The 552,138-nt window shown below is 37.8% G+C and overlaps 3 protein-coding genes and 1 long non-coding RNA gene across 7 annotated transcripts; 1 reads left to right on the top strand and 3 right to left on the bottom strand.

Annotated features, from left to right (window-relative positions):
- Positions 1-44,225: 44,225 nt before the first annotated feature.
- GABRA4 (gamma-aminobutyric acid type A receptor subunit alpha4) lies at positions 44,226-108,034 on the bottom strand. 3 transcript variants are annotated; one of them, XM_070505952.1, is made up of 10 exons: positions 107,771-107,997; positions 107,279-107,397; positions 92,838-92,905; positions 91,599-91,819; positions 91,356-91,438; positions 88,591-88,734; positions 86,709-86,861; positions 80,605-80,864; positions 48,500-48,620; positions 46,564-46,701 (listed from the first exon to the last, which is right to left on the bottom strand). In XM_070505952.1, exons 1-9 carry the CDS (start codon positions 107,854-107,856, stop codon positions 48,546-48,548), a joined length of 1,209 nt encoding a protein of 402 aa, XP_070362053.1. In that variant the 5' UTR covers positions 107,857-107,997; the 3' UTR covers positions 46,564-46,701; positions 48,500-48,545. The 3 variants fall into 3 exon arrangements, with proteins under 3 accessions (XP_014712625.1, XP_070362053.1, XP_070362054.1); XM_014857139.3 differs by lacking the exon at positions 48,500-48,620 and having other exon boundaries at positions 44,226-46,701; positions 107,771-108,026; XM_070505953.1 differs by lacking the exons at positions 46,564-46,701; positions 48,500-48,620 and adding an exon at positions 53,523-54,040 and having other exon boundaries at positions 107,771-108,034.
- Positions 108,035-141,685: 33,651 nt separating this feature from the next.
- GABRB1 (gamma-aminobutyric acid type A receptor subunit beta1) lies at positions 141,686-496,679 on the top strand. 2 transcript variants are annotated; one of them, XM_070505950.1, is made up of 10 exons: positions 141,686-142,084; positions 142,243-142,334; positions 142,754-142,821; positions 265,926-266,146; positions 406,799-406,881; positions 471,832-471,969; positions 472,075-472,227; positions 475,963-476,207; positions 492,915-493,007; positions 494,409-495,120. In XM_070505950.1, the coding sequence occupies exons 1-10, from the start codon at positions 142,005-142,007 to the stop codon at positions 494,532-494,534; spliced, it is 1,299 nt and encodes a 432-aa protein (XP_070362051.1). In that variant the 5' UTR covers positions 141,686-142,004; the 3' UTR covers positions 494,535-495,120. The 2 variants fall into 2 exon arrangements, with proteins under 2 accessions (XP_070362051.1, XP_014712623.3); XM_014857137.3 differs by having other exon boundaries at positions 492,915-496,679.
- Positions 330,222-347,466, bottom strand: LOC139044869 (uncharacterized). The gene is made up of 3 exons (XR_011502243.1): positions 347,028-347,466; positions 345,281-345,329; positions 330,222-331,016 (listed from the first exon to the last, which is right to left on the bottom strand). It is a non-coding gene; the product is annotated as an uncharacterized lncRNA (long non-coding RNA).
- A 15,933-nt stretch (positions 496,680-512,612) lies between the features above and the next one.
- COMMD8 (COMM domain containing 8) lies at positions 512,613-526,441 on the bottom strand. The gene is made up of 5 exons (XM_014857135.3): positions 526,290-526,441; positions 521,304-521,459; positions 517,471-517,623; positions 514,694-514,849; positions 512,613-513,543 (listed from the first exon to the last, which is right to left on the bottom strand). The coding sequence occupies exons 1-5, from the start codon at positions 526,353-526,355 to the stop codon at positions 513,523-513,525; spliced, it is 552 nt and encodes a 183-aa protein (XP_014712621.3). The 5' UTR covers positions 526,356-526,441; the 3' UTR covers positions 512,613-513,522.
- Positions 526,442-552,138: the final 25,697 nt, after the last annotated feature.

The raw sequence follows: 552,138 nt of genomic DNA, 5'->3' as shown, positions 1-552,138 counted from the left end.
TATCAAAGAACATATGGCCCATCATTTTACTCTTTTGTGTATGTTTGTTTTGTTCCAAGAGCAGAATGTATTCTCAGCTATATTAATCATATTTCAAAATCAAGTTTATGCTTTATATGTAGGTTTTATGTAGTCTCTGATGCATTCTGAAAGCACACAGTACTTTTTCGTCTATGTAGACCTAGAAATGATGCTTTAAAAACATCAGGAAAATTGTAAATTTGGCTGAATACCTGCAAACCTAGCAGACGTCTTCTGGAAACTTCTCTCAACATTGATATTTTTGCATATTTTGTAAGACTGACACATGCCATTCTATGCTGGCTGCTTCTCTTCTGTTATGTGTTTGTTTGTATATGGACATAACCATAGTACTGTTTAACCAAAGTACTCCCTAACAGATATGTCTGTGGGTACCAGCTTGTCTCCTAAGTATTCTCTGAAAATTACAGACTCATTCCTGCCTCTCTACACTGCTTATTAAAAATACTTCAAATATCCCCTTTGCTTCCAGGACGATGGCTGAGAACTAAGGCTGCAAAACTTATCTGGAACATGTGCCTGCCTACGGGTAACAGCTACACTGTATATAGGAGCATCTTCTATACAAGTATGTGTTTCTAACCATTTATTATTCATTCTTTCTAATTTTTCTCCCTATTTTGCTTTTTTAATGGGCATATTGTAGATTTTCAGAAGGAGTCACGGAACAAAATAATTACTAAACAGGGAAATTAAAGAAAGGCATTTTAAATTCAATGGCAAGTGCAAAATTAAATTAGATTTTAATGTTTCTTTGCGAGAATGCACTGCCCACGCATGTACTGCCTAATGTCTTCTGGAGCCACTTTCTACCTTTCACTTTTTTTTGTTTTGCTGTCTTCTCAGTTGTCCTTGGAAAGAGCTCAGAGTTGTTCCACTTTTTCAATCCTTGGTATCATAGCTCAATTCTGGGCCCTCATCATTTCCAGCTCATTTTTAACTGCCTACATGACAGTTTTCCCCACCTCCAACCCACACTATAAACATCCCCTAGATTAAATTTTCTAAACACCACTTTCATCATGTCACAGTGTTGCTTAAGACCCTTCTGTGGCCTAGTGACCATGGAAAAAGCCCACACTTCTTATGCTGACAGATTCCAAGTCCCAGAAAATAGTATCCCATCTTAGTTATCAATCTAACCTCATGACTTCTCAACTTCCTGTTGATCCCATCAGAATAAATTCCTTTTCATCTCCCATGTACCACTGAATATTCTACCTCAGTGATTTTCCTGATGCTCACCTCTTCTTTTTGCCCCCATCTCTTCAGCTATCCAAATCCTATCTATCCTCCAAGGCCAACTGAAGTGTCATAAATCCTATAAAAACTTTCAACTGCTCCTGCCCACAAGTCATACTGTTCTCTGAATTTGCACTACACTTACCACCTGGCTATGCAATTCAGTGACGTTTATATGCTGTGCTGCATTGTTTCTCCTTTGGAACCACTGCTAGTCCAAGTAGATCATAAGCTGCTTGAAGTCATGAAGTATTTCCTGTTCTATCTTTCCTTTCTATTACCCATTGTGCTTTTTTCATTGCTGGAAACACACTACAGATACAAGGACACAAAGTGGACTTGATACAATAATCTTTAAAACAGTTTATAAAATGAAATTCTACTAACTGTACTATTACCCAAGGATAGATTGATGATTGTCTAAGTGATGTGAATGGGGCAAATCCATGTGCTGTGAAAAAGGTTAAGTAGAGATCAAATTTTTATAAACAAAGCAACAAGTTAAATACAACGGATGGTGATATTTAAATAATCTGTGGTGACGCTCTTTATAAAGAGTAGAGGACCTCCTGATTTTTGGAGTTTCAAACACAGGTTTTTGTCTTGTTCTTTTAAGAAGGAAGCTTTTTAATTTTCTAAAATAAGAATTGAGAAAATCAAACAGGCAGGGGAGAGCAAAGTAGACATGTCTGCTGGCTGAGAGAGCGCACTCATAGTAATCCAGAACAGTGTATCAGAGCACAGATGAGATGAGGAGGGTGCCCCTAGAGAGAGGCTCCCTGTGACGGACCATCAGAGTCTGAACTGGGTGAGGAGTGCATCCTCATGGAAGAGCAAACTGGAACGAGGTATGAGATGGAAAAGCATCCAAGCAAGAGGGAGAAGAAGCCCAGCATCAGCACTCAGAACAAGCAGAGATCCCTGTGGAAAGGTGGCCTGACATGAGATTTCAGTACCTAAGCAAGATGAGGAGGGCATCCATTCATGGGTGTGGCTTAGTATGAGGCATCAGAGCTCCAGAAGGGTGAGGAGGCTTCACGCATGTAGGCTGGTCCAGCAGGGAGAATCAAGAGCTCAAATGGAATGAGGAGGACATTCATAAATGAGGGAAGCCTAGCAATAGATGTAATAGTCCACGCAGGGTGAGGAGGTCATTTCCACATAGAATGACTTAGGATAGGGCATAAGATCCTGAGTGACGAGGACATTCCCTTATGGAGAGTCAGAGTTGGCACAGGGTGAAAAGAGCATCTGCATAGGGGAGGAGTTGGAAGGGAAGATGGGAGATTGGTATATTAAGCATAATATATTTCTTGGGAGAAACCTAGAAGACAGATTTCTGAGAATCGGAGATGAAAATTACACATATGCAAAAGGAGAAAACTAGAATGAATCTTGTGGTTTTGGACTGGTATTGGTAATACTAATGAGAACTCATGGTTTTCACTATACAGAGAGAAATAATTATGAACAAGAAGGACGACGTGTGTGTATGTGTGTTATACATCTCTCTATTCCCCAGATCTATCCACTGTACGGCCTGGAAGCAGTGACACTCTGAAAGCCATCGACACACCTAACCCCTGCTCTTAGCTTCTACCATTTTACACTAAAAGGAATCGAGCTAGTTAGAGAAATGGTTGATTCTAGGCCTGAGACAGAGAAAGTACAAGATAAGCTACAAATACCTGATATGGGGGTATTAATATCCAATATATAAGAAACTCATAGAACTTAATAGCAAAAAAACAAATAACCGAATTTAAAAAGTGGGCAAAGGACCTGAATAGACATTTTTCCAAAGAAGACATACGGATGGCCAACAGGCATATGAAAAGGTGCTCAGCATCACTAATTATTATGGAAATGCAAATCAAAATCATGATGAGATCACCTCAAACCTGTTAGGATGGCTTTTATCAAAAAGTCAAAAGATAAGTGTTGGTGAGGATGTGAAGAAAAGGGAACCCTTGTGCATGCACTGTTGGTGGGAATGGCATTTGGTGCAGTCATTACGGAAAACAGTATGGAGGTTCTGCAAAAAATTGAAAATAGAACTATCCTGTAAGATTCAGCAATTACACTTCTACGTATATCCAAAAGAAACGAATTCAGTACCTCAAAGAGATATCTGCACTCTCATGTTCACTGCAGATTATTTACCAGAGCCAAGACATGGAAACAATCTAAGTGCCCATCAATAGAGGAATGGATAAAGAAAATCTGGTGTGTCTATATATATATATATAATTTTCTTTATCCATTCATATATTTTCATATTTGTATCTTTTTCTACATAAAATAGATAAATAAAATATATGAGCCATAAAAAAGAAGGAAATTCATGGGCCAGCCTGGGGGTGTAGTGGTTAGGCTCACATCTTCTGCTTCAGTGGTCCAGGGTTTGCAGGTTCGGACCCCAGGCAGAGACCTACACACCACTCATCAAGCCATGCTGTGGTGGCATCCCACATATAAAATAGAGGAACATTGCCACAGATGTTAGCTCAGCAACAATCTTCCTAAAGCAAAAAGAGAAAGATTGGCAACAGATGTTAGATCAGGCCCAATCTTCCTCAAAAGAAAAAAAAAATGGAGGAAATTCTGCCATTTGTGACAATATAGATGAACCTAAAGGACCTTATGCTAAGTGAAATAAGCCAGACAGAGAAAGAGAAATACTGCAGGGTCCCACTTATACGCACAATCTAAAAAAGTAAAACACATAGAAACAGAATGTATAAGAGTGGTTATCAGGGTCTGGGGAGCTAGAGAAATGTGGAGATGTTGGCCAAAGGGTACAGACTTTCAGTTTTAAGACGAGTAAGTTCTGGGGGTTTAATGTACAGAATGGTGACTAATAATGTATTGTATACTTGAAATTTGCTAAGATAGTAGATCTTAAGTCTTCTGACCACAGAGACACAAAAAAGTTAATTGTGAGGTGATGCACATGTTAACTGGTTTGACTGTGGTAATCACTTCACAATGTATACTTATATCAAATCTTCACATTGTAAACCTTAAATACATACAATTTTTATTTGTCAATCATACTTCAATAAAGCTGGGAAAAAAAATTTTTAAAGATAAGCCACAAAGTAAGGAAATGCTCAAATAATGGGACATACCCTAAGGACAGAGAAGCCAGCTTAAGTGGTGGACTGCCTGCAAAATTGGGTAACAATTTGAGCACAAAAATAAAATAGAAAACCTTTATTTATATAGGTAACAATTAACAAAGTAAACAACAGATTTATGAGGAACAAGATATTTACACAGTTCTAATGTACCTTCCCACAAAACATTTATTAATTACAATAGGGAAAAGAATTGTTTTACAGTGGAGGACTCTAGCAGACTCCACCTTAATAAAGTAATCAAAGTGAGCATCAGCAGTAATGGGGCAAACTGAAATCATGCACCATCTGATAGGATGTAACGAAAAGAACAAAGCATTCCTTCTGTGGTTTCTTGACAAAGATGCCTAATCTGACTGTAATCATGAGGAAACATCAGTCAAATTTATAGACAGAACATTCTACGAAATAACTAGCCTGCAATCCTCAAAAGTGTCAAGGTCATGAAAATCAAAGAAAAAATTGTGGAAATGTTCCACACTGAAGAGGTCAAAAGAGACAAAACAAGTAAACGCCATATGTGATTTTGAGCTGGATCCTTTCACTATAAAAGATGCATTTGGGACAACTGGCAAAACTTGAATGGAACTGAGATTTCTCTGAACGTATCAAAATTGATTTCTTGGTGTTGATGGTGGTATCACGATTATGTGTGGGAGTGTCCTTGTTTGTAGGGTTTAAACAGTAAAGTGTTTGGGAATGATAGGGAAACAAATTAGTAACTCACTCACAAATGGTTCAGGGGAACAAAACATTCTTTGTACTATGCTTCCAATTTTTCTGCAATTTTGGGATACCATAAGAAAATTATTAACAATAGATACTTTGAAAATCATTAAAATATGTTAATATAAAACCACACGTATATAAAATAAACTAGAGCAGGGAGGGTTGATGCAAGGACCAAAAAAGGAGCGTAGCGTTATCTATGCTGCAAACACATCTGCCGTTGTTTGTGCTATGAAGAGTCGCTACACCTAATTAGTGCTGCACACAACTGATGGTATTTAGTAAAACTTTGGTTGTTCGAATATACTTTTTAAAACTCATCTCAGATAGGCAATTAGTCTATCTGAGTAATGGCTGGCTTAAGTTCAAATGTGGTGGACTTGCTAACCAGAAGAGTCATAAAAATTTTTTTAAATAAATAAAATACTACCTTAAAAATAGACATTCTTTTAAAATTTTATTTTTCCTTTTTCTCCACAAAGCCCCCTGGTACATAGTTGTATACTTTTAGTTGTGGGTCCGTCTAGTTGTGGTATGTGTGACACCACCTCAGCATGGCCTGATGACGGGTGCCTTGTCCACGCCCAGGATCCGGACTTGCGAAACCCTGGGCCACCCAAGCGGAGCGTGCGAATTTAACCACTCGGCCACGGAGCCGGCACCCAAAATAGACATTCTTAACCTAAGAAGAAACACTGGATAAAATGGAGTAGTTCAAAAATTTGGGCCAGCAGCCAGAGACATCTCTTACTAGAGCTTCCATTCCTACTATATAGAAAGTTTCTCTCCTCTCCTTCCAGTCTCACAGGCATTATCGATCAAGAGATGTTCTGAAGAAGTGGCTGATGCAACTGATTGAAAGCTATGCAGAAAAATTTTACTGGAAGTTCTAGAATTTTAGACAAGTGTGTCCCAGGACAGCAAAAATCTCTCTTTGACAACCAAAGCTCTCTTCTTTCTAAAATCTGGAGGTTATAAATATCACCTATGTGAGAATTGAGATCTTATCCCCAATCTCTTTAAATGGGATTCCCAGCTTGCTTGGCTTTTATTCACCACTACTCCTACTACATCTCAGAGACAAAAAAGACTAAGAGATGACAAAGATTGATTTCTTTCCTCAACTCCACCTGTATGTGGTCTATATGACACTATAAACTCTGCCAACAGATACATAAATCTGGTAACTTACTCTGAACCATAAACCACTTTAATGGGTCCAATTGAAGCTGGGCTATAACTCAATTTTTGGTTTAGTAAACTTTTACATTAATATCTCAGGAGGAGTCCTGACAAAGATGGAGAGCCTGGAGCTGCTACTTCCTCTGCTTTTATAGTACAGCTTGAACAGGATATCTTGTAAGCTGAAGCATCTAAGGTAGCATGCAGATTTGCAAAGGTCCAAAAGATATTAGGTAGAGCCTAAAAGAAAGCAATCTTTTGAATGCCATTTGATACAGTGGCCTGCAGAGTACAGGAAGAATCAAATAGTAGACCCTGGTCATTTTCTTAAATAGCACTTAATGGTTCTTAACCTTCTTCTGTCTGCAACCATCATTATTACTGTGTACCTGTACTATCGTCATTATCTGTGGTGAATATTGCAATGGGGACGAAATGTTTAATGAATATCCTTCACTTGGGCTCTTGGATAACGTAATCTGAAGGTTATAATTTTATACAAAATAAGGCCAGATTCCTCTCATTTTTGATAGGCAGTGGGAAATAAAATCTCTATCTTAAACTTTTGTTAAAAAAAAATCAAAGTGCATTATATTTTCATACTCAAGGCTAGAACCAATACTGAGTATATTTAAATTGACATCACATCTGGATTAAATTTTTTAATTCTAGAAGGAAATGTTTAACCATGTGAAGGACATTATCAATTGCTTTCAATTGTTTTGACAATTCCAATCTAGTTTATTTTCTTCATGCTTTCTTGAAATTACTTCATAGATTTGATATTTTGGTATATGTCATGGTCATTTGGCTTAATTTAAAAAATAATCTCTCTAATTTGGTCCTTTCAGAATCCTCTATCTTTCCACATATTTTTTTTTGCACTAAAATTTTCTCTAAAGTTAATTCTTATCTACCAACTGATACAGTAGTAAACATTTAATTACGTTGTCTACATATCAATTTCAAATTCTTGTCAGGGTCTGTCTTAGTCCATTTGGGTTGCTACAACAGAACACCATTAGCTGAGTGGCTTATAAACAACAAACATTTATTTCTCACAGTTCTGGAGGCTGGAAGATCAAGATCAGGGTACCAACATAGTTGGGAGAGGGCTATCTTCTGGGTCATAGACTTCTTATTGTATCATCAAATGGTGAAAGGGGATGGGAATTCTGTGAGTTCTCTTTTATAAAAGCACCAATTTCATTCATGAAGACACCACTCTCATGACCTAAGCACCCCCAAAGGCCCCCCCTCCTAATACTGTTACTTTGGGCATTAGGATTTCAACATATGAATTTGGAGGGGACACATTCAGACCACAGCAGGGTCTCAAAATTTAAATATGTTTTCAGAATGAATTTCCAGCATTACCTTTTTTCTTTTCCCTAGATCATCCTGGAACAATATGGCGTTTTCTAATTCCTGTCCCTACTTTACATGTATCTAAAGTATAGAATGCCAATTTCAGTGTTATACAGTAGAAATCAGAAGAGCTGGGTTTGAGTCTTAATTTTTATAACATAGTATTGGATGAGGTATATAATACCTTGTCTTCAATTGGCTCTAAGTATTGCCATTCCCATTTTCGAAATTGAGAAACCTGAAGCTCCAAGAGGTTCAACAACTTGCTTAAGGCCAGACAGCTAACAAAAAGGACTTGTGATTCAAAATTATATCTGTCTGTTTTAAATATCTGTGTGTGGAGTTTTTAAAAAATTTTCTGTTCTATAATGACATCCTTAATTATTCTGCTTAACAGAAGGTTCTAATCTATCTCAAATCTTGAAGTAATAGAATGCCTTTCGTTCAGCTTTGCCTCCAAGTTTAACATCAGATACCAGGATAAATACAAGGATGAATAAGAAACAACCCTTTCTTTCAACAAATTTATAACCTAGAATAAAAGAGCAAAAATTCAGCTGGATTATGCAGGAAAAAGCTTGCCCTCTCCCCCCCCTCTTTTTTTTTCACTTATCTCAACATTTAAATTTTCCACTGGAGGTGGAACCTGTAATATATGAGAAGGTAATGAATTGTTAGAAAAATTTGGTTTCAGGTGACACGCTATCATCATTGGCCCAGTCACAGAGAAATAGCACACAAAGGTTACCTAAATGAGGCTTTTCCTAAATTAGATTTCCAGGTCAAGAGATTGCTTTTTCATGTTGGAATAAATGTATTGAATCAACTAGTAGAAATTTCACCATGCAGACAACATCTCAGTGTTTATGAGCCCGTGTTGAGATAACATTTTCAAAGAATGGGGGTGAAAGGTAAGGATTTAGGGACAAAGGAAGACTGATAACCTAGAATGAGAATCTGCACTTGTCCCAGTGGCCATAGAGAAACTGCCAGACATCTGACTTCAGGTGAACCTAGAAGTATTAACTAGTGTCAGTTGTAGGGAGTGGCTTCAAAATGACTCATGTGCTGTATTTTTTGTTAAATGATGCATTATAAAAAAAAAACATTTACTCCAAAATGAATGAAGAAAACAACTAGGGAGACTATAAAAAGATTAGTTCTCAGAAGAAATATTGGTCATTGGTCCTTGGTGTCAATTTATAATTATATTAATTACAATTATTCATATATTTGTATATTGTGATGAATTAAGCTTAGAAATGCAGTTTATTTTAAAAGAATCAAATGCAGATGGTAAATTTAGTTACTGCAAAGGAGCCCTGATTTAGAAACAAAAATGTCAAGATATAAACTGAAACAGAAATGAAAAAAATAACTAAAGATGAAGTTATTTCTCAAACAGGAATAGGTATTCCAGAATCTATTTTTAGCATTTCAGATATTAAATTGGTGAAAACAAAAGTTCAATATGAGGATACGTCTTTTCACAGGTTCAAGGAAAACTTGATTAAAGAGAAAAGAAAACCCCTATGTGTACATGAAGGAGTCCACCTACTGGACAGAACTGTTAATTGGTGTGGGGGAAAAAAGTCACAAACAGGTGTTTTATACTCTAGGCAGAAATCCTCTCAGCAACGTGAAAATATAGCTTTTTTTTTTTTTTTTAACAATTAGCATTACTATTCTAACACAAAGCAGGAACCATTAAGTGTGCCTCACATCTAGAAGGGTTTAATACAAACCAAACTGGAAGGAAAGAAAGGAGGAAGGGAAGAAAGGAATGAATCCCAACTCTTTTTCCTGATTCTCCTGTTCCATTTTGTTCATTTTTTCCTGAGAAGTATTTTAGGGGACAGATTTTCATGTTCATTTTCCATAGAAAGATATGATGTCCTCCTAGCCTAAGGGTATTAGCAAAAAGAAAGCAGAGACTCATTTAAGAAGCAAAGCTTCATTCTAGTTTTAGCCAGTTTGACATTTGTGAGAAAACAGGGAAAGGTTGCCTTATGTCCTTCATTTGCACACTGTCTATCACCTTGGGCTCAGAGGTTTCATCTAAGATCATGTACTTCAAACTACAAAGTAAATATCCCGTACAGATATAGGACAATCAAGTCTTATTTGACAATTCATACCAAGCAGGGAAGCCATCTTACCACCTGGCTCTTCCCCAATCGCCTCACCCCAGCAGCATTAGCCTCTGCACCCTGAGGCGGCTTGGAGAATGAAAACAAAGGCAGGACTTAGCCTAGTCCAAAGATTCCTTTGCCACCTCCTGGACATGCCTGACTCCTATCTGAAGCTTATAATCAGGCCGGTACCAGTAGGCTACAAACCCTGCTGAAGGCATAGATGCCCAAAACGGAAGGCCTGCTTGCTGTGCTGACACCACTCTTAATGACTCAAACATCTGGAAAACAACATTTCACAGTGAAGATCAGAACTTCCCTGATAAGCAATAACTCACATGCTGTCTACTGTGCATTAGGAGCACAATGGGAGTAGCAAAGTGGCGTCCCTTAGAAGGTGCCACAAGAGCTCAGTGCTTTCCTTGGAGGTAAAGCCTTTGGTATCTCAAAGGGGTGCCTTCAGGTAATAAGACACTGCATTCCACCAAGATTTCAATGAATTCCTTTAGGATTCTAGGAAAGAAGCTGCATTTAAATCCTAGTCTATTTTCAGCTTGTTAATGCCAATTTAAGAATTTAAGTATTTTTTTTTAAATAATAGGTTTCAAATCACAAAAGTAACATATAACAAGTCAAGTAACAGTGATGGACAGGTTCCTATGTTTCTAAAGATGACAGACGATCATATTTCTTCTTGAATAATTATACTGCAATGCTATATCTTCCCTATTTGTCTCTTGTTTATACTTCCTCCAATTCCCAATTCTATCTCTTCCCCTAATCTTCCACCCTAGATACCACCAATGCCACAAAGCAAGCACCAAAAGATATCTTTAAGGTAAGTGGGCAGCCACTTATCTATACTTTCAGGTGTTCCTATAATGATCATGTATTAATTAAACAAACCCAGGAAGAAAGACTCACTTGGTAGAATGAGTTAAACCACGCTTATCAAAAGTTTCCACATTTTCATCACCCACTCTGCTTATTATCCACGTTCTCTCTGGCTAGGACTTGACATCCTCTTTGTTAGGTCTGGCCTTGGATCTGAAAGTGTGCTTCCATCAGAGACCTGACACCTGCTCCCTGGACTTAGGTTCTGTCACTAATAGTCTTAGCATTCAACTATTCCCCATATCCACCAGGCCTGACGCCACAGTACTCCTTGACTCTTCTTCAAGTCAGGGACACTCTCACACATTTTAACTCTTATTTTCACTGATTGAATTCTGTTTTCCAATGTTGCTCTGGTGTGTCTGACTGCCATGGGCACTACCTCTCAGAGAGACTAGGTAGGTATGACAAAAAGAACAAATGTACATTCTAGCACAGGATAACGGTAATACGGAAGGAGTGAAGTCTAATTTCAGGTGAAATGAATACCTTCTGAGGAGTAGTTCATAATGAGAACAGAAAGTTAAATTCCTTCATCTTTTTTATCAAGATTATTTAGGAGGGAACAAAGGGCTCTGAACACAAATAGCACTCAACAAATATTGTTGGCTTACCCCAACCATGTAAACACATACATATACCCACACACACTAAATTCAAACTGATAGGAAATACATCAAAACGTTAACATGGTTGTTTCTGAGAAGTGGAATTTTGAAAACTTACTTTTTTTCTTTTTTCTACAATTGTTGTTTTTCCCATGTTTCCTCATTAATCTAGTCTGTGTTACTTTTATTATGAGGGGAAAACATGATTTATACAAAGGAATAAATGCCAGCAGCATGAATACTAAGAGATTCACCTAAGCATTGAAACTTCTAACCTGAACAGCCAGCTGGGCCCAGCTCAGGAAATAATGGATCTAGCTGAAGGCAGTAGGACAGCTGACTTAAGCCCCCACTAAGAAGAATCTGGAATGAGTCCTGAAGCTTTATGTGACCCTGGTGTGCCTGAGTAGAAAAGCAGCAGTCTAAGTCTAGGCCTTCCTTAGTACGTGCCATGTTTTCATAATCACAAGGATTTGGCTTCTGTTCTAGTACAGAGCAGTAGCGAAAGCTAGGTCTGGCAACTGGCTGGCAACTATAATGGATTTGAGTAAGGACAGACTGCCTTTACCTATCCCGACAGAAAGAGTGCTGCTCTAAAGCAAGTGGAGTCCCTAGAACATTAATGATGCCTTGTTCATTCATTCTCTAAATATGTCCTCAGTGCTCACCCTATGCCAGGACTCTGGGCATATAAAAGAGGACAAATCAGACCACGTGTCTTCCCACATAGAGCTTACATTCTACTGGGAGGCACAGGCAATCAACAAAGATACAAAGAAAAATAAAGCAGGGGAAGAGTGCTACTTCGAGCAGGACGGGCAGTGAAGTTTTCTCTGACATCACGACACTTACAAAGAGACTGAAAGAAGTAGAAGAGCAAACCCTGCAGACATTTAGATGAAGATCCTCCTGGACAGAGGAAAGAACAAGTGTGAAAACTCTTAGGGAGAGTCCTTCCAGTGCTGAGTAGAAGGCAGCTGGGGAATAGTGAGTATGGAGAGAAACTAGTTAGTCTGGAGTCAGAAGATGTCAGGCCTTTGAGCCACAGTAAGGATTTTTTATTTTATTGAGTGTGATAGAAAATCATTATAGAATTTTATTCAAAGGATAATAGCATATTTATATTTTAAATAGGTCTTTCTAACAGTGCATGAAGTATAGCTAAATGGAGGAAAAAGCAGACACAAGTGGTAAGAGGATATAGTAAGGTTGCAGGCTAGATATGATGGTGGATTGAATAAAAGTGGTGACAAAGAAATGGAAAGAGGTGGTCAGATTCAGAATAAATTTTAAAAGTGCAAAACCAGCAGTTTGGCTAATGTGGGATGTGAAAGTAAGAGTGACATCAGGAGTAATGCCAAAATTTTTGACCTGAGGAACCAGATGTTACCATACACTTGAAGGGGAATACTATGGGAGAAACAGATTTGGTAGAGAAAAATCAAGAATTCAAGTTTAGATATGTTGGGTTTAGGTAGATACTTTGATATGGGCCTGAAGTTCAGGGGCAAGATTCAGGCCAGAGAGAGGACCTGGGGAAACTTCAGTGTAAGGATGGTAATTAAAAATCACCTGAAAGTGAATGTATCTGAAGAAGAGAAGAGGTCCAGGGACAGAGTCCTGGGATGCTTCAACATTTAAGGTTAGAAAGAGGAAGAGGATCCAGCAGAGAGGACTGAAAGGGAGCAGCAATGAGACAAAGAGGAGATGAGAAGAAAGATGCCCCCAAAAGCAAATGAACAAAACGTCTAAGAGAATACTCTTTGAATACCACAATCATGTAAAGTTTCCTTGTCTTGTCTCTGACCTTGGAGCCCTGGAGAAAAGACATGAGTTTACATCAAATTTAAGTCTTCCCCACCCCTTTAAATCTATATAGTAGACTAACGAATACCGGGCCATTCCACTATGCGTTAGTTTGTTAAGCTCTGAGCCCACTCTTGCTTCTTTCCCTTCTCCTCCAGCCTGTGGCACTAGGGAATGACACTGGATTCAGCACAAGCTGAAGAGACCACAGATTTTTCAGGGTAACACATCCTGAAAGCCAAGCTTCATTGTGAACACTGTAAAACCAAATTAAATTGCAGGCATGTTATTCTGATGCAGTGAAGAGAAAATGAGTCTCAGATGTAAGTAGGTTTCTTTTGTTCCAGTTCTATACAATGGACCTCTTACGTATTCATTTATTTTTTTATTCTTTCACCCTGTTCAGTTAAATTTATTTTTAGCTATTGTTGTGCATCCTTCAGGAGAGGCAAATACTAAGGAGTATAATCAACTACAACCCAGAGGTTCCAAAGACTAGCCTACTTAACGCATCACTGACAAATGAAAGTACACCTTGCCTCCCACAAGAGTCAAGGACTCCCTTTTGCTAACTTCAGTAGCCTGTGAGTCTTCCTGACTTTGATATTAACTGCAGGGACTACTGATATCACTCTTATGGATTGTGGTATAGACGAAAAAGAAAAGAAAAGCAATATCACACATGTTTATCAGACTTCACTGATATTTTTGACAATGTTAGTGGGACAAGTCCATCAGGAATGTCACATGAGTTAACAGAGGTAGACAGTCTAAGTGCACATCTTTTAAATCACTGTCATGTATCTTTATCTCTATTATCCATGATGGAATTTATGATGCATCTTATGAGATGTGTTTACTGGCTTGGCTATGACACAAGAACTGAAGCACACAAGGACACGCACTCTTCGCATCTGAGTTTCTCTGGGGACTTGCCATCAGTTTATATGGAAGGTAGAGCTTAGTGCACCTCAAGAGGTGATTTACTCCGCGGGGCCTGACTCCCTTACCCAGAATCTTGGGCTTCTTCCCCATATCAATTTCCATTATCAGAAAAAAATGACTCATAAGAAGGAGAGAAAATCAAAGTAGCCCCAAAATCTTCAGAAAATAAGGACCAGAATAGGTCATTGTAACCCCAGACCACTAGCTATTTTGGTAAAGTTTTTTGTCGTTGTCATGGAAATAATTTTTTTATGGACAAATAAGGCTGAGGAATGTCTAAATTTTATTTTTCTGAATTTGTTGTATTGTCATGTTTAATGTGTAATCATAAATATTTACTTTCTTACCTAAATTTATATATGTAGTTTTGTATTTTTTTAAAAAAGGGCCCCCCAAATTGCACAAACTCCAAGTTGTACCAAACCCTGATCTTCCTGAGGGAGAATTATTCATTAAAATCAAATAGCTGGGAAATGATGAAAAGTGGACTTAAAACTAGTTGGTCTCAAAGAGTTCTTTCTCTAGCCCCATTACCACCTTCACCATTTCAACCTCAGCGAGAACGAATTTTGTCTCCTCCTGAGAATAAATAATTTTGGAGAGGAGAGAAAATTGACAAGGCTTCTGAAGAAGGCGATATTATTAGGCACACAGTGGGGCTAGGGCCCTTAAAGATAAACCATTTCTACTTCACAGTTTTGCTTAGACTTGTGCCACTGGCCTCCTGTTATAGTACTGGCTAAAAAGAATTATTTATTGAGTACACAGGAGTACAAACTTTTATTTTGTCTTTACCCTTTCATTTCTATAAATTTGACTGTGGTTTCACAATCGACATGCCCATGAGATTGTTGATGGGGGAAAAGGAAAATGTGCAGTACATTCTTTGTTTATGGAAATCTCTATCTCAGAGGTACCAACCTACTTTTACTTTCAGATGTCTTTTCTTAATGTGGTGGTTGTGCTATTGGTAAAGCACCCAATGGCAACTTCATGACTTGCACACCCAATAAATGCAATAAATAATTAAAGCTAACACTAAGCATGCTAATAAGTCTGCAGGATTGTTTCCTAAAACAGTTACACCAGTAATGTACAAAGGTTACAACAGGCAGATAAGCAAGCCAATCACATTTGAGATGTGATCATTTTTCTGGAAGATTCACAGTTGCTCTGCTATTAAAGCTAGTGAGAAAACTTTCCTCTGGGGACCATTTTCCTGGTTCATTTTGTACCATGCTAGCACTAACAAAATAAGAAAAAAATGGATTAAAAGCACAGTTTCTACAATAGGAGTAAACCTCGACACACCTAATACACAGTTTTGGGCAATTGTAGTTTTTGCCAGTAGCAAGCAACAGGCACGTTTTGCTGTTATTCACGCAGCTCAGCTGATATGAGCAGACAGAATTGAAAGAGAAGGAGAATGTGCTTTATCATCTGTAGCAGAATTTCAATTTTCTCTTTCAAGTACAGTTGAACGCATTTTCTTTGCAACCCAAAGACAGAAGATCTTGATTACTGTTGCAAGAATAATCTCAGCCTTTGTGTGAAGAAGATAGGGAAAATAAATAGTCTCTCTGGGTGATGTGTCAGCTTGTGAACTTACAAAACAAGATATATTCTTGGAGGTAGGGAAATTAAATTAAGGTGAAACAGTAGACCCATTAAAATGACAATTGAAGGCTTATTTTGTAGACCACGGCTGGCTTCCCAATTGTCCTTTGTCCTTAGCCTCACCCCAGGGTCACAGACAACAAAACTAGAAACAAACTGGGTCAAGACAGGGGCAACTGTCTGGAAATACAGGTCACTCAGGCTATGGGTCCTGTCATGAACTGCTAGCTCTTTTGTAAAATTAAGATTCCAACTCCCTTCTCCTCTGCCTTCCCCTACCACCACTCTTGTTTCAGGTCTTTAGACAGAAAAGGGGTTGATATCTCTCCAGATTTCATCCAACACCAACTCAGCTGGCTTCTTTCTCCCGATAACAGGCGAATGCTAAGCATTCACCCTCTTGAGTATTAAGAAAAGTTGCATTTCTCTGTGTCACCTTTACTTTATCTCCACTCCACAGACAAACATCACTTGGGTTTCTGCTAAGAAAGAGTAGTAATCTGCCCCCAGAAGTACCAGAAAACACTGATTTAGGGACCAGCCCATTATTGTCCCCTCTCAAGTATTCTGTTTTCTCAGGCACCCTTCAGGATAACGCCTATGGCTGCCAACTCAGTACTGCCTTCCCATCACCACCCATACGCCTACCCCTCCTCCCTCTCCACTGCTCAAATTAAACAGCTCATTCACAATTTATCTGACAAATCATTCTGCGATAATGGGTGACAGTGGTCTAATGTGCAAATTTACATGGATATGAGTTCAGGCCTCCTCATTTCACACCCCCCCCCACCTTGGGTAATACTTTAAACCAGAAGATTAATGAGGATTTCTCAGACCTCATTTTCTTTTACCTCACATCAAAATGTGACATAGCTAACCACAAGTAGTGTAAGCCCTGACAGTGGCTTTTCTCTTTTTTGTAATGCCAGTGCTGGCTTAAGCATTGATTGTGAGGCATCCACTTCACAGAGGCATCCACTTCAAAGATGGTTAGCTCCAATAAACACAGTACCAGCCACAGGACTAGATAAAGAGCCAGGCCCAGGCTCCTTTGTTTTAGAGATCTTGGTTGATTTTGATAACTGACCATTTTGGCTGCTTATTTTTATTTTTAAAGATTTTTTTTTTTCCTTTTTCTCCCCAAAGCCCCCCGATACATAGTTGCATATTCTTCATTGTGGGTCCTTCTAGTTGTGGCATGTGGGACGCTGCCTCAGCGTGGTTTGATGAGCAGTGCCATGTCCGCGCCCAGGATTCGAACCAACGAAACACTGAGCCGCCTGCAGCGGAGCGCGCAAACTTAACCACTCGGCCACAGGGCCAGCCCTTGGCTGCTTATTTTTTTTCCCTTCCTGCACTTTTAATTCCTTCTCTTATGTTTCAAATTCAGTAATAAAGAGTGAGCCCTCAAAACCTTAGGTCCCCACCCTAGACCCCAATAAAAGCAGAACCCCAGGCCTGCTCTCTCTCTCTTAATCTCTGTTCCTGTGACCTGGCTGTGTGCCCCAAGGATGCCACGTAATTTCCAAGACTTGTAAATAATAAACTTTTTTTTCAAAGTTTCCTGATGGTCATTGCTGGGAGAATCTTGCAATCATAATAAGAACCACAAGGGCTGGTCCAGCCACAATATTGGTTATCGATAGACTGAGACCTGCATACAACACCACAGGAACTTGACATGGCTATTTCTTCAGCTTCCCCAACTATATTGCCTTTGTTCTCTCACCTTCACCTGTTACTCTTCCTAACCCTCTATGAACTATTCCTCTAAAGTCTACTCTTTGCCCTTATAGCTCAGAAGGCTTACTCTCATCACCTTTAGGTTGGTGAATTCTAAGCCTTTATCTCTTGCCTAGAATTCCAGTAACATATGTTCAATGTCTATATAGGAATTTTTCTCCTGGGTACAGTCATTGGCCAACATTCAAACTTGCATAAAGATTAATTTGCCACTTTCCCTTCCAAATTTATATTATTTTTTCCAAATCCTGAAGTTACCTCTGAATTACCTCTTTCCTTCCATTCATAAATTAAGTCTAAAAGAGCTGTTGATTTTTCTTTTGGATTCTCTGTTCCAAAAGCCAAAATTAAAGTAGATGTTCTTACTATTTATTACTTAGATTATTCCAGTATTTCCCTTATTGTTCTTCCTGACTCAAGACTCTCTCCATTCAATTTAACAATAATCAATTTTCCTAAAATATTGTTTTTCATTCTTTCGCTTTCCTGCTTAAAAACTGCATTGATTCTACATTGTCTGTAGCATCTATCTTAAACTCTTTGTTCTAATTGATGGGTTCATTGCTGGCAGCACATCTCCTTCTGTTCCCTAATCACAGAAATAATCAATGAATCACAGTCTACTGTAAAATTACTCTACTGTAAAATTATGAAGGAAGAGGCTTTCACTTCTTGTTTATCACTGCATTTCGCTATACTTGGAGAAAAAAGTTAACATGTGTTCAAGAAATAGTCTTAGTTCATATTAGTTTACATACCTGATATGCTGTCTTCTTTCTTTGCTTCTCATAAAAAGCAAGGTCCAACTCATGTACCATGTCCTCCACTAAATATTATCAATACTCCAACCTGTACTGATCCTTCTCCTTTTTCTACCACTAGAGTTTTACGATATCCTATACTGTACTTCATCTGAAGTCGCTTTGTCTTTCCAGCTAGATATTACAGTACCCTGTCTATTTTAAAACTGTCATAGTATTAGCTATGAAATGTAAAGAATTTGAATCCTTATAACTAGAATCTAAAAGATGAGTTAAGAAAGGGTAAGTGAATAAGAGATTATCTCCTAACTACTAGGTTTAGCTACTAGTAGAGAATAAAGTCTCACTGGCTTAGCAGACATAAAATCCATTTTGATAAAGCTCTGAAGGGAATGGAGACCTAAGTGCACTTCAAGGAGGTATGCACGTGTGTGTGTGTGTGTGTGTGTGTGTGTATCTAACATAGATGTATGTGTGTTGAGGTGTACCCTTTCACCAAGAAGGGAAAGTCAGTTCTGAGCTAAACAGTGGCCTTCCATGAGGAAATATAGACTCCTCTCTGCAGATTTCAAGGCTCATGATAGATACAAGCCAAGCAAAATTTCTGCCACAAATTCATTCCCTAAGTGAAACAAATGAATTTAAAAGTCATTTCCATTTTAATGATTCTTTCTGCAACAGGGATATAGGCATTTTTAAGATCTTAAAATAAAAAGCATAATAATTACTACAATAGCTATCATTTGTGGAGTACTTGCTATGCCCCAGGTACAGTATTAACATCTTTATCCAGGAGAAATGACAAAAACTCATGTAATGGATGTGTGGGGAGACAAAACATTCCTGGATTTCTCATTGTTCCTATAAAAAGTCCAAGCCTCCTGTAAAATGGAAATGTATTCACGACATAGTTAGAGAATCTGCTTTGATCCAAAAGGATAATAAAACTTATCTCCCCCAAAGCCAAAAGGTTACATCCTTGAAAAGGTACGTAGGTCTGGGGTGAAAGACTGGGGAGAGTATCCTAGGTATTCACATTTCAAGGAGGAATGAGACCCAGGACTTAGAGACATCTCTAGGTCTGAGACGTACAGGGGATCTATATGACTTTTGGGGAGATTTTATTTCCTACCAAAGTGTTATAGACAGGAATCAGACCCATCATGTACCCCAGGAGACTCTTTCAAGAAGGAAGGAAGACAGCTGCCTCCTTACCCCTTAATAAGCAGAGAAAAAGTGTTTTTTCACATTCTTCATCTATAGACAATTTGGCTACTTGAGTAGAACAGCTGACCTGGCTCTTATTGTGTCACCACAAATGTAAGGCCAAGGGCAGGGGTGGTAGTGCTTTAATTACTAAGAAAAATCTGTCTCTGATACAAAGCACTTCATGTGTGCATTCAGAATAAAATTAATAAAGATGAACATTAAAAACCCAACATAATGTGAATTTCACAGTCTCAGCAGTTCTGAAAACTCAGGTGTACAATATATAACTTACTTTATTTCTACATCTCATTATAATTTCTGCTTCTCATAACTGAGCATAGTACAAAACTCCAATATTGGTTTTTAAATTTAGACTTTCCTGTGATATCTCACCCTGGTTTCAGAAAAGGTATATGTAACATTGAGGCATCAAAGGTGGTATGCATATGATCCTAGCTCACTTTTCTGCAGATATTTTGTGACAATATAGCTTGTCATATATTCCCTCCACATAGACATCAGACATAGATTGCTATTGGAGCATGTATTGGAATAGTGAGGTCCTTGCGGATTTGATTACCGCTTCAGTTACGAAGCATAATCAAGCATCTAAAATTTCAGTTGAATACCCTATTGTCCTTTTCATGGGCTTCCTTCTTGATGGAGGTGGAAAGGTCAAGAAGTGGCACTCCTACTCAAGTTCTGAACAATTAAGAGATACAAAGAAGTTGGCTTATCAAGAGATCAAAATATTACCTCTGTATCTAATTAAGCACATAGTAGAGAGTGCAGTTTATCTATTATTGTGTTTTCTATTACTGAATGCAAAATTAAGCAGACTTTCCCAATCAGTCTCAGGAAGATGGTACGGGAAAAGTCCTTCTACCCCTGTAAAATGGAGAGCAGAGCAGCTTTCTGAGGACAGCTCAATCCCAAGAACAGGAGAAGAAGGGGCTCTGAGTTTCTTCTTCTCAATTCAACAATCAAATAACTCCCCAAACTGAACTATTACTTAGGTAGAAATTAGGTTGAGAGGCCAGACGTGTTATGACAATGGATCTTACATATAAAAAGAAGAAACACTGGGAGTGGGGAGAAAGCATTCAACAATCTCTCCCACACACAAATATTCTCCAGCATCCTGTTCTCCTAAACCATGGGCTTAATCATTAAGCGCTGCCAAGCAAGTGGCTTCCTCCCAGGGAAAGGAATCTGCAGTCTATCAAGACATCCTGCTCCCACCTTTATGAGTCACCCACCCCACCTATGACTTTGGGAATCCTTCTGGGACCACTGTTGGGAGTTTAGATGTTTTGAGGCAAGAATCCTCCAAAATAGGTCAAAAATCACATTAAATTAAATTTGTTGTCATTCTATATCTAAAGTTGAAAATTTATTCCCAGTTCTATTTCTTACCCCAAATTATGACTAACATATTATCCAGCATTTCTATCAGAGGTCCTGCAATTAGATCAAATGGCATAAATTCTAACAATAAAATCCTAACATCATTGAAATATCCCAAATTTGAAAATAATCTCCTTAAATTATTAAATTCCCAAGGAGAAGTTAAAGTCCAAAGATTAAATCACCTTCAAAGTCAAATACAAAAAAAATTAAGGTTCAAAGGAATGAAAGTCTATAGTCAAATTATCATGCCCTTGTGAGCCACAGCTGGAAGACGTTGAAATCAGACTGCCTAGATGAAAGTACAAAACTCATCCTGATGAATTTCTTCTACTTCCTCTAGTCAGAGGCATTCCCAATGCCTCAAATGGGTATAGTTCCTTTAGGGATGCAGAAATTGTATCCTATCAAAGACAAGCTTTTACTAGATACATTTTAAAGAGTCCAAAGAATAGTCATCTGGGAAAAGACAAAGTTGAATCTCTATTATTCTCTGTGACCACTGATAAACTCAAAAGGAATCAGAGATTTAAATGTAAAAATGAAAGAAAAATGCAACCATGAAAGTACTAAAAGAAAACACACAAATTCCTTCATAAACTTGAAGAGAAAAATACATTTCTAAATATGATTCAAAACCCATAAAAGAGGGCTGGCCCCATGGCCGAGTGGTTAAGTTCACGTGCTCCACTTTGCCGGCCCGGGGTTGGCTGGTTCAGATGCTGGGCACAGACCTAGCACTGCTCATTGAGCCGTGCTGAGGCGGCATCCCACAAAGAAAAACTAGAAGAATCTACAACCAGGATATACAGCTATGTACTGGGGGGCTTTGGAGAGAAAAAAAGAAAAAGAGGAAGATTGGCAACAGATGTTAGTTCAGGGCCAACCTTCTTCACAAAAAAAAAAAAAGAATAAATATTTTTTAAAAACCATAAAAGAAAAAACTGATATATTTTACTACATTAAAAAAAGAGGGAGGGTCAAAAAATAGATGACCCTGAAAAAATATTTGAAATTCACATCACAGGCAGAAGGTCTGTTTCTTTCATATAAAATGCACAGCTAAATATTGAATGGAAATAAAACACTACAAGCTCCCCAGAAAATGGGCAAAGAACATGAGAGTCAGTTCACAGAAAAAGAAATTCAAGTGGCCCTTAAACAAATGGAAAGATATTCAATTCATTCATATCTGATTACTAAACAATAAATACAAATTAAAACAATACTGAAATAACATTTTTCTCCTATTAGACTGGCAAAAATTGAAACATTTCATAATACTGTCTTGATGAGGCTATGATGAAGCAGAACTCTCATGTTGTAAGCAGAATGCAAAACAGTAAAAGACTTACAGAATTTGGCAACATATAAACTACACTACATATGCATTTATCTTTTGATCCAGTAATTCAAATTCTAAGAATTTATACTACAGATATACCTGCCAAAAATGACAAGTATATAAGTTTATTTATTACCACACTATTTCTGATTGCAAAAGAATGGGAATCACCCAAATGTCCATCAACAGGTGACTGTTTAAATAAACTATGACATATTCACATAACAAAATATTAATACCACCCAGCTGTAAAACAGAATGAGAAGCTCTCTACATACGGAAATGGAAATAAATATAACTGATACGCAGTTAAGTAAAAAATTAAGGTGCAGAACAGCGTATAAAGTTTGCTTTCTTTTGTAGAAAAAAGGAAAAATTAAAAATATATATTCACATTTGCATGCATTTGCATTTCAAAAACGACACAGGAGGCATACATAGTATAGGACCTACTAAATAGTTTAGGTACTCTAGCCAGACTGCGTGGGTCTGTCTCTGCCACTTACAAATGAATTAACCTCTTTGAGCCTATCTACAAAACGGGAAATACAGGCATTCTTACCTCATAGAGTTGATACATGAAATAAATGAGTTAACATTTGCAAAGTACATAGGATAGTATTGGGCACTTACTAAGTATTACAGAAGTGTACAGAAGTGTTTGTTAAACAAACAACTAAATAAGTGAAACCTACAGGGGGCAGAATAGAAGTAAGATTTGTCAATGTATACTTTTTTGCGTCACTTTAATTTTGAACTATTAGTGTTTGAGTTTTGGATGTATGGTTCAAAAACAATAGTAAAAGAACACATAAACTTAACAAAACTGGCCCCACACATGAAATTTAAATACAAGCCATTCCCAGATCCTAGAACAGTTATCCCAAAACAAATTGTGTTCTTAGAAACCAGAAATAAATGGCATCTAAAGGAAGAAGGGGACACGGAAACATTCTTGATTTCAGCTTCACCAAGATGCTTGTTGGTTTGCATGAGTAGCATAGATTCCAGAAAACTTCTATCAACACATTAATTCTGACACTATGGATTCACCAAATCTGGGAGCAAAATGCACTCAGCACACTGTTGCCTTTCTCAAAGAATGACATTTGAGACATTTCTGCCTCCCAGACAAGTTTAAAACTGTGCAATCAAGATCACCAGGTTTTTACTTAAAGTACAGTTTTTTCCTCTAGAAAATGTTTTTAAAGCCTCTTCATTTCCATTCCCTCCTTGACCCCCCCATTTCTGGTGCTCTGGTACTGTTGGAAGTGGATTCTATCTCACAAAACGGGGCCTACTATCTCCAGTAAGCAGATATTTTCAATCCTATACCACAGAGGGTCTTTCCACTACATCTTGCTGGGGAATTGCTAAGCTGGTGAAACCGGCCTCTTAAGGAGGGTTTCTCTCTTATCCCATTTGTTTCGGCTGGAAAATCACTCTCAACAAATTCCTGAACTGAAGCTGCAAATGATGCTTCTGAAGCTGGAGCCCCCACAGGCCCAACGAGAATGAACACCTCATCTATGTCCTCCTTCAGGCACTGTCTTTCATCACTGAATTGGTCAGACCTCGAATAGCATTTTTTCTGCTACATATTTTTCTGCTGCAATGAACTATGTCTCTAGTTTTTATTTTCTTCTATCCTTCTCTTACACCTTTCAGAAAGTTTTAGTTAATTTTTTAACTATTTAATCTGCTTTGGAAGTCGAATTTCTAACTGCTTAACCTGCTTATTAATTTGGTCTCTTCTCCAAAACATACAGGGTTATTGCTGTTTGTAGGAAATGAATACTTGCCTTCCATCTTATCTTTTCAAGACATTAATTTTTCCTAATATATTCCTCTATTTCTTAAACTCTAGAATCTTCTCTACCACTAATGAAGAAATCACTAAATTGTGAGTTTACTAAAATCATCTACCATTTAAATAAATCTTTTCTTCTCCACTTCCCTGGACGGATAATTCCACACGGGAACTTTTCTCCCGTTAGAGCCCCATCTAGCCCATCCAAGCTTGGACTTAACTCATCTTCTCGCCTGGCTCCTTTCTATAAGCCTCATCTTGCCACGCCTGATCTTGAGTCTTCATTCATGGGCACATTTCTTGAAGGCACAAACCATACTGTACAAATGCACAATGACTACATCATCCTGAAAATCACCTAATGCTACTGCGTGTTCTGCAGATCTTCCTAGTCTTCCTCAGCCTTTAAAATGCTGTTCTAATTGCCTTTTACGTCATCCCTTATCCATGACCTCTCAGTAGTTTCCTGACTCTCTTTGAAAGAGCCACTCCTTTCGAGATTTTGCCTCCTTCTCTTTTTGATTAATCTCGGAGCCCGGGTCCCTATTTCAATTTAGTAACAACTAAACAACGTCTCCCTTTTCTAATAGTCTGTTGTACAGCATTTAGATCCCCTTGAAGCGCCATTTCCTCTTATAGACGTCTACTTGAACTTCAAATTATTTTCTATGTCATCTTTGTCAAGTCTGTCTCCTAACTTCTCAAGTTTTCTCCTAAGCAAAATCAATTATTAGAACGAGAGCATTCCAAGCACAAGCCTTTTTTTTTAATTTGCTGTCTGAGCCACTGTTTTTGCATTAATTTCATTGAGTTCTCATCCTCAATTTACGAAGAAGGTATATGCTCTTTACAGTAAAGGGCCCCATTCCTTTTTAATTTGATATGCATCAACCTCCTATGGGTGGAATTATAGCTCGAATCTCAGTGATCAAAAGTCATGGTCAGGGCGTAAGGAATGGTCAAATTCAGAGCCGCTTGAGATCAAGAGGTAGGAGCAACTTTTAAACCTACAGACAAGCCACATGCACTCTTAGATTTGTCCCTCCAATGTTCCCTCTCTTTACTCCGGAGGGAAGTCAAAACAATACGGAAAAAGATCAGAATTGAGCAGACTTTCTATGCCACAAACCGAGGCGTGGCACAAAACATTTCCTGCAGGCAGAAACAATTTGAGACCTAAAAGGCTGGTACATGAAAAGACTCTCTCTGTAATCAAACCCTTGTCTCAGACAAGACTATTTAGAAAAAATCATGTCTGCAGAGTTCAAGGTCAAGCAGCAGTAACTATTCGGGTAGGACGAGTTTAATAAGGATGTCTCAGCACTCCTGGTCAGATTTTGCTCCCTGAGCCCCTCAAAGCTTGCCTGTCTTTGCTTACAGCCCAAAGCATGCAGACTTGCCCCTATCAATAGAATCATAAAAAGTTTTGTTTATATGAAAACAGCCACTCTTCTGTGGGCAAAACTGCCAGAAGTTGTAACAACCCACTACAGCTGGAAATATGTGGTCGGTGCCTAGTTCAACACTATCAAAGCTGAACAGCTCCCACTCTAGCCATGCCAGAAGTATGCCATAAGTTTTACTCCACAGTTTACAACACAGAATTTCTCTCCTTCTCCTTTTCTCCTTATTCCCACTCTACCTCCTAGATGTTGGGATGTGAGGAGAGTCCAGTAAGTAGCGTCTCTTTTCCCTCGAGAGACGTAAGAGAAGTAAAACAGTAGGAAAACCAAAGTATTGCCTTAAAACTGCTAGAGAGGATATTGAAGACTGTGGCTTATTACCGCAGGCTTATTGATACTGAAGCCTAGAACTGACAGACTTACCAACAATGTCACAGGCAGCACCCAACGGAAGATGGCGCACAGGCAAATCCGTACCTGTCGATTTACAGCCTGGAGGGGCGGAGTAAAATGAGCACTTCCTGTGGGCGGCTCATCTCTGAGAGAAAAGGAAGGGGCGGGTCACGCACAGGCTGACTTTCTCTTTCCAAGTTGACCAATCGGATAACTGATTGCCACCGCCGCAGGAGGAAGTAAAGAGACACACGAGCGTTAGGCCTGTGGTTCTAATATGGGTCCCTCCATAGTGAAGGAAACAAGAGCTTTGGGAATAAGTATTCCCGCTCTTCAACTAAATGTGGAGTCTCTCTTTTTGGGAGCTTTCCCTTCCGTGTCACGGCAAACTTTTGGCAAGCTCACTGGCTCTTTCTCTCAGTTACATCTTCATCCCACTTGGTCACAAGGGAAGTTTGAGACTGCTTGTAAGCACAAAGCGAGCTGTAAGTCTCTTGTAGTGTATTTGACCTCTCCTAAGCATGCCAGGTCGTTAATTATGGTAACTGCCTAATATATTGTCCAAACTAGGACGCTTGAAATTGAAAGAGGGCAATAAAATTAAGGTTATAAATTTTTGAGATTTTATATTGGAGACTTAGAAAAGCTGCAATTCAAAATTCATTTTTAAAGTGATATCACTTCTAAAAATTAACGAAATTCAAGCAAACTTTTAAAATGTCTTTATATTGATAATATGAACATTAAAAATAACAGAATGGTAATTCTTGGCACATGTTGATGTGTTTTAAGTCGGGTTTCATCCTTAATTGTCTATAATACTGGATCACTAATATTTTTCTGAAGAATACATGTTCAATATGGTATTATTGTTTTAAATTTTTTCAATTGCCTACAGTCTTCTCAAATATGTATTTTATGGTTGATATATGGGAAATTTTGACACCTTCAATTTACTCTTTACTATAGACTATATTTTAAATTAAGAAAATAAGCTAAAAAGAGAGATTATACTAAATAGAAAATTTTTTTATATTGAAATATGTAAATTTTTCAGTACAAATATTTTCACATATACCGTCTTTTTACCTCTATTCAGAGAACTATTCTTCAGCAAACATTTGTATGACGCAAAATTCGTAAGATATTTTCCGTTGTTTATGATTCTTTTGAAGATTTTGCCAAATTTAGATACTGCAAATTGGAAAACCTGTTAAATTTCATTTTATTTCTCTAAGCATGTGAACTTATTCAATTATAATAGCAGCTCCACAAAAAGATTCTTCACATGGGTTAAAATATTCCAAGGTACAATTATAGAATTTCAAAATTAAAGTTTATATTGTACATCATTTAAAATCCAATTGAGTTTCTTTAGGTTATCCATTGATTTTGTAGGGGTAAATTTTAACTTACCATGTTACAAACTTTTTTTCAAAAACTGCAATCTGAAAAATCTTCAAAATATGAATTTCATTAGCACAACAATTTTTGAATTGTTTGATTAAAAATTCCTAGAGGCCAGCCCCATGGCCTAGCGGTTAAGTTCAGTGCACTCCACTTTGGCGGCCTGGGTTCAGTTCCTGGGCACAGACCTACACCACTTGTCAGCAGCCATGCTGTGGCGGTGACCCACATACGAAATAGAGGAAGATTAGCATGGATGTTAGCTCTGGGAAAATCTTCCTCAGCAAGAAAAAAAAAGAAAATTATAAATGGTTTTTAACACAATGCAACAAGATTTTATAAATTTTGTTTATAAAAAGCTCAGTATCTTTGTAGACCATTTAAATTCATTTACAAAATGTATTTTTAAAGAATCAAATATTTCTAAAATCCTACTTAGGAGCAACAAAGACAGAAAATATGTGGTATTATGTTTGAATGTTTTTTTTGGTACTCACTTCTAGTTTTATCACAAAAGTTTTGTAGTTGTATAAATAAAACATATATAAAAATATTTGTGATTTTGCTGACTACAGTTATATGTCAGTTACAGTTTGGATACATTTATGAATTACGTGCAACCCCATCCAATTCCAAGGATATAATTATTCCATACATTTCTCAATTTAATAATAGTTTTTATTTTTTACTATGACCTTGTGCTCTGCCTAATTTAAGTTCATATTATACTGTAAATAATTTTATTTTTATACAGTTCTTTTAACTAAATATAGAACTACTTTCCCAATAATAGCAAATCTTTTACTTTTGAATTTTCAAGTTTTAATTTGACTCCATGAATTGGACAGAAAAAAAAACATTGGAAATTATTTAACTGTTTTCTATTTGAGACATCTGATAACAATGATATAAAACCACCTAACAGCCAACATGTCTCAACATACACACTAGAAAACTTGGGATTAAAAATAAGAAAAATTATTTACATGAGTAGTCATTTATTTTAATGGAAAACTTCTATTTCACAGTGTTGTGTATACATGTACTTTCTGCAGGCATATGTTAATTTCTTATCTTCCAGTACATTCTTCATAAAATAACTACTAACCTTTGAAGTACGTGCTTAGAAGGAGATTCTTCTGCAGTCTTCTATGTCTTCCGGTTTTCAGAGTGATGACACTAATATTCTCATGGTAGATGATAAATATTGACATATATTTTGTCCATTTCACATATTATCTATCAACTTTCTTGCAAATAGAAATTTAATATTTAAAATCTCATTAAGCATGCACTTTCCTTTCTTTAAGCTCATTGCTCCTGAAAAGGTTCATTGCAAAATTAAAAGAATTTTTACTAAATAATAAAATACTTATATATTTATAACGCACAGTAAATGACAGAACTGTAACAAGAACATTCAGACTACTATGTATGAGCTCAAGTACAGTATGAGTTTATCTCAGTTGCCCAGGCAGATTTTGTGTACTCTTGTCTATAATGTTCCACTGAGCCCACCTTTTGGCATGTTAGGTCTGGAGGCCTCCTGCATCTCAAAGTTCTGGACATGGACAAGGCCACAGTTGAATGATAGCCCAAGTGGACGGCAAGAAGTACAGCATCAAATATTTTGCCTACCACCACCTAAGTCCGGAAAGAGTTAGCGTTCCTAGCTGTCCTGAGCTAGTAGGGTCCCAGACCACCTTGCTTTATAGTGGATGTCTTGTATAATATTCTTTTCTTTCTTTTTCTTTTTTTTGCTTGAGGAAGATTAGCCCTGAGCTAACATCTGTGCCAATCTTCCTCTATTTTGTATGTAGGTTGCTGCCACAACATGGCTTCACAAGTGGTGCATGTCTGTGCCCGGGATCTGAACCCATGCACCCCAGACTGCTCAAGTGGAGTGTGCCAGACTTTACCACTATGCCATGGGGCCAGCCCCATAATGTTCTTAATAGAAAGATGTTGGTTATGTTGGGTCTGGAATGATCAGTATTAGAGACAATCTGTTGTTCATTGTCTTTTAGGTTTGACCACATGTTAACATGTGTTTTGTTTACTACACACATTTCACACATTTCTAAATGAGAGCATGGCAGAAAACAGAAGTATAAAGTCAAGATCTAACAAATCCATCCAGACTTATTTTATTGCAAACATGAATACGAATTTTTCAACAAAAATTTAAAATCTGGGACAAATGCTCTATTGGACAAGATGTCAGGAAATAGTGCATACATTCTTTTGTGTGACATGCTTCTGTGAGCCTGACACCTTCAGAATTCGCCAGACAAGAAGTGGAAGTGAGTCCCCTCTGAGAAGATCTTCACTAACCCAACTGCATGTATCTTGTTTGCTTCTCTTCCTTTGTGGTTACTTCTAACTGCGTGTATTTTGTTTTGTTCATTCACAGAGATTAATCTCAGAAATGAGAAGGAGGACACTGTGCTTGCATCTCTTCGTTTCCCATAACTCTGTCTTTTCCATCTCTGAATACCAACCATCCCACCCACTTCTCAGTTTAGATCCCATTCAGAAATTGAAGTTGGGGGGAGGGGGTGATTGGAACTCTCTAAAGAAGATTTTGTCAATTGTCAGATTGATTCTTTTTTTGTGTGATGGAATATGAGGAAAAATTAAACTAGAGAGCTAGGAGGAAAGCAGTAAGGGTAAGAAGATGAGAGGTAGGTGGTATAGTCTCAGGGAGGCTTCTATGGAAATTTTTGGAGTTAGGGATCTGGAAGTAACTGTGAAATATGGGGAAATGGATGGGACATAAAAGGAGATTTTAAGAAGTGTGTGTTTGTATTATATATATATTTATATATATATATATATATATATATATATATATATATATATATATGCACTTCATGGTGTTTAAGAAGTCCAAGTTAAAAATTTATTTACTTGGAAATTGATTTTTAATTGCTGTGCTATGATTCTATGACCACCATACTGTAACCCTATGATTTCATTAGGATAAAAAAATAGAACAACCAGTGGAATTTAGGAGAAAATTTCATAGAATAATATGACCTGACCAAGTAATGGTTCAAATCTAAAGTAATTATCTAGCTATCCTGGCACTTGTAAGACGTGTTTAATCTATGATACCAGGCTACACAGCCATACAGCTTGACTACCCACATGATTTTGTGAGAGACTTTGCTGCATGCTTCCTGGAAAGTTTTTATTTTTAACAGTTTGCAGGTTATTTGACAGAACTGACATCTCCATTTATTTAGAAGTGAACCGTTTGTTTATATAGACTGTCTAAATTTGTGAAACTGCACCTCGAAAAATAAAGCTTTCCTTGTTTCAAACTGCCACTTAATTGACTTAGTTGCCAGCCCACTATCAGGTCTGGAGTCAATTAGTTAAATAAAGGGACAGTTAAAAGGATGGTGTAATATCAGCAGAGGGGTATAATATCTTCAGTCATAATTCCGAAGCTCAGAGTCCCTTTACTTAGTTATGCTGCTATTTTCTGCTAAGATTTAGGAAGAATCCACTCTGCTCTGGTAATTTTTTTCCATGGAACCTGAATGACCTCTAATTTTACACCCTGCTGAGAGAAACATATGTGACCCCGTTCTCTCACAGTCTTGTTTCATGTGTTATAAATGTAGAGATATGTAACCTCTATGGATTTTGTTGAAGGATAAATGATTCTTCCTCTATATCCTCTTTTCTGGGTTGGTGTTTGACTATTAGGTAGTGCCAGTGCACACAACAGCACACCAAATGGCACAGATCAAAGGGAAATAATAGCTTGTATTATTTTTCATAGGCTGAAATTCTGTACTGATTATAAAGCTAACTATTCAACGACCACGTTTTTTTTGTTTTTTTATATCTCAACGTGAAGAATCTAGAGCCAACATATCTAAACTCCAGAGAGGTTTTCAACTGCCAAGAAGGCATGAGTGTTGATATTCACTAAATAGGCCACTGAAGAATGTCAATATATGTGACAGATTAAAGATGGCTACAATTCTTTGATACTCTTCTCATTGAGAGGTAAGGTCTGTGTCCCTTCTCCTTGAATCTGAGTGGACTCATAACCTACTTTGACCTATAGAATATGGCACAAGTTCCAATATTTGTGCCAGTTTGTAGAAAGGGCATTAGTAGACTTGCCACTTCCGCCTCCTATGTCTTGGAATGCTTGACCTGGGGAAAGTTGGCTGCCCTGTAAGCAAGCTAACTAATGAGACTGCCATGCCATGAGAAAGCCCAAGGTAGACACACACAGACAGAGATCCTCAAATAGCTACCACGATTGTAGCCCTCTCAATCCAGGCATCAGGCCTGTGAATGAGAAAACATTCCTATGACTCCATCCTCACCTACTATTTAACTGCAACTGCATAAGAGATGCCAAAGGAGAACCACTCAGATGAGCCAACAGAACAATGAAAAAAAATTGTTTTAATACTCAATATTTATTGAGCACTTAAGTATGTGCCAGGTACTTTTCAAAACATATTCACATGAATCAACTCATTTAAGTATCAAAACCACTCAAGTAATTATTCTTATTTGACTAAGGAGGAAACTGAGCAGCAATGAGATTAAATAATGTTTAAAGTCACACACTATTAAGTGATAGATGACTCTAGAGGCCCTGGACCACCACTGTGCTAACCTACCTCTAGGAAGTAAGTGGGGCACTATACTGTCATCTTACATCTCTCAGTTCATAGGCCCCCATTTACAATATTGTGTGTGTGTGTGTGTGTGTGTTTGCCTGCATAATAATTTATGCCAACATCCATTAAACTCATCAAGTATATTTTCAGCTTCATCATATCAGATGGCAAAATGTACATATACTATTGACAGTATAAAAAAGATTAAATTTGATAGTAAAATCAATATCATTAATAAAGAATATATCTATATCATATACATATAATTCAATTACTTATATAGTACCACACATGCTTCTTCCCTCAAAAGAGAAAAACAAAGAAATACTAATTCTTGAATGAGAATCACTCGTATGTAATCTCCTTGCATACAATGTTGCCAGCACAAATCATGTAGCGTTAAGAGTGGTCTGTTCTTGAAAGTTTTATAGGCAGGAGTAGTTCGGAATTCCCAAAGAGGGTGTCATGTTAATACAAGGAATATACAAATCACTTTTTAAATTAAAGGTGTTAATTCTGCTTTTATATACCTTATATCCTCAGTGTTTCTACCCTTACTCTATTTTTATAATTTCCATAGCTTCTTTTCTATCTTTAACTTATTTTTACATTATAATACAAAGATCAATTTGTACTCTAAGGAAGCCATTTCTTGCCAATCAGGCTTCTGGTAGGAGAAATGACTGATTTAGTTTTGTTATATGCACAAAACCAGCAACATTCCATACAAGTAAGGAGATCAGCAGCAATAACTGGATTGTGCCCCCAGCAGTATCATACTAAACATTTGTGTTTCTGTGCCAAAAATTCAGGAATAAGAACAACAAGCTTAAATATACATCACATTATATTAATTGAAAAAGTCTTCTCATCTGTCCTCTCCAATATCAACTTATTTGCTGTGGCCCAAGGTTAACTTTTAATTGTACAAAATTTGAAAATTGATCTAGATATAGTGGAAAGGCATCCTTGCTTTGTAAAACATTTCATTTTATTCTACTCCTCGCCAACTTTAAAAACCATTCTGGAACTTCTTTCAAAATATTCCTTACCACTGTTTCTAATCTTTCTCACCCTCTTACCTCCTTGATACCATCTTTTTCTTCTTACTTTCACTACAGGAATGAGTTTGGTATGTGCTAGGATGCCATAAACAATGCACTAATATGCTTACTGAAATAAGGTTCTCATAGAACAATAGTATAATGTCTGTTCTACTTGTGAAACCAGTGGAACCAAGTCTATCCCATGATTACTTATCAGAACATTTATTTTAAAACAATTTGTATTTTCTGAGCAAGGCATGTTTCATAAGTCAAAGCATAATTATTGTCAAAGAATCACAAATTTATTTGGGCACTAAGTAGCAAACAAAAATTCTCAGAAGGTATAAAGAGAAGAGTGTGAAGCTCTCTATATATTCTCTTACCAAGTGGCAGGTGAGGGAAAGACAGTCATGAAGAGTAAAGTTATATTTATTACTTAACAAAAATATACAATCTTACAACAGCTTTGAAATGGACACATTCGAATGCCCCTCCAATTGCTATCAAGTATATGATGTCAACATTATAATTATAGAGCCATGGTAATACCGTTAGTTGAGAGCATTAAAAATGGTTGTTTTGGTCATAGTACACAATCTTAAATTAGAATTGTATGAAGTAATTTGTTTTGCCTGCCTCTTTTAAAGAATTAAATATTATTTTATCAAAATGTATAACTAAAGTGAAAGCTGTTGTTGCCATACTGTCCTCTTTGGCAATCAACTAAATCTCAAATTATCCAATAACCTAAACCTACAAATTTCCAAGCACTATGCTAGGATCCTCAGTTTGTCATCAGACAATGGGCGTATTGATTTTAATCTTGTTAAACTTATAAGATAAAATTGTGAACTTATGATCAGGGAGCATAGCCTCCATTCATCCTTTATCTAAATAAAAACCAGATATGTTACCAAATAATCATAATTTCACATAAAAGATACTACAAAAGAGATACAGGGAAAGTGAGAAAATGCCATGAATTAATTCTTCTAAGAATCAGAGATGGCCTCAGTGAATGGGGATATTAGTCTGTGATTTATAGGAGGTTGTCAGTAAGACAAGAGCAGGAGAAAGGCAATTGAGGCAAAGGATTTTTCTTGGAAAGGCACTAAGGTATGGTCATGGAGAATATGTTCGGAGAATTTCCTAGTCTTGAGTGGCTAAATCATAGAATAGGTGGAAGGAGAGGATGAAGGTGACATTAGAATTGGATTGTGTTGGGCCAAAACGTCATACTAAGGAATTCACATTTTATCCCAAAGTAATGGAAAACCAAAAGAAACTCTAAAGCAAGTATGAAATGAACACATATATTCTGACATCGGCATGTAGAACAGGTGAGGCTGGAGAGACAGGATCAAGGAGCCAGAAATAAGGCCACCACTTGAACAGAAATGAGAGGAGTAATTGTGTAATGGAAAATGGATTACATATCACTCAAACTTTATGATGAATGCCAGCATTTTAGATCTGCTCTTTGAGAGATGTATTTGAATAATTCAGTTAGCATAGTCTCTACAGGGCATTTTCAATTCTGTGTATGGTTTATTCTTAGAGTGGCCAGAAGGTATTATTCTATTCACAATGCAACCTTTTCCAAAATAAAGAGCAATGGCTTTTTCCCTCACATTTGCTTTTCTGCTAAAAGAAACATTAGACCTAGTTTTACTTATGAGTGAAGAATATATTGTTCTCATTTATGGAGGAGTATTACATATTATATGATGTATTGGTTAGAAAATTACGCACTTGAAAATATACAAAAATAGAATGATGCCTTTACCCTTTCCATTTTGCATGCAAGAAAGGAAGGGATTTTTGTTCTCTTCTCTCCATGGCACCGTAGAAACACCATAAACTGTGAGGGAAGGGGTTTTGACACCGTACTACATTATGTTTACACTGAGGAGAGAGTAGGCAAAATGCAGGAATCCAAAGTCAAGGAAGAAATAGAAATGTATCAGATTGTTGGAGTAACATGTCAATTGAGATATCTCCTTCTGTTAAGAGTACACATGTATCAATCTGTTTAGTTTTCAACTGATAAATGCACATGGGGCATCATGAAAATAATATTATTCCACATGCAGATTTAAGGATCTTACTTAATAAATGATGCCTGTGATTAGCATTTATCTTAATGCTAATGATACAGATTTATGAATCTATTTGCCTAGACTACCGAATTGATGAATGTTACCCTGAAGAGTTTTCAAATGAGAACATAATCCAAACCAATGTTAAATAGATAACATTATTTTGCATTCTCCAGAATAAGATGAGAGGGATAGCATTTAAGAACACACATGATAGATGCATATTTGACACCAAGAAAATATACTAGAGTATAATAGTCAGAATTTTATGTAATTTTTCTTGTGAGAGAGATTAATTATCAGAATGCACAGAGGAAGATAAATACAGATTAGGTAATGTTGTAAACAAATTCACAATTGCTGAACCACTCTAAGCTTTATTTTCATAACCAAGCAGCCAGCACTGAGCTTCTGCTTCCAATTAGTCAGAAAAAGAATTAACCTTTAACTATTATATTCCAAAAGTGAGCTAGGTAGAAATTATTCATAGAAGATGAAAACAAATAAAATGAGTATAATTTAAACAAGTGATGTAATCCAGTTTGAAAAGTCATAACACTTCTATGTGTTCCATTATCTCATTTTTCCTACCTCTCTGTTTATGCTTATGCTTGAGAATAGTTTTGTTTGCTTGATTTTGACCTCCACTTTCTTTTGCATTAGCTGTACTTCTCTATTATCAATATTGAACTAAAAGGCAAGCACTTTCTAACTAGTATTCAGTTCAGTTGGAAACAGGATCTGGTGATCAATGAGAACTTCAGAAAATAAAAACAAAAGAAAGCATAACAGAAATCACTACACAATAAAGGGGCTGTACACTGTAAATATTAAAATTTTAGTAGAAACATTCCCACAAGAGTGGGGAATTGCCTTAGTCAGGTCAGGCTACTGTAACAGAATACCAGAGAGTCCGTGGCAACAGAAACTTACTTCTCAATAAGTTCTGGACGCTGGAAATCCAAAATCAGGGTGCCAGCATGGTTGAGTTCTTCCAGATTGCAGACTGTCGACTTCTCATTGTATCTTCACATGGCAGAGAACAGAGAGAGGAAGCAAGCTCTCTCAACTCTTATAAGGGCACTAATCCCATTCAAGAGAGCTCCAACCTCATGAACGCATCTAATCCTATCTCCCAAAGGCCCCATCTCCTTACCATCACATGGCAGGTAGGGTTTCGACATACACATTTTGTGAAGACACAAACATTCAGTCAATACCAGCAGTCATATTTAAATGAATAAATACAATTAAATATGGAGGAGGATTTACTCAAATAACGTGTCACAAAAGTGAAGAAAAAAATACTACGTATACCATGTATTTTATTGGGTATGTATTCATATAGGAGTGTGTGTGTGTATTTGTGTCTGTGTGTGATCAACTTTTTTCTCTCAGATACGTTCTCTTCTTTAAAAGATATAATCAAAAGCCTGAATTTTTCTTCAGAAAACACTTGTTTCAGACCAAGGAGGGTTACATCAGAATGTTTCATAGTACATTATAAAATATAAAAAGCAAAACTTTCATTAAAGACCATAGAGTGTTCAAAGTGCTTCATCTCATCAAAATAATTACGGCTAACATTCTGAGCTACATATTCGTAAGCATCAGCTCACGTATTTTTATTTAGCCTCATTCAGTTTCTCAGAAATTTGAGCTGGCCCTTAGATTTTGAACTGTTTTAAATATCACACTTTATTATTTGCTATTCCAAAGGAGCAAGAATAATGAAGCTCCAAGTATAACAAATTTAGTTTTTATGATATGATGAAATATGCATTATTATTTTTCTTTACTTCCATAATAAGGAATATTTTCAATTGTATAATTAAATAAACAATTTAAAATTATTCAGCAGGCAGGCAGATAAGCTTTTATTCCTCGGTTTGTGTAACACTTCAATTGAAAAACCAAACAGAATATTTTATTTCTTCTTCAGTCCTCAACATTTTTAGCATAAAATTATTAAGGAGATTTCCTCATTAAGGACAAATCAGTGAAAAATTTAACCTCCTATTAACTATGGCCATTGAATGTCTTGTAGTGTAGAGTGTTGCATGAAAACTGGATTTTGATTCATTTTACAGTGAAACTCCCTTAAAATCATAAAACCTTACCTCATCAACCAACAATAATTTTTACGGATCTCGAAAAATAAAAGCTCTGATTTATTGTATATTTGAACCAGGAAACAGTCTACATAATCAGTAAAAAGACAATAAACATACTTCACTCTATCAGCCAACATCTGTGACAGAATGCAGACTACCACTCACAAATACAAAAGACTGAAAAAGAATGTCCGTCAAAGGTTAACTGCAATAATTTTTATTTTCTATTATTATAGTTTCTTTTACTTCCCCCAAAGGGAAATGTTCTCTGTCAACCATGTCAGCACAGATTTAATCCAGATTTAATACCTGATTCCAATGACATCTGATATACAGAAGGGAAAAACTATGTAGCTCTGGTTGTCAGTAAAGAATACTCTGATCAACCTCTGATCTAGTGGAAATACAAATGATAGATGGTGATTCATTTTAAGATAGTGAAATAAAAGCATTTATAATTCACTCCTCTCCTGTGGAATTCCTCCCAAAATAACATAAATAATGAAAAATTGGGAAAAACAAAATAAAAACTATGTAATTATAAGAAATTAACAACAAATGACGATAAATAGCTTTGAAATAATGAGACATTTGCACTATTAGAGAAAGGAAATTGACTGACACATATCTTGGACAGGATATAGATTTCACTAAGTTTCACAGTCCTGAGGCATCCTCCCAAGACTTTGCTTGAGGTTGCCATGAGATGGGCATGGATAGGCAGGCGGAAAACAAATTTGTCTTCATAAGATTCTAGGTACATATTCCCAAATAGTAGAAAATGGGGGTAAAGAACAAATTGCTGATAGACTATATATGATAGTTGTGAAACAGCCTGCTGGATAATAGAGATGACTAGCATTATAGTGGGAAAGGGGAGGCAGAGGCAGTGTCAATCACTAGCGTATTAACAATACAGAGAAAGTAAAACTAGGGAGCTTTACCTCTGTGAGCCACATAGATCACCCAAAAGTCAAAAATAAGGAAAAAATATGGTCCCTGGGCAGAAGATGAAACATATTTGGGGAGGTGGGCTTGAAAACTGAAATTTAAATAGCTACTGTGGGCCGATCTGATTCATTCTCCCACCACTTCCCACACTGTAGTTCAGTAAATAGCTGGCTTCATTCAGTGATTAATAGAAAAAAAACATCCTGGAACATAGGCAAAGGAGGCAGAAACACAATGAAAAAGTAGCTGAAGTTTTTACCAAAGAAAATTTTTTTTTCAGGAAACATAGGAAAAGTTTATATAAATAGTTCTTTATAGTCTCAAATAAATTATAGACATGATCTCATTAATAGAGTGAGAAGCTCAAAAAAAATATAATGTTTCAATAAAGAGATTATAAAAACAGCAAAAAGAAATGAAAAAAATGAAATGGCACAGACCATTTCAAGAAAGAAATGGAAAAGAATAAAACCATCAGATCAAATCTAGGAGATCTTGTCGAGATGGCAGTGTAGGCAGACTCTGAACTCACCTCCTCCCACAAACACAACCAGGTTACCTCTATTCTTGGAAAAATTACCCTGGAGAGAGAACTGAAAACTGGATGAAAAGAACCCCCACAACAAGGGACAATCCTGACTGAGGCAGAAATTCCTTCTGGAGAGAAGAAAGCCACCTTTGTGAGTGACGAAGCTTCACAGCCAGCCAGGCAGGAGTCACCCTAGGGTATGTAGCCTTCCCTGGAGAAGTGGGGACCTGAGTGGGGGGCACGTTATTGCTATAAGCATCCTTTAGACTCAGCACAACTGAGACAAGTGTCATACTCTCTGGTTTTGTTGGCTAATAACTACAACAGGGAATACCCCCAGAAAAGCTATGGACATAAGCAGAATAAAGCCAGCTCTTAAAGGGCCCACACACAAATTCACCTGAGTAACCTAAAATCACCAGAAAGAAAGGTTCAAAGTCCTTTGGTGAAAAAAGATGCACTTGATAGGCTGTGGGTGCATCTCAGTGAGAGGGAAGACCTCTCCAGAGGCTGAGACATTGGTGGCAGCCACTGTTGTGACCTAGTACAGGTGTGCTGACACAGACTGGCATATGCCATTGGAGTTCTTCACCTGGCCTATTAGCCCAGGGGTCAGCCACACCCACTAGAGTGCAGATTTAATCCAGTTCAGCCAGGGAAGGCAGCCTGCCCTAGGCACTGGCCCCATCCAAGAGCAAGCCCTGGGGCAACTTTTCAGCCTGCATAGATCCTCTACAGGTAGGGGGTGTGTGCACCTCTGTGGGGCAGGGCCTGTGTGAGGACCAAGTGAACCATGGAGGGCTTTGGTGGAGAAGTGGGGGCAACTGCAGTGTGGTAAGTGGGTATGCTCCAGGGGTCAGGAAGTGTGCACTGGCCAGGAGTGTATTGATGGTGTGTGTGAACCTGTGTGGGGTGGGGCTTATCAGTGGCAGAAGACCTGGGCTTCACAAAGAGCCACAAATGGGATCAACTCCACCTTCCAAAGCCTGAAACAGTTGGGTGCTCCCATGCCTGAGGCCAGCCCCATTCAGTTGCAATCCTAAGAGAGCTGACAACAGCCTTGCAGGCCTGAGGCCTACAGCAACTGTAAATCCCTGAGTCTAGCAAGCAGCTGCACTGGGTGCCTACCCATTAACAGGAAAACTGCAATAGGAGTGTGCTATTAGACCTTGTAGCCAATGGTGCTGGGGCTCCCCAAACCTGATTTACAAACAGTCAGCCAGAGTGGGAAAGCCCATTCTCCCTGGGTACCTGCAGTAAGAGCAACCCTGCCACAGCAGAAGGGCACACATAGCCCACACAGGGCTCACTCCTGGAATGTTTAGACTGGTATCAAGAGGGAAGCATAGTGCAGAGCCTCAAAGGGCATCTCTTACATAAGGCCACTTCTCCAAGAATAAGAGACATAGCTGACTCATCTAATACATAGATATGAGCATGGAAAAAAAGGCATAATGAGGAGGCAAAGGTTTATGTTCCAAGCAACAGAACAGGACAAAACCCCACAAAAAGAACTAAATGAAACATAAGTAAGCAATCTACCTGACAAAGAGTTCAAACAAAAACTCCTAAGCATGCTCACTGATATTGGGAGAAGACTGGATGAACACAGTGAGAATGCCAAGAAATAATTGGAAAACGTAAAAAAGAACCAATCAGAAATGAAAAATTCACTAGGGGAACTCAATAGCAGAGTAGATGATACAGAAGAACAGATCAGCAAGCTGGATGAAAGACTAGAGGAAATCACCCAAGCTGAACAGATAAAAGAAAAAATAATTAAAAAGAATGAGAACAGTCTAAGGGAACTCTGGGACAATACCAGGCACACTAACATTCATATTATATGTGTCCCAGAAGGAGAAGAGAGAGACAAAGGGGCAGAGAATCTATTTGAAGAAATAATAACTGAAAACTTTCCTAACCTAAGGAAGGAACAGACATCCAAATACAGGAAGCACTGAGAGCACGAAACAAGATAAACTCAGAGAGACCCACACCAAGACACATAATTAAAATGTCCAAAATTAAAGATAAAGAGAGAATCCTAAAAGCTGCAAGAGAAAGGCAACAAGTGCTATACAAAGGAAAACCCATAAGGCTATCAGCAGACTTCTCAGCTGAAACCCTACAGGCTAGAAGAGAGTGGCATGAATTATTTAAAATGCTGAAAAGAAAAAACCTATAGCATCAGAGATTGGATTAGTGGTTACCAGAGGGGAGGGGGATAGGGAGGAGGGCGAAAGGGTTGATTAGACACACGTGTGTGGTGATGGATTGTTATTAGTCTTTGGGTGGTGAACATGATGTAATCTACACAGAATTGAAAATATATTACGATGTACACCTGGAAGTTAGATAGTGTTATAATCCAATTGCAATAACTGCAATAAAAAATGAAAACAATTGAAAATCAAAAAAAATGACTGAAACCATTACGTAGTTGAAAATTGCTTTAGAGATTTAGAATAAAATAAACACATTTAAAATAGTGTAAACAAAACTGAAAGCTCACTTGGGTTATGATTAACAAAAGCTGACATGAAATTTAAAAATACAAAAGTGACTATAGAGACTTATAAGTAGTTATAAAGGTAAGAGATTTAACATAATTAGAATTCTGAAAGAAAAAATTATTTAGGCACATAATTGGAAAAACCTTTCCTGAACTAAAGATTGAAATCTGGGATTAAAAAAAACATAGAGTCTCCAAAATATCTTGCTTTAATTAAATTTCAACAATTTCTTCAGTTTTATCCTAGTATTTTTATCTTAAATTGATTTAAAGGTAAATTTATTTTTTTTATTATTTAACAACATTCATACATGGCATATTTGGCTCCTAAATTTATTTTTGTCTTTCAATCAATCAATCAGTCTACTCTTCTACACAATTTTATCTATACAAAAGTATCAGCATAATATTCATGAAATATTAACAAATTCTCAGTGGTGGGATTTTGAGGTTGTTTTTAAATTTCTGCAATACCTACCTTTAACAATCATGTATCATTTTTACAAGTAACAGTAAAGTCATTGGGATTAAAAAGAATGGAAGGTAAAGATTGAGAGAAAACAAAAACAAGACATCTCAATTCTTGTACTACCTCTAGATTCGTGGCCCCCCCATTCCATGGCTCATACAGCAATCAGGTGATTTCTCTAAAACAGGAGCATAGAATGTTCATTTTCATCATATTACCCTGCAAGATTTTCAACAAATTGCCACTAATCCAGGATCAAACCCAATTTCTTTAGTAATTTCCAGAAAAATCTCTCTAATCCAGCCCAAGCAGATCTTTCCCACATCAACAACTCTCACATTCTTCCCCACATTCACCCTTCTCTTCCATGACCCTGAACTATTTTGTAGTAAGTGTTCTCCTTGAAGTTCCAAATCTATCCTTCTTTTCATGCTTCAGGTGATGGTAAAATGTGCTTCTGTTTGTTTGTTTGTTTGTTTGTGGGAGTAGGCAAAGGGGCTAGAACTCCAAATTATTCTACAAAATTCAATTCAATATCATCTCTGTGAAGCCGACCCTGCCATCACTCTTTTTTCCTTCACATCAACAAAGTTATAAAATTATGTGCATCTGTATCAGCGCCATGTAGAGCAATATTAGAGCATGATGCAAAAGGAAAACTTAATACTCATCCCATCTTTAAAATTTGGGTATTTTGTTCATCATGGATTTTTGCATGAATTTTGATTTTTTTAAATATTCTTTCAAAATATTATTTATCTTGATTATTGAGGTTTTGGGCACCTCTTTGTATTTTTGTGCCCAGAGTGAGTACTCACTCATATTACCCTACTCTGGGCCCTACTCTTTACTAATGAAGCACTTACTACACTCCATAGTTATTTCTCTACACATCTATCATCAAAACCAAACTGTGACCACCGGTAAGGAAAGGAATCAGTTTCATTTACCTATGTATATCTAAAAATCAGCACAGTACCCAACATTGACCATTTAGTAAAGATGAATAAAACCAGAAAATAGAAATAACCAAAATCATTTAGTCTTCAAAGAATAAAATCTCCCATGGGGAAGAAAATATCTAATCTAAATGGAGAGATGTCATTTTCTCTGTTTAAGATAAGGAAACCCTAGTTTGAGGCAAGTCGTGAGCTTAAAGTAATTAAGCAGTGGAACTAAAATCAAGATTTTTTCCCCATAAACATCTATTTTGGCACAAAGTATGAGTGTGTCTATTCCAAGAATATGCTTGTATTTAGTCTACTATGAGAATCAGAAGATATTAAAATTGAAAGAAATCTTAGATATTATTTAGTCTCTCCTTCCTCTTATAAATAAGTAACAAGCCTAGAGAGGTTAAACGACTCATTCAAAACCACGATAAAGTCAGAACTTGAAATCAGTTCACCTGTTTCTCCATCTGGTGCTTTTCCATGGGAGGTTATTCACAAATCTAGAAGAGAGGACCATTGGAACACAAGAGAGTGGAGAGTAGGGATCTTTTTCTAGGTCAGGCAGAATCGACCAGTTCATGGGTAAAATAAACCACAAACAAATTTTTTATGTATTGCTTGAAACGTGGCCGTTGCTAAGGTGAGGTGATTGAAAAATGACCTTTCAAAGTTCATTCCTGCCCTGTGCTTTTATCTCTGTCACTAACTTGTCTATGATTCATTTCCATCTGTAAAAGAGAGTGACTCTACTCTCTGCCTACTCCAATTCAAGATATATCAGGTCCAATTTAAAATACATATTACTCAAATACTCCGTATATACACAAATGCAAGTCATTTTTAACTGTGGATTAATCACGTAAACACATAATTATACCTAGTAATGCCTGCAGGAAATTGGAAGTAATTATGTGGCAGTTAGTAGCCAACTTGGAGTTGAAAGCTACAATATAGACAGTGGTACTGAATAAAACAATTCTGAATTTCAACTTAAAAGCTAGAGACATACAAAGGTACCATTCTCAGCCAGAATTCTGCTTCTTCTTCACAAATTACCAGGACTTTGGGCTCTCCTGACTCTGGTGAGATTGTCTAACGGAGAAAAGTGATTGGTTCTTCACAAAAGTGTTTTGTTTAATGTAGCTCTGAGTTATTAGAATGATAGAAATGGTGACCAAAATAAAAAGTTTAGCCTTGAATTAATTTAATGGAATTCAGTCAGAGCAAACAAACTATGCATTATTATTATTATTAACATTGTGTACAAATGAAATAATTCCTTTAAGTACAAATGATTAGACTTTCCTGTCAATTTATCCTTCAAGTTAACACTTAAGAATCCTTATTAATTTTATCCTTTCTCTTTTTTTGGCTACCTGACTTATTTTAAAATCTTCTTCATATACAAAGGTAAGAAAAAAACTAGAAGTTCACCTGGATGTCTGGTCTACAAATCTAAGATCACTTATTTTTATCACGTTAAAATCTGCAAAATTTATAGGAGAAGAATTTCTTTTAAAAAAGGAAACCAATCAAATATTTCTTAAGAATAGGCAATAGATAAGCAAGGAGTATGTCCCTTAGCAAATAAATAAGGTCATTTCATTGGAATAATGAGTGATTACTGTTTCCAACCACAGTTTCAAGCATTGTCCTCAAGGCTAGAAATCTACTCACATTCATGAAATAACTAATGATAAGCTTTTTTGTACAAGTACTTTTTATTAAATATATACATAGTACAAATTCTACTGGGCCTCATATTACTGGCATCAATTTGTAAGTAAGGGGTTTGGATTGGATGATTTCTAAAGCCTCTTTCAGCCTTAAAATTATCCATTCTAGGAAATACCTAGAGAGCTAGCCAAGAAGGAGTTCTCAGATATGACTCACAATTGGTATTTGCACATTTTACAATTCTCATAAACAACCATTTCAAGGTAATGCAATAACTGAAAAATTAATGCCAGTTAATTAATATCATTTCTTCTTTAAAAAATAAGAGATCCTGTTTGCAAGGTGGCCATTTCTATCAAATGTTCCCCCAAACATCCAGAACACATTAATTGACACACCCAGATCAGGAAGAGAGAAGTACAGAAGAAAAATCTGGAAGCAACACAACAGAAAAACCAGACTTAGATACAGCAGCATAAGACAGCTGCAAGAAATTCAATTAAGTTGTTAAGCCTACCTAATGAAAAAGAAAAGTCAGGACATGAAAATTCTGATAAATTGCATAACACCGTCAGTGGTATCCTACCCCTTGGCTATGATTTTTTTCTTTACTCCATTTCTTTGCTGCTCTTTTAATTTTAAAAAACTCATCTTAGTTATGAAACTGTATGAAAACTGCCCCAAAATAAACACAGAACTGCCCAGAAATATGGAACTATGGACACAAAAACTCCCCTGAGGTTAGCATTTCACCAGCTAATACAGATCTATGTTTGGAAAAGCATCAAAAAGGCCTTGTATTGAGTTCCTAACTCTAATGATTCTGTGATTCAGTTCAAATTCTATTCTCTGATGCGATCAAATTTGAGACAGGTAATCTATAAGGTCTTACTGTGCCCAGATTTCTACTTTCAGGTACGTAGTACTTTTCATGTAGAGGACAATCTATAACACATTTTCATTACATTTTGAAGTCAATTCCTGAAGTTATGCTAAAGTATACTTATCTCAAAGGTGGCTATGTGAACAATATACTTGTTATCCTCTATCAGGATAGTAGAAACAAATATTTTGAATATGTTGTCAGACTCTAAATAAATTTCCTCCATTAAAGAATGCAACGTCCTCTGCTAGTTTATGGTTTGTTAGCATGCATTGGCTGTTCTACTATTTAGGTAATATTGTAGGTAAGGGTGAAAGAGCTTTCCTAGAGAGACAGTTCTAGCACAGTGCCTGGAACATGGTAGGCTCTGGATAACTATATGTTGAAAGAATACATAACTGAATGAACTACTGTCAAAAAGAAGTCACACAATGAGTTAAACTTTGGCTCAAAGCACAAATTTTCAAGTCAACTGTTAAGTCCTGTTTGGCCAACATATGACAGGGAACACATTTCCCCTGGTCTCTGTCTTTGTTTTTGATGCAGCAGAGGTTTCACTCTATTGGTCAGTATTTGTTTTGTTCCATTTTCCCTTCTGAAAATGTTTCATTTAACAGGGAAAGTCCTTTTCTTGCAGATACTAAGAGAATCTCCAAAGGTCACTGCATATAATATCCGATAAACAATTCTGATTAAGGGCAGTGCCACTGGGAAATTTATGGTGGCTGGTTGATATTCATAGAGTATATTAAAAAAAAGTCTGTTTTCAAATTTCAGTGCATAAATATGCACTGAGTAACTCTAATAGCCCTATTTCTCTCGTCCCAACTTTCCAGGATGGTCTGTATTCTGTCTAATTTGAGTACTGAATTGATTCTATTTAAATCATCTTTCTGAAATGAAAGATGGCTCACTTTCTCTTCACTGAGGAATTAATTAACTCTCCCAAAAACTGGCTGGAATTTTTTAAATGGAAAAATTACGTAGAATTTTTATTTTAGTAAAGAATAATTGTTTATCTTTAAAAACATTTAAAAAGACATTCTGCATTAAGTTCATCATCTTTTAGGAAACTACTATCACAACAAAATCACATTAGACTTTCTGATTTTTCCATAGTGTCCTTCGATAAATAAACAACCCAATAGACCATGTTAAATGCCCCAAATGTTACTGGAAAGAGAATGCGGGCATATTTATCTATTTTACTTGCGCCAGATCCAGAAGGTGGTGGAGCAGAGGCAGGAGTAGTGGCTGACAACTTCCCAGAAGCCCCTCTAGTATTAACTGTGGTCTTAATTCGCTCCAGTCTTGATCCAAACACGCGGTGAGTAGAAGCAGATCCAACTGAAGCTTGTCGGGGCACATACCCAGTTCTACTAGGCGCAGAAGAGGTTGCAGATGGAAGTGCTCTTGCCGCAGATATCGTTTCAGCTGCACTTGCATGGCTGAACGGGTTTGGACTGGAAGCTAACTGAGACTGCAGTGTGGCTTCCGAGGATCCTTGAACAACTGTGGAAGATTTGCTTGAATGGTTTCCCACCTCAGTTCTGTTGCCACCATCAGATGCAGAGTGGACCAGGGCATTTGTTCTTTTTCTCATGTTCAGATTGGCATTTATGTTCTGAAAAGGTATATTAACAATTATATTTGCTATGTAATTTTATGTGGGTTTATACAAAATTTAAAGGGATTAAATAATTAAAATTAGTTGCTTCTATAAAATAAACCTTTATTAACATGCTATAGCTACTCAGCTTGACCTAACTAAAAAAAAAGTATATATTTGAAACTCTGAATCAAAAGTATTCTATTTCTAAATAAAATCCATTCTTGTAAATAATTAAAGTTTAAATCTATAGAAAGAAAATGAGGCTTTTAGCACTATAAACTAGAGTTACACTTGATTTTGTTTCAGGAGTTCATGATGAGAGCTGTACAACTTCTTTGCTCAGTCTTATTATAAATAATATTCTGTGATATAGTGCATACATTTCATTGAGTCTTGTATATGTTTGTTTTATAAACAGGAAGAACTGTACCTACTCTTGTGCACCGAATAACAATAACAATCATCCATATGTGCATGACATTCCTTAAAAAGGAAAAAATAAAACTCCAAAAGTTAGTTTTTGGGGGGGGGGGGAGGAAGATTAGCCCTGAGCTAACATCTGCCGCCAATCCTCCTCTTTTTTGCTAAGGAAGACTAGCCCTGGGCTAATATCCATGCCTCTCTTCCTCTACTTTATGTGTGGGACTCCTGCCACTCGTGACGTGACAAGTGGTGCGTAGGTCTGCCCCCAAAATCCGAACTGACGAACCCCGAGCTGCCAAAGCGGAACTGGTGAACTAAACTGCTGTGTCACTGGGCCGGCTAAAGTTTTAATTTCCAAATTCCTGGGATTTATTTTCATAATCTTACATACGCAATCATATACATTATTATAAAAGCTATAAATCCGAATGCAGTTTAGTTTTTCACAATTAATAGCGAAAATATAAAGGAAAACTAATTTTAAATAAAATGTTATATTAGACATATAAGCACCATCCTCATTTCATTGCATAAATATGTGAGTTCAAACTATTTACCAATAAAGAGCATTTAAATCAAAATGGAAATCACTATTTTCCATCAAATTATTTTATGTGTAGAACAAGTCTACATTTGAATACAGATGCATGGTAAACATTAAAATTAATTCTCCTTACATCTTGACAGGCATGATAAATAACTGTATAGCCAACTATAGCTTGCCCACTCTAATGAAGGAAAGCAATTGCTCAAATGATTCCTAAAATAGTCATGTCTGTCTTTAGAATATACTATTTTTTGGAACGATTTTTCCTCCTTAATTATGTTTAAGTTATATTAAGAGCACACTGTAATTACTTTCTATATCCTCTCCCCCTCCCATTTCATAGAATAAAAGGTGGGTGAGGAGGTGGAGAAATAGACGAGAGAGAGAGGGGAAGAAGAACAGCTCACAAGTGGGTGATTAGAAGGAGCCAGTCTACAAGAAATTTCACAGATGATACTATATACAATTAGTTGAGTGCTCACTTTATAGAAAATGTTTATCCTACTAATATAACCTTTTTTCAATACCACACTCATCAAGCAGATTGAAAGTATTCAATCCATATCTCATTTACAGTCGTGCATCGCTTAATGATGGGAATACATTCTGAGAAATGTGTCATTAGGCAATTTTGCGGTTATGCGAACATCATAGTGTGTACTTAGACAAACCTAGATGGCATAGCCTACTACTCACTTAGGCTATATGGTACTAATCTTATGGGACCACCATCATATATGCGGTCTGTCATGGACCAAAACATTCTTATGCGGTGCATGACTGTCCTTGTGAATTATGACTTCAAGTTCGCTCGGAGTAGAGAAAGAAAAAAAGCCTCACAAAATGCAGAGCCAAAGCAGGATCTGAGAGGTTTAGAAAGTATTCTTCATGTCAGCCTGGCGTATTCTTCTAAGCAGGTTGCAGATGAACTCATGAGAAATTGTAGTCTAACATATGGCACCTAATTTTGGTGGAGAAAATTGAAACCAAAATTGACATCAACCTAAAAGCTAAAGGTACCATTATTTACCCAGCACTTTTCCTCTACAAAGTGCATTGTAAACATCACAATTAATTCTCAGATTTTGAGTCTTTTTTTACAGAAAAGGATAATGGTCAATTTATTAGCATTAGTTCTAAAATGTTATACACATGGAGAACAATATAAAGAAGGATAAGGTATATCCACAACATTTAAAGAGTGTACATTGTCATCGGCAAGATAATATGCACACCCACACATGATACAATAAAACATATAACAAAAAGTAAAAAATAATGAAAGGTTAGACTGTGGCAAAATGCTATATATACTAAGAAGAGAAAAGAAGAGAGAAATAAAGGACCAATTGGACAAGCAGGAGAGAAATATATTTTTTCAAATATAATCTGATATTGGCATACTGCCTTCTTCCACCAAGTTAGGTTACTCGTAATCTTTAGAAATCTGTATCTTTCATAAGACTAAATTAAGGATTGGAGACTTCCAGTTTTGGCTAAAATGGAGTAACGGGGACTGAATTTACTCCCCTGCATGAAATGACCAAAAACACTGGAAAAAATATGTGAAACAACTGTTTTTTGAAGACACTGGGCATTAGACAACATAGACCACAATCACTGAGAGAGAGGAAACAAACTTGAGAGAACTTCCATGATGTGGTACAGGAAAGAAGAATCCAAGAAAAATCTGACAGATTCTCTAAATTGAGGAGATGCAGCTGAAAATCTGGGGAAATCAAGGTGGCTAGAGTTCATAGTAAAAAGTAACAGGATAGCGAATGCTGAAAAAGAGAGAACTCCACAAATCTGGAGAGTCCGTATTGAGTATTTTGCTAAGCACAGCAGTTTATGAGTATGAGGTAACTACCCAAGGCCACAAAAAGAACCACCTGAAAGGATTACAAGAAACAGTGCCCAGCAAAAACAGGAATAGTGCATGTTTTCACCAGCCAGACTGGAAAATCTCAACATTCATATAGCATTTGGCAGAGTACTCAGAGTGACCTTACCTCAGTAATACGGAATAATTAGCCCCAAACATTGCTCTAGTCCTGCCTAAGGAATTTTAAAAGTAAGACCTGAAAGGATGAAACTAACTCTAAGTAACTTAACTGCACCCCAGAAGAAAGCCCAAGAGCATTTATAGGACGCTGTCTTCTTTCCCTTCAGAAAAGTATCCTTCTGGAACTTCCTGAAATCTCAACTGTGAATCATGTGCTATATGGTTGATTGAATACAAAAATGGCACCAATTCATCTTCATGACCCTGGTAATCTAAGTTTTCCATTCCTCTCTCATCAAGAGATGAAGTCTATTTCCCTTCAGGCTTCCATATGACTATCTTTGGCCAACAGTATGTGATGGAAGTGATGCTGTGTCATTTCCAAGCCTTAGCCTTAAGAGTCTTGAGACTTAAGAGAGCAGCTTGCTTCTGCTCTCTCTCAAAACAGTGCCACCAACACCACAAGAACAAGTTTGGGTTAGCCTGCTGGAGCGATCCTTTGGAGCAGAGTCAGTCATCCCAGTGAGGCTAGCCTAGATCACCCAATGGCTAGCTAACCACTATACACATGTGTTTGTCTCAACTAAGAGACAATGAACTGTCCAGTCAAGCCTAATCAAGATCAACAAAACTTCCCAGTTGACTCATAGACTTGACAGCAAAAATAAATGTTTATTGTATGCCACTGATGTTTTTTCGTTGCTTGTTTACAGTATTATTGTGCACTAGATAACACAGACAGACCAATTAAATCAAGGGTCCTAACAGGAGGTATTTCCAAACTTCTTCTGAGGGGAAGTTCCTCAGACATTCCAGGATAATTAGAAGACTAGCCTGCCCAGAATACATTGAAGACCATTAGGGGACCCTGTTGCCTAACCCCACACACTAACTGAAGGACCAAGATATTTTGCCCTTTATAGTCCCATTCTTAAAGAATAACAACATTTTAAGACTGGGAGAGATTTCAGTGATCAATTTATTCCAGCTCCTCATTTGATAGTAGAGGAAAATAAGAGCAGAAAGATTACAACCGGCTGGAAGTCATACAGAGAGTTACTGACCAAGTGTCCTGCCATGTCAGACAGCCTCTTAATGCACAAATGTGGAGGAGGCATTAAAGAACTTAATAAACTACACCTATCTATTTGAGTCAGTCAAGTGTTTGTAATAGTCGAGTATATTGTTAAAAAAATTATTCAAGACTTGGACATCAGAAACGAGTACAGCATGTCCTTTCAATGTTGTAATGAAGCATTGTTGACAAGTCCACCCAAGGATTATTAAGCCTCTAGGGCAATTTACTTGTGTTTGATTTTGCTATTTAATATTGGATTTGAGCCCAAAGCCTGTGAAGTTACATGTTAGGTTGTAGATTCCTGTCCAGCAAAAAAGATCACCAAAAGTTACAGTTTTCTTGCCCTGTAGGATATCAACCTCTTCTGTATCTAATCTAGAAATCTTCTTCTAGTATTTCTTTTTCTAAAAAATTGCTACTTATACTCAATCCTTAAAAAGATTTTGAGCCAGTTTTACCATTTAAGTGATTCCCTCATTAATTAAGTGAACAAAACTTTGACATACATCCATTCTGTATTTGTATGAGTCATGTTTTTGATGTTTTGAAAATTATATTCTGATGACATCTACCATTAGACAAGTAATCAGTTATCAAAGAAATGTAAGCACAGACTTGAAGAACATGCCTGGAGAAAAAAGTGATCCCAAGCCAAAGAGAGAGAGTCAGTCTAAAGTGATTGGAAAAAAGAATCAATGAAGCAAGAGATGTTATGAAAATGGAGGGAGCAGGATGCAATGTGCTACTAGGATTACCATGTGAAAACAAAGATCAGGTCTTTTTATTCTCAGTTTAAAACCATTAGTGAACTTCTGGAGTATAAAGACTCATTCATGATTGTAAGAAAACGCACACAGCAGGCACCTACTTCATTTTTTAATAAATTTCATTTAAATGGATATAGTACAGAATCAAGATTTTCTTCAAATTAAAGAAATTAAAAAGAAAGTGTCAAAAACTTTTTATCTGACCTCCAGATGACTAGTTTTTCATTTACGGGGCAGATTTCTAGAATATAGCAGATAGTGCCTAAGGGGTATAAGTTATCTTGACTCAATCCCAAGTCTGACTAAGAATGCCTAAGAAGTCTCAATACTCTCTGTATAGAGCCTACATAAAGGAAAGCAGAATTAGACTGACTTGACGCTTAAATCTTTGCTCTCTGCCAAGCAGCCAAATGACGTTCAAGTTATTTTGTACTGATGTCTCAAGGTCTACTATGTAAAAAGTAGTTGTCATTTTCCATGATGACAAACCACAAAAGGATTGAGAAATCCACTGACCTACCTGGCACAGGACTCATTAGGAGCAATATTCACAAAGCTTTCAAGTTTTGGAACAACTAATGTGTCAGTCAGAGTGATGTAAAGTTTTATACAGAGTTCAGAGACTTGAGTGGCTCCATCAGTATTCAGCAGACACACAGTGGTAACAAACAAGAAAAGCACCTAAGCTTCATTTGAATTTTAAAAAATGATTTAGCTTGGAATCATTTTGTCATTAGTCACAATAGCCCAAAGCAAGGAAACTGGTGGGACAGAGATGCAAGGTGGCAGCTTCAGACATTACCAACAAATTAACGCAGCAACAGGCAAACAGGAGCAAATCCAAGCAATTCGTCAATCACAGCTGTGATCTGACACAATTTCTAAAGAAATATTATCAACTACAAAAAGAAAATCCATCTCAACTTATTACTCTAGCAGCAATGAGATAAAGTGACTAAGGGGAGATTTGCAGAATGCAAACTACGTTCATATTGCTTGCTTGAGAAGCTAATGAAGTTTAATAAAATGTAATGTAACCCTTCTAAATTAAAAACAAACAAGGCTAATAATGAACAAGTTTATCTTCTAGAATATCAATGAGCCACATACTGAAAAAAAAAAATCCAATAATGTAAAGACATTTATTTAAGCCCATTCTGACAGGGCTTCAGGGATTAGCCACACATCTTATTCAATAAGGAAATAAACAAGTATGGTAGAGCAGCTGAAACTAAACCCCAAGGTAATGATTTACTGAGGGCTATCAGCAGTGTTTTTAGAAAATGCTACTGCATGGAAATGAAAAACATCCCCTCCAAATAAACAAGCTAAGTTTTTCATAAATAGTTACCAAGGGACTCTATCAAACATGCAGCAACAAAATGTAGTAATGAAAATGCTGAGGTCCCTATTTATTGTATTTCATTTCCTCCCAATGTTAGCATTTAATTCAATGTTTGTATTTCCATAAGCTATAGAAATATTACTTTCAATATCAGGCACTGGGATAAAAATTTATGTCTTCAATTTGGAATTACCAGAGAATAAGATCTTAAAGAATTCATTCATTTTGTCTTTATATATTGAGAAGTTGAAAGTTTAAAATACTAGGATTTCTTGAAGATACGCGATTTTGTGGTTAGTTTTGTTTCATAGTGATTCCTAGTGCTTCTTTTTATTGCCCAATGCTCTGTATATTAAATATATGGACCTAGTAGAGGAAATCTCTTTGTCGGAGTCTTTGGTAGTCGGAGCAGAAGTTCTCAGCTTAATCAAGCAGATTTGACCAGAATGCTACCTGGAATTGTTCCAGGAGATGTGTTCACCAGTGCTGCCAACATAACCCTGGAGAGCGTGGATGGCAAAGGGCACCCCACTCACTTTCACCAAATGCAAACACTAAACTGGATGAATCTCTTGTTGTTCAATAAGGAAAAGCAGCATTATAGTCAGTCTAACCGTTTATAAGAATAACCTGGGAGCTAGTCAAAAACTCAGTCTCAGGCCCTGTTTGCAGGAAATCTTATTTATTAGTTATGCTATTGCCAGTCATCACAATTAGAAATCAGAAATTGGGAAACATTGACTAAATAGTTAGGTCTGTGGGCCTCCAAATCAGACAGACTTGGGCTCAAATACTGAATTTGCCATTTACTAGCTCTGAGATATCTGGCAAGTTATTTAACCTCTTGAAACTTCAAGGTCCTTGCTAAATCAGGAGTAATAACGGCACCTTCCTCATAATGATAAATAAAACAATGCATATAAGGCACTTAATATCCAGCACATGGTAGGCATCAAATGAATGTTATGTAGAAACAATCCAGCAGAAGGAAGATAAAAAAATTCTGCCTCCAAAAGAAAAAGGTACATCACTCATAAGTAAATCATTACAGGAAACAAAATTTTAGAAGATATTTTCTATATTTATATAAAAATATGGCCACTATTTCTAATAATCAGAAAGATAGAGGACCACTGAAGCAAAGGACAGCCTATGGTGAAGTCGGCCATGGAAAGGATCTTGCTGGCTGAAATGAGAAATAAATACAAGGAAATATAAAATGCAACAGCAATATTAAAATACATATCGGACATAGTAAAGGTGAGAATTAACACTACAGTAAGTCCAATAGCTTGTGGTGTAAGACAAATATAAAAAACTCTTCTTGGAAAAAATAGCAATAGCAACAGCAGCAACAATGGTTAACTTTTATGGAACGGTTCTTCTGTACCTGGCACTCAGCTAACAGGCTTTTAACTAACTGGCTACCACAACCATATGTCATGTTCCATGTAGGAAAAACTATAGCCATGAGTATTTCAACATCCAAAAAAGTCGTGGGTTATAGAAACAGGGCATCTCGTGCATTATTACATCTGATCACTTGTCTCTCTGGGACTTTACAACTATCGGTGAAGTCGAGAAACTGGTAATTAGGGAAACAGCAAAGACTGGAGGAACTGTTGTAATCCAACCAGCAGGATGGTATTCACACCTCATTATGCTATGAAAAGACATACTCAGAACATTGGCTCACAATTAGAACTTTGGCAACCCAGCTTGGCTGGCCCACTTTCTAAATATAACGGAATATTAAAAAGAATTGTATCTGTGGATATATTGGTCTGGCACTCTAGTATCACTCTTTGTCTTTTAGCTCTTATTTCAATTACAGTAGTCAAAAGGTGCCAGCCCCAGTGGTCTAGTGGTTAAGAATTGGCAACAAACCTCGTGGGTTTGTTTCCTGGTCAGGGAACCACACCACCCCTCTGTCAGTTATCATACTGTGGCGGCTGCATGTTGCTGTGATGCTGAAAGCTATGCCACCAGTATTTCAAATATCAGCAGGGTCACCCATGGTGGACAGGTTTCAGCAGAGCTTCCAGACTAAGACAGACTAGGAAGAAAGACCTGGCCACTCATTTCCAAAAAAACTGGCCATGGAAACTCTATGAACAGCAGCATAGCATTGTCTGATACAGCGCTGGAAGGTGAGAGGATGGGGAAAAAAGACTAGGTAGTGTTCCACTCTGCTGTACACAGGGTCACTAGGAGTCAGAATCAGCTCCACAGCACTAACAACAACAAGGTCAAAAGGACTTTCTTCCACGTTTAAATTGGAAGCAGGAAATGGATCAACAAAGGGCCTCAGACCAGGGATAGTACAAGGCAACAAATGTTAAAGAAGGTAAAAACTAGAAACATTAAGAGGTTTTAATCATTGCTATGGATTGAATTGTGTCCCCTCAAAATTCACCCGTTGAGGTCCTAATCCGCCATGTGACTGTATTAGAGATTGGGTCTTCAAGGAGGTGATGAAGCTTAAATGAGGTCATAAGGATGGAGCCCTGATCAGTCAGAACTAGTATCTTTATAAATGAGGAAAAGACACCAGAGAGCTCTTTCTCTGTGTCATATGAGGACACAGCAAGAAGAAGGCAGCGGTCTACAAGCTGGAAACAGAGCTCTCAGCAGAAACCAAACCTGTCAGAATTTTGATCTTGGATTTTCTAGCCTCTAGAAGTATGAGAAAATAAATTTCTGTCACTTAAGCCATCCAATCTATATTATTTGTTATGGCAGCTTGAACAGACTAAGAAAACCATCTAACTTCAATAAAAGTAAATTTAAAACATACACATTTTAAGATGTCTAAATAGCAAATGTTAACTAACCTTTTCATGGGGGAAAAAATAAACAAAACCTAAACAAACTTGCAGCTCTCTCTTTTCAGATATTTTCTTTGTCTTTAGTCTGTTCTCTCTTGTCCATTGAGTGAGTATACTTTTCTGATAACCCCAAATCCTACGTAGAGTTAAGATACAAGATACAAGTGACATTGAGATGCATTTGATAAGAATTAAGGACTGATTTCTTTGTAAATCTTCTAGTTGTCCTTGATGAATGAAAATACCTTCATATCCACCAGAGGGCATCTACATCCTCTTCTTAAACTGTCCAAGTTGCCTAGATATAAGATCCCTCCATGTTACCTCCTGAGTTCTTTTCAGCTCCTCTTCACAGAAATCAGAGGAATTCAGTTAATAGGGGCTTATTTAACTTTCTAGCTTAGACTTAGTCCAGATTATTCTTTAACTATCCAATATTTTCCCCGAAATAATTTTGCCTCCTTTCAGATTATGACTCTTATGTGTGACTGTGTGTGTGTGTGTGCGTGTATGTGTATTTGTCATGGATTTCATGTATTTGTTTAAAATCATTAATAACATAATTTATAACTTTTCTTTTTCACACTTTATATTAAGAATATTTTTTAACCCTTACAAGTAAATTTAATATATGTAGATATCTGATAAACATTGAAAAAGAAATCTCACTAGGGTTTTCAATTCCTAACTTGGGTGTCCAAATAAATTCATTTTCTTTTAAGCATCCACATCATCCTATGGAAATGACTTGCTTTAGCTTCAAAATATTCATAAAATCACATTAGAACTTAGAAAACATTTGGACAATACTTTTTTCTTAATGTAGATTTGATATGATTTGATTATAATGAAATTGTGCTATGATAAATAGCCATCCAGAAAGATTTGGGTCCATGCCAACCTTATAAGAGGCTGGCATGGCACACAGTCTGAGTCACAATTTTATCTGCATGAGCAAAGGCAACAGAGGCACTGTCTCAAAAGCAATAATTTATCAAGACCAGATTCTCAGTATACTTCTCCTGGGGGGAAAATTCCAAAGCTCAAGCCCTATCAGCCATATCCCTTTGTAAAATCATGGCTATGCAGTGTAAGGAAGCCTTTGGTGAGCCAAGAACTTTACCTAAAGCAGGATGAACTTCTTTAGAAAATATGAGACAATGTTCGCCTATTGAATCTAAACATTTATAATAGCTTTAATAAATTTATTTTTAGGAAAAAAAGCTCAAGCTCCATGCTCTGTCTCTGGTGGAGGTGAGTAACAGAAGATCCACAGTTGAGCTCAGAAGTTATAAAGGATTTATTAAATGCATTGATTCACTCCATGAATTCGTTCATTTAACAAATATGTATTGAGTGTCTAACTTTTCAAGTTATTTTGCTGGTCATTGGGAGTATAGAGGTAAAAAAAAAATACAGTCCTTGCACTTCTCCCAGGAACTGTAAAAAAATTATGATAATCAATAAATGCTATAAAGGAATTAGGGAGTACATTACCTAGCCTGATTACTGGGAAAGCCTCTTTGTAACAGCAACACATAAGCTAAAACTTTAGGGATGAGTAAGGCTTAACCAGGTGAAAGAGGGACTTGGGAGGGAGGGAAGAAAGTTTCTGGTGGTAGTAGGAATAATTTTTAAAGATTTCTCTCAGTGGTACAAGGATAAGGAAGGCCAATAAGCTTCCTTGTCAATTAAAATTTGGGATCACTTGAGGATGTTCTAAAATCTTCCTTTTCTTTTCTTACACATATTCTTTTGAAATGGACAAGTAAGGCAATACTTTACATTCAGGGGTTCCTCTAGCATAATTACTGTCTGATACTAGCACTTGCTAGACAGAAATCTTGAATCTCCATCAACATTTCAACAATACATGGAGCACTAACTATGGACCAAGCACTACACTAAACGACTTTCACAAATAACCTCACATATTACCTGCAACCACCCAGGAGATAGTATTAATATTTTAATTTTTCCAATGAGGACACTGAATCTTAAAAAAGTTTGGTACTGGGCCGGCCCAGTGGCGCAGCAGTTAAGTTTGACGTTCCACTTCCGCGGCCTGCGGTTCACCAGTTTGGATCCCGGGTGCAGACGTGGCACCACTTGGCAAGCCATGCTGTGGCAGGAGTCCCACATATAAAATAGAGGAAGATGGGCACGGATGTTAGCTCAGGGCCAGTCTTCCTTAGCAAAAAGAGGAGGATTGGCGGCAGATGTTAGCTCAGGGCTAATCCTCTTTAAAAAAAAAAAAAAGTTGGGTACTTCTCCTAAGGTCAGACAATTAACATGGGTTAGAGTCAGGATTTTAATCCCAAACCCACACTTTCAACCACTTCAGGAAGCTTCCTACAACGGCCAGCACTTACGTTAATGAAAGCAAAAGAAAGAGGAAAACAATTTACCTGAAACATGTCCACAACAACCCAAACAAGGTAAATGACATTTATAAACAGCTTGGGTTTTCAGATTTGGGTTTGATTTACATTTATTTAGTTTCTATGATAAACTAAACGCTGTACTATTTGACCCACATTGCCCCACAAAAAAATCTTCCTCTGATTAACCTTCCTTTCCAGTATATCTGAAAGTGGTTCTAGAGTTTTTACGGATGGCTTCCGCTCCCATTCTTCCTAATCTTCTTTCTACTCCTTTAGTGCCTCTTTGTCATAAATTGCTTATAGATATTACTTTGGATCCTAGATAGCCTCTACATTCAGGCCTAAGTAAATATCTATAAATAGGTCCACATTTAGATGATTTGTTCTACAGAAAACTTTATCTTAACAACAAATGCAATCTAGCTGAGAAAAGTGTTTTTTTAAATTGAAGAAGCCTTCTCTTCTAGCTGTTTTAAATATGAATCAACATCACCACTTAAAATTTGCATCTTCTATATGATACAAAATATTTTCATGGTGTTCTTCTGCAAAAGGAAAGCAGTGCCCCAACTTTCTTCCACAAACTTTACCTTAAGTTTGAATACAGCACTTTCAAAAGATGTTTAAAAATTTGCTATTCAAATATATGGTAAAACTGAAACATTCTTCCCTCTGGTTTATAAGACATTGCAACTTCAATTTTAATTGTAACCCATGGAAGATATCAATGAAAGCACTATCTCTAGTTTCTGACTTGAGAATGATTGTTCAAACATGTAATTATCTACAAAATAGTTTTAAAAAGTTAATGAAGTTCAGGAAAGCATGTGCCAAATTACGTATAAAGTAAATGCGTGTACACACGTGTATGTAGCCGAAGAGGACTCATGAAGCCCTCTATTGGGTAGGCTCTTGTATTTTCAAAATCAATTTCCTTCCCTAGTCTTTACGAACAGAAGCACAGTCAATTGGTCATAAAGCATATGTTGAATTATCCTGTTAACACAACTCATTATAAATCTACTCCATCTACAGTAAAACAGCACGTTAAGTCAGCAGAACAAATCGATATTCTACCACGACACCAGTTGGTAGCTCTTACATTGTCAAACAGACAACCCCCCAAATAGCTGAAGCCATTTCGGTTTTTTCTAGGAAATAATTTGACTTGTCCTGAGGACTAAGTGCCATCCTATCAACGACAGTATCCAATGGGGCATTATCCAAACCATTCAACCTTTAACAAGGCTCTTATGCTGAAACAGCTGTTCACCCAAAATGAAAATTTTAAAACTTTCTCTGAAGCCTAGATAATCTTACTTGAGCTAGAAAATAAGGTATTAGACTATTCTGCATGTTCTACCACTTTATGACAAGAGAGTCAATTTTGCACTTCAGTAAAGGCAGATTGCAAATTTAGCATAAATTAAATCAGTAGCTGAGTTGCAATTTATGGCAAACGGCTCATCAGCACATTAACATGTGCCACCAAGATAACCACTTTAGCCAAGCAGGCCAGAAACTAGACGACAAATATCTGGTTGGCAGCAAGGGAAATGTGCCCTCTACGAACATCTGTAAGATGAATCTTAAAACCAAAAGCTACAAATATCTGTTTTCACTATCATTCTTATATAGCAGTATATTAGTAGTTACAAACCAAATTCAGAACCATAGGTTCTGAAATCAGGTAGATTCAAGATCTGGATTCTGCTAAACACCAGCTGTGTCACTTTGGGGAAATTATTTAGCCTCTCTGTTCTGGGTAAAATTAGGATAATAACGATGACTACTTAGAGTTACTGATGGAGTAGTATCCGTAAAGCACTTAACAGACTGCCTAGGATATAGTAAGTGATCAATAATTGTTAAATAATATTATCATATTGTTATCAGTTCATATTCCAAGGTAGATATGTAACTAATCTCTGTGAAGTAAAATATTACTATAGAAGTTTTCATTATTTCTGTACTCAGAAATACACTGTATTTTTCAACAGAACTAAATGTTAAATGAATACTATAACTATGCACCTCAAAAAATGTTGGAAATATATGAAAACCCAACATTTTGTGATCTGCTCAAAATTCATCTTACTTCCTATTCTAGGTGGAGACAATCAGCTCCATTCCTTGGAGTAATGCTAAGAATTAGCTAAAATCCAACTTTCCCAGATCTGCCAATCGTAGAAAAAGATGATTAAGGGCTCCCATTTAAAAGGTTTCCTTCTGGCTGATGGATGCTTGAAGAGAGGCATAAAATCAAGAATCCTGTGGATATTGTTCACTTAGATATATTAGCAATTTAAAAAATATTTGCACTTTCTCAACATATAGTGGACCAAAATTTCTCTCAAGTTATAAAGAAACAAATGAAAATATCAACTCCTCAGACTTTTGACTCCTTCCAGCTACTACTCTCTGTCAGTGCCTGTTTGGTCAAAAATTGTCTACACTTACTGATTCCACTTCTTCATCTGTCACTTACTCTTCAACTCATTGTTATTTTATCTCCTCTCCCATCTTTCCCTTGAAATTCTTTGAAGATTATTCCAATAGGCATTTTTTAGAAGATGTCTTACTTACTGTCTCAGCAGCATCTAATATGTTGATCACTTCTTCCTTAAATTTTTTCAATAAATTTCACAGTCTAGTAATGTTCCTCTTACCTTTTTCAGTCGCCAGTGTGAGATGCTCTTCCTCTAACTAATCCTAAAATGTTATCTTTCCATAGGGTTCAACTCTCAGACATTTCCATTTTCTCAATCTTCAGGTGAATAAACCTGTCCAGTGGCTTGTATTATCATCTTTATATTAACATCATAAATCAGTGTCTACTTCTCAAATTTTTCTCAAAACTGTAGACCCATGTATATAGCAGAACGTCATTCAAATGTACTAGAGGCATACCAAACTTTTAATTTATTCATTCATTCTTCCACTCATTTATTCATTCAATTTTTCAACAAATATTTATTGAGTGCCTATTTATATGTCAGGCACTGTTCTTGGCTCTGGTGATACAAAAGTTGAGGGAAAGTCCTAAATTCCTACCCTATGGAACTTACATTCTTGCTCATGTCCACAGTCCAACTTATGTACAAATTCATTTGTATTCAATGAACCCAATATATTTATCCAAATAAATACATCCCTCCTGCTGTATTCTAGATCTTAAGGACTAGCACGCTATCCAGCTATCCAGCTAGCTTTCCAAGCCACAAAACTCCAGCTATTCTTGCCTCCTTCTGCGTTGTTCTTTTCCACTCAACTTCCTCAGTACTTTTCCAGTCTACCTCTTTTTCTCCACAGCCACTGTAAAGGCAAGCAACATTTCTCATTTGGCTACTGCACAGGCTATTAACATTCTCAGACCTAACATCCTTATGAACCTTCCCTCTCTACTCTCCACTAAAATAATATTCATGCATTGTAAATCTCATATTACTTTCTTGCTTACATTCTTTCAGTTGGCACTCTATTGTCTTCAGGAAGAAATAAACCCACCTATATGGCATAACATTCTACATGATCTGGGTCCTGCCTCCCAATCCAGGCTCATCTCTCTTTTATTCCCAAACCCTCCTCTTAACCATTCCAGGTACCATAGTGTAGCATGTGCTGTCAGTGCCTGGTCCCTATTCATTTGGTTTACCCAGGATGTTACTCCAGACAGGCTGATTGCCTACTGTCTTTGTCTGCCTAAGGGGTGCTCTGGCTACAGCAGCTTGACCGGAGCGGGGAAGAGGAAAGTGCAAGAAAGTTGATACCCCCCTGAGTAAACCTAATCAACACGAGTTAAGAGTTGGTAAATAAGTACTCTTACTTCTTTGCCACCCAGTGGGGCAGTTCTGAGGTGTGTTCCACACATACCCTGGGAGAGTCTCTACAATGATGAGCACACAGTGGTAAATCTGCTCATTAATCATACCTTATTGGATTTTCTTTCTTTCCACCTCACTTCCTTCACAGCACTTGGGATCATCTCAAAAATAAATTGCTTGCACACACATCCTTGCAACAGAGTCTGCTTTTGGGGTAACCCAGTGAAAACACCTGGATTCTGCCAGGACGTCTTCATTTAGTTCTACAAGTATGAGCTGTATTGTCTTGCTTCTGGGTCTCTGCACACTCTCCTCTCACTGCCTTCTTTCCTCCAACTTCTTTGCCTCTCTCTTATGTTTTCTAAGATAGTAGTCAGCCATTGCTTCCTCTGAGTAGTTTAACCTGACACCCCCACAACCCTCATCAGAATCCTCCACCACAGAAACTCTAATCGGGACTGTTATGTCTTCAAACAGCATCCTTTGCTTTTTCCTAGCCTAGCATGTAGCATGCTGTGTGCATGCCCCTCCCAACTGTGAATGTCTTTAGGGTTGCAACAGTATCTCATGGTTTTCCTTTCCCCACTGACTAGCACCATACCAAGCATGAAGAAGTATTCAAAAAAATAAGTCGAATGAATAAATAATAAATAAAGGAGGAGAAAACTGCATTGAAATAAATCATCAACAAAATCATTCCCTCCTGGACAATCAAAACAGCAAAAATGAGTTTCACACAATGTGTCTCAGGAGATAAGTAGCTGGCAAAGCTGTAGAGCCCAAAGCGGTGCATTTAAATCCACTTGAAAACCAGATAACAGTCATTTATTCTATCCAGATGATGCTTCCTGGGCCACTGCACTAGTTAATGGACTGTTTAATGAGTCAATCCTGAAATATTAATTGATAACCAGAATTAAATGCTTTTCCTCTCCTATTTCATACATCTGTCTGTTTAAAAGTATGACTGAATGATTGCTACAGAGCAGAAGAGAGTCACCTCCTGGATCAACCTCCACCTTCCTCTCGTCCTCTGCTGCTACACAGGAAAGGCATGAGGCTATGGACACCATCCTGCCTCTCTAGGAGCAAAGTGGTGAGAAACATGAGCCTCTCCTTCTTCATACTGCTTGGAACACGTAGCCAGTGGCTGAAATAGCTTGTTTAACAAGAACTGGATTTTGCTTCTCAATCACAGTTCTAACGCTATCAGTTATTGAAAAGCTGATTTTCAAAGCACACACTGGAACAGCTTTTCTGTACAGCTGCAATGCTATTTAAATCTTTCATGAATATATCCACAAACCCAAGAAAATTCTAAGCTGAAATATTGTTCTTAGAGAGGACAAAGTAAAATAAGACCCTACGGGGGAAAATCCAGGAAGCAAAATCTGGTCATTAATTTTAATATTGAAAATACAAAATCAGGCATATAGCTTCTTCTCCTCTCAGCAAGAAGAACACCTGTAACCATTATTTGGAAGGTCAGCCTAGAAGGCTCTTTCGTGAGACTCTTTGGAGGACAATAGCCATCTGCCTTACAGTCATTCTTTCATAGACACCAGAAATGTGGATAAAGGCCCCACCTTCTGCTGTGATGAGGTTAGAAGTGGACATAGAATAAGCTAAAAGCAACGCTTTGGGGACACTAAACAGATCAATGGGAGGCAAGATCATCTTGGAAACAACTGACTGTTGAGCCCAAGTTTATGCTCCTGAGTAAACCTCAAGTCCTTGCCTCCAGCATTATTGTGGAAGAATTCCCAGCAGCCCATTGGTGATCCTGACAACACTGATGTCACGCTTTAATCTCACATAACCAGCCATATCATTTTCCTGCTGTGATCAGCAGTCCCGTTCTCCTGTTCAGGCTGCCTTTGTAGCATTTTATAATATTGATACTTCTTTGAATCTCATCAAAGTGGAAACTTTTAGACTCTAGCCAGCTACATTGCAACCTGAGTTTCCTTCATTTGAGACATTCAATTTCACCAAATTACCTACCAAATGAAATTATATTGAGCATGAGTCACTATTATAAATATTTTGGAGCTATTCACTTGGAGGCTGTTGATGAAAACAAGCTGACTATACCTAAGCAAGGTCACTGAAATCACTGACCAAAGAGAGGCCATGATGAGAACCGCTTGGTGCCCGATCAAGTATTGTGTAGCCCTGTGGCTCATTTCCACTCCCAATATAATCGCTCCCAATATAATAGGCTCTCCCACCTGGGTCTAAATGAATGCTTACTAAATTGTTGATTCACTTCAAATAAAGAAATGCCACAATATCCCATGGATATGACAGGATGATGGTAAGACTTAAGGCAAAGAGTCTACAAAGCCTCAACACCTAGCACAATGCTTAGCACAAGTTAGATACTCAATAAATATTTGTTGAATGAACAGATAAATGAACATGTATAAGCTGATATCCTGATGTTTATGAAAGACTTACTAAACACCAGTGCATTGAAACTTCCACACAAATGTCTTGAGTAATCATTTGACCACAAAGCATGAATGAAAAGCTCAGCAGGGCCAAAGAAAATTTGGATCTAATCCATATTCTAAAGCATTGTGGAATTAATAAATGAAAATTTAATGCCATTTTGAGTTCTACTTATGCTGTGGAAGCCTGCTGGTCTGTTGGTTTTAAAATACTTTGCCAGTATACTAAAATCAGAACTCTTTTTCTCATGTTGTTCTTTCCTTTGTTTCCATAGGAAACTGTGACTTCCAGGCATCCAACATGACACAACGTAGATTGCCAAATTGCATGCCACCCTGCAGTTGCCAAGGAGATAATGTATGTCATTCCCACAAATAACATGTTGCTCATGCCTTCATTTCCTTTATCTAGCTTTTTAAGATATTCTTCCCCTGAACTGAATTCAGATAATGTTCACTGTGAACTGATGGAAACATTCCTTTTTTAAAAAATGTGTTTACCCCATTCCCCCAAGGCACTTGATCGCATCACACACACCGTCTGTGGAAAGTCTGAGCATATTTTATGCCGATTTTGGAATGTGTGATTCAGCAGTTTTCAGTGAAAATAAAATGCATCCTGAATTCTGTCTGCTTACATTCTAAGTAAAGGCCCAATTAAATCCACACCTGGCACTAGCATCTTCCAGTGTAAAATGGCCTACGATAAAAGCAGCTGCACTCAGTTGAATTTACATGGGAGGAAAGGGAAGGAAAGGAGTAAGTAAGCAAAGGAGGGAAAGATGAAAGATGGATGAACAGATGGAATGAAGGAAGGAAGGGAAGAAGAGGGGGAGGAAAGTAGGGAAACACATTTATGGAGCACCTATCGTATTCCAGATTAAATATCTGTAAAATGAACAAACAGAATTAGAGAGATTAAGATCTTGGCTGACATTATCCCACTAGCAAAAGGTAGAGTCAGTATTTGAACTCAAGTATGTTTGACTAAGCATGTGTTTTCCAGTTATCTAGTGCTGCATAACAGATCATCCCAAATGATCATGGTTTTAAGCAACAGCAATCATTTTAACATTATCTTCCATGAGTTCGGAGATTGAACTCAGCTAAGCAGCTCTCACTTAGCATCTCTCGTGTGGTTTCAGTCAGAGTGGCTAGCACTGGAGTCACGCTGAAGGTGTCCTCTCTCACATGTGTGGCAGTTGATACTTCTGCCCTCAGCCAGAATACCCTACCTATGGTCTCTCCGTGTGGTCTAGGATTCCTTACAGCATGCTGGCTGGGTCCAAGTAAGGGGTCTCAAGAGAGTCAGCCTCAAAGTCATATAGCATCACTTCTACTGTGGTCACAAGCCCACCCAGATTCAGGGTGAGGAAGCACCGACTCCACCTCACATTGTAAGAAATGCAGGTGGGATGGCCAGTGGGGGAGGGGTCTTATTGCAGCCATCTTGAAAAATGTTTTGTGTCACAACATATTTTTTGCAACATCCAATAATATCTCAAACAGCCCGAGATCCAGCTTCACAGGCTCTCTATCTTTGGTGGAGTAATTGGGGAGGGAATAGTTAAAATGATCAGTCTAAAAAGAGGAATGCAGCAGTTTTTAATGGAAGCTTGATGAATTGTCAAAAAACTGAACACTGAAATTAAACTTTGGAATGAGTTTCTGATTAAATTTTTTGTGCGCTTAACAGAATCCCTTTTTACTCATGCATTGTCAATTTTAAAGCATCCAGATATCATAATAACTAACTTTGCACTAAAACTATATTTTTAGCATATTCATATATAAGTTAGCACTAAATAATTTTACCAAAAAGTGCTTTTACCTAATTTAGCTTTTTGGCTCTTTTGCTACTGGGATAAATGGGAGTTTCCCACATGAATCACAGGTATACCTGCTCGGTATGGAGCATGCATATGTGGAAATAGTAGCACCAAATGAATGACTCTTACAAGAGGAAACATGGCCCAGTTGGAGTTATGTTCTTGTCATCATACTCTATCACTTACCATCAATATATTAGGAGGCTTTTGGCTGGTGTCTATTTTCTCAGCACTCTAAAATTGTTCTAACTGAATCTAGCTAGGCATAGACCGTGAACCCATCCAGCTGATCTGCAACAGCCATAAGACCTCCACTGAACATCCAATTTGTACTTTAACCACTAAAATAATCACATTTGTTTATCCTCTGGAAATCTATCAATCTATCATCATAAATAAAGAGAATCTCAGCCAGAAAATAGGATATTAATGACATGAAGAAAGAACACCATGGAGTAAACACAATAATCAGATTGTGGAGAGCATTCTAACTGAGAAAGAACATTATGATGAGCTGGTGAAAAAGCAACAACAAATCCCATCTCATTGCTTGCCTTGCTGAGACTATATGATTGTGCTCACTCTACTGTGTTGGCAGATTGGTCTGGAATAAACATACACAACGTTCACATTCACTGTAGCTATTTCTGAGATGAACAGCTCTATAATGAATCAGGCTATACTACACAGTGCTAAATCAGGTCCACCAAGCAGAGAACCCAAATCCCAACAATAGCAGTGTTCTATCCAGAATGTGACAATTAGATTTGTACCTCTTCTTTCCCAATCCAAGCCTGGCATCTATTCTCCTTCAGGCCAACGCATATGATGAAAGTTTAGGATATCCTCAATTAGGGCTTCATAACCACACACAAAAAACTCTAAAGTTTGAAGCGCTTAGGTAACACACGAGGCAGATCCCAGCAAGTGATATGGAAGAAAGGACACCTTACTCAGTATTTCTTTTCTCACTTTCATACTGTTGATATCACCCTATATGTTTCAGCTCCAAGTTTTACGTCTTCTTGTATCTTGTTTTTTTCTTTTTCCCCACAAAGAGGAAGACAGTGTAATGACAAAATCCCTGAGAGTAAAGCAACACTATCTATCTGTCTTACATTGTAGAACAGTTGGCCTGTACCTTGTACAAACATTGCAGTGCGGAACCTTTTTACTGCTCTGTTTTCTTTAATTTTGTCTGTCTTAGAACTTAGAAACTGCATAATTCTATGATTTCTGATACTGTGAGTAGCTAGTTGCACTTAATGGCTACCAAATGACTGCATAGTAATCAGGAAGTTAAGCACAGCCAATAATTAACTTAAATTGTCTCATGAGATTCTAAAATCCCCTATTGATTGTAATTTTAATGTTTAACCCATTATAGCATGCCTATCAGAGTCATATATATCTGCATTGCTTTTTGAAATATTTAACTTCAATACTCGGGTAAATTTTCACTGCCAGAAGACTGCTTACACCTTTGCTCCATTGTTAGGAGGACTTCTCTTTAGTCTGTCGGCCAAGCCAGGACATTTTAGTCCAGAACAAAGGCCATAAGGACAACAGGCATAAACTTGGGCACTTGCAGACTAAGAAGGACGAGGTCAACCTATTCATTATACATCAATTGAAACAAATAATAAAAATTTCCAATTTGCTAGGAATTTGAACATCACATAGAAAAAAATATGCATGTTTCATTCAAAAAACCATGTTTAAATCTTTCCATATTCTATCTCAATGATGCTTCAATATACTTCTTTAAAGTATTTTTAATAACAAATTTGATGAAATCAATTTGGCTATGGTACAAAGGATATAACCCATTGTAAATGTGCACAAATGAATGATTTCCAGAATTTTGAAAGATGAGTATACTTCATAAAGAAATACTGTGGGAAAATAAGTATAAGAGAAAAATGACTTAAAAATGGAGAGCTAGTAATGGAGAGATTCATTTCTTTTAATTAACAAAAAACAAACAGGATTCACCACATAAAATCTCACTCTATTTTTATGAATTGCTGAGGGATACTAATACAACTTTCTGTCAACAGATCAAGTCCCCATTGACCATAATCTATTTCAGTCCCAAAATGTATTTTTGTTCTGAGGATAATAGGTAACCTCCTTGCTGCCATTTTTAGATCAGCCCATTGGCAAACATTAAGCAGAAAGCATGTTAACATTTTTGAAGCTCAGCTAAGGCTTTAGCAAAGTGGGTTTCTTGCTTGCAGAAGCAGTAATAGTGAGCTGGGCACAGGGGAGAATGCCTGAGGAAGCTCTACATCTGTATAAGCCTCAATGCTTCAGGTCAAAATAAAATAAACAACGGGGCTGGCCTGGTGGCACAGTGGTTATATACATGTATTCTGCTTTGGTTGCCCAGGGTTTGCTGGTTTGGATCCCAGGTGTGGACCTACACACTGCTCACCAAGCTGTGCTGTGGTGGCATCCCACAGACAAAATAGAGGAAGATGGGAATGGATGTTAGCTCCGGGACAATCTTCTTCAAACAAAAAGAGGAAGATTGGAAACAGATGTTAGCTCAGGGCCAATTTTCCTCACCAAAATAAATAAATTGATTAATTAAATAAATAAACTAACAACACAATCCTACTGAGAGCATTAAGACGCCCACAGGGGAGGTGCTCTCATCCTGTGCAGGCACACGGAATACAGCTTCAAGGTTTTGACATTCTCAGCTTCAACCAAAATCTCTGACTTGAAAACAAATAAACTAATGAATAAATTAAAAACTACTAATCACTATAATCACTAGGACAATTTCTTACTAATTACCTGTTTGGCTGTCAAAAAGAGGCAGCTGATAAAGGAAATTACAAGTCAGAGCTAGGTCTCATCTTCACTTCAAAAGACCATTTTTTACCTTTTTTAGATCATTTTTAACAAGCAAAAATGGTATTTTCATATGGTTCAATCTAATAAAACCTGTTTCTTTTCAAAACAAATCACAGGTTCATTTCTGCATAGAAGGGCTGGCCAGCGAAGGTCAAGTGCCCAGCCCACACTGTCCACTCATCACTGCTGTCCACATTTTTCAGGGAAGTTATCTACTCTAGGAATTTAACTATCAAGCTACCTTATGCTTGTCCAGCTCTTGCTTACTTTCTGGGGAAGCACCTTTCAAGCTCCACAGAGGCCTCCTTTTCTCACCTTTCAAACAGGATGCCCTTATCAGAGCTTCTGTATTCAAATCAGCTCTCAGAAAGGCATCAATTAGATCCCTTTTCACACAAAACCAGGGACCATTTCCTTGTGTTCTGGGTATATCCCGAACAGTAGAATTGAGCAGGACGCTCACCTCCCATCTTGTAGCCCCTCTACACTTGGAGACAGAGATAACCCAAGCCACAAAACCAAGAGTCAAAGGCAAGCCAATGAAAGGGCGTGGAGGGGGGTTGCTTCATATGGGAGAGTTCCAAAAAACTAAGTGGTTTGGGGTCAAGAAAGGAGTGATACAGATTTCCTTCAGTAATCCCAAAGCTCTCAAAAATTAAAAAAGCAATCCAAGAATAAGTTTATGGGAGTTTTCTCTGTTATTGTTGTCATTTAGGACTTCTCTTTCCCGTTACTATTATTAATAATATTTTGCAGGTATTATATTGCATTCATTCATTTTTTCATTCATTGATTCAGTCAGCAAATCAGATGGGCATTTACTAGGTACCAGGCTCTGTGCTAAGCATTGGTCTTAAAGTTTGTATTCTTCAAAATGTTTGTTTTCAATCTGTCCAATAGACTAATCCCAGATGTTCACAAGTGCTCATGGTTGGTTAGCTAGAGACAATAGTATACTCACTTTGTATATAAAGAGTTGACTTTCTGCTTTTTGGATACAGAGTCCTCCCCACCTTCTGCCAAGTTCTCTGAAAATGTCATCCCTCAAGTGCCAAAGATCTTGCCAAAGAGAGAGTATAGATATGCTAAATGGTGGTGCTCCTCTACCTCCACACCTCCTCCCTTTATCTAATATTTTCACGGTACAAATTTTTACTTTCAAGGGACCCCTTGATATCCACATTAAACTGACTGGCCTTAGAAAAACCTTCCAGGGTGGCAAAAATAGAAAGTGTTCACAGAGAAACTAAACCCACTGTCATCCTCCACCCCAATTCTCTTCTCTGAATCTTCTAAAGACAGCCTTTCCTCTGACTATGGAGTCCACAATTATTTTCAAATAGCCAAATAAAACACAAGTAAAATGAGACAAAAACTTTGTTTTAGCCAATCTTCCCTCTAAAGAGAGAGATAGTTTGAGAGAGAAGAAAAATTCAGTGGACCACATTGTTGGTGAGTCATGACACTGGAGAGAATAGAGAAATCCCCATGCTAGTCATCTATATGAAAATATTACAGTTATAAAAATTGAAGTCAAAGTTCAAGAGAGAAAAACTGAGAGAGAAAGAGTAGAATCCTACAGAATAACTAAGCAAGAGGAATGTGAAAATTCAGGATCACTAACAAGGGCAGCAGAAAAGACTTTGAGAAAGAATACGAGGTATTATTCAAGCAAAGAAACTAGGAAGGGTAAGAATCATGAGGGATCTGAAATACTAGAAAATATTTAGAAAAACACATCATGCCACACAACCTGATTGTAAGGATCCTCTCCTTAAATTGACCAAAATACATAATTATCTTCTACCGAAGACTTTTTATGCATAATTTCTCTAATCTATTTAAGTGAAATGAAATAAGTAATATCTGAACTGAGGATTCTTGAAACTTCTAAATCATCTGAGGTAAGTGAAAAGCTAGAGATTTAGCGATGTATATTATGTTGTGGGAAATTAGTCCCTCAAAATAGCAAAAGGGAAATTGGCAGCTTAGCCAAATAAACCAGAAGGAATGAATAATCTTACTCAGTAGTTTAGGGAAGAGAACTTACTGGAAAATGTAGCTAAACATTGAGGGAATTTGTTTCAAGCAGCTGTATATTTTTGAAGCCGAATTTTTTTTAAACTCTAACAAGAAGTGCTGGCCCACTCACATTGCTAACATAGATGAAAAAATCACCAAATTAATAAAAATTTGAAACATCATTTTAAAAACCTTTTAATAAAATTTCACCTGTGAAAATATGTATGTGGTTCCTTCATATATTGCTATCCCTGGCAACTGAGCCTGTATCTCAGTCGTATGAGGAAGGAAATCAATCACTAAGTATTTCTTGAGCACTTGCTAGGTTCTGAGCAAATTTGTGCCAGATGTGCTGGAAAGTAATAGAGTAAATGGAGAAGTAATAAAAATTCCAATACAATACAGTAATAGCTGATTAATTATACAATTCTAGAATGATCCTTAAGCTAGTCTGTAAGTATCACAAACCAAACTAATGATACCTACAGTAATGAACTGGTTCACTTCTTTGCTGCTGACCGTCAGTAAAATACACCTCAACACCAGGCTGAGTTCTCCCGCCAGCCCCTCCCGAAGTTCAGCACGTTGCTTTACAACAGTCCTTGGTCCCTACAGAACATCTGTTCCCCTTGATTATTTACATCACTGTACCTTGTCACTTACCATAGTCTAATTTCATTTAGGGTCAAAACCACCTCTTGAACTTTTTAAAAATTTTCCCCATAACCTTTAAAACTGAATTCTTCTGAATGTATGTTGTAAGTAAATATTGTTAATTGAATCTATTAATGCCTGTAAGATAAGTTATTTCAAACCAAAAGTAATAGTAATACTTTTGAATGCTTAAAATATCAAAAAATTGGGAAAACTATGGGTTAGTCTACAGTTTGTCAAAATGACTGTGCTAAACCACTTGGCGATTTTTAGCCTTGAAAAAAACCCACATATATTTTATGCAAAATTGGAGATTTGGAGACTGTGACTAATCTTCTATGACTTTGGCTTCTATGTAAACTAAACTACTAGCTAAGGGATAGGACTGCTTTATAAATGGGGTAGAGTTTCAGAGTATGGCTTACGCTTTCAACAATGTGAACATTAAGACAACCTTCAGAAAAACTGGGAACAGGGTGAGGCGTGAGTATGTGGCGGTAGGCACAGAAGAAGGTCAACACTGGTGGTAGTAGGCTGTAACTGAGGGGTAGCAATCTCTAGCTGTTGTAAACCTAGACTCTGGAGCCTGACTACCTGGGTTTAAATCTAGGCTCAGTTACTTCACAGCTGTATGATTTTGGACAAATCACGTAGGCCTCGGGGTCTCCATTTCCCCACCTGTAAAATAGGATGAAGACAGGCCAGGATTGCTATGACAATTATATGAGTTAATATATGTAAAATGCTTCAAATACTCTCTGGTACATAGTGACACAGTACCAGTTGATGCTGTAACTGCTGTTGGAACTGTATGGATTTTTGCTGTATAGGTGCACATAAAATAACCTGAATATTTAATTTGATCTGATTAGGTGAGCCCAAAAAGAACCAACGTCCCTCTAATCAGTTTTTACTAAAGCAAGCGCAGGCTAAAGAGCACAAAGCAAGCTGGCATTAGTGATAGAGAGTGAGTGAGTTTGTAGGAACACACATTTTTAAATTAGAAGGGAATTGGATATAATCTTGTCTAACTGCATCATCTAACAGATAGAGAAATGCAAACCCAAATATTGGATTGTATGACAAAAACTACACTGGAGAACTGAGAGTAAAGATAAAAATCCCTTCGTGCCTAGCTGTTTTCTCAAGGGTGAGAGGCAGCACCATGGAACTGAAAGTGTCCGAAACATTTCACCCAGGCTCATTTTCCTCAACCATAAAATTACGTGGATAACAACACAGCCGCTTATCCCAGGACTCATTGTGGACATTAAGATAACACATGTAAAGCAACTAGCACTATATATATATATGGCACATCACAGACACTCAATAAATGATGATGATGATGATGGTGATATGCTACCTCTCCAAATTCTATGTACTAAATAGATAGACTTCATGCCTTCTTCCTTTGCTATGATATTTGTAAACAGAGAATACATGCAAATAAAAGAACAAATTTACTGTTAATCTATATCTGTACCACACACACACCTCACACTACATTACACGAGGTTTGTAAGATGCCCCACTCCCTCCTTGAACCATAGCTAATATAAGTAGCCTTCTTAATGAGGCATTAAAATTATGACGTTTCCCCTTCTGGAAGAGGACAGAGCCTAAATTTTCAATTATGAAGCTAATGTTGGCATTTTCTTCCCATGTGATGTTATTATCAATAATTACCAAAATATGCACAATATTGTTTCAATAAACTACTAAAATTGATTGTTTCTCCTCCCTTTGTCATTTTGAATGATATCCTTTGTCACTTTTTGCTTTTCAAGGAAATAATTTGAAGTCTCAGTTTAACTTTCTCTGATACAATTTATCACGATTCCCTCTACCTCTCCTTGACAGCATTTTGCACATTTCTCATTATTTAATTATTTGAAATTAATCGTTGAATGTCTGTCCTTTCCACTACCCTCATATCTATGAAGGGAGTGAGCACAGTATTCCTAGAATACTGATACTTAATAGGTGTCCCATAAATATATCCACAAATATAACAGGTTCCCAGTATATAATCGGATATGTAGATCGGCATTGCATCAGACAGGTGTAAGGCAGCAATGAAGATTTGACACTGAGTTTGCACTATGATAAGCCTGCTTGGATTATTCTAATCAAGACTCAGACCACAGTTCCAGATACCAAATATAGTCACTCACAAGATTAATAGCCTGTCTCCTTCACTAGACTAAGTTCCTAGGTTTTGTCTTTGAGTCCCCAATGCCTTGCATGGTGACTGGTGCATATTAGTTGCCTGGTAAACACTTGTTAAATGACTAGAATTGCTCTCACGGGTTAGCAACCTGTAAATTTCTCAGGAACCTGCACAAGACACACAATAAATCTAACAGATGAAAAATATGGCTGAAGATGAAACATAATTCAGATATTCTTGACATTTAAATCATACAGTTTAATAATTGTGCAATTAAACAATTACTCATTGCCTAAAGAGCACTACTAACTAAAGAACATTCTGAACTGAAAAAAGGTATGGGTTTGGGGAGGTACGACTTATATAAGATTTAAAGAATGTCATTAAACTACTGTCACAGACACACCTAAATGTCAAGTGAACTGACAGTACTGCTTCATGTCCTTTTTCAAACTGCCAAGGAAAGGGATTTTAAACTAAGTTAAGAAATGAAAGAAATAAGGACGAGTGGAAAAATAAAAGGTTTTTTTGCATTTTAGCTTCAACTATTTAAAGAACATCATTTCTAAGAGGAATTTGGAGAATGATTGAAACGAAAATCTGAAACTGACCTAGTTTGTACACCCTATTGGAATAGAATGAAGCTTGCATATTACCAAGGCCTGGGGAATCGTGTTTAACATTGATGTCATTCACAGCCACTGATATGACTAAAATGACCAAAGGACAACAAACTATACTTTCCTTATACTGCATAGCTGCACTTGTAGATTTTTTGCTTTGCTCTCTTTGTTTTCAAGACCTCATCAGTTCTCTGTTGCTGCCCACTCTCAAAGTCCAACTGCTGACAACTGTGCCTCAGAATGCTAAGAATGAGTTCTCTGCTGTTTTAGATGCTCACAGTAACCTGGCTCTAACTCACTGCTTAACATCTGCCTGATGTTCACATTTGCTCTGGTGAGAAAGAATTTTACATAAAAGACAAATGTTTTTTGAAATTGGTGATAAATAATTGATTTTTAGAGGCGATACATTTCTTATTGTCCTGTTCCTATAGTTGGCTCATCATAATCCACCAATAAACAATTCTAACTATTAAACCCTGTGCTATGTGCTATCTGGGAAAATAGAATGAAGCCATCGTCAATTTTATTAAGGAGCTTACCATCTAGCTAGGTAAATATAGCAGTCACATATGAAACAGTTTATGGTAAATACTTCAGGATATTATCAACGATAAATTCTGCAATGTGTACTTTAAATGTTGGTGGTGCTTAAAGAAATAAAGGATAATAATAATCACAGTTATTATTTACTGGGCACTAAGCACTGTACTGTGTACTTCACATGCATGATGTAATTTAATCCTCACTATAAGCCTTTCCAGTAGGTTCTACTATTGCCCTCAATTTGTAGATGTGGATACTTGTGACCATATCTTTGAGATCAGTCAGAATGAGCCAAATATGGAAAATAAGGCTGGGAGCTTGACTTTGAAGAATGGGTTGTAAAAAGGGAGATTCTCATGAGTACACTTGAATTATTGAATCCAAGGTGTATCTCGAATTACTTATACATTTTTTAATCATCTTCTTTCTTAAAGACTCTAAGCAGAGCAAATAGCTCTTTAATTTTACAAATATCCCTGTAAGAATCAACGAACACTTTAAAATTGAAAAGTCCATGAAGAACTGTCACAGTGAAATGGAAACAGACAACAGAATTAGGTAGATGGGAGAGAAAAGGTATGCAGTGAAGTATGCACTTGTACTTTGAAAAAAGAAAGTCATCATTATTGTGGGATAGGGGAAAATGTCCTGCTATGGAAATTTCCACCTAACTAAACTTGAACTAATTAACTTCTTTATTAAACGTGCTTCATTGCTCTTCCCTATCCTAGTGAATGATGCCGCTATCATTCATCTCCTCCTCTGTTTCCCTCATCCAACATTTCTAATCAGTCATTAAGACCTGAGGCTTAAAAATATAGGGTTTACTGGTCCGGCACTGCCACTTACCAGATAGACGAACTTCAGCAGATTACTTGATCTTTAACTATCAATTTCCTCACTGATAAAACATGGATAATAACAGGACATATTTTATAAATTGTTAGAATTAAATTATATATAAATGTCCGTAGAAGTTCTTCTTACTGGCACATAAAGAGTATTCAGAGTATTTTGCTATTGTTTTCTATTCATAAAAAACCTCTGCATTGGGCTGATTATAAAATAATATTTTATATATCTATATATATTTTAATGGCTATCTTTATAGACACATAATAAATTAAATACTATAAAATAGAGTTTAAGAGAACAAACATTGCACTCAGACATAGCTGAATTAATTTAAATATTGTGTTTACCATTTTCTAGCTGTATTAGCCTGAATTAGCACTTAACAACTGCAAGCCTCAGTTTCTTCATCTGCAAAATAGTTATTGTGAGCTTGAAATTAAGTAATACATGTGAAGCATATCACATAGTACCTGACACAATTTAAGAGTTCAAGAGTCATTATATAATTGGATTTTTTTCACAAGATGCAATGTGCATACATTCCAACCAAACAAGGACTATAGCCTCTATTTTCAAGTGACTTTTTTAAAAACACGATTTTTTAAAGAAACAGTCTCTTTTTATTTTATAGTTATTTTCCAAATCATCTTATTAATCCAAATCCCTTGCATCAGTGAGAGAGTAGGTACTCTAAGAAGTAGAAAGGGTATGGAAGGATAGAACCACAAAAATGGAGCCCAACTCAAATATTGGAAGGACAATGTCAAAGGCAGAATCAAGGTAGTTTTGAGGTAGAAACAAAACAGCTGCTTTGCCTCCTGAGATGCCCAAAGACATGCTGAAGCTGCCCATAACTGCTCTTAGATTCTCCAACCGACCTTTTCTCCTTGCTTCATAAATATTCCATAAATCATAAGCCTTGCAATTCCCAAAGAACAGAAATGTCACCACAAACCTCTGCCAGGCCATTAACAGTCCATAGGTCACATATAGTGACAACAAAACAAACCACTAGTGAGCTTACCCAAAGGACTATCGAGTTACCAAATGTCATGTAGACTCTGAAGGCAATTCCAAACACAGTTTAAACACAGCAATATCATTCAAATAAATAAACAGCCATACAAGTTGAAACACATATTAGAATAAGCAAAATTCAGCTGTCTGGTTAGAATCTCTACTGGAACTCCAAACCTTATAAGATTCTTAGAATATTTCTTTCCAGTAACATGTTTTAAAACTTTGCTCCTAACACACTCTTTCCCCTTATTGATTGCTTTCTCCTTATGTATCTTTTTCTTTCTGTCTCTCTCTTTCTCCCTCAATTTTCATGTGTTCTCAACCTTCAAAGTTGAACCTGACCCTGAAGCCATTCAATGACACAACTGACACTCCAAAGCCAGCTGCGCTCTGGCAGCAATCTAGAGTCAGGAGGATGGGCGGGCCAACTCATTCATCACTGTCTTTAGAACACAGATATTCGTCAACTAAACTGCTGTGGAGATTCAAATTATCACACATATATAGTTACACATTGTAGAGGACACAAAGCATATGATCCATATTTTGACTAGATTTATTATAAAGTCCTTCCTAACCCTTAAATACTACGACTCTATGCCCTTCACAAATTTCATCTTCTTGATCTTGGTTTTGCCATTAGCACACAGCATGTGGTCCATGCTGCCAAGAGGAGTTTCTGAATCAGAGTGGACTTAACCAATTGGATGTGCTCAACCAAGCATCTACCAGCGATGGCAATTGCTATAGTCAAGAGATATGTTTCAAGGAGCAAATAGATGATTATTGGTTTTCTTTTCACCTTTTGAAATTCTGAAGAATACTTGTACTCTGGTTAAGGGGTACTTTCAAGTATTTACAATATTGTAATACTAGCACAAGGAGTCTCATCATTTTGCAAAAATAAAAAGAGAATACCATTAACTCATTATAAACAGAAAAAGTTATATATACAAAATATGTCTCTAAATCCAGAATCTTTGGACTTGAGCAAACCTGGGGTTGGGGGAGTTAATAGCAACATGAAAGAGTCAATATATTTTACAATTTCAACATTATTAGAAAATAATAAGTTGAAACATGTTGTTTTAAAAGTTAAAGTTAACCATTAGTGAAATAAAAATGTGATATAGTTTCCAAAGTACATGAAAAAAGAACAAAGAAGGAAAATTTAGCAATAGAGATATATTACAAAAGTTAATATTAAGAAAGAATATAGGGGCCAGCTCCATGGCATAGTGGTGAAGTGCGGTGCACTCTGCTTCAGCAGCCTGAGTTCAGATCCCGGGTGTGGACCTACATGCTGCTCGTCAAGCCATGCCATGGCGGTGACCCACTTACAAAACAGAGGAAGATTGGCACAGATGTTAGCTCCAGGCTAATCCTCCTCAAGCCAAAAATAAGGGGGAAGATTGGCAACAGGTGTTAGCTCAGAGCAAATCTTCTTCACCAAAAACAAAAAGAAAGAAGGAATATGAAAAATATTAAAATCAGGCCAAATAGAATTCAAGGGAAAGGTAGGAGATGGGACAAAAAATAAAAGGCTATTTTATGATTAAATCCATAGACTGATATTGAAACAGAGCAGTTATGACTCTTTACATGTTGACTATCACAGCATCAAAGTGTATAAAACAAAAATAGTTAAAATGCAAAACATATTAACAGAATCTCATAATATTAATGGGATAATTTTTCATATCTTTCTTGGTATTTGAAACATCAGGAAGACAACAAGTGACTCATTAAAAGGGTGAAACAATAACCCTTTAAGTAAAATTAATTTAATAACTAAAAATCAACTCCTTCCAAATTGCTATCAAACACATATAAGTTTTTAGCATAATTCAGGGCAGAATAAAAGTATCAGTCACATTCAAATCTGTACAGGTAACATTCCTGAACACAGCATGACACAAGTAAGATAAGCAGCAGAGCTAAATAAACAAACAAAATCACATTTGGAAATTTTAATATTATCTTCCAAACAAGTCTTAGCCATAGAGAGAAACAGAACATAATTGCGGAATATTTAACAAATAATTATGATAATTTCATATATCAAAAGTTATGAATTATGGCCTAAGCTTTATGCAAAAGAAATCTCACCGCAATAAAGCAAATTTTATTATTAAATAAGAAACAGTGAAAATAAATTAGTAAGTATTAAACTCAAGTAGCTAGAAGAAGAGTAACAAAATTAACCTGTAGAAAGATGGTGTTAAAATAAATTATGAATCAAAAGTTAGAAAACAGAAACAGTAAAATAAATATATAAATAAATCAAAGGCTTGATTTTTTTAAGGGAACAGTAAACTATGTTTATTTTTATTTGTTTTTTAGATCATCTGTCTCCCTCTCCTCATCCTACACTTAATTTAATTAATTAATTAATTAAAGTTTAAATGTAAACTCCACAGGGTAGGATATTTGCTGAGGATTTTTGTATACTGTGGATTCCAAGACCATAAATAGGGTCTGGCACACAGTTGGCATTAAATGTATATTTTTTAATGAGTGAAAAACTGAATGAATGACTAAGTAAGGGAAAGAGTTAACACCTAGAAGAATAAAGTTGATGATGTATATATGCTTTGATTTGGGCACACGCAGACAAAAAGAGTTTTGGGTCACCATTTGTGGCACCAGCCATCAGGGTGTGTACAAGTGACCACAGACACCTGTCTGCTGATTCAAGAAAGAAGCTGAGTAGAGTAAGAGTGAGGGAGAGAGAGTAGAGATCTGGGGAGATGGGGAGGGGGGAAGAGGACCTGTTGACATGAAGATCTGTTATTTTTGAACAACTGGAGTCCATGAGAAAAAAGTCACTTAAAAATTTTTTTTTAATATCAAATCACAGATGTGCCCAGTGTAAATTGCTGTAGCTCTTATTAGGCTTTCACATCCTTTTAGATCTGCCCCTTAGGGTGAGAATTTTCAATTTTGGATGTACATCAACTACAACTATGAGCCCTCTTACTTATTGGTTTTATTCGTCTTAAATCGAAGCACAGGCTGCACCCAGCCTCATGGGGTGACTCTAATGTGGGGCCATGTTAAGAACCGCTGCTTTACTTTGTTCACTGAATTCTACTAAAATGCCTTTCCAACCCACTCAAAGATATCCACAGGTTCCCCTTAATAGTACACATAAGATTTTGCCCCTTTCTGTCAAAAATGTTTAATTCTGAAAAAAACTTTCAAACAACTAGTTCCATGTACATCTAGCTCATCCAGAGCTGCTTAATTTTTTTTTTTTTAAGATTTTATTTTTTTCCTTTTTCTCCCCAAAGCCCCCCGGTACATAGTTGTATATTCTTCGTTGTGGGTCCATCTAGTTGTGGCATGTGGGATGCTGCCTCAGCGTGGTTTGATGAGCAGTGCCATGTCCGCACCCAGGATTCGAACCAACGAAACACTGGGCCGCCTGCAGCGGAGCACGCGAACTTAACCACTCGGCCACGGGGCCAGCCCCCTGAGCTGCTTAATTTCTAAGTGATTAATCATGGTTTTAAAGTTTAAATTCATAATTATCATTTTATAATTTCCTGGATTTTTAAATTGACTTTCAAATTGTCATTGGGATTTTTAGGTTTTCGGTTTTTCCCCTGGTGATGCAAATGTGACCAAGAAAAAAGCTGAAATCTTAAACTGAAGGAGATTAAGTCAAATACCTGCAAAGGTACTTCAGGATGCTTTTCTCTCAGCACTGGAACAGCTGGAATTTCCTGGAGAGCTTTCGACGTCTTCTTTTTGGCTTTTTCCATTTGAATATTGGTAAAATAGTTGACAGCAGCAAACTCAATAAGGGCCGAAAATACAAAAGCAAAGCAGACAGCTATGAACCAGTCCATGGCAGTAGCGTAAGACACTTTGGGCAAAGAATGTCGTGCACTGATGCTCAGTGTGGTCATGGTGAGGACTGTGGTTATTCCTTCAAAGCAAAAGAGACAAAATACTTTACCATTACTTCTATGCAAAACATAAACAAACAAAAAGACTTAGGTATTTGGTGGGGTGCAGGTAACAAAGTTTGCAGTAACTCAAATCAAACCATCTGTGATGGAAGATTTGAATCCTAATGGTTCAGTGAAACTAGCATAGGCTTTGGAGTGAGAGAAAGATATGATTCAAATCCTGGCTCTTCAAATCATTGGCTCAGTGTGATTTGGGCTTAGTTAGGAAAACTCACTGGACTTGTTTTGATATCTACCTATTGGGTTTGCTGTAAAGATTATAGATACTTACGATCTTTAACTGAATATTACCTATTCAATTAAAATAATAAATTACCTGTTATGAAAGAGCTTAGTTTATATAAAACGATAAAGGTATATTCCATAGATTTCTAGAGCAATTTGGCTTTAAAAATATTGGACATCTATTACCCATCAGTTTACGGTCAGCAGGAAAATATTTGCAACAAGAATAGAGTCACTTCTCTTTCATCAGCAGGCTTCTGAAGCATATCGTCTCCAGGGAAGCCTTCTCCTGAGCCTAGAAAAAGGTTAGTTCCCATTCTCACTTGAAAAATTCCACTTGCCACCAGAACTATAGAGATATGCATTATTTAAGGATGCCAATATTTGTCCAAGTGTCCCTTTCTGCACCTTTTCCTATCTGTAGATCTAATCCATGTTATCTAGCTAATCTTGGAAATTTCTGTGGGGATTTACTATATCAATTTAAACTCATTCTATGTGTTGCCTAGGATAGCTCCTGAACTGACCCACCCACGTGTTTGGGGATAACAATGATGACGATGACGATGATGAAGGTGTCCAAACTATATACTCCAATCCATGCCAATCCCTGGCTGAAAGTCAAATAATATATGTTAAACTGAAGAGATAGTGAGCCCTATGGAACAATAAAAGAAGCATAATATTTTGATTTAGGGAGAAATGATATTGTCTCCTCAACTCAGCACTGAATTCTATTCTGCCTTGTATTGTTCCCTGTATGCAAGACTTGTTTCCTCAACTTGACTGAGCATAACCTCCTTGAGGGCAGAAGAGTCTAACATTACTTCAGGATTTACCATAATATTTCACATAGTGTCAGGCACACGATAAATGCACAGTACATATAAACTCACTTTTTCAGCTCCAGTGCCTACTGAATTGTCAATGTCTAGAACATGAAAAATTAGACCAACTGTGCAACACATGAGCTATAGATCTTTTAAAAACATTCCATAGACTACACGGAGAAAGAAAATTGAGGACTTGGTTGTACTCCCTAAGAAAAAAATTCGTGATATTTTTGACATTTATATTAGTCTAAAATAGATTTTAAAATGTATTTATTCAGTCAAATACATAGATATCTAACTATCTATGAAAATGCACTAAGTATTGTGATTTCATTGTACTTTGTTTCAGAAAGAGACTTTAGAATTTTCAGGCCTCTATTGTAAAACTCAGAAAAATGGCACCGTTCCCATGCTGGCTCTGAGCTGTATGAACAAACCTTAAATTAATTTTGAAAAATTTTAGCTACAAAGTTTAAAGATAAATCAAAATTTTTCTGTTTTTTCATAACAATTTAACCTTAATGGCCTATTAAGAATTCAAAAATGTTCCACAAGCTTCTTAGAGATATTTCCTATAATATTATAGAAATTAGTCTGAAAGCACCTGGAAATAAAATATGAACAGTGAAGTCTAAAAGAGAATACTACTCTGAGAAGAATTCACAAAATTCTACAAAGACCATAATGTGATAACCAGAAAGAAACTTCAAACTCAAATATAAGCCATTTAGGATTCTCCATGTTGCTTTGAGCATTTTTTTTTTTATAATAGAACAAATTCTCCTGAGGACAAGAAGTAGTAGTCTTCATTTTCTCCTGCTTTCATGCAAATAAATTCCCTTATTGATGCCAAGTAAACAGTATATTAATGCAATTGCTGAGCCATAAGTCCAAAAATTAATTTCTGATTGTTAGAGAGGGTAGATCACAAGGTTCATGAAGACGTTAAACGATGTTACGGACATCATTGCAAAAAAGGCTAGATATGTGGCCACTTTCCATTTCTCTTTCATTGTTTTGAGTCAACTTGATTTTAAAGTTTGTAGAATAGCCCTTCAGTTATTATGGTTCTTATTTTATGACTGTTGGCAAAATTAGGAAAGTAACTGGCATGAACAATTGGCTAAGCGTTTCAAGTCGTCATCCCTTTAGACATTAAAAAACTCTCTCTGCCTGGAGTCCAAATTTAAAGAAAGCACTAGCATGACAAGGATGTGCTTATCATACCTGCTTTTAGCTGGAGCATTTACTTAAACACCAAAAGAACAGCAAACAGAAGCCAACCGTTCAGATAAGAGGCCAGGCTTCCGCTGCATCTAGGAAGACGGTGCATCTGTGGTAAATGGCTTAGCTGGCATCTACCCTGAAAACATTTCAATAACCATAGAATTTTTTCTGACACATTCAAGTATTGATGCCAGTCCCTGTTTTTAGAAGCTGAAAATGCACCATATTGGCTGGCCCAGGAGCTGGGAGAGGATGTGTAAGAGTAGGCTAAGACTGTACACAAGAGTGAATTTTTGGCTGGCCACTCCTAAAAGATGAACTAGTAATGATATAGATATGCCAGCTGGCATTTACTCAGGTTTAATGTTTTACTATACTGGAATAATTAGAAAACTTAAAGGCATACCACCTTGGAAAGAATTTAGCACACTCTACTTCTCATATTTACACTGATTTTTTTTTTTTGGTTTTATTTTTGCATGATCTCTAGAAACATCCCTGACCCAGCAAATTCTCTCCTTGAGTGAAGAGGGAAATGAGAATTATAGAAGATAAATACCAGCCCAGAATTAACTTTTTACCGAAATCTCATAGGAAATTGATTTCTAATGCTCCTCAAATGCTTAAAACTTAACTTCCTTAGGAAAATATCATCCTAGAGTCTCAATGAACAGTTTAGTAATTACCATTCTGACACATCTTAGGTCTTTGAAGACTTAATTATTGGGCATAATTTCCCTTGTCAATCAAAACCAACATCTTGGCACATGAGCACAAGACAGAGGCAAATGGGAAAAGCTACCCACAGAATACCTTCAGCACACATCCATACAATCTCACTCAGCAGCTCTGGAATTCTCCACAAGCCCCCACATCCCCATGCCCCCTGTGAAGATAAAAGGCAGAGTTCTCAAAGTTAGAAATTTTCTTGGTCCATCTGTTAAATGGCAGAGTTCTCAAAGTTAGACAGAAATTATCTTGGGTCCATCACTTAAACAGGTGATTTTATACAAGTTTATTAATCTCATTTAGTCTATTTCCTCATCCATAAAAAATTAATAATGCATACCATGCTGACTTATTATGAAGATTAAATAAGATGACCCCAAAAGTATACAGCAAATCTTATCATCATTAGTACTAGTATTACCAGTATCCTCACTATATGCTACTTAATTTCCTTTCAGTGTCTTATTTGGATAGGAAATATTGTTTGGGTACAGCTGTAATCAATGCTATCCCTCTGGATATTCTAGAAATTTCTATTATTTGGGGATAAGAGAGACAGAACAGTGGCTATCAGTTTGCAATCAACAAAGAAATTGTTCAAAGCTTATCAACCAATCACAATAACTATAAAATACAGAGGACTTCCCATTATAATACCAAGTAGTGATTCTCAAATGAGGTAGATGGCAGCATGGACCGTCATAATAATAAATGACACAAATAGGATTTACCACGTGGTAGGCATTTTTCCAAATGGTTTATTCAAATTAACTCCCTTAACGCTCACAGCAACCTATGAGCTAGGTACAACCATTCATCCTGTTGTAACACGTGAGGAAACAGGCAGAAGTAACTCATTGAAGGTTCACAGCTAATAAGTGGTAGACTTCGGGGTGACAACCTAGGCTAGCTCACTCCAGAGTCTGTGCTATGGCACTATCATCTCTTCATGAAAGGCATCATTGATGGGTCAGTATTTTCTGTTCTAGATTCTTCAGGACCATAGAAAAGAATATGATAATATGTGGACAAGTGACTACTATTTTAAACGATGATAGTTCCTGAAATACTAATATTATTTGTACTGGGAAAATTTAAGGGACTTTGGTCTGGCACTTAGCCTCAGCAGATACTTCCTGCCCAGTCAGGCTGCCCTTGAACATGATGAGTAGACTCAAGGTTAGTGTCAGCACTAAATGAGATAATGAGTATCAAGAATTTAGCACAGTGTCCGGTATTCCATAACAGAAAGATATATGTTTTCTTTCAAAAACAATTAAAAATCAAGGAAATCAAGTCAGAAAAAAATAGATCTCCCTGAGATGATAGAGTATATGGGAGAGAGTAACTAATATGTACAAAGTCCTCCACATACTCTGTAATGAGTACTGTGCATAACTAAATCCTCACTAGTCTATGAAGGGGACATGTGTTATCATAATCTTATGGGTGGAGAAAATTAGTGGCAGATTTGGGTTTTAAACCCTGACCTATTGGAGTCCAAAGCTTAGATTTGCTGTTTTCTCTCCTTCTTTTTCACACTTATTTTTAATAGCTAAAATTCATTCAACACTTGCAATGGGCAGTTATTCTTTAATTGAACCCTCACAACTCTATGAAGTGGATAGCACCGTTATACCTGCTCGCCACCTTTCTGAGGTCACATCCTGCCCCCAGCATTGACCCTTCCATAACAGTTTCCCCAGTAGGATTCCAATACCTTCTTGAGTGAACCTAGGATTAAAGGGGTGGGAGGGGGAGGTCTATGCAAAAATATCCCCACATTCAGGTCCGCTGAGAACACTAAGATGCCCTTATCAGCAGTTCTCTGAATGGAGAGGGAGGTGGGATAAGAAGTTCCCACTCTCCCCAGCTCCTTGGCTCCAGCATCCCTTCAGCTACCATGTGACAAGGATATTATACCACAGCTTTGATCCCATCACATAGAAAAAGAAAAGGGAGATTAGCATCTCTTGTGAGGACTATATCTCCATTTCAGAGCAATTCTGATCATTTTCATTCTTATCCCACTACTGAATGCTTTTTCTGCTCACAATCAATAGAAAAAGAATATAGAAATATATTGAATTAAATAAACATCATTATAACTAATTTTATTTAAAAGCATGACTGATATGTAAAACACTTATTAACATCTATAAAAATTTAAAACTCATGTCTTCTGGACTTCCTATAGTTTAGAATAAGATATATAGGAAGCCCCTATAAAAACAAAAAGAATAAAATGTGTTCAGAAAAAAGATGCAGATAGAATATAACAATGAGCTAATAAACTAAGCATATAATACCTTCCAATTCAATGCAGCTAAACTATTTGCATTGTGTTTCTCTTCATTAAAAGGAAAATTATTGTAAGGCTTTCTTATTCAGTCAACCATGACTTTTATTTGTTTTATTTTAAGCACCCAGTGCATTTCATTTTAACACCTTGATTATGATTTTAATTCAATTACACAGCATTAAGCTAGTAGCCCAAGAATATTACCAAAAGTGAAATTAGATCCAGATTCATGCTTGATCTTCACCTGTCTGGTCTCAACAGGGGAAGTCTGATGGGGCCCCAAAGAATGGACTGCCCACATCCTTTCAAGCCTTATTACTTTGTACAGGGTAGATAAAAATGAAAGTTTGTATGATTCTTTACTCAGTACAGCCTGATATATTACGGCTTAATATTTTCTTAGAAATGATATCTAAGGCTATTCCCACGAATCATGATCAAAAGGTAATGTGGACAAAAATACCCAAGAAATGAATTGCAATTACCAAATACAGTCCTAGCTGGAACTGATTCCTTATTTATCCAGAATGAAACTTGAGAAAGAATCACTGTCATAATGCATGGAATGTACGTCTGAATCATAAAATAACCCATCTTCCGTCTGAGGTGGAAGTAAACCGTCATAACAATATATTCACCTACAAATAAAACATGAGGAAAATGTATTATTGGTTCTGCAGCAATTATTCAATGGCTTCATAGTCATATTTCAGACTAACAAACAGTATTCTAGGCAAAGAAATTATCCGTTGTGGATAACAACACAAACATCGAGAAATATGTAGTTCCTAAGTAGGGGGAAATGATATTGAACATCATTGCACAGAAAAACACTTTTGTTCTACGTAGTGGTTAAACAATTTAATATATTGGACTATAATTTTTAAAAATTCTTGCAGTGCTTTCTATTTTAAAGATCTGATACTGGGGTCAGCCCAGGGGCATCATGGTTAAGTTTGCTAGCTCTGTTTGGTGGCCTGGGGTTAATGGGTTCAGATCCCCTGAGCGGACCTACACACCGCCCATCAAGCCATGCTGTGGCATCCCACACACAAAACAGAGGAAGAATGGCACAGATGTTAGCTCAGGGACAATCTTCCTCAAGCCAAAGAAGAGGAAGAGTGGCAACAGATGTTAGCTCAAGGCCAGTCTTCCTCACCAAAAAAAATCAAATCAAATCAATCAATCAATAAAGGTCTAACACTGCTAAAGCAATTAACCTTCATTCTCAGTATTTTTCAAGAGCAGAATTTAGACTTAACTTTTGTGGAAAATCAGTAGGAAAAAATGGAAATACATACACACACACACATAGACACAGACATATGAAAATATATAGCTTAATTTTAGAAAGAATTGAAATACACATATACATTAAATGTGTATATATGCTTAGGGAGAGGCTGCCTTACTGTCTTAGTTTTAGGGAAGAGCTGTATTTCTAAATGTTATGTATTTGAAGAAAAATACAAAGAGACACACATAACGTAGAGCCACATAGAACATCCCTGCTTTCAAGCAAGTTTTATTGGCATTTAAACAAAAACCTAAAAGCTAATAAGCAAACAAACCATAAAATTTCTGGTACCTGTTAATGAATATTTTTAATGTTACATCTGAAAGGGAGATATTAAGAAAGTTACTTGAAAGCAGTAGCTTTATTCTCAGACTGTGAAGTCCAAGATTCAGAAGCCTCAAATCCTCCCAAAATGTGATATTAATCCCACTTTCAGGCTGGAAAACGAATGTTTTCAAAAAATATATGAGTAAGGAATACTTTTAGAACAAGCAATAATCAGCCAATTTTCCCCAATAAATATGATAAAAACTAAATTCTATGATTCTTTCATTCATACTCCAAAAGCAAATACAGACCAAGAATGGTCAATAATATCCGTTTTCTTGTGTGACAGCTTTAATGTATACTCTGAATATATTTTGTAATTAAGCTTTATATTTTGCTCTTACTTTTGAAAATACAGTTGCACCACATTAATTGGGCAAAATAAAAATGATTTTGGGAAAACACCAAAAAAAAGAAAAAGGGAAAGTCCAGTGTTCAATGGTCAGACTTCTTGCCTCAGAATTCTGTTCAAAATAGTTTTAATATATTTGATTATTGACTTTTGTTATGAATAAGAAAACCAACTCACTTTTCATGTCTCATCAACTCAGAATTTATTTTAAACCAAAATAAGATTATACCCAAAAATAAAGAAATTCTTAACTATAAGTTATACATCAAGCCTCTTTCTGGAAAGTTTTTGTTGTCCCCTGAGAACACTAGATATTTCAATGAAAAAGCGAGGACAAAACTCCATTGCTAACGCCAAGTAGCATATTGAGCTTAATTGTTAAACATCTCACCCGTAATGGATTTGATAGTTTCACTTGATACGGTTTGCCCAATCAAGTCATATTGAACTAAGCTGGAAGACTCCTTTGGAACTTCTACTGATTTCTCAGGACCTTTCGTCCAGGTATAAATCATCTCACTCTTCGGGTATGCATCTGAATGAGAGCACAGAACGTGGTTAGAGTCAGTGCTCCTTTTGCATCAGCATTGATGGTCAACAATTAAGAACATTACACATGTTCAGGAAAGATGGAATAAATGAAAACAATAATCATTATGATTTATCAAACATGTTTGGGATTTAGAAAATGGTAGAGATTAAATAAACAGCCTTGCAATTGGGTATATATCTTGATTTTATGCCAAAGGATTGGAGGAGGATAAACTAAAACGAAGGCGACTAAAATGACTAACATGCCATGTATGCATCAATGCACTTGGATATGTTTCCATAGTAATAAGATAAGCAGTTGAAAAGTAGAAATAATAAACCACAAAAAAGTACTGTCAAACTGCTGCTTCTTTCCATTCTAATTCACTTCCAGTGCTTGACCAATACTGGCTTCTCCCATCCTAATGCAGCTCTGCCAATTAGAAACATACCAGATGCTGCCCATAATACAATAACAACAACAACAACAAAAACAAACCCTACTGTTGAGAGAACTCTCCAGGGGTCACCTATTCCAGACTCTGCCTCTGGGCAATACCCATGCTGTTTGGGAAGCATTCTGCAGTGACAACTGGCTATGCTGTTTGTGAAGCTCTCCAGGGAATATAATAACCCAACCAGTTCCACTACCTTTAAACTCTTACAGTCAGGGCATTTTCCTTTCCATCTTCAACAAATCCCTCCCAGCAACAATTTAAGCCCATTTTCTTTTATTCGATGTGCAGTGCAAATGGAGACCAGCTGCTTGCTTACCAGTCTACCCAGAACAGATAGCTTGGCTTACACACAAATAAATTCAAAAGAACCAAGAAGAATTGTGTGCTACCCTCCACATACCTTCCTAAAATGGCCAGAGCACAGTAGATCCTTGGTGGAATTTTTTAATTCTACAAAAGGAGTTCATACCTAGAGAGACTATCTTTACAAATGAGTTTGCAAAACAAAAAAGAGGCTTGTGTTGTCATTGAGCCGTATATAGCTATGTGTCAACGCTTATCTCCTGAAGTGTATTCATGCTTAATCATTCATTTAAAGTCCTGAATGCTATATTCCTGTCCATGATATTTTCAATTAAATATCCTTCTCTTGGCTACCCCACCTGCTAGAACAATCTTTTTCTTTCCTGGTTCTTCTCATTCCTATGAATTGTAAACATAGTTAAATGGTATTCTTCTCTTTCTGGAATAATTAAGGATTATTTACTAAGTATGATATACCTCTCTTTTTAATTCGCCACTCAAAAACATCAGCTTCCAAAAAGTGATTTCTTTATTATATACAAACTTTGAGCACCTACCAAGTGCTTCCCCTGAGAACTAGAGGGGCATGACTGGGAGAGGACTTCCCCTAGATTAGAACTAGCTTGGGTGAGATTTAAATTATTATAGCACAAATGGATTTCAATTCTGGCCCTAGTTAGATCACCCTTTCCGTCTATGTATTTTTCTGGTTTTATCTTCTCTCATTAAGTCATTGGTCAAGGAGAAAATGACTCTCTCTAGCTTCAAGTCAGCTCACTGAATACTGTGATTACTAGGGGTTATAAAAAGAATCGTGACTGCCGATTCTCACTAAGCTAAGCAATGAGCAATGATAACGGCAGGCAACAGTTTCACAATCACTGCAACTAAGAATCTGAAGCAATAGTAAAAGCCAGCATCTATTTTTGGCAGATTCTGATTGAATCAAATATTTGAGGCCGGCTTTCGAAGAGGCAATCACATTTTGCTGCCATCTCAGAGAAGGGGGCTTGAGGGAAAGAAATCCCATATTCTTTCTTACCCATTCATTTCATCCTCCTGCCTTCAACTCCACAAAATATCCCCAATCGTTCTATCTCACACCTTCTCTTCTAGTACCAGCCTAGTCTAAGCCATTGCTATCTTTGATTCTACTAAAACAACAGCCTCCAACTCTTCTCTGCTCCTACTCTAGCCTCTCTACAATCCATTCTCCATAGAAAAGCTGAAGTCAAAGGTGAAATGTCAAAGAAAGCCACGCCCCTTAGTAAAACCTTCCAAAGCCTTCCTAAAGCATTTAGAATAGAATTCAAACTCTTTCATGTGGTCTATAAGGCACTATACTATTTGGCCCTGTCTACATGTTAGACCACACCTCCTATTATGCTTGTACCATATTTCAGCCACTTTTATACTAAGAGTGCTGTTTATGTTATTTTAACCCGTGTCAAGCCCTGAACCTTCTTTGGCCTTTTTTCAAGTTTGCCATAAAAGACTGCTGATAAAAGAAACTGTTAAGTTACAAAAACAAAAAAAGTCATCTATGCTTTCTATGTTACACCACCAAGATATGGAGTTCAGAGGTCCCTAAATTTCATCATTTACCACCAACCTACTAATTATAAGTCAGTCTACCTAGGCTATCTGTAGAAATAAGTTTTTGTTTTTTGAGCTAAAGGGGGTTGTTTTTACTTCTTTATTTAAACCTATTAGCTAATAAACGGTCTCCTAAAAATCAAACCTTGGATAGTTGTTGTCATGGACAATGACTTAAATGTGGAATTACGGAAAATCACACACACATATAAATATCAGCTTGCATAATGTAATCACAAATTCTAACAGCATTTTTACTGTAACTTACAACTCCCAAATTTCAAAGGGCATGCATGACCATCCATGGGGAAATCCACCAATCTCATGGGACACTCCGCACTTATGGTGAGTCTATGACGGAAAAATGCAATTAAATAAAATCAACTCTTTCTTAAAAAATAATTTTATAGATCTCTACAACGAGAAAGAAGGAAGGAAAAAAGGGAGGAAGGAAAGAAAAAAGAAAGGAAAATAAGATAAAGGGAAGAAGGAAAAAGAAAAAAATGACTACCTCATTGTGTATAAGATAGTGCCATTTCTCATAATTCTAAAAAGCTTATTTGGAGCTGTCATATTATGGGAGACAGATTTCTTTCCATTCCTGAAGAACGTATCAGGGGTCCATACTTTTGTTACCATCATATTGTTCAATCTCAAAATTTCAATGGGGCCATCATATTTTAGTCTTTTGTCAATCCATGTCTGTCTGAAGAACACATCCATTGTGTATTCCTAGGAAAATTAGTTTGTGACATATTCAAATCTCAGATGCCTATACATAAGTATGCAGAAAAAATACATTAGATTCTAGTCTCTTTCCCATTCATAAAAAAGACTATCCAAATAAAAACAAAGTTAATAGGAAAAGAAATTTTCTTAAGTCAATGGAGCAAAAAGATTCTCAACAATTAAAGCATGTTATGTCCATCTTGATACCTTAATCTTCTACATTTTTTTAGATAAATAAATTAACATACATAGAATTATTCAAGAATAATTAATATAATTCAATAAAACTGCCAGCACTAGGTAATGACAGTTGTACTTTATTTTACACCAAGTAGCAAAATTAGTTAATGTGCAACAAATATCATTGCATAATAAATCATAAAATTGTAAGCATCTCTTTAAGACAAAGCAAAATATGTAAATGAGAAATCTTATGTTCATAAAATTTATTGAAATTAGCCTAGGAGCCTAGGGTCAAGGAAAAAAGTAAAGCAGGTTCTTTGACCGGTAAACTACAAATATTTATATTAGAGAGCACAACAGAATGGATGAATTCATCCTGACCAATGCTTTGTGTTCTACGCTCTTTAAGCATGAGAATGAGGGAGGGAGAGAAGGGGCAGGTTGGCGAAAGAGTGAGCAGTTGGGCCAATATGAAATTCTAAATGCAATTAGGGCAACAATGTAGCTCCATACCAAAACTAATTACACTGTCTAATTTTCTCCTCTTCAATAATTTTCTGGGGGAAAAAAAATACTGCATGCAAGGTTGTGCCATGGGGATTAATGATAGGCAAGTTCTTTTCCTTATGGAGAATGACTCGAAACCAAAAAGTACTCAAATATTAGAGCTGAAATGCAAATTCAATATCTTACTCTTCATGAATTTCTGAGTCTAATTAAGCTGTTCTTTGACTTTCTAGCTTTGTGTGATTGACAACAAAATAAATATTAATTGCCCTCTTTTCTGCATGTTTTCTTCAAAACCTCAAAAGGTACATTAAATTTTCCAAATACCTACCATTTCAACATCAGAAACAGGTCCAAAGCTTGTGACATATATGTCAGTTTTTACTTCTGTAACAGGACCTAGTAGGTATGAAGTAAATAAGTGTGAAAAAATAATTACCAATTTTACAGGCAAGGTAGGTACAATAATTAAAGAGTAAATACAGACATGATATATCATGTTTTTACAAGCATCTTAAATTTTCAGTGAGATAATGCATCTCCACAAAAAATGTAGACAAAAGAACAATAAAACCAGAAAGTGATGCTTACTTACAGGCAGAAAGAAACCCCAATTACTTACTGGGAACCTTGTTTCTTCAAAGATACATCACCCCCAGGCACTGTTATGACAGGCAGTGCAGGGAACAAAAGCTTTCAGCCTTTGTAATGTTTTATAGTCCATCATCTGATTGGTTTTTAGGAATGAAGTGAGCTGTTAAAAAAAGGGAACTTAGCCAAAAGAGTGAAAAGGAGAAAAACCATAATGGCTGCAAGGAATGCATCTTTGGAGAGTCGAGGATGCTGGTAAATAACTTAAGCACAAAAATGATTCATGGTAGGGGGCCAGCCAGGTGTTTTAGTGGTTAAGTTCAGCCACTTGGCTTTGGCGGCCCAGGGTTCGCAGTTTCGGATCCTGGGCACAGACCTACCATCACTTGCACGCCACGCTGTGATGGCTCCCAACATAAAGTAGAGGAAGACTGGCACAGATGTTACCTCAGCAACAATCTTCCTCAAGCAACAAGAGGAAGATTGGCAACAGATATTAGCTCAGGGCCAATCTTCCTCAAAAAAAAAGATTCATGGTAGACCACCACTGGTGACTGGGATCAAAGTCAAGCTCTTTATAAAACAGATCTACTCACATTTTGCCACCTACTAGCTGTGTGATCTCGGGCAAGTTACCTAACCTCTCAATAGCAGCAGCCATACACGTCAAGCAAGATTGCTGATGGGGCTCAAACGAAATTGCTCATATGAAATTTTGAACACAATGACTCTCTCATGGAAGTACTTACTAAGTATTAGTTTCTCTTTGCTTCTGATAATGGCAACTACAGAGATTCTTTCCTAGGCCTAAACAAGACTGGTTCAGGAAAAAATATATGGGTGCGTTTGGCAGATGAGAAGGTGTGAGCATCATGACAACGGGGCTGACACTGATTTTAGACAAAGGAAAATTGCCACAATCTGGGTTTAGCATAATACTTAAAATCTGGAATTCTGGAGTTCAAATTTGGCTCTAACACTTTTTAATTGTATGATCTTGGTCAAGTCAAGTATCTTCGCAGGTCAAGGTTTTAATGAGTATTAACTGAAACAATATATGTAAATCACTTGCCCTAGTTTCTAGAATATAATGTGCTCAGTAATGATAATAGTTACTGTTACATATAATACAGCTTTTTTTTTTGAGGAAGATTAGCCCTGAGCTAACATCTGCTGCCAATCCTCCTCTTTTTGCTGAGGAAGATAGGCCCTGAGCTAGCATCTATGCCCATCTTCCTCTAGTTTATCTGTGGGATGCTTGCCACAGCATGGCTTGATAAGCAGTGCATAGGTCTGGGCCCGGAATTTGACCTGGCGAACCCCAGGCCGCCAAAACGGGGTGCACAAACTTAATCACCACACAACTGGGCTGGCCCCATAATACAGCTTTTTATTACTAATAGAAATAAAAAATTGTTGCCCTCTTGAACATCATTTCCTTAAGTGATGGTTTATAACACTATGTGGCCAGGAGCTAGATACTCCATACTGGAAAGAATAGCATCTGCTATCAAGATGGACTAGTTCCCTTTGAGACTGATTGGACAATTGGATTTATACCAAAAAAGACAAAGAGCAGTTGGTATAGCCAAATGCCCTAGGTCTAAAGTTATCCTCATAAAAGTGAATCAGAAGATTTCTGCCTCTATAGGATAAAGACTGAGCCATGGAAAGAAAAATAGTTTGGGGGAGAGTGAGAAAATCCTTGCTTGACTAAGTATCCTAAGAAAAATATATTCTTTGGAAGTATAGTGAGAGAAAACTATAGATCAGGCTAATCTGCCATGAATTTTTATTTTTTTAAAAATAACACCTTTGGAAAACAGAGAAAGTAAGTGTGAGAAGTTAACTGCGTTTTTATTTGAATGAGCAATTGGAAACAACAACAACAACAACAAAAATATGGTAGTAATAAGCTCACTAAAGCCTAATTATTCCGAGAACAGACAGGTAATCCAGGAAGCAGGTAATGTGTGTTAAACCTTAGAAGATGGAGATTTCACTCAAAGTGGTTCAAGAGTGAGAGAAATCACTCTGGTTGTTTCTTAAGGACAGTGGCTACAGTGTTAAAAGCACTACCTCACTGCCAATCAGTACAAAGAGAGGTAAGTTAGTTAGAACAATTAAGGTTGAATATGTCCTGACAACTGGACTGTTGGACATGATTCTTGAGAAATCAGAAGTAACAATGAAGATCAATTTAGGGCGGTGGTTCTCAAACTTTAACTGGATCAGAATCACCAGGAAGCTTTGTTAAAGCATAGATTGCTGGACCCCACCCTCAGACTTGCTGCTTCAGTGGGTCTAAGGTGAGGCCTGACTATCTGAGTCTCTAACAAGCTGCTAGGTGATGCTATTTGATTTACTCTAGTTTACAGACAGTATTCATCTGTTTTCTAGAATAGTATTTACCAAACTGTGTCCTGTAAAATATTAATACCGTAGGTGATCTATGGGAGTGGGGGAAGTTTAGAAGAGGGAGGAATTAGGCTAATGATATTTTTCCTTATAAATTTATATTAAGGAGTATGAGTTTATGCCAATTCTTGCAGTTATAATGATTCCGTGATAACAATGGATATTTTCAAATTGTTACCTGACATACTACTTTTTCAATGATTCTTGAAAAATGCTTTGTCTTCAGAATTACAACCTCAGTATTTGTTTGTGACATTATTCAGTATTTGCTTTATATGATCACATGGATCTTTGAAATTGAGTTAGATCCTAAAAAAATATGATTGGTAAAGGGATTTCATTTGGACACTCATTCAATAAACATTTATTGAGTGAGCACCTGCTGTATACCAGGACCCATGGTAGGCCCTGGTGCTACAATGATAAACAAAACTCATGAGCTCCCTACCTAAAGCAGGTAACATGCAATAGTCAGAGTATAAATAATAAAGAAATAAACTAAATGGAAGAATGTTGTCATTCATAAGAGGAACAAAATAGGCTCGTAATTGAGTGAGAGACTGAGAAAGCCACTCTAGATTTTTTAGCACCCTTTGAAGCAGCGACTTTTAAGCAGAGACCTGGAAGATGAGCACAAGCCATTGGAAGAGCTGACAGAATTGCATTCCAGGCATAGAGAACTTAAAGGGAAAAGCTCAGAAGCAGGAAAGACTTAGTGTGTTCTAGAAAAGAGGCCAGCAGGGCTGGAGCAAAGCAAGTGAGGAAGAGAATGATAAGAAATGAAAGCTACATAGACAGAATGAAAACCAGAATCAGTGGACAGAGCCCTACCCCGAGACCATATTCTGAAAGTGGCATCTTTTAAGCAACATATTTGTAATATATGTTATGGTCACAGTTGTTTAAACTATGTGGAAAAGATCCTGTGGAAATCCTAGCGACAGATGGAGCAACACCTAAAGAAGTTGTTATGGGCTGAATTATGTTCCTCCCAAATTCATATGTTGAAGTCCTAGCCCCAAGAAACTCAGAATGTGACCATATTTGGAGTTAGGGTCTTTAAAAAGAGAGCTAAGTTAAAATGAGATTACAAGGATGGGCTCTAATCCAATGTAACTGATGTCCTTATAAGAAGAGATTAGGACATAGAAATATACAAAAGAAAGACCATAAGAAGACACACAGAGAAGATGGACATCGACAAGCTAAGGAGAGAGGACTTAGAAGAAACCAACCCTGCTGACAACTTGATCTTGGACTTCTAGCCTCCAGAATTGTTAAAAAATAAATTTGCTCTTGTTGAAGCTGCCTAGTCTGTGGGAGTTTGCTATGGCAGTCCCAGCAAATGAATCCTGAGGTTCATCATTTTTCCCATGTTCTTTCCCTAAGTTTTCTCCCTCTCATATTCAGTACAGCTCCGCCTCTGCTCACAGGCTGTAATAAGAAGTTTAATTTGTATCCTTTAATCATGGGGAGTCCATCAAGTGTTTGAAGTAAGGAAATTATATGATCTGAATTATATTTTTTACCAAATCACTCTGGCAGTTGTATGGACAGTAAATGATAGGGAGGCAAAAGTAGAAGAAGGGCTCTTAGAAGAGGCAGCCATACTAGTCCGGTTGAGAAACGAGAGTGGCGTAGACTAGGGATGTGGCAGTGAGGATGGAAAGTTTACAGATCAGGGTCATGTATGGGTCTAACTGTTCACAGGGAATGGGTTTTTACCAAAGAGAAATAAACAGAGATTTAATAATTCTGTTTATTGAAGGCATGCTATGAGCCAGGCATGATACTAGGCTCTTTCCATATCCTATTTTATTTAATCCTCACAACACTCTCCAAGGGTGATATTATCATGAGAATTTTATGGATCTGGAAACTGAGTTCACAGATGTTAAATATTGTATGCCAGAGCCAAAATTATAACCCCCTTGTATTCATCTCCAAAGTATGTTCTAGCTTTCCTACACTGATTATATCATTAAATAAGTCAACAATTGATTAATTACTTATATGCTTTTCTATCTTTGTACATAACATGCTACCCACACTTACTGTTTTGTTCATCAGTGGTTTCTGAATGATGTTCCTGCAGCTCTTTCTATGCCTTTGCTCTCAGTCTGATCATAGCCTGCTTGAGTCTGTCTTTCTCCCCTTAACAGTGAAGATGAAATCTTAATCTGCTTTGAAGTCCCCAACTAACATACTGCTTTGTACGTAGTAGGTGGCGAATAACTATGTGTTTGACTGTGTTCCTAATATCATCCCTGCAGTAATTTAAAAACCTCCCAAAAGGAAAAATAACTGGGATTCATTTTGGGTTTTTTTGAGTTAAGCTAAAAATATTTCCTGATTAAAGTAGAAACTGTGTCTTATTTATATTTGTACCCTCTCCCAGAACTAATCCCAGGCCTTAAATATAAGAGGTTGCTGATAAATTAGTTTTCAATGAATAATGGTCGCTATGTAATTAAGAATAATACTTAGAGACACTTGTTAACACCACTGTTTAGGATGTTCAAACCAACCTTACACAGAGCATAATAACATAGAAACCAGAAAATTCTGAGCTTGGAAGGACTTCTCATAATTTTATATGCATTTGTGTAGCATTAAAGACACGTTTTATTTTAAAAATCCTACTTCTTCGGTAATAGAGAAATGTTTTTCAATCCCCAAAATATCATGGGCAGTTGGTAAAGCAAGAATCTCCAACTGCCTTTGAAAGCAAGAACCAAGACCACCAAGATCAAATTCAGGGGAATACTCCCATCTTATTAATGAATCTAACTTGCTGGGAAAGTAGGAAGGTAACTAACAATGTATCAAATAATTTTCCACTGTTAACTTTTCTTTGGCTATATAGACCTGGTCAAAGGATATCACTATTTAATTTCTTTTCCAATAACAGTGTTCAATTTGTTGTCATATCAGGAGAAAGACTTAAACTATTTTGCTGATGTTGAAACTAGTCAATCCTGTTCTCCACATTGCCTCCCCAGCTCCACACTGGAGAAAACATTTCTGATTTGTCAGCCACCTGAATCCACACATTCAGCTACATCTCACAAAACACTATTGACGTGCCTCCAAAAATCAAGAGGTATAACAATAACAACAAAGAATCTTGAGTGAAATATTTAAAGAAACCTCTAATTTTGTTGTCAGTTAGAAAATATAGAATATTAGCCTTCCTGGATATTAAACAAAGAACAGACATCCATTGACATTGCAGAGAAAGCAGAAAACTATAGAGTTTTACTTAGATGACATTAAATATTAATGCTTCCTGCATCCTATGATCCTTCTATCTATCCAGGTCAACTTTTTAAACAATTAAAATAATTTTAAAAATAAGAAAAGAATTTTAGAAAACAATAGAATATGGGCAAAAAATGAAAAAGTAACTCACAGAAGGAAAATTCTTATAGGAAATAAAGATTTGAAAAGATGTTCAACGACATTAGAAATCAGAAAAATTCAAATCATTTCACAATAAACTACCAATTCAGGTATAAATATATATATATAGATAGATATAAAGCATTGAAGGGTTTGTGGATCCTGAGTCTCATATGCATTGTAAATGGGAGCTTGAATTTGTAAAACCACCACAGAAAACAGTTTGGCATTATTTCATCAAGACAAACTCCCACTTACACTAAGATCCAGAAAAATCCATTCCTGGATGTATATGCAAAAGAAACTCTTGCACATTTACAGCAGGAAATTTGGGCCAGAATATTCACAGCAACACAATCTTGGAAACAAGCAAAATGCCTACTGCCAACAGAGCAGATGAATAAACTGGTTCCTATGCAATGGGAATATCACAGAGCAGTCAAAATGAATGATCTCTAGCAATATGCAACAACAAGAGTGAATCTTAGCAATACACAGTTAAGTGACAAAGCGTCAAAAGATTATATATAGCATGTTCAAAACAATTAAATTTGTAATTTATTTATTAAGAAATAAAGTTGAGCTAAAATGATATTCAAAGAAAAGCTATGAAATAATTTAAACAGGACTCAGAACGGTGGTTACCTCGGGTGGGGAAGACAGGAAGACAGGATGAGGGAGGTCACACAGCAGAACAAAGGTTGGTGCCAAGGATGTGCTGTTTGATGACTTAACTGGTATGTTTATCAGATGGATGAGTGGATAAAAAGAAGGCTACATGTGGACCAATAATGAGAGTGTGTCATTAACCAAGGATTGCTAATCCAGAATCCAATTCTGTGCACTAGAGGCTTTTTAAAATAAATACATAAAAAAGGCCTAGAGAATCATAAACCTATGCAAGCTCATGTATCTTTTCATCTAAAAAAAAACTAACAATGCAAGAAAGTATTATCTAAATATCCACCAAGTTACTAATAGCCTGTATCTAGATTTTATAGTACCTATTTGAGGAAACACCAAATGCATTTTGCATGTTCTTGCCCAAAAGAAAATGCAAATATATGATAGCACCAGTACATATTTTTTGCTAAACCAAGAGCATAAGAAAGTAAATTTATGTTCTGGATTCTACAGTCTCTTGTTTTCTCAAGAGTATCTTTCTTTCAGTTAACCCTTCCCTCAACTCTAACATTAAATTACCCTTTACTAGATTATTCCAAACATGTTATGATATTTCTTAAAAGTAATAAATAATCTTAAAAATAATAATTTAAAAAATAATCTTAAAAAAGGCAACTGCCTCTTTCTCTTCTCTTTCATATTTAAACTTCAGGAAAAAAATCTATACACACTGTCTCTAATTCTCCCCTTTCTATTCATGCCATCATCTATTATAATCTGGTTTTTATGCTCAGGATCCACTGAAATTCCTTTTGTCGATACCATCAGTTTTTCCCTATCTACAGCATTGTTCCCACAAACTTTAAAAAATAATCTCATTCCTCCCATTTCTAACAAAGCTCTCTTGACTCTACTTCTCCTTCCCTTGATCACCCATTTCTCTGCTCCCCTGTACAAACACCCAAAAGAAACTCCTCACTTCTCTCTTGAACCCACCCAATCAGACTTTCACACTCATCACACCACCAAAGCTGCTCTTGTCAAAATCACTGAAGATGTAGAGATTGCTAAATCTAGTGGTCAATTTTATATTCTTATCTTTCTTACTCTGTCTGAAGTATTAGAGGTAATTGATCAATCCCACTTCCTCTTTGAAACATTTTTTTTTTTTTAGTTAACATTCAGTATGCACACTCTCTTTGAGGTTTTCCTCCTACCTCAAAGGCCACTCCTTCTCAGTCTTCCTGAGATAGAGATTCTGTCCCTTCTCTCCCCACCTCTTAACATTGGAGACTTCAGAACTCAGTATTTGTACCTCTTGTCTATAGCTTTAATTCCTCAGTGATCCTTATAGTCTTATGGCTTTAAATACCATAAATATTGACACATCCATCATTCCTGCATTCCAGGCTCATCTCCACTAAATATCTAACAGGTTTCTCAAACTTAACATAGCCACACACAAATTGTTTATCCACAGCCCTAACCTGCTTCTGTCACAGTCTTGGCAACTCCATTTTTCTAGACGTTCAAGTCAAAAACTTTAAAGTGGGATTTGACACCTCCCTTTTTCTCACATCCCACATTCTAGCTGTCATCAGTGAACTAGAACTTTGGAATATAGCCAGAAGCCAACCATTTTTTACAACCTTACAAACTTCCCTGCCACCAACTTGGTCAAAATGTCCATCATCTCTTGCCTAGTTTATTGTGCAAATGTTGCTTCATTCGCCCTTGACCCTGACTGCCTGTTCTCAATACCTTTGAAAATTAGCCTGTTCAGGTCCTTCCCCTGTTGGAATCCCTCCAATCACTTCTAATATGACTCAGAGCAAAAATAAAGTCCTTACCAGCCTGCAAAGCTTTACACAGCCTCATCCTTGTCTTCCACGGACTCCTTCTTACTCCTCAGTCCTGCTAAATTTCACTGTAGCAACACTGACTTCCATGCTTAGCGTGTTTGTATGCAGAGTTCCTTCTAATCAGAAGATCCCACCCAAATGTGGCTTATGCTTTTACCTTCTTAGGATCATTGTCCAAATGTCACCCTCTCATCATCTTTACTAACTATCCTAAATAAAACTGCAACCTCCTCCCCTGTTTTATATTACTCTATAGCAGTTATCCATATCTGACACACTCTATATTTCACTTATTTCTGTTCTTTATTTTCTGTCCCCTTCACTAGAGTGTCAGCTCAGGAGGGTAGGGAATTGAGTCTCTTTTGCTCACTACTACATCCCTAGTGCCATCCTAGAACAGTGCACACATTATATGATTAATGAATATTTGGTGAAAAGTTAATAAAACAAAATATCTCCATGTGACCAGTCCTTATCTTACTTAACATCTTAGAAGAATTTGGGAGATGTCTCATTCCTCCTTCCAAAGACATTCCATTCTCTTGACTTGTATAACTTCACACTCTCCAAGTGTCTGCCTATCTCCCAGTCTACTCTTTTACATTCTCCTTTGACAATTCTGCATTTGCTGCTGTTCCTCAACTGTGAACATTCCTTGAGGCTTAGTTCTTGGCTCTTTTTTCTGCTCTTTCTATACTCTTCTGTAGACATCCATTCTCAAAGCATTATGCGCTGGTGACTCTTTTGTGTCTCTCTGGATCAAACTCTTCTCTGATATCCAGAGCAGTACAATCACTAGGATGCCAAACATGTATCCTAAGTGTAACATGAACTCTTGACTCTACCCTTATTGCTCCTCTTCCAGTCCTCCTCAACTTAAATAATACTATCCTCTGCCCAGCTTCTCAAAATAAAAATCCAGGAGTCACCTTCGATTTCTTCTTTTCCTTTACCACCCATATGAAATCCATCACCAATTCTTTGTTGAACTATACCTCCAAAATATATCTCACTTTCATCCACTTACATACATCTTTACCACATCTACCATCTTATTCCAAGCCATCATTAACTTAATGGAGGAAACCAAAAAGAAAGCCTTCTTCATTGGTCTCGTTGCTTTCAACATGGCCCCACTTCCTTATCTAAGCCTTTCTTTCTGTAGAAACCAGAGGGATCACATTACAATCTAAGTCATACCATGTCATTGTCTCTACCTAAAACACTCCAATGGCTTCCAGGTTCACTAGAAGAATAAACTCCTTTACCAAAGGCCTCACATGATCTGGCCTCTGCTCAGCAACCCTCCCCCGACCCCTCACCCCCGCCAGCTAGTCCTATGAGATTCTACCTCTTGCTTTCTGACTACAGGCACACTGGGCTCCCTTCACTGGCTAAATCACACTAATGTCTTATCTACCTCAGGATCTTTGCAATTTTTCCCCCTGCCTGAGAACAACTTTTGCTTACCCTTTCCATGTCTGTCACCTTTAGGTCTCAGCTTAAAAAGACTTCCTTGACCACTGTATGTGAAATAGATCCCTCACTCAATTTATTCTCTACCGTAGTCTGCTATTGGATTGTCCCATAGCATTATCTCTAATTATATTGTTATTTGTTTCTTTGTTATTTTTATCTCTCTACATTGCTTAGCTGTAAAGTTCACGAGGGCCTGTGTGTGATTCAGAATTATATCTCCATAACCTAACATTGTTCCTGACACATAATAGTCTCTCCATATCTATTGGTTCAGCAAATGAGTGAATGGATGAGTTTGACAAATCAGAAGAAAATGAAGCTTTATTTTTCTGTTGTCCTGTGGATTTTAGATGTTCTTTTCATCTATATATTTTAAAAATATATATTCTCTGTCAACATTCAATTAATAAAGCTAGTACATAACACATTAATTTAATTTTTAGGTTGAGACATAGGCCACTTGAAAACACAGCAAGGATATTTTCATTTGTGTGGGAAAATTATTCCAAATTTACTTAAGTGTATACACTTCCCCATGTTTGCTTTTTCATTTTAAAATGTTATTAAAGCTTTAGAATAAAAGTTCTCATTTCACTCCTTTGGGGGAAATATAGTTTTGCTTATTTTAATGACCTGCTTACTAAGTAACCAGAAGGTATGTTAATGAGAATTTGACTCTTGGAAAACAGAAAAGTGCAAGAAAGCCTTAGAAGTGGATGTAGCTGTAGGCCAGCTGCCTGACTAAGAGTCTAAAGGATGAGGTGTGAATTGCGCCCTTGTCTATTGCTAGTTGTAGGGTTCTTGAGCAACTTATTGGAACTTTTCTCAGCCTCCTCTCTGACCCAGAGATGCCTGCCCTGCTTATCTCTTTGTGTTTTTGTGATAACCCTATTAGATAATATACGTGAAAATGTTTTCAAAGCTATAGAAGACTCTGCTAATGTGAAGTCCTACTATGTCCGTAAGCAACCTTGCAAAATAGACTCTAATGCTCCACTCTCATTTCAGAGAGGTTGTGGAAGATGATCTAAGGCAATCATTTATATTTGATGTATTTATTATTCCAGATCATGTACCTCAAAAGATTGGGATGCACAAAGGATTATGCAATCCTTCAATAAAGAGAAGCGGGTAAGAGCTGGCTTCCTAAACTATCTCCTGGTGGCTAGTACCTTAGCTACGCATTTTTAAGGAGGTGGATAACAGTGTCAAAAGTGGATAGGAGCTCAGGGGAATGATTTCCTAGCTCCGTTGTGGAAGAGTTGACTTGCACGCCACTTCTAAACAGGTGCAAGCCCCTTCAGGATGACAACACACTGAGTGTCAGAGGCTGAAAGAACTATACCCCTTCCTTCTCTTCTCCCCTTTTCCCCTTTTCCTCTCCAATGGGAGAATGTGGGAGACAAGGGAGAGGAGATCTTGGAGGAATGAAAAGAGAATCATTTCAGTTCCTTTTACTTCCCCATTGCAAGCTGTTCTGCTGAGTTAAAAATACGTAATTTACTTTCCAAATCTATTTCAACCCCTGCCTAGCCTACTGAGCAATCACAAACCATCCAATTTCAATTCAAATCTTTGCTTTTAGCTTTATTTTAAATGGAATGCAGCTAACTTGTATAAACAGATATAAAGTAAATGCTCCACAAAGAGCAGAAGCAGGATGAAAGGAACCAGGAAGTAAATCTGTATTTATAGCACACTGGTCAACATCGGAATGGTTTCCATTTTCTTTTTAAAATGTCAAACTTTCCACAAAGTATAAAATGTCAAAGAAGGGATCAAACTAGTGGCATCCCAGAGTCTGTGCTAACAATGAGTTTTCCTATTATTTTCAGGGATCTTCATTGATACTATCCTGTAAACAGATTACACATTTTCTGCAGGTGAGAATTACTATTCCTCTGTCACATTTGGAATACTGTGCATTTACAGAGAATGACCCACTTCTAAAAAATGAATCACGTTTACAACAAATATTTATAAGCATAGGCAAAAAAACTGTGCCATATAGTAAATTTTTAATGATGAATCAACTGCTAACACTTGAAGTAAGGTGAATTCGAGCCCTTCCCATAAAGCTAGAAGAGTATCGCCAGGTGGGTAATGCAGATCATTAGGCAGTGGCAAGAAGATGACTAATAACGCCCTGGAGACATTTCAGCAGTACTGCAGCTAACCAAAACCCAGTAATGGCTTACATACATTGATTTCATTCATTTCATTGTCTATATAACATTATGGGAGAGGGTAGTTGGTAAAAAGGATGCATCTACAATGGATACTTTCTTGCTTTTGAATTACGACTGGCATTATAACCAACTGGGCAGATATTATTTTAACTTTCGACATTTAATAAAAAAACCATATGGTTTCCATTATAACTTTTCACTTTAATTTATGTTCAGGTACATCAATTCTCTAATGAATATTTAAACTACATGTGATTTGATTTGATACTTCTGTTATTTTTTTTTCTTTACTTGAAATGTCAAGTTTAAAACATTTATGGGCAGACGAGTCCTCTTTTATTGATATAATATAGTCTTAAATGATATCACATCCTCTGAAACATTCTCCATAAAATTATATTTTAACTAAAGTGCTAATTTCCCAGTCACTTAAGAAAGATTGTGCATTGACAAATGAGTCACTCCTGTAAGGAGCCTCATTTCAGATTTGCATGGAGGTAAACGCAGTGCTCAGCATCCTGCCCCCTGGAGAGGCACCGTGAAAAGAACCAGGAGAAACTTTCAACTTTCTCATCCATTTTTATCGCTGTCAACACGCAAGAGCTGAATGAAGACCTTCAATGGCTCCCTGGAACCTTCTCCATACAATCCAGAAAAAAGTTTGGGATCAGATCTGATGCCAGCCTACCATTAATATGCAATGTGTCCTTGTATAAATCACTTTCCCTTTCTAATCTTTAGTGTCTTCATTTGTTAAACGAGGAAAATAAGTCTAGATAGATGCCAAAGAATCATCCAACTCTACTCTATGCAATTCTATTTTATTTCCAAGAATTCTTTCTAACCTGGACCACACTCTTTCTAAATCATGTCTAATTCTGTCCTCTTTGACAGGAATGTTCTGCTCTCTTTTACTTTCTCCATTGTCCCGTCATCTTATCTCCTCTACACCCTTAATAGGAAGCTTAAATTCCTCCCTGCTTCTAATATTATGTTATATCTGTCACATAGTATCTGATGTCCCACTCTTCATGGGTTTGTCTTTTAAATACACAGCTTGATCCGGGTTCACATCCTGCCTGTGTCACTTACGAACTGTGGGTTCGGACCAGTTACTTAACTTCCCAAGCCTCCATTTCTTCATCTGTAAAATGAGGATAGTAATAGCTTTCTCACAGGGTTGTTGTGAGGGTTAAACAGTAATGCCTATAAAATGCCTGGGCTATATGAAAATTTAAATAAATAAATACAATTTTAGTGGTGGTGGTTATTATTACTACTAGAGGATAGAGCCTATGTCTTGTTCAACGCATTTTCCAAAAGGTAACTATCTCAGTGTAGTGGTGAGAACAGGGACTTGGCGGGTCCGAAGACCCAGGCTAACACTTCTAGTGAAGTCAGCAGTCTCTCTGAACTGGACTGAGAGGGTGTTTGAGGTTACAAACTGTATCTTGAGATTTCTGTGAGCCTGGTGCCCAGCGTAGTGCTTGCCATACACTCTCATTATATAAGCAAAGGAATATGAATATGGAAAAGAGCATCAGTACTATTACTGGATGGGCCTCTATTAGAACCTTTATAAATATCTACTGAAGGAAGAAATAAAGCTGAAACACTTGTGACTCCAAAGTCTTACGAGGGAAGTAAATGCCACCTCCCCAAAATAAAGTAAAAATTCATCCCCCTGTCGAAGAGACAGGAAAGGACTGGGTTCTCTAGCAGAGCAGGCAGACTCTGCCCTAGATTCATGCCCTAGGTAGAACACCGCTGGCTGAGGTTTCGGCAGAGGGGCAGACACCACGTGGGTGGAAAGGGGACTTCGGATCAGTGCCTCAAGTGCAACCTGCCCTGAGCAAAGTGGCCAGGTTGGGGAAGTCCATTCTCAGGGCGCAGCGCAGCAGGGCAGCTGAGCGTCGAGTTCTTATTTTTGACTCTTCCCCTCCAACTCCCTCACCCAGCAGTCAGGTCCCTGGAGGTAATTAGTGTGGGGGAGAGGCAAAGCTTCTGAGGGGGCAGCGAGATGGGGAAGGACGGGTGGGGGCGGTCTGCTTGTCAGAGGTCTCATCAAGGGAGGCGAGAGAGAGAGAGTGCGAGATTTTTCATTTTGGCACAGGAGGCATACCTAGCTACATTCCCACAGACAGACAGACAGGTAGACCGAGAGAGGGACAGACAGGACACACTTGCGCGTTTGAAATCGTTCATACCCCCAAATCCAGGACGCAGCCTGTTGTCATAACCATCGAGCAAACCGTCCAGGATGCGGGTAAAATTTTCCTGGCATAATTTCTCCTCCTTTTGGTTCTGTCCTGGGGTTTCGTTTAAACTGCAAACGCAAAGAACCAGGGCGGAGGCGATTATTTTAAGAATGGTTCAGAGAACAGGTGGAAACAGGTTTATCTTCTAGGGAAAGTCTCTTGCCCCAAGCTAAAGAAGGAATGGCTAAGGGATGAGGGAGAGAGAAATGGTCAGGAAAGGCGCACGCCGCGCACACGCACCCCAATACCCACACTCTTCTTGCACCTGGTGCCCCTTCCGCTCCCCGAGTCTACGCGATCACAGAAAAGCCCAGCTCTGGCCCCTGACCTTACAGCAGACAGGAGGGTCTGGTTTGCCCTGGGAGGGGGCTGGGAGCTCGCCGCTTCTCCACCTTCCCCTTCCCCCGCGCACCCGCTCTCCCAGTGCCCCAGGGAACTCACCAAGCCGCCAGGCACAGGAAGTGTAGGAGGGCGAAACTGACCCCGGAGGTTGTCGCGATCGCAGGTACCTTCTTGGCAGAAACCATTTTTGCAACATGCCATACTTTAAGCCTGTTCACGTTTCCAGGCTCTCAAAATGCCCTGAGCAGGGTGAGAGGCGAGGGCAGAGGCTCTCCGCGGCGTGCGCACACTCGCGCTCACACTCGCCCGCGCTCACTCTCGCCCGCGCTCAGCCAGCCCGAGCCGCGGTGGGCGCGTGTGTGCACGCGGGCCAGGGGGAGGCGGAACTTGCCTTTCCTCGCCCCCTCCTTTTCTCGCTGAGCTCTCGATGTGTATGGAGAGCTATGTATACCGCTCTACACCCTTTCGTGCCCGCATCCTGAAGCTTTCAGGGTTAACGCTGCTGCGCTTGCACCGCCAGGCCCAGCAAGTTCTTTCCGACCTTTAACTCCGCGGAGCAGGACCGAGGTCTCCCGCCCCTCCTCGCTTCCGCGACCCCCACCCCAAGTGCGTCCCCGTCCACAGCACTGCTTAGCTTCCACTTTTACCTCTCGATCCCCCTCCCTCCTGCTGGGATTAAGATCTAACCAATGAAGCTCCCCTCTCGTTAGCTTGTTCCAAGACCTGTGTGTACCCATTTTCAAGGCAGGAGGTGGAGAAAGGGCAGGATGACGGCGATTGCTGGAACGCGGGGTGGGAGACCGCGGGGAGGACAGGGGATGAAGTCAGGACAGACACAACCTTTGAGATTCTCCCCTGCAGGTGCTGGGGGCTACAGAAGAAGTAAGATTCTTCCTGAGAAAGGGGGTTGCAACTCAAACTCTCGCAAACTGTTAGGAAGTGGATTTGAGCCTCACTCTGCAGTCAACGCATTTGCCAAGCTGTTGCTGTAAAGATATCAAATTCCTTTACTATACCCGCCCCCACCTGGCATACACATGCCCTCCGCTTTGCTGCTCCATCCTCTTCTGGAGAGGAGGGGAGAGGTGGCGACAAGCGACTTTCACTTCCTGCGACATTCCACACTGATCTTTCATAATAGAGCTGACTGACTCCTAAAGGTTGACTACTTTAGGGGAAAAGAAAGGATGGCTGGAGGGAGGAGGAGAGAGACAGGAAAATGTGTGTTTGTGCGTGTGAGAGAGAGAGAGAGAGAAATTAAAAATTGAAATGGAGGGGAACACTTCACTTACGACTTGAAAGGGAACACTAAACACTATATCTGTAGTGTTTTATGGAAGAGGGGTAAGAACTTCAAGAGACTTTCTAAAAGCATTAATTATTGTTTCCAAGGGGGAAAGATGTCTTTCACATTAATAGTAGTGCCTGTGGAAATTTTCATATAATACATCAATGACCTAAGTAAATTCCATAATGTTAGGTCCCTGGAAACAGGGACAACCGATAATTATGTTTTGTTTAAAACTATGATGGTTTGTTCAAATTTTGATGGCTAGTAGACTGACTTGATAGGGAAATGATCAAACCAAGGGACTTTCCGTTTTTTGTTTGGTTACTTTTGTTTGTTTGTCTCAATCTCCTGATTAAAGTTTTCCTTGCAAAGGGGAAACCATTTCTGGTTGCTGAAAGTTCATAATAGCCAGAGGTATGTATTCTCACGATATTCTGTATTGCTTCCTTCATGGCATCCTTTTTTTTCTTAAGTTTTTATTTTTCCTTTTTTTTTTTTTTTTTTGGAGGAAGATTAGCCCTGAGCTAACATCTGCCACCAATCCTCCTCTTTTTGCTGAGGAAGACTGGCCCTGAGCTAACATCTGTGCCAATCTTCCTCTACTTTCTATGTGGGACACCTGCCATAGCAAGGCTTGACAAGTGGTCATAGGTCCGCATCCAGATTGGGCGGCAAACCCTCGGCCACAGAGGCCAAACGTGTGAGCTTAACGGTTGCACTACCAGACTGGCCCCCCTTCGTGGCATTTATGATACTTCGACCTAATTCCATCTGTATCATTTTTGTCTTAAATATGATAGTCTCCTTGAGGGCCTGGGCTGGGTAATTTTTGTTTATCTGTATTTTTTTTTCTCTCTTATTACAGTACATGGCACATAGTACCAGGACAGTAAATATTTATAGAATGAACAATTAAATGAATTAATTAATTGCTTGCTCCGAGAGCATCTTAATTAATTTGGATGATATTCAAGCTCATTCCCTTGTAAAAAGAAGAAAAGAAAAGAAAAGAAAATTAGAAATACTAGTGTATCCCCCAAATATGCCATGAAAGCATTTGTCTCCACATAAGCTGATAGTACATTATTATTATATTATTGCATAGTATATTATTTCTCCAATCTTAATGCTTTCTATACTGTCTAAAACCCCAAACTGGTATTCCTTAACTATTTTTCCTTTTAATTTCCATTAAAATACATACATATCAAAAAATAAACAATAGAAAAATGGCCTTGGGGAAAGAAGTTCCATATCATTAAGGATAAGTCATCTTTAAAACTCCAGTTTTAAATATGTGAAACTGACACCTTCAAAGAGATAAAAAGAGCATTCCTTCTTTCAGTGTAGCTAATTCCAATTATAGTTTTGTTACCTGTTTATAATAATATTTAAGATCAACTGAAGGTAATAATAGAGACATTTATATCTCATTTCATTTCATTTCACGGCCTTTCATTTTACTACCTTTTGTATTACTTAAAGAAGTTATATGTTGGGCTTTATTGTCTGAAATCTTCAAAACACATTTCTTGCCACTACAAGTTTTAAAATAACTCCAATATTCAAAAAACTACAATTTAGGTTACAAACATCATTAAACATGCTATTATTTTCCGCATAAACTCCTATTCCAGATTGTGGGTGAGTTCTTCCGCTTGACTGCATATAGCTGTGCAGGAATATGAACGTGTTAAAATTATGCCTATACTTCCTCCTTTAAAGTTAACATAAGTCTTTGATTGCTGTGTTTAATAGAATTTGAATTGGGTTCAGGTGCACCACCCCCAAACGTTATTACGTTAAATCAGTCACGTATTATCAATTTATCATGAAAGTTTACATCTAATATGGTGGAATGCAAACAATACAGATCGCCCCACTGCTAAAGTCTTAGGATGGACACTCCAGAGTCTACCATGCCACTAAAATGTCCAGAAAATTAATACAAAATTTTATATTCACTTGAGTATGTGCATTTGTTTGTGGGGTTTTTCAAAACTTTCATCAGATTCTCAAAGGCTATGGACAACTATAGTATGGACTATTCTTTAATATAAAACAACATATGTAATAGAACAGTCAACCAAAAGGTGAACAAATATTTGTAATTAGTGTATGACAAACATCTCTATCCCATTTGATGACCTTATCCGTTGACAGTTCCTATAGACTATGACGTAGCTCTTGTGTCTCCTTTGAAAGTACACCATCCCATTTATTGCCAATTTATCAAACGTCCAACTAGCATGGTACACAAAAATTTGGTGTGGTAATAAAATGAATAATTTGAAAGAGTGCAACGTGTTTCTCTTTCTTCCCATTAATTACTTCTGGTAAATATTGAATCACTTTTAACCATTTGAGGAGGGTAATGATGTGAATTCCTGCTTTAAATTTGGAAAGCTGGTAGCTATACACCCAGTTGAAACACTTCAGTTCCAAGAATATAGAGGCTGGTGACTAGTTTTATGTTAGTGCATTTCTCTGTCCCATATTTTTAGGCTAGGTGAGAAGAATTGATTTGATGCTCTCTAGTCATGCCTTTCCTTATTTGTATTAAATCAATGCTTCTACCAATATGTTACCTGTATGTTAGCCTGTTATAATTGTCTAGTTATAGATTTTTTCATCTCCATTATTAAGACATCTCAAAACTGTGTCTATTGTATCAATGGTAACTACATTAAAAATGACATAATCTGGGACACCTTAACAGATTCTATTTGAATGAATATTTCATAATATTCATGTGGATACTGCTTCCAAATTAAGTATTTATTTTTCTTTGCCATATAGTTAATACAGATTTAGTTATTTCAATGTGATTACTTGAAAGAGGATAAAATGTGGGCAATATCTGTATCTTATCTGAATAATTACATACATGAAATTTAGAAAACCAACTATTATACTAAGTACCTTTAAATTATTAGTTAAATATTTTTTTATAATTGTCCATGATCAAGTTGAACATTGAAGAAAGTATATCCATTCTTAATAGTCTCCAAGATCCCACATTAATTTAAATTACAATAGGAACTACTAGCTCTCCAATATCAGTTTTTGTTTCATTTGAAAGTCCACTGTTTTATAATAAGTAGAAAGAATACATTTTAAGGGCCTGGAATCTAAGTAACAAATTTAATAAATACTTAGTAGGCTCATTTGCAAGTGGCTAATAATGTGTGAAGCGTTATTTTATTTGCTAGACCTTGAATTCTGAAATGAGTTCTCAGAGTAATTTTAGAAGTGTTACTTTATAGCCAATTCTGACAAGCCATGATTGTTTTGTGTGTGTGTGTGTGTGAATATTCTGTAAACTTTATGCAGAGTACTAAGTATGTTAAGGAAATTCCCTTGATTGTATTGGTCTGTATGTGTGTATATTTTCAAAGTTTCTGAAAAAAAATATTATTATCAAGTGATAGATTTTTTTCAGCACTGAATTAATTGTAATGATTAGCAAGGTCAATTTATATATTACCAGTAGTTCCCCAAATTCAACGTATTGTTAAATTTGTTGCCAACTGCCTATTTTATGATAAATACATTCTTTTTTCTTCTTTCTTTCTTTTTTTCTTTCTTTATCTTTTTTTGGCTTAAACAACAGAAATTAATTGTCTCACAGTCCTGGAGGCTAGAATTCGAGATCCAGGCATCAGCAGGGCTGTTTCCTCTGAGGCCTCTCTCCCCAGCCGGCTGATCGTGGTCTTCTTCCCTTGTCCTTATATGGTCTTTTCTCTGTATGTGTGCATGTCTGTGTCCAAATTTCCTCTTCTTATAAGGATACCAGTCATATTGGATCAGGGCCCACCCTAAAGACCTCATTTTAACTCGATTATATTTGTAAAATCCCTATTTCCTAATAGAGTCCATTCTGAGACCCTGGGGTTAGGACTTCAACATATGAATTTCGGGGAAAACATGATTCAGCCCATAACAGTGATGATCTTCCTTCAGAGATATAGAACATAAAATGAAAGTAGTATACACAAAATGAGTTGGTAAATTCATTACACTAGAAAGGCATATTTTATATTCTTATATCAATAATAATCATGATCATGATAATCTTTATTATAATAATAAAACAAATTATCTTTTATTAATGGCTAATATCATTTAGATACTCAGGAGAAACCATTTATGGCTAGATATTATTTCCCTCATTTTATAGATAAGGAAACTAAAGCTTAAAAATGTTAAGTAATTTTGCTCATGGTTACATGACCAGAAAATGTAAAGGTCAAGATTTTAGTCTCTTTTTCTGGAGAACTACTTTGATATTAAATGTGTTTTTGCTTTTTTTGCTTTTTGTTTTTTTTTAATTTGATGTATTACATATATGCTGTGAAATGATTACCACAATCAGGTTAATTAACACATCCATCTCCTCACATAGTTACCTTTGTGTGTGCCTGGTGAGAACATTTAAGATCTACTCTCTTAGCAAATTTCAAGTATACGAAAGAGTATTGTTAACTACAATGCTGTACTTTAGATCCCTAGCACTTATTCATCTTATAACTGAAAGTTTGTAGCCTTTGATCAACATTTCCCCATTTCCTCCCCGCTGCCCCGCCTCCTGCCGCCCAGTCCTGGTAACCACCAATCTACTCTGTTTCTATGAGTTTGACTTTTTTAGCTTCCACCTATAAGCGAGATCATAAAGGATTTGTCTATGTCTGTGCTATGTCTTGTTTCAAGATTGATAAGGGGCTTATACAATCAATTTGGAAAGCAGTCTGGCAATATGTTAAAGTTGAGCATAATTCTACCTTGTGATCAAGCCACCCCATGCCTGCTTTATAGGCTGTGGGAACTCAAACATATTCATAAGGAGATGTCTAAAAAATAGTATATTGTTTATAATAGTGGGAAATTAGAAGCAAAATAAATGTCTTTCAACAGGGAAATGGATATACTATATTGTAGTGTAAATGGAGTACTATAAAGCAATTAAAATTAAGGAAATCAGATAACATATCAGTATGGATATATTTCAAGAACACAATGGAAACAAAATAAGCAAGTGACAGAATACAATTCTTTCAGTAAAATATCATTCATACAAAATCTAAAACATGAAAAATAATGTACATTGTTTATGAGTATATATGTATATATGTTTATGAGTTCATATGTGATATGAAACCTGCATGAAAAAATAAATACCAAATTAAAGATAATGGGTATCTATGGAGAGGAAGAGAGAAGAATGGAATAAGGGAGGGGAACATTGGCTACTTCAACTATTTATGTAATGCTTTATTTCATTAACAAATTGAAGCTAATGTGACAAAATGTTTAATATTGACAAATCTGGTGGTAGGGACTTGGGTGTTCGTTACATTACTTTTTGCATTGTTATGATCATCTATTGCTCTATAACAAACCATTACAAAACTTTCCAGCTTAAAACAATAATTTATGATGGTCTCTCAGCGGTCATGCTTTGAGTCCACTGGTTCTCCCGGGAAGCCTGACCCTGCTGCAGTTAGACAGTGGCTGGGGCTGTAGTTGTCCGAAGGTTTGACTGAGCTGCCGTTGAAGATACCTTATTGCTTCACATGCCTGGCATCTCAGCTGGGATATCTGGAACACTTGGAGGGTTGGCTGCTTCTCTCTCTCTGTCTCTGGCCTCCTTACTTAGCTTGGATTTCCTCACAACACAATGGTCTCAGAATAGTCAGACTTTTACATGGCAGCTGACTTCCCCAAAACAAAGGTTTCAACAGTTTGTCTAAAGCTGCAAGACTTCTTAAGAACAAGCTTTGAAAGTCATAGAGAGTCACCACTACTCCATGCTATTGGTCAAATCAAGTTATAGCACCAAACTAGATTCTTGTAGAGGGGGTGCACAAAGATATGATTACTGGGAGATGTGGTTCAGTGGGTTGTCATCTTTGAAAATCAGCTATCATATATACTTTTCCATACACTTAAAATATTTCATAGACAAAATTGAATAACATTTCATAAAAATGGTGTGATGACTAATTTTGTGTGTCAACTTGGCTTGGACACACTACCCAGATATTTAGTCAAACATTATTCTAGGTGTTTCTGTGAAGATATTTTAGATGAGATTAAGATTTAGATAAAAATGATGAGTAAAGTAGATTACCAACCATAATGTGGGTGGGCCTCATCCAATCAGTCAAAGGTTTTTGTTAAAAAAAGACTGATATCCCCAGAGGAAGAGGAAATTCTGCCAGCAGACCTCCTCAGACTTAAACTGCAACCCTTCCTTAGGTTGCCAGTCTGTCGACCTACCCTACAGATCTTGGGCTTGCCAGCCTCCACTATTGTGTGAGACAGTTCCTTAAAATAAATAAATAAATTGCTCTCTCCCTTTTTCTCTTCATTTCTGTCTCTCTGTGTCTGTCTCTCTCTCCATCTCTCTCTCTTTCCCCTGTTGGTTCTGTTTCTCTGGAAAATCCTAATCTAATACAAGTGGTATGGGGATACAAGACTGCATGCTTACTGAATCTTTGGGGTATGAGTAAAATCTAATGGCTATGTCCATTCAAGAAGTTAAAAATTTTCTTGCCAATCAAATGCGAGTGAACTGTTCCAGAAAAAGTGGTATGAAATTATTATAGAATCCTGAATCTTATCTTACAACAATTTATTGTCATTCTTGCTCTTAGGATGGGCAGTTTTTGTGATACAGGTAAAGACTCATGATATGTGAGTGTTGATAAATGTTAAACATATGTGAGCCATAATTTCAGTTCTACATGAATCGCTATATTTGCATATTTTCCTTTTGATTTTTTAGTCAGCCAAATAATAAATGCTCATTATAGAAATTTTGGAGAATACAAAACACTAGCAAAAACAGAAACAAATTACATGCAAATTATATTATGAATTATTATATATTATGTTTCATAATTATGAAACAAATTATATATATGTATCAAAATAAAACACATTAAGTTTTTTTTAATAAAGTACCTAAGCCTTTGAAGAAATGTCACCATTTGCTTTATAAGCTTTGGGAAGAAAATAATGGGTGAACATATTTGGCAATTAAATAAGCCCAAGAAACACAGATGAGGAATGTATTGTGTATTTTATGCAATTTTATTGTATATATTTGCATTGGATATTTTTATCATATCAATTTTTTTTACTAATGATATGAAGAGATTCCTACTTCAAATATATTTGTAAACAGAAGAAAAAAAATTAAATTAGCCTAAAGGATGTATTTATTTTTACTAACTGTTGTAGACACAAATATTTTGGTCTTTCGAATTGTTTAAAATAACCAAAGCCTTTAAAGTAAAGCATAATGGCAAGTATTTATCTGTCTTTTGCAGTACTTTTAAATCCTTAATACTGAACCTAACATATAAATCAGGCTCACACAAAGTAAATAGTCAAAGTCTCACAAATGTACACTGGCCTACCATCAAACCAACACAGTATTTGGAACTAAATTTTCCATAGAAACCTGTGTGGAATCAACATGACACAGTGGTTACTGTATTTGGTCCCCAGAAGAGTATGAATCGAGACTGCTCTTCATTACCATCTGGTGGCTACTGCATGGAGTGGCATTAACCATAATTTTAAAAGAGAGTTAAAGGAACTCAATGTCATACTTATGAACAGAGTGAAGAACCTCAGTATTATTGATGAATATTAAAAATTAAAGACCAAAGAAGGATTTGGGACTTTTCTTACCATAAAAAGCTCTACCATAAAAAGATATTTTTTGGAAATAATTTACAATGAGCAAAAGTTGAATGCCTGATAAATATGATTTATGAATAGCATAAGACTTCCAAATCACACATATCTGCTTTACAACAGAAAAAAACAATGCCACTCTTTTTCTTTTAGTGATAAATTATTGTAACTTTTTTCTAGATTTACTGAATCTTTCAGTCACTAATGTATTTTCACATACTATTTGCCAAAGAAATCCTTTTTTCCATTTTATCTACCTGGTAAACTCGCATATCTTTAAATATTTAGCTTAAATGGGGCCTCAGCTGGGAAGTCTATCTGTGTCCACCAGGCTAGGGGTTCTGCTATCCAGCTCTGCAGAGTGTTGCTACATGTCTGCAGATCATCTGCATGACGGTTTCTCTTCATGACTATCTGAGTTACGTATGCTTGTAAGATCCAAGCTCTAAGCACTAATATATACTTATATAAGGAGTAAATCCAAGAAGTTCATTGTTTTTTAGGAAATTTAAACCAAAAGAAACCTCTCATGTTTCAAGTTTTACAGACAGTGAAATACAGACAGAGTTAGATTTGGGGGAAAGTAAATATCCATATTGACCTTTCAAATTTCCCACTTCCATCACAGACTCGCAAAGCCGAGATAGAACCAGAGAAATCACCTAGTTCTGCCACATCATTTTGAGTAAGAGTCTGAGGCTCGGAGAGAATACGTGACTTTCCCAAGTTTCTATGACTACCGACTACTGCACTGGAGTCAGGATTTGAACCCCGGTCTTCTGTCTCCGTCAGTGAGATTCTATTCTGCTTGTTTAATCCCCAACTTGTCTTAGGAGAAAGCTTAGTTCTAGGAAATTGGACATTGAGTCTAAAACTGAAATGCCCTTTTAGGGATCTGAATTCTATACTCGATCTGTGACCCAGTCTACGTATATTTACAGGCAAGTTAAGAAATCACTAATTGTGTTATAGGGCAATATGAGAATATATTAAAAATGTTTAAAGTGCTTGAATTTCATGCCAGCAGTTCTAGGAATTTACCCTAAGAAAATAACAAGGCATGCATGCCAAGATTATGAGCACAGTGAGCAGCAGGACCTCATTATTAATAATTTTGACAAAAAGGATAGACTGATATAATTCCTGGCATATTTGACTATTAAGGGATATACTTGAGGGCTGAGCAGGAGGTTTTTGAGATACTCCACACACCTTGTTTTTTAACCACCTACTCCACCTATGAGTGAGGCCAAACCCACAGGACACCACCATAAAAACAGATGACACAGTCTCTTGGAATCTGTTTTTAATAAGATATGTTGGTTAAAATCCAGAACCAGTTTTCTTCTGTGAGTGTGTGTTTGATGCCATATCATCCAGTTTTTTCAGCTTTAGAAATTATACTTCTAGGGGAAAAAAAATGCTTTTGGCATTTGCAGGCTTAACATTTATAGTTTCCATAGTTTTGGCATTTCCCACAGATCTCTGGCATGTAGTGATTTGTAATTTCTACTAAGGCATAAATATAAATAGTGGGCACTGAGAAGCCAGAGAGCAGGCAGAGCCAGTCACTTATGGGGAAAGAGACTAAGCCAGGGGCAGACCTGGCTGAGGCCGAATGCAAGCTGGCTTTGTGGTTCCCGGGGTTAATGTCCCATACACAAAAATTCTCCTGAGGTGAGTAAAAAACAAAAAAAAAGTGGTTCTTGGTGAAGAAGTGACCATCCAGTAAGTTTTAAAATTTCAATAAATGCTGAAAATGTACCAAAACTTGTGGTTTGAGCACAGGATATGAAAAGGAACCATTTGATGCTAAAAGGAATAGGAATTCAAAAGAAAGTAGTGAAGCAGTGCAAACATCCCAGGATTCATAAAGTAGAGACTATCAGTGTCTGTCTTAACTTACAGTCAACTTTTTAAAAGCTTTCTGAAGAAACAAGCATTAAAAATGCTCCCCTTTTTATCAGTCACTGAGAACATTACTTCCCCCTCTGTGAGTTCTCTAAAATTAGGAACTGATGGCTAAGCAATGACTACCAAAATCTCTTTATGTAAGTCTTAAAGTAGGCAAGCCACAGCGTATGGAACCTCGTTAAATAATGTCTTCATTTCATTTGCTCTCCATTCCAACTTATTTACAGGCAATTCCCAGTCGTTTAACCCTTTTGTATGAATATAAAGATTCGCTTCTTTTTCCCTCTTCTTTCCATTCTTCTTGCTCTTTTTTTTTTTTTCTTTAATTTACTAGACACTTGGAAGTATTTGATTTTGGGAGACTTTTGATTTTATGTTTTTTCAAGTCATCTAATAAAGAAGCAATAATTTCTTTTGTTTTCCCTTTGCTTGATATAATCAAACAATTTTTCTGACTCATTTTGATGTTCTTTGAGAATGGAATCCCTTCAATTGAACTGTTTACAACAGAATCGTGATGGAAAATGGGTTTTTCTTTTCTCCTTCCATATCGAATTACAACAACAGACTTTGATTTTAAGTTGAGATTGGCTTTCAGAAATTTCATAGGCTGCCTAGTACTCACAGACAGACCCCTCATCAGTTACATTGAAAGAGTCCGGCTCTTGGGAAAGATATTTAACATATTGTAATTTATTTCATTATTTCAGAGTGCATATTCCTGTAAAGTTTGCAATAATAAAAAATGAAAAACCCTATAATAATCTTAAGGATAAAACTGTTTACTTTTATGGGTCTGGTACATCTAGTACATCTGTAAGTTGTCTTACATCATGAATATAAAATCACTCCAAAATCAAATTGTTTCACTTGCTTTTGATTCCAATGACTTGAGTTAGGATAAAGCATGTATGCTGTAGGCAAACTGTTTCTCAAAAAAAGAACTATAGAGGCCAAGCATTGGAAAGCATTATATGTGGGTTTGGCATAAGATTCTATAACTAACACGTTTTCAACATATTGACTTTGCTTGTAATACAAAATTCTGCCATGTGTGACCAAGCAGGAACATAGAATAAGTGGGACAAATAGAAAATGTAATAAGATGATAGGTCCAAATATTCCAATAGTTACATTAATTATAAAAGCAAACATGACAATTAAAAGACAAAGGCTGTTACTCAATAACAAAATAAAGTACAAGTCACATAAAAGAAATCAACTTTAAATGCAAGGATACAGATAATTTTAAGGTAATGTGCACCCCATGTTGTCACCATATTAATATCAGATAAAGTAAACTTTATGTGCAGGAAGCATTATTAGAGATAAAAGTGAATGTTTCATATTGAAAAAAATGTAAACTCACAAGAATAATATAATAATTCTGAATTCGTTTGCATCTTAATTCGTAGCTTTAAAAAAAACACTATTGGAAACATTGACAAAACTAAGATTTCCAATCGTAGTGGGAGATTTTAACCTATCTCTCTCAATCACTAATGGAACACAACAGACTAAACATGTAGTAGATGTAAAGATGATGCTAACAGGCTAGACCTCACTGATGTGGGGGATGCTGAACTAATGACTGCAGAGTATATATTCTTTTCAGATGACTTGGAACTCTACCCAAGTGACTGCATGCTGGGGTTTTAAAGCAAGAAAAAACAAATATCAAGAGATTGAAATCATACCAAGTGTGTTCTTTGACCATTGTGAAATTAAACTGGAAGTTAATAACAAATAGATAACCAGAAACTCCTAAAGAATGGAGAAAAGTTGAAGGAGACACAACAAGAAGCCAGAGAGAGGTGGAATCTAGGTCATGGGGAAACTTAAGCTGTACTAAGTAAGGTGTTTGTATCCTATTGGAGCACTGGGAAAGCATTAAAGGATATATATTTTGGGATTGATAAAAGTTTACATTTTAAAAAGGTCATTCTGGCTGCAGCTATGGTGATGGCGGGTGAGGGGAGTGAGACTGGAGGAAGAACGATTTGGAGTGAGGAAAAGTCTAGAAGCAGGATAGCCAGTTAGGCGGTGCTTACAATATTAAATGTGAGGGTGGTTGCCTGAACTAGAAGAGGGGCATGGAAGTAGGGGATGGAAGTAAGTGGAAAGATTAGAGAAATATTTAGGTGGCAAGATCAGCATTGTTGGCATTCGTTGACAAGAAGTAACTCCCAGATTTCTGTCTTCATTAAATGCAGGGGTGTGGTGCCATTCACTTAAATACACAACAGAGGAGGTGTGAGGGCAGGGAACTGGAGATAATGTCTACAAGACATTCAAGGGGGCCTGTAGTCACATGTTTTCAGAGCAGTGTTCCGGACCTGAAATGTACATTTGAGATTATAAGTGGTACATAAAGCCGTGTGAGCAGATGAGATTGTACAAAAAAATGAGTAGAAAGCTTATATTAGAATCTAAAGAATGACAACTTTTAAACTTCTGATACTGACTAGCATTTGGGAAAAAATAAAATATTTTTCCTTATACCTGAACTTTGAAAATGCCACTATTATAATATATGTACCCTACAGGATTATTCATATAATTTTAATCAATAACACCTAAAATTAATGCATTCAATGCTATTAATCAACACCATCCACTAAGTTTAACATGTCTGTGTTCAAAACAGTATCATTTTTAACTTTTTTTTTTTAAAGATTTTATTTTTTCCTTATTCTCCCAAAAGTCCCCCAGTACATAGTTGTATATTCTTCGTTGTGGGTCCTTCTAGTTGTGGTATGCGGGATGCTGCCTCAGTGTGGTCCGATGAGCAGTGCCATGTCCACACCCAGGACTCAAACTGACGAAACACTGGGCCGCCTGCAGCGGAGCGGGCGAACTTAACCACTCGGCCACGGGGCCAGCCCCTCGTTTTTAACTTTTTTAAGGAGAAGAAAAAACAGAATTTGAGAGTTAACAGTCCAGTTATGTAAATAACGGTTAAGACAATTGACAAGAGACCTATAAAATGGGTGGCCCTGAGGGTCCTGATGGTGTCGGAGGTCATATGCCAGTAAGCATACCAATCCATATAATTGTGGATTGTCTCCAGTAGTGCTCTGGAATTTGATTGTAGAAGTGGAAGTTAATTGGTTGAGGTGATTTAAATTGGAGGTTTTTAGGACTAGTTCATTGAATAAGGCAAAGGAACCAAGAACATCATGCATTGGCCAGAAAGTGGTTGATATAGTACACGATCTAGGCTCTAGGCTGGACCCAAAAGAAAATCAACCAAGAAGGGGTCATGGTCCCCATTTGGTAAGCAACTGCAGATTTCATTTAAATTCAGTAGATTTTTAAGAAATGGGTGTGTCTACTTTGAAACCTTTCTTTTACAAGACATTGTCAAGCAGTTTTCAAAACAAATGGATTTTGTTGTGAAAGTGTTGCCCAAACCCTTGCAGATCAACTAAAAATTCTCTGCCTGCCACAGTTGGCACTTTAACCAGGCTTCTGCTCACCTCTGGATAAATGTGACTGTTCTGTTCCAGATTCTCAGCCAGTCTTAGCTTTGGTGCATATTCAAGGAAGCTTTCTCAATGAGTGGTACACACTGCCTTGACCTCCCTTTGATAAGTAACAAGGCAATGTAGCAGGAACTGCATTGACATTTTTCTTCCATAAACCCCACAAGCATCAGGTTTGCATCCCTGCCTCTAACATAACGGCTCCAATAAAAATCAGTTTTTGGTGATTTCTCATATGATGAAGTAGAAGAAAAAGGAGTGCTTTGTCTGGAAGTACTGATGAGGTCAAAAATCTCTCACTTGAAAGAATATCTGAGCCAAGATTCATTTAAGCAGCTCCATCAAAATACTCTGGGACTAGACTTCAACTTACCCTTGCAGTTTGTCTCATTCTGATCTTGCTCCCCAGTTCTGCTTTATTCCCTGAAACTCAGTCTCTCACTTGTACCTTAGACTTGAACCTGAAGTCTGTTCTTATTCTCCTTGCTCAGAGAATGGAATCCTCCTACACATAACTTCCAGATTCCTATGATGGAGTTTCTTTATTTAGAGATTTCCCTGGTACAACTCTCTATATGTCATCTTGGACCTTTGACTACTGCTTGCTCTCCAGCCTCACAAAGATGTGCTCTGATCATCTGTCTGTTAGTTCATCTGTAAGATTTCACTAAGATGCTTGGTTCAGGCTTCTCTGAGACCAATTTGTTGTTTATACTTCCTAATGTCTATATCCTCCTCCTGGTATCTGGGTTTCTTTCTTTCCATGTTTGCCCAAAGCCTACTTCCACTTTCCAGTGTCTTCTAGGCTTTGCCACCTCATTGCTACCAACTGGGCTATTATTAGCCTTTCCACTTGATCCCAGCTGCCTCACATCTGAATACACACCATTGTTTCCAGAACTGAATCAGCAATGGAGTCCACATCTGAAGTGGAATGGATTCAACAGATGCCAGCACTCACAAGTCAGCTCACAATCAGCTGAATAATAGGGCTCAAAAGTAAGACACTGAACAGCGGACATTAGGACCAAAGTCTTTCCTTTCTTTTTTTTCTTTTTAGTGTTTAAGATGTGATCAGATGATCATGTTATCAGAGCAACAAACTAAAATATAAAATATAGCCAAAGAACTAACCAGACCTTTCACAGGGCAGAAAGTTTTAAAATTATCTAGATCAATTCCGTGTCTCCTCCTCTTGTGTTCCTTTAGTGATTACATAGCAATTAATTATTGTGTTGCATACTAATGAAGGAAATATGGTAAGCAATGAAGAGATTATCTTATTTTGTTAGTGAAGGAAATATGATCAATTGAAATGTTGGCTCATTTCCCTAACAATAATTATTGTTGTGAAATTATCATAGCATCACTATATTAAACTTATTATGTGGAAAAGTGCCTCTTTCTTCCTCCTCAAAGCTGAAGCGTTATTGGCTCTGACCTATTCTAATCCTGGTTCCCCCATTTCTTAGCTGTTTAATTTTTTGACCATCACTTCACTACTCTGGGCTTCATTTTCATCATTTGCAAAATAAGGACAATGATAGTGCCTATTTTATAGAATTGTTAACAAGGATTAAATGTGTCAATACATGTTAAAACAATTTGAAGAGTGCCTGGAACATGGTGAGCATTAACAAAGTGTTAGCTATATTAATAACTCACTCATTAGATTTTTGAACACGACATTTTTTTTTTATTTAACTCATTGCCATTGATGGAGAGAAAGTCTTTCTGCAGCTAGAGGTAAAAAGCTTAAAAGTGTTAAAACATTAGGGAGTCAACACATTGGTGTGAATAAGTTTTAGTCAAAGTGAAAATGAGGGCATTAGACAATTTGCAGTTTCAATGGTAGATGGAGTTCAAAGGTCACGGTACCTAAAAAATGAAAGGAAAAGCAACTGAGTGGGGGAAGTTAGCAAAAGAGGATGCTGGAGGCCCAGAGACAAACTTCAAAGACTTTCCAATTTCTTGGAGGAGGACATGACTGTAGGTTGACGGGTGAGCTGTATCCCTTCCTTTGTCTTTGGAATGTATGTTCTGCCTACTCTTCCCATACTAGCAGCTGTCTCAAGGACATAGCCTTGAGAGAGTGAAGTGTTGTTGAGACCAGTTATACTGAATACATGACTGAATCCAGTTAAGGCCTTTATATAAACTTTTAAGATTCTGGAAAGCAGATGTGGAAATTTACTCATCTTGCCCCAGCCCATAACAGGGCTGGTCTGCGAACCCACACAATTTTGCCTGAGGCCTCACCTTGTCATTGCTGCTGCAGGAAAGAACCCAGAGCTGTGATCAAGATGTCTCTTTCCTGTCTCACTGTGTAGACACACACCAAGCCTGCAACTGTGATCCTGCTCAAGGCCAAGAGGGCTTCAATAGCACCAAGCCCAGCTGTGAACTGTCTGGGCAGCGAATACTAAGAAAACTGGCAGCAAGATGGATATGGAGCTGAGCCAAGGACATCTACATTGTGTACTGCTTGCCTGGGGCTAAAAATTTGATGTAGGAATGGGTGAGAGTAAGGTCCTAGACGGGGCCAAATGGTCATGCTTGACTGGAAAGCAGAGACGGTCCAGACACAGGGGCCAGACGGTTCCCAGGAGGTCTGTTTATGGGCACGTACACCTGTTCTCCACGGTGAGTGTGTTCCGACAACTTGAGGTGGAGTTTATGAATTTGACTAATCCCTGCTTCACTTTGTATTTTTCAAACTGTTCCAACTCTGGGGAAGCTCACGTTTATATTCTCTAAGTAAAATACATTTCTCAGTAAAGGGAAAAGACTTCCCTTTTTCAAGTTTTATAATTTATACTTAACTCTAATTTTGTGTTTGATGAATATGTACAAATTTTCTCCTCAACTATTCAGAATTTATAGACTTCTATCCAAACTCCTCCAAGTCAGTAAAAGTTGATTTTTTTTAATAATTCAAAATACGGGGGAAAAAAAACAACCACCAGAGAATGATATAACAAATATTCAGGTGCTTCACACTCAGCTCTGTTAAATTCTAACATTTTGTCAAAATTGATTCAGAATTTGTTTAATAAAAACAAAACATTCCAGATACAATTGAAAGTTTCTAAATACTCCATCACATCAGTCCTTCCATCTTTAAAAGTAACCGCCATATTGAATTTGGTAATTCTCTTTCCAAACATCTTTATATATTATTATTAGATATATATACAAAATAAATACCATTACTTATGATGCTTTAAATACTTTACATATAGTGTCATTATGCAATGTTTTTTATATTAACATGTTTTTGATATTACGAATTTTTATGTATTGTAATAATTATATACTGTTAATCAATGGTAATTAACCCTAGCTTCTATGACAAACAAACTGCATAAGATAAAAGTTTATTTCCCCCTCATGTAAGGTCCAATGTTGTTTACTCATATAAAATCCTTAGTAGATTCCTCCAGGTGCTGACTCAGGGATCTGAGCTTCTTCCATCATATGGCTCCACTATCTTAGATTGCTGTCCTTCACTGAAGTGGGAGAAAGAGGAAAAGAAGGGAAAGCACACTAGATATTTAACCATCTTGGCCAAGAAGTAACCCATAACTTTTCTCTTGACATTCTATTGCTTGAAATATGTCACATGGTCAGTCTAACTACAAGGGGGTTACGGAGATGCAAAAATGTTATCACCTGGTTTCAGAGAATGAACTACAAAGTATTGCCATTAATTGCCGTTAAGTGTCTACTTTAATTTGTAGCGATTTGGCTGCTGTTTATCAAAGTGCTATATATATATACAGGGAAAAATTTGAATAGAGATTTTAACCAAATGCTGCAGTAGCTGGAGTATTAGGGAGAACTATACTTTGACGTTCCCAAGGATGAGATGGGCAGAGAAGCGTTGTAGAAATAGAAACCGACATGTAAAAGGCTTGCTTCTGTTTATACAGAAAATGGGAGCAGTTCAGTGTTAATTAAATATCAAGTACATGGTAATGGGGGAGGGGTTCAGTGAAAGAAAAACATTAGAAATAATATAAGTAAGAGACAGGGTCATGATTCCTTATGTACCCAGTTATAGCATGTTGCCTTCAACAAAACATGAACCAAGCTGCAAAAACCAGATTCTTTAAAAATGCTTCACACTTTGTCCTATAAAACTTTATACTCTTGCATACTGAATGAAAGGCAAGCCTATTATTTCCATTATTTTTTTCTTTCCCATCATTAAAAATGTTCAAGCTCTTTTAATAATGATTTAATAGAAAATTTTAGAAAACCATAATCATTTGAATTGATTACTAAAGTGACATAGTGACACTTTAGACAATTGCAAAATTGCCTGATAATTTTCTGAAGAAAAGGAAAATCAAATCCAGAAATGTTCTCTACCTGACCCTTGGTGACAAAACTACTATTATGCAGACAATTTAATGAACAAAATGATGTTCCTTGGTTGAAATGAGAGAAAAATCAGTTTTTGAACTAGGTGCTAAAATGTCCAACCAGTTATTATTAGAAAATTTAACTTTTTAATAAATAACATGGACTGTTTTAAAAGCAGAGATTGAGAATACCAGAATTAATACTATTTCTTTTTTGACTGGAGAAAGGGATAAAGAAGTGTTTGGAAAGAGTGATGTTTGGAGTTAATTGACCTGGATGTAATTCCAGGGCTGTAATTTACTAGATGGGTGGCCTTTGCATATCATATTGTTTCTATGTATCTCACTATTTCTCACCTTAAAATGAGAGTGTTGGGTCAGATTGTTAAATAGTCTGCTGGTATTAACATTCAATAAGTCTAAGAGAGTATTTGGCATCATGCGTTTGATATGACATAACTGTCAGCAAAAAAGTATTATGATTCTGGCAACTGAAATTATGCACAACTTCAATGACACTTTCATAAGTATGATGCTTTGCTGATGGTCGCGTTATTCATCTATTTACTCAAATTCCTGGGAAAATTAAAAATGAACATTTTCTTAACTGAGTTCTACATGCAGTACGATTTTAGGGAAATATTGAGAATATATGAGAGAGACTTCTAGGAGAATAGTGACAACCACTGTAGAAAGTCACCTAAGGCTAAACCCAAAGAAAAAAATAAGGAACATGTGGGAAACAAATAAAAATATATAAATCAGGAAAGGATAGCTATGAAAGTACAAAAATAAAAGTAAAAAATCTCCAAAATCTAATGATTAATTCCTCACACACACACACATTGGCTTTCAGTTCGGCCACTAACTCAGTGGAATATTGGTAAGATACCTAACTTCTTGATGGCTTAATACCCTCATCTTGATTATTTCATGAATAGCACCTAACTAATCTCTCAATCAAAATTTTGCACACTGCTATATTGGTACTGCCTTGGAGCCCTATGCATATTCATCTCCAGATTGCTAAGAGGAGGTTCAAAATTAGGTTGGAATAACTGGATAGTCTCTCTTAGAACTCAAATAATTTGTTGTTAAATTCAGATTTGAATTATAGACTTTTCTTTTCCAAAATTGAATGCCTTACCACTTTCCCTATTGTTTACCCATGTTTTGTTTTTGTTTAGTTTTTCCTGTTCTAAATGAAAGTTGCCTTTTCCTCTTTAGCAAGAATGACTTTTTGTCTAATCAGTTCCTGAATTTTTAATGTTTCTAGTTCTTAACAATAAAACAAGTGCCACGAGGAAATAATGTGATAATACTGGAGATCTAAAATTTTAGAATATATTTTTCTTCCCCTTCTGGCTCTTTACTGATAATTTATGAAACTTATATACATCACTAACTTTTAAAAAGGAAAATTTATTTTCTCTGAAAATAAACTTTCAAAATCTGCCATTGTGATATTGGTTTAGCTTAAAAATCTTAATGAGATTGATTCAAAATAATTTGAAACTGAAACTACAGACCTCAAAATTCATTAATTTTGGAAAAAATAATGCCTTTCTCATCTGACTAATGGGAGATTCGTGTGTCCTCATATTGGTTGATCTATCAGTGGTAATTGATACCGTTGATCATTTCCTTTTCCTTGACACACTTTCTTTCCATGGTTCTCAGAACAGCACATTCTCCTGGTTTTCTTCTACCTGCTCTTCCTTGTTAGTCTCTTTTTCTACTTCCTGTCTATCTACCCCAACCTCAAAAGGTTGAAATGCCCCAGGGAACCTAGAATTTCTTCCCTTTTCTACCTGTGCTCACAAGGTTGGTAAAATTATGCAGTCCGTGGTATTAAACAATCTATTAGTTTGCTAGGGCTTCCATAACAGAATTCCACACACTGGGTGGCTTAAACAGAATTTATTTTCTTCTGATTCTGGAGGCAAGATGTCCAAGGTCATGGTGTCAGCAGGTTTGATTTCTCCTGAGGCATCTCTCCTTGGCTTACAGATGGCCCCATTCTTGCTGAGTCCTTACAAGGCCTTTCCTCTGTGTGAGAGCACCCCCGGTGACTTTTCCTCTTCTTATAAGGACACTAGTCATATTGGATTAGGGCCCCGCCCTTTTAACCTCAATCACTTCTTTAAAAGGCCTATCTCCAAATGCAGTCACATTGAGGGTAGCGCCTCAACATATTGGTTTTGGAGAAACACAATGAAGTCCATAACAAATCCCATCTACATGCTCATGGCTTTCAAATTTATATCTCCAGCCAAGACCTCTTCCTTGAAATGGAATTATCCACTTCCCACTCAAAATCTCAACTTGGATTTCTAATAAACATATCCAATTTAAGATGTCCAAAACTGACTTATGACACAAACTCCCTTTACCAAACTGTTCTCAATGTCCTCCCCATCTCAGACAATGGCAACTCTTCCATCTGCTCAGCTCAGAGACTTTGGAGTCATCCTTAATTCCTTTCTTTCCCTCATACCCTATATCCAATCTGGCAGAAAGCCCTGTTAACTCTAGCTTCAAAATAGATCCAGAATATGACCACTTCTCATCACTTCTACATCCACTGTAATTTTTCCACCTGGATTAGTGACATAACTCCCCCCACCCTCCAACAGTCTATACTCTACAGTAGTTAGAGTGATTCTGTTAAAAAGCAAGTCAAATCACGTTATTCTCCACATCAAATCCTTCCACTGGCTTTCCATCATTCTCAGAATGAATCCTTTAACTCTCGAACTCATCTGTTGCTTTTTCTGCCTCCCTCTGCTCTACCAGCACTAGCCTCCTTAAACATAACAGACACATTCCTACTTCAGTATCTTTACACTTTCTGGTCTCTTTTGGCAATGTTCTTCCTTACCAGATTTACATGGCTCACTCCATCGCTATCTAGAGCCCTTTTCTCAAATGTCACCTTTTCACTGAGGTCTTCCCTGACCACCATTTCTAAAGTTTCTAGGACTTTAGAAACTTCCTTGGGTCCTATTTCCATTCTCTGGTTTACATTTTTTTTCTTTTGTCGCTGTCTAAATATACAGTATACTTTACATATTCACCTTGCTTATGATCCATCTCTCTCACTAGAACTCCTTGAATTGGAGTTTATATTCTAGTGGCAAGGATGGATTTTTATCTGTTTTGTTCATAACTATATACTCAGTATTTAGAATAGTGCCTGGTCCATATTAGACATCCAATAAATATTGCTCGATTTATTTATCTATGTATGCATCCATGCAACAAATACTTATTTCATATCTATTTCGTATCAGACATAATTCTAGATAAGGGATATGTATTGGTGAGTTGAAAAAGTTCCTTTTCCTCATAGAGTTTCAATTTAGTGATTTTATTGTAAGAATGAATATGATAGTAAAGAACACAGAAATCTCAGCCACAATACTTGGCTATGTGTGGACACAGGAAGTGCTGAACCACCAGGAATAGCAGGAATCATGATGGAATTTAAAATGTTAATGGAAGGCATTAAGGCAGCCCACAAGTATGGCTGTACTTTTGGTTCCTTTGCAGTTGTGTAGATTTTCAGTCATGTGTCGTCTTCCAAGCATTCCGTCCTTATTATTACTCAACTACTATCCCAGTTACTTCTTATCTTCTGGGGGTATTCTGCCTTATTGGTTCACCAACATTTGGCTATCTCCTCTCTGTGCTCCACCTTTTCTCCATGAGAAACAGTGCGGCATAGTGGTGAATAATACTGGCTTTGGATTTTGACTTTGTGAGCTTGAATCCTGGCTCTGTCACATCTAAAGCTGTGTGATCAACAGCAAGTTGCCTTTTCCCATCTGTTCTTCCTTTAAAAAAATCTGAAAAAATGAAGACATTATTACCAGAGTTCAGAGATGGTAGGTATAAATGGCTTAATATACGAAAAAGGATTTAGAACAGTTCTTGGCACATTGTAAACACTAAATAGACTCATAGTTTCTACTTGAGAAGTATGGCTTATACAAAACATCTGCTCCTTGCTGTTTCATCGTAACCCGTCAACTTCGCAGCACCTCCTCTAACTCACAAACATTTAACTTCTGGACCTTTTGCCTACAGCTTCAGAATGATTTCTTAGCAATTGCTTTCAATTCCACTGCATTTAACTTAAAAATTAGAGAATAATTTGTTTGCTCACCACCTAAATTTGTGTCTTAATTTCCTGTCTCTCATATTGATATTTTGTTTTGCTGTAATAATCTTAGGTAATTCTTGCTGAAATTATCTGTAGGGGGCAAACCTTTCTTGGTCCTTTTATGTCTAGAAATGACTTTATATTGCTAACACCAATGAACACTAGCTTGTGATAGTATAGAATTAGCACTTCAAAGTCATTTTCACTCAGAATTTTAAAAAATTCATTGATTTCTGGTCCTAAATTTGCTGATAAGAAGTTCTAAGGCACAGGTTAATAAACTTTGCTTTTCTCTTGTTAAAAAAAGAATTTCTGGTACTAAGTTTGCCAATAAGAATAACAAACTATTCTGTCTGTTAGGTAGACAATGCGATTTATTTTTCTCAAGAGAATTTTGTATATTTTTCTTTATCCAAGATGTCCTGAAAATTCACCAGAATATGACTAATTAATTCTATTTAACATTCAATGAACTTATTCAATCATAAAACTAATAACTTTTGGCATTTCTGGGACATTTCTATTTCTTTTATTATTTGCTCCTCACCTTTTTCTCTATTCTTGCTTATGTAACTTCTGGATTTCTTTTCAGTGACTATTTTGTCTTTGCAATACAATCTTGATAATTACTTGATTCTATTATCTGGCTCACTGAAAATTTTCAATTGTGTCGTTCATTTCATCTATCAAATTTTCTCTTAAAATTTCAATGAATTTCAATTTCCTGGAAACCCAGTCTTTTGTTTTCGCTGTTGTTGTTGACTTTTGTTTTGCTTAACAGTTATTCTTTTCATCAGCTGTCTGTATCTACTTAAATCTTCCTCAAGCTATTTGCTTGCTTTAAAGTAGTCTTACTTCTCATGAGGATTTAGTTTTCTGCTTGGGGAATTTATCCCCTTTCCTTCATGATGTTGGTTTCCCTTAAAGATTTGCTGACCCTTGGGGCTGGCCCCGTGGCCGAGTGGTTAAGTTCGCGGGCTCCGCTGCAGGCGGCCCAGTGTTTCGTTAGTTCGAATCCTGGGCGCGGACATGGCACTGCTCATCAGACCACGCTGAGGCAGCGTCCCACATGCCACAACTAGAAGAACCCACAACGAAGAATACACAACTATGTACCGGGGGGCTTTGGGGAGAAAAAGGAAAAAAATAAAAAATAAAAAATTTAAAAAAAAAAAAAAAAAAAGATTTGCTGACCCTTGATTATCTGTCCATATTTATACGCCAGGGTCCATAGTAAATAGTATTTCATTTCCTAAACCCAAATTAGAACCATTCCATGTCTATGGCTAATACATTTCCGATTCCACAAAGAGAAGGAGATTTACAACCTCCGCATCCTCCTTCTGGTATTTCTTCATCGTTAGTATATGAAAGTGACTTACAGCAGGAGTATAGAGTGGCATTTCATATATGGTAGGAGTAACTTACGACTGAAGAGAAGATGTTGTTGCTTAAAATGTTGACTGATTTAAGTTTTATCCCCCAGAGGGAGGATAGTTTTATAACTATCTTTATTCGGAAAATGATTAGAGTAAAAATTCTTTCATTAGCTAATTACATTGGCACTATATCACTTCAGTGATCAATCCAGATGCCTAGGTTTTCCAAATTTTCCCTCAAATCTCTCTTAAAGTAATTGGAAGAATTCTAATGACAACTAAGTAAAAATGATAGGTTAATAATGTTTTGATTTTCATTTAGTAATGGTGAGTACGTATTTAACATGGGGCAGAGAAAAAAACAAGTTTTATTTCCCAACCAAATCTCCTACTTGTTTTTCTACTCTGATTCTTGTTTAGCTGAAAGTTAGAACACATTTCTCTCCTCATCTAACTCCCTTCCTGTCCTCCTCCCATCTCCCCACTCCTGTCAGCACTGCAAATACATTTTATGTCCAATTCTCCTTGAAATTACCATTTCCTTTATTGCCATCAACTGTACAGCTTGAAGCCTTTGCTTGTGTTTCCCACCTGCCCCAACTCCTCTGAAGTTCTTAATTCCATGACTTCAAGATCTAGCAGAAAGTTTCAACTTTTTTGAGGTGTCTTCCCTGACACTCCAAGATAAGATGCAAAGTTCTTTAATCATTTCTCTTTGGATGTGTTTACCTTGCTATTTTTTATCTTTTTTTTTTTTTTGCTGAGGAAGATTCGCCCTGAGCTAGCATCTGTGCCAATCTTCCTCTATTTTGTATGTAGGTCGTTCCCGCAGCTTGGCCGCCAATGAGTGGTATAAGTCCATGCCCAGGAACTGAACCTGGGCTGCTGAAGCAGAGCACAATGAACTTAACTACTAGGCCATGGGCCAGGCCCTGGTTTTTATCTTTTATTGTTTCATAGTTTTAAAAATATTTTTGAGTAATTGCATGAATCCTAAGGCCATATGTTTAGATAAAAAAATGTTTACCTGGATAATCACTTGACCATTTGTAACACTTTTGTTCTCCAGTTAATCCCAGGCACTAAAATTTAGTCTTGGAAACAAGTAAGATGAAAAGTATAAATAGTTCCTATTAAAAAATAACAGTAAAATCTCTACACATTAACAGAGTTATGAATGGCAGACTAAAGCAATATCTCACTGGTAACAACATTAATAGTCACTGTCTTAGTCTTTGTCTTTGTCTTCTACCCACAGGTCCACATTGATCAGTCAGAGGCCACAACACTACAAGACTTCCAGTTTTCAGAGTGACCTTTTACAAGATTCCACTCGGGGAGCATAAGTCTCCTGAGCTTAATGAAAAAAATCTCTAATCCGGGCTTGTTCTAAAAATGCAAATCACTCATAACATAGGATAAAGCATAAATGCATTTAATTACATAGAAGTCGCAAAAAGCATACACTTATCTCAATAGAGGTTAGAAAGCATTTTATGGTGGCAACATTTTTTCATAATTAATAGTGTACTGACAAAGAGTATAGATTGTCTTTAGACTACCTGAATTTGAATTCTGTCTCTATCATTTAATTGCTTGACCTTGGATAAATTAATGAACTTTCTGTGTCTCAGTTACTTCACCTGTAAAACAGAACTAATTATAGTATCACTACCTTGCGAAGTATTTTTTGTGTGTATGAGGAAGATTGGTCCTAAGACAACATCTGTTTCCAATCTTTCTCTTTTTTTCTTGAGGAAGATTGTTGCTGAACTAGCATCTGTGCCAATCTTCCTCCATTTTATGTGGGACGCCGCCACAGTGTGGCTTGACTTAGGTCCACGCCTGGGATCCAGACCTGTGGACCCCAGGCCACCAAAGCAACACACGAGACCTTAACCACTACACCACCAGGCCGGCCCCTTCATCAGGTATTATAAGCCCAAAATATGTCAAGTTTTTAAAATAATATTGTAAATAATAAGCCAATAAAAATGTTAACTATTCTTATTAATATAAAATTAGTGTTTCTAATAAAAGCAATGACTTGGAATATCTCTATTAATAAGATAGAGCATATATTTTAAAACAAAAAAATCATATACTTGAGTAGAGATCTCCTTAAAACAGGAAAAGAATACTCTTATAATCATTCCAATATTGGAAATAGCAGAATTTTGAGAAGAAATTCAAAAGAAATATAAATATTGGAAAAGAATAAAATATGAATTTACTTAAGATATATAAAACTGCTGTAGCATTATGAGTAAAAAGTAAAAATAAAAAGAGATAAAAATGTACTTAGCTAAATTATATGATATAAGTTTTATGCTCAAAAGTCCATACAACCAGAAGTATCACAATTAGAATGTACAACTATGTACTGGGGGGCTTTTGGGAGAAGAAGAAGGGGGGAAAAAAAGAAGATTGGCAACAGTTGTTAGCTCAGGTGCCAATCTTTAACAAAAAAAGTCCGTATTATAATATATGAATAGGAAGACCTGAAAAATACAAAGTGAAAAAGGACATTTTTCATATTAGCAGCTAAAAATCTGTTAAATAACTGGCTATTAATATAGCTTGCAACACAAGACATTTTTTCTAAGAAAATAATACACCCTTAGAGACTAATTCATACGCAAAAAATGAAGTGAGACCATTCCCATTAACACAGATAAAAATACTACTTAAGTGAATAGGTAGATTAATGTAATAGCAAAGTTATGCAAGATTTTATAATCTTAATAAATTAATACAGTACTTAATCTAAAAAATGAAGTATGAAAGCCTAACAAAGGATACATAAACATTTTAAAACGTAATAATAGTGTGGCTACTTTACCAAAATTCAAACCTTATTAACAGTGATTGTGATAAAAATGTAACATATTATAACTGAAAGTTTGTACCCTTTGACCAGTTATAAGTTCTGAGGATCTAATGTACAGCATGGTGATTATAGTCAATAATATTGCATTTTGAAATTTGCTCAGAGAGCAGATCTTAAGTATCCTCATCACACCCACAGAAAAATGGTAACTAAGTGAGGTGATTGATATGTTAATTAGCTTGGTTGTGTAAGCATTTCACAATGTATACATATATTAAATCATCATTATACATATAGAATTAAATATGTACAAATATCTTATTGGGTTAAATCAGAAAACCTGATCAATTAAACAAAATGCAAATTCCACAAATAGATACAGAAAATAGCATATCGTATGGCTATTAATATTACAAATTGTCCTTAAGATAGATTGTGGAAATTTATACTGCCCCTAAAGTGTATGAAACTGTATTTCTTCACAGCATTCACTATACTTGATATTAAGCCTTTTTAAAATAGCAAACTAATGAATAAAATTAGCATGTCATATTTTTTTTAAATTGTATTTGTTTAATTGCTACCAAGGTTGAAATTTTTTAATATATTTTGTGGTTACTTCTTTTGTGAAATGCCCGTTGCAATCATTTACCCATTTATGTATTAGGTTTATTTATTTCTCATTAATATATATCAACATTTTAAACATATAAATTTCCAATATACTTTCCAAGTTTTCACTCATTAGTTTTTATAAAATATTTCAAATACCTAGAATATATAGAGAGTAGAATAGTGAACACCCGCAGATCATGTTTTGGTTAATTTGCCTGAGATTTTTTTTTTGGAGGGGGATAAAGTATTATAGATTCAATTGAAGCCTGTATTATATCCTAAAATCTAGTATCTTTCCTAGCCTTCCAGTCTATTTTTACAACACATATGTATCTATCTATCTATCTAAGAGCTATATATGTATACAAAATAATATATAATCTGGTGTCTGCACTTAAATGTTTTTAACTTTACTTAATGTTATCACACGCATATCATTCTGCACCTAGCTCCTTCGTTTTTGCTTAATGTCTTATATTGAGATTTATCTGTGTAAAGCTGTGTAGATACTTATCTATTTTGACTGTAGTATTCCATTGTGTAACTATATCTGTATTTATTTATGCTCAATAGGTAAACATTTAGGTTGTTGTCAGTTTTACACTATTAAAAGCAACACTGTTTTTAATTAAGCAGAGACTCAGAACACTATTTTAACTATTCAACACTAAGAACATTCTTAGACTGCGGGAGTGGATCTCTAGGCTATCTTCCAGGTGGTGGAAATTCTGGGCCAAAGGGCACACGCATCTTTGACTTTACCAGATATGTCCAAATTGCCTTACAAAGTGTTCAGATCAATCTATATGCCTACTAAAAGTATACAGGAGTTTCTAATCAATATTTGGCATTCTTAAATTTTGCATATCTGATAGGTTTGAAAGGGCATATCATTGTTTTAATTTGCAGTTCTTCATTTGGAGTGGCTCTTTGTCCTTTTTGCTTTCTCTTTTATTTACTTGTGGGAGATTTTTCCTTTTTGGTAAATTCTTCATACTGATCCTTTGGCAGTTAAATTTGCTGAAAACATGTTCTTTAAGTGTGTGACTTGACTTTTCACTACGTTAATAGTCTCTTTTGATTTAAAGGTTACAATTTAATGTAGTTATTTCTGTTAATCTTTTCCTTTACAGTTTGTACTTTTGTTTATCTTTAAATCTTTTCCTATACCAAAATCATAAATATATTTTCCCATACAATTTTTCTGGAGTTTTGGTTTTTATATTTGAATTATATATCCACCTGCAATATATATTTGTGTATGTAATGAGGTAAAAAATCTGCTTTTTTTCCCCTTGTAAATAATAGTCTCTGCAGAATTTATTGAATAGCTCATTTTTCCCCACTTTTTCTAAAATAGAGGAATATTTCTATGCCCTTTATTTGGTTGTACTATTTTTTCCTAGCCCTACATGAATTCCAAACTAACCACAAACTTTCAATTTCAGTAGCTTGATAAGTCTTGACATTTCAAAGGCAAGTGCCCCATATCCTCCCTCCTTTTATTCTTCTTCAAAATTTTCTTGTCTTTTTTTTGACTCTTCACTCTTGCATTTGAATTTTAGGATTGGTTTCTTAATTTCCACTATAACTGTAGGAATTTTGATTCAAATTGATTATATTTCTTACACTGGATAGAATTGACCTCTGTATGATGTTGAGTCTTCCCAACTACATGTGCGTTACATTTTCATTTATCTGGGTCTTATTTTATGTCCTTTAATAATGTTATATAGATTCTCTATAAAGGTCTTGCACATTTTTTTTTCAGTTATTCCTGGGTGCATATGAGCTTTTGCTATTATTGTAATGAAATGTTTTCCTATTATGTTTTCTTGTGGTAACCACCGTGTATAGGAATACTGCTAATGAGTATTTAAATATTATTTGATCTTGAATCCAGTAAGCTTGCTTAACTCTCTTATTATATTCTTACGTGTTTGAAGATTTCGTTGGATTTTCTTTCTAAACAAACTTAACATGTAGAAATAAGGAAAGTTAATTTCTTCTTTTTCTATTTTTTATTGTCTCATTGAAATATCACACCTCTGGTACAACGTTGAATAGTCCTACTTTAATAGAAGAGCCTCTTAAATTTCACAATGAATTACTTTTCAAGCATATGTTTTTAAAATGACTTTACAATTATGTATTCTGATCTATCAACATTTTCTTTTAATGTTTCTGCTTTGGCCAGCATGTGTCAAAAAGAAAAGAACTTCAATGAGCATTTGTTAGATGCTGGATGAGCATATTGTGTGTACCTATTTATTATTCCTACAGTTTCAGTTTTTACATTTAAATCTTCAACTCAACTGAAACTTATTTTAGCAAGAAGTATAAGAAAATCCTTATATTTATTATTTTCCAGAGAAATAATTTTCCTATTATTTATTGGAAAATCTGTTATTTATTCACTAATTTGAAACATTAATTTGAGTATATGCTTAATTTTTTATCCTGAGATAAATTTCTGGGGAATGGAGGATAAAGTTAGGGTAGGCATTCATTTCTTCCTAACTCATGGTAAGGAAGCTGCTTTATAGTACTTCCAAACAATTATTATCATCTTTCTTTCCACATATATCCAACCTAATATATCCATTCACGTTAACTTTTTAAGCCAACTTGAGGACAGAAAATAATGGGTTAACTGAGACTGCAGAGTATCATACTTGCTTGGCACATAGTAGATGCTTAATAAATTTGATTGAAGCAAGACTGAATGGAGTTGAACTTTAGTTATATTCTTAAACTATGAATGAAAATATTTGTTATTTTGTTTTTCACAAATCCCTGTTAATCTTTCCCTTAAAGTGTACCATCTACATTAAATCTGTGCAGTGTCTCTGACATAGCTTATCAAAAATAGCTTTAGTATGAACATTATTTGTCTGGGCTCAGAATTTACAAGAATAAATAAATAAACAGGACTAATTTAAAAATGAAACCATCTTTTTCAAGTTTGATCTCAATGCAAAGTAACAATTTAAAGCTGTTTACTGTATGTTCTCACCAATAAGCTTCTTCACTAAGAATCTGTGTAAGATTTCTTAATCTTGAGACACTTCCATTCTAGTTGGATGCTAATTTTTAGGATTCTCCTTTTGTTCTCCTACTGATAATAGGAGTAGGGATGGCCAATGACTCTCAGGGCCAGCTTTAAGAAAAAATGGAAATTGAGTTGAATTTTGAAGGGGAGAAGGTCTTAATAAAGAGGACTGATTTGGAAAAAAAAACAAGAAACTTCATAGAGGAAGTAAGTGTTGCCTTTTTCAAGTCATAAAAAAAATTTCCTCTGTGTCTGGACCTGACGATTCTTAAGATTTTTCAATTATATACTTATTTCTTTTTATTATTTTGAATTCATTTATTCCCTAATTAGTTCCAAAAATTATTCAAGACAGCTTACACACTATATATATTCAGTGCAACATATCTGTTTTTAAATTAGCAAGGTGTGACAAAGGAAAATTAAATTTAGAATTCTAAGGCATCAGAGAGAAATGCAATATATCAAAATGTAGGTCATTAAGATGTTACGTAATGATTAAAGCTGAAATGTACCTATAATTCTGAGATTCCCAGTGACCAAAGAAAGCAGGGAAATTAATGAATTTTAGAATTTCTATTGTCCATAAGATACAAGCTATTCCGGAAATAAGAGAATTTTCAGAATACCAGCGTCTGGGAAAAACTTTCTCCCACAGATCCTAACACATAAGATACTGAGTGATGCAGTGTGTCCATCCCCAATAGCTTACCAATAATAAAAGCAATAATGAATATCTTATGACTTCCTGTAGTGTCCTTCCATGTGAGTGGAAGGCATAATTTAAAAGCCAAATTCAGTGAAATTGGCCTGAACTGGGTCATGCTAAACCTTAGGATTCACGTATACAAAGTCACCAATACTCTTCCTTAATTTTAGGATAAAATCGTGGCTCTTTAGCAGACTGCTAAATAAAATCCTAGTTGTTATTCAAAAAGAATTATTGCAGTTTATGATCAACTGGAAACCATATATCCCAATAAAAGCTACATAAGTTAAAACACTGTGAACGCCAAACTAAATACTTCTTTTATGAGTTGAATTTGACTAGCAAGGCTGATAATTTGCAACCTCCAACAGATGGATCAATTGACAAATTCCACGTGGAAAGGGACTCTCTGTATGCTGTCTTTTTCACTACTGAATCACCAGCTTTTAGCATAGTGTCTGGCACCTAGTAAATGTTCAATAAATAGTTGAGGAATAAATGAATGAAGTAAACCTCCATGCATTCATGTTTTCTACAGTGCAGCTTTTGCAGAGTTGTGAGGCATAGAGAGAGAGGTTCTATGCTTCAGCAAGGACCTGAAGCATAAAGGGATCTTCTCTCTTGCCCATTACAAGCAGATCCATATGAATTAAAAAGAGGTAGATTGACATACTTTTAAGGAAATTAAGAAACCTGATTAAGAGTTAGCATTGTCCCGAGAAGAAATGGCCCGTGTATTTAAGGTTGTGAGGCACAAATGAGAAAATTAAATTTATGCATGGGTGGAATGTCAGGATTGACACATGTATAAACGTTTGTACAATTTTTTAGACACCTTCCAAAATCTTCAAGTCCTGACCTTTCCAACTATTTTATGTCACCATTGTACTTCTGAAAGCTTGCCTAGTCTATCACCTTCTCTCCCTACTGAACACTATCTGACTTTAATTCCTTTTGCTTGGGTTATTGTAGTAACTCTTATTCCTTCTTACTGTTTTTCTCTGTCTCTGGTTCCTTCTCGTGGGGTCCATGCTTCATAGTGTAGAGTAGTTAGGTCAATAGATTCTGCATTGAAATACTGATTCCAACTTTTATTAGCTGTTTGATATTAAACTAGTTAAATTACCCTGATTTATTCTTAGTATCACCATCTGCAAAAGGAGAATAATAATAATATCTATCACATTTGGATGGTTAAAATGCTTAAATGAGATAATCTATGTAATGTGCACAATAAACAGCCAATAGTCAGCAAGTGATAAGTGTTAATTGTTCTTATCATAATGACTGTACCGGAACATTCCGTCTAAAACCTAAATCTAACCCAGATCATTCCTATTTAAAACTTTTCTGTGATTTCCAGAAGCTTAAATCTGCATAGTGGAGTATGTAGCTGTACTTATAGTCTGGTCTCAGTTTCCCTTTGCACCCTCATCACCCACCATCCCTACCTCCCTCCTTTTACCTTCTGCTCAGACATTTCAGGGTTCAGCCAGCAAAGCAGACCATAGTCTTTCAAGTCTCTAGAATTTGGCACATGCTGTTCCCTTCTCTTGGAATGCCCTTCCCTACCATACTCTGGCAAAAAGCTTTCTTCTTCTCTGGAAATCATATCTACCTCTCCCTGGTAGAATTAACAACCATCCTGTCAGCTTATAAACTATCTAGTGATATAATGAATTTATTTATATTTGTGTCCCTCTCCCCAATTAGTCTGTGAATTTCCCTAGGTTGCGAACCCTCTTTAAGTCATCTCTAAATCCCAGAAAGCCTAGAACATAGTAAAAATTTAAGGTATACTATTAAATGAGTGAACAAACACCTAGCCCAGGACCTTCGCCCAACATGTGCTCAATGACATTTATCGAATTGCATCGACTGAATTTGATTTAATTCAAACAGCTCTTCCTCCTGCAGAGCCCCAGTCTACCTGCAAACAGAGGTTAGACCTCTGGGTTTTCAGGATCCTCTTCTCAATTATTAACACAAGCTAACAAGCTGGCAATTTAAGAAATAGGTTTTCCTTACTAGGACCTAGAATCCCAGTGAAACTCGAGGCAGATGGCCCCAGAAAAAGGATTGCCTGCCCAGAGATGCTGTCTCATCGCTTGCTTCCCTCACCTCCCATGTCTGGAGAGACACAAAAGCGGAGGGAAGAAAAGCGGGGGAGCGAGTGAAAAAGTTGACCTGCCCCTTCTCCCCCTCCCACACTAAGCCAGAAGTGTTAACACGCCTCCCAAGGGGACCTGATTCTTCCAGTCCTCAAATCTGACCTGCGTTTCCTCTGTCCCTTCCCTTCTTCTCTGGTTCCCCCTCTCCAGTCACTTCGCCCCCTCACGTCTCCCCCCACCATCACACCAACACACACACTGGCCACCAGAGAACCTCCCCGCCTCCAGATTCCCAGTTCTAGGACCACTGTGACTGTCAAGGAAAGATGCCAATCACAGGCAGCCTTAGCCAGATCCCTGGGAGTTGAGTAAAAAATCAGGATGAGGGCAGAAAGGAAATGAACATAGCAACCTCCAGTGCAGGAAGAAAGCTCCGTATACACATGCACCTAGGATCCCGAGCAAGAAAACAGCAGGATATCTCCGACTACCCGAAGGACGCGGAGCACCACAAACAGGAACTTTAAAGGGATTGAAATCTGTTGCCTGTTCCACTAGGAATACTGTTTGCAAGACACAAGGTGTCTTTTGGTAGTGAGCACCCTCTGCGCATGCGCAGGTCCATTCGGGAATTAACTGCCCTGCCGCCGACTAAGTTGCATTCCTTGAATCTTCGCAGAAAAGACAATTCTTTAATCAGAGTTAGTAATGTGGACAGTACAAAATCGAGAGAGTTTGGGGCTTCTCTCTTTCCCTGTGATGATTGCCATGGTCTGTTGTGCACACAGGTGAGCTGCTGCTGTTGAACGTCTCTTTTGGTGTTTTTCTTTTTACATGCTTGCTGGATCATGTAGCTTGTTATTTGGGGGTAGGTGTGCCTGTCTATTTTTATGTCTGCTCGCAGTTTGTGCTCATTCTGAATACGGTCCCTACTTCTTCCCTCCAGCGCCAATGAGCCCAGCAACATGTCATACGTGAAAGAGACAGTGGACAGATTGCTCAAAGGATATGACATTCGCTTGCGGCCGGACTTTGGAGGTAATGCTTCATCTTTTTTCAACCTGTAACCCATATCTAGTTCTCTTTTCCCGTCAAAGATAAATGTCAAAAAAACAAACAAACAAAAAGCATTTCATTTTCCTAAGCGTGCGCTACGCCCTACGCCCTGGACACACACACACACACACACACACACACACACACACTCACCGGACACCCAGTCGCAGGTGAATGAACCCCCAGGCAGAGCCGACCTTCCTCCGGCCCGACACACCCTCTGCATAGTCACTGCATCACCCGTGTGCCTACACCTGTTTTCCCAGGCTGTCCCCTGCAAAAGGGTTGGGGGGTGGAGGGAGCCGGTTTACACTGTAGTAAGCGCAGGGAAGCCCCTCGTCCCTCCCCAGCCTGTCGCCACTCTGAGAATATGCCTATAATGCGTCCCACCTCCCTGGCAGGGCCCCCCGTGGATGTCGGGATGCGGATCGATGTCGCCAGCATAGACATGGTCTCCGAAGTGAACATGGTGAGTGGCCTCCCGCCGGGCCCGGCGGCCCGGCTTACGCAGATGCGAAATGGACCGGTCCCCGTGCCCTCTGCGTTTCATTGGCGGTCACCTAGCCCCGATCCCGGGAGTCCCACTCCGCGTACTCTCCCCACTCCGGCACACACACTTTGTTGCCCCTGGTTTGTATTTTCAACACACACACACACACACACACACACACACACACACACACACAAACGCGCACACACACGGACTACTGCAGTGTTCCGGAGGAAACGTGCTCGGCACTATTTGGGGAAGGACGGGTGATTGGGGCATCAGCGGATCGGGTGGGGCGGAGTCTGAGCATTACTTTAGCAGGGTTCCCTTCGGTGATCGGTTGCCGAGGGCACCATCTGCCGGCGGCCGGACAGCCTGCACTAGGGTCCTCGGACCGTGGTCCGCAGCCGCCTCCTCGCCAGGCGCGGGCCTCGTAGCCCGGGAGCTTGGACTGACCCAGGCTCCCGCCACCAAGTATTCAGCACACAGATGAGGTTTCAGAATGTCCCCTCCCTCTTTCTGGGCTCTAGCACACCGTGTGGCAGGAGCAACAGGCTGAGACAACAGTCCATGCTTGCTAATACGAAAGCGCTCGAGCCAGCTTCTGGGGAGGCTTGCATTGTTCCTGTATGGAGGTTGATGAATGTGTCTTGCTACAATCTCGCAAATTTCATTTGAAACAGAATAGGTCGAGTTATTGCTTTGCTTTACCCTAGAAACTTAAGCATGCCCATGACGAAAAAGCCTCATGATTAAAGGGACGGTGAAAGTGGGGGAAGCGATAGTAACAGCGCAGAGCGCAATCCTTTCATTTGAAGGGGTTAACATTCTTTTATTTCCTTTTTTTCTCCTTCCTTTCTGTGGCTGTTGCGAAAGCGATTGAAATCATAGCTGTCAGTTTATTGCCTGTTTCCAACCGCTGTAGGGTAGCAGTTTTCTAGCCCGAATTTCTAACTGTTGCTTCTTGTAAGGCAGGGGGAAAAAAGCCTGTTGCTTTTCTAGAACCAACCACCCAGGGAACAGTTAGATCTACGTGAGCAAAATGCCATTTTTATACCACTTGTGAAAAAATATTGTGGCAGCAGAAATTTAGACAGTCTGAATAATTTAAAGACTAAAACCTTTGGGGATTTATCACTCTACAGCTGTACAGGAGATTCAATTGTCTTTTCATTTCATTACTGGTGTGTTGTTTTATTTTAACATGCTAAGGTTTAAGAATTTTTCTTCTTTGTTTTTAGGTTATGTCAGGGGAGAAATAAATATGTTTATGATCTGTTGACTAGGACTAAAATAAAACATGTGACTGTTAAATTCCTGTGTTTTATAGTCGTAACGTCCCCACAATTACAAAGCTTACTTAAAATAAGGTCTCTGGTGGTTGTATTGGAAAAGGAAAATCCATTTTTAAAAAGTAGTGCACAATGAATATTTTCTGACTTGGCAGATATTTTTAATAGACTGACATTTATAATATTCTCTTCACATCCATGTCACTACCTCAAAGCAACCCAAAACACGCTATTTACAAATGCTGGAGAATGTAGTAACATGCGCACATATACAAATTGTACCCAATCCATGCCATTGCAACTGGATAAATTAGACAAAAACAAGTTGTTTGTATCAGGTAGATAAATGATGATAATATTTTCCTTTTCGGTCATTTGTTTTGATACCTTGTAAGTAACCACAAAGATAATGGATAAAATAGGAGAAGATTCAGAAAGCTGAAAAGGCCAACAGTGCCTTTGCCAGTGGTTGGTCTTCTGTATAGGATACTATACTTTCCAGAATTTTAGAAAATGTATAATTCTGTTGACTATATTTACAAACACCTTTTCAGCTAAAAAAAAAAAATTAATAAGAAAGTTGCCATTAACCAAAACAACTACCACAACAAAAAAGCTCTGTATAACCAGTTGTTTGACTGAATTCATACATAAGCTCAGAAAAAGGATTGAATTTAATTGCAGTACCACTGGAAATAACTCCTAATGATGGAATAATACAGTCTGTTTAATCACTGCACCATGTATATCCTACTTGATTTTTTAGAATATTCACCCAACAGATAAACCTTTGAAAAATATATTCAACTCAAATACTCATTACCTTTCCACAATGGGGCTAGAGATTTGATGCGAAAATAGGAACCACAGAACGCTGAAAAATAATAAACCTTGATTGACTTCTTCTTGGTTTCCCCTTTTAATGAGAGCTATTAACAAGACCAAGATTTATTTTATCTTCTCTCATCTATGACAAAACAGTGAAATAAATAGATTGGAAATAACTCCACGAAAATGCAAGTAAAGAGGAATTTTAGGATCGAAGGATCTGTATAACACAACCTGGATGGTTAGCCCTGGTTAGGAAAATTGTCTAGAATATGCTTTGACTTTTAGATAACGTAAGTAGGGTTGAACTGTCTATGGGAAATAAGGCTCATTGCTTTTTACATTAATCGTGTTTCAGTACTGTGATAGGCTTAAATAACCTTTGAAGTCATTTAACAGGAAATTTTCACCAAAATTAACGAAAAATAAGAATGGGCAAGGAATATAATAAAAATAGCCTTAAGGAAAGTTCAGACTAAAATCTATTACTAAAACATTGCTAATTTATATATTTTTAGTCATTACTATTATTACCCACCCATTCCATGGCTGGTAAAATGAGATGATAATTGTACATTGCATTAATGGGTTTGAGAACTAGGTTCTGTTCATTTTTGTTCTTTTCCTATGCTACCCCAAGGGAAATATAATTTTATATTGGCTTACAGCATTATCTGTTGTAAAGACTAACATAACATCAGGAGTATTTTCTGATTTATGTCCTTCAGGATATAAAATATTTCTCTCAAATTAAGAAAATAAAATAGCTTTTACAGTCAAGAATATCTATAATCGAGAATTGTTGGTTTTGAGCAGTGAATGCAAAATCTCTGAAGAATAATTCTGATGCAGGGGGGAAAAAACTTCTTAGGAGCAATAATATTATTGATTAAATTAGGAAGGCTCTTTGTTCTGGCATCATGGGGTATATTGTGTACAATAGGAATGGGGCATAAAGGAGACAATAGCCTTCAGAAACTGCCTTAAAGTTGCTACAATCATCTGCTGATATAAGCCCAGTAAAGCACAGATTGTAATAGACAAGTCATCTTTGAGTAGTATTTTGGGAAAACATGATATTAACTACCTGCAAACAAGAGATTGAACTCTTCTATTTCAGATCCCAATGACTAGCTCCCCTTCTTGTTAAAGAGGTGGCTTCCCATGATCAAGTAGGACTTCCAGCCACGGAACTCTGTCCCTGATCTAAAGACACAATGGTCCACATGGTCATTCCCAGAAGACTTTACATCTGTTGAGTCCTGACTCAGAGTAGTCATTCCAGTAATGGAATACTATCATGTATTCATTGTTTCTTTCCTTCCTTCATGCACGGAAGGATGCAACAGCGAACGCTCTTAGCAGACATACGACTAACAACAAAAACAACCCCTCCCCCAAAAAAGCTAAACTGAGCTAACTGTATAAATAATACCTAAAATAAATACAATTTACCAAATATGCACTGTTGTTAAATTTCACTGTTGTTCCTCTTGTTATTTTCATATTCGCTCCCACAGGTTTCTGGTACACACTGCAGTTATGCCTAATTACCATCATCTTGGTGACACAAAATGTTCACCACGTGTCAGAATCCCAGCCCTCCTTCCCTATTTCTTTAAGTCAGTGTTTCTCAGTATTTCATGTATACCTGACTCACTCTGGGATCTTAAAATGTTAAAATGCAAATTCTGAATCAGAGGTCTGGCACGGGGGCTGACATTCTTCATTTCTCACAGCTCCCGGGTGATGTGGAGTGCTGGTATGTGGAAAGCACATTGAGTGGCAAGGTTGTGGTACATTATTCTAAGATCCAACATTGTTAAGAAATGAACATTTTTTTCTCTTAAATTTCTCTAAGAAGGGTATTATTTCAAGGTTCCAAATTAAGTTTCACGTTAATTTGTAGGTAGTTAAACAGGTAGCTGTTAAAAAGGGAAAATTAGTTCAGTAATTGATGATAAGTAACAGGACAAAGGCAAGAGCCTGCATGATGGGCCTTGACTTAAACTAGTAAGCAGTCCTCCTAAATGTGTCAATACTTATGAGTCAGCCAACCTTAAATGATGGCTATGGAAATATCGCCAAGCACAGTGACTCCAACAATACCATCCTGCTGCTTTACAGAATATGAGGAACTTTTCTTCTGCAGAATAGAGAACATTGCAAACTGCTTTTTCCCCGACTGAGGAGCTTGCAACAGTTTTGTGAAATAGCCTAAACATACTCTTGCTGCTGTCAGTAAATTCTCTGAGGTTATAATAGAATTCCTTTGCAAATACAGCAAATAGGTCAGTACCATTTAAAGGCGGGAATAGATATCAGCAGTTAAATAAAGATAAAAATACTTTTTCTCTTATATGAGTAATTGACCAGGTCTCATTTTTAGGTGCTAGGTTACAATACTATACTATCTGGAGAAGCTGAGAGAGGAAAAAATTCCCCTTGCCTTTCTGTTTGGAAATAACAGGAAGACTTTTTACACCCTAAGCCCCACAAAAGCAAGCCTATCTAGATTTTTAAAAGTTTGAGCTCACATTTGAAAGCCTGTGTTCTTAGGATTACAAGGCCAGACTGGGTATTAAAATGTGTAATGACAAAGAAAATAAATATATACTTAAAATATGTCTTTAAAAAATAAACAAATATTTATGGACCACATCCTATGTATGAGGGATGGTTGTCGAGTGCTGTTTTGTTTTGAGTTTTTTTTTGGTGAGGAAGATTGGCTCTGAGCTAACATCTGTTGTCAAACTTCCTCCATTTTTGTATGTGGAATGCCACCATAGCATGGCTTGATGAGTGGTGCATAGGTCTGCACCCAGGATCTGAACCAGCAAACTCTGGGCCAGGGAAGCAGAGCATGAGAAGTTAAACACTGCACCACCGGGCCAGCCCTGTCAAGTGCTTTTATATTAGTAGCTCATTTAATTCTTGATTTAAGGCTATGTAGTTATCTTTCATACAGATGGGGAAACTGATTTTAAGAGAGGCAGAAACTTAGGTTGAGAGAGGTTAAATAACTTGCTCAGAAGTTATAGAGCTAGTAAGTGTCAGAGTCAGGATTTGAAACCAGGTAGCCTGACTCCAGGGTTTGGCTCCTATCTGCTCAGCAAGTAAAAAATATTCCCAGTATTTAGCTTTGGGACCTTGAGTGAGTCATTTGACTTCTCTGGACCTCAGGTTTCTCATCTGTAAAATGAAGATAAGTGATACAAGTGCTAAACCTCTTTCCAGTTCAAATATTCTATGAATAAATAAACTTAGGCCTTTAAAGATTTCAAAATCAAGATTCTTCCTCTCTGTCGTATTCTCCTGTTAGATTCCATCTTATTCCATTTTATTCTCCTGTTAGATATGTCAATCAACAAGCAATTATTGAATTCCCACTGAGTACAAACTATGGTAGTCTCCTGGGAACACTGAAGCAATGATTGGGTGTAATCTGTGGCCTCTTGAATCGAATAATTTTAATTGGTCACGGCGTTATCATCCACTTTTTCCAAAGTTAAACAGATTCCCAAAGACAGCAACAAGAAACGTTGCATCAATGGTCTTCCAAATGAGACTTCACTGATGCCTAGTTCATATTGTATTGAACACTGGAGCCAAGACCAAATGCAGTCCCTGTATTTAAACTGGGAGCATTGCTCCATTACAGACAAACTAATAATTTTTTTTAACACAATGTGAAGTGGAAGGAAATCATTATTTTCCAAGATCTGGGTATCCCAAAGGATTTACCTAAAATCTTTCTATCAGGGAGTCTGGGGGCAAGCAGTAAAGCTAAGGTATTCATCTCAACTGAACATCACTTTGTATCAATTCTGTAATTGTTTGATGCTTTTTGTCTTAGAAGGCCCCCAAAGGCTTGATAGCACCCTCAAACACACATGAATGAAATCTTGCATTATCAAGGAATGTAAAACATTTCAAAAGAAAAATAAATGGTATAAAATGTGTCCAATTGATTTGAGTGTCCACAACTCAAATGACGTTACTATACTTGAGGGTAATGAGAAGATGAATGTATATATGCTTATAGTTGATTGATTGTTGGTACAGAGTTTCCCTATGAAATTTTCAAAACACTGAATCCTATTTTCCATAATACCAAGATTGAGTTTCTGCATTTTAGTATACTTCTGTTTTCATCAGGTCGTGCTTTTCATGAAATCTCTTGACTGTTATCTACTGAAGGAAGTTAATAGTCAGCAGCATATAACAATCTCTTACACAACACTTGACAGAAACGCTCAAGAAAGAGTACAACTAATTCCTATCAGTGGGGATAACTTAGCAAAAAGTCTGGCCATAGGAAAAGAGTGAAAAATACATGGGTTTTCTTTAGTGAGCCTGGGTACCCCTTAGCAACCTCATGGTCCTCATTGTTTTGCTGCTAGTAGTTTTTTCTCCTACCCCTCGATTGAGTGCCTGGTGTATCCCCTGCCCCGTGCAGCCCCAATAAAACCTGTCATCCTATGTATATTTAAGATTAAAGATTTTCCAAAGAGCATTCATTCAACTATTCTAGTGAATAAAAGTGATGTGGTGTCTGTCCTTGTGAAGTTTACAGTCTTTTAAAAAATAATTTAAAATCTCTATTCTTGTAATGAAGTTTTTTTCCTTTTGGAAAATTTTGAAACATCCATAATTATCTTGGTCTTGGGATGCTTTGGTTCAACACAGACTTACTGACTTAGTCACTTAGTCTTTTATCGGATCCTGTACTGGGCATTAGGGATGGAAATATGACTAAGACATGATCCGTACCTTCAAATATTTTACAATGTAGAGGAGAATATATACACAAACAGCTGTTTTAAAATAATGTGATATGTGCCAGGACAGAAACATGTGTGTCCAGGATCATGTGGGAGCACAGAGGAGAGGTTTCTAAGGCATGGGCAAGGGTTGATGCCTGAGATGAATCTTAAAGAGGAACAGTAGTTAACACCATGTATGCTATGCTGCAAATGAGAAGAAATTTTCAGGAAAAAGAAAGGGCATAAGCATTGGCAGGTGTGCCTGAAAACAGCGTGGAGTGTTCTGGGAACTACAGGTAATTCACTTTTGTGAGAACTTGAAGGGCACAGGGAAGATTGTCAAGAGATAAAATAGAATGCTAAAAGCAAGGTGTAGCACAATGTTGTTGAATGTTCTCTCTTGTGTAAAAAGAAGAGGGGGAATAAAGACAAGGTTAATAAAAACCTTATACAGACTGAAAGATACAGTCTATATATAGATCCCCTCTCCATAAACATAATTTTTTTTTTATGTGCATTGACCATTTCTGGAGGAATCCACAAAAGATGAGGAGCAGGGGAACCAGGAGTAGGAGTATGAGTTGGAGGGATACTTACTCTTCTTTATAAGTCCTTTTGAATTGTTTGATTAAAAAAAATCCTAAAAATCCTATGTTTTACACTTTCACTTTAAAAAGATACACACACACACACACACACACACACATGGAGAAAGAGAGACAGAGACAAAGACAGAGAGACAAAGCGAAGTGATGCTAGAATATGTATGCCAGGGAAATGAATCCTAATCCTGAAACACAGAAAACCTGCTAAAAGTTTGAGCAGGCAGTATGTTTTGCATTCTAGATAGATTCTTCTGGTAGCTATGTGGAAGATGAAGTAGGAAAGGCTAAAACTGGGGGCAGTGTTCCTAATTAAGAGGCTAAGAGGGTGTTTCAAAGTCCAGATAAGAGATGATAAATGCCTAAAGTAAAACAGTGGCCTTAGGACTAGAAAGTCAAAAAAGAAAAGACAGTCAAACAGGCAAATCAGAGGGATTTTGTGACTGACCGGATGACGGAGATTAGAGAGGAAACAAGCCTGGGAAGCCCTATGAGATTCCATATTGAGTAATGGGCACATGTGGCACCATCAGCCCAGGAAGAGAACACAGGAAAAGAAGCACTAACCATCGTGTTCACCACTGAAGTGGATATATTTCCAGAATAAAATAAAATGTTACAGCTTGTTGTTATAAGGTATTTATGGGAACACTGAGGTAGAATTTTGGAGATTGGAACTATCCTGAAAAATACTAGTTCCTTGGTGACTCTTCCAGCTCTGTTTACAAATGAGACAAGTTGTACAGGGAGAAATCCTGGGGCCACAAATGTGGTGGCTGAAATGGGCTGGTTAGAGTTATGGAGAAAGGATGCTGGCCAAAGACAGAGAATGGAATGCAGTCAATCTTAATCTCTAGCAATACTGTTCTTTTCCTAGGAGGACCTAGACCTTGATAGGATTTAGAACATACTTTTCAAATTCCCCCAGAGAAGTGATCTTTGTATTCTGTTTTAGTTGCCTTTATAAAACTATATGGGTGGGGAAAAAAAGATGTGTGGGGAACCCACTTACACAGCATCTGCTCTCTTCTCCACCACATCCTTAAATGATTCAGAGTCCTTCTGGAACATCGTGTTTCCATGTGAAATCGCATCAAAGCAGTGTGAGTTCTTGTAGAAAGTGTCTTTGGTGATGAAATGAGATCGGGTATAACAGACAGCACAAGTGAGGCCAACAGCGTGCCGTGAGAAATGAAGCTTAGCTGCCAGGAAATTAAAAAGTGATTCCCAGGAGCTTTGCATAAGAACCGAAACATTTGAATGGCCTGGTAGGGATGATTTTAAACAAGAATTCAGCCGAGCCCTGTCCTCATCAAATGGTCTCCTGGAAAGAGGATACCTATTTAAGCAGAGGCATATTTATAGATTGTTTTATTTAGTTTTAGAGAAAGAAAGCAGAGAAACAGCTCAAGAAACAGTTTCAAACAGAAGAGGATCCTAGGTAGCCGTTAGCAATTAGCTATTCCATCCCTGCTTCAGCTGAAAAAGAGTATGGGTTTAGGCCCTCCAGATATGACAGCCAAGTTAGAGGTGACATGCCTTGCTCTTGTTGCTGAATGGATTAATCAGAAAAGTTGCTAGGAGTGAATCCTGCTTGAATGAGAGGGTTTATTTGGGATCCTTCCTGGAAGCGGGGGAATAGATTTGTTGGAAGCTCAGGATCCCTGCCTACTCTAACCCGCCATGACTCATGGGGAGGTTTTTTCCTTCTCATCTATTATTTTCAAGGGAATGATACACAATTCTTTAGTTAAGAGAAACAGCTTTTTGGTTTCCATAGAGACAGTTCAATGACATTTATTTGAAATCCCACCTGTGCTTAGAACATTTTCTCATGTCAGAGGCCATCATTTCTCCCTCCTACCACCTGCAGCCCCTCTCCCACACAAATGCATCTAGATCTGCTTTAAAATGCACGGGAAATCATCTTTCTCTTATGGAGCTTTTTCTGTCACCACACTAAAGAGAATTCTACTGGAGAGAGTGTGTATAGAGCATATAAACAAATCAAGACTCCGACAAGACAAAAGACCCAATATGAAGTAATGATTATCTATCAGTCTGTATGAGATCTTTATTAACCTTGTCTTTTTCCCCTGCACTATGTAAACTCCAGGAAGTTTAGGATTATATTCTTTATGCTCTCTATGTAGCTCCTAGCATATTAGAGAGACTTAATAATAATATTTATCAGGATTATAAAAAAATTTCTAGTCATAAAAAAGTGTTAGTAATAATGGCATTTAAACTTTTTAGTACAGACATTAATATTTTTTCTGTCAAGTCTACCTTATACCTTCAGCTGCAATTTTCTTTTATGTTGATCATGAATCATGAGCCGTTTCCATAGAAACATCTTTATCACATGACACAGCCAGTTTCACAGACACAAAGTCACGTCATGGCAAATATCAATGCATATGTGTATATATATATATATATATGTATACATACACTCACACATCACTCAACTACAGGGTTACGTTCTGAAAATGTGTCATTAGATGATTTTGTCATTGCACACACATGATAGAGTGTACTGAAGGAGAACAGAATTTGTCAACCCAAAGTGTGTCTCTTTAACATGATGATTATTTTAGGCTGATTATTTTTAAGAAAAAAAGCAGAAATTTTTTCTTGTTACCTCCCCCTTAACTGCCTAAAAGAATTAGGATTAAAAAAAAACCTGCCTCAGGAAGCAAGCTATCACCTTAGCATAACATGAACTACGTGGTAGACAGGGAGGAACCTAGGGAAGACTGTTTGGCTCCCCTCTGTGTTCTTCTGTTTCTGTGTGGCCAAACGCTTGTTTTCCAAATGTTTGCTCCTTTTTACCTACCTGTGAATATCCTCCTTCCCTTTGAAGTCCCTGACTCTCCCCACCCGAACATCTTCTTTTGTCTGTAGCTGAGGGTGGTATTTAAGGTGCGGGCTTTGGCCATTTTGGTGAGTTACTCAGTTTTCCCGGGTTTCTCCTGTATATAATGCTATTAAACTTTTGTTTGTTATTCTCCTATTAATCTATCTCATGTCAATTTATTCTTAGACCAGCCAGAAGAACCTAGAAGGGTAGAGGAAAATTTCTTCCCCACTAAAAGTACTTTCACAAACCTAGATGGCATAGCGTACTACACACCTAGGCTTTATGATACTAATCTTATGTGACCATCATCATATATGTGTTCTGTTGTTGACCGAAACTTGGTTATATAGTGCATGGCTATACAAATATATGTATGTATACACACACACAACTTTTCATCAGCTTTAAAAAATAATAACTGCTTTTTATTTTTCAAAATGTCATCTCCATACTGGCCCCTGGACTGTCAATGTTTCTGGGAACATTTAAGAAATTATTAAGTAATTACTTGATTGATAACTACAAAGTGAATGACATTTAAAAAGAAGGAAGATCAAACATAAAAGATATATGAAAAGGGGTTCCTCAGCCAATCTAGAAAGGCTTTGAATGAGATAAGTTAGATTTTAAAAGAAAATCAAGAAAGTTTATCAAATTTGAAAATATAAAGTCGAAAATATGTCTAATCTAGAAATATACATATTTAATACATATGTATATAATATATATCTATATCTACATCTATCTACCTTGTCATTTTTGCTATAATTGAATCCTTGCTGCTACTTGGTATGTTTACTTTCAAATGTCAACTTTCGTCTGAAACTTCCACTTCTACACGGTAATTTGTCATAACGAGTAAATGCGTTAAATCAACTACCGCATTAATGGTAATAAAAGATTCTTTCCACTGACATCACCACCTCTCTGCCCTGTCCCCCGCAAATCCAGCACACACACAGAGTTCAGCACATCCCAAAGAAACAACAGAGAAAACAAAATCCCAGTTCAGACCGCCTGCTGAGTTGAGACTGATGAGAGGGGAGAAAGAAGATTCAATGAAAAGGTTAATATTGGTCAATAGGAAACTTTTCGATTATGTGGTGAGAACTGATTTTTAGAAGTTTTGAATTTGGGAATAGGAGGAGGAGGACAGGATAAGAAATATGGAGAGGAGAATGTACTCATAAAACTAGAAAATCGTGTTCAGTCCTTGTAGGTCATTGGTGCCTCTCTCTCACGCCTACGCACACATCACTTTGGGAGACATCCCACAAGCTGTGTTGTCATGAAGTTTGAAGGGGATTTCATAACCTGGTTCTCTGACATTGTAGAAGGAAATGACTTTCAGGATATTACAGATGACAACTGCCCTACTGTGTTCAAAATCATTGTCATGGAACATAAGCACATCTTAATGAATTATGTTTTTGCATAGTCACCATGAAGTCACTTTCACATATTTTGCATAGTCACTTTTCCACATGTTAAAGAATTTGCACCTTTGGTTCTGCGGAGTGGACAGAGATATGTGAGCCCAAATTCAAACAAAGCCATTGCCATTATTCTTTTGCAATACGATTCAATCTCACTGAGTGGAGGTTTGATTTTCAGTCAAAATATAGGACTCCATTGGTAGTGGAGGTAGGCAGCATCTACAGAAGGTTATTCCAAATAAAGCAGGAAGCTACCAGCTTGAAATGTCATCATTAGATCTTGATATCTTCAGCTTTGATTCCTGCTGAATTATGAATAACCATGAGAGAGGCAACAATCATGCTAGTTTCAATTCCTGGATTTATACCAAAGTGTGAGTGAATGTTTGAATGACAGAACAGGTTTCCTTAAGAGACAGGGATTAGAAAGGAATATAAAGAGAGAGAGGGAACAGGAGTTATTTCATACTTTTCCTTAGAATCAGCAGTTTCCTGACTTAGGAAGCTGATATAAAACAGCTAGAAAAGTGGCTATGCTGAGACAGCATTTGTGTTGTCCACACTGATGCTGTGCACTCGAAAAGCATTTTGCTTGATCTGACAGTGATGTCCAGTATTTTGTATCCCAAGATGTGAAATCAACAAATTCACCTCCATTCTCTGGAAGTGTAGCATCCATGCCAACTGGGCAAGGTGACGATAATACCTTGCAATCTTAATAGCCTTATGAATCTCATAATTAAAATTACTGTCTACTGGGCAGCACACTGGCAATTTTTTAAGTCCAGACACTCCCCATCTAGCATATATAATTTTGGTTTTTCCCTTAAGTACATTCCCTTTGAATGTGCTTCTGTCAAGTTATATTTGAATACTTTTAAATCACTTTAAAATGTCAGGATGATGTTGTATCCTAATTTATACTCTCAAATATAAATCTCATGACTTACTTAAGCCCTTTGATTCTCAGTTCCTTGCAAAATGGAAATAATAATTTCTGCTCTACCTATTTTAGGGAGCTTTGAGAATCAAAAGAGATAAATCATATACAAATATATGTTCTGCATATGTGATGTATAATCTGTAAATTTCTATATCAATGTTAAGTCCCGGTATTTTTATTATTTTACCAGTATCTCCCAGGCTGTAATGAAGTTCTCCCTCTTTAATGCCAGGGCATCAGAAGTAACATAAATTCACATCATGCATAACCAAATATAATAATATTTTTGTTTGATATTGGGATTTTCATCCTGCAATTGAAATTCACAATACTTCTAATTGTGAAATTGTTCTATGAGATCTGACACAAAAAAAATGGAAAATATTTCCCCCATCTTCTCTCCTGATCATTTTCTCTTAGTTTTTATTTGGAGACCTCAAAGTTTCTCTCTGTATGTGGTCCTCCCATATCTCTCTAAATTTCATATTTTGTGTTACTCCCTGGTATGTGGAAGAAATGGGATATGTGGTTTTCTGTGGGTTTAACCTAGGAATTAGGGCTCTGGAGTTGACTTCCAGTTTTAATTATAGCCCCTCCATTTACAAGATCTGTTGCTTTGGCATTAACTAACTCTAGAGTAATCATATAATTTATTGTCCCAATAAGTACTTTTGAGAACGAAAGGGAACATTATTAATATTACCTGGGACAGAAAGTGTAAACCAACACTGTCCTGGGAAAGCCAATATTTATGATCACCTTATGTCACTTAAAGCACTAATTTCTTCATCTTTAAAATGAGGACAAATGATACTTTCTTCTTAGATCATTGAAGGCTAAATGAGATAATATGTTGCCTGACTTGGGGACAATATTGGTTATTTTTAAGCATCTTCTTTTCCTCCTCCTTCTTCTCCTCCCCTCTTCTTCTTCATCATTTTATTTATTGAGCACTTACCGGGTACCAGGCACTGTTATGAGTGCTTTATATGTAAATATCAACAAAAGAATTAGGTAGAGTGGATGAGATACCCTAATAAGAATTGTTACAGTAAAGGTTGAGATAATCAACCAAATAAAAACATCATCTATCAGCTCGCCTTGCTTACCAAGAGCTTCATAAGAGCAAGAAACTTGCCAAAAATTATGAAGAGTTATTAAAATCTCTAGGATTTACTTTATTCCATCAAAGAACAGCCAAGAATTTCACTGAGAAAGTAAGCTATGAAAAAATGACTGTCTTTTTGAGGTCATAAATGACCACAAATAGCACTAAAAAAAGGGCCCTGACGATGAGATCACAGCTCACAACATGATGGAGAAAGTGTAACCAAGCTGAGCTGTTCAAGCGAACAATAATCTAGGCAGGAAGGTGATGGAAATTCCAGGCAGGGAAAATAGTACTAAGTCTGTAGAGATAAAATTACCAAGAATACTTGGAAAGAGAGAGATTCAATAATAGCATATGAATCTTATGGCCTGGAAAATCATCCTGGAGTCTTAATAATGATAAGTAATATTTATTGAGCACTTTCACAACAGAGATATGATTCTAAGTACTTTACAAACATTAACCCACTTAAACCATAATGCAGTCATATGAAGCATGTATCATTATTATCTCTATTTTACAGATAAGGAAATTGAGGCATAGAAAAGTTAAGTAACCTGCCAATAGTTACTCAACCAGTAAGTGATTGAGCTGTGATATGCACCCAGTTAGATTGCCTCAGAGTTTACGTGGGCTAGTTAAGTCATTGTTAGTTAGATCATAAAACATGGTTATTTTTAATAACAGGTAAACATAGAGAGGGTTTAAAGGTTAGGAAACATGATTGATACTTAGCGAAGTGGGCCCTAGGATGAAATGCATTAGCAATTGATATTATTTAGCCCAGAGTTAAATTTTGTAAAGATTAAGGAGTTGCTTGATTAACGTCTTCAGGTTTATCACAATGTTGAATCCATTCACTGGTTTAAATCACATCAGACCTATTGCATGCAAGGTATTACTTAAAGTGCTGTGTTAGGTACTTGTTGGAGATAGGAAGAGAGAATGGATTTGATGCCCCTGCTGAAAGAACTCTTAACTTGAAGAAAGCAGCAAAGTTTAAATCGGACATAAGGAAGAACATCTTGACTGTAATGAGTGAGAAGATGCTGGAAGGAGCTATGAAGATTATCTGGGAAGTATTCATCCTTAGAAAGCTTCAGAACAAGAAAAGATAATTATATCTGTCCTAGTTGGCTTATATGGCTCTTCAGTCAAAGGCAAGAGGGTGAGATGAAAAAGAACGTTTCTCTAAGACCCTTCCCTATGGAAGAATTTGAATTTTTAAGATTTTTACTCCATATTTACAAAAGATCCATTGTAAGATCTTCAAAAATCCCCACATTTGATCATCTTTATAGTGTATATAATTCAAGAAGATTACAACCACACACTCAGAAGCAGTGAAAGGGCACTTAGCTGAGCTGTCATTAATTCAGTGGCTCTTTCTGGAACTTATGGACTTTACAGTGCACACTACTCAAACTTATTTCTCAGAAAAAGTTGCTATGGCACTAACTTTCAGGGTAGTTAATAAAGAGGAGACGTGGGAGAAATTAAATCCTCAAATGCCAAAGGTGGCCTGTAATGAGAGCTTCTTGAAGCCTGTGCCCATAAGTGTCTTCTGCACAGGGCAGGCTAATAAAATCACATTGAATCGAATTGAAATATATGCCTTCAATTCAATCTGTGCGTACTCCTGTAAGTAGTCCAAAAAGAAAAAGACAGCTCTTAATGTTAAGAGTAGAAATAGTTATTAAAATATAATGAGTACATACTATGTATTGGGTACCGGAACAAATGCTTGACATCAGTTTTTACAAGAGCTAGCTGAGATAAGAACATTTAATCCAAATCTTCCATTTTAATATTCCATTTTAATCCAAATCCATCACAAATCAGCCTTCCTGGACTCAGTTCTTTATCTGTGATGGAGTTGGGCTTAAAGCTCAGGCCTGTTTGACTTCAGAGCCGGACATCTAACTCCCTCTTTTGGGTTCTGAGACCCAATTCCAATGTGTGTGTGTGCGGGGGTTCCCCACACATATGACAATGGATTCTCTGGACTTCAGCTGGGTGTCCTACAATTCAGCTCAATTCTGACACTATCTACCCAGAGATAGCACCAGGTTCTGCATGTTAAGTGTTCAGTCCTACAAGACTGCCCCCTAGTTCAGATGCCAGTCGCAAAAGCAGGTTGTTACCTGTACAGATTTTTCGCAACTTATGATGTGGTTCTGTTCTAATAAACCCATCATAAGTTGAAAGTATCGTAAGTTGAAAATGTGTTTAATATACCTAACCTACCGAACATCGCAGCTTAGCCTAGGTTACCTTAACATGCTCAGAACACTTACATTAGCCTACAGTTGGGCAAGATCATCTAACACAAAGCCTATTTTATAACAAAGTGTTGAATATCTCATGTAATTTATTGAATGTTATACTGAAAGTGAAAATCACAATGATTATATGGGTACAGAAAGGTTGTTAGCGTATGGGTTGTTTACCCTTGTGATTGCATGGCCAACTGGGAGCTGCCCAGCATCATGAGAGAGTATTGTACTGCATATCGCTAGACCAGGAAAAGATCAAAATTCAGAATTCGAAGTACAGTTTCTACTGAACACGTATTGCTTTCAAACTATCGTAATGTCAAAAAGTCATAAATCAAACCATCATAAGTTGGGGACCATCTGTACATTTGACTGATGGGCTCTAAATCAGAGGTTCCCATGACCTCCTCTTTGGGTTTATTTTTTTCTAGAGCAGTTCACAGAACTCAGAGAAACATTTTACTTACTAGATGACCAGTTTATTTGAAAAGGATATAACTTAAGAACAGCCAGATGGAAGAGATGCATAGGGCAAGGTATGGGGAAAGGATGCGGAGCTTCTATGCTCTCTCTAGTAGTACCACTCTCCCAGCACCTCCACGTGCTCACCAACCCAGAAGCTCTCTGAATCCCAGCCTTTTGGGTTTTGGGTTTTTATGGAGGCTTCATTACATAGGCATGATTGATTACATCATTGGCCATTGGTGATTGAACTCAATTTTCATCCCTTGTCCACTCCCTGGAGATCAGGGGGTGGGAATGGAAGTTTCGACCCTCTAAACATAGGTTTGGCGGTCCTGGCAACTAGCCCCCATCTTTAGGTTCTGTACAAAAAGTCACTTCATTAACATAACAAAAGATGCCTTTCTTGCTCTCATCACTTAGGAAATTCCAAGGGTTTTAGGAGCTCTGTGCCAGAAAGCAAGGTGGGAGGACAAAGACCAAATATATATTTCTTATTATGAATTACAATCTCATACCCTCTTCTCATTTTATCCAACAATCGTTTCTTTCCATTTTAGAGTTCACTCTAGTCTGAATTGTCCTATTAAAAACAGATCCTTTCTTTCTCTAATTGAAGGGTCAGGAGAATCCTACCCAAAAAGATCAAGTTTTAAATTTCAGGCCTCAAAGCAAGCACAAGCACGGGGAGTCGTTGGTGTTCTTGCTCCAGTTCACTGGGATTACTTCCCCGGACAGAGCCTTACTGCTTAATCTTCTCGTGATGGAAGACAAAAAAAAATGACTCGCACCAGAGGACAGGTTTGTTTGGTGGGAGCCCAGGTTCTTGTTCCCTCCATTGGCATCCTTGTCATGGTCCATAAAACAGGAAACAACATTTTTCCTGTCAGGTTTGCTTGCAAGGATGATTTGTTTGTTTGAGTCCAAGATGAAGACTCAGGAAATCTAAAATCTGTTATTTTTCAATTCACAAGATTTCCTGCCGGTGGAAAGAAAGAACTGATCGCCACTCCAGGATTCTCTAATGGGGGCAGGCATCGACAGCAGGAGGAGGGGAGCATGCCAACTGTTTCTTGGTGGGGGGAGTAGGGAAGCTAATTAGACGACCCATTTGTGGGTAGAGAAGACAGAAAAGGCTCAGGTATATTTAGCTCTTCTCCACTGAACACGGAGAGAGAAATCAAACAGGAATACGTAAAGGTCAGATCATTTCATCACTGTCCTTTCAGAACTGGGAAATCACATTATAAAATGCAGATGGCACCTCGAGGTTAAAATAGCAAGTTATTATTACCACATAGCTTACAGGAGATATTTATCATTTTTCTGCCTCATAGAGGAATATACATTTAAAATCCATTTATTTCAAAAACTAAATACGTGTATTAAAACAATTTAAAAACCTCTATTTCTTTTCGCTTGATCTAAATGACAGCAATGGAAATATAACAATCACTTAGCTGGTTTCTACAGAAACAAAAGCTAAAAGGATTCTCTGTAGAAGAACAGTATATTTATAAAGTAGAAGACAGTCATGGAACACAGTTTAGGGAAAAACAACTTACTTGAAATATACTGTTGTTTCTGTATTTCAAAATTCAGAGTTAGGCTATTCGAGAGACCACTAAATTCTGTTGAAGCCATTATAGGCTCTCACGTTTACTTTTTTGGGTACTAAATAAGGCAGAGCACTGCTACTCACCGATATAGATCTTGCCGTATTTGTTCATCCCTTACAGCTAAAGAATGAAATGCGCTCTTACGTCTCACTGGGGCGTTTAGCAAGGATGCGCTTGGCTGTGCATGGGTTTTCCCTGCAGATTGCAGCCCCACACAGTTTCGGGCACACACAGGTCAGGTCAAGTCGGAATTTTATTACCTTTGGTTCAAGGATATTGCTACGTTTCCGGGGTAGGAGGGTGGGTGCGGCGCAAAGTGGGCTTCGGGGAAAGTTATAATTTTAGGCATAATGCATTGTGGGTTTTACTGAGCGATGAAAATAAATCATTTCAGAGTGACTTCCATAATTAAATTCATTGGACCAGTACGTTATTTTGTAACATCTAAACCCCTTTAACTTCTGATTTTATTGGAGAGTTAGTAGAAAATAAAGACGTGTCAGTCAATAAATATATATATTTTTAAGAGATACTAATTAGAAGTCCTTAAGAAATTTTGTTTCGTTTTGTTTCTTGAAATTCCAGATACAAAGGGGAAAATAAAGTCGAATGCAAGTAGTTGAGGGAAGCAAAGGACAATTATGACAAATGAGAGTTTACAGATACCTGCCTATCATCTTTGTTGGACATCTTTGCAAACAGCTTGTTATAAGTAGACATTCAACACCAGGAGACAGATTGTTTCCCCCCACGTTGCCCCCTCTGCATTCAGGAGCAGATGAACAACAAATATTCAACTCCGTCTCAACTCTTCGTTGTTTCCTCCTCACTCTACATGAATGAAAGAAACACTTCAATTACAAACTCAGTTTCAACATCATTGATAATTCCTCTCTCTTCTTCCATCTTTCCTTCCTTTCCACCTTCTTTTTCCCTAACGTAGTTGTAAATGGAAACTCACCTGCCCACCATCTCTTCTGGAAAGGCAGTGTGGTGGGAAATGTATGGGTTGTTACTTGCCTGGCCCTGGCTTCTGGCTCTGTCTTTGTGAGTGCTTTCTCTGTTAATTTCCTTGTCTTTGAGTGTTGGAGCAAGAAAAGAAAATGCCATTCAAACTGATTGAGCCTGCTTCTTTCTCAGGAAGAGGGGCATAGTTTACATTACTAGGAAAAGAAATCTTTAGGCTGCGCCTTCCACTCAGAGACTGGCAGGGAGGAAGAAAGAGAAGTTTGGGGTTTCGAAGGGCTCTATCAGCGATTCTGTGGTGCTAAAGGGCAAGACCCAGAACAACTGGCCCTTTGTTTAGAGAAAATGTTGATGAGCTTTTGAGAGTACAAAATATTTCTAGAGCTAAGAAGAGGAAAAGAGCTACAGTTCTCTGAGTAATAATACAAGGACAGTTGAGGGAAGAATAGAAAATAGGGAACCAGGGTGAAGAGGAAGATGGGAGACAAAAAAGAGCTGAGAAAGCACACAAGAAGTTGAAATTCTTAGTAAATAACTCTCAGTGTTAGAGTGGCTGAAGGCCTCAGAAACAGATTTTATTATTTGATTTTGTGTTACGTTTCATTGCTGTGATGTAAAATGTCATTACTTCTCCACTTTTTTAAAAAAGTCTATTATTTGTACAAGTGCTTTGTTGGAGTGGTTTTGAGGCGCTAAATTCCACATCTGGGTCAGCATGAGGTGTATGGAAGAGAACAACCATGTTCTTAAAACCAGAATGATAACAAGAGTTCAAAAGAGACAGGAAATCAGAGCTAGAGGTGACCGTGAAACAGATTTGGAAATGCACAAAAATCCCAGGGAAAACATTGGACTTGTGAAAGTATGTGATAAAGGGCTTAGGTTAATTGATTTCAATCTCAAAGGGCGCCAGCTGACACCTAGTTATACATAAAATGTTAGTAAAACCATCATATAGGAAGCAGAAAACCTGGTGCCTAGCAGGTGCTGGATAAACATGGGTCCCCCCTTTTCACAGAAATAACGTGGAGGCCATGCCACCATAGGAAAGGAACATGGGAAGACTTGAATTGAGGGCGCAGAAAGACAAGAGCATGGCAGTAAGGCATGATCATGGTTTCCTCCTCTGATTTCCTGCCAGACCTCCCTCTGAGGTTGCAAAGTCATGAGTGAATATGGATATGCATATTCAGATATGGAGCTGAAGGGGTGGGGAGAGGGGCTATCTGGCAATTCACTCCCTGTAGCACATACACAATTACTTAAAAGCATATGGACCACAAGTTTAAAGTTGTTCTGCATACAGACTCAGAAGCACAGAGCTGCTATAGCCACAGTGTGCCTTAAGACCCATTTTGTGCTGCAGCCATTTAAGTACCAGAGGTGGTGAAGCCCAAGAATTCCGACCCAGTGTTTTAAACTCATCAGAGGCACATACCCTGTTCCTGGCCTCTTGCTGGCTCTGCTGATCCTTCTGCTTGTGTCTCATGCTTTCTAACTTCCTATTCAGCTCTCACATTTTCCTCCCTGCCTTTATCTTAGCATTGTCAATCTTCCTGTCAGTGTATCTCTCCCTCTGTGGATTAGCTTCCAAAGCATTCAGTGGACTTAAATATCACGTGATTTAAAGCAGCTGTCCTGGTGGAAACAGATAGCAGCTGCACTGGGCCACCTTTATTCCTGAGCATTGAAGCCCCTAGCCAGGCATAGGCTATTTAGCAAACTGTATAGGATAAAACAACTGGGGAGTCCATAAGGGGATAGGCATGTTGACAGGAAGATTCAGAATGTTAAGATAAATCCTGGGAGATAAATGAGAGAACCAGACAGAACATTTCCATAAGTGGACTAAGTTCTGATGTCTAGAGAAGGCAAAAAAGAGTTGCAGGGAGAGAGAGAAAGAGAGCTGGGGCTAGGGTGAATTTAGTGGGTGCAGTTAACTCTGGCAGAAATCAGAGAAAAAATTCAAATATAAGAAAAAAGGGAGGAGTAGGATGAGACCCTGTTGCAGATTGGGTTACCCCTGAAACTCTGAGATGTAAATTTCTGTTTATCGGGATGTGTGGAGAATGTCATCAGGAACAACTGCCATGGGGGTGTGAGGCAGCAGCACTGGGCACGGAAAGAGGTGAAATCTTGGTGAAGTTGAATGAAGATGTAGTTGCTACAAATGTGTGACTAACCCCAAGGGCAACTCTAGAGCTAGAATGACCCTTCAGAATCATCTGGAATTGAGACATGTCGCCTGGGTCTTTACACCCCACCCCCACCCCCCATGCCAACATCAACCAGTCATATGATGTGGGCTGTGCCTGGGAAAGAGATGTGACTGACCATGAGGGGCGGCATTCTCCAGCCAGGGCATTCTTGGGGAGGGATTCAGCTGAGGGGTAGCAGCTGCCACTCCCAGCAGCTGGAGGATTTAGCGTTTCAGTTCCGAAAGAGTGTGAGATCAGGGTGGGCATCACGCATCTCCCTCACACCCCTAGAGTCAGAACACAGCTGAAAATGCTGACCTGAAATGAGTTTCCCTCAGAAGCTCTACGGAATTTAGTCTTGTCCTATTCACCAGTTGTTTTATGTGCATCAGTCTTGTCTCTGACCTAAACTCTAAACTTTTTGAGTACCAGTATCACACTTCATATATTCTTTCTATCCCTTAATAATTCCTTTAGCAGACTATTGTCAAATCTAAAGTTGATAGAAAAACAAGCCCATTGCCTATGGTAACATGATACTGAGGTAATAAAAACTCTTTTCTCCATATTTTGAGAAGATATAAATGACCTCTAATTTACCGGGGTTTTTTTTCCTGTCTTACATGCATATAAATATCTCCTGAATGAACTGGTTATGATGCTCTGAAACAGTTACAGGTAGTCCTGTATCTTGAAAACTCAACGGAGAAGGGCAAGGAGACCAGGAGGATGTAGGTGTGAAAGTGAGAGTCTACGTACTTCAGAGGAAAGAGCACTTGACCAGCATCTGAGACCAGCTTCTGTTTCTTGCTGTCCTGTTGCTTACCACGTGATCTGGAGAAAATCAGTTGACCTCTCTGAGACTCGCTTCTTCTTTTATGCAGTGATTAGGTGTGACGTTGTCTGCTTTACCTTGTTGAACAGCACTGGGTTTTGAACTGAAGGACTGTGATGAGGATCAATCGACAATGCCTGTCTGATATGTTTGAGGTCTCAAAAGCAACTCAAGAGTAGTTTTGTTATTATTATTAGTTTGTGGATGAAATTTCTAAAAATTTTAATTTCACAAGTTATATTGTATATAGTAATAAGATGATTTAGGTTTTTTTAAAAATCAGTAATCATAATAGAAGAAATATATTTCATTCATAATGGTAGACCCTGAATTGCTACATGGGCTTCTAGATTTTTCATTTTTGATGTGAGAGGTGGAGTAAGTAAGATGATCTCTCATATTTGTTTGGTTTCTAAACTTCATAAACATGAATCTTTCACACTCATATTCCCATCAACCAGGGGAAATGAGACATTGCTATTTCTCATGTGTGTTTAATAAAGTGATAGAATTGTTTGTGAGAAGACATTTACTGTAGATGCATATATAGCATAGAATCTGGGACAGAGGTAGTTTGGAAGAATTTCAAAATGTTCAGGGAAGAAAGGTCAACCTCAAATAATTTCAGACTGCCAAGCTTAATTCTGGGTTGTAATGAAATGTTCCCCACTAATGCAGTTATCCACTGAGTTGAGATTGAAGGAGCTCTGTAGTGGGCTTTTTAATTACCTATTTTGGTGTAGAAGTCACTTAAGTGGTAACGAAGCAGACACCATTTACATGAACACACACTTTGTCTAAATATTGTTTGGAATGCTAATTACATTCCCCAAATGGAATGACATTTTTTTGCTGATCTTAAGTTAAACAATATCCCCCATAGCAGAGGCAGACATGTTGGCTGGAAGGTGAGATGTCTCATGGTGACAGAGCTGGATACCCAAATGAACACCATTTGCCGCAAATTAGGAAAATTACAAGCCATAGATCAGGAGACCCTTGAGCAAAATTGTCTTTTCACTCTGACGTTTTCTTTTCTAAGCTTTGCCTTTCCCATCCTTCTGTGAGAACCTAGTGCTTGCAGATTCTATATACCTAGTTCTCTAGTAAAGAAAAAATTAAAATCTTGACTTCATTTGGATAAAAAACCTGTTTATAATCACATTCAATCCACTGAAAAATTATATAAGTCTGCTTAGGGGTACTTGGCTCTTATAAAATGCAAAAGCTTAAGTCCAAGAATGGGTTTTTAATAGTGAAATGTTTAGCATCGGTGAGTCCTAGGCCAAGGTATTCAAATCATTGATGAATATGCATTATCTACCATGTGGACGGCATCTATGATGCTCTGTTGATGCATCTACATGCCAACTCTTGTTAAATCCATGACTCAGTCCAGGAAACAATGGTGGCATCCTTTCTATTCCACCTAATTCCTACCCTTATTAAAAAACAGAGTTTAAATTGATTAGGAATGAAGCCATAGAAACATAGGAAGAGCCATTGTCTCAGAGGTCTTCAAATCTGTCTCCTTTTTCTTTGGAGAAGAAAATCTAAAGTCAATTATTTTCCTTATGTTCTTTTGGGAAACCCCTCTAATTAAGCTTAAAAAGCATTTCTCCAAAATCAGTGTTTTTGCTTCACTTGTGTTTGGCTGGACTAAAATATACTGTATTCCCCAACTTTTCACACCTGCGTTCGTGCTAGGATTCCTCAAGCTGCAACATGTCAGGGGATTAGGTGAGATAGGACAGAGTTTCTAGTCACATAGAAAGAGAGACAGGCTAGTCAATCTTTCTCTTAATTTTTATTATTCAAGTCAAACATGGGTGAGGAGGAAAACCAGAGGAACACAAATACAAAATGGACAAATTAGTTGGGATCAATGCCATAGAAAACTCAAGCCTGGGTATAAATTGATAGGAAGAAAGGCTGCTGCTCAAATTAATTCACAGAAAGACTGAAAGGAAAGAAAAGGATTTGAACTGGCATCCTGATGTGATCTTTACCAACTTTGCACGGGCTGAAATTAACAGGGGAAAGGAGAATGAGGGAGCAGGAGAGAAAGACTGAGAAATGATCTATAAGACCATAAGGCATGGTCCAAAATATAGGACTTTGTTCTAGTTTTACATCATCAATCACAAGAAAGGAGAGACAAAGTGAACTGAGGAACCTAGATCTCTGCCATTGTGTCTCTGAATGAGCCTTCAATCTGGTAAGAAAGGACACGATTCCTTTAATGATTCCAGCACACAAATTTTTCTATTCAATAGCAAATGTTAGTGAGTTTTTTTTAATATCATGGGATTCATTGAATTATTATTAAGATTATGATTATTATTTAAACAGAATTTCTCCAGAGCTTAGATGTAAAACAAAGGATTAAATATGAAAATCTCACAAAATTAGAAACCATTAGAAAAGAACCAGGATAGGACAATTCTAGCACATTTAATGCTTAGACTAAAGATGAGTTCCTTTATACGCTAGCACAATTGGCATTTCTTTCTGAGAAAGTAGCTTATACAGTGCACATCCAGTACAACTGAAGTCCATTGAACAATATGCTTAGTTATGTAACCTGTCACCATCTCACACACCCACTCTGGCTAACTACATCATAATGAACTTTCCAGAACCAATCCACATTTACCCTTGTCTCTTAAGATGAGCTGTGAGTCTGAGATAGCTCCTGAAAGGAGTGTATATATTTTGTGCAAGTATGGACAACAATTGGGCAATGGTATAACCCAGCAAGGTACAATCACCAACATGGAATAGTCACTAACATAAAAGCCATGCGTGGCTTTTTTACACAAGTATGCCACCTAACGGAGATCTTATACAGAATATCAAAGACAGGGGTGGGATTAAGTAGGTTCCTGATAGGGAGTGACTTTAGCCATGTTGGGAAAGTGACAAAGTAGCAATAAAGGGCAAAACTCTGAACAAGAGGCAAGAGTCTGGAGACCACACAATGCACAGCACAGATGTTCCATGAAAATATTCAATAGTAAAAACTACCACCTGAAAAATTTGCATCAAACCATATTTGTGGCAGGCAGGGGATTCATTCAGAACCTGGTTTTATATAGCCTGTGGGGTTAAAGGAGGCCAAGGATTTGTGTGACGCTGATAGTACATAGAGTTTCTATTTAGAGAACAAAGCATTCATTTCTGTGCAGAAGGGTCCATCATCACTCAGAAGCTCTTATTAATCACTGACCTGCACATAGAGGCAGGTCATTGAACAAACAAGCAAATAGAATCTATTGGGAAAAAGTCTATATGGTTTCTATAAGTGGAAATCATGCCCGACTAAACAACCTGAATTCTCTCAGGCATAAACAGGTCTTTTAAAAAATAAACAAATGCCTTGTAGACAAAGAACGACCAGTGGAAGTAATTTAATTAGACACACAGAAAGCCTTTGACAAGGTAGGCCTTATGAGGTATGCTACTAGAGGGACTTGCAAAACTCTGGAAGTCCATGCATCCGTGCTGGGAGATGTGATTCACACATCCAACGGGGGTTGGATTACCCAGGAATGTTCAAACTGTGCCCCTTGAACTTTCACAGGTGCGCCCTGAGGGCCATGCACGGCCAAGGGAGTTGATGGTGGATTTTGGTTCAATAAGACATTTCCATATTTGTTTTACATGTTGTGGTTTCTGGTAAGGTTTCGTTCGAAGGGCTTAAAAGCAACTCTATTAGATTGCTTTTGAAATCCCTTCTACTTTCATGGAGAATCTGTAGCTGTCATTCTCGTCTACCTCAATGGATATAAAGTTTTTTCACTAAGGAGCTTGTATAATTTTCTAAGACAGAAAATTGGATTCAAAGCAGGAAACAGCATGGTGATAAGTGGCACATTTGCTAGTTGGAAAATAAATAAAATGGTGATGCCTACTAAAGACCAATGCTTAAGTGCATCTTATTAATTGATTAATTAATCAACTTATATTCAGTGAGAAGATCGCAAGATCCAGTTTCGCAGCTGAGATTAATTTACGTTAGAGAAAAATGTCAATTCAGTTGGCGCAAATATCACTTTAATATTTATGCTGAGCAAAATTGAGGAGGAGTGCTCTGAGCTAATTCAGTCTTAGAGAAAGTTCTCTACACAATGGAAGAATTAGGACTACTCCAAATAGGAGTCACTTCCTAGCCCTTCTACCGTCCACTTTGACTCACCTGTAGCTGACTAGGGTGAGAAAGTATATTGTTCACCCCTGGCTTTGCTTTGTAGGATGTGACATCCTGTGGTAAGATTAAGACCTTTGAGATCTCTGTTTCACATGCCAAGTAAGATGTTACTTCTATTAAGGTAGTTTCCTGGTGTCTCAGGAATAATGACTATCTTAGACCTAAAGACCGTTTAACAGCAGAGACTTTTGTACAGTTCTAAAGATATTTTCTTAGTGCAACATAAAAACCTAAGAAAAGGAAAAGAAATTCCATGCTAAATAAAATCTATAGTACATCAAGCTGAGTGTTCGGTCTCTGATAGTCAAAGATGAGCTGTGGAAGGCCAAGTGATCCCTCTAAGATATACATTTTAGAGATCACACCCAGTTTTATGACTTTAAATGTAACCTGTGTGCTGGTGACTTCCAAAGACACAGCTGTAGTCCTGACTCATCCTGCACACATTTAGTCCCTTATTCAACAGCCTGCTAGTCACGTCCAATTGTAAAAGTGACCAAGTCTCGAATGCAATATTCTAAAACTGTACTTATAAGCTTTTTATTTTCCAAATCTGCATTTCCAGTATTCTCAATTTCTGTTAATGGCACTACACAAGCACGGAAATATGGATTCATCTTTGACTCCTCATTTATGTTCTTTCTACCATCTTATACTGTCTCCAAATAAATACACTTGAATGACAACTCTCTAAGATTAGCCCCTTAGGAAATAGTTCACAAACTCTTTCCATGCTTTATAATTCATGGATCTTTTTTATCAGAACAGGCTTCAAGGAATAAATAGTATGGCCTGCAATGGTGAACTTTCTAACATATGTTCTACATAGGTGACAATCTGTAAACCATATTCAACATCACAAAGAAAGTAAGAGAATTGGAACATCAATACAGTCCTGCCAGACTCTGAGTGTAAGACCACCCTAAGGTCACCATTACATGCTGAATCCCAGAGTGAGTAATCAGTTGTTTTGTCATCCATAAGTGGGGAGAAAATCCCACAGCGATATCTCAGCTCTCCAGGGGTTTGCCTTGTAACTGCAGACTGAAGACAGCCCTTTGAACATTTCTGCATTTACATTGGTAGGGAGTATTTGTTTTTCTTTCAGTGGAATTAACTTCCAGATGTCATTTTCAGTTATAATAATACATGTAAAGAATTATAAAGAAAATTTGTAGTTTGGTAGAAAGCCTCTCAGGAAATTTCTTCTTTTGACTTTATAGGTAGTTAAAAAACCCAATATGGTCTCTCCTGAAGCCAGCGCTTGATACCTCTGAGAGCTCCTCATTTCAACACTCGTCTCTACAAGGGGCAGATTGGCAGGCTGATCATAGTGGATTCAGCAGCTTCAATTAATTTCCAGTATGGAAATGGCCTTAGAATGAGTCATGTAAGCTACACAAGAAGGACGGCACTTTAAGACAAATGTACAGTGTTGACTCTCCCCATTTTCCTATTTGTCCTTCATTACATTATTCATAGATGGTTGGATAAATCATACTATTATTCATTTTAAGCATTTTTCTGTTAAAAGTACATGTCCAATTCCAAGATTTTATGGTTTCAGTTGAAGAATTAATGTCCCATGGTGAATCTACAATAAACATATTTAACCTTCTATTCCATCATTATGAAACACAAGATTACTAAAAAAAATAGCTATCAAATCCATTTATTTAAAAATATTTTGCTAAGAATATGATAATGTTTCATGTGCCCCTATTTTTCAAAAGCCTTTGACCTGTGATTTGAATTTCCCTTTGGGTTTGAAATCTGTACATCTGTAATTGAACTGCCAACTCTCCCAGGGCAAAGCTCGATTCTGAAAAATAGGACTTTTTCCTTATTTTTCTCTACTCCATTCATTCTAAGGAAGCTAACAAAAGTGAACTACGTGTATAATGCTTTTTTAATTGGATTATTGCTCTCTTCTGTGACAATAGTTCAGTTAAAGGTTTGAGGAGTCATGTAGGCAAGATAAAGAGTTGACTAAAATTGTTTCTTTATGTTTGCTAGGGAAAAGAGAACAGGTTGGGGTTCCAAGGCAGTTGGGCCTCTTAATAAATCCTACTAGGAAAGTAACTTGCTTTTCTGCTACGAAATGGGTGGATTATCTGCAGTTACTTAACCGGTGTTTTAAGGAATAAACTGAACTAAAAGAAATGAGTCATGTCGGTGAGCAAGGTGAAGTTCAAAATGCTTTTAGTTCATGCAGAAGCTTCGTAGAAAGCATTTAAGTCAATGCAGGAAAATGTCTCATCTTCAAAGTAATTCCTCTGGGGACGTGGTCTTCTTCAAATTTAATTTATCAGTCCTGGGTTTCTCCCCAAAATGCTCATGTCTGTGTGACTACCTTCCAAATACTTTCTTCTGATTCATTTTTGTAATGTGTGCTGTTTTCCCTCGGGTGAATTTGTCACGGGAGCCTTGTGTCAGTTTAGCCCCTCTCGACTCTCAAATGGTAATATCCATTCTTATTTTTCATTCCCGTGTTGAATTCTGTGTTCTCTAATACTGACAGATACGATGCTGCCAAGGTAGATCAGAGTCCTATTTATCTTCTCCTTGGAGACCTTATTGCATTATTTAATATTATGAGGTCTTTTCATTTATGCCGCTTTGCACCTTATTGGGTCCTGAAGTCCTGGTGAGCCCACTTCCAATCTGATGTGACACAGCCGACAGCACTTGAACTGCATCACATTGAGGGGCACTTGTAAGCCATTTATACTGAATACCACTAAGAACACAGCAAAACCCAGACAGGGTCATTTTCTCAAAAGGATTTTCCAGTCCTGAGCTATTCCCATCAGATTTCCAGTGACTCCTTCAGGTCAAGCTTGAAGAAATATCGTTTTTTGACAAGCTAGAGATTAATTTATTGCTTGCTTCTTTTGCTGACACAATGGAAACTTGTTTCCACCAGAAAAATACTATACCTTTCTCTGGATAATTTGGCTCACCTAGAATGTTCTTTGATGGTATATATGTTTTAAATGCCAATTCGTGAAAACTCAGTAAAACAGATAAGGCAAGTTATTGTAAATCAGTTATGTGACATGACTTGATTTGAATATTTGTCTATTCTAAGAAGATATAATATTTTACTTTTCTTCCTCAAAAACAGAATTTTTCTAACTCTTTCCATAACATTCAGGAGATTTCCTTATTAGCCTTCTAATTCTCATAGAAATCTTGTGATGGAAAGAGAACTCTTCTTGAAGTCAGGACATTTGGTGTTCTTATAGCAAGCAAGGAGTCCTTGAGTATCTCTCTTAAACTCTGTCTTGATTTGCTCACCCGCTGGTAGTCTTATCCAGTCCATGTCCTTAAATACCAAGAGTAGTGCAGCGATGACTGAAATTTATGTAACCAATATCTCCAATTGAGTGTGTGGAAAGCATTTCAAATTTTGTACATACAAAATCTTGAATTTACTCCAAACCTGTTCTTCCATCAGTAGCACCAGCAATGTCTCAAGTTACTTAAGCCAAAAATCTTGGAGTCACCTATGACTTACACTTCACATCCCACCCATCAATAAATTCTGTCAGGCATACCTTCAAATATATCGAAAATTTGACCACTTGCACCATGTTCAGAACAGCCACTTAAATCCAAGCTGTATCATCTCCTCGCTGAGTCATTGCAATAGCATCCTAACTGGCCCCCCAGATTCCAATCTTGCCACCTTCAAATTCATTCTCCATATAAAAGCCAGAGGGCTATTTCCAAAATACCATTTGCATTCCGTCACTTCTCTGTTTAAAACCCTCTCTTGGCTTCCTCTCTTACCTAGACTAAAACCCAAGGACCTTATACCAGCTTCTAAGGCCTTGAGCAATCTCTCCCTGGCAACTCTCTAAGCTTATCTCCCATCTTTCTCCCTGGTACTTACTTTGTTCAAGTCCTGTTGACCTCCACCCATGTATGCATTGAACATGCCAAGTACACGCCCCAGTCAGGGCCTTACAAGTGCTGTGAACCTGATATTTATACAATTTTTTGGACTCTTTTTAGGTAAGAGAATATAAACATTAGATATAAAACTGGATATTTAGGATAAGAAAATAAATGACAACAATTTACAAATTTGAATAAGCTGACAGACCTCATAACACGTTTATTAAGTAGCTGCCTGCCATGCCTCGGCACAGTGGATGTGGGAGTGTGCTTGGATTCCTACACTGGGAAGCCAGCAGTAGCTTAAATAAAGAGACTACAAACCACATCAACCCACTGAAACCAAACCAAATGAGTTTACTTGTCATCCCAACAATGCCACTGGCCACTCTAATATTGCCTGACAGGAAGGAGGGAATTGTGATGGAAGTAGAGGTAGGAGTGGAAAGAGGCAGCAAACAAAACCAATCATGGTTAACATTTTTTATTGGGAAAACTTTACCAAAAATAGATGCCCTTGTGAACACAAGGCTAGGACCCTTCTCAGGGCCTTGGTAGGAGTCTGATCAAGCAAGGGACCTTAAATCTTTGGCTTCCTTAGCTTCAAGATGAATCTGCTTGTGGCCTGTGCCTCTGCTTTTTTCTTTCCTATAATGTTATGCTCCCATTTGGTTCTCTATTTAAATATCCCTCTTCAATGAGGCTTCTCTTGTCTATTCTAACTAAAGTAGGACACCCTGTAACTCTCTCTTGACTCTTTCTCTACCTTATTTTTCTTCATAGCATTTGTCAACCTAATATATTGTCCATCTACTTATTTATTTACTTATTATTTGCTTCCCCTGCTAGAATGGCAGGACCATGACTGCAAGGCCATTGTTTTGCTCGCTGATGCATTCCCAGAGTCTAGAACAGATCTTGCTATATAGTAGATGTTCAATAAATGTCCAATGAAGGAATTAATGGATACATTATCTCTCAAAATGTTTGTGAAAGCCAATGGGATTAAGGTATTTGAAAACGGTATGAGAACAGAAAGGTCTCATTGTTATAAAGACATTAATGATTTGATTTTGGCATCTCTAAAAGCCTATTTCCTTGCAGAAAGGATATTTAATTGGGAGATGCACAGGAAGGACTTTGGCAGTGCAAGGGGAGATTTGGCTGGGTTTTAATTATGAATTTGTTAAAATTGGCTTGTACTCTGTGAAGTGGTTTGAATGCCGTTCCCATGGTTTTACCTCACCATTGGGAAAAACTGGTGACATTTTAAACGGCAATAGATGTTGGAAAGACAAATGGCATATTAAAACCCACACACCAGTGTGCAATGCTGCCTCAAACCAATAACAACCTTTCTTAATAAAAACAATGTTTCATCTCTCACATAATAAAGGTTTCTTCCCTTGAATCCAAATGTGCATTGTCTCTTTCATGCAGACATGTGATTTTTTTCCCCTTTAGCAAATGTTGGAAAACTGCCTCCTTGTTCAAGCTGTACAATTTCTCAGTTCTCCCGGGATGGCTAGGCAGCTCGTCACTCACAATGATAGCTCCATTCACAAACTGACATCATAAAAACATGAAGGAAGATAAAGAAAGTATTGTGCAAAGAACTTTAAGACAAGAGAAAAATAAACCCTTTGGATACTTCAGAATAGAATCCCAATGAGCAGTGAATGGCAATGTCTTGAAATGTCCCTGTTTTAAATTCCTCTTAATATGAGAACTCCAAATCACTGGGTGCAATCAACTCTTGCCAGTCTTCACATTAGCCAAACGCTGTGAATAACTCCTGAAAATTGAACAACTGATGGCTGTTCTGCTTCTGTTCCCACAGGCTGGAAATGAGGGGTGAAAGGATGGCCCTGAACCGAAATACGTGAAAGAATAAAAAAAGAAACAAAGAAAAGATAAATCTGGGATGGCAGAATTTCTTAAGCCTAGAAAAGCTAGGTTAACCTTAATAAAAATTGACATTGGAAGAGCATCATTTATTTATTTAATTATTAAAAATTTTTTTTTGTCAGGGGAAGAAGACACAACAGTTCCCAAATTATTTGTTAGTTTTGTGTCTCTACTGTGTGTTAGGGTAAGTATGTTAAGTGGTTGAGACTTGTATTTTATCAAAGTGTCTTCTATTTTGAGCCAACCAACTAGCAAATCAGCTGTAAGAGGTATGGATCAGCTGTCGAGACCCTGAGAGCTTTTGCTTAGGTGCCCAGAACAAAGAAGCCCTGGATTCAGGAAGGTGAAACAATCAACAACAGGGAGAGACGCCAAGCCCTGGCTTCCTCCAAAAAGTCATGATTTCTTCAAGTTTGCCTTGGTGGCACTCTGGGCTTTCATTCCAATCTCATCTCGTCTCTTCTCTTTTCTCTAATTTTGCCTTCTTTCCTCCCATCTCCATTTTTGAGGACTCATAGGGTCTCCGTAGGTAGGATTAATTTAGATCAGCATTGAACCAGGAAACATGGCGTGAAATAGAAGTCCATTCCCTCTGAACCAATATTTTCCTCTTCTGTTACCCGTGTTAAAACCATTACTGGTCTTCCTAAACCCTCCAGAAACTTTGGTGTCGTTTTCAAACTCCTTTTCCCCTCAGTCACTGGTTCTCTATTTTCTAAGTGTTTCTCAAATCTGCCCTATTTCTACCTCCTAATTGAAGCCTCCATTCCTCGTCTTCAAAAATGAAATTATTTTCTAATTATCTCTATCCTTTCTGTTCAATCCTTTAAAGTGCCCTCCGATCCAAACATTCTGCCAGAGTTACCATTAAAAATATGTATCTGTTGAAATACCTCTGCTGATTCATGTTACATCACTTAAACTTTAAACTCTTCAGCCAATATTCAATATTTTCCACAATTTGACCCTCACCTACTTTTCTGATTGCATTTTCTTCTTCACTCCAGTTTATACCCTCAGGAACCACACTCTCCAGCTACAGTTCTCAGTGTTATTCCTAAAATACTTCTGTGCTTTAAATATGCTCTTCTGACTAGAAAGGTCTTTTTCCCATTCCTGTCCATCAAAATCCTTTACACTACCACCTCTTTAGGCCTCTTTAGAGCCTTCCACTTCGCCCTTCAGAACAAAATCTTCCCTTTTCGGTTTCCCAGGGTACGTTTTATCTCTATTACAGTCCCACTTCTCTCTTTTTCTTTACAACAAAAGTCCTTAAACAGGTTGACTATACCCACTATTTCCAATGTCTCTCTACACATTTCCTTTTGAACCCCCTGAAATTAGACTTTCATCTCCATTGCTCCACCAAGACAACTCATATCTGGATCAAAAAAACTTCCACGTTGCTATATCCCATGGTCAATTCTCAGTCACCTTACTCAGCAAGGGTATTGCATTTGCCTGTCTTAAAATATTTTGTCTGTTTGCCTTCCAGGATACCACTCAGTCTACGTTTCTCCTTACCACTCCTTCTCAGTTCCCTTTGCTGGTTACCTATTATCTCCCAACTTCCAAACTTCGAGATATCCCCAGGTCCATTTTTCAAATCTTGGCCACCTACTCCCTGAGTGACTTCATCCAGTCAAACAACTTTGAATATCAACTTCACTTTGAGGGCTCTCAAAGTCAGAGATCTCAAGTATGATTTCCCGACTTCTTATCCAGCTACCTACTTGACATCTCCATTTAGATGTTTAATGTGCATCTCAAATTTAATATGTCCAAAACCAAAATCGTGATTCCCAACCCCAAGTGTGACCTAGACTTCTCCTCCTACAATTGTCTCTTCTCAACAAGAAGCAAACCAATCCTTCTAATTGCTCAGATCATCTGTTTAATGGTATCACCCTTGGTGACGCTTTTTATTTCACATCCCATATCAGATCCATCAGCAAGTCGTAAATGCTTTGGCTTCCTACTGAGTTCAGAGTCAGATCATGTCTCCTCGAAGCCACTGTTATTGTGAGTCTTAACTAGATTATGGCAGAAGCTTTTGAATTTCTCTCCTTCTGTATTAAACCCACATAACCTATACTCAACAGAGCAGCCAGAGTGATCTTCTCAAACCCCAAGTCAGATCATGTTCCTCCTTTGCTCCCACACTTCAGTGGCTTCTCTTTTCACTCAAAATAAAATTCCAAACCTTAACTTGGTCTATAATATCTTTCTGCCCAGTTACATTTCTGATTTGACTTTTTCCCACCCTCTCCTATACTTCTGAGACCCCAGCTGTACTTGCTTTGTTTCCATTCTTCAAACATTCCATGCCTTCCCTTTACAAGGTCTTCATAGTAGTTTTATTTGCCAGGAATGAGTGTATCTAGATTCCTGAATGATTTTCTCTCTTCTTTCCTTAACGTCTTTGCTCAAATATCATTTTCCCAGTAAGGCCTTCTCTGAGTACCCTGTACAAAATAGCTTATACTTCCCAACTAGCCCCCAACCCAACACTCCTTACCCTAATCGCCTTATATTTACTTTATCAACAGAACTTGCCAAACACCTGAAATGTTACATATTTTCTCATTTATGTCTTTTCTTTGTCTGTCTCTCCTCCATAGACAATTCTAGCTTCAATAAGGCAGGGACTTTTATCTGTTTGGTTCCCTATTATATTCCCAGTGCCTAGAACAGTGCAAAGCATATGGAAGGTGTTCAGTAGATAAGCATTGAATGAACCCTTTTCCATTATTAAATTCTTAACTCTCAGGCCAACTGGTGGGAATGTAATACATAGATACCCTACTTCTCAGCAAAGCACAGAGTTCCTGTTTTATTTTAGTGGAGTGATGAGGGTGATGGGGATGATGAAGCTGAGGTTAGGTTATCTTGGGAACCATTATGTGATTGTAAATTACCTTAAACTTAAGGTAATTACCTTAAACTCTGTGATTTACAGAGGAAATGAAGTCATTATAATCTCTTAGTCATCGCTAAAAAACAAGTAGAAGTGACACAATGTAAAAAGACGATTTGACTGGATGGAAACAGAGAATATTTTCCTGCTTTGAAAAAGCTTCAAATTTCTTTTTAAAGTTGTGCCTTCTCAAGCAAACGTGGACTCTCAAGTATATTAATTCAATCAAGAAGATTATTATTACATTGCTGTGCTTAGGAGTAGTGGCTTCCTGTGGCTTTACCATTTTCAGCAACTGATGACATTTACCATAGAGATTACACATGGATTACAATTCTGGAAAATACATTTTGAGTGTTGCTTTTGGTATCACAGTCTAAGAAAAAAAGTTAGAGTTTAATATTTTATAACTCACAGCAGGTTACACATTCAAGCTAAACATGTTTTAGTAGCAATTCTTCAAGCTACCGAAGGCCATTGCTACCAGAGAAAAATGAAATATTCTTTTGCTACTATGGCTGCAAGCAGAGTCTATTCTATATAAGCAGCACGATAAAGGAATCTGCTCTTTTATTCCCATAATATTTAGTTAAATGCAACTTTCCCTATGTGGTATCATGTTTGATAATATCTCTCCAATGTAAGTTTGCATAATCATCAGGCAATGCTGTAAATTTTAATCTACTCATGTATTCTTAGTTCCTAAGAATGATATTTCTGCAGCACTTGGTTATATACTGTATTACATGTAAAAATACAGATGGATTTAATAAGCTGGTTTATGTTTTCTCTTATGATAGCTTTCTTGAAAACTGTTATTTATGTCTTGTCACTAATTTAATTAAATTAACATTCAGAAATTATACAGCCAATTTGGCAGTACTTTAAGATAATGTAACAATTTATCTGGCATTGTTAATGTGATTTTAAACACTGACAGTGTCACCATTATTGAGCATTGACTGAATTCTTTGTTGTTCAGCACACTTACAATGTTTTACCTCTTTAATTTAGACAGCTCTTATTATAAACTTGTATACTGAACTGTCACTTAAGTAAAAGACTATTAAAACACAGATACTTACAGTTAATCTCAAAGAGTGTCCAAAACTGGATTAAATACAGATTCTTGATGCGAACAGCTTTTTTAACTGCCTGGCTACTTCTCTACCTCTTATCTACTTTGAAAACTATGAAGGGATAAGGAAAGTAAGCCCATCTGTGACGTGGTAGGAAAGAAAGAAAATGGCATAGTCCTTCTGCCATCATTGAAAGGTCTGGAAGTATTTATAGCTCTCCTTATAAAAAATGAGTGTATTCTATACCAGGCATATTAAGACAAGCTATTTTCCTTAACTTGAAACAATTCTTTCTTGTTTCTCCCATTCACTTGAGAAAATACTTTCAGTTAAGCATTTTGAATGCTGTATAGAGTATTAAACATATATGAGATAATTCAGTCTTATAAGTGGGCATAAATCTCATGTATAGATGGGAAAGTGAGTAGTGGTGGATGTAAGCCCAGTAAGAGAAGATCAAAACAAGTAAAAGAGGCACTTTAGGATGACTCAACGACTATGGAAAAGTTGGAAATATCTGCCTTTTTCTATCTGTACTTCAAAGAATCTCTGTTTCCTGCAATTACCTTTGCCTTTCTTTTAAGCCACATTCTCCTGCATTTAAACTACCAATAATTATAAATTTGAAAGTTAAGTCCTCAGGGGAAGAATGCATTCATCTCTTCTGGCACTCAGGCACAACCTAGAATGTCTTGTTAGTGAACTGGAGACCCTTTGCCACAGAGATGAGAAGGCTGTCTTTCCATGACTTAAAAATAGGTGACAAGTAGACTATCTGACATGACGTCAGCAAGGAGCCGCAATATACACAGAGATGCCATGGGACACGATGGGATGAGGGTTTATTGTGTGTTGATGGATAAGACACAGATTAATAGGTATCTATGATTCCCATTTTTTTCTTTGGGATTATCACTAATTTTAACTATGATTAGATTATTTCTAAATTACACAGAATATGTATGAGATAAATACAATTTTCTTCAGATATAATTTTATAAACAAAGTTGCTCTTGCCAAAGAGTTTTTAATAATGTTTAAACAATAGTTATTCTAGAAGAATAAGACAAGGAATGCTTTTCATAAAGAAAAACATCCTTACAAGCAAATATGCAAAAAGTATATTTAAACATGCCTATATGAAAAAGAACCAAATTAAAGAACACATACAACGTGCTCAAATGTATCATTGAAGCTTGTGTCTAAAAGTGGCACAAATTCAACAGTTTAAAGTATTTGGGAGCTCTTCAAAAAGAGATGCTCCCTCTAGTATGCAAGGCCAAGGTTTGATTTCCTCATGTTAAACGTTATAAGATATTTTCTGAAATGCATGAAATAAGGAGACAGGGACGGCCTAGGTGGAGATGCAGGAGGCAGGGCATTTTCCCTGTAAAATGAGGATAGTAATATTACATTTCTCCTAGAATTCTTGTGAAGATTAAATGATATCATGATGTACAGTGCTTAGCATGGTGCTTGTGCGTAAGAAGTACTCAATAAATGTTAGCTGTTGTTATAGTGCTATTACTGTTATTACTACGGCATACACAACATGCTGGAGTTCAGAGGCAGGAATAACCAACACAGGGAATACTTCAGAAGAGGTGACATTTGAGCCTTATCTAGAATATGAATATATAGTTGTCATATAAAGATGGAAAAGAGCTAAACCTGGAGACTTCTAATTACCAATAAGGTTGCTATCGTTAATCGACTTTGAAGCCACTTATCTTTTCTCTGCACAGTACCCAAAGTAACTAAATGGCAGATGTGGTACGAGGAAAATCTCAGGATTATCTCAGCATTTAAGGGCAAATCACTTAAAATACCTATGTTACCAAAATGGAGGAATTTCCTTCCTCTCTTGCCAAGGTCTGGTGAGGAAATGCTGTTTTTAGAACAAGTTTCTTCCAAAATTAAAAATGGCTTCCATGAGGATTTTCACTGCCAATATGAGACTGTATAAGCTGTTTCTGTTTCACCAAGGAGCCATGAAGAATTAAATCAATTGAAATCAGAGAGCAGGGAAAGCTGCTGGAACATTCCTGTCTCAGCAGCAAATAAGAACCATCCTGTGGTGTTTTTTCCTCTGCAGTTTCTGGCCCAACACAGCAACACCTGGACAATTCCACAGCTACCAGCTGCATTAGCTTTTGTGACTGTTATGATAATTTAAACATACTCTGAAATATACACAAATTGGAGACACATACGTGGTGCTATTACAGTAACTAATTTAGTGGTGCATTTAGAAATAACGCCTGCAGTCCAAGTAAAGTTGTTTTCATGAATCCTGGAGTTGAATAGGCAGTCTATGCTTGGTCTTTCTGTCTGTCACAACAGGTGAATCAAACAAATGAATCAAATGTTAAATCTTCTCTCCAAAAATAATGAAGGAAGGAATGAAGCTTGCACCCCATCTTCCAGCCAGCGTGTTTGTGACATATAGAATTCTCTTAGGTGGTATGTTTTTATGCCTGTTTTAGTAACAAGAGAGTTTGTCTTTTTAAAGATGTTTGTTATTCGCAGAAATCCCTGCTTGCCACACCAGTAGGGGGGTCCTATGAAATATTAGAAAATATGTGAAAACAGCATAAGTAAAAACAGAGAGAAATAAGAGATTCAGCACATTTATGGAGGCATCTATTGGCAGTGAATATTTCAGAATATCGGGATTAGGACTTCCAGGGGTTTAACTGTCATCTCCCTTTTCAAAAAATGTAGACATCACTGAGGTGTGGCAGTCTAGACTCTCTTGGAGCCTAGATCCTGCCTGGGTCAATCCAAACATGCTTATCAAGTAGAGCTGTGGATGAGAATCCACCAGCCAGTGGAGTGTGGAATGAGTTTTACTTCCGTAATCTTTGTGGGGGTGGGAAACCCCAAGTCCTTGAGTGTTCATCAAGCCATAAACTTGCCCTAGTCTCCACTCCATTTTCCTAGTCAGAAGCAGACTTGCCTTCTTTCTTGGTTTACAGTCCAGTTCCCCAGGTGGGACTGACTCTCTCCTTTATCTGATTTCAGCAATCTTGGCCAGGCCCTGACCTCCTATCTAGGTCTGGCCCACCCTCTCCTGCTCAGAGACTGGTATCTGTCTTTGCTTCTTTCAGTCATAGGTGGACATCTTGACCCAATGATCCACTTGTCTGGAGATTCCTAATGCTTTGTCTCATAAGTAGGCCAGCTCCATGTCCTTTGAATACACACCAGCTCAGACCAACCAGGAGTTCCCTATGTTCTTTTTAATACAGACTCCTGGCTGCTCCCTTTTTGAGTCATCCCTACAGTTGGGTTGCTTTACTAGCCTCAGTCTGGGCTGTTGGTGGCCAGCTTAGACCCCTTAGAGAGGGCTGATGAATTCATTCCCAAGCAGCCATGAGTGCTGCTGCTAGGGTTCCCAGTGGGTCCCTTCTCTGGAGAATTGCCTTTGGTCCAATGGGATTCTTGCCTGAGAGGTTACCCTCTACCATCCCAGCAGCCAGCAGTCAATGATACAAAAAGGGCAGCATCCTAGCCTTAAGGTGGGACCAACTCCGTGGTGCCATTTGTATTCTAGGGTGTGGGACAGACTAACGTTTTTCTCCACTAGAGACAACAGACTTGCTTAGCTATTTTCCCTATCTGAGCCTTGTTTCTCTTGCTTCCTTTCTGATTGCATTTCCTTAATAAATGGCTTTCCCAAGAAACCCCATTTTAGGCTCTGCTTTTAAGGAAGCTGACTGATGACAACTTTCCTTCCTCCTTGGCCCACTGCTGGGATTCCAGGATTGAGACCAAGTCATGAGTTAACCACCTCCCATGTCATGTCAGGTTATAAAATCATCTCAGTGTGGCATACCCTCTGCCGAGCCAACTGAGCCTATACTCATCCTGCTTCTTTTTCTCCCTCACCCCCACAGCCAGGGCCGAAGTATTGCTTCCTCTCTAGCCCCACCCCAAGCAAACCTTGCATGACACAAACTTTGTTGCATAAACCTCAAAGTACAATAGAGTTCTATCAGAAATCGAAATGTATTTGAGTCTCAAAAGTCAGTATATCTTACCATGGGTATCACTGGATCCTGAATTAAAGAATTGAGATTCTGGAAAAGGTTATTGTGTACTCCCTTATTCTTTAGCTTGTTGGGAGCTGGATTTCCTTTTAGAATAGAGTGGTCCTTTAAAGACTTTAGACCACAAAACTATTCTCAGAAGTTTTACACACAATATGCATTAAGCCATCCACATGGCAAGGATGACCTCCCTACAATCTACCCGGAGCATGGAACAAAACAAATGAACTAAAGTGGAACATGAAGTATCCAAAGAATAGCTGTTTTCCTTATTCCAAATCATCTGTATTATGTTCCTTAAAAATGCCTTCGAGGCAAATATATTTTGAGTAGAATGTACAATCAGCAAGTTTTCTATTATTTACAAATTGCTAAGTATATCCTGTCAAAACACTCACTAAAAATACTTCACATTCTCTCAATCATGCTAAGAAAAACACAATCACTCAAGGAAGAGTTTGCCTACAGAATATCACACCTTCTAAATAAAGTTTGAGGGGGACAGCAAGAGATACTCTGCTCCGCTTTCACCCCTTGCTGAAAATTAGCTTATCAGAGACCCGCAGAGCAGCTTTTTTAAAGTCTCATTAGCTCATGTTTTTATTAATGATTAGAAATATTGCTCTATTATCAGCCACTGGAAAAATTTAATGGATGCATGGCTAATTGCAGGCACAGGCTGTTCTTGATCTCTTTTTTTCTCTTTACTCTTTCGCTTACCCAATCTTCTTACCCTTTCCGTACAAATTGCCACTTTCACACCATAACTTTTCACTATTTACACTGAAAATAGTCTTAACCTAATTAAAGTTCTTTCTAAAATACTATCCTTAAGCAAAATTGTAGGGTGAGTGAGCGAGCACAATATATGAGGTGAAGAGGCCCGTCTTGTCTTTCAGCTCCATTCTTTGCTTCCTGTGTGTCATCTGGTTGGCTTCTTAGTCTTTCCTACCGCCCTCACTTTGATCATCTGTAAAATGAAAGTGTGCAACCAGTGAGCCTGAGGGTATCTTTCAGCTCTAACACCCCTGAATACTATAATTTCATCTCTGGGCCTCTCCTCCTCGTCATTTTAAATCCAGCTTTTCTTATATCAATGACATTTTTGGCCACTGCTCCTGGCCAAAGAACTACTCCCAAGACTTCTTTATTCTCCGGTTCATCTTTTCCATCCTAAGTGTCCAGAGTCCTATTCCTTCAGGGTCCTATTCTCTGCACAGAGAGCCTTGGCCACTCAATAAAGAACTAGAGCCCCATCCTGTCACTAATTAGCTCTCTATATACAGCAAATGGCACACTTCCTGCTCCTCATGTGTGATATGGGACTAATTATCATATTCCATCAGTTTTGAAATGTTAGGAGTTAAAAGGATGAGAAAGACGAATGAGTGTGAAGTATTAAGTGTCATAGAAATATAGTGTATTATGATAAATGAACACATTAACATGGACTGCTGTGCAATCTCCTAGGTAACTCTTGTTCTTTTTAATAAAGCCTTCAGGAGACAAATTTCTTAATCAAACACAATGACCCTGAAGGTCTTGTGAACACTCTACAGTCTGGTTGGGGAGATGGTTAGGCTAACAGAGGAGCTTTACAGCACCTCTCCAATCGTACTCCAATTTACAGTTTTGTGGGTAGACACAAAGGGGATTTACTTAGATTTATGCCTTTATGGTTCAGACTGCTCTATCTACACATAACAATATTGTGAAGCCTGCTCAATATGCGAGACCAGTGCATCAGGTGGACGTATCTTTATAGTTTGGACAGTATCCAGAAGCTGGGATGAAAAAGAAGGGGATTTAACTCTAATCCTGTAAGATTATGTTTTACAACGAATGGTGATCCTGAGGAATGGAATATTGTGAATTAAAAATCATCCCAGCTTAAGATGACATAATGCAGCCTTTGATACCTCTGAAAAACTGTCCAAAACTAAGACCCAAAGTATTTAATGGATCAGCCATAGACACAAAATCAGATTTCCCTTTTCCCAAATCATTATGGGGATATAGAAATGAAGGCATGTTTATAAAAATATTGAGACACTATCCAAGAGAATTTAGACTTGGAATTTAAGTTCTTGAAGCCTCAGTTTCTTCTATTGCAGAATTAAGATAACTGACCCACTTGGTTGTTTTGAGTGTTTAATGAGATAATGCATATTAAACGAGCTTATATAAACTTGACACAATGCAGGTGATTAGTCCAATTCACACATTTATTATTAGATTGCCTCTTTTTATTCTCTAAATTTGGGGCAATATATTTCCTCTGTGCAGTCCTATAACATTCAAATACGGTCTATGATTTTTGTGTTCAAGAATCACGGTACTATAATTAAAAAAAAAAAAATCTCTTCCTCCCTTTCCCCCATACCCAACAGCTGGTGAATCTAAATTTATCCAGTTTTAAGATATTGAATGTTTTACACAGGAGGTTCTACAATGACTTTTCCCTGGTGTTAGATATTAGAACCCATGAAAGTCCAATCAATATCTACTGACTATTTTGCACCGCAAACTCCATTTTCATTGACTGGTGGAATGAGAGTCCTTCTGGCTCAAAGACTGGGCTGTGTAAGAGGCAGAATAACCTCTGGAAAAATGGATTTAACTCTTCTTGGGGCCCTATCATTTGTTTGTTTTGTGATCATATGTAAGTTATTTCATTTCTCTGAGCTTCGTTATCTTCCACGGCAAAATAAAGATGGTAATGTTTGCTTTGCTTATTTCCCAAAACTACGAAATAGCTGCAAATAACTTTAAATAACACGTGAAGTTACAGAAATTTAAGAATGTATAAACTAACAGTTAGCAGTGTAATTGACATGGCCATATTTGGTTTCACTCAACTATAGTCATCTGATGCCACCTTCACGACTTTTGTAAGAGCTGAGCTTCACCTGAGCTATTCTTTGCATAATATTTTAATCAACTCTATTTTCTTCCCAAAATTAATCTATTTTTAAAAAGAAACTTTATGTCACTGTTGTAAATGAAAAACAAATGTCACTTTGAAAAATAGAAGATAACTTTAAAAATGAATTCAATCAAAAAAATAATGCCGTTAAATTCTAGGTTGATGCTTCTGCCTGCTGTGTCTGTGACCTACTCTCTTTGGTAAAATCAGAGACTAGTAGATGTTACAGAGGGGTTAAAAATTACACTATTTTTACACCAAAGTTTTCCAGTAGATGTAAATAAGTATTGAAAGATATTTAAAAAGAGAGTAACTTTGTCACTGTATCATTCTCTGACCACCTCGCTTACTACCTTTAGAACATGTGCCCCATTTGGTGGGAAATCAGTGCTGCAAGAAATGTAATAGGCTGGGAGTCTATGTTCTGCCCCAGACCCTGGCATATCACTAATGTCCATGAACCTTAGTTTCCTAATTTCAAATAGGGGTGTTGAGATATAGTATTCCTAAGGTCTCTTAGCCCTAAAATACTTCACAGAGTATTTCATTGATAAATGCAGAGTAGATAGCACTTCATTTAGTAAATACCTGAGAATATCTAGATTCTCATTTCTAGAAGAATGGTCTTGTGCGTCACAATGTTCTAACTTTATAAAAAGGTCATTCTGAACTTCTATTGACATCACCAATTCAAGAGATGGTTAAGCTTCTGGGGAAATCAGGAAATTCACTTTAATACTGCCTGTAATGGAAAATTATTTGCAATAGATGTGAAATTATCAGATATTCATGAATTATATGCTACCCTGACCTCTCCTGCTAAAGTGTGACAGAAATGTCTTGATTGCTAGTGTGCTTTTACAAAAGAAAAGAAAAAAGCATAAATTACCTCACTTCCAACATGCTTTTTGCAAACGCACCTGAATAAATACAGCACTAGATGAATTTCAGAGACCATTAGTCTTGTAATAGATGGGTTCACAAAGATTTAATGATGACTTGAAAATCAGACCTTGATAATGTCCTTAGCTCTGGAAAGCAGGTCATTTAAGTTGATGGGCGACGCTGACCTGTTCTTCCCATTGCAGATTTTACATTTTAGCTTTTTTGAGACTATCATTAGACACGTGTGCACACACGCATCTTATACGTTAGTACATGGTAGGCAAAGCTTATCTGAGCTCCTCTTAATTTGTGGTAAGGTGCAGCTTTTCTTAATGCCTTATTTTATGAAATATATGCTCTTATGAAGCTGATGACTATATATTCCATCCAATTTTCCCAACGATTATCATAATAAAGCCAGGACCGTGCATCAAAAGCTTCACATTTAAGGACCAGCTTTAGAGGCTCGCTCAGGTGAACTGCTCGCTGATTAAAGTGAGGTATTCCTCCCTCAGATCTTCCCTGGTCTTCAGTCAGGCACACCAATGTTTGTCAGTGCAGCTCCATCATGTTGCTAGCTACCCATCCCAACTCCAAGATTCTTCATCTCCTTGCCCCATGCCAATGCCTACTAATACCTGGCTTACCTCTCCTTTGGAATTGTGGTTCCTACCCTGGAAAACTTGGGTCTCTTAATGATGCCACCTGGACTTACCTTTACTATTTGCTACTCAGTAATTCTTCTGGATTTCCCCTAAGCTCTACTCATCTATTTTCATTTTCTGATCAAAAACATACCTCACTAGGGAGTTTGCACAATCAGCCACCTGCTTTAAGCCCCCAGCCAACTCACTGTGTCTCCAAATGCCAGTCTTCCAGCCCCTAGGTATGGGCTGTAACCTTGTATTGCCTAATAGAAAGAACGTCTCAGCTGTGAAGGGAAAAAAATAAGAAAAGGGATACAATTTGATTCCTTTAAATTAAAACTGATTATTTTTTTATCAAAAAGAATTCTTAGAGTTAAGTCATCAATATGAATCTAAAGTAGCTATGGTTTCTTTTATGGAGGATAAATTAAATGAAAAGCCTCAAGGACAAACATCAATAACAGCTTAAATAAATAGAATGTGCTGGACTGAAATGTCACTCCATTTCTATTTCAGCCTTCTGTGGGAATGCTTCTGCCAATATGTGGTTTTGACTTTGCAAGGCAAACACAGGAGAAGCTGTTTTTCGTCTTCTTGATCTTCAACTGGTAATCAGTATAACCTATCACCACTGAATTGGTTAAGCCTGATTATTGTTTCACGTATGCCTTCAAATCAGGCTCACTCATCCCTGCTTTGCAAGGTCAATGCTCAATAAAAGTAAATGCAAGGTACCAAAACATCTTTGATGCAAGATGTATAGGTTCTCTCTCTCTCTCTCTCGTTGTCTCCCTCTCTCTGTCTCTCTCTCCTGTGTTTAGGTGCTCTGAATAACCAGCTTTGATGTCAATAATCCTTCCCTAGAGTCAGTTTACACAATCCATAGAGGCACATAGCATAGCACTTGGCACAAAATCAAATTCTGTAATGAGAGATATGATTAGTTTGGGGCTTCCCCTACTGACGGATCTGAGCTTCTCATCTCTTGGCTCAACCCTGCTTCAGGTTCTAAGGAATTTAGAATAAGTCATAAAAAACATAGCTCAGATACCCAGAGTATTCTCTGACAGAGCCAGGAAGAGGCTCTTAAAGATGAGGCCAGGCCAGCGACCCTCCATTACCATCGTCAAATTGGACTGTGCACTTGGGTTCTACATCAATAAAGTCAATTTCTTGTTTCTCTCTTGACTATATTCTAAATGATCCTTTTTTTTTGGAGTTCACCTTTGTTCAGTCCTTGGGAATAATTGGACTGAAGTCGAAAAAAGGGACAGCTGGAACTTACTAGCTATGGGACTGTGGGCAAGTCAATTAATCTACGAGTCTCTGTTTCTCTTCATTTTAGAGGGCTATCAGTAACTTATTACATGATTTTGGGTAAGATAACTCATTTATGCTCAGTTTTCTCATTTCTAAAATGAAAGAGTTAGACTTGTTACTAGACCATCTCTGAAATTCCATGTAGCTCTAATATTTTTATTTGTTGCCTGATAATTTTTTAAAAATCTGTGACAAAATCTTGCCAACCAATTATATAGTATTTTCCCCCTTGTGATACTGGAGGTTTAATGAAAAGAATCTATGGTACATATATTATTCTGCATTAGATTTAGTGGCTTTTGTCTATACCTCAATCTTTAAAGACTTTTTTTTTGCTCCTAAAATACGTGAAAATAAGATTCACAAGTGAACAAAATTCACTTCATGATGCAACACTTAATTTTCTGTGTTCAATTCATAGATTGCGAGTGACAACAAAATACTGTTTATGCTGGCATTTGACATAGAGATTGAAACAGTATATTGAACTAGTGTAAACAATAAATTTAGAATAGCAGATTCTTTGCAAAAGAGAAAAAAATACCTCGTTTCTCAAGAGGTCATTTCTTTCAAGAGAAGAAAGATTATATTGAATTATGTTATTTATTGTTGCTGCATAAAAAAAACAGTCAAAATATAGTGTCTTAAAACAAGATATTTTTTCTATTTTCCATGATTCTTTGGACTGATAATGTGGGCAATTCTTTTTTGGTCTAATCTGGAGTCACTCATGTCAGGCTGCGTCATCTGCAACTGATCCTAACTCAATTGGGGATGGCTTTATTCATATCTGGTAATTCAGGCTGGCTATCCCTGTCACTTCCAGATGGCATTTCAGCTCCACAGCATAGTAGTTCAAGGTTCCAAGAGGGTGAGAGTGGAAGCTGCAAAGCCTCTTATGCCCTAAGGAGAGTTTGCAGTGTCACTTCTGCCACATTCTATTGGTCAAAGCAAGTCATGAGGCCATCCCAAACATAAGAAAGTGAAGAAATAGACTCTAGCTCTTGATGGGAGGAGTAGCAAAGTCACTTTGCAAAAGGGCGTAGACACAGATAAGAGAGACTTATTATCATAATCTGCCATGCCAATATACTGTTTCTATAATGACAATTTAAAGAAAACTTTTATCCTCATGGTCTTACCATGATTTTAAATACTATGTTAAATGAAAAAGAGTTCTTACAATTAGATAACTCCAAAATTTTCAGGGAATGCTATGGAGAATTTTTGAAAGATGACTACTTTCCAGATGTTGAGGATTCTTAGTCAAAAATTCAACTGTTTAAAGATAAATTTATGGTCTATGGAAAATTATTAGTGGTTCTTTTGAATTTGAAATGGAATTTCCTTACCAAAACCCTTTTTATTTTCTTTCAAGAAAGTCATTGGCTACATAATTCTTAAGATATCTTATTTAAAGCAATCTATTTTTAAAAAAGAGAACCAAATCTTTAATAGATTCTTTTAAGTTGGATTTTTTTTGTTTTGTCGGGGTTCTTTTGGTGAGTAAAGTTGTCCCTGAGCTAACATCCACGCCAATCTTCCTCTATTTTGTACGTGGGATGCTACCACAGCTTGGCTCGATGAGCAGCATGTAGGTCCTCATCTGGGATTCAAACCTGCAAACCCTGGGCTGCCAAAGCAAAAGCACGCAAACTTAACCACTACACCACTGAACTGGCCCTTAGAAGATTTTAGTAAACATGAAAAAGTCAAAAGCTACAGAAAGGATAATATGGCAAATTTTCGGTTTATAAATGGAAATTCTGGGCACTTTGCCAATCTGAACTCAGAACTTCGTCATTGAAGAAGTCAGAAGCCATTGAAGTATCAGTAATGCGTGTGCTAAACCAAGGGGAAAACTAGAACAGAAACGCATAGTGTAAGTCTATAGGATGAGTACAAATGCTCCTGTACCTGTCAGATTGTACCACTCTTACTTCATTGGCTCATTACCCCTGCCTTTGTCACAGTATGGTCTGGAGTCTACCAGAGGTCTCACGTGATCTCTCATACAGGGCTCTCATTTCCTCCAAGACAGTCCTCTTGCTCCTCTAGTGCCTGAGGGCTCCTGGAGTGTGGTGCCTCAGTACTGCTTCTAACCTCTCCAAGACAGTGCTCACTCTGATCTGATCCTCCTAATCCTGCCGCAGTCAAAATGCCAACATGTTACCAGACTTCCCTTTGTCTTCACGGTGCTGGCACCATGTGAAAGATGGAGGAAGGCTGATTTCCCCCACTTTGTGCCACAGTTTTTCACCTGGGTCTCTAAGCCCTACTGCTTATACTCCTATATCTCACAAAGCACTTCATAGATTTGCTAAGTCTTTGCAACCTCTGACTGCATTAATTCTCTCCAAAGGGTTTATACTTAATCCATGAGGATGGCATAGGGTAATTGTATTAGGGTTCTTCAGAGAAATGGAGTCAATAGGATAAATGTAGATATATTTTAGAAGAGATTTGTTATAGGTATTGGTTCACGTGGTTGTGGAAGCCAAGAAGTCCCACAATCTGCCATCCCCAAACTGGAGAACCAGGAAAGCCGATGTTGTAATTCAGTCCGAAGGCCTGAGAACCAAGGGAGCTGTTTGAGTAAATTCCAGAGTTCAAAGGCCCAAGAACTGGGAACTCCAACTTCTGAGGACAGGAGATAGACGTTCCAGCTGAAGAGGAGAGAGAGCAAGACAATTCACCCCTTCTTTACCTTTTTGTTCTCTTGGGGCCCACAATGGATTGCATGATGCCTGCCCACATTGCTGAGGGTGTATCTTTTTACTCAGTCTACTGAATCAAATGCTAATCTCTTCCAGAAATACCTCTACAGAAATATCGAGAAATAATGTTTTACCAGCTATCTGAGCATCCAATAGCCCAGTCAAGTTGACACATAAAATTAAGCATCGCAGTGATGAAACCAGGCTATTGTTCCCATTGACTGTTCTTCTTTTTATCCAAGCAAGCTCTCAAGGACACTCCCTAAGACCCAGGTCACTTTCCCCACTGCAAATAAGCAGGTACAATTCACCATAAGAAAATAGACTCTGGGGAAAGATGATGATCTCTAGACTTCACTAGCTCATGAGACATGCCAGGATGTATCTGAAGGTCAGCTAGACCTCCAGGCATATGACACAGTGAAATATGTCAGCATTAATACTTGATTTTCAGGGTTTCCCAGACAGGAAAGTCAAATCCTAGAATATCTAGTTTAAATCCATGAGAACAGTAATCCTACATCATCCCTTAATATTATGGAACTTCTTTTGAGTAAACTTTTTAAAAGTACCTTGGGGAACAGCATAGTATGATGAAAGGAGCTTGGGGTCAGCCAGATCTTAGTAGACCAGCACTCTCTCCAATTGGCATCAAGTTTTAAGTCTTATTTTCCACATCTGGACAATGAGGTTGATGAAATTTGATGTAGAATTATTTAAGGATTGAAGAAGATAGTTTGTGTAAAGCATGGAGCGCACCATCTAATAGGAAGTAACAGGCTTTTGATACGAAGAAGCTAGCATTGTTTTTGCAACCTAGGAAACTAGGGCCTGAGAGAAATAATTCCCTTGTTAACTGTATGTATATTGAAACTATAATTTCTATATGTCATGATATTATATGGAAATGTTAATTTGGGTGTTATTTTAATTCTTATTTGTTATTGTTATTAGAGGGAGTGATGGAGGATAAGAAGTATGAAAATAGTATATGATATCCCTCCTGTGAAAAGACTTTAAATGTAGACAATATTACTTTTTCTACTTTGAGAAACACATGAGCCATTAGAATTCATTTGGCAGACATTTATCAAACACTAAGTAGGGAGGACACAGTGCAGAGTGCCGAGCATAGAGGGGAGAGGTAGCCACAAAAAATCCCTACCCTCTTGGAAGGGGAAGAAACAATAAACAAATGGGACCCTGCACAGAGGAGGCTGAGATAGGAGCATCTGGTCAAAGAAACAACTTAAATGGGGAGATGGCAGAGGCCTCTCTAAGGAAGTGATATCTAAACTGGGGCCTGAAGAATGAGAAGGATCTAGCAACGTAAAGACTGGGAGTACTAGGCTGGGGGAAGAACCAAGGCAAAATCCCAGGAGGAAGAGCCGGGCATGTTTGCATAGCCAGGCTGAGAGAGAGGGAGGAGAGTGGTGGGAGTGAGGCTGGAGAAGCAGGAAGCAGCCAGGTAAGAACCATGGGGGCTTGTGCCTTGGACCTTGGAGAAAGCATTGCTTCTTTCCTTTACAGTTGTGTCATTGAGAGGCTGGCTACTATTACAAGGATTCAAAGGCATGGAATTCTTATTTTATTCATATTTGAATTTGTTCATTCATATTTGTTATATATTTAACAAATTATATATTATCCACTATATTACCAACTGCTATTCCCCATCCAAAGACTGGAGCCACTGTCCATTATTTCATCAGCCTGCTTGATTTTCCAAGACCGATTAGCTGTCATCTCTCCTAGCTGTAGCCAGTGTTTTCAGGACCTGCCTTTGCTTGCAAAAATAAGAAATATTTTATTTTGAGAAAGAGGAGACAGAACTGTTTTCCCTGGAAAACACACAGAGCTTTTGCTGCTCAGACTGAGGGTCCTTTCCCAGACTTCAGTTGACTTCTTGGCCTGTGTGAAAACCAGAGAGTCCATCTTCTTTTCTTTTCTTCTTCTACTTTCCTATTCCCAGGCTTTTTTTTTTTTTTTTTTTTCCTGGTAATCTTTATCCTCAAGCTTAGATGGTGGGTATGATGTGATCATTCCAGTTTTTCTTTTTTGAAGCACAAAGAAGTTTTCATGTAATTCACTGCTAATCACAAGGATTGACAAACATGGGAGCTAGGGAGGAGGTGGAGAAAAGAACTTTAAAAATTGAGCTGTTTTTCTCTTTGGGGATCTCTGATCTCCAGCCGCTTTTGTACTTCTGAGGTTCTGAGATGATTCAGGGGACTGTGTCCTTAGATTTTTTTCCTGAAATCAGACCTTGCCGTTCTCCCTTCCTGCTTTGGTAAATCCCCATAATCTGCCTTTTCTAATAGTACATGGGCCTGTGGAGAAAGCCTGGACTTCAGGAACCAAAGGCTCTGTGTCCTAACCCAGCTTCACTTCAATGTTCCAGTCTGAAGTGTACTGTTTGTAACCATTTGAGACTATTTTCTCATTAGGAAGGTGAAAATAGTCATCCCTACTCCTTCACAGAGTGTGAGTGGAGAATACATTAAATATACATATATGAATGTGTGCGTATATATGTTAAAAAAAACATATCGCATCAGGAGGCTTTACATAAAAGGCCTGAAACACACCATATTTTACAAATTAAGGAGAAAAATAATTATTTAAAGATTCTAATATTACTTATAATCTCATAATCAGTCAATAATTAGATATATGATCAATTTTGTTTGGTGGATAGAAAAGAATTATCAGGGGCCGGCCGGGTGGTGCAGCAGTTAAGTTTGCACATTCTGCTTCTCGGTGGCCTGGGGTTCACCGGTTTGGATCCCCGGTGAGGAGATGGCAATGCTTGGCAAACGCCATGCTGTGGTAGGCGTCCCACGTATAAAGTAGAGGAAGATGGGCATGGATGTTAGCTCAGGGCCAGTCTTCCTCAGAAAAATGAGGAGGATTGGCAGTAGTTAGCTCAGGGCTAATCTTCCTCAAAAAAAGAAAGAAGAAGAAAAGAATTATCAATAGATACTATGGTTCCCTTTTATACTATTAAATTCTGGGAGGATAACAGAAACTATACGGAAGTAGGTATTATAAAAAATAAGGCTGTATTAGTAATTATATTTAAATAATAAATTCTAGGATCTTTTCAACCATAATAAGAACAATTGAAAATATTCCCACTGTTATCACATTATTTGCAAGTGGCAGATTTAGGGCAGAAACCATATCTTCCTTTGATAATTCTAGAGAATAATTTCTGTCTAATGTCATTTTAGTTCTATCACATTTGTGACTATTCTTCCTTCAGCAGATTTTCTCATCAGGAAATTGCTAATGTTATCAGACTTCTTTAGTTGAATAAAAAAACAATTACTGTTATGATTGGGAAAGTTATTAATGCCATACATGACCTGCCTGAGGGGTAGGAAATTGAAAATAAGTTGTTTACTTTTATATCCTGTTAGCAAAGGAGTTTGAATGGCATGCTATTAATTTCCTGAAATAGAAAATGTCTAATACAATCAATTGTAACCAGCCTTTCCTACAATAGACTTATCCCCTCCCATCTGTTTTAGATTACAAAATTGCACAAAAATTGCTATAAAAAGCCAACCTACAGTGTCTCCTTTTCGTCATCTGAAGTGTTCAAATCCAGGAATTGTGTAAAACTGGAATCTGATGGTAGGAAGAAAAGGTAAAGTGAAGAAGTTGGGTGAAAATCAGTCAAACTGGCTGATGAGATTTTCCTGGTGACTGACAGGGCAAACACAGCATTGGACAAGTCATTAAGGTGTCAGTGTAGCCTACTGGAATATTTGGGAGTTACCATGGTCTCACCCTGATTATCTTTCCTCTCCCTCAAGAATTAAAGACAGGGAGCCTGGCTTATGCTAATCCTTTTCATTGATCTCAAGGCATTATGGAAATCAAAAGAAGTTTTACCTCACTAACTGCTCAAGATTAGAGAACCTACTAAAATAAAAGTGTGGATATAAGCAAACTTTACCCAGAGACCTCAGAAAGGTGAGTGTAGTTGGACTGGAAAGTACAGACAAGCACAGCATAGGAGGAGCTGTTAGTTGTGAACATGCTGTGCAATTTGAGGCATACATACCCGGCCTGGGATAGCCTTTTTCTACTGTTTCTTCATGTGTCACGCCAAGAATCACCTCTTCTATGAAGCTTTTCCAAATAAGGTCTACTATCTCCCCCAAAAGCCTAGGCTTCTTATACTCCAGTCCCATTGTATATAACTCAATAATAGCACTAACCACACTTTAATATGATCAGCTCATTTATCTCACAGGGCAGTTTTGTCCCCCAGGGGACACTAGGCAGTGTCTGGGGATATTTTTGGTTGAGATCTAAGGAGAAGGCTACTTGCTACTGGTATCTAGTGGGTAGGGGCCAGGGATACTGCTAAGCATCCTACAATGCACAGGACAGCACCCCCCACCCCCAACAAAGAATCATCCTACTCAAAAGGCAATAGTACTGAGGTTGAACAACTCCATAATAGCTCATTTTTAAACTCTCACTAAATATCAGAACCTATGTTAGGTTCAGAACGGAAAGAGAAGCAGCAAGATAACAGGACCCAGTTATTTGTTTATATGGCCATCTCCCTCTACATATTAAAATGATGATATTCTTCAAGCAGAAACCATTCTCGTGACTCTCTCCTACAAACAGCCTCTTGGCCCAGTGAGTGGCACAGCCGTCCATTCACTCTCTTCCTCAAGCCTGGGAATCACCATGGTGTCCTCTCACCTCCCCATTTCTGGTTCATTACCAAGTCCTGCCGATTTTGCCTGCCCTCTCCACATCCCACCGCACCCCACCTACATGACATAGATTGAAATTTTCCTCTGACTTTTAGTTGCTTTTAGGATAAAGCTAAATTCTTCCCAGATGCTTCATGGTCTTCTGTTCTTCGTCTGCTACCCCACGAGCCTCATCCCACACCATGCTCCTCTCCGCCCCTTGCTTTCTGCCTGCAACACGTAAGCCTCCTTTCAGGTTCTTGGGCTGGCTTTTCCCGTTGCTGGGCCTTCCTACACACTATTGCCTCTGTCAGAGCTGTGTTTCTTTCCCTTTTTTGCCTGGTTAAATCCCACTCATGACACCTACCTCTTCAATTATTTCTTCCTCAGAGATGCTTCCTCTGGTCACACACTGGGTCTGTGTCTCCCCCTAGTCCCTCATAACTCCTTTCTTTATAGCATTTGTCACTGTAATTATGCCTTAATTTGTGTGATTACACTTACTTTTGCTCACCATTAATATCTAGCAATTCTAAAGGGCCTGGCACATCTTCAGAATTTATTAAACATTTGCTGAATGAACGCATAAATAAAAGAAGAAAGGAATTTGGAATCTGAGGTCATGTTACAGATACCAGTTGGCAAAACCAGTGTTTGATGTTATTCACAGTTTAACTGTGGTCATTGCTCCAATTCTTCAAACAACAATTAAGAAATACAAAAGGAGGTTAGTGACACACCACAGGTCTTATCATCATCATATAACTTCTTAACTTGGTTTTGATAGGGAATGATCCTGTTTTTTAAGTTTAATTGGTAATTCACATGCAGAAGTTTCTGGAGAACTTTTTCATAAAAAGATACGGGTTTGGATTCCACTAGAGAGAAGCAGAGTTGTTTCTCATTCCTCATGTTAAGGAAAATGTATAATAATTTACCTGTATTACTCTTAAATACATATTAGTCAACACCTCTGAAATATTCTACAAAGTCACCTCTTCCTTAATCAAAATCCCCTTTAAATATGAACCTTCTTAGAGTACCTTCTCCATAAGATGGTAAAAGTTAAGTAATTTTTATTTATTGTATTTTGCTATGGTTGTCTGTTATTTTGCGGGTAATCTATTAATCCCCAGAGCAATCAATGGGCAATATTCCCTGTAATCAATCAGTACTGTCATCCCCCCCGCTAAAAAATAAAACATAAGCTTGTCCTTTAGTTTTAATTTCTTGGTACTTTCATTTGCCTGATTATGGGAAATTACAAAGATGTAGGCAGTCATTGTCTGCATCAACATTTTTTCCTGAGGACAGAAGAACAAGAGCATCTCGTGTCTTATTACTTATCACAGTTCCAAATTATCACTTAATTGAAATAACAAAGGAATCTAAGACTCAAAAACAACTTCTTAATCAAAAGAGAAGTAGAGAAATTGGGAGGAGAGTAATTTCTGTCTTTTAATGTATCTATTGGAACCTTAGGAGTTGATCAGCCTTTCCAGTGTCACAAATGCACACTGATGATCATGGCAAAATCTGTCTTAAGATATGAGACGAAGTAATTCTAAAGGATCATTTTATGCCCTAAAATTCCCTAATGGTAATAAATAAGATTTTCCTGTAACCTTTTTCTTTTCATGGTGACATTCCAATGAAAGAACAGCTTCATACATTTGCCACCACTTCTACCTTATTCGGAAGCTGTTGAAAAGTAATTACCACACTGCCATCCATCTGTCCCTAGTGTTTTGTGGTGTCTCCTCGGGGGCTGTGGGTGTAGGCAGAGAGGTGCCAAAAAAGGAGGGAATGCTAACAGTCAAGCAGGCAAGACTTCTCTCCCAGCCTTACCTCAACCAAAGCAGCTCCTTGGGTTGTGGTTGAAAAAAATGCTAGGAAACAAAAATTGTTAAACTACTGTTTTGAAAAAGAAAGAATGCAAAAAAATTTAATTATAATCATGTAAGTATTAAGACTTTATTGTTTAATTAATATAAGTCTTTCACTTGTGTAAAGGGGTCCAAGCTTTAGCTTAAGCTGTATCTACTATTAGGATTGAAAGTTCTATAGTGTGTCTGTTGGACTGATAAACCATGCCTGCTAAGGGTCAACTTGAATGAGAATTTGACGACATGCTTCAAGAGAAAAGAAAAGAATCAGGCAGAAAAGCCTATGCTAGAAAAAAACACTCCCTGATACAACACGATGTTTGTCTGTTTGTCTGAGGGTTTGGTAAGGAATGGGACTACTAAATGCAACTTCAAAAGTCATTCCGATAAAAGAAAGTAAGACATGGAGTGCAATGCTTTCAAACCCCTTTAATAGCGTGTTTAACAGAGTTTACATAAGAAGAAGAAATAAATGCAATTATTTATTTTGATAGAAGCCCAAGCAACTCTAGGAACTTGAATGGCCCAGAAGTGATGGAGGTGAGAAGCAGGTGCCAGTGAACATGACAGACCAAGCAGAAGCACCACAGGCACCTGGTGGAAGTACCTGACAAGGGCAACACTAGTCTGTGGATGCAGCAACCTATGAATGATTCTGCAGTTCTCACAAAAGAGGACCAAGACAAGAAAGGAGGAAAAGTGCTGTGCTTGGCAAATACAGCTGGATAGCCTGGTGCGTGTGCACGTGTAAGAACTTTCTAAGGAGGTGATGTCATGCACATGCAAATGGGGAGCAAGAGCTGTTGGAACATGATGATTACTCTGAATGCTATTCCATTTGTACCTACAAGCTGATGAGCCTGGGGGAAACACTGGGAACACTTATGACTCATGAAATTCATAAATTAATTCTTGATTCATACTGATCTTTTAATCTTCACATTCTTCAGTCACTTTCATTAGCTGTCACTGCTGAGTTAGTCTCTCTTGAAATATCACAGATGTGGATATTAATGTATTCTTTGCAAATTGTGCTTATTCTTCAATGGAAGTGACTATTATCTTTGATAACTTAATGAGGACTTTTATTCCAAAGATCAATCACATGCATCAGATTCCATAAGCCATGAGTCTTCCTTACCTGGAATTTAGATGAGAATCCTTAGTTTACAGTAACTTAAACTTTATCTTGGGGGATAAAAACAACTGATAGAATAGCCGTATGTTTGAGGAACAATGCAAAATCTTTCCAAATATAAAGTGCTTAGAGTAGGATAATGACAAATATTTCACTTTGCTTTTATTGAGCCCGTTTTTATTCTATTTAAAGGACTTTTGTCATGGAGTCATAGAGCTGGAAACATACCTCCATATGTCATATAGTCTGTCCTCCTGCTTTCATACAGATGGTGGTCTGGCATACTTTAGTATATCTTCAGGAATCTCTTCTCTCTTTGCTCATGCCAGTGTGAATATAAAAATTCCTATGCATAGAGTGAAAATAGAGCCTCCTATTCCCTATATTGCTTTTAGATCCTAGAAGTCTTTCTGGCATGCCATTACTATTCTGTTTTGCCTTCCCACTGACTAGGATGGACACTCCAAGCTAAGTAGGGAGTGAGACAGGCCAGACCACGAGGGACAAGGCAATGGAAACAAGGCATGGCTACCAAGATGAGATAGACTCGCCAAGTCTATCCCTACAGAGAATTAGTGGTTTTGTAAAGGAAACAAGGTACATGCACAAATAAGAATAATATAAGTAAAAGGCAGATTGTGGTAAATTTGTGTGGTAGGCAGAATAATGCCCCTCCCCTTGACTTCCCCAAGAATTCCCATGTCCTGATCCTTAGAATCTGTGATTGAGTTAAAGACCTTGATATGGGAAGATTATCCTGGATTATCCAGGTGGACGCAATCTAATCATGCAGGTCTAAAACTGGAGAGCTTTTCCTGGATGTGGTAAGAAGGAAGAAGGGCCAAAGTCAGAGTGAGATGGGCCAGTGGAAGAACATTAAGAGAGACGCAGCATTGCAGTCAGGCTTTGAAGTTGGGGGAAAGGTCCATGAGCCAAGGAAAGTGGGCAGCCACTCGAAACTGGCAAAGGCAGGGAAATGGATTCTCCCTGGAGCCTCCAGAAGGGAACACCTCTGCTGACACCTTGAATTTAGCCCAGTGAGATGTGTGCAGACTTCTACCCTACGGAGCTGTAAGATAACAAAATTGAGCTGTTTTAAGCCACAAAGTTTCTGGTCATTTGTTACAGCAGCAATAGAAAACTAATGTGGTTGGGTCTCCCTTCTTCTGCCCTTGACTGCCTATGTTCTAGTCGCAAAATAACATCCAGAGTGAACCTATTAAAATAAAAAACAAGTCATGTCTCTTTTCCACTCAGAATTACCCAGTAGCATCCCATCTCAGTTGGGGTAAAACCAAAAAGCTGCATAATGGCCTCCTAGGCCCTAGACCATCTGTCCCTTCTTTTCTTCTGACCTTATCTCCTACTCCTCTCACTCTTCTCCAGTCACACTGAGCATCTTGCTCTTCCTGGAACTCATCTTGCCCTGGGACTTTGTGATTGGTGTCTCCATCACTGAAACTCTCTTTCATCAGGTAGCTACCTGACTCACTTCTGTATGTTTTTTAGGTCTTTGTTCCACTGACACCAACTAAGTGAATCTTCCATGACCACAAATAAATTGGAATTGAAACCCCTCATTTCCAACCCCAGCACTGTGTATTCAATTTTCTTGCTTTATTTTTTTCACAATACTTTTACATATTACACAATACCATTTTTTTAAAATTTTACTTATTTATGTTGTTCATCAGCTTCCTGCCTCCATTAGAATGCAAAACCCATTAGGTCATGCAGTTTTTTCTATTTTATCTATTGCTGACTCTCCAGTACCTAGAATGTTGCCTTGCACATAGTTGGTACTTAATATGTATTTATTGAATAAACCAATGAAAACTATGTTAGAATTAAAACAAGGAATAACCTTGGATGTTTATTCTCTTCTTGATAATAACATTACATACATAATATATACATTATAAACATCATAATAACATTCATATTCAATGTCACTCAGGTATAAATTTTTTAAAAACAGCATGTGGATCTCTATACAAACCAGGAATTGTATCTTGGGTTACTTGGACTCACAATTAATCCTCCTCTAATTCAAGATCTCTCAGTTCTTCCAGCTTATTTCCCCACAATTTAGCATCAGGACGATGTATGAGTATCTGAGATTGTGAAATTTGCCTTGGCACCCTGTTTGTGTCACTCATTTGGTCTTGTCTAATTGGGATATACTTAGCAGGCATGTGTCATCTTTCCAAAGCCTCTTCTAAATTCAAGTGTGTTGGACACATCGGCTGTAGCTCGTTTCTCTATCACTCACAATTAGCACAGTCATCTGGAATGTAGTTTGTTAGCACACACAGAAAAAGTGTTTTTCAATCAAATTTCTTTCTTCTTGCTCCCTTTATGTACATTTCAACTTCATTAAAATTTGCCATGCCTTCCCTTGAGTTAGATCTCCCCGCCTCATCCCAAATCAATATAGGTATCATTTACTTTGGGAGTTTATTGATTCACTGTACCTAGTTTAAAGAGCTCATTACTGTGTTGGCATTTTATCATGAAACTTTATAAGTGAAGGTTGTCATTCACACAGAGGAATAATTCTAAACCTTTCTGCTACCTACCATTTGGAACTGTTTCTTTCCCCAATTAGGGCTTCTTCCAAATGTTATTTTTTAATTTATTTTTTTCCAAATGAGAGTCCTGACCAGGTAGGGTACTGAAACTAATTTACAACATGAGGCTGAAGATGATTTAAATTTCATAGCATCCAGTGGGACTAGATTTTAAAATGAGCACTAACATCCATTATATCATATGAATCTCACAACAGTATAGAGTCATGTGTAGGGTACAAATTGACTGATTCACTGATTCAAGTTTTTATAAATTGCCTATGGTTAAATAATTGTTTAAGAACTTGAGACGATGGTGACGGAGGTGAGGTACTGTGGTGTTGTACTGTATTGTGACACCTAGTATTGTGATGCCAACCTGGAGTTTCCCAATGATCCATGTTCTTTTTCTATAATAACCCCAGGTAGATGTCATCTAGTATCTGCTTGTATATTTTCATTGAAAGAAAGTGCAGCTCTTCTTTAGAAGTAACCCGTTGAATATTGGTTACATCTCGTTATTATGCAGCTCTTCTACTCAGGGGGAAAATGCTATGTTCCAGTGATTTCCATCCACTTGTTCTAGTTCCGGCTTCTGGGGCAACACAGATACTTTCTACTCTCCTCCACATTTGACAATACCGATGACAAAACTTTATAGGTAGAGCCCTGGTGAAGAACCACCATCTTGGTGTGACAATTCCATCAAAGAAGAAAACATTTAATTAAGTTACAGAACGATGTTTCTCAAATAGTAGGAACATAAAAACATTATGACTTCAGGGAGCCACTGTATCTGGTGGGAAATGGGAGTTTGGTTGTATTCCTCAGATGTATTAAACAGAAGAAAGAATGGGAGTCACTGCTTTCGTGAAAGATTTTCATCTCTCCAAGGACAGAATATGGACTATATTGGACTCTTTATTACTCCGCTTATGAGCTCTGGCAGATATATCTTATGAATGCCCGAATGGAAAGGTATCACTACCCAGGTCCTTGCTGTTTCCTTGAACTAAATAAAGCTGTCTACCTACTGATGGAAGTTCATAATAACCATTAAAACTGTAACTGTCCTCTTAAACACAAAGTTCATGCTTAAAAGATATACTAAGAAGCATTTTTGAATGAATAGATTGCTCATTGTCTGCTGCCCTCAGAGCCCCATGCTTGTCCTTTAAGTGCTACAGAAGCAAGAAATATTTTAGAGCTGGATTTTTTTTTTTCCCCATTTCCACTCACCACACCTGCAGAGACATCTCTCTAGAGCTGCTGGGTAGTTTTTGAACAAGGAAGTTAGGGCAAATCACTGCAGGATGAAGGAAGAATTGTGTATGCTTCTGTGAGTATAACCAGGACTGAGATGTCTAGGGCTGTCAATGCTCTGTGTTAATGAGCGTTAAATTCCCCTTAAAAAAGCCAACCAAACACTTTTCTGTAAACAAGCTGCTTCGTTAAATGTCTTATTTAGTGATTACAGAAAAGGCATTTAGTTGTAAATTTGGCTACATGATTTGATTTAAGAATATTTATATGCTATTTTACTGTGGAAACCACATTCAGATTATCAAAAGAGAAATATAATAACATGAATAGATCATATATATTTATTTAAGTTATTTTTTATGTTAAATTTATATGCGTAGAGTTTCAAAGACTTAAAAGACAGTCCAAGAGAATGCTATTTTGTTTTATATTTTCAGAGAATAGGGACCTATTTCTAATTAAAGTGCAATAAAAATCAAGTAACTAGAAAATCATTTCTAAAAGAAATTTTGTTAAGGAAAATGTTTATTTAATAACAGTTTAAGGCTAATAACTGAAGCAGGATCATGTTTATTGTATATTATTAATTTATAAAATTATATCTGAGCTTAAAACCACTGATACAGATTTCAAATGTGTTTTTACCTCAAGAGAATGTGTCGATCTCTAGGAAACAGGGTCTAAGCAAGAAAAAATCAACAAAGAAAAACTGGTTAGACTTTCTTGAGGAAAAGGAGCAATATAGAGTCATTTCCCTGGCCTTTTAAGTAGTATTATAAATGAGTCTGAAATGCTCTTATTATTTTTATATACAAATAATTTTGGACTTATTTTTAAATTTTGGTGCAAATTTTAAGTGAAATGGACCCCTTCCTCCTGTAAGTCTTTCCTGATTCCTCATATAGAATTAATTATTCCTTTCTCTGCTCCTACAGCATTTCATTGATTCAAATAACATTTTAGTCTACACTGTGCCTCTGCTACCTATGTTGTGGAGAGCAGGGATGGGAAGGGTAAGGGAGAGAATCAATAACATATATATATAAAAGCAGAAAGCATCTACTCTTAGCTATGGAAATACTTTACCATGAGATGCCAACTCTACTCAAAGATCAGAATCAAAGAAGGAACCATAAGACTTGAAATTAAGAACTAGGTCTTAAAGTATAACAGAGAGGACTTGCAGGTATTTCTGAAAGAGAGGTCAGCTTGTGTAAAATCAAGAAAGTGTAGTAGCATATACAAATGGGAGGGATCTGCACATCAGACACTGTCTGTAATGTAGAGTACACATGGGGGATAGACTTGTGTATTTGGAAAGTTAGGTTGAAGTGAAATTGTGAATGACATTGTATGCCGCGCTCAGAAGGTTGCACTTAGTCTTCCATATATTGGAAGTTCTACAGGACATTCACCATCGCTGGAGTAGACCCCTTTAGGACAAGATCTGTCTTCACTCACATGTTTTTGAGCTAGACTCTCTGCCCCAGCACATACTTCAATGTGTAGCACATGATTAGTACCTGTAAATATTTGTTGAATGAATGTATGAGTTCATGAATCATGCATGAAGCCAGATTACTTCAGCAGAATCAAAAGCTAAGGTAGGGGAGAGGAATGTGTCATGCAGTAGCCTCAGTACAAGAGGAATAGAAATGCAGAGCTAAAACCAGCTTTGCCTTGTAAATTATTTTAAAATATGAAAAAGGAGGACCATTAGAAAAATAATTTTATTTAAAAATCACTATTACTTTGTCCCATTTTGTGGAAAATATACAATATACAATTTTTGTAAGATGCATTTAATTAAGATTTACAGTATCTTTATTTTTACCTCCATTCTTTGGGCCAAATTCTTTATTGCCACTGGAATCAACAACACCTTTTAAGAGTAGAACAAAAGAGAAGGAAAAAAATCACTTCTGCCTTAGATCATCTCTGCTGACCCCCATCCCATGATGCTTAGCAACTATTGTTTATGTTTGGCTCTCTCTCAGTGCTTGTGTGTGAAAAAGTATGCAGATGCCATGGCAGTAAACATCACAGCAAGATGAAAACACCTTTCTATTTTAAGAGTCAAAGCAACCAATCAAAGGATGGGGAAATATACAGGTGTGGAGTGTTTGATACTCTGGTTTTGAAAACTTAGTCCTTAGATGCAGAATGCTTCTTTCAGAAACAGCAAAATGGCAGATGAGTGCCCATTTTTTCTGTGAAGTTGGGAATGTATTTTTACTAAAGCACCTCCTTCATCTCTGAAGTGTGTTTCTAGATAGGAAGAGGGAGAGGGCCTTTCGATGTAGGAACTGCAAATAAACTCCACTCCACCATTTTGATTAGCAGAGAACCTGGTTTCTACTTCAGGAATTGAAAAATGAAATGATCAGGAGTCAACCAACACTTGGCAAATTGTCATAAGGACTTGGCTGTGAAGGTGCAGCATAAAGGAACTCCACTGTTTGACAGGGCTCGCTAATCAGCATTTTCAAACAGATTGATGGTTTAGTGAACCAAATCGGGGGGAAGTTTGGATTTAAGTTGGGACTCAAAATCAAGGTATAATATTTTACTTGTATTGTGTGTTATTCAGCCACAAGCCATTAACAACAAATAACAACACAGTGCTTACCCTCAAGGATTCTCTTCTAAGAGATATGGATCTAAGGATGAACATGATCTTGCCCCTACTTTCAAGGAGTTTAAAGGATTGTTGTGGAGTCCAACAAGTAAATAGGCAAATAGAATGTAGTGTGAATGTACATTAAAAGGAAAGATTATAGAGAACCATAGGAGTAGGTATGAAGAGTCAGGTCATCTCACCCAATCTGGGGTTAAGGAGTCAAAGTAAGATTCCAAAGAATTAAGTCCTGAAGACATGTAGCAGTTACCTATTTGAAGGAGGGGACCAATGGAACATCAGAGACACGCAAGAAAACACAGGCCCTGAGAACTTCCAACTGTGTAGTGTGGCTGAAACATAAAGGGCCAGAAAGCACTGAAAGATGAGGAAAAAGCAGAGGCCAGTACTTGGAGAACAAGGAACTTAAAACATCACAGTAGGATTATCAGATTTGTACTTTAGCTACGTTCATAAGACTGAGTTGAAAAAGGCTAAGACGAGTCAAGGAGAGGCAAGAGGTTATTGCAATATTCTCGGTGAAAAATGATGGACCTCAGTCACATCAATGGCGGGGAGATCTGAAAAAATATAAGAGAGGTAGAATGAACAGTTCTTAGTGATTACCTAGAAGTGAGGGAGAGAAGTTAAGGATGACTTCTAATTTCCCATGTGGACTAGTGGGTGAGTGGTTGTATATTCTTTGAGATTAGGAACATGGAGGATGAGCATGGAGGCTGATGTGTGGGCATGGACAGAGAGGAGGATGGAAGGGATAGGTTGAGTTTGCAGAATCTGTGGGATATCCACTGAAGAAGTTCAAGACATTGAGTTTAAAGTAAGTAGTTTATATAAGAGCTATGATTATTTAGAAACAAAGCAGACAAAGGGCCTTCTTTCCTTTGTATCCTAGAGTCATTATTATTACTTAACTCTCATTGTCAAATGTGAAAAACAGACCTGAGGCCTCCAGAAATATTACAGATATTTTATAGTCTTTGGCTTCAACTCTATAGATATCTCAAAAAACTATAAGGTAAACCCTATTACAACCCAAACTATTTTATTGAATGCATATTTTTTGTGTGTCAGAACTGTCCTGCAGTAAGTTTCATACTTAGAAAAAGATATATTAAATGACTTTATTATGTTATTCTATTTAACTATATCATGGTATGAGTGGTCGAAGGAATTATCTTTCTACAATATTGTTGTTTGTTCAACACAAGAAAGTTAAGACTAGTTCAAGTTGTATCCAGTGAAATTCAAACTACATTTTACATTTCTATACAGAAACTAGTCAATGGGTAGTCAAGACCAAATGAATCATATTGATTAAATTGGAGTAACAAAAATATTTTGAAATATAATTTGTTTGGGGTATAATAGAAAGTTTGAAAGAATTATACAAAGTTACTTTTTCACCTATAATGCGCAATGCATCTATGGAGTAATAAGACAGGCAGACTTCTGACTAATAGCCATCCTCCTCAAGACCAGCATCTTGTTTGCAGTAGAAAGAAAATAAGAGCTAACATTTGTCGAGTACTAATTCCAACGATCATGGTAAAATTTTATCCTGCACACCTTTTTTTTACCTAGGTCATATGTTACAAAAATATTTGATTGAATTTTTGATAAATGTATAATTTATATGCACTAAAATTCACTCTGTACAGTATAGTTCTGAAAGGTTTGACAGGTACATACAGTTATTTAGCCACCACAATCAAGAAAGAAAGCAAAATACATCATTTCAGAAACTAATCCTTTGCTCTTTACAGTCAAGTTCTCCCCCAACCCTCAGCCCTTGGCCAGCTCTGGTCTGCTTTCTGGCTCTATAATTTTTTTCATATAAATGGAAGCATACAATATGCAACCTTTTGAGTCTGACTTCTTTCACTTAATACAATGTATTTGAGATTCATCCATGTTGTGTGTGTCATTATTTTGTTCCTTTTTATTGCTTAGTATTATTCCATTGTGTGAATGTACTGTAGTTTATCATTCTCTCATTGAGGAGTGTTTGGATTATTTTTTGGTGATTACAACTAAAATGGCTATAAATATTCACAGATGGAATTTAGCGTGAAGGTGAGTTTTCATTTCATTTGGGTAAATACCTGGGAGTAGGATTGTTGGTGAGGGACAAGTATACGTTTATTTTTATAAGGAAAAAACATCTCTTTCCTAAAGTGGCTATACCTTTTGTATTACCAGCAACAGTCTATGAGAGTTCCAGTGGCTTGCATTCTTGACAAAACTTGGATTTGTCAGTATGTTTCGTGTAGACAGTTAAAATAAGAACATCAAAAATAAGAGAAATAAAAAAATAAATTTTACATTTGGTTTCATTTATGCCTTTTCTAGAACTCTTTATTTCTTGGTGTAATTCCACATTTCTGCCTGGTAACAGATTCTTTCTTCATGAAGAACTTCCTTTAAAATGTCCTTTAGTGAAAGAATACTGGTAATAAATTCTCTCAGTTTGTGTTTGTATAAAACAATCTAATCTGGGGCCAGCCCCGTGGCTGAGTGGTTAAGTCTGCGTGCTCCACTTTGACAGCCCAGAGTTTCAATGGTTTGGATCCTGGGCACGGACATGGCACCGCTCATCAGGCCATGCTGAGGTGGCATCCCACATAGCACAACCACAGGCACTCACAACTAGAATATACGACTATGTACCAGGGAGCTTTGGGGAGAAGAAGAAAAAAAGAAAAAAAAAGAAGATTGGCAACAGATGTTAGCACAAGTGCCAATCTTCAAAAAAATATCTATATCTTCTTCATTTTTGAAAGATATTTTCACTGGATATAAAATTTGGGGATGACAGTGTTTTTCCCCTTCTTCTAGCTTTAAAGATATCTCTCAATTTTCTTCTGACTTGCATAATTTCTAATGAGAAGTATACTATAATTCTCATCTTTTTTTCTGCATGTAATGTCTTTCTCTTTGCCTTTAAGATTCTTTTCTTTATGGCTATTTTGTAGTTGTGTGAATATATTTGTATCTACCTTATATTTATAACTCATCTCTTCTCTAAGCTTCTCTGACTTTTTTTGGTTTTGGAAAATCTTCATTATTGGGCATTATCTCATCACATATTTTTTCCTGACAGTCTTTCTCTCCTCTTTTTCCTTGGATTCCCATTACACTTATGCTAGACCATTTGATATCTTCCTATAGCTCTTGGATGTCTTTTTTTGCTGTTGTTTCACTCTTTTTTCTCCTCCCTTTTCAGTTTGCATAAATTCTATCGAGCATTCTTCAAGTCCACAAATTCTTTTCTTGGCTGTATGAAATTCATTAATGATCTCATTGAATATAGTCTTTGTCTCCCTTACTGTGTTTCCATATTTGTTATTTGCTTCTTATTTGTTCTTAAAGCTTCCATCTCTCTGCTGAAATGACCAACCTGATCAGGGATGCTGATCACATTTTCTGTTAGAGACTTTCACTTATTAATCCTAGTTATTTTAAATCCCTATCTGATAGTTCAAACATCTAGATCATAGCTGAGTCTGGCCCTGTGAATTTTTTTTGTCCCTTGAGAGTGCATTTATTTTTCTTGCTTCTTTGTTTATCTCAAACTATTTGGTTGAAATACAGACATCTTGCATGGTATAGTAGAGATTGAGGTAAGTAATATTTATGCCAGGAAACGAACACTCCTCATCTTTCCTAGGCCTTGATATGGAGGGTTGAGTCAGTCTAGATTTAGTTTTCATTGTTGCTATGGGTGCCCTCAGAGCTCTGTGGGCTTTGTGTTTCTCTACTGGAACCTTGTATTTATGGTAAGTGCTGGTTTACCAGAGGGTTTTCCTCCACCTTCAGCTTTAGGTCTCTTCTTTGTGCCTGAACTTCAGGGAATGTCTCTCTCTACTCTTGACCTCCCCCCCGCCCCCAGCACTCGTTTGCTGGTCTCTATTACTCAGGGCTCGCTAGACTAGTGGTGGGGGAAGGAGGTGGTATTCTCTGTTGCCTGGTTCAGACTCTGTCTTAGGCAGGTGCTTGTCCCTGGTTCTTGTGGGTGAGGCTTCCTCAATGATCCTACCCATCCTTCAGCTGTAAGAGACCTCTAATGATCTCACCCAGGATGCCCTGCTCTTTGCCCAGTGGTAGAGAGATATTTTTCTGTTCCTTTTCTCCTGATGCAATGGTTCTTCACCTCTGCCCTGAGTGTAAAAGGGTTTACTTCCATTCCCCTAGTAGTTATGGTTTTTGTTCCATGAAAGAGATATGGAAGAAGAATTTGACTTATGCTTCATGTCCTTCCTGCAGCAGATGCTGTCCACTCCCCCAGGCTTGCACTGTGAGGGGGCTTTTTGAGAGTTCTTGCCCTACCCCCAATCTTCCTCATGAGGATTGCGGAGAAGATCCTACAAACTAGTGCAAATATCCCTTGAGTTTTCATCTCTGTACTCTTATGCTCACCCACACTTGGCCTTTAGCAGTTCATTGAAAATTTTAGTAGAGTTCATTTTTTTAAAACTTGCTTTTATGAAATTTGACATCCATCACAGATAAGCAACTGCTTCCATCCTATTTCTCCTTGAAGGTGGCTGTTTTTCCTTAAATTCTAAGTTAGTTGGTTGCCCTGCTGATCCCAGTATTCTCATTGATTCAAAAAAGTTGTAATTTTACAGATTAGCTGAATTTGTCATTGTTATACATTTGGGAATGATGCCCTTTCTAGCTTTTTGCATCCAAAGTGTTTTTTTATTTGATCTTTACCCATTTTTACACCAAATTTACAGAACTGAAGTTTGAACAGGTTAATTAATTTACCCAAGATCAGAAAAAGTGAACAGTAGAGTCAAGGCTCCTGTATTGGTCTCTGTGTCTAATTTCAGAGGCCAAATTAGGAATTCCTAGAGACGTTTATCTCATACCACCTTTAACAACACTTCAGAAGCTTATTGAACTAGTCTTATTAAAAAGTCAAATCTATGTTATAAAAAATCTATGTTAAGTTCACCATATAGCTAACTTAAGCTTAATTTTATGTGAAAATTACAGATAATTTACAGGAGAGTTGTGGTAATGAATTTTAAATATTTCCCATTTAGACTAGGCAGATCCTTCAGGGTACTATTTCATTTTGAGTAGAGTCAGATTATTTTCCAGGTTCCATCTCTTTCCACAGTTAATTACTGTTTCTTCTTCACTGACTTATGTGAAGCAGGCCTGACAACAAATCCAATGAAAGTGACTGTTTTGCTTATCTCCCAGCTATGGGACCACTTTCTCTGTATCATTTTCTCTTCACTGTCCGGCCTTATTCTGAGCAACCATCATTCTCTGGGTAGCTCTTTCTTGTTCTGTCCTCTCTTTTCTGTCACACCATGGTGATTGGGTGGCTCTGTAGTAGACGGACGACTTTCCCACTGGAGTATTATTGGAAGAGATCCTCCTTTTGACAGGAAACAAACTCTATCACTCCCTCTCCAAAACACTATTGTTTACCAGTTTAAGAGTCTGAAGGATTTTAAGCTTTTCAAAGCAGCCATTGAACGGACTTCACAAAATTTGGCCCAGGGACATCAGCTCAACAGAAATAGAGCAAATTTCCTATTTTTTGCTTATGATAACTTCTTCATGCAATTGTGTCATCATCAATATTTAGTGATGTACTCAGAATCCTAGATTCTCAGAATTGAATAGACCTCTGGGTCCCTTACTACACCATTTCTCATGGGTTGATATCCAGCCTTAACTTGGTGCTTCTCTCAGCTTCTCACCAACCTGATTGCCTTCCTCTGGACAAATTCTAGTTTGTCTGTCCTATTGAGATTTTTTTTAAGTATTGATTTCAGTCATTAGAATTGGGAAATTTAATAAGAGATAATATTTTCACTGGGTGTCATAGTTTTCAGCATAACAATAATGACATCTCAACAGCACTACTTTCTAGTTGTATGACAATAGGAAAGTTACTTAACCTCTCTGTACGTCTGTTTACTCATCTGAAAAATGGAGCTGATCATATTAGCTTAATTCCTACAATAATCTTTTAGGGTTGTTTTAGCAATTAAATGAGTTTAAATAAAGCCCTTAGAATAATGTTTGGCACATAGTGATCTATAAGAATCAGCTAATATTTGTAGGATGGGAGGAAAATAAATCTGGAGAAGAAACAAAAATAGCTTTCTATCAGAGATCCCAAATATTCAAGGATTTTTCTTAAAAACTAGAATTTTCAGAAAACTTAAGATCAGATTTCATAAGAAAGTAACTTTAGATAGTATTGTTTTATCTTTGAGAATGACAGAAAAATCTAGAATAAATTATTAGAAACTGCTAAGGGTTGAAATTTCTTTTATCAGTAATATTTTGTTTTTGCTCTTGTTTTCCATTATCAGGAAGCCAGCAATTGTGTTTCTAGTAACCCAAGTCTCCTCTCCTCTCCAATTTAAATGAATCTACTTTGAATCCACTTCAGATGCACGGTTTTATAATTTTGTATTCACAACATGCTATTCATCTTCTCTGAACTTGTCTTGCTACCACTGACAATCAGAATCCCCTCAGATGAATTTCAGACACTTGAAAATTAATTCTGCAAAAGGTTGAGGAGGCCATTGAATTTTTTAAAGAACAGTTTCAGCTTAGATCTCAGTAGTCATCTGAGTTGATATATCCCAGCTTGTTTCCCACTCTTGGAATAATAAGTATATCCATGAAAGAAATGGGAAAGGATCAATAGAGAAGAAACTTGAAAAAACCTTCTGGAATAGATACCCATGGTTTTATGCTGAAATAGTTCTAAAGTCATCAGGTAAGTACAAATCTTATAAGAATCACATTGATGTAAATAGTACATTATGGATTTTTAACATTTTGTTATTAAAGAAGTAATAACTTCTTTAATAAAAAATCATAATAAAAAATCATAAATTTCTGCTTATGAATTTCAGAGGTTTATCCATAGTAATAACTATTAATCACAAAGAAAAATCTAAGGGAATTTTCCATCTAATCAACTTTAAACAAATAATCTATTGCTCTTCAGCCATACTGTCATATTAATTAGTTTAGAATGACATGTTATAATGATTAAGATTATTGCTCTTGGCTTGTACAAGGAGCCTCTTCAGTGAATATTAGTCTTCATTACTCACTAGTAGTAAAACAAGATCACAAGTAGTAAAACAATGGCATCATTTCATTATAGGTATTACCTTAATAGTCTTTTTTTAAAAAAAATAAAATTCTGACAACATGGATGAATTCCTAATAGCTAGGACACTAAAATGGATCATAGAGAAAATAAATATCCTTTCCCATAGAGTTCAAATTATCTAGCTTATCTGTTATCCGGAGAGATTAGCTCAGCTGCTGGAGTAAAGCGGGATGCACTTTTTTAAAGGCTCTGCTTCCTGAGGTGTTGGGGGTGACAGAACTTCTTATGACTTTGAACTGCTTTGAGTATCAAGATTGTTGTGAGGAGTCAAATGAAATAATATGTGAAAGGTCTTTGAAAACATGAAAGCACTCTACAAATTTTTGGTAGGTTATGCTATATCATTAATACTTTTAGCAGAGTACTGATATTGTCAGATTTGTTTTAGGGTGGTTAATGTGAATGTGGTTTGAAGGATGGCCAATAGGGGGGAGAGAGTACAGCCTGGGCGACCAGATAGAATGCTATTAGCAGCAGAGATTATTGGCCTATGAGTGAATCAACAGGAAGGAAAGGACAGGACAAATAATATGGAGGTGGGTGACTTAGCTGATCATTAAAGTTCCTTTTACCATTGACACGCTTGATTAGAATCTGACTGAAAAAAACTATGCCTTGCCATTCATAAATACACAATTCTATATGATTTTTTCTGAAACTTACAAATACCTACACTTCATGTAGAGTGGGAGAGAGAGGGAAATGCTAGATGACCCAGAGGTTTGGTTGCAGTTGATTTGGAAGAATGATGATGTCTTGTTAAAAATAGGGACTGAAAGGGGGACTTCAGGGGAGGGCATGAATAAGGCTTAGATGGAACATAGGGAAAATATGATTAATAAGTTTTTAGACATTTTAAATTGTAGAGGCTAAAAAGATAAGTAAAGGGAGATATCTATCAAACATCTCACTTGAGGTCCTGAAGCTCATGAGAGTGGCAGATTTAGAGCGTTAACTTTACTTTGGGAGTTATCTGCATGCAGATCAGTGTTGAGATTTGAGACCTTCTTGAGTAGTTCGTTTCTGATCTTTTGGGAATCTGTGTTTTTCAATACCAGGAATTAAACCGGGGCTTTAGGTGTACATCTCTAGGTCCTTGTTATGGGTCTTGAATTTCTAGGTCTTTATTATTACCGGAGACCATGTCCTCAAAGCTAGTGTCAATGTGTCAGGCCCTGCAAGCTGAAATGGAGTAGCTAGAAGCAGCAAAATGAAAGGGTTAGCTTTGTAGTGGAAGAAATAAGCCAGCAATCAGAGGTTAAGGACCAGCAGAGTGATACCCAGCAACAGAAAGGAGGCTGAAATTAGTCAAGGTATAAAAATGGTATATGTTAATTCAGGAATAGATAGGAACCTGAGGTGTCAGTAGGTTGAGGTGAATGGTTCTGAACTGTTTTGGAGAACACAGCAGGTTGTTAGGAATCTCTTTTTAAAAATATTGGGCCGAATCTAATAGCAGGAAATATTTACCCAGATAATCATTGCATCTTCCATCTTCACTATGTTCCTCTTCAACTTCCCCTTTAAATAGATTTTTAGCTATGTACAAATCTCAAGAGACACTGCTAACCTTACCTGCTCTTATCACTAATTAAAGCCTTCTTCCATAAAAAGCAGTAACTTCATTTCCTGAACACAGACAATGCTATCTTTTCTGTTGTTAATTGAATTATAACATAACAGAAAAGATGCATTAGGCATAAGTGTACATCTTTTGAATGTGTTTTTTAATATATCTTTGTTAAATCTTTACTTAATCAAAAATTTTTTAAAACATTTTGTTAATTAAACAAGTTTATTACAGTTAGTTGCAATGAACCATAGAGACGTTTTTTCCAAAAGGTATTGAAGAGAATCTGTTTTATAAGTGAGAAACATTCTTATTCATGGTAAATAAGAGTGGATTTGATTTTCACTCAATTAAAGTGTTTGAAAATATTAATGAAAGACTATTTTGGGAAATCATATCTGCTTCGATACTGGTAGAGTGATGGTTTACTAAATGCCGTCAGTTTTGTCAGTGGAATCTAAAAGATGAAGCAACATTGATTCCTTATTTAGAGAATTAATTGCCAAAATGTTTCAATTTATTCAACAAATATTTACTGAGCTCTCACCATATGTCAGGGACTTTTTAACCTATATTTCTCTGAAAAAGCTGGGTGAGTTTCAGCTGAGGCAAATGAATTCAGATTACAAGTGCAAGTAAGGTTTACAATAAGAGATACAACCTGAAGCAAGAATCTTGCATTCCTATAAGAACAAAAATGAATTGGATCTAGTTACAGATATCTCTCACTGTGATTTAAAAAAAAATGATGTATTCATTTTCAGTTGTTCTTCAAAAGATTGTATCTCTGAACACTAAACTAGAAGAATTTCTAAGTAAAAATTGATTTCGGTTTTGGTATGTCTTTTTATGGCTCTATGACTTAAAATATACGAGTACAATTGGCAGTTAAAGAACACTTTTCACAACTTCTCACAAATAATCTGGCGTTATTAAGCTTCTGGTGAGGAAATTCTGAAGTGAGATCTGTGTCAGGTTAAGAAGTAAGCTGTGAGGACCAAAATAGAAATGTACATTTCTGAGAGACAAAAACTAACGCTTTTAAGGATATAAATCAGAATTGATTTCAAATTAAGATGAATCTTTCTTAAGGTCACTTTATAAGGTGGATGGCAGTAGAATTTTAAACTTGAAACTGGCGTCCAGGTTGCCATTCCTTGGCCTGTCAAAGATGCATCCTTATTAGAAATCCAATGCAATCCAATAATCCTAGGGAGTGCTTTACTTATGTTTAATTTGAAAAATCCTTTGGCATTTTGAATGTCCTTTTTTCTCTTACTTTCCTCCATGTATAGAAAGTAGTATTCTACTATTTTGTTACTATATAGCAGAAAGTCCATGACCTTTGGAGGGAGTCAGGCAAATGTTGGTTCGATGATCAGATCCTGCCTGTAATACTTTATGTGATCTTGGCCCAGTTATTTAAACTTTTGGAGCCTCATTTGTTAAAAAAAAAAAATTCATCAGCCTGAGGATGAAAAGGAAATAATGCCTAAAATGTACACAGCACCTGTCAGTTCCTTCCATTTTCTGTGTTGGGTACCCAGTATCCATCATTCATCCATTCATTTATTCATCCAACCAATGAATTCAATTCAATCACTTGATACTGAGCATCTACCCTGTGCCAGACACTGTATCAAGTGCTGAGGAGGCAGCAGTGAAATAAAAAAGCCCTGCCCTCATGGAGCTATATTCTTATTTGCAACATGTGATTGCACTCTTATTAGGAAAATTAATCACGTTTGCCTCTGAATTTATAAACATGTATAATTATAAAGTTAAGCTAAAAAATTCCTATCTCTAAATGCATCTTTCTTTTATCTCTTACTTACTTTCTTAAATTTAGCCCTTTCTGTTTTCCCTTGCAACTACAGTATTTTTCAGACTACTACCTCTATGTGAAGTTTGGATGGAGTTGGAGGGTTCAATGAGGAGGGTACACAAAAGTGTGAATCCCCACCCTGAGGAAGGCACGTGTCACAGCAAGGAAAGGAAACACAAAATTATGAGTACTAGCCCAAACCGTGTGATAAAGCATAATCACGTGTTAAATGATGAATGGTAGTACAGCCAATGAGAATTCAGAGAAGGGAGAAATAAGTCAACAGGATTAGTCAAAATAAACTTCAAAAAAAGTGGAATTTAAGCCAACTTTAAAGGATTGGTAAATTTTAGATACATGGAAAAGGGGAGAAAAATCATGAGAGGGTAACTTTTTTTTTTTCCTCTCAGCTCCTAATGCCCAGGTCCTTAATTAGTATCATTACTCTAGTTGCTCCAGATTTCAAGTTAATAAAACACCTTGTCAATTTAGCAAAGCACAACCTGGAAACTAAAGTTTTTTTGTTGGCTTCATGAATAAATCCAAATTTCCCAGATACCATTTTTTATTATGCAATTTATTCAGCTATAAATGAGAGAGAGCCCTACTGTTCTGTTTTCCTATAACAGACAGGATACATGCAGTAGCCTCAGAACTCCTCTGGTCCAGTAGAGTCCATGCTGCTCTGCTATCTAGGCCAGAAGGTAAGGTACGTGTCCACAGCCTTTTGGCAACTTGTTATGCCTGACGGGCTTCAGTTCCTTCCACTCTGATGGTGAGGCTGTCTGCCCCAGTCAGAGATGCATATGGAATTTGCAGTTCTTCTTTGGTTCTGAAATCCTCTACCCCATCTTACCAAGAGCATGCAAGGTTCTCTGTCATCTACAGTCTTTATCCCTATCTTGGATGGTTTCCTTAAGCAGCTAAGCATTCCAGGATATACCAAAAGAGGTGTCTAAACCTCTTTTGCCACCCTCTACTTCCTACACAGGCCCTTCTCAGAGTACTTTCTGAATGCATGTAGTGGTTGAGAAGAACTCATTGGCTTAGAAGGTGTGGGACGCTGCCTTTAGTTCATTTTAATGATAGTTCCTAAATATCTAGGGAAAGAAGGCCTGTTTCTGTCTGGTCTTGGCAGTCCCTCCATACCAAGGCTAGGTACTAAAAGCGTCAATGGATCAAAATGTTCCTCTCCATCCCTACTTAGAATTTTTGTGGCCACCTGCCTGACTGTGATTTTGGACATGCGATGTTAGGTACGTTGTCCAAGAATGTGCTTTTCCATTCACCTTCATCAAGGAGGAAGATAATTGAATTTCTGCCCAAATTTTTGCATATGGCTTTTCTTCTTCATTAGTTTATGGCATTGTTGCTAGTTTTTTGTCTGTTTTTATATAGTCACAGGTCATGATAATCCTGAGAGACATTTGTCAGTCCACCTCCATGCTGACTGAGAAGTGACTCCAACTTTCCTTTTTGAAACCAGGACCAGCTACATAATTTGTGAGGCCCAGTGGAAAGTGAAAATGTGGGGCCCCTTGTTCCAAAATTCTTGACAAGAGACCATGAAAACAGAGTTCTAAACCAAACATGGCGACCTTCTAAGTGCGAGGCCCTGTGTGACTGCACAGGTCACATGCCCACGAAGATGGCCCTGCTTAGAACTCTCTCCAACTTTGGGTGTGATGCCATTGCTGTCTCCTGATGTTCTTTCTCTTTCTCCTAGAGCTTCTCTGCTCCTTGACTGACTTCACTCCTCCTCTTCCTTAAACCCTCTGAATATGGGTGGATCCGGGCTTATTATCTTCAGTTCTTTGACATTCTTTTTCTACTGAGTAATTCTCAGAAATCCCACTAATTTAATGATCTCAATCACTTCTTTCTGAAGATAGCTCTAAGCTTAATACCTCCACTTTTCATGGCTCTCTGAAGTTTGAGCTACAAACTTCTAATTGCAAACATTTACCCTGACGGGTGATACATCTATAATGGAATCCTTCCTCTTAACTCCCAGACTGACTCCTCCATACGAATTTTTTTTGCTCCAACTCTTTGAATAGTCCCTCTTCTTGGCTTCACAAATCTAAGTAACAATCAACATTTAATTTTTTAAATTTTGGGCACTAACCAAATAATATTTTCCTAATTTTTTTCACTTGTTTTATCTTACCACATTGCTGGATGCCATAAGTAATTTAAATCTTTTTGGAGGGAGGGGGGTAAGACAATATAAATAAATAAGATCTTGACAAAAATGCTTTGGAAAAAAGGATAAAAATTCTATTTTTTTAAAAAAAATATGTTCAACTTATCCTTAAATTTGGGGTGATTTTCATTTTCATTTTTGGTGTTAAATTCTATGAAACATCCTTGTTAAAAAGTCAATTAAAATTATTTTCATATAATCCTTTTTATATGTTGAAAAGAAAAAAAGCATAATTTTCATAGCGCATAAATAGAGAACTAGAAAAGATTTTGCTGACATATCAAGATTTTTTAATCAAACAAAAGTACTCTGTTAATAAGAAATCATAAAACAAAGTTACAACAAATGGAAACTTCTCTGATTATTTGAAATAGGAATATCATTTCTCATCTTCTATAAATCTGACCCAATTTCACATGAATGCTAGAACAAACCACACAGTACTACGCTTTTATTTTTATTCTACTTTATAGCTTCCTATTTTGTTTACCTCATTTTGTTCTTACTGTGAATGACCATATTAATTAGACTGTGTCACTTTAGCAAGGACAACCTCAGAATATTTTCTACATTTAACGGATATAGGCCATTCATAGCATTGATGTTTCGTCTTGCTAATTTGAGGAAAAGCAAGCTTCAACCTTTGAAAATATTTTTGCAAATAATCTGTGATTTCTACCTGTTAGTTTCGTTCGAAGATTTTATAACAAAATAAATTGCTAAGGTTGGTATATTCTACAGCTAGTACTTAATGCAGTGTTTATGGGCTCCACAAAGAGAAAGGTTTGTTTTGTTTTGTTTCCTAAGTATTATGTTTCTGTTCAGCAGGTGAAGTATTTGGAAGTTCATTCCTAGCCCAAGACATTCATCTCAATTATTTGAATTGGCTCCCTGCAGATAGCCCTTAATATGGAATATCAGTCACTTACAAAATAGTTGCCACAGACGTCTGCGAGTGCTCAACCTGGCTGCAAAGACATAATAACCAGTTCAAATTGTATCTTTGGACACGCAGGGACTATCCCTATACCATAACGTTTAGTGCTATGATTTGTCTTCATTCACTGTCTCTACTTATCTGGCCTCCTAAGTCAGCAGAATTGTCCCAGCTAAATATTTTGGAACATGTTGCAGTAAATTAGTTTGGCTGTTAAACTAGATGGGAGAGTAAAATGTATACATTGACTAACTTTTTCTTGGGATTTCTGGTTAGGTATTATGGCTTATTGGTCCTGTATTTTTTTACTCTTGTGGTGATGATGCTCTGGAGCTTTTCTTTGGGCAAGAAGAATAAAATGTAAGCTGTTAGAAAGCTCAGAAACTACCACTTTTGTATCTAATGGGGGTCAATAGAAATTCTTATATTTTTATGTTATGAGAGAAGCAGATCCTCTGAATTTTTAGAAGAATAATTGAGTTGTTTTTGAAGTCCATGGGCATCAAAGCGTGCACTTTAGAGAGAGCGTTCAGCCATACACAAATACCTAAAGTCTCTATGTGACATGCACCATCAGGCCTCCAGGTCTTTGCATGAGTGAGCCTTTCTGCTCTGGAGCCTTCTTCAGCCTTTCTGATTGCTGGTGAAAGTGCTCATTTCCACTGGATGAGCCATCTTTCAAGATTCAGTTCAGATACATTCTCCTCTGTGAAACTCTCTCTAACATCAGTATCTCTTTATCATCTACACATTCCAGCTCCCAAAGTCCTACCCAGTAGACTATCTAGGAATATCTTGGAGTCAGGAAATGGCAATAGTTTTGCAATATCTCTGCTTCTACCACTTAATAGCACTAACAGTAGGTATAGGGCTACTTTTTGGTGCTAGGCTCCAGGAAATATCCCTATTAAGGAATCAACATAAATTTGTTCCTATATAATACGGTTTGGTTATGAAATACTCGTGAATTATGAAGCAGCTTTTCATATAATAAGATTTGATTATGAAATATGTTGGGAGAAAATTATTTCAACTATATAAGTTCCAGCTTTCTCATTTGTATGATAAGGGAAAAATATATACAAAATTAGGAACATTTTAGATAAAGAAACATTTTAAACATAGTTTGGGGCACATAGGAGACAATCAGTGAATGTTCGCTACTGTGAAGTCACCTAGCCACATAGTCTTTCTAAGTATTTATTCCCTTTCTTACGAAATTCATGAAGACGGTCTATGACTTATTCCCCTATATATTCCCCACACCTAGAACAGAGCCTGGCACCTGGGTAATGTTTAATAAATATTTACTAAAATAAAACATATAGGATATAAAATATAGGACATAAGTACTTAACTTTTTTATTACTCATTGACGAGCTAGATTCAAAAGAGATGTTTTGAATTTAGTCTAGGTGTTAAAATTTATGTAAAAAGGATGAAGACAAGTTCATAGTAAAGAGTCATAGAATTCAAATGCCAATGAGTTTAAAAGACATTTAGCCCTTTAAAATGTTAGTGTGTTCTCACGTTTGCCTACTAATTTCAATGAGTGTAACTAAAGAGAGTCATCACTCACAAGACTCACTGAGCAATTCACTGACTAGAAGGATTCAGCCTAAGTTCAGAAAAAGCCAGGCCTCTTGCAACTATAGGTAAGCGTCTTGCAATTTCTCGCTCCCTTTTATGTGATAAAGTATTTGATGTTGTTTATACTGTTTTAAAACAGGAAACCCCATCAAAAGTTCTATTGATCTGCCAGTTACCATATTGCCCTCTCAGATGTAATAGAAAATAATTTATCCAGAATAAAAGCAATATCCAGAATTCCATATTTGACTCTTGGTTATGTATATGTGATCCCTGATGAAATATTCTCTCAACACTTCTTAGGAATAAATACGATATAATTATTGAAGGAGTAGCCTCAGAAATGCATGTACACATACACACATACACACACACTCCCACACACTCATACACCCTAATGCATACATGCAAGCATACGCACATATATATCTCCAGGTATGCCCAGAAACAAGCACCAGAGACTTGTGCCAACAAATTGACTAGTGAAACAGTGATATGCCAGCTGGATGATGCATTTCTAAGCCAAACATCTGCGTCTTATATTAGCAGCCACAGCTTGCAATGCAGGCAGGTGTTATATACATTGAAAGATGAGAAAGATAGAGGGTTAATTAAAATAGATATGGAATTGATCGGAGATGAAATAAGCATTTGATAAAAAGTAATCCTTCATTCTTCTAGTAACACTTGCAAGCTGTACATGAATATGAAAACATGCTGTACCAGATTTTAAGACTTATAAAGTTACTGTAATTTTAGTAGACAGTGTGATATTGATATGGGAATAGACAAGCAAAGGAATAAAAACATATGTGTATATAAGCATATCTGTCTATACACTTATGGAAATTTGGTATATAATAGAGATAGCATTACAAATCAGGAGAGAAAAGGTTGGCTATTCAATAAAAGGTGCTGGAAAATTGAGACATAATGACAAAATATAAAATTTTATTTTTATTCATAACATGCCCTAAATAAATTTTGTATAAACACAAAAGTAAAACATTCAAATTTAGAAGGAAATAGAGGTAAATGTATAATACTTCAGGAGAGAAAATAATTCTTTAAACAAAATACAAAAAGCACAGGACATAAAATAAAAGTTTGCTAAATTTGACCACATTGAAGTTATTACTGTTTCATTTTTGCTGGGAAAGATTTGCCCTGAGCTAACATCTGTTGCCAATCTTCCTCTCTTTTGTTTTACTCCCCAAAGTCCCAGTACGTAGTGGTATATTCTAGTTGTAAGTCCTTCTAGCTCTTCTGTGTGAGCCACTGCCACAGCATGGCTAATGACAGCTACTGACTGGCATGGATGTGGTTCCATGCCCAGGAACTGAAACCGGGCCACTGAAGTGGAGCGTGACGAACTTTAACCACTAGCCCATCAGGGTCAGCTCTCAAAATTAAATTTTTAACTTCAACCTAAAATACCAGGAATAAAATTAAAACACAGGGGCTGGCCCAGTGGCACAGTGGTTAAGCGTACACATTCTGCTTTGGCAGCCTGGGGCTGCTGAGTTTGGATCCTGGGTGCGGACATGGCACCGCTTGGCAAGCCATGCTGTGGTAGGCATCCCCCATATAAAGTAAAGGAAGATGGGCATGGATGTTAGCTCAGGGCGAGTCTTCCTTAGAAAAAGAGGAGGATTGTCAGCAGACATTAGCTCAGGGCTGATCTTCCTCAAAACAAAAAAAAAATTAAAACACAAATCTCAAGCTGAGGGAAGATTTTCAAAATGTACACAAACTCATAATGTTACTATCTATAATACACCTATATAAAAATATTCAGTAGAAAATTAGATAACAGATTTTAAAAGGTAATGTGCAGAAAAGAAAATCCACGTGGCTAATAAGCACCTGAAAAGAGATTCAATGTAACTAGTAATCAAGGACATGCAAAATAAAGCAATGAAACATCAATGACTATCCATTATGTACCTACAGATTAAGGAGTCACCCGATATTGATGAGAAACTGGAGAAACAGGAACACTCAGGCCCTGCGGGAGGGAGCGCTCACTGACAACATTTAGTACGGTTGGAGACATCTATCCCATTCAGCCCAAGGGATTCCACTTCCAGCTATATACCCAGGAGAACTTGAACTCATAAGCACAGGAGATATATGCTAGAAATTTCAGTGCAGCACTATTTGTTTAAGAAAATATTGGAAACCACTTTTTTTTTTTTAAGATTTTATTTTTTTCCTTTTTCTCCCCAAAGCCCCCTGGTACATAGTTGTATATTCTTCGTTGTGGGTCCTTCTAGTTGTGGCATGTGGAACGCTGCCTCAGCGTGGTCTGATGAGCAGTGCCATGTCTGCGCCCAGGATCTGAACCAATGAAACACTAGGCTGCCTGCAGCGGAGCGCGCGAACTTAACCACACGGCCACGGGGCCAGCCCTGGAAACCACTTTAGTGTTCATTAAAGAAGAATAGAAAAGCAAATTGTGGCATTCTCACAATGAAATACTTGAAGTCAGAATGAACGAACTGGAACTACCATATATCAACATATATCAATCTCAGAAACTTAATTTTGAGCAAAAAATATGTTGCAGAATGATATGTATTATGTGATATAGCTTATAAAATGTTTGAAAAGTTGCAAAAGAATTATACTTACTTTTAGGATACATACACATGAAGTAATAGTATAAAATCATACATGTGAAAGAAAAACATCAAAATCAACTTATAATTACTTCAGCAGTGAAATTTGGGAATGGATTCTGGGGGCATGCAAGATTCTTCAGCTAAATTGGTAATTATTACTGTAAATATTCAAAATCAAATATAGTAAACTGTTAAGATTTAGTAAAACTGGATGAGTTCTCAGAATGCATTAGCCACTCTAATTTTCTGTAATTTTAAAAATAGTTCATAATTAAAAGTGTGTCTTCTTTACAAAAGATCTTATTACATTCCTTTAAATATTAATGTGGCCCAGATGGTTTAAAATAGAATTTGATTTTCAAAAATTATACACACAAATGTATACTATATAACATACAAAGACATTTAAATACTATTAAACTGCAGCATACTTAGGTATTTATATATGAAAATATATCTTGCATATAGAAATGGATTCCATTTCAAAGGATGTGGATGCAAACAAATTTTCATTAAGTGTAGTCATATTTAAATTATTTTATATATGTGAAAGAAAACATTTATTCGGAATTTTGAGGTGGTTTCCTTGTAGTGAGGACTTTGAAATAAATAATTATGCTAAATAACACCAAATCTTTATAATCAAACAGTGTCCTTTGATTTACATACATCTCAAAATACTTAATTTCTGAAAGATTTAATCTTTAACAGTTAATATGGATTTGTTAGGTATGATCTTCTTGTGAATTTAGAAGGAAAATAGACACTTCTATTGTCTGGTTTTGTAATCCCTTTCTGTGATGTCTATATCTTTAACTCCTCTCCAGACTACTGTTTGGGCTTTTAGACTCCACAAGGCCTGGAGCAGAACTTCTGGGGAAGCCCCCTGTCAGCATTTCATATGCGATCATCCTGTCACTGTGATATTGCCCAAAGCTGTACCTCCAAAATCACATAACTGGATTTATGCTTGAAAACTTGGAATCATCAGTGGTCAAGGATACACTTTTCTGCAGAGAGGTTTAAAATTTTACTTGACAATGCTAAATCTCAATTTGCTGAATTCATTCTGGGTGAAATAACTTTCAGACTGTTTGGTTCTTCATTTTTGCAGGAAAAGTCTTTCTTCCTTTTGCATTTGATACACTAAGAAACTGAAAGAGTAAAAAGAATTCTAAGATAACTTGGAAATAATAATTTCAGAAAGCAGCTACCACCCCCATGGCTGGTGAAATAAGGGAAAAGGTCAGAATTATTACAACTCCGACACTAGGAGGAGGGGCCCCGTGGCGCTGCTCAGCAGGAGCTGGTGTCTCAGGGGCAGCATGACAGAGCTGGTTCTGCAGGTGTTGGAAAAACAACAACCGCTGCTGTCACAGGACAAAACTGTCACTGCTGGGGTGAAGTTCAAAGCCTTTTTGAGGTGAAGCTCACAGGGACCATAGTGGACAGGAAGCTCACAGGAAACCCACGGGAAAGAGCACATTCCTTCTTTCTCCTTGCAGCCTTCCTCCAGCTCCTTCTACTGGCAGATCCTAAGACGAATGAGCTGGTCATGCTGAAGGGTGTTTAGCGGAGTCACAGTCTGAATATAGAAAGTTGGAGTTGGAACTGAGAAACAATAACTTAATAGCTTTCATACTGTCTGTGTTAACACAAGAGTAGGAAGCTATCATTCTACAATGGTCTGAAAGCAGACAGATGGGCAATCTAGAATTCTCTTGACTTCTTCCAATTTAACATTTTGACATCATAAACATCTCCTGGAATTGTTTGTTCAATACATCCAATATTTTTTAATTTACTCGTTTAAGTAAAGTTTATTTACAACCACTTTACAAGAGGCACTATTTTGGGCTAAAGATGGAATAAACTCAGTTCCTTTCTTCAAAGAATTTAAAACCTAAAAAGCAAGATAAAAAAAAATATATGTATAAATCAATAGGAGAATAAACACTATACAACCTAACTCTATAACCTGAGGTCTTAAGGGCTTCAGATAGGTCTATCAATTCTTGAAACTAATTAACAGAGGAGAGCAAAAGGCTAAGGGGTCATTTGTAAAAGACCGTTGGAGGGACCTCATGGTCTTGAAGAACGGGTAGGATTTTAAAATTGGATGTTGGCATTAGGAGGACTTTACAGACAGAGAGCATGGCATGTTAAATCTGAGCTTAAAAAAAACAAAACATACACTTAAAATTGGCAAAAATCATCGAATTTACATCAACTAAAATGTTTACGTAAGAGAATATTGTGAAAGAAGTCTGGAAAGGAAATTAAGAATCAGACTATGGATCCTTTTAATGCTACACTAGGAAGCTTGTTATTTATTTAGTGGATAAGCTACTGGAAATTTTTCAGCAAATAAGTAAAAAGCTTCACAAGGTTAAGCTAATGGCTGTGCACAGGTTGAGTAAGAGGAGAAGGAAGATACTGGCAAATTCTGTAGGAAGATCAGTAATGAGGCCAAACCAGTAGAAAGGAGGGAATAGGGGACCTCGACAAAATATATATTTCCTTCCATAGGTTTTTTTCTACAGTGAGCCTCCATTTCTGCATAAGCTAGATGAGGTGCTAAAAACGTTTTCTACGTAGGTGGTTGGCCTCTGCTTCCATGTTCATAATACAGCTGTCCCTTTACATGTTATTTTTAAGAATTATAAAAATAGGCCCAAATCAGATACAGTTTGAATAGGAAAAAAACGTAAGAATGTCTCCTTATATTGTTTCATTTCCTGATTATAGTATCTGGGATGGGTTAAATATTTATAATATTAATTATGAGAATAGTGGACTGAGGAACTTTAGGTCATGCATTTAGGGATGATATCAATATGCTCATAATTTATAAGGAAGTAGAATTGTAAAAAAGATTATAACACTCACAAACATATATGGATATATATACACACACATACATACATACATGCATGTCTGAAATCATTTAGCATCAGAACATTTGGATATACTAGTTAAATTAGCCTCAACTAGTTTCCATGGCCAACTACATCTAAATGAACTAAATAGAAAATATTTAAGGAAATTACTCTTCTTTTCTTCAGTGCTACCACGCTTTCTAAATCTCCATCTTTGTCTTCACGAATTAATTCATTAGCCATTAAAGACGTTTGGCATCTTGTCTCTTTCTCCTCCCATCTTTCATGCATGTTTTCTCTCTAGCCTTTTGCTTATATGCTGATCTGCACATGAACTGCCTCATCTAGGCTAAACTCTGCATTTCCCTTTCAACGTTTTTCTTTGCCCCTTACAAGCTGTATAATCTTAGGCAAGTATATAAAGCTTTCTGTGCCTGTGGTCGTTTCATCTGTAAAATGAGGTTAAAAATACTGCTTCCCACTGTGGTCAAAGATGCATATTGTAAACTATACAGCAACTACTAAAGAAATTAAATGAAGGTAAGTAGTTATAGCTCAGTAGTAGACATAAAATAGAATACTAAAATTTTAATTAATATAAGAGAAAGCAGGAGAAGAAAAAAACAAAGAAGAGAACACAAATAGAAAACAAATAGCAATAAGGTAAATTTAAATCTAACTGTATCATTAATTATATTAAATATAAACACTCCAATGAAAAGGCAAAGAGTGTCAGAATAATGTCTATAAGAAATCTATTTTAGACATAAAGATGAAGATATGTTAAAGTAGAGTAATGTAAAAGGATGCAGCCTTCAAACACCAATAATAAGAAAGCCGAAGCAGTTATGTTCTGGACTAAATGAAAATGAAGATCCCCCGAGTCAAAATTATGGCATGAAGCTGAAGTAGTGCTGAGAGGGAAATTTAAAGCTCTGAATACTTGTCTTAAAGAAGAAGAAAGTTCTTGCATCAGATCTGTGCTTCCACCTTAGGAAGCTAGGGAGAGAAGAGAAAATTAAACCAAATTAAGTATAAGAAAGGAAATAAAGAGAAAAGAGAAAAGTCAATGAAATGGAAAAACTTCTACCTAGACTAATGTACCTAGACTAACCAAAATAAAAAGATAACACACCAGTTATCAAGATCATTAATAAAAGAAGAGCTGTCACCTCATATCAAAAACATTATGCTAAAGAGAAGAAACTAGACACAAACACTGCATATTGTATAATTCCATTTATATGAAATTCTAGAAGAGGCGAATCTATCCTAGAGAACAGAAAGCATATCCTGTAGCTAATTTCATTTATACATTTCTTATCTTATCCTATTTCAGAGTTCCCCCCACCACTGGAATGTTCGGACATGACTGGTGGGGGGGTGAAGACCTTTGTTTCCTGGGGAAGGGGAATCACGAATTAGCTCTTTATATCACTGTGGGAGACTCTAGGCTTTCCTTTCTCTCTCGATCCTGCCAGGCTCTGGTCTTCTCTTCCACTGCTTTCAGTTTGTGTCACACCAGTCTAGGCTTAATTGTATGGACTCAGTTAGCTAAATTGCTTAAGCACAAAACTGTATATTGGTGAACAACAGTGACCTACTGGCCACTTATTTCTTGTTATAAAGGCTAAAAGAATTAATGAAAAATAAAATAGTATCGGCAATATAAATATATGCATTAACCAAGATTATACTAAGGCACCACAAAAATGCTCCTGTGAATTTTTCCTGGCATTTGACAAAAGAGTTTGGGGCAACGCTTCTTAGACTAGCCGTTGAATTAATGATTTCCTGATGCTGGTCATGGATTTTCCCAGGCATAGAATGTACTTTAATGGGTGGCTAAAATATGGTAGTCTATTTTCTCTCATAAATATTTATTCCATGTTGCTGTGACAGATTTTATAGCAAAAAAAAAAAAAGACTGGTTTCTCATATTTTTAAGAGGAAACTCATATGAATGAACTCTGCCTCGATCTGTAGCTAAATTTCAACTCTTAGCAGAATCATCAGCTGCTGCAAAGGACCTGCAGCATAGCAACAGCCTCATGTGTGACAATTAAAGGTGGAATATCTCCAGGTGAGCTAATACATAGACTAACCTTTGAGTCTTAAGCAGAGCTATTAGTAGTGATTGGATTTGCCATGAGAATATCTTTATCAAAGGCAGCTCACAGGTGCACAATATCAAAATCACTCTCTAGGCAGTGAACTTCCATCATTTGTTTCCAAATATCATTCCTTCCTACCTAACCGCATACTTCTCTCTCCCCTGTCCCGCCCAAAGGGACAGAAATTAAATATCCTTTTCAATTAACTACAGGATCATAACAGAATCTGCTTTCTAAAGCATTCATCATAAAAGAAGCATGATGGACAATCACAAGCAAAACAGACCCAAACCTGAAATACATTAAATGCTCCCCCCCACCAAATAACAGAAACCAAATACCAACATCCACTGTCACCCTAAAAAAATCAGATATTTCAGAAATAAATGTAGAATTAGTCTTGGTAAATAAGTTGTATTTTAATGCATTCATTCAACTGACAAGTACTTTTTCAGTTCCTGTGACATGCCAGGCACTGGAGGTATGTAATATAAAATGGTGACATAATAGACACAGTTCCTGCCTTCAAGGCACTTACAGCTGAGTGACAGAAATCTAGAATTAGATGAGCAATTATGAATAGTTAATTAAGGGCCGTGGGCTATCTGATGCAATGGGAGCCACCATGAATGTAGTTATCCTGGATTTTAAGAGTCAACGTAAGCCTTCCTGGACAAAGAGATGCTTAACTAAGGCCAAAGAATGATCAAAGAAAGAAAGAAAGAAGAGAGTCCTCTGGAGGAGGATGCGTCAAGTGTTCAAAGACTCTAGGCAAGAAGAGACAATCAACCTTCTAGGAACGGAAAGTAGGTTGGCATAGAAGAAAAAAATTAAAAACTAGGAAAATAAATATATGAATAGATAGGTGGACAGATAGATATAGACAATCTGGTTTTACTTTTCAAGTGTATAAATCATTGTTTCATTTTTAAGCATACAATTTTTGAAAAGCATATTGAAAGCTCTGCTACACATGTCCCAGGGAATCACATGTCTTCACATCTCTTGCCTGGATGATTGTTTCCTACTGATCTCCATACCTCTGCTCCCTCCTATTCTCTCCCCCCATGCCAAGTCAGAGGATTCCCTTCCAAAATACAAATTTTATCATGTCACTCCCCTCCTTAAACCCTTCAATGTCTTCCAACTCAGGATAAAGACTGCAAACCTTAACGAGTCCTGGGTGGACTGGCCCCTGCTCATTTCTGCAGCCTCATGTCAGTGCATGATCCCCCATGACATCTGGCTCCAACTACTATGGCTTTTCTTTCAGTTCCTGGAAAATACAATGCTCCTTATTGCAATACGGCCTTTGCACAAGTTGTCCTCTCAGCCTGAAGCTCACTTCTGCCTTACTTTTACCTTATTTATTCTGGCTCTTCTCAAATATGCCTTCTTTGTGAAATCTTCCTGACCACTTGTCCACCCTCTAAGTCAAGAATGGTCAAATCCTCCTATTAAATGCTTTTGCATGGGCATACAGCCTCTCTTTTATGACACTAGTTGCCATCTTATTGATTTATTTAATTGTATAATTATTAATTAGTGCCTGTCCCCTGCAGTAGGTCGTAAGCGTAATGAGGACAGGGACCCCATATGCTCTAAAAGCCAAAAGGACAAGGACTCTTTTGTGTTTACTCATTACTGTATCCCCAGCTCTCAGCACTGCGCTGCTTAGCACATAGTAGGGGCTCCATAAATATTCTTTATGGAAGGAATTAGTGTTATAGTCAAGAAAGTTAGTTTCAAGGCAAGTTTTTAATGTCCTTAAGGTGCAATTACAGGGAACAGGTCTATTGAAGATCGACTGGTGGTCAGACTGACAAGTGGCGTAAAACCAAAGCTGAAGGTCTGTCTATGCTTTTGCAAAACCATCTCCACTTGTAACACACTGCCGTGGTTTAAATCCTCTGTGTGCTCACATTCACACAAAGACGCTGTTGTCCTTGGCCCTGGAAGAAAACTGAAGAGGCCGTTTCCTGATTGCTTAAGTCTTGTGTTCCTTCTGGAGAGTCTTGCTATTTCTGAGAGCAAGTCAGTTTTACATAATGTAGCCATTGCTTTAGATTCTATCATTGCCTGTCTCTGCAATGGTAGGGAGGCAGCAGGCAAATTTGCCAGAGAGTGGAAGTAGGAAATATTTATTATTTTCAAATGAGCCATGCAGTGTTATGACACAATGAAAGAACAATACCTGGAGTTTGACGGTCCAGTTTATATTATGTTACCAACTCTCCATGAACTTGTGCAAACTACTGAACCCTTAGATAAGGTTGATTATCAGAAGGGATTTAAGGACTCCTGGTGTCTTCTAGCTGACAAGTACAATACTTAAGAACCATCACTGATTTCTCTGGCAGAGCAAAATAAGTTTTTTTATAGGTCATGGAATCAGAATTCCATTTTTAGATATAATATTTTCTCTTTTCCTTTTTTTTAAATTTACAATTTAATTTGACAAACAGCCTTTTGACTACTGCCTCAGTTAGAGAAGTTTCATAAGTTTTCATATATTAGAACTGAGGTTTATTTTATTTGCTTTGATTTATTAAATCATATATTTATTGGATATTTAACTATGGTAATATTGAAGAAGAATAAAAGTCAATTCATAAAACATTGCATTGGACTGATTTCATCTGAAAAGTAATATTCCGGTTTAATTTCTTCCCTTTTTTATAGTTTTGTTATGTTTTCTTTTTAGTCATATGAATCACTATTAATATGTTGTTTGCTAACTTTCTTTCTTGATATTTCCCTGTTGATGTGAGAGACAGCATAATGACACAATCCTCATCTTAGCACTGCTATTAAAATTCTCCAATGCCTTTGGGCAGGTTTAGAACCTCTATGAAAAAGTTACCTCTTTTTGGTTTGTATTGAAATTGCTTTCGAAAAGGGAGAAGAGACCATTTTGAGAAGAGAGATTTTTTTTTAATTTAGCTCAAGATGACAACTTGAGCCCACTCGTTCATCTTCTATACTGATAAGGGGCCATTAAAAGAAGTTTTTATGAGCTAAAGCAACAAAGAGCTGAGCCATTAATGAGCTGGAAATCTCAACAAATTTGTGGAATGAAGCAAAGTACACAAATAATGGTAGCCTGATGAAGCTAGATGGAAATAGCCACCATCTAGAATGTGTCCTGAGGACCTTGATGCTGAGTAGGAAGTCAGCATGGCTGCAGAGCCCCAGACAGACTCCAGGGCAAGAATGAGAAGTATCTATAATTCCTTCAGGAGAAATCCCATCTTGCCTTGCATTCCTGATTCCTCTGCTTATAACATGCTTCCTTTTAATATCTCCGTGTCTTCCTACCTCATTTAAGTTGGTATTCAAATACCACTCTATCAAAGAGATTTTCCAGAACCTCTTTATCTAAACAAGAACTTTCTCTCCCCTTTCCCTCAAATCCATCACTCTGTATCCATTCTAACCTGTTTTAGTTTTCTTCATAATACCAAACATATTACATCTTTATGTTTGAATTTGTTCAATGTCTCTCTTTCAAAAGAAAGCAATCTTCATAAAAGCGTGAAATTTGTCTGTTGGTTAAATAATTTGTAGACCATCAATAACAATTTGTGGATTGATTAAGTGAATGAACGATTGTAATTTGAATATGAACTTCTGTGTGTGAACTTCACGCCATCCCCACACTTCCTCACCACAAAATTTAGAATATCTAGTAGCCAGAAATTTACTCCCAATTTGGTAGTGTGAGGAAAAGGAGTTCTCTAAGGAAAAAATAAAGGGTCAAAAGCAAACTTCAGCAACGAGTGTAGACGGTGGTGCTTTGGGCATAGGAGAGTTGCCCAATGTGAATGGCTGGCTTCCTATCAATTCACCCAAGTCCACAAACTTCCAGTCAGCTTATTTGCTTCTGTTTTTTTGTTTTTTTTTTCTGGTGACAAAGGAAGATTGACCCTGAGTTAATATCCGTGCCAATCTTCCTCTATTTTGCATGTGAGATACCACCACACATGGCTTGATGAGCAGTCTGTGGATCCACGCCCGGGATCCAAACCTGTGAATCCCAGGCGACCTGAAGTGGAGCATGCAAATTTAACCATTCTGCCACCAGGCCAGCCCCCCATTTACTTCATTCTTAAACACAATGATCAATCAAGATTTGCCATAAAATTTAAGGAAGCACGTAGGATGACAACAATCAATAGAACAAACAGAAGAAACAAAGAAAATATAAACAAGGAAATTTCAAACAAAATCTAATTTATATCCTTAGAGAGATTTGAGGAGATATGAATACTCAAAAACTAAAACAAGATGCTGTGAAGAAAGAACAAAAATAATAAAGGGCCCAATTAAAATATATCAACTGAAACTTAAAAAGAAAACCAAAACAGGGGCTGGCCCCTGGCCGAGTGGTTAAGTTCGCGCGCTCCGCTGCAGGCGGCCCAGTGTTTCGTTGGTTCGAATCCTGGGCGCGGACATGGCACTGCTCATCAAACCACGCTGAGGCAGCGTCCCACATGCCACAACTAGAAGGACCCACAACAAAGAATATACAACTATGTACTGGGGGGCTTTGGGGAGAAAAAGAAAAAAAAAATAAAATCTTTTAAAAAAAAAAAAAAAAAGAAAACCAAAACAAGGGAAAAACAAAATCAAGGGAATTCCTCACAATATATTCAAGAGAGAGAGAATAATAGACAAAGAGGATCAGTTCGGAAAGTCCCAGTTTCAACTATTAGGGATTCTAGAAATAGAAAATGGAAGAAAGGGGATTCTCAATAAAATAACTAAATAAGATTTTCTAGAAATGAAGAAAAGCAAGGATCTTTAAATTCAAAGGTCCTCGTAAATATAAAGTAGAATAAATGACAAAAGTAGCACACATAGGAATACCATGGTGACACTGCAGAACACTAAGGATAAAGAAAAGATCTTGAAAGTCCCAAGGGAAATGGAAAAGCAAACAAACAACCACAATAAAAAAAACTGGCCAGCACTAAAGATTGAGAATCATATTGGCATAAATTTCTTTTCAGCAACACCAGATGGTAACATACATAGATAACTGAGTTTAAAGTCTTGAGAGAAAATAGTTTCAAATCTAAATCCAATGGCCGTGTGATATTATCAGTAAATTAAACAAGTAAAATACATTTCAAGAATCATTTCAATGGTTCAGAAAATTTATCTATCATATAAAACTGAGGAAGTAAATTTTAAAAAGAAAGAAATATTTGGCATCCATGGATTTGTAAAAGCGGTAAAGAGAAATCCCGTAAAGATGTCTCTGTAGTAGCCTGAAGAGGAACCAACCCACAGACGATCAAGCCCATGGAAGACTCCAGGAAAGAGGTCTTTGGAGAAAAAGGAGGGCTACGTTAGAGAAAAGAAAATATGATTGAAACATAGAAAGTATTTAAGATCAAGTTAAGGCACAGAATATAAGTAAAAGGAAAGGAAACTAAAATCTCTAAGAAGAAAAATTAAGTCAAATGCCAGTATTCTTCAGAAAAAGGAATGGATTCCAAGCAATCAACGAGTTAGAAGCTATATTCCTACATTAGGAATATGGTTTCTTCCCCCATCTTCTAAATACGCACACACGTACAGGCAATCTGGGGATAAAAACTGTACAAAAAGGTATAATGCTAAAGTGAAATTTGGCAAAGTGTTGAGTTACTGAGGCTGTATTGGAAAGGAGAGTCCATTGAACATTTCTCTGAGCTCTGAAGATTTGACATTTGAACAGGAGGTAAGGAAAACTAATCATAGCACACTCCTCGGCTCTGTGTTAAACTCTCTCCTCATAGTCAGGAGACAAATGATACTCTCTCTCTGCATTTAATTTTTAGACTAAATTTGTAGACAAAGTACAAAATATTTAATTATGTCTATTGAATGCAATATAAGTATTATCAAATCAGCCCTGACGAGAGAGAGCAAAACTACAGCTGACAAAAATTGGGAGGCGGGTAGGAAGAGACACGGTGAGAAACATAGTTTGTAAATATCCTTATTTTACAAAGTGGAGAGTCAAGAGATATTGTGTAGAAAATAAGTAACAGAAATACAAGAAAATATTTTAATTTCAAAGATTACCAATAGAAGGAAACATGGCCACAATTATATTGCAGAGAAGGGAATATGTATGTGAGCTAATTATTAATCTACCATAGCAGAAAGTCTGTAGATAGTATTTAAATTGATAAATTAAGAGAGGAAAAAGTAGGCATAGTATTTAGAAGTTTGGAAGCATCTACCAAAACTAGAAATAGAAATGATTAAAAGTTTGGGGAGGGAACAGGATAGGAAAGTCTTTCCTTATTATTTTATTATTTTGAAATGTATATTAATTCTTTTGATAAATTCTAATTACTTTAAAGTAAAATTTTTTAAAACATGCAAAAGCCTTTTTTACCAAGTGCCAGAATACTAGAATGAGCTAGCATTCTTTTAAAAATACAAAGAAAAGTTATGATAAATAAAAGGAATTATATTTGTGTAGTTTTTTATTTCAATATAAGTTCAAACAGAGAAAAGCTGCAAGCCTGATACCAAGAATTCCTATTTCGTTTACATTTTGCCTACTTACTCCATTATTTCTTCTTTACACACACACACACACACACATTTTTTTCTGAGCCATTTGAGAATAAACTGCAGACATTATGTTCTTTTACCCCTAAGTACTTCAGTGTATATTTTTGAAGAATTAGGACATTCCCTTACATAATCCAGTATAATTAATCAAAATCAGGAAATTTAGCATCGATACCTTGCTATTATCTATTCCAAGTTCACAATCAAATTTCCTCAATTCTCCCAATTGTTTGTCAATTCAAGCATCTTTTACAGCTAGCTTTCTTTTTCCCATTCCAGTATCTAATCTAGGATCACAGATTGCAGTTAGTGATCATGTCTCTTTAACACGGAACAGTTCATCAGTCTTTCTTTGTCTTTTATGATCTTGACATTTTTTAAGAGACAGGCAAACTATCTTACAGTCTATCTCTCAGTTTGAGTTTGTTTGATGTTTCCTCTCAATTAGATTCCGGTTATGCATTTTTGGTAGGTATCACAGAAATAAGGCTGTATTCTCATTGCATCCCGTCAGAAGGCACGTAATGTCAGTTTATTCCATGACTGGTGACATTATCATTGATCATTTGGTTAAGGTGAAAGCCTCCAGATTTTTCCATTATAAATTAGAATTTGCCTTTCTGCAATTACTAATGAATTCTTTGACACTATGTAAATATCTTGTTTCTCATCAATTTTTCATCCACTAGTTTTAGCATGGAAAAATGCTATTGTGCATGGTAAGAAAGTAAAAAAGAAAGTTTTGGGGAATAATAACCTTTCACTTGGATTAGAGTATTCAAAAACTCAATATCTCACCACTTCAAAATGATTATGGGGAAATTTAAAACTGCCAATGTTGATTTCATATATACATTGCTATTTGTAATTTTTTTACAAAGCTATCTCTTCTGCATTTACACTTAATAATTTAGGATATTTCTAACAAAAGGTTAATTATCAGTTGTTTCTAGTCATACTTCACTGAATCATTACAAAGTGAAAATAAAGGTTATGTTACAGTTTTCCTCTGTACTTTGAAAAAGATTAATGCTATTTATCCTATCAGTACAAGCAGTGGGTAATTGCACCCTCTACTTACTACTAATTAGGGAGTGGTGTTATATCACATGAAATATACACAATGAAACCAGTAATAACCCGCTTAGTTTGGAAAAAACAAAGATAGGAAAAGAAAATAAGATAATAGATTGATATCACCAATATGTGAAATTGAGAAAAACAACAATAACTAGAAATAAAATAAAAATTCTCAAATACAAGTGACAGAACAATGATAAATGTCCTTGGGAAAATGATTAAAAAATAAATAAAAATATAAAAATTGATTTATTTTACATAAATGATTGTATTAGATTCTCTCAATAGGTAAATATCCTACAAACTTAAAAATGTTACCAATAACAAAAAAAAATCTCTGTCAAACTTATAGTTAAGTGTGATTTGACATTCTTAGGAAAATTGAGTTTAGTCTTGAGGGTGTGATAAAAAGAAAAGATTTGTGTTTTCTAAATGTATGGCACATTATGTGAAAAGGGGAAGAAATGGACATTAGCAAAAAGCTTTGGCTGGAAATGAAATATAAGATAAGTAAGACTAGAATACTTAATAGATGTAATGAGTAAAGGAGAGAGTAGTAAAAGGAATAGAATATTATTATTCTGGAAAATCTGGAGCATGACTGTTGGATTTTGTTAATAGTAATGGTGAGATGCTGGTTTTAGAGCAGAGAGGTTGAGCTCTATTTTATCATGGTAAGCTTCAGGAATTGGCAGCACACACCTGGGACACGGGCTACCAGCAGTTGGATAAAGGGACAGAGAGCTCAGTGCTACTAGCACAAAGTCATCTTTCATGCAAATGCATCTGTGGCAGCCCAGATGACTCCCAGGGGAAGCAGAGCTGGAAGGAGGGCACGCACCAGGGATTTCACTTTCAGAACAGCTTAGTCAACGTGGAGAAAAAGAGGAGAAGCCACTGGAGCCATTTCAGTGGTTGGAAAGGAAATAAGTGAAAACACCATTCTCACATCTTATATCAGCCAAGTCCTAATGATTCTCCCTTCTTAATATCCTCCCAGTCTCTCTCTTTTCTCCATCCCCACTGCTCATTCCTTGGTGCAAGCCTTTATCATTTCCTGAACCAGTCAACAAGTGGTCTCACTGCCTCTGGCTTCCCTGACCTCCTCTCCCAATCCATTTTCTGCACTGCTATGCTATCAGAGTGATCTTTATAAAATTCTCAGCAGGCCAAAGCATTGCTCTGATTAAAATTCTTTACTGGCTCCCTCATGCCTTCAGATTTAAATCTGAGTTATGAGACATCCATATTTATTACTCAAAATTCTCAAGTCCCCTATGTTATTAAACATGGTGGCCCTTCTAAAAATGCTGGGTACTTTGTCTAGAATAGCCTCTCCTCTCTTATTCACCTGAAAAATTCCTACTCATCCTTAGAAACTTAATGCTACCTCTAGGAAACCTTCCTTTTCCCTGAATCAGGTGTCCTTATGTGCTTATGTAACATTATAGGCTTTCCTCTGCCATATCTTCTGTCACATTATGATTTTCTTGAGTGACTTGCACAACCTGAAAAATAATAGTGCTCAGTAGCCTTTGTTGAATAAAAGAGGAGAGAAAAAAAAAAGAATGGATGAAGACAATCCTAGAGAGGCTTAAGAACAGAGGGTAGCTATGCTATGGAGAGATCAAAAATAAAGAAAACTGATAAAAACAAAGGTTGGGGGCTGGCCCAGTGGCATAGTGCTTAGGTTCATGTGCTCTGCTTCAGTGGCCTGGGGCTCATGGGTTTGGATCCCAGGCATGGACCTACACACCACTCATCAAGCCATGCTGTGGTAGCATCCCACATTCAAAACAGAGGAAGATTGGCACAGATGTTAGTTCAGGGCCAACTTCCTCACCAAAAAAATCCCAAAAAACAAGGAATGAATCAAAATGACTGCTGAATTTGTCTAGAAGATCAGAATTTCACTGAAATAGAAAAGTTTGCAGAGTTTAGGGAAATAAAAAAGTGTGTCCAATCCACTCTGATAGGGCCCTGTTATAAAATCATGTTGTTTAATCCATAGATTCTGCTATACTTGTAAAAATATCATGACCTCTTAGTACCCCATGTAGCCATTTGGATATCCACAGACCCAGATATACACACTTTATCTCTCCAAACTAAAACATCAGAGTTATTGTACCTCTGTCCTTTAATTGTATTAAACAATTGGAAACTAACCAAAAAAATGCTTAATGTCTATATAACTTACTGAGAACATCATTATAGCAAAGTCTGCAGCATAGAGGGCAAAGTTTTCCACCAATTTTTTTCCCCAAAATCGAGCACCTGCAAAGAAATAATCTAAAATCATCATACAAGGAGAGACAGGGAGAGCAGCAGTGACTTTAATGATAGAAGAATGGGAGAGAAGGCATGTAGAAAGCTAACTTGCCCTGAAAGTTGCTTTATAACCAAATCCTGTCCTAGGGTTTACTTGGAGAGTCGAAGCTTGAGAAGCCATTCCAATATGGCCTTTAGAATATGAAAGGAGGGGAGAGGAGGTTTCTGTGGTTATTACGAAGTAACTTGTGAAAGCATGGGTTAACCAAAGAACAGAGAGCTGGGGAAGGACAAGAAACAGCTGGAAAGAGGATCTGGAAGTGATCTGATGAGAGCCAGTGATTGTTGCAATTGCCCATGTCAGGCCTCTGCTGGGTTTCTGGCATGATGGTGTGTGGGCTAACTAGACCATTTAAAGGACTGAGAACAGAACAGACAGGTGGGAAGATATCTTAAGCAAAATTTTAGTAATAGTAGTTCTTGTCAAATGGAATGGAATACTATATTTGTTATTGTTCACCAATCTGTCCATCTAATACAGATGTCCATGTCCTATTGAGATGCATAAAGAGGGTACCATTAGCTAGAAGTAGCCATAAAGATGATTGCCTTTCTAGTTTGAAACATTTATTGCTGTTTGCAGATTAAGCAAAATTCATTTCTAGTAATAAGCAACCACAACATTTATATCCCTATTCCAAAAAACACAAGCTAATATATGCTCTGATGTTCACGGAACGCTTGTCAACTATTCTGAATTAATCATAAGAATTTAAGACATTAAGAATTTAAGGTGATTTGACCAATTTTTCTGCAAGTCTACTAAAATTTGAATCATACAGTAATATGTAGCCAGTAAATCAAATTAAACTTTAGGGAACTTTTCAAATAAAATTAACTTATTTTGTTTCAGTTCAACATCTGTATATATAAACAAAAGAATGCAAAAACTAATTTGACCCAGGGAAATACGGGAATAGAAATATCCATATATACCAAAGCAATTGTGATTAAATTAGCTAGTTCCATTGTATTGATGTGAACTGTCCAAAAAAAATATTGAAAGGTTCCTGGAACATAGTGGTGTTTTGTCAGTATTTATTGAAGGTTGCATGGATGGCAAGTTACAACTTACCACTGATTTTCCATGAAACAAAATAAAATTGATGAAATTCTGTAGTCTTCAGTTTTTAGCACAATCCCTGCTGGGCACCTAGCACACTGAAGGAGTAAATTTACTGATTCAGGTCACTGGAGTAATGTAGAAGATGTTTCAAAAGTGAAAGGCAAGAGGAGTATGTCTATTAACCTGAGATTGATTTGGAATCAACGTCTTGAGGGTGGCCTTTATTGATTAGTATCATGAGATATTGAGCCAATTCAGCTTGACCCCTGCAGTTGACATACGTATAACCGTCCAGAACCCCTTGCTCTAGGGAATCACCTGCCCCTTCCCCTCAGTAATCATTTTTAGTCCACCTGGTTCTGATAGGGCTGACGAGGTCAGGCATGTCCTAAGCCCGATTAGTCTGAGTTCTTTCTCAACATGGCCAGGGTGATTGTTTGAGACATAAGCATGTAACCAAAGCTGGACCAGGGAGAACCTTCCTGGGGATTTTTGCCAGAGCTGTCAAGAAAAATACTCTCTTCTTCTTCGGGAATCACAGCTATAAGGACTTCATATTCTTGGTGCTGCCAGAAGCCATCTTTCAGGCATATGAAGTTGTGTCATTTGAGAACGAAGACAAGCACAGATGAGCAAAGCTGAGAGATGGAGTGAGGCAGGAGTCTGACATCGTTTGACACCTGGATCTAGCTGAGTCCTAAATAGAAAGGTGCTCCTTAGGCCCTCTCAGCTGTGAGAATGGGTGAATTCCCTTATTTAAATTTAAATGAGTTTGGATTGGATTTCTGCCATTGAAGTTAAAGGAGGCTGACTCATTCACCATGAATAGCCTAAATCAATGGCTTCCAAACATTGGAGTTAAAAGCAGCATAACTACAATAAGTCAACGACCAACCTCCTTCCACTTCACCTCTTACACATTCCAACTCTCTCAACTCCTTCATTCTATTGTGCATCTGGTTTCTCTGTAAAGACAGATTAACTTTTTTCATAGATCAGGATTATGAATTTCCTATCACTCTCCCCACAGACTCTGAATCCTTCATGCAGGCCTAGAAGCATAACATTGGGAAACAACAGGCTTTGAGAGAGTGCCGTTTCTAAAGCAGTTCCCAACAGTAAATAAATACTCCATCTCTAATATTCTTCAGACCTCTGCAAAGCATACATGCAACAAAGACCTTCCTACAGTAGTCTCTATTGCTTGTAGGGTCCATATCATCTCAGTTTTATTGCTTTTAACTCACCACTAACATATAAATTTACGTTATTTATCCACCTCTATTTATCTTCTGTTTAACTGAGGAGGCTTTATAGTGGTTGACATTAGGTACTGATATTTTGAAATTATGTCCTTGAGAAAATAAAGATCATTTGCATCCTAATCACCTGGGGAACCTGACAAAATACAGACTCCAGGTTCTCACTGTGGTCCTGCTAGATCAGTCTCCAAGGGTGAGGTCTAGGAATTTTCTTTTCTCTCTCTTTTTTTTTTTTGGTGAGGAAGATTGCCTCTGAGCTAACATGTGTTGCCAATCTTCCTCTTTTCACTTGAGGAAGATTGTCCCAGAGCTAATGTCTGTACCAGTCTTCCCCTATTTTGTATGTGGGATGCTGCCACAACATGGCTTGATGAGCATTGCATAGGTCCACGCCCAGGATCCAAATCCATGAACCCCAAACTGCTGAATTGGAGCGTGCAAACTTAACCACTACACTACCAGGCCAGCCCCAGAATTTTCATTTTTAACCAACTCTCCAGTGGCTCAAGTCCATAATTTGACATTATCAGAATTAAAATCAGTATGTAATTTTAATGACCAACTTAGATTTGTTAGCTTATTCTTGATGCCCTACTCCAGTGTTCTCTAACTGTAATGTGACTGTGAACCTCCTGAGTCTCGATAAAATGCACGATCAGTGGATGTGGGGAAGGGCCTGGGATTCTGCATTGCCAGCAAGCTCCCAGTTAATGCTGATGTTCTGCATCCACAGACTACACTTTGAATGGGGCGGCTCTAGTGCATTCCACAAAGGACATGAAAAAATTAATGAAAATACACATAATTTAAAAGATTAAATAAATAGTAAATCTGGGCATTGGAAAAATAAAAGTAGGACAATAGACATAAGAAAATCACGTGGAAACACAGTTTGCATGACACTGAAGAGTTATAGAAGAAGACTGCAATTTTATCTTCCTGGCAACTGAATCAAATAAGAAAAATCATACACTTACAAGGTCCCCAGGATGCATAAAAAAAGCAAAATGAGACTTAAAGAGAAGTACAAATTCTGTGAACACTGTGACATGTAACTTATACTGTAATTTTATCATATAAAAAATTTTGTCTAACTTCCTTTTTACTGTCTCTCTCATATCAGGTCTGAGGGCATAATAAGGAAATATAATTGAGAAAGACTAATTCTATTGGAGCCTACAACTTCTGATCAAAATACGCAATTCTCTGGTGGCTTTGCCTGGCACAAATGTAAAATTTGTAATAACTAGAGAACTGGGTGGGATTGCCTCCCAAGCAGGTTAAATGCCAGGGAAATTTAGAAAATCCCAAAAGGACTCCTAAACTCTTTTTTTTTCCCCCCTACCTTGAGGAAAAGGACAGAATTGTCTTAGCGATGATCACATTTGTCAGGTATGAGGTAAAAATAGTACACTGGCCGTGACAAGCAAAACAAAATTGGTAATCAGATCACACAAACTCTGAGGTTTTTAGCTCTGACATTCGTGTTTCCCATTACCTTTTTTCTTAACTGCCACCAAGAGAAAGTGCCCCTTCTCTTCCTCTACTTTGAGTCGTGTGTACCATAGCCCATTATTTCTTTGATCTGTCCTGTATGATTAAGAGATTCTTAGCTCTAAAAAAACAGAACCAACTTAAGCTAGCTAATCAAACTAAAAAAGGGGGATGTTTCCTATTTGGATATAGCGGCGCATGTGATATTCAAATTATTTAACAATTCCCATATTGCAGCCTTCTTTGCCAGTCCCTAAATATTCCTTCATGATTGTACATTAAATGTTTCCTCTTCAATGCCTCAGAATTTTTGTGAGAAAGATATTTAAAAACTCAGATTTTACTACCAATGCCCCTACAATGTGCAAGACTGGAGGGTAGAAAACACTTAAAAACTAATACAGCGTGGGTGCCAATCAATTTGAACTATAGTCATAAGCAAACTGATATTGCTGTGCTAGTGCATGCAGCTGGATTCTAGCCCTGTACAGGGATGCCAAATGCTAACCGCAGCTGGGGCTGCAGTGAGTGTCAGGAAAGGAATGGCCCCTCGTATTGAACAGCTATCATGACTCCTTCTCCGTTCCTCATGGTTGCCCTGGTCTGCCTGCCTGCTTCATTCTTCTCTCTACAGATAAGGTTCTGCTTCTTAGTCTGCATGGCAAGCAGATGACAAGTATGCACAAGTTCTCAAGTTAAATTCCTCCACAGAACTATAATTTTTTTATTGAAATTCAGAATTTCCAGAAGAAAGTAAAGCTGCTCATGCCTGCTTAGGTCAGATGTTTTTCTCCTACTCCAGTCAACTGTGGTTAGGGGTGCTGGATTATATTATATGAAAATGGCTACTAGAGATTCAAGTGGTCATTATGCATATTGTATTTTTTTTTTTTTGAGGAAGATTAGCCCTGAGCTAACATCTGCTGCCAATCCTCCTCTTTTCTTTTCTTTTTTCCTTTTTTTTTTTTGCTGAGGAAGACTGGCCCTAAGTTAACATCCATGCCCATCTTCCTCCACTTTATATGTGGGACGCCTACCACAGCATGGCTTGCCAAGTGCTGCCATGTCTGCACCCAGGATCCAAACTGGCACACCCTGGGCCGCCGAATCAGAACGTGTGCACTTAACTGCTGTGCCACTGGGCCTGCCCGTAACATATTGTATTTTACGTACCATGAAATTTATTTTTGCCTTATTTTAATTTACTCCTTTTATCTTGATTCATTTACATGCCTATATGATTATTTCATGAAGTCCTACAATCTTCCCTAATTTTTCTGAAGTGGTAATCATTTCTCAGAAATACTTGATGTCTTTATTAATAGCTTTTAAATTAGGACTAAAGAGCCTATTTTCTTGGATACCTAGTTTCTTCTCTAGAGATGCAGGCTCCCCATTAACATCAAGGTGAATTCAAGTAAACATAAACAGCTATCACACCAAACATCATCCCAAGAGCGTGTGTTAATAAGTGACTAACACTTTAAGATGGTCCTGAGCCAATTACTCAGATAACACAGAGACAGACTTGATAATCATATCACATATTTCATGACTTGTTTTTTTTGTCTGACTCATATATCAATTAATTCAGACGATATTTCTTGAGGACAATAATTATGAGCTAAGCATCAGTTAGATATTAGAAAGAATGGATGAATAATATATAATTCCACTCCTAGAGGAACCTACACTGTAGAGGGAAGACATTAAGGAAATGGGTAACATCAATAAATGTGATAAATGTAAAGCAAAGGTAGGCATAGGGTGCTGTACGAGTATCTCAAGTCTTGTGAAGTGAAGGAATTATCCCTTTGTTCAGGGACATCTAAGTTGATGTCATCAATTTAGGACTAAATAATGGGAGATGGAGAAGAGGCGCAGGCAGAGAGTGTAGTGAGAGTTGAGGAAAAGGCAAAAACAAGTAGAAATGCTAAAAGGCATATTCTTTTTTTTCCCCCCCAAAGCCCCAATACATGGTTGTGTGTCCTAGGTGTAGGTCATTCTACTTCCTCTGTGGGGGATGCCGCCACAGCATGACTTGGTGAGCAATGTGTAGGTCCGCACCCAGAATCCAAACCAGTGAACCCCGGGGCCACCAAAATGGAACACGTGAATTTAGCCACTCAGGCATGAGGCCAGCCCCTAAAAGGCACATTCTGAGTGTTAGTGTGTGAGAGAGAATGCATAAGAAGAACATGCTCCATTCAATAAGTGACAAGTAAGACTTATGGCTAGAGAGTAGAGTTCAAGATGGGGAGAGAAATGAGAGATAAGGCTAGGAATAAAAATAGATCATAAATGGTCTGAGAAATCGGGTCAGGAAGTTTCAGTTTAATCCTGAGAGCAGTGGGGAACCATTTGAGAAAAGTAGGGACATGATCAGATAGTCATTTTAGAACATGGTTACTCTGACCACAAGGGGAAAAACAGGTTTGGAGAGGTAGGTGAATTGAAGGCAGGGAAGTCACTTAGAATTGTACAGTTATTCAGAAGAGAGGAGATTGTGACCTGAACTAAGATCATGGCAGTAAGTAAGAGAGAGGCAGATAAATCTGAAGTGTATTTAGAAGTTATTAACGAAGGAAATTGGTTAATTGATTAGTGGCATGGGTGAAAGAGGAGAAGACAAAGTCAAGGATGATACCTATGTAAATTGACAACCAAATGGTACCTAGGATGTGAAAGGTAAATAACTACCACTTGGCTCTGTGGTTTTCAGGCTCCTTTTTAGCATTATTTGTATATTACAGGATAAATATATTTCTTCTTTTTCAATTTCCTTTTATTAAAATCATCTCTACTTCATACTCACCTAGTCTTCATGGAAAGCATGATTTCTTTGACTTTTCTGCTGGGAGCCGGAATTGCAGATATATTTTTCATTATAAACTAAAATTATGCTGTAAATTGCATTCAGAAAGTTTGTACCAATACTCTCAGCAGCAGCACCCTGGTATGACTTTTCTATGATGTTATGGAATAAGAGCAGCAACCTAAAATGCTTCCCGCACTTCGTGGCTAGCAGGTCAAAACAGGAAGCTAGGAGGATGTCACCAAAAACAAGGATTCCACATGTTCTGTCTCATTTTAACTTGTCAACTGAGTGAGAAATGCCCTTCCAGCAGTGCTGACCTCAGACACATTGTGCCTGGTATAACCTGTCTTCCACGGTAGCTCTCCTTTTCTTTACCTGTTTTCATTTTCCTTATCTTTTAGAATATCCTGTTCTAAAATGTCAAGAGTTTCTGCTGATTGCTGTGTCTCAACAGGAAGAATACACACATATATATGCACACAAACACTTTTAGGTAAAGATTTTAGAGTAAACCACTGGGGACAAAAAGACTGAATACATTCATTTTTTTGGTGCAGTTTCCTCAAGAATTCTAGACATAATGTGGATACCGTGTGGCACATGGATGGAGGAGCTTGTGTATCAGACCCCGTGAGCAATCACCAACTTCACTGCTGGGTCAGAGTGACCCTGTATCTTGGTGTTTGTATTTGCATATTTAAAAAAAGCAAAATTAACATTGTCTTTTGGCTAGCAAATTCTAACTATACTGCTTAGATGTCATTTGGGTGAATAATAATGATAAGTATAATATCAGTTCACATCTATTGAAAGATTTAATACATGCTAGGTCTCCTTTTTGTTCCTCTAGCTCACCAAGCTTATTCCTGTCTTAGGCCTGGAACTAACTGTTGTTTCTTCCTGAAATCTCGTTGAGAATGGAGAAATTTCTGTCTTTATTGTTGCATCCTCAGCACCTAAAACTATCTTTGCTGCATAATATGTACTGAATCAATATCTCTGAGTAATGAATGAACACTCTTCATTAATTCTTATATGTGCATTTATCTTTTCCCCCTGACCACACTGAAGGCAGGGACATGATAAATCTATATTCCACATAGGACGTAAAATTCTAGAACCTAAAATTCTAAGTACCAAAATATTACTGACAAGGCTGACTGAGTGACTAATTATGTTAGTGAATATCCAAAAAACAGACCAACGTCAAAGGAACAGCTTTAGGAGGTGTGTCCGTTTCCTACACCTGCTGTGATAAATTACCACAGGCTGAGTGGCTTAAACCCACAGGAATTTTTTATCTCAGAGTTCTCGAGGCCAGAAGTTCAAAATCAAGGTGTCAGCAGGGCTGTGCTCCTCTGAAGCCTCTAAAGGATAGTCCTTCCTTCCTTCCCGCTTCCGACGGCTCCAGGCATTCCTTGGCTTGTGACTACACACCTCCAAGCTTGGTTTTTATCTTCACGTCACTTTCTCCTCTTCTCCCTTGTGTCTCTCCCCTCTCTGTCTCTTATAATGACACATCTCATTGGCTTTAGGGCCCACCTGAGGAATTTAGGATGATCTCATCTCAAGATCCTTAACTTAATTACATCTGCAATGTCTCTTTTTTCCAAATAAGGTCACATCCACAGGTTCTGGGGGTTAAGACATGGGCATATCTTTTGGGCACCACCATTCTGCCCACTTTAGGAAGCACAGTACAGTAGAAAGTGGACAACTTTGGAGTTTGGCATACCTGCATTCAAGACTCCATTCAGACAGTTACAGCTAGACTTTTGAATCTCTCTCGGCTTCAGTCTTTATATTTTTATATCTGCTTTTATGAATTGCTGAGTGCTATGCGAGATAATATATAAAAAATGAACAGCAAAGTATCCGGTCCATTGTAAATGTTCAAGAAATGTTAATTCCATTCCTCCTCACTTTGTAAGCACCTCTAGTAAATGTACTCAATTAGTTCAAGCTTTCTTCTGAATATCAGTTGTAACTCCTACAGCATTTTATTGGCTATTTCTCTTGTTGAAGTCTTCTTAGGAATCCTCTCACTATTGAATCTTATAATCAAACTCATCAAGTAATATAGTCTTACAAGTAAATACAACAAAATCCTTTTAGGAATTAAAACTAGACTCTGTCCTTAAGAGTTTGGAAGCAACACTCATTTTGGATATCTAGAGGGAGTCATAAATGAAGGGGACAGTATCGCTGAGTGGGAGAAGCTAAATGGATCATAAGCATATAATTGTGTCTTCTATGACATAGTGTAAAAAAAGAGTTTCTTTGAAATGCCAGAGATGCTTGCCTCAAGTCTTTATTTTGACAATACCAAAAATCTCACAAGATAGACTTTACTTAGAGGAAAATTAAATATGAATATTAACAATATTAAAAACTTCAATAAAGAACCCTATTATAGAACTTTCAGGCACATAGAACTTTAAAAATGCTTACTTATACACCAAATCAATTAACTTAAATTGGAGGGGCATTCACAACTTCATAGCTAGACATAAAACAAGATTGATCTTTACATTATATACTGTTTTTCAAAAAATTATATTGGTGTCACCAAGAAATCATGCTTAGTACTGTTTGATCAATTTATTCATCAATGCAAAATTTCAAGACTGTTAATGAATACCTATTATATTCTGGACATTGTGCATGACATAGGAAAAAGCTGGGAGGCAGAATCTAGGGAGGGATATAGACATGTAACTAGATAAATGCAATGTGATACACCATGGTTAATACTAAGACATAGGAGAAGCATAAAAGACGGAAGAAGGAACTCTCCCTGGGGTTCCAATGCCTAGCAGAGTGCCTGGCACATAATAAATACTCAAAAAATAGTTGGTAGATGAATAAGTGATTGCCTTGGGGGTGAGTTTCAAACAGTGTCTAGATCAAAAATATTGAGATCCGGCATATTATGATCCTGCATATATTGAAAATCCTGCATATTATGTATGCTCTATACTGGATAGAGACTATCTCCTGAGTTTGAAGGTAAGATACACAGAAAGGGACACAGCTAATATCATGGAGCATCAGAGTTGTGTCTAGTCACGGAAAGTCATTTGAGCAGAGTACGGTCAAATACAAATAAAAATAATAGCTGTGGACTGGTCTATCAGGTCATGAGCAACAAGAACCCCAACGCTCCTCAGTCGGCTGTTTTCCTGAGCCATGGTGATAACTTTTATTCAGTTCCTATCAATGTAGTTAAATGTAGTGAAAATCTATTGGTGTCTCTGTGCTAGATATTGTGGGCATACAAAGATGAATAAGACATGAGCCGCATACTCAAAAGCGGAGTGGAGAGACAGGTGCATAGCTAAATCATGACCATACCAAGCAGAATGTATAAATGTTGTAGTGGAGACATTAACAAAGTAAAGAACAGAGTAAGGAGAAGATTAATTTGTCTTGGAATTGGGATCAGGAAAGTCTTTGAAGAAACTGGAATCAATTTGAGCCTTGTAGATAAGTAGGGTTTTGACTTTCAAGAAGAGGAAAAAATACAACCAAAGAAAGAAATATGGGAAAATACAAGAATGTTAAGGAAATAATGAGTAGCCCTTTGTGTCTGCAACAGAGTACACCTCTGTGGGCAGGTTGTCAAGGGGAAAAGATGTTGAAAAAGTAAGTTGAAACAGATTCTTGAGAACCTTGCTTGTCAAAGAAGAGTCTGGTCTTCTCTTTTTGGAGGTACGGCAACTACAAGCAATTTTATTCTGCCAAATAGATCTTCCCTGGAATATAAATCAGGAAACCACACAAATGCTGCCCATAGTGATTCAACAGCATCATTTACATTCATGTGCAGTTGCAGTGTGGCAAGCCTGAAAGTATTTTCAGCCACTCTCCTGAAAATTGGGACTCATGATTGCTGTCTAGAGTCCTCTTCAAATATTTCAAATATGAAGGACACTGATTACGCATATGCTTGCACACACTTACACCCAGGAAAGGGGATGGAGAGAGAGAGAGAGAGGAAGGAGGGGACTGTGCTGTGAGCACAGGAAGGATCTTTATGGACTTGTCTTTCATCTTTAGGAAGAAATGAGCATGACGTAGCATGTCTATTTATAGATCTCTAAAAATGATTTCAAGTCAGGTAATCTTGCAAATCAGGGAATGCGTATATAACATAATGAATATTTAAATGTAATGGGAACTTCAGATCCTCCTGAAACTAGCTATTTCAGTGGCAACATCAGAAGGGGACTGACTCTGAAGGGATGAGAATAGTTACCATGGCAACTCCCAGGCTGACTCATTCATAGATAACTCCTTAAACTTGTGACATGAGAGAAATTGCTAGAGGATTTTTAACACTGTACCAAAATATACATTGCTCTTTGCAGATGAAAAAATACATCAGCATAGCCCTTTTTTTCTCCCTAGGGCTCCCTATGACGTTTTGATACAAGACCTCTCTTGTCCTTCAGTCACTCTCATGTTCAGGAAGGGGAAATGGCTACAGACAAGGTGTGGAAAATTGGAGGGAACTCAAGCTGCTCTTCAAAAATAAAATTCTGCATTATGCTTGCAGATATCACTTTAGGGCCCATACCACTAACTGATCTTTATTTCCACTCACATCTGAGCTGGGGATTCCATTTCCAGTATGCTTCAGAGTTACATGTTTTTAAAACAAATGTGTAGAGCCTGAAGTAAGTTGGAGAGACAAGAAAATACACAGTACCAAAAATTAAAGATAATAGAACCCTCTCTCTCTTTCCCTTTCTCTCTCTCTATGTCCCCCTTTTTCTCTTTTGGTATTTACAAAAATGTGTTTTTATAAAGCAACACTAAGAGAGGTTTCCAGACTCACATCCCTTTTGCTACAGTGGAAAGAGAGCTCAAGAGGAAATTGATAAAATAGGAAATGACATTATAAATGGAGATGGGAACAGATTTTATAGGACTAATGAAAGTATAGACATTGCTCATTTACAATTTTGAACAACTCTTTGGGAATGCCCAGTCACTATTTTTCAAATTATGATCTGAGAACTAATAGTGTAATAATGTCCTTAGAAGCATCCACCAAAAAATATTAGATTTCAGGACTGTGCTGCTCAGAATCATATTAAGTAGTCCAAGTAGTCCTGGTGGTAATTACATACATTGAGTGTGAGATTCACTGATCCAGGCAACCTCCTCATTTTACTCATATAATGTTCATCCTAGTCTTTTGTTATCTTCTTTGGTTTGAAGTCTATTTTGTCTGGTATAAGTATGGCTACCCCTGCTTTTGTTTGGTTGTCCTTTGCTTGGAGTATCATCTTCCAGTCCTTTACTTTGAGCCTATGTTTGTCTTTAGAGATGAGATGTGTCTCCTGAAGGCAGCTTATGGTTGGGTCTTGTTTTACTTTTTATTTTTTGTTTTTTTGTGAGGAAGATTGTTACTGAGCTAACATCTGTGCCAATATTCCTCTACTTTGTGTGGGATGCCGCCACAGCGTGGCTTGACGAGCAGTGCTAGGTCCACAGCAGGGATTGGAACCCGTGAATCCCAGGCTGCCGAAGCAGAGTGCACAAACTTAACCACTATGCCACCAAGCTAACCCCTGGGTCTTGTTTTTTAATCCATCCAGCCACCCTGTGTTTAAATTGACAAATTCAATCCGTTTAAATTTAAGGTGATTATTGATATATGAGGACCTATTAGCACCATTTTACCTTTTGTTTTCTGGTTGCTCTGTATTTCCGTTGTTTCTTTTTCCTTATGTTTCCGTCTGCCATTTCAGTTTGGTGGTTTTCTGTGATGTATTTCTGAGTTTACTCTTTTATTACGTTTTGTTTCTCTGCTCTGAATTTTTGTTTTGTGGTTACCATGAGGTTTGTATAAAAGATCTCATAGATAAGATAGTTGTTTTTCGGTCGATAGCATCTTCTCTTCATTTTCTTGCGTAGGTTCCATCCCTTTCCTCTTCCACTTCTATATTTTTGTTGTCACAAATTATCCCTTTTTATGTTGTGTTCATTATAAAATTGAAATGATTACAGTTATTTTTCATTCTTCCTTTCCTTTTAACCTTTATGGTATAATTAAGTGTTTACCAATCTATTCTGACGTAGAATTGCAATTTTCTGATTCTGTCTATTTATCTTCTTGCTTAAAGTTTTGTTTGCTTTTCCTTTTTGCTTCTGGTAGGAGAGATCCTTTCAACACTTCTTACAGGAGTAGTGGTGATGAATTCCTTCAGCTTCTGTTTGTCTGAGAAAGCCTTTTGTTCTCTTTCATATCTGAAGGATAACTTTACCGAATTGAGTATTTGTGGCTGACAGTTTTTATCTTTCAATATTTTTAATATATCATTCCATTCTCTCTTTGCCTGCAGAGTTTCTGCTGATAGCCTAATGGTGGTTCCCTTGTAAGTTATTGGGCTGTTTTTTCCCCTGGCTGCCTTTAATATTCTTTCTTTGTCATTGGCTTTTGACAGTTGTATTAACATGTATCTTGGAGAAGGCCTTTTTCATTGAGATAATTGGGTGTTCTATTAGCTTCATGGATTTGTATATTCAGTTCTATCCCCATGTTTGGGAAGTTCTCAGCTATTATTTCTTTAAATAGGCTCTCTGCTCCCTTCCTCTCTTCTCTTTCTGGGATACCTATTATCCTTATGTTGCCTTTCTAATGGAGTAGGATATTTCTTATAGAATGTCTACATTTTGTTAAATCTTAGTTTTCTACCTGAATCATTTCTATCTTTGAGCTCACTAATTTTCTCTTCCATATGGTCTGCTCTAATTCCAATGCTTTCATCCCATGTATTAAGCTCTTCAGCTCCAGAATTTTTGTTTTTCTTTTAGAGTTTCAATCTCTTTGGTAAATTATTCCTTTTGTTCATTAACTATATTCCAGAGCTTATTGAACTGCCTTTCTGAGTTTTCTTGTAGCTCACTGAGTCTCATTTCACTAGATGAAAGAGCTCTCTGTCTGGAAATTTGATTTGCCAAAGATTATACATAGTCAAAAACCCACTTCTCCAGATCTTCAGGTTCATTCTCATTAGTAGCCAAGTTTCCAGCATGAATTTTTTTTAAAGTAATGTATTTAGAAAAGTTTTAAGGTATGTAAAGCTTAGAATATGACTAAATTAATACCTTTTAAATATGCTTAAGAGAAATGTTTTGGAATGTGACTTTCGAATTTACTCAGAAATTGGATTGGCTGGGAGGTAAATTACTCAAGCCAATTTCTTTCTCTGGGCCACATTTTGTTGCTGATACCTAACTTTGAAATGTGCACCTCCCGTAAGGGATGGATAAGGCACACTAAAAACAAATAAAATAATATATTTTTAATATATTTAAGACTCATATAATAATATATATGAGTCTTACTTGTCACTTACCTCTTGCACTTTATATGAGAAAAGTTTCTCAGCTAAAGATCGGAATTTTGCTAACACGGGCTTGGGGGTTTATCTTTAGACTTCAAAACTTCATATTAGTGATTATGAATATTCATAATTACTAATACCCCATCCCCTCCTTTGAGTGATAACAAATAAATTGCCCTCCATTCACACATTGAAAGAGCATTTTGATGCTCAGCCAGTGGAAAAAGAAAGGCTGATATGCACTAAGCTTCTGTCATAGGCCCTTATCTTGCCTCAATCTATAAATACACTTTGATAATGTCATTTAATCCCCTAGCCATAGTGTTGATGAGGACTCATTAACCTGTACTGCTGATATCTCTCCACTCCTTGATATCAGCTACAACATTTATATCTCCACTTCAAGCACTTCAAATTAATATCCAACCAAAATACATCACCTTCCTAAATTCCTTTATTTCTGTGGTGCTTGCATGCTTTTCTTCATCTTCGATATCCATAGCATCCATTTAAGTCCATTCTCTTTCCCTTCAGTGTTTTGTCTCTATTCCCTCCCCCCCCCCATACTACTTCCTACTCCTTCTGTCCCCATTCAGGCTTATAATATGTTTTACCTCTACAACAATTTTTAATTTTTTTTTAACTGGGCTGCGTGCTTCTGGATTTGCCCCCACTCTAATCCATTTATTGACTCATTCAATAGACAGTTGTTGGGCATGCACTAGACTGCAGTCGGTGTCCTCAGCACTGGGGAATAACAAGACAGATACGCCCTCATGGAGCTCACAGCCTGGTGGGGGTAATAGAAGAGCATCCAGCCAACTTCCTTGCAGAGTGATGCAGGCTATGATGAGAAGGTGCCGTGGGAGCAGACAGGAGGAGCCAAACCCAGACTTTCTGGCTTCTGACTAGGGAGAAAAAGGTGCAATTTGGCTTCCAATCTGAGGCTTGTATCAGTAGGTGATAGCCAGGCAAAGGTGCAAGAGAGGAAGAATGAACGTTCTAGGCCAAGAAGACTTCATAGCAAGAGAAAATACTATGTGTTTGAGAGACTGAGAGGAGACCAGGGTGACTGGAGAACAGAGCAATAGAGGAATCAGGTAAGACGTGCGGCTGGAGAGCTGGGAACAGAAGCTGCACGTTGCCCTTAGGGAATTTGCATTTTTATCCTCATAACATTGAGGAACCACTGAAAGTTTAACCTTGAGAACAACATAATCATACTTGCAATTAAAAAAACTTGAAATACCACTTCACCTGCTGTACAACAAATGGATTAGGGAAGAGCAAGACTAAAAGCAGAAGACTGGTTAGGAGCCTATTGCAGTAAATCAGGCAAGGAATGATAAAGGCCAAACCAGAGTGGAGCAACTGTAAACAGAATAAGGAAGTATTTATATTAAATAGAAATGCCAGGCTTTATGGATTTATTTAACGTGGAATGTGAGGAAGAGAGAAGAGTCAAGAAAGCGTCCTAGTTTCTGATTTGCTCAACAGGGTGAGTGATTATACCATTCACTGAGGATGGGAGTCGAGATGGAGGACCAAGTTTAAGTGTGGGTGGGCGTGATTCTATTTTGTGCCATGGATAATTTCTTCATTCGTCATTCCATCATTAGTGCTAGAGGCATAGAAATAAAGCATGGCAGCCCCTACCCTCAACCAGTTTATGCTCACACACTTCTCCTAGAGTGTTTTCTTGCACACAATCTAAATTAAGAGATCCTGAACCTCTAGGCACTTACCATATTTGCCTTTCATCTTACCGTCACTTGGAAATCATTTCTGGCAAGGGATGTATAGTTGCTACAATACCTAACGATTAGGAGGCTTTTGCTTGAAAGTGGCAAAATACTTTGCAGGCTTTTGAATGTGAAAGCCATCCTACCAAAAGAAAATTATTATACTATACTCCTTGAGGATTATTATGGAACAAAAATGTTCTCTTTCCCTCAACTAACATCTGAAGAATCATCCAGGGCAGTGATGGACAATTGACTGCATTTAGCATTCTGTGGGGATGTCAATCGCACACAGAGAAGAGAGTGGCAGTGGCGTTTGTTACCATCACCAGCGGATGAAGGGGATTTTATGGCTAAAACATCACAGAGGACTGCAAAGTCTACATTACAACAGAATGTTAATGATTAATTGGCATCCATAAAACAAAAAGGCAGAAGTCAGCCTTAGGCAAGAGATAAAAGCCATGTCCTAGGAGGAAAACCTTTTGTGCTTGTGATACATGCTTAAGCCATTGCTTGGTATGTGATTCAGTGGAAAGAACTAGGAATTTAAAGTCAAGCAGGCTTGGGTTCAAATCACAGCTCCCATTTTTGAGCAGAGCCACTTTGGGCATCCCCTAAACTCAGAGTCTCATCTATAAAAAGGGAATATTAATTTTAACTTCATAGAGTTGTTGTGAAGTTTAAATAATATATAGAAAGCACTTAGTAAAGTACTGGTCCTATAGTTAAACATTCAGTTACAGTCAGCTCTTATTACTAAGTATTTGGCCAGGGAAAAATTGATAACTTAGCTAAAGAGAATGAAAATATATATTAGGTGCTGCATTGTTCTGTGATATGCTTTAAGCTACTTGATTTTCCTTATTTATTCAATTATAGTTTTACAGTTTCTTAGGACAATTACATACATTATTTCAACTCGTCATTCCAACAGATTGGTCGATAATTTTCATGCCCATCACACAGATAAGGAAATTGAGTTTCAGACTAGTGGACAAATTTACTCCAAGATCACAGCACTAACGAGCAATGAATTTTCAACTGGATTCCAACTCTCCCAATTCTATTTTAGCCAAAGTTTTAGTTGATAGGTCAGTTTATTTTATCATGTTATTAGCATGGAAGTTTAATTCCTACTCGGGTCCAGTCTATATTATTAATGAAAACGTACTTACTTACACATGCTTGGTATAGGTCCAAGGAGGACTGTTAAGTGGCATCAGAGGAAAATTAAGTTTATCAGAATTATTAGCTTTAGAATTCACAAACCATTTTTTCTATACTGTCAAAGAAATTCTTAGAGTTTGGTATTTGGTTTTTTATTTTTTCTCATTACGTAGTATAAGGTTGCCAAGGTTCTTCTCTGCAGCAGTATCTGCCAAGTCACTTTTTAGCCGGATCCAGGCAAAGACCAAAAGAAGTTTGAACAGATGCTTAATGAGTTTGAGCCACTGGAGATGGCCACCATGGATATTTATGTAGCTATTTAGTTCCGTAAACCTAACTTTAAGGCCTTAGTTGATGCTTTTTATAAGTTTGAATTTAGTCCAATATTTAGAAAATGATGGTAGCAAAGGAGGAGCCTATGGTTTTATTTTTATTGACTTTAGCATGTTATCATATTAAGCTTCAGAACGTAGCATCATACAAGGCAAAAATGCAATAAAACACCTGTACTTATGATATCTATATCTATACTTATCTATCAAAAGAGAAAAAAGAGATTTATTGCAGCATTATTTTTACTTGTAAAAGAACCTGAAACAACCTCAGTGACAGTTAGTAGAATAATGCTTAATTTCCATATTATAGAATACTGTGTAACCATTAAACAGAATGAGTTATTAATTTAGAGGAATTTCTGTATTGTGTCATTAAGAAAAGAAAGATTAACAGAAGTGAATATAAAATAATGCTATTTTTTAAAAACAATGACAAAAGTTCCATCTATATGTATATATGTTCCTTAAGTAATTTTATGAGCATGAGCAAACATATAAAATGTTGCCCATCAAGTTGCTAATTGGTTAGTGAAAGGAAGTAGGATGGAAGAACACAGGTTGATAAGCAGTTAGACAGAGCAAATTAAATAAACAAATAGACAAGCAAATGAATAAGTAAATAGCTGTGGAGAAAAGGTAACAATGCTCATGCAAAAAAGAAGTAGTATATATAGGATGATTTTATTTTTTAAAAAAGTAGATAGCAAGAAAATGTAGCCAAAATGTTGATGGTAATTGCCTCTGAATGGAAAATTAAAAAAGAACACAGCTGGTACAGAAAAGAGAGGATGGAGCAAGAGAGCAAACATGATAAAGTTGACATTTGAATGTTATAATTTGGCTACCCATTCTATTTTGAGAGTTCCCCAGGGACTCCCCAGAGACCATTACCCACAGTCTCTTTAGGAGAATAATTTGATGGAAATCCATTTTCCTGATAGAAAGTCTGGAAACAAGGTTCCTGAGAGTGTTCAAATGTTCCCTCTTGGGAAAGTAAGTGAAAGCTCTAAGAGATATCAGCAACACTTGATCCTTGAGAGAGAGATTGCTGTATCCCATAGCAATCCCTCCTTTTCCACCTTATTAATTTTAAGTTGAGTTCCTAAGATTTCATTCTCCTCCAACAAAACAGTACCAGACCTAGAATCCTTCTTATTGGCTGCTCCCTTTTAAGCTCTGTGCATATTACAAGAGCACAGATCACAGGAGAAAACTGTCTTCCTGGGTTAGAAAATGATCACGATTTTTTTTTAATCTCTTCTGAATACAGATCTTCCTCGACTTACAGGGGGGTTACATCCTGATAGACCCATCCTAAGTTGCAAATGTCATAAATTGAAATGCATTTAATACAGCTACATCACTACAATACATCATTAGCCTACAGGTGGGCAAAATTATCTAACACAAAGCCTATTTTATAACACCGTGTTGACTATCTCACGTAATTTACTGAATAGTATACTGAAAGTGAAAGAACAGAACAATGGTATGACTACAGAATGGTTATAAGCATATGGATTGTTTACCCTCATGATTACATGGCTGACTGGGAGCTGCAGCTTGCTGCCACTGCCCAGCATCACAAGAGAGTATCGCACTGCATACCACTAGCCCAGAAAAAGGTCAAAATTAAGATTCTGAAGTACAATTTCTACGGAATGCATATCACTTTTGCACCATTGAAAAATTGTAAGTTGAACCATCCTAAGTCGGGGCCCATCTGTAGTGTGTGTTCTGATAGAACCTTGGTTTAATGCTGATTCTTATGTCTTTTCCCAGGTTAGCTTACTTCACAGCTTGGCTTTCTTGAGTTGTCATGCATACCACCCAGTGGTTACCATTCTGGTCCTGGATTCATAGTCTAGCTCAGGATGGTGGGCCAAAACCACCACATTCAGAATGTTCTGCTAGATGCTCCATGCATCTGATTTTACTTCTGCTCTTATTTAGATATTGGAGAAAATGAAAATATTATTTTTCTATAAAACTCTGGAACTGAAGAACTTTGAAAAATACTAGGTGTCATATGTAACTATGTGGTTTTAAATGTCAGTGAAGTTTATGAATCATTCTCCTGATGAATTAATCATCCATCTAATATTTTACTGATAGTTTTGAATATCGACTAACTTGTAAATGAACTCAGAAGTTTCACTGAATACAGATGTATTTTTAAATCTTTAGTATAAATAGGCTTATACTTGCAAAATGACAAATTATTGCTGGAACTATCAATGAAAGTTCATTTGATATAATTAAAAAAATGTCAACTAATATTTTGTAGAAAATCACTATTAATTCATTCATGAAGAGTGAGTTTGTTTTAAACTTTATATGTTTTTATCATCTCCCAGAAGTTTATTAATTCCCTATGTTAGTGGGAATTATAGACCCGTTAATCCTGAATGGTTAGAGAATGTAAATTCCGGATTATTAATTATTTTAGTTAACTGAAAGTCCCCATGTATGTTATCTAAGCATGACCAATTCTTCAGAAAATTGAAATGCAATAAGATGAGTTCACACTAACATACTCAGTGCTGATACTGAGTGCTCCAAACACACAGCACTGCTCAATTCATGTCAACTAACATATTTGAGCATCTGCGATCCACTGCGCACCACACTACTGTCTAAAAATATAAACCTTTGCACTTGGGGAGCTCAAAATCTAGTGGAACTGAGAAATAATTACAAATAAGTACTGCAATCAAAGGAGAATAGTGTCGTGGGGAATCAAAGCAGTGAGTGACTAACCTCAGAATCAAATTTCCCTGGGGTTCTATCCCCTTCTCACTTTATACTGTCTCTTCATGGTGAGCTAATCCATTCCCGTGGCTTCACCTATCACTCATGACTCACACAGCTGTGTTTCTCCCTGAGCGCTGTCTTCCTATATTCTGCCCCATAACTATTCACTTGGCACCTCTACGTGCAAGTGCCCCTGACACCACAACACAAATCAGCCGGAAATAAATTAGTCATCCTCTCTCCCAAATCTTCAGTTCTTCTGATTGTTGTCTATCTACTCACTTAGATCAGAAACCCTACGGTCATCCTTGATGCTCCCTTCTTTCTTACCTCCCAATATCAGAAGCTCACCAAATTTAACCATTTCACACATTTTTTCCTCTTCTCCACATCCCCTTCAGTGCTGTGTTAAGTCAACAATTTATCTATCTATTCTCTAGGTTAGCACCAGAGTTCTTTAAATATCCCCCTACTCAATAATCTCATCTCCATGAGTAGGCAGCTGCCAATGGAGAAAAGTGGAACCACACTAAGTTCTCTGAGTATTTGAAGTGGAGGGAACTTCATGCAGGAGCTGGTGACACAGGTGATGGAAGAACTGAGAAGCCTACAGAGGACAATAGGACAGCCTGGAAATAAGAAATGTGAATCTCGCCCACAGTCTTTGAGTTCCTTTGGGCAAGGAGGGAAAATGTATTACTCAACTTTTTCTCCTCAGTATCTGGCATAATACAATTTTTAAAATACAGTAAACAATCATTAAGCACTGGCAATGAATTAGTCATTCTAATAACCTAAGATCTTTTGACTCAGAAGTTTCTAGAAAACTGTCCCTGCTTCAGGCCCAACATTTCAATATATCTTACCATGGAAATAACTCTAAGTATTTGAGCTTCTGATTATTTAGATTCTAGAATATGAGGCATTTAAACTGTCACTGTGTGAAACATAAATTTTATCATATCCATTTTAATAAATTGGATTCATTGTATAGGAAAATGTTTTTATATTTTTAAAGAAAATGAATCTTTACAGCTTCTAAAATAGGTATTAGATTACAAATGTGGAAATTGTTATATTGGTGCAATCTCAGTTTCATATAGTGAGAGTCTCATGCAGTTCATTGCATCACATCACAAGTTCATGCTCCAGTTGTCATGTCAATGTCATGTGTGCCCATGTGATTTTTTTTGGATGACTCTCATTTGGTATAGGCCCATAACTCACAATGTTTTTGTTCGCCCACAAGGTTGATTAATTCCAAAATTGTACAGAACACAACACAAGACTGACAAAATGTCTGACTACACAGATGGATAAACCAAATGGGGCTATTTAGGGTGAGACAAAGCTAAAAGAAGATTATGTTCTCTGAGGCATAGCACGAGGCTGCAATTCATGAAAAAAATCAATAGTAAATAACATGGGTTTTGGCAACAATGAGACTGCATGTATTTTAAAGATATTGTAACAAAACATGGCTAACGACTAAGCACAGCAAACATTAATAGTTAACGTAACGAGATGCTGTTAAAATGTTAGAAGTTAACAGCAAATCTGGAGATACAGTGATGAATTTCTGCTGCAGAATTACTTAATAGTGACACTGAACATTCAAAACATTCATTTTAACAGGAGGCTCCATTAGAAACAGATGTTGTGTGGTTCATTTCGGTTATAGCTAAAATTGGTTTAGTTACCAGGCCATTTTTTTTACTGAACTTTGTTTCCTTGAGATGCAAGTTGTGTGTGTGTACGTGTGTGTATTTTTCCTATTCTTATATGAGTTACTTCTTGCTACCAGCATACACACTTCGTCTCCAGGTGACTTTTCTTGATAATTGTCATTGTACTTGCTGTGGAACTGTCTCAACAGAAGTAAATATGTTTTCCTTGTCTCTCTTTGCTCTCCTAGTTAATAAACAAAACCAAATATGTCTCCTTCTTTTTCTTAAGTCATTTAACGTCTCTGGGTCTCAGATTTTTCATAACTCCTCCAATTTTTTAAATTAGGGAGATAGGCCAGATGATTGTTTGAGGTTTTCTTGGATTTTTAAGTGTATAGTTAATGCTTAATGAGATTCTGATATGGATATTGATCAGCATCATTATTATGACTTTTTCTGGTTGGAGAAAATAAAGACGGAATCAACTTAGGACAAGGAAAGTGGAGTTTGTTGTAGTGATACAAAGAGGGTTCATTAGGGGCCAAAATATTGAACATATCCAGACCTCACAAGAACTAGAAACAGAAATAGAAAGTCTTCGTGACCTTGGTGGTTCATACTCTAACAACGGCAGAGTCTTCCTCTTATGGCTATATTCAGCATTTTTCTCCATTTTCCTTCTTCTTCTGAAGGCTAGCTTCCTCTTTTCATTCATAGTCTCCCCTCACTCATAACCTCATAATAGCAGTGCAGCCCTCGTTCTGTGTCATGACCTTCGAACTTGGTCCTTCAGCTCCTGTCTCAGATGCTTTATTCAATAGCAAATTTCTAGGAGAGGACACCAATCAGTGAATCTCATCTTTTTAAGACAGGTACAGGTTTATTACCTTCCTGTGTATCAGCTGCTCTTAAATTAAATACCTACTCTTTGTTTCCAAGGTGGGAGGAGGGCAGCATCGTGTGATAGAGAACGTGGCCGTGCTCAATCAGCAGGGGCTATAGGCAGGGCAGTTTCCATCACAGAAGGGACTGTGGAGGTGATGAGCAATGATTCACAGCTCTACTGCAGTCAGCCTTTGGGGAAAGCAGCCTTAGCTTTGGAAAGAGCAGATCTCACAGTTCAATTAAAAGGGCACAAGCGTTTTACAGGGAGCAGGGACTTGGGCTTGGGACTTCTTATAATGCGTATTCAAATTTCTGAGAGATAAAATACAAATGTGTGCAAGAGCCTTGGTTCTTTCAAAAAATATATATGTGTGTGTGTGCATGTATGTATATATATACTTTCTTGAGAACAGTTTGACAAGGAGGGATTGCTTATATGATCCTTCCAAGTCGATGCAAAATTACTAGACGTTAAAGCAATATTTTGTCTCTTCACTAACAAATTAGTCTGAAATGTGTGCTGGTCATGGAGGTGGCTAATAAGAGACCCTCACTTCTCCAGCCCTCTCTAGTCTTCTTCGAGCTCATTCTGGTAAAAAGCATACCTTAGTATATTTACCTAAAATACATAACTCTTTTCCCTATTCCAATGCTAGGTGATTAATGGATTTTTATTAAATGATTTCTTATGGTAAAGTAGCTAATTATAAACCATTTAATGCCAGTATCCTCCAGCACAAAGTTTTAAAGGATATGTTAAAAGCTTGGGGTAGATATGTTAATATAGATATTTTTCATGATAAATAATGATAAAAGATTTTGAAATATTTCACTGATCCAAAATAAAGATCTTTTTATCTAAGGCAGAGTTTCTTAACCTTGGCACCATTGACATTTTGAGCCACATAGTTCTTTGTCGTGGGGGCTGTGCTGTGCAGTGCATTATGCTGGGGAGCATCCTTGGCCTCCTCTCGCAGATGCTAGTAGCTCACCACCATTACTCCCAGTTGTGACAACCAAAACTGTCTCCAGACATTGCTAAATGTCCTCTGGGGGGCAAAGTCACCCTGAGTTTAAAACTATCAATCTAAAAAGAATGTTACTTTTATTCTCCAAAAGAATGACTTTTATTTATTATAAATGTTTTCTTACTCTTTTAAACGGTTTTAGATTTAAAAAGTATGTTATTTTGGAGTTTAATTGAGCACTACTGATTTGGTATCGTCTATCTTGCTTTTCCTCAATGAACCAAATTCTCTCATGCCTGAATTAGCCTGACCAATTTCATTAGCAATCTCACACCCATTAATCCCATTAATTTGCCTCAGTGTCAAAGAGTCCCCTACGGCCCATAGTTTCTAAATATGCTGCACTTCCTCTCAAGGAGTAGCTTGCTTGCACACTTGAGAAAGCTGACTGAACACTTGTAAACACACCTGGACAAAAAATGATTTTAGTGTTCTTGGTCACTTTAAATTTAAATTAATACCTTTAATTTCTTTCTGAAAAATTTTCCATCCTGCCTGGAGTGCTTGCACTTTGAACTAATGAAAAATTAATAGAAAATCTCTTGTATGAGAGAACAAAATACCGCAATTAAAGCCTTTTCCATCTAAAACTAGGAAAACCCAAAAAGACATCATAGGCTTTATTATATTAAGATAGCACTGTTAATATTTACATTAAGATGCAGATAGAATAATTTATTTAGAATATAATAAATAGTCTCTCAGATATGTAAATCATAAATTCTCTCATAGAGAATTTGCCTATCTCACAAGGTTGTGAGAACAAAATGTGATAATAGATACGAATAGTTAAAAAAACCACAAAGCACAGAGCTCTCTCCAGGAGAAAGAGATTATTGTCACACGTGGTATAATGTAGATACTACAGAAAAGGAGATATTGCTGTGTTTTGGGTCTTTCCATAATTCATCATCACCCAATTATTATCTTCAAAAAGTTTTTATTAAGGTTTTCAATCTCATATGTCCATATTTCCATTTCTCATAGAATCAGTTCCTAGATTAGGATAATAACCCTAGAAATGTATAAGAAGAAAAGTTCTGAAGGGTATTTATCCCAAGTCACTCACTTCCAAATGTAACATCCTAGCATACATAAATTTTCACTTAATTACTTCTTATTGCAAATAGGGTAAATTACTGCTTTAATTTAGAATGAAGATGTGATTTTTAGTCAATATTTATTTAAAACAGGGTGAGTTGTGTAGAGCAAAGATCTCTCTGTCCGTGTAGTTCTCTCTCTCCAGGAAACAAAACAGTTTCCGGAAAGAGAAGGGGGAAAGTCTACACACAGACACACACACACACACACACACACACACACACACACACATTAAATCTGTGAAGAGATTACTCACGTTTGCACTAGTTTCTCCTTTCTACTCTCCATTGTTTACTTACCATAAACTCATATTTTAATTTCAGCATTTATTGTTTGAGTATTATTTTGCCATTATAACCCTTTACACTTTACAATAATAAACTTTTTCCCATTCCACATTAGAACTTTGTTGAGGAGAATATGAAGTACAGATTTCACCCCACGGTCTCATTAGGAGGAAATCCCAGGTAGCACTCCTCAGAATCTAGAAGCTAATGAATATTCAGCATGAGTACTGAAACACGTATCCATTGCTGATTGTGCTGACCCCCATGGCAAAGTTTACAATAACATATCTTTGACTAGTTATTAATTTTCTTACGTTGGCTAAATTACAAACAAGAGCCCAACACCAAGAGTTACAATTGATCACAAACAACTGCTTATTTTTGTGGCCAGTGGGGTCCTTCTGCCTAAAGTTCTTTCACAAACATCTTTTAAAAATAGAAAAGATGATGAAAATGGTATGTAAACTTCAAGTAATTTGGATGTATTAGTCTTTAAATCACAATGAACATAATATATTATAAAGAAGATATTATATTTGTTTAGCATGTTACCGTTTCTAAAGTACCTTCGCCATAATTTTCCTAACTAACGCTCACAATAAGCCAATAAAATGCTACTATTTTCATTTTAGAGGTGAAGCATCTGAGGAATGAGGGGGTTAGTTAGTTGCTCATGATTACATAGCTCTACATGTGGTTGAGCTTGGAATCAAGGTATTTTGGAATCTAAGGCCCAGAATTTGTCCCGTTCATTTTCCTCCAAAAAAGATAATAATGTTAAGAACTTGAAGAGCTATAAATGGAAATGGTAGCAACTGAGAGGAGAATTGTATGTAACCTTGTGGATTCTCTTTTTTTTTATTAAGCGAAGGTAAGGTGGAAGGAGGTTTTAGACCTTTAAAAGGGATATTGTGTGATTCATAGCAAAGAGCAAATGTTCTTGTAATTGAATGAGAAAGAATGGCTTTGAATTATTGCAAGATGGTTTCTGAGTAAACACTGTAAGCATTCTTGAATATGGTTAAAGGATGCTGGAACTCATTGTCCAGAACGAATACTGCCTTATCTTTCAGGGTTTTTCAGAAATGCATAAATATCCATATAGGGATTTAGATACAGTGCAGTTTGCCCAGATGTAAGGTATGATCTGAGTTAACGTTTCTCAGCTAGTGGTATATATAACAATGGCAGTACACAGACACTGTGCTGGTGTTATACAATGTTTTCTTAACTGCTGCTAAAGCATTCACAGAGTCACCATTGACAGATAAATATCCTTTAAAAGAAAAAGTGAACCTTCTGTCTTTATTATATTGGGATCCATATCTTAAAAACAACGATTTTACTGCTACCATTTTTTCAATGGACAATTACACTTTTTATTAATGGAGTTCTTTAAAAACAAACAATTAAATCTCTAAGATAATCACCACCGTTCCTCTCCTGTAACATAGATCCATTTATTGAGCCCAAATCTTCCAGTCAGTCACTGCCAGGGGAAACCTGGGCAGAAAGAAAAGTGCAAAGGGACATCGTTAGTGTAGCTTTTACCAGCAGTAGGAAACAAACTCAAGTACAAACCCAACTCTGAACTCAAACCGATGCCTGAAACAAAGCAGAAATGAGGTAAGATGCTGAGCAGTTCCACCACTGATGTCAGTTCTCAGGTCAGATAAACATCTCCATCCAAATGTGCTTTATAAACTACTTTTCGGGATTGATAGCCAAGTTGTAATTTGCTAGAGAGATCCAGGTAATGGTAACTGGTGACCTTTATAAGGCAAACAGAAGTATTCATTCAAAAGACATTTGCATTTTGGAAAACACCCTTCCCTTTTGAGTGCATCCAATTTTAGTTATTTTTGAGGAAATGCTCTCCTCCAAAATAGTACCATAAATATAAGATTCAGAGATAGACTTTTGTGAACATGGATCTCTCAGTACAATTTCCCTCTATGAACTTCCCCACTTCAAACTTTAAAATTCAATTAACTGGATTTACTCTATATCAGTAGAAATGCTTGTGCATGCATCAATTAATGCTCTCATTCTTCTAACCTATTGGTTGCCCTATACTTGGAAGTGCAAATTTCAATATATTCAAAGGTAACTTCTTAGGGGACAGTAGGATGGTGGGTCTCTTGGCATCCAAATACCACGTACTATCACTTTCTTAACAAAAAGCATTAGATGATGATGATGATGATAGTAAAATTCTTTTTTGGTTTCCTTTATTTCACAGGATTATACACTCACCATGTACTTCCAGCAGTCTTGGAAAGACAAAAGGCTTTCTTATTCTGGAATCCCGTTAAACCTCACGCTAGACAACAGAGTAGCTGACCAACTCTGGGTACCAGACACCTACTTTCTGAATGACAAGAAATCATTTGTGCATGGGGTTACAGTGAAAAATCGAATGATCCGACTGCACCCTGATGGAACAGTTCTCTATGGACTCCGGTAAATGGTTTTGTGTTGCATGTTTCACTGTTGTTGTTGTTGTTACATTTTATTTTTTACTTTTGGAAGTAGGAGAAGATATAGACTCTTTCATCTGTATAATAAAAGTATATTAAAGACCATAAAATCTCTTTTGATACCTCTTGAGTTAAATCTAGGCAACTTTGTCCATCAAAGGTAAGTGATTTATTTGCTCTGACCTTCAAATAATAAATATAGAAATAAGAAAATGTGTCTTTGCCACACGGATTTCACATTCAGCTTATTGTAGAAGTTATATCTGTTTTTAGGCAATTGCTTGATTATCTCAGAGCCACCTAGACTGAACTGAAGTGTGTTCCAGGTATATGGTATAGCTACCAATTAAGAAAGAGAATTGGAAAACAATATTTTGAAGAAGTAGGAAAATATTTGTGGTGACTTTGAGAACATCCATAGTGTTTTTATCACCTTAAATCTCTATGTTTTAGTTCTTATATTTAGGTATATGATCCATATTGAATTAATCTTTGTTTGGTGTGAGGTAGGGGTTGAAGTTCAGTTCTTCCCATATGGCTATTCAGTTATTCCACATCACTTATTGAAAAGGCTTTTCTTTCCCATTGGATTGTTTTGGTGCCTTTGACAGGATAAATGGGGGTCTATTTCTAGGCTCTATTCTGTTCCATGGTTCTATTTCTTTATCCTTAAGGAGTATCACACTATCTTCATTACCATAGCTATATGGTAAGTCATGAAGTCAAGTAGTATAAGTTCTCCAATTTCGTACTTATTATTTAAGATTGTTTTGGATATTCTAGGTCCTTTGCATCTCCTTATAACTTTCAGGAACAACTTGTTAATTTCTACCAAAAAAAAAGGCTGCTGGGGTTATAATTGAGATTGTGTTAAATCTGTAGACCAGTTTGGGGAGTTGACATCTTAAAATTATCAAGTCTTCTCATCCATGAACATGATATATCTTAATTTAGTTAGGTTATTTTTAATTTATATCAGCAATGTTTTGTACCGGAGTGGGTTTTGTTTTATTTATTTGTTTATTTTAAGAATCAAGTATAAAAGATGTATCATACACTTATAGAGGTCTATTATTAACCCTCATGTAGTTAAGGGTTTATTAAAAACTTTAGGCTACAATTCAACTTAACTTCCATTTTTATCAAGTAAATGTCTGAACGGTGACATAGTATTGTAGGATATGAAGAATAGTCATTCTTTGACCTTTGTTAATCTTTAACCTTTGTTGTCACCTTTTGTGGTCCCTTGTGAGAAGCTGAGGAAACTATATATCCACAAACTCATATAGCTCCAAGTTTTTCTACTGTTTTAGAATGTTCCTAAGTCCCCTAAAATCCTTCCGTATAACCTCAACCTCAAGCTAAAACTCTCGTTAAGGGCCAAAATCCTCCAATTAATGTCTGTACATTCACCAGTAGACAAAAGCAATACGCAAGTGAAAAGAAAATATCTGTCATAAAACTTCTGAACTTAACCTAGTGTTTGTTATTTAGTTCATAGCTTTGGTCTTCATTTGCACAATAAAATAGCATCAGTTGATCTTAGCAAAACGATCTTTGGAATTTTTCCACTCTTTCACTATCCCGAGAGCTTTCAATTCTAGTTAAAAATCTCTGGCCTAAAATTCTCTCAGGAAAATGGTGAAATAAACTAACAATTCCCTTGAGTGTATTGATAGTTACTGTAGACAAAATCTACTAATCCAAGGTCAGTGGTGATTATCAGTGACAGTTCATACAGTGGAAATCAGTTATCATTTTTTTGTCACCTATGCAACTTCCATCAGATATAACCAAGGTGTAAAGTGGTGAATTACTCTTCTAGAGTATTCGGGGGAATAATTCTATCCCAATTTAGTAGACCTCAATCACAACATGTATAGTCACTATAAAAGATTAGTCAACAGTGTAGAAAAATTTTTTTGTTAAAAAAAAAAGACATCCAGATTTTTTTCAAGCAAGCATGTGGGTTGTGTTCTCAGTTTACTGAGTCTCACTTCAGGCACTTCCAAATTATTGGCAGTTTCTACCAATGGGGATGACGTAAAGGAAGAAAAATGTTGGAGAACGATGAAGTTGGACACACCTCATTTTGAACTGAGAAAGCTGAGGCAGAAAGGGGGCAGGGCCTGATCCAAGGGGACGATAAAGTAACAGCAGAAATGGGACTAAAATCCAGGTATCCTGATTCCCATGCATGTAATTTTCCCACCCACTGCCTTTAAAATACACTTAGGAGTGAACACCTTCCAAGTTGTACTACATTGCTTGCTCCTCTTCAGAGACAACCCAGGACTTTGTAGCCTGTAGCCTGAAAACAGATCTCTCCCCAAAAGACACAAATCCTTCATCTATTATCTGATCACTTTTTGACACCAGCTTATTCCACAAGAGCCTCCCCCCAGCTCTGATATCTCCCCCCTCCTCCCCTGTCTTCCTCCAACCTCTTCCCTCACAGGTTTGCTTTTCTTTCCCCATAGGTTATAAATATCCAGAGAAAGCGTAGAATACAAAGAAAGCATGACGTCTGGAGTCAGAGGACCAAAGTCGCATTCAAACTCTACCATTTTCTGATTGCTTGACCTTGAGCAAGTTATATAAATTTACTGAGCCTTAGTTTTATTAACTGCAATAACGGACTAAAAACCCCTGATTATTGGGAAGTTCTTATGAAATAATGAATATGTTAATACATGATAAATTCTAAATTATATATTTTCTAAAGTAATTGTGGCTTAAATAGCCTTATCAGGTAGTGAAAAAACTGCATGTGAAGAGTGGTTCTCTAACTCCCAGGGATGTCAGTGACCAGAACAGAGACACAACTGTCCAATTAGGAAAACATTCATTGAGTGCCTAGTATGTGCCATACACTCACTATTCTGGCCCTGAGAATAATTCTCCAGAGACCTGGTAGGAATTTGTCACCGTGGCAGAGTGGAAATCACCTGGAACCACGAGTCAAAAGACTTGTGGCTTAACTAGTTTGTGCCCTTCAGTAAGCCATTTACTCTCTCCAGGCTTCAGATCCCTCAACCTTAAAAGGAAGGGATTGGGAAAAATTATCCCTAAATTCCCTTCCAAATCTAAATCCCATTGCTTCTATGATCCCAGATATTCAGGCATATTCATTGTAATTCCTCTGATATGACATTTCCTAGTCTTAGAAATGACAGCCTCCCCTTTCTTCTTTGTAATTGTCTTTTCAAGAATAACCACCATATATCACTTCCTAAATGCATGAAGTAGAAAATCCTTATCATATAAAGTGTGTATTGGCATATTTATAGCTGTTCTTATTTTAGACATAGTTAATCAGAATTAAGTTTCTTATCTTATCTTTTTCCATGACTCCAGCTAACTGTCATCATGCAATGAGACCATACATTAATGAGTTGTTTTTAGTAATGATGGGATCAATGTGATTTTCTGAATGTATCTGAAAGTCCCTTTAACCAAATATTCCATAATCATAAGACTATATCATTAAACTAAATCCAGTTTTGCTATTTTCGAACTCAATGTGAGATGTTATAACTTAATTTACCTGAAGCCACAAAAATAGCCAGTTGTCTCTATTTTTGTGAACTACATCAAATCAGATTTTACACCCAAGCGACAGCACACAGTTGTGTAAATGCTCTAAACAGAGTGCTGTCTGACAAGGGTCTGATACTTCTAGAGGAGCCAGGCTACTGTGCAACAGACCTTCAGCACATAGAAGAGACTCTATTCCTTGTGCATCTTGCTCTTGGGTTACCCCTACTGCAACAAAATGCATTACACCAAAGAATAACCTTACAATCACCATTACTTTCTCTTCCATTTTTCTAGGGATCTAAATAAAGGATAAATGCTGTAAGAGGTGGCAGGAGATGGGCCCTATGTCCACATTTCATGAGCCCTCCTCCCTGCTCCTCTCAAAGCAGGCAGTGTCATTTCCTTTCTTACTCAAAAGTGGAGACTAAACATTAACTCCTCCAATGTCACACATCGAATCCTTAAAATTCTTCTGTCTCCCCACCCTTCCTTCCATTTAACTCTGAGGAAGAATTTTCTCTCCTTTCTAAGGCTAATTTCTCTGGGTATTCATTTAATCTTATTGCTGTTCACTCTTTTCAAACTTTGCTCCTTTTTTTTTTATTATTAAATCTTCAGTCTTCCTCTCTGCTGGCTCTTTCCCCTTGGTTTTCTCTTCAACCACCAGTCCTCTCACAGCTTTGGTTTCCTCTTATCACCCATTTACCCCTCAATCTCCAAAACCATGGCTCCCACCCATGCTACTTTCCTAGAACAGCTCTGTCAAAACTTACCAACACCATTGCTGGTTCTCAATCTATACTCTCGACTGCTCTGAATGATTTAAGAGTGATAACTGACCTTGACTTCAGGATTTCCAAGATCCAGCATAATTTTTTCATCATTCTCGTTCTTCCATCTTCTTGCTATTCAATCACTGGTTCCTCTTTTGCCTCTAATTGTACTAGAGGGATTCCTTGAGGTTTGAGAAACTTATTGAATTTAACAGCTAAAATATCTAAAATTCCAAACCACTGAGTTCAGAGAAATTTTGTAATTGCTTACTGAGCATCTGCATCTGGATGCCCTGCCGGTTCGTCCTGACGTGGCCCTATTTCATATTATCTGTTTTTCCTGAAACCAGGTCCTCTTCCTTTCCTAGCTGCTAATGAAATCATCATCATCCCAGTCAATAGGCATAAACTTGTAGGCATCTTTGATTTCCATCCCTAAGATCCAATGTGTTGCTTCTACTCCACCCTATCTCAACCATCTCCATTTCCAAACCATTTCCATCACCTAAATTAACATTCTCACTATCTGTCACTTCCTGGCCAATTTCCTATCTCAACTTTTCTTTCTCATTACTGCCATTTTATTCTTCCTACAGTGCATGTCAGATCACATCACTCCCACACTAAAACAAAAAGAAAAAACAATGTCTCCACAGTCCCCATAAAAATTGTGTTTTCATTCTTCTGTCTGGAAAAAACAGTGTCTCCACAGTCCCCATAAAAATTGCATTTTCATTCTTCTGTCTGGAATCTTCTGTCTGGAATCTTCTAAATATGACCAAATGTTTTTCCCACATTATTGCCCATTTCCTTCCTCTCTGAAGCCTAAAGTTTAATTTAAAAAAATCACTTATTTCTCTAAACACATTCATGGCATTTCAAACTCAGGTATGTCCCAAATATTGCATGGATCATATTTACACTAAAAAAAACTATCTGCTGTTTATCTGAAATTCACATTTAACTGGGCATCCTGTATTTTATCTGGCAACTCTATGGCCTTACTGAAATGCCCTCCCTTCTCTATCCCCAGACACTCTTCCCCCAACTCCATTACTTTCTCCCATTTTACTCCTTTTTCTTAACAGCATCTCTCAAATTCCCCTTTCTCCATGAGGACTTTTACGCTTTTCATATCCAGATAAAAACTCTCTCATTTGATACTTTACTTCTCTTTAATCCCATACAGGCCCATGAGATTTGTAACTCTCATATGGTGTTATATCTTTCTGTGTCTTAGAGTTATTTTCCTGTGATGCAAAAAAGACTGTATATTTGTTGAAAATGTGAACTATATTTCCTTAACCTTTGTATCTCCTCTCTCAAACCAAATAAATGTTTGAAAAATTGCAGTGAAAATTTGTAGGATGCGGTCACCTGACTCATGATCGTTGTCAGCTGCAACATCTCCTATATCTAAATGATGGCTTTTAACCAAAGAGCAATTATTGCTATTAATGACCAGATGTGTCCTGCCTCTTGTCCCAACACGATGCAGCTGGCTGCAAACACTTATTCTCTCCAAGGCCCAGCCCTGTGGGTGCCAGAAGACTGTGTTTATCTTTCCTGAAAATGGCAGGCATGGAATGACTTCATTTGGGAACTACATTTAGTGGAGTATTTATACTCCTTAAACTGTCCTTCCTTTTGCCTTTCTCTGCTAACTCTTGTCTGGGCTTTTCTTTCAAAGTTCCACAATGCTTCTTTCCTGCATCTCCTGCCAAAGGTGAGCCCAGGGCCAGGTGGTTTTGGGGGGCTACGTGAGAACAGAGAATGGAATAGGTAGTGAAATCCTTCCAGCCCAATACTGGTCCACACTGGGACTCAGTTAGTGGGTGTACAGTGTGTATGTGGACTTGTGTGCGCACGCCGTAAGCACATACAGCGTAAGATGTACATGGCATATCATTTTAAGTAATGCTGATAACAATTGTATCATGGAGTTTAACCTATACCCAGGTGTATAAGTAGTTGAAACTATACTGTGCATCAGGCGGTATTCTAAGTGCTCTGCCTCTATTGTCATATTTGATCTGTACCACAACACTATGATCTATGGACTATTATTATGCTAATTTTATACATACCAACACTAGGAGATCTAAAGTAACTTTTCCTGTCTCATAATTGATTATTTACTTTTTAAAAGCAAGTCCAAACAGATACTCACATTGCAGTTGGCTGATAACTTATCTACATTCTTTTATTCACGTTTCTTGTTCCTTCTTTTCCCCCCATGGTAAATTTTTCTTAAAAAAAAAAACATGTTTTTTTGTGATTACATCACCTTGCTGTAAATGTGTTCCTCTATGCGCTATATGTGAGGGTTGATCAGACTTAGGTTAGTTCTTTTGTTGTGCTCTGACAGGACTGCTTCATAAGCCATATTGTGTACTTCTGTCAGGAGACACAAAATGCCTGCCTCTGTCTTTGTGATGTGAAGATTGAGGAGTGGATTTAGGCATTGACAATCTCATCTACCCATTATAATCATCCCATTAATTTTGATGTAATTGTATTCGTTTGCTAGGGCTGCTGGAACAAAGTACCACAAAACGGGTACTTATCAACAGAAATTTATTGTCTCCCTGTTCTGGGGTTAGTGAGGTTGGTTTCGCTCGAGAGCTGTGAGGGAACAATCTATTCCAGGCCTTCTCTTCAGCATGTAGATGAACTGACTTCTCCCGTGTCTCTTCATATCACCTTCCCTCTATGTGTCTCTCTGTGTCCTGTTTTTATAAGGACACCAGTCATACGGGATTAGGGCCCACTCTAATGATCTCACCTTAACTTGATTACCTCCATAAAGACCCTATCTCCATATACCGTCACATTCTGAGGTACCAGGGCTTAGGTCTTCAAAATATTAATTTAGGGAGACACAATTCAGTCCATAACAGTAACAATTTTAGTAGCCACTGATAATCTTTGCTAAATTTATTTAGAGTTAACAAAATGGCAATGTTCTATCATTCCTTCTTTATTTATTAACTAGATTATCCTCTAAAGAACTTTCCCTCATCAATTATTTGGTAATCCTGAGGTAAATTTTGTGCAACGGAGGCAGGATAAATGCTTGACTGTTTCCCTTTACTTAGCAGTTTTCCAAACAAGTTACTCCCCTAGAACCCCTCAAATGTGACCACTGAGGTTGCCCTTTTGTTGGTTTTTGTGTGTGTTTGTGATCATTATGAATTCATGGGTTATAACAGGTGCCTCTGTTTCAATTCACTGCAGCTGTTCTTATTTTTGGTCTTCCCTTTGTCTTACCTTGGCCCTGTCGCAGCCCCTTTAAGTTGGCTCCTGAGCTCTTCCAACATGACCTCGGTAGTCATTGAGAGCTTCCTCGTCTTCTGATACATCAACTTGTACACTCTCTGCCTTAGAAGTGGAGACAGCAGGAGTTCACCTGAAATTTATTCAGTGTTATAAACCAATGTGTAAAAATGAAATAAAAATAAGTGAAAAAATTTAGAAAGAAACAAATTTAGGATTACAGGGCTATTATTCAACTTTTTTGATTTTGTATTTTGTTTCTTTTCTCTTCATTGAAAATATTGATTCCTAATGTATTAACATGATTATTTATTTACTTTAACCTATTAAATATATATATTAGATTTGTATATATAGGTACATATGTGTGTATAATGTATATGCATATACACATATATGTGTATGTATGTATATATATTTTAAAAATAATTTTTAAATAAAAATACCAAGATTATTATTACTAATGACACAGTTACCAAAAACAGGTTAAGATTTCTTTGCAGTGGTTTTTTTTTTTTTTTTTTTGAGGAGGATCAGCCCTGAGCTAACATCTGCTGCCAATCCTCCTCTTTTTGCTGAGGAAGACTGACCCTGAGCTAACATCCGTGCCCATCTTCCTCTGCTGTATATGTGGGACGCCTGCCACAGCATGGCTTGACAAGCGGTGCCATGTCCACACTGGGGATCCGAACTGGCGAACCCAGGGCCGCCGAAGCAGAACGTGTGCACTTAACTGCTGCACCACTGGGCTGGCCCCTCTTTGCAGTGCTTTTTGTCTTTAGAATATATCCCATTAGGAACATAGGGTAGAATTTCTATGTTTTAACTCGCATTTTAGGTTTCAGTTTAGGAATAGCTCCTTACCGTATTGTTAAGCTACCACTTTACTTCATTTTGCTTTTGGTTTGGATTTTTAAATTTTGATTTAATTGTACTTCATAATTATATAAAACATTTACATGGTTGTAAGGTCAAACCATAAAACAAAAGAAGTCTTTCTTCCTTTGCTGTCCCAGTCCTCTCCTATTCTCTTCTTTCCCCATAGCATTTTCATTCGTTCTGAGATTTTCTTTCCATTCTAACAGACCCCTACATATGGTCATATTCCCACCTTTGCTAGAAGGTAGCAAGTACACCCACTACTCCTTAACCTGTAAAGTGACTTTTGCAAATCCACCATAAATGTTGAAAGCAGAGTTTTAACCCAAGTCTTCTCACTTCAGTCTACAGTCTTAGCCTCTGCACAAAGCAGCTTATTACTGTCCTGGGTAAGCATTTCTTTCCCAGCAGATCATTTCTGGGAAGACTGTTGTCCATGGATAATGCTTTCATTGCTCACCATAACAGAAATGAAAATAATTGCAGAGAGTACACAGCATAAATGGAAGTAGCTCTACCAAGTGTGTGAGCTTTATAAAATGTACACAATTTTGTCAGATTCTCTAACACATACTAATGACTCCAAATTCCAAAGAGAAGCTTCTAAGCTTCAGGTTTCAGAAATGAATCCAATGTTAACCAGAAATGTGTAGCCTGATGAGGATTTTGAGAACACCCTTACTGTGCTTGCTTCCCTAGCTCAGAATTGATTTTTTGATGTTCTTGACAATGCCTAACCATGGGTTGTGTGTGAGAATAAAATCAATGACTACATTTATTGAATATAAAAGAAAGACAGAGTTTCTCACTATTTCTTGGAGGATCAGCTCATCTTGCCTTGGCCTTCGTGATAAAGCAAAGTAAAAAGTAAAGGCAATTATTTTGATAATGCAGATCCAAAAGAAAATAACGCACCACTATTGATTTCTAAAGCAGTTTAGGGGTCCTACATATTTCCTATTAGCTCTCTACATTGAGTGTACACCTGAAAAAGTTATTTCTCTCTCCTATAGACTTTCCCTGTATAGAGGCAGGTATGATTACATTCGAGAGCCCTGGACAGATTGCACAAGGCTTACCGCAAGATGTACTGGGCAAAAGTATTGTCAGGTTGACTGCCGAGAATAAATACGTGGGCTGATGCAGGGTTGCAGAGGAGGGCTGCCTGATATTTACAAATGCATCCTGTTAAAAGAAGAAACTTGTTACTTCAAACGGAAGAGAGAAACAACAGGCCGTGTATAAAGATTAGGTAGCTCACTTTGTTACAAAGAATGCCTGGAGACTCGATAAAATTCCCACCAAAGAGCACGGTATTGTTATTCTCCTCACACTGCAGTTGACTTATGTTTTAGAAATTCATCAGTGGAGTACAGAGAAAACTATTTAAAATGTTCTCCAGTGAAAGGGCTGCTGTTTTTGCCTCTCAAAGCTTTTATTTATTTATTTATTTATTTATTTTTAAAGATTTTATGTTTTCCTTTTTCTCCCCAAAGCCCCCGCGGTACATAGTTGTGTATTCTTCGTCGTGGGTCCTTCTAGTTGTGGCATGTGGGACACTGTCTCAGCGTGGTTTGATGAGCAGTGCCATGTCCACACCCAGGATTCAAATCAACAAAACACTGGGCGGCCTGCAGCGGAGCGCGTGAACTTAACCACTGGGCCACGGGGCCAGCCCCTCAAAGTTTTTATTTTTAATATTCTTTCTTCATCTACTGATATATGGAAAACTTTATGACTACATGAAGTTTGTTAGAATCCCTTTTTTGATAAATATGGTATCATGACTAATTGAAACACCAAATGAACAATTTAAATAATTATGCAGTTGCTATAGCTATTGCGTGACTGTGGAATGTGTGGATGTGTCATTATGATTAAACCTCCTTAATTAAATTAATGCAGAAGATTAAGTAAAAAGAGTGACCATAAATTATCTAAAAAAGAACTGCATCTCCTCAAATTCTTAACCTTGATTCAGTCTCTTATGGAATAATTCCAAATGTGAGCTCTCAGGAAAGAAGAAAGGAACGAGAGAAAGAATGAAAGAAGGAAGATGGAAAGCAACGAAGGAGGAAAAAAAAAAACAAGGAAAACCAAATATCTTAGAGATGTGCTATGAATTGTATAATTACAAACCACACCACTTCCAAGATGCATAGGGTTTTGACAACTGTTTGTGAATTTTTTTTAGTAATCTTCTCCAGGACCCTCAATTTACTCCATTAAACCATCATTTTCAACTTCAGTATTTTAGTATCACTTCCATAATTTTTGCCACAACGGTATATCATCTAAAAATATTGACTCATGTTTTTACTTATGTGTGTGTACATCTATAAACACATATATATATATATATATTTTAAAGATTTTATTCTTTCCTTTTTCTCCCCAAAGCCCCCCGGGTACATAGCTGTATATTCTTGGTTGTGGATCCTTCTAGTTGTGGCATGTGGGATGCCGCCCCAGCGTGGCTCGATGAGCAGTGCCATGTCCGCGCCCAGGATTTGAACCAACGAAACACTGGGCCGCTTGCAGTGGAGCGCGCGAACTTAACCACTCAGCCACAGGGCCAGCCCCATAAACACATATATATTTTTAAAGGGAACATTTATTACCTCTTTACATGGAAAACTACAATTTTTTTTTTTTTTTTTTAAGATTGGCACCTAGGCTAACAACTGTTGCCAATCTTCCTTTTTTTTTTAAGGATTGGCACCTGAGCTAACAGCTGTTGCCAATCTTTTCTTTTTTTCCTGCTTTATTTCCCAACGCCCCCTCCCCGCCCCCGTACATAGTTGTATATCTTAGTTTCAGGTCCTTCTAGTTGTGGGACGTGGGACGCCGCCTCAACGTGGCCTGACAAGCGGAGCCATGTCCGCGCCCAGGATCTGAACCCTGGGCTGCCGGCAGCGGTGCGCATGAACTTAACCACTCAGCCACAGAGCCGGCCCCCAATTTTTTTAAAATACACATCAGCTAGGAATTTTATTAAAATTTAAAAATGCTCATTCATTGGGGCCGGCCCAGTGGCTCAGCAGTTAAGTTCTCACTTTCCACTTCTCGGCAGCCCGCAGTTCACCGGTTCAGATCCTGGGTACAGGCATGGCACTGCTTGGCACGCCATGCTGTGGTAGGCGTCCCTGTATAAAGTAGAGAAAGATGGGCATGGATGTTAGCTAAGGGCTAGTCTTGCTCAGCAAAAAGAGGAGGATTGACAGTAGTCAGCTCAGGGCTAATCTTCCGCAAAGAAAAAAAAGATGTTCATTCATGTTCCATCTACAATGACCTTCCTTCATTTGTGGAACTAAGATAATATTACCTATCATATGGGGTATTATTAAGGTTAAATAAGTTAATAGCAGTAAAGGGCTTACAACACTCTCTGACACATAGTTAGGACCTGATGAGCACTGATTTCTCCTGTACAAACTTGTGGCATATGTACACATAGGTGATAAACACATGCTTTTGACACAATAATGATCATCATCAAAATAAAGGCCTCAGTTTTCTTTACTAACCTTTCGAGGTGCCAAGTTAAAGCTAGCCTCTCTTTCAGTGTTATGTGTCTCAGATTGTGAAATGATCACCCTAGAAGATGCCAACTGGCTATATTGCAATTCAGCTTCTCATTTTGTATACCAAAGGGAAGCCAGAATGTGTTTTTCAAACCTCAAATTCCAGGTTGGTTTCTCTATCACAGATAATACTAAGCCTGATATGTCATTTTTCCATTAAAATACAATAGAAAACATTTTCTTTAAGGCTAAATCTTTTAGAGAAAATATCAGCTTTTTTTATGTCACCCTCAGTAATCTCATTTGTGTTGATAGTATATATTTACAGTAAACCTAATATTTCTTTATTACATCTAAAAGAAGTAATGAAACAAGGAGTACCATATTTACAAAATTAATGCCTCATCCTTTTGAGTGTTCAACCCCCACAAAACATATTTGGGGGAAAAAAAATGCTTTCCTACATAACCCACTCTCCCCACACACCCACCCGTTTGGAAAGTAGCGAGTGCTGTTTATCTGAGTAGAACATGCTTTGTTTGTTCCAGGACATAGACAGTTACATTAAAGGAGCAGCTCCTTGCCCAGTGAATTAATACCTGCTTTTCTATATCTTCTGGGAAAATTTTAGGTTCATCTTTCCTAAACCTTTTTTCTTCTTTTTAATAAAGACGAGGATGGACCTATTGGATTAAAGCCAACCTGTAATGAAATTAAAGAGCTGGAGTTGTTAGAGTGTCTGGATTCATTTTCTTCTAATTGCCAAGTATGGTAGGCACTTCAATAACAGTAAGAACAATAATAAATAATGTAAGTGGGATTTTAATTTTTTATTAAATCCTCACATTCTTACTCTGTTCTTTCAGACTTATATAAAGTTGCTTCATGCAGAGTTTTTTGTTCTTCCTAAACATAAAAAGATTACTGAAGATGGAGAAATGTATTTCTCTAGAAACAAAACGATGAATAGATTTGATAATCTAGATTACTACACTTCAATAACTAAAGTGGAATTCTGAAGATTAATGAGTGCCACTTAAGTGATGTAAACATATATATGTTATTTCCTTATTTCTCCTGTCTCAGTTAAAAAGTGGACAATCCCAGGAAAGAGGAACTTTATCTCTTGAAGTTGAAATAATTTTGTATCTCTTCAATAGGATTACTTTTAAGAGTCCAAACTTATTTGTATTTATTATACCCGTTGCTTAACTCAGATGGTATGCTATTGACAGACCAGAATCAGATAGAAGAACCATTCAACTTCTATCTTACTTCTACCCTATCGAGGAAGGAGACTCATGCTCTATTTGGAATGGCTAAAGCAAAGATGATTTAGAAACTATGGAAAACAAAATAATTAAGAAATTAAAAGAGGACATTTAGTTATTCAGAGGACATTAGTTAAAGCAGTGCACTGATAGATTTGCTCACAGTTTGAATCTAGGCTGTGAAAGAAATAGAGTAAGTCAATGATGATTTTAAAATTTTTGACTTGAGGAAAGGACAGAGTTCAGAAAACTTTAAACAAAATTCTTCTGGGGAAAAATTAACCTCTGTTTGGGCGATATTATATTTGAAATGCCTGTAGACTTGCGAGTGGAGAGGTTGATTGGCAGTTAGATGCCAAAACTTGAGATTCGGAAGGGAGATCTGGATTCAGATACATAACTATATAGATGGCCTTTAGAACCATGTGAATGGATGATATCACCAAGCAATGAGCATAGATGGGTTGGAGATGAGACTCAATATCAAGAAAAAGGAGAAGTTCTCCAATATTTAGAGTTAATAAGAGGGGAAAAAATAGCAAAGGAAACTAAAAAGAAGCAGCCAGTGAAAGCAGGGGGGGAAGCCAGGAGAGTGTGGTTTCCGTGAAGCCCAGGGAAGAGAGTGCTCCAAGGAGGTGAGACTAATCAATTGCGTCGTGTTCCCCATCAGAAGAATTTATTGTGTCTTTGACATGACCAAACTGAGTGCAATGTGGAGGAAATAATCTAACTGGAATAGATTCAAGAGAGAAAGGGAGGAGTGAAATTGTAAACAACGGGCCTATTGTGTGCTGTTGATATAGATACATTGGAGAAGGAAAATTTGATAATTTGAGAGAGAGAGTGAAGAGATACTGGGGCAATGTCCTTGAAGAGACGAGAAGGTATGAGATCTACTGCAAAAGTGAAGGCTTAGCCTTAGACAGTAGCATGAACAGTTTATTCTTTGTAATAAGAGAGAAGGCAGAGTCTATGGGTACAAACTTGAATAGATCAATATGGTGGTAGCATTTAATCATCACAATGACTTCTTAAGACAGGTGTTCCCATTTTCTCCCATTTAAAATGAAGAAAACTGAGGCACCAACAAGTTAAATAACTTACCTAAGATCATATAGCTGGAAAGTGACTGAGCTATAATTTGAAACCAAGCAATCTAACTTCATGGCCTAAATGCTTAACCACTATTCTAATAGAAATACAGCATTCAGCCCAAGGTCAGGTCTCAGCTGGACTACTTTTCTGAGTCCTGGATTACACATTTTGAGAACAGCATTGACAATCCAGAGATATACAACCAGGATAGCAAAGGACTTGAAACTCTGTCCCTGTGCAGATAACGAAGCTCTAAAGAAGCTCTGAGGATTATCACCCTTAGACCTTTTTATCTTTAAAGCCACAGATGAGATACCAATATAGTTGCTTGTGCTTAAAAACGTAAGAAAAACAGAAACCCCGGTTTTAAAATAATATTTGAAGAAAACAAGAGGAAAATATAGAAGGAACTTATTTTACCTTGGCTGACATTAAGCCTAGAGAGCGAAGAAATTTGATGACTGACCTGAAATATTTGAAAAGCAGCTATTTCAAAGAAAGTTTAGATTTTTCCTGTGTTAATTCCAGCAGAAGACCAATGACCAACATTTGGACCTTTCAAGGACCATGTCAGTTCCGTTTGCCTGCCTTTATGAGCCTAAAGTGAAAAAAGTTCACTATAAACGTTTATCCTACATTTAAAAAGAGAATTAATGCCTTCTTACTAGTATCTCTCCAGAGTTAGATAGATTGATGGAAAGGAAAGAACTTGAGTTTTAGAATCAGAAAAACACGCCCTGTAATTTACTGGTGGCATGCCTCAAGACTCAACCTCTCTGAACCTCAGTTTCCTCATTTATAAAATGTCTGTAGTGATATCCGTGTTTCTTTCAGGTTTTCATAAGACTAACGTGTGGTTTTTGTTTGTTTGTTCATTTTGTTTGTTTTTCTCTTACCCTTCTCTCACACTGGACTCTCCAGTGTTAGGAAAATTAGACCCAGCTTGGAAGAGCACAAATACATATCAAAGATGTTGCATAGGGGATTCTGATCCTGAGCATGAGGTTGATTAAATGGATTATTGGGTGCATTATAACTGCATATTGCTATAGAACTAAGAGAAACATTATTCACAGAGATTAAAAGCAAAGACGTTAGAGGAAGACAGTCCCTGGATATAATCACATAAATCTCCAATATGTCAGTAATATAACCTTGGACATGTCAATTAACCTGTCTATGCCACAGTTTCTTTATTAGGGTCTTAATAGTACCAATGGGGAATGATTGATGAGATAATTAAATAAGAAATGCATTTAAAATGCATAGCAAATTGTCTGTCATATAGTAAGCACTCAATAAATTGTGGCTTATTCTTATTCTTAGGGACTGTTCTGTGAGTTAAGAGCCTATCTCTTTAAAGTGTTGTTCCACTTCCTTAGGAGGCACTGCTGCTTTCAAGATTAAATGGAAGGCTCTTTCATGGCCCTTATAGAATCACTTGGATTACCTTTGATGATATCTGCTCCCAGCCCTTTAGAATCTCTCTAGGTTTGTTCAAACTGGACAATGAAGAGGAATTTCATTCTTTTCTATGGTCTGAGTCTTTTGAGTCATTGGATTAGTGGGGTCAGAGAAGAATGAAGCCATTATCTTGGTGCAGGAAACTCTGTTATTGCTCATTATTTTCAAGTATTATATACTTTCATCCTTTGTGTCATGGGATAATTCTGTACTAAGGAAACCGTATGTGCTGAAAATATAGAGTCATTTTTATTCACCCCATATAAAAAGGGCAATGAGGAATGCCATTTTTAGAAAAAGATAAAGAGTCTTTGAAGATCAGCCTGTTTTGTGTCTTTTATCTAGAAATACACGTGCCAAATGAGATGCCAAGAGATTTGGTTTCTGCTAAGAACCTTAAGAAAATTAGGGACTATGGTTGAATGTAGCATTTATGGTTTGATATAGAGAAAATAAAGTGTATGAGTTGCCTTGCTCCAGATTCCACTTTCACATTCTGTTTTTATTGTTAAGAAATTTAAAATATTACTACTTCATGACCGTGAGAATGATGAGCCATACTCTTAAGTCATTGACTTCTTTCAAAAAGGATGTTCTACTCATTTTCAATGTCTGAGAAAAGTCAAAAGGAAACAATAGCAAAATAATTATTATGTAATTAGGCATGTCCTAAATAAAATGGACAACTAGCATCCAGTTGAACAGGCGTGCTGCTAACAGTGCCATCTCTGCCATACCCCAGGGTCTGAAATGGTGCTAGAGAAAGCTTTCTCCCCTGACCTTCCAAGCCGCAGGAACAAGGATGTTAGAGGCAAGAGCTCACTAGTCTGTGCTCTGACGCTATTCCCTGGTTGTCATGTCTTTTCCTGACTCTATTAGGAGAATCAAGAATTGGCCCTGGGAGCAAACAAGCCTAGACTCTGAATCATAGTGCATCCACCAGAGCTTTGGGATCCACCTAGTAAAATAAGATTATGAATTCAAGTTAAAGTTTGGAATTTAAGGGAATATTGGTCCTCCTCTATAAGCCAGAGTCACTGATGAGCATCCGGAACATAGCAAGGCATGTTCCCTCTCTGTTGTGTATCCTGTACTTTCCCTCCACTCCAAATGTTGTAGAAACTGAGGGGAAGCTCCTCATTGTTCTAACAGAGCTTTAGGAACAAAATCACAACAATCACGGGGTGACAAAACTGGCAATGTGACTGCTTCCAGAACTAGAATACCAGGCCAAGGCAACTAGTATGCCAGGAGAAGTCAGAGGTAATTCTAGTCCAATTACCTGGGTCTCTGAGGTGGCCAGGCCCTTGCTTATTGCAACGCGCCTGGTCTCGAGAGCTGGGATGCAGCACTAGACGGTGGTTGCAAGCACACACTCTTAGCAAGGTTTAGCTTGGCCTTGCCCATAGCTAGATGATCAGCTAGATGTCCTTAGGCCATATTCTAAACTTTGTGGATCTCAGTTTTCTCCTTTGAGATGTGGAAATTGAAAATAATAGCTACTTCATAGGGTTCTTCTTAGAATTAAAGGTGCAAATGCATGCAAAACGCTTAGCATAGGGCCTGGCACATTAGTAAAAATTCAACAAATAAGTACTGTCATTATTATTAGCTGTTTATTATTTCCATCCTAAGATTCTTCAGGATCTTAGGGTATATCCATTAGCTTATCAATTAGCTTATGCATTCATTTAATACTTCACTCTACAGATAACTGCTGAGAAACCACTACACATAAGGTACTGTGCTAAGTGCTGTTATAACAAAAATTTTCAAGACCATTAAACAAAAAGAAGAGGCAGCTGCTACCATTTGGGGAAAAGAATGAAGCATTTTGTTTCTAGTGTCTCTATGGTACATGACTCATCACCCAGCAGCGTAGGAGACATGCTCCTCATGGTTAAATCACCTCTTCTCCATGCAGAAAATGCACAGAAACCCTAAGACTTGCACCACCATCTCTGATGCTCTGAGCAGACACTCTGCCCCACCTATGAGGAGGTGGGGGGGGGGCCTTTCTTTTATTTTACGTTTTCTTGAGAGTTCAGGTACTGACAAAAAGGCACCAACATTCATTTTAAAAATGTGCTCTTTGTCCAGATACACACAATAATAGCACAGTAGCACAGGCATGAATCACAATCTCTTTTTCTGCCTAAAACTTCTTATGCAGAAAGACCCCCTGATACAGAGAATGTTCAAGTACTTTTGTAGTCACAGATGCTGCTTACCTAGTGGAGGAGATGTCTTCCAGCAAAATCTGCTCCTAAGTGAATTTGTACTGTGCATACTCTATTTTCCCATTGACTGACTTAGCTGGAAATGATCTTTGAATATAGTGACAGTCACATTAAAATTGAAGCAATATGTTAAGATATTATATGTTTGAATAGAGAAAAATATTTCTTTTTCTTTTTTTGAGGAACATCAGCCCTGAGCTAACAACTGCCAATCCTCTTCTTTTTCCTGAGGAAGACTGGCCCTGAGCTAACATCCATGCCCATTTTCCTCTACTTTATATGTGGGATGCCTATCACGGCATGGCTTGATGAGCAGTGCCATGTCCGTACCCGGATCCGAAATGGCAGACTCAGGGACGCCAAAGCAGAACATGTGCACTTAACCGCTACACCACCGGGCCGGTCCCAAAATATTTCTGATAAAATAACATTAATGTTAAAAACAATAATAAAAATATCACAAGGTACTCACATCACAAGACGAAAATACTATCAAGTATCCTATAAAACGTAATCGTTTGCCTCACAGAACCTTTCATATTCTTCCTATTCTAGAGAAGGCAAACCTCTAGACAGTTATTTGGCTGCTTTTAAAATTTTCTTTGAATCAACTTAACATTTGTAAATTTACGATTAGGTATATTTACCTTTATGAGATTTCTCTTCACTTGAGCTTTCTGATTTCTTTCTAAATGCCTTGCTAAGTCCTGTATAATTTTGGATGGGGGCTAATAACTATTGCAATAAATAACAGTTACTATTTATCAGGTAATATTAACTGCCAAGAACAATTGTAACATTTAATACTTGCATCAGTTCCAGGAGGCAATGTTACACTTTCTCTCACAACAAATGAGGAAACTAGAGTTCAAAGAGGTTAGATAACCAACCCGACACTTTTCTACAAAGCGCATCAACTTTACCAGAATAGTATCTGGCTTTGTATTGCAAGTTCACCCCATTGTCTGTGGAAGTATCATTATCTGGCAATCAGCGAGTATCTGAAAGACTATAGACAAATAATTTATTGTGTCTGCATCATCTTCTCTCTTTCTGGTTTAATAGATCATTGAACTTTTACTGGTATATTCATCAGACTTTTAGGACCTCACGTATTATTTGCTAATCTTTGCAAAGCTCTTTTATTGGGGGACATGAGCCAGCTTGTAGAATTTAAATCACTACAAACGTTTCTAGTCATATATTTGTGTGGCATTGTTTCTCAATTTGTTCTTCTAGTTCATAATCTTGAATTAAATAATCCAAAACTAAGTGTAGAGTGTCCAAAAAGGCAGTTTATATGTTATATGTCAAACTCTCAATACTCTGATAATCAAAAGTCTTTTTGATTTCAGGAAATCACATGGAAATAGTAGAGTTTTCCAATGTACACCTTGTAAATATCTGTGAACGAGATATTAACATGGCAGCCATGGTGATCTAAAAGAAGACTGCATATTTTTGTTATCATTGGACTCTTTAATTTATATACAGACCTTGGGTAAAAATAGACATGATGGTTTTAAGTAATCTGGGAAGCCAATATGTTTTATATCAAGGATACATCTGCTAAGGTTGGAGAAGTTTAATTAAACTTATGACATCTCCATCCAAGACCCCCAAATAACCTCCTAGAATTAAGTCAACTTCATTCATTTGACCAGCTGATCCAGAATGACTTGCCAACAATGTTCACAGTACAGGTTCCCTATGTGCCTAGAATCCTATTTCTTTTCCAATCTCAGCAGGAATAGGGACAAAGAAAAGGCAAAACTTACAAAAAGTAAATCATGCGAGCAAACAAAACAAAAAAAGTCCAATCAATTAAGGGAAATATTTCACTTTTCCTTGATATCGATATTTCCAGATCAACACGTATTTCCTTCATACTTAGAAGTCAAAGCATAATTATAAATCATCTAGTAAATTAATTTACTGATATAGTCTCTAAACAAAGATTTTTGCTTTTTTCAGAAAGTTAATACTGTTATTAGCCTAAACAAGACTCTGGCCAAGTTAGGGTAAAGTAATAATGAATGCCTCCAAATTTTGTATAGACTGCATTAGAGATGCTAAGTTTGGCCTGGTTTCAGATCTAAGATGGGACTCAGATCACTGGTGTGCTATTTTATTTATTTTTGTTGTTTTACTAACTTTTGCGGTTTTTATTTTATGGAGAATTCTAAAAGATTGAGAAAACAGAAATGATATTCTTTCAGCTTCTGGATGTACATACACATATATATTTTGAAATTACACAAGTGATTTTTGAACATCATATTTAAATTTATCTTGTGCTGTAGAAGTCTATAGTTAATGTACATCTCTAGTACCTTTACAAATGTGACAGGATCCTCTGCTTTGACTATCCTCTGCATTTCTTCCAATCCTTGTTGTCAAGAATTTTAATTACAGCCTATTTTTGATCACATAAACTTATCATGATTACTGTGATTTTCTAAAAATCAATACTGCTGGTATTTACCACCAGGTATTACTAATTTTTATTGTTGTTCACTCTTGCTTCTTTCACTCCCTGACTTCCTTTTCTTTTTATTTTCCTTCTTTCTGGAATGTAATTGGCAAGAGTCTGGTTTATATACCAGAAAATTCTTTGTTTCATCTGAGTTCTTGAATTGGACTTTGGGTATAAAATTCTACTTTTGTGTGTGTGTCTGTGAGGAAGAGTGGCCCTGAGCTAACATCTGTGCCCATCTTCCTCTATTTTATGTGAGACGCTGCCACAGCATGGCCTCACAAGCAGTGCTAGGTCCGAGCCTGGGATCCAAACCTGCTAACCTAGGGGCCTCCATAGTGGAGCCTGCAAACTTAACCACTATGCCACGGGGCTGGCCCAAAATTCTGCTTTTAAAGATATTTTTAGGGGCCAGCCCCGTGGCCGAGTGGTTACATTCACACACTCCACTTCAGCAGCCTGGTTTCACCAGTTCAGATCCCAGGCACCTCTCATCAGGCCATGCTGAGGTGGTGTCCCACAGAGCACAACCATAGGCACTCACAACTAGAATATACAGCTATGTACTGGAGGGCTTTGGGGAGAAGAAGAAGGAGAAAGAAAAAAGATTGACAACACGTGTTAGCTCAGGTGCCAATCCTAAAAGAAAAAAAGATATTTTCACTCAGCACTTTGGAGGTTCATTTCCACTGTCTTTTGAAGTACATTTCTAATTTTTAGAAAAACCCTCATTTTTTCTATTATACTTCAGAATTTTCTTTCTGTCATTGATTCTACACTTGATTTGACTGTAATGTGCTTTGGTGTGGGATTTTTTGGTGATTTTTTTTTCTTTTTAAGCCTACCCAGAATTCTAGGATATTTTATTCAAATTTAAAATGCATATATTTTATTAATTCTAGTAAATTCTCAGCTACCATATCTCCGAGTGTTGGTTTATCACCATTCTCCTTATTCTCTCCTTCTATAGCTCTTATCAGGCTTATATTGGAGATTCTGAATCTATTTTATTCATATTTCTTCATATTTTTTATAATTTCAATATTTTTACTTTTTTTGTACTGAATTCTGGTGCATTTCCTCAACTTTAGTTTTTAGCTCAATAATTAAGGCTTCGGTTGTGTCCAATGTGCCACTTGGCTCATCATTTGGAACTTTTATTTCAATACCAGCTTTTAATTTCCAAGTTTTCTAATAAATTCTCTTAAATAACGACCTAAATAATTATTTTTTCTTTATGGTTTTTACTCTTTTATCTATTTAGTATTATTAATTATTTGTAAACCAAAGGCCTTTCGGATTGCAGTAGAGTGTGGCGGCTAAGAACATAAGCACTGGACTTGGATGCCTCAGCTCTAATTCTGGCTCCACAGCTTACTACCTTTCCGCTCTGGACTAGTTACTTAACATCTCTGTCTTTCAGTTTCCTCACCCATAAGAGGGTGAAAATAACAAAATTTATCTCATAGGGTTGTCAGTAAGATAATGAGATATATATGTAGAGCATTTAGTATAGTTCTATAATTAGTGCTCATGAACAACAGCTATTGTGGTTGTTATTAGTATGATTGTGATTACTATTTCCTCAAGTATAAGATTTCATAGTATTTTTCTTCTCTGTGGGTTTGGTAAATTTTGTTGATTAGCTCATCTTCCAAAGACGATTACTCCTGCAAGCATGCTGAGTTTTTTGTTTGTTTATTTGTTTAATGTTTATTTAATTTTTTTAAATTATTTTTAATTTTTTGGTGAGGAAGATTGGCCCTGAGCTGACATCTGTTGCCAATCTTCCTCTTTTTTGCTTGAGGAAGATTAGTGCTGAGATAATATCCATGCCAATTTCCTCTATTTTGTATGTGGGACACCTGCACAGCATGGCTTGATGAGCAGTGTATAGGTCCCTGCCCAGGATAGAAACCCATGAACCCCCAGCCACCAAAGTGGATCACATAAGCTTAATCACTATGCCACTGGGCTGGCACCACATTCTGGGTTTTAATGACCTCATAGTAGGGGAGGCTTATGGAAGCTTCAGCCCCAAACTTATAAAGGGGAATGACTATACCCATATCTTGCTAATGACTACTTAGTTCAGGGCTCTGACCCTGGTAAGATGGCCCAGGTCTCAGCCTTTTCCTTGACTCTACAGTAGGACACAATCTAGGATGGTGGCCCCAACCAGAGCAGAAACTCAACCCAGATACAGCGCTTGGGAGCACAAATGGCATAGTTTTAGGCGCCGTTTTTGCTTAGACCCTATGACTAGAAGCACTGATAACTTTGCACCCAAAAGTGAGTGATCTTGTATTGGAGGCTAAAAGGACTTGTTCATGGGAACATGTGAGACATTTCCTAGGATATCCCAGAAAATTGTCAGAGAGACTTCTGGAGTAAGTATTTTTTTGGAGGGGGCTGATAATCAGGTATGCTACTAATTAATATTAACACAATGCCTTTTAAACTCCAGGATAATATGATGCAGTGAAGCATGAGAATTAGAGATCCACAGTTTCACATTACAGAAAATAAAGCATGACGTTTAAATTTTCAAAGAATGAGAAATCTTTTCTAATGTTTTTAATCGATGAGCAAATGATCCTATAGAATCTCATGTTTACCGAGGAGTACCAACCATGTTATAAAGTTCCCTTTATATTTAGAAAAGAAGAAATTTTGCTTCTTATGTGAGTAGAGAACATTAGTAGGCTCAAAAGATAAAATCTTATTTCATGACGCTGTGAGTAGATTTAATGTGGAATTTTGTTATAATTCTCTGGTCCTTGTTTGTTAAAATTGTAACGTTGCACTTCATATGTTATACAAAAGTTGATGCAAAAATTTGAGTTATTTATTCCTATCTGCATTCCCTAACAAGATTCAAATCAGGAAAAGGGGCGGAGCTAACTAATGATAAGGAAAGCAAGGTAAATAAATTGCTTTAATATTTAGAAAACAATATGTCATTATATGTTCATGAAAAGACTCTGTTTCCAGTGCTATAGCAGTGCGGACTCTAGGATTATAGTTCAGAGATTTTTACATATTGCTTTTATAAGCTAAACCCCAACCCATAAAGCAGACCTCACACGTAAATTCCAAAGGAAATAGGATTCTTTGCCATGTCTGTAGATACTGTTATGCCAATTATTTATTGGCAGCAGTTTCATGGCTATCAAAAGCATGTAAGAAACTCTACACTTCATCTACGTGCTTTTTCACTTTAATCTCTTCACCTAGTTCTCCACAAGCCCTCAACTGCAACTTCTGACCTAATAGTTATCCCAGTTCTTGGCCCCTTCCCAATTCACCCACATTAGACCCTTGTTCGATCAGGATGTGATAGTTGGCTACTAAAATCTGATTCTCACTACACTTTAAAATCTTCCACCATCTCCAGAAAGCTGCCAGCCACCTTTGGTCAGTCTAATATCTACTTCCTTGTTTCCATTCCTGGACACCAGAATAACACTGGAGGAAACCACCCTCTCTCTATATAACCCCTACACTGTACCAAAACAGCTATCCTTTTAGTCATTAGTCATCTCATAACTACTAGACCCAATGACCTGTCTTCTGTCTTATGAGTGTGTGTTGTGTCTCCAATTAGATTATCAGATTATTCAGGACAGAGATATTTCTCTATTTCCTTAAGAATTAGTTTGTTGCAAAAAATGTAGTATTGTTTTAATGAATGAATGGCTAGACGGATGAATGAATGGTTGAATGGATCAAAGAATGATTAGGTTTCCCCCAAAGGACAATAAGATCTTTGTTGCTCCATCTTACCCTGCATCACCTCACTGTGAGTCATGCCTTGTAGAGGTAGAACAGCTTTCAGCACTAGACTGAAGTGATGTCAAGCCCTGCTCAGCTAACTCCTTTCCCCAGTTTACTTAGTTTCCTTTTAACAACTTTGGTTGTACTCCCATGAGCTAGATCAGACTATAGAAACCAATTCAAGTTCAAGGGTCAGATAAAATCATGAGGTGTACTCATCTAAGGTCACTTTGCCTTGGTTTTGCTCCTCAGTCAACAAAGCTTAGGATGGCATGAGTGACCATGGCTCCCATGTGCCGCCTGGGTGTATCATGATGAAACATCTAAAGTTTGGTGGCTTCCATGGTCCTTGCTGTGGGAAGGAATCATGAGATCAGAGAATTCCAGACACGCAGGATTTTTTAATATTACGTCTTTTAGGCAGAGTAGTTGGAGAGCAGGTCAGGACTTAGAGATCCACCTTATTACCACAAAACCATTATTTTGCTATATCACGGTTATGTGTTTCACTTTTTATTTCTTCCTGAGCCATGGCTTGGGTTACAGAGCAACAAGCCTAACATATCTGCTTTCATTCCTCTAAAATAGGCGTTAGATTTATTTTTAATTTGATATATTTCCATGGTGCCTCAAAGAATGTTCTGCTTATGTTTGCAATACTCTTTTCATTTTCCTTTGCCAAGGAGTCATTTTCTCAATGCCCATCTCTGTGCTTTTATAAAAATGACCAGTCCTTGGAACATAAAAGTTAACAATATCCTTCAATTTCTCCACTGGACGCACTTCCTCACAAGATTATTCATAGGCAGGAGCATCACCGAAGAGCTCCTCCAGTTCTTCCCGAAAAAGGTGACCTTCTTTCCCTTAGCCCTCTTCCTTCCTCCGAAATAAATTCATAGAAGGAACGAAGACTACTGCTTCTTGGAAAACTGTACCACCTCCCCACCGTGGAGTAAAAGGCCACAGCTTATGTGAAATCAGTCATATAAAGGAATGAATTAAATTTCAGCCTCAAATCTAAAGGCCAACATTAAAACTTCCTGACATAAGATAAATGGAACCATCTGCTGCTTATTCTCCTTGTTGTAACAGATAGTGTGGTGTATTATTAAGTGGGGTGATGGAATCATATGAAACTGTGTTCATGTCCTGACTCTTCCTATCACCTGTGACACTTTGGAGTATGCAATCTCCCAGTACTTCAGTTTCCTCATCTGAAACTGCTAATAACACAACTCACAAGATTTTCTGATTATGTATCATTGTGTGTAAAGCATCCAACAGATAGTAAGAGTTCAATAAATGATAGTTATTGACCCCTTTTTAAAAAAATGCAATATCAAGGAATGGAAACTGATCAAATATTGGCCTGTAGATCCCAGTTCTCAAGTACTGAGGCAAAGTACCTTAAAGTTAACAGGAACAGATTGCTCCTCTCTTTAGAACATGATCCTTCTGTTCATATGTCTCCTGGAGGAGTACCATTTGTGGCTATGCTATACTTAACCAAGAGGAAACATCAAATGATGTTCAAAACTGATCATGACTGGCCTATATATAGCTTTTTCCAGAAGGTCCCCAAAGTGATTAATTAAATGTCTTCTCAAACACTGTATGAACCCATAATATTGCACCGACACTGAGCACCTCTCTTAAAATGTCTTAACAACATTAAATTCTATTCTAACATAGAATTTTTGGTCAACATTTCCTGAATGTGCTTTCAGTTTTACAAAATCAAGGAACTAACTGGTGGGAGGAGTGTTTCAAAACAAACATCACTGAAGCAAACCTGTGGAGTGAGTCCTGACTCTGTCTTGTAATGACTATGCTGAGAGGATCTTTTGGCTGTCTGTCAGAAAGTCAGTAACAGTGGACTGAGCACATCGCATGCATGCTAAGTATAAGAACATGCACCCCACATCACAGAAAGGTGCCCATCTGTCATTTTTAATTTGGCTAAAATTAGAAAGGCTGGTGTAAACATTAATTTATGGTGGAAACTTGGCTGAAAACTTTTGGGTGGTCTCAAATGTACTTGAAAAAGATCCCCAACAGCTCAAGAGATATAGTGTCTAGTAACAGGAGACATTAGTGCCCAGGGTCCATGCATTTTGGAAGTCTCATGAAACTATGCATATTTCTAACCAATTACTTTTCTGAAGCTTTAAGGGACACCGCCTTTCCCAAATTGACAGTTATATACAGGCAATGACCATGGAATGCAGAAATTATCTATTATGGAAAAATAAAAGTAACATCCTCCTAAGCAAAAGCATTTTCAGCTAAAGAGGACAATATTAATTCCATTACATTATTTATAGTTGGTTCCCTTATTGGAGAGACGCTTTGGCATTGTTGTCAGTTAGCTCTTAGAGATGCTTAATCTAAACTGTGAAACCATAGTAGCTAACAACTGAATAAAACATTAGATTTTATTGAATGTTTGCTATATGCCAGGCACTAAAGAAAATAGTTTGTATGGATTATCTTATTGCATTCTCACAAAATCTCTCTAAGGGAAACTAATATCACTATTTTAAATGAGGAAATGATGGCCAGAGGGTGGTTAAGTAACTTTCAAAAGATTGCACACATAGTAAATAGTGGATGAACTATTAGGAAGAGGTAGGAACTGCGACTCCAGTGCTTTTAGCCCTGCATTTAGCCTTTGTCCTAAACGACTTCTCTAATCTGCAAAGCATGCTTACCTACAGGTCACAGATGATCCTCTTAACAAGCGGCAAAGCTGGAACCCACATCCAACTTTCACTTAAAGTCACTCAAAATTGTTAAGAAATTAAACTAAATCCACACTAGGAAATAAATGTTTCTTTTAGTGGGACCCACTGCATATATATATATATATATATTAAACATGATTATAAATTAATTGTATCCTGAATAAAACCTAGATCCAACTACATTTTGTCTCCTCCCCTGTTACTCTCTCTCTAGTTGGAACCACCATCCCTTCTTGCCTGAAAATGCCTGCCCTCATTCCTTTACAACAGCAGCTTTTTCTGGAAAAGCAGATATTTCTGAGAAGCTGGTATAAGATATGAGCACTGCATTTGCTCATGCATTTTTACATGCACTGGCTCGTGCCCAATTTTGCATGAAATTTTGTAGACCCTCTCAGGTTGAGATTCCTCCATTAAATTTTTAGCTCTTCCTCCAGTCTATTAGATGCACAGCAGCCATTACGATGCTTAAAACAGAGGTCAAGTCATGTCATTTCTCTACTAAAAACCCTCCAGTGACTTCTCACTTTGCTCCAAAAAGAATCCAAAATGAGACACCACATGATCTGACCCCAGGGTGCGTCATTTCCTCCATCTTCCCTTCAATCACGTCACTCTGGTCACAAAGGCCTTCTTGCTCATGTACACCAAGCTGACTCCTGCCTAGAGCCCTTGTTCTCATTATTCCCTCTGCTTAGAAGGCTCTTCCTCCAAAAGTCCACAAAGCTGGCTCCTCCACCCAGATCCCACAATGCCAGCTGATCACAGAGTCTTTTATCACTCTCTCTTCTTGCCTTGATTTGTTTTTTGTCTTAGCAACTATAACCAATTTTCAAATCATGTATTTGTCTGTAGTTTGCTTCCTGTCTCACACAAAATTTAAATCTAAATGAATCTCTTCCCTGGTCAAATTAAATACTTTTTTTTTAAAAGGCACTGACATTTATTTGTCTTCAAAGCTGGTTCAGAATTAGTTCACAAACCACTCTATGAGATTAATTTCATTACTTTGCAGTCACTTTAAAATTTTTTAAAAAATGCAAGGTAGCATTTTTTTAGATTGATAACCCATTTTATTCACCAGGTGTGTTTCTGGTTGATTTTTCACCCAAATATGATTGACCTTCAAAAGGGAAAATTGTATTTTGGGTGCCAAGGTAAATGATGCTGCGCTTGTTGGCCTGCGATCAATAGTCCTCTCTGAACATTCTTATATATCAAAAAACATTGTTACTCTTGGAGTTCATGGGTTTGTCAGAAATCCGATATACTTTAGAGAGAAAATCAAGAAACCATCCCCTCTGTTCCCTCTTCTATGATGCGTGACATTGAAGACTGGTCCAAAAGATTCTAAAAGGGGCATAAAAGAAGCTTATTATTGAGCTAAGGTAGACTTCATTAAATAATAACATTTTGTTTAAAGATCACTGATAGTACAAAGAAAGTATTCAAACTTTCTTTGTGCTGAAGTCAGTATGTAATTTCCTGCATATATAAATTCAACCTGCTTTGGGTTTGGGGGTTATAATAAATGTCCATCTACATGAGGCAAATACCTTATGAAGTTAATCTCTACTTGTCTATTTAACAAACTTTCCCGGAGCACCAACTATGTGCCAGCAGACTTACTGGTAGCTGGACGTACAAAGGTGAGTGATACACAGGTTTTAGAGGGAGAGAGAATCTGGGAAAGAAGTAAGCGCAGTACAATGTACAAAGAATCCTGGGAGTGGAAATGTACAAAATGGCATAGGGCCACAAAAGAGCAGGAGCCCAAGTCTTCCAAGGAAAATGAAGAACAGCACAGAGATTTCTGAAGAAGGTGATATTTGAGCTCAGTTGTGAGGGATGCTGAAAATGTTACCAAAAGAGAAGAGGTCAGGGGAAGGAAACAGCTATCAGTCAATGAAATCCTTGGAAAGTCTTGGAGTGGAGGGAGAATACCACATATGGGTTAAATGCAAGAGTCAAGCCTGCGAGGGTAAGTGGAGTCCTTAGACATAGAATTATGGCAGTGATGAGCAACCCAAGTTCAGGATGCAGGAAAATGAATGTTTCAGAATTGTTTTTTAACAGGACATTTTCCTAAGAGGATGAAGCAAAGGAAGAGCGAGGCTGTGCTGGATTTTTTCGCAGCCGACTTGCATTTCTAAACAAGAGTTTTGTTAAGGAGCTAGGTATTTTTATCCACAGATTCAAAAAGTCTGCCTCCCAAACCACACTAGGTTATGAGTTCCTAAAGGTAGAGTACATGGTCTTATTCATCTTTCTTTCCCCAGTACCTAGCAGAGTTCCTGGAACTGTAGGTGCTCAATAAATAATGTTTTAATTGAATCAGACTTACGTTATTTTTTAATGCACTGAGCTTCCAGGCTCTGTGGTACAGCACACTATAAGACAAAGATGGAAACATCCTTAAGCCTTTCAGTGGTGTCCAGTGGCCTGTCTTTGGTAAGTAGCAGCTTATGCTGGCACTCTTGATCTGAGACAACTTCATTGGAAAATGCAAAGAAAGCACTTTAGGCCCCCTGGGTCTGGCTCCCTCCTCAGCAGGATAAAGCCAGAACAAATAGGACAATTAGAAGCAACTATTTGATCTGACTCCCTACCTTTAATAGGTTTAGTGAATAGAATACAAGATACCTGACAAAATTTCTCTGAAAAGGGCAGCTGGAGCCATCGTTGGGAAAATTTAATTAGGAAAATAATTGTGTGTGTCATATGGCACATCTTCCAGTAGCTTACACCACAGCTGAGGTAGTAAGGGCTGCCCACCCATTCCCTAACTGTATTCAACTCTATCTAAATTAGTTAAGTTGATGGTTAATTTTTAATTGACTTGGCAAACAATGGAAGTTTAATTATCATGTATTGTGCACATACTGTAAATCTTTCCAAGAAACCTGATCGTTGTCAGCACCTGTGTATATATCCCCCTTATGTGCTTTCGGAAGCCATCACAACCATTTTCCAAGGCTTTTAAATCTCCTGACTTCAAAGCATACTGAATATATTCTTTTGAGAACAAAAGAGAAAGGATATGGAACTAAAATTTTGGGAGGTTAAGTTGGGCAAGACTTTACGGGTAATAAGAATTGGGAGCAGGATTTAAACCCCAGCCTTTCTGACTCCCAATCCCACTGGTTCTCAACCTTTTTCCCAGTTTTATCAAGGTATAATTGACATATAATGTAGTATCAGCTCAAGCTGTACAACATAATGATATGATGTACGTCTTATACTGTGAAATGATTACCACAGTAAATAAAAGAAAATGCTCACATAGAAGACAAGTTGGAGAATTAAAGAAAAGATGTTCAGAGAGTCAGAGAACCAGCAGAGAGCTACGATGCTAAACCAACGTTAACAAGATATAACAAGGACAAGGAAGACAAATGCTCCCAAAAGTTTTCTTCTTGCAGTTATTCCAAAATGCCTAGCGTTTCTGCATCTCAGGGCCCTTTTCTCTGTCCCTTTTCTGGGATACTCTTTCCCGAAATCACATGGCGGACTCATTTTCATCTTCCAGTTTTCAGCTCAAGTGTCACCTCCTCAGAAATGACCATCTTACTTAAAATAGATCCCCTACCTGTATTTTCCCGCCCAAACTATCCCATCACCTTCACAAATGCAGGAACTCACTTCTTCCTTATTCACCAATTTCGGTCACTCTTAGTCATTAGAGAAGTGCACGGCTCGTAGCACAGGGTTTACAGATATTTGTTAAATGGGGAAGTGAAAGCAGAGCAGGAGGAGACTAGAAATAACGCCAGTGGATTTGATAATTATTCAATTGTTAGCACCTGAGATAGAAGTGTTTTCAGTAGGTGGTGGAAGTCAAAGAATACTTTGCAGGAAATTAATTTAGTCTACTCTTTCAAATGATTGGCCATGACAGGAAAGTAATTACTAGGAAAGAACCAGGATGAAGGGTAGTGGAGGCTTAATTTTAGGGTCTTATATATTTGAATGTTTCTGCGAAGAAAATAGAAAGGGTCAACAGCAGGAGCAAAGCTAAAAATGTGACAGACAAAAGAGTTAAACCATGAAATTAATGACAAAACTGATGTCAAGTAATTTAAATGAAAACTCAAATAAAGGATGCAAGACGACCCCCAAACAGATAGAGAGTATGCTGATTCACAAACTGAAAAATCACAAATTATCACATATAGACATCTAAAGATGTATAGGCATCTAAATTAATCATTCAATGAACCCTTACTATTACCAAGCTGTAATTGGTATTCTCCTTTTGCTGTTGTTGTCCATGGATTTTTTTAAAAGCTCAAATAATACCACACCAGAAACAGGATAAGATATGTGTTTGAGAGAGTATTTTGAAAGAGAGGCACTGGGACTCTGTGTCCTCAGTGCCTACTTCACTACCAGCCTGGTGCGAAATGTTGTGAAAACCAAAATGTGTCTGCACTGAGTGTAATACCTGTACTGACGACTGTCCTTCTATGTGAGCTTTTGAAAGCCACTGCGGCTATTCCTCAGGGCTCTTGAATTACCTGAGTGCAAAGCGTGGTAAATCTATTCTTCTGTGAAAAGGAGGAAAAAGCAATCCAGTCCTACTCAAATTTGGACGGAGTAAAAAAAAGGAAAAGAAAATTTCAAAAATACGTTTGAGTCTGTAATTTAATTACTAACCATTATATAGTTTTTCTTTATGATGGCATTAACTGTTTAAGATGTACATACTATTTCCAAAAGGATTTAAAGTGGATTCTGGATTAAAATGAAGTTTGAACAATTTAAAAAATAAGCAAAATTGATCCATCTTAAAATATATATATAGCGCAGTTTTGAATTGCTCTTTTAGAATTAAATGTGTTATGTTTCTCCTTTTACATAAATGATAGACACTTTGGTTTTTTGGTTTTTTTTTTTTTTTTGAGGAAGATTAGCCCTGTGCTAACTACTGCCAATCCTCCTCTTGTTGCTGAGGAAGACTGGCCCTGAGCTAACATCCGTGCCCATCTTCCTTTACTTTATATGTGGGATGCCTGCCACAGCATGGCTTGCCAAGCGGTGCCATGTCCGCACCCGGGATCCGAACTGGTGAGCCCTGGGCTGCTGAAGTGGAATGTGCGCTCTTAACCACTGTACAACCCAGCCAGCCCCTAATAGACAGTTTGGAATGAAAGACTGTACTCTCCAAGTATACACTATAGTCCCACAAAGTAGATTCTGCAATATATTTATTTTATTGTAAAAATTTTTAAAAATCAGAATTGAGGACTATAAAATTATTGATGGATTTAATAGACAGGAGACCATATCAATATTAATTATAGCTAAACTTTATGGGATGAAGCTCTAAGGTACTATTCTAAGTAACTTACAGACATTAATCCTTATAAAAATCATATGCTGTGAGTACTATTTTTCCCCCACTTTAGTAGATGAGAAAACTGAGATATAAAGCCATTAAATAACTTTAAGTTTACATGGCTAAGAAGTAGAGAAGCTAGAAATTCAAACCAAGGTGCTCAGACTTCAGAACCCACATCCCTAACCCCACGTAGAAGAAGTTTTCAATCCATGTGGAGCCAGCACCACACAAACACGAGCCTTTACTTCTCCCCACAGTTCTGTGAGGTATAAGGTGTTATCCATCTTACAAATGAAGAAATTGGGACTTACAGCTAGGCTCCATACAACCAGTGAGCAGTGCATTTACTTACTCTCTCTAAGGCTCAATTTCTTACCATCAAGCATCTCCTAGAGTTTGGGGGGAGAATTAAAAGAAAACATATATGTAAAGTGCTTGGGAAGTCATAGATTCTGCATAAATGGCCTTTTATTGAAGATGTTACCTAAATCTGTCTCCCTGGGAATGTCTTTCTCAAGGACCTGGAAGCCATTCCTTTGAAACGTGTTCATCAAGATAAGGGCCACTCATAAGTAGAAGATAAAAACAAGGACAAACAAACACATAGCAACGGAGAATGGATTGGTGGGGGAAGGAGGGGAGGGCAAAAGGGGTGATTAGGCTCACGTGTGAGGGGATGCACTATAATTAGTTTTTGGGTGGTGAAGATGATGTAATCTACACAGAATTCAAAATATATTATGATGTACATCCAAAAATAGAATGTTATAAGCCAATGTTACTGCAATTAAAAATAAATAAATAAATAAAATTGGGGGAAAAGAAAACATTAAAAAAAAAAAAAGATAAGGGCCCTATCCCCCAGTCTCTATGGGAGGGTAAGAGCCTAACTCGCAGAAGTACCAGTTAGCAAACATAGATGGCCTAACCACACTGTGTAACCTCCTCAATGAGATCCACTAGTACTTTTCCACTAACTCACCCCAGGGCTTAAAAGCTCTCCCACCTTTTGTTTCAATAGAGTTACATTTAATCTCTCTCTCCTATTGCAGAAGTCTTGAATAAAGTCTTTCTTGCCTGTTTAAAAATCAATCAATCGATCAATTTAAGTGTTTTCCATAATGAAATAACAGTTTGCATTGAAAGCATTGAATCTAAACCTACTTGATCAGTACAATGATTTTGTGCAAGGGAGATTGTGTGAAAATGGGATAAAGTGTACATATATGTATTTATGTAGTGGATTTAAATTGAATTATTGCCCCATTCCACAATTCCTCATTGGAGAAATGGAATCGTCACCATTTGACAATGATAAGGCAAGATTATGCAAGACGTGATTGATATCTGAGTGCCATTTTTGTGACCAAGAAAAGGTCAGCAGCTTCTTTTTATCATCTAAATTCCATGCGAAATGCATTATTTCAGACACAATACTCAAGAATGAGATACAACAGATGATTATTTTGAAAATGACAGCATTAAACCACACTCTGCTTCTCTTTAAATTTTGACCAGTTTCATTAACTATAAAAAGGCTTGTGCTTTGACTCTAGCACTCTCATCTCAAGCTCATTAATATACTGCTTTTATTTCTTGCAAAACTCATGTCAAGCTGATTAAACCAGGACATAAGTTCAACAGCGTGGAATAGAATTGACGTCATTTTGTCAGATGGTCTCCTTGCCTGGAATCAGAAAACAGTCTGAGCCTGTATTCTAAATTTGGAATGTGTTTCTTTAGCCAGTCTAAGGACCACACAATAATACATACACTCTTTTTAACAAGCTTACATTTTTCTATTGGCTAAACTCTATTTAGAATGAGTAGATGTTTCTGCCAGTCTTCTTGTTTTGCCTTTCCCATCTGCCAAACATTTCTGCTATTAAAAATGAGTGAAAATACATAAAACTATCATCTGGAGTTATTTTATCTCTTCTCCTCCTTTCAGAAATTTTGTATTAAATTTCTAATTCTCCTTTTGTTTGCTTTATTTTAATAATACATTGAGAGTTCTATGTTCTTATGGCAAATACTATTTTTCCCATGATGAGTCATCAGGTGGGATCAATGTACAAAAGTTACCAAGTAGAAGTGCATTCTTAAACATTTCATAAGATATTTTTTTGAAGACCTTCTGAATGAGGGCATTTCCAAGAGTTACTGCAGGACTTGATGAATATACTTCAAAGAGAAAAGATTCGGTGTCAGTGAGAATTTGATCCATGTTTCCTCAGGATGTGGAAACCACATGGGGACCTTTAAACAGTCACAGCCACAGACTCATAAGAAGCGGCTCGGGACCAGGGCAGAGGCATACCTCAGCTTTAGGAGCCCAAAGGTTGTACAATTCAATACATAATTGCTAGGCTCCTTCTCAGGTCTTAGAAAGGGTCTAATGAAAGGGAGAGGATTTGAAGTTGAAGTTCCGTGAGTTTCCCAGGGAATCCACCGCGGACACGGGTGAGGTGAGTGGTGATTGTACCCCACCTAAATGAATCAACTTCTCAAAGTATGATTCCTAGTTTTCAAATATTTCTACCACCTCATGCCCAAAACTAAAACACTCTAAATGTTAACAAGAATCAAAATTTTGGACACTAATATTTTCATAGAACTCTGAATCTACAAAGACTCAAGCTTCCAAATGCAGTACAATAATTTTATTTTATTTTATTTATTTATTTATATGAACAGTGCTAACTTTAAGCACTTGCCTGGTTTCAGGCTCTGTCTTAAAGACTCTACTGGATTATTTCATTTAATTCTCTTAGCAATAAGGGAAGAAACATGATTTTTAAAAAAATTTTTGTTTAGAAATGAAGACTTAAACAGTTTAGGTAATTTGCCTAAGGTGACCATTAATTCAATAGCAAATCTTGTCTGTCTTATGTCAAAGTCTATGGTCATCCTTTCTTTGGCCCAGAATGCAATACTATTTCTGTGGGATAGAGTGGTTAAGGCAGACCTTGATAGGCATTCCTAAAACATACGTAATAGTAGAGAATATTTTAAGACTTTTAGAACAAAATCTATTGCTAATGGCTATATATTTACCAAATAATGTATCCTAAGAGAACTCCCTCTCAAAAACCCTGGGACATAACCTTGGAAAGTAAGGGATAAGGATCTAAATAAGTGAGATGATGAACTCTCAAATATTCCTGAGATAATTTTTGGGGAGAGAGGAGACTATTTGTCAGACTTAACAACTCATACGTGGGATGTAAGTGAATTCTCACAGGCCAGGATGTGTGATCAGCTTCTCTAACAATTCGTTTTCAAGGATTTTCAGAAGTGTTCAGAGACCATCAAGGCCCAAGTCCTTGGGCCTGGGTCTTCACGGGGTTTATACTCGGGGCTTCATGCGCATGTTGGAAGCACCAAGGAGATCTGTCACTGGGTAAATCCAGACTAGAATCTTGGATGCTGCCACAGGGGCAGACCCAGCAAAGCATTCAGGGCTCTGTGTATATGCAACCAAGGAAGCAAGATGGGCACAAAAAGAACAGTGGGAAAGATCTCCTCTCTCTCTCAGAATAGACCCAAACACTCCCCGAAGACCCCCTGGAGTTATGGCTTACAGAGGACAGATGTGTCCTTTGGACAAAAGGTGTGTGTTTGGGAACTAGAACCAGGTTCAGAAATATTGTTTGAGTTCTAGGAAAACACATGCGCAAATAAGTTGAAATCTTGGTATTAGTATTAAAAACAAAAACAAAAATAACATTCTTTAGAATGGTGTTTCTTAAAATAAAAAGCTTAGTACTTTTCATGCATCAGATTATGGTGTAGTGAGCATAAATATGCTCTCAGCGTCATTTCCGTACCTTGTGCATACACTTTACCTTAAGTGCACCGTAGAACAGTTGTTTCCTTGTCTTCACGCCCACCAAAATGGGAGCTCCTTGAGGATAGTGTTCATGATTCCTTCTTACTCATAGGCCTTATGTGCTTCACACATAGACCCTCTCAGTGTGACTTATTGAGTTACAGACAAGAAAGTGAGATTTAAGTAGTAACTTACATGGCGTAGCAAAGCAGTGGCAGAAAAAGAATTAGAACAAAGTCCACGACTTGTTGGCCCGGGCTCTTCTAATAACCTTCAGTAACAATTAGATGTCCTCTGGAGGTGGCCAGACATCACTGAGTACTGCTAGAGTTCCCTGAGGCCTCTAGCGTTACCAAATGTCGAAAAATTATGTGTTGTCTTCTACATAGTTTTGTTTTGCTGCAAAGCCTAAGACTTCTTGTATGTATGCTTAATCTATAGTTGGTTTTGTGTCATTTGAGCAGATTTGGTCACTGGATTTTATTTTTCCTGGATCACTCCTTTTTATTAACTGTGTTTTCCAGGCTCTTATCCCTCCCAGTCTGCCCCCAATTCATTCATAGTAATGTGGCACAATAAATAAGCCCCATCTGCTGGCCCATTTTTGTTGACCTAATGGAGTAGCTCATTAGAATTGTTGATTTTCCTTAATATCCACAACCGAATCTGATGAAGGCAAATAGTGCTAAATTGCCCATTTCCCCAGGCTGAAGCAACAGTGTTGCTGATATATCACAGGATCTGGGCTTAACTCTATCATAGTGCTTTCCAAGTCATGCTATAAAATGTCTGAATATAAAAACAATGATTCCCCCTCTGGAATATAGGCTTCTTGAGGTAAGAGACCACGTCGTATTTACTTTATTATTCCTAAGCCCTCTAAGTGCCTAGGCCATAATAAATATTCAATACATGTTTGTTGAGGAAAATTAATAATATATTAATATTTTGTTCATTTACACTGTATAATTCAATATATAAACCTCTTATAATCTTTTGAATAATTTTATTCACAAAAGCACTTGTGATAATTTTCCATTCTGGATATGTCACAGCGTGCCTGTTGGCACCTCAAGCCCGAATTTTGTAAAGCATACTCTTCCAAGTATAAAATGCCACCATAGATACTCCTTAATCACAGCACACCTCAACTCTCCATTTTTTCCCCTTCCTAGGCCTGCATCTAGGTGAATCTGAATATCATGAAAGGGCATGGGGGAGACGTTGTCTTGGGATCAGGAATATTGCCAGGCAGCAGCAGGTCCAAAGAAGTACTCGTAAACTGACATCCCTCCTGGTCAATTAGTTCAGAATTTACAGGAGCTTCTTGCTTAATGGAGTGAATTCCAATGACATACACATGAGATCCATAATGCTTTTAAGAATTTTATACCAGCAGAAACATTGCCAGCTTGGACTGAAAGGGACAGAGAGGACAAAATGAAAGAAGGCTCTTAGCTCCCAAAATTCTAAAGCAAGAAATAGGCTGATACTCAGCTGCAATCACATGCTACCTTTCATGATAAAGGAAGGATGATTCTTGGGTTTGACCTTAAGTCCAGACTGTGGAACTGGAGCCACCAAGGATTTTTTCCAAGTGTTAAACCCTAATGGAGTTTTCCTGGTAGTATTTCTTAATTGCTTAGGGCGAGTGACTTCTTGTTCCCCTCCATTTTCTCATTTTTGGAAGGAGATGTTTCCCTATGCATGTCCCACCGTTGTATTTTAGGAGCAGATAACTTGTTTTCTACTTTCACAGATCCATATATGCAAAGGAATTTTTACCAAAGATGGATTGTACCCAGAACCTCACCTATAACTAATTTAGATGATTTAGATCATTAGATGATGAACTTTTGAGCTAAAGCTGATGAGATCTAGGTGAGATTTTTGAACTTGAGTTGATGCTGAAATGAGTTGAGACTTTTGGAGACCTTGAGATGGGGTAATACATTGTGCATGTGGGATGAACATGAATCTTTGTGAGCCAGAGGGTAGACTATAGTAGGCTGAATAATGCCCCCCAAAAGATGTCCGTGGTCTAATTCCCAGATATGGCAAAATGAATTTTTAGATCTTATTACTTTAAAGATCTTAAAGTGAAGAGATTAGTCTGGGTTATTCAGGAGGCCCAATATAACTACAAAGGTCCTTATAAAAAGGAGGCAGGAAAGTCAGAGTCAGAATGATAGAGCCTGAGAAAGTCTCAACTAGCCATTGCTGGCTTTGAAGATAGAAGGTCGTCATTAGCCAAAGAATGTGGGTGTCGTCTAGAAGCTGGAAAAGACAAGGAAACAGGTTCTCTTCTAGGACCTTGGGAAGGAACACAGACCCAATACCACCTTGATTTTAGCCCCGCAACACCCAAAATCAGACTTTTGACCTCCAGGACAGTAAGACCATAATATTCTGTTGTACCAAGTTTTTGGTTGTTTTTTACAGAAGCAATAGAAAACTAACCCAGGTAGAAATCAGCATTATAAGAAAGAACGCTAGAACTTTATTTTCCAGATTTCTGAATGGACAAGAGTGACAGAAAGAGAATAAGACACCTTCATCAGACAGTGGTACATTTGTTGTAAATTTTGCTTAATGAAACATGGTGATGCCAACAGCCATGAGGAATATGGGACGTTATCTGAAGCATAGTAGTTAAAACTATGAGCCTTGGAGTTAGACAGTGCTGAATGTCAATTCCAGCTTCACCATGCTTTTGGGAAAACAGATTAATTTTCCTTTCTGTAACCTAAGTTTGCTTATTTGGAAAATGGGGATTTGAATCCTTACCTTATAATATCAGTGTATGGATTGACTGAGAAAATTCTACAAATAATTTAGCATGTGCTTGGTTCATAAAAAGCATTATTTGAATCATCCTTTTTAGTCAATCATTCATCAGGTTTACCTGAATGCATATTATATGCTAGGCACTGTTTTACATGCTGAGGATAAGGCAGTGTTCAAAAGAGATATGAAAAAGATCCCTGTCTTTGTGGAACTTATATTCTATTGGAAAAGTTATGTGTTAAACAAGATAATAAATTTAAAAATATTTTGTATATTACATAGGAATAACTTCTCAGGAGAAACATAGAGAAGAGGAACATTGATGGTAGCCAGAAGCATGTTTATTTGCAGATGGCAATAATCCAGTACTGAAGGAAAAGCAGACGATGCAAGAGAAAAAAGAGAGTGGTCTCTGTCTTAAGTGAGAGAGACTTCAAACCACTACACAGTTGCAAGGACTGGTCTTAGATAGCTGACGCATATAGGTCATCTTCAGTTAGGAGATAATATAAAGTCTATGGAACAGAAACAGGTGGGTGGGTGTATGTGGTCTGGGAGTATGTGCAAGTTCTCTTCTGATGGCTTCTATTTTCTAGGTTTCTAAATAGGTAGGTCATCAGCCGAGAGGAAAAACTGGAGGGAAATATTCAATGTTGGGAGAATGAGACAGATGAAAGAAAGAGTCATCCATAAGAAAGGAAAGATTCCTAGACTAGATAAAGAAAGAAAGATTGATCAGGCAGCATAATCAGGCCCACTTTATGATCATGTATTTAATGTGAGATCAATCAACTTGGTTGTTGTTTTTCTCTATCCACTTTTGACTGCACAGATGGATGCATGGAGTTAGCAGATATACAGATTTAACCAAGGTTATACTCTAACCAAACTAAGTCAACGAAGATAGAGATTGGTGAGAGAGTTGGAGACATAGGTAAAGGAGTGATTGTAAGGACTGAGCATGGAATTTAATCTGGGTATGGAAGGAAGCAAGACATGTAGAGGGGAAGACATAAAGAGAAGGTGGTAGGATCAAGGTATTGTTGGTCCTGATGGGATCAAATGATTGCTGGAATTGAAATACTAGAAGAAGCAAACTGAAACATAGTGGGAGGCACCTGGGGAGTGCTATGTTTGCATAGGAAATGCAGTTATTGATCATGACAAAGTCAAAAGCATGACTTTGACTGTGAGTGGCTGAGATATGGTGGGTGAGAAGATCCACTGGAGAAGTCCAGGAGCTGAGAGCCCAGGACATCGGATGGGTCACCTACATGGATATTTAAGGAAGATGGAATTTAGAGTCTTGCTTAGAAAGGGCTTATTGATAAAGGTATATTTTTTGTTTCATGTTTTTGTTTTTAGTAAAGATATTCAACACCCTATAGCAAAGTGACTTGTCTTTGACATGCTCCATTTATATCTACTACAGCCAAAAACCAAAAGAGAGTTTTATATATGTGTACATTACGTTGTGGAAATGACTGCTGGTTGAATACCATTAATAACAGAGTGTCACCTCTGAATTCAATAGCTCTTTCCACGTAATTGAATCCCCAGAGCTTTGCACAATGGCAGGAAATATATAGTTGTTCAGTCAATGTATGCTACCTTAATAAAGGTGTATATGACACACCTAACATCACAACTTTAGCTAATTTTATCTAATGTTAGTCATATCTTTCGAAAATCAGCTCTAAGACATTCATTTATCATTAATGATTTGCATAATATAATGCACATACTTAATTTTTCCCTGTTACTTGCATTTCAAGCAGCTGGATTGATTAATAATGTATCAGCCAGCTAGTATAGCCATTAGCCAGTTTTATAATTTAAAAGATCACAATAATTAGATGTGCTACATTTCAATAAATACAGATCACTGATATTTCATGGGAGACACTTTTTTTTTACTTTGAATAAATGTGATGTCTACTCATTCTTCTTAAAATATATCTGAATGTATCTGCTCTAAACCATACGATGTCTTTAAAATATGTTAAATCTTGTGAAAATGAAAATACCCAAAATTGTGGAAGGATAAAAAAAAATATCAAGGAAGAAAGGAAACAATATCATACAGTATATTATCTTGCCTTTTTAAATGGAATTTGCCACACAGATAATACAAAAAATTTTGAATGAAGTGTTAAAGTTCAAGGAGAAATTTTATCTGCAAAAAAATTAAAGCTAAGTCTGCTTTAGGACACGCAGTGCAAGTGTACAGCTAAAGTTTACGACATTCCTTCTTAGATCTACTGCCTCTGTGCTAAATTAACAGTTAGATTAAAAAAAATGACACTTTTTAACGTAGAGCCAGTGAAAGACCATTTACTCTTTGTCATTCTTTCCTATGATGAGGAAAATGACATAAAGTATATCCTTGCCTGTGGTTACCTCTTAGGAAAAGGCAGTGGGAACACCAATGTTTACGCACAGGTGGATTCAGCCATATTGGAAATGTATTGTTTCTTAAACTGGGTAGTGGGTATATATATGTTTTATAATGCTTAAAATGTGTGAATTTCTTGCAAATATTTTTAAATCTATGAACTATTTCATAATAAAAAAGTTATAAAAAAGAAAAATCTAGCTAAAATCCTATATGTATATATATATATATATGTCATCAAAGAGGAAAAATGCTAACCAAAAATAGCACATGTGCTTATTTTTAGTGGAATACATACTGAGAACAGAGCTAGTGAAAGGAAAAACAAGTACAGAATTGGTATGATTGTCTTAAAGGGTCATTTCCTTTCTATGGCGAAGCACTCAATTTGCAAGGAATGGTCTACACAGCGTTCTTAACCAGTGTGAATAATAACTCTTTCCCAGTAATGGAAAATCCTTTCTCCCAGGAGATAGGTAAATCTCAGTGCTTTATCAACACTAGTTCTTTTGAACTGACCATCCCTTTTAAAAAGAGAAGCAGATGCTGGCTGCCGGGTCAAATATCTGCCAACGTGAACAGGAGAAACTCAGAGTGTTCATCAGCACTCAGTATAAACGCCCCAGAGGGCAGCTGCTACTCATTCACTTTCTAAAAGGACACAATGTCATTGGTCTACAAAGTGGGTATGCAAAGCTTGGAGGAGAAAAGAAATGAGGCCTCTGCTGCCTCCACCTCCCATGTGGATACCCTCTAAGCAGGGTTTCCTGAAGAAAAATGCTGGTCTCATAGGATTTTAAGTACGTTATCCATATTCGCTCCTCAGCAGACTATGTAATTTAAGAAAATAAAGAATCCCAAGCACTTCTAACTAAGGAGAAATTATTTCCTCTGCCTCCCCGCCACAGGACGTTCAATGCCTCTAAAAATCTATCTCCTGCCCTTTCACCACAGAAAGTGACTTGTGCGCTTCATCTTTGTAAGGAGGTGTTCAACATGAAAAGGCATTGTGATGTTATACATTCACTTGTCCAGTGCCACTATTTTTCATTATTTCAGCCAGTAATTGAACTTCTTCTCCCCTAAATCCACTTTTTTGCTGAATACCCAGACATATCATACAAACAATGATGTGGTAGGGGCAGAAGGATGAGTAGGAATCTTTGAAGCAAGTGGTAGGAAGGAGATATAATAAAGTGGGAATACCTGCTTCTGCTGTTAACAACCATCACTCTTCCCTTTCAGTAACCATTTTAACAAAGAGATGCCCTGGTTGCTGGTGGCAACCCTCATTTGTGACACACTGATGGCGACAGCATATCTTCCCTCTATGGTCCCCTGGGCACAACACCAGATTGCCATGCATATTGATTTTTCTCTCATCCCATCAAGACATCACAGCTGCCCCCTCAGAGCGTGGGTGGAGGCAAAACCTCACTCCCGAGCAGGACAAATGTATGCTCACAGAGTTGCTCTTGGAAAAACTCCCATGCTGCTCTGAGCCTTTTCCATTTGCTCCTTCTGGGGCTGAGAAAATGAAAGCAAGGGCCTCAGAGGACCTTAGGCGGGTCTGAAAAATAAAAAAATAAAACAGCTCGGTTAAAACCCACTCAGTATTTTCTCTGCACTTTGCACTCTCCTCCTCTGGATATGGCTATGGAAGATGCTGAGAAAGAGAAAATTGAATCTGGCCTTGAGGTTTAGAGAAGGCAGATGCCTCTGAATTTAAGTGGTAAATCACTGTGGTCTTCATTATGGAGTGATTAAATTATCTGGACTTACATAATTAGTGTTCTGACACATCGGGCCTGGGATTTGTGGTTACATGCTTGGCACACGTGGTTTGGTGTCTGTGCTCACAACTGGCTGAACATTATGATTTCTCTGTATTTGAAAATCAAAATCAGAAGCACAGGTAGGCAGTATGGTGACAAATATCACTGACTGGACAAACGTTTTAATGTTTCCAGGGCTACTAAAGCACAGAGATTCTTGGACCTTAGACCACAGGTCAAATATTCAGAAATCATTGTTTGAGTAGTTTTACTCTGATTAGAAGAGATTTTTGAGAGGTTAATTCTTCTTCTCACTCTTCTCCCATGAAAAGTCCCCAAGCATACCCATCTAGAAAATTGTTCATCTAATCGAGCACAACTCCCTTGGTTCATTTTGGGCTTCAGTCTGTTGATAAATCAACAGCCACACGTCTAAGTGAAGTAGATGAGTACCTGGTGGGTTCCAGGCACAGCTGCCTTGCCTTTCCTCCACTCACCATTTCTCAGGCACACAGATGCACATGTGTACACACACACATAGGCACACAAGGGCAATCTTATCAGGTTGCTGATATACAAAATCCCTGTAGTCATAGATTCTGCTTTTAATTCCAAGGCTTGACCTCCAAATACTGCTGAGAGTTAATGCAAAATTCCACTGACTGATAGCAGATTCTTTCATGAGAATAGTTTTTATAGAAAGAAGGCTCTAGGATTATAACGAGATGGAGAGAAAAAGTAGCAGAGAAGATGAAAGTTGCCTATTTCCCAATTTTGTAAGATATATCCAGCTCAAAGGAACTATGATTAAGTCACATCTCTAGACTTGGTTTATGTCATTTTCATAAAATATTTTGGCTTGTAAGAATTATGGGACATCTTCGATGTCTAAGTAGTCAGTTTTCCCTTGATTTTATTTGCCTTAAATTAATTTTGTCTAAAACAAACACGTGAACATATCTTGATTTCACTTCAAATTTTAAAAAGCAATCCAGTTTAAGGCTTGCGTGAATGTATGTTCTGAAATATCTTCTGAAATTCTATAAAATGCCTTATAGGATGGTTCTGGAAGGCATCCTCCCAAATTTTGATATTATAGCCGCTTGAGGTTTTTCCACTGCCAGTTACCATCTAGAACAAAGGCTAGCATTTTGCTTTTTACATTATCCACCATCTTCTCTTTTCTCTTTGAGCTTCTGCAATTAATTGAGTTAAGGAAGAATACTGGAAGAGAAGAAAAAATCTTCCATGTAGTGCTAAACCAAACCCCATTAAAGGAGCCCTTTAAGGGAATTCTGCTAAATATAAGGTATTTTGGAGAGATAAGTGATTTTACTGATTTGTTCAGAGGTATCTTTGCTATTCTTCAATTTCTTGCTCAACTTATCTGTGAATGCTTAAAAAGACTAGAACAAAGTATATTCCCAAAGCCAGCTAAGACCTTACAGGCTTAACTACAAAAGAAGCAAGGGGATTTTCTTAGTAAAACACTTCATGTTTGAGCGTTAGGATCACAGGATAATAAAAAACACTGAATGTCTTAAAATCATGAATTGACCTTAAAGCTGTAGGCTTTCCCTTTCCCAGGACAGGTCTTGTTCAACTTTTTTATTCGAACACGCTGGTGGAAAAACATGGTTAAGAAAGGATTAGTTAACCTGGCGGGGGTGAAAGAGCTAAGGTGAAATGCTTGGTGCTAGGTTTTTGTTCGTTGTTTGTTTTAAAATTCACGGAGGCTCTAAATCCTGTCACAGTCTATAAATAATTCTAGCAAAGAATGCCAGGAGGAGAAATGGATTTCTCTACATGGGAGCTGGATGGCATTTCATCTCCTTAAATACACAGTGATCTCACACCTCTTTCAAAGGTATACCTACTCCTGTTCCACTTCTGCAAATGCATCTTCAGACAATAGTCAATAAAATATCTAAAATGCATTTTTCATCCTTATTTTCAAGCATAATGAATATTATCATTGAAAAATAAATAAAATAGCTAACATTGTTTTACTGCTTACTACATACAAAGCATGTGTTTTATTATGCCACTTAACCCTAACAACTCCAAAGATCTAGGTTTTATTACTTTTTTCATTTGACTGAGGATCTGAAGGATGGAGGTAACTTATCCTAAGTCACAGAGCTAGTAAACAACAATCAAATATATGACCCACATTCTAACTCACAATCAATCACAGAGCCAAACATATAAACATAGGGCTAAATAGTCCATATTTTACTTCATTTATAGAATAAATTTCATTTTATTGAATTATAACTTCTATATATGTATTGCCAAGATTACACCAGAAAAGAAATTTCTGAATTTAAAATTCTATTCAGAAGCCTGAAAGGTGTTAAGCCACCATGACAATGGCTTCTGAGTTGATTTTCCATCCTCCCAACAATCTGTGTTACTTTGAGATGAACTCAAACCTGACTCCTTCTTGACAGGGAAGGAAGCAACAAGATTTTTATGAAGAGATGATTAGAATTCACTGTGTACTCCAAGGACTTTGATGGAACACGTCAAAATTTGTACCATCATGGCACGTCTTGCACAAACCCCATGTAAGATTAGCCCATTTATTGACCTAGGCAGTCCACTAACTTGATGTTAATGTGGTATTACATTTAACTTGAGCTTCTCTCTGTTTCTCTTTTCTTTAAAGTGCCGACTTCTGATTTTGTTTACCTATTAGTATATGAACTCTGATTAGGTGATGGGAATAGAAAACTATGCCAAGATAATTGTGCTCTCAAAGCTAGTCCCTGTTATTTATTTTTGCCACAATGTTCTGCATCTTGTTCCTGTGAGAAAAACAGATAAAGAGATGAATCAGAATTGACTTCTCCATTGAAATTGATTTTCAAAAAAGTATCATACAGTTGGATGTAGTTTTCACAATTCTTATATTCTTAACCCCTTTTAGGCTCTGTATACAACGACTAAAAGTTAGCTAGCAGTCAACCTTTGTTTTATAAAATCTGGATATTGCAGGTATTTAAGTATTATGCTGATGTTTTGATCCAGTGATTTCAAATATACAGTATTTTTACCAATCATTATGAAAGCGTGCACAGCAGCATATTATACAAAGTGATTTACACATGCCTTCTTCTCACCTACGTGGCCAGCTATTCAATTACATGTAGGCAGGTTTCCATCCTATGTCATGCCTCTGTAGCACGTGGAACTCCAACTCATTTTAGCCCCAAATGTACCCAGGTAAATTGTAATTATATATTTAATCTAGAGAGTTCAATCAATCTTTAGAAAATAAGAGTACAGTGAAGATCTAGTCTTTAGATACTATTCTTGATTACGAGCTCTTCAATGACCTTGGGGAAATTACTTAATTTCTGACCTGTTAAGTCTATAGATTTACTTAGAGTAGTTGAATAACGACTATAAAAACGGATTGTTCTGATTTGTACACCCATGTTCACTGCAGCATTATTCACCATAGTCAAAAGGTGGAAACAATCCAAACGTCCATCAACAGATGAATGAACAAACAAAATAAGGTATATACAAACTATGGAATATTATTCAGTCATAAAAAGGAATGAAGTTCTTATACATGCTACAACATGAATGAGCCTTGAAAACATTATGTTAAGTAAAATAACCCAAGCAAAAAAGGACAATTATTGTATAATCCCAATTATATGAAATACTTACATTAAACAAATTCATAGAAGAAGAAAATAGATTAGAGATTGCCAGGAATCGAGGGGAGTGGGGAATGAGTATTTAATACTTAATGGGTACAGTTTCTGTTTGAGATGATTTAAAAATTTTGTAAATAGATAGTGGTGATGGTTGTACAACATTGTGAATGCAATCAGTGCCACTGAAGTATACACTTAAAATTGCTTCACATGGCAAATTCTATGTTGTATATTTTACCATAGTTTTAAAGAATTAATAATGTTATATGTCAAAAATTCATAGAATTGTACACTTTAAATGAGTGAATTATATGGTATATGAATTCCATCCCAATAAAACTGTTAAAGCAAACAAAAAGTGGATTGTTCTGAGGTTCAGGTGGACATCAGTAACTAAAAAGGTGAGGAGGTTAGAGAATTTAGGGTCCTCATGGAGAGGTCAATATGGTATACGAATACGAGCTGATGCTGTCATACTCCCATAAATTGCTCAGATTTGCCTTCATCTCTTTTCCTGCTAGGCTCACTTTATATTCTTGTGGCATTTTCATTTCTCCCCTATAGATTGGTCCATGCTGAGAAGATAGACATGACCCAAGGGCCTAGGACCAACCACTTTACCAAGCTCTTGGTACTGTCCAAGTTATGTATTAAGAGTTAAGAAAGTGACATGATATTGACTCCTCTTGCCTCTGTACCCTTGACTCTGCTAAGCCAGGATAACATTGCTCACATTTGCCTGCCTTTCCCCCAGTTACTCAGACATCACTTCAGATCACAGACAGGGTTGACCACCACATTGGAACATTGACAGCATTAATTATTAGATTGTTTTTAGGCCTTTCCATTCCCCCCTTAACTGAAATGTCCCTGGATACTTTATAGCCTAGGAGCTTCAGTTATTTTCTTTTCACTAAGTAAAGAAAAATTGCAGAGCTATTGAATCTAATCCCACATGTCACAAGTTTGGACTCAGATTTGATTCCATATCCCAAGTTCTTCAGTAATCCATTTCTGTTTCTAAGTAAACCACAGCTCGTGACATTGCCTTTTGTTATACTATTTCTAGACTACGTAACCACAATAATACGATCATAGTATTCATTGCATTGTACAATTTTTGGCATATTTGTCAGTCTCCTCTAGTAGACTATGACCTTCAGAATGGAAGGGACTGTGTGCTACTTATCTTCTCGCTTCAATCACAGTGCCTGGCCTGTAGTAGATGCACAAAGTGTTTGCTAAATGAATCAATGAATAAAAAATGAATTAGGAAGTGAATGGCATTGAAAGAGACCATTAAACAAAATAAATCGTTTAATGACTTAAAAAAGGCATTTCAGTGAAAAATTGTCCAGTTTGTGACTAGTACGATATTCAGTGGGCCAGTCATCAATAACACGTGTAGAAATTTACAGATATGCTTTCTCATCACCCCATTCAGCCTCAGTAGCCACCAATACCCCTTCCTTATTGGTTGTGTATACATATTTACAGTCCAGAAGTGGTAGTCATTAAAGAAGAACAAGGTATTGTCTTTCAAAATAAGCATAATTTCCTGCTGGTAGCATAACAGAAATGTGTCAAAGTCTGGCTAACTAATTTTTTCCAGTTTCAGAGTGCTCACTGTTTACCTTACTCACTTAAACTATGATTCAATTGATGTGCCATTACATACACACCAGAAAGGGAGGAATGCAGAACTTCCAGTAGAATGCCTATTAATTGTAGGATCCTGTCACTCTTTCCTAAGAAATAATGTGTTAAGTACGTGACCCACTTGATTCCAATAGAAAATCAATACAAATTACTTAACTTTATAGCTTGTACACTCACTAAAGACAAGAGCTGAAATGCACACAGAAGCTGTAAAGTATACGAATGAAACAAAGCTGGAATGTATTTATAGAATGATAAAGTATCCACATTAAACTTAGATAGTGGAAGGAAAGTCTTTCAGGGATCTACACACTTTCAATTTCGTATGAGCATTTGTGTTTGATTCTGATGTCTAGCTGTATTTAAGGGAACTGTTTTTACGTTGTGTCATTTCCCTGTGTTATTTTTGTTCTTAAAGTCTTGAATAGGGCTACTGGGTACTATTAAAGTCTATTAATTTCAACTGCTGAATGGATAAAATTTAATACTGGGAATAGTGATGTCTTCACATAATAATGATGTAGATTTAACTTCAGATTTCATATTATTCACTCATTCACTCACAATGGAGTTATTAAATATTTGTTAAGACTTTACTACAAACCAGACACCATGCCAGATGTTAAGGACATAAAGATAATGGACATAGTTTGTCCTAAAAGAACTCACAGTTTAGTAGTGGGAGACAGACAAGTAACAGACATTTCCAATAATGGATTAGCAAAGAGGGAGACAGTCACAGGAGGCTATAGGGACATTGAGAGTGGACATTTCACTCAGTCTGTGGATCATGGATGGCTCCCAGGAGGAGGTGACAAGTGGGAATTAGGAGCAGAGAAGAAAACAAGGACAGTCTGGATAAAGCGGCAGCATATGAAAATCCCAGAGACATAAGCAGACTATCTCCAGTGGCAGAATGCTGAGCCTCTTTGACATTTCAGAAATTCTTAGCTTTAAAGCCTTAGTTAACCAGCTGACATTGTCTGTGCTTGGCCATTATTTCTTTCCCACATCTCCAGATTATCTTGCCTTTTTGGGTTTTTCCCAAGAGTGTGAATCATAACCAATTCCTGTGATTTGGATCTGGACCTAATATGAGTTTATGACACCTTTACCTAGTCACTCTAGCTTGAGTGCCCATTTCATGTGAGTGCCCAAGCAAGTGGAGCCCAACAGCACGGAGCAAGTACAACATTTTCAACTAACAGGTACACGTTACTGTACAACCTTCAAAAGTGTGCTCACTTCATTAACTCATTTGCCTTCACAGCCATCTTAGTGTATTAGGTATTATTAATTATATTACCCACTTTAAAAAGTGAGGAAAAAAGTAACTCACAGATGTTTCTGACAGGAAAAAGATGGCACACGCAAACTGGGTAAAGGAAGATAGTTTATATAAGGACTACTTTTAAAATATGGACGGTTTCAGATAACCCACAGGACATAGTGTGCTACCCTGACCTGGTAAAGCCAGGTAGGGAGCAGTCACTACCCTAAGCCTGTGTATTTCTATCTTATTGCCACCGTAACAAATTACCATAAACATAGTGGCTTAAAATAACACAAATTATTATCCCACACTTCTAGAAGTCAGAAATCCGAAATCAGTTTTCACTCTGCTAAAGTCAAGGTTTCAACGTGGAGGATTTCCTTCTGAAAGCACTGGGAGAGAGTCGGTATCCTTGCCTTTTCCAGCTTCTAGAGGCTGTCCTCATTACTTGGCTCTTGTCCTCACATCACATCACCTTTTCTCACCCTGATTCCAGTCTGTCCGTGACCCTCTTATCTCCCTCTTACAAGACTCTTATGATTATATTTAGGGCCCACTCTGGTAATCCAGGATAATCTCATCTCAAAATCCTTAATTTACTCACATCTACAAAGTCCCTTTTGTTGCAAGGTAACATTCACAGGTTCTGGGAAAGATGAATATCTTCAGGGGCTATTATTCAGCCTACTCTAGCCTGAGAGATCAAGGTAAAGGAGCAGTTATCAGCACCCAGAGAGAGCTGTATACAGAGAGCACCTGGTATAAAATATGGACTCCTGCAGAGGAACAGAGCCAATGTGCAGACCCTCAAGGGATCTGAAAGGATAAATATCCTCTCCTCCTGCTCTTTTGCCTCTTACCTTCTGCCTGGATCTCCCATTGGCCAAACCCAACCAGTAGCGAGAGGGCAACAGGAACCCACTAATGATGTCCATGCATGTCGGTTTCCCAGATGCAGAGCCAGGTGAAGAAGGGCAAAGAGAGGTCTCTGGGGTGGACAGAAGTCATCCAGTACCTTGGCTTTTTTAAAACTACTTTTAACTTTTAATTATTCTTACAAAAGATATTTGTGCTCATTAGTTTAAAAATCTAACAGTAAAGAGGTACAAAAACTAAAGTAGAAAGTCTACCCCCAACCTGCCCAATATCCTCCACCCTCCCCTCCTTAGACTGAATCTCTAGGTGGCAGGCGACACAAGTGTCTGTATAGGTGGAAGTAGCAAAGAGTAGGTGGGAAAAAACTAATTATGCTCATAAACTCTTCAACTTTTTTCCTGATGCAAGGTATGCATGAATGCTCTTCTTTCTGCCTGGAATTCTTTTCACTTCATTATTTGCTGCTTAAACCCTACCATTTCAGGTCTCATCTCTAATATCATTTCTTCAGGAAAGCTATGCCTAACTGCCCAATATATATTAGATACCCACCTCCATACCCCTTATATCCTTTTCTAGGATCTGGCATCTTCCTGTAATCAGTAAAGATATTTTTATTTGTGTGCTTTATTGGTTAACGTGTCTTTATCTCCCCGTTGGTTTCTAAGCTCTAGGAGGCCAGATACCTCCTGGAGCCCCAGCAGTGGTTGATACAGAGTAGAAATTAAATGCTTTATGTGTCTATGTGTGTATCTCAACTTAAAATTTCAAATCTATAGAAAAAAATGCAAAGTTAAGTGCAAAGAAATTCATCAATATTTAATATATTTTCACATTTGTGCCCTCTCTCTCTCTCTCTTTCTTTCTCTTTCTCTCTGGCTTACTCTCTCTTACTTTTTCTCTCCCTTCCCCCCATTTTTCTCTCTTTCCCTCTCTTTTTCTCCCTCCTTGTAGATTTATACTGTGAATTTTTTATTTCTAATTCAAACTGTATTTGTATATCCGAAAACGTTTAAGAATACTTAACTCAGGGTGGGGAATTTTCTCGCTATGTTCCTCAGCTTCATGGTGAGTTTGGGGGAAACCGTTTATCAGCTGACATCCTATGATTCCCATATCTATTTTCTTCTTATATTAGCTTTGATTGCCATCTTCTGTTCATTGTGAAATGTCTTATATTTTTCTGGGCCAGCAATAACAAGTGGACGTGTGGATTTGTGTGGCTTTCAAAATTTCTTAGCCGAAGACAGCTCTTTTCTGTCGGTCTCAGGAAGTACAGTTTCTACAATCAATAGTACTTTCTTTTGTTCTTTAGAGAACATGTTGGTATATCTTATCATTTTGTGATTCTTTTCTATTTTGGTATGACTCTCAATTTTCACTTTTTTCTTTTCATCACCAAGCTTTCAAGGTTGCCCCTCATCTGCAGAAATCATGTCTTAATGAGACTCTAGCCTCAAGTTCTATGTACTTTCAATCTCCTTCCCTTCAGGGCTCTGAGCTGTCAAGTTTTGACCCTGGCCTCAGTTTCCCCCTTGTGGTAGGAGACTCCCTTTGTCCAGTATTCATATTACTTGAGCTCTATCACCCTGGGCCCTCGGTGTCCTCTTCTCCCTTCCTTGCACCTGACTCTCAGCTCCAGCATGGGCTCTGCAGCTGGCTCCACCAGTTTGGAAATATTTTCATACTTATATGCAAATTGTAGTTGTGGTGTTCACTATCTCCTAGTCATGGGATAGGCATGGATTGTAAGTTATTTTCTCTGCTTTCCTTTGGAGAATGTATGGAGAAATTTGTATTTAGAAGGATGCTCTACATTATGGAAAATAAGAATTTCAATTGTGTTTTGGGAAAAAAGGGGCTATCAATAGCCTCTCATGCAAAATATGGCTATAAAAGTGTTTGTGTCATATATGTTACTCATATTTTTATTATTAAGTTAAAAAATCTTCTCCAAAAATTGATCTCAACCTAAAGGTCAGCCACATCGATAACAGTATTCTCTCCAGTCCTCATTTTTGTTTCCAAAGCCCATCAGTAGACAGACTTTCTCCATGGGAATAAGCTTATTAATGCTGTGGTGGACTTGTAGAAGGCCCCAAATATCTGCTCTTCCCTTTCCTTTCAGGAATAGAACTCTAAGTTTTAGCTAGGCGTATGATTATCCTAAGCAAAGATTTCTTAGCTTTCCTTATAGAAAAGTATGGTCATAGGCTATGTACTGCTTAGCAATATATAAGCAAAAGTCTCATGGTGATGTCTATAAGGATCCCTAAAAGGAATAGGTACACCTTATTCACCCTTTCTCATTCCTGTCGGATGGAATATCAACATAACGGCTGGAGCTCAAGCAGCCGTCTTAAGCTAGGTTGTGGAAGCCCCACATGTTCAATATGGAAGAGCAGCAAGACAGAAATAGCAGGGGTCCCTGATAATTGTGGAGCTGTCTTATCATTGGAGGAATGCTAAATTCCAGATTGCATTTAAGAAAGAGAGAACTAAGAATCTGTGGTTTTTAACCCACTGTTGTTTTAGATTTTCTGTCATTCTCATCCAGATATAATTCTGAAGGCAAGCAGGGAAGGGACAACTACAGATACAAGCAACTGCTTCTGTATCAACTATAGCTGCTAAATTTAGTGCTGAAATCACCTCATATAAGTGGCTGATGAAAGTATAGTTCAATTCTGAATCATCAAGAATAATGTTATTTCATCTGTGCGTTGAACTCTCACATACATATTTTTATGTATATACACATATATAAATTTCTTTCATCTCCTTGTTGATGTAATTGATCCTACATTATAAGACACTTGGTCTATCATATTTAACTTACAATTACCTTTTTTCCAACATTGTTTACTTAAAAAGCTCATGAATGTTTTGTAATATTTAGTCTTAGATACCTTATAGTTTATATTTCTACTGAAAATGAATTCGTTTTTCATCTATTATATTTTATAATTAGTTATATTTAGCATTCCTGTTGATTTGTGTAAGTTGATTCTGTATCCAACAACTGTATTGGGCTCTTATATTAATTCTAAAAGTTTACCTTTAAATAACGCAATTATATGTTTAAAGTGTGCAGTGATATAAACATCACTGTAAATTCAACTATTTACTGAGTAACAACCAGTCTAAAAGACTATGCCAGGTAGAGGAGGGAGAAAATTAAAAGATGAGCAAATAAATAAGATATAACATGAATTAGTAACTATATTTTGATATATTGTCTCTCTACTATTATAAATAAGAATAAGAAAAATCAATCATATCTTTAGGAGAGTCATTAATTTTGATTTTTATTCCCCAGACATTTCAATAAACTGAATAATTTATTATTGGAATCCATTTAGGTCGATGCAGTAACTTATTTTCAGGGAACAAGCCCATTTATAGATACTCAAACACTCTGGAAAAGTCTTGGAGTAGGAATGAATACTACCTGTGCAGAAGCCAGCTCAGTCAAATTCTTCATTCATATTGCACAACACAGTTCTTCTCAAATTATTCGCACAGGAGCTTTGCAACTGCATAAATTATTTCAAGTGCCTGATATCACATTCTATGAAATCTTTTACCTTAAATGAATGATTAGTGTGCCTGTCTGTTATTGATAAATGGGAGTGGAATCTATTAGTCATAAAGAAGAATAGGCTCTCCAAGTTAAAAAATGGAAATAAATAGGGAAAACAAACCATGAATAAGTAGCACCCTTGGAGAAGAGAGCTGAAAAAAATATACCAGATTTCATCAGAAACTTTTCTCTTTTTTACAGTTCAAAACAAGCCTTTTCAGAGCAACTCAAACATTTTTCACTCTACTCACCCAAACTTCATTATATTATCTCAAATTATATTGCTAATATAACTTTACTTTATTTGATATTTCAAGGATGCTCTAGAGAAGAGGAAAAGGTATCTACGGCCTGTGTCTGAGACCAATTATAAAGTGACATACTATTGTTTTATACTCTATTAAGAAAACGATCGTTGTGACTGTAGAAAACATATGATGGGAAAGTAATCACTGATCTTCCTGGGCAGTTCTCCCCCGAATTAACCTCAGTGATATTGTTGGGATGCAGGGGAACCACTCTGAGCCTCACTCAACATCAGGGCTCTTTGTAATGTGACACTCTTTGCTGGCATTTTCATTCATATAAATAATTTACTACAATAAAAACTATTGTTAGAGTAATATCTAGACCAAGAGTCAAAAATCACTCACAGATTTCTAATGAGAATTAGAGAAGTCCAATGGCAAATGGACATATGCCAAAATAATCAATTTTGCTATTAATTGGGCAGTTAACATTTCACACCCATTTGACTGACAAAGCTTTAAAAAAGTCTAACCATAATATGTTGAGAACAGGAACTCTCATGCATTGAATATATGAAGAGAATACACATTTTGGGGCAACCACTTTTGATAAGCAACTAAGTCATATCGAATAAACTGCATTTATGCATTCTTCAGCTCAGGAATCCTAGCTCTAAGATTATATTCTCATACTTGTGTTTAAAAAGAAATGCTTATTGCAGCAGTGGTTTAATAGTGAAAAAGAAAATTGAAAACAACCTAAATATCCATCAACAGGAGGATGGAAAAATAAAATGTGATATAGTCATACCAAAAATACTACACTGCAGATAAAATAAACAAGCTATATTTACATGTGTTAACATGGATAAATATTTTTAAAACGTCATTGCAAAGAATACATACAACATGGAATAATTCATATAAATTTTAAGACATTTGGCAACATTACTATTGTTTATGAGTGTATACTTAAAGAATGAAGACATTTTTCAAAACGAGACCCATCAATTCCAGGAATGGATGATGTATAACAATTTGATAGAGATAAGTACATAGGGATTTTCAACCAAATTTGCAGTATTGCATATCTAATATGGAGAATGGTTACATGGTTATTATATCATTCTCCCTATATTTTTCCATGTCTGATATAAATAATCATCATTATCATCATTATCATAAATATTATTTTGGGTACCCAGCATGGCAGGAAAGAGTATTCATATCAGAGCTCTGTACTCTACTGAGACCTGAGTTTCTATTTAAAGACCTCACCTGGGAGATGAGAACTCTCTGGAGGAAAAGAGGAGATACTATCCATAGACGTCTTCTATCAGCTCATGCCACTCTCTAGAATTTACCTGGAAACAAGATTTAGAAGCAATCCATGAATACCACAAGTTCCAGGTTTGAGCCCTAAAGCTCAAGCATTGCTTTTATAATCACTTCAAAGGAACTTTTTTCATGTTCTCTTCACCCCTTCATTTCCTTCTCTGGGCTTACATGTTTTCATGTCTGCTTCTCTTGCTTTGACAGGAAGGATTGGCCATGTCTTACTCATTTTTGAATCTCTCTTCTCCCCATTCCAAGGCTAATGGTGTTTTATGTGTTTCATTCCAAAGTTCATGTCTAATGAACAATAAAACAATGCCCCACTATTTAGTGCAGGCGCCAAAAGGCTACCAGGCTAGAGCAAAGTGTTCCTGACATATGTGGCTTCTATCTGGGGATGGAGGCAAACAAACAGACCTGAAATGTCTGGTCATAGAGAAACTGCTATTGCTGTGCGCTCTTCTTTTCTAAAAGTTAATGGAGAAAGAAAGGGGAGTCTATGGTCAATAGCTCTGGTTTCAAAACTTGGTGCCATGTATGATTAATGAGCTCTGTGATATCTGGAAAGCAGTTAATCTCTTACCCTGCTCCTCGTTTCCTCATTTTAAGAACAGTAGTGTTTGTAGGATTCCAGTAAGAATAAAATGAAATCAAATATGTAAAAGTTGATAAAAATATACTTTAAAAATATTTTATGGCATATTGTGCAATTGTGGTGACCATGTTAAAATCTGATGACATAATATTTAAAGATCAATTTGCTGAACATAATTCTATAAGGAACTGGCTAAGCTAATATGAAACAGTCATATAGCTTTCCTGAGTTCCATTGCATCAAATGTGAGATCTGACACTCCCTACAAAAGTTGATACAGAAGTACCCCACCAAGTACCCAGCACTGAGCCTGAACTAGGTACTCCACAGATGTGTTGTAAATATAAAGCACTACTAGAAAATATTTTGTTATTATTTTTATTCTTCTAGCCTGCTTCTATTAACTGCCTTGTATACTTCGTAAGAACCATACTGGAACTCATTCACTACAATTGGGCCATTGTAAAATCTTTTGGACTCAGTGTTGTTCATATTAGGCTTGAGATCCCATTGTCAATTTCCTCTGTCATTGCTCTATGATAAGATTCCTTTGATAACTTCAACATTTGTGTTGTCACTTTCCCTAAATCCTGCTCTTCAAGTTCTTCCATCTATTGTCTGTCACCTCCATCCTATTTTATACGCACATCAGCATATCTGGAATTCCTCTGCTTCCAATATCAAAACCTACAAAAGTCTCCTCTCTGATTCAAACCACAGGCTGTAGTTTTATTTCTTTGTTTCTTGATCTTACTGAATCCACTCTTTATCTCCAGTGTGCCTTTGATCTGGATCTCTTTCAATTCTTTCAGACTACCACATCCATCCAAAAGTTATTTGTCTGCCTACCCAAGCCTAGATTTCATGATTAGTCATTTCAGAATTGTTCTCGTCAGAAGCATAGAATTCTTTATATTCTTAAATTTCTGCCATACCCACTTTCTACTTTCCAATTCTGATTAAACCAATTATGTTATTCAATCTCTTCAGTCCCCAAAGCACAAAATATATCATCAAACCATGCTTCTGAAGGAGTCTTTCTCCTAAAGAAACTTCCTCAACTGAGCTACCATTCACCCCATCTTTTTCTTTTGACATCAACTATTCCTCAATCTCTTGCAATCACTTCTCATTCCAACATTCTTAAACTCTCTTTTTTATGGTTTTCAAAGACCTTCTACTCATCCAAACAACCTTCCCTTTGTTCATTATCATAACTTGGCACTTTCATACTTCTTGGCTCTCTTCTACCTTGATGCCTCCATTTCATACTCTCTTGCTTCTTTCTGTTCACTGAAGGCAATCTTCATACGTATTCTCTATCGCCTTCTGCAATTGCTCCAATTTTGCAATCTTATCTGTAATAATGGTATCATTAATTGCCTCTCTACAGATGGTTCTCAAATATGTACCCCCTGCTTAGCCTCTCCTGAATTTCCTACATCCTAATGATTATCTCTCCCTGGCAGAATGTTCTGACAGCAACACACATGAGGGAGGCCCACTGGTGGAGTAGCAGTTAAATTTGCATGTTCCGCTTAGGTGACCCTGGGTTTGCTGGTTTGGATCCAGGGTACAGACGTTGGGACCACTTATCAAGCCATGCTGTGGCAGGTGTCCCACATATAAAGTATAGGTAGATGGGCACGGATGTTAGCTCAGGGCCAATCTTCCTCAGAGAGCGTGCTCTCTCCAGATCCTGAATCCCTCCTAAAACTTTCTGTCTTCCCAATTTCAGTTAATAGCATCACCAGCCTGCTATTCAGATAAACTCAGAATCACATGTTTATCTTTGATTCCTGTGCTCTTCTCCCCTCACTCCACAATTCTGTGCATTATAAGCCTCCAATACCTGTGGAATCATTACCCTCCTTTGGGGTTCTAATGCCTCTTTTATCTGTCATCTGGCTCTTATGATACTATGTTAACTCGTCTACCTGCCCCTCTTGTGGCTCTTGCTCTCTAATTACGTCTAATCCAACTGCTGCCAAAGAGAATCTTTGATCAGAGCATAGCTCTGATTAGATTACTTCCTTCACTCAGAAATCACCAGTTTTCTATATGTTACAGTTTGTTATTAAATGTGGAATTGAAAACTCCTCATAATGCAGATCCAGCTCATCTTTTCTGACCTTTTGCACCGGTAACCACCACAGAATAGTGATTATATGCTCCTCTGGAGTTGGGTAAACCTGGATTCACTCTTGGCTCTACTACTTTATTATTGCTGTAATGATATGCCATAATGTCATAATGTTCCAGGAATTATTTTAAGGGCTGGAAATACACAACTGAGCAAGAATATAAGGTTTCTGCTCTCATAGAATGTATACATTCTTTCGATAAGTACTTGTCCAGGGTCTACTGTGTGCCAAGAAGATCCACTACTATTGGACACGGGATACAGCTCTAAACAAAACAAGCAAATAAAAGAATAAATAAATGAGTGAATATACAAACACAAATATATAAATAAATATCATTTAAATTAGTTTCAACTTTTGATAGGATGTTCAGAGAAGGCCTCTCTAAGGAGCTAACACTTGGGTTGAGAGCTGAGGGAAGAGTATTCTAGGAGAGGGATCAGTAGTTCAAATGCCCTTGGTGAGAATGTCAAGAATGAGCTTGGATTTCTTATAGAAACAGGAAAGGACTATTTGATGGAGGATGCTGTGATTTTAGGCAAATTACTTACTCTCCCTAAGCTTCAGTTTCTTCAAGTCTGAACCGAGGATACCAATACCATACTTCATAAAGTTGTAGTGAGGGTTAGATAAGATAATGCATGCAAAATGCTTAAAGAGTGGTATTAACTGCTCAGTAAATGGTAGCTGTTACTGCCTCTGATGCAACCACCGAACTAGGCCTCCGTGATACATCTCCCTCCCAAATGCCTCAAACTTCCTCCCTCTTCCCTCTCCCACATTTCTTTTAGAGCACATTATGCTCCTTTCTTAAGAAAGAAATTTCATTTTTGCCCATATTTATCTATCAAAATACCATCACATATCAATATTACTTTTGCAGTGAAGGCTGCCTTGATTTTACCAGCCAAATGCATTTGTCATCTTTAGGCTTCCTTAATACTTTGTGAACGTCTCTCCTCTAGCCCAAATCACATTCCCCACTGCCTTAATTTCTTTACTAGATTCTGAACTTCTTTAGGATAAAACCTAGTGTTCAAATTTTTATCTCCAGCCCCAACACCTACACATGACATTGTGTTGCCAATTGTATAAATACCTAATAAATATTTATCAAATTGAATTGGTATTGAACTAATTCGGTTCACCTTGGGCTTGTCACTCGAATTTTTCTTTTATTGCTTGATTTATCAGGAGTGGCTAATGGTTTTCTTTAACTTCTCCTAGAAATAATATAGGCACACTACTCTAAAATTACACTAGATAGGAACTGGTATACAGCTAATTCTCATTATTCGTGGTAGTTATATTCTATAAGGTTCTACAAACAACAAATTAGCAAATACTGAATCATTACTCCTAGAAGAAATATAGGGCTAAGCTCTTATGAACCTCTAGTCACAACATTTTTATCAACCAATTAATACATAACCTTGCTTAATGGGTATTGCTGCTTAAAGACACCTTATTTAATATATGTTGTTAATTAGTTAACATTGAAGCCACAGCCAACAGCACTGTAATTCATGCCTGAATGAAGTTTATCCAGCTGGATATTTTTCCATAAGGCGCATCGCTACCGTCTTGCATTTAGGATCACCAGACAGTACTTCAGCCTATGCTTGGGAACAATTTTAAACAGTAACATCTCCAATGAAAATACAAAATTTGAAAAAATATGGCACTAAATATATTGTAAAAAGGTGACTGTTTACAGTATGAGCTGAAATAAAAAGGCCACTCATTTTCTTTTTCAACCTGAGGTGGGAACATGCATATTGGGCAATTCAAGTTTTTCTCTGCTTTGCATGAGTCCACAAATGACCACAAAAGCATTGTGAGTTTTGATTTTAAGGTTGCAAATAAATTTTTGCAAGTAGGTAAATTTGCAAATGCAAAATCCATGAATAATGGAGATCAACTAAATGTGCCTCTGTGGTGTATGGTTATAGCAATGGTCCCCCAATAAGTCCTGCCTGCTTGGATCCACATCTTTGTGTAATCCCCCTTCACATTAGACTTTCACAAAAACTCTGGCTTTGGCCATTTGACTTGCTTTGGCCAATGGGACATTAGTAAATATGAAGCAATCAGAAGCTTGAAAGTATTAGCACATTAGGGCTTGTACTCTTAGAAAGCTGTCACCACGTGAAGAAGCTAGGGCTACAGTGTTAGAGAGGAAGGGCTGAGCAGAGAGCCACATCCCTCATAAGACCTGTGAGTGAGGCCATCTTAGACCACCTAGCCAATCAAGCCACAAGATGATTGCAGCCACATAAATCACTCCAAGACATTCAATAGGAAAAGTGCCCAGCTCTGACCATCCTAAACTGCTGAGCTGCAGATTGTGACCAAATAAAACAGTTGAGGTTTTAAGCCACTAAATATTGGGGTGATTTATTACAAAGCAATAGATAGCTTATATATACTCTGTATTCCTCTGGTCTATAATTTTAACAAGATCTTCAAAAATTTTGTTCTTCAAAGAAATCTGCAATTTATTTGCAAGCAAACATTTCCCCTAATCTTAAAAAATTCACTTCTCTCATATATTTCACATTACAATTATTCCTTGTAGATTCTTAGCAGTATGAGCACTCAGAATTAAATGACATCTTCCATCCATGCTCGCCTTAAGCAATGTGATTTCCCAGGTTCCCCACAGTCCGCAAGGAGGAGCAATGTCCCCAGGGCAATTGCTTATTCTTCTGATATCTCCTCCTGGGAGTGTTTCTGCAGCAAAGACAGCACCTTTACCTTTTTTCTTTCTTTCTTTCTCTTCCTTTCCTGCTCCCTTCCTCTCTTCTTCCCTCTCTTTCCTCCCTCTATCCTTCCCTCTCTTTCTTTCTTTCTTCAGAAACCGTATCCCAAGTCTCTCTGACTTGTACAAGCTTTTTAAAAAAATTCCTTAACTCTCATCCCCATTAAACTGCAAATTATGAGAACTAAAATTGTCTTATTTTACTATATGATTTCCAGCAGTGCCTACACTAGTATTTTTCAATTGTTATGGGTATGTCTGCGTGCATATGCAATAAAAGCTAAGGGGGAAGAAAGATCTAGTATTTCCTTTCCAAAAAGGGAATGTAGAATGTAGGTAGGTAAGCGACATTATAAAATAAAATATGTACATAAAATGTAATAAAATATTATAGCAGACTATAATAATGAACTGATATTTTAAGACCTTATTTAGTAAACTGTTTAATGTATTTTTCTTTATTTTATTTTTTTCTTTTGTAGTAAGCCTGACCATTATAACTCACACTAAAGATTGTTGGGCTTTTGTACTTACTTTATGTAAACAAAGGGCTAGGAAGGATATCAAGAAAAAGTAAGGACATAACTTCTGGAGCATTCAAGAACAAAGTTGTAGACTTTGGAATTTCAGGACTTTTCATGAGAAAATGCACATGATCTGAGATGCTGATGTTCTAGTCCATGTGATTGCGAGTTCCTTTTTCTTTTAATATTCTGTGTGTTTAGAGTATGACATTAGGAAGTCAGCTCTTACAGAGAATGGAAAGGGTGAAAAATTACAGACAATAAAGAGTTGAGAGGTCTGTCTCCAACTGAGGAATCTCCTTCCATTAAAGCTAAAAGTAACATACTAATCCGTAACATAAATCTCTCCTCTCTCATCACTATCCTTTAGTTTTGAGGAGAAAATATGAAACTTAAAAAATAAATCTCCAGGGGCTGGCCCCGTGGCCGAGTGGTTGGGTTCGCGTGCTCCGCTGCAGGCGGCCCAGTGTTTCGTTGGTTCGAATCCTGGGCGCGGACATGGCACTGCTGGTCGGACCACGCTAGGGCGGCGTCCCACATGCCACAACTAGAAGAACCCACAACGAAGAATACACAACTATGTACCGGGGGGCTTTGGGGAGAAAAAGGAAAATAATAAAATCTTTAAAAAAATAAAAAATAAAAAAGAAATCTCCACCTAATTTCTTTCCAGATAAACTAGATCTCTGAAACTTAGTACTACTGAAAGTGAAAGTCTCACAGCAACAATTTAAACTGAAAATACTGAACTTTACTTGAGCCCTGCACTCCCAGAAAACAACAGTGGTGGAGAAATCCTGTCCTCACCATTTTGTTTTCCAGAAAATGGCCAACGACAAAGAAACTTTCCCCACGTGACTCAAATGAGGCTCACCATCCACTCTTTCTCATAAATTTCAAAAGATTCCAGATGACTCCCTTGTTTATCTGTCTACTATTAAAGGAAAAGTTTTCCTTACACCTATTAAAATGACAAGGAAGATTTTATACAAAACTATTATCATAGGGGTCAACTGTATTACAATAGGGGAGAGAGATTGAGCTCAACTGCAAATACAGAAAGGATAAGTGGAGATTTACAGCCAAAGAATAGAGTAAGGGGATCAGTGGATGGAAAATTACTAAGAGGAAACATGAAGGGTAGGGGGATTCTTGCTAGAGAGGCCTAATAGGATACTTGCTAAAGGCAGAACAAGGACTTGTACATCAAAGAGTGGGGATAAGGAGCCTGAACAGTTATCAAGGGTGAGGGTACTCTGCTAAACTGACTTAGCAGGATTCTTGCTAAAACTAGACGTAGACACAGAAGGCAAAGATCAAGGACATAGTCGAGAATAAGGCTCAGAGGAGCCTGACTAACGTTTGGTCAAGTAGTGGCTTTCTACAAAACCCCAGGCTTCCCTTATTTTTCTTTGAGATATTTCTCATTAGGGGATGTTCTCCCTGTTGTAATAACCCAAATAAAATCATCTCCTTGATTGTCCCCTTCATTTTGTCTTTGACAACAACATTGGAATGGTTACCTGTTTGTATCAGCCTAGAGGAGAGTTTCTCAACCCAGACCCATAGAGTGGTTCCAGGAGTCCATGCCCCTGGACTTGTAGAAAAAACTGTATGGGAATGTGAATTTGGGAGGCGTAAAGATTCCATGCACAGTGTTCATCAAATTTCCAGGTGAATGTTCCCCATAATAATTTAAGAAGCACTGATAAATGTTTTTCATGTTTTGATTTGTTTTAAGGGTAAGATGGGATTAATTCTGTATGACGTAACTCAGAATGGAAGAGATCTGTTCCCTGTTTTCCTTGGCAAAGTTCAAATGCACAGGTATTTCTTTTTTATTGAGACAAGATTAAAGAATGGGTAGGAAGATAAATTAATTGCGGAAATTCTACATGTCTTAAGCACAGAATTAATAATTTTATGCTAATTTTAGGGGGTTGAATAATCTCAATAAAATACAGTTTAAATGAAACGAAGATGAAAGTACTCTCTTTGGGATGGTAGACAATAGAATCTCATTCCATTTATACAGTTATGATTGCTCTTTTTCATTCTGATTAGCTCTGTTAATCACCATGAACTCTTTCAGAACAAATTAACAGTTCATGCAATCTTTATTTTTTTCACCCTCCCACAAAACTTTCCTCAAGTAAATGCTTATGCAGTGGGTGTGAATGTGCAACCACAAATATTGATCATCGAAAAATATCGAGTATTTTATTTTCTTTAAGCCAGGAAAAATGTAACTTCACACCCCCATCCCAGTAGCCAGGTGAGAATTCAGTCTCAAACATTTCCAGGGCTACTCCCACCACCCAGGGAAGAACAACCATGCAGAGATTATATCCCTTCATTCAACAACTATTTATTAAACACCTGCTGTTAAGCATAGTACCAGGTACTGTGGATACAATGGTGAGCAAAAGAAGCAAAATTCCTACTCTCAAGAGCTTACAGTTCTAGAGTGAGAAAATAGAGAATCAAAACAAGTGAACTATCTGATACTGGCAGATTGAAATATACGTTATGGAGAAAAGTTATTTAGTGAACATACAGTGCTGGAAGGTGAGAGTTGTAATTTAAAATAAAGACTCAAGGAATGCTAAGAATAAAACATTTGAGCAAAGACCTGGTGGAGGTGAGAGAACAAGTCATGAGAATATTGAAGAGAAGAACATTCCAGGTAAAGAAATAGCAAGTGCGAAGTCCCTGAGGTGGGAACCAGAGGCATTGCCAAGAAGCAGAGCACAATACCCCACTGCTAAATAGATGTTTAAAACTCCATCTTCTTTCTGCTCTCAAGAAATTTCCTCTCATTACATTTTTATGTCAGATTCCTTCCTTTTCTCTCCTCCTGGCATGTACCTAGCAGAATCTCTTCAGTGAGATCCTTCCTCTTCTATAAAACTCAGAAAGAGGGATTATCTCCAAGAAGCCTCCACGCAAACAGCCCTGGGACCTGGGGATTTCTTCGTAGAATGTAGGTGGGCTGCAAAAGAAAACAGAAATCACGACCACAAATACATATCTCAATATGTAATCTCACCACACTTATTTTCTCGAGTCCCAGTGGCTGTACTACACAGATAGGAACTAAACAAAATTTGGTGAAAATTGTAGCTGTAAGCAATGATTATGCCTCTTCATATGTCCCTAATACTGTTTCGGTGGTTCTGTTCCACACTAATCGTTAAACCCTGTGACTAGAAGGGAACACAGTGGAAGCAATGGAAAAGTAGAATTATATAGAGTGAGTGATAATCACTGTTGCCAAAAAAATATTAACTCACTGCTTCTATATCCATACAGTTTATTTTATTTTGAAATGGAAATTATTGTAAGAGAAAAGAGAGATTATACAAGTGAATGCAGTATTACTCTTTTTATTATTCAACACCAAGAGTTTGAGGGGGATGCCACATGTGTCTTCTCCCTTCTCTACTCTCCTCTGTAATTTCTTGATAAAATTAAATCTAGCTCTGCAGCTTCACTCATTGTGTGTCAATTGGACAGGACAGAGCACAATATTCATTCCTTCATTCAATTCATGCAAATAGGTATTCCTTCAGTAAACAAATAGATAGTAAACAACTCATGTGCAATGTGCTGGACGGATAGGAACACTGATAACAATTACTTACATTTATTAAATATTTACTCTGTCCCATGTCCTCTTCTATATAGTTTGTGTATCTCTGTCTCTTTTTTTTTTTAGGGGAAGATTCACTCTACTCTAACATCTGCTGCCAGTCTTCCTCCTTTTTCTCTTCCTTCCCACCCCACAAAGCCCCAGTACATAGTTGTATATTCTAGTTGTAAGTTCTTCTGGTTCTTCTATGTGAGTCACCACCATAGCATGGCTAATGACAGATAAGTGGTGTGGTTCCACATCCGGGAACTGAACTTGGGCTGCTGAAGTGGAGCATGCTGACCTTTAACCATTGGGCCATCAGGGCTGGCTCAGTTTGTGTGTCTCTAAGACTTTTTGTGTGTCTCTTCAGGAAACAGACTCTAAGATGGAGTTTTGCTTGCAGGAGGTTTATTGATGTGCTGTGAAAACACTTGTGATTGTGAGGGAGGCAGGACTAGGCAGAAAGAGAATCTGAACATGATGCAGTTGCCACAGGGTAATTAGCTGATCATCCCTGGAACTGAGATGGCCCTGAGTTAAGATTTGTCCTGAATCAAACCAATGTGGTTGGGCTTTTGTATCGCCCTATTGACCAATAATTGGGCAGGAGAGTGTTTTAGTTTGCTAGAACTGCCAAAAAATATACCAAAGACTGGCTTAAACAACTGAAATTTATTTTCTTATAGTTTTGGAGGCTGGAAGTTCAAGAACAAGTTTTCAGCAGGTTTGGTTTCTCCTGAGGCCTCTCTCCTTGGCTTGTAGATGGCTGCCCCTTTGCTGTCTCTTCACATGTTTGTCTTTCTATGCACTGCATCCCTGTTGTCTCTCTCTCTGTCCTAATCTTCTCTTCTTATAAGGACACTAGTCAGATTGGATTACAGCCCATCCTAAAGCCTCATTTTAATATAGTTGCCTCTTTAAAGGCCCTCGCACCAAGTAGAGTCACGTTCTGTGGTATTGGGGGTCAGGACTTCAACACATGAATTTGGAGGCAAAACAACTCAGTTCATAACACTCTATCCTGTGGACCCCCCAAATTCTTATCCTTCTCACATGCAAAATATTTGAACTCCCATTCCAACAGTCCAAAAGTCTTAACCCATTCCAGTATCAACTCTAAATCCAAAATCTCATCTAAATATCATTTAAATCAAGTATGGATGAAACTCATGATTCACCATGAGACAAAATTCTCCAGCTATGAACCTGTGAAACCATACAAGTTATCTGCTTCTAAAAATACAGGGGCAGGCCAGGATAGACATTCTCATTCCAAAAGGGAGAAATTAAAAAGAAGAAAGGGGAGCCAGCCAAGTGGTATAGCGGTTAAGTTCGTGTGCTCCACTTCGGTGGCCCAGGGTTCACAGGTTCGGATCCCAGGTGCAGACCTACACACCGCTCATCAAACCATGCTGTGGCAGCATCCCACATACAGAATACAGGAGAATTGGCACAGATGTTAGCTCAGGGCCACTCTTCCTCAAGCAAAAAGAAGATTGGCAACAGATGTTAGCTCAGGGCCAATCTTCCTCAAAAGAAAAAGAAGAGAAGGTCACAGGTCCCGTGTGTGAGGAATATGTGACCTCCAGCATGCAGAAAAACCTACCAAGTATTTTTTTTCTTTCTCACTGGTGAGAAACGTGAGATACAATAAAGCTTTTTACTTTGGATGGCATGTTCTCGCGTTCTAGCTTAATCAACCCCTAAAACTCCACTAATGTGGCAGCTCCCTGGATATTTGTGGGCCTCTCACTCACTCTTTGGAGGGTGTGTGTCTTAGCAAAGTCTCCAAAGTACTTGCCACTGTTGCTGATTAACATGATATAAAATAGGACTGGACAGAGGGAGAAGTTGATGTAGGGGCAGTGGCAACAGGGGCCTCGGCTAATTCCACAAGATAGCAGGAGTTGTATAGGCTTTCCAAGTTGACTTTGTACCCTCCCACGGTTTGAAGCATTATTCAGTGCCCCTGGTCGGTGGACGTAACCTTGGGCCACCCAGTTCACTTCACTGAAGGGCAACTCCTGGAGCGCGCCCTGTAGAGGAGTCCCTTGATTTTACAGGAAGTTCTGTTCAATCCATCCCTACATGTTGCATCCCCTACAACATGGGTTAATGCTTTTTTTATAGAAAATATGAGATAACAACTATTCTTTTAGTGAGGCTAAATAACTTGTCTCAGATTATGAAACTAATAAGTGGCAGAGCTGAAATGAAATCAGGGAGATTAGCACATGCTTCTTTACCCCTGATCACTCTACCATAATATCTGAAAAAAAAAGACTTAATCCAAGTTCTCAAGGAGGGTATCAAGATCAGATATTTAATGAAAAAAAATGGACAGGATAATTTCTACATATGCCCAACAAAACGGAATTTTCACTCTGATGAATCTTTCTACTGTATCTCCTCCCACCTCAAATCCAATGACCTTTTTCAGATTTAGGGTTAGGGCTGAGCTAACATGGTTCTCCGTGGTAAACAAGGCTTTATTAAGCTGCCTCTCAAGCCAGCGAACACCAGGGGTCACAGGATTTTTCTCCAGGTCTAGAAGTCATTTGTAAATTCAAGGTCCCTTCTCCACCTTCTATAGCTGCCAATACCTAAATAATAGTCAAATTTCCTGCATCACCCAGGATAGGAAATAGATGGCACATTCAAACTAGGTTATTTGGAGGGAGTTTAATTAAGGGATTCTACAAAGGTGAGGCAGAGTTTAGGAAACCCAGCAGGCAAACAGTCCAGAACCTCGAACCAGCCATGGTGAGGTCCCTTAAACTTGAAGGATGAGGTAAGGCAGAGAGTGACTTTATAAGAGGGCCACCTGACACCATCAATCAAGGGGAGCCCAAGAAGGGAGCTGGAGTAATAGATACCCTGACTTCACAGTCCTCTTACACTCAATCTCCACTGCTGCCTCCCATTGGCCAGATCCAAAAGGAAGCTAAAAGGCCATGGAACCCTCCATACAATCCATACAGGGCAGCATCCTGGGGCAGGGAGGAGAGTGGATAAAGGGTGGAGAGTGGGTCTGGAGGGGCAAATGGAAAATATCATACACGCTTTCTAACTCGATTATGTTACACCTTAGATATCATCAGTTTTGGTTTAGTGGATCTTACATGCTGATCCAAGTGGAGAAGACACCTGGAACTTTCTTATTGTCAGTATAGGTGTATATGCCCATAGTGTGATGGGACTGGGAGGGGAGGAAGTACTAAGGAGATGAGGAAGAGCAGAAGTAGACTTTAAATACTCTAATATGTTACCAATAAGGAGAGAAATGAGGTTAATATACGATTAATTCAGGAACAAGTGTCTGATAGTTGTGTTTTTTAAGGGAATTATCCTTGACCAGAGATCTTTATGTAACTCCGTAATATTACATAATATAGGTTCTTTAAGTCCTTGGTCTGCAACCCACAGAAACACTCTATCAGTGAGGTTGACTCATAATGAGATTCTCCTAGAATGATGCAGCGGACAAGCAAAGACTTTAAGGCAGACTCATCTGTGTGAGATTGAAGAAATTATTTAACCCCTCAAGTGAGCCAAATTTCTTCTCCAAATGGGTGTGATAACAACAGCCATTTATAGTGTATAACAGGCATTTGTAGAGTGCCAGGGACTGTGCTGGTGCAGTGGGTGTTCATATATCCATTTTACAGGTGAGGAAACTGACAGTTAGAGAGGGGAAGTAATTTCCCCTTGGCTGATAAATGATGGACCTAGGATTTGAGTTGAGTCATTCTGACTTCTAAACCCTAGACCTTAATCACTCTACAAAACTCTAGTTCAAATGGCTTTTGGAAAATTAAGTGAGCTAAATTATTTGAAGTGTCTGACTCAGACCTGACATATGTGTGGTGTTCAATACATGCTTGCTGAAAAATATTGAATGAATGGATGAAACACATGCAGACTGCCAATTCAGTATTTTTATGTAACAAGAAAGGCCCAATATATGATAAGGAAAGGGGATAGAGAGAGGTAATATTTATTTGGCACTGACTGTACCACATGCATTAAATATGTGCAGCTTATTGAATTGGTTCTGTGATATCCAAGTATTAGATAATTCTGTTATTGATTTCGGGCAAGAAAATGAGTATGTCCAAACAAAAATGGACTTTTGGTAACCGTAGCATCTGTGGTAGGCTGAAAATAATGCCCCTTCAAAGACAGTCATCTCCTCATCTCTGGAACCTGTGAATATTACAATATATGGCAAAAGACTGAATATTACCTTATATTGCAAACAGCATAACTAAATTAAAGATCATGAGAGGAGTTGCTTATCCTGGATTATCTAGCTGGATCCCAAACAAAATCACGTGTATCCTTATAAGAGAGAGGCAAATGGAGTTTTGAGACAGACACACGTAGAGGAGAAGGCGATGCGAAAACAGGCAGATGATTGGAGGGATGCAGCCACAAGTTAAGGAATGCTTAACTTCAGGAGCCACCAGAAACTGGAAGAGATAAGGAGCAGATTCTCCAATAGAGCTTCCGGAAGGAGTGTGGCCTGCCAACACCTTGATTTTGGGATTCTGGCCTCCAGAACTGTAATAAAATAAATTTCTGTTGTTTTAAGCCACCAAATTTGTGGTAATTTGTTACAATGGCAAGTGGTAATTTGTTACAACGGAGAGAGGAAACTATACAATGTCTTTACAAGTGATACCTTATTGGATTGTGCTAGCTTTCAAAGGTAACATCTGGCAAAATAAATTATTGTCACCATAATAATGACTGAATTCTATAGAAAAAATATTATTGATTGCTATAAAAAATAAGGACACTCCAACATTTTGTTGGAGAACTACTTTTCATTTCTCCAAAGACTTGAGGCTAGCTAAGAGAGAAAGGATGCTGTCAATGAATTATATGAGTGTGTGGTGTCAGGGAGGGTTAGATGACAGAAGAGAAGGAAGCTGAGTCTTGAAGTTGGCAGTGCCAGTGGAAAGCTGGCAGCAGGAGAGGATGTCTGCTGGATCTTCCCATAACCCATGGCTGGGAGGACAATGTCATGATTACCTCTGGAAAGAGATAAAAAATACCACGCAAATCCATGCACAGAAGCAAAAAGGACCTCTAAACATTTCAATGAGAGGGGGATTGTAGGAGATATAGTAGGTGGGAAAGAGTGGATACTCAATGACCCCCTTTGGAAGGAAAAAGGTCAGTGACTATGATGACACAGATCCAGTTCTGGTCCAAGCAGAGAGATATCATTTAGGGAAAGCTGACTAGGGGCACAGTTCTATGGGTCACGTCAAAGAAGGCATGAATACCAATGCCTTACCATTGAGCTTGCTGAGTATTTTCTCTCACAAGTATCTGTCCTCCCATAACAATGTGAAGACAGAGCTCCATTCCATTGACTAGAAATCCCCGTATCTAAAACAGTGCCTGGAATGTGGTAGGAATTCACCAGTTGTTTGTTGAAAGAATGAACTTCCAGTGGCACTCAGCTTGGGCATGTACTATGGAGGGAGGGTCTGAAAAGACCATCAAATGAGGGTCCATTATATGGAATTTGGCCTTCATTGTCTTGGGAAGACCTTCTGAATATCCAACGGAAGACAGTCAAAAGGCTGCCCAATTTCATACAATGGACTCCCATTTAAGGCTTTTATTAGACTTTGACTCTTGTCAGGCCTGGACTTATAAGGTAAAAAGGCTTCAAGATCTTCCATACCTACCAGTTCAGTCTGCAGTTAGAAAACAGAAACTGCAGGTTTGGGATAAGTATCAACATGCTGGGCCAGAAGCAAAACATTCTTGAGTCCCAATCCTTTGTTCCTTCTTAAAGCCACATTGGCACTGGTGAGGCTTCAGAAGCTCCCAAAAAATTCATATCAATTTACTAATAATTAAGGCCTTTTGTATTAAAACAACAGTGCATGATGTTTAGTAAAATTGATTTTTCCGTAAGAGAAGTTTAATATAAACTGGCTATTTCAAGAAAATCATGGCTGTCAGCAAATAGAAATGTCATATATTTAAATCACAGCAATACTCTGTGTTAGTCATTTGACTTCTTTGGGCCTCAGTTCTTTCATCTGTAAAATGAGGAGATTGAAAAAATAATTATAGCCATGTTATAGTCATCAATGGTCTAGCAACCTATGACTCAATCACTAAAAGCCGGAAATGTTCTGCTTCTAGGATGATAAATCTCTTCCCTACTGCTATAAATGTTCTTAAAAGGAAATCAAAATTTACAGGATGGCAGTGGAAATTAGTCTATGATGTGGTGCTTTAATTCATTAATGTTATTAATGAACGACACAAAGCAATGCAACAGTAACTTGGGAAGTGGAAACCCTGGAGACAGACAAATCCAGTGATTTAGGGGACTGGATTAGCTTTCCATATTGACCAGAGAAATAGTGTGAGCTCTTTGACTACATGAACCATGTTTACACCATGCCTGGAATATAATAGCAGGTACTCATGCCCACTGTGAAAGCCTATTGTTACACCTTTGTTTCCACACACAGGCATGTTGAGGAAAATTAAAATTGCTTGTAAATTCTTGGCATTGTATCCATGTTCAGCTCTGTTGGAGTTTCAATAAAGATTTTCCATGGCAACAAATTGATGACGGTCACAATTATAGTTAGCAAATTGTATTTTTCAAATATTGTGTCCAAGTTTCCAAGTATCTTTAAACCCTTTGTGTAGAGCATCTTATTCTGTCGAACAATTGCCTACAAAGTTGTAGGTATTACAAATCAAGGAAGCAAGCTATAAACATGACTGTGAATTGGGGTTCTGTCCACGATGTCAAAGTTAACTCCTCTCTCACCTGTCACAACAGTGTCAGGCCAAGGTCCTTGCTGGTGCTTTTAATAAGTGGCCAACTCTAAAAACCCCACAACCAGAGCCACTTTTTGCCATCGTCTAAACACAGCAGTTGTGAGCTTGGTCCTCAAGGGTGATAGAACCGACCTCAGATATTTCTTTCACTGAGATCACCGGGGACTCCTAATTGCCAAATTCATACAACTATTTTTAATTCTCATTCTATTAGACATATCTTGGACATTTACATATTTTTGTATTTTCACTGTTCATTGACGTTCGAGGTGGAACTTCCCTATTTCACCTCTTTCTTTCATTGCCTATTCCTCATCCTCTAACAAGCCTTCAAATGTTAATATTTTCCAGGTTCCTGTATAAACTCTCTTCTCATTTGGTTCATCTATGATCACTCACTTTTGTGACTTTAAAAACCACCTTTCTGCTGAAAACTCTGATCTATCATCTGAACCCCAAACTTGATTACACACATCCCCATCTAGACTCCCCACATGCATTTCAGATTTAGCACTTAACTCAAATTGTAAGCTCCAAGATGGAACCCATAATCTCCTCCTGCAAGCCTGCTCCATCTCTAATGTGGTGCACTTCTGCTACTGGTGCCCACATCTTTCAGACATACCAATCAGACTAACCCAATCATAGTATAGTACACTCACGGTATAGCCAATGGGTCATCAAATTCTTCAGATGTTACCTAAAAAAGGCTTCTGAGATCCTTTTTCTTGCCTCCATCCCTACTTCCTCTGCCATAACTGAGATTATCATCTCCTTTTTTGTGTTTTTATAACCCTTGCCTTCTTCCTGTTGTCTCTCTCTGCTCTTGACCATTCCTCACACTGTTGCCAAAGTCACTTTCCTACAAAATGAAGTTAATTGCATTACTTTCTTACTTGGAAACCTCACTGAGCCTCAAGAACCTTCAGTAATTATGAATAAAATTCTAACTTCTGCACTTGACATGTAAGTGAGTTTACAATCTGGGCCCAACCCATTCTAGCATCAGCTTGTGCCACTCTTTGCCAAACGCTTAATACTACCAACATGGAACTTCTTTAACTCCCACCTCACATCCAAACCTTTTCAGGATTCTACATTTTTTTTTTTAATTTTTATTTTTTTCGGATGTACATCATATTTCAAATTCTGGATACATTACATCATGTTCACCACCGGAACACTAATTATAGTTCATCCCCTCACATGTGACCATAATCACCCCTTTTGCCCTCCCCGCTGCCCCCTTCTCCACTGGTAACCACCAGTCCAATCTCCAATGCTATGTGATTTTTTTTTTTTGTCATTTTTATCTTCTACTTATGAGCAAGATCATACAGTAAAAATTGACTTTCTCCCTCTGACTTAGTTCACTCAGCATAATACCCTCAAGGTCCATCCATGTTGTCACAAATGGCTGGATTTCGTCATTTCTTATGGCTGAGTAGTAGTCCGTCGTGTGTAAATACCACATCTTCTTTATCCATTCTTCCCTTGATGGGCGCCTAGGTTGCTTCCAAGTCTTGGCTATTGTGTATAATGCCGCAATGAACATAGGGGTGCAAGTATATTTATGTCTTTGTGTTTTCAAGTTCTTTGGATAAATACCCAGCAGTGGAATAGCTGGATCATATGGTAGATCTATCCTTAATTTTCTGAGGATACTCCAAACCGCTTTCCATAGTGCCTGCACCAGTTTGCACTGCCACCAGCAGTGAACAAGGGTTCCCTTCTCTCCACACCCTCTCCAACATTTGTTGTTTCCTGTCTTGTTAATTATAGCCATTCTGACCAGAGTGAGGTGATACCTCATTGTAGTTTTGATTTGCATTTCCCTGATAGCTAATGATGTTGAGCATCTTTTCATATGCCTGTTGGCCATCTGTATATCTTCTTTGGAGAAATCTCTGTTCAAATCTTTTGCCCATTTTCTAATTGGATTGTTGGTTTTTTTGTTGTTGAGCTGTATGAGTTCTTTGCATATTTTGGATATTAACCCCTTATCTCATATGTGGTTTGCAAATATCTTCTCCCAATTGTTAGGTTGTCTTTTCGTTTTGTTGATGGTTTCCTTTGCTGTGCAGAAGATTTTTAGTTTGATGTAGTCCCATTTGTTCATTTTTTCTTTTGTTTCCCTTGCCCGGTCAGACATGGGACTTGAAAATATGCTGCTCAGACCAATGTCATAGAGCGTACTGCCTATGTTTTCTTCTAGAAGTCTCATGGTTTCAGGTCTTACATTCAAGTCTTTAATCCATTTTGAGTTGATTTTTGTGCATGATGTAAGGGAATGGTCTACTTTCATTCTTTTGCATGTGGCTGTCCAGTTTTCCCAACACCATTTAGTGAAGAGACTCTCCTTTCTCCATCGTATGCTCTTGGCTCCCTTGTCGAATATTAGCTGTCCATAAACATGTGGGTTTACTTCTGGGCTCTCAATTTTGTTCCATTGATCTGTGTGTCTGTTTTTGTGCCAGTACCATGCTGTTTTGGTTACTATGGCTTTGTAGTATAATTTGAAATCGGGGAGTGTGATACCTCCAGCTTTGTTCTTTTTTCTCAGGAATCCTTTGGCTATTCGGGGTCTTTTGTTGTTCCATATAAATTCTAGCATTCTTTGTTCTATTTCTGTAAAAAGTGTTGTTGGAACTTTGATAGGGATTCTGTTGAATCTATAGATTGCTTTAGGAAGTATGGACATTTTAACAATGTTAATTCTTCCAGTCCAAGAGCACGGAATATCTTTCCGTTTCTTTGTGTCTTCGGTTTCTTTCAACAATGTTTCATAGTTTTCGGTGTACAGATCTTTCACCTCTTTCGTTAAGTTTATTCCTAGCTATTTTATTCTTTTTGCTGCAATTGTAAATGGGATTGTATTCTTAATTTCTCATTCGGCTACTTCGTTGTTAGTGTATAGAAATGCAACGGATTTTTGTACATTGATTTTGTATCCCACAACTTAACTGTATTCCTTTACTATTTCTAAAAGTTTTTTGGTGGACTCTTCAGGGTTTTCTAGATATAAAATCATGTTGTCTGCAAAGAATGACAGTTTCACTTCTTCTTTTCCAATGTGGATCCCTTTTACTTCTTTTTCTTGCCTGATTGCTCTGGCTAGGACTTCCAATACTATGTTAAATAAGAGTGGTGACAGTGGGCATCCTTGTCTGGTTCCTGTTCTTAGAGGGCTAGCTTTCAGTTTTTCTCCATTGAGAATGATGTTTGCTGTGGGTTTGTCATATATGGCCTTTATTATGTTGAGGTATTTTCCTTCTATACCTAATTTAGTTAGAGTTTTTATCATAAATGGATGCTGTATCTTGTCAAATGCTTTCTCTGCATCTAGTGAGATGATCATGTGATTTTTATTCTTCATTTTGTTAATGTGGTGTATCACATTGATAGACTTGCAGATCTTGAACCATCCCTGCATCCCCGGAATGAAACCCACTTGATCATGATGTATGATCTTTTTAATGTATTGTTGTATTTGATTTGCTAGTATTTTGTTGAGGATTTTTGCAACGATGTTCATCAGTGATATTGGCCTGTAATTTTCTTTTTTTGTGTTGTCCTTGTCTGGCTTTGGTATCAGGATAATGTTTGCTTCGTAGAAGAAGTTAGGAAGCCTCCCCTCCTCTTCAATTTTTTGGAAGAGTTTGAGAAGGATGGGTATTAAGTGTTCTTTGAATGTTTGGTAGAAGGAGTCTACATTTTTGAACAAATTCTTTGTTCATGATGTGTGCAACTTCTCAATAAATCATTTTCTTCTTATTTAAGGAATGGTTCATTGCTCCTGTTCTAAGCTCTCAGAGCTTTTAGTTTTTATATATGTAAGTGCCAACTCACCAAATTGCACTATAATTTCTCCATTTATGTCAGTTCACACCACTAGACTGTATTAATTTATCAACTTCTATGTACAACATTCTTGAAAAACCTAAAAAGTGGAATCTGATATGCAACATATTTTATAAATTACATACTAATTTCATTTTATAGTGTTTTTAAAAAACTGTGGATTCAAGTTGTGCAAAGAGTAAGTTTATCAGACATTTATAGCTTGTAAACCTCAGATAAGAGTACTTAATAGCCAGTCAAGAAATTGCAGTTAACATCACTAATGCACTCTTGAAGAATAAACTCCACGGCCTGCGTTTTTCCTTGAAATCTTCACTTTTTGAAAGCTGTGGTTGCTACAAAATATTACTTGAAGTGTGACAGAATAATAAGAAAAATTTAACCATAGAACACCCTCTTCACTGGTTTTAACAGATTTCCTTGGGAATGATGAATTATGTGAATGCCTACTATGAAGTCATTCATAAGAACTTAATAACACTGAAAGTTTTAAAGCATAAAGTGGTGTTTCCACGCTCTAAAATATGGCAGCAACTCCATTACTTAAGGTTGGCTATGCTACCCCAAGTTCAAAAACAAATGCTCTAGCTTGTTACTTTCGCTTCATTTTTTGACAGAAGCCCATTTTCTACATCTTTTACAGAATTTGTCATTGCTTTTCTTGTTTTGTAAGACTTTGTTGATGGTAAAATTGCTGTCTTAAACTTAAGTAACGTAATTCAGAGCATTTTAAAAGGAAGGAAAATTCTCCCTTTGTTCTATTAGATCTTAGATCTGAGTGTGTGTTTTGATATTGCCACATGTACAACTGAAATTCTCCCTTCCCTCTATGAACGTATTTAGATCAGGGCATAAATGTTGATGCTGCCACATTCCCTATTTTCTACCCGTCCTTAAGCAGCAGTCATTGAGAACTATGCAAATGAGAACGATGGGTAAGCTCTTTGAAAATACAGAGGAAGGAACAACTTATTCTGAATGAATAAAATGGAAGATAAACATCTTAATTTTGAAGGTAATATAATTGAGCTGTACTACTTTAAATTAATTGATAATTGCAATAAAATACCAATTCCAGATTCCACAGGATATTCTAAGACAGTTGAAAGTTAAACACTTTTATTTTTACCTTCAAAATATTAATATATGAATGCATATGAAGCAGACAAGAAGAACAAAGAAAATAGATGACAGGTAGATAGATAGATAATAGAGAGATACATAGATAGGGGACAGATATAGCACACACAGATGATTAATGATAGATTTGCTTATTAATTTTACAAAATGTTTTAATATTGTAATAGAATGCCACATGCTGTTAGATTTTTAAAAATTAGGAAGAAATGTTCAAGGGAATAAGAATTGAGATTTTTAAAAATATTTATTCTTCTGAGAGCCTTGGGCAAAAATAACTTGGCAATGGGTAATGTTTCTTTTTTTTTTTTTTTTTGTATAATTGGATATTCACACGGAGAGTACTTTATTTGGATCAATATTCACATTTTATGTTGCAATAACAACTGAATTGAATAACATGTGATTTGTTTTGTAAAATATAGAAGAAAACATAATAGCATATTTAAATGACACAGAAGAAAGAGAAACTCAGGTCAATTCAAGAAATGAGGGTTATTAGAGAAAAAGTATGCTTTAACAAATAAAGATAACTTTTTGTAAGGCAAAAGGCAGGAAAATAGGGGCTGGCCCCGTGGCCGAGTGGTTAAGTTCGCGCGCTCCGCTGCAGGCGGCCCAGTGTTTCGTCGGTTCGAATCCTGGGCGCGGACATGGCACTGCTTGTCAGACCACGCTGAGGCAGCGTCCCACATGCCACAACTAGAGGAACCCACAACGAAGAATACACAACTATGTACCGGGGGGCTACACAACTATGTACCGGGGGGCTTTGGGGAGAAAAAGGAAAAAATAAAATCTTTAAAAAAAAAAAAAAAAAAGGCAGGAAAATAAAAATAACAGAATGAGGAAAATATAACAGATAAACATAATTGATAAACTTTTGCTATTCAAAATATAGAGAAAATTGAGATTAATATATATAGTCTCTATACAGATTCTGTTGAATAAATGATCAAAAACAGTATACAAATGGAGAAATACAGACAGTTAGCAAGTGTTTGGGAAATCAGCCTCCATTCTAGTAAAAATTAAAGCACCCTGAAGTAATTTTAAAGAGTCATTTCTCTTTGATTTTTTTAAAATGCTTTTTTTTTTTTTTTTTGAGGAAGATTAGCCCTGAGCTAACTGCTGCCAATCCTCCTCTTTTTGCTGAGGAAGACCGGCTGTGAGCTAACATCCATGCCCATCTTCCTCTACTTTATATGTGGGATGCCTACCGCAGCATGGTGTGCCAAGCGGTGCCATGTCCGCACCCAGGATCCAACCCGGGGAACCTCGGGCCGCCGAAGCGGAACATGCACATTTAACCACTGCGCCACCGGGCCAGCCCTAAAATGACTTTTAGGAATCCCCAGTGTTGGTGAAGATGTAACAAATAGATGTCTTATAAATTGCATTTATCAACATGAATAGAGCCAGCCTTTTAGAAGTAATATGGCAGTACAGCAACTCTGAAAATCCACTTATGGTCTTTGTCTGAATAGTTCCAATTTAGGAAATATACATTAAGAAATAAGCTGAGAATGGAAAACCAAGAGGATCCACTTATTCTGAATGAAAATTGAAAGCATCCTAAGTTCTGAAAAATAGTGGAATAGTTAAGTAAAGAGTCCATTAATTAAATGCTATAGTATGAAATACCATGTATATTATATATTATCGTATACATACAAGTATGTAACCCATGGCAATTCCAGGAAATGTAAACATAAAATTATATTAAGAGTAAAAATCTCATTAGACCAGATGAACTTAACAGATATATACAGAACATTTCATCCAAAAGCAACAGAACTCACATTCTTCTCGTGTCCATGGAACATTCTCCAGAATAGATTTTATGTGAAGCTGCAAAACAGGTTATAATAAATTAAAGATTACATCACATTAAGCATCTTTTCCAACCACAATGGTATGAAACTAGAAATCAATTACAAGAAAAAAACTGGAAAATTCACAAATATGTGAAGATTAAGCAACATGCAAAAAAAAAAAAGAGAGAAATTCTCAATATAAACATTAAATAGACACCTTCTTTTTCTATCCCAATTCTTTCCCCAAAAGGAAAAACATGAACTAAAGAATGAAACATTAAGGCTTCAACTGTGGTAGGAAGAGCTTTAGAAATATTAGTGGTGATATAAGCTCATGGTCAAAAATCAAATTTGTGGTTCAGAGTATGTTAAGCTCTTATTTTATTTTGCATTGTTTTGTTTTGTCCTGTCATGATGTATTTTTTTTTTTAAATTTTATTTTGTGTGTGTGTGAGGAAGATTAGCCCTGAGCTAACATCTGTTTCCAATCCTCCTCTTTTTGCTTGAGGAAGATTGTCCCTGAGCCAACATCTGTGCCAATCTTCCACTGTTTTGTGCATAGGATGCTGCCACAGCATGGCCTGATGAGCAATGTGTAGGTCCATGCCCGGGATCCAAATCTGGGAACCCTGGCCGCCAAAGTGGAGTGCACAAACTTATCCACTATGCCACCAGACCAGTCCTGTCATGATGTATTTTTTTAGCTTTTTATTTGAGCTATGATGTAAATACAGTAAAATGCATACATACAGCAAAACTAATATCACATGTTCAGCTTGATGCAGATTTACAAATATGTTTATCCATGTATCTACCTAAAAATCAAGACATTGAATATTTTCAGCACCCGAGAGGATTCCTTGTAACTCTTCCTTAAAAATACCCTACCCAAGAAGTAATCACTATTCTGACTTCCATCACTATCTTTTGGTTTTGCTTTTTCTTCAACTTTAAATAAATGGAATCATACAGTCTTTAATCCTTTGCATCTGTGGGGCCAGCCCCGTGGTGGAGTGGTTAAGTTCACACACTCCACTTGGCAGCCCAGAGCTTTGCCGGTTTGGATCCTGGGCACAGACATGGAACTGCTCATCAATCCATGCTGAGGCAGTGTCCCACACAGCACAACCAGAGGCACTCACAACTAGAATATACAGCTATGTACTGGGGGGATTTGGGGAGAAGAAGAAGAAGAAAATAAAAGAAGATTGGCAACAGTTGTTAGCTCAGGTGCCAATCTTTAAAAAAAAAATCCTTTGCACCTTTGCATCTGTTTTCTTTTGAATATATCTGTGAGAGTCATTCATGTTGTTGAATGTATCAGTAGCTTGTTCTTTTTTATTGCTGTGTAATATTCCATTGTATGAATATATGACATTTTAATTATCCGTTTTAGTATTAGTAGACCTCTTTGGGTTACTTCCAGGCCTCCATAATTATAAACAAATTTGCTTGTAAAAGTCTTTTGGTGAACATATGCAGGTTTGTCTCTTGGATATACACTTAGGATATGCTTGGAAATAGAACAGCTAAGATGAGGGCTAGTCGTATGTTGCCATCTGGTAAATACTGGCTCATTGTTTTAGGGAAAAAAAATAAATTAACAATGGGCCTGTCCAGTTAGCAATGGGCCCCATCACTTCTATAGCCTTATTTATTTATATTGTTTGGTCCAGAATGGCTTTGAGTTTGCAACATCTAACAGAAAAAAGAAAGTAGTTCTCTGACTCACCTGAAATCATGTGTCAAATTTTCAGCAGGATTGGCTTTTAAGTATTTCGCTTAAGGAAAGGTGAACTTTTCCAAATACGGTCAACACATCTTCTCAGGAACAAGGTTACCTCAAAGTCAAGAGCACTAGTTGTTTTTCACTTTGCCAGTGATGCACACAGAGTGGATGCAGTCCTGTGCTCCCGAGCCTTCCTGCGGTAGCTCAGCCCGGGTGCTCGCTCTTTGTGCTCCGACACTGCCTGATGAGCCAGCCTAATTGGCCTTGCTCACTCTGTACTGCCACAGGGCTCAGCGCTTAGGCCAAGGCAATCAGCTTCGTGCACATTTCTACTGCAAGGATCTTTCCTTTTCTTGTATTTCACTTAATAAAATTAGTCACTACCCATGGTGGATTAGCAGCAGCAGCAGCTCAGCTTCCCAGGATTTGCATGAATTTATTCTCAGTGGAGAGATCAAGAGGCAATTTATTCCGTTGTTGGCCTTGTTAGGAGCTCCCATCGTCCTGCCCTGCAGCTCTGTCTGAACAGCATGTTTGTGATTATTTATTATTTAGAATAATTATTCCTACTTTTGCAGGCAGCTACTAGGGGCTCATTTCCAGACACTAAATTTTTCTGAGCTAGATTTACAAGAGCAAAAGGAAGTAAGAGAACAAAAGGCAAAAGTTTTTAAAAAATGAGCTAAAATGTCAAAATCTTGACTGATCACAAAACACCTCTCAAAGTCCCTGTTTTTGCCAAAGTGATTATCAGGCTGTTTCTCTGAGAGATAAGAGAGGTGTTTTCCAACAGACTGTGCTCATACACTGGGCATGCATATTTAATAACTGGGAACTTCATTTTTTCCAGAGCGGTGGATATAAACATTGTGTTGATCTAAGGCTGGAGCTAGAGAAGGGGCAGTCTCTCTGGATGTCTACACCAAATGAGAGCTAGACAGGAGGGAAAAGGGATGGTGCACAACTATCCTCTCCCCTTTCGTGCCTGAAGGTATTTCTGTAGCTCCACAGTAAAAAGAGCTGAATGCAGAACTAAAATGCAAAGGCGCTTTCCTTTCACAGCATCGGAGAAGACGCTAGGCACGTAATCCAAATTAGTGCCTTACTCTTCTCACAAGTGAAATGTGCATCATGATAGTACCGACTTTGAAGGACTCTGGTGGGCATTAGGTGGAATCAGGCCTTTCAAGGGCATAGCATGGCACCTGGTGCTTAATAGCATTCAATAACATTAGCTGTCATTATTATTGTGACTGTTATTGTCCTTGTCTTTGTTCTTCTCCCTCATCCTCTTTATTCCTGTTGCTCCTCCTCCAGCCTCCAATTTCTGTATGAAAAAGCCACAAATTGTACATACTCTTCAAAATGGCCTATGTGACTAGAAAAAGCCACAGAAAATTCAGATATATAGAATCTAGGCTTTTTTTTTTTTTGTATATAATGAATCACCATTCCTTATTTCCCTTGCAGATCAGCTTCAGATTTTTGCAGTTCAGAAAGCTGTTACTTTTCTTCCTGTGTTTTAGCTCTATAGGATCATTTATAGTTTTACAGGTTATTTTTCCAGTGAAAGAAGCTGAAAATCTGTGTACAATAATTTCTTCTGGTGGGTGGCAATAATAGAGCTTTCATGCTAAAGATGAAAATTTTTTTCCAAAGGTAATTTAGGTTTAGAGGAAAGGTGCTAAACCATTGTAGGATGGGATTGATATTTTCATTCCTTTTTTTTTCCCCTTAGAGCATGTTAGGTAATTTAAGTGATTATTATGTGTTAGCTTTGGTTAGCAAGAGGAATGTCTGGGCTATGTGGTCCTGCCCATAGTACCACAAGAGGAGACCACAAATGTGCTTACCTGACTGTGACGTTAGCAGCCTGGCACGCTGTAGGTGTGATCTCCCCTTGACTTTCTGTATCCTCCAGGCTTCCATCACTCTAATAGAAGAACCTACACTAACAGTCTTTGCCCAGTCCCCTTACTGGAATGGTGACAAACATTGGCTTGCCATCTCTTATATGCTGGAACCAAACTCATTCAGAAAGGTCATATCCCCACTTATAAGAGTTCTTAAACTTTCCATCAACAGTTGCTTTCAGCCCACAAAACATGAACTATAAAGACACTTGTTAATGTTTAGCATAGGTTTTGTTTCCTTTGATTATGCAAAGGGACAGAAATTATAGGTCTGGCTCCTTAAGATTTTAAATCTAGTACCCTCTGTGAGAAATTTCATAAGTTGGATTCATCTAAATATTTTTTTCCTGCATCCAATATGCTGAAATGTAAAATGCTCTATTTCCTGATATAACTAATAATAAAAATATATCAAGTGGTCAGTATTAAAATTTTTCAGATAGCCTACCAGTTTTGCTTTATGAATTCTGAGTTCTCAGTTACTCAGAGAAAGAGTAGGAGATGCTGATGTTCAATTATTCATCATGTAAAACAGACATGTAAGAACCGACAGTTTGCCATGATCCCTGGAAAATTTTTTACTAAATCTGGATGTTAGTAAGCAATTGGAGAGAAGGAAGGAGCAAGATTTACACATCTCCAGGAAATCAGGGAAGTGGAGGGCTGGCTCCACCAGACAACAATCCACAAGCACAATAGTCAGCAGTATGGCACTGCTCTGTGAGACCAGATAAGCTACAGTGTACAGCAAGGAAAACAGTTGATAAGGTCTAAAACATGATGATACAGAATTCCTAAATAGTTAGACGATCCTACCAGGCTGCTGTGTTCAGTTTAATCACCATATTTTTACATTTGGGAGAATACGGAGCATTGTGAATGCTACAATATTTTTATTTTTTAAAAAAAAGAAGAAGAAAAAAAGGCAACATCAAAACACTCTGGAAGATTATCTTAGAAACTATTACCAGTAGTTGCTTTTGCTTTTAATTGTATGCATTTCTTTATTGTTCAAATTCCTTACCATGTCTAGTACCATTTTTATTGAAAATAAAAAAATGATAGATTTTGAAAAATTACTTGGAGAAATTCAAAGACAGTGTGATAACAAAAATAATAATAATGCAAACACTTTTATAGTGCTTAGTAGGTATCAGACACCGTTCTAACCACTTAATATCCATTCACTATTTCATCCTCATAATAACCTTAGGAAGTAGAAACAATCATTATCCTCCATTTTACAGATGAGCAATGTAAGGCAGAAAGAGGCTCAATAACTTGCCCTGGTCACACTCCTGGGAAGTGAGGAACAATGATTTGAAGCAAGGCAGTGGCTCCAGGTTCCGGACTCTTGAACAAATATACTACAAAGTAATTAAGATAAAGAAAGAAGGCTGAGAGATGGTGTGATTTTTATCCTTACACACATGAGGAATTTGAAAGGGAAGAGAAGTTTATTAGTTATGTCCACAGAGAACCTCATTCCTAATACGGTCATGATCCACATAATAACGTTTTGGTCAATGGCGGGCCACATATACGGTGGTGGTCCCACAAGATGAATACCATATAGCCTAGGTGTGTAGCAGGCTATACCATCTAGGCTTGTGTAAATATACTCTATGTTGTTCACACAACAATGAAATCACCTAATAACACATTTCTCAGAACACATCCCCATCATTAAGTGATACTTAACTGTACATAAACTAATTAAATCAGAAAGAAATGAAATTTTATGTATGAAAGAACTTGGCTATTGGTTGAAGAAACTCTGGAATGGCAAACCAAGAAGGTGACTTTGAAAACATGGCTTTTTTTTATTATCAAAAATACCTCCTTAGAGTAATTATGGTAATTAAGCCTCCCATCTTCACCATTATGTTATCTTCTCTGTGATGCAACGTCTCTCATCCTCTAATTTCATTTCCTTAGTCTTATTTACAAATTGTTCCCCTCCAGTGATCAGGTATATTCGAATGCCTTGAGGGATAATATCTCGAACACTACCCACCCTCTTTTATTGCAGTAACAATCTCATTTGATTGGTCCCATTACTCTTGCAAGGATGAAATTAAGATGATTAAATAAAACATATAAAACGAATCATTAAGGAAGTCTATGTGAAGCACATGCAGGAAAACTAATAAAGAGATTTTTGAAGCTCACATTTTTAGGACACAATTTTCCAGTACATAAGGAAAAGACCATAATAGCCATGTTTTCCAAAGAATGTCACAATGAAATTTCTTTAGTAAAATAGCTAATGAACTGGTAATTGTATTCTTATTGAATATGCTGGTACTTATCATTAATGTGATCCATAAAATGAATCATATATCTGACTTTATTGAGATTAGAGTAGGAAATGAGCTAACAATGCTTACAAATAAAAATAAAGTCTATTGCACTGACAATGGGGGACATCTTATTTTAGAAAGAAGGAAAGCATTGAGAGTTTAAATGGTTATTTTGTAAATGTGATATATGGTTTTCTCTTCTAGTTGTGTCTAGGGCCCATGATCAAGAAGGCTGAGTTCTTGGGGCCAGCTTAGTGGAATAGTGATTAAGTTTATGCACCTCACCTCAGCAGCCGAGGGTTTGCTAGTTCATATCCCAGGTATGGACCTGCACACCGCTCATCAGGCCATGCTGATAGTATCCCACATATAAAATGGAAGATTGGCATGGATGTCAGCTCAGGGACAACCTTCCTCAAGCAAAAAAAGGAAGATTGGCAGCAGACGTGAGCTCAGGGCCAATCCTCCTCACAAAAAAAAAAGAAGAAGGTTGAGTTCTGCCATTTCTGTACCAGAGAATCTCCCTGCCTTTAGTGATAAATAAAATTTAGAGAGGTTTTCTCAGTCAGCTTGATACCCCAATCCCCACTCTATTATATACTCATCAATTCCATAAAGTCCTACATGACATTTTTCTCTTGCTAGAATATATGTGATGGACGATGTTCCCAGTATCACAAAATAAATTATAATTTTTGCACAATTCCTTGCCCAATACCTATATTGCCAACCTCTCTCCCTTTTACAAAAGCATGTTGAAATGCAAGAATCTGGGAGAGACATTATTATATAGATAACCTTGAATTCTTCTCAATGTCACAAATAAAATTTATTATTTTAAGTATTATTTGTAGCAAATCTTATACCTAGTCAGTTTGAAAGACCTAGTTTGTCGTGAGACTGTGGGAGACAACTGACCTAGACCATGTCATAACAAGTCTGTCATTGGCCTAATGACCAACCGGAACTATATTTCATTGCCTGCAAGAGAACAATGTTCTCCTTTCTCTCTCTGCTTTGCTTGAATTTAAAAAGGGAATCCTTGAGCGAGAAATAGAGGCAATTGTTTTCTCTGTGTTTCAAAGATAATATGATGTTTATGTATCTGATCTTGGAGGTCAGACAGACCTGAGTTCTAGTCCCAGCTCTGCTGCTTGCTAGATTTGTAATCGTGAACAAGTTATATAACCCCTTTGAGCTTCAGCTTCTTCATCTATAAAATGAGGCCAATTAAATAAAAGTCAAACCACTAACTGTTATTAGTAGGAGAAGAAGTAGTTATTCATCACCGTCTGGCATGTTTTCAGAAGAAATCTGATTACATAAAAGCTCCCTCCTTTATTCTAACAAATACATCAAGCCTTCTGAATAAATATTTGCATGAAACTATTTTCCCCAAAAATTACCATCAGAGTTAGGTTCATTCTTTTCTAACACGGGAGTTATCTGAACAAGTAATTATTTAGATTCAGGGAAACTAACATTAATTTGTTACCAATCAATCAATAAGTCAATCCTGGAGTCTTTGATGCCTGAAATGAGTCTTGAAGATGAAATAAGTAGAATGGACCTTCCTGGAGGATGTTACTAGCATGACACAAGACTAAGAGGCATGGCAGTAGCTCTCAAACTTGAGTGTATACCAGAATCACCTGGAGATTAAACAGGTTGTTAAACAGGTTGCTGGGCCTCATCCCCAGAGTTTCTGGTTTAATAGTTTCCCGATAAAGTCCAAGAATTTACCATTCTAACAGTTTGTAGTTGACTTTGATGCTGCTGGCCTGGGACCACACTTTGAGAACCATTGGAACAGGATGATATCTTAGAGGACTGCAGGGACCGTGGCTTGTTACTGATGTAGTGCAATGAGTACATGGCCAGAGATGAGTCAGAAGAGCGAGAAATGACCCAGATCATGGAGCAGCTTGGAAGTGTACTAAGACAGGTATAAGTTTAGTCTGAGGCCCAATTTAGAGGGATCTGTGCTGTGGGAATGGATTGGGGACAGGGAAGCCTGAAGCCTGGTTGGCCAGTTGAGAAACTGGTGTAATAATCCAGGGGAGAGATGATGGGGGCTTGAGTTAAGTCAGAGTGGGGATGAAGGTGAAACAGACAGAAGTTGATGATGTCTGAGGTAAAAGGTTGGAAGGAACCTAGTTTGAAGATACTCTTCAAGGACGCACAATGGACTCACTATCTATAATCAACTATATTAACTATAATAGCTCTAATTATATGTTAAAAATTGTTTTGAATTATTTTATATAAGTAAATCCATAATAAAATAACACAAGTTTGAACGAATTTAGTAGGTTCCAACCAACTACTGACCTCTGGCAATCTTTATCCATTTGGGAAACAATTCCCAAAGAGTAATAATGAGAGCTAACGTGCATTCAGTTCTTGCTTTGCACTAGGAACTGTACTACATATTCTACTTTAATATTTTCTTTATTGAGGTAACATAGTTTTATAACATTATATAAATTTCAGGTATACATCATTATATTTATGTTTCTGTGTAGACTATATCATGTTCACTGCCAAAGACTAATTACCATCATCACCATATACATGTGCCCTGTCACCTCTTTTGCCCTCCTCCTTCCCCTTGTCCCCTCTGGTAACCACCAACCTAATATCAATATCTACATGTTTGTTTATTGTTCTTATTCTTGTTTTTATCTACTACTTATGAGTGAAATCATACGGTATTTGACTTTCTCTGTCTGACTTATTTCACTTAGCTTAATACCCTCAAGATCCCTCCATGTTGTTACAAATGGCAAGATTTCATCCTTTTTATAGCTGAGCAGTATTCCATTGTGTACATATAACACATCTCCTTTATTCAACCCTTGATGGAAATTAGGTTGTCTCCAAGTCTTGGCTATTGTGAATAATGCTGCGATGAACATAGGGGTGCATGTAACTTTATGCATTCATGATTTCATGGTTTTTTGGATAAATACCAAGAAGTGGAATAACTGGATAGTATGGTAGTTCTATTCTTAATTTTTTGAGGAATCTCCATACCGTTTTCCGTAGTGGCTGTACCAGTTTACATTCCCACCAACAGTGTACGAGCGTTCCCTTTTCTCCACACCCTCTGCAACATTTGCTGTTTCTTGTCTTGGTGATTATAGCCATTCTGACTGGTGTAAGGTGATATCTCATTGTAGTTTTGATCTGTATTTCCCTAATAATTAGTGATGTTGAACATCTTTTCATGTGCCTGTTGGCTGTCTGTATATCTTCTCTGGAAAAATTATCTGTTCAGAACTTTCACCCATTTTTTAATTGGGTTGTGTGTTTCTTTATTGTTGAGATGCATGAACTCTTTATATATTTTGGATACTAACCCCTTTTTCTACCAGCTATATTGTTTGCAAATATCTTCTCCCAATTGTTAATTTGTCTTTTCATTTTGTTGATGGTTTCCTTTGCTGTGCAGAAGCTTTTTAGCTTAATGTAGATCTATTTGTTTATCTTTTCTTTTGTTTCCCTCACCTGGTAAGACATGGTATTCAAAAAGATGCTGTGAAGACCAATGTCAAAGAGCATACTGCCTATGTTTTAGCTCTTACAGCATCATACGTTTTCTTCTAGAAGTTTTGCGTTTTCAGGTCTTACATCCAAGTCTTTCATCCATTTGAGTTAATTTTTGTGTATGGTGTAAGATAATGGTCTACTTTCATTCTTTTGCATATGGCTGTCCAGTTTTCCCAACAGCATTCATTGAAGAGACGATCCTTTCTTCATTGTATGTTCTTGGATCTCATGTTAAAAATTAGCTGTCCATAGATGTATAGGTTTATTTATGGGCTCTCAATTCTGTTCCATTGATCTATGTGTCTGTATTGTGCCAGTACCATGCTACTTTGATTTGTATAGCTTTGTAGTCTATTTTGAAATCAGGGAGTGTGATACCTCCAGCTTTGTTCTTTTTTCTCAGGATTCCTTTGGCTATTTGGGGTCTTTTGTTGTTAAATTCCTACTAAGCCCTACACTTTCACTCCCCTCCCCCCACGTTTTATGTTTTTGATCTCATATTTTACCTCTTGTGTGTGTATGTATATCCCTTAACCTCTTATCATGGAAATAGATGATTTTAGTACTTTTGTCTTTTAACCTTCATGTTAGCTTTATAGGTGGTTGATCTGCTGCCTTTACTATATATTTGCCTTTACCATGAATTTTTTCTTTGATAATTTTCTTATTCCAATTTGTGGTCTTTTCTTTTCCACTTAAATAGGTCCTTCAACATTTCTTGTAAGGCTGGTTTATTGGTGATAAACTCTTTTAGTTTTTGCTTGTCTGGAAAACTCTTTATCTCTTCTTCCATTCTGAATGATGACCCTGACCTTGCCAGATAGCATATTCTTAGCTGTAGGTTTTTTCCTTTCAGCATTTTGCATATATCGTGCCACTCCCTTCTAGCCTGTAAAGTTTCTTCTGAGAAGTCAGCTGATAGCCTTGTGGGGTTTCCTTTGTATGCAACTTCTTGCCTTTCTCTTGCAGCTTTTAGGATTCTCTCTTTATCTTTCATTATTGACAGTTTAATTATAATGTGTCTCAGTGTGGGCCTCTTTGGGTTCATCTTGTTTGGTGCTCTCTATGCTTCCTGTACCTGGATGTCTGTTTCTTTCCTTAGGTTAGGAAAGTTTTCAGCTATTATTTCTTCAAATATGTTCTCTGCCCCTTTTTTCTCTGTTCTCCTTCTGGGACACCTATAATATGGATGTTAGTATCCTTGATGTTGTCCCAGAGGTCCCTTAGACTGTCCTCATTATTTTTAATTCTTTTTTCTTTTTTCTGTTCAGCTTGGGTGATTTCCTCTACTCTTTCCTCTAGCTCACTGATCCATTCTTCTGTGTCATCTACTCTGCTGTTGATTCCCTGTAATAATTTTTTCATTTCCATTATTCTTCAGTTCTGATTAGTTGTTTTTTATATTTTTTAATTCTTCATTGAAGTTCTCACTATGTTCATCTATTCTTCTCACAAGATCATTGAGCATCCATATGACTATTAGTCTGTGCTCTTTATCAGGTAGATTGCTTATCTGTATTTCATTTAGTTCACTTTCTGAGGATTTGTCCTGTTCCCTTATTTGGAACATATTCCTTTGTCTCCTCATTTTTCCTATTTCTCTGTGCTTATATCTATATATTAGGTAGATCAGTTATGTCTCCTGATCTTGAAGATGTGGGCTTATGTAAGAGTTGCCTCATGGGGACCAGCAGTGTGCTTTCCTCTCATCACCAGTTCCAAATGTTCCAGGAGTGACCTCTGTGTGGGCTGCATGTGTCCTTCTGTTGTGGCAGAGTTGCTCTTGCTGCAGGTGCACAGATAGTTTAGGCTGTCCCCCTGGGCCAGCTGGTTGTAAGGCTTGGCTGTGTGAGGCTGCTATGTTCACCTTAGTCACTTTGTTGGGTTGGGGGAGTCCCAGCACAGCTGACTGCAAGGTCCAATAGCACACAACTGCTGCTGTTTTGCTGTTAAGTGAGTCAGGCCCCCAGCATGGCTCATTACTAGGCTCAGGAGATCACAATTGTTGTAGGCTCTGGCCTACAGGTCTGTTATCAGCTCTCTCAGAATTGCAGCTGGGTGGGACCAGCCTCAGGTTTGGCAGCATGCAATTGTTTCAGGGCTTGGAAGGTGGGGCAGATCCCCTGTGTCACTGTTTGAGAAGAACAAGTCTACTGTGGCTGACCTGCCCCAACACCCACAGACCCATACACTCCACCAATACAGTCCTGCCCTGTGCACATACCTTGCCCCACCAGAGCAGACCCACTTACCCAACTGCAGAGGCCCCACACACCCCACCAATGCAGGCCCTCCCCTTGTACATGCCCTGCCCTACCAAGGAAGACCCATTCAACCTGCTGCAAAAGTCCCACACATCCCACCTATGCGGGCCCACAAGTTCCCTATGGGCTTGCTGGTAGGTGGGGTCAGTCCCTGTGGTGGGCCGTCTGCCCTGGCTAAGCTCTAGTGGGCAGAGCAAACCCCTATGCTAACAGGCCAGAGGAAGAAATCCCGTGGCATCTGCCAGTATGTGTGTCAACACACCTGTACTAGGTCACAATAATGGCTGCCACCAGTGTCTCAGTCCCTTGGGAGATGGGCCCAGCCACTTCCTGCCTCTCTGAGATGCACTTAGAGCTTATCAAATGAGTCTGTTTTACCAAAGGACTATGCACCTTTCTTTCTGGTGATTTTGTCTTGGTTTCTAGAACAGGTGACTCTGTGTGTAGTCCTTTAAGAGAAGGCTTTTCTTTCTCTTATGTTCAATAGTTTTTCTAGGGGTATTCCCCATTGGTTTTAATAGCCAGCAAAGCCAGGCATTATGGCATTCATCTTGGTTGTGCTGAATTCAAAAGCTGCTTATTGTGGCAAAGCTCTCCCACTCAGATCCCCAACTCCTCCAAGAAAAGCTTCATACCTTAAGATTGCTCCCAGCTGTGAAGCCTTGTGGCTAGCATGTGAGATTTTCCTCAGCAGAAAGGTATTTCTGCCTCTTCCACCTCTGTCAGTGTTGTCCCGTGATGTGGGGGTTCTTTTTATCCAGTTTCCGGTTCTCTCTCAGAGGTAATTGTTCCACAGGTAGTTGTAAATTTGTTGTATCCATGGGAGGAGGTGAGTACAGAGTCTTCCTGCACTGCCGTCTTCCTAGCAATCCCCTCTACTTTAGTATTTAATTTAATTCTCACCACAGTCTATAAAGTAGGTACCATAATTAGCCCCACTTTACCAATGAGGAAACCACGGCTCACAGGTTAAATCATTTGCAGTTTCAGATATCTTCCATCTGCTCCTCAAAATCCACTTTCCATTCTTTTCCACCTGCTTTCTGCCCCAGGAAGCCCACCTGTGTGGACAAGCTTCTAGCTGGATTTAGCCAATGGCAGAACCTGGCAGGAGAGCGGAGGAAGGGAACTGAGTGAGGTCAATTTTTATTCCCTCCCCACATGTTGGCTATGTTCCTCAACAAAATGTAACAGATTCTCTGAAAGTAGCCCTGTTTTACACAGCTTTCTCCTTCTTGGTTCCAGGAACCAATTCTTCCCCTCTTCTCTTCAGGTTTAGGTCTAGTAACATCTCTTCTGTTACCAGCACTGGGGTACCACACTATCCCTCATAGTTTCCTTGCAAGTTGCTTACACTTTTGAAATTAGTCCCTTTATGAAGTCTTCATCAAACTACCCTACTTTGAGCTTTGAGAGTGGCAACTCTTTCCCACTGGAACCCTGACTGATATAATTGCTCAAGGATCACAACTAAGGATTAGGGGGCGCAGGAATTAGAAATCCCACAATCTGACTCTAGGCTCCAAGTTTCTAGAGTGCTTTGTGGGGGACACAGGAGAGGGGAGAGGAAGGATAGATGAGAAGTGTCTTCTCTCTCATATTTTGGAACTGAGTGCAGAGAAGGGCAAAGAATGACCATCTAGTTAAATAGGTTTCTACAAATCAAGAAAAGCTAAGAGTCCAAAAAAAACAGGCTACCGACAATTCATTCTTTGACCTCTTGACTGGTTCATCCTAATTGGGAAAGAAAAGAAGACTCTCTAACCGGTCCTCAACACCTTTATTTGAGAAGAAGTCTGTTTAAAAACAGATGGGGTCTAAAGTACAGCCATTATGAAGATAATAAGTGGCATCCTTGGTTTCCTCAGTTCTCACCTCACTCTAGTGCCTGCCCCTTCCATCAGCAAGACAAGCAATTAAAATAATGTGGTGAACAAAATGAGACAGAATGGAGTCAAAGCTGCTGTGAGGTTTCTGAAGAGGCTGTTTAAACTAAAAATCTCATATGGGATTCAGATGACTAGTTTTTAATGGGTGAAAATACAGTTAGAGGATGAGAAGCAGAATTCTAGAGTATATCTCTTTATTCTCTCCTGTTTATATCCTATTCAGTTAAAAGAACTCATTTTCTTGCAGTATGTGGTATCATAATCCTGATTATAGAGTGTCATATATGGTGATATATACCATATATATGTTATGTGTAACCAAAATTAATATACATGAAATCATCAGAAAACAGATGGATGTTCACCTTTCCAGAACTGATTAGAATTGTTAACCAGAGTTCAGAGAAGAGTTCAGTCACAGCCAAGATAACTAGTTCTGTGGGCTCGTGATAGTTTTCTCAACAATATGACAAGCCATAAAATCCCTGTCCTAACCATGGAGAAGTTTAGGTTATGCACCCACCATTCTACATTTTAATATGTTAATTCCTTAACCCAGAAATCAAAAGCTATGGAGATGTTGCTATAAAATTAACTGTTAGACATTGAAAATAAACATGGTAATGTGACCACCACTAAGAAAATAATAAAGACTTGAGAAAATGAGAAAAAAATGAAAGTTACTAGACCTAGCAAACCTAATTTTTCTAGGAAAATTGTAAAGTGACAACAAATAGATATACAATGCAAAAGTAGTTTAAAAATTCAGAATTCAAAAGACTTACTAATCAAGATCTGATTTCCTAATGAATTGCAATATTCAGCATAATTCATTTATGTGCACAAAATAACGTAGGGTTTTCTATAAAACCACTGTGATAATCACATTCAATACATATGTGGTCAAAAATAGTTCAGTTTCTTTTCCTGGAAAGTGTCTTGTTAAATTGGAAGTGACTGATACTCCAGTGCACTATAGAATCTAGATCTCTTGCCTTAAAGCCCAGGGTTATTATCAGGCTGGTAAATTTCTGTTCTAACAAATATACAAAAACTATTAATAGACTGTCTTAGTTCTATATCCCTACCCAACTTTCTGCCTGTTCCCTTGGCTTTAATCAAGTGAATCTATTCCAGGTCATGCCCACATGCAGCTGACTTAAGTGGACTGCAGCCTTGAATGGGACTTTCATTGCTGCCATCGATGTCACCAGTTCAGTCCCCACAGCCAAACTGATCATGCAGCAACAGACATCCATCTTTGAGACAGCTACACTTAACAATCCCAGCATGCCTCTGTCAATTTACTTTCAGCCACAGACAAGTCTGACCCTCACATTGGACAGGCTTTTCCAGACTAGAGAGAATGATGTACGGTTACCCCGAAATTCTAAGGCTACCAATTTGAATGATCCACCATTTTATAATCATAAACATGGCAAATGACTGGTGGGGGGGGGGCACAGGGGGCGGAGAAGGAAGATTATGAGAGTAGTAAGCAAACCAAACCTGGTCTCTAAAACAAGTAATTCTTTTCTGTAATATTTGTAAGATGTGTTTGTCTATTAGAAATAGTTAATGTTCATTGTACCCTTTTATGAGCAAGGCATTGGTCTAAGATTTTTTTTTCATTTATTATCTCATTCAATCTTTTCAGCATCTCAAGTTTTTTTCATTTATTATTTCATTCAGTCCACTTGACATCCTACAAAGTAGGTATTATTAAAATCAATTTATAATGAGGCTAAATAATGTGCTCAAGGTCACATTACAAGTGGCTGAGGCAGGATTCAAACTTACATCTGAAATGTGCCCGAGCAACGTTGCGTTTTAGTACTACAAACTTCCCTGGTCATAGCTAAGGTCACCACCACTCTCCATTCTGGTGATATACACATCATACTTTGTGGCTCACTTCCCTAGTACTCCCAACCCTAACTCCTACCAAACCTTACAAAGAAGCTGAAATTTATTCCAAATTATAAATAATGGGAAGGAGCTTAAAAGATTAACAAGAATCAAATTTCAAGACAAAATTAAATCTGATGTGAAGCACGAGTAGAGAGATTTAATAGGGGCAGGAGGGATTTCCTGGAACTCTTAAAATGATACCCTTTCTAGTAACACATGGGCAGTTGATGTGACTATGGGGACAAGTAAAAGAGGTCACCATGAAGTGCAGGTGATTAACACTATGCTGGAAAGGGCAGAGACCAGTCGCTGCATGTTTGACTCATCATTTCACTTTGAAGCCTTTTTAAATATCAAACCACTAAATCACTTCAAAAATGTGATTTTTTTTTTTAGAATTCTGGTTAAATATGGAGGAATAAATGTATAAGTCTATTTCTACACAATATTTTAATATTACCAAGATGAAAGAGGTGAAATAAAAGCAATAAACCCTCAATGACAAAACAAAGAAAGAAATAAAAATACAAAAAACTGAAGAGGGGACAACAGAAAGGAAGGAAAAAAAGATGGACACATATTCTGTGGGTAGGAAGTTGAAGGAAATGTAACTGATTAACTGAGAAGAGAAAGCTAAACTCTCTGTGTTACATAAGTAAATAATAACAATGCAAAAGATACTTAGAACCCAAGGCTGATTTGAGAACCGGTCATGATGTTCCGTGAAATGTCAGGGTAGGGCTTAAGGCTGAAGAGAGCAGAGTAGGTGGAGGTGGAAAGGCTTCATAAAGAAGAGTTAGACCCAGATTTCTGCCTGCAGCCTTGACATACAGGAAAATATTCCTCCCCAACCTTCAAAGACTAGAAGAATTTTATTCTCTCAAGAAAATGAACCAGAGAATTTGGACTCAAGGTCCCGCATGTGATGAGGCCATGAAGAGTTACCAAAGAGAAAGCAAGGAATTAATTGAAAGTCTCCATAGTTTTATATTGGAACTCTCAGTTCCATTCTTACACTTCCGCTCACAGACTCCTGCCATCTCAGGGTATGTCTACTACTTGAGGATTTGTCTCTGAAAAATTTAAGATGGTCTCTGAGCCCAAAGAGCTAATCTCAAATGCAGCCCATCAGCTGAGAAGCTATGCCCAGATTTTAAATGGTTCACTCTCAAAATGAACAAACAGCAAATGGTAAGAGTAACAGCAATTTGAAGAAATCCTTCTGCACAAGAGAACAAGGGGTAAGGGGGAGTGGAGTTTAGAAGAAATAGAGACAGCACAAGGGACAAAAAAAAATTTAAAAAATGAAAATTTTTAAAGATATATCCACAGAAAGAGAAAAGAGATTGTATCCATAAAATGCAAAAGAGGAGCTATTAAAAGAACAAAGAAAGTGAACATAAAAATTTTATAGCTCTTGGGGAAAAATATCAATGAAACGGTAGAAAGAGCAACCAAAAAAGCCTTAGAGAAAATGGAATAAATAGCAAACAGATGGACAATGAGAGAGAAAAAAAATAACACATTCAAGTGCTAAGAGGTCAATCATTGAAACAACAGTTTCATAGAGAATGGAAAAAATGAAAGGGAGGAAATAATCAAATCCGGGGCTTTTTCACAGATTAGAAAAAATCAGTTTCCAGGTTGAAAGAGTCCCCCAAATTCCCACATCAGTAAATAAAAAAGACCCTCTTCAAGGCCCATCACAAAGAAAGTACAGCCTCCTGGAGATAAATGAAATTCCCAAGAGCTCCCAGGTAGGAAAGTTTAAGTCATATCCAAAGAATAGGGAACAGAATGGCGTCTGACTTCCCATCAGCAGAGCTAGAATCTAGAGGTACTACTGGAAAGGTACCTTCAAAATTCTGTGGGAAAGTTATTTCGCCCTAGAATTCTATGTATAATAAATTATCTATCGAATGTAGAAGTAGAATAACAATATTTTCTGATATTCCAGACCTAGAAAAATGTACCTCTATTTGTACGTTTCCTAGAAAGTTGCTGTAGAACATGCTACTGCAAAATGAAGTAGTAAACTAAAGTAACAATAACAAAAAATAGCAATAAGAATATTAAAGAAACACTTCAAGATAAGTAAAGCAAGAGGAGAGCCTAACAAAAAAGACAAAGTGAATTGTGAGAAGTCTGAGGATGCTGATGTGCACCAAGCATGGAAAGCAATGAGCCCAGACTGAAACAGAAAGAGCTGTGAGAGGGGAGGACTCGGGTGCGAGCACGGAGTGGGAATGCTGCTGGAGTATTTAAAAATAGTACAAATAACCATGTGGCAAATAGCAATAGCATTTGAAAAAATTTAAGAACAGAAGGAATTTTTAAAACGAGGCAATTAGTTAATTAAAGAAGAACACCACCTGTACAAGAAAGGAAATACAGCTACAGTGCACTACTTCGCTCACAGTGAACAATATTTATACAATAATATAAACACTAACCCATAATTGTACAGGCCTATCTATACACGTTATGTCTATATTTATATATATAAACCTCTAATTTAAACAGGCATATTTATATATATATATATTAAAATTATGTGAAAAATAAGGAAAGTGTGAATAAGAAAGCTAAATATTCAACCATGATAAGAGAAGGTCAATAAAAAACCAAATAGTGGCTGTGATATTATATATACACACATATACATACACTAATATATATATAAACACTATATATAGTGTTTATATATATATATATAAACTTATATATAAACACAATATATATAAACACTAATTTGGTGTTTGTCTTCAATTTCTGGCACAGAGCTTCAAAAAGACCCTTGGAATTTCCTGAGTGAAAGGAGTGTCTTTTGCTATTCAACAAAAGCCTTTTTCAACCATACCTGAGTTTATGCTAATGTGGTGAGGTCCCTAAATAGCTTCAAGATGGGAGCTAGTCTGCAGAAAAAAACAACCAGATGACTAGAGCATTGGAACTTTCAGCCCCACCTCACGACTTACAGAGATTGAGTTCAATCATGCAGCCAATGATATTAATCAATCATGCCAGCATAATGAAACCTTGATAAAAACTCTGGACAGTGAGGCTCAAGGAGTTTCCAGGTTCAATGGCTGGGAGGGTAGCATGCCCAGATTCCACTAGGAGAGCTCATGGAAACTCCCTCCTCCACCAATACTTTGCCCTATTCATCTCTTCCATTTGGCTGTTGCTGCGTTATATCTTTTATAATAAACTATAATTTAAATACAGCACTTTCGGTAAGTTCTGTGAGATGTGCTAGCAAATTATCGAACCTGAAGGGGGGTTGTGGGAACTCCCAACTTTATAGTCAGGGAAGAAGTCTAGGTGGCTTGGGGACATTCAGGACTTACAGCTGGCATCTGAAGTGGGGACAGTCACATGGGACTGGGAGTCTGTGCTAACTCTGGATTTAACTGAATTGTGAGACTCTAAGTTGGTGTCAGAGAATTGGCTGTTAGAATGCAGTGGCAAAAGCATAACATTTAGAAATATGAAAGTTAGTGCCAGAAGAAAAAGCTGAAATGGTTTAAAGTCAGTTCTCTAGAGAGTGAGATTAAAGCATGGAGAAGAGTGGGCAGGGGCTGCATTATTTCCTTAAAATCTTTTAATTATTTTTACTATGTGCATGTATTACATTGATAAAAGTGAAATTTGATTTAAATAAGAATTAATTCATTTCTAAGAGGTGAGGGTATCATTTTATTTTATTATTCACTAAGCTGTCCAAATCATAATGCCCATTACTTAGCCATTCATTCATTGATTCATTTGTTCCAAATTTATTAAGATCTAACATTCTGTGCTCAGTGGGAAATAAAAAGATTTCAGGAATTTGTAGTTTGATTAAGACGAGCCATATGAAAAAAGTGAGGGAATAAATGCAGAGCAATATATACTATAATATTAAAAAACATTATCATCAACTGGTATAAGTAGACATTTTTTTTCTACCGGGCAAATTTCATAACATATATTGGCATAACATGATTGATTGAGTAGAGGATACAAATTGCATTATACATATTATCATTTGTTATTACACAAAACTCCTCAAAAATTATTATAGTGTATGTATGAAAAATCATTTTGTAAGAATAGGAAAACTCGTGTTTCATACAAAATGTGAACCCAAGCTGTTTTATTTTCATGCCTAGCTTCTCATTTGGCATCCACTTTTTAGTTTAATCTTGGAATGTTGATTTGTGCTACAATTTGTTTTGATGGTTTCCAAAATAACTGATTTTGATGTGGTCTTACGCACCATTTCAGTTTTACTCCATGACATTTAGGTTGGCTTCTTCTTTACCCATTCACATCAGTCAATTTATTACTTTTAGCTTGCAAGAAGAATGTACATGTGTATTTTTCTTCATTATTGAAATTGCCAGAAGAAATATAACTCCTCAATGGCAAGGCTGAATCCCCTAATCCCAAACCCCTTCTGCCCCATTGAAACAGTGGTTTTCATTACGCATTCTTTATTAACTTGAGATTTCTTAGGCAAGCATCTTTGCATTAGTGCAGAACAAATATTGAAACATTTAACAACAGAAAGCAGGATTCACTAGGGCATAATCAAACAATGAAAACCACTGTCTTAGTCTGACAAATTCTGCAAAATTGTCTCAGTTAGTTGTATCCAATGAGAGATGGAGTCCAGTGGGGTCTATGGCTGGAGTGGGAATTTTGGCAACATCAACAGTTGAAGCAACTGGTAATGACACTACGCTACAGGCAGGTGAACCCCATTCTTTCATGGCCTTTCCCCCTCTTTGTCTGTTTTCTCTCTAGTCTATCTTTTTATTCTATTTATTTATTTATTTATTTATTAATCTTTTGTTCTTTTTTGTTTCCTGTCACTCCTGTCCTCCCCCGTGCCTTTATCCTGCCAAATACACCTATTCAGCATGTACGATGTGTCAGGGCTGATAAGCACTATACATGGATTCACTCATTAATCCTCACTACAACCCTATGAGATGGATGTTATTGATATTTCCATTATACTGATAAAGAAATCAAGAGACAAGATGAACTCCCCAAATGCCCATAGCTAGCAATCCTACATTCTTAATTATTACGTTATACGTGTTACTGATACACAGCTTAACAAGCCAGATGCTCTAACTTGTCAACCCCCTCCCCCATACACACACAAGACTCTCTGTATCCGGTGAGTCTTAAAGAACCCAAGGAATCCCGGCTTCAAGTAGTTCACCCAGTGTGGTCAGTCTTTTGCTGCATTGCATTTGTTAGTTTTCCAATTTGCCTTTGGCTTCTTAGACCACTTCTACCTTCCAAAGCAGGGTGGAGAGTTGTTACAAACACAAGAGGAATAAGTCAGATTTGCTGGATCTGAATTTACCCTTGTGACATGGCTGTTTTGATTTTAGCCTTAGGGGGGCCTTCTTCTTAAAGCTTACCTGTGCTTTATAAGCCGGTGTGGGCAGACTGTTGCTCATAAAATGAGGAATCATTCCTGCCTATTAGCAAGTGAGTTTATCTCCAGGAAACCATTGAAAGTCAGTACAAATCAGAAGAGTTTCGGCAGGAGCCTAAATTAACCTGCAGGAGTCTTTCAGAGCTGCCAGCAGTATTACTCTCTGCACTGCAAGGTCAGCCCAGTCACGATTTTGGCCCTGCTTCGAAAGTGGGAATGATTTTTGAAAGGGAGCTTGCCTGTTGCTTTATGTTGTGAAGAAGAAGAAAAAAAACATTAAGAAAATGTGACTAATCAACTGCTAGAAGACCTGAAAACAGAAGTTTTCTGATTAGTAATGCAAAGCTGGGATCATGTCTTCTTGTATTTGTCAGAGTGGGGAACATAGAATCCTGCTAACCTATTCAGCTAGCTAAAAGGTTTCCATGACAACTGTGGGAACTCGGAACATTTGGTACTCTTGTCTTCAAAAATAACCTTTCCGTATAGGCAAGAGATTGTTAAAAGTTCTAACCCACCTCACCTTTCCAGTTCAAGGTAACTACCTGACCATTATCTTGGTCTCTTACTTCCCCATTTGAGAAAATTCAAATGGTCTCTTTACCCTACGGCGTAGGAATGAAAATTCAGGTAACCAGCCCAGGATGGATTGTGTTTAATCTCTGCAGGCTACAGCCCTTTTACTTTGTGCACGCATTAGCTTTTCTAGAGGAAACAGAACTTACTTCTCTGCAAGGAATTATAGATACGAAGGTTGTTTCTTCTCTCCTTTCAAAGCCAATCAAGTTGAAAATAGAAAATATAGTTATCTCTTATAAAATTTTTTCCCTGAAATGCCAGCAACACATGCTAGTGGTAGATAATATGGGCAATAGAGAAAAATGCTAAGAAAAAACCCATCCATTATCTCACAACCCAGAGAGCCTAACTGTGGTTAAAAGTTTTATACATTTCCTTCTAGTGTTTCTATCATATCTCTATTTTGTTAGCTCACTTTTTTTTTCACTAAACCATTCTTCAAGTTTGCCCCGCAGAGATAAGCTTCTATAATGGAGGGTTATTGCAAAAATTAAAACTAAAACAAAAACCACATGGTAGATAATCACTTGAGTGGCAGTGCCTCGAAAACTGACTGCATGAAGAACCCCAAGCAATTGCTTACTGAATACTCAGATGTAACTAACCTACCTCATCTAGGCGTTGGCATCCTTGTTTCTCCAGAAAGAGGCTCTGATTGGTCTGTTGGCCATCATCCAATATGGAGCATGTTTTCCCTGGCTTACTGCTTGCCCAGGTGGCACGTTTAGTTTCAGGTATCACAAATGGCAGAAACCTCACTAGGGTCGCTTCAGCCTTGTGCAGAAGGCAGTCTCAAAGGCTCCTTATCAGTATACTTTATACACAATTTTATATCTTTTTTTCCCCCGGGAGTTATCATCCGTGGCATTTCAGGAGTGAGAAGCTAGAAATGGTTCACGCCAGGTACAAGCAATAAGGGCAGGGGGCATTATAGAGAAATTAAAAGCGATAATTAATAAATAAAGCCAACTAAAATTCAGCCTACTTTATATTATCACAGTGCTCCCGCAATTCTAAACATCAGAGATAAAATACTCCTTCTCCAAAAATACCTTTTGTCGGTCTAGTTTCTAAGCAATTAATGAAGACACTGATGGGTTTTACTCATATAATATGTGTTAAAGCTTCAAATTAGCATGTTTTAGTTACAGTTTAATAAACTTTGTCATCTACGTGGAAGTTAATTCAAAGGACTCCCTGTGTGGTTCATGACACAGAGAATTAGCTAAACATGTTCCTCTCCTCTCAAAAGTGAGTTCCATAGGGTTCAGAATCATTCCAGTTCACTTTGAGCGCGGTTCATGTATTCACTTCCTATGGCCTGTACATTCCTGCACTTTGCCAGTAGATTTGAAAGAAACAGCAGTAGGATAATGGTTATAAAGGAAAAGAAAGAGAACTCGAGTTACTTCAATTCTCTCATTCTGTGTGCAAATCATTCTCTAAAATGGAGAATTCAGTCTTTTGGAAGTATTTCTCCATAGGCTTTTCCCCTCTTCCTTCCAAAAATATATGTATTTTCAAAATATTAATTTATTACTTTTTCCTTTTTTGTACTACAATATTTATTTTAAAAATCTATTTTAGTCTATTTTTTTTGTTGGCATGTAATCATGTAAAAAGTTCAAGATTGGAAGAATTTTACTATTCATACTATTCATGTTTCTTTTCAGGCCATTGTTGATATTTGTTACGTTTTATGGTTACTGCTGAAAATAATTTTGTCCTATAGAAGAGAAAGGGGTATTTAAAATAATTCATTCCAGATGGCAAATACTCTACATATTCCATTGTCTATCATATGTTAAGCACTTAATATATTAAGTTTTCATTATAAACACTATTCTACTATAATAATATTCCTTTATCTGGATACGCCAAAATTTATGTAACTGTTAATCTCTTATTGGACAATTAGCTTGTTTCCAGGTTTTGCTATTATAAATAGTGCGATATTGAATATCTCTGTACACATTTTATTCCTACTTTCTGACTTTGCCTCAGTCTAATTTTATGGAACTGCTTATAAGCAATAAACTGGGCCAAAAAGCAGGACAAGAGCACCGCAATCGATTATCCACAAACTAGACGATGTGAGTCATCGCTGCACTGAACTCCAGCTTATTCAATAGTTAATTATCCACCAGCTGAGTATCCATAATTTATATGACCTACCTACAGCAGCCTAGCAAAAAAACAAAAATAAAAGACAAAAAATCTTGTGACGCATTGTCTTTAAAAAAACCTTAAGAATCTCCCCTTTCTTATATATGCATCTATTATTTATGTGCAGTACTCTTGAACATTTCCATCTACCATGTTATGCAGAGGCTTTGCAGAATAACATCCTCCCAGGCAGCTCCTAGTCATCTGGGGCATCCTAATCTGCTATATTTATTCATGTTTCGACGCACACGCTAAATAAGAAATTGGCAAGATGATGCAAGGGACTATGGATACTCAGCTTTGTTCTTAAGCTTGGAGTCAGGCAATATTTCTCTGGGTAGTCTCCTACCAAATTTGCCTGCAGAATATAAGGAGAATATGATTTATACCCAAGCTAAGGAAGCAGCCCTGCCCTGAGATCACAAAGTAGTATATTTGGGAGAAGATTGTTCTGTGAGAGACAGTGCAAAGTCGTGTTTAAGAGTTTGGCTCTAGTGCCAGACTATCACTTTGAATCCCCCTGGCTGGTTGGATGACCCTGGGCTGCACAGGGGCAGTACTAGGCTCTGGGATAAAAGAATAAACAAGCTACAGTCCTTGCCTTGATGGGGACTTACAGTTTAGAGAGAAAGTCAGACAACTAAATAGATCGTTATATAAGAGAATATAGATCAAGTCATTCCACCCAGCCTCAGGATATCTGCCACTTATCATATTATTATTGAGATTGATGTTTCCTCCCATAGAAGATTAACTCTCTTTGAAGGTAGATCATAGATACATACATATACACTGAAGATAGGTTCTCTCTACACATAAACATCCATATATACATTTATATATATACAAACATTTACACACATACATAAATATATTTTTTCCTTCAGGAAAAATCAGTGGATGCTCCCTTCAACCTCCTTTACTATTCGGCTTTCTTCATAATTTTTTCCCTTCTTGCTCAACTAAGAGTACCTGGCTCAAATCCAAATTCCACTTCTTTCCAGTTTTCTGACCTCTACAAAATCTACTTAAGCCTCACTTTCTTTGTGTATAAAATGAAGATTAAAGGGGCTAGCCTGGTGGTGTAGTGGTTAAGTTCATGCACTCCGTTTCGGTGGCCCAGGGTTCGCCCAATCGGATCCTGACGCTGACATATGCACCGCTTATCAAGCCATGCTGTGGCAGGCGTCCTATGTATAAGTAGAGGAAGATGGGCAGAGATGTTAGCTCAGGGCCAATCTTCCTTAGAAAAAAAAATGAAGACCAAAAACAATACAATCTCAAAGGGATTTTGTGCAGGTTATAATGTATATAAAATGTTAAACATAGTGCCAGCACATAGATAAGATTTCATTTGATATCTCCTTATATCTGTTAGAATGGCTATTATCAGAAAGACAAGTGGGGGCCAGCCCATGGCTGAGTGGTTAAGTTTGCACGCTCTGCTTCCACGGCTCAGGGTTTCACTGGTTCGGATCCTGGGCCCGGACATGGCACCACTCATCAGGCCATGCTGAGGCAGCATCCCACATAGCACAACCAACGGGACCTACAACTAGAATATACAACTATGTACTTGGGGGCTTTGGGGAGAAGAAGAAGAAGAAGATTGGCAACAGATGTTAGCTCAGGTGCCAATCTTTAAACGAAAAAAAAAGACAAGAAATAACAGGTGTTGGTGAGGATGTGGACAAAAGGGAACTCTTGTACACTGTTGGTGGGACTGTAAATTGGTGCAGCCACCATAGAAAACAGTATGGAGATTCCTCAAAGAATTAAGAATAGAACTACTATATGATCCAGCTATTCCACTACTGGGTATTTATCTGAAGAATACGAAAACACTAATTCAGAAAGATATATGCACCCCCTATGTTCATTGCAGCATTAGTTACAATATTCAAGATATGGAAACAACCTAAGTGTCCATCAATGGATGAATGGATAGAGAAGATGTGGTATATATATATATATGAATACTACTCGGCCATGGAAAAGAATGAAATCTTGCCATTTATGACAACATGGATGGACTTTAAGGTAGTATACTAAGTGAAAAAAGTCAGGAGAAAGATAAATACTGTATGATTTCACTCATATGTGAACTATAAAAACAAAACAAAACAAACACACAAAGAAACACAAATATAGAGAACAGATTGGTGGTTACCAGATGGGAAAGAGGTTGGGAGGTGGGTGTGAGGGGCGAAGGGGATGAATTGTAGAGTGATGGATGGTAGACTTTGGGGGGTGATCACTTTGTAGTGTATACAGATGTCAAGTTATAATCTTATACACTTGAAACTTACATATTAAAAAAAAGTTCAATTGATGTTAGTTGCTTTTACAATTAGTACTTAAATTACCTGAGTCAATGTAAGAATCACCCGCAGACTTGGAGCTCATCATTATTGCCCTCCCTCTAGGATCTCACAATTATTAGCGAATATTTTTTGAACATTTATAGGGAATATAAAACTATCTAAGCATGGAAGGGATTGTTTTCTACGGCCGTCTATGAACGATTAGATACAGCAGACTGGCCCCAACTCCTTATCGCCTAAGGAGCTGCTCTCTCCATACACCCTCACTACCCTGTGAGTGTCACATAACCCCAAAGCTCAATTCCAGCCTGTGGAAGAGGTTGCTACCCACACAAGTAAGCCGAGTAGAGGGCAGAGAAATGTCTTAGGCACATAGGTAGGTATCACTCCTACAGAAAATCTAAAAGGCAATACACTGGCTTCTCTCAATGCAGAATTCTCATCAGTGGGCCACCAGAAGGAGACAAAGCATGGGCTTTGTCCCTGCCTACTCACAAGGGCCATGGTGACTCATCCCCAGTGCTGCTGGCCAACTGTACTCGCTGTGTAGAGCTTGGGGATCTTTCCTTTTGGATTTAGCTGCTGCCCAAATGGCCTTCATCATTCAGCTAAAGGGGATTGTCTTTCAGTCTAGGGAAGGCGGTCAACAACTGGATTAAGTCTGCTTTCAAATTGTTTCATGTCTTACTTGAGATAAATCCTTTAAAAAGTCCAAGAGCTGAAATTTTGACAACTTCGTTCTCTGGATCTATTTTGACAACTTTCTTTCAAGCCAAGGAGTGGTTCACATCCAGCTACCCCGGCAAAGTAGTGAGGGAGGACTTCAGGGCAAAATCCAATGAAACACAGAAGGAGAGAGCCACAAACGGTACAACTTACATTTATTTCCTCTGTATAGCAAGTTAGCCTTGGTAAGAGAACAACAGGGAAGCAAGCACTCTGGAGTGGTCTGGCCCTTCGTAACTAATCCCACTCCTAGTCCAACTGAAAATGCAGTACTTAAATATCACCACATTACTGGGGCAGGGAAGAGGTGAAGGGTTAGATTAGGAGAGGCAGGCTCTAATAGTGGCTATGACTATGTACTCTGGAATCAAAAGGACCTGGATTCTCCTCGTACACTGCTGGTGGAAATGTAAACTGGTGCAGCCTCCATGGAAAAATGAAGAATCCTCACAAATTTAAGAATAGAACTACCATATGATGCAGCAATTCCACCTCTGTTTATTTATCCAAAGAACACAAAAACACTAATCTGAAAAAATACATGCACCCCCATGTTCATTACAGCATTATTCACAATAGCCAAGACTTGGAAGCAACCTAAATATGCATCAACAGATAAATAGAGAAATATTTGGTATATAAACACAATGGAATACTACTCAGCCCTAAAAAATAACATCTTACCGTTTGCTACAGCATGGATGGGCCTCGAGGGTATGATCCTGAGCAAAATAAGTCAGACAGAGAAAGCCAAATTCTGTATAATTTCACTCATATGTGGAAGATAAAACAACAACACAAACAAACACAAAGAATCAGAGAACAGATTGGTGGTTGGCAGAGGGGAAGGGGAGTGGGAGGAGGGCCAAAGGGGTAAAGGGGCACATTTGTACAGTGACAGATGGCAAGTAGACTTTTGCTGGTGAACATGATGTAGTCCACACAGAAGTTGAAATATAATGATGTATATCTGAAATTTATATAATGTTATAAAACAATGTTACATCAATTTTTTTAAAAAGTCCTGGGTTCCTATCCTTCAGCTACTGACAAGCCAAGTTACTCAACCTCTCTGAGCTGTGGCTTCCTCAATTGATAAAATAGACAATGAAGATAGTTCTGACTTCACAGGGTTATTTTAGGAATTAAATAATAATAAATTCTTGGCATAAAGAAGCAATCGGTAGATGTTAGCTTCTGCTACTCTTTAGGAAAGTGGATGGAAGGAGGTTTAAGTCAAGAAAACTTTGTCATACCTGCGTAGTGCTGTGCTAAGCCTATGTTATTAGGTTTCCAAGATCAGGAAGCCATTAGATGCCTTGTGTGATGTCAGCAGCTCATTTTGGTTGTGCAAAATTCACCTTTGCAGGCCTCCTAGAAACTGGTAGAGAATGAAGCCCATAAAAGATTCATGCACATTTGGCGGTTACCTCTCAGAGAACGCTTCTCAGGGGATTGATTAAGGAATTTAATTTAAACCAACAGAACCAGTAGTATTTCTGCTGATCTCTTGTGTAACAGTGTTAGTGAACATAAATATACATGGACAGGCTTTGGATATTCTGTGATTCTTACAATTATCTAGTTCAAAGGAAAGCAAACTGATTATCATATGCATGAAACTGAGAAAGAAAGTTCTGTTCTGTGTCAGCAGCAGGAGGAAAGGTGGTTTTGAGACATGACTGTCTTGCTACTTTTATTTGATGTGTTTCCAGTGATTGTATACAAAAAATAATCACCAAAATATGACACGTGGACGCTAATTGAGTACGTATTTTTCTTTTCAAATCATTGTATTCAAACCTTGAACAAAAGTGTTGCTAGCTAACAAACCCCTGCCATAATAGGCACAGCCAAGGGATTAAATGCTACGAAATAAAGGGGTCAGAAGCCTTTTCTTATATTTGTTTATCATGATGTATTTAAACTAACAATTATGTCTAGCATTATATTAAGCAGCAAAGAGTTTCTCTTTTTCAATAATAGTGTTTACAGAAGCTTAATATATAATATAAATAAAAAGTAGAAGTTCTCTGGTTAAAGTGTAGGTTAGGTGCCTGAAATTCTGACCTTGTACCTTCCCCGTTGGTGCCTAGAAATAGCCCCTGAAATGACCCTGTGTGACCCAAGGATTCAAAAGAGCAGAGTTTGAACCCAGCTTGTGGTATACATTCCTTTATGACCCACTTTCACACTATTTTATTTTATCCTCACAAAAGCCTGTGATGTGGAGCTTAACACCTCATTTTACAGATCAAGAAACCAAGATTCAGAAGCGAAATATTTTCCAAGATCACTCAGCTTGTGAGTGCCTGCATTTGGACTCAAACTCGAATCTTCTTCCTCTAAAGCAAAGTTTCTTAACGTTGGCACTGCTGATGTTTTCTGCGGCACAATTCTTTGTTCTCTGGGGCTATGTTGTGCATCAGAGGATATGTAAGAGTGTCTTCGGCCTCTACCCACTAGAAGCCAATAGTATACCCTCTCTGTGATGACATCAAGAGGGTCTCCAGATATTACCAAAGGTCTCATGGACTGGGATGGGAAGACAAAATGGCCCCAGGTGGAGAACCAGGGCTCTTAATCTAGTATCCATGGATCCCCAAAAAGGCCCATGGATAGGAGTCTAAGGTCCTTGAACTTAGATGGGAAACTTTATTTTCACTAACCTGTACTAGAAATTTAACATTTCTTTCCATGATAAGTGTAGGCAACCAGACAACCAGATAATTAATAAAATTATCAGTACTTGTGACTTTTAACGAATAGAAAGTACCAATATACCAGAGTTTTTATCGGATTACAGTTACTGCAGACCTTTCAAAATATCATTGAAAATTAGAGTAAATAACTAATCACTATTTAAAAATTATGGTAGATATTTGACCCACTGTCTGATCTTATTTAAGACATTGCTAAAGAAGCGTGTGTATTACTAGATCTCTTAAATTTTATTAACTATGTTTCAAAATAATTGTTTTTCTTTGTAAGTCTTTCTTTACTTTTTTGCATTTATGCATTTTCTGAGAAGGTGTCTGTAAGTTTAACTCGGCTGTGAAAAAGCTTACAAAGCCCTTCTCTAAAGGTCCTGCTTCGTACCAACTTATATTTGGGGAGAAAAGTGCTAAAGCTTTAGTAGCTAAGAGCACAGGCTTTATTCCTCCTGCATTCAGGTTATTGGCTCTAACCTTAACCGGATTAGATAAGCCTCCAAAGCTCAGTTTCTTCATCTGTAAGATGAGAGTAAGACTAGTACCTACCTTCCACAGGCGCTCATCAGGTTAACTGTTTAGTACAGTGGCACATAGTAAGCGCTTAATAACTAGGCGTTATTATTATTACCAGTGTCTTATAATATGGACTCTGTTTGGATATAATTGTCTAGTAAGTGTTTCGCTGATAGCAGTGGCATTGACAAAGCACAGAAATCTCTGAAATATATGCCAGGGAATATAAACTACATTAGTCTCTCTCCTGGCTAGTGGTGGTTAGCATTTTCCATTTGCAGAAGATATATAAGAAATTCATTTCCTTGAAGAGGGATTTGAAAGTGCTCAAAATTCCATTTGTTCCTAGACGCTGCGAGGCTGGAAACAGCATTTATTTCACAGTGCTGTGCTCTCTGGGTGAGAAAGCCATAGGAACAATGACAACCTAAGTAAACGGGATTGTTGGACTGGGTGGAGCTTCAGTCCCCAGGTTTCTGCCTTTTGCCTGCCCCTCAGTGCCAATTACCAACAGACCCCTGCTGATCACACTTTTCAATCCCTGCTCAATTCTCACTTGAAAGAATTTCTTTTCTCGTGTGATGCCAATTCGTGATAAATGCTCACAAAGGCATGACGATTTCAATTGCCAGACCATCTGGCTACTGGATATTTTATCGTGGTTTTTAGAGCCAAGAGCTTCACCACTTGCCCTGTTTCTAAGGAAACAGAAGCTATGGTGACAATTCGTGACTTAGATGAACTGTCTCACCACTCCTTAAAGATGGCCTCTGGGGGTCAGCAAGCACAAGCTGAAGTTGTGTTCATGCAGCCAGAGCACTGGGTACTATATTACTCATTTTCATTATTTTTATTTGCATCTTCCCTTCTGAATCACTTGGTGAACCAAGTTGAACTGTGATCCGAGCATAGAAAAATATTTATTCTACCTTCTTTCTCTGGGAAGGATGGAAGGATGGAGAGATGGATGGATGGATGAATTTCAATCATTTAGTCAGTCAACAAACACATACAGAACATTTGAACATCAAGTCACTTCCATGCTTAAACATTTCAGGATAAATTCCAAGTTGTTTAGTTTAGTAAACAAACAAACAAAATACAATGATGTTCAAACTGCAGCCACTCATTAATGGGTAAAATCAATTTAGCAGGTGATGACAAGCATGTTCACAAATGAGTAGACTAGAACAGGACAGAATAGAGCAAAGTGCATTCTAAGTATTAGAGGTAAATGTTGCTTCACGAAACTTTTCTTAAACATTTTTTGTGTGTGTTGTATTGAGTTGAAAGCTAAAATACATTTCTTGTTGAAGAGTGAAGTTAAGAAAAAATTTGGAAGCCGCTGGCAGCAAAGACCCTTTTCCCACCTACCAACCCTGTCTCTACACAGTATATCAAACTTCATTTTCTAATTATACTGCACTGCTCCAGCTCTCTGACAGCACACCTTCTCTTGTGGCTCTCGATCCTTCCACAATGCACTCTGACTTTCTTTTACAGCACGTCCACCAGGGCCTGTTTCACTGCTCTTTGTCCTACCTCTAGCTTCCTCCAGGGAGCCTCTCCCACCCCATCAGCTTGGGTTGAGTACCTTTCTAGCAGCTTATAAGCCCCTCATGCATCCTGACACATATACACCTTTTAACTGATATTTACTTGTCTTTCATCTTTTCAACTCTATGCTCTGGAAGATCACAACCATGTATAATTGGTTGTTGTAGTCACAGCTTTTAACTGCCACAGGGGACTGTGGAGAGCAGCCAAGCCTGAGAAACAGTAATCTAGTTCAGTGTTGTTGAAGTGTGAAATGCTTATTAATGGTGTGGTACCCTGGATGACTTTTGTCTAGAGAGTGGATGCTAAGGAACATTAAATGACAATAATATTAAACAGTATTGAATCACACAGTGAGGAAATTATTCCCTTTGCAAATCTTACCCATCCTTCTGATTACAAAAGGGAGAAAATTCTCTTTGGTGTGTTAAAGGACAGATTTTTTTTAAAAAGTAAAATTGTGACTCTCATACCAATATAGAAAGAACACATGTGAAAGATTAAACTCATTCATTAATAAGGGAATGAGTAAGATGTTTGACCAGTAAGGTCAAAGCAAGGTTCAAAGGACCCCACATACATAGACAAGTAAGGAATGCTAAAACGAAATTACAAAAAGATGGAAAATGCGTCTATCCACAGGGCAATAATCAATTTCCACTCACTTGACACAACTAATTTGTGTTTCTATGGGTAAGAATCATTTGCATTATCATCATTTTCTACAACTTATTGAGTTGTAAAATATTTCAAAGTACAATGAAAGGCTGAGGTAACATAGAAGGGTTATCTTTTTGGTCCATTTCAAAATCTTTCATAATTGTTTCCAATTGGCACAGGTCTTCGTCTCCCTCTAACAATGACTAATCTTCTTTGTATCACATAGAGAGCAAGCCGCTCTCTCAGAGCCTCTGGCATGCAGCAATGACTAGCTAGAATTTAACAATATTGTTTTATTTTCTGTGTGATAACTTTACACTTATCTTTTATTGTTTACAACAAAATTGATTTTTATTCATGCTAATGGTGTGAATTTTTTGTTAAAAAAATGTGTTAATATGAGTCTATTAAAGGAAAAGAATGAGAAAATTACAACACAGTGCAGAAATATTAGGAGTTCATAAGTGTGCTGGTTAGGACAGACACTTAGAGCCCGACTCTCTGGGATCAAGTGACTTTAGATAAGTTACTTAAGCTCTCTATGCCTCAGTTATTTTATCTGTAAAATGGATATAATAGTAATATCTACCTTATCCTGTTTTTGTGAGGATTAAATTGGTTAATGTTTAGAATAGTATCTGCATATAGCAAATACTCAATACATATTAGCTATCACTATTATTATTATTTTATGACAAAAATTGTGAAAAATTGTGACAAAAACTGTAGTTTGAGAAACACTGGAGTCTAGAACAACAACCAGGTTATAGGACTATCTTTGAGTTGCCAGGACCTGAGAGTGTTTCTGAAGGACATCAAACTTATTATAGTTTCTCTCTGCTAGCTCACAGAATCTCTTGCTTCATATATCCTTAATTCTTCTTTTTTTCCTACAAAAACTCTTCAGTCGTGTGTCAACTGCACTGACCTTCAAATCCATTGATCCTGCTCCCAACAATGAGCTCAACTCCCTCCTTACTGAGCTTAGAATCCATTGTCCATCACTATGATCATTCATCTACATAGATACTCAATTCCCTTATCCCTGCCCCATAATATTTGCCTAGAAAATTTCCAGCTCTGACTAAACACAAATAACCCATGCCTGTATGAATGGAGGAACAGGATTGAGAGAAAAACCCAGCAGTGACAACTAATCAAACTATAAATGTATAACGAAACTTTAAGAAGCCCTCAACACTGTCCAGCAATCTTACCACATTTTCTTAACCAATTGACCATCCAATATTCTGAAATTATTATTTCATATCTTTTCTTCTCTCTTCTTCATTACCCACCCTCTCTTCTCAGTTGTAGCAATTATTCTTTCCAATATTTCACTAAGAAAAAGGGAACAACTGGAAGAGAAGGATCACATTTTTCCAGCAGCAAATCTACCAAACCTCTGAAAACATCCCCACATAGACTAACTCTCTCCAGTTACGATGGGTGAACTGTGTCTGCTTCCGTCATCCAAGGCCCAGGACTCCACCTATATACTGGCTCCATCCCCTCTGGCTACTCAAGGACTTGGCTTCTACATTTACTCCTTCTCTTTCCTGCATCACCAAATTTCCCTTCTTCTACTGGACTATTCCTTACAGCACACAAACATGCTGTAATATCCATTTGACCCCTTGCACACTCCAGCCAACACCCCATCCCTTATAGTCAAAATCACTGCAAGAGTTGCCTCCATTTCTTCAGGATATCCTACCCATCACTCCACTTGTCAAGGTAACCAGTGAACACCCTTTTGTTAAATTCAGTGGAAAGTTATCAATTTTCATCTTACTAGACCTCTCAGGAGCATTTGACTTAAACCCTCTTTTTTTTTTTTTAATTTTTTTTTTAAAGATTTACTTTTTCCTTTTTCTCCCCAAAGGCCCCCGGTACGTAGTTGTATATTCTTCGTTGTGGGTCCTTCTAGTTGTGACATATGGGACGCTGCCTCAGCGTGGTTTTGATGAGCAGTGCCATGTCCGCGCCCAGGATTCAAACCAACGAAACACTGGGCCACCTGCAGCGGAGCTCGCGAACTTAACCACTCCGCCACGGGGCCAGCCCCTTAAACCCTCTTTCTTGAAACATGATATTCTCTTTCTCTGAGAATAGCACACCCTCTAACCTCTAATTATACCTTTGTACTTGATTGGCCACTTTTTCTCAGTCTCCTTTACTGATTCTTCATTCTCTGCCAGATCTGTGAATGCTGGATTCCCCTTCAGCCTAAACATTGTTCTCAAACTACACCCAGTTCCACAGCTTGCAATATCATCTATATACTGATCATTCCCAAATTTCTATCCCTAACTCTGACCTCTCACTGAGCCCCAGAATTGATTATTCACCTGCTTGTTTAAAACCTCCACTTCAAAGTCAGTAGGCATCTCAAAATCAATCTGTCCAAAACATAACTCTTAATGATCCTCTCTGAATTAGTAAAGATAAAGATTAAATTCATATATCAAAGAAACATACTACCTTAAATAAGAGCAAAGTTTATTTCTCTCTCGCATAAATGTCCAGGTAGGTGGTGGTATCAAACAGAGTACAAGCAGTGTTATCATGAGTATTTGGGAGTAAGGGATTTATTAAAGGAATAAGAGGTTACTCATTTTGGGGAGAACCTGTGGAAGTTAGGGTCCAGATGGGGATGCTGGAGTATCAGAGAAGAGTTTCTCATGAGGTCTCCTGGAGCACTACTGTGAACAGGCAATTTGGAGATCAGAGAAGAATCTTGGAAACCAGCTACTTCCACCAGCCAGTGTGGGAAAACGAAAGGGAACTGGTGAAAAAACCTATGGAAATGTGTTACTTCTGCTGAGCTAGCACTTCTGTAGGTCCATAGCCAAGCATCTGGTGGTGGGATTGTGGCCACCATTGGTCAATATGGCCAGCGGTCAGGAAGATTAGTTGAATGCAGACTAGGGGAGAGCAAGTACAAAGTTGAATCTACCAGTACCTAGACAACGTGTTTATGTAGGAACAGCAGTGGGCCAAAGAGGACACTGAGGGCAATGCCATTGTTTAAAGGATAGACAAATCAGAGGGAGTCCATTGAAAAAGAAGAAATGGGAAAGTCAGAGAAATGAGAGGGAAACAAGAAGAGAACAGTAGAATGTCAACCAAGAGAACTGAGAGCTTTATGAAGCAGTGAGTCATCAGCCGTGTCCTGTGCTTCAGGGACATTCAGCAAGGTAAGAACTGAAAGGTAGCCATTAGATTTGGCTGTATGACAGCCAGTGGTGACCTCTGAGTGCAGAAGGCTAAGTGCAGTCACTAATCTGTATGGTAGGAGAAGCATGTAGACAGTATTCCAAAAAGGGAGTGAAGGAAGGAAAGCAATCGCCAGAACAGGGGCCGTGGCCCAGAGAAGAGTTTTGTTGATGTTATTTGGGGTTTTTTTGTTTATTTATATGTCTGTTTGTTTGAATCGCTAAGGCTGGAACATGTTTATAGGCTATAATGAAGGAAATATTTCAGAAAAGAGCAAATAGGAAGTATAAAAGACAGGATAGACAGTTGACTAATTAAGGTCCTGGCTTTGGTGAAAAGAGATAGGATTGTGGAAACAGTTGAGGATTTTACCTCAAACAGAAGGTTGGGTATGAAAGCACTATAGGTGAAAAGAAGAGGATTCACTTTTCTGAGATTATCTGATAGGCAATGTCCCATATGTGAGGCTATTAGTAAGAAGAATAAAGAAGGTTTTGAAGAGTTTCTTGAGTTCAATAGAGAGAGTTCACCAAAGATTATCGAAAGGAATGTAGAATTGGATTTAGGGTATGACTCAGGTTGATTACCATGAATTTGTAGTGAAATTGCCCTAGACAGTTATGCCACATTGTCCTCCAGTAACTGATCAAAGTATAAAGATGGATTGTCAAGTTGCTCCCACCAAGATTAGTGCTCTTCACAATGATGGAGTCAATCAGTTAGGATGAATTCTGCTTGCAAGAAGAAAAAAAATTGAACTAGGTTTAAACAAAGATGGGTCTGTTTTTCCCACAATGAAGTCTAAAGATAGATGGCTATGGATATTGGTCCAAAAGTTCAGTGAAAGTAAGGCTAGTCTCTCTGTAACTTTTTCTGCTTTTTGACTGCATATGCATTTGATCCAGTAAGAAGAGAGTGGAGGAAGGATGGTGCCAACGTTATCAGTGCCTTTTATTAAGAAGGCAACACCTTTCCTAGAAGCCCCAGCAGACTTGCTACATCTCACTGACACTCTTCGAGGAATTGGAGTCCCCCAGATAGTCAGGGAGAGGCTGGCAATAAGTTTAGCATGTGTCAACAAGCAATGTCTACTCTAGAAGGATTCAGAGGAGTTGAGCCTCGATGAAAAAATGGTTCAAACAATAAATCATATGATCTAGATAAAGAGAGAGAGGGATAATACCCTAACCAAGTGATCTCACTTAGGATCACAAATAACAATATAAAGTTATACTAAGTGCCTTTTGATTTGAAGCAATAGGAGGTACATTAACATCTCCTAAGTAGCGTTCTTACCAAGAGTGTTAAACCTGAACCTAATCTTGAAAAACAATAAAATTAATCCAGATTGTGAGACATTCTACAAGATAGCTGACCTGAAATTTTCAACTATGTCAGTGTCTGGAAAGGAAAATGGAGCAAGGGACTAATCTAGGCTAAAGAGACTAAATGGTCATGGCAATGAAATACAATGTCTGGTCCTCGATTAGACTCTGGACTTTTTTTAAAAAAACAGCATCAGTTATAAAAGACACTTTTGGGATAACTGGATAATTTTTAATATGGGCAAAACATGTTCAAAGTTAAATTTGTTGAATGTAATAATGATTTTGTTATTTTGCTGTAGTGTGAAATATCCTTGTTCTTAGAGGATTCATGCTAAAGTATTTTGGAGTAAATCATCATGATAGCTGCAATTATTTTCAAATTATTCACAAAAATACTGTATATATTTCATGGTGGTACTCACACAAATACGCACACACAGAAATGGAGAGAAAGAGAATGAGCAAAAGTGGCAAAATGTTAGCAATTGGTGAATCTTAGGGAAGAAAACACAGGTGTTCATTGTACTATTTTTTCAACTTTCATATAGGTTTTTAATTTCTCTAAATTGAAAGTTGGAGGAAAAGAAGAAGACGAGTATTTTGGAGTTTCAGATTTACTATATGGTGAAGTTCTGCTTGAATTATTCCAAATGTGAGCATGAGTGTAGGTGGTTGAAAGTGAACGTAAAGGTCAAGGGCATTTATATGGAACATACCATAGCACAATGTTTAAGAATCTAGGCTCTAGTTGCCAAGTGCTGGCTTGGCAACTTATTGTGTCATCTTGAGCAAGTTCATCAATTTCTTCATCTGTGAAATAAGGTGATAATAGTACCTAACCTGAAGGTTGTTTGCAGATTAAATGAGATAAACCATATAGAGTAATTAAAATAGTGTCAGGCTTATATTACAGTAAGTGCTCCATAACTGTTGGCAATTATTATTTAAAAGGTCCCAACTGTGAGGCCAGAGGGTTAAAAGGTCACACATCTTGTGGCAGGCTGAATTATAACCGCCCCCCCTCAAGATATCCATGTCCTAATCTCCATATCCTATGCATATGTACCTTACATGGCGAAAGGTACTTCATAGATGTGATTAATTTAAAAATCTTGAGGTGGACTATTAACCTAGTTTATTCAAGTGGGCCCAATGTAATCACATGCATCCTTATAAGGGAGGCAGGAGGCTCAGAGTAGGAGATGTGACTGAGGAAGCAGAAGTCAGAGTTATAAAAGGAAGAGTCACGTGCCAAGAAATACAAGTGATCTCTAGAAGCTGGAATAATCAGGAAAACAGATTCTGACTTGAAGCCTACAGAAGGAACGGAGCTCTGCCAACAAGTTGGTTTTAGATTTCGGACCCCCAGAACTTTAAGATAATAAATTTGTGTTGTTTTAAGCCATAAGTTTCTGGTAATTTGTCACAGTAGCGATAGAAAACCAATAAATATCTGAATGTGGAGAATGTCGACGGTGATGGCAGAATTTAGGACACAGAAGATGGTTATGCAGAAGGCCTTAAGAGATTGTGAATAAGGAGTCAAACCCAGAAAACAATTAAGAGTAAAAGATTAGAAAAGGAGACACAACTGCTGAATAGCACCATACTGTTCAAACTCCTCGTCTTTTATTCTGGCCAGATATCATTTTTTTCTTATTAACTGAACTCATTTCCATTTGGGTTAAGAAACAATAGCTGCATCTTTGAAGCTTTAGCTTATCGTCATTTGGCCTTGAATACTCAAAATTGAGATTAGAGTAACATTATGCATCATTTCTAGGTGACAAAGGAAAACAAGGATTGTTCTCTTCTCATGTAATTTGTTTATTTGAATTTCCTTTCTGTGAATTATACTGGATTTCACACATTTACTCGACCTAAGTCTGTGGAGTTAAGGCTACAGTTTTACCACCTAAACACTAGCAACAATTAATGTAAAAAAAATGCAATTAATTTATAACAATTAACATAAAAATACAATTAACCTACAAAACTGATGTAAATTTTTTTCATATTTTCTTTAAAAGACTTGCTTAAACCTATTGAACAGAATTGCTGATTCGGAAACCAGGAAAACTCAGACTTTCTTGAAACTGTCTGATGGGCTGTAGGTTATTCCCTAAAGTAGGCTTTTACCACGAGACTGAAGGTGCCAATCAGAGGCAAGCCCCATTACTCCCTCAGGGAAGATCAAATCAAGGAGGGTGAGGTCCATCACACTTCTGTCCCCCGAGAGTAACAGGCTTATTAGCTGAGGTCTGAATATTAGACATGCTGGGCAGCTCTCCACCAGCCAACTCCAGCCCTTCCACAAGCAGGAACAAGCACACAGAAACAAACTCATTGCCGACTATGAGAGAAAAGTCGAACTCTACAAAGCAGAAATAAACCGAAAAGAGTTCTGCACCCAATGTATGTGTTTATAAACTTCAATTCAGTGGTGTTTTCTTCTACACATCAGTCATTTCTGACAATACTCAACCCACAAAGCTCTTACTAGTCCTCAATACCCTACTCTGTAGGCAAGAATATCTATAATTTTTACTTCCCTTCTTCCAAGCAGGAAATGATTTTTCCCTTTTGTCTATAGGGGTTTTATCATATAATTCTGAATTGCTTAAATTAGTTTTCAATGCAACATTAATATTGCTTTTTCTAAGAAAATCTGAAGACCAGAGCTAAAGTAGTTTTCTAGCTGTGTTCTCTTGTCAAGATCCTATAACAAAAGCTAAAGAGCAACCATGCTTGGCATTTCCTCTTGGTTCTTGTCAGTTCCTTGAAACTAAATGCCCTCAAGATTGGACTGTGCAAGCACAAAACAAACAGTCTCATAATTAAACAAAGATATTCTCAGAGCAGACTGCTCCCAGAGCCAAAAAGAAAAAGCCTGTAATAAAGAATCCTGTAATAAAGAATGAGATAATTGACTTCAAAAATACTTAACCAAAAAAATATAAAACAACGGCCCTTTCTAGGGTGTGTCAGATGGTAACATTTTAGAACAGAAAATAGAGTTTGGAAGTCAGCATCCCATGAAATAAGGGACTCTGCCACAAGGATGTGTATGTCAGCCTCTTTCTGGGAATGTCTTATAAAGTTTCTGTCACAATATGAGAGTAGCTACAGAGAAGATTTCATTCTAGGTTCTGAACTAAAAGAGGCCAATTTTTAAAAATTGAGATTACAGAAATGAATGAGGACAGTAAAACTTGGGAATGTGCACAGCATGCATGTTATAGCTGAGGGGTATGCTGGGCTCACTACCATCACAGACCTTTGACTTTCATGTGGGACATGTCCCCAGTTCTTGGAAAGATGAAAACTTGTTTTTCTCTAGATCACATTCCTGTGAGAATGTCATGTTTACTATGCATACTTTCCCAAATTGATTGTAGCTAAAGTTTTATTTTTTATTTAAACAGAAATTTTTTACTCGCTGGAAACTCACTAAAATGGTTCTGAGATCAATAGTTACATTTCCACATACAGCATATGAGGGAGTGTTTTACAACTTATTTATAAGTGTCTAGTTAATTCTACTTTTCTTTTTTAGTTTATCCAAAGCATTTTTTATCTAGTTACCAACCATCACTTTCTTGGACCTTGTCACTTTCTCTTCACTTCCATCATCAGCACCAACAGTAGAAAGTTAGTTTACACAGGGGTTAAGGGCTGGATTGTAGCATCAGACAGCCTACATCCAAATGCCTACTCTAGCATTTTCTAACTGGGTGACCTTGGCCAGTTCACTACATCTTTTTCACCCTCAGGTTCTTCATGTCTGAAATAGCACCTACCTTTTAGGCTGGTTATGAGGATTAAATGAGATATACAACATCATAATATGCCTGGTGCATGGTTAATAATTTTTTGATTTCTTTGAAGGTCCATTTTTCACCCACCCACCCCCTAAATCCTTTTCCTTTACTTCAATGAAAATAGTACCTTGCATTGAGATTCAACTGCTAGGAATAAGGGAGAAAGTAAGTCAATTAGTCTTAGTCGCTAATTAATTTATAATATACAGGATTTAAATTTGTACCTAAGCTAAACTACAAATTAGTAACTGGCATAAACTCTTGTCATATCTGAAAAAGAGTTAAAATCCTAGTTATTAAATCATGAAAATCTTTTCCATGAAATAGAGGGGATAATCTTGTTCTTTGACCTATTGGATATACTAGTACAGAGCTCGGCGAAAAGGTCCATTTATTAACTTCCTTCTTTCAGCCTGAATAGTTTCCATCCTCAACCAAAGTCATTTCCTTCCTTCACAGACTAACAAACACATTGCATCTTCCCTGAAGCCTACACAAATGATGATAGAGGAACATCATTTTCCCTACCTTGAATGCATGTATCATTTTATTTGAGCCACTCATTGGGAATTATCACATATTGCTTTCATTTTATTTATTCACACATGTATATGTGATATTTCCAATAAAGCTATATTTCTGCTTATACACTTCAGTGACTCTCCATTGCCTGCAAGATAAAGTCCATGTTTCCATATAAAGCTCTCTCTATATTTATCTCCTGCACTTCTTTGGCAAGGCCCCTGTGCTCCAGCTGCACCAGAATACTCCAAGTTCCCTGATGTAATGTGCATATGCTGTAGTCCATTGTGCTAAAAAGATAAGAAAACAAATAAGTTAGATCTAAGTCATGAGAATTGCTGAGCATAGACAGCAAGTAAGCCAGTAGCTTATGGGATATAGACAAAACTTATAGGATAATTAAGTATAAATAATGAGTAAGCAAGTTGCTTGTGAAACATAGGCAGCATTTATAATATGTGCTCAGTAAAGACAACAAATTAACATCTGTGATATACTAAAGAAAAATAAATAGAAAAATATGATGGACCAAACAAGAATGTTCTTTGCAGATAGAAATTGATAGAAAGACCAAAGTCTTGATCATCAATTAACAACTATGGCACCCCCAAATTTGGCCACCCATTAGTAACACCCAAAAGCTCCTGTTCTCGCCCCACATGTGCTCTACTCAATAAATACAAATAAAACCCATGGCTGTTCAAGGAGCTAATTACCGTGACACAGCTATGGTTGGATATAATTGTCTCTCTAGCTCTCCCTACAGCTCAGTGGCCCACAGTACATTCTGTGGGCTACCTTGCTTGAACCTCAGCTCTGGTTCTTGGAATCACACCATCAGTGGGGGAACTCTAAAGTGACAAAGAGAAAGAGAAGACATGGACATTTTATGCTCCGGAATTCACATAGTGAGATTCTTATGCCTACTTGTACCTTACCCTAAGTGTAGCTTACCCCATTTCTATCCCCTTGCTTCTCACCGTATTTTAAATTGATTTAATATGTCATGTAATTCAAGTATTTTAATTTGGACTGTGAGCCTTTCTGTTCCATGACCTCTGGGAAGTTTTCTTATTCGTATACTTAGAAACTACCATGGCATCAAGATAATTTCTCACAGGACACCTGATCACATCACTTTCTCTTACATGCTTTTGCACAAGTTTTATTCTCCCTACCTAGAATGCCATTCCCCTACATCTTCCCTGTGAATACTTATGCTTAAAAATCAGGTCATACTGATCCTACTTTTAAAGTCTTTCCATCCCTGCTGTTTGATTAAGCACTGCACCCTGTGTTAGGCAGCCTCTAAAATGGTTTCAATGATTCCCACCTTCTGGTATTCACACCATATGTAATTCCCTTCCCTTGAATCTGGCTGTACCTAGTGGCTCACTTCAAAGGTAACGAATATAGCAAAAGTGATATGCTGTCGCTTCTGAGATTACATTTCAAAAAGACTTACTTCTGTCTAGCTGGCCCTTCATTGCTATTTCTCACTTGCTTTATTGGAAGCCGGTTGAAAGTTGCCCTATGGAAATGTCAATGTGACAAATAAGTGAGGAAGAGCTCCAGCCAACAGCCAGCAGGGCAATGAAGCCCTCAGTCCAGCAACATGTGAGGAACTGAATCCTACTAACAACCATGTGAGTGAGCTTGGAAATGGATCCTCTCCCACTTGAACCTTCGGATAAGACCACAGTCCCAGCCAACACCTTGATTGCAATTTGTGAAAGGCCTTGAGGCAGAGGCACCTAATCACATCAATCCCAGATTCCCAGTCCACAAAATCTATGAGATAACAAATATTTGTTGTTATAAGCTGCTAATTTTTGCGGTAATTTGTTATGCAGCAATAGATAGCTAACACATTCCACATAGAGATATCTACTGTAATACTAATCACAGAGCACTGATGTGAATGTCTGCGCAACCCACAAGATTGTTCACACCTTGAAGATAGGCCTTCTATCTTAGTTATGTTTTCTTAGGGTCTAGTAGCTCCTGGAATGTTTTAGGTTCGTGATTGGGATGTTTAGAGATTTGGAGGTTCCTTTGATTAGTAATTTAATCATCATAATAATAGCAAGCATTTACTGAGTCCTGTCCTTTGAGACAATTTTCTAAATGCTTTACAGGTATTATATTATCTAATCCTAATATTAACCTATCTTAGAAAGGAGGAAACTGAGTCACAGAGAAGTCCAATAACCAGCCAAAGGTCAGTAGCTAAAGGAGCCTGGCTGTGAACACAGGGTGTCTACCTAGAGTTCACATTCTTAACCACAAAGATTACATCCATATCTTATATTTCTAATACTGTATGCTCCTTGTGTACATTGTATATGTTTTCGTTTTGCACACATTCACCAGCATGGTGCCTACTATAGAGAGAATCAATAAATGTGAGTGAGTGAGTAGAGGGATCAGCATCAGAGATTTTTTGTTTCTGGCTGAGTTTTTATAGTCTGAGCCAGGGAGACATGCACATCAGCAACAGAGGAATTCTTTGACTCTTCCCTGAGGATCCATTATCATCTGTGATGATGTGAAACACAGACCATTGGTCCACGGAGACCCTTTCAATTCCCCCTTCTGTCTGAGTGAAAACTAGAGAAATGCCACATTTTCAAGAGCCTTTATTTCTGTCAGTTTTTGTTTCCATTTTGAAACTATTATTTTAAATGAGCTCACTCAGGAAAAAAATACATTAATCTCTTGAAATAAGATTCAGCTGACGTATAGCAATCCCATTACATCACAATGTAAGTCAAATTTGAAATGATAGTAATCACAAATGAAAGACTGCTGCTATCGCTGTTGGGGGTGGGGGAGATTTCCCATAGATTATAACAAACTAAATGATGTGAACAACCTGTACATTCTGTTCTCAACCTTCAGCCCGCATTCAGGGAAAATAAGTTAAACTCTACTAAACGGAATTCCTTTTTCTATTGGTTTTTTATCTGTGCTCACTAAAATAGTATGTGTCTTACTTTTAGGAGTTTAGTCTACCGATTAGTAGATACAATTGTCAAAATTATAGAGGAATACTGGGTGAGCAATGGAAGCCCAGGTGTGATCCAGGACAATTTGCCAGCCTTATTGACTCTATATATAGACCAGGGTGGTGAGCTAAATCGTAACAAGAGACAATGTTCCAGAAAACCTGACCCCACCAGTGCTTCAACCATTTTTAGCCTTGGAACTTTTATAGACCCCTACATTTAAACTATATTCTGGCACTGCATTACCTAGAAGTAGAAATGAGATAGCAGTGAACATCAAGAGCCTTCATGGAATGGGACTCAGTTGTGCTGAGGGCAGGAAGATGTAGCAAATAGGATATAGGGTCCCCAAATGCAGTGGGAAATGCTGAAAGATTGTTATCACTATGTTGCAATTTTGTATAGAAGTAAATCTCAATAGCACACATGGTGCCAGAATAAGACTTTACTGTCTAGAAGCTGCTAGATTAAAATTAAGGAAATAAGATTTTAGAAAAGTGAAAACTTTAAATAATAGCTGAAATTATGCCTGAAAATACTATACTCTTGTGGCTTAACATCTTCAGGCAAAGTCCTATCAGGACTCTGATAAATAGAGGAAAACCAGACAGAACTATTCGGTAAGAATTTTGACAAGTGTTTCTCCTTAGGTTAATACATATTATGGAAAGCAAGGGCACTGACAAATTTCCAGAGACTTTCCATAAGGCCTACTCTTTCTGATATATATACATTAATAACCTTCTACCTGTACAAACTTAATTGGGGGCGGGCTGCACATGTCTTCTTACCTGATGATTCTTTACATGTAGTTCCTGCGGAATTACTTTGTGATTTTTCAAGGCCCCTCTGGTAAAACTAAAAGATAATTTTACAGGTAAAATATAAATATATATTTAGATGCAGATATAGATGCAGACGTAGATGCAGATATAGATGCAAGTGGAGGTAAGCGCAGCTGTAGATATAGATATGAATGTACATATATACGATCTCACTTAAGAATGAATGGCAAAATCACAAAAGTTGTCAGAGATTTGAACATTTGATTGAGATACGGTCAGGAGTGCCAGATTTGTTGTCTTTTTTTCCCCTTAAATAATCAGGGACATAATAAAGTCAGTAGAAAGCACAGAAACTTAAGAGACAGAGTCTTCCCTATTTAGGTAACCAATTGCACAGAAGATAAAAAATAATCTTTCACTTTGTAGGAAAAGGCATTATTTAGTAAATCAAGTAAGCAAGCCTATCAAGATTAATTAAACGTCTCTAAAATTTTAATACATTGCATAGCTTATAAATATATAGGTATTATAAATCAAAGTAAATAAAATTCACTTTCCAAGTTTGTCATTTGTCATGCTCTTTCATATTCTGGAACATACATACACTTCACTTTAGCACAGTGCTTCTTTATCAAGGGGTCTATGTGATCATAACTATCTTCATAATGACACTAACATGCAATACACTCATCTTCACTCTCTTAAAATGAATCAATAAATACATGTTAAAATTTTTCTCAGTTTTAATTTCAAATATGGTAAATAATGATGAGAAAACTAGAGATCAAATATTTTGAGAGCCATGGCTTCAGGAAAAAAACTTTTTTTTTCCTTAGATAATAAAGACACACATATGCAAGTGCATTTCTTTGTCATTATTATTCCTAGAATAGTTTCAGCCAGCCCTATTAATTATAACTTTTAACCAAAAAGCTAAACTTATATTTCACAAAGAAAACTAAGGAGTGGAAAATTGAAAACTCATACATAAGCATTTCAGCAAACCAGCAGAGCTCATGAGCATACACAACACAACTTTTTACGGACATAGATGTCCTTTTAACATCTTTTTAAAGTGGCAAAAATAAACACATTCATTAACATCCCCCAAAGCGATAGCCACTCCACAGCCTAAAAAAATAAGAAGCAAAGGTATATAAACTTAAAATTATGATCAGTAATCAATGTTTAAATATACCATTTACTTAGAAATTATCTAAGTACCCAACTATTATCCATTAATTCACTCAATTTAATATTAGTCCAAGGCTTTAAACTAGGTATCACAAAAATTGTCTTGAAGCTGACATATTATAAAACGTAATTACTGTTGAAGTTTGTCAGAATAATAATTCAATTTATTTGGATACAAATTTGCATTTTTCATAATCTTAAATATTATGTAGTATTCATGTTAGCATATTTGATCAGTAAACCTGTATAAGTTTAAGGAAAGCAAACCAAACTAGAATAAAACGTATGCTTGCATTATATTTAATACTGATTAATCAGAAAAGACATAGCTGTTTTATATTAAACCAAAATTTTTAAACTAGGTCCATTTACCAAAGACTTATCTTAATTAGGTGAACTTGGATCCTTAAAATGTTTCTGAGCTAGCTTCTATAAGAAAATATTTTAAGTCTAGAACATTTAAGATATTAGAAGTACATTTTTCCTTATTTTCTGGGAATTTAGGAATATTTTATTTTTATTAGCACTTATTTACCTAAATAAACCAATCAGGACAGAGCTTTGTTATATTAAAAGACTTTATGATTTAATTTATTAATACTCTCATATAATGAGAGGTAAAGGTCTTTCTGAATTATAGATACAAAGACACTTAAAGTACTTATAAATTCACATCTATTCTTTTGTCACAGGTCAAGAGGAAATATAGAAACACAGAGACTCATGGTCCAGATATCAAACAGCTGTTTTCCATTCCACTGGGCACAAGATTCTTAACTGACTTGAGTTCGAAATGGACAAATAGATAAAACAAACAAAAAAGACTAACAAACCAGACTCTCTGTTGCCTCTCATCGAACAGAGTATAGAACTCTAACTCTAATCCATTAACCTATTTATAGGAATCATTAAATCGTCAGACCATGAAACCAAATTCTCAATCATTGCTGTCACCAATGGGAATAACTTATTGGCTGTAAGCAAACCAGAAACAAAAACAAAACAAAAAAATCAGTAGAGGGGGGCAAAAAAGAGAAACAGAGTCAGCAAAGTTAAATTCTTGAGTTTCACCTTAAAATAAATCAATAAATACATATTTCACCTCTGGGAACCAAGAAAAGACATGTCTGAGCTTAAGTCTCCTATAAAGTACACTTTTCTGGCAACACATTCTGCCTGGCTCTGTTAGGTAAACCCACTGGTCATCTTGACAGATTACCTCCAAAACTGATAAAGGGCAATCACTTTTTAAAAATTAAATTATGTAAAAATATAAAATAAGCATGCGTCAAAGATTTCAATAATTCATTCATTAATGAGAGAACTGGTAAGATGTTACAACCAGTTCAAAGGAGAATCCATGGGGTAGCTATACTGAAGAGACATAGCATACTGAGAGGAATTTACAAATAGATGCAAACTGGCAAAACTGGCCAATACCCACAGGGCGATAATCAATTACCATTGCAATCTATGCATAAGAATCATTTCCATTACTATCATTTTTCTATAATATACAGAGTTGTAAAACAGCTCTTAGACAGGGAGAGGTAACCCTGACCACTATATCTAGTAATCTTTTTGGCTTATTTCAAGATCTTTCACAAGTTTCCCTACAAAATGAGAGGTAAACGCCTTTCTAAGTTACAGATACAAATACACCTACAGTGCTTATAAATTCAGATCTACACTTTTGTTGCATGTCACAAGGAAATAGAGAAGCACGAAGCTCTGGTCATAATACGTTTCCCTCCTCCAATATAACAGATTTCTCTCCTGACCTCAAAACAACTCCCACCATAGAGGGATACTGTGACGATTTGGGGAAATAATATATGTGAATTGCCTAGTGATGTTTCTTCCACTTCCATTTGTCTATTTGCTGTTTTAAATGTAGCATGCAAATTTCTCTATTAAATAAAACAATTTATTGGTAAAAAATTTGAATGTGAAAGTTTATGCAATGATTCTTAAGGGGAGCTGCTTTTTACGCTTTGTTCTATCCATAATACCTTCCATTGACATAAGTGATATTATAAATTCTGAATGTTTTCAAATGCACCATTTACTATAATATTATTGAGGATTAATTAGTACAAGATTCATAAATATTAAGCTAATAAACTGCATTCAAATATTTCAAAATATATAAAAGTCAAGAATCCTTTGCTATGAGGCATCGTATTTTCAAAACCTAAATTACTATGCACATGGAATATTCAAAACTAGGTTCCATATATTTATTGCACAATATTTTATTAATAAATAATTAGAATTTAAGATTAAGATTTATTGGATATAGCATTTTGAATTTACTTAGTAAGATAATGGTCTCCACTAAAATGTAGTTCTAATTTATGCAGTTTTGGGATAATAGGACTGCACTGCTTGTTTACTCATTTAAATGGTCAGGGTACTAAAACAGTCTTTTGTTCAGAGTAATTAATTACTACAGTTAATTGGAGCATTCAGGTTTCCATAAACCTGAAAATGGTCAAAATGGATTTCCTTATTCTCAAGGGTACTGGTTAGAGAAATCACTTTATGTTTAATGTAACTTGGGTAAAGCTATATATATCATCTCCCTTGTTTTAAGAATTTACTTTAACTTCAGCAATCCATATATGAGCTCATGTATCGTCTCTGAATAAAGTATACTTAAGAGTTTTTTTGTTCGGTTATTTTTAGCTGGAGGGGTGATGATAAGAAATGCACATTTATTTATCCTGAATTTCTAGTGACTAAAACTTTCGTTAAAAAGAAAGAACTACTCTAAAAAAGCAGGTAATTCACAGAACTTCTGTGAATTATGTAATTTATTGATACTTGTCTTTTAAGAAACCAATCTCAGCCTTCTTCGGAGATAACCATAAGTTATGTATTTGCATACCAACAGATGTAAATATAGATAAATATTCATTATTAATATTCAGTGGAGAATAATGATGACATTTAAAATTACACTTTAAATGTTAAGGGTGTGTTATTTATATATATACATTTTTTTTGTTTTTTACATATTTAAGAAGAATGTCAGGTTACTCCTTGTTATAAGACATTTTTAGTTTCTTCGTTTAGTTCCATGTATGTTTCAGTTCTTAGTTTATCTAAACATTCCTTCATTTTTTGAATCAAAAAACCAGCCAGACAGCCCAAATTATTAATTATTAACTGCCTATGAAGTTAGCTTTCTAATAGTACTGATATAAACTTGATGTTTTAATGATTAAAAACAAAAATCTTCTCATGCCATGTAAATTCTTGCTTTTCACATAGAAAAGCCCAGCTACTGGCCCACTCACCTAAGGGGAGAGGGAAGTCTGATACGGATTAACCATTGAGGGCCCCTTCCATTTATCCTTTTGGCGAGGACAGTCCCTATTTTGCTACTGGAAAGGAAATCAACTTTTTGTACCTTGAGACCCTAGTCTATGGGTTCAATAGCAAGGGGAGAACAGGCGCTTGAGCCTATGTTTATCTTTGGATTATTTAATGCAAATACCATTGTTACAGCCACTTCTCTTAAGCCACAGAGCACCAAAAAAACACAGCAGATTAGAGGTCCTATGATAACTGGCTTAATTTAAGCATGTTTCAGGCAGCTTCATGACCCTAGAAATGATCCAGCTGATAATAGCCTGAGACTGTTGATTTAGCAAATGCACCCAAGATGGTTTTTAATAAGAAATTGAATTAGGGTGGGGGAAATGAATCTTAATCCTAAATCTGTATTCCAAACAACACTGGCATAGTTTTTTTTAATAAAGACAACACACTGGTCTTTTTCTGTCTTCTTTAGAGAAGTAATGATTTGAATATTTCCTTAAGTTACATATTAATTCCATTCATTTACACATCTGTGCTGGACGCTGGGCTGGACACTGGTAAATGAATCATTTCAAGGTCATTTCCCTAGTGGCACTTACCATCTATTCAAACAGCCACACAAGAAACAAGTAATCAAACAAATAAATGTATAATCACAAATTGCGATGAGAAATGTGAGGAAATATATACCAATTCCAAACACTAAGACATGTAAGTTGATAGATTTCTTGACTGAAGGGACTCATTTCAGATTATAATCATTGTTCACTATTAAATGCCAGTTAGATATAAAGTCGGCGTGTAAGTGGGTTATTTGAGGATTTATCTGTTCATCTGAGAACATCAAATTGAAGACTCATGGAGAGATTAAAAATATGTTAACACATTGCTCTGTTTGCTTCATCTTTCTTTAAAGAAAGAGTGACAGATATATGGACAAAGGAAGCGAAGACAGGGAATGTAGGGGAGGGAAGGGAGGGAAGGAGGAAGGGAGGAAGCAAGGAGGGAGGGAGGGAAGGAAAGAGGAAAGAAAAGAGAGAGGGAAAGAAAGATGAGGGAGAGGGTGGGAAGGAGGACTTTCAGAGATGGCTACAACTCCATCTCCATCCCATCCCTTCTCTCCTCCTCCCCTACCTCTCCCTCTCCAGACACAACTACTATGCAAAAATTGCTGTGTCTCATTTCAATGTATATTTTTGTATTTTACTGCACGTGTCATTTACTAAAGCATATAATTCAGTCTTGCAAAGTTTTAAATAAGTGTAGCTTTCTGTAGTCATCCCCCTGGGGTTTTTTTTTCACACAACAGTGTGTGAGGTATACCCATGTTGATAAACGTAGATCTAGTTCATTCCTTTTATCTGCTGTTAAGTATCCCATTGTATATGCACCAGAGTTGTGTATATATTTTGCCTGCTGGACCATTGGGGCATTTACTCATTTTTGCTATTACAAGGAGTGCTTGATGAGCATCTCTGCTATGTCTCCTTGTATGCAACTGAGCAGGCATCTACAAGTAGAATGTCTGGGTCATACGGAACCCTCCAGATTTTGCCTATTTAACATTGCACTTATAAAAATGAATAGAAAAGAAATCTAATTATATTTTGTAGCTCCATATTGGGAATATAAGCTTTATAAAAGCACAGGGACAGAAATTGTATTTTATTATTATTGCAACATCTGGAACACTTCATCATTGACTTGAACACATACAAAATTCACTTCCCATTTTTGTCTTTTAGAATACATGATTACCTCTCAAATAGCTTGGTTATGATGGTGTTCATTGTGAACCCAAAGAGCAACATAGCTTCATTTTAGATTTTTATTTCCATAATTTATACCTCCCTCTCAAAGAATTTTAATAGTAAAACTATGAAACTACATGTCAACAAAGATATTAAATTCAATTTATATTTATTCATCTAATTAACTAAGCAAGACAGCAGCAAAGTTAATCCACAATGGGATTCTATTCACTCCTGCCTGATATTTGGTAAAATTCTATTATTGGTCTTCCTTTAATCATGAGTTTATACATCACTAAGAATTTTAGTTTCCAGGGAAAGAATGGTTCCAAATACAACTTGTAAACAAATATATTAAAAATATTTTATTGTGCTAGCAATCAAAAAGTTAAAATAACAAATTAAAAGCACCATTTTTTTAATTAACCAAAACAGTACAGTATCCATTTGACCAGTAGCATAGGGAAATTGATACTCTCTTGCGTTATAATTTAGGACATTCTTTAAGAAAGCATTTTGGTCATACATATTGTAAGAAGCCATAAAAATTTGGATATAGTAGTCCTACTTGTGTCTCTATCCTAAAGAAATAAGCCAAAATATGGAAAAAGCTGTATATTCACATAAACGTTTAGCCTAATTTTAAACTGATAAAATGGGAAACCACTAAATGTCCAACATGAAGTGCATTGTTTCATACTGAAAAAATTGCAATTCTGATGCCGAGGAAGAAAATGTTTATGATATTGAGATTCAAAGGGAAGAAAAGAGAATCTTAAACAAGGTTTGGTAATCGTGCCAGCTCTTTGTTCTGGGAGATATCATAATATGCCAAATAACAGAGCAGCTTTACAAATAAGCGCCCCCCCTCCCCAAAAATTAACAGTGAAAGAAGACCCGTACCTTAGCTTTACCTCCTAATTCTGTTTGAGTCCTTTTTTAACTATCCTATACTTATTGATTACCAAGTCATGGCATTCTATACAAGAAAACATTTTCTTTGACTTTGATTTTTATTTCAGTTTCTAAGTCCCTTCCCATGGTTTAAGAGCTTGTTATTATTTTAATTCCTGAGTCTGTCCACTACAGAAATTCCTCATGATCAAGATGATGAGAATAAACATGCTCTGATTTGAAGAAAGTAGCCTTATTTTTTCTGCCTCCTAATACATATCTCAGCTAACTACTACTAGGAAACCTTACACAGGGTAGAAATTTAATACACGTTTTTATACTCCACAGCTCTATGAATATAGTGATATAATTTGGCAAAAATAGTCTGTCTTGAATTCAGCCAGACATCTATGGCAAAACACGACTGAGATTGGCACTGGATCCTTGATAAGAATCTATTAATTACTATTTCCCTATTAGGACCTTTTCAGTTTTTTTTTTTTTTTTTTGGTCCCCTGCCCCAGGCTGCCCTGAATTATGAACAGCTTTTCATAGTCACAAAGTGGCTCATGAATCACCATGACCCAATAGAAATGAATAAAAATGAGCCCATTTAGGGGCCAGCCCACTGGCGCAGCAGTTAAGTTCACACATTCCACTTTGGCAACCCGGTTTCACCAGTTCGGATCCTGGGTGCAGACTTACGCGCCCCTGGCAAGCCATGCTGTGGCAGGCATCCCACATATAAAATAGAGGAAGATGGGCATGAACGTTAGCTCGGGGCCAATCTTCTTCAGCAAAAACAGGAGGACTGGAGGCAGATTTTAGCTCAGGGCTAATCTTCCTCAAAAAAAAAAAAAAAAGAGCCCATTTCCACAACATTTGGTATGTGGGTAATTACCTGCAAATGTCTGCTTGGAATTGCACTGAGAAGAGAGAGTGTCATTAACATTCAGCACTAAAAGTACAAAAAAGAAGGAGAAAAAGAAAGCAGAAACCTGGAATCAAAAAATTTAAAAAATAAGAGTAGCAAAGAGAATGCTATTTATTCAGTGTGGATTTTTTAAAGTATCACCAAAAAGTACCTAATGATGTCATCCAACAGAGGAATGGTTAAGTAAATCATGGGGAATCTATATAACAGAATCCTGAAAATCTGTTAAAATTGTATTCGTGGAGAATACTGATTTAAGAAAATTCTTACCAAAAAGTAGCAAGTGAAATTGTTGAATACAGTGTAATTTCAACTTAATAAAGTTTAATAAACAATATACTTAGAAGAAAGAAAACTGATGATAAGATTGTGATAATGAGAGGCCAGCCCAGTGGCGTAGTGGTTAAGTTCACGCGCTCCACTTCGGCAGCCGAGGGTTCACCAGTTTGGATCCAGGGTGCAGACCTCTGCACCGCTCATCAAGCCATGCTGTGGCAGCATCACACATACAAAATAGAGGAAGATTGGCACAGATGTCAGCTCAGGGACAGTCTTCCTCAAGCAAAAAGAGGAAGATTGGCAACAGGTGTTAGCTCAAGGCCAATCTTCCTCACCTCCCCCCCAAAAAAAGATTGTGGTAATGAGATTATGGGTCATTTTTATTCTCTTATCCATAGTTTTCTGTATTTCACTATGATCATACATTAATCTTACTATGTATATATATTGGTAATCTTACATGCATTCATTTATTTATTGAAAAGTATATAGTTTAAAAATAACAGCTACAGTTAATTGAGTGATTATTACGTACCAAGCATTGAACTTGTATGTGCATGTAATAATCCTCTTCCCTTTCCCTGTTCTACACTGCATCCACCTACATAATACCTCTGTTCATAGAACGTCACAAACCCAGGTTAAGACATCTTTTGTCCAAAATGCCACCGACACACTAAGTGTAGGATTGAACTCTCTGCCTCCTGAGAGATTTTCATGCTTTCTTGATAATGTAAATATTTCTCTGATGTGAGACATTTGGATTTCTAGAAAAATGGCAAAGATAACAAATAGTCCCAAATGACAGAGAAGCATATCCTACCTGGCTATTTTATGAAACCAATAGGCAGTGGCTCTATCTTCTATCATCTGAAACCTGACAGTATTAAAAACAAACAAACAAAAAAAAAATTACTACAGCCAGCATGGCCATGCAGTTGGATATTTTTAACTGCTGTAGCCTCAGTATTCACAGGATTGCTTGATTCCTGTTGTCTTCTATCATTTTTATACTCATTATTGATTGGGTAAAAGATGTCCTGAATTACTGATAGCTAAATGAACACTAAAAATATATGGTAAGGTTGATTCTTATGGGTTTTTTTTTACTTTGTTTTAATGCTTGTGGGAGAAAGCTTACCGAACCAAATGTTTTCTGCTTAGACTTATCTGGCCTGAAGACAATAACTGGAGAAACAATAAACCTTAGCTCTTGAGTCTAGCATATCTGAATTTGAATCCCAGTAATACCAACCACAGACTATGTAAACTTGGAAACATTTCTCAATCCCATCAGGTGTCAGTTTCTTTATCTTTGAAATCGGCATAAAACTGCATCAACAGGGACTGGCCCCGTGGCCGAGTGGTTAAGTTCACACGCTCCACTGCAGGCGGCCCAGTGTTTCGTTGGTTCGAATCCTGGGCGCGGACATGGCACTGCTCATCAAACCATGCTGAGGCAGCGTCCCACATGCCACAACTAGAAGGACCCACAACAAAGAATATACAACTATGTACCGGGGGCTTTGGGGAGAAACAGGAAAAAATAAAATCTTTAAAAAAAAATGCATCAACATAATAAGGCAATTGTAAATAATAAATTAAATAATGCGTGGATAGTAGTCAGAATAATGGCCCTCCAAAGATGACCATGCCCTAATTCTCAAGACCTGTGAATATGTTACCTTACATTGTCAAAAAGGATTCTGCAGATGTGATTAATTTAAGAAATTTAAAATGAGATCATCCTGGATTATCTGAGCAGGCCCAATGTAATCACCAGTGTTCTTATATAAGGAAGGCAAGAGAGTCAGAGGGTGAGGTGGTGAGGAGAGAAGCAGACATGAAATGATGCTCTTTGAAGATGGAGGAAGGGCCATGAGCCAAGGAATGCAAGCAGCCTCTAGAAGCTGGAAAAGGCAAGGAAACAGATTCTCCATAGAGCCTGCGGAAGAAACACAGCTCTGTTGAAACCTTGATTTCAGGAATTCTGGCCTCCAGAACTATAAGAGAATAAATTTGTGTTGTTTTAAGCCACTAAATTTGTGGCAACTTGTTACAACAGCAATAGGAAACTAATACAGTGTGTAAGGTGCTTAGCACAGCGCCCATTATATAGGATTCTAACGTGTTAGGTAAGGTCTCTCTGCCCCTTAAGATCTGGGTAAGAGGAGATTAAACCCACAATTTATTATTTGTGGGAATCCAAACTTTCTCCAGGACTGTGGAGGCTTCCTACAGGGCTTACGTGTTTTGGCCATTGCTGACTTTGAAATTCTGAATTGGTTTCAGAATAAAGTTTTTGCTGAATTGGTTCAATTTATAGACTACCGCCCCATGAAGGTTGCCAAGATAGGGAATTCGGGCCCTTACAGGAATAAAAATAAAACATTTACACAAGTCTTTAGTGTGTGTGTGTGTATATGTCTGTGTGGCTTGGTTTAGGTAAATAGAAAAAAATTTACTATCATGGTAATGCAAGAATCTTAAAATTGAATATTAAACATGACTGTTCTTAAAAATTTTTTGCTACTCCATCATTGTGCTTCCCCACACCTAAATCCCTCTTAACTCTCACACAGTCCTTTATCTCCCTTTGTTTTCTTATCATTTATGTCTCATGCCCTCGGGATTTCAGCTTCAAATCCCGAGGTATTTTCCCAAATGTAGTAGCATACCTAAAATAAAATTTGGTGCCAACTATGAAGATAATACATATTCTTTTCACCACTCAATAAGTGTTAGCCAAGAGAAAAAAAAAGATCTGTGTGTTTATTGGTCATGACTTAGGCTAACCATCCACCTTCTCTCATCAGTTTCTGTGGGTGGCATACCCAACTTAGATTAAGGGTGCAGCATAGAGGCTCAAGAAGCCATGGGCCATTCTTCAAACAAACTTCACTAAGAGATACTGATACCCATCTTATAACTGCTACTCACTGTCAATCTCACCTATCTTATGAGTATGATTAGAATTCAGCATATTCAAGCTTTTTTTCTTATTTCCTTTCTCATAGTCTTTTCATACAGATTCTATTAAGTTGTACAGCTATGTTCTACGTTGTTCAGGTTTAAAACTTGGGATCTCTTCTCTATAAAATTGAAAATTATAGGGGCCGGCCCGGTGGCCGAGCGGTTAAGTTTGCACCTTCCACTTCTCAGTGGCCCGGGGTCTGCCGGTTCAGATCCCACGTGCCGACATGGCACCGTTTGGCAAAAGCCATGCTGTGGTAGGCATCCCACATATAAAGTAGAGGAAGATGGGCACGGATGTTAGCTCAGGGCCAGGCTTCCTCAGCAAAAAGAGGTGGATTGGCAGTAGTTAGCTCAGGGTTAATCTTCCTCAAAAAAAAAATTGAAAATTATAGGAAAATCTCAACCATATGCAGGTAATTTGTTTATTTATTTAAGTTCACATTATTATTTACAAAAGTGCCCTCTCCATATGTATATGTGTGTGTGTGTGTGTGTGTGTGTAGCTACATTCTAAGCTACTGTGGGCCAAGACTTCCTGGATTGTGTTTTGTCAGCAATGAGAGAGTTGTGCTGCCCTTAGACATCAAAAATACATGATTTTTAATTACAGTGACTCTTAAGGTCAATGGCCATACAGCATCCACCTTAATAAATGAATACTACAGGAACATGATTTCCGTTCATTCCAAAGTATCATGGGGCCATAGTTTCTAACTAACAACCTATTATAGTGTTCTGACCTAACCTTCAAAATGTCAATAAATTGGATTATAATGTAAGCCATTCTAAATGTCTTTGGAAGAAGACAGATGAATGTTAGCTGTCATGAATCTGTACCTCTGGGAAGTCTGTGTTCAGAAAAAGTCAGTTAATGCTTTTGTCTTTAGCTGGTTCTATTCTACTGTATTTTAATTTGCTACCAGCCAATAATAATATTTTCACACACTCAGAAGGAATGACTTGAGTGTGAAAAGTTAAAAAGAAAATTCAAAAAACTCTTCAATCTTGAAGACCTCAACCCATTCAGTTTTGTGATCTTTGACACCTTTCATTCCATAGAAGACTGAGAATATGAGGCTGCTTCAGCCACGGTGTGAGTACATATCCATGTGGACGTGTTAATTAATTGTAGAGGTGCTGAACCACTGCTGAACAATTACGTTCAGCAAGGTGAACAAACGGAAAACACAGGGAGCAGTGCCTCTTAGAGATGATCATTGTTACTCCACACCCAGGAGACAGAAGGGCTAAACAGAGCTCTGCCCAGAGACGTTTCTCTTTCTGTTGATGATCCTGGGAATTCTTGCTAAGCTGTTTTTTCTCACAAAGAGCTCAGGATGCTCAGCTCCCTTAGACATAAGTATTACAAAATCTAGAAATTTCAAACCCTTAAGTTAGCAGAGCCCGACACTCTGTTGCATATATTTCTACACACCACAAAATGAATTTATGAGTACCTGTTTGTAGAGAGGTCACTGTCTCAGTCTCAATGATCTCTTCCTTCTCAGATGAGAGACTATTGCGGATCCCTGGTGACCATATTTGATTGTGTAGGTTTCCTTCCCATCCTTACTAAATAATTTTGGGAGAAGTGGCACCTAATCCAAGTTGAGCCAATAAAATCCTCTTGGGAATTTGAAACTTGGACCAGATAGATCCCAAGAAGGAAGTTATATCACTAATGTCAATGCTCTCCAAAGAAATCAGGCTCTTCTCAGAACTCATGTTCTTGGAGCTGCCTTGATTCCTTCCCTTTCTGAGTTGTAATTGCTCATCTCTTTTGATATCATAGCAGGATGTGGGGCAGGAGAAGGAAAATGGTCCAGGTGATCATAGTTGAAAACACATCAGGTCATACACAACCCTTTCGTGTGACATATAGTTTCACAAGGTGATACTAATTACATTTCTTACATCTATTGATTTCAGAATGGATTGATCATAATGGATAGCAATAGTAAATTTAGTCATACGTTCAAAAGTTGTTTGTTTTTTATCACTCACATCTGTAGGACCCATATGCATGAGATATTAGTTATTCACTTTACAGACAATGCCTTGTTGGCTTTCCAAATTGTGTTTTAAAACTCCAGAGCCTCACAATATGTGAATCTTTTGTTCGGCATAAGATTTTGATGCTTGTCCTGATTTTGATATGATGTGGTTAACTAGCCAGATGACATGTGTCTGAAAATGAGGTCGTTAAGTCAGATACGCTGACCAATGGGGCTCAAATGATGTTCTCAAGTATCCTTAAAGCTCTTTAATAGTTCCAAAAATATTTGATTCTAATTGGACTTTGAAATATTATAATTATTTTGTACTATATTAAGAAACATGTGCACTGTAATGTGTCCTGTGCCACATTTTAATGCATTCAAGACCACTATGATATTAACATGTTATGCCAGGTTAACTTATGCAGAGCATGGAGCACCAAGTAAAGCTTTCCTTTAACCCATCACTAAGCATCTACTAGAGACCAACCACCTGTGAAAGTATCTGAACCATTTGCAAAGATGTCGCTGATTATAGAGGTAGTTTCCTGGCACAAAGGACTTCCCCCCCTGCTTCAAGGTAGCCAGTGGCCAGTCATGTATGATTTTAGAAGCAAATGTTTCATTATTTATTAGGATTTTCTCAATCCTATACAAATAAAATACAACACAAAAATAATTCGTGCTGAGGGCGATTTAAGACAATTATCATCATAATCCCTGCTTTCAAATTCACGGGTTCATTAAAATAGATGTTAACATTTGAACTTATTAGGTAATTTTATATTATCAAAATATGGCTTTCACTTACTTCATTTGTATTTGATATGTTGAGATTCTGTGTAAGATTTCATTTTATTAAAGTTTTTCTCATAGGAAAAATATTTGAAAACCACCTTTGTAGCTGGGTTTTTCAACCTTGGTGTTATTGACATTTTGGAACAGAAAATTCTTTACTATTGCATGCTGTCCTGGTCATTGTAGGATGTTTAGCAGTATCCCTGAGCTCCACCCACTAGACGCCAGTATCAAAGCTCCACCCCCAGCCTGATGATCAAAACTGTCTCCAGATATTGTCAAATGTCCCTTGTGGGGAAACATTGTCCTGACTGAGACTCATTGGCTAAGTCACAGGACCATAAGGCTGGCCACACTTCAGTAATTTCTAGAGAATGTTCATTTATTCGTGATTTTTTAATTCATAAGCAGCTGTTTAAACAAAGAATATAGTAAAGTAGATAAATGATTTTTTAAAGCATTTTTTAATATTTATAGTATTGTCTTATTGAGGGTGTTTGAAACACTACACAGGCCATAAAAATAATGTTGTGGAATTGTATTTTCAGGCAACAAAAGATATTCATGATATATTGTTAAGTGGAAAAATTAATCAATTCATGTGATCATGGGAGCAGGAAGCAAGAAGGAATCTAGTAAAATCCTTTTATGTGCTAAATTCTGGAATACAACTAGTCTTCAAGAAGTCTTCAAATTCTTTGTAAAACACTTTGAGAAACATTTTTTTTAAATTGAACTTTAAAATTCCTTTTGGTCTTGCCTGATGCTCCAATAAATCTGATTAAACTGACCAAGATCTTGTCCAAGAAAGACTTCAAAGGGAATATCCAAATGTTCACCTCTGTGAACTTCCATCTTTCATGAGGAAAGCCAAAGAGAAATTGGGAAGGGCTAGAGCTTTTCCTGATAATATTTTTAAGAAGAAGTGCCTGTTAAGTTAACACAAATGACCAAAACAATAACTCACTTTGACAGCCTCAAAAAACATGGGTATGAAAAGTCCTTTGTCAAATTTGTATACATTGTTGATGGGAGTGCAAATTGGCACAACCCCTGTGAAGGGCAAAATTTAAAATGCAAATACTTTTTTCTAACAATTCCGTGACAAATAGCCAACAGATGTAGTCAGACATAGTAGAGTGTACCAGTATATTAGAAGTATCTTCATTTGTAAAAATAAAAGAGAGAAGACAATGTATATGTCCACCAAAGGATGATTGGGAAAATAAATGATGGTATTTCCATACAACTAAACACATTGTAGTAAATCTTTCTAAAGACAGCTTATTATTTACTGATTTGGAACCAAATCCAAGATGTATTATTAACGAAAACAAGTAAGGTTCAGAACAGGGGGAGTGGTAGGCTGCTATCCAAGAAGTTTGCTCCTAAGAAGGCAAAACTGTATGGCACAGAGCATCTATGGCAATTTTCCAAAGTTGTAACTCCTGGGGATTAAGGTAGAAAGGAAATTTATTATTAAGCTTGAATCTTTTAAATTCTTTGAATTATGATTACACATTACTTCGTGGATGAGGAACCCGTAATTTTTTTTTTTAAGAAAAGTACTTTGTCAATTTCAAAGTAATATAAAATGTTTCTAAGAGTAGATTAGCCATATGAATTTAAGTCACTCTCAAACTCCACAGTCCAGGAAACCAACCCAGGCAAGAGAAAATGGAAGGATAGTGGTGAAACCCAGGTAGGATATCCAGAGTCAGAGTCCTGGGGTTTGCATAAACACGTAAGCCCAACTGGAGCTGGTAAATATGGTGCAAACACCCATCCTACCACAGTGTTTCTTTACTGGTTATACACTACCTGCTAAGTATAGGTGGACCAGGGTCTCATAATGTATTTGACAAATCTCTTTAATAGTGGGTAATGTGAGGCACCAAAAGTCATGGGGGCAGGGTTGGGGGGAGGGGGAGAGGGTTGTTGTTGTTCTGTTATTAGGTTGTAGCAGGAGAGGAAAGTAGGCTTTGATGCATAGGATAGATATCCTCCCACTCATAAGGCCAGACTTGCTGCAGATATTGGCAGAGACATTCCTAGGATGCTAGTAAATATAGGAAGAGCTGTGGGATAATAGCAGCTACAATAATGACCATCATTTGTAGAGTACTTACTAAGTACAGGGCACTGGGCTAAGAGTTTTGCACATATTGTTTCTTTTAATCCTCATGGCCATCTTATGCAGTAGGCGTTTTGATTGATAAGGGGCCTGAGGCTCACGGAGACAAATTAACCATCTTGAGTTCACACCGCTAGTGAGCAACAAAGAAAGACTCAAACTCAATCTGCCCACCTTCAAAATTTTTAATCACAAAATCTTGAAGGCAACTGGTAAAGGTGATTCAGGGCTGGGAAGCCTGGAAATGAAAGTCATCATCCTTACAGTGCTGTCTTTTCTCTCTCTCATCCTGACAGGATAACAACCACAGCTGCATGTATGATGGATCTACGAAGATATCCTCTGGATGAACAAAACTGCACCCTGGAGATTGAAAGTTGTGAGTTACTTGGACAGGGAAATGAGAAAGAGGGATGTTTGCTTGACCCAATTAAATTCAATCTTGTGCCGAGTAATTGGCACTAGGATATTTTTAGCTATACTACTCTGCCAACTTTTCAAGGGGTTCACAGTCTAGTGACATTTTCCTTCACATTGGTGGCTCAATGCAGTTATTTTTTTGAACCATTAAGTTCACTTACTTTAGCTAAAAATTTATAAACATGCTTTCTCCTTCTCAGAATAGAGTTTCTCCCAAGGCCTTCCAATACTCAAGCTGCAATAATAAGAGAGAAAAAACATTTTAATATAAAAAGATTTCATGAGATTGTTTTGGGTTCTATAGTCTGTCCACCTGAAGGGTTCTAAAGTGTTATCTTTTAAAAAACATTATGGTAGAGTCTTATGTGCATTTGTCTTTCTTCATGGGAAGAACAAGATGATAAAAGGTATTCATGAGGCTTATGCTTTGGACCCAAGACTTGATGTTTTTTAGATCTAGTGACTGATTTTGGTTTGCCTTCTTGGGCTGTTTTTCACTGATTGCTTTCTTAACAATTAGAATACTTTAGTCACTTAGATTTAATCTAACTATCTTTGTTTCATTGTTTCTCAGTCATCCACGTGTAGGTATTTGAGGCCATTTATTGTGAATAACAGGCATAGACCATTTCCTGGTTTTCAGGGGCACAAAAAGGAGCAATATCTAATTCAATGTATTATAATACCACTTAATGTAATGTGAAAATAGGCAAATATTTATTTAGTTCATTTAAAATGCTTTCCAGATCTAAACATCAGAATGGTAAAGGAAAATGGGGGAAGTCCAAGTGACCCTATAGCATTAGTGAAGAATAAAAGTATTCCCCAGTGTCTAATTATTAAGTAATTACATCAGTTTTCTAGTTTTACTGAATACAGTCATAGAAATACATAAAGATGCTTATGTAGATATAGATTCAGACATAGACACTGATCTACTACTGCTTGAACCTGGAATGGACAAAAAAATTCAGAAACTATTCTTTAAATAATATTCTAATTTCAAAATGCATTATATAAACAAGTTGTTTGAAAGGTGTTAATATATGAAAGTAGAGATGATGACTTTTGGTTTGGATGCCAATGACGAATTCAAACCATAGGAATAAAATATGAACCCAGTTATTTATCAATGGCTAATAATGTTTTATAAATAAGGCAGAACTTTAGCTAAGCAAGTAAACTGTCAGCTTTTGGAACTGACATGGAAAGAGAAGGATAACTCATGGATTGTTGATTTATATGGGTTGCCTTTTACCCTTCACCTCTCTTCCATTGATTTGACTTTTTACCTTTGCTTCTGTTGGACAGCCTTAGGATATGACAGCCTGTCGAAATTCTAAGATCTTACGGATTACATCATTCACTTAAAGAAGCAATGAATTTTGACAAGTATTTAAATTGATTCTGTGTTGTAAATTGCAAGTGCTAAAATTATCAGCATTTTCTCCCCAGATGCAGGTTTTATTTTATAATGCATATCAAGTTTTTCTGTTATTATAGGTTTATATTTTTCTTTAAGCAAGCAATTTTTTAATTCATATTTAGAAAATAGATGATTTTAGTTCCATTTATCATATCATATAATGACCAAACTAAAATGATAAATGAGGCAGAAATTAAACATAACCTTTTTAGGGCAGCGATGGGGGAAGCTCAAACAGCCAGATAGACCAAAGTAATCATAAAATATGGCGTCAGGCAATAAGAAGTGGCCCAAGCATATGATAGTCATTGAGGCAATTCAGTAGTTTGTCCAGTTGTCTGGACAAACGGATGAAGCATAGTAACTGGGACCCTAAAACCAGTGAATAGATAGGAATGCAGGCAGACAGTGACCATCATCAAAGTGATCCAACAAGAGATAACAGAACTCTAGTCTCTAAAGACATTTACCTAAATCAAAGTAGAAACTGAGGCCCATAAGAATCTGTGTAGAGGGGTTTATGAAGGCAGGAACTTGGGAGAAAGGGAAAAAACATGAAACTGCCTTCTACTTGCCAGATCAAAGCTAGGCTTTAAGAAAATACCTCTGTAACATAAGTACTCGTAACAACACTTGAGAGATGATGTACTTCAGGCTCAGAAACGTAAAACAACTTCCCAAAGGCCACAGGGCAAGGATAGGCATGATGTGGTGATTCAAACCCAGGTAATCTACTCACCATCATAAAATTGTACAGTCAGCAGACGAGCAAGGGAGCAGAACATCGATGATTAGAAGTATAGCACCAACTGGAACAACTCTCGGCCAAGCTGAGGATGCTGAATCAATCAAAGACTGATCTGTATTTCCCAAAATTATCCCTGATAAAGGTTAGAACAGATCCCAGAGGCTGAAGCAGAACTTAGCTTTTAGGTCAAGGGTCAGATTACAACCATGGAGCGAGGGTGATCTGTGGGTGCAGAAACAAGTAGCCCTTGGTTCCATTGATGTTACCCTAAAAATTTTTAAAGCTTCAAAGGACCACGTTGTTAGTTTTAATATTTTACTTAAAATATACCCCTTCTTAACAATAGATAAACCAATGTAAAGAGGACTCAAGAAGGGGCCGGCCTGGTGGCCCAGCGATTAAGTTCACACGCTCCACTTCAGCGGCCGGATCACCGGTTGGATCCCGGGTGCAGACATGGCACTGCTTGGCAAGCCATGCTGTGGCAGGCGTCCCACATATAAAGTAGAGGTAGATGGGCACAGATGTTAGCTCAGGGCTGATCTTCCTCAAAAAAAAAACAAAAAGAGATCTTAAGAGCAATAACTTCAAGCAATGAAGTAACATATGGCAATAATGTGGAGTTCGAATGAGCTTTCTTGGTTCCTGCCTAAGTACGGAATCAATATGTGCTAAGTATTAATAAATACTGAATCTGTTATTCATCTATTTTTAACCCTTCACGAAGAAACACGTTGCATTATTTGCTGAAACAGCTCTCCCTGAGCTGACAGTTTATGAAGACTGTAACTGAGCTTTAAAGTGATTACAAATGAGAGGCTCCAGTGTCAGTGGGGAAATAGGAATGATAAAGTAGACTTTCCACTGATGTAAGATTGAACCAATTACACTTTTGTGATCAACAGAGTAGAAACTTTACCTACCTTACTAAATTTACTAGTTTGTATTCTCTTCCATCACAATCCCAAGGATGGGGAAAGGTTTAACTCGGTTAGGTCCTTTGAGACAAATTAAAGATGTTTTGCTTTTCTTTAATGTCATCTAATTAACTAAAATTGGGAAGACCATAAAGCCTTGTTAAATTGAAAATTTACTTGAACTTGGAGCAGATTAATAGCTTCGTAGCCCTGGGGTGCTATAAAATGAGTTAATGGCACGGAGAAAAATCAATCAAAGAATTTGGTATTAAGAGGATTTGGAATTTGAAATCAATAAAGCTATCATGTGAAGGTTTGATAGCCACAAGGTTCATGGAGATATAGAAAGGCCTTGAGATAACAATCATGGAGGAGTCAGGTGCCTTTCCCCATTCTATGCAGCAACAGTTGGGGAAAATCTCGATCCCAATCTCGCCCACTCACTATCAGCAGATTGTATCAGCTCTCACTACACCCAAATAGTAGAAGCCATTTCAAGCCTGAAATCTCTCAATGGTCTCACCCATCTTCTTCTGAACTTCCCTATGTTTTCATCATTCTGAATCAACCCCGTGAATTTTGGAGGAAGATGTGCTCCTACACCTTTTATAGGCTGACTCTGGTCCCTGTGTTCAGGATTCCATCTCTTTCTTCCTCCTCTGGGAATTGATTTTCAAGAGTTCACACACACTTCTACCCCGATCTCTTAGCTCCTCAAGCTCATCCTCTCTGCTACCTCTTTTTTCACAGTCCAAAAGCAAGCTGAAAACTATTCTCATCAGAAAACACCTCTACTCTACCTCTATGTCTCCCCTTAAGCTTTTCCTAATCTCTACTTTCCTTTTCCCCAAATTACTTGAAAGAATGGTCTATGTCTGTTGTCTATTGCCTCAACTTCCTCTCAACCCACTGTAATCTGGAACCTGCCTACCCATCTCCTACCTCCACTGACACTGTTCTCAGAAAGGTCACAAAGGACCTCTCTTTACATACCATCTTTATTCCAATGACACCCACATCTATATCCAACTCAGATCTCTTCTAAGTCTTTGATTAATGTACACAGCACTCTTCTTAGCATATCTATTTTGATGTTTCAAAGGCATCTTAAACTTAATTTACTCAAAACTTAACTATTAGTTTTTCCCTCCCAAATGAGTTTTCTTTCCAGTCTCCTTAATCTCACTATCCAACCAGAATCCTAGGATTAATTGTTGATATCTCCCTCTCCCTCACACTCCTCCCATCCTTTTGTCAGGTATGGTCCATTCTACCTGCAAGATATTTATCAAACCCTTCTGCTTCTGTTCCACCCTGCTGCCAGCAGTCTTGTCCAAACCACCATTCCTTCTTACCTGAATCTTTGTAGCAGTCTTTTCATTGGTCTTTGTGCTTTCACTCTTGACTCCCTCCAACCCAGTCTCTGCCCAGCAGCCAGAGTGATCTTTGCATGATGTAAATTGTATCATATTACTTCTACATTTAGAAATATTCAAAGACTTCCCATTGCACCAAGAAAACTCTCCACACTTCTTAATTTGACCTTCAAGCTCCTGTGTGACCTACCCTTCCTTTCTGTCTCTATTCTTATCTGTAGCCATCTTTCCTTTGTTTATTACACTGAACTCCACCACCAAGAATCTTTGTTTTCTGCAGATCAATCTTTCTTCTATGTCATTGTCTTCACCATCTTGTTCATTCTGGCTGTTCCATTTCCCCATCTTGATTCTTTTGGCTTTTCTCTTCTTTTCTTGGCTATCCTTCAGTTCTCATTGAAGATGGCACTTCCAATAAGAGGTTTTCCAGAGAATCCAATCTAAATTAAGAATCCCTAGTTATTCTTTTTCAAAATTTTGTTAGTTTCCCATATAGCACTTATAGTAGTTGTTTGCTTCTGTGTTTATTATTTCTTCCCTCTGTGGATTATAAACTCCATGAAGGAAAGGATCATTGTTTTATTCACAACCCAATAACTAAAATCTAGCCTAGTACCTAACAATAAATATTTATGGAGTGAATGTATGCTCAATTTCTTAGCTCTAAACTTTTCAAGTCTTCTGAATTTTGAAAGATAAATCTAGTGTTAATTTTTTCAGATAAGATTTAAGGCAGGGATTTTTTTACTTGCAATAAAATATTCTTTTGTTTGTATAATTTTATATTCATGCTTTAAGACTATTGCAGACATTTAAGATTGTAAAAATGTCAACCAAGAGGCAGATTGGAGAAAATCTAACATTTTAATTACTTTAGCAATTTCAATAGGCTGGTAAACATGATGAATCACTATGAATGATTTTTGTTTCACTTGAGTCTTTAACTGTCTACGTCCCTCCTATCTGAACCACAAACAATTTATCAAACAAAAGTAACATTTAGTGATACATGATTATTTTTATGTTTGTTTCTTGTCTTAAAAAATGGTTTGGAGGGGCCAGCTTGGTGGTGCAGCAATTAAGTTCACACATTCCACTTCAGATCCCCAGGGTTCTCTGGTTCAGATCCCGGGTGCAGACCTACACACCGCTTGTCAAGTCATACTGTGGCAGGCATCCCACATATAAAGTAGAGGAAGATGGGCGCAGAAGTTAGCTCAGGGCCAGTCTTCCTTGGCAAAAAGAGGAGGATTGGCAGTGGATGTTAGCTCAGGGCTAATCTTCCTCAAAAAGAAAATGATTTGGAAACTTTTAGGCATTGTCTTAATGTATTCAATTTAATGAGCCATCCACTCTATCTATCTCTTCTTAGTCTCACAACACTGTGTTAATGTAAATGTCTTGATAGTAACAACATGTACACAGAATGTCAAACCATAATCATGTTTGATTATTTACAACATAAAATTGTTTCCTTGTCCACAAAAATAGCAAGTGATGAGAAAAATGCGATTACCTACATAAAATGGCCTAATTAATTATGGGAACTTCTCTGAGAAAGTGTGAGGTTTGCAGATTTGAAATGCTAAGTTTTATTTATATAATGTATTACAGTAACACTTGGAAATAAAAATCAAAATAAGTGTAGTGTCCAGACATGAGACAGAAGCAGTTCTATAAAAGTCTGCCCTTGTAAAGGCACATGTGGAGAGCCGCATCTAGTTCTTAATGCCATATTAAGATAACTTCCTTCAGAGGATCCCAAGACGTCTGGGAAGAAAATGTTAGGGAGGCATAACAGCCATTGCTGAATGTTTTAAATGCTATCATAGAAGAGAAATCTTATGTTTGGTGTTGCACAATGTATTAGTCAGAATTTACAGAGAAACATAACGAGTAGGACATGTAGAGAGAGAAAGAGATTTATTATAAGGAACTGGCTCACACAATTATGGAGGCTCATAAGTCCTAAGATCTGCAGACTGAGTTGGCAAACTGGAGAGCTGATGGTGTAGTTCCAAATTGAAGGCCAGCAGGCTTGAGACCCAGGAAGAGTCAATGTTTCAATTTAAGTCTGAAAACAGGGAAAAGCTGATTGTGCCAGTTCAAAGATAGTCAGGCAGGAGAAATTCTCTGCTACTCTGGATAGGTTCAGTCTTTTTGTTTTATTCAGACCTTCAACTGATTGAATGAGGCTCCCCTACACCAGGGAGAGCAATCTACTTTACTCAGTCTACCAATTTAAATGCTAATTTCATCCAAAAACACCTCACAGGAGCACAGAAGAAGAATGTTTGACCAAATGTCTGGGCACCCTGTGGCCCAGTCAAGATGACACAAGAAATTAACTATCACACCCAGAGTGCTAGATTTGAACCCATTCAACTCAATTCAATTCAACTAGCATTTCTTAAGTGGTGACCACATGTGGCTCTGTATGCTAAGTAAGTGTTGGAGATACAACAGCAACTGAGCAGACAGGTGGGCAGAAGTTGCAGGAAGCTGGATGTAAAATTTAAGAAAAATATTTTGCAATGAGCCAAGTCCCATTCATGAAATAAGTCCCTGCTTGAGAAAGACTTTCCCTCCCAGGGAGATACTTCAGTTAATTGGGAATGGCCACCCACCAGTAATAACGTAGAAGACATTTCTCATTGAGAGGCCAGTTAGTTATATAACCTTAAAGGTCTCTTTCAGTCCTAAAATTTAGAACTCTGGGTGCTTATTCAATGTAGTTACATCGCCAGTAAATTATTTTATGGACTTTCCTAAAATATTGGTTCTAAAGTGATTTTCATTTATAAAGGATATTAGAATATAAAAAAACTTTGAATACTTGAACACATAAATACTCACAAGAAAAATATGAAATATAGGACAATTACAAGCAAAGCCTTTGAACAAGTCTTACTTTATTGCTGCCTGCCAAGTCATTAATTCTGATGTGAAGTAATTTAAAAATAGCATCTACAACATGCTGCACACTTTCTATTCACGGCTGCTAAACACCAAAAATAACAGAAGTAAATTGAACTTCATGAATGATTCATGGCTTCCCTTGCTTTATGTCCCCATTGTCAAGGAAATTAGCAGCATTGGATATCTCCTTAGATAAATTTGATTTTGCCTTATTCAGTAGACTACTTAATGAAAATGAATATTTCACATTTATGTTCACAGAAATGTTAATGAATTTTAGTGCCTGTAGCTTTTTTGATGAGCAGAGGGGTGGGTGTAGGGAAGAAGGGAATATTTTCTGAATTAATTTATTCCTTTTTCCAGCCTGCTTCTTTGAAACTGTGAAAAAGCACTCTCTCTGAAAATTCTCTGATCCTTTAAAGTTATAAAATAGAAGCCAATAGGGGAATGGAGTTCCTTTTATGAAAATTAGTTTTGCAATCAGCTTGACTATAAAGTTAGCCTCATAGCTGTTCATTTCAACTCTACAGACAGTTTATTTTCCATGCATGGATAAGTGGCTGTGTAGATTGATGAGAATCTCTGATTTACAGATTTAGATTCCTGGAAGTTTCTTTTCTCCTTGCTGCTCTGATGGATGACCATTTTGCTGCTAGCTTCCTAAAAGAAAGTTGAAGTAAAGCTTATTGTTTTTTCTAAAGACTTTATGTGTTAACCAAAAGTTTAAAGATATATTTTGTGTGTGTGGGAGGAAGATCCACCCTGAGCTAACATCCATTGCCAATCCTCCTCTTTTTTTGCTTGAGGAAGATTAGCCCTGAGCTAACATCTGTGCCAATCTTCCTCTACTTTGTATGTGGGATGCCTCCACAGCATGGCTGATGAGTGGAATAGGTCCACACCCAGGATTTGAACTCATGAACCCCCGGCCACAGAAGCCAAGCAAGGAACTTTAACTACTTGGCCGTGGGGCCATCCCCCTAAAGAAATATTTACAATGGAATTTTGATCTTCTAGAACTGGACATCCTGGCTAAACTGAGGGCTTTGGTTCACTTGGGATCTAAATGATAATAATGATAGCTAATATTTATTGATTACACATTATGGACCAGGCACTTATCAAAGATATTCCATTGAATCTTTAGCAAAACCCTATTCTTCTACTCCATTTTACAGAGTAGGAAATCAAAGCACCGAGGTAGTAACTTGCCTCAAGTCACAAAACCATAGTGGTGTGAATGGGATTTGAACTCATGTAATCTGACTCAAAAGTCTAAGATTTACTCCTTCTCCACACTGTCCCCATAAAACTCCTCTTTAACTTCTCCACTGTGTGTAAGTTGGGTGGTTTTTAGGTCTACTCTATCTGGACATGAAGGAGACACCTGAGAACAAAGCAGGTTTTAATTCGTCCTTCTCTTCTCCTGAATCTATCTCAATCCAATTCCTAAGTAGGCATTTATTTTCTGACATTCTTGATATAATTTAAGAAGAATCATTATTTTACCACATCACTTCTATAGTTGCAACGGATCACACATTGGTCAGAAATCCTTTCTCTTCTAAATAGCTGTGGATATGGCTATGGATGCTATTGCCCAAATTGTTTTAGGACAGTGTTAGGCCAGACTAACTGCGATGGTGCTATAGCTTGACAGTTCATTCATTACTCATAATTGTTATGCTCAAACATCTATAACCTTGGAAATGGACATATTCTCTGAGAGGTCTTGACTTGGATCATTTCTGTGAACCACATCCGTACAGGAACCATGTGACAATGTACGTATAATACAGTTTTCATTTAGGTGTAAATTTCCGTATTTAATTTGTTTTATTCTTATCTTTAAGTTCAAAAATTTTAAAAGGGCGTTTTTAAGAAATATTGACAGAAGGACCCCACCCAGACCAATAACATCAGAATTCGTGGAAGGTGGGTCCTTGCACAAGCATTTTTTAAGTTCCCCAGGTGATTTCAATATGCAACTAAGTTTGACAGCCACTGCTTTCAGCCTGTCATGCTTTGAATTTCTGCTCCTCTTTTTTTCTTTCTTTCACCGCCTCTTCTAATATACCCAGCTTTCTAAACGTGAAGCAGAACGGAAACATAGAAATGCGAGAAGAAAGTACAGCAAAGGATAGAAAATAGCATGATTTCTTTCTCTGAAATGATCAAAGGAAAATTTTTGAACTATTCTTTCCTTTATCCCCTCTGGCAGCAGTCTCCATTTTTTTGCTTTAAAAGTGCATGCATTGAAATAAATAGGTAGACCAATGGACCCAGCCTTTCATTGCAATTAAGTGTTTCAATCAGATATTTAAGTCCGTGTAATAATAAAGTCGAGTTGTTATAAGATGCTACTCTATTTTAAAAGCCCCAATATATATATACCACATATTAATACAAATGCTACCAATGACACATTAATTCGTATGGTAACACCGTAGTAAATGGAATTATCTACATGGAAGAGAGAGGCATGGGCATTAGCTGCTTTAGGAACATTCTCTATCATGTTAAAGAAGAAAGCTGGTTAAAATTTACACTTGAACAAATGCAGTGCAACAGGCTTTAAGGAATGGTTTGCCAAACCAAATCAAGCACAGTCTATTTCAACCATAAAAAAATAATATAATAATAATTTCTATATTCGTCTTCATCTCCCCACACCCTGTCCCTTAGGCACTGACTGTACTCATTTCATTATGTAAAAGGGCCAATTTGTCACGGAGCTCCCAACACATGTCTGCATTGATTCCAAATAGATTATATTCTCAGTAGTTAGATTATGTAGATCTAAAATTCAAACAAAAAATTTCACTGACTACAGCAGAAGGGTTGCCTGCTCTTACCTTAGAAACTCTTGGAGTGGAAACCCATCATTTGTCTGATGTGCTCCCTGTAGCATTTGTCAAATGTTCATGTGCTTATGGGGATCTTGTTAAAATGCATTCTGGTTTAATAAGCTTGGCCTGGGGCCAGAGAGTCTGCATTTCTAACATGTTACCAGGTGATGCCAATGCTATTGATCCATGGACCACACTTCGGGTAGTAAGAATCCAGAGTAAGTAAAAAAAAAAAAAACCGAAACCCATCTCACCTTGTGCTCCTCAACCTACTTTCCCAGTCTTTGTGCTTCCTACCAAGATTTAAATAATTTGCTAAATGCCTTTGTCACACTGGTTACTCAGCGCTAGATTCAAGAGAGTTTTGAGTTTTAAATTAACTGTGGCAGAAAATTCACATTCAGGTGACCTGAATAATTTCCAAATACTAAAATCTGAACAGCTCAGAGTTCGTTAAGTATCCCAGGTGTGTAACATTCGTGGCTAACTAATTTATATGGGGAAGATTCCCAGATGCAGTGTATCATTGGCACTCTGAAGCCTACATTAAAAAGAACATTGGAGTGAATAGTTTATATTTAGAAAAGATTCAATTTTAATAAAGAAAACATAATGAAAAGTATTCGATTTGACGTTACTCGACTCTAGAGGTTTTTAGTGGCGGGAACACATAGTTACATCTCAGCTCTAGAGACCTGGGATTTAATGAGTCCTTCTGAAGAAAACAGGTTTGCCAGACTTTGGTTATTTTGATGTGAATCTGTCTCAATAGTGGAGTCTAAAAATAATTTATTCTTTTTTGATGATTCAGGGTCATAACTGTGAACATTTCTCATCATGTGCTGAAACTCTAGCTTCATCTGAAGCAAAGATAAATGTAAGGGATTTGCACTCTGATCCTTATGTGACCTTCAGACCCACTTTTTTGTGACCATCTTCCTTGGTTGAGTGATGAAGGCCTTTTTCTATATAATAAATGTGTCAGCAAAAGAAATGTCCCTCTCTAGTCAATTAGGCATATTTTACAACTCAAGACAAAGGTGTTTTCCTGGCGTAGTTCTCATCTTAAATAACCTAGTCTCTTCACTGGGGACCAGTAATAGCTATGTCATGAATTGTTGGCATCAAGGTCTCAGCCATTGTCCAGATGCTCAGTGTCCACCTCCTCATCACCTTGCTCCGTCCTGACTGCCGTGGTGATGGGTTCTCAAGTCACTTGCATTCACTCAGTATCCAGTTACTGAGTTATAAGGAGTTTCTACATTAATATTCTCACTGTTGCTGCCATTATTTTATCTCTTCCTCTTTGAATTTGCACATGCTATATATTCCAAAGCAGTACCTTATTCTTTTGGAGAGAAGATATTTTATGTAATTGTCGTATGATTTTAGATTGGAAGTATTAGAAAGTATCTCCCCCCAAAAATGCAAAATGATACTCTCCCTATTGTCCTCCTGATTATTTACTTCAAACCTTTAATCTAGTAGCATAATCAAAGGGTCAAGCCTAACTTTGCTAAATTTTCAGTTTCCTGACCGGTATGTGCAGTTATAATAAAACTAGATTTTCTTCTTAGGTTGCATGAAGTTTAAGGAGAAATATCCTTCTGCTATTGTGATACCAGGGCATAGCTACTCTTCTTAAAGTTTTACTTTCAGGAGAATTTTCATGCATAAACAATATTAAAAATTCTATCTTTTGTTCCATTTGTGGCTGAATAATAATAATAATAACAATAATTATATTATGACTAGAAGTTCTGGGATATAAGTAGCAGAGGATAAAGTCAAAGCATGCTGAGACAGGATGTCTCGGATACTATGTTCCTTTGCCAAAATTTAGACCATGAAAAGGCAACCCACATGGGTCAAGGCAAGCTCACCTAGGTCAAAGTGAGTTAGATGTTGAATATGTTTGGAGGCATGAATGCATACAGAAGGCTATACATGACAAAGATGATACAGGACATCAGCTTGGAGACTTATACATCAGTCCAACAGAACTCACATGAGGAGCATCTTTTTGTGGTAAGTTCTTGCCTAGACAGTCAAGATCTACCCTTGTAAGTAAACAGGTCTTCTCTACATCAAATCTCTGAGAAAATGGGAGAATGGACTTGCCATCAACTGAGTTGAGGAAAGCTGCAGGTGGTACCCAATTAAGTTTTTATACATTTTGAATTTGTATTGTCTATTACACATCTGAGTGGAGATATCAAGTTTACAGTTGAAAGTCTAAGTCTAGAGTTCAGGGTAGAGGTCCTGTCTGGAAATGTAAATTTATAATTCTTGAGCTTCTAGATGTATTTAAATCCATGCATCTGGGTGACATCCCCAAGGTAATTAGTGTAGCTGGAGAAGAGCTCCAAGTGCTAAGTCTTAGTCAAACCACTGCTTGGAGGTTGGAAAGATGATAGAAAATACAGGTATGTGCAAGTGTATTACATATAATACTTCATTTACTCTCAACAATGACTCTATCAGTAGGTTCCATTATTGTTCCCAGTTACCAATGAGGAAACTGAGGCACAGTGGCATTACTTAATTTGTCCATGTACATATTTGGTAAGTGGCAGAGCCAAATCAGCAACAGAGACTGAGAGAGGTGACCAGTGAGGTAGGAGGAAACCTAAGAGACAAGAGTATGCTGGAAGCTAAGGTAAAGAGGGTTCTAGAAAAAGAGGTGATCACCTTGGGCAAGTACATCTGATAGAGCAAGTTAGCTAAGAACTGAGACTGACTATTGGGTTTGGCAACACGGAGTGCTGGGAGTGAAAATCTAAATGGTGTAGATATAAAAGAGGATAGGAGAAGAGAAAGTGGATGAGTATAGTATAATAAACTCTTTTGAATTTTGAATTCTTGAATGAATTTTGCTGTTCGGGAGAAAAGAAAACTTGAGTGATAGGCAGAAGAGAAGGTATAATCTAGAGAAATCTTTTGTTTGTATCTTTGTTTTAAGATGGAGGCAGTAACAGCATGTTTGTACACTGATGGGAATAATCCGGTGGAGAGGAGGAAATTGTTAGTGTAAGAGAGGAAAAGATGGTGTGAGAGAGATGTCATTGAATGGGCCAGAGGAGATGAGGTCTGGCACAACATAGAAGGGACTGTTATGAGAAAAGAGCTCAAACAGTTCATCTATATAAGAAGAAAAGGCACTCATGTTGGTAAATGAGTAGATATGATGGTGAGATCTTGTGGAAATTTTCCTCTAATTGGTTCTATGTTCTTAATGAAGCAGGAATCAAGTTAATCCACTGGGAGTGAGGATGAAAGAGGAAATATAGGGGGCTTGAGGGAAGAAGAGAAGATGTGATACAGTCATCTACCAGAACAGGAGAGGGAATGAGCGGAGAATTTGATGTGCATGTGGGCAGCATTGAGGACATTAATTGTGACCACTTAGCATGTTTCTATTTTCCTTTGGCTATGTTTAGCAGGATGGCTTAAGGTTTGAAGAAAGTAGAACAGTGGATTTATCCAAGGTTGGCATTTTTCCATGCAAGTGCTAGAAAGGGGGATAGGGAAGAAGGAGATAAGGGTGTATAAAAGAGAGTGATTATGATGCATATCCATGAAATTTACGCTAAGCCAAGAAACAATTACAGTTATGAGGGACAGTTAAAAGTAGTTAAATTAGTGAGCCATAGGGTCTGATGGGGTAAAAGACTTTTGGGTCAGGATATTAGAGAATTAGATGGAAAGATAGGCGGTGATGGTCAGAGAATAAGGTGTAGGAAACTGATTTTATGGAGGTGATGTAGCTATTGATTATAACAAGGTCTAGGGATGGGAGTGAGTGGGAAGATAAAATGGAGGAAATGATCATTGCAGTAAAAGAGATCAAAGAATTTAAAGTCCAATGTATAGAAAAATAATCTATGTTTATTGGAATCACAAAGAATTAAGACAGGAGTGTGAAGGTGAAAAGAAGCTAAACATATACAGAAAGGATAATTAACTTTGGATTGGCAGACAACTAGAATAAGATGACATGAGATTCAAAGTTAGTTTTTAGAAAGGAGGGAGGAAGAATAGTCTAGAAGGGGGGCTGGCCCCGTGGCCGAGTGGTTAAGTTCGCGCACTCCGCTGCAGGCGGCCCAGTGTTTCGGTTCGAATCCTGGGCGCGGACATGGCACTGCTCATCAAACCACGCTGAGGCAGCGTCCCACATGCCACAACTAGAAGGACCCACAATGAAGAATATACAACTGTGTACCAGGGGGCTTTGGGGAGAAAAAGGAAAAAAATTAAAAAATCTTTAAAAAAAAAAAAAAAAAGAATAGTCTAGAAGGGATAATGAGGAACAAAGAATCACTTAATGCAACTCCCATGCCTAATACCAGAGGTGTAGGAGGAAAAGCAGCGAGTACTTTGAGAGAGCTATTGGGTAAGCTGTGTTTGTAACAGAGAGCAAGGTTTTGGTGAGAGCAAGTGGTGGGAATCAGGATGTTGAGGATAGAGGAGATTTTGCTTATGCTGGACTGTGTGTTCCACTGGCACAGGGGAGAGTTTTGGGAATCATGGCAGGCTGGGAGATGGAGACAGAACAGAAGATGTATACATTCTTATGGGATCTCGCTTAAGACAACAAATAAAGTGCCTGGTACAGTGCTTAGCACATTTTAGCTGCTCAAAAAATGGTCGTCACAACTATCATCAAAGTACAGCACAATCAGATGTTTGCCCCCTCAGAATCCGCAACTGCTCCAACTTTTCTATCAGTTCTAAGTGCTCTTTTTCTTCGGTTTTGTCACACTTGTCATCACTCTGATTGTTGCCACTATTGCTGTCAATGTCGTCATCACTCTCCTCTGTTCATTTCTAACCATTTTCTCCCATCTCTCTTGGCTTTCACCTAAAAAGCTGATCTTTCTGTACATCACCAACCAATCAAAGCCCTCTTCTCCTCTGCTCTTGAGCTGACTGACAGAGTGCCAGGAGCAGCTACTTGTCTCACTCTTCTTGGCTCTGTTTGTCTATCTCTAGGTTCCCAGAGGTCTCTGATTCCTTCATCCTACAAGTGTTTATTGAGAGCATACCATTCCCAATGCTGTCAGTACCTCCAAGATGACAAGATGGCTATATCATAGTCCCCCAAAGGCTACCTCTCTAAAGCAGCATTTGTACAGAAAGCCATTCTCAAGAGTTTTAGATTATTAGAAACCAAATCATTGACCAGCAACTAGAAAAACATTCTGCTGATATTTTAACTTAACATTAAAATCCAATGAACTTTTTTATCATGTTCACAGGCCAGTGACTCAATTCCTTTTAGGTTAACTTGAGATCACTCAAAAGAACCCTGTGGATGCATCTTTCTCCCTATCATTGGCAGCTTAAGTACAGTTATTGCTTTCAGCATATTTCTGTGCATTTCACTGCTAAGCAGACTACTTTTCAACATTCCTTTGTGTGTTCTATGTAGCACCACACAGATGATTGCTCAGCCTGCTTTATAGACAGGAAGTGATGTGACAAAGAATTTGGCCCACCGTTCCTCTCTCTAATTCTCAGGAAGGAATTATTTGTTGCATTTGAACAACTGTGGCCCCTACACAACTATAGATAAAGCCTCCATTTCCTTGGGGGGGGGGGAGTGGAGGGGCCCATCTGTGGTACATTTTTGAAAAATATCCTTTTGTGGATTTAATCTCCTTTCTCTACCTAAGAGTTTGAGTATTCAAGTAGAATGTCAAAAAAAAAACTTGCTTAATAACTCAGACACTCATAACTTTTCATTCATCTACATACTTTCTATGGTCCTTACCACGCATCATGAATTATTCTAGACAAAACAAAGCCCCTGCCCCCAGATGTACCTTGCAGTCTATTATAGGGGGATAGAAAATCATCAAACAAAGTCACTGATATAAAATACAGGGCAGGAGTATAATACGCTGTGACAGATGTGTTGAAGAAAAGAAAAACTGGGTAGAGGGATGGCGAGGTGTGTGTGGTGTGTGAATCAATACAGACATATATGAGCACTGTTTTGGATCAGGAAGTTTATGAAAAGCCAATAATTTTAACACTTCTCCAGGAAAGATAAGCCAGAGTGTGTCTACATTTCATTGGCATGGTAACTGGGCACTGAGGTGTTGAAAGATCTGTTCCATGCCACCAAGACACTCAGTAATTCTGGATTGCTGGCTCCCATCTTCTTCCCTTGCTCTAGTCCATTGCCCTGTCTTGCCTCAGTGCAATTAATAAAAAGGATCTGCTTTAAATAAGTCACATATGTGAAATCCTAACCATGTTTATTCAATTACTTCAGGATAGCATAACTGCCAGTGAGTATATAGAATTAGAAATTACCTCAGTGGCTTTGAGAAGCTTATTGGATTTGTCCTGCCCAATTACCTCAAGATAAAATGTGACTACAACAGTGACCACCTGAATGGAGAGCAGTTTACACCTCTAACCTGTGTGGTCTGAGTTATGGCTCAAGCAGTTGGCAAAGTGTCCTATACTGGAGCAATGAAAGTTCCCACTGTTGGGGCCAGCCCCGTGGCCGAGTGGTTAAGTTCACGCCCTCCACTTTGGCAGCCCAGGGTTTCAACGGTTTGGATCCTGGGCGTGGACATGGCACCGCTCATCAAGCCATGCTGAGGCGGCATCCCACATAGCACAACCAGAAGGACCCACAACTAGAATATACAACTATGTACTGGGGGAGCTTTGAAGAGAAGAAGGAAAAAAGAGATTGGCAGCAGATGTTAGCTCAGGTACCAATCTGTTAAAAACAAAAAAGGTGTCACTGTTCTTCCACGGAGTCTCAGCCCTGCAGTATGATGACCTCTCTCAGCCACTGCCCTTTATATCAACAGGCCACACTGGGCTGGGTCTCCTCGAGGTGGATCATCACACTTACCCTCAGAGGTAGTAGAACTGCTTCGGTGCTCTGGAAGTTACTTTGCTTGAATCTTTATCAATCTCCATTATTATTTGCATTTGACTAATTGTGAACATGAGCTTAGAGAATAATAACATATACAAATATATATACTATATATATGAAATTCTTTCATACATTTTCATTGTTGAGTCCCACAACAACCTACACGAAAAATAAGATAGTTGTCATTACTCCTATCATGCTGATACAGTCGCTAAGCCCAAGAGAGGTTAAATGAATTTGCCAGATACATTGGGTTAAAAAGTAGCTGAAGCCAGAATAAACTATAGGCTGTATGAGTTTAAAATGGGTTCTTTCCACTACAGGAAACTTTGCCTTGTTGAACCAGGTTCTTCTAAGAGAACAAAATCCGACACTTGGGAAAACTTCATTGACTTTCTCAGGTCCTAAAGGTATTTTGGAATGCTGAAAAACAATAGCTTATGAAATAATATCTAAATAGCTTTAAAAAAAATCCTACGATTTTCCCCCAAAGTGCTAACTATAACTCTGTATATATAAATGCATTTTGTTGAAACTTAACATTCCCAAATTTAACAATTGAGAGTCTGTTGATAGTCAAGGTTCTGTCCAGAAAACAGAAGCCACTCAATATATTCAAGATATTAAAGGTTTCAACATAAGAAACTAAGAGCTTACACAAAGATTGGAAAAGCTGGTGAGCAGAGGTCAAAGAAACCAACTTCTGAAATTTCACCCTGAAGCACCCAACCAGGGAAGGCATTGCAATGCTCAGGGATCTCTGGGAACCTCCCACCAATTATCTCTGTCTCTGTAGCAAGGTAGAGGTACTCAAGAGCCCCCCAGCACGTCCCTATGAATCTCACATCTGCCCCTGCGTCTAGCAGCAATTGCTCTCAGAAAATAGTGGCCTATCCTCCTCCATCTTCCAAATCTGGTACCAAAGCCTCTCTGGCAAACTCTAACCTGAGGAAGTTGATTCTTGGAAAATTGTTTCTAGCTTCTCTTCAATGATATTTGGGGTGGTAATGCCAAGTTGATGACAAGCAATCTAACACAGACATATCAAAGTGATCTCAGAATTCTATGTCTCATTATTTATAAGGTTTCTGAAGCACAACATGAAATTCTGTACCCTAACTGGCACAGCAAAGGAGTAAGCCACACAGCTAGGGAAGATTCCTCACCATTCATCTAGCTTCCCCCTCCATGTATTCAACAAATACTGGATACAATTTTTTTATGTACAATGAACAAAACAGATATGGACCCGCCAGTTTTGGTGCCTACATCTTGATAAGGCTTTATCCTCAACTCCATTAAATTTGCATTTTGGGGGGAATTTATATGTTGTTGGACCATTCGCAAATTTGGGGAACATTAGGAGTCTAAGATTGCTTCAGGCATCTTAATGACCAACTTTGCAAAATAATCCAGTTTGGTCATAAAAGCAATCCAAAATGCCCACTTAGTCATCAGATGTCATTTCTTGATTCATAGCCATGTTCTCTGGAAATTATCATAATGATCCCCAGTGTTTGTAGAGCACTTTGTACTTATTGAAAGGTATTCTCTAGCATTGTTTTGTTTGACCCTCACAAAACGTCTTGCAGATGTGGGAGGATAGTGTTTCTCTTTTCATTAATGAAAAATCAAGGACACAGAGAAGGGCAATAAATTGTTTATTTAATTAATGACCAATGTTGGACTTGAAACTAGATCTTCACTTTCAACTTAGGGTCCTTCTACTGCATCTCACTACCTCTTTTGTACTAAAAGAACTGGAATCAGCACTCACTATACGTGAAACTATAGAATTAAAAAGGCCTTGGCCTTCTAAATCATTTTTATTGCCCGCTGGCAATTGTTCTTCCAGCTCAAATTCCGAACCAAAGTGTCTGGAAGTGTCCTCTTCTTTGTTTAATGGAAAAATGAGCAAATCTCCCTTGGACAGAGTCCTTCCCTTCAGGAATGTCCTCTGCAATAAATAGGTCACCTGGTCACATTCATACCTATACATAGTTTACTAAGTCAGATTTGTCCTAAAATATCTGTGTCTGTCAAAAACACTTTTAGGGAACACAAGCACTTATGAGAGAATCTTAGAACCAGAGAGGACACTGAAGATTATTTAGGCCAGTTCTCGCATAAACAGATGAAGAGAGCGAAATCCTGCAAGGCTCAAGGACATTGAGGTCAAAATCACACAGCTGGCTACTTAGAAGCAGACCTATGTGCAAAAGTCTGGTTTAAAGATTGAGTGAGCACATGCTATGCTGCCAGTGCGTGGGGGGTATAGGAAAATTTTAAGAACATTCTCTGGCTTAAAACCAAGGTGTGGAGACATAAAGCAATGAAAGAAAAACACAAGGCAGGAAATAATTGCTAAATAATGGTCTGTGCGCTATAATTGCTATAATTCACTGGAGGAATAGTTCAAGAATTTATTTTTAATCTCTGCCTCATTCTACAAAAGATGTGAGGCACCTCACAAAAAACACTTTCAATGCAAAAAAATTAAAGTAAGCAGTTATGGTAACCAGGGCAAAGGGAAACTATGGGTAGAAAAATAGTAAAGCCAGACTTATTATTAGAGGTGGGCCATACAGTTGAAAGAAATGAACACCAGATTTATCACTAAGTTTTCTAATGGCTGAAGAGAAGTAAACACAATCAATTTTAAGATTCAAATTGTCCATAAAACAAAACCTAATTTAGTATTCAGTAGTATTTCTTCAGTAGGTATTCAGAAAGAGAGCTCTGAGTTTTATCCAGCTCTTTCTTATGCAATCCATCAATGTGGTCCATTAGCATAACACCAAAGTACAATTCAGTAAAGCAATTCTATTAGATCCAAAATGATGTTTCTGAAGGATCTAGCAACCTTGTAGTCTGGCTTGATTCAAAGGCATCATTCAGCATATGTAGAGAAATACATCAATTACCTCACCCTCAAGTATTTCTTCCAAAACATTATTTATGGCGACACAGAAAGCAAGGAACTCAACATTGTACTATTTGGCAAGAGCCTATGGTGTGCATAGTCTGTCATGCTGGTTGATGGCTGCTCAAGCTTGAATAATCAACCAGGCAGAGGCAAGTATCACTAAGGGCATCTGTGAAAACGTAGGAGTCTAATTTTCAAGTTTAATGCCTTTGTACAGGGCTGAATAAGGTCAAAATCACATCCACTCAACTTAAGAAAAAAAAAAAGCCTATTCTGGGTCAAGAGCAAAACAGGTCTGAGGTCAGGGGTTAGAGAATTTAGGAATAGATTCCTGAAGGAGATGGGACTTGAATGTGGAGCGAGAGGAAAAGTGACGATATTTTAGACTAGAAGAAAATCACATGAACACATGGTGGGGAGGCTGAGGATAAGAGATGAGTTGGTTTGCCGTCAGAATTTGTGACTTTAAAATGCAGCAACAATGGAGCAAATCCAAACACAATTCAGCTTGATCCTTTTATAGAAATATTGCCAGAAGAAAGTGCTTTAATTTAATATGACAGCACTCGTTTGATAGGATTTCAAGCCAATGAATTCAGTAAGTCAATTTGTTTTGATGACCTTTGCTAATTTGTTGAATGCCGTGAAAATCCCCTGCAGACTTTCTAACAGTTCCAAAGCTAAAAATAAGGACCTCACTGAAGATTCTGTCAGCTGTTCTGATCCAGAGAATGGCTGAAAATGACTGATGGACTCTGGTTCCAAAATGAGGCTCAGGAATTTGCAGCATGGCATGTCCCGTATATACCAGAAAATGATGTCTATACTTACTAGAGAGCATACATAGGGTCAGAGGGAGCAATAAGGACTATCTCTTATAAATAAAATTGTAATTACATTGACACTTAATTGTAGGCTAACTCTGTATCAGGTACAGTGGGCCTTCTGTATCCGTGGGTTCTGCATCCCCAGATTGAACCAACCGTGGATTGAAAGGCCTGCAAATGTTGTATCTGTACTCAACATGTACAGACTTTTTTCCTCTTGTCCTTACTCCCTAAACAATACAGCATAACAACTATTTACATAGTACTTACATTGTTAAGTATTATAAGCAATCTAGAGATAATTTAAAGTATATAGGAGGAAGGATCCCTGTAGGTTATATGCAAATACTACAGTTTTTTATGTAACGGATTTGAGCATCTTCCGATTTTGGTATCCCAAGGGTCCCGGAACTAGTCTCCCACAGATATCGAGCAACTGCTGTATTGTGTTTCACGTGCTTTATGAATTTTATATTATCCTCATAACCTCTCTTGAAGAAAGAAGTATTACTAGCCTCTAGATGTGATAACAAAGAGTCAGAAACTTTAAGCAACTTGCTTGAAGTTACACAGCTCCTTCATGCCAAAGACTTTGAACCCAAATCTTTCTAACTCAAAAGCTAGTGTTTTTAACCTCTAGGTAATATGGATTCTCACTCTTTTACGGACTGTTGTCTTAGATTATATTACTAAAGGACTTTGCTTGACAGTATAAAGCAGAATTTTAAAAAAGCAATTCCTAGGAGAAGAATCATAAAATTTGAAAGTTAGCTGAGGACCTGTGGAATCATTAACCCAATCCTCTAATTCTGGATATGAGGTACCAAAGGGTAATAACCAAACGTAAGCCATCCAGAGTCCTGCAGCTGGTTAATGGAGAATTAGGCCATCTGGTTCACAATACCGTGCTCCTCAACACTGACCCTTGCTGTCTTCTCTGGGGCAGGTCAGCATTAGAGTGTGAGAAAGAACTGAGCCCGAGTATAAGGTGGAACCTAAACATTTTACCATACTCAGTCAGGTGCCACTATGGTATTATATGGTTAGATCTGGGTTTCTGCTTTTTTTCATGAAAACATCCTGAGGACCCAGAGAATATTAAAGAGAGATTGTTTATAACTTGGTGGGAAAAAATAACAAAGAATATAGAGAGTCATATGTAACTAGGTTAAAATGAAACTTACTGACTTATTTCAGGCCATCACCTCTTTGAGTTCAGCAATGAACATGAGCACAATGGCTAATTTTTGTGGTTGGATTGAAAATTTCTTGAAATCTTCTTAAGTGTCAGTAGGGTATCTCTAGCCTGTTACTGCCGCTCAGCATTCTCATGAGTGTAACCCTCAGTCTGTATGGTGTCTTTTGGTGCCTAGTGACGCATTTATCTACACTATTAAAATTTACATCTAATCTTACTAAAATATGTGACTTCCTCCTTTCTCTGAACAACTGAATATCCTCTCTTGAAAACATGAATGGTTTCTAAAATTGGCATCAAATAATCAGAAATATTTGGTTAACTAGCTAATTATTTCAGTAATCCATTCAGTGAGCACTCATTCTAGCCTTGGTGGTGTCTGGCACTGTGCTAGATGACAATCGTGAGCAAAAGTGGAGAGGGCCCCTACGCTTCCTAATGGAGCTTCCAGGCAGGGGAGGGAGACAGGTATTTATCAAAAGACTTACACCAATAAAGGTAAACATTGCTGTGCAATAGTGGTACTTTATGCTATTAAAGGGCAAATTAGGGAGATTGGATTTACGGAGGTCAAGAGAGTTTCCTTGAGAATGTGTCTATTGTTGAGAGCTCTAAAGGCTGAGCAAGGAGTTAACTAGGCCAAGAGGAGAAAAAAACACAGTCCAGTCAGAGAGAACACCAAATTCAAGACCCTATGGCAGGGAGGAATCAAGTAAGTCTAATGTGGTTGTTAACAGCAGGAAAATAAAGACTGTGGTGTGAGCTGAAGCTGGAAATGTAAGTAGAGGCCTTACCTTGTAGTATCTCATAGAAATTTTGTCTTTATTCTAAGAACAGTGGATCACTGGAGGATTTTTGAACTGGGGGAAGGAAGGCTAATGTAAGATTTGTGTTTGAAAAATCACTCTAGCTTTAGTATTGAGAAGAGATTGATGCAGGTGAAGAAAACAAATAAATTATTTTGAAGAATATCAGAATGGACCAGGGAGAGGTGATGCTAGCTTGGACCAGGATGTAAATGGAAAGGGGCAGATGCATGCAAGGGAGAGTTAGAAGGAAAAAATGGATTAGACTTGGTGAAGCATTCAATATGAATGAGAAAGATGGAGGAATAAAGAATGACTCCTACAATTTCCAGGGATTTTTCCTTGTGTTAGTGGATGAATGAAGATACCATTCACCAAAAATGGGAAGAACGAGAATATTTGGATTCTGAGTGAGGGGCAAGGAAGAGATCACAAGCGTATTTTGGATTTCTTGATGTATGATACAGGTCTGGGGCACAGAGAGAGGTCTACTCTGGAGATACAATTTGTGAATCATTTGAATGTTGTGATAATTACAGCTACAGGCACAGGTGAATTTCCCTGAGGAGATGATGCAGAGTGAGGAATGAAGAGGGTTTAGAAGGCCGAGGAACTCCAATATTTAATGATTAGGTAGAACAAGACGAAAATGGAAAGGAGACAAGAAAAGAACAGCTACAGAAATACAAAGAAAACTGTGCAATGTGGAGTTGTAGAAGCCAAAGAAAGAAAGTAAAGCAAACCTTGAGTTCAACAAGATCTGACCTAAAAAAAAAAAAAAATATATATATATATATATACACACACACACACACATGCCTTTGTCTCATTGGTAACATTGCACATCCTTCTAGTCATGTTCAAAATGGAATAGAGGAATGAGCATGGGTTTCGAATCCTAGTTCTGAAAATAATTCTCAAACCCTTGACAGTGCAGTCTTTGATATATTTCTCTCATCAAAATTATGAAAATATGTCAATATATTTATACACACACCTTATAGCCCTCTCACCTGTAGTGTTCTTTGCTTCTGTTAGTTGTTTATCAACTTTAGAAAGACTTTCTTTGTATCCATAAAAATGCTAAGGATGGAATATAGTAATCTGTGCTTTTCAGAGTATAAGAAACTCTTGCAAATGACTACAGTATGTTTTATTGGTCTCAGCTAAGTTAATCCTTGAAATAATATAGTTCATCTATTACTTTACATCAGTTTTTATTTTCTCATTACTTAAAATATTTTCCTCTTGTGCTTAAATTATAGATACATAGAATGAGTTTTTTAAGGTATCCATTAGTGACTATATATCTAAAACTATTAAAAACTGGATTTTCAATATACATTTCCTCAAGTAACTCAAATTTGTGTATATAGTTTTAACATATCTGGCCTTAATTTATTACAAAGATAACAAGCCCAACTGGCAACCCCTCTATAGTGTAGGAGACCAGGCACGATGTAAGAATTAAACATCTTTGGGTTTGATCCCAGATTTGCTACCCAGGTAAGCCGTCATATCCCCCTGTTCCTCATTTGGTTCATCTGTGAAATAGGGACAATAATACTCACCTCATGAGGTTGCTGTCAGGAAATGTCTACCACATATAAGTACTTAATGAATGTTAATGCCTATCTGATGTCACAATAGTAATATGATGCCAGGATAGTTGTCTTCAGAAAGAGCAAAATTTGCCACCTGAAATGGTGACAAATTGTGAGTATATGGTAAGGTGTTGAACTAGCATACATGCCATAGAGAAAAATAATCACATGTTTTTCAATATATTCAGAGCACTATGAACCCTGATGACATGATGATAACAAATCGAAGGGTTAATGGCCATGTCACAGCCCGTGAGTTGAAACATTTCATGATCCCAGTTAATGTGGACAGTTAACTTCCACATGACTTGAGAGAATAAAGTGATGATTTCTCCTGATAGTTTTCAGTAAAACATGCCCAACTGAGAGACTTTCACAGAGAATTCCTTCAATAATGATTTGTTGAATGAATGAATGAATAAAGTGAAATGGAATGAGATAAAAGTTCCTTTCCATATTTTAGGAAATGTATAGAAATTAGAGATTACGCTGATTTTGCAAACTTCACAGCCCCATGGAAAAAGGAAAAATCAGTACTATGCTGGACTCTGCAGTTATTCATTTGCTCAACAAATACGGTGGCCTACCATGTTGCTACCATATTAGGTGCCATGATGGTCAAAAAAAGAATCATGTCTATTGGTCTCTGCCCCAATGCCTGATAGGGAAACTGTGAACCAGATAATCACAAGATTATTTCCAAGCTAGCCAAATAAAGGAGTCCCTTTATTTCATCTAATCTTCCTCTAATCCCTCCATTTTAGCCCAAGTGTGTCTATTTTGTTTCCCCAACAAAATGACATCAAGTCCAACAAAAGCAAAAGCCAAGACAAATTGTTGATTTTGTTTCTTTTAACTTCACCATTGAATTTTGTCTTCTTTAGGATACTGTTTTCTTCTAGATTCTGAGCATATAGGTGCATTCTAATTTTCCTCTTGCCTCACTGATATTTTGACAGTCACACTTTCTTGGTTTGCACATTTGGATTTGCTTATTTTGGATATTTTGTTTGTTTCTTCATAGTATTGAGAGTTTAATGAGGAGAAAACATGGAAGGCTCAGAGGTTTTCCTGGCATACTTCTAAACCCAGTTTCTTCCCAAAGTTTTTTAATTAAGACTACTAAAAATATAAAAATGTAATAATGAATTCCATCAAAGTCCTTCTACTTCATTATTTTCTCCAACAGGGAAATCAAGACACATTTTGGGAGAGTTCACACTAAGTGATTCCTTTGATATTTCCATCACAAGTACATAACTTAATTATTGCTAACTTATTTTTAAAGCAAATCAAGATCAATCTTTAATTAATTTAGTTAATGCTCTTGGAAGTCTTCTCTATATAAATGCCCTGAATTTGTCTTCCAATAATGTAAAAGAAAATTCCTTTTCCCACCTTGATAGATGAAATGGTATGGGAGAAAAGACACTAGCCCCACCAATTACCTTTTTTTCCTTATACTAAAATGGGAATGATGGTATCTATGTTGAAATATCAGTGAGCCTGGTACATAGTAGGCATTTATTTTCTCTTTTTATTTTTATCAGTAATACATGTACATGGTTTAAGAATTCAATCGTTTTCCAAGGCCTATTATAAAAACAGCAGTCCCCTGTCCCCCTCTGTCCCCCATCTCCCTGCATTTCCATTAACCAGTAGTAACAGATTTCAACTCCTAGTTTTGTTATTTACCTTCACATTTCTAAATAGCATCTCTTGTACTGTTCATTCTTGGTTTTTCACTCTTATACATTATCCCTTTTGTCACACTCTGCTATATCCCCCCGTCAACACACACACGCATACACACACACACTTCTTTCCCCTGCATCCCTCTAATATTGATGTCTAATGATCAACCAGTATCCACTGGTATTAAAATACTGAAATACTTCCCTAGAGGTTTAAGACTAACTGCTGCTCTGAAGCTCCCAAATGACCCACCTCCCCTCTGTTAGCTCAGCCCCAGCCCCAGACGTCCTCCTCTCACAATCCAACAATGAAAGGAGTAAGGCCTGGCACAGCAGGCTCCCCTCAGCATTACCCAGGGTCTGGTGAAACTGGGTTTGTCGCCCCTACCAAAGCAGTTGGTGAACATTTAACATTTGTAATATAATCCCTGGGAATATTACAATTTTTGGTTACACTGATATTCAGTGTTCACATTGTTACAACTCTGTAAACATTATTCACAGCTGCACTATTTTAATATACTCTGACTAAATTCACTTTCCTCTACAACTTAGCTTCTTTTCCATGATTAAGTCATCCACAAACTCTTTGTTCTAGGTGTATACCTCTTCTCAAACGCACAGGCCATCTATCAGATTAGTCTTCCAAGCAACGCCTCTCCCAGAACTCCGCATTCTCTTGCTCTTATCTGAGCTAGTTGCTTTCCAGGTCTGCCTGCTCCACTGTCATCTTAGGATCTCTTCTCCCATCTTCCTAGGGATTTTTTTGTCCATCTTTTGTATGGGAGCTTCTGTTTCCTGATTCCACATCAACTTCTTCTTTAATTTACAGCCCGGTGGAACCTTTCCCTGTAGCTGACTCAGAGTGGCTGAGGGAGGATAAACTTTTTGAGACCTTGCATGTCTGACAATGCCTTTATTGTCTCTTGACAATTGATTGAATTTTTATGTATATAGACTCCTATGTAAGAAATCAATTTCCCTCAAATTTTTTAAGGCAATATTCCAGTGTCTTCTGGCTTCTGATATTGCTATTAAGGAGGTCAATGTTATTCTGATGCTGGAATCTTTATACATGGATAATTTTTTCCTTTGCAACATTTTAAGATATTCTCTTTGCTTCCTAATGATGAACCTTATTATGAATCTTATTGATCGTGTTAAGATTCACATTGGACCTTCAATCTAGAAACACCTAGAATGTCATATAATTGGAATCATAGGTGCCTTAGTCCATTCAGGCTGCTTTAACAAAATATCGTAGACTGGGTGACTTATAAAGGACAAAAATTTATTTCTTACACTTCTGAAGGCTTAAGTCCAAGATCATGGTGCTAGCTGATTCGGTGTCTAGTGAGCGCCCACTTCCTGGTTTATAGACGGCTGTCTTCTCACTGTGTTCTCAATGGCAGAAGGGGCAAGAGATCTCTCCAGGGCCTCTTCTGTAAGGACGTGAATCCCCTTTCTGAGAGCTCCGTTCTCATAGCCTAATCACCTCCCAAAGGCCTCTCTTCCTAACACCATCACATTGGGCATGAGAATTTCAACATACAAAATTCGAGGGCACACAAACATTCAGTCCAAAGAAATATAGCATGTAGCCTTTTCAAATTGTCTTCCTTATTTACCAATATTCATTTAAGGCTCCTCCATGTCTTTTCATGACTTAGTAGCTCATTTCATTTTAGCACTGAATAATATTCCGTTTATGGATATACCAGTTTATCCGTTTACCCACTGAAGTACATCTTGCTTTCTTCCATGTTTTGGCAATTATAAATAAAACTGCTATAAACATTCATGTGCAGGTTTTTGTGTGGACTTATGTTTTCAACTCATTTTGGTAAGTACCAAGGAGTGTGATTGCTGAATAGTCCGGTATGAATACATTTAGTTTTTTAAGAAACTGTCAAACAGTCTTCCAAAGTGGCTATAACATTTTGCTACCCCCTAGCAATGAACAAGAATTTTTTGCTCCATGGTCTTGCCAGCATTTGGTGTTATCAGTGTTTTGGATTTTAGCTATTCCAATAAGTGAGTAGTGGTATCTCATTGCTGTTTTAATTTGCAATTCCCTAATGACCTATGATGCTGAGTATCTCTTCATATACCTATTCGCCATCTGTGTTTCTTCTTTGGTGAGGTGTTTGTGCAGATTTTTTGCCTATTTTTTAGATGCATTGTTTGTTTTCTTAGTGGTGAGTTTTAAGAGTTCTTTATATATTTTGGATACTAGTCCTTTATCAGATATGTGTTTTGAATCATTTATTTTTAAGTTGTTTTAAAAGTAATGCATTTACATAGTTAGAAAATAAAAACAAAATTAAAAGGTAAAAATATTGGGAAGTCTCACCGTCACACATACTCCCTTCCAAATTCACCCTTTTTCTTCATCATTTTTATTAGTTTCTTATTTATCCTTCTGAGATCTCTTTATGCAAATACAAGTGAATACAAATATATATTTTTATTTTTCCCATTTCTTAACAAAAGTGGCATTCCATATACATCATTCTGCACTTTGCTTTTTCACTTATCAATATATCTTGGGCATCTCTCCACATCTTATCATAGAGCTCCTCCCTTTTTTTTTTGAGCTGCATCATAATCCACTAGGGAGATGTACCACAGATAAGTTAAGAAATTCCCTGTTCCTGGACACTTATCACCCTTACTTTCAAAGGTACCTGGTGCTCCTAATTCCTGAAGTTTTCTGAGGCTCCATAAGGAAAATTGGGTGCTTCTTAGCTTTCCCCCATTGCCAGCTTAGGTTCTGATTTTCTTGAATGCAGCAGGACAATTTCCACTTGTCCATCTGCTTTCTAGTTTCCAGAGGTTCTTTGGTTCCGCTCTTAGCAGCACAGCAGTATCATCTTCAAACTCAAGGAACACGCCTTGATTGTCTAGATGTCTGATTAAGTTCACTCTCATCTTGTATACTTCCACTGGACTTTTCCAGACCTTGATCATATCCTTTCAGAATGAAATGACTTAGTTTTCACAAATGAAAATAAGCTTAGAAAGAATTAGAAGGTGGGGGATAGAATTGTTTATTTTTTCAAAGACTAAAACAGAGAAACAGGATAATCTAAAGACTCCCTGGGGTCATTCAGAAAGGCAATAAATTGCTTTCTATGGCTTTTGCCTCCCTATCTGTGGCTGGAACTATTACAGTACCATTTCTGTCCCTGGATTTCACTCAGAAGGCCTAATTACTGTTTTCCTAATTTATAGAAATTGTTAGCACCATTAGCGCAGATATATCAAGGGCCCTGAGGGAGCAGTAATTCTCCTGCTGCACACTTAAATTGATACAGTCATTTGGTTCATCAACCGTGTGAGTCACAAGATGGACTTCTCCCGAGAGGCTGTAGAGCAGCGCTTGAGTTTGGGCTCCGCAGTCAGATAGACCCCACAGTGATTCCACTTTCTAGTTACGTCACCTTAAGCAAGTTACTTACCACTTCTAAACCTGTTTCCCTGACTATAAAATAACATGCACCTCATAGGTTTGTTATGAAGATTAAATGCATGTAGAGAAACTAATACAGAGCCTGGCACCTAATCAGCATGCAATGAAGGTAGCTATTATTACCTGGCACATAACACACTGCTTGGCACCTAATAGGCATTCAATAAGTAATTGTTGAATAGATAATTGAGTGGATGAAGGAACACTTCCTTTTAACAAAGAGACTGAATTTGATTAAGGTCTCTAAAAGATCTTCTTCACCAATTCCAGTATGTGTGTTGGGGGGGAGGGTGGGGCGGGGTTTCCACATACATCCAAGCAATTCTCCAACACCAGCTGGGTGTCCTACAATTCAGCTCAATTCTGACACTATTTACCTAGAGATAGCGTTAGATCCCACAGGTGAAGGGCTCAGTCCTACCAGACTACCCCCGCTCCCAACACAACTTCAGACACCAGTTGCAAGTTCTGGTTATCACCTGTGCTCCTGTCTGACTGGCTATAGATTGAAGGTTCCAACGATTCCCGCCTCCTTGGGTTTGACTAATTTGTTAAAGCAGCTCCCAGAACTCAGAGTAACACTTTGCTTACTAGATTACCAGTTTATTATTAAAGGATATAACTCAGGAACAGCCAGGTGGAAAAGATGCCTAAAGCAAGGTATTAGGAAAGGGTGTAGAGCTTCCATACTCTCTCTCATTCACCACTCTCCCTGAATCTCCACGTGTTCACCAACCCAGAAGTTCTCCAAACCCAGTCCTTTCAGGTTTTTATGGTGGCTTCATTACATAGGCATGATTGATTAAATCATTGGCCATTGGTGAATGATTCAACCTCCAGCCCGTCTCCCCTCCCTAGAGGTAGAGGGGTGGCACTGAAAGTTCCAACCCTCTAATCACACAGTTGGCACCACTGGCAACCAGCCCCCATCCTTAGGGGCTTTCCAAAAGTCATCTCATTAACATAAGCCCAGTTGTGGTGGAAAGAGACTTGTTATGAATAACAAGACACACATTTCACCTTTATGGTTCTAAAGTGATTTCAGGAGCTGAGGACAAAAGATCAATTATTATGACAAAAGATGTTCCCAAAATTCCAAGGATTTTGGGAGCTGTGAGCCAAGAACCATGGATGAAGACCAAATATATATTTCTCATCTGAATGGCTAAATATATATTTCTTAAAAACCACAATATCACAGTTTGGCTCCTCAGCTGGTCTATAAACTCCATGAATAAAAAGATCCTGTTTGTGTTCCTCCTCTTTGTATCCCGAGTGCCGAGCAAAGTGCCTGGCTCACAGAAGAAACTGACAAATACACATTAAATGAATCTTCCAATAAAGGAATGACAAAACAGGTATGTCTTGTTCACGTTAATTTTCAAGATGCAAGAAAAATTTTTTTTCAAGAAAACTATTGAGTGCATGTATTTAGGAAAGTCAGTTTGCTATTATAAGAATATCCTCTGTTCCTCAAAATTTGGTCTTTATACACTCTTCTAAGGAGCAAATTTTAGGGAAAGATTTCTTGACTGACCATGGCCAATCACTCAATCTTGTCTGTCAGGCCCCCTCTAGCTGCCTTTGTACTAAGGCCAAAAGGAGAAACTGAGGAAATGCTGTGTTTAGCAGTTGGACGGTATCTGTCATAGGTAAAATCACCTTTGTGCCCTTGTGTGGTAAGGGTGCTTGTTTGATTTGGCAAGGGAGAGTGGGTCATAAACATTAATAAAAAAGCCTTAGAAGATACTGATCTAGGGTTTTTTTCTTAACTGGTTCTTTTATCCAGAGAGTTTCTGTCTTGTAATGTTTACCAATAACGTCACCCAGAAAACAACGAACCACTCAAAATAACTGACATTTATTTGTTACTGTTCTGTGGATAAAAATCTGATAAAATCAGATTAAAAATATTATTTCATTGCTCTTTTTGATGCCCCTGAAGGCTGATAAATGATTACAGTAGGTCCTGTTTTTGCCCAGTCCCACACTACATGACATACATTAGGGCTAATTCTCACAAACATCCATCAAGGTCAGCAATTTATTGTTATCCCTGTTTTACAAAAGGAGAAATGAAGACTCAAGGTAAAAAATGTGTCAACGGTCACTATAATTCTAAGCACAAAGGCAGGATACAAACCGTCTTCTTTCTGATTCCAAAATTCGTGTTTCTCAGTACCTTTCTTTCTTGTAATGAGATGTTTTTCCCTAGCAATCATAATGAAATGTCTTCATAGGCAACGAAATAACGTTAGACCCCTCACGTGACACGTGTCACACCAAATTTCTTAAAAACCAACTCAACACATACAAAAAGGTTGAGAAGTTCAGGAGTAAAGTTTGAGAGTTATTATAGGCAGCAGTGGTTGAGAAGGAAACAGAGAGGATTAGAAAAGAATTGTTAAAAATACAAGTAGAGTTTCTATAACCAAAGGTCAGCTGATTCTAAATGTCAGTTCATACACGTGGTGAATATTGGTCACTTTTTGAATATTCAGCATTCCCATGTCATATGTACCCCTCATCTTGTAAGGCAGAGCCTCTTTCACTATCAAAACTGAAAATACTTGATTCTCACTTTCCCAACATCCCTTGCATCTGGGCATGAGACAGACCTAGGTTCTACCGTTACTCACACTTGTTGCAAACATCAAATCAGAAGTTAGTGATGTGAAGAAGAAAGAAGCATGGAGGATCCAACATAACAAAAGTAGCCCCATAAGTGCAGCTGCTGGAGTGGTTCTGGTGGCCCTCTCCAGTCTCCAGCCTCAATGGTGTTGATGGTGTCATCGCACAAATGGGGTTCTCCTACCTGATGTGCATTTTAAAAAACCAATTATTATGGCATCAGCTTTTGGGAAAAGAAATGTAGCTTTATTTTGTGAGATTGATCTTCAAGGAGACAGGGGCATATGATCTCAGATCTGTCTCCCTGAGCCAAGGCTTGGGGAATAATTTATGGGATGAAGGGCAGGGTGGTCTGAAGTGTGGAGCTAGATGATTGGAGGTAAGGAGAAGTGAAGTAATTGATAATCTGTGCAAGTGTAGTCAAACTTCATGGCTCTTTATAGGAAACGTGTGCACAAAATGGCAGCATTACTATGATCTGAGAGTGGAGTTTTTAGCTCCTGGAGGTCAAAAAGTTCACTTGTCAAGCGTCTGCGCAGGCCCAGTTGACGGATTGGTGGTCTCAACTGGCCTGACCTGGACGAAGGTTCTCAGTTCCTGAAAAATCACTCTTAATTACTCTGTTGATAAGATGGGGTCAGTTGAACTGGTCCTGGAGAGCCCGTGGTTACAATGATAGAAGCGATGTCCAGGGGGTCTCAAAGGACTTCTTCTAGGACATCCATTTTGACAATGGTTCCTGGCTTTGTGACCTCAGAGTCTGGTTCTCTGACACTCTCAGGGAATCTATGAGCTCCCTAAAATCTGTTAATAAATTCCTTTCCATTTAAACTAGCCTTAGTCAGTTCCTACTGCCCTACAACTAAGAATCTTGACTGAAACAATATACAAATAATAACAATAATGATACTGATAACCAGCATATCTTGAGAGCTTATGATGTGACAAGATATTCTTCTAAATGCTTTAAAAGCATTTTACTCCTTAAATTCTCACCACAACCCAGTTATTTCTATTTTACAGATGAGGAAACTAAGAGATTAGGTGGTTTGTTCAAGACTTATTGCTAGAAAATGGCAGAGCCAAGATTTGAACCCATCAGTGTGATTCTAAAACCTATTCACTCAGTCACTAGACTTGAATGTACAATTTAGAGGTAGTTTTTACTCTAACTTTATTAGAATGTAAATGTCTGTAGGTAATTGTATTAGGGTTGTCCAGAGAAACAGAATGAATAGGATGTGGAGAGAGAAAGAGATTTATTTTAAGGAATAGGCTTACGAAATTGTGAGGACTGAGAAGTCTGAAATCTTCAGGGCAGGCCAGCAAGCCAGAGACCCAGGGAAGAATTAATGTTGCAGCTTAAGTCTAGAGGTAATCTGGAGGCAGAACTCCCTCTGTAGGCGTCTATATCCAAATCCCCTCTTCTTATAAGGACATCAGTCATATTGGATTGGGATCCACATTAATGACTTCATTGGAAAACGCCCTAATGGAAATTTAATCTCAGAGATATTCTGAGTTTGGGTGATATATCTACCGTTTGCTTGGGGGTCTCCTCAGTTTTTAAAAAACCAGTCTTGCCCATCACCACCATCAAAATGGTAACCATAATATTATTGGTAACCAAAGTTTCCTATCCCCTAATTAAATAGCTTAGGGATGATGATGCCTAGCTACGTGGAAATTTTAGACTGTGTCTTGCACAAGAAGTACAAGACCTAGTTGCACTCCAGTTTTCCAGTACTTAAACCCATTGGGAGAATTAAATAAAATAAACTACGTTCTGGCACAGTGAAACAGCTACTCAAAATATTCTTCTTGTTCAAGGATTGATGGCTTTTGGCTATAATCTCACAGCTTTTGCAAAAGTTTCAAACCTCAAGAGCGTCAGACTGCATTGTGAGGTCTAAGTACACCTCTTAGCAATGAACATCGCAATGGGAACAATTGTCGTTTCTTCATGTGGAGATTTCTTGTTCAGTGGTTGTGAGTGAAGGTAAGTGTTTGGAAAAGCCACCTTAATTCCTCCATCAGTTATTTAATAGCAGGGAAACCATTTTGCATTTGTAGAGTGCTTTGTACTTTTCAAAGTGCTTGCACATGCATTAGTTCATTTCATCTAAATGGTCCTTGATTGGCCTGAAAGTTAAATCAGCTTCCCAACGTGCCTGATGATCTTAGAAAGCACTTTATGAGCCGGAAAAACGTGACCCAAAGTGAGAAAACAGCTCTAAAATCATTCTGTAAAATCAAGGCGCCATTATTGTACAAATTCACAAATAGTGAAGCTGCTGAGTTAAATCCTTAAGGGAATTGTGGAGATTACCAGAAGATTTTCAATCTCTTACTGTTTACTTTGTTTTTAACACCATTTTCTGTAGGGCTAGCTCTTAAATCCAATTTTACCTTATTAAAAATTTCAGAGAAAAACGTGCCTGTAGTTGCCTTCTGCTCTTCTGCTAATAGCCAAACCTCCATTCCACTTAAAGAAAAACTGAAGGTAATTTGTGGTCAGAAGATCCTAAACTGAAAATACTTGCCACAATTACATGGGGCCTGAATATTTCTCCCTACACAAAGCAGATGGTGATTTCTTTTTCAAACAAAATAGTGATTTGTGTTTCTGCCTGTGTGCCTTCTGCATCAGACATGAAGGAAAAATTAATTTCTATTTTGTTTTACTTTGGAATCCTGCTATATTGACCAACATGGGGGGAGGGAATCACCTAATTTCTCCAAATATAATCACACGATATACAACAAAAGCATTGGCTATTTCGACTCTCTGCAGGAAAGCTTTAAAAAAAACGAACAGACACAGCATAATCTTGAGGATCCTCTTGTTATTCCGCTGGTGGAGTCTGCAGCCACAGAGACATCTGTGATGTGGGATAAGGAAGATCATTTTTGCTGAAATGCAAAGAGTCCAGAGAGTAGAAGGCTCAGTTTTGGGATTTAAAACCTATGGAATAATCTTATTCTTTGCCCATATGTTTTTTAAACAATCATTACAGGAGTACTGCAGTTCAGAGTTGTTTTTTTTCCCTTTTATTTGATATTAGAAAATAAAAATGGAATCCAACCTTCTAAAATATGTAAGAAAATAGCTAATTTCATGTAACAAGTATGGCAGGAACTGCCTGTGTTGATAATACAACTCGCCCTAATCCTGGATTCTAATTATAGTGTGCAGCCATATTTCTGTTGAAGTGGGAGCACAAATAAAACCTTGCTTCAAAGAAACTTTCTGCTACTGATTTGATAATACAGTTCTATGGAGAAAATCAAAATGCCTTTACAGTTAGTCTTACAAACAGCATCTCTCCTATTTTCATGTAAAATGTCTATCATTACAATGGGGAACCTACTGTATTTCTTTAGAATTTGATTTGAATAATCAAAACTATTCTTCAAATACTATATGTGTGTATTACATGCAAAGTAAAATGGAGTATTGAATCAAGAATCCGTACAATTAAGACTCAAAAGTCATTTTCACATGAAGCACCCTGGCAGTTCAAGCTGTGATGAGATAGGAAATAATAATAGTATCAATTTTTATTGAGCGCTTGTTATGTACCAGATACTGTTCTAAATGCTTTGTACATGTTAATTCATTTACTTCTTACAACAGCTGTTTGAGAATAAGTGTTATTATTATTTCTATTTTGTAAATGAGAAGATGAAATCACAGAAATGTTAAGTAACTTGACAAAGGTCAAACAGCTAGTGAATACAGGAACCAGGATTCAGATTTAATTAATTTGGCTCTAGAGCCCAGACCAGAAACCACTATACAATATGGACACTTGAGAAACTAGTGGGGGGAAGGAACCGTGGTACATTACATGGTTCATTGTGTCTATAAGATTAAAATAAAACAAGGAGGTCAAGAGAGCTCCAACGATTGGGGGTAGAGGGAATGCCTTAATATCAAAGGAAATTTCTCCTGGGGACTTAATGAAAATATGCCTATGAAAATATCCTATAGACTGACAGTAAACTAGCCAGAGGAACAGGGGTGAAAAAAATATTCCAGATTCAGGCAGAAATAGCAGCATATGCAAAGGACCTACAGCAAGAGGAAACATGGGTGTTTGAGGAGCTGAAGTAGAGCCCAGAGAGTCTGGAGTTAGAGTTATGAAAGTCTGAGGGAGAAGAGGTTGGAGAAGACAGGGAGTGTTCCCTTAGGGCTTTGCGGGCTGTGTTAAAGGCCTTGACTGTGTTCTAAGAGAAACCAGAAAGCATTGAGGGAATTTAGGCAGGGGAGTAACGTGAACAGATGTGCGCTTTGAAATCAGTCACCTGGTTGCCACTCTGAAAAATAGTTTGGAGAGGTACAGAGTGGAAGCAACTAGACTGGTTTAGAAAATATTGTAATAGCATCAGCGAAAAATGATGAAAGCAATGATGTCAGTGGTGATACAGAAAACTGAACTGATTCAGGAGATGCTCTGGTGTGAAAATTTTTAAAGTGATGACAAATTTGTTATTGGAGATAAAGAAGAAGATGTCAAAGATGACTCTCAAATTTCTTCTAGTGCAACTGTGTGGATGATAGGTTTAGATGAGAAAATCAAGAGGTCATGTTGAAGTTATTGAACTTGAGGTAGCTTTGGTCGTCAACTGAAGCTGTCAAGTTCACAGTGAGACTATGGATCTGAAGCTCAGAAGAGAGGTCTAGGCTGGACATATATATTTGGAGGTTATCAAGGTAGAGAGAGCTGTAAAAGCCATCAGCATGGATAACTTGTCCAGAGAGAAAATATACAGTGAGTGAAAAGCGAGGAAGATCTAAGGCCCAGCCTTGGGAGAAGATAAGTCTGCAAAGAATTATAAGTCAGAGTTTCCAGATGAGTAGGAGCATGTCCAGGAGAAAGTCTGTCAGGGAAGCCAATGGAGCAGAGTTTCAAGAAGGAAGGCAAGGACAACAAGGTCAAATGCTGCTGAGAGGTCAAGTAAAATAAGGACTGAAAAACTGAATACAGCAAAATGAGTCATGGCCTGTTAGCCTCAACTGTTTGGGGCTGATGGGACCAGATGCGGACTAGAGTAGGGGAAAGTGGTAGTAAGGAAATGCAGGAACTGTGGACAACTCTATAAAAATTTGGCTGTGAAGTGGGGAGGGGAATAAAGTGGCAGCAAGAGAGAGATAATGGGATAATGGAAATGACCTCAGGGATAAAATTCAAATCCCTAATGACAGTATCTGCAATTCTGCCCACATTTCTAGACTATCGATCACACATGCTATTGTAATATTTGAACATTTTCAAAGGAATGAGTAGTTTATAATTGACCATAAATTTTTATAGGGTCCTAAGAGAGTTCTTTTTCTTTTATATAGTGATCCATTAATCTGGCCACAATTTTAACTACAGAGAAGCCCTATCCATCTGATATTCAGAGGACAGAACAGGGTACATACAGTTTAGGTTATTATCCATCTGTTGCATAGGAAGTAAAAAGAAGAATTTTCCCCTTAAGGTACCTTAGACATAGTTATTTAAAAATCCTCAGGCATCAACTATTCATCATCATTTTTATTAAATATTTATTAAACACATACTGCATACCAGCTATTGTGTTAGACGTTGAGAATATAAAAGTGAATAAGACATAATCCCTCACCGCACAATCTTCGCTGGATAACAGAAAAGGTGCATGTAAACAGATACCACTAGCACATTGTAAAATGCCATAAAGAGATAGGCACAAAATGCTACACATAAGGGGTACACTGAAGCACTAGACTGAAAGAAGAGGGTGTGGGTCTAATTGTGTGTCTGTGTGCGTGTGTGTGTGTGTGTGCATGCTCACATCCAATGGGGCTCAATCATAGAATAGTTCATGGAGAAAGGAACCCCTGAACTGAGTCTTAAATAATATTAATAGTTCACCTTTATTGAGAAATTATAATATGGCAGGCAAAGTGGTAAGCACTTTATATCTTAATCAATGTATTATACCCATTATAATGATAAAAAATGGAGACAGAAAAAGCTTAAGTGGCTTGTTCATGGTAACACAATCTAGTGAGTGTCAGAGTTGGGATTCAAACCTAGTCTTCCTCCAGAGCCTATCTTCTGGACACCATGTCATATACCATACACCATGGACCACCATATATCATGACTACTATGTCATATACTATACACCATGGATCACCATATACCGTGTCACATACATGGTATATGAACCACCATATACCATGACATATAATCAGAGATTAGCCAAGCTTTGTGGGTGTTGGTAATTGGGGCAGAAAGGACACATCCCAGATCTGAAAATCAGTCCATCTTATTCTTCTTTGCTTTGTAATCTCACTCCAATTAGATGCTAATTACAGGATGTCCTATCCCAGGGTTAAAAAGAGGGAGATATGGCCACTTTCCTGGGTCATTTTTAGGATATCAGTAAGCAGAAAGGAGCTTATTACAATATAATCTATGATTCTGGTCTTCATATTCCCCATACAGAATAGAGATAGAATGAAGAACAAGTTCTGTTCATTTTAAGGTAAAGTTTGCTAAGGATGGACTGGAGGATAATTTTTACTTAGGTTAGTAAGTCCATCTTGAGAAAAATGGCTCATAGGAAAGCAATCCTGCTTCTTCTCTAATGACTCCAAGTTAGACTCCATCAGACCTCCTGGCAGTCATGGCACTTAGGGCACCACAGGTGATTAATACCACAGTAGGCTGTAAAGGATAAATAAGCAGAAGATCGTAAAGGAGAAACAGTGTTCATCTTGACAGGGGCAGGTAGACATTAGCATCAATTGTGGCTGTCTTCCAGAACACTAAATCAGGACAGGAGAAAATTCTATCTTATGAGCTGAGAACTTCAGCTACAGTGCTAAGATCAAGGGAGAAAAGAGGCTAATCAACTTCTCACCAGTGATACTCTTATCTAATCACTGGAGATAGAAACGGTCTAAAATCACACAGTACAAACTGCATGCATTAGGAAAGCAACATAGCAAAAAGTTTACCTTTAGGAGCTGCAACGGACTGGATGTTTATATCCCCCAAAGCTCATATGTTGGAAATCTAATCCGCAATGTGATGATATTTGGAGGTGGGGCCTTTGGGAGGCGATTAGGTCATGAACTCAGAGCCTTCATGGATAAGATCAGTGTCCTTACAAAAGAGAACCCAGAGAGCTTCCTTGCCCCTTCAGCCATATGAAGACGTCCCAAGAAGATGGGATCTATGAACTAGGAAGCAGCCCCTCACCAGACACCGAATCTGCTGGCACCCTGATGTTCAACTTCCCAGCCTCCAGAACTGTGAGAAATCAATTTCTGTTGTTTATCAGCCACCCAGTCTGTAGTATTCTGTTATAGCAGCCCAAATAAACTAAGACAGGACCCTAATCAACAGAGGAGGGACTGGAAGAGGCTGGTATTGCTGTGGATATTTTTGAGAAATCTCGAATGAGGATTTGGGGGAGATAATCTTTCAATGATCTGAGAGGTCATTAAGGGAATAATAGAAAAGTGGCTGAGGGACAGGTGAGAGGAAGAAGGCTGTTCCAATTTATTTTGGAACTGCCAAGTTGTTCAATTTATTTTATGGAATTCCTTCAGTTGTCAAGCTTCTTGCCTTCTTGTAATGATAAAAACAAATTACAAAATAAAAGAACATAAAAAGGAGGAGAAGGAGAAGAAGGAGGAGCAGGAGGAGGAGGAGCAGGAGGAGGAGGAGGAGGAGCAGGAGGAGGAGGAGGAGAAGGAGGAGGAGGAGCAGGAGGAGGAGCAGGAGGAGGAGGAGCAGGAGGAGAAGGAGGAGGAGCAGGAGGAGGAGCAGGAGGAGGAGGAGGAGAAGAAGGAGAAGGAGGAGGAGCAGGAGGAGGAAAAGGAGAAGGAGGAGCAGGAGGAGGAGCAGGAGGAGGAGGAGCAGGAGGAGGAGAAGGAAGAGGAGCAGGAGGAAGAGGAGCAGGAGGAGGAAGAGGAGGAGGAGGAGTGGGGGGAGCAGGAGAGGGAGGAATGGGGGAAGATGAGGGAAAGGAGGAGGAGGAAGAGAAGGAAAGTTACAGTCAAATGAAAAAGGTAGAAAAGAAATTCGAGGGTCAAATGAAAGCATAAAATTACGGCTAAGAATAAAATTAAAAGGCAAAATAAAGCAGAATTTTAAGCCTAAAAAATATAACATGCAATAAAGATAAAACTTAAAGAATAGAAGAAAAGAAAAACTGAAAAAGAGATTTTTTAAAAATCCAACCATGAAAAGAAGAGGTATAAAAGATTGCAGATAAAACCAGTATAAATAAAAAACATAAAAGGGCTAGAACCAATGAGATAAAAATCTGGAAACATGAAAGTCAGAGGATGAAAAAAAAAGATAAAATGAGAAAATCCAAGTTAAAAGCAATACGTAGAAGTTGAGCATAAACTCTTTTCAGGACAGTTTAAGATTTGTTTTCGCCTTAGAACAGAAAAAAAGATTTTGAGAAAGAAAGTGAAGACAAGGGAAAAAGAAGAATATTAAATAAGTAAGCAGAATAAACTAAAATAGAAATAGGGAAAAAATGAATTAGTCAACATACACCATGGCAACAAGAGATTCTAAAACAATATTGAGATACTGACTTGTACCTCAGAATATATTCTTGATGTAATAAGGAAACAAAGACCATAGGTCAAAGAGGGGAAAGAGATGAGCTCCTAGTATCCTTGGTTTCTGTCCATCCTTCCCTCTCCAGTCCTCATCTGAAAAAAGTCCTTTTTTTTTCTAGCCCTCGGCTCAGCCTCCACACCTGCTTATGGTAAGAAGCACAGATGAAGCCTCTGTAGCTAAGGTATGGAGAGCCCCAGGGAAAATTGCAAAAGATAGAGTCTATTTTGTCTTTTTGTTTGTTTGTCCTTTCAATATCTTCCTACCATTTAATCTATTATTCATTCATTAACTAATTGCCACTTAGTTTGCGTTCGCTTAATTCTACCATTTCCAGGACACCTTTCATTTTAAAAGGAGGTCCATTGGAGAGGTATTTTGGAGAGGGATCATTTCTTCCCATCCTGGGTTGTATTGATTAACAACCCAGGAAGATTCACATTAGACTTTTCCCTTTGCTCCTCTCCCATCCCCACTCCATCTCTCTCTACCCTTCTCCCTCCTGTTCTGTGTTCTAGGAGGTGGACTTATGGACTGTGTCCAGGTTTTCTTGCCCTCGACCTTCTGGTTGATTTTAACAATGAGAGGCATGGGCAGGATATTAGAGAATGAGTCAAGGTGTTTACTCCTGTGGTTCCCTCACTGCCATGGATGGACTCCATCCCTCTACCAAGGCCACAGCTTCTGCTGGACAGCCTTCTCCTGCAGTTACTCCCTCTGGATTCTGAGCACAGGGAGTCTAGTCTCTCTTCTTGACCTTTCAGTTCTAGGAGTGGTTGGTATCTGGCCCCCTGATGGTCACTGGCTCTGGGATGCTTAGCCATCCCTTGTTGGTTTCTCTTAGCCCTGTCCTTGGGGTTGTAAATAGCCCTTTTATTAACTCCTCGACAACAGTGTGCCATCTGTTTCCTACTGGGACCCTGATTGACACAGTAGGTAGAAGTATGTCATAGGCAAATTTAACTTTGGCACTCTCACCCTACACACACTGCCCTCATACTACCCATAGGCTGCCCACAGATCCCCAGTTTGACATACCTCCAGGCTCCTAAAGCCATTGCGTTATCTAGAATGTGTCTGACTGTCTCCTCTATCCCAACTTACGTGTATAATGAGCCATTTTCCTAAGACCCAGATCTCTTCAGTGTGCATGCAGGCGAATACCCGTAACTAATCTCTGCCAGAAAATGAATTGTCTCTCACCCAGGTAGCAGAACATTTCCTAATGGCCCTCAAATTACATCAGCATGAATTATTGCAAAAAAAAATCTTAACTAGCATCTTTTCCCCTGGTTTTGTCCTCCACTCATATATTCTAAGCACTGCAACCAGATTAATTTCTCTATAAAGACATCCTAATTATGCTACCCACTGATTTTAAAAGCCTCAATTGCTTCTCTTTGTCTATGGGATAAATTCAACTATTTAAGATCCACAGTCTGGCTCCAAACTAAGTCTTTATCCACCACTACAGAGAGAACTAGCGTTGGAGGAGTAGCATGAAGTGGGGAACGGGAAGAATCTCAACACCTCCCCCACTTTCCAGAAACATTTTCTCCTTGTATTCTTCAATAACAGAAGAAGAACATCACTTGGCGGGGTGGACTTCTCCATGAGGCAACAACTCATAATCTTTCTTTGACTTTAGCTTGTATCATGATGAAAAGTTACACGGTTTACACTGTCAGGGAACAATCGTACTGTGAGTTGTGCTTCACGATTTACCTGACTGATTTCGTGTGCTGGCAGATTTCAATTTCTACTGCTCTTTAGACTATTAAAATGTTTTCTGAGGTTTTGTGCCATTAGGTTGTGGCATTGCAAGTGAGGTATAACCTGAGCTACTGAAGCCGTGTAAGGTGTCCAAACCCCAGCGCTGCTGAAGTCTTCCTTCAGCAAAACCTCGTCCCACCCGCCATGTGCATTCTGACTTCCTTCCTTCCAAGCCTCTTTATTCGCTTACCTGAAATGTCTTTTATCCTCCTCTCTGCTTATCTGAATACTGCTGGCACATGTCGTGTGCTATATTTTTAGTAGGCATTACCATTATTATCACCTGTCACTCAAAACTCATTTGAAGCACTATTCTCTAGAGACCTTACTGTTGACCAGTGAATTTGTCATATGCTACTTTATAGTGTGTGTCTCTTAATGTAAGTTAGGTTTCCGTGATTGGACTGTAAGCACCTTTAGGGAGCTACTGTGTCTAATACCTGTTTGTATCCCACACGAGCACACCATCCCAGGAACTGACAGAAGCTCAATAAATAATTTATAGCCAAAGGCAAAGCTTCCTCTATCTACCAAAGGTGGCTTTAGGGAGGCAGACCTCTCAACCTGACAGAAAAGGGGTCACTTCATTGTACTTCTCTTATCTGCTCATAGAGACCTTCAACTATCCCAAAAAGGGATGCGTTAATAATTGACCTTCTACCTGAAGGGAGTCAATAAATACAGGAAGTCTCATCCAGTAAACCTTATGCTTTCCTAGAAAGCCTTTTACGTTCTCTTTTTTCCAATCAAGCCCTTTGCTGTCCCATTGTACCACTCTTTGTAGTTCCCCTCCTGTCTTCAGCCTTAAACTCAGTGTTCATCTTGTCATGTTGCCATACTAGGTAAGACACAGACTAGCTGACTTACTAGAGAAATAAACGCACAATTCACAGGCTCAAACAAGACACTTGTTTCTCTCTTATATAACAGTCCAAAGGTAGGCGTGGGAAATAGCTCTCCTCACAGTGAGGAAATAGCTCTGGTCCAAAAGAATACCCAGACACCAAGTTCCTCTCATCTTGTGTGCCATCCCCTAAGCAGTTTCCCTTTTCTACATGGTCAAGACTGGCTGATCATATCCACATTCTAGCTCACAGGAAGGTGGGGAAAGGAAGTAGAGGGCAACTAATTTCCTTTGAGCAGTCTCTGTCACACCAGGTAAGGTTCGCCTCTTAGCTAGGACCCTGGAATCCTAGGTCGTTGGCCAAGGTTAGGCACGGAGGAGGTAGACAGTGCTCTGGGAGTGGAGGCTCCAAGCCCAGTGTCATACCTCTACTACCACCCAAAACCTGAAGCCCTTTGTAGACACTCAAAAAGTGTCCCATAATTAGCACCTCAACGCCAGCTTGTGTGTATATGCGACTAAAATATCAGTTAATAAATAAACATCCTGTAATTGAAGGTGTCAAGAATTGCCGTGCTCACTTTCTCCAGTCTCCTGGCCCTGTACTTAGTTGGTGTTATCTACACCTGAGCACCCATGGGCTCAGGCCTAACACTTTAAGCCAATGGCCCTTCAACTGGGGCACTTTTGCCCCCCGGGGACATTTGGCAATGTCTGGAGATATTTATGATTGTCATAGACAAAGAGGGGAGATGCTGCAGGCATCCAGTGGGTAGAGGCCCGGAATGCTGCTAGACATCTTAGCAAGCACAGGAGAGATCCCCATGACAAAGAAGCATCCAGCACAAAATAGAATATTGGCAAGGCTGAGAAACCATGCTCTAGGACAATTCTCATTCCTCCCAGAAATCTTACAGGGAGCCAGGCAGAAGCTCCCAGCACAGTAGATTCTTGCAGTTGGCAAAGTGATTTTTCTCCATGCTTTGACCTGCTTTCTCAACATACATTGCTTCAGACCCTAGTCTGTGTTCTTATAAAAGCTAATAGTCTCAGTGGTCTATGACCACTAACATTGTTTAAGTTGATCACTTTTAGTAAAATAAATTTTTATTATCTTTTAGGGAATGTTAAATTTGTCCTCAATACTACCAAAGAATGAATATAGGCGGTTAGCTGAGTGGAGAGAGCACAGAACGCGGGACCACGTTCTTGATCTTGTTCTGCTGCTAACTCCCCATGTGACTATGAGCAAATTGTGGTCCTTCTGAGCTTCAGGCCCTTCTTTCAGTACAGTGAAGATCTGGACTCATTTAGTCACTAAATTATTCTTGTTGTGTCTAGGCCTCAGTTGCAATACGTAATTACCTCTTCACTTTTCTGCCTTTTCTGTTTATACAAATACACACACACACACACACACACACATTTCTACAAAAGAAATAATTTCCCAAGTTAAGTTTATATTCCCTAGAATTAAAGCAGTAGCAGTTTGCAATAACTGTTATTAAGCCAACAGGCAAATCTATCCATATCCTCATCTAATTCTTTTTTCTAATTTCAAACTTACCATTCCTCAACTTAATTGTGTGAGCTCAGCCAAATCTTAATTTCTCTGGGCCTTAAATTCCAATTAGTAAAGTGAGACAATCAATTTCCAAATTCCCTTCTAGTTCTGACATACTTTGCCCAGCCAGAACCCCTTCTGATCTAACCTTGTCCCCTTCCAAGCCTGTGTGGTGACTGGAGTCATGAAAACATAATAATACTCACAAGTGAAGAGAGCAGCATTCCATAAAATGGCAGTAGGAAAAATGCTTATTTTTCATAACTTCAAGAATAATGACTGACCATGAATATGCAAAAAAGAGTAGTATTTTGTGACTTTGTCTTTGTGGTCTTTCTTTTCTCTTTTTCAATGTATTTTACAGCCCACACTAAAAGAAACAGCAAAAACTCAAATTTAAATATAGACATATCATAGAGATGTTTCTCTTCAATTTCCTAAGTAACTCATCCAAGCCTGATTTCCTATACCATATAAAAGACACACACACATAATTTCCTTCTTGTCCTCAAGCTTTACACAAACGGCTGATTAGAATTTGGTAAGGAAATCTTTCTGCATCCTGGTAATTCACCTTTAGTTTAAAGATACTTCATGAGAGGCTTTATGGTGGCACTCACAATAATGATCGTGCAGGTGTGTTCTGTGTGCCAATGCAGGTAAACATCTGGAACAGTGGAGATGGAGAGCAGTGCTCAGCTGCTTGTCCTTCCAGGGTCTACCTCCAAGCAGAGGCAAGTAGTTGCCTCTAAATTCTGGGGGTTGACATCCCAGGGACACCACAAAGCTGCTTATAAGGGGATCGTAATTAGTGGACAGGAACAAGTTCTCAGGTGTACCCCTAAGGAGTAGACAAAACCTTCTTCCACGTTCCACTGACTGAGTTCAGTTCGCTTCATGTGAAGCAATTCCCTTTACCAATCTGCTTAGGTGAGCAGTTTACTGAACAGTCAGAACTTGCTGGATACAAACAAGAAGCTTCATTTTTTCTCCCATCCTGGTCTGAAACGTGCCAATGAATCTCTTTCTATCCTTGTATGTCAACCAGTTCCACAACTTTCTGGCCACTTTCAGTTATTTACCAAAAAAATTCAGTCATGTTTAAAATTCCAATCTCTTCCCACCCCCAGCCTTCCCCCTCCTCCCCACGCCCGCAGAGCCCAAGGAATTGCAGTAGGAGGCAAAGGGGTGAGTCATGAGCTGTCAGCCTGCCTTCCTCTCTGGGACTAGATATTGGGAGGAGGAACATAAATAAAGGGAGAAAATAGTCTTTGCTTAATGGGTGAGTGATTGCAATCCTGTGCCACATATCAATGCTTTTCCCAGTGTCTGCTCCCTCTCACTACACCCAGGAAGGGACATGGAGTCCCAGCCATTTGTGGTTATCTTCAGAATGTGAGAGACTTTGCCTCTCTTTTGCCTAGTTTTGGATTCCACTCACCAATTTGTAGACAAAGGGAAGGTCACACTCGCATGAGTGTCACTCACATCACCAAGTCATTTGTCACATCACCAACTCATGACTGAGCAGTATATCTGTCTACATATAAAGATGACAGTCTTAGGAGACATACTTGGATTTAAGATCCATCTGTGCCTCAAGATGTTGTGTGGTCTTAAGGAAAATTACTCAGTTAAGGTTCAAGTTCCTCATCTCTAGAATAAGGACAGTATCAACCTGGTAGAGTCTTGAGCTGTGACTTGTAACAATTGCCAATAAGACACATTATTTAATATTTTCATCAGATTCATAAGCAGCATTGTGGCAACAATGTGCAAGACACTAGGTAAGTAAGGCTTGGTGTCTGACATCAAGAAGTTCACAATCTAATTTAGGGACAGACACATAAAGACATAATTACAATAAAATGTGGCATGTGCAAGGAAAGACATATAGAGAGAGCTTGTGGGGTCAGGTTGCACTAAGGAAGCTGTGAGGCATGGTGTCTAGGAAGATCTCTGTTTTAATTGACTTCTGTTCATTCTGTTGGCAAGACAGGGATTCCTGCCTTAGGGTTATAGGGATGACTGAACATGCAACACCTGATGGTGGACAGAAGACATCAATAGCAGTTTATTAGTCACATAGAGGAGACACAATATATCATGCAAGGCCACATGAGGGTTGCACTTGGGAACAGAGTGAATAATCAGGGGCTGTGGGAGGCAGGCTTTGTAGTATCAAGGGGGTAAGATGCATCCCTGGTTTCCATGGTTGGGGGGGATGGACATGATTGGTTTGTTTGAATAATTCTACAGGCTGGCAGGGAACTGAAACCCATTATTCAGGGATAAGCAGGACCTGTGCCTGGTCCCCTTGATAAGGAGAGTTAGTTGTCTAGAGGATCTTATCTGCAGGAGCAGATCAGGGCCTTCTTAATTTCGCCAGATGTCAAGGCAGCACATAATATATGAAGTCTTAGGTCTTGCACGACAGTCTCCTGCAGCAAACATCATCTGAATGCGGTTTAAAAGACTGACAGTAAGTTATGTGAGTGACTGGCATGGGGCTGGGGTCATGGCATTCCAGTTAAAGTAAACAGCACTGCCAAAAACAGATTTCTTCCACACACGGGGTATGCAAGACCTGTACACATTTAATGTTGGTGAAGCATAAATTGTGAAGCAAAAGGTGGTAGGAAAAGAAGCTGGAAGGGCAGATAGCCAGAGGATGATCATAAAGAGCCTCCAGGGAAAGGGCTTAGACAGTACTCTGATACTCTGATGCTAAAGGGCATTCTTCTAAAAATGGGTAGGGTTCTAATTATTGGGGAAAAGGACTATTTAAAACAAGTTATACCAATTTCTTTACCACATGATATTTTAATATCCTAGTCATGTGCATTAGTTAACCTCCAAGATGGTCTTCATTAGTGCACAATCTTCTTGAACCTGGAGACATTAGTCTTTTAGCAGTTATTTTTTTCCAGAACACCAATTAACTGTTCCAGGGAACAAAGTTTAAAAATTACTGTTATAGGTAATGAGGGATCATTAAAAGATTCAAGCTGGGAGTGACATTGTCATATTCGTATTTGAAATTAAACACTTTGGTAGATGTGTAGAAGATTAATTTAAAAGGATAAAAACTAGAGTATTTCGTGAACCCAGCTAGGAGGCTGTGGAAGCAATCCAGGAAAGCAATCATGAATAGAATTAAGATAACAGAGGTAGAAAATGGGAAATTTGAAAGACGTTTTTATTTATTGGATGAGGTAAATCTATCAGTGGGAGAGCCAGGTCATGCTGCAGTCAGAAACACACATCAAAATCTCAATGACTTACCACAACAAAGGTTTCTATCCTGTTTACACTAAATGTCTATCATCAATTGATGCAGAGGAGGGGTTCTTCTCCACAGAATCGCTCAGGGACCCATCTGATGGAGATTCTATAACCTAATAGCAGCACCATCTGGAAAAGAGAGCTTCTTGGGTCGTGACAGAGAGGGAAAAGAGTGTGAAGAAGTAATATGAAGTAACACCTGTCACTTTTGGTTATAGCCCACTGACCAGAATTAGTCACATGGCCCTGACTAATTGCAAGGGGTCTGGGAAATGTGATCTTCCATGTGTCCAGGAATGGGAGGAAAACCGAATATTGGTAATACCATTCACAATAAGTGAAGAAGAAGAAAGAATCAAGGATGTCTCCCACAAGTGACTAGGTGAATGATAGTGCACAAACTGGGAGCGTGAGGGTTCCAGAAGAGGGACAAAATGTTTGGGAGATGAGATGATGAGCATTTTGAGTTTCATGTGCTGAAGGAATTTTCATCTGAGGATGACAGGAAGATTGTTAGAAATTTCAAGTCTAAGTCTCAAAGGAGAATTATATTCTGGAAATAAGATTTAGAAATCATCATCAATAGTTAAAACCAAGACTGGAAGTACTATCCAAGAAGAGTAAGATGTTCTCTAAGGAAAATCAGAGTTTTTGATTTGAGAGAAAATCCCAAGAAGAGAACAGGAAACTCTCAGAGACAGACAAGGAGATAACCCAGAAATGTCATCTCAAAAAAGTGAGAGGAGGTGAGGGTTTCTGAGAGAAAGTAATCAGCAACAACAAACACAACTAAAAGATCAGGTAAGAGAGGTTAAAAAGGGCCCAGTTGATTTGGCAGTTAAGCAAACATTGATTCCATATAAGTGAGATTATGCAATATTTGTCTTTCTGTGTCTGGCTTATTTCATTTAGCATAATGTCCTCCAGGTTCATCCATGTTGTCACAAATGGCAGAATTTCCTTTTTTAAGACTAGATAACACTCCATTGTTCCACACTATAGTGTGTGTATATAAATATATATATTCTATAGAGAGAGAGAGAGAGTATATATATACACACACTGTATTGTCTTTATCCACTCAACCATTGATAGACATTTGGGTTGATTCCATATCTTGACTATTTTAAGTAATGCTGCAATTAGCATGAGAGTGCAGATACTGATTACCTTTCCTTCGGATGTATACCTGGAAGTGAGATTGCTGGATCATAAAGTGTTTCTTTTTAATTTTTTGAGGAAACTCCACACTGTTTTCCGTAATGGCTGTACCAATTTACATTCCCACCAACAGTGTACAGGGTTCCTTTTTTTTCCACATCCTCGCCAACACTATCTTTTGTCTTTTTGATGATAGCCATTCTAATGGGTGTGAAGTGATATCTCATTGTGGTTTTGATTTACATTTCTTTGATGATGAGTGATGTTGAGCACCTTTTCATGTATCTATTGGCCATTTGTATGTCTTCTTTGGGAAAACGAGTATTCAGGTCCCTCATTCACTTTTTAATTGGGTTATTTAGCTTTTTGCTATTGCATTGTATGACTTCCTTGTATATTTGCAAACATTTTCTCCCATCCCGTAGGTTGCTTTTTCACTCTGCTGATTGTTTTCTTTGCTGGGCATTGGAAATATTTCCTAGTCTTGCCAGTTTAAAATCACACCAAGAATATACTTTTCATCTTTGTTGAATTGCAACAACAACAAAAAAACCTAAAAAGAAGCTATTGCAGAAGGAGGTTTATGAGAGGAATGGAGATACAAGCTAGGCTGACATGATTTGAGCAGCAAAAAGGCAGAGAGGAAATGGAAGAGCCAAAGAAAGTGAAGTTTTATTCCTAATCTTCTTCTTTAACCCCCGTGAGTCATTCATTTATTCAATCAATATTTAGTAAAGGCTTATTAGAGTGTAAACAAGACACATGAGCTTCTGCTTTTGAGATTGTGTTCTATGGGTGAGTGTGGCCTCTCCTCCTCGATGCTCCTGTAATATTTTGTACATTCTCTTATTTTAGCACCTTTAAAATCATATTGTATTTATTTATTTATCGTATCTCTCTTAAGACGATGAGTTCTTTTGAGATAAAAATATTATTCATCTGTTTATCCCAAAAACACATCACAATGCCTGGGCATAGTAGGTATGCAAGAAATGTTTTTCTTTTTAATTAAGTTATTTAATCCTCACAACTCTGTGAGGTAGTTACGATTAGCCTCATTTCACAGAATGGGTAGCTGAGACTAGGCATGGTCATAAGCGGTCAGTGGCAGAGCTGAGACCAGAATCCAGGCTTTGGATTCCACATGTGTTTCTCTCCATCACAGCAGAGCTGCTTTGACATCTTTTTCTCCTCGGGTGATGGATTCAAAATGACTTATGCATAGCTTTTCAAACACCTCATGCTATTCAAGATTACAGATTGGCAGTGCAATCTGTGACATGAATAAGGCAATAGACCAAAACGAGTCCACAGACTCTCATGGTGCCCAAACCCACAATTTTAACTGAGTTGAGCCACTGTATACTGTATTATACTAAGATTAACCATATGAAATTGTCATTTTAGGTCCCTAAAAGGTCAAATATTAGCACTTTCAGATGATTCAACCTAAAAGGATATAAAGTAATTTTTTCTGTAACGTGAAACTAAAAGTACGAACTAATAGTATAAGTTAATTAGTATGAAACTAGGCCGTGTGGTAGAGAGGAAAGATTTTGGAAACAGACTAACAGTGGAAACACTGTCCTAATAGGGTTTGTGACCGTGTTACTTAAACTGTCTAAGCCTCAGTATCCTAATCGTTATGATGGTGATAATTTCTTCCTATAAGGCTTCCTAAGGATTGAATGATGCGATCACATATGTAAAATGTTTAGCTCTAGATCTGACCCATAAAAGACACAAGATCAATGGCAGCTATAATTATGATCACAAGAGCACACGGATGCTTTTATATAGATGTTTATTTAATCATTAGTATTTATTTCCAGGGTCTATTCTGGAGTAGAATGTCTAACTTGCTTTATATGTTCTTTTTATATTAATTTCTCTGGAATTTCTTGTGGCAATGTGTATCACTTGCCTTGGAATTAAAAGGTCTACTGAATGGAACGCCTAACTAAGTGTCAACAGACATTTGCCAGCCATGTAACACCGTTTAGTGAAAGGTAATCTTTAATAAGGGAGGAGTAGCCAAGCAATGTAGTTTTAAGGATAAATATTTATAGGAAATTTCTCAAAGAATTCTCAGGAGAAATGACTGCTCTTAGGTCTAGAAAAGTAATCTAGCCAAAAATCTTCCTTTTGAAATGAAAATTAGTAAAAAGAACTGGCTGCTCCAAAGTGATCTAGATAAGCAGGCAGCATTATCTTCACTTTCAGGGTCCTGTGGTCCACAGCATATGGATTAAACCCAATTATGTCTAAAGAATTTGAAAATATAGCATAAAAATACTATGATCAAGGATTCTTCTAGTACAATTTTATTTAAAAATCCATGTTTTAGTAACGTGAACTTCTGGAAATTGAGCACCCATCTACATAATTGAAAAGATCAAAATGGAGATTCTTTGGGGAGAAAACGTAATTCAATCTACTCCTTAAGCCCAGCTACGTTGTTTCGTGGGAATCTAACTGTATGTCTTCTTGCTAGAATTCTAAACTGGCCTTTGGATAGTCTATAGAGATTGGGTATGAGGCACTAGACTTCATAATCTCTGTACTTTTTTCCCATAGATACAGCTAAAATAGGCAAGAATTTCAGTCTGCAAACTAAACTGTGTCAAAAAGTAGTTTTTATTTTCCATTATTTAATTTAATTTTAGGTTATATGGCTCATTCTATTAACTTCCATATACTCTCTCAAATTCAGCACTTTCTCAGACACTTCAGGTGTAAATGCAGTTCCACCCTGCTCTTCCCCCTGGCATGGACAGTGAGCTCAGGGAGCACCAGAGTCAATGCCACCAGGAGAGCTGAGGGCATGTGCCTTAGTTGATTGGCACTCTCTCCCCTTTGTGCCACTTCTTCCCCTGGGAATGATTCTAAGATCTGGAGGTGTTTACAGATACATGACCCCAGGGGCTCGGGGAGGGGTTGTTCACCTCTCAAGCTCAGTTTGTCAGGTCCCGGGCCAGCCTCTGACTTCAGAGGTAATTTGTTCTGTCTGGTCTCAGCACAGGTGAAATCAGGTCTCACTCCAAGGGCAACTGGACATTCTGTGGGTGCTGACTTAGCTCCCACCCAAATCTCGTAGCACTAGTAAGGTGCCCAAGACTTAACTGGGTCTTTTTCTGATCCCTGGCAGGAACTGTCATGCTGCATCCTTCCAGTGAGGGAATTCTGAGATCTCTTACTGGACCACAGGTTCTCTCCCAGTGCGTGTCTGCAACCAGAACCCTCTGAAATCCTCCTTCACTGTTAGGAACCCACAAGAAACTCAGACGGAGTTGTCTCTGGCACTCTGCAGCCTTAACGGAGCATACTGCCTGTTTTGCCAAATGGTGGAATGAAAAGCCTTCTCTCTACAATGCTTGCTCACCTTCAGCCTAAGGCTCAGGGTCTCCTCAACTGAGGAATTTTAAAGAGGCTGTCTAGCCTGGCCTACAACCAGCGTGAAGGGACAGAGGCAGACACAGGGCTTCCCAAATTCACATCTCACTCTTCCTTCCTCTTTACTTCTCTTCTTCCTCTTCCCTTCCTTGAAGTGTCTTTAAGGACTGCAGGTGTGGGGGAAGTTCAGGGTGAAGAGAACTCTTCAGAAAGTTTGCATGTGTAGACGTCCTTCTATCTGACTTTCAGGCCAGCATCTTTTAAACCAAAAAGCCAAGAATTTGCCATGTTTATTAGTCAGGTTACCCAAGGGCCACTTTTCTCACTAGCCTCCCTCAGTAGTGTGTGACCACAGTCTTATTGTCTAGGCCAGGGGTGGGCGTGAGACCTTTGGATCATAAAATGAAGTTCTATTTACAATTTGATTACAGAATGATTCTATATCTTCCTTTCCCAAAAGTTCTATCTATTTAGAATGAGATCTAGGTATCATTATGAACCACTTGTCACATCACCGATATCAATAGTTTTAATATGAACCATTCTACCAACCACAGCATTCTATAACTGTGGGCCAGACTTTCTCAACATCAGCAATATTGATGTGTTGAGCTGGATAATTCGTGTGGAGCACTGTCCTGATCCTTGTAGGATGTTTAGCATCATCCCTGGCCTCTACTCACTGGATACTAGTAGCACCCAACTCCAAGTCATGACAACACAGAATGTCTCCAGGTATGGCCAAGTGTCCCCTGGGTGGGGGAAATCACCCTCAGTTGAGAACCACTGCTATAGCCCATCCTGAAGCAACATGTGATGCCTGTGTAATACTTCCAAGTATTTTGATGATAGCTTGCTTCTAAGAAACACTCTGTAGCTGTAACGTTGCAAAACAACATTTTTTACCTTCCCTATGAGTCAGGTAACGCAGGTCATTGGCCCCATTTCCACAGATAGAGACTTGGAAGCATTCAGCTTTCCCAATCAGGTCGTGAGAGTCTATACTTTCATTTTTCCCCTCTGAAAAGTGGAAGTAATAATCATTGTTTTCTTCCTGGCCAGAGATCAGGCAGTAACTACAGAGCAACGCCCTTTCCTAACTGCTGTTCCCAAACTTCTACACCAGGCAGCTTCAAAGATAAATTTGTATTTGCCTGTCTTCCTATTTCATGGACATCAGAAATAAAGCCCTCAATATAAATAAAATGGCAGCAAGCCACATGTTTCATCAATGTAACTGCCAAATTACACAGAGTGAAAAATCAATTCCAGCAAAACCAATAATAATCGGATAGAGGTTTTTTTTCCTGTCATGCCCAGACACAATGGAATTTTTAAAACACAGATATTAATGCGCCCAAAAGGTCTACCACAATAACCTCCGTGACACCAATCTAGCGCTTGAGAATGAGTGTAGATACGCTATAGATACCAACAACTGTGAACTGTCAGCTCTACAATGTTCTATTCACATGGTTTGAATAGCCAAGAAATTATACAGGAACGTACAATAGTTTGTGAGCCACAAAAGCACATGGCCTCAACGTCGCTAAGGCTGTCCAACCCGATCCTAGAGGAAATCCAAAAAACATGGTACATTTGAAGATGGCTGAAAATTGCCAGAGAAAAGCTATCTTGTTGGGAAGTCAAATCCTCCTTTTTTAGATACTAGAGCCTGGTACTATATTATTATTGTTGGTTGTGCGCAACACATCTGTGAAAACCCAGGGCAGGGACTACATACTTTGCATTCACAAATGGGGAAGGCATCACATTTAGAAACTGAATTAATTGGGTCTCAATAAATGTCATCTGAGTGTGAGTGGATAAGGGATATGAGACTAAAAGACATAGATGATACCTAAAAGAAATTAGGAACTGGGCAAATCAGTCAATAAAAATTGAAAATAAACTCTGACCCAATAGAATGGTAATTTTTAATTTAATGCATTTTATTGCTACCAGCTGCATAATCATAATAACTGAGAGATGTGAAGAATGGATCGATATCATTTGCTACATGTAGATTTTTGTGAACTCAAAAGCATAGCTAAAATATCATAGACTGTTCTTTTCAAGACGTTAGTGAAAAGATCATAAAGTAAGCATTAAATATACTGAAACAGGTAATTTGTTATAGTTATTTTAGTAATCAATTAGAGTTTCATGTATTTAAATATAAACAGATATTTCCTGCAAAAAAATCTGAATTTGTGACAAGGTATATTAATCACAATTGTTCTAGTTTCATTTAACATAAATGAATTTTAAAATGAAACCTTGCGAGAATTGGTGATCCAAAGCTAAAATCGTCACGAAAAATCTAAAACTCCTGCAACTGAAAGGAGTAAAATTTTCAGGCGATCTCCTGAGTCTCTGCCTATGAGTCTGGAAGATCTTGAGTGCCCTCTACAGGTCATTTAACTAATTTTCACAGATGTGAAGTTGACTCTTCCAGAATATATTTAGACAACTTCTAAAACATAAAAATAACTTACTGGGGTTTTCTTTTTCAAAGAAACTCTAGATGAGGTAACCACTATTAGCTATTTTCATATATATTCTTGGTTATATATACACATACATATATATTTTTACGTTGTTTTCTCTTAACAACATACTGTAAATATTTTGCCATGACAGGTTTCGATGAGTTTTGGGTTTTGCATTTTATTTTGGTTTTTAATGAGTTCTCCAAAACATGTGCTCTATTGACAAATCACCATTTCTTATCAGAATTTTTCAGTGAAGTGACCCTCTTAAAAAAAGGAAAGAAGAATTTAAATAAAATAAAACTAAATTCAGTAACCACTCAGGGTGGATTCACAAGCAACTAGGATGTGCATGACTCTTCAAAATAAAAATACCATGAAGATAATGAATAATTTTCCACATTTAAGATACAACATTCTCATAAAAATTAAATTAGTAACTGAGGTTATTACCTAAACTACTAATCTGGGGTTTCATGCCAACAATAACATTGTCAGAACTGTAAGGCTAAAGTAATATTGCATTTGAATTAGCTGGGTAATTGCCTTGGTTTCCACTTTTACTTGTTTGTGGTTTTATTTACCTCAAAAGTAGTTTACACTTTAGAAAATAAAGATACAGGTGGCACATTAGGTGCTTGTCAAAGTCAGTGGTGACTCCCTTCTCCAAACTAGACCTGATTTTGGTTTTTATTTTTTAATTTTTCTTTTTAAAGATTGACACCTGAGCTAACAACTGTTGCCAATCTTCTTTTTATTTTTTCTTCTTTTTCTCCCCAAAGCACCCCCCCAGTACACAGTTGTGTATTCTAGCTGTGAGTGCCTCTGGCTGTGCTATGTGGGACGCCACCTCAGCATGGCCTGATAAATGGTGCCTTGTCCGTGCCCAGGATCCAAACTGGCGAAATCCCAGTGGAGCACACAAACTTAACCACTTGGCCACAGGGCCGGCCCCTGTTTTTATTTTTTTGAATGAAACAGTAATGCACACCTTTAAGGATGTCAAATAGATCAGGCATTCTTAAGCAATATCCAATCTTAAATTGGGTTTTAAAACAATCTTAAAGACATTCAGATACTGACAACTAATTTAGATTCTCTGCTTATGGGGTTAATTTCTTATTCATATGTTCAAGTGAATATGGTCATTCCACTGCTTAGAGAACACAGGCATAAAGGATTTTGCCCACGACCAAACAACTAGTTCAAAATTGAGGGAGGTTTGATCTTCCTTTTTAACCAGAGTGGAAATTACTGGCAGAGGTGACATCCAATCACAATAACTCCAAGACCTCATTTGAGGTGAGCTGAGCAGGCAGGGCCCGCTCCATTCCATGATAGTAATATTAAGCAAAAGTCTGTCTCAATATTGGAACAGAGATTTCTCACAGAACTCTGCAAAGAGTACATGTTTTATTTAGTTGCAATACTATAAGATTCATCTTTTTGAGAAAGTTGTACCCAGATCCAGAACTTAGGAACAGGAGTTAATAGTCCCAATTTATTTCCATCTTTTCCCCAAGTTATTTTTTTAAGGAGGGAAGGTGCGAGGAGTTGGGATGTTCATTAAATCTATAGACAATGTAAAATAGTTTCAAGACTATAAAAGAAAATTTGACCATTAGCACCCCAGAAAAATCTACTCTGTGATTGCTAATATAAATAGGAAACAATGGGTGGGTAAGGCTTTTTTTCTGAGACATAAAACATTCTCTTCTTTGACTATTAAGACAAAATATAGATGGATGGTAGCCATTTGTTCTGAGAAAATTTTATTGTTAAGAAACATATAAGACAAATGTTTAATAATAAGATTTTAGCATTTCCAAGGGTGACCATCTTTACCACTGATTTTGGTCATAAAACAACTCTGATTCTGATCTGTAACGAATAGTTTCCCTAAAACATATGCATCTACAAAAATTAATGCAATATAGCTCCATTAGAATTTATTAAAGGAAGCTGGATATTGTGAAGGAAAGGTTACTATCATGAGCTTATACACTTAAATTAGTACACAAAATGGTTATTGGTGTTGATAGAATGGAATACACCATCCCGTTGTTCCAGAAGGTAAGAAAGGTAAATTCTAAGACACTTGAGCTGATGAGATTCAGTCTGGCCAAGTTTCCAGCCCTTGATCCTGTAGAAGGAGAATCAGTAATCTACGAAGGCAGCTTGATTTCTCTACACACAAGTCAAAACAAACATCACTTTCTTAATTTATAGGATTGCAAAATCATTGAATCAGGAAAATGTGATAAATATATAGATACAGACTGCGGGCTAAAACAATTAGGCAAATATTAAATGGAGAAATGATGGTGCCACTCCACAAAGTGCTGATTAAAGACTTTTGATATCAACCTAGGGGGATATTGCCGAGAGAGTGTTACAGGGCTCTGTCTTTGTCTCTGCCATTTTACATTTGTCTTAATCAAGAGAATAATGATAAAAGGCATGTTTATCACATTTGAAGATAACATGAAACTAAGAGGGTGAGCAAATAAGGATCAAAAAAAACTCAACAGGCTAGAACAGCGAGTCAAATTGAATTAGATAAAATTTAATGGGGACAATATTAGATTCCATATTTGAGTCAAAGAAAAAAAAGTAATGTGACTGTCAAAAAGCTAATTTGAACTCATGCTGCTTTAATAGAAGACCAGTGACTAGAATAAGAAAAGTCCTGCTCTTCGCTAGCCAGCCACACCAAGAATATCATGAGAACAGGCATGGCATAAAGCATGGAAGAATCTCACCAGCATAGAGCCAGAAAAATAGTAGAGAAGGTCAAAAAGGCTCAGACAGAGGCTCAGCCTCAGAGAGGGCACTTGGACAGCCCAAGGGTGTAGCTATTTCATGCGATCCAACCTGGCAGGTAATTTCATCTTGAGAAGTTACAGGTGGCTAGCCATTTTCAAAGTCAAGACAGGCTACAATTGGGGTCAGGAGATGTGATAATAGCAACAGGATTGCCTCCAGTGTGAAATTTAAGAGGAACTGGCTATATTCCAAATAAAGGAAGCTTAGAAGGAGATCTTAGGCAGTGCACTAGAGCCCTATTTGTATCTGGGGTCCAGCCAAGCCATTTTGCCATCAAGCACTGTAGGTAAAATGTCTACATTCGATGAGTTTCTCAAGGGTCTTCAACAAATTATTGGCTCCAAAATACACAAAGAAAACTATAATATTAAAACTAATATTATGTTAGCAAGTCAGCTGCAATCCAATGCTTTTATAGTGACATGTAAATTATGTTTAATGAGGGATGTGAGTGTGTTTGAATGTATTTAATATAATGTGGGAAGGCGTCTCTAAGAGTACCTAAGTGCCTCGAGTCCAAAATTCTTTAAATGGGTATGCTCTAGTGTAGACAAGGTTTAAGGGACTAGGTAGTATTAAGCAGTCAGATATGAAGGAGCAGAACTCTAGAAAGGTCATTCTGGGAATTTACATATTGGCCAAACAGGAGATACCAAGGCTTGACTGGAGTGGGGAGAAGACTGAGAATTCTGACCTTGCTCCTGGTGCATCAGGTCCTAGATCTGGCTAGAAACAAGGGGGCATCTCAGGGGATGCTTATGAAACCAGAAAACATGCCTGGACTCTAAGATTCCAAATCTGAAGGACATGATATAATTCCAAATCTGCTACTTCCTGATTCCTAAATTGGTCAGGAGTGGCTCAACAACCAGGGCAGGATTAATCTTGGGGGTGAGTCAACCCAATGGGGAAAGTTGCCAGATAACTCAAAAAGAGGTAGAAGAAACCAGGCCAACACATCCACCTCTCAGTTTGGGGCTCTAACTCTTCAAGGGGCATATAAGCATACTGGAAACTACTGAGCAGAGAAAAGATTCACAGACCTAGTGTATCCTGGGGAGGACCAGAGCCTGAAGAAGGAAACATTGAAAGGGATCATGAGAGGTATCCTCAAAACTGGGAGGTGTTATCATGTAGAAAAGGTACTGGGTTTGTTTTCTCTTACCACAAGGTGTAGACAAGGATCAGGTGGTGAATGCTCTCCAAGAAGACGAATCTTTGCTTGTTATAAGGACTTATTTTCTAATGACTACCTAGAAACCTAATTAACTATTGAGTTGGCTGAGAAAATAGAGAGATGGCCATCCCTAGGGACTGAATGATCACTCGAATGGTGAGTTGTCAGGTAGGAGTAAAAAGTCAAACATGAAGTGGATTGTTGCATAGATTTGTACGTATAGCTTCTTAATACTGTGAGAATCCTTTAAAAATCTGGCTTCCATAGTGTGTTTGCTGCTTCTTAGGACATCACAGAGGTAAAGAGATATCTAAGAAAGGAATACAAAGTAGCCTTTAGAATAAGTGTTACAGCAGGTTTGGAGTCACTGGAAGGATTAGACCCACTTGGCTTTCTTATCTACTCCTGAGATGCATCATTACCAATATCCAGTAACCTTGTAATGGAAAGGATCTACACAGTTATAGGAGAAGAGATATTGATAAATTCCTAATATTTCTGCCCTCCTGTGAAAATAGTATGAGGAATTAGGGAGTGGAAGACTACTAAATTTATTTCAATAGGTCATTTTCTAACCAGAAAGGAAATGTTGATCATGAGGGTGACTTCAATTGGTGCTAGTAATGACTGACATAAACAGGAAGGGAAAATATTGGCTCCTATAACTGGACCAGCCACTCTCCACTCAGCATTTCTTGTTTGCAAACAGCTAAAATAGAGAAGGAAATCTCTCCTGCAACTTTTGAACACATGTCCTGGGTTTCTCTAGAACTGGACCAACTTGGATCATGTACCTACTTCCAAGCAATTAATTTGGCCATGGGACTGCTATGACCTAATTGTCTTAGATTTGGGTTATTGCCTAACCCTGAGCCAGTCATCATAGCAAAGGGGATGGTATTTTAACAATTGGCCTAAGTCAATCACGCCTCACACCATGAAGCTTGAGATGAGGCTATGGCTTCTCCACAAAGGGAAATACATTTATTAATGCCCACTCATGGATTAGAAGCTAAATCTCTCCATTATCTAAAACACAGTTAAGAACAATTTTAGACCATCCTACTAGAACTATTCAGCACTGTGTGGAGTAATTTTTATTTCCAGATTAGAAAATGCATCCAAAATAGAGTGTTTCAAATAGCAAGGAGGAACACTAACATCCAGATACTTCTACATTTGTACCAGCTTCATGCATCTTTATCCATTGACATCAACTTAATTTTATCTGCACTTTCTGCACCACTAAGAAGTCCCCAGGGGCTGCGAGGAAATTTTGAGAACTTCTGTGTAGTTATTGTTGCTGGGAAACAGCATCTTTAGTATCCAAGTGTTCGAGCTTTGAGATGCTGTGTGAAGTCACTGGTTCATAAAGGAAAACCTTTGGCAAATAGGTTGTTTAGGTGCGTAAACTGATATTCGCTTTCTTTGGCAAAATACTCTTGCCTAACCTTTCAATAATAGTGTATTTCTAGGCCTCTATTTTTTCCTTTGGATCCAGCTGCCATGATTGCTCCCATGAACACTCAAGTGTCTACCCGAAAGGAGTGAGCATTCTTTTCTTTCCCAAATCACCTATAATTATCTCAGTGCTTTGAACACTAAGCTTAATGGGTTTTAGTTAAACAAAGTGCAAGTGATCTTGGAAATATAGACCCAGACTACTGACTATATAAATTGTTGAATACTGTTAAAATTTGCATTGATTGATAGCCATATTCTAGCTCTCTTATTGTGCATCACATTGAAGTGTTCTGCATTCGTCAGAAGTGAGAGATGATGAGAGGTGCTGTTTTGGCCCACCCGCTGTCTTCTCCCCTCTCTACCTCAAACTGAAAACCATCTCTGGACTCTCAACTCTAGTCATTGCTTACATGTTTCTCCCCTCAGATCCTATAATTCAAAGATGACCTTGAGGTTGTAATTTACTACCTAGTAAACTAAATGAACAGGCAGCTTTTTCCATTTCCTTGGTGCCCAGACCCACCTGTAAGGCCCCTCTGAGGACAATCATCATAATCAAGGCGTGAATCTAGCTCAAGAATGCTACCAAATAAGTTACCTATATCAGGTTACCAGTTTGGGACAATAAATTTAAAACTCTTAAACAGCAAACAATATTCAACAATTCATTTATTCAAAAATATGTACTGGATACTTACATAGAATCTTTCTAGGCATCAGGAATTTTTTTAATGAATAAAATAAGGTCCTTGTTTCTAAAAACTTATAATGAGGGATGGAGGAGACAAAAGCAGAGATAAACAAAATGATATGTAAACAGATGAAATATTTCCTTGATAAGATGTGCTGTGTAACTGATGAGATTCCATCAGGAAAGCAGGAAACCACTCAAGATTTTTCAAAAAGGAATTTAATAGAGAAACTTAGTTACAAAGATTGGAAGAGCAAAAGAAGGAGGGATAAAAGGATGCTGAAGGAGAAAAGCCAGAAGCCGCTAAGAGCCCTGTGCTAGAGGCCATGAGTCTGAATCAGCTGGATCCTATTAGACATACTGTTCGAGTTGTTTGTGGAGTTGCCAAAAGAGGTGCTGTGAGAGTCTGAAACACCCCACTGCCCTGGCAGCCATCACCAGCAACTGCGGCACTACCGCACTGCCAGAGCCAAATCAAGAGCCTCCCCTCCCCCTCACCTTCTAATCTTCAGGCAGCTCTTCCTAGGGACAGCACCTAACATGAAGCCAGGAGACGTGGAGCCCAGCCCCAGCAGTACAGAGCAAGGTGTAGAAAGAGGGATAGGAGGCACAGAAACAGCAAATGAATGGCTGGTATAAGCCACAGCAGAGGTTGTGATGAAAAGCTCTGGTAATCCCAAACCTGGAGCAAATAATTCTCCCCTAAAAGAGAAATAGAGTGTAATGATCTAGTTTCTGTTACAGATAACAGAAGCCCGTTTGGCTAGCTTAAGCAGGAAGAGATTTAATTTAGGGAAGTGGTGCTTACAAAATTAACGGACTAAAGTTGTAGGCTCTAGGCTGGGCCCAGAACCACACTGCCGACTGGCCCTCCAAGGGTACTGACTGGTAGCTCCATCCCAGTCAGGAAGCTGGTAATCAGGTAGCTTCATCCACCATGTTGACTCCAGGACCACAGAAAGCTAAAATCAGAACTCCTGGTTCCAGAGCGATGTGTACTGTTTGAGCTGCACCAACAAAGTGAGTGCCTCAAACACCATCTCTGACATCACTTACTCCATCTAATCCAGGGAACCTAAATCATATCCACAACCTTAGTTGCAAGGGAATCTGGAAAATGTAGTTTTTAGCTTTCCTAAAGATGAGAATACATGCTAGGAGAAGTCAGTCCACAGAATACCTACCACAGAAGGATTCAGAAAGGAATTTTCTGGTGAAATATGTAACATTTGAGGTGAAATTGCAAGCTCCAAGAGGGCTGGAGCCACATTAGTTTTATTCACACTGTACCCCCAGTACTTTCCCACCACCTGAGACATAGTCAGCACTCAATAAATCTACTCATTGAATGAGTAGAGACACACACATAGGTTAGTACCTTGTTGTCAGGTTATGGTTGGTAGCACAGAGCCAGGAGTCCTGATCACGAGAAGCAAGAATGCAATATTCTACAAACTTTCATTGGATACTGACTATATCCTGGGAACACAGTGCATATGCTTGATAACGAAATACAAAAATTAACGAGAACCAGTCCCTGACTTCAAGTTGCTCAAAGCCTGGTGGGAGAAAGATAGATAAGCCAAGGAAAATTCAACATGGTTCCACGCTTTGTTCAAGGCAAGCACATAGTCGAGGTGATGAAAGTCAATCAGAACTACTTGCCTTAGGTATCTGCCTACACTTCCTACACACCATCATGGCTACCTAATCACTTTACTCTTCTGGGCCCAGTTTTACTTTTGCGTACAAAAATCTTTGAGGATTTTATAGTGTTTGTATATATTCAACTTTGCCCTGTAAAGTCCAGTGTTCTTGCTAAAAGTGAGTTGCTTATTGAGTAAATTTCATGAAGTAAATCATGTTCCCACTGACATCATCCTGCCTTTATCTTATTCTCTCTGTATGTTATTCGCCCTACATGTTATTTCCTCTGCCAGGCAGGCCTGCTCCACCCATCCGGCCAAATCTTCTGCAAACCCATCTCTAACTCCCGCGGGTCAACAATTTGCCCAGACTGCTGTTAGACCATGACCTCTTGAAAAACAGGGCCAAGTCTAACCCACTGCACATACTCAGAGCCTAGAAGAGTGCTTGGCATTCTGTGTGTGTTGGATTGTTGAATATAGTTTTCATTGATTTGCCTTGCCAGATTAGAGGTGGTGGTGTTCTGTGCTTCAGCAGGGATCCTGATGGATAGCTAGGAAGATGAGAAGTTGGATCCAGAGAAGTTGTTCCTGGCAGGTAAAGCAAAGACATCATGCTAGAGCACTCAAGAAGCGAAGTGAGCAAGCAGGTGCTGCTGATGGGCAGCCCTGAACACAGAAGCTGTGTTCTATCAGCCCTGTTTTTCACTCCTTACTAGAAATAGGCCATCCAAGGGCCATAAAGTTAATGTCGTCATAGGCATAATGACGTCAAAAGCTCTAGGTAAATCCAGCCCCAAACTAGGACAAGAGCAGAGGTTCATGTTCAAGCTTTGATCTATAAATAGTGTTTCTCTCCAGAGAGAATCTCTATATACTGGGTTTAAAAAATTCCTCCCTAACAAATACTTACAGTTCAAATATTCTGTGTTGCCAACTAAAAGCAAAATCATGTGCAGTCTAGCTCAGAACAGGACAGCTATTCATTTGTGAAATGTGAGGAGCCTAACAAGAACTGGCCTGAATGAAAGAGCACCCCAGGCCCGTATAAAGGTGAGCAAAGAGTATGCCATATGCTCATCTAAAACCCACTCCCAATCACGTCAGACAAGAAGAGAGCTTTAAATTTGGGCTATATTGTCTTTGCTCCTTAAAGGATTTTTTATACTAAATTTACTTATTTTGATTCCATCTATCCTTATGAAAAAGTTTACCTCTCATGCCATCTTCCTAAATAGATGTTACCGAGGCATTTTTCATCATACCAAAAAGGTCCATGGGAGAAATTTCTCTCAGGCCTGGCATCAGCACTTCTTCTTCCAAGACAATTGGTTTGTTTTTATCCCATGGGCATTGCAAAATTTTTAACGGATCCGATTTGTGTTACTTGATAGAAAGGCACTTTTACGACTCTGAAGAGAGACAGGTTCAGATAGTCCTGGAAGCCCATTTCCTCCTACCTGTTAGGAAGCAGACTCAACAGATCTGAGCTAACTCCACAGGAGCACTGGCTGGTCCCAGCTGCTGAGTTCCTAAGGCTATATCTTTCTGACAAGGCCATCTCCAGCTTACCATCACTTGGTGGGAATTTCCTCTCCAGCTCCCAGGCTGTCTTCAAAATGAATTTCTAGACCAACTGAACTCTGTTTGACTATGCTATATTTCTTGTTTTCAGATGGCTATACAACTGATGACATTGAGTTTTACTGGAATGGAGGAGAGGGAGCAGTGACCGGAGTTAATAAAATTGAGCTTCCTCAGTTTTCAATTGTCGACTACAAGATGGTGTCCAAGAAAGTGGAGTTTACAACAGGTGAGGATGTTTCCTCCAAAATGAATCAGGGGCACTGTGAAAGGAAGAAGATGTTTCCAATCAAATGATGATCTGATTGTTTTCTTTTTTTCCCCCCCAATTCAGGGGCATATCCACGACTGTCACTAAGTTTTCGTCTAAAGAGAAACATTGGTTACTTCATTTTGCAAACCTACATGCCTTCCACACTGATTACAATTCTGTCCTGGGTGTCTTTTTGGATCAACTATGATGCATCTGCAGCCAGAGTTGCATTAGGTAATGCATTCCCAGACTTGCGGAGAGCTGGTGGGATGTAGCTTCAAACAACCAACCAATCCTGCCCTGGTGGTCTAGTGGTTAAGACCGGGTACTCTCACAGCCGTGGCCCTGGTTCATTTTCCAATCAGGGAACCACACCACCCATCTATTAGTTGTCATACTGTGGCAGCTGCGTGTTACAGTGATGCTGAAAGCTATGCCACCAGTATTCCAAATGCCAAGAGGGTCATCCATGGTGGACAGGTTTCAGTGGAGCTTCCAGACTAGACAGACTAGGAAGAAGGACCAAGCCACCCACTTCCAAAAATTAAGCCAAAAACATTATGAACAGCAGTGGAGCATCATCTGAGATGGTGCCAAAAGATGATGGTGCAAAAGATCGAGCAGGGTTCCACTCTGCTGTACACAGGGTCTCTAGGAGTCAGAATCCACTCAAGGGCACAAACAACAAAAAACCAACCAATGTTACGAATTATAGGCAAAGGCTTCTCTCATAACAAGCCAAAGAATGAGATTACCATTGACAATAAAAGATCTAAGTGTTAGTACTTTCAGAGTGAATGTTTTACAATGTAATATCTTTTTAGCATTTACCAAATTTTAAAAAATCTTGGAGTACGTTAAACACTATACAAGTGTTTCTTAGAGTATATTTTTGAGTTCTCATTACGCTAATTTTTCCTAACTTTGTGAAAATTTCTTCTTTGATCCCTGCTTTTTACAGTGGCGAACATTTACAATATATTATTCTCAACGGACTTGGAGAAAGCTACACCATGCGACTATTAACAAGTTTTGTCAATTATTGGGAAATACTATCTTTCGAATATTAACTAAAATTAAATAGTATCGATCTGAGTCTTCCTTAAATGAAGCTCACTGCACTTGAATAAGGCACAGACAATTCATCAGCTGTATTAATGATCCGTGATCAGGACAGAATAAAAATGGTTTCCTTCCTGGCGGAAAAAACATCAGAATTAATCTTGCTATGGTTAAGTAATTGCTGCAAGCTGAAAGGCTATATTTGAGACTTTTAAAGGGTTCCTTAGGAAGTTAGAATACGTAATGTCTGTTTGATGAATCTGGGCATTTGCAGGTCTGCCTCGTTATTTGATCCTGGAGCCATTTCAGTTATCACTTTCTGGGGCCTATTCACACACACGCACACACACGCAAATACAAAAGAGCATCATTTCTGGCTAAGCTGACATCTACATCGTTTCTCTTCTGAGACTATCCAATTGGGTTAGATAATCAGCATATCCTTTCACACCTAGACTAATTCTCATCTCTACAGCTTATTTCTAATGACTGAGTACATAATGCTCACAAAGTTCACTGCTGGCAGTCCCTTGTCAACCTTTGAACACTCCAAGGCTAAGAAAAGTGAACAGTTTATCATATCATACATATATGTCTGCGCATATTATGTGAACGTGAACATGAGTGTGTATATGCTATAGTTAAGGAAAAGACATTGGATGATGTCCACAGTAGGGAGTAACAATTGTCAAGGTCATGAATTGTGGTTCTATTTACACTTCTATCTTCAAAGCTAATGATATTTTGATTAGAGATGTCTGTACATAAAGATACTGACATAACTTCTTTGAAATATAAAACCTGTGATATTTTAAAACTTATCTAAGTAAAAAAGACACTCATTTACCAACACTTTTTGCTTAAAAATTTAAAACAAGGAGTGGCCAGCTCTGTGACCAAATAGTTAAGTTTGCACACTCCACTTCAGCAGCCCAGGGTTTCACTAGTTTGGATCCTGGGAGCGGACTTGGCACTGCTCATCAAGCCACACTGAGGCGGCATCCCACATAGCACAACCAGAAGGACCTGCAACTAGAATATATAACTATGTACTGGGGGGCTTTGGGGAGAAGACAAAGGAAAAAAAAAGAGAAGATTGGCACCAGATGTTAGCTCAGGTGACAATCTTTTAAAAAAAAAATTTAAACTAAGGAATAGAAGCAGAAATGCAGTTAGCGGACTCGTAAATGAATCGTTTGTTTCTGTCAGGGACATTAGCTAGAATTATATTAGGTGAAATTTAAAATTTTATTCAAAGAAATAGTAAGACCACAGATGACGGCATTTCACATCAGTCCAGCACATTTGAACTCATCACTGATCTGAACCATTTTCACTTTTCACATGATTGTCCTGACTTTCTACATTATCTTTTCTCCTAAAAGTGAAATAGTCAAATTAGAGAATCTTATTCTTCAATAATCTGATTGGCAAATGAATGCTAAACTAGTTTTTTTCTCTTTTCATTTTCTACCTTCCACTCCCTTTGCCAGCTTTCCTTTGTCTTAATATGCATTTCATACTTCTCGTCTTTATTGTTAAGAGCTGCCATCAAGTTTCAGATTTTACTTTCTCATCATTCTGCTTTTATTTTAAATGGCATTGTGTAACACCTCCTTGCTTTGTTGCCCCTAGCTGAACAATCTACAACAAAATAACTAATCTCAGAATTTCTGTTTACTCAGCTATCAATTGGGAATAATACACCTGCCCTAATCCTACTCAGCAGTGTGTTATGACAGCCATATAAGATAATCTGGAACTGTGTTTAAAACTGTAAAAACACTACAGATATGTGTAACGTTAATGATGCAGCACAAACTATCTATGTGAGATTCCAAATTATTTTTCACTTCTTGTTTTTCCCAATTATCATTCCATCATCACCATCTCAACACAAAATATTATGCAGGCATGCAAACATATTGTTAAGAATGTAATGTTTGACTCTAGGGAACTAATTCCTTCTGGTCTCTGGAATCAAGCAACTAGAGATAATGTTTGAAAAACGAAAGCAACAAGATCATATTATGTCTAAAAAAATATACAAATCATGAACTTTTTTTTTTTAAAGATTGGCACCTGAGCTAACAACTCTTGCCAATCTTCTTTTTTTTTTTTTTTCTGCTTTTTCTCCCCAAATCTCCCCAGTACATAGCTGCATATTTTAGTTGTGGGTCCTTCTAGTTGTGGCATGTGGGACGCTGCCTCAGCATGGCCTGATGAGCGGTGCCATGTCCATGCCCAGGATTCGAACCAGCGAAACCCTGGGCCGCCTGCAGCAGAGCGCGCGAATTTAGCCACTCGGCCGCGGGGCGGCCCCCCGAGCTCTCTTATTTGCTTCTTCCTTTGGTGTTGTCTCACTGTGAACGGTACATTATTATTTTAAAAAGCAACACTGACTTTGTGACCTGGATGTATTATAGATTCATACAATGAAGTAGGTCTCCTCAAACTGGTCACCAACTTTCAGTTCGGTAGTGACTGCTGTGGGGACTACTATAACAAAGACAGATTTAAGAGGAGATGAGGGAGATGCTGAGAGAAGGAAGAATAAAGAGGTAGCATGTGACAGAATGAGGGACATTTGGCAATAGTCAAAAAGAATATCAACGAGAATTTGATATGCCTTTCTATCTACTTTTCTTTTCCCTTTGTGCGTTATTTTTTAAATTAACAGTTTCCAACCCTCCACCAAGAGTGCATCCTATTTTATGGTTTGTTTATGGACTATATAGGGAGGCTGCAGCTTTCTCCTTCAAAATGTCTGCCCTTTTTGCCCAGTGGTTTATTGCATTACTGCCATCATTTAGGGGCACGAATAATGGAATGTCATCTCCCCTCTCGATCTTAAAGAGGGCGACTTAAGAAGTGCATTCAGCTAAGCTGTGTCTTTCCGTTTCATAGGCATCACCACGGTGCTGACAATGACGACCATCAGCACTCACCTCAGGGAGACCTTGCCAAAGATCCCTTACGTCAAAGCGATTGATATTTACCTGATGGGCTGCTTTGTGTTTGTGTTCCTGGCTCTGCTGGAATACGCCTTTGTCAATTACATCTTCTTTGGAAAGGGACCCCAGAAAAAGGGAGCTGGTAAACAAGACCAGAGCGCCAATGAGAAGAACAAGCTGGAGATGAATAAAGTCCAGGTAAGGTATTAAATATTCCTAAAGATTCTTCCAACATTTATCAGCAGCCTGGTGCTCAGAGCTCTTGTAACAGAAAAAAAAAAGTATAAAATATTAGTTCTTCTTTAATAAGACTCAAACAACCCCTCATTTTACATATTCGGGAACTGAGGATTGAAGAAGTTAGGTTGCAGGTTACATAGATTAATAACATACTGGGGCCTAAAAGTCAACCCCAAATCCATTGTTCTTTATTCTAAACCTTATGGTTGTAAAACTATATGTAAAAGAGTAATGCCAGATCTGCTTGATAAATAAATGAGAGAACTAAAGTGAATAAACTCCACCATTAAGTGGAAATGAGGCAATATAGCACAGTGGGTACAACCACAGACTGGAATCAAATTGCCTGGGTTTGATCCCCAGCTCTGCCACTTACTGGCTTTAAAACTTCAAGTAAATCAACCTATGTGACTCTTTATCTAACCTCTCTTCTCCATGTCATCATCCAGAGAATGGAGATTATGATAGTACCTATCTCTCAGAGTTGTTGTAAAGACTGAATGAGGCTTTTTTTTTTAAGTCTAGTATTTGGAACAATACCTGGAACACAGTAAGCACTCAATAAGTATTGGCTATTATTATTATATACAAGATACTGTTACTATTTTTCTTTTGTTTTACAATGGTGGATTTTGTGACATGCACTTTTACTGGGTAAAATTTAATTAAAATTAATGCTCTGTTTATTCTTTAAAAAATCTCCGTAGCCTCTACTTCTATGCTATTTTTCAGTGAAATCAACTTAAAATTATACACATTGAAATACTGTATCCACTAAAAATGGTTTTCAAGATGGTACACAGGGTGACGATGCAAATATTTGTTCAGTTGGGAGTTATACTGAGTGTTGGGGATACTGCTCTGAATGACACAAATTTCTTGCCCTTGTGGAGTTTAGATTCTAACACAGGAAAACAGTCAACAAACACACAAAGTATCAAGAGGATAATTTCGGTTAGTAGTCAGGGCTATGAAGAAAGTAAAACAGAGTAATAGGCAAAAGAATGATTTGGGTCAGATCCAAGGTAACAGGGAACTTTGATCAGGTGATCAGGAAGACCTCTCTGAGGAATTGCCATTTGATCTGAGACCTAAGTGATGAAAAGCAGCTAACCATGCCATGTCCATTCCAGGCAAAGGAAATTGCAAGGACAAAGGAATTGCTTGCTGTGTTAAAGCACTGAGGGAAGACCAGTGTCGCAAGAGTATAGTAAGTGGGAGAGAAAGCAGAGCAGTATGAGATGTGGTTGCAGAATCAAGCGGAACCCAAATTATGTACCTTCAAGGTGTATCTTCTCGCTCTTTAGTAGGATATCAAATTTGTATAAACACTGCCAAGAATTTCAAAAATTATAAGTGAAGAAAACATACAGATTCAGCCAAATGGTCAAAATTCAAAACAACGCATTCAAATAAATATTTACTCTTATGTGAAACACTATGGCTGTTGCTAAAGGAGAAGGAGTTGGCATGATATTTGCCCCTGAGAATCTCCTGATCTTGGTGGAGGAGGAAATTATACTTTTATGAGGTGACTGGATTATAAAATGAGACAGGACAGCGCCTAGCTTGAGGAGTATATCTAGGAGGAAGAAGTTTCCCATTGTCTGATTGTAACCATACCAGCTTTCCAAGTATTTTCGCAGTAGTTTTCACGGCCACCTCTTTTCTATTTTCATCCCCATCTCAGTTGTCTTCTAAACCCATTAGCTAGTCATCTGCATAGTTTGGAATGTGTGTTAATTGATATATCATGGGCGAAAGCCCTACATAAATAAAGTGGGTTACGTTCTCTGGTAGGAAACTTCCGAAGATATGCACTGAATGGACACTCAAAGACAGGTAGAATTTGGGAAGGTAAAAAGGAAAAACTGGGGCCTTTCAATTGGCTAGAAAAGCAGTGTTCTCTGGAGAGGTAATTAAATAGAAAGGTCAAGCAAGCTGAAATCTATCTATTCTGCTAAAATTAAAAGATTATAAAACAAACTTTAACCATACTCTTTGGGCATTTGCCTTGATTCCACCCCAGAATATGAGGACTTTTCTAAGGTGCTAAGGGACAAGTTAAGGCAGGAGGAAACGCTCACATGCCATTTCATAGCTGGATGTATAATACATACTGCTCTGAAAGGACTTCATGAGTGGCTAATAATAAGTAAAGTGTTCCCACCTGACTGATCTTTATTTCATAAGCAGGCTGTTTGAGTAACACTGGGCTTAAACACAGTAAGATCTCATTGGATCTCAAATTAGGAATCTTTTACTCAAGGTGAAACGACTTTTTTTATTTGAATTCTAAAAGAAAGAGTACAAAAATCTCTCAATTGTCAGGAGATGAAACTCTTAAAAAAAGAAAAAAGGTGTTTTTATCCGTGAAAAACTAGATTAGGAACTCCACAAATACTTTTCACAGAAACATAAGTGGACAAAGTTATGCTAAAAAGCAAAAACAAAAATCATCCTAAGATATGATGGAGCAGTTTGTATCAGACTGACCCTCCAATAGATTAAAAATTTCAAGCCCTGAGGAAAATTTTAAAAATCCGCTTGAAGACACAGGAGAGTAGCTGAAACAAGCAAAAATTAGAAGAGAATCAACTCTCACATGACGGGAACTACACTATGTGAAATCTGTGTTTATACGGCTTTTCCACCCAGGATGCTCTCCAGTCTGGGGATGTGGGACAGCAAAACACTGCAGTTTTATTGGTCTAATGAATCAGAGCGTGGAGTTTGATACTTTCAGAGTTTCTGGAGATTTTTAGAAAGAAGTGAGCCACAGGGAAAGCTTAAAATCTGAGCATAAACTTCCCATGAACCCTTGGTTGATTCCTCAACTACAACTGTACGGGTAAAATGCCAAGAAGTTCAAAAGGGAAAAACAGCCAAAAGACTGGGGTAAAAAAAGCAATGAATGGAGATTTCAGCTATTATCCACCATATCAAAGTCAGAGTTTGGAGTCTGAATCCAGCCCTTTAGGGCAGGTTGATAAATACATTAGGCTTTCCACTAAAACCCCAAAAAGATCACACCTTAGGAGGAAAGACTAAGTCACAAGAATAATTCCCTAAACTCTCCCTGAGTTAAGGGAAAAACTATAGTAGACTCACCCTAACGACACATAAAACCAAGTCCCTGCACATTCTAGGTGATCTATTAGTAATTAAACTACATAACTGCAAAACTCAACACTTTCCAGGGAAGGTAACATAGTCCAGAGTCTCTACAGTACGTCGTCAACATACTAGTATAAAATTAAAAATTACCGGATATTAGAAGAACCAGGAAAATATGCCCATAGTCAAGAGAAAAAATTTAGTCCATAGAAACAGAGCTGCAAAAGTCCCAGATGTTGGCTTAAAAAATGACTATAATTTATAATCATAATAACTATAATTAATACATTTAGAAGTTCATAGAAAATAGCCAAAAACTGGACACAATCAAAATATCCTATAGCAGGTGAATGGTTAAACAAACTGTGGTACATTCATACCATGGAATACCAGCCCAATATAAAGTAATGAACTATTGATACATGCAATGACTTGCATGGATCTCAAGGGCATTATGCTTAGTGAAAAAGCCAATCTTAAAAGATTACATACCATATAATTCCATTTATATAATACTCCTAAAATAACAAAATTAGAGAGATGAAGAGCAAATGAGTGGCTGCCAGGAGTTAGTGAGAGTGGTGGGGTTGGGGGAGATGGGTGCGATTGATTATAAAGAGGTAGCATGAGGGAGAACTTCGCAGTGGTTACATAGTTCTGTATCTTGATTGTCGTGCTGGTTACATGAATCTACACATTTAATAAAATTACATGGAATTATACACACTTTATACCAACGTCAGTTTTCTGGTTTTGATATTGTACAATAGTTAAGTAAGATGTAATCAATGGGAGAAACTGGGTGAAGGGTACCTGGGACCTCTCTGTGCTATCTTTGCAACTTTCTAGGAATCTACAATAATTTCAAAATAAAAAGTTTAAAATAAAGTCCATAGGAAAAGATTAATACAATATATGAAGAGATGAGGAGTATCAGAAAAGGAATTGAAACTATAAAAAAGCACCAATGGAGATCATAGAATTGAAAAATTCTTAAGATGGATTAGCATCAGATTTTGAACACAAAAGAAAGGATTAGTGAAATTGAAGGTAATATTGGCCTTCTCTCAATTTTTCCATTGCATCAGTTCTTATCAGAAATGCTACTACCTCAGGGATGCCTTAACTGACACCCCCACTGTTGGCTTATATTTGGTACCATTGTTATTTGTTCTCATGGCATGGTGTACTTTTCCGCCATAGGATTTAACCACAATAGTGAGTATATGTTTATTTGGGTAATTATTTTTTTAACATCTATCTCTCTGTTAGACTGCAAGCTTCCTGAAGATTGGCACCAATCCTTGTCTATTATGTTTATTGTTCTTTCCTCAGTGGCTAGAACAGAGAAAAACCAGATAAGTACTTGTTGAATGAATAAATGCTAGATAGGCCTTGTTCATTCAAGGTGAGTTCTTAGATGCCACACCAGGTGTTGAGTGTTACGTCATAATGTTTTGTAAAATTCTTATATATTGATAAGTAAGAAAAAGTATAGTCCACTTCAATGTCTGCCTGTCCCAGACTTTCTTATTGTTTCTATCACTTTTTTTAACGTTTTTTACAGCATGTTTTATATCAACCTTTGCTATTCTTTCTGAATCACAATGTCATATAACATCAGATAGACATAATCTTCAAAGGAGTGCTCTGGCTTAGATTTTATAAACTTCTTCGTATTTAGATGGAACCCTAATGCGGTGTTATCATCTCAGGCAATTTATAATCATCCCGGCAGCTGCTTAGGTTTTCCAGTTCCTAACTTTCTTCTCCTCTTCTAAAACCAGAGGCTCAGACAGACAATGTGTCAGTAAAAATCAAGGGTATTACTTCATCTGTTCAGTGTATCATCTCCAGCCATTAACATAATAATGCAAACTGTGTGGCGTTTAAAAATGCTATTCCCTGGTTAAATTAAAAAATAGAAAACTATATGGGATTTTTCCTACATATAATGGTTGGTTGATCCTCCTCGTTCCTTTTAGATACTTGTAAACAATTGAATTCAAAAGACATATGTGCTGTGGTGGCAGACAGGTTTCATTTGAGGGATCCCTAACATTTGCCCTGGTACCCTAGAGCACAGAGAGGTGTTGATCATTTATTACACATTACCTTTGATAGCCTTGGCTGGGCAGTCATGTCATGGGGTATCTGTACTAAAGCTCCAAAAGTGCTTGCTCTGTCTTGATTTATGTTTCCACCAGCTGCACTGAAGCATCTTTTTATATGAGTACAGATGCTGAATCCAGACATTAGGAGAGTTTCAACCTCCAAGGTGATAAAGACTGTAGATTCATGAACCCCTCAGGTTTCATTTGAAACTAGAGATAGTATTTAGAGTTTTGAAAGATAGATTTCACAGCACAACTAGGCTGTTTAAGTGAGTTACTTCTGGGCCACCTTTATACTAATCCAGAACATATATGGTTGTATCTGTTTGCCGCAATGCCTGCCCATTTGCAAATAGATCCCCCTAAGATGGAATGGTTGCATGGGCAGTCTGTGATCAGAGACTGATTCAAAATCATTCTAAGTCAGGGCGGACACCAGTGGAATCTGCCAAAGATTCATACCAAAAGTGCAGTTGCAACCCCAACTGTCAAGAAATAGAATTTTTCCCCTCTGAATCAGATATTAATGTTGTAATCTGTGCTCTTTCCTCCCATATCCTATTCTCAGTGGTGAGTCATAGACACTTTCAAACATCTATACTTTCGGACAACTTTTTAAATGTAAATCAGCTCTGTACTGTGATTAATTCCAGTATACAAAATACATGTGAAGACAGGCATCATAAAGGTAAACAGCTCTCTCCTAAGTCCAGCTTGGAACAGCTCAATAACCTATGTTAGCCTTTGAGACTGGGCCGGCTCCCACATCACTACCTCACCCTCAAGCCAACTGCCCTCAGCCTTTGATGAAACTTTAACCATTCTGAGTTAGCATCTTGGATTCTGCAGAAATCCAGGCAAGACCTTTGATTTCTAATGATAGCTTGTGTTAACAGTTCATGAACCTCTTTAGCCTTCAAGCCCCTGCCCAAATTCTGGCTTGGTCCACATTTTGTTCTCTAGTCTTGGTTTAATCTGGTTAACCTCCAGTCTTCAGCAGTCTTATTTTCCTTTCCGAGAATCTCAAAATCTCTCTCTCTCTCTCTCTTTCATTTTCTCTCTGGCTTCGAGAGTCCATTTTCTTTTACTCCCAAACAGCTAGGATTCTTTTGTGAATGAGAAAGAAATTGGACTTAACTGGCTTAAGAAAAGAAAGGGGCTGGGAGGGTTTGGCCCACACAACTGAAAGGTTCAGGCATGGTTCTAGTTTCACATGTGGCCATATACAGATGTTCAAACAGTATCATCAGAAAGCATCTCTTTTCATCTCTTAATTATGCTTTCTGTTATATTAGCTTTAATTTCAGTAAACTTTTCGCTCATGATGGTCCCAAAGCTCCAAGTTTATAGTGTCAGAGCTCTCTACAACCCTAGCACAAAAATACTCTCTTATACCCAATAGTCCCAACAGAAAAAAAGTCAGGATGCAGTCTTTTTGGACCAACTTTAGTCATATCCTCATGGAGAAATCAATCCCTCTGAGCAGGAAGATAGAAAACACTAAACGCCCACCTCTGGGTCATGTGCCTGTCCCCAGAGCCTAGAAGATGCAATCAGCCCACTTCAACCACACGCACCAAAGGAATGTCAGGCCAGTGTTGTCAGAGGAAGGTTGAATGGAATCAGAAAGGTCAAACCAATAGGCATCCACTACAGCCTGTCTCAGACTCTTTGCCTAAAGGAAAATATCTTGACTTCTTAAGATGGGATCCAAGAACCGCTGTGATCTCCTTCCGCTTTCCTTTCCTGCCTCATACTCCCTCTCCCCTTCACCAACACACTCTTTGCTTGAGAATTAAAACTCACAGCTTTACCAAATTGCCATGTTTTCACTCTTTGGAACCTTTGTTTGGCTTGTTCCCCAGAACTCACCTCTTGACTGATGCCTTCCCTTGCTCCTCAGGTTGAGTTGGTGCTCCTCCTGGAGCTTTCCACAGCACTCTATGCTTACCTTTATTTTTTTTTAATTTTACAAATATTTAATGAGTTCATTCTATACGAATACTCTATGTATTGGAGATATAGCCAGCGATTAAGAAAACAAAAGCTTACACTTGGATGGGAGAGACAGACAGTGAACATCACACACAAATACATCACACACAAACAATGAACGTCACACACAAATACACGTAGAATGCCAGGCAATAATAAATGCTAAAGAATAATAAAGTAGGCCTGAAATGAAGATAGCGTATCTTCCTTCTTTGGTGTTGCAATGCCTATCCCAGAGGCTAGCACAAATCAGGCACTTAAATGACTTTTAAAATAATAAAGGAACTAATAAATTAATTACAAAACCAAACAGGCATGCTCTTAGAATTCATGTGTGATTGGGAACTTTTTTCCTATTATATTCCTATTGTTACAAAAACAAATTTTTAAAGCATTTCCCAAATTGAGAACTGTTTGAAACCTCTCAAAATTAAATTATATATATAATAAACATTTTCTAAAGGTGGACATTTATTTAACTAGGAACAGTCAGTGGTAACAATATATGCGTGTTAGTGGTAACAATATATGCGTGTTATTAATAGATTGTTTTCAACCTGTGTTGATACTTTGTGACCCTAACATATCTTTTCTCAGCAATTCCCTTCCCTTGAAATCCCTGTATTAGAATATAAGGAGATTGATAACTCCGCTCTGCCTTTAACTCATAATCTTCTCCAGTCGGGAGGAATAAAGTGTAGAAGTCCAGTGATTGTCTTGGGAGACGTTGGCTAATGCGGTAAGAAGATTCTACCTAATGTGATATAGTAACAAGGACCTATCCACTTAGGTGTAGTATTCCACAAGCCCCAAGACATTCACACACATATCGACATCACACATCCTAAGTATCTCCTTTTCAGCTATGGGGAAAGCAATCATTACTCTGGCCATAATCACTCTTTTCTATACTTGAAGAGCAAAACATTACTGATGACATTTCGGATGAATATTTTAAGGAGATTCACTGAAGATGAATCTGAAAAATGCCTTTATTTGCATCATTCAGAATTGAATGAATTTTCTGGTTATAATACATTTTATATTTAACTGTAAAAAGCACTCATCTCAAATGTCGAGATGCCCTAAGCAATCAGTGTTTTGTCCATGTAAAAAATGCCCCAATGTATAAAAGTTTCTATTTTCTTGTTTCCATCATTCTCTGCTCAAAGTTCAATAAATTCCCACTACCATCAACTTAAGAAATTATTCCCTAACCTTAATGTCATGTATTTCTCAGGCTTGAACTGTGCATATTGGAATTAATTCTCAGTTTTCTGAAAATAAGGTAACTGCTTTATGGATTTTCTATCCACCATGACTTCAACTAAAGGCCAGGTACACAAGAACAAACCCTTGGAATACATGTACAAATGTAGACTGGGAAAACCTTAGTCTAGAAAGAAAAAGGCTCAAACCTGTATTTTTAACAAGTTTACTAATTGATTTGGATGCACAGTAATGTCTGAGAACCCAACCCTAGAGATTCCAGCCGTTCAGCATCTTTGGCCATTAAAACTCAAACAGAGATCAGAGAGATAGCTCCAAGTCTGAGTTTTCTCATTCTGCAGACATTTACTCAGTCCCTCCTTAGGACTATCTCGGGCTGGGTTCTGGAAGAGCAAGGGGGCTATACAGCGAGGAAGAACAGAGTAACAAAAAAACAGCTGCCCTCCTGGAGCTTCCATTTCATTTGAGGTCATTGACAAATGTGTAAACAAATGCATGACATGATGGTGGATGATGAAAATTATGGTGAAGAACGTGGTGAGAATCTAGCCAGGTAACAATCTGGGCAAGAGCATTCTAGGAGAGAGGAATAGCACGTGAAAATGCCCTGAGGACTTAGGAACATGGAGGGACCAACGAAAGGCTGGTGTGGCTGGAGCAGAGAGTTCAAGGGGCAGGTTGGTAGGAAGTACGGGCAGGGGTGCATGCAGGAGCCAAATCACATGGTGCTTTGTGGATTCGGATGAGAAATTTGGATTTTATTCTATGTCTTGACAAGTAGCTAGAAGATTTAAACAGAGGAGACATGGTCTGTTTTACATTTTAAAAGGATCACTCCAGCTGCCATGTAAGGAAAAGACTACAGGGCTGCATTCCTGGAAAAAAGACCAGTTATGTGGCCAAAGGTGATGGTGGGGAGAAGTGGTCAGACTCAGGATGTATTTGAAATTAGAGCCATTAGGACCTGGTCATTCATTGGATGGGAGAATGAGGGAAAGAAAGGAGTCCAGGTTACATTTATCAACATGAGTAATGTCCTGGAAAATTGCCAATTGTTTAATTTTATCTTTGTCTTTTTCCTTCTCTATTTTCTGAATAATATAATATGTATTTGTTTAGATTTATTTGGGCTTATACTTAACCTTCTATTGCTTCTAGAAATGGTATTTAAGTTTCCACTTCTGCCACTAGTAGTCGGGACACGCAAAGAGACATGCAAATCATCTCCAGTGAAGAAGTCTCCCATCCTCCGTCCCCTCCCCCCAGCAAAAAAAAAAGGGATTCAGGAATTTGAGGCCAAGGGATTGAGGTTTGGCAGCCCTGATGAGAGCTGATGACTGACAGCAACATCACAAATGTGGCATGTTATGTGAGCGGGATAGGCAGATGGAGGATGTGGCTGTGTGGCTCTCTACAGGTGAAGGCAGCCATTGGCACTGAACAGCTCCATTAAGGACACTATAGGCTTCTGGAAGGCAGCTCATTCTGCAGCCAGCATCACTTCACTTGGCTTCCTACTCTACTTCAGAACTACTCAGTAAATATGAATCTAACTGAATTGGCTAGCAAGAAGGAAATAACTTTCTGTTTGCAAAGTAGATTGAGCCCGGAGGTATTTCTCAACAGGGCTTTAAAACTGCCACTGAAAACAAGATTATATTTATTCCAATTACACTGAAATGAGTTCTGCTATATTTACATATTGAAAATATCCAGAACAGTTAAATTCAGTGAGTGGCAGCATTTTTCACAGCCTAAGGTACTGTTTGAGAATGTTGAGGGCAGAGAGCAGGAGAGGGTGAGTGGGCTGGAAACGGGGGCGAGAAAGGCTAAACCCAGGCTAGAAAGTGACTGTGCACATTTGCTTAGGGTCCCTACCGAGGGAAAAAATACAGCCGTCACATCAGTGTTTTCTGGACATCAGTCACCCTCATGATTTTTGCATTCCCCTTTGCATCAGTCAGAGTTCTCCAGAGAAATGGAACCAATAGAAACAAAACCAACACATATACAAAAAGAGATTTGTTTTAAGGAATTGGCTCATGTGATGGTGAAGAATGGCAAGTCCAAAATCTGTAGCGCAAGCTGGAAACTCAGGTGAAATTTCTATGTTACAGTCTTGAGGCAGAACTTCTTCTCCAGAAAACTTCAATTTCTGCTCTTAAGACTTTTAAGTGATAGGATGAGGCACCTATATCATCAAGTGGAATCTCCTTTAATTACAGTAACTGATTGAAAATGACAGTCACATCTACAAAATACCTTCATGGCAACAGCCACACTAGTGCTTAGTCAAACAACTGAGCACCACACACTTGCCAAGTTGACACATAAAATTAACCATCATGCCTTTTTACCACCTGTACTATCATTCATTCATTCATTCAATAGATAGTTATTGAATACTCTTATATACCAAGCACTTTTCTCAGTTTGGGAGAAACAGCAGTGAATAAGACAAAGCCCCTGCTACATTTTCAGTGGGCCACTCAGGAGGAGGAACAAGTTGAAGAAGAGAGAGAACCAAGAGTGCTGCTCTGGCCATTTCAAGATTGAGATGCATTTGAACATTCATGTATACGCTGTCTTTATAAGGTCCAGGAGAAAAAGGAAATGTGAATTACTTTGATTTTTTTCACTCATAATAGTGAAATAGAAGGATAAGTATAATGTTACGAAAAACATGCACAAAATCACCATTTAGCATGCTGATTATATTTTTCTAAATACATTGAAAACAATATATACAGCTCTTTTGTTTTCTCCTTAATGCTACTCAAGTTTTAAAAATTCATTTGATGGGGTAAGAGGATATTACCTGTTTTCCTCAATAAAAATGTAAGTGCCGGGGCTGGCCCCGTGGCCGAGTGGTTAAGTTCGCGCGCTCCACTGCAGGCGGCCCAGTGTTTCATCAGTTCGAATCCTGGGCGTGGACATGGCACTGCTCATCAAGCCACGCTGAGGCAGCGTCCCACATGCCACAACTAGAAGGACCCACAACTAAGAATATGCAACTATGTACCTGGGGGCTTTGGGGAGAAAAAGGAAAAAAAATAAAATCTTTAAAAAAAAAAAAATGTAAGTGCCAATAGTTTAAGAACCGTGTCTGTTTTGCTCACTACTATCATCCCAGGACAGTTGTGTCCTCAGAATTTGAAAACAAGATATTGTGACGGATAAGCACTGTCTGCAGGAAGGAAGGAGAAGGTTCACCAGCCAGAAGCTGGATTGTCTCTCCCCATCTCAGGTCTCTATACAGGGAAATCCCAGGCTTTTCTTTATATGTGAGCCCCTCCAAGATTCGCCTTAGAGCAGGCCTCAGGGAGATCTCAGGAGGGAAGATGAGCGAAAGGCTCAGCAGGCAAGGAGGAGGTGGATCTCAAGGTCACAAGTGAGCAATCTTCAAAAAGATTGCTGGAAAGAGAACGAATAACCTGAGTTTGAAAGAGAGCACAGTATTTGTCCAGTAAAACATTAAAACTTAATAGTAATTGTATTGAAGCCTTATCAGTAATTGTATTCATTTCCTCTCAGTTTAGGTTCAATATGCTCTAAACTTAAAAAAAAAAAAAATCAGTGATGTTGGTTTGAGGAATATGTGGTTAATATAACGCAGTCATTTTCCCCAACATTAGATAGACTTAGCTCCCCAACCACTGGAACCACCAAACAATTGCAGGCCTGCCCCATCAATGCAGCAGGTTCAACAGACACATACCTAACTGGATTGCACCTTCTCTGGAAGCAGATCAGAGGGAGAGAAAAATCCAGAAGGCCCAGAGCCAAGTATGCCTGCCTCCTTCTTCCAAATGTACCAGACAGGTTACTGGGGAGCAGTGAAAGAGGAGAAAGAAAAGAAGCTGGAAGTGTTCATCCGGTAGCTTGTCTCCTGGGGATTGGAGTGGAAAGTCCCTTGCAGTACGGCAACATGAGGAGTGGGGAATGATTATCCCACTGGACAGTTATTTCAACATCAGCAATGCTTCAGGAAATCTGTTAGTCTGTGTCTGCCCTGGAAATCCAGTGTGTTGACATTTTCATTTGCCTCACTTCCTTTTGCTTCAAGGTTTTAAAATCTTTGATGTCTGGATCGTGTCCAATTCAGATGTTGATATTTCTAGACAACGTCTGACCATTGCAGATGTTGAAACAATGCACAACACGGCTCCTTGCTGCTTCTGAAGATGTGAAAAACCGATGGCCACTACCCCATGGATATTATTTTTGGAAAGCTGTGTCAGCTGTGGATATAAGGATACCTTGGGTGTCCCTATATGGTTGAGGTGAAGGGAAAGGCACTCTTCTCCGAGGAGAAGGAGTTAGGGCAGAGCCAATCAGAAACTTGCCAATGTTAGCAGTGGCGAGGCTACCACACATCCACCTTACTGGGCAGCAAAAAGCTTGGAGGGTGGTGGATGAAGTCTCACACCTCAGAAGAAATGCCGGAGCACACCGTCACATACACACACACTCTCTCTTTCTCTCTCTCTCTCTCTCTCTCTCTCTCTCAGAGTCTATAAGACCAACTTTTAGGACAAGTCCTAGACTGTTTAGAAGAAAGACTGGAGATGGGCAAGAACTGTTATGTGACATTTCTTAAATTTTCCTAATAAAGGACATGGTAATTTTGATTTAACTCTGCAGTAGTGAAATCAGATTTCATGGGTCGTTGCAGAATTGGATTCATTATTTTATATGTCAAACCACTTAAAGCTATGATTTCTAGCTCAATGACAGAACATTTTGAGGGATTTGCACAAACTAATAAACCTCATGCAATTTACAAGTGCATTTGAGTCTGCACCAAGGTTAACCAAAACATCTTAATAAAACGTACCTTATTTGCCATGACTTCTGTGACTTCTGTTTAATGAGGAGCATCTGCATGCTTCACTGGCAGATCCTAAATTCTAGCAACTTGTTTACTTAGAGAGAGTTCATAATAATGCAACTTAATGATGCATACAGTATAGCTCAAGTGATTCAGTTTTACAAGTATTTTTTTAGTATGCTATGTCCTCTGCCTGGAATATTCTCCATAATGACTGTCAAAAATTGGAAACAAACCCTTGAGATTATTTAGAGAAAAGTTTTCATATATAGATGAAGAAACTGAGTTAATAATAAAACCAGGGTGAGAATATAGTTTTCAACTCCCAATCCTTTGTTCTGTCCTCTACTCATCCTTTAAGACCCACTGCAAGCAACACCTCCTTCATGAAGCCTTCATGACCCCCAATGATTTATCACTTTTATGAACCTCTAATCATGGTCTATACTGTACCGTTTAGCATTTTGTTAAAAACTCCTGTCACTCCCAAAATTATGTCTTATCCTTGTATCTCTAAGCAGATTATTATATCAGGGACAAAATCCATGTTTTATGATTCTCTTGACTGGAACACCACAGTACCTAGCAAAATCATGTGCACCACCTTGTCATCTAATGTATTTTTCTGTTTTCTAATGAATTTAACACTTTGTTCTTTGCCACTTCAATGCTACCATCCTCTGTAATAATGTAAACTTTCATATGCATGATCTTTTAAACAGTAAACTTACTCTATTATACACACACACACACACACATCCTTGACACCTAGCACTGTATCTGGCACCTAATAAGCACTCAATAAATATTTGCTGAAAAAGAGAGAGAGAGAGAGGAAGTTCCTGAGGTTACCATGATCAGGGAAGGTACACAGGCACACAGAGGAAGTAGGATTTAAATTGAGCCTTGAAAAAAAATATTGATTAACATGCAAAGAAGACGGAAAATTATATTTGAGACCAAGAGTATACTGTGTTTTAATCGTAAATTGGGCACTTATCTTTGTTTAATCTTATGCAATTTACTTAAGCTTTCTGAGCCTCCATTTCCCCATCTGCTGAACTAGGATAATATATATTTCACAAGGTTGTTATGAGAAATAACTGAAATAATTTACACAGTAGGATTCAATAAATAGTAGTTATTAACAACAACAAAAATTAATAATAACTCCCAGAATAAAGAAGCCAGTAGATGTGCCAGTGAGAGCATAATGAGTAGCTCAGTTAGACTAGAGCAAAATGCTTCACAGGGGGAAATGATGATAGATGAGACTGGAGAGAGAGAGTGGCCAGATTCAGTCAACACTTCTCTCTCCAGTTAACTTGACACTTAAAGCTATCAATTGCATCACTAAATCCACTGTGGATGTGGTGAAAGCTAAGGACTATGAAGTGGTGATTTCTCAGAAAAAGCACATGAGCGTTGAATCAAATAGGACATGGGTTGTAATGTCAGGTCTGGCACTTCCTATGGGAGTAAACTTGAGGACTTTGTTATTGTATTACTCAAGTAATATAGACAAAGCATCTACCACAATGCTAGGCACATGGCAGACACTCAATAAATCTTAGTCCTCTCTCCGTAATGTACCAGCATCACATCCGCCCTCTGTACTGTTCTTCCTCTCTTTTTTCTCTTTGCCTCCTCTTATGCTCTTCTCCTTCTCTTTCTTAGTCACCTGGTTCTTTTGACTGGCTACTTATACCTTGGGCGTTCCACAAGTGCTTATGGAGATTAATCTCTTTCAAAAGCATTTATGGAACCCTCACTGTAAGTCAGGCAGTATGCTAATAACGGTAGATTTAAACACAGCTGCCTGGGCTGCCCTTGGAAGAAATGTCAAACTCATTTACATGAATGAGCCAGGTCCCCTCCAGGTAAATCAGTTTGCAAAGTACACCAGCTTGAAGTTAAACAATGCCACATTGGGGGCCGGCCCCATAGCTCAGCGGTTAAGTTCCCACGTTCTGCTCGGCGGCTGGGATTCACGGGTTTGGATCCGGGTGTGGACATGGCACCGTTTGGTAAGTCATGCTGTGGCAGGCATCCCACATATAAAGAAGCGGAAGATGGGCACGGATGTTAGCTTAGGGCCAGTCTTCTTCTGCAAAAAGAGGATTGACAGCAGATGTCAGCTCAAGGCTAATCTTACTCAAAAAAAAAAAAAATAAAAAACAAAAAAACAATACCACATTGTAAGCCGAATGTGCTCACATTTTCTGTAGTTCCAGAAGTCGGTCTGTGGGCATAGCATAGAGAAGAATCAGGAAATCTGGAATAGGTTATCACTGGAATGGCAGGAAGCAGCAGTGAACAATGGTGAAGATGCAAAAGTCAGAGTATAGCCAGGCATATCCTTTTGATTCATGAATCCCACTTAAGGAAATTTAGCCTGAGGAAATATTTGTGGATATGCACAAAGATTTAGCTAAAAGATATTCCTTGCAAGCTTGTTTATATAATAGTACAAAAGTAAAGCAAGCCTTAACATCTAACAATAGATTAATTCAATTATGGTTTATCGATATAAGCTATTAATAAATGATATCAAAGAGGATTATTTACTAACGTGAAAAGATGACCAGGCTATACTATTAACTGACAAAAGCAGATTGCAAAGCAAAATACACTGCGTGAGCCTATGTTTGTAAGTATATATGAACAGAAAATAGAGTGGAAGGCAAGGAAGATGTTACAAATAATGGATTCTGAAGGTGAGATTACGAATTTTTATTTTTTATTTTTCGTTTCCTGTTTGTTTCTGGTCTTAAATGTTCCATGTACCACTTTTATGACAAGAAAAATGTCATACATATACATATATGGCATTTTTTCTTGTTACAAAATATGTGTATATATATATGGACATGAATTATGTATACATATGGATTCCATAAGTGGTAGTTATTAACAAAAATAATATGTAAATATATATATATAGTCTACACACACAAAACACCACTGCACACACACACATACATACACACACATACTAGTGTTTTGTGAATGGAGAGAAATGATGGATGGATAGATAAAAGGTTAAATAGATTAGATGGATTGATAGATTAGATCGCCGATTGATACATGATAGAAAGTAGATTAGATAGTAGACTAGATAGATGATAGACGATAGATTAAAAGAGAGATGATAGTAGATTAGATAGATGATGGATAGATAGTAGATTAGAAAGATGATAGATAGATAAATAGAGAGAGAGAGAGAAAGAGAGTAATCTCCAAGTCCTGGAGGCATGTAGAGCCAGATGCCTAGCGAGACAATGTTTAATGAGCCCCATGCAGTGTGATGAGTTACAGGTTAATGAAAACAAGTGAATGTCCTGGCAGTTGTGTCTGAGCCTGTCTCTTTTCCGTCAGGTCGACCCCCACGGCAACATTCTCCTCAGCACCCTGGAAATCAGGAACGAGACGAGCGGCTCGGAAGTGCTCACGGGCATGACTGACCCCAAGGCCCCCATGTACTCGTACGACAGCGCCAGCATCCAGTACCGGAAGCCTCTGAGCAGCCGCGAGGCATACGGGCGCGCGCTGGACCGGCACGGCGCGCACAGCAAGGGGCGCATCCGCAGGCGCGCCTCGCAGCTCAAAGTCAAAATCCCCGACTTGACTGATGTGAATTCCATAGACAAGTGGTCCCGAATGTTTTTCCCTATCACCTTTTCTCTTTTTAACGTCGTTTATTGGCTTTACTATGTTCACTAAGGTCTGTCCTAATGGTTCATAAACGGCTACTTTCCTCTTCTCATGATTTGTAACCCCCCAGGTCCCCAGCAGCGATCCTGCTGTGTTTTTTGAGGTAAGAGATTCAGCCATCCAATTGGTTTCAGGTCTTGCATATCAATTTTATTACTGCACCATGTTTACTTCAAAAAGACAAAAACACTATTTTTTTCCAGTCTACTGTGGTCCAGGTTATCGGCTCTTTCAGAGCTCTATTAATTGCCATGTTTACAAACACACACACACACACACACACACACACACACACACACACACACACAAAGAGAAGTTAGATAGGTAGATCTTTAGCAGTCCTTCCTAGTTGCCCTGGATTTTAGTGATTTATTTTTCTCATGAGAATGAAAAGGGGACCTATCTCTCTGTGTGCACTGCTTCCTGGTAAACCGTAACAATCTCATGCTGCCAAAAAACAACACAATTTCCAGGATCTCAGAAGACAAAACAAAGCCATTGACAAGTTACAGATTTCCAGGAAGAAGGGAAAACAAAAAGAAGCCTAGAAAAGGAGGACTCCCCTCCACCCTCAAGTTCCCCTAACTCCCTGGTAGGTGGGGTCTCAGCTCTATGGAAGAGGCGAGAGAGTCTGGCACGCGCTGATCCAGATTACACAAACTGAATCTGCCATCTTCACCTCACCAGTAAGCTAGAAATTCTGAAAAATTCTCCTTTTTCAGACTCCCAGGCAGATTTAAAATTAACATTAGAATCCAACCTGGTGGCCACTGAGAACATTGTTCTTTTCTTGTTGAGAATAGGAATTTGGGGGGCAATGACCATTTTTGTAATTACTTTTCAAATGAACAGCCCTGAACTTGCTTATTAGCCTGGAATCACTTGCCACTGTGCCATGAAGCCATGTCATCACATTTCCTTGGTTCCTGCTCCAGAGAGATTGAGGAAAGGGGGGTGGGGGACGTGGGCTTCAAAGAAGAGGGTGGTGAGCAATTTTTGCTTGAGAAAAATATTGCCCTTTCCATGAGGAAGGCAAGATTTATGTGCTGTGAAAAGGGTGCCTGGGCAGTTACCTGAACTGCCAAATCTTAAATCAAATAGTATATATTTCTTAGCCTTCCAGACAACAGTATCTAATGGTGACAGCTCGTTGTACAGGCCTCAGCTAGCACTTTATGGCTCTGCTCTCTGAGCTCTGCGTTCCAAAATATGAAACGAATGCTTCAGGACATGCATGCACACCCATGTTGTTATCATTCTCCTCCAAGGCTAGATTTCTATTAAAAAAAAACCTTCAAAACAGCAAAACCACAGATAGCAACAATGAAGACAAAAATCACTGGGCCTTCAAACATTTATACCAGCCCCCAAAGTACAGACCCTGCCTACACTCATTAATCGCTGTCATTACTGCTCTGCCTTATCTCTGCTCATGGATTACGTTGGTCATGGTCATCATAGAAGAGCAGCCTTCTGAGCCCAACACACAACTCTAAACATGTCCAACTAGCTACAGTTGAGATTTCCATTTTGTGTCATTAAGCCTCATTGGTTTTTTTCAGCCTGCGTATCTAAGAATTCTATATGTTCATTTGCAAGGTTGAGCGAAAGCCTAAGTTGACCAACCAGTGATAGAGGTGACTTGGGAGCTGATCCTTGGATGTGAAATAAGGGTTGAGGTAATAATAGGGATGACTGCCTATTTGATGATCTGGCTTTCTCTCTAAGGCTGTGATGAGGGCCTGTGTTTACAATAGCATGAGCTGCTAGAAATGATTGTCTTAATTGGAAAGATAAGGCTGAATTCCTGCTGATGAGCCCAAGGAAAGAGAGTTATGATATATTCTTTTAGAAAGCAAGAAGAAAAAAGAACCCTAAAATAAATGAATGCTTATGCTATAGATAATATACGTTAGTAAGAATATAAAAACTCTGCTTTACCTGGAAAAATCATCTCAAGGTTTCATAAGAAATTACTAGGGTATGGAGACCAAATTTTCATTTAGTTTTTCAGTTGTATAATCACAGTTCCCTGGTCACAGAAGTCTCCAGCCTCTAGTGATAAAGTGATCCATTTTGAAACTCTGATTAATTCCTTGGCAGGGTGAGATGCTTTGCCGTCATAAACTGCCCAAATAGCATGGAATGTGGCCATACCCATGATTGTAAGGTTAATATTACCAGTGACCACTCAGGAACCACTGTCTAGCCATTTATTTTAAATACAGGAAGGGAGACTTTTGGCTGATACCTCGCAGGAATGAATCGTTCTGATGTCAAAGCTCTTTAAAAAGCTTTTAAGAATGAGTGCTAAATCAGAAAGTAAGTATCTGTAATCCATGTTCCTTAACAAAATTTCTCTTTATTTATCTGTTTAGATTATTCTACTTGGAAAAGATTGAGGTAATTTATATTTTTATTATTATTTTTATCTTGCCTTAAAAGTTAAAGAATCTGATGCTTGTAGTTTTAGACATAAAGAATCTCCGAGGAAAAAAAAGGACATTTTTAATTCTTATATCTTAACCTTTGTAAAATGGAAAATTGGTAAGCCTGAATCTACCATCAGGCACAAAATAGTGTGACCGTATGACTTTTTGCATGGAGAGGGTCACAGCCACCATTATGCAAATCCTGTTAAATAGTTCTGATTTTAGAGGCAATGGCAGCCAGAAAAATGGAAATGTTACCATATTTCTGGTTAATAACCTCTGTCCCCACTCCCTTCTCCTGGACACCTCCTAGCCAAATCCTCCCCTCTTTGTCCCCACCTCCCTCCTTCCAGGCTGACCAGTGCATGGAAAAAAAATCTTTCTTTTCTGCCTCCTCCCTTGTCTTGCCCAAAATGATGTACGTAAAACATAACAGTTGTTAGACATTCTTAAGTGCCCCCAAACTGGTCCCCATTCCTGAAAGATTCAGATCATTACATTATGGAGGGTTACTATTTAACTATTATTGAGTTGTTTTCTTTTTGCCATGAAAATAGCCATAATCTCCTATATTACCGCAGTGGCAGCAGAGGCTGAAAAATCGCATGGACTCGCTCTCTTATGCCACAGTCATGTCCAGGGGACCCCATGTTCACAGTTCATAAACTGTGACATAAACTGTGTCATGGACTTAACCTCCGTAGATGCCGCAGAAATCCATCTTTCATTTAACAGTGATGACTACTCACTCATTCCTTCCATTCATGTTCCTTGGCTTAACATATCAGGGGTAACATGTACATTACACTTACCAGCTTTGTGAGGCAAAGAACCAGGTAAAGACATATCTTTGGCTTGAATTATCCATGATTATTGCCTCCTTCCTCCACATTGCCAAATAGAAACAGCAGACTGGTTGGTAATTCTGCTGATTAAATGATATGTGTTTTCACATATACCATCTTTATTGTGCTTTACAATCAATGAAAGATCTTGAAAATGCAAAGAGAAAATGTGGTGCAGAGAATAAAGTTTGGTTTATGGATCCAAGGATAGGCTTTCCTTAAACAAACATTATGTACAATACACAGAAATATTGACTAAATTCCATCTTTCTAAAATCAATGACTACTTTATAAATATTCATTTAAGAAAGAGCTCAATTAAAATTTGTCAAGTTAAACAAAAAAGATATATTTATAATGCTAGAAGGAAACAATCTCCAAGATTTCTTATATGGACAATTTTGAATAGTATCTTACCAAAGGGTGATGTACCACAATTTTTTTTCCTAAACAAAGTGTAATTATATATCCCAGGAGGGAGGAAAAAGGAATGTGAAAGCATTTGTTCATGCTGGTCCAATCAGAAGTTACTGGGATGAGGACAGAAAAACAAACAAAAATATCTCAGTTTCATGAAAGCAAACTAAATACAAAGGTAAACTTGTTAAGAGAATGTAGAATATTGTGTAAACTTCCTTGTAAATTTTGTACATAGTTCATTGAACTGTTCCCTGTTATGTGGTGGTCCTCAACTTTGGGTGGATGTTTGAAAACTCTGAGCATTGTAAATAATGTAAGCTTATAAGGCACTTGCTTTTATTCATAAAGTGAAATGACTAGTGATTTGGGCCCAAACCAGAATCTTTTTAGGTCTTGCTCTTTTTCTGCCATTTTGTGTATGCAGTTGTGTAACTCTGCCAGGTGTCTGTGATCCCTGCCTCACGCCCAACCCCACTGAAAGGGACAGTAGCTGCCAAGAAGGCTGCACAGTTGTGGGGCTCAGGAACAGCGCACCAGCAGAGACAGGAACTGTAGCGAGCTGCTCCTGGAATTGTGTCATGAAAAGTAGAGGTGTTTTTATCAGTCATTCGTGGCTATTCATATATTCAGATACTGAATTGTCCATGCTGTTGAGGGGGTCAGGAATGGAAGAGATGATCAAAATCCACAGGTAACACAAAGCTTCATTTACACCAATAGCTATAGCTTCTACATTTTTTCCTTTCACAGTGTTTCCCAGAACTTCCAATAAAAAATAGAAGTAGATGGATGGGTTTGATCAGGGTAAACAAACAGTCAAATGTCCAAATGATGGGAAGAAGAAAAGGAAGAGATAGGAAATGACATTGATAACACCAACTGGCTGATTCATCCCTGAAAGATCCAGAGGTAACCATGTCACTATTTTTAAAAGATAAAGAGAAATATTGGTAAAAGTGGACTGGGAATTAAAACGAGTATTTTTCAACAGGGGGTCAGAATATGTTTGATATTTCCTAAACTTAAAAGAGAATTAAATCTTCTAAAATATGTTTCTCCCAAGTCCTAGTGTTCTTGAAAAACTCCTCAGAATGGTGGGATATTACGCCACAAGATGTGTTTCCATGAAAACTGGCAGTCCCAGAGAGGGTGATGGTGTCTACAGAAATTCAGGATATCCAAACAAGCAGGGACATAGCTCGACTGCTTAGTAATATTTTACAGTGAACAATGGCTTTCTTGGAGATAAGAGCTTAGTAAGGCAGGGCTTTTTGTGCCAGGAGAGTGCAGGGAGCCGACCTTGTGAGACATTTTGGCTCTAAAATGTGCCAACTAGGGTCCACCATTAATTGAATAAGATAAATGCCCTATTGGAACTAATCAGGTCAGTCAACTTCTATGTCCAGAACACATTGTGCTTTTATTTTAATCATGCTTTTTCTAGATAACAGAAATCAGCTAAATTGACAGAAAACTTAACTGTTAGAGGCTGCAACTTCATAAGCAAACATTTGAAAATAAATCCTTTTTAATGGAAGAATTGCAAACCAGAAAACACAAAGTTCCTGGAAGGATAAGCATAAAGAGTTTAGAGTTTGTTTTCACTTCTCCCCGAATTTCCGTATTTAAACTGAAGAGGTATAACTGTTGTTTGTTTTGTTTTTCCTAATTAAAAAAGTCCTTGGTAAATCAGTGGACTCACAACCATTCCTGATTGGCCCCTAGATACCTTGCACATCCTGGAGTAACCAGCACTCATGGCAAAGGCTTCAGCAGGAACTCAATGTGGGAAAAGTAGGTGTATTTCTTTTGAACCAGTTGGGAAAGCAAAGCATTCTCATGAGTGACTCTACCTGCATTTCCTGTCCTATAGACAATAGAAAAGTAAATCAATAAAAGAGAGGCCAAATAACATTATGCATTTGCCTTAGGTACACAGGGTTACAGATTCACTAGCTTAAAACAGCCCCAATTGAAAGCCAAAGGATAAATAAAAGCAATCAGTTTTGCTACCTGGCTGGCTTCTACTTCTCCCTGATCTTCCTTTTGAAGAGAAACAGGGAAGAGGGGACATTTTCCAGTATAATTTTTTATAGGTGAAAATTATCAAAATATGATCTGTGTGTGCATTTTGCAGCTTTGGCTGTGTAAAATAGCTGACCTCTCTTGTGTTCCTTCCTTCCCAGCACCACGTACGATCCTGCCTCATGCCTTAACCCAATGAAATCACTTCATCTATTTTTCCACTTTCTCATTTCCAAACTTCATAAGATATCTTGCCCATGAATAGGTGAAAACTTCAGCTTCTTTGGACCTATACTGCATATCTTCAACTGAATCCACAAAAACAAGGAATCTTAATAATTTCCCCAAATCCCTACTCCTATTGCCCTTAAAAGGCCTTTGGAGGTAGTTTGTATAAATCACAGTAGCCTCCTCTGAAGTGCCTTGGATTATTTTTCTTTCCTGCTCTCCTGTCCCTTATGTAAAGAGTACATATGTTTACATAAACATTCTCTCTGCCAGCCTAATTCAAAATAAAGTGGAAATAAAAAGCATTAGCTCAAACCTAGGAAAACTTACACTCTCTACACCAAAGTTTGATGATAAGACCATCTCCTTACGTTATAATGTAGATGTAATACTGTGAGTTCACATTGCATCAATTCTTTTTCATCAAACTTGTTTATTCATGCCCTCTTTCAGTCTTAATTATAAACCATTTAAAAATCTATTATTATTCCTCTCAGAATGGCTTGTCATTCATGTAGAACATCACTAGTTACAGACTATCCTCTAGGAACTGGATCCACTTCATCCTTTCTGTATCTGACTCCTATTATGGATTTCCACTTCTATGCATCATCACCCTACCTACTGCCCTCAGCCTTCTAGCGGACGTTACATATGGTTAGTAATTGGACAAGTCTTAGTACAAACTGTCTAAATTGCACCTATAAAATACGTAGACATCTTTCTCCTCCAGACAGCATTTCTATAGACTTGGAAAACAAAGAGTTCTAAAGCCAAGCAATGTGCAGCCTAACCCTAAAAAGTTAATAATAAACGAGCTGCATGGTGGGGAGAGGAAAATTATGGTGGACAGAAGACACCGTGGAGTTAGGATTACATGATATGGCTCTTATGCTGTCTCTACCCCTGCCCAGTTGTGTGACTTTGGACCACAAGATGACCTCCAAGTTCCCTTCCAGAACTAAATTTTAAAAGGAATTTTAGAAAGGTGTATTTGTATAGGAGATTACAAAGATACAGGGGCACCATGTCCTCTGCTAACATAGCCACACAAATTTAGTAATATTCCCTGTTGCATGTCTTTGAGAGTAAGCCATCGGAGTAAGCCATGTGGTGTCAAGTGAACTGAATTCAATACCTGTTCATAGTCCTTTAAAAAATATAGAGAACATACAGTTAAATCTGCAGACAAGTGTAAAAAAGTTATTTTACGATTTTAGTAATGGTCTTTACTACAATATTTCCCTGTAAGAGCACTGGAGAGTCTCAGAGAACGTAAAACAATGTGGTATCTATCTGTAGATCTCTGGAAGATGCAGATCCCTTAGACCATTCTGTTAATTCAGTCAGGAAAAGCCACGAAACATCCCTCTTGAGTGGAAAAGCCACCTTCGAGGCAGCATCAGAGCAGAAAAGCTGTTGCAGTGTCCTTCAGTAGTCCTCCCCACTCCTGGACTCCATCACTGTCTTGTGTTCTGGAAGTGGAGTCGCAGATAGGCTTGAGCTCTCAGGCAAGAGGCAGCCTCCTATTATCTAGTTGGAAAAGATTCCAGGTCTTTAGGACCTCTGTTATCCGTTCTCCCAGCCCACTTCCCCCAGCTCCTTCCATCCGCCACTTAAACTGGTTAAATCTGCCAAATGTTTTAGGCACAGCCATGAAAAAACTGCAAGATTACTTATTAACATTTCTAACTATTCATATTTCTAAAGCATGCATCCTCCCCATTCCAACCTCTGAACACGATCCCCAATGTGATTCCTGCACACAGATGTTCTTAACATTTTTCCTTTTTTAAAAGACACCTTCCAACTCTAAATTCTCATGATTCTCCTGAGAGCCCCCTGACCATTCACAATTGTTAGAAGAGTGCCTAGGAATTTCTCCCTCCCATCATAGGCCAATCTATGAATAGGGCTGCCTTTTTTTAACAAAGTGAGCCAAATGTTATGCCCCTCAACCTCATACACCCTACCAAAAACTAATGTTCCAACCTTCTGATGAGCAGGTGTACTCATCACTCCTCTTAAAGTAGGGAGTTAATAGTTTCCTTTTTCTGGTTTCCCATCCTTTTTACCTAGAGATAGTTTCATATTTAATGTCATCTTTTTAAAGACAGAGGAAGCAATCCTAAGTCTTTAAATTCTCACCAAGTTGAGATTAATACTTACAATATGTATATCAATTAGGATTCATTAAGATCTAAGTAACAAAAGATGCAACTGAAAGTAACCTTAACAATCAAAATGTTACTCTCTCGTATAACAGTAGGTTCAGAAGTAGGGTGGCTACTGGGTTAATTATTTCAATAGCACGATGATGTGATCCAGGACCCCCTCCCTTCCATAACCAGTTCTTCCTAACTCTTCATGTTCTCAGCACCCATTGTGGTTGCAAACTGGCTACACTCATGCACCCATACGACCTGGCAGAAGAAAGGAAAGTCCTGCCTTGGGTCTCTTTTTTTTTTTTTTTTTTTAAAGATTTTATTTTTTCCTTTTTCTCCCCAAAGCCCCCCGGTACATAGTTGTGTATTCTTCGTTGTGGGTTCCTCTAGTTGTGGCATGTGGGACGCTGCCTCAGCGTGGTCTGATGAGCAGTGCCATGTCCGCGCCCAGGATTCGAACCAATGAAACACTGGGCCGCCTGCAGCGGAGCGCGCGAACTTAACCACTCGGCCACGAGGCCAGCCCCTGCCTTGGGTCTCTTTTTAAGAGCAACAAAACTCCCCTAGCAGTCTTCTCTTTTGTCCCATCGGCCAGGGTTGGATTACATATCCATTCCTGAACCAGTCACTGAGAAGAGGAATGGAATTGTCATGACTGGCTTACAACATTGACCCTCCCCCCACCCCAGAGCTGCCCAATAACTGAAGAAAAAGAGGGAGGATATGTGAACAAAAAGAAGGAAACATGGCTTTTGGAGAGACACCCAAGAATGACTGTCACACATTGATGTAAGGCAGAAAACATTTCCCACACATAATTTCACGATTTGATCTTCACTACAACCCCATGAAGTTATGATGACAATACCAATATTTGGAAATCGAGGCTCAAATAGGTTAATGATTTACCCAAGATCTGATAACTAGTTAGTGATAGAGTTAGTAGTCAACCTGAGCTTTTCTTGGCTCCAAAGGGAAAGCTTTTTCCACTCGACTACACTGCCTAGATTTAATCCTTTTTACCTTGATGATCTAGGTTTCAGGTAGTTCAAAGATGAGTGGAGAGTAGGAGGAAAGAGAACAATTTCCACCCGCAACAGCTAGTTGCTACGTCCAGTAACCACTCCTGTTCTTTTTTACCCCTCTTCTCCACCCTCCCCATCTCCTACACAAAAGCCTTTCATTTTTCTCACAAGGGAAGGTGTAGAAGCAATAGCTTGTGCAACAACCGAATAGCCTGAAGTGTGCCCCAGTTCTTTCTGGATAACATTATTGATAGGGGACCATAAGCCCTAGTTTGCCCAAGACAGTCCCAGTGTGTAATTATCAATAGAGCCACCTTTCGCTCTCAAAACCATCCATTTAGATAATAAATTACGTAGTCACACTAATTATGGCATCTCCTAATTCCCATACCTACAGGATATGGGAAATATCAATAAGTTAATATTAACATCTTGGAGAAAATATATGTCTTGGCTCCCTATGGAATCATTTATTAAGTGTGACCTCAGTCTTTTCCACCACTCAGGCTCACTTATTTCTTATGGTTCCCCTTACTCAACCTCAAGCCAGCTCATCCTCAGGCCTTTCCTACCCTGCCACTGCAACAGCCACACATCATCCCTGAAGGTTCTCGTTGCTGTACTTGAAATTTTACATTTTATTTCTGCTGCCCAGATTTTCCTCTTCCTAGCCCTTCCCAATGGTGAATTAGGAATCAGGCCAATATCATCCAAAAAGCCATCCATGAGCAACTTTTGTTCATTCTGTTCACTCTCCTGCTAGCACTGCCTCAATTCCTATGACCATTTTGTCCAATAGTAATAGTTATTTCATTTTTGTATTTTCCAGCAGTTTTGCAAACAGATATTTTGCCTCTCTAAATAAAGAGTAAGATCTTTAAGGGTAAACGCCCCATTTTCTGATTCTCTTGTATTGCCCAAAGCATCCTTTGTTCTGTCCATGGTAGTGAGTCTGTAAATGCTGATTAAATGACCTACATTGGTAAATGAAGCAATTGAGAAACACATTTCCGTAATAGGCAATACTTCAGGATTACAGATAATATCTTGTGAGGCAGGTGCCCCAGAAAACCTCTCCCAAGTTATTTTAGTCCCGTAGAGCCTATGTCTACAACCTTTAAGTGGATTTAAAGAATGCAAATTTACAGTTGAACCCAGGTTGGGGTCTGTGCAAAGCGGTCGTTGAGATTTTTTTTCCTTTGCTCATAGCTAAACAGACTGAATCCTAATACCATCATTCTAGATTCCACCAGTTCTGGCAGAATTGAACTTTCCATGGTAGTTACTACTGCTTTTCCTTTATGGAAAAACGAAGTTTTTCATTTAAGTTTTATTTTTCCCATTTACCCACCTTTTCCTTACTAAAAGCCTTTTGAATCTAGGTTCTGTGGGATGTTTATTCTTGAAGGTGGGACTGCACTGCATATTCAGAACACTCCAATGTGAATTCTCAGAGAATACTCCCAGAGACTATTGCATCCAAATTTCATTTCTGCCAAGAAATAAATAGAAAGTTTAGAACTATCTAAGGGGGATGGGCAGTTCTTGACATTCACCACTGTTCCTCTAGACTGCATAAAATAGATGTACAGAGAAATACCTTTTCTGCCCCCCTCATTTCAATTGTTAACTTTCCTCTTCTCCTGTTATGTATATTATTTACATACTTGCATAAAAGAAATATATCATTTGCAAGCCTTACCTCAGAGTGGCAGCCAGCCACCCGTTTTACTAGACAACATATTTTTCTACTTGATACTCCCGCAAATACTTTGAATTGCAGTGTATCTGCTTTTTCTTTATTTAAGCTAATCAACGCATGTTAATCTGTTTCTTACGTCTTTTTGAAATACTCACTGGATAAAGCTTGAAATATTTTATATTTTGCAACAGTGCCCCTGAGACATTTTTAGGGAAGCCAATTGATTATTCCAATCACCACAGTGTCATGAAAAACAGAATTATATATCCAAGTGATATTTCACATTCAGAACATCCACTACTCTTCTAAGTAGGGAATGCTCGTGACTCGATATGCATATATTTATTGACTGTGTTGCTCAACTCCTTACTTTAGAGGGGCCAATACCCTCTTGATAAAAACTATCATGTGGCATTATTACAAAGTCAAGATTGCATGAGGTTTTTGGAAATTCCAAATGATATGTTTACAAGGACCAAAAATTTTTTGACATCTTTAAATAAGCTTTTTATTTTTGACCACCAGGCAGCATTTTGTGCCATTGTGATGGGAACCTAATGGCTAATGTGAAATAACGTTGTTGTGTCATTTAAACGGTTAAGAAATGTAAATTGGAAACTTTAATATTGTTTAAGTATAAATAAAACTGTTTTTGAGAGAAATGCATCTGGGCTGAGGATGGCTTGCTTGAAAAATTCTCTTGGCTGTCCATCATCTCTGAATAATTATTTCACTCCTTTTGACTTTTCCCAAGGAGACTCAACCTGAGGCAAAAATCTTTATACAGAGATTCAGGTTTGGGAAAGCAGGACTCATTAGGCTAAAGAATAGGAAAATTACTATCTTGCCAGTAATGGAACACCTCTTTGGCTACCACCTCACCTAAAACTTGATTGAACCCCAAAATTAGCTAAACTTTCCAAATCAGTCTCCCGCCATGTTAATTCATAGCACACTGTACTATAGCTGGGGCTTTCAAAAGCAGGTGCTATATATATATATATGTATATATATATACAGAAAGAAATTCATGCCTTCTGTTGCCTCTCAAAATCCATTAAGCTGTTTGAATGTTTTTATTCCTTGTGTTTTTAAATCTCCTCTAATCAATTTGCTGAATGGTCTATCTACCCTCCTACCAAGCATAATTGTAGCTAATTCTTATCCTGATTGGTATTACACAGTTCTTGTAAATAAAATAATCCCTTTCTCCCTCTTTATTTTTTAGCAGGCAGAACTCCTTTAATTGCAAAAAAAAAAAAAAGTTACAATATTTTAATGTTCTTTTGCTTTTTTGACACAAGCATTTGCTTTCTTACATAAGCAGATAATGCTTTTGTACACCTACCAGACCACTGAAAAAGCCAAATGGCAAGAATTAGTATTCCTGGAAACCTATAGAAATTTTCATGAAAAGGGACAGGTTTAAAAAATGCAAAGAAAGGAAAGGTGGACTCCTTACTTTTATAATTCAAGTTTCTATTTTGTATCAATATATGCTGCATTTTCTGATTGAAACTGCTATTCTGTCTGATGACATCTGTGATTTTCTGTAGCTTCTCTTTACATCTGAAATCAAACTTTCATACAGGGTGTTTGATTGTACTCTTTGTTAGGGATTTGATTAAAATATTCTAGCCATTTCATTAATTCCTTTTTACGTGCTTAACATATGAGATGTCATGCCTTCACTATCTCAAAGACTATCTGTGGACAAAATCCATGAAACCTATAGACTGTGAGCTATACACATGAAAGAAGAAACAGATTTCACTCTAAGCAGAGAATCAGTGAATAGGAAACTATTCGGTGTCCTCCGATTCCTGACCCTTTGATCTTCATGGCCTTTTTTCTATTCTTAATCATTCGTTGAGTAATCGTATATTCTTGTAAAATGCAAAATCAACTTACATGCAATCAGGTATGGACACAAGAAATGCTTGTGCTCTCGACTTCAGGACTCACAGATACCCTAGCCGTCAGAGGACTGTAGTTCACTCAGTATTTTTGTTAATAGTGTGGCTGTGCTATAAAGTAGGTCGCTGTTTTTTTTGCTTTGGTACTACAAGATTTTAAATGTTGCAGCAAATGAAAGAAAACATTTGAAGGCTGGTGTCAAAAATCATCAGCTATACTTACAAAAGCCGTGTGCAGCTTCTGAAATGTAGTTTATTGCTGTAAATATGTACAATTTATGTTAGCTTGCTTATTCCTAAAACATAAATAAAACCTTTTTTATTAAAAATGCCTACATATAAAAAGCTTACTTTGTACAATGTTTAAAAACATGCAAGATTTCAGGCATATCTTTTTATAATCTTTAAAAATGTTTAGAATTCTGACTCTATCATTTGAGAGCTTTTATTGTAAAATTTAATACAAAGCTAAATCCCTTTATTTGGAAGAAATTCTTTGCAGTATTATCCAGCAATTGGAGAAAAAAATACCAGCACTTTTCCAAGAGCTTATTTCTGTACCATTTTGATTTTTTTAAAAAATATTCTTTAAGATAACACGCCTTACAAACATTTGAACGTATGGAACATTTATATATTAGGAAAAAAAGAAGTGAAGTCTCCTTGTATTTAAAAATGATGCCTAAAACGGACTTTAATAGCATCCATTTGTGAGGTGCATTATGTCGATTTTTTTTTAATCTCCACTGTAAATATAAATATTAGAGTTGGCCTATTTGTCAGTTTTTCCTAATTTGAAGACCTCCAACTTCCGTACTCATTCTCTCCCTTCAGGAAGAATATGTTGACAATAAAATAATGAACAGAATAAAGGTGTGAAGCTCATTTATCCATTAATTGGTGGTTAGAATAGCTTTTCAATAAAAGTCTAAATTTCAGCCTAGGGACAACTTTCACATCCATCCAGCAAAATAGCTGGGAATCAGCCCTCTATCAGCAGAGTCTTGGCCTGCAGAGCTAACAGTGATTCCTGAGACATCCTACATGGGCTACTATTCCAGAAGACTGTGTTATACATTGGGAGATATAAATGGCCACCCAATTTTGTTTAAATTAAAAAAGAAACAAATATATAAGTAGCATACTTACAATTTTCTATAAGGATTATAGACAATAAGAAGCTAATGTAAGGTTAGCAGCCAACATCTTCCTAAATACAGGAATGCAAGAGCAATGGGAAAAGACAAAGATAAAGATATCAAACACATCTTCTCTTCTCAGCCTTGGAGAAAATTACAATTTAGACGGGAAGACCAACAAAGTAAATGAGAGCAAGGCAAACCAGCATAGTCACACATTCACAATAACTATAAAGTGAATATGAAAGCGCCTGGCTAGAACTGGGTAAGAGAGGGTCAGAAATGTCACTCTTAAAAGGTTTTGTCATATACTGGCATGCAAGGAGGTTCTCCTTCCAACACCTGGGAAAGTGTTTGTGCACACAGTTTATCTGTGTTGTCACTAGTATCAGCCAAGGATATGGAGAAATTGGAACCCTTGTGCACTGTTGACAGGAATGTAAAGTGGTATAGGCACTATGGAAAACAGTATGGAGGTTCCTCAAAAAATTAAAAATACAACTACCATATGATCCAGCAGTCTCACTTCCAGGTATTTATCCAAAAGAACTGAAAATGGGATCTTGAAGAGGTTTTACACTCCTATGCAGCATTAGTCACAATGGCCAAGAGGTAGAAACAACTTATATCGCCTTTGACAGATTAATGGATAAAGAAAATGTGGTACATACATACAATGGAATATTATTCAGCCCTAAAAAGGGAAGGAAATCCTGTCATATGTTAAAACATTGATGAACCTTGAGGACATTATGGTTAACTGAAATAAGTTAGTCACAGAAGGACAAATACTGCACAATTCCACTTATATGAACTATCTAAAGTAGTCAAACTCATAAAGCAAAAAGCAGAGTGGTGATTGCCAGGGGCTGGGGAAGGCAGAAATAGGGAGTTTCTGTTCAATGGGTAGAGTTTCAGTCATACAAAATGAAAAGGTTGTGGAGAGCAGCTGCTTAACAGTGTGCACAGAGTTAACACTGCTGTACTGCACACTTAACAATTTGTTAAAAGGGTAGATTTTGTTATGTTTTTGCCACAATTAAAATAAGAGAGAAATGCAAAGTGGTACAGCCACTTTGAAAAAGTTTGGCAGTTTCTTACAAAGTTAAACATAGTCACACAATACCATCCAGCAATCACACTCCTGGGTCTTACTCAGTTCCTTTGAAAATTTGTGTCCAAATAAAAACCTGCCTGTGAATGTTTACTGCAGCTTTATTCATAATTGCCAAGAAGTGGAAACAACCAATTTCCTTCAATAGGTGAATGGATACATAAACTGTGGTACATCTATATAAGGAAATATTATTCAAAGATAAAAAAGAAATGAGTTATCAAGCCACAAAAAGGCATGAAAGAACCCTAAATGTATATTGCTAAGTGAAAGAGGCTATAACCATCATAGACCAATTCATACTGGCCCTATCGTATCCTATTGCATCAATAATGAAATATCAAAGTTACCTTGCAGGGGCAATGAGCAAAAACTACAAATCATGTAGCAGCAGCATGCTCAGAAGATGGAAACCTTGTCCTCAGATGACCTCAAGCCCCCTAGGAACCAAAAGTTCCCTAACTGTAGAACTTGATATAAAGAGAAAGCAGCACAGAGAACCTAATAAGTGAAGGGTCCCTTGATTTGTAGCACACGGGACTTACATGACTGTTAGACTCCCACCCTCCAATCAGGTTCCGCGATGCTAATATTTTGTATAACCACTTCCACTCCCAACTCCTTAAGTCTGTCCCCACTTCAGCTAGGGAAGACAGATTTGAGCCTTGCTTCCTGTCTCCTTGCTGGTCTGCCATGCAATAAAGCTCGTTCCCTCAAAAGCCAGTGCTATAGTATTGGGTTCAGTGCACATCAGGGAGCAAACTCTTGTTTGATAAATTCAGTCTGAAAAGACTACATCCAGTAGGATCCCAATTATATGACATTCTGGAAAAGGCAAAACTATAAAGACATTAAGAAAAATCACTGGCTGTCTGGAGTTCAGAGGAAAGTGGAGAGGGACGCATAGGTAAAACATAGGGGATTTTTACGGTGTTGAAATATTCTGTACAGCGGATACATGACATCAGGCATTTGTCAAAGATCAGAACTGATCAACACAAAGAGTGAACCTTAATGTACGCAAATTTAAAAATCATTTAGGAAGTGAGGGGATCCCTGCAAAGAATACAGACTAGGGGAAAAAACCTAACTGTACTATAAATGCATAAAACCACCTCACTGAGGGAGTGGAGGAAAAAGGTACTGACCTAAGCAACTTTGGAAATGAGTGGAGTCTGTAAAACTAAAACCAAAAGGAACTGTAAATAAAGCTGTTTCCCACATCCGTACCACAGAGGTAAAGATTAATAATGTGGATACTGCTATATACACGTATATATATGATCATATATATATATGCACACACATGCATACTGGACTTGAACAATTAGTCAAAAGATAGTGGATGGTAGGAGTCAAGTTTCCCACTGCTGGAATGTGAATTTACAGATGAGGAGGGGTAATAGGCTAGAATATCCATGTAGCAATGGGTTAGAGTTGGGGACGAGGATCAACTCGTGTGGAACTTTAATATGGATACAAATGATTTTATAAAAAGTACTTATAGATATGTATCTAAACAGAGGTTAGTTTACAGGCATATATTTCTTTGTTCTGTCGGGTGAGAGGGCCTAAAAGAAAGAACACCCCAATAGCAGTAAGCACACCCAGATTGCTTTCCAATACTCTTCTTCAATAAAAAGAAGCAGGGCTTCTTGGAGAAATGGCAGACTCTAGCACTGGGCAGGAAACAGACAGGATGAGCGTGAACATCTTGTATTACCAGAAAGTTAAGGAAATAAAAAAATCAATCAATTCTACCCCCATTAATAGAGGCTATGTCAAATGGACACAGGAGCCAACTGAAAGAGCTCCCAGTTGGCCAAAGTACAAAATATCCATGAGTCCATAGTATATAAATAAATGATTAAATAAATTAATAAATAGGAGAGTAGAAGCAAATCTGCAGAAGAATTCCAAATGATTTCTATAGATACTCTGACCTCAAGGAGGGGGAACACAACTTGCCGTTCCTTATATATGGAGTGCACATAGTGACTTCCTTCCGCAGTGTACAGTATGGAAAAAGGAGGAATAAGGAGCAACTTCACAGCGGAGACATCTGACAAACGCTACCTCAACCAGGTGATCAAGGTCAACATGAAGTCATAAATCCTATTAATAGCATGTACCCTTGATATGATGTAATGTAAATGGCACTTTCTCTCTGTGACATTCCTCCCAAAAACCCATAACCCAGTTTAAACATGAGAAAAACATTAAATTCCAATAGAGGGAGAGCTTACAAAATATCTCACCCACACTCCTTAAAACTGTCAAGGTTGTCAAAAACAAGGAAAAGTATGGGAAATTATCACAACAAGAGAAGCATATAGATACATGACAACTGAATAGAATACACTGTCCAGGATGGAATCCTGGGAGAGAAAGAAGACATTCAGTAAAAGCTTAGGAAATCTGAATAAACAATGGGATTTAGTTAATAATCATGTATCAATACTACCTCATTAATTATAACAAATATACCATACTAATATAAGACGTTATTAATAGGGGAGCCTGGATGTAGGCTATATGGGAACTCTCTGAACTATCTGCTCAATTTTTCTGTAAATCTAAAACTGTTCTAGAAAAATAGTCTATTTAAAGAAAGAAAAAAAAAGACAAGCCATAGATTGGGAAGAAAATACTTGCAAGGCATGTATCTAAAAAACACTTCTATCCAGGCTATATAAAGAACTCCCAAAACTCAATAATAAGAAAACAATCCAATTAAAAAATGGGCCCGTGGCCGAGTGGTTAAAGTTCCACATGCTCCACTTCGGTGGCCCAGGTTCACGGGTTCAGATCCAGATCCAGGGCGCAGACCTACCCCACTCATCAGCTACACTGTGGCGGTGTCTCACATACAGAAAAATAGAGGAGGATTGGCACAGATTTTAGCTCAGGGCTAATCTTCCTCAAGCAAAAAAAGAGGAAGATTAGCGATGGATGTTAGCTCAGGGTGAATCCTCAGCCAAAAGAAAAAAAGGCACCAGAGAAGATACACAGATGGAAAATAAGCAAAAGAAAAGATGCTCAACATCATTAGTCATTAGGGAAATGAATATTATCAAAACTACAATGATATACCGCTACACATGTATTAGAATAACTGCAATTAAAAAGACTGACCATACCAAAAGGTGGCAAGGATGTGGAGGGAGAACTCTTATAGACTGTGGGAGGAATGGAAAATGAAAAAATTGCTTTGGAAAACAGTTTGGCAGTTTCTTGAAAAGATAAATATAAACCTACCATATGTTCCGGCCATTTCACTCCTAAGTATTTACTCAAAAGAAAGCATATGTCCATACAAAGACAGATAGAAGAATGTGTAGAGCATTCCATGTATTATAACAGCCCAAAATTTTAAACAACCAAAATATCCATTAACAGGCGAATAAATAAACAAATTAAGATAGAACTCTACAACAGAATACTTCTCAATAATAAAAAGGAATGAACTAGTGATACATGCAACAACATAGACAAAACTCAAACTAATGCTGAAAGCCAGATCACAAAAAAAAAAAAGAGCACATAGTGTCTGATTTCATTTATATTAAACTCTCAAAAATGTGAAACAATCTACAGTAGCAGGAAGCAGACAGTGGTTACCTGGGCGGGGGAAAGACGCAGGAGCAGGGATTACAAAGGAATAGGAGGAAACTTTCAGGAATGACTGATATGTTCATCATCTTGATTGAGGTGATGCTTTCATAGGTGTATGTAGGTGTACACGTGGCCAAATTATCAGATTTAAATATGTGCAGTTCATAGTGCAGTATATTGAAATTAGATTTCAATAAAGGGGTTAAATATGCTAATACAGCGATAACACGTGATGAGGGAAATAAGCAGAGCCAGATTTTTTCCTTCTCAAAGGAGTACTGCATGGAGGGCTGAAACTCAAAAGGGATCTCTAGATCAGTATTTTTAAAGTGCTGGTCTGCAAACCGTTACTGGTCCATAATGACAGAAGGAACCTGCACCTCTCTAAGCACGCCGTTTAGTTCAGCTGATTTTTTTTTCATAACCAAAATTGCTCAGTACATTGAATAACATTCAAGCATAAGCTCCTTATCTAATCACCAACCTATAACAAACAGTCCACAGGCGGGCATTAGTCTACAGATACACTTTGAGCAGCACTGTCTAGACCACACTCACATATTTACTAACCTCTGTAAGCCTATCCTCATCTGCAGGATGAGAATAGTATGAACTGCTCTGGACACCTCAACTAATAGCCCGATGCTCTAATGAGCTGTAAAGTTGCAAAGGGCAGGTACCAATTAATCATGTATTGTTGCGTTATGTAGAAAGTCATCTGAAATAAAACAACATATAAAAATAAAAGGACATTTTTTATTTGTTCAGAATGTGTTTTTAAACTGAAATTAAAAATGGTTTGTTTCTCCAATGAAGTTGTTAACATCCAAAACTGTTAAATTCAATATTAAGAGTTTATAACAAAAATGGACCTATATGCATTCTTGGCTAATATCTGAATAATAATATATACACTATACAATGGTATCCATTTCTTTTTTCATCAGAGCACACTCTCCCAACCAAACATAGAAATGCAGAAGTAACAGTGTTATTTTCACTTTTTTCTGTGTTCAAGTATAAGAATTTAGTTTCTAGAATTCATAAATTCATAAACTCAAAACTGTTCCAATAAATTTGATTATTTTTTCTTGTTCATATCTGAAGAGCTTCTTTCTCTAAGAAATTTTGCATTTTATAATCTTTCCTTTGAATATGAGAAAGATATGGAATCTCCTGAGTTACATATGCAGCTTACACATTCTTTAAAAGCTATTTTTTAAAAACATTACAAATTAATCATATATATCCATAATACATGTCCTTGCTATTCACATACTTCTTTAAGCAATATTCAAGTATATTTGTGCTTTGTATGTTTACATTACTTTAGAGCCTATTTTTAGCTTTCAATAAAACTGTTACAGCTATAAAGATTTCTCAAATATTTAATAAATGAGGCAAAAGTCATTACAAAAATATAAACAGCTATTATAGCTTTTTCATTTTTTATGCATTTCCTGGCAACCATGTAATTTCCTGTTCCTTAGATACGCTGATAAATTTTTATCTTTGATCTCAAAGCAGCTGCTTTCTCAGCTTGGCGTAATAAGTCAGCACATCACAGGTTTTCCGAACACACAGTATTCACTCTGCCGTATCAGTTGTAGCAGTGGAATCTGAGTGTTGGTATTCACTACTTCCAGTTATTTCAACTGCATGACCACCTTAAAACATAAAGCGGGGGGAGAGAGGAATCAGGTTAGACCAGAAGGATGCCAATATCTGCTAAATGAAATGCTTTGAAATCTCTGAAGAAGGGCCTGCAGAACTGATAACAAGCAAGGACAACGCACAGTAACTCATGGCACGTGCCTGCCAGGAGCCATGGTTCAGAATCATCTGTCATTTATACCAGGCTCTTCCACACACCCCGTCAGACATTTAGCCCCAGCCAAAGGTAAGCCAGGCTACCAGTTTGGTTACTGGGCATGTGGCCCAGTCAGGAAAGCACCAAAATGGCTTGAGTAACTGCAGAATATGGAGGGAAGCTGAAGTATACCAGGGTTTAAAAGAGGCAGACCCAAGAAGACTGGTTAGTAGCAAGAGAGGCTGGTAAGAATAACTGACTTTAACCATTGACACTAGATCACTGGAGAAAATGCTAGCAATAATGAAAGGAATGTACGTACACACAAATCATTATTTTTCTTTCTTTCTCACAGCAGCAGTTTCTACTGTTCTCATTAATTAAACCCTATGAGTGGTTACTGTTACTTAGCCATTCCTTTGTAAATGTAAAGTTTTTAGTCATCCACCAATTCTATTTTGTCTCAACCTGATTTTGTCATAATAACTACAAGCCATATTTTGTCTCCCATACTTTGAGGATTATAAAAGTAATTTTTTTCTACTTGTCTAGTTAAATAAGACACATTTTTCTTCAAGTCACAACCATTTTAAATCATAAAAACTCTTCAGAATCAACTAATTTCACAGCCTCAAGGTAAACATTTTATTTTTATCATTAATGAGTACCAGAGCAAAAACAATCTAGCAGTTACAACAGCACTTTTATTTTTTTCAAAAGCACTATTATTTTTTTCAAAAATAACTACTTGATAAGTTATGCTCAAAACTAAGTAACTAAAATAAGTTATAATTAATTGAATATCTAAAAATAGAGATGCAGAATACACCTACAAGTATTTTCTGTGCTTGACAAAAAATATCAGGAAAAAGAGAAACAATAAAAGTGAACTACGCGTTCTTCTTACATTGCTCTGATGTTGTCAATCAAAACTTAAACACTTTAAACTGTACAAGAAAATTAAAACAAATACCTTATTAGCTGTACAACAAAATTAAAACAAATACCTTATTAGCTGCTTCCAAGGAATTTATTAGATTCTGCAGCTCTTCTTTATTCATTTCAACAGAATATGGTTTGACTTCACCATTTTCTTTTACATCTAGATGAAGGTTTAAAAGTGGCATTTGTAATGTAGCAATCTTGTCACTAGAAAGTGCAAGCTATTTAAAATGAGGAAAACAGTAATTAATAAGTAATAAAAAGGACTATATTAAATATGCATCAGAACTTACTAACAATACATTAAAAAAAAAAAAAGTACTCCTGTTTGCTATCAAGTACAGGGAAAGGTAGAAGAAATAAACAAATTAAACCCATGCCAAACCAACACATGTTTGAACAGAAAGAGAGAAGAGAGTAAATAAACGAGGGGAAGTAGGTTAGGGAAAAAAGACAGTCAGCCAGCACTCTGTGGGAGAAGCAGGAATCCAGAGCAGAGTTACGGCTGGGAAGTACTGAATGGGTCCAATGCAGCAAGAAACAGGGAGAATTCTTAAATAAGTGTAAAGATACCTACAGGATGGAAGTCCATCTCCAAAGATACTAAAACCACTGGTAAACTCTAAGAAATTAAGATGCTTCATTCATGATCAGCTAACTCTCTACTAAAGTATTGATAAATATGTAACCAAGACAGAGCCATCTTCAATTAGAGCCACTTGACAAAAACATTCAACATATTTACCTCACTTTCCACTTTCTGTCTAAAAAGAGTATCCTACAGGAAATGGAAGAACCAAATATTTACGACACTAATACTTTTTGAAATAAGCACTATTGATTCATTGTCAGATGGCAAAGGGAAATTCAATTTTTCTGGAATCTGAGCCAGAAAACCCAAGAATAACTGAATCTTTGGAGTACTCCTACTTGCAAAAATTTACTTGGGCAACCGTAAGGGGCTCCTTCCCAAACAACCAACCTCAAAGCATCTCCCTTATGGTACACAGACCATAGAATCAAATCCTTAGATTTCTTTCTCCAAAAAAACAACTCATAAATCTCTGAGATTTGGAAATATCACCTTTGGGTTGTCTACCTTTTGGATAATTCTCCTTCTCAATATTTCCAATAAACGGTTTCTCAGCCTATGCTTGAATACCACCAATGATGAGGAGTGTGGTAACTCAAGAAGAGGTTAAAATAATTTTCAGATACTCATAGTTTTTAAAAAATTCTTCCTGGGGCCGGCCCAGTGGCACAGCAGTTAAGTTCTCATGTTCCCCTTCGGTGGCCTGGGGTTCAGTGGTTCGGATCCCGGGTGTGGACATGGTACCGCTAGGCAAGCCATGCTGTGGTAGGCGTCCCACATATAAAGTAGAGGAAGATGGCCACAGATGTTAGCTCAAGGCCAGTCTTCCTCAGCAAAAAGAGGAGGATAGGCAGCAGATGTTAGCTCAGGGCTAATCTTCCTCAGAAAACAAAACAAAACAACAATTCTTCCCTAGGTTCAATTCAAACCCATCTTATTGCAAATCATATACTTTAGGCCTTTGTCCTACCACCTGAAGCCATAGAGCATATATATAATCCTTCATCTACATGACTTTTAGTCCTTTAAAGATAACTGTTATATTTCTACTAAGTTTTCTCTCTTCCAGGTGTTTCAAAGCAACTTCACGTACCATGATTTTAAGTTCCTGGTCATTCTTTCCACTTGGGCTCCAACTTGCTTAAGTACGTCTTAAGTTTGGCAGCCAGAACTAAAAGGATTATCAAACCAACTAAACAAACTAAAAAGATTTAAGAGTTGAAAACACACTATATTAGAACTGCTACCCTTTGCTTGAAACAGAATTTCTACCAATGAAACATAAGACTGAATCATACTGCTGACTCAAGCTACACTTTGGTAAATCAAAACAACTAAATATTTCTCATATATGCTACTATTAGCATATCTCTCATATCTTTTATATTTATCCTTTGCTTTATTTAAATGAAAAATCCTCTACTTAGGTTATCTCTGCTTAGTTTATTTTGCTTTATTTGGTCCACCACTGAAATGTGCTATAAAATAATTTTAAATTTTGACTGTATTATATTACATATTAAATAGATCTCTAGTTTTGTGTCACCCTCAGATTTGATAAGCATAATACTCATAAAAATGTTGAAGATGATTGGGCCAAGACCAGAATCACTGAGACCTCTTTCTGAGCTAACACAAATTCATCTGGTTTTGTTTATTTATCCACTTATGACTCCGTCTGTATTATTTTTCTACATTTTTCCCCACTTTATCCAGGGTCATGCTGAAATCAAGAAACACAATGCATTTGTTTTCTCCTCATCTAGGTCTAGCTACCCTACAGAGGATGGAAAGTTGGTGTGAAATTGTTCTTTATGAACCCCACTGATTATGACTCTCTTTTCAAAATGTTTCTTAAGTGCTGTTTTAATAACACATTATAGATTTCCCCTGAGGTAGAATGACATTTACCAATCTTGGGAAGACTATAAAGTCTATAAAATTCTAGCCAAACATAAAATGTTGAATATATACACACATACTCCTCCACTACTTATGACATTTAATCATTTACAGTTCTATTTAATTGAACTTATTATCATTGTAATGTCTATACACACGGTTTGTAGTGTACTGATGTCCAAATTAATGCAGAAAATGTCATTTTAATTATCTTTGATACTTTTTGGGGACAATGTATTCTCAAAAGAACAGAAATTTTAGATATATACATTGCAAAAAATAAATACTTCTTTCTATCCCAAAAATGAAGTAAAAAACATACACATTCATAAATAAATAGATTCTCACCTTTAACTGCCAATCGAAATCTTGTAGCTGTGCAGAGGAAATATCAACTATTTCTTCTAACAGAGCCTGCTTGATTTCGTCTTTCCTACTTTTCAAGCATTTCATGATAGCTTCTTGATGAAATGAATTCAACTGACTCAATTGCTGAAATACCTATGAAAACAAAAATAAATGTTTAGGAAATAAGGGAAAGGGCCTTCCTATTTAAAATATACATAGTTCCATTCTCCTTTCACATACCATTTAAAATGGTAGTAAATGAAAAAAAAAAAAGAGAAATACTTCTCTAACTATGAAAAGAACAGATGAGAATATACAACCAGCAAACAAGAGGTTTTAACAAATTTTTGCAAAACAGAAAGTAAAGGAAAAGGGCTGACTGATGAAGCAGCATGAAAGTGAGTGCATCCTTGGACCACTAAAGCTGGTATGACTATATTAATATATCAGACAACAGAGTCTTTAAGGCAAGAAGTATTACAAGAAATAGAGAAGGATGGCAAAAGGGTGACTCAACAGAAATATATAACAACCATAAATCTGTGTGCACCTAATAACATAACTTCAAAATATATAAAGTAGCAAAACTTGGTGGAACTGGGTAAATCTACTGTCATAATTAGAGATGTTAACAAACCTCTCAGTAAGTGACAGAGACAAAAAAAATCAGTAGATATAGAATTAAAAAACACTTTCATTCTATTTAACCTAATCTACACACAGAACACTACATCCAACAATTGTATAACACATATTGTTTTCAAATGTATATGGAACATTCACCAAAATGAACCACATCCCAAGCTATATGGCAAGTCACAACAAATTTCAAAGAACTGGAACCAGACTCTGTATTTTTGGGCCACTGTGTAATTAAATCATAACAGATAAAAAATTTTTCCAAATATTTTCAAATTAAGCAAGATGGTAACACAGTACTAAGTGAAGAAAGAAACAAAATCAATCTTACACAAACTCTTCCAGAGAAAAAGAAAAAAAATACTTCCTAATTCGTTCCATGAGACCAGAATAAAACTTGACACTCTGACACAGACATTATAGGACAGAAAAATCATAGGCCAATATCACTCAAATATAGATAAAAATCCTAAACAAAATATTGGCAAATCAAATCAAAAGACATATAAAAAAAGACAATACATCATGACCAAGTAGGATTTATTTTGGCAATGTAAGGTTAGTTTAACACTCAAAAATCAATGTGAGGCACCACATTAACAAAATAAAGGTGAAAAATAATAAATTCAGGAAAAAAGCATTTGATAAAATTCAATACTCAGTAATGATAAAAATTCTCAGCAAAGCAGGATTTGCAGGAAATTTCTTTCATCTGATAAAGGATATCTATAAAATGACACAGCGAACATACTGAATGATGAAATAGTGAACACATTCTCCCTAAGGTCAGGAACAAGGTGCTGCTTTTTTCCCCAACACTGTCCTGAAGGCGTTAGCCAGTACAATAAGGGGAAGAAAACAGAAATTAAAGGTATTAAAATTGAAAAAGAAAATTACTGCATTCAAAAAAATCCAAAAGAAATTTTATAAACTATTAGATATAGTAAGTAAATTTAGAAAGATTGTTGGACACAGAGTAGTATATAAAAATCAACTTTGTTTCTACACACTAGCAATAAACAATCAGAGAACAAAATTAAAGAACATCAGAAACATCAGTTACTTAGAAATAAATCTAAAAAAATATTTGCAAGGCCTCTACACTGAAAGCTACAAAACATTAGAGAGAAACTGAAGCCATTCTAAATAAATGGAAGGTTATACCATGTTCATTGATAAGAAGGCTCAATATTGTTAAGATGTCAATTCTCCCCAAAATGATCTAGAGATTCAGTTCAATCCCCATGCTATGGACTCAACCGTGTCCCCTCAAAATTCATATGTTAAAACCCCAACCCCCAAGATACTTGGAAATGAGACCTTTGAGAGGTAATTATGTTTAAATGAGGTCACGAGGATGGGGCTCTCATGATGGTATTAGTGCCCTTATAAGCGACACCGGAGAGTTTGCTCTCTGTCTCTCTCCCTGGGGCCATGTGAGGACAAAGCTACAAGGCAACCATCTGCAGCCAGGAAAAAAGCCCTCAGTATGGAACTGATCACCCCGCCTCTTGATCTTGGACTCCCTGGCCTCTAGAACTGTGAGAAATTAATTCCTGTTGTTCAAGCTACCCACTTTATGATATTTTATTACGCAGCCCAAGCTGACTAACACTTCCCATCAAAACTCCAGCAAGTTTTTTGCTTGTAATTGACAAGCTGATTTTAAAATGCATGTGAAAATACAGAGGATCTAGAATAACCAAGGCAATCCTCAAGAAGCAGAAGGTTGAAGTTCTTCTACTATCAGATATCAAAACTTACGTAACGTAATGCAGCTTTAATTCTGCAGTAACTAAGACAGTATAGTATCAGCAAATATAGAAAAGCAGACCAATGGAGCAGAATAAAGAGTCCAGATACAGACCCATACATACAGTCACCTGATTTACAATGAAGGCTGCACAGCAATTCTATGGGGCAAGAATGGTCATTTCAATAAATGGTGCTAGGTCAAGTGGATATTCATTTGGAAAAATTTGAACTTGACCCCTACTCCATATAGAAACATTAATTCAAAAATGAATCAATGACATAAATTTGAAAGCTAAAACAATCAAGATTCTAGAAGAAAACATACAAAAACATCTTCATGACCTTGGCACAAATATTTCTTAAACAGGGCACTAATGGCACTAACCATTAAAGACAGACTGACAAACTGGACTTGAGTAAAATTCAGAACTTCTGTTCATTAACAGAGTAAAAAGGCAAGTGACATAATAAAAGAGATATAAAATACATACATCTAACAAAGAACTCATATCCAGAATATCACCCAAATCAAAACGAAAAACACATAATTCCATTTTTTTAAAAAGTGGGCAACCTACACAAACACGCCCAAATGATTTCTGACAAATGTACAAAGGCAATACCCCATGATCCTGCAATTTCACTTCAAGATGTCCTCTGAGAAAGTTGGCCCACGTGGGTACAAGGAGACACATACAAAATGTTTGTAGCAACGCTATTTGTAATAATGAAAGAGCAAAGAAACAATGACCTAACTGTTCATCAGTAGGGGACAGAAAAATAAGTCCCACTAATTTCTATCATCAGATACAAGCAGTTAAAATACATGAACCAGATTTACATTTATCAACATTGGTAAATCTAAAACACAATGTTGCCTTAAAAAAACAAATTATAAATGGATACATTGTTATCATTTACAAGTTACACATTTAAACAGCTCAAATAATTGTCTACATTGCTTAAAGATGTACACCTTCATACAATATAGAATACAAAACATGCACACCAAGTTCACAAGTGGGTGATCTCTAGGGGAGGGTGGCGTACCCGGTGGTATTTAGGTAGATCTGTAATGCTCTGTTTCTAAAACAATCACACAAACATGACATATATAAAGTAAAATGTTAACAACTGTTTAATTATGGTAACGGGAACAGAGGTGTTGGTTATATAACTTTCAGTTTTCTTCTATATGATTTAAATGTTTCACAACTAAAACAATACAAACAACCAAAAACAAAATTACAGACACCCAGAACTTCTACTATCAGATTTTCCACTTAGGATTTTGAAGTTTTTCTTGCTATACAATATATACTTACTGATAATGGCCCTTGTATTATACGGGGCCTAAAGACCAATTTAATAAAAAATCTGAACACTAATTATTTTTTATTATTATTATTATAAGGTACAGAAATTTTGAGTGAAGTTACCTCTTCATCAGATAAATTTTTACCAACTACAGCTTTGAAAAATTTGGTAATATCTTCTAGAACATGCATCCATTCTGCTGACTCCCAAACACTCTGATAATCCTGGTAGACAGGATAAGTTCGGCCACAAATGCCATCAATTATTTTGTGAAGAAGCTAGAGAGAAAAAAGGAAATAAATGTAATTATAAGTAAAATTATTAAACCGCTTTATCTTCCTTGGAGCAAACAAATGTTGTTGGGAGAAGTTCCTGTTAACCACAAGAGCAAATGAGATCGAAATGTAACTATTTTTAACATTATTCTATTAATTCAAAGTTAAAGAGTCACAAAAAAAGCCAGACTTTCTATAATTTTGTCCACCTTCAGAAGCGAAAATAATTTTATAGATACACTGTTTCCCCAATGTTCCTGAAAGGAAGGTGGTGAGTATAAATGTTTCACCTTGGGATTTCTTAGACATCATATTTATACCAATAACCAAAAAAAAGGTACAACTCAAGTCTTTTACTGGAGATCTACAAACTTCATTTTGCCTTGCCTCCACTTTTCACTACATTCATACTTCTTTTGGTCCACTCCAACAAAGTCAACAGTACCTTTCTTCTCCATTTTTACATTTCTTTTTCTCTATCCTACCTCAATATCAGCAATGGAAATCCTAACACACATATAACTGAACATAGTGATTAAGACGTTGGATTTTGGAATGAAACTAACCAGTGTGAATCCTAGTTCGACTACTTAACTAGCTTTACCACGTTAAGTGTTCTGTGCCTCTGTTTCCTCATGGGTAAAATGAGGATATCACCTACCCCCATAACGTTGCTGTAAGGATTAAATAAGAATCCATGCCAATCTCTTGGCACATTCCTGGCAGGTACAAAGCACTTAAACATTGCCAGCCACTGTTATCATTCTTCTTATTATCATCATCACTATTACTACTCCTACTAGCACTATGTTCCATGCCTTTAACATACACTGACTGAGTACCTACCATGCCAGCACTATTCTAGGCAAATGATTAATATGGTTTTCTTTCTCAGGGGATATTTGTGTCTTCTAAGAAGACTATTTGAACCCAAATAACTTGGAAATGCTTTTAAGCAGCAAGCCTTCTAACTCGTTTCCCTTGGATCATATTCTACTCCATTTTAAGCAGTAACTCCTCTATAACACCACCTATCAGCACAGAGAGGAGCAACTGGTGACCCCACTTCCAACCACGGCTAATGCTCTATATGAAGAGAGTTCTTATGTACCATAAATCCACCAACATTCTCAATTTGAAATTCATTCAGAATTCTCTACATATATTCCACCTTTTCCCAAAGTGTCCCCATGCTAAAACAAAACCCAGAACTCAAACAGAAAAATAAAAGTGCTATCTTTTTTGGAATATAAATGTTTTTTCTTCACTTACGAATATGCAGTGAGCACTTCATTCCAGTTATTAAACAAGTTAATGGAAATATAAACAAAAAATAACTATAATAGCTACTTTTTATGGAGCCCCAATTGTGTACCAAACACTGCTGATCTCCTCACTACAACCCTATGAAGTAAGTACTGTTATCCCCATTTTACAGATGAGGAAACTAAGGATAAATAAGACAAGGTCCTACCATACCAGAGTCCTAGTCCATTTGCAAAAGGCAAACATATCAATAAATAAATGCACTTAAGAGTGATAGGAGTCAGAATACAAGTTTATAGAAGGTACAAAGGAGCAGAGAGGAAGCAGGGGAAAGTCTATCTTAAAAAGATGAGTAGTTGGCCAGTCAAACAGGGGAGAAAGGCATTCTAGTCACAAGCAACTGCATATGCAAAGGATGCGCATGAAATCATATGGCTCAACCTGGGGGATGACAGGATACAAGGATGGAGAGGTGGGCACAGGCCAAATCATAAAGGGCCTTGTACACAATGCCAAAGAGCCTAGACTTTAACCTGTGTTCAACAAGGAAGCAACCTTTTCACATATTTGCATTATTTTTCCATAAATCTGACAACAGGTCGGGAGATCTAAGGAGAGAAAAGGGAAATAGAAGGTGAGCCCAAAGGCCCCCATCTTCAGTTTACCAGCAGGATTAAGGGGGCCCACATTGTTGAGGACGCCCAAAATGAGGCAGTAGAGAAGTAAAAGAGACATGAAAAGGAGGAGGGAGCATGGATGATACTCAGAATTTCAGGCTGAGTGACTGGGTAAGTGGTGGTGCCACAAACTGAAAATGAGGCTACAGCCACAAAAGGAGTAACTCACGGGCAAAAGATGAGGAGCTCAGGCAAGGACACACTGAATCTGAGGTACCTGTGGTGTATCTTAGCAGAAGCCTGACACTCAGGGAAGAGATTTTTGGCCGGATCCAGAGATTTAGGAGTCATCGACATACATGGCGGTAAGGGTTGCGGGCCTTATCTAAGCAGGAGGCAGAATGAACACAGGAACAGAAGACTAACACACAAGACTCACAGTCAAGATGTACCACATGTGCCAGCTTGGCCACTTACTAGTTTGACAACCTTCGGCAAGTTACTCAAACCCTCTGCTGACATTTGTTTCCCCATTTGTAAAATCAGAGAAAAGAGGTAAGATGGTTTTTCTTGATCCTGGTAGGAATTAAGTAAGTTAATTCCCTTCCACCTCCCCCACACTTCATAAAGGGAATAAAGCAAAAAGGCAGGCCAAGATTAGGGACTTAAAAAGCTACTTACCACATACCCTTTGATACCATTCTGTAGGCTAAGCCCCCCAACCCCACCCTTCACCCATGGTAAATGGAACAGAAGTTGCACTATCAACCAAGGTGAAAATCACCACAATTTAAAACAGCAGATATTTATTGGGGCAATTAGAATTGTAATTCGGGAGATACAGATTCAGGTAGAAACCCAAAACGTGTCCTGCTAGGGAGTAAAAGTCAGGGGCTTATAAAAGCAAAGAAAGGAGATTGTATTACAAGGAATTTTAATTGGAGTTGGAGGCAGAGAGCTAGTCTTGGCTAAACATTGATTGACTAGTGATTCTATCTTCCAAAATCCACCATCCTCAGTCTTTGTGACCAGGATGTCTGTTCTCCTGCTGACTTTTCAAACAATTGCTTGTAACACAATTGCCATTTTGGCCCAGTCCAAAGGTTTGGCCCAGCTCAAGGTTCCAGACAGCAAAGCAGTTTCTCTGGAAAGGCAGCTCTGACTCCACTTAAAATGGCTCCACTATAGTCAATTTTTATATGACTTATTTAAAACTGCCTATCGATGACACTGAAGGCCAACCCACCAAAGCTTAGGATCCAGATAACCGCCCCCCGGGATAAAGCTGAGTTTAGTACGCATTGATTCCTTCCTTCCACAAACACTAATTAAGAACCCACCTTGAGCCAGACAAACTCTCAAGAACTGGGGACATAAAACAATGTACCCCGAAGGAGTTCAGAATGAGAGCGAGACCAAAGGCAAGCCAGCCAGTTAAGCAGTTGTGTTCAAGGAAGGCTTAATGAGGCCTGAATTGTTGGAGGACAGAGGAGGCAGAAGTCAACATATTAACATATTATTTACAATACAAAGTGTTAGTAAGCTGAAGCCAGAAGGCAAACAGAACCACCGCCCCCAGAGCTAACGTGGCCGCTCAGTTCTGCATATCCATATTGCTTTCTTTCAGGGGTAGGCAAATTTCCCTCCCGTCTAATACTTAAGGCACTAAGGTTTTTTGCTTGAAAGTTCAAGGGAGAAAACACTTCTCAGATTTTCCTCTTTTGGTAACCATTGGGTTTGCTTCCTTTCACAGTTCACAGCCGAGATACTATTATATGTACTTACTGTCTCCACATTTCATCTTTCAAACTCACTAAAATTTTGCTGCCAGAAACAACACTTTAACCTGCCAGTGCCTTTGATGTTAAGGTCAAACACACCAGCGTGACATATAAAGACTGAGCCACCTGACTCCTGCTCAGCTGTCTAGTTTTAGTCTCCCTGCTCTGCTGCTCACTCTGTATTTCAGCCTCTCAGAATTACAGCAGGTCCTCAAAGCCCCCGGGGACTGGCTCTCTTGTAGCCTCTGTAGCTGCCATTCCTCTGCCTGAAACACCCTCTCCCCTCTAGCCTATCTGGTTCCTACTCAGCCTTCAGGACTCAACCTAGAAATCGGGATTTTCCCGTTCTGGAAAGCCTTCCTTTGCCCCTTCAAATGTGGGCTGCTACCTGTCCAAGCTCATTCCTGGATAACTCGGTTTGGTTACCTTATTACATAGCAAGCTCCGCCTGGGCGCAGGCTGTGCCTCATTCACCAGTTTACCTTTTCCCATCAGGGCACTCAGCACACAGCAGACTTCAACGAAAACTGGCTGCACCAACGAATGAGTCTGCTTTTTTCAGATTCTCACCAGCCAGATTCCTTCTCAGACTTGAGGTGCCAACCTCTTGAGGGAAAGGCCCCCTTGGGCCACCCTACCTATAGTAAGGCGCCTAGTTACTCGTAGCACTTATCAATTTTTTTTTCTGTCGCCCTCAAGGGGGCAGGATATCCTTCTCTAGGTCACCACGGTGTCCCCAGAACCTAGGACCATGCGTGGTGCATAGAGAGCATTCGGGAGGTAAGTGTTGGATGAATGAATGAAACGTAAATGAGAGGCTGCAAACCGCCGACTCCACGCTGTAAGTTTCCAAAGTCTACGTGGCAGCTCCGCCCCCAGCCCAGGGTCCTTGGTCCCTGGCCGCGCATGGGCCAGGGGCATGTCTGCGCGCAAGGCCCCTCAAGGGACAACTCCAAGCCGGGGGGCTGAGGTGGCACCCCAAGCCTAGGGCTCCTCGGCTCTCCAGGGGAAGCAGGGGGCCGGCCACCCGAAATCACGCCCCCTCCCCCTCTCTTCCCCTGCCAGCCCAAGAGAGCCCAGCCACGGCGTCCCGGTTGACCCGGCCAGTCCCGCACGCCAGGCCGTCCCGGCGCCCCGGCCCCGCGCCGCCAACACCGCACCCTCCTCACCTTCGGGCCCAGCTCGGCTGGAAGCTTCTGCAGCCGCCACAAGGGCGTCCCCTCTTCCGGCTCCATCCCTGTGCTAAGCAGAGCCGGAGTCACGTGACAAGACCCGGGCCGCTCCTCCTTCGAGATGGCTCGCCCACGTGACTCTCGCTGGTAAGGGCGGGGACAGGGCGGGGAGACCCAGGGGCCCCTGTGCGCGTGCGCAGAGACGCTGCTCGCGCTCTCCTTGTAACTAAGGAGCATCGTTTTCTGCCTGGTGGGACGTTATGTAAACACTCTTAAACTATTTTATTGAAAGTAGATTTGCAAATCTCTCAAAGCATTTTGCAAAATTTTCAGAGTTCTATTGACCTTCCTCTGCACTCTTTAGAAAGCCGTCTGATAAGGGTAATGATATTTTGGGGTGCCCTCGGGGCCACTGTCCCGGAGGTTTGGCATGTCTCTTACTAAAGTGTCCTGATTTGGAAGGTAAATTAAGGATTTATTGTGCGTGAAATGCTTTATATAGATTATCCTAAGAAGAAGGTATTATTTGCCTCCCCATTTCCAAGTAACAAAAGTAGAGAAGTCATTAAGGTTGTTAGATTTAGCAAGTAAAAATACGGGACGCCCAGTTAAATATGAAACTTAAGATAAACAACGAATAACGTAAGTCTTTTGTTATGAGTGTGCCTCAAATACTGGGCAGAGTATTGCATGGGACATATTTACACTAACAAATTATTAGTTGTTTATCTGAAATTCAAATTTAACCTGGCGTCCTGTATTTTATCTGTCAACCTTAAAAGTCACTTACCCGAGCCAAGTAAGAGGCACAGCCTGAAGTGAAAATCAGTCAGACTCTAGAGCCACACTCAACGTTGGACTAAACCGAAAACCAAAACAGCCTTTCTGTGATTTCTCTCATTATTATAGTTGTTCCTTGAATCAAGTGCTAGAAAATGCAGTGGTGATAACACAGTCCCTGCCATCCAGAAGCGCACAATTCGTAGGAGACAGAAACAAGAATTACAATCTGATATAAATTTAATAATAAAGTAGTGCAAAGTGATGAAGCATCCCACAGAGGGCAAAGTAATTATTTTAGTCTGTTGGCTATGCAGAGAAAAACTACTCTTTAGTGACATCCAGATTTAGCGCAAATGCCCTTTGTCTACTCGGTGTCCCACCTCGTGGAGGTGAAAGCAATTTCTTCCTTCTCTGAATACTCATGGCTGTCCTTCACTTAAAATATTTACCACTGTCTAGTTCTTAATGTAGATAGAATGTGCAGCTCTCATTGTCCCAACTGAAACATAATTGCCTTAAGACACTTTGCCTTTGTGCCTAGGAGCTCCCAAAGAAATAGCAGTTAATAAATGAGAATCTATGTCTACCTAATCTATGTCTCTTAGTAAGTTTACTGAGGGTAAGGTCTGTTTTCTAAGAAAAAACTAAATATTATATATTATAATATTTGGAATAAAAATATTTATCGAGCATCTACTATATGGCAAAAATTTACATATTTTATCTTACTAATCCTCACTACAACCTTCTGTAGTGGGCATTATCTCAACTTTAAAAGATGAGAAAACAAGCTTCCTGAAGTAATATCGACCTCGTCCAAGGTCACGTAGGTAGTAGCTGCAATGTCACTGGTCTGAGTTTGGAATTGGTGTCTCAGTCTGTGTGCTTCACTGGCCCTAATGAGGAAAGAAAAGCATTCTGAGGTGATATGACTGACTTAAGGCCGTATGACAGATTACTAAATAAGACAAAGAGTCACACTGAGCAGGGTCCAAGATTTAGTCAGAAGACACAGAATTAGTTTCTGATTTCTCTTTCAAGCCTCACTGGTACCATGAAGAATTGGTCTTTCTTTTGGAACCTGGTGGTAACAAAATTTGTATTTGAATTTGTTTAACTTGTAACAAATAGAGCTTTTAAAAAGTTCACAAAGATTGAGAAAGAGTGACAGAACACTTCATATTTGCCTATTGGTTAGTAAGATGTTCTTAGTGTATAATCCAAGAGGTTTTCAGAACATACTTCTGTCTCTTCCAGTCTTGTTTTTACTATGTGTGGCTGGTCCCCATCTTCCAAATCTTCTTTGTAATGAGGGTTAAAAACATGGACTCTGGAGCTAAACTTCTTTTTGTATTTTTTACTGAACTTCCCTGCAAACATAAATCATTAAACCTACAGAATGGAATGGAATGCCTGAGGTTGCCTCACTGAACGCTTATTCCAAAGTCCTTTTCCTTTGTCTTCCTCTACCTTAGAAGCTGGAAAGCTGAAAACTTGCCTTCCCAGACTCCCCAGGGATGACCAAGTCAATGAGACCTGAGCTGAAGGCTGATGGGGATTTTCTTGCTGTATGCTTGCTGGCTTGCTTGCTTGCTTGCTTTTTGCAGAGGAAGATTCATCCTGAGCTAACGTCTGTTGCTAATCTTCCTCTTTTTTGCTTGAGGAAGATTTGCCGTTAGCTAACATCCGTGCCAGTCTTCCTCTACTTTGTATGTTGGTGGTCACCACAGCATGGCTGAAAAGTGGTGCAGGTCCACGCCCAGGATCCAAACCTGCAAACCTGAACTGCTGAAGTAGAGTGTGCCAAACTTAACCATTAGGCTATAGGGCCAACCCCTTCTTTTTTTGTTTTTATGTGCTAGGAAAGATAAGGATTCAAATTCATTTACTTTTTTTTTTTTTTTTTTAAGATTTTATTTTTTCCTTTTTCTCCCCAAAGCCCCCCGGTACATAGTTGTGTATTCTTCGTTGTGGGTTCTTCTAGTTGTGGCATGTGGGACGCTGCCTCAGCATGGTCTGATGAGCAGTGCCATGTCCGCGCCCAGGATTCGAACTAACGAAACACTGGGCCGCCTGCAGCGGAGCGCGCGAACTTAACCACTCGGCCATGGGGCCAGCCACAAATTCATTTACTTTCAAATGGATAATCAATTACTTAGAAATACTTATTGAATATCCCATCATTTCCCACTAATTTGAAATTACATCTTTGTTAACTCTACTCATAAAAGTCTAAATAAGAGTCTTAACTTTAGGAATCAACATTACATTGTTTTGTATCCAGATAAAGTTACGTACTCTAGGATCCACAAACCTTCTTCTAAAGTATATTATCTATAGAAATTCTTGTGCAAGTGCAGTATGAAATATTAAAAAAAGTTCACAGCAGTGTTGTTTATAATTACCAAAGAATGGGAAATCCAAATGTCAATTAACAGAAGTGTAAATATGAATTTATTTTCTTCCTATTTAAATATGAGGAAAATAAGGCACAAGGTCAATATATTTTTTTTATTCATCAGATCTCCTGAATATGTATATTTATGACCAGCTATGTGGTTGGCATTTTTTTCTTTTTACCTTTTGACCCACTTTACCCTTTTCTCCCACTCCCCACCCCCCACCTCTGGCAAACACCAATCTTTTCTCTGTATCTATGATTTGTCTTTCTCTGCCTGACTTATTTCATTTATCATAATGTCCTCCAGGTACATCCATGTTTTTGCAAAATATTTCATTCTTTTTTATGGCTGAATAGTATTCCATTGTGATATATACCACAATTTCTTTATCCATTCATCCATCAATGGATACTTAGGTTGTTTCCATATCTTGGCTATTGTAAATAATGCTTCAGTGAATACAAGGGTGCCTATATCTTTTTGAGTTAGTGTTTTGTTTTCTTCGGATAAATACCCAGAAGTGGAATTGCTGGATCATATGGTACTTCTATTTTTAATTTTTTGAGGAGCCTCCATACTGTTTTCCATAGTGGCTGCACCAATTTACATTCCACCAACAGTGCACAAGGATTCCCTTTTCTCCACATCCTCACCAGCACTTGTTACTTTTTCTCTTTTTGATAATGGCCATTCTAACAGGTGTAAGGTGATATCTCATTGTGGTTTTGATTTGCATTTCCCTGATGATTAATGATATTGAGCATATTTTTCATGTACCTTTTGGCCATCAGTATGTCTTTTTTGGGAAAATGTCTATTCAGATCTTCTGCCCATTTAATCAGATTGTTTGTTTCTTTGCTATTAAGTTATATGGAGCTAAACTTCTGAAGTTCAAATCCCAAGTCTTTGAATTACTGTCTGTATAATATTAGGCAAGCTATTTCACCTCTCTGTGTCTCTGGTTCCTCATCTGTAATTGGTTATAATGATAGCACAGAATTTTCAGTCATTGTAAGTTCACATATGTAAAGTTCTTGAAATGAGGCCTGGCACGTAGAAAACATTATTAAATTCCCTTCTAAGTGGACTTTCCTCTCCTGTTATCTGGCCAAAGTTTAGTGAATTCCAGAAAGCAGGGTGTCGGACAGTCTCTGCCTCAAGAATGTAATCTGACTCTAAAACCCATCGAGGCTGCTATATGGTGCTGTGTAGGCCATGTAGGTCAGTGATCACAGTTGGGAGACATGTAGAAAGATCTCAGATTAGCCTCACTGGTGTACGTGCTGAGCTGAAACTGGAATTCAAGCTGGCTGTTTGTGGAAGAGTTAATTTGGTGCTTCTTTCTGAGGTTATTTAGTTGGGATTTTTTTCATTTTGAGATAGAAGGAGGAAGAAGGAGTTTTGTGCACCATGCCTTGGGAGATGCATTCATTCACTCATTCTTTAACACTTATTGTATAGACATCCACTGTGCGTTAGGTACTCTACTGGCTCTGGCAATGCAAGCAGAGAGCGATAACTTACCTTCTGGTTGTGTGAGGGGGTCCTCAGATAATTAACAAATAAGCAATTAAGATAATTTCAGCTTTTGAAAAGTGTCTTGAAGAAAATGAAACAGGGAAATGTAATGAAGGGGGATGGTGGAAATATACTTTAGATTAGTCGATGATTGGTCAAGATTGGTACTTCTTGCCAAGAAGTGGCATTTATAGTAAGGCATGAAGGATGAGAGGGAGACATGAAGGCAAGCATCTAAAGAAAGAGAGTTGCTAGTAGAATGTGAAAGCAGAAAGCTACTTTCTTCAAGATAAGAACCAAAGGTCTGTGTGGCCAGAGTGTAGGGAGCAAGGCAAGAGAGGTAGAGATGATGGCAGGGACATAGGTAGGGATTTTAATCAGCAAATTGACATGAACTAGTTTGCATTTTTAAATGTTTATACTCTGGAAAACAGACATACATTAGAAAACCAGATCTCAGGGGCAAGAGTGAAAGTGGGAGAACCAGTTTGGAGGATGTTCCAGACTAATCCTAACTAATATATGCATTAAAGTTAATATGACCTAATTTGCATCCGCAGATTATAGAATTCTAGGGGCTTACCTGTTTGGTGGTGGCAGTGGGGCCAGATGCAAATGGAAAGACTCAAAATATATTTTGGAGCTAAGATCTCTAGAACTTGAGGGGAATGTAGATGCTTTTGAAAAAGAAAGAGATGTAGAAGTAACATGCAGACCATAGGAGAAGGGAAAGCAGCTGTTCTTCTGAGCTATCTTGAGGTTTTAGGCCCTGACCGAGGGATGGAGGCATGCACTATGGCTGCTGCGTTAGTGAAAGCTTTTCGAGGAACAGTGTGGTATGGTGGTTAAGAGTAAAGGCTCTAGAATCAGACAAATGTGGGTTCTCTACTACTTACCAGCCACATGACCTTGGATAAGTTGGGCAAATTCTCTTTACCTCAGTTTTCTCTCCTAAAGATGGGGATAAAACTACTACCCACCTAATAAAGTTGTTGTAAAGTTCAAATGAAATAACGCATACAATGTGTTTAGCATAGCACCTAAAGTATAGCTTGCCCAAAGTAAAGGTTAACTGTTATTTTTAGCCAGTGGTAGTATTACTTGGGGCACAAGTAGCGTGGAGCCCTGAGAACAAAGTGAGACACATTCACATGTATACACACATGCCCTATGCTAATGGGTCTCCTGAGGTGTCTTGATAAGAAAAGCCAAAGAGAAATGGGGCTGACTCATCCCTGTAAACTCCCATAAGTAACCAGCTTGGCAGGGGGAGATGGATTGTGCCAGTAGTTCAGGCACAAAGTAAGAGCCTTCATAATTTGGGCATTGTGGCCAAGATTGACAGTTGTCCTGTAATATCTAAGCTCTCTGTTCTGGGTTGACTTGTATCTCCCCAAAACTCATATGTTGAAGTCGTAAGCCCCAGTACCTCAGAATGTGACCTTATTTGGAGATAGAGCCATTATAGAGGTAACCAAGTCAAAGTGAGGTTATTAGAGTGCACCATGACCCAATATGACTGGTGTCCTCATGAAAAGAAGAAATTGGACACAGAGATACACATAGAGGGAAGGTTATGTGAAGAGACATAGAGAGATGGCTTGGCTCTCCAAGCCAAACAGAGAGTCCTGGAATAAATCCTTCTCTCACAGACCTCAAAAAGACTCAACCCTGCTGATGCCTTGAGTTTTTTTTTTCAGGAAGATTAGACCTGAGCTAACATCCACCACCTATACTCCTGGGTTTTTTGCTGAGGAAGATTGGCCCTGGCCTATCATGCCTATCTTCCTCTACTTTATATGTGGGACGCCAGCCACAGCATGGCTTGACAAGCGGTGCATAGGTCCGCACTCGGGATCAGAAGCAACGAACCCTGGGCCACTAAAGTGGGATGTCTGATGCCTTGATTTTTGACTTCTAGTCTTCAGAACTGTGAGAATAAATCTCTATTGTTTAAGCCACTCAGTTTGTGGGACTTTGTTATGACAACACTATCAAATGAATACACTATCCCTTCTCCATAATAATAAAATTTTTACCTGGGCACAAGTTTGCTGGAAAGAGGACTACATTTCCCAGCCTCCCTTACATTTAGGGTGGCCAAGCATCCAAGTGATGGCCAATGGGATAAAAGTGAAAGTATCATCCAGCACTTCCAGGCACCTTTAATGTATGGAAGGACTCACATGTACCATTTGCCTTTTTCTTCTTTGTTTCTGCCTCCATCTTGCTTCCTAGATCTCAGATGACACCAGTTTTGGACCAGGAGGTCACAGACTAGGTACAGAGGAGCAAGAGAATGGAGTCAAGATGCCTCACATTGTTGGGCCCATGCCTGACACCATGTTAGCCCAGGACTATTACATGGGCATCTATGTGAAATATTAATGGATTTCTCTCTTGTTTGAATCTTTTGTGTTGGGCTTCCTATCAATATCAGCCAGCCTAACCCTAACTAATATAGACAGTAATTATAACGGTAAAGTTAATGTGATCTAATTTGCATCCACAGACTGGTAAGACATGTGGCCTTGAGTTATGCTTATGATCTTAATGGCAAAGATTAAAAAGAAAAATTTAAAAACAAAATATTACTGAAATTTGAAACATAGGCATTCCCACATACTGCTGTTGGCAATATGGATTAGTAAAATTATTCTGGAGGGTTGTGATTATATATACATAAGCGATACATAAGGCTTTCAAATTGTACATACACTTTGACCCAGGAATTCCAATTCTAGAAATATATAAGAAGGAAATGTTTTGCTCTAAGAATATTCATTGATATATTATTTACAATAGTAAATAGCTAGTAATGAGTTATTGGCCTAATAAATTATGATATGACATAAAATTCATCAATGAAAAAAGTGATTTTGTAGAAAATATTTAATGGCATGAAAACTTGCTCACACTACACTGTTGGGAAAAAAGTTAGGTTTCAGAACTACTTATACTGTATGATCCCTGGGATGTATTGTGTGCATACATGTAGGGTATAAATTCTTGGGCACAGGAATATACTATATTTTAGTAATGGTTGTCTTTCATTTGAGGGATTACAGAAGACTTTTATTCTCTGCTAGTTTTTCTAGGTTTTCTATTCAAAGTTTTATTTAAAATATCTTAATGGTAGCTGTAATAAATTATGACTCTATCTATTCCTTTTAACTTTTACTTTAAATCAAGCCACGTCTTACCTGAACTCCTCTCCTTCTTCCAACATCTTGCTAAATACAACCAATAACAATCAATATACACTGATAATAATCTGTTTTCCAATCCCATTTCCTAGAGCTACAGTCTCACTTGGTATAGAGTCTGCCTTCCAAATTGTCAAAGGCATCGTATGACATGAATCCCCAGCTTTCCAGCCTGCTACCAACCACTAAGCCAACCATATATTTTAGGTTATTTTATAGTACCCTCCCACTGCTCATCCCAATTTCTCTACCGATCAGAGTAGATTAACTATTTTAATAAAGCAACACCAACATTTTAGTACCTTAACATAAGATTCATTTATTTCTTGCTTATATATCAGTCTAATCTGGGTGTTGGTGATTAGGTACCTCTTCTGTTCTCCAAGACTTCAGAGTTTTGTCTGTTCAGTCAGCAAATGGGGAAAGACACAGTATATGAAAGATCATATAGGAGGCTTTTATGTGCCAGACCTAGAAATGATGAACATCACTTTTACCCACTTCCATCAGCTGGAACCCTAACTGTAAGGGAATCTTGGAAATACAGTTGAGTTATGTGCCCAAGAAGAAAAAGAAACAAAGTTTGGTAAACACACAGTTTCTCTGCCACAATCATGTTTTTTAAAAGACAACTGAGAATTTCTAGTCAGAGATATATCAACACTGTTAACAGTCATTCTCTTTCACGTTTTCATGAGAACTGTCATGCTTGATAGCTTACTATTACGACCAGCAAAATATAAAACTGGGCTCCAACTAACATCTTGTGCCTGTCTCGAATTAGTATTGATTCACGTTTGTATTAACAGGAGAACCTGAGAGATTAGTAAAACAATCAATCACTTCTTGTTTTATTGCCACAATCATCTTAGATTAAAATGTGTGGTTCTAAAAGTTATATCTGAGAGAAATCAAGGAGGCAAACTGGTTGGCTGGCTGTTTAGGTAAGCCTCTGGGTTATACAAAATTTAGCGTTATTACAAAGAAAGGTCTGGTCCTCAGTTTTTTAGGTCCCCAGACTCTATTTCATCATTTCACTCAGAAGAGACTGACTCACTCTAACTGAACTCTCAAGAGACTGATTGCTACACCAGAAGGTCACAGGACAGGAATTGTTTCCCCTTAGGGTATTCTCTCTTGCCCCACAAGTTTGTTTAGTTAACTAAAGTATGGATTAGAAAGATGCTCAGTAAATATAAGACTGAATGAAAGAAAAGGGAATGGATCTAAAATGTTTCCTTCAAATTGTGATGAACTAACAGTCCTCTTTCATTCCAGGGATGTTTCTGGGTAAAGAAAGAGGAAAGCACCCTTTTGTCTCAACTGTAAAGAAAAAACTTTCCTACTTTGACTCTCCTTTTTACTAGATGCCATACCCGTATAATTGCTTCATATAGACTTTTGACCAAGATTTAGGAAATACTTCTGTTCCAGAGGGTTACTCTGGGAATTTCTATTCCCCACCAGTGTGGATTGACCCTTACTAGTTAATTTCAAATGATTGCTTTTCTTTGTCCCTAAATTCGGGGGTTCCCTACTTTTGCTACCCATGGACTGACAACATTGACTTCAGTAATTACAATTGCTGACAAATGTTCTAGGAATCAAGAAAAGCTATTAACTCATTATTCAAAGTTTATGGCATTCTTTAATAAGAGAAATTGTCTGTAGCTTTCCACATCTGTTTTCTCAGTTCAAACCTGCTTTTCAGGTTATCCTATGACTTGACGTTGACTAATTTGTTCACCTTAATTAGATGTGTCGCAATGCAGATGTGCTTAGTAATTTGCATTGCAATCTATGTAAGTTATTCCTGTTCATAAATTGTTGAGAGGAAAGGGCCTTCAAGTTTAAATGAGTTTAATTATTATCTTATAGCCATACAGGAAATATTTAAATGGTATATGGGCATCGGTTCTATTGCATTGAAAGAAGTTATGAATAGCTAATTTGTAAAGACCTGGGAAGTATTGGTTTTGATCTTGTCTGTATAAACTCAGATTTGGCTGCTGAGAAAAACAGTTTCTTAGAAGTCAGTTGGAGGAATGTCTCGTTTCATTCTGGTGAATGAACTCAATAAACTGAAGGCCTTTGTCTTTCTTTCTGAGCTTTATATGAGATTAAGAAATGCTTTTAACACCTCCTTATTCCATTATTTTCTTTATCAAAAAGTATTCTTGTAGCTTAAGCCATCTGAGTTCTCTGTTAAAGTGACCGTTGAAACAAGTAGACGTTTTGATTTTAAAAAGGCAATAGAGATGCCACATAACAGTTATTTCAGTGTAGCACTAGAGAATACAATATATTAAAGGCTCTGAAATCGCTCTGTTAAAGTGACATACTTGAGTGAACCGCAATTTTGGACCTTAGCTGTACTGCATTGTAATCCACACTGTATCCTCCGGAGTTGGCAGTCTTTCAGAATGGCATGTCAAGTGCTCAATTAGTCTTTCTGATGAAGGTTCTGTGCCTGTAAGACCTCCCTTTTCTCAGTTGCCACTTCTTTTAATCACTGTACCGAAAGCCCCCACATCTGTGAGCTGTTAGGATTGCATCCGGTGGTTCTTCATCAAGACAGCACATTAGAGTCACCCCGGGGAGTTTTTGAGTGATTGATTTTTCACTTTAAATGTGCTACACTTTTGTTTTTTAAATATCTTTGTAATTTACATGCCATAAAATCCTGCCATTTAAAGTACAATTCAGTGAGGTTTACTAAATTTATACAGTTGTGCAACCATTTAATTTGAGAACACAAGCATGGCCCCAAAAATGTCCTTTGTGCCTGTTAGTAGACAATCATATGGGGCTTTTTCAAAAAAAATAATAGCCAGAACTCGCTCCCCAGACCAGCGATGTCAGAATCTCTTTGAAGGTAAAACACCAACATTATTTTGTTGTTGCAAAGCACCCCAGATGATTTTAATGTAATTCAGTATTGAGAGCCACTGATGTGGACAAAACTTTGTAGAAAAGGTGAAGATTTGGAAAGTGTAGATGTGATCCCTTACTAACCAAGTGATCTAGACAGTTTAGACCAATGTTGTCACAACAACAGCAGCACCATGACACAGACCTTTATAGAACATTTAGAGAATGGTCGTTTTTTGACTACTCCTGTTGTTTACTCCTGCAGCTCCTTCTGTGCACACTTAGTTGGCCTAATGAATTCTGACACATTCCCCAGAGAATTTTAATTGCTACCTCACCTGTGTTCCCATAACTCTTTGGACAAACTGCTATCATAGTCCTTACTGCACTGCATCACAGCTATTTGTCTATATTGTGCCTCTCCCGTTGTTCTGAGATCTCCTTGAAAAGCAGAGGCCATGATACATTCCTTTTAGTAGTCTAGACAGTGTCTGGCATGAAGCAGATTCCTCATAAATGTGTGTTGAATTCAGAAAAAGAAGTGATTTAAAAAAAAAAAACCACTGTGAAAATCTTAGGCAGTGATTCACAAACTTGACTACAAATCAGAATAAACTGAGGAGCTTTTCAAACTCCCTATGGTCAGATCACAACCGGGCCAATTTAATGAGAATCTCTAGGGACGGAACCCAGCAGCATTTTTTTCAACTCCCCAGGTGATTCTAATGTTTAGCTGAACTTGAGAAACATGAGCTTAAAGCCTTAAAGCATGGTCCAAAATTACCTCATTGACCAAAAATAGCTCCACTCCATTGCCTGAAAGATTTAAATTATTTGCTATTACTTTGCCTGAAAAGAACTCAGAAATACATGTGGATTAACAGATATCTGTTTAAAATATATAGAAAATCTCTAGGAGTCTCAAGCAAGAGTATTGGCCATTCATATAGCAGAAATTACTGATGTCTGATTACTTTCCTCCTGACATCTCACAAGAGGAACCATTATGAAAGAGGAATTAATTTAGATAGAAAATTGAAAGTGTCAAAGCAAAAATGGCACTGAACAATGTTAAACAGGCAAGGCCGTCTCAAGAGGGGAGAGAGACCAGAACTCAACTCCATGAAACAAAGGGCAGAAGGATGTTTAAGTGCTGGAGTGTGAGTGAGAACATAGGACATCTGTGTCTGCTAAGTGGCTTTATCCAAAGGAAAAGTAAACTCTCTCACATTATCGTGACAGGAGGCTGTTCTACAATTTGGAGCTAGGTGCCCGCCGAAATTAGGCTCCTACCCTTCCCCAGAAACTGAGAGAGAGGGTTGCTATCTCCTTTTATGATTAGGTTTCAAGACATAACTCACAAGCTCTTGAGAAAGATATTCCAAAACTGTAAAACTGGCAAGAGATTTTTTAAAAGATTTATATCTCAAAGGGGAGAGAAAGTAATTATAATTACATGTTTTCTAAAGAAAATGCTCTACGAAAGTGGAGGTCAGAGGTTTAGTCAGGAAGAAACCTCTCTAAAGTTTAGATGAGCAGGGAAACGTTAAGGTAGTCTTGGTCAAAAGTCAAATAATTTTGAAATACAGAGTGGAGGCCCAGAAGGACTGCCAAAGAAGGGCCTCACCAAAGGGCTTTCAGCAGCAAAGTTTAGCGTGAAGGTGTTGGATACTTGAGAGAACCAAAGAGGAAAGCTGAAAAGACTTGGGGGATTCTGGAGATAGAATGTTTTACAGTTTTCCCCTGCGCAGCCTGGTTGATATCCAGCAAATGAAATGTGAAATGCTTGCTTCAGCACACACTTCTTCCTACCCTTCAGCTACTGAACAAAATACCCTTCACAGCCTACTCTTCACAACCTACCCTTCAGCTACTGAGCAAAATACCCACAGCTGCAATCTCCAAGGGGCCTGAAAAGGTCCTTCAACCTGGGTAATTGGCTTATTGGATGCGGTCCATTCAAATGTAACTTCTGGCCCCATAGCCTCTTAATACATTATTCCAAGCCTGTAATGACAGTAGAGGAAGCCGTAGGGAAGTTTGCCCAGCAAGCAGTGTGAGTTGTAGCTTGTTGGAATTTGGGGAGACTTCTTTGGGTGTTATCCAAGAATCACTGGAATACTTTTCTTTTTTGGTAGGTTCTGATTTTTTTCCACCTTCTATTCCGTTGCTTCTCCTTCCTTATGGCTCCCACTGCAGATACAGACTCTTTTTTTTTTTTTTTAAGGAAGATTAGCCCTGAGCTAACTACTGCCAATCCTCCTCTTTTTGCTGAGGAAGACTGGCCCTAAGCTAACATCCATGCCCATCTTCCTCTACTTTATACGTGGGATGCCTACCACAGGGTGGCTTTTGCCAAGCGGTGCCATGTCCAACCGCGGGTCACAGAGAAGTGGAATGTGCGCACTTAACTGCTGTGCCACTGAGCCAGCCCGCAGACTCTTTTCTTCCTGAGCGCTTCAGTAACCTTTCATCCGCTTAACTCAACAATCGCCAAAGTCAGGCCTCTGTCTTCATGTGTAGATTTTTTGATTTCTGCCAATTTACCATTCTTTTCATTTTCATATTGTAGCATTCGGTCAATAGAGAAATTATAAATGAAATAAGGTACAGTCATATAAGGGAATGCTCTTAAGAGAAATGAACTTATTCACTACATCAGTGAGAATGGATCTAGATCTTAAAAATATAATATTCAGTTTAAAAAAAGGCATGGAACTTGGCATACCACATAACAGTCATGTGCACTAGCTAAAATACTAAAAAATAATAAAAGTAGCAGCATATATATGTGTATTTTTTTAAAGGATCTGGAAGGTTATACAACACATACATGTAGCTTCTGGAAACTGGACTCGGAGTAATGTTGAAAGGGACTTTGGCGATATCTGTAACATTTCATTAAAGAAACGAGATTGGAGGCACATAATCCAAAATAGTAACTGCAATCAACTCTGAATGGTAGGATAGTGTAAATTTGTTTTATGTTCTTTGTACTTTTCTAGATCACTTAAATACTTAAATTGCAAATTTCTAAATCACAAAAACAAAAGAAAAATAAAAGCAAAGATCATATGATAAGTCCGAGCTGGGAGTTCAGAAGAGGAAATCACTATCAGGGTGATCAGAGACATTCTGGTAAAGGAATAAGCAGGATTTGGAAGATGAGTTGAACATCCACAGTCAGAAACAGATGAGCATAACAATTTTTTTTTTTGGAGGAAGATTAGCTGTGAGCTAACTGCTGCCAATCCTCCTCTTTTTGCTGAGGAAGACTGGCCCTGAGCTAACATCCATGCCCATCTTCCTCTACTTTTTATGTGGGATGCCTGCCACAGCATGGCACGCCAAGTGGTGCCATGTGTGCACCCGGGATCTAAACCAGTGAACCCTGGGCAGCCGAAGCAGAACGTGCACACTTAACCCCTGCGCCACCAGGCCGGCCCTGAGCATAGCAACTTAGTTACAAGGAATCACACAAACCAAAAAGGCAGCTAATAAAATGCAATGTCAGGATATATCCAAAAATTAGTAAATTGTTAAATCAAAATTTGATGCCAAGAATAAAGAAACTTCTATGTATGGTATTATGAGAATATTCAGATCAGGAGTGAAGCAGGTAGATTTTTCTAAGATAGCCCTTCTGTTGACATCGTTGCTAAATTATAGAGCAGAGCAAAAGGAAACATGAACTTGGTCAGATAATTACAACATAGAAGTCAAACTCACACTAGAAGGTATCTAATCCAACTTCCTCTTACAGAAGAGGAAACCAAGGCCCTCCCAAGTTGAAATCACTCGTTGTCAAGCCCAATCCACTCTAACTATAACATCAACATCCTCAGAAGACAATTCAGTAAGGCTAATCACATCCTGACTTTCTGTGATAGTAAAACAGTTATCCACTTGACATGCTGAAATCTAAGACAAATGACTAGTAGAAATTGTTATGTCTGCTCTAGATAGTAAGTTTTAAACATTTACAGATAAAACAGACACTTTTATAAATTCATTTTTGTTAAATCCATTTTATTCTAATCTATTTTTATGCAAAGAAAGATTATTTCAAAAATCAAAGAAACTTTAGCACAGATTATGGGAAGCTCTTTATCTCTCCTTCCATTCTGAATGACAGCCTTGATGGATAGAGTATTCTTGGTTGTAGGTTTTTTCCTTTTAGCACTTCAAATATGTCGTGCCATTCTCTTCTCGCCTGTAGGGTCTCGACTGAGAAGTCTGCTGACAGCCTGAAGGGCTTCCCTTTATATATCACTTGTGGCCTTTCTCTTGTTGCTTTTAGGATTCTCTCTTTGTCTTTAATTTTAGACATTTTGATTATAATATGTCTTGGTGTGGGCCTCTTTGGGCTTCTCTTGTTTGGAGCTGTCTGTGCTTCCTGAACTTGGATGTCTGTTTCCTTCCTCAGGTGAGGAAAATTTTCCTCTATTATTTCGACAAATAAATTTTCTGCCCCTTTGTCTCTCTCTTCTCCTTCTGGGACCCCTATAATCCGAATGTTAGCATGCTTGATATTGTCCCAGAGTTCCCTTACACTGTTCTCATTCTAATTCTTTTTTCTCTTCTCTGTTCTGCTTGGGTGATTTCCTCTAGGCTTTCGTCTAGCTCGCTGATCCGTTCCTCTGCTTCCTCTACTCTGCTATTGAGTCCTTCTAGTGAATTTCTCATTTCGAGTATTGTATTCCTCATTTCTGATTGGTTCTTTTTTATATCTTTCAGTTCTTTGCTGATGTGCTCACTGTGTTCATCCATTCTTCTCTGCATATCTATGAGCATCCTCATTATATTTTGTTTGAATTCTTTGTCGAGGAGGTCGCTAGTTTCTGTTTCACTTAGTTCTTTTTCTGGTGTTTTGTAGTGTTCCCTTGCTTGGAAAGTATTCCTTTGCCTCCTCATTGTGCCTCTTTCTCTGTGCTATTTTCTTTGTACTAGGTGAATCAGCTATGTCTCCTGATCTTGGAGAAGTGGCCTTATGTATGAGATGCCTTATGAGGCCCAGCAGTGTGCTTCCCTCTCGTCACCAGATCGTAAGAACCAGGAGTGACCCCTTTGTGGGCTACTTGTGTTCTTCTGCTGTGGCAGGGTTGCTCCCACTGCAGGTACCCAGGGAGTCTGATCTTTCCTTCCCTGGCCAGCTGTTGGTAAATCCGGTTTGGAGGGGCCTCAGCACTGTTGGCTACAAAGTCTATTAGCACACTCTTATTGCAATTGTCCTCTTAATTGGGTTGGTACCCAGTGTAGCTGGTTGCCAGGCTCAGGGGCTACAGTTGTGATAGGCCTGAGGCCAACAAGGCTGTTATCAGTTCTCTTAGGAGTGCAGCTGAGTGGGGCCAGCCCTTGGCATGGAGGCACTCAGTTGTTTCAGGCTTTGGAAGGTGGGGCTGATCCTTTTTTGGCTATTTGTGAAGCACAAGTCTTCTGCCGCTGATAAGCCTCATCCCCCACTGGACCACATACACTATGAACACAGTCCTGGTCCATGCACACTTCTCAACCCCCTGGAGCATACCCCAACTCCACACTGCAAAGGTCCCCACCTCTGCCCCAATGCCCCCCACAGTTCACCTGGTCCTCACATAAGCCCTGCCCCACAGAGGCAGACACCCTTGCCTGCCTGTAGAGGATCAAGGCACTCAGTCAATGCAGGCTGAAAAGTAGCCTGAGGGCTTGCTGTTAGGTGGGGCCAGTCCCTAGGGCAGGTTGCCTGCCCTGGCTGAACTGGATTAAATCTGTGCTCTAGTGGGTGTGGCAGACCCCTGGGCTAACAGCCCAAGGGACGCACCTCAATGGCCCCCACCGTCCATATCAGCACGCCTGGACCAGCTCAGAGCAACGGCCCCCACCAATGTCTCAGTCTCCGGAGAGGATCCTCCTCTCACCAAGATGCCCCCAGAGCCCACCAGGTGAGTCTTGTTTCACCAAAGGACAGTCAGCCTTCTCTCTGGTGATTTTAGGTTGCTGCAATGAGTGAGTTTGTGTGTGGGCCCTTTAAGACCCGGATCTTTTCGGCTTTTGGCTGATAGCTTTTCTGGGATGTCCTCGCTGCAATTAATAGCCAGCAAAGCCAGACAGTAAGACCCCCCTCTCAGCTGGGCTGAGTCCGAAGGAAGGTTATAGCAGTATTGCCCCCGCTCCAGACCTCACTCCTCCAGGGAGGGCTCGTACCTTAGAGTGGCTCCAGCCTGGCCAGCTGAGAAGCTCCGCTGCTCCCAAAGGTGGCTTTTTTCCTCTCCTGCCGGAGTTGCTGCCTCTTCTGCTTTCGTCAGGACTGTCCCTTGTCGTGGGGGTTCTTTTTATCCAGTTTTCAGTTTTCAATCCAGGGTGATTCTTCCCAAAATTGTTGTAACCTGGTTGTGTTCGTGGGAGGAGGCGAGTTCAACGTCTGCTCACAGCGCCATCTTGACGAGATCCCCAAGCATAGATTATGTAAATTGAGAGCATAGAAAAGGGTAGCATAAATCCTCTGTCCTAGCATCTGTAAAAGCTGGTTTAATGGAATGTACACACACAAAGTATTTTTAAGGATTCTTATAAAAGCCCTATGCCAATTACAGCAAATGGATTTTATGCAAACGGTAATAACCTATCAAAAGACCAGGTGAGGGGTCACTCAGGACCTAGCTGGTGTGCATAACGCATTGCACATCATTAGTGCTCTCTTTTAAGAAAAGGAAACATAACAAAATTTGACATTGTAAAAGAACCCATTAGCAGGCTCCTTTAATAATGAACTTCTCTAGGGCATTTGAAATAAAATTTGATTTATGGATAGTCAATAAACACAAAATTTTTAAGAAACATCATTTTGGTAAACAGAGAAATAAATACTTGTTTTGTTCTACACTCACTGTGGGATCAGTAAATGTGTCTCCTACATGACAAATGGTCCAAATTAATCTGAACATGAAACATTATACCCTGGGTGGATTTAGGCAAGAACAGTTTTCAGAGGAATAGTCAATGCCAGCATGCGCCAACAGAGCAGTTCAGGCACAGCAAGGGAGTCAGCCCTTTGGGGTCTAGCCAGTTCTCTTTGCTGCTTCTCAATTCTGCCTGATAGAAAAGGCAAGTCTTAGGGTATTTTCTAGATTCTTCCCTTCAGGTCTCAACTAACACTTCAGCAAATGCCCTGAACTTCCAGTTGAGAGCTTATTAACCTTCTAAATCAAAGAGATCATAGTATGGGCCAGGACCAAGCATGTGAAAACAGGAAAGGCCAGCTTCTACCTTGCTTCTCTGTTTTGATAGTGTTTGTTTGCTTGTTGACATATTTGATTCCCTTTCATTCCAAACGGCCCTTGTTTTGCATATTTTTTGTCTATTTTTATTATTTTTATTTGCTCAAGTATAATTTTTTTTTTAAAGATTTTTTTTTTCCTTTTTCTCCCCAAAGTCCCCCAGTATATAGTTGTGTATTCTTCGTTGTGGGTCCTTCTAGTTGTGGCATGTGGGACCCTGCCTCAGCGTGGTTTGATGAGCAGTGCCCTGTCCACGCCCAGGATTTGAACCAACGAAACACTGGGCCGCCTGCAGCGGAGCGTGCGAACTTAACCACTCGGCCACGGGGCCAGCCCCTCAAGTATAATTTGTTATTATTTGCTTTCACAACTGTGTGGGCCAACCTTGGGAGCTTGTATTCCAAATTTTCATCTCAACCTCCAAGAGAAAGGAAGATAGTGACTTTGTTTTAATTTTTAATGCATATTTACAGTTTAAACACAATAATAAAAGGAAGACCCATGTACTCACCAGTGATGGTTAATTTTATGTCAATTTGGCTCACCCACAGTACCCAGATATTTGGTCAAACATATTCTAGATATTTCTAGGAAGGTCTTTTTCAGATGAGATTAACTGTGAATCAGCAGACTTTGAGTAAAGCAGATTAACCTCTATAATGTGGGTGGGCCTCATCCAATCACTTGAGAGCCTTAATAGAAAAAGACTGACCTGCAAAAGAGGGAGAATTCTGGCAGCTTCAGAATTCAGCTTATATATCACTCGCTCCAAGAAGTCTTGTCTGCTTATACCTGGGTTGCTTCCACAGTACTTGAACTTTCCCCATCATAGCAGTTTTCATATTGCATTACAATTGTCCGATTATTGCTCTTCTTCTGGATGAGGCTACAAAGTCTGTGAAGACAAGGACTTAGTTCATTCTCAGGTCCCTAGCACCTAGCCAGCTACACAGTAGGCTGTTAGTAAGTGTTTGTTGAATAAATATATGAAGCCCCTGCACACTTGCCAATGGCTGGGAAAGAGTGATAGGAGGTGCTAGAATGCCTAGGGCTCCCAGAGAGGGAAATGTTCTGAACCAGAGACAATCAGACAAGAATCAGGAAGTTTAGACATCCTCCTCGATCGTTGTTAGTCCCTGGCACCATAAAAGGAGCCCTCCTCCATGGCAATAGGCTCCAACATGGACTTGAAGTCCATTTTACAATTTGCAAAACGACCATTTTCTCAGTGGTAAATGCAAAAGCTTGAGTTAGAAGAACAGGAAATCTCTGTTAACCTCACAAAGCTTTAGTTTTGTTAAGAAGGCAAGAGGTTTGGCTGCATTTGATCATGTTTCTCTCCTGCTAAAAGTAGGATTACTTTGCTGTAACTTATTTCCTTATTTTTTTCTGGTATGCAGGAATATAAACATAAGTGAACCTATCTGGTCCTCTGTTCCATTTTTGAGCATCTACATTTTAAAAAATCTCAAGATGTTTGAAATCCACAACATCTTATCCTCACACATATGTGTGCTTTGAATGTGTCATTGAACTGCCTGACAGGAGTATCCAGGCTAGGAGGCAGATGAGGTTTTCAAGTGGTTAATGAGAGAGCACATAGAAGGGTATGGGCTCTGGTTACAGGGGGTGATTTTTAAAGCTCCAGAATTGGAACTTTCCACCTCCAAAATCAATAAGGTATGGAAAATAAGTAGTGATGGGCAACAGTTCTTTGAACTCTGAAATCATTATTTTCTATTTTGATATTTTTGCAAGATTCAGTAAAGATACTCAGTTGAAGAGTGAAGTATTTCTTGAAACTTAGTTACTAACGTATACAAATGAGAGCTAGATAAGCAAAGAAAAAATGTATAGCTATATAATACGTTTTAGCAGCAATACCATAAAAGGCTGACAGTATCATAGTAAACTTATCTTTAAAGGAATATCATGTTTCATAACTGTTAATTCCAAGTGCTCAATTACCAGGCACTGAGGCACATATGAAAACCTTACCATCCTGACACACATAGATTATTTCCCCTCCCTGTTAGGGTCAGATCTAGGTAATGGTAGCAACAAATCATTCTGGAGATGAGCAATAATCAGAATGATTAAGCAACTCTAGTCTTCCAGTAGCTCAGGCCAAAACCTGGGGATTATCCTTGAATCTCTTTCTCTTATAACTCACGACAATTTATGAGCAAGCCTCCTAGCTCTACCTTCAATATATATCCAGAAACTAACCACTACCTTCACAGTTAACATCCTGGTTTAGGCCAAAATCTCTCCCCTGGATAATTAAAATCACCTCTTGACTGCTCCCAGCATCCACCATTGCTCCCTCTAGTTTGCGGTCAACAGTAAAGCTTGAGTGCTCCTGGTAAAACATTGGTCAGACTGTATTAGTCCTCCAGTCAAACCCAAGTCTTTCCAGTTTACTCAGAGAAACATCCAAAATCCTCACAGAGAACTGCAAAGCCCTCCAAGATTTTACATGGCTGATGTCACTTTCTACTACTTCCTACCACCACCACACTGTTCCCCCAATCACAGCGCCCTAGCCACACTGGTGCTGTGCTGTCCCCCCAACATTCCAGGTGTACCCCTGCCTCAGGGTCTTTGCACTGAATGTTCCCTTTGCCTGAAATGCCCTGTCTCCAGATACCCTCATGGCTTGTTCTCTCACCTCCTCAGATCTTTGATCAAATGTCACTTTCATGGTAAGACCCCCCAAAATTGAAAGCTATCTTCTCCCCAACCCTGGCATTTCCCCTTCCCTGCTGTCTTCTCCATAGCACTTACTACCATCTGATGTATTTAATATTTTACATCCATCCAACGAGGGCCGGGCTTTTCATTTGTTTCCTTTACTCCTGTATCCCATGTTCCTGGAATGGTGCCTACCACACTTTGGGTGCTCCATTAATATTTGTTAAATGAATAAGTGATGGAATAAACAGAGATATAGGGAGTTCTGAGTACAGAGGAGTTGAAGCTGAAGACTTGATTCTTGCTCCAACTTTTTCTAGTACTGTAGAATTGACATGTAACCCAAGCGTCTCAAATTCTTCCTGTCTTCTAAGGTCACTGTACCCCTTAAAATTTAAATAAAACAACTAGAACTCCCTCTTGTTTATAATATTCCTAGAGAAAGGGGGCTGATCACCTCTTGCCCTGAATTTGTGCCCCCCCCCCATAATTTGCAATCCCAGCTGGTCACACTGCTTCAAGTTTGCCATCTTTTCTCTGGGCACCTCCCCTCAGGCATAGACATTCCTCTCCAAGTCCCCAAACCCTGTTAATAGAGGCTGGTGGGCACAACAGACTTTCATTAAGGGCAGGAGGGTAATACAGAACAGAGATTTTCATCACTTTTTATGGGTTGGCATTTATAGAAAATGATACTATTTGTACAGCCCAATGAGGTAAACTGATTGATCTATATGGGGCTTGGTATAAAATTTCATTGCATTTTCTTTATATAACAGAATTATAATAAATTTTAAAATTCAAAGTGTTGAAGATATTAAAAACTCCGACTTTATATAAAATTTATTTATAAAAAATTTAAATTTTTCTTGAGTATCTCTTACTAGCTTTGGCAAATATTTTTTCTAATATAATTTTTTATATTGAGATATAATTTATGTGCTGTAAAATTTACTTTGTTTAAAGTAAAGACCCCTTTTTGGTGGTTTTAGTAGAGTTGTACAACCATCATCACTATCTAATTTCAGGACATTTTCATCACCCCAAATAGAAACCCTGTACCCGTTAGCAGTCACTTGCCATACTCCTCTCTCCCCAGCTCTGGATTTACCTATTCTGGGTATTTCACAGAAATGGAATTATACAATATATGGACTGTTGTATCTGGTCTCTCTCTATGAACATTTTTATATGAGGTTTTATGTTTGAAACGGCTACATATAATTTTGGATAAATGTAATGATTTCTTCAAATTCTTGATAATTACCGTCAATGAGAAACTATTTTTACAACCGTACCAGAATTTGCAAGAGTTGAAATTCTATGTAAAGACTCTAATAGCCCTTCCTTTAATTAATTGAGCCATATAAAATTGCCATTTTTGGATGTCAAAACTAGCTGAATATTGGCAGTTGCGTATGATTCAACCTAATATTTCACTGAGTGATGTAAAATTGAAATTCTTTGTGACAATGGGAATGGATTTTTAATCCAATTCAATTTTTCATGTCGAGTTCTAATTTCCAGAACATATGTCCTAAGCAGCAACAGACCCCCACAGTGGAAAATGGGGAGAAGTATCCAAGATATGTGGAAAAAGAGAACCAGGACCAGGCCTGGAGCTGTGCTTGCTTTGGCCTCCTCGCCAGCCCCACCAAACATTCTCTCAAGCTAGTAGCTGAGCTCTTTGGGAACCTGGAACACAGATCCCTCATCAGCTCCATGGGTTCCTGGTCCCTGGTGAGCTCCAGACCCCCAGGCCCCATGCAGCCACACTTGGGGCTGAGAGATAGTTATCTTGCAGCACACCCATAGCCTGTTGGAATACTGAACCACAGAAAAGGAAACAGCTTGGAAGAGGATATTACATATCAGTTTCTTAAAGCCGCTTAGCCGTACCTACTCAGGGAATTTGTCATTGACCTTCTTCCACCTCTGGCCCAAAGTTGTGTGCCATTCCTTAGAGGCTGGATCGATCTTCTCTCCTCATAGAGCTGTCGTCCATCTTCTCACTTTTCCAAAGCCACCAAACTCCTGCCTTCTCTGGTCAACAGGGGAAAAACATGATAACCAGAGAAATGTATACTTCTTTGTCCCAATTAGATCTGAATTCAGACAAAAGCTCTGGGGCCTACTTTTGTCTAAGTAAGGGACTGATGAATTATCTTTCCTAAACTAAAGGGCCATCGATCCATGTGAGGAATTCTGCTACTGTCCTATTAACAGTGTTTTCTATCACATTACAAACAGGATCAAGAAGGAGTTGATGGACATATCCAGAACTCTGGGACCAGCTTGTTTCTCCGCCATTATGGAGCTTCCCTTTCTGAAATTCTGTGTGATCATTGTATTTCAAGGATTTTTATAAGATTAAAAGCCACCCTGTTCTCATATGGAAGGAAGTGATTCAGCTAATATAAAGGAAAGGAGATGTAATTCCTCTTTTCAAGAAAAGCACACACATAAAATTAAGGCCTAAGTTTACAAGTGGTATTAAGGATGTATATATTCTTGTTGTTTCTAAAAAATATAGAATTTCTACTCTCAACAAGGCAGTTATAATCATAGCATGGTTTTACCTTCCCCCAACAAAAATCATTCAATACTCACCTTCCTAATTCATTGAAAGCTGTGCTGAATAGTCCTCAATAGAATGTGGGTTCTCAGGTCGTTCACCTACTAGCTGTGTCATCTTGAGCAAGTTGCTTTATCTCTCTGCACCTCATATTTCTCATCTCTAAATGAACACTGAACTCATAGGGCCAATAAGAGGGCTAAATGAGGTAATAGATGTGAACGACTTAGAACAGTGCCTAACACTGAAATGTTTTACTAGTGCTTAGCAAATGTTAAGGAAGGAAACAATGAGAAAGAGAAAAAAATCTGGTGATGATGTTACTAAAATCAGGGCTCATATACATGGGATAAGCCCTTATTACCTGAAGCATTGATCTCTCCTTTTTTTGTCCAAAATTTAGTCAGGAAGCCCATCCTGGGAAACACTATCCTTATCTGTGCTTGAGTTACACTCTGATAATAAGTACAGAGAAGAAGAAATGGTTGATTACGAATCATGAAAAATCAGATTGTGTGTCCCTTTAGGAAACACTGTTGTATGTAAACTATTTTGAGGCAAACAAACAAAAACATTGTTTTCTGTGTTATATGTTAAAGCAGCAGCCTGAAAGAATGAATATTTCTCTTTCACATATAACTGGATAAGAAGTATCATCCATCATAAGAATCATGCTTACTGTCTTTTAAAAGTGTTTTCTGATAAATTCTTAGCCCACTGCTGCCATGCTAATCTTTGACTGTTTGAGAAAATAGAGGGGAGAGTAGAAGTCAGTGACTTGATAACTATCATTCATTAAGCACCTATTATTTGCTTTACCCAGTGATAAGCACCTCAGCTACATGACTCAATGTAATCTTAATAACACTGAGGTAGATATTATTGTATTCATTTTACCTGTGGGGCTTAGAGATGGTACCCAAGATCGTATATCTAGAAACTTTCAGAGCTAAGGTTTAAAGCTGGGTGAAACATAGGCATGGGACTACTATGCCATATGTTTCCTACTGGCAATTAATTACGAAGCTATAAGTTTAAGATACTAATTACAAATAATTTTCCAGTTAGAAAAGATGAAATGTCTTTCATCTACATTATATACTTTGAATATTAGTTTTTTAAAAATTTCGTGAGAAGATAGGTACATAAAAATTGAATATATTTCTGAAATTACAAGAAAGTAAATCTATTTTAAGTTTGGCAATGACTATGAATTACTACTTATATTTCAATAGCTAATGTGCTAAATCAAAGATTTTATGGTTTGGGTTGTTTTTTTCTTCCTACAAAATGGAAATAACCCTTAGGAGAAAAGAGGTTAGGGAAACATTTACAAAAACAAACAAACTGAAGCCCACTTTAATAGTGGTTATTTGAATGACCATTCATAAGTATTAATTTTTAAAACTTGATTATACCATTTAAATCATAAATAGGACACATGCTCCTTTCATTCAGTCAAATGATACAAACACAAATAGAAAGGTAGTAATGACCCTTTGCTCTTCCCTCCTTGTCCTCTCAGTAAACAATTTTATGTATCTTACCACATATTTTCTGCATTTGTATTAAATATGCAAATATGTAAAGAATATATATAAAGATAAGCTGTATTACAAAATGTTTCACATTATTCTGCTACTGTACTTTTTCTACTTAAATGTATTGTAGATTTTCCTCTAAGGCAATAAATTCAATCGTAGCCAGTGATTCTCAACCCTCACTGCAGATGAGAATCACTTGAGGAGCTTTAAAAAGAAAAGGAAAGAAAATGCCAGAGCCCCACCTCCAGAGACTGCAGTTTAATTGGCCTGGGTGGGGCCTTGGCATCAAGCTCCCCAGTTGACTGATGGGCAGCTAGTTAGAACCACTGATTTAAGCAATCCAAACAGGCTGCAAATACCAGCTCCCTGCCTGAGTTGTCCTGGTATGTGTCCTCCCACCAAGGCCCTGGGATTACAGCATCAGGGCTGACTGTGGAAACTCTGGGAGGCCTATCTTACATTTTGTCTGCTCAAGAAGGTTGGCTGTCAAGAAGGAATTTGTTTCATTTTTTTTTTTAAAGAAATTTTTCCTTTTTCTCCCAAAGCCCCCCAGTACATAGTTGTGTATTTTCAGCTGTGGGTCCTTCTAGTTGTGGCATGTGGGATGCCGCCTCAGCGTGGCCTGACGAGTGGTGCCCTGTCTGCACCCAGGATTCGAACCAGTGAAACCCTGGGCCGCCGCAGCAGAGCGTGGGAACTTAACCACTCGGCCACGGGGCCGGCCCCGAATTTGTTTCATTTTAAATCATATTAGGGACAGTCACTGCAAAAAGTGCTACGAGGGCCAGGAATTTCAGAGGCCATGTGAAAGACAGTCTGCTCTGCCAGGCTGAGTTTATTCCCGGAGTCTACTAAACTGAAGAGATTTGCCCTTGCCTGCAGTAGGAGGTTTCCCAAATCAGCCTTTGCAGGAAGCCACACCCAGAACTTGTTTCTCCCCGTCTGGGAGAGGCACCTTCTCCGTGGGTGCAGAACTCGTTTGGCCTCTCCAGCCTGG

Source organism: Equus asinus, chromosome 3 (assembly GCF_041296235.1).
Source record: "Equus asinus isolate D_3611 breed Donkey chromosome 3, EquAss-T2T_v2, whole genome shotgun sequence".
NCBI lineage: Eukaryota > Metazoa > Chordata > Mammalia > Perissodactyla > Equidae > Equus > Equus asinus.
Note: the sequence above shows the minus strand (reverse complement) of the source record. Positions and strands in the feature narration are given on the sequence as shown.

Bases quoted from the DNA above. Each gene is read 5' to 3' on its own strand.
- GABRA4 (XM_014857139.3), bottom strand. From the start codon at position 107,856: ATGGTTTCTGCCAAGAAGGTACCTGCGATCGCGACAACCTCCGGGGTC. The intron at 107,398-107,770 runs GTGAGTTCCCTG...TTGCGTTTGCAG, and splicing joins TTCCTGTGCCTGGCGGCTTG to TTTAAACGAAACCCCAGGAC. The intron at 91,439-91,598 runs GTAGTCATTTTT...TTTCCGTCATAG, and splicing joins ACTATCTTATACACAATGAG to ACTCACCATAAGTGCGGAGT.
- GABRB1 (XM_014857137.3), top strand. From the start codon at position 142,005: ATGTGGACAGTACAAAATCGAGAGAGTTTGGGGCTTCTCTCTTTCCCT. The intron at 266,147-406,798 runs GTAAATGGTTTT...TCATCCTGACAG, and splicing joins ACAGTTCTCTATGGACTCCG to GATAACAACCACAGCTGCAT. The intron at 471,970-472,074 runs GTGAGGATGTTT...CCCCCAATTCAG, and splicing joins GAAAGTGGAGTTTACAACAG to GGGCATATCCACGACTGTCA.
- COMMD8 (XM_014857135.3), bottom strand. From the start codon at position 526,355: ATGGAGCCGGAAGAGGGGACGCCCTTGTGGCGGCTGCAGAAGCTTCCA. The intron at 521,460-526,289 runs GTGAGGAGGGTG...TTTTCTCTCTAG, and splicing joins CAGCCGAGCTGGGCCCGAAG to CTTCTTCACAAAATAATTGA. The intron at 513,544-514,693 runs GTATTTGTTTTA...TTATGTTTTAAG, and splicing joins CCTTGGAAGCAGCTAATAAG to GTGGTCATGCAGTTGAAATA.